This window comes from Rissa tridactyla, chromosome 8 (genome assembly GCF_028500815.1).
Source record: "Rissa tridactyla isolate bRisTri1 chromosome 8, bRisTri1.patW.cur.20221130, whole genome shotgun sequence".
In the NCBI taxonomy this organism is placed as follows: domain Eukaryota; kingdom Metazoa; phylum Chordata; class Aves; order Charadriiformes; family Laridae; genus Rissa; species Rissa tridactyla.
The window spans coordinates 47383757-47960472 of record NC_071473.1 but is presented as its reverse complement, the minus strand read 5'-3'; the positions used below and the strand labels follow the sequence as shown (position 1 = coordinate 47960472).

Genomic DNA, 576716 nt, shown 5'->3' with positions numbered 1-576716 from the left:
GGTACTGAACAGAACAGGACAAGTAGCTTCCCTTGGAGAGAGATGGGCACCTCTGGGGTGAAATGGCAGTCACAGGATGAGAGCAAGAGCAGCTGGAGCAGTAGACCTCACCACAGAGCCCACATCTGGTGTAGCTGGTGGAGAGACAGGGGCACGGTACCTCCAGAAAGCCAACGCTGGAAGCAAAGTGCTGAGCCTGAGGTGGGGTCTTCAAAGGGGCGACCAAACCCACAGGGCCTGGCCTTTGTGCCTAGGACAGACTTGAAGGCCTGTAACCATGCTGTTCTAAGGGGAAGGTATGTAAATACCAAAGGCTTGTTCCGATGTCCTGCAGAAATCCTGCTCCTCTCCCCAGGCTGGGGTCTTTCCTGATGCCAGGCAGCCACTGAGTTCCGAGACTGAATTAACTCCAGGACATCACTGTTATGCTTTTTTTTTGTTTTTGTTTTCTCTAGGGCCTGAATACTGTAGGGGTTTGCTCCCCTGAAGTCTCCCAGGAAGGCTCAGGCAAATCAAACACAGAGCTGCTTTGCCGCCTGTGTGCCAAGGATAAGAAAGCTAAAAAAAGTAAATCACAGCAGCTTCCTGGACTAGCCTGCCTGTGAGCATCACCTCGCAGCCGGGTCCCTCGGTGCACAGACCTCACTGGCCTAAATTTTGCCTGACCCTTTGCTGTACACACGAGCCTTGCGGACCTGCCGAGGGGACACTCCAGGGTGACAGCAGAGCGCTGGGTGTGTGTGCCCTGGGGCAGCGCCTAGGCAGGCCGATCCTGTAGGCTAAGTACTGAAACAGAGCAGAGAGCATAATCTGTTTTAATGGATCCTTCTGCTGCTGCTGAATAACTCCCTAGTTCGGATTACTTTTGCTGCAGGCACGATTAGTCAGCAATTGACAGGGCAGGGGATCTCGGTGGGGAGTCCGTAGCTAGCTAAGAATATGAGCCAAACAAACATTATTTTCCAGCTTATTGGGAGAAAAACCTGCAGAGAGCAGAAAGTTTGTCCCTCGCTGTTTTCCTGGGTAGGGGTGCAGTCTCCAATGCGATGAGACAAACACTTGAGGATGGCTGATAGCACTGGAGTGCAGAATAAACAAGGAAATGATACTGGATCCCAAGGCATAGAAAAAAAAAAGACACCTGGTAAAAACAGCTCAATATCAGAGAGAAGAAAAGGATCCTGAAACCACATGAACTCACTAAAACAAATGTCTGAAAAGATACACAAATGGTTCATTCCTCCTTCCACCTGAAAGAATCAGGCGTATTCACAAAATGCTTCTTCAGTGGCTGCCTTTGAATAATGAAACAAAATATAATGGTCAGTAAAGTTAAGCCATTAAGAGTAAATCAATTCTGTTTCCGTTGGAAAGCAGCCTGGGTTACCCTGTAACACTGAAGCCATCTGTAGTTCCCACGTCGATTTTCTTCTCCACGGCACCAAACACACAAAATCAGCAGGCGCCTTTGAGTGCTCTCTCAGCCACACGGAGAAAATAGATAAAAGCCCTCTGGGCCTCCTGTATGTCTATGTGCAACCTCACCTGTGTGACACCTGGCTGTGCCCAGCACAGAAATAAGCACAAGCAAGCTTGGCAGCCTGCTGAATCGGCATATTCGCTGTGGAGGAGAAAATACTGCCAGGAAGCAGTGACCTGCCTCTTTTCTGCAATCCACTGGTGTGCAGCATCCCAACAGGAGCAGCTTTGTTTTGGGCCAAGCACCTCTGAGATGGAGGAGACTGTGCCCAATTTGGTGGAAATAAAATGCAACCTCCTCTTTTTGTTATTTGCTTTTCTTGTGGAAACTCCGCTTCCCCTGATCCACTTGCAAAATACTGTTTTCGCTTTTCAGGCAGCTACAATTTTTTGGCCTTTTTGAGAGAAAATACCTATTTAAGTGCCTCTGAAGGCATGGCAGCTTCTTCAGTGCGCCCAGTGTCTCATTGCAGCTGACCCTGCCTTGACCTGGCAATGGCGCTGTGCTGGGTGCCTCCGAGGCAGTCCGTGGCACCTTCGGCAGCTGGAAAACCCACTGGCTCCATTTTCTCAGTCGAGCCAAGTGGCTGAGCAGCACACGGCAGTTTCTGTGTCCCTCCTTTAATTAGACACTCCAAGAAGTGAGAACAGCATCAAATAAGGTGAGGTCCCACTATTAATAACTAGCGAGTGACTGTATATTTAGACACATTAGAAAAAAAAATTCCAAATAAAAGCCTGTGAGCTTAAGATCAGAGACAAAAAGCGCCTTTTATCTTTTTGAGCCCATTTGAACTCTCAAGTCAGGGAATGAGTCCACTTCACAAGACCTCAGAGCCATGCCAGAGCTGTCCCCAGCCTTTGCATTCAGCGTTCGTGTGACTGGTCACAGCGGAAGCAGCAGAGACTCAGACAGTCGTGACCTGTCTGCCCCACAGCGCAACGATGGCCCCTAGAGAAGCCAGCACTTTTGTCAGGCAGACTGGACATGGCACCGAACCTGCGTGAACCCACCTTGCCTACAAAGCAGCCTGCAGAAGAGCAGGTCCTCCCTTCTTTCACGGAGCCTTTGCTGTGTTGGTTAGTGTGGGAAGAAAGGCAGCGCTGCCGCTGCCACCGAGCCCCCGGGGCTGCCCGAGAGCTGCAGCCCCGGTGTCCTGCAGAAAGCCACAAATGTCAGCAGAAGATGATGAAGTATGAATTCAAAGGTTAGTCTATTTTTTCCCCTAAGCTCTAAAGGAGGGAATCACTACCTTCTGAGATGGATAGTATCATTAATCAGACACCGAGAGTTCAGTCCCTTGTACGGTGCCAAATCATCTGGACTTTTATCTTCCCAGCCCTGCACAGAAGACAAATCCAGGCCTGCTAGTGCTTGGGAAGGGGGGCGGGGAAGAAGTTATTAGGGGGAAATTTTTGAAGCATAAACAAAATTTCAGCTAAAGGTTGTTCCTGCCATGACACGATTATAAATGAGATGATCAGCCGCAAAGAACATTATTTTTTGTGGCTTTAGCAAAATGAGGCTTCTGTTCTAACGGTAGAGGTAAAAAATTTAAAGGGAGAAGGAGAGGGTTTCTTGAAAAATTCCAGATATTTTAATTAATGCCAATAGCATTAAAATATTATGGCTTGAGATGCTTATGAAAAGTCTCTTTTATTCATTAAATTTCCCAGACCCAACATAATTAGAATTCTTAACATTCGTGATCTCTCAGCATTGGCTTCCAAAATTAATGGTCTGAGTAATTTCTTACAGCAGATGAACTGAGTTTCAAAATAAATGTATTGCAGTAGTAAACATCAGCTTTCTGTAAAGGCAGGATGCGCCATTCAAAGACAACTTTCGAGAAGGAAAACACCCTCCATTTTCTCTCTCCTGGATTTCTGCATTCAGAGGACGTAATGAAGGTCTGCAAATTCCCATACTGAAAATTTAGGGAATCCCTGAACGGAAGCCGCCTGCACCACTTGTGCATGCAAATCACAGTGCAGTTTTAGTGTCACACGTTCTTTCTGCCACACTCGGTATCAGAGAGGCTGGCGCTCGGGATGAATTAGGAGGACAGGTTAGTAAGGGAATATCTTTTCTGTAGGTCCCTGCTTCATTTGCTGTGGAAGTCAAGAGGGCTGTGATGAATGGAGCTGGGCACGGGACGCTGTCCTGGTTAAGCCATCTGAATGGTGCCCTGCAGACCTGGGTTCTGCCAAAAGCCTGCTCTGTGAGCCTGGGTAGGTCGTTTAACCCAGACGTTTCGCATGGGGTTGCTAAATGCATGCTATTCATTTTGGCATCTGATTTCCAGAGTGCGGAGCACTTCCAGCTGCAACGCCTGCTGGTGGGCTGTGAACCCAGGAAGAGCCACGCCGAGCTAGGGGCTGTAAAACCTGCCGGTTCCGACTGGGCACGGTGGGATCTCACAGCTCTTTCTGGCAGCCTCCTGATGGTGAGAGCCAGGATCCTGGATCCCATTCCCGGACCTGGAAAGCCGTCAGCTCCGGTGGGTGCAATCATTCTGCCCGTTCCCCTGCATCTCATCCTCGTTGCAGTTCTGTCTTTTCTTACCCCATTTCTTTGCCTGGCTAGTCCTAGTCCCCCCTATTCTGGTTCATTTCCTCAGCTTCAGTTCCCTTCTCTGTTCAGCGCCAGGCTTCCCACACTGCCGCTGCTGCTTCGTCCCACCGTCTTCACCCAGCCCATCAGACTTCTCTGAACGTCCCTTGCTTTCCCTATGGCTGCAGTTCCTCCAGGATCCTGGCCCAAGCCTCCTGTCTTCTGTGCCAATGTGGTCTCGATGCCAGAACAGAGGTGATCTTTGCACTCACAGCGTAGCGGTGAGGAGCTGTGACCATAGGCGGTGTCTTGCTCCGATTCTCTATCCAGGCATTAACACCCCGCCAATAACGCATGGTGGCCAGCGTGTGAGCCTGCGCTGTGCTGAGTGCTGCAAAGGGAATTAGCTGCTCCGTGCTGACGGGTCGGTGGGATGGGGCTACCCTGTTCTGGACAAGCTGAAGGGCAATATGAGCCCAGTAGGACAGGATCCTCAGAGGTTGTAGGATTCCCACTGAAAAAATTCTTTGCTGAGGAAGTCGGATTGGATTTTTTTCAAATGCTTTCATTTGGCCACACTTGCATAGATTTTCATGGCAGTAATGAAAAGGCACATCCTTAATCCAAAGGTCACAATCTGACTAAGTTTCTAGTCCCCTATCCAAACCGTGAGGAGCCGCAGTGCATCTTGAAGAGGATGTCGGTTCTTTTTCTCTTTTACCATTACAAAACAGCACATTGTTCCCTGGCCTTGCCCTTGGGAATAGCTATATTGTTTTGGCTGAAGCTTTCCAAAAAAATTCAGCCTGAGGCAGATGCCCAGGATGGAAAATGACAAGTTGCTGGTCAAAATATGACAGTTATAAGCAGCTGAAAGTAGACTCTTGTAATTGGAAATGTCAGACGGTCTTGACAATAGGCAGAGCTACCAGCCCACCAACCTCAGGAAGTTTGCTCGGGATTTTATGTGTAGGTAGAAGCAGCGCATGCACCTCCTAGTAGTCTCAGTAATTTTGTACACAGCACAAAGAGGAGTAGCAAAGTTTTCTGGGTGTTAAAGTGTGGCATGAACTGCACTTCTGCTGCTGGCAGTTTTGTGTCATCTATTTGGACACAAGCTGGAGAACCGCGACTACCTCCCGCCCAGGGGAAAGGCTCTGGCCCATCCACACCTGAGCTTCCCTCTAGCTATTACTTTCTGAGCGGAGCTGGATTCCCCAGCACTTTAGTTGCTAAACTGAAGACTTCTGGGGCAATTTTGCAGGGAGGAATGGCAGGTCTATGCTCCCCAGCCCCTGGGAGCACTGCTCATGCCCTCAGCTTCCGTCGTGTGGAGCTGTGGCGGGTGCTTTCGAAACGCTCTACATCTCTATTCATGTTTTGGTCTGATAGGTGTGCAGCGGCTGGGTATGATTCTTGTAGCTTTTTGACATAAGCCAGCCATTTGCCTTTAGCTGAGGAAAACTTCGGAAGGCTCCAGCCACCACTTGCACTTGAACCAGCCGGTCGCTACCTGCCTTTCAGACACCTTCCCGGGAGAGACATTCACCTTTCCCCGGTGCAGGGACAACCATCCAGCCCTGTAGTCAGTCACTGCAGTTTCATTAAGTTTTATATTTAACTTTTCCTCAGCACCTGGGACCAGAAGGAGCGTGTTAGTGTCTCCGAGCTGGAACACTACATTGAATTACCTTGTTGGTTTATCTGGTCATAATAGCAAGAGAGATCCCAGTGCTATAGTTAAGAGTCTGTCAGCATTTCCATTATAAACCTCTTATTCTCAAGAGGTTTTAACTTAGCTGTAAAAATCTGTTCCATTGCACAAACTTAGTTTATAACATGGCATAGAACAATATTTTATCTTTTAATATTGAAAATACACACACAGTCAGTTTATATTGAAATATATATGTGTGTAGCCAAAGATATACTAGTTTCAGGCAGTGAGCAACCTGTTCAGCATCTTCTCTTCTTTTAAATTTGGCTGACATGATATTATTCCTCTGGCTATTTTAATAGATAAGATACTGTGGTTTGACAGTCTCTTCCATTACTGGCACATGAACTCCTCTAATACATGTTAATATGCTCCTTCACAAGTGCAGCAGAGTCACGCTGTGGGGTAAAGGTAAGAGGTTTGGCACAAAGGCTGCTTGCCCTCCTTTGCCGTTTATTCTAGACACTGAAGGAGACTTTGCTCACGCTCTTAAAAAGCAAAGCAAAAGCTTTGACCAGCTGCCTAGCAGGAAGGATTTGGCAAATGTGTCACCATGGTTCTCTCTGTTATGTTCTGCACGGCAAGGAGGCACCAGCAACTGAGGAATGGTCTCCTCCAGGGACGCCTCTCCTGCCCGAACTGGTCCCCTAAGGCCTTTCCTCCCCACCTGAACGTTGGTCTGCTGGGCAGTGTGGGCAGGTGGGAGAAAGGTGGTGGAGAAGGCAGCAGCTACAGGCTCTGGCTCTCCAGCTCTCACTGTCGGATCGGGCTTCATCGAAATTTTGTTTGTCTGTTTGTTTCTTTACCCAAACAAGTCTTGATTTCCTAGCAGAAAGCAGCTGGGTCAGCGTCCTTCAGAGAAGCAGTGTCTGTTTATGTCACCTAAAGATCCAACCAAGGGATAGCATCTTCAGACGGGAGGGCTTGAACTCAATGACAAAAAGCACCATTCCCATCTGGCACACCTGGCCAGTCAGCAGGGCTGCTGCAGAGGGTCCCTGCAGGGCACAGAGCATTCTTTCTGAAGTTTTTCTTTCTCCAGACATGGGAAGGAACCACCATCTCCCAAAGCCTCCAGCCCTCCTGAGAAGAGGTGAAGCTTGCGGGATGCGGGGCAGGTTGAGCCATGCAGAGCCTCCACAGCGAGTCTCAAATAAAACATATCCCCTAGAAATGTATCTTTTTTTTTCCTAAACAAATTGCTCTTTATGTATAAAGGAAAAACATTTTTTTCCCAGCCTCTCTGACCCTTGAAAACTGATGGCAAGATAGTTCATGCCCCGGAGACCCAGAAGTCATTTTCCTGGTATGGCTGCGCTGGTGCTGCAGTGACTTTGAGCATGCTATTTTCTGTTAGATAGACTGCCTGGCTGCCTTTGCTTTCCATCCCCAGCCATATCACATGTTCCTCATTTCATCCTGCTCTTTCCTTGGTGGTGCTGCTGAATTTCGGGCACGGTTTGCTCAAAGTTGGGATCCACCTTCAGCTGCTGCTTGGTGTGGCCAGGCAGCCTGGGGCCTCCGGCCGCCTTTGCTGGAGGTGGTTTCCAAGTGGATTCAGGGTTTTCTTGCTCACAGATTTCCTACCTCTTCTTCTAAGATCCACTTCCCTTTTGACACTTACCTTTGGACTCCCTTCTCACACCCACACTTCCACCTCTTTGACAAGGCTCATTTTTCATGACAGAGATTCTATTTCTTATAAAAATGCTGGCAAAGATCAGGGCCATCCAGGTCTGTGGGCCAGCAGATAGAAATTCATCTAAAACCCACGCTGACGGTTTCCCGTCGATAGCCAAGGCTACGCAGGCACGGCTGCAAGCCCATGATTCAGCAACTTTAACTGATTAATCAAGTCACTTGATTTTTTATGCATGCGAGTGCGCCCAAGGCAGCTGTGTTAAGTCGGTTTCTAGTCGGAGTGTTAGCAGTGCTGAGGATGTCAAAGGGTTTTGTGATATTGATATAAATATATATATATATGCGTAGTTTTCTGATTAGGTTGTGGTTTTAAATAGTCTTTAGCGGCATTCGTTCAGTTGATAGAATTCTTTCTGCGAATTTACATGCACGTTGTACCTCTGATGCTGCATTTCTTAATTACGGATGTGCTTTATCTGAGTTAAACATGTAACAGGCCCCTTAGCATAAATTATACTCGGGGTGTGCGCACTGAGAGTACTTCCCAGGTGTGTGAGGGAATAAGTACGTGTTAAAAAAGCGCATGCATCTCAGAAAAGGTTTAGGAAATCTTTTCGTTTTCTAAATAAACCCTGCTAAAACCCATAAGAACACCAACACAGAGGAATTTTTGGCCGGGGCAGAGGAATGCTGTGTCTTGTGTTTCCTACACGCCCTCATGATTTTGGGGATGTGCAGGTAAAATTCCAGAGGCTGATGGGCTTGGTAGCATCATAATTGTGTGCTTCGAGACAGCGTGTTTATAGCTCTTGTACTGACAAAACGAAGTAGTAACCAGAGAAAATGTCAGCACGTTTTCCTGGCACCCTATTCAAAAAACAAAAGAGAAGGGCATCATGTATTTCAGGGACCGCTGGTATTGCTTCGCTCATCCTAATGCTGCAAAAGACAACTTTTTTGAGGTATGCGGCTGGTGAGAGTGTGAGGAGCAGGTCCCGGGCTCATTTACAGCCTGGGGCTGCCGGCGAGCGCTCGGCAGCGTCGGCTGCCCTGGGGTTTAATGCTGAGCATGGAAAAGGCAGGAGATGCAGCTGCACAAAGAGCCTTGCTTTCAGGCGGCTCCGGCCTCCCCGTACGTAACCACACATTTTACTGGCGTGTGTTAGGTCAGGAGACTTCGTTGCCTTTCCCGGCTATGAAGAGTCAGAGCCATCTCCTCAGGACAGGGTATTAGGAGACGTGACTTAGTATCATGTGGTTCTCCTAGGTGTAAAATTAAGAGCACATTTCAAATCAGTGTGCTAGAAAAAAAGGAGAAGGTAAAAATCAGAAAATAAATGCTTGGCTTCAGGGGAGTCAAAGGGATACAGATATTTGTGTTTGCTGGAATTTTTTCATGGCAGCAGTAGTTGTTGATGTTTATTTTTCCTCACTTCAGTGGAACAGTGTTTGTTAATAATTCTAATAATAAAACAACCACAACAATTGCCAGATTTGGCAAATTTTTTTTTTTTCAAAACTGTGGCTAAATTGGATATTAAAAAAAGGAATTTCTTGTGTTGTTTGTTTTTCCCTGAACATAGAAGACCTGGCGTAATGTGACGGAGCCTGTTGGGAGCACCTCTATGAGTGACTTTGTTCTGGCCAGAAGAGCTCGGATACACTTTGTGCAATTTGCATTGTGAGCTGCAACAATTATTGCAAATACACCAATATAAAAAGAACCCCAACAACAAAACAAAACCCCAACCCTGCTAGAACTGACTCACAGATGGACAAATTTGTTATTGTTTTCATGATCTTTTGCAATGTGTTTGCAGGTTTCCACAGCCTTGTTTAAATTCAAGCAAGGACCTTTTTGCACCAACTTTGCAGGATTTCATTTGTGAGTTGTACATTTAATTCTCCGCAGCAGATGGTGATGTGTGGGTGTACTGCTGTATATTTGCAACAGATTCCTTATCCTACAAAATTAATTAAGTGTCTCATGTGCTGATTTAAAATCAGAATGGTATTGTTCGTAAAAAGCTAATTCTTGCATATCATTTTGTCGGGACCTGTGCAATTCCAACAAAATGTAAGGGAAGAAAAGTCTAAGTGCCGCTTTAAAGCAAACGGATCGCGGCAGCTCTCGTCAGTCATGATGCGCAGACTGGAGAGCTAATGATCTTGTGTGTTTAAAAGTCACTTAAGTAAAATTAAGTATTTTGGGCCCTGGTGGCGGGTTCCCCAGATGTTGCTATGAAAATGGTTGCTGGGGGGGCCCTCAGCCACGCTCAGGGACACACAGCACAGCCACAGCCTATGATTTCAGCCCCTTTTCCTTTGGGGGTTTCTTTCCTTATCAGGGATTTATTTTTAAACGATTGCTCTGTCAATGGCATTGCTTATGTTTATTTGCAAAGTTTAGGAGCTTTTTTTTTTTTCCCTTTTTTTTTTTTTTTTTTAATGTTTGTTTCCTCCTAATTTGACAACGGCTCACGTCTTTACGAAAGCTGTCACTGGTGGCGTGCACCCGTGCCTCGGCCACGCAGCCAGCCCAAGCTGCACGTCTGGGTCTCAGAGGAGAAAGAGATAAACGTGAGGGTGAGCAGAGACTTTCAGCAGAGGTCAGGCACTTCCAGAATCGCCAGCCCCATGTCACTGGAAGGGAAGGAACCCAGGGCCTTAATGGTTGCAGTGTTAAGCAGGTGGGCAGGATGGATGAGGTAAGGCCGAATATAGTTATTTGCCTCCTTCTCCAGCCCGAGTGATGGCTACTGGGCTGCTGTGAGACAGGGCTGGTTAGTCAGAAATGATTTTTAGGAAGTTTGCTTCCTTATGTTCAGTACAGGATGGACACAGGGGGATGCTGTGCACCGCACGGGCCAGGTAAGGTGATGGCCTGAACGGAGGATCCCCAGTGAGCTTCCCCTGTGCCCTTGGGGGTATTAAGAAAGAACCAAACAAAACTTGTCCCTCTTGTCCTTCAGACTGCGGAGCAAGGCTGGGTGGGCAGGAGCACCCCATGGCAGCCGGGGCTGGCCACGACGCGTCTGTGTAGCGTCCATGGTGAGGGTGTCCTGCCAGACGGGAGGGGGTGGGTGCGGGGGCTGCCACCTGCACCAGGGGTGCACGGCAGCACCAGGGACCTCGAGGCTGGTGGCTGAAGCGTTTGGGGACAAGCCACTTGTTTTGGTGACAAAGGCTTCGCACCCACCCCAAAGCAGTGTGCAATACTGGGGTGTACCAATGCTCCTCTTATCACTTTGGCTTGCTCTATAACTGGGGGAAAAAATCCCCATGAGCCAGCCTTGGGTTGTGTTTGCTGTGAGTGAGTAGCAGTTGGGCCACCATTAAGGAGATTTATTGTGGAATAGATGGGAGAGAGGTTTTAGGATTTTATTGTTTGCTACTGCACAAGAAATAATTTGCAGCCCCATAACATTTAAAAGCTGAATGAAATTCAAGATGAAATATATTTTAAGTCCTTTAAAATACGCTGGACCGGTGTTTAGAAATATCAGTGATACCTTAGGGGTGTGGTAGGCAGAACTTCAACCCTTGGCTCAAAAGCAGCTGTTTAATCTTGTGTGTGTGTGTCCACGTCCCCGTCTTCCCACTTATTTCCACTGAAAGAATATTTCAGAAAATTGCTAATTTGAGAGTCAGAAAGAACCAGTCTGATTTGTCGTCTTCAATTGTGGGCATGTTGAATTAGTTTGCCTTTGTATGACCCGTCCTTTTGGTTGCTTTCCTTCCTGCAGCTCTAACACTTATCCCTGGTAGATTTACAGGCAACGGGCTTTTTGAAACTCAGGGTTTGGGTTTATGGGAATAGAAACAATTTAAGCTCAGTGACTATTTTTGTAGAGTAAGTTTCCATTTGCCTGATCACCCTGGTACCTTTCTGCACTTGATCCTGTTTGTATTTCTCAAGCACACCAGTGGCACGCCGTGTTTCTGGGAAAGGGCTCGGAAGCACGTGTTGTCCCAGCGTGCGTGTTCTCCTGGCTGTTGAAGTACCACCCCTGGGCCGAAAGCCGTTTCTTCAGCATGGGGCCAGGGGTTGCAGCCCACAAGGATCTGCGTTATGTGTGTCTTTGAGTGTGGTTACTTTTTGCTTCCTTCCTGCAGAAGTTTCTGTTTGCCCCCAAGTGATTTACCCCCCGTAAGTTACTAAGGCTCAGCTGGATGGGCTCCATCACATCTTCTGGGTTTAAGTCAGTTATTTTTAGAAGAGAGATACCAGCTTAGTCTGAGATGTCAGAGCTTTCGTGAAGCTATGCTGGATTTGGTCTCCTTTCATTTTGCTCTGTATGCACAAAGAATTACTTCTGTGCAGCGAGCTCCCTCTGCAAGATCTCCAGGGCAGGGAGCGCATCTCTTCTGTCGTCACGTGCTGACCTGGCTTTACCTCATCTATCTGTGGTCGCACCACTGAGATGCGTAAGTCAACGGCCTTGCCTGTCTCCTGCTACCGGTGATGGAGAAAGGGGTTCCCCGCAGCACCTTCTCGGTGTGCCTCTCCCCGTTAATTACCCCGAGGCGGATTCAGGAACCCAGGTACCAGCCTCTGCTAGGTGCGGTGCACCCAGGCCCCTGCCCCACCATCCCCACGGAAGCCATTAATGGCACCAAAGCATTTGTCTGCGACAAATCCAGTATCACTCAGGAAGGTGAGTTCCCATAGCAGTGGAGAGTCTTCAATTTTTGCTATCTTGAATATGCCAGGCACCATTTTCAACACACGCTCCCGTCTCCGTTCATTCAAAGCCCATTACTGTGCCCAAGGTAGCTTGATGTGGAATATGAAGTGAACACACTTGAAACACCCTCCCCCAGGTGATTTTCCATTTATGCAGCAGGCTTGCTAATTGCAGAAAGAGTGATTACCCTTTGAGGAAAGAAATATAAAACTTGATTACTCTGAATGAGTGTTAGTGAAATTTGGTTCTGATCCCAGCTGGGCAGAAATTGTGTTTCAGCAGGACTTTCTAAAAACACTCACACGGGATCAGTGTAATGCGACATGGGCCTGACTGTGACCACTTTTATCCAGCGTACATCTGTGATACTCCCAAAAAGGAGTAAATTCTTCATACCAGATCCTTCCTTGGGGTATGTGTGTATGTGAGCTTTTGTACTGCTCACGAAGGTCACTAATGTGGGCTGCATGGCGCGGAGGAAGAGGTACCTTACACGAAGGAGATACAGAACAGCAGCAGCCAACCTTTAGGCGTAAGCGGGAAAATAATCTGGATCAAAACTGGCCTCTCTGAAGTCAACAGCAGAACACCAGTGTGTACGGTCACGTTTCTGTCTTAAGAGCACCTCGACCGGACAGTGATTTTCATCTCCCTCCTTTCCTGACAGCCCAAGGCACCGAGAAAGGACAGGAAAAGAGTGTAGGCAACAAACCTAACAAGTGCTCTAAGGGACACAGTGTTGTTTTGTAACAAACGCTATTTACTACAGTTCTTTCTTACATGGAAAGTGCAGTTTTTTTTTTAAAGATGGGCTGGTGCATGTTACAATGTGTTATGAAGTGTATGTATATATGTATATCAGAAGTGTGTGTATATACATATATAGATAGATGGAAGGATGATGTTTCAGAGCCATGTCTTTGAACGGAGCAAATTAATAATGTCTGCATTTTACGATGGAAGGGGCAGGTTGATTTAAGGATGAATTAAGCAAGCTGTAAATTTAAGAACAAACTCATTCTGTGGCCTGAAATTAATTATTATAACCAACATGGTAACTTAATCTCACAAAAACACGAGTTTATTAATAGGTGAAGGAGCTGAAGAACCACACCGTCCCTCCAGCCCTCTTGATATAGTTTTCCTAATCTCGGTTACGAAATTCAATGCTGCAGTTTTACAAGGTACATATTCTCCATTAGTGAATGTTACAGAACATAAACATGAAGTGAATATTTGTATTAATGGGATTCAAACAAGTCAACTGAAAGAAGTATCAACTCTAGTTGCAACACATGGTGAAAAGAATCAAGTCTGGAATGTGATCATATATACTGTTGTACAGCAGATAATATGTACACTGTTTCATATTGCATGACATTCATAGCATATTCATAGAAAAGTCAAACTATATGATGGCTTAAAAACTGTATTAATGCCAAAGTTTGCTCGCTACTTTTGTTAAGTGTTGATATTGACTGAGTTAATATTTTCCATTGTGTAAAAATACTGTATATAGTAGAAATCCGTCAGTATCTTCCACATTCAAATAAATAAAGTTACAGTTACAGTTTGGTATTTGGTGTTCAACATCTTAAATTAAATGGCAGATTCTTTCTAACCTTCGGAAGGAAAAACAAGTAATGAATATGCTCAATCTGGTTGGACTAGCACGTTTCTCTCTCAAAGACCTTGCTTCCGAAATCAGACTCTACCATCCACCTCGCCTGAGGTGCGGCTGGGATTACTAAAACATCTGAACACGGTTAAAAAGGTGGAAAGTCCATAGCCATTCTACACACTTTCATTTATTGTCTGGACAATTAAAGTACAAATAATTCAAACACAACAAGGTTATGAAAAAAACATTTACAATACTTTCCCTCAGAAATGATCTAAACTAGCAAGGTTAACATGAAGTCATTCATTATAACTAAAGTATACAACTGCCTGGTCCTAAGAAAGATTTTTTAAATTATTATTATTATTCAGATAGTAAAACACATCGTAGAGAAAAGATTCTGACATGCCTTCCCCACTAATGCTTAGCAAATGCATCAAAACTTTCCCAGCAAACTGCGCTCATTCATAGCAGATGATGTATAAAGGTTTCCCTGAACATTGAATGAGTGTTCCTTTAAACTAAAATCTAACATTGTTAAAGTAAAAAACTGATAAAATTATGATGCAGCCTTTGCTTTAGTTATTTGTCTACTACAAAAGTTTGCCTCTTCAGTGTGAAAAAACAATACTTAGTCTACATGCAGTTAGTGGGTATAGCATGGAAAAAATGCACAAAATAAGCACAAGTTATAAATAACCATAACGTTTTATTACCATTAAGACTAAACTTGTATTGAAAAGATTTTATATAACAAGACAAGAAAAGCAATAGCAAATTTAACTATCAACTAGATTATGCATAGCGAGTAACTGTTTCTAGTACTCAGGGAAGAGCATGACCCTTTTTTGTTTTAAATATATAACCGTACAAAGCACAAACATACTAAAATGATCAGTGCACTGGACATGGGAGAGCACCCCCTCAGTCATTTTGTTCCCTTAGCTCTGTTTTCCCCAATCTGAATTACATTAAAATAAAGACCCAGTTGTTTTCTTTTCTACTGTGCAGTAAGAAAAAATATTCACAACAAACATGACAATATATCAAACAATATTTCTACACAAGTTACCTTGATACCTCTGTCACTTAAGTATCATAAGAAAACATTTTAAGACATATACAAACAAAACTAGCAAAGTGTTACAACTTATAATAAATTAACCAAAAGAAAAAATAACTTTATATATATATATATTTATATTATATATACACATACACACACAACAAAATGACACAATAATATGCTTCTTCCCATAGTTTAAGTAAACAAATAAGTAGACTAGCCAAACTAGCTATATTTGATTTTGGCCATATGCATCACATCGGCAATTAAATAAATAAGTGTTTCAAGCAACATAAACAGTGTTCCAAATGTGCCAACACAGCCCAATTATATTAGCTTGGGCTATAAAGTGAATTGGAAAATTCTTAACAAATTTAAAGCAAATGTATTTTTTCTAAACACATTACATTTAACTATGATACTAAGATATGTAAATAATTTTGTAGCACCTACTGCTCAAACCAAGGAAGTTTTTGATCAAAAAATTAATTTTTTTAACTTTTGTTCTGCTGATATCCCATACTGATGACTTAAAGAAAAACCGTCTTGCAACTCATCTCCTTGCTTTTGGGTTTTGACTGTGGGTAACTGCGTGCCTGGGAAGAACACTCTCCCGTACTGTATTTAATATTTTTATTACATGCTATGAAAAGATACGAAGATCATCTGTTTGTAGCCCATCCTTCAAAAAACAATCTACTAATCCAGTTTAAAACACACATCTTGATCTCTAAAAAGTTACCAGTGCAGTATGAACATGACAAAGTTGTCAATTTCCCCTAAATTAGCCAGTCAAAATATTTTTTTTCTCAAATCCAGATTCTCTTGTAAAAATTCTTTATATTTTATAAAAATAGATTTTTCTTGAAACCCATTTTCAGCAAAGAGACCACCTCTTTGGCAACATTGTTAATGTTATTTAAATTGTTATGTCATCAGGTATCCCCCTTTACCCCATTCCCTAACAGAAGACTGTTTAGTTCACATGATACAAAAGAAAAAAGGAAAAATAAAAAAAGTTGCAAAATTATGTTCTTCTTTTTGCAATTTTTATTGTTCCTCTTTAATTTATGTGGGGGGTTTACCAATCTGATTCAATCGATGTTTTGAAAAAAAGAAAAGAAAACAAAAATCTTTTTTCTCGCCTTTAATCCCATTAGTTTGTAAAAATTGTTTTTTGTTTTATTATTTTTTCAAATGAGTGAATGGTCATCTTAAAAAGACCCACCTTCAAGGAAGGTAGTAAAACTAGCTGGCCGGGTAAAAATCCCTGCACATTGTTATCTATGTATATTATATTCAACAACGACAGCTATGAAAGAACATTCAATGCATCAAAGGTTTTTTTTTTTTTTCTAAGCATTATAAAATCCTTTCCTGTTCCTCACAGGATATCCAATGTTTTAATACTTAGGCAACACTGGCTTATAAAGTCCATGGTTGAATATAAGCCTTGAAGAGTTTTTTTTTTGTTTTGTTTTGTTCGTATATATATTTATATATATATATTTTAGTAAGTAAGGATATGAAATTCAGGATTTGTGGGTTTTATTGGTTTTAAAGGAAACTTGCAATACTCTGTCTCCTAAACGGTATCCATTAAGGCTGGCAATCGCCATGGCAGCTTCGTCGTAGTTGGTCATGGTGACAAAGCCAAATCCCTTGCACTTGTTGGTGTTGAAATCACGGATCACCTTGACATTATTGACTGCTCCAAAGGGACCAAACAACTGCCACAGCACGCTCTCATCCGAGTCGGGAGACAAGTTGTAGACGAAGATGCACCATCCAGTCCCGGTGTGACCAGGGATATTCATTCCGACAAGGCTCGTCATACCATCAATTGTGATCGGAGAAAACCTACCAAGTAAAAAGAGGGGTCTATTCTAAATATATCTCTTGGCACAAGCTACATGGAACCAAGACTTTGAAATAAATAAGCCAATGTTAAGGAAGGTTCTTGATCCTATCCCTGGAAGATGACTACATGGCCACCCTTGGTCTCTAACTCCTGCTGAAGTGGAGGGAGCTGTACTAAGGAACAGACCAAATCTGGGCATCTTCCTTCAAGGATGAGCCCTACTTAGATTTATACAAAGATCTAACAAAAGAAGTGCTTAAGAACAATCTAAGTCAAGAAGGGCCTGCACGTGTCGCTATAAACGTGAGTTCATTTAAAAAGGCCTGTAGGAATTTGCCACTTATTCCCATCACTAAGACGGTATCGTTTCAGGGCAAAGGAAATGCTTTACCTCTTACTAGTTTGCAGTGAAAAATACCCAAAAAGCTTCAAGACTTATTTTAGAGATTAATATGAAATGCCATTGTCAGGATTCAGCTGTAACAGTAGCCTCTTTAGCTAAAAAAAAAAAAAAACCTATTAAAGTTTAGAGAGATGTCTGTGAGTGGTAGATTTTTAATTCTCCTCCTAACATAGTTTTTAATTGACATACACAGGGACAACACCCAGTTAATGAAGTCCTAAAGCTGACCAGATAGTAAAGAAGATTTATGCAGCAACTGTAGAGTAAGTAAAACAGTGCATAAAAATAATTAATGAGCATGTCAACTAATACCTTCATACTGTGAGACTTCATGTCCATGAATTTAGGTTATCCGGATATTCAAGAGAGAGACAACCTCCTAGAAATCTAATCTAGCACCCCAACCTGCCCATCTCATTGTCTTTTGGGACCTGCTATCTTTAACTCGAACATCTGAATTGGGACGCTAAAGCCAGGGAGTGTGTTTATGAACGCAGACCACCACAGAATATGGGTGGGATGGGATCTATGGAGGTCATCTGATCAGCCTCCTGCTTGAAGCAAGGCTAACTTCTCAAGTTAGACCTGCTGCTCATGGTCTTGCAGAGGAAAGTTTTGAAACTTCCCACAGATGGGAACTCCACTGCTCAGCCCCTGCTCCAGGGCTCTACCATGAATGGTTCTCCCTTATACTCAGCTGAGTTTCCCCTCCCGTGACCAGTTACTGTTGACCCTTGTCCTTTCGCAGTTGACCTCTAAGAAGAGCTCAGTTTCATCTCCTTTCTAATGGCCCTTGTAGGTTAGCTGAAGACAGCAGTCGGGGGCTAAACTCTTATTTGTCTTTCCTGAATTTTGCCACATTCCTCCAGCTTGCCAAGGTCTCCCCAGTGGCAGCTGTGGCCAACGGCACGGTGACCGCCCCTGCTTCCTCACCAATTTAGTGTCACCCGTTAATGCAAGGAGGGCGCATCACAGCCTGTGACTCAGGTTATTAATGAAGATGTTAAGCAGTATCAACCCTCAGGATCAACATAATTTTCCTTTCATCAGTTTGGAAAAAAATGACACGCTTTCTGAAGCTACACTTTGGGATATGGTTTAAAATAACAACTGCACAGAGGAAACGTCTTCATAAAAATCCAGTTTCACATGTACCTTCAATACGATGAGTTTTAATACCAGAACTGAGTAATAATTCCTCAGGATTTTCTGAGTGATGACTGAGGGAGTGAAGGGGGGAGGACTCAATGTCACCGAGTGAGCTCGTGTGCTCTCCAAAACCTCTCCTTTTACACTTACAATATTGCCACACACGTTTCACAATCTGCACAATATTATGCAGCGTATATTAAACAGCCATAAAAGAAACTACACACTTGATGGCTGCCCACCATTACGTTGACTTCTGATGGCACTTTTACATGTATTCAAGGAAAAAAGACACTTGGAATATACACCTTAAGCTGAGGAACATCACCGGGGTGTAGCTACGCTGTAAGTGAGCAAGTTCACAACTGCTCACAACACTGGATCCTCAGACATACGTGCAGGTTCGCAGACATTGTTTATTAAAAACACATGGCAATTTTCCTATTGAACTTCACTTCTGCAAATCCTACTCACCACGCTTTAGCTTCTCTCTGCATACTTTAACCAGTAACATCATCATAATGGTTCAGCGCAGCTTTAACCCACGGTACTTCCCCAGCTGATGAAAAAAAAAGACAGCCGGATACGGCCACTTTATACGGCTCCTTCCACCCTACATGACACTGTAAATCAGAAGGGCAGGGCTGGGAGCTTGCAGAAGCCAACAGCTTCAGCTTCTTTTGAGGTTTAGACGGTGGGACTTTAAGCCCATTCCTGACAAGTGCCAACTGTACCAGCAGTGTAAGCCAGCAAACGCTCCTCTTCTGCAGTCTTTAAATTTAAGAGGAAGTACATGACCAGTGCAGGCACCACCCTGTAAGAGGTGACGTTGTGAAATCTGTACATGTCACACAGGGTGTTATCAAGTTTTGCATTTTTAAGGGGTGATGCATTGATAGAAAAGGTTAAAGAAGTTTCATACAGTTCACTGGAGAGAGGCTTTTCCCTGGAAACCTCTAGGAGCTATGCAGCTTTCAACTACGTATGTACCAGGAGCACAGGAGCTGCCGTACATCCCAGAAAACGGGCACGAAGCTAGCGCAAGCGCACTGACACAAATACAAGATAACCTAGTGCATAAGTGGCTTTGCTACTAGCAAGTGATCTGATCCAAAATTAGTATCAATAAAACTTTTTTTCCACACCAGCACATCTCACTTTCCATCAGTGCCACATAATTAACCACATAATTAACATGGGGAAAGAATGAACTGACCCCCAAACCCCAGAAACGCCACACTATGGATGTTTCAGAGGCAGTTTCAGGAATTATCAATACAGTATTTTTTTGTGTGACATTATGCCTGCAAATACAAGGTTTGCTTGTGCAAGTAGAAGTTTTCAGGATTTGCTGGGAGGAGAAAACTAATTCAAGATGCCAACAAAACAACTTAAAAAAACCCAAACGCTGTTGTGATTTAAGATTAACATTGCAGACTGAGTATTAAGAAAGCAGATGCGTAACCCCCAAAGACAGGTAACTCTCTCTCCCTCTGTAGGTCACGGGAGATCAGAATTCAAGCCCTCACTAGCTCAGAATAAGCCCTGCTTGTCCTGCCAGTCCAATTCCAGGGAAAGCAGAGCAAATCCAGGGAAAACCCCCAGAACAAACCCATCCTTCTGACGTTTACTTGTACCTGACAGATACCTGAGGCTGAGAGTTCTGCCCCGTTTTTCGCAATGCATCAAGAAAGAAACAAGCGGGGAGAACGCACAGGAGAAGCGGCATGCGACAAACTCAGGTGGTAAGTTCTGACTCATCGTATCACCATCACCACTAAGGGTATGGCACACGTAACGAGTGTACTAACGAACACCAGGGGCACTGCTTCTGGGAAGATACGACCGCCTCTGTTTTGACTAATACTTTTGTAAGGAGTCTTAAAATGTCTGATTTGTACGATAGCTCTACTGTGGCAGCAGTTAACCCCCATGTTACTGCTGGCTACTAGCTAGTGTAAGGATATACTTACCATACCATTTTACAGGGTGAGCTTTCAAAAAGCTCAAATAATTTTCAAGTGTGGCAAGTAGAGCATTTCAGAAGATTAAGAAGTATTTTCTCATCTTAATTGTGGGGGACGGCTGGAGATCTTACAGTAACATCAGGAGTAAGACTACACCTTTGTTTTGCTGTGAGGTGGCCTGCGTTGACACGTGCCATTGAAAGAAACGCTAACAACACGTCAGCTCATTTCAGCTCCGGATCAAACATTGAACATACTCATGAAACAGCATAAATGTTTACAAATCAGCTGAGCTTTATCACACATGCGGGCACATACACACGAACACACAGAGCTATTTTGAACAGAAAAAAAAAAATCAAATCTCAAGCACCGAGAAAATTTCAAAGTATTAAACCTGTAACAAAAGAAACTGAGGGCTGATTGAGGTGCACACAGCTGTATTTTCTAGTCAAACTTGTGAAGCCACATGTAGTAGAAAGAAGGTCTTTACTGTGAGATTTAGACAACAGCAGCGTAATTTTGTTTTTGACTGTCAGGTTTTCCATTATCAGATGATTGGAGATGAGTTAAAAACTTAGTTAATAGTTCTGAATCTGGAAAAAGTGCCATTTAGCAAGACGGCTGCAGTTTGAATGTTTGTAGCTGTTGCACCTAAACCATTTGAGAAGCCCACCTGTAAATAAAAAAAAAAAGGTTGAAAAAACCCCACAGAACTCGCATGTGTGGCCTTTAAAGTAACAAAACCAACTGAAGTCCAAACTTAAAAAGAATTTGACATGCTGGTGGAAGAAAAGAAGGAATTAAAAAAAAATAAAGTTAGTGAATTAAAAAAAATAAATTGTAGCACCAATCTGTGCCAACACGGACATCTGGCAATCTGTGGAATTCTAATTACCTCTTTACGCCATAGGCCATATTAAGCAAATTGTCCAGCCTGAAAAGAGAAGGAGGGTCTTTGGGTTAATGTCTCACAGATGGCAAGATCGCTCAATGGAACTATTATTAATAGCGTTCCATTTTCAAAGAAGAAACGTTCAACAAGTTTCCCACACATCTAAGGAGCCTAACAACTCCCGGCCCGCTTTGTTAAGCATGAGGTTGTGCTTAAATTTCCACCACAGCATTTAAAGTCATTTTAAACTTTTCTACAGTCTTAGAGAAAACCTTCATTTCCAGAGTTTGGTTTTAAAAAAATCCACTTCTGATTTGTCTTTTTTTTTTTAGACAATATTAGTATGTTTTTTTTTTTTGCAAAAAATCCAACTAGTCACCTTGTATTTACAGTTAACTTGGAAACAAGATATTATAGTCCAAGATTTCTCAAACTGGAAGAATTCTTGATTCTAACTGCTTTAACATACTACACTCTCCCCACTATATCACATATATTTAGTAATAATCTTCCACAATACGTCTATCTAGATGACCACCGAATTTCACAGAATAAAATCATCTGCTTTCCATGGGGGCACACTAAAGTCCTTCCGTCCATGGAAGGATTCAGTGATAACCTCAATGGACACATCTGCGTGCCAAAGATAAAAGCAAGCATGAGTTTAACGTATCTGACTGACTTTAAATGATCTTTAATTCATTAGCACTTTTCATCACTGAAAAAAACTAAAATTACTTTTGAATAATTCTCTAAAGCCAGCATGCAACTCAGTTACGTGAATACGTTCAAGTTTTCCTTTTTGAAGGCAGAATTTTTATTTGAATGCTAGCTTGCCTGAAAATTATTATAAAATATAAAATTAATGAGAACATCACGTATTGCTAGCTCTGGCTTACGTACCAGATGGAAACAGTATATTCAGAATGCAAAGCATAAAACCTCCCCCAAAGTATCTGAAGAATCACACCAGAGACTAATACAAGGTCTCTTTATACTAAGAGCAGATATCTCAGGCTAATACATTTAATGATACTGCTGCTGACTGGAACAGACTCAGCTTTTTTCCTGCTACCAATCCACTGTCATTAACATCAAAGTCTAAGCTGCATCAAAACTGTAATAATCTAGCAGAAAATAAAAGCATTACCAAAAAAAAATTGTGAAAGAACAGGATAGTCACTGCTCATTTGATTATCAGTGTAACTCTATTCTGTCCTCCCTTTTTCTATGAGCCTTCATGAGATCTGATTGTACAGTACTTCAGCTGTTTTAGTAAATACAACATGACTACCACTGTCAGCAGATTTTCCTCCTCATTCTCCAGGAAAGAATATTTAATTTTACAAAGAAAATCAGGTCAGCCTACGCAAACTAAAGCATATTTTCCTGCGCAGCACCTGCCCCACATTGTCATTGCTGGTGGAACTTCAGTTCTTTTCCAGGTAATTACCTGAATCTCTGAGCCTGGTGGTGAAGTGGTCCAGGGTAGCGTCTGTTGGGAGACTGATACAGCTGTGAAAGGAGTGCCTGGCTTGTTTTCTGGCTGGGGTTATTGGCAAACTTCACAGTAATTGGTTCTGTAGCACCACTAGGCTTCTGGCCATTTAGTCCCTTTATGGCTTCTTCTGCCTCTATTCTCTTATCAAAACGGATAAATCCCACACCTCGAGAAACCCCTGGGAAGCAAACACATGCCAACAGATGAATATTTGTAGGAACAGCCTCATCTATGTAACAAACAAACTGAATGTTGGTTTTGACTTCACAGAATACACAGCTTGCAAATTAAAGTCAGTCCTACAAAGACAAATGCCCTTCCCCAGCTGCGTTCTCCAAAATCAGCCCCTACCATATTTAATATAACCATTTTAAGTAAACAACATTCTGCATTTTGAGATACCTCATTAAAGAGGCAGCAGTTGTGCCTCCAAACAGTTATGCTCACAGAGAACCGGGTCCTGCATTTTACACTGGCAGTCGTACTGTCTTAAAACCCAGCTGCCAGCAAGCCTCTACAATTTTGCCATTCCCAGAAAAACGTGCATGTATCAAGAAAAGTTTTCTTTTAACCTGTGACTTGATCAACCAGAATCCGTGAGGTGATGATGCGCCCATATTGTGAGAATAACTGCTCTAGTTCTTTCTGGGTCATTGTTTTCGGAAGGCCGCTGACATACAAGTTCGCATCTCTGATCGATGCCGAACTTGGACGGGCATACGACACCTGCGGATGGAAGAACAGGAAAGGTGTGTTAGTAAGGTAGAGCATTTTAAAACCTCTGCGTTTTAAAATAGACAGATTATTTTCTGTTCTTTCACAAGCAGCGACCCTTTGCGGAACAGGTAGCGTCTGAGCGCAAACCAACACAGCCAGGAAAGGCTGGAGGAACAAAGAAGAGACCGACCTTAATAACAAGCGCAAGGGTTCTTTAAGTGCAGGCACAAAATAACTATTGTTCAGAGGTAGATTAGCGTGCAACTTCCTACGCACGGCTCTGTAAATTTACCCCTATGGGCTGTGGGTGTGTGGATGATTTACTGTATCCAACATGTAATAACCTTCGCACATACGTGGCGCTCTGAAGTTCCAGTATGTTTTTCTTTTTTCCTCCCCTCCAAGTGTCTGAAACAGATCAGGTTATTTGCAGAGTGATCTTTTGTGCTAGTCTCTCTTTGTGTTTTCATTCTGAGCTGGCAAGATCTGTTCTGGATGAACAGTAAAGTACTGGTGAAATTAGACTAAATGAACATCTGCTCGGGGAACTGTATGCTGACACTCATTGTCATATCTGCGATTTATCACGAGACGTTCCCTTGCACTATAAGCCCGGAACCAGACCATAAAATATTATGACCAAGCAAACAAGAAAATCTAGCTGAGGCACTGCGTGTACGCTGTTGGAAAATTATTAAATCAAGACTCTCTTAACTGCTCTTCTACCTATGAATCAGATTTATAATTATAGTATGTGCATAAAAAGCCTTCTGCACTTTAAAAATAATATATACATTCAGAATACACACGTTTAACATAATAAAAATACTTCCTGGATCAAGCCTAATGGCAAGTATTCGGCACAGATCACGAAGAATTACTTCGCAGCACATCTGAAACAGCTTTGGATACAAACCTGAACATTTTGCACTTCACCTTGATTTATTTAAATATAAACAGATCAATACATTCCTCCGTTATGCCTTAAAACGTGTCTTGGAAGGAAACAGAGGGGGTCCCATCACAAGTACAATGCACTCAGCAACTGGCTTCCCCTCTTCCCGAGCCTTAGCCCAAACACAAATGATGTCAAATGGATGTCTTTATGTGTTTTATGTGTCAAAGAGTTGTCTTTATGCGCTCCACACCTAAAAATAGATGTTGACTCAACACAGAAAATGATGTGAATGACTAATATTTGCTTCCACAATCTTCTCTGCATAATAGCAGACAAATCTAAAGATTCTAGATTTTAAGGTTTTTGGCAACTTCTTTAACTTACATGTTTGTACATAACCTTTTAAATCTAACATTTACAGAGAAGGCTAGAGAGAGGAGGTGGAAAAATTTTGGGAAAGAAATATGAAAAAGAGGTTAAGATAAAACATTTGCATCAATGGAGGCAAGCTCAGGCACAGCACAAGGGCACAGCAAGAGACATAACGAGCAGAGAAACCTCCAGGTGCCAAGATCCACACTGAAAGGGAGAAGGATACCGAGGTGGAAACTATTTTGTGCTTCAGCAATTCAGGACCCCACAGCCCGTGAGCTCCTGATGGGGTGCAGCATTTAAGTCACTTAATCACTGGTCCCAAACACCCCCCTGATGCTCCAGGACCAGAACACACGCAGCACCGCTTGGCTTTCATGTAACTAAGATCAAGCCAGGGGCTTGGGGCAACCAGGGATGACTACACTGTGCTTTCACCTACAGATCCCACACCAAAAATCACTGTTTTCAATGGTTTGATGGTCTCATGTTGGTGGCTTCTAATTTATACCCTGTGCCAGGGCATTGGGAAAAGCAGACTCTCTCTCCACGCTCTGCAGGTGCCTTACCTTGAGAGGGTACCTTAAGGGTTCAGGCACCTACAGTTTAACCTACTTTAAGAATAACAGTTTAAAAAACACTTAAGAGCCTCTCTGGAGCGGGGGTAGGGACCTTACCTATTCCTCAAAACTGAGAGCTGCAAAATTAATAAAGTTCCTGGGAAAACAGCCAGGGGTTTCCTTTGGGTTTTCTCACTCTGGCACATTCATTAACCAAATGCCACATTACAGGGAAGATGAAAAATACTGGGATATGCAAAAAAACCCCACTACTTCCCAGAGCACCGAATGCCCGACATGTTATATATATATATGCCTCTACATACAGAAAATGCTCTGCTCCTGTGGGCCACGCAGACACGCAGTGGAAGGAGAGATGGCACATGCTCCAACCCCTCTACTCACAGCACACGCAAACACCTATTGCCGCTCGGGTCTAATTTTTATTTCCTCCTGCAATCTAACATTCAGGCTGCAGGGGAGCCTGGGCCAACGAAAGAAGCTGCCAAAAGCAACTCAGCTGTCTTTAATATCAAGGAGAAAAGGTTGCAAGCTGAATGGACTCAAGGCTAGTAATGTCAATTATTTATCTGCTTCTGAATCTTTTTCATCTTCCCTCTCGGGTCAGCCAATGACAAATCGATCGGTTAGACTGCGCCATCCTGCTTTCAAGCTATTATTCAGTTAGTACTGAGGACGGGATGCCTTCCCACGGATGAGCTATCAACAGAAGAAATCGCCTGCCCTCACCCTCCACCAGACCAGGAGCTCCTTGTGCTGCACAAATTAAAATGGGAGCCAAAACCAGCTCCCATTTTATCACTGAAAACTGCAAAGCACGGGGTGAGGATGCTGCATTAATTCTTTATAGTCACACTTAAGAATGAATTTTTTTTTTTTTTGGCTCATGGCAGTGTTAGCACCCTATAACGAAACAGCGTGTTGAAAGAGAAAAGAATATAGAAATCCTAGCCACCACAAAAAATTCATATAAATGAGCTGGAGAATGCCAAACTACCATTTGACCCAGGAATTTCTCAACATTAAAATGTCTGTCTGTTTGTATGACAGCTGGAGGTCGAACAGCGGTGTTATATTTCACTGCATAAGATCATTTAGGAGTTCTTCAGTCAAATTTGCAAGGAAGATAATAAACCATTGTACAATTCATTTTATGGCTTGCTGGCCTCTGATGTTAGTTTCTATAAATACATATATATTAGCTGAAAAACGTTTGCTAGGATATTTCTCATCTGACATTGAACATTAGCCCATGGAAGGGCTTCTCTTCACTATAAACAGCCATCTCAAGAGTCTGCATTACTGTCTCCAAACATGACTGCACGGTCATAAGGTCCAGTGTTTCATATCGTCCGTGGTAATGCACATTTTTGTTCAGGAGCAGAGAAAATATCTCCAAGTTAAAAGTAATTATCTTCCTTATTGATTTCCTACTCATTTTCCCACGTAGAAAACTTTTTGAAAAATTTCTAACCTCGAGACTCTTCAGAACGTAAATGGGGGCGGTTTGGTCTTTCCAAGCCAGAGCCCACAGCAAAGGCACCCAGAGGCGAGAACGCATCCCATTTCTCTTACAGAGGTGAGGTGCCGGACAGGTAACAGCAACCATTTAAACACTGACAACCACTTTGCTGCTGCTCGTCCTAAGAGATGCCTTCAGCTCATACGCTAATCCTGGACCTCTCAAACATTAAGTCCGTTTCTAGAAGCCTCCTCCCCAAAATTCAGCTCCTGTCTGTATTGAAGAACAGCATCATCCTTCCCTGAAACGATGCGTTCTGCCCACAGAGCCACCCTGCCCCGGTCAAAACATCTGCTGACAAGTAACCTAGCAGCTCACGACTTTCAAAACCAAAACTTCTCCAAGGAGATGTATATCGTGCTCAGCATCTATGGTGCTACTCACCTGGGGAAGGTGGGACTAGTCGGGAGCCTTTAATCAGAGAGTGATTGTGCTGCACAGGGATCCACAGGCCACCAACCCACCCACCGATAGTACCTGCAGCCCCTGGGACATCTCTCCAGCCACAAGCAGATGACATGCAGTCGGTGTTAAGTGACTCCCTGGGCAGCTTTCAAAAGAGTTTGTGTAACATTAAAAAATACTATACTTCTTGGTGACCTTAATTCTGAAAAACTTCGCTTTGTCCCTTTGCGTGACACGCTCCGAGATGTGGGATTTCTTGCATGACTTTTGGGGTGAGTCACTTTGGTTTTTTTTTCTGCCCAAGGTTGAAACATGTAAAATGGGGACAACCCTTCCTTCACTCACTGCCTCTTATTCCACTGGTACACGCTGGAAGTGCTTTAACACAATCACTTGAAGAGCTTCACACGTGTAAATAAGCACAGTCTCACTTTTTCCATGCACAAACAGAACTAGAAGTAAAATCTGCTTTACACCAGAGGATGGGCTACACCAGAAGTGACATTTCCCCACGGCCACTTCCAGGCCCTTGTCCATGCCCTAATTTTGTGCAAAAACACAGATTTGAGAAATCCTCCTGTGAAAGCTACATGCTTTGTCAGAACAAGCACACACAAAAGCCCTCCGGGTCCAGAGGCTGGAGACCAGAATCTGGAATATTTTCACACGCGCCACTTGCACCGCTTTGTCCTTTCTCTTCTCCAAGCCCTTGGCTGGAGGAGGGAGGGGACCGATGATACACTTTACTGGTGAGCAATTCAATGCCATTTTACTGTGATTAATTATGATTGCAGGTAAGATACAATTGTCTATCCCATCATTTCAGAGCAGGCATCCATAGATAATAACCCAGAAGCACTCTGGCTGTATCAGGAGCAGGGCTAAGAGAAGTAATTGCTCCAGTTCTGTGGAATGAAAAGGACTCATCGGCAAAACTGAAGCAGTTAAAAGAAGTCTCGATTAAGAAAAGATGCACAAAACTAACAGGTAAAGACTCTCTGGTGCCTGCTGAAAGCAGCTGAGCCAAATCCGAACCTTCAAACGCAGCACTGAACGGTCCTTCAAGCCGCAGCATCACTTGGGCACAGAGCAGAGGAGGATTCATTAAGAAGCACTACAAAGTCCAAAAGATTACACAGGCAGAGGCTCCTAAAGATTAAAACCAAAGTAAACTTAGTCAAGGCTTTCCAGGTCTGTGGCACCTTTAAATTTCCTCGTCCAAGGCTTTGTTGCAGGGTGCAGCGGTCACAGCAGACGACCCTTCTTACGACTAACTCTGAACTACCACAAAACAGAGCGATTCCCTAAATTTTGAGACAAACTATAGAACAACCAAATCCCAAATCTGCAGCTTGCAAATGTCTGCCATCTGCATCTTCTGGGAAGGAAAGGAGTGCATGCTCTTTTGCACCTCTCCCCTCTGGCCAGCTCTGCTGGAGCACAGGAGAAAGCAGCCAAGAGGGGAGCACACCCTGCACCCCCGCAGGCACAGGGAGCCTAACACAACCGCATACACGGGGAACTTAAAACCACAGATCCCTCTTTGCCACATGCAATATGCTCAGCTCCTCCTGGGACCTTCCACCCCCCCGGACCCTCCACCTCCTCTCCCTCACAGGATGCCTAAGCCTTCCCTCTCTGTGCCTTCCCCCCTGTATCCTGTTTTCCCCAGCTCCCTCACAGATCAGAGCATCCCCAGATCTCTCCGTACACCCTCCCCTTGTACCACCAGGCCTTGTACGACATCCCATTTCTCCACTGGGAGAAGCTGGTGACTGACTAACTTGGTGGCAGTTAGCCTCTGTGGAGGCTATGGAGAAAATAAGGTGGAAAACACAGGGGTTTTGGTCAAGTATTGCACCAAGGGCACCTAACACCAGAGCTCTGCTACCGTAACTACCATCAAGCCAGCATTTTGTGGCTGCAACTGAAATTGTTGGGTTTAACTGCCCCCCCCGCAACACCCCCCCCCCCCAAAGCGGTTTGGGATGGGGTGCAGAAGATGCAGCTCTTCCCCAGCGCTCGCTGCCGCAGCTCTTCCTCCTCCCTGCCCCATGCTTCCCGCGCCTCCTCCAGCCTGGAGCACAACTGGAAGGCAATCTTTTTGACAAATGACTTTGTAGGACGGAGAAGTCTGAGGCCGCTGTTATTTGGTTACCCTACAGTGACAGGGCGGTTTGTAGTTTTGCAGACAATTACAAGAATTAGCATGGACAGATTTAGAGCCCGAATTTTGTAGAGATATCTGGCATTTCAAAAGACGCCAGGGAAACCAAGATAAATAGCAAGATCTTTGAGCAGTAATGCTACTACTGTATTTCCAGAACACACAGGAGCACTTTCTCCCACAGCCCTACTCACTGTATTTTAAACTAGGACCATCCAGTCCTATTGATCAGAACAGGACAGTAAAGCAGAAATAAACATTTTGAACTAATAATAGGAAGTGTCAAAATAGCGGTAGCTACATTTCATGTTATTTATTCGTTTAACTGAAAATTAAAATAGAGAAGCCTCTGACCACAAAGGAATGATCCTATCTGTTCAGTATTTTATCATCTGAAAGATTTGATGGATTTAAAAACTGGAAGGCATCGAGGGCTCAGAAAACCCAGATTCCTTCTCCCCTCACTCAGGACACCTCTCTCTGCTCCAGCAGTGTCACAGCGTGCTACCTGCCCCTGCAAGGGAAGGAAAAAACAAACCTATTTCTCAGGGAGCAAAGAAAAGAAATGAGAGAGGGACACAAGACTGCACCTCAGGGGGTCACTGGCTCTTTTTAGATTTCAAGCTTCCTTCAGAAACTCTGTTCCGCCCTTGTCCCAGTGTCCCCCCAACATGAAGCCAGGTCACCTGAATCCCTGTGTAAATGGTAAAACGCTTCCTTCGCATCCTTTCAGACGCTGCTCTTTTTTTCCAGGGCAAAGCTGAGCAGTTTAAACAATCTGTCCCCCATGCATCACACATCTTATTTTCTTTCTGATATTTGATGCAACTGAATTGCCAGGCAATCTTCAACAGCAGCAGTGACCTTTCATATGCTTTTATGGATGGGCAAATTTAATTTCTAAAAATAGATTCAATTTCTGGAATATATATTTATTTCAACACACGCTGTATCCTCCCTCATTCTAAGCTGTTTTGTAGAATTATGTCAAGCTTTAGCTGTAAGAATAAAGTGAAGTCCTTCTCCCTCACAAGATGATGATGCTGCTATGAAATGGCGTGAATAAAATATGCACTATGATCAGCTGAGGAGGAACGTAACGTGTATAACCTATTACCACCAAACACATGACGCTTCCTTCAGTGCTTTCCCCAAACAGATATTCTGCAAATAGTCACCTCTCGACTTTGACTTGAAAGGGCATCATTGACTTAAATAAAACGCACATAAATATTTTAGCTGCTACAGTGAAAAGGGATTATTTATCGTTACAATGAAATAATAAAAAGAACATTTCTTCAGTTATTTTAGTCCGCACATCTGAGAGCAGACTGTGCCTGGCTGTTTTGCTGATCCTGCTATAAAACCAGCTCCTCCTGTGACTGCATGGCTGTTTCGCGAGGCATCAGGAGAGAAAGAACATTAAGCTGCCACAAAAACGTTACAGAAGTGAAAAGGACAGGATCTGGAGACACACGCAGAAAATATATTTTTTTTTTAAAAACAGGAATTAAGCTTTACAGGGTCAAAAAATGAGTGCAAATATGACCCCCGCGCAGCCAGCTCACATTCAGCCATGGGTGCAAGGGTCAGCAGAGCCCACCACCCTTTGAGCAGGGAGATGGGACACAGCCAGCAGGACCAAGGTGACCTTGGCAAGCAGAAGTAATTTGCCCCCTGTAAAAGGGGCTTTTCACAGATTATTTTCAACTTTCCATCAAAACAGCTTCCAAACAAAAGGCAGCCCGAGCGATGGTACCGGCAGAGCTGCAGTCAGAGGCCGAGGTTCAGCCTGTCCATCACCAGGACATCACAGGTTCACTCTGGGGCTTTAAAACCAGCCACACTCAGGAAGAAAACAGAATAAAGTGATGCTCAGTACTTTTCCAGCTCAGTGTTGTCCTAGTATTTAATTAAATATTTTTTTAGCCTACAGAACTATATGCCACCAAATCCCTTTCTATACATTCTTTTGAGACAGGCTTTTTTTAATGCAGCAAAAGTGCATTTTTAATAACGGTAAAGGGCATCTAGCTAGACTAAAGTAATCGGCTCTGATGATTAAATATAGCAATTCCACGAATTAAAATACTTCAACCTCATAATGAATCACAGTATGATGCTAGAAAGGGGCACGTGGGGGCAACAGGGAAGCTCGAAGACTTCAGCGGCGCCGAGTAGGATTTCTCCCCACAACCGTTTGGAAATGAGGGACATCTCTGGCGACATGGGCACTACCAGAGCAGTAAAAACATGGTTCACCATTCAGTTAGCGTGAACATTGGGAAACCTCTATCCCCATCACTCAGTATTAGAGAAGCAGACCTAATTTATTAAGATTTCTAAGAGCAAAACATAATTAAAAATACAAAAAACCCAAGGGGGTAAAGGTGAGGTAACCACATGTGATTCTGCAATTAAAAATTGGGTTGGAAACTGCTGATTAGATGTCCGTGTGTCTAAAGCTTGGCTGTTTGAATAAAAGGCTCCCTTGGGTTGGTTTTAGGCAACCGCATAAACCCTGACTCGAAAACCATTTTATTTTAAAAAAGCCTATACATCTTTCCAGTCAATTGAAGAAATTATGCAGATCCTGTGCATGTAGGTTAGGTCAATCTCTTTGCTTATTAAATTTTAACAGCTTTCAAGAGCCCAACAAAATTTCATGTATTCTATAAAAGTCTACTAGCTATTAATATGCACCAAACCCCAAACCTAATAAACCACTTGTATACGTAAAATTTATGCTGAATTGAAAAAAATAACAAAAAAACCACTCTGCAAAGATATTTTAGCATGGGAAGTTCCTGGATAATAATAATCTTACTGTACATGATAAAAAGGCATAAAGGTTTAATTTTGCATGTGAGAGAGATGTAAGATAATAATTGGTATAGGATGGAGTTTTTGGAGACCTTTTTGTAGCTGGTATGTTTCCTGGAGCCTTGGAACATTATGAATACAATAGCATTGCTCTGGCTCACCATACCAAAACAACCAGGCAAAGCAACACAGGTACTTCAGACAAGAAATGTAGCACCTTTGCTAATACTGAAAAATGTTCAAAATGCAGAAGTGCTGCATTAAAAACTGATCTAGATTTTTCAAGTTCTACTGACTTTTTAATAAAGTATTTAGAAGATAGGTTAGTGCTTTCAAAACACTAATTTTCCTGATAATTTAAAAGCAATTTGGAGAGCACCTTACTGCTCAACTTGTCACTGTAAGCCGAAACTGCTGAGTCCGAGCAGGTATTTCCACCTGCAGCAGTAGATAAGACGGTAGATTTTGCTGCTTTGCCTTACATATTCCCGTAAGTTTTTCTATTTAACTCTACAAAACTATGCTGTGAGTATTTTGATATACGGCCCACATACGTATCTATGGGATGGAACCTGGCTGGTCTAAGGGAGGTTTGGAAGTGGCCTTCTACTCTACCACCTTCATAAACCTCAACTCAGGGTTTCTACTCTTCACTAATCAAACGGAACAGGGAAAAACTTGCTCAAAACAATCCTCAGAGATGCACAGGAATCCAAAAAAATATTTTTTGCTTTAGGGAATATCATTTTGTCCAAACCAAAACCTTTAGTGAGAAAGGGTAAGTACAACTTAAGGATTGACCGTACAGTATCTTTTTCACAAGGTACAAAGTCACTGACATTATTTTTACCCATATTTTCAAGAGTAAAAATTCTATTCTTATATTCTTGAACATTTTCGGCTTTGAAATACAAATTAAGCACAGAAGAAAAAAATGAAGAAAATGGTACAAATCGAAAGCCAGCATTCAAATGTGACCAAAGCAGCTTCAGATAGTTAGAATTAGATCTGCTGTCTGCTCCCCTTCAGTTTTGAGTCACATTCCTTAAGCTGTATTATTTGTCAGAATTCGGAATGTGGAAGTCTTCTGTAAGCTGTTTCAGAAAAGCTGTTATCAGCCATGAAGCAAAAAACGTGACAGTGTAGAAACTTGCTTTTCTTGTGAGACCACTAAAGAAGGTCATTGAATAACTAATGGTCTATTACAACAATGAAATGAGAGACTTCAGTGGGATCTCTAATCCCTCCAGCTTTTAAAAGAATATATCAAACTAAGCATGCGGAAATTGAGGAAAAAAATGTATTTTTTTTTTATTTTGAGAATGACATATCTTAACTTGAGAGAAACACACTCTCAACACCTGAAAATGACACGAGCATCACTAAGAGAGCTCCATGTCAGCGTATTTCCCATTAAAACACAAGAAAATGTGTAACTTATGAATACAGCATCATGTACTTCACCTCTGTTTACGGATAACGGTATCACTACAGCTGTTTTATTCTACATTTAAGCCCCACTGCAATGCTTTAAGGAGCCTCCTGCTAGTTTTCCCCCCCTTTGATAATACAGTAATTTCAGAGAAGAGAGATTTTTGTCTTCTGCGTGTCCTGCAATTGTTCCAAGGAGGAGCTCGTTAGCAGAGTGCACTTACAATGGAGATTAAAAATAGTGATGAAATTGTCATAAACTGTTTCAACTACTTTCTCTGCTTCCTGAACTGAGCAAAAGGTGTTTTGTATTGTCTTACCTTTATGGTTTTGGTCTGGAGTCTGAGTCCATTTAAAGTGTTAATGGCTTTCTCTGCATCCTTTGGATCAATATAGTTAACGAATCCATATCCTAAACTCTGCCCTGTTGAAACACAAGAAACAAAGAAAAAAGGACTCAGTTTTGTGTGTTTTTTTTTTTTTTTTTTTTTTTTTTTAAGCACAGGAGCAACTTCCAAGAGCAGGAACACAGTTTTCTTACACCGTTCATTTCATCCCTGCTTTCCCCTATGGTCCCTACGCCATTCTTCACCATTTCATTATCTCCTTAATACAGTGGAAGCCAGCATAAAAATTTGAAACTGCTGCTCTGAAGATCCTGCTTTAAAAACAAAGAGAAACAACTCCCCAACCCTGCCGTCCCCAGGAGTTTACTGAGAAGTCTGTACGAGGCTTGACAGCAGCCGAATTGTGTAATAGTTTTGTGCCGAGTTCCTAATAAATGTAGCTGGCTGACCTGCCAGAGTAGTAACGAGGCCACCTCTTTAAAAATGACAGAAAGACATACACAAGTAATTTTGCTCCTGTTTATAAACAACTTCATAAGTGTTTAAAATGCAAAAATTAGGAAACAGTGTTTTAACACTAACCTCGAAAAGCAGCTGACAGAAACAGACAACAACCTTTACATCCCATTTTATCGCTCAGTGAGCAGCCAGCGAGTAGGAAGAGAAAGGACAGATCAAATTGCAGCAGGATACGAGACCGCATTAAAGCTTTTCCTCTGAGATGACGGCAAAAACCAAACCAGTACAGCCACTGCTGCCGCACACGGGATGACAGGAGCCCACTTTAGCAGCCAAAAAAAAAGTCATCTCAACAGCTTCTGTTTTACTGGCAAGATCTGTGTTTGCATTCGCAGTAGGACAGACAGGGAGACCTGGTTAATGGCTGGGATAAGTAACATGGAGCTGAGAGGCCGGGCTGTTTGTGCTATGGACACCCACCGACACGGGGCAGGGACAGAGCTGCAGGGCTGCTCCGGGCTGCGAGAGCCCCCACCAGCGCAGTACCTTCTCCCGATTCCCAAGTACCAGTTTTGCAGCACCAGTTCTATTAATGCGACGCGACAGACAGCCGCTTCCACATCCCTTCCTCCTCCAGCCTCCTACTGAAGTTATTTTGCACATTGGGAAAACACAGCAATTCTTATTTTTTTTTTATTAAGTCACATACACTTAAAAACATATATAGAAAATCAAATCTCATGAATAAACAAGCCCAAGCAGGCAGGTTCTGCATTTCAGCCACGCTCCTCCTTGCACACCCTTCAGTGTCTCTGGAGAGCAGCAAGCCAGAAGAGGACCTGCCTCCGGCACTAGTGTGCAGGGGATCGAAGTGCTCCTGGTCACGGCAGCGAGGAAGGAAACGTGAAAATCCCTCCCCGAGGGGAAGGACAGCATTTGTGGAAGATTCTGATCCACAGAAGCGGCAAACAGCAACCCAGCTCTTGCCCACCAGGAACGAGTGGAGGTTGGGAAAGCAGCCGCACACCAAGTGCCTTGACGTACCCCGGAGGCAGGGATGCTGCCTCCCAAGCACAAAGCTTTGTTTCTTTGTCTCCTGGACCACAAAAAAGCATCTGTGTGCTTCTCAAAGTCAGACGCCACCAAAAATACAGCGCTTGCTGTATCACAAATACAGGGAGCACTTCTGTCTTAGGAAATCAGATCAAAGCACTCAGAGCTGCTAACTATGCAATGAAGACCTTAAAAATCCATGGAAACACAGCAGTTGATGCCTGAAATGCCCACATGCAGGCGTAAGGATAAGAAACGGCTGTTTTAACCAACAATACATGCAGGGAGCAATTTCATCCAATCAATTTAACTTCAGAAAAAAAGTACAAAAACATACCCAGTCTTCCTGGAGAGCTGAATTAATCTCAACAAAAATATTCATACCCAAGTTACACGACATTAACCAAGAATGAGCTGAAGCCTGACTGAGCATGAAGCCTAGAGCAGAAATACTGTAAAAATACTTTCCACGACATGCTTTCCTCCTCTTGCCTACCTGAGACATCCTATACAGTTCCAACCCCTGTGCCTCCAAACACATCAGATCCTTAATATATTTAATCCTGAACAGTCCTAGGCAGAAGGAAGCCATTCTCTAGGAAACAAGTATCTTTTTACAGAGGAAGGGAGACACAGGGATCAGGGTTTGGACAATTTCAGTTTTCCAGTGTGTATATATATGTGTGTGTGTATATATATATATACACACACACCCTCCCCCCCCAGCCTAGTTTCCCCACTAACCATCTATCAGCGTTCAGAGGTAGGCAGATAACAGAAGCAGACTTTGCAAAGCCCTGAGATTTATTTCAGTGTCTGCACATGGGCTTCCATGTCCAGCCACTGTTATTCAAGGCACATGGACGGACCAACCTCTACAATATATATGATGATTTTTAATAGTCTCTATTAAGTAATAGGAATATTTTCACTTCTGTCAATACTTCTGAAGGAAGAGATGATGGATAAGAAACCCTACAAAGCTGTAGGAAAGGGAAATAACAGCAATACAAGAAAAGAATGATGCAAAAATTTCATAGACCGTTCACTCCTTTCTTTGGAGTTCTCCAGTAACATTATTCAAGTTGTTCAGATACCGCCATCTCCAATTCTCACAACCAACTGGAAATAAATATTTTCTCCACGGTGAAGAATAAGAAGCACCAACAGGAACAACACTGCACACATGCAGAACCTGGCTTCAAGACGACAATTACGTTGTCATGAAATTTTGCTTAGAACAACAGGTACACAGAAATGTTATTTCCTTTTGTTAGTATATACTCCTGGACATTGTGATATATATAAAACTTGTAGAAGAATTTAAGGCCTCTCACTCATAAGCTACTGGTTACAATGTCGTATTAAGTATATTAACTGCTATATTGGCTGGAGTATATTACCACAAAAGTTAGTGCTCAGAATGATGAGTGGACCCATCCTGACTTTCTGCTAATTCAAAAAAATCCCTTTTATCTTAAAAAAATAAAACCAAACCCCATACGCTTTGATTCCTACTGACATCTTGGTACAGTTGTTTCAATTGGCAAATTCCTGTTGCTGCTTTATACCCTACACTCCGCTTTATACCAGTGAAGCCGAAGGGAGAAAAATCTTTCAGATAAGAGCTTGCCACTTCAGGGGTGTATTTTGTTTGGTTTATTTTGTATTTTCAAGCATCTCCCCTAAACACCATCATTTAATGAAGACCGACACATACACCTCCATCTCAAAAAAACTGAAAAGAAAATGAAGCCAGAAAAAACCATAAAAAAATAATTTGTGAAAAGCTTTACGACTGCTGGCAGACATCATAAAGTTTTAGCATGCTAAACATTTACAGCTAAGAAACCAAAAAAATTATATATCCAGCTAAAAATATTATTTTCAAATTACTCTCAAGAGCAATACACCTTATGTCAGACAAAACACTGTCTCTAGATGTGAAAGAACTAAAAATTGTTATGGTAGAGAAAGAGGAGAAGGATTTGTTCCAGAATACGGTGAAGCAGTATGAACTTCCAGGTTTTTTTTCCATCATGTACTCTCTACTGCATGTACTCAAAGGGTAACATTTCTTTGGACGCAATCTGGCAGCACGAAGCAAGCAGCTGGACCTCTCAGTGGGATCCCACACAGACACTGAAGTTCATTCCCATGCTACACTTCCCAGGAACAGCACCGTAAATAGTAAATATTTTCTGTGATTTGGAATCCAATAATTCATCACATGCTGCGATTCAGTAGGGCAGGCAAGAGATATTTCTAGATGATCCTAAAACAACACCTTGTTATATCACTATTACCATTGCTCTTTCTGAATGTTTTATCTAGCCTGCAGAAAATGCGTAGCAGACCTCCTACAATCTGGTAAAGAACAGGTCTAAAAGGGAGCGATAATAGGGTTAAAAACAATGAAGGACTTAACAGCCTTAAAAAAGAAACACACACAAAGCCAAGCCCAAGCTGGTAACATACATATTTCATGTTTTAGAAGGCTCCATTTCACAGAGCTGAAAATCACCAAGATTAAAACAAACCATGGGAAAGAATATGGAAAAATCAATATACTCTGTTTATAACATTTATCCATACATCCAAAAACCTGCAACAATGAAAAAGGTGATGCCAGTTAAAAACCTTTACTTCCTTTGTAAGCCAGTCTGCTTCGGCCAATTCCGTATTTAAATTAAGAGACAAAGGGAAAACACACAGAAGCCAGTGTAAGTTAGAACAGAAAAATCATAGGAAACAAATTAAAAAAAAACCGAATAAAAATCTCTGGCTAGTAAAGGTCAGAATAACAAAAGGTTTTTTTATAGCTTACAGAAAAAAAGATCCCTTAACACTCACACTGACTCATCAGCAGGTAGTAATAGTAACAGTACAGAGAAAACAGATGTGTTATGTACACCTGAAGCAGTTATATATGGGAAGTTCTAACTACCAACTCGGGTGGATGTTAAACAGGAGCACCTAAAATTATACACGTTTAAATGAGATGATCCAGATTACTTGCACAGAACAGACTCCAAAAAAAAGGGGCAAATGGCTCTCTTGCAATTTTCAGTCATTCTTACAGCACTGAACAAATTCCAGGCGCCTGGAGGAAAGACAATTTTGCACTGAAATTCAAACAGGAAGGACTGGATGACCCAAGTAATTACAGGTCCAGTTTAATGCTGAGCAAGACAAAATTACAGAATATTTGATACTGGGCTCCAATAATAAAGAATTAGAGAGGTGTAATAAAATCAATGTCAATCAAATTAGGTCTATGGAAAATAGATTCTGTCAAACTAAACTGACATCCTTCTTGATGAAATTACAAGTTTGACTTAAATTTTAAGAATGTCAATTTAATAGCACTGATATATTTGGCCTTCTATAAAGCCCTTTACTTGGTACCGCTTATTAATTGACTAAAACAAAATTAACATGGTACACATTAAATGGATTAAAAAAATAATCAGCTAACAGATCTCTAACGGAATTGTGAATAGGAAATCACCAGAAAGATGTTTTCCTAAAGGTGTCTCAGGAAACAGGTCTTGGCCCTATGCTGTTTATTTCCATCGAGGAGTGGAAAAAACCAAGCTCCTTGCTCCTGAAGATCGACTGCAGAAAGATGGGATGAAAGGAGAAGAACAAAGAGGACAGAGCAAAGGTACAAAGCAATTTAAGCGCCTCAGTAAGCTACAAATACCTACATTTAGATAGCACATGCCCAAGATTACGTCCCAACAAGCCAAGAACCATGGCATATTTTCCAAATAGGAAATTAAGGACAGAGTGTTACGGATCATCAACCGCATCTCAAGCTTGCAATGCTGCCAAAAGGGTTAAAACAATTCCTCTTGGCATAAAAGCCACGCACTCAAAAAGGAGAAAGACAAATTGCTGCTTCTGATGCGTCTGCGTGCTTCGGTGCCAAAGCGCGGTGCCCAGCCCCGGTGTACGTGCTTCAAGAGAGATACCCATGCATGAGAATAGGCTGTAAGACTGAAAAACTCTTTCTAGTGAAAGATGGGGGTCAATCTGTCTACCTGATCAAAAAAGGTTAAGCTGAACCTTAACAGTACTACATTAGTACTCACCTGAAACACAGACTATTTTTTCTTTTAATAGTGTCTGTCCAGCAGATAAAAACACTGAGTTATGTATCCCAAGTCCCATTGCCTGGTGGTTGAAACAAGGGATACCAGACTAGAAACGATAAAGCAATGCTGTTTTCCCGGGGAAGGCATTTGTTCTGTTTTTGACATTGAAGGTGACATTATTCTAACCACCTACCAACCATTTGTCAGCTCTTCTACCCCTGGAAATTCTGGAAGTTCAGATTTTTTTTTTCCTGAAAGCTACGCTCTAGCTCAAGCAGGAATTAATCCAGGGAAGGTTTTAGCGAGATGTGTTAAGTGCTCAGTAGCCTCTTCTGCTCTGAAGCTCTACAAATACGCTGTTCCTGCTGGTTGTTCTCCATACAGCTCCTACTGCGATCATTCCCAGAAGGAAAGGAGAAGTACGCTACTTTCTCAGACAAGTTTGGAGCCTTCCTATCACTGGAAGCTATTCTAGAAAGCAACATATAAAAAAGCATAACTTTGAATTGCTCACCTGTGACCGGATAAGTTAAAAAAGCTTTTAAAATACCTTTTCCTTGAAAATAAATTACACTGGAATGCAAAGTTGCATTAAAGGACTATGGTCCCCACTATGAAGTCCCTCATGAAAACAAGCATAGATTAGGATAGCAACAACGCAAACTGCCTTAAATCATGGTTTTGTTGTCTCCTGCCCAAATGTAAAACTTAATTAAAGCTGCCTGACAGCCATAACACGAATGCCACCGAGCACCGATGCTTTTCTGACACAATCCCTCCCTTCAGAAGTAGGCCATGTCTGACAGCTCATCTCATATTAGTCAGGCAGAAGCCGTCAGACAGTAACAGCCTTCAGTCACTCCGGGTTTGGGACCAAAAGATAAAATAACGCTTGCCGTGAATTCTCCAAATCTCCTGGCTCCAGTTTTCACCTGTTCCAATCTCAGCAAACATTTAGGGAAGAAAATGGTGCCAGGGCGAGGAGCTTCTCTCTATCAAAGCATCTGAGCTCAGCCTGCTGTCCACCCGTGACTCTTCCAAGCAGACTTGCACATGCTCTTCAACCTTCACCAACAACTCCCATGAATGGGGGATGTTCCTAATAAATACCACCTACAGATGGCTGGCAAGGAAAGCCGAAAGCAAGTCTCTCTTGCAAGAGAGACACTCATCATGCTTTCCATCTTCTAAATAGCAGTAACAGAAGAGACCGACTAACATTCAGGGTAAGCCCTGCTCCAGCTGGTAGTCCCATTTCAGAGCACAACCCTGTGAGCCTCCAAACCATTTCAGAAGTGTTTTAAAACACATTCCTGGAAGGACAAAGAATGACCGTGACTCGTACGAAAAGCTGTATGAAGTAAGGCCTTCTGGAGAAGGTTACATCAATGCCCTTGAGAAGATACATTCAACATGTACAAGGAGGGTCAAGTGAATTTCTTACTTCATTTTTTTTTGTTTGTTTCTATGACAGTTACCAAATAGAGCTGTTTACCTGAAGAAGGGGATAAGCTGTAGAGAGAAGATTCAAATCAAGGGAAAGTGAGATCTGATTATGAGACCAGTTCAAACCCTGCTCCTTGTCCAATGCTTTTTTTTTTTTTTTAATACCAGTAACATCAGTCTCATTCACCCTCCATCCCTTCACGAAGGGGAAGCACCTGCTCTCAGCCCAGCCATGCACACTGCAGTCACGGGAGAAGCAAACCAGGGGGGAAGCAGCTTTGTGCAGGGTGCTCCTACGACCAAACAATTAAGTCGAGACTGTCACGATTCACTGTAATCCAACTATGAAGGTAACTTATTCTGTGCTTAGTGCAGTTCTTTATCACAGCACCCATTTAGTCTACAGCTCATTTCGAATACAGACACCTTATATTCGTACAGACTAGGATTTAACACGTTGTCCACGATTAGCAAGAAAGCATCCTTCCATTATAATTTAACTACCACTTTTGCAAGAATTTAGGGAAAAACATGTAGTCTTTCTCAAAGGAAAAAAACAAGAGACCGATGAGTAGTAAATAGCTTGGTTTATGCCTTTTGCAGCAAGGTGACTGCGTACAAGTTTTTTTTTGGAAGTCTTCCATCAAATTACTGTACTTCAGGTGCCCTTGTTAGTTCTTTTGAGAACTTTCCTTCTAGATTGGGAAAAGTCAGCTGTATTTAAATGCAATCCAGTCTAGAGCCCCAGATATGCTTTGATGCTACAGTGCACCTACAATTAAGGAGCATGACTTTTCCTTGGTTAAAAATAGCCATCAGTAGATTCTTCTTAAGGCCCTACATGAGAGCAAAGCCAGGTTCCAGACTCCCATGGAATACCCTTACAAACAGATCCCCTCCTAAAAAACATGTTTGTAGTTTCACAACAAGTAAACAAGCAAAACTAAACCCAAACATCCGGGAAAATCCCTCTGTTCCATAGGCTGAAGCCTAGCTCTAGCCAGAGCACCTATAAAGGCATACATGCTGACACAAACCTGCTCAGATGGGACAGGGTTCCTCAAGCAAACTCTCCCCTTAAGGCATCAGAGCCCTGATCCCTAAATAGCAAAGGCTGGGCCCTCCCCATAGGAAATCTGCAGGGAGAAAATTCCTATCACTGCCTTAATCCTGGCAGTGCCAGAGAGACTCAAATAAAAGCTCATTTGCACAGGAGACAGGTCTTTCTGGGGGGCTCTAGGGAGTCACGAGTTGCACGACGAGCTCCCACGAGAGCTCTACGCACACAGGATTTAATATACCCCAGTCCAAGTAGAAGGGGCTTCTTTGCACCAGGCCTTCTCCAACAGAGATGCCACTACGTGATTAAAAAAATCCCCCAAAGGAAGCCCTTGCAAACGGCATGCTACATCCCACGTGAAACTCTCCCTCAGGGAGAGGATATGAGGGAAAATGAACCAGACATACAGACACCACTCACTCAATTTTAATATCTGAATGGGAAGTGCCAGATACCATGACAACAAGTGAGAAAAACAAAAGGGAAATAAAAAAGGTGTTGCCCAAAATGTGAAACAAATCTTCTAAGTGTAGCTAAAGCGATCAAACCACCAGTGCTAGCGAGGTAACTGTGACCCCCGGACCTCCACATCTGTTTGTAAGAAAACCACCAGGACCTGGACACAGTGACCTCAGGAAAAAAAGCAAGACCCCCAAAAACCAACTGCAAGCTCCCCACAAGAGAAAGCAAGGTCACTAGAAAGCCTGACTTCACCAGGCAGTGCCAGAGAAGGTTACATGAGTTCTGTCCTCCTCTGTAGTTTTGACAAATCCCTTAATGCAAGATAGTGCAATTTAGTGTCTTGATTTTCAGAGATGCAGAAGCAGTAGCAGTTCTCATGTAAATTAAATACCAATTGACAGTAGCTGCTATCCCTCAAAATTAGACACAGTAACGCTTCTCCTTCTGGAGTAGCCCCAACATCCATCCAAAAAACAGGACAAGATGGAGCATGCTTTGACAGAGCCTGCTGCTGCCCCAGCACCACTACATCCTTCCGAAAATCCTACTCCCACAGAAATTTGAAGATGACTTCCAAAATCATGCAATTACACCATTTTAAACTTGACTACACCAGCAATATAGAACATGCCTACTCTTGCAAATAGTGCCTTACAGTCTATTAAAGGCTTCTAGTATTTCAGATGTTCTGCATCTCACCCGAAACAAAACTTTGCTCTTACCTGCATACTACACAGAGTTTTAACAAAGTCAGCTGTGTAATTACTGTACTTGAGGACGTGGACTAATCTGCATGCAAAGCGTAAGTGGCAGTTTGAGACAGATGCTGCTGACTTGGCTGGAGTCTTCTGCGGTTCCCATTACCATAGCACGGAAGCTATTTTATCTCTGTAACGCACCTTTCCTCACAAACACCACCGAGGAAAGCACATTTATTCCTATTTTAGAGAAGGGAAACTGAAAGGCATCGAGATTTCCAGGGTGAACTTGGATGGAGTAACACAGTCACTAAAAACAGGGACCTAAAACTGCATGTCCCCCACCCTAAGACAGTAACCTTATTATCGGACCATTGTGAGTTGTGCTGGGCTGGAGACAGCTTGTAAACAACGCGCACATTTCATGCTGCAGAATATATTATCCTCCTCTTTCTTTTTTCCTTTTCCTGCCTCTATCAAGTTTCTTTAAATGTAAAGCCTGATTGTAAGCATGGGTGCCTTCATACACAAGCAACTGCTTAAGTACGTTTTCAGGAGCTACCACTCCTGACATAGGTAAGACAGCTGAGTTCCATTTGTGAACAAATATTTGGATTCCCCCCTCCTCCAGTCAACATCTCCTGCTTCCCTTCTTTTCATCTTCTCCTCCCCCTTCCTTCAAGGAGCACACAGCCTCTGAATTAGCAGCTGTTCCGAGAAGAGCAAGGCTGCTCTCCTCCCCGCTTTGTCCCAGAAGAGAACAGGGACTGTACTATAAAAATCCAGTGTTCTGGGGACAGGCATGAATGGACAAGAAACAGTCATGACTTGTCTATCCTGAACAGTAAATTCAATACTGGAGAATAGATGAATTAAAACACAAGAACACAGACATTAGAAACAAACAGGCTAAGTTAAAACAATATTCAGCAAGAAAAAAATGAAAACAAGTAGAGCCAGAAAAAAAAAGCCTTGAAAGACATACCAGCACATACAGCACATACAAAGTGGTAAGCAGCAGTGTGGAAAGAAGTCTGCCACGGGAATTAGAGAAGTCACTGCATTACTTAAAGCACACAGTATGTTGTAGGAAGCCTTTCACATCCCATAGAGAGGAGATGCAGCATTGCTGGACCAGCGATACATAAAGATGCTGCATTCAACTAGAACAAGAAATGCATGTACTGAGATAAGGAAAGCAGCAAACTGAAGGCAAATTTCAGCAGCCACCAGGTTTTTAAGCCAGGAATGACTTAAAATGCCAGATTAGAAGTGTCCAGTGTTAAAATCCCTTGGTTAAATTCTGACTAAAAGGAGATGCAAAAGGCTATAGAGACTTCAGATGCGTAAAGATGATGAATGAAAGTGAAATGTTAGAAGTATGCTACTTAACACTGTTACTCATAAGAGAGGATGAAATTAAAAGAGGGTAAAAAAAAATTATACGGTCTGAAATTGAAAAGGTACTCCAACAGTGAGAACCAGCAGGTCATGGAAGAGGCACACGTGCTTCATGACAGCAGAACTTATCCTCCCCCCCTGCACCCCATCCCAAATGCTGGTATTTCTGAAATTTAGAAAGCAGAAGGCAACTAAAAACATCAGTACTGAACAACAGAGCAGAAACTCAAAGCAAACCAAAAGAAATGGGGTGATTTTTCACTGTTCAGGTTTCAACCAAAGGGACAGTAAGTTCAGATCACAGTGATCCCACGTGCACAGTTCTGGTGCAAACGTACTAAACACCTGCACAAAAAAGTGATGCCAGGCACCCAGAGTCAAAGTTTATGAGAAAACCCACTATTCTAGAACATCATGGTAGCAAGCAATGGAGTGATGGAGAAAAAGGCAGAAGGACAGAACCCCGCCAGAGCCTGTGCACTGACCAAGGTTCCCACTTCCACGATGGGCCAGAGAACCCTGTCGGCAGAGGGAAAAGTCTTAAAGTAACATGGACCTCGGCTTATAAGAGAGAGATTTTTGTTAAGAGACCGAGAACATGCTTTCTCACCGAGAACTACGCACGAAGAGAAACTAGGAAAGGAAAGGCACAGCTGAGATACGAAAATCCAGTGTGTCCTCAAACCTGGGAATGTTTTATGTGGAAGCAGTGGCAGTAACACCTCCAGCCTAAAGGAAGTGGCAGAGGCACCAAAAATGGTAGAAGAAACAAGGGTTTATTTTGCAAAACAAAAATACTAAGTAAGATATAACACTACACTGCAGCAGCAGTATCTGAAACCTGGCTGACTGCAAATTCAAAAAGCCCCGGTAATTTTGTCATTAAATGATTTAATTCGGCAACATTTAGGGTTTTGTATCTCAGCCTCTGTCAAACAACAAAAAACAAAAGCCATCACAACACTAAGAAATTTCACAGTAATTCTGAACAATGACTCAGAATACCTATTCTGTCTCAAACAGACTACTAATTAAACTCTCTGAGCTCTACTAACCAGTTTTTTCAATGCACAGAGGAAAGTCATTTATTACAGACCAGAATACAAAATCTAATATTAACAACACAACCTGCGTCTGCAGCATTTTTAATCTGATCAGCAAAAACATAAATAAAAGCTGCAACCTGACAGCTAAGAAGGTTAATCCGTAATAGTTAGATTTACATAGATTACGTTACACAGCATCTGGAAAGATGCTGAGAAAAGTAAAGACACTTTATCATATTCTAAAACGTGCTACCTATAAAAATTTTGCTATCCATCAACACTTAGACTGCAGCAAGCCTACTTAAATTTGCTTCAACTTTAAGACAGAACTTTCAAGAATTTTAAAACAAGAGCAGGAATTTTTAGGAGGTACTTCAAACATTCATAGTATTCCTTTTAGGTACTTGCAGGTAATAGAAGTAATAAAAGGAAAACTGCTTAAAGGAGAAAATATTATGACTTTGTTGTGTGCACGTACTACCTAGTTCTATCACTTAAATTTCTTGATAATTTTGTTGAAAAGAATATTTGCATGAATACGCTCCAATTTTTTTTCCAGACTGAAGAGCAAGTCTTTTCCTTTAAAAGGTGGCAGATTTCATCTCTATCAGGCAACAGCTTTTCCTATGACAATACCCACATGTACAGCACTGGACATACTATGTGTGGAGGTCGCGGCAAGCCGTTCTTGCTGGATGACCACCATGGCAAACAACGCAGGTTTTATGATAACACTACTCTTGTGAAAAGGCTTTTACACAATATTAAACATATAGGCAGTAAACAGAGGAGAGGGAAAACATGTGTGTTTTTCTTTCCTTTGTTTACAGTTTGGCAAAGCACCTGAACATACCTAACATGGAGCAAGTACCCCAATGCTACCCATCAACAAAAAATCAAGGTAATACGGCGGCAACTCCAACACAGTAAAAAACATAAGGGCAAAAAACATTATCAGTCAAGCTCCCAAGCTGTTCGTGTTTGCGGTTAGGTTTTTTGTTTAAGACAGAGTGGCTTCCAGAGCAGGAAAATATTTAAAGAAAAAGTAGAGAAATGGGAGAGAGAGATGCATTGGAAAATAGAAGTGACACAGATACAGCATGTAGGAGAACAGAGGAGTCTAAAAAAGGAACTGCTGGAGAATACTTCTTCCTTGTTACATGCCCTATCTTATCATGCCCTACCTACCGTCCTCAGAACAGGGGAAAGTCAAAGCACCCCCTACATCTAACCAGCAGCATCCTGAGGAAGAGAAAGGCGGCCTCATTTTGTGGATCCTAGAATGCTGTAGCAAGAGAAAGCCTGTTGCTATCTAATTTAAGGTGCTTCAAAATGCCTGTCAGCACAGGCTATTATCCATACTGGGCAGTAGGCACATTAGCAGAAACCCCTCTACTACAGCAACAATTAATCAGACTGGGGATGCTGCCATTTGTTTGCTTGCAGGTGAGTATGACGCAGCTTTTTGTCCATCTGCTTTTGCAACACCCCTTAAAAACTATCTAACTGAAAAAAGAGGCTGGACTCTTGTGAATAAAAATAATAAAAACATTCAGTTTTTTTCCCCCCTCAAGCTGATATCTTCTACTGATTAAACAGATGCTGTGAGAGTTGTAAGAACAGCAGTACTGGGTCGGAGCAGAGGTCTGCCTAGTCTCCAGCAGCACCTGCAAGTCAGTAACTTGTGCTTAAAATCCTAGTGGGGACAAGTAGGAACATCTGCAAAGTCAGTGATGGATCCCACTCAAGGAGAAGAGAGAACAGCAGCTTTGTCCAACAAAACCCAGCAGTGAGTCTGCCAAAGCAGAGCCCGTGAGCAAAGTCAACGAAACAGACTGGGACTCCAGTGACATGATGCTTCCTTCCCCTCTTACCCTACCCTTTTTAGGATCAAAGTCTCATGATGGGATGAGAGGGACCGCAAGATTGTGACACCACAGAAACGTGAAACCCTGCACCCAATCAAAACCTGTGTGAACAGGCAGGCAGAGATGCAGAAAGGCCAAGACACAAGCTGTACCACAAATGGTGTAAAAGTCAAATGCTGCGATACCCTAGTGACAACTGCAGGAATGAAATACAGGACATGAAGAAGGATGCTGCTGAAATCCAAAGACGTATGCTTCTCTGCCGGCAGAGGCTGAGCATCAGAACAACTTCCAGTAGGCAGCGGATTACTGAGGAGGTTATCAACGCTGACTATAAGCACACAATTGCCACTGAGCTGCATACAAAGGCTGTTGGACTCCCAATGCAACCAGCAAGCACAACTATCCTTTAGGCAGGAGAAAAGATTAGATGGTGAGTAGCATTAAGGATCTGCACATGTAGAAAATGGTGGTAAATCCCCCTCTCCATACGTTCTTGACATAACATAACTAGACATTAATCCCTCCTAACCATAAGTCAAATTAAGATGACACCTTAAATTTCAAAGCATTGGGATTGAACCTCTGAAGTCTTCTGGAAGCAAAGCAGAAGGAAAGGATTTAATGCCTGGCAAGACCTCCAAGCAGTAGATATCCCAAAAGGAAACTTTCCCTTTGCAGAGGGCGTCTCACTTGAAAAGCAGATGGAAAACAGGTTGGCTTGATCATGTAAGCAGGTTCCTCACTCAAGTCAGTCAGAATAACCCAAAAGCAGAAAAGATCTGAGGGACAGGTTCTGAGTGGATGGAATCTGACAAGGCAGTTTGTTTCATCAGTATAGGGGCTGCACGTAAGCTGAGCTAGCAGAAGATATGAAGGGGAAAAAGATGGGAGTACTGAGGACATACGCTCCCCACGGGCAGCAGATCCCAATACTGATCTGAAGGTCTCAGGTTGACCATTCCCAGAAGTCAAGGTGAAGATGATCTTGCAGGGCTCTTCTGGCTGTAGAGAAAAAACACCTGCATGCTAGGAAGTCAACGAATGATGGATCATCTCTACAACAGGGAAGGAGCAAGAACTTCCTGGCTCACCAAGTCTGAGAAACAGCTACTGCAGACAGGTCAAATAGTCCCAGTCACAAATTTATTAAATGCCATCTTAAAGCCAAGAAGAAACTCCTAATGCAGCATTGGTAAAAAGTAAAGCCTTGTGAAAAGGGACAGCAGGAGCAAGGCCAATTTCAAAACCTTTCACACTGGTTTTGCACAGGCCACTTATGTTCTTGGACAAGTTGTCTAGCAGCAGGCACAGGGGAGACAGGCAGCAGTGACAGCCGCAGCACAGCCATGCTGCTTGTTGGTATGACTGAAGAGCAGAAGGTCTTGAGTAGCAGGGAACGGATGAATGCTGGGAGACTCAACCTTGGAGCCCTAAGAAGTATCTCTCCATGTGCTGTCTACTACTGCCCCAAAAGACCCTGCCTCAGCTGGAAGATAGTGCATCATTAGTGGACACTGCTGCCAGTCTCCCAGAGCTTTTCTGGAACTCTCTCATTCCTTCTCCCCTTTCTCCTTGTCCTCCTTGGGCTAAAGGAAAGAAAGAAAAACGGTTAGGGACAGAAGCAGCTGTGCACAAGGGCTGATGCACGGGGTCTGTGCTTGTAAAGGGAAGGGCAGAACAAAGCAAAAAGGACAGACAACATACACTCATAGAACTGTCTAGGTTGGAAGGGACCTTTCAGATCATCTAGTCCAACCATTAACCCAACTCTGACAAAAACCATCACTAAACCATAGAAGGTTCCACCAACATAGCTGTTTCACCTGGCTGTTTCCTGGTAGAGTTATCTTCAACACATGATATGAAGGACGGAAAGAAGGTCTCAGACTAAGAGGCCAGCAGACACTAAAAGCTGCATAAATAACCTTATACCTGGAAGTCACCGTTTCAGAGGTGTAACCGTGCTTGTGCTGTTGAGGAAAACCATACTGCTAATCCTTCCTCACTAGGCTTGACAGGAAGGTGATGTTATTTACTCAAACCAAGCAGTTAAAACTGTGAAGAATAAACTAAATATGCATGAAAGGCTTCAGAACCAGCTCAGGAGTGAAACTGCTGAAGTTAATTAGAAAGCTCTTTCACTGCAGCAGGGTCATGCCTACTTGCTTTCTGCCTATTTGCCCCAACGCTCATTTCAATTGCTTTTTTCCAATAATCAAGAAATCAAAATTCTTTTGTTCGCCAGTGCAGAGTATGCACCAGACAACTGCAGAGAGGCGATAATGAAAGTGACGGATGCAAATTTGACCATTTTCCTCAGCATTTAGAATAGACATCAAACCATACCAAACACATTTTAGAAATCCAGCACTAAGACACTCATTACTATTTCTGTGTTCCCTCCCCCACAGTGCTAATGAATTTAGTTCAGAGGCTTAATGCAAATGTTCGTTTAGATAATCAATATTTGGGGATCGTCTTGAATCTGCAGCCCTTAGAATACGATATGCAATACTGAAATTAGATTTATCTCTGCTCAAGAACAGAATACACTTCAGGAAATAAGAAGCTATAAAAATAAAATAACTAGGCCACCAAATTAAGATCAGCTTATCAAAGGTCTTTAGTGACATTCAGAGCCATATATTTAGTCTTTTAAAAATAATTCTAGATTTTAGGTTTAAAAGACTCAAACACGTCTGTTTTTCATGTCTTAATATTTTATTCTCTGCATGCAACCGAGGGTACCAAAGATTATAACCAAGAACTGAAGCATGCTCTGTATTCTCATTCACAGAAAGAATTTTCCTTTTTTCAGCTCTAAACCACGTTATTTTAGACTTCTGCTTTTCTGGGCACTTGACTTTCAGCTGCGGTTACACTACTCTATCTGACCACTCTTTCCTCACAGCATTTTGAACACAAACTCAACACAAAGAAATAACTGCCATATAAGTCTCCCGTAACTACTAAAATTCACTTAATTTTGTATTATTTTTCAGACAAAAGTCTAGCAGATACTCTGCTACATAAATATTTTTCCTATTTTAGCAAATGGCAAGTCTTGTGCTATCGTGGAAGCCAACTGCAGAAGACTGCACTGCTGCTTACCGAGATTCCCTATACAGCCAATTTGAGGGGCACTACTAAACGCGGCCTTTAAATGCAATCAAACCAAATGCCAGAATTATATTCACTTTGTAAGTGGTGAACACCACAGTACGTAAGTTTAGGAAAAAACCCTATTCCAAAGGATTTTGTTAATTCTCATCTACTAGTGGAGCAAAGCAACTGCTGCTAACACTCAGTCTAGTCTAACAAGATCTGTACCAAGTGATCAGAGGTCAGCGACTAGTTACCACTGCTTTACAGAGCATTACTGAAAACCCTTCCGAGTCAACAAGGGAATAAACTACCTCTACAAGGTATTTTTCTCCTAAACCCTGTTATTAGGTGGACTTATGCCATGAGGCATCAGTGTTTACACACTTTCTAAACAGTTTGTAAGTCTTATCTAACATAATCCCTGCATTCTATAATCCTATCTGTTTAATGTATTTTTAAGTGGGGAAAACCGCCGGCACCAGTAATATCTCAAAATGGAAGGCACTTTCAAAGCACAATCAGTGAATTGGACAACAAACGTACAAGTAGTTTATGCCCAGATTAGACTTTCATTCATTCAGGATCAGGTAACTTAATGCTGGGTTTCACAGTAAGCTGTATTTATCTGCATATGGATCATATTTTTTTCTTCCAATAGCAAATACTTTTGGTATGCCCTTTTACAGAATTCCTACAGAAAACATACATAAAACACTGGTAGTCTTCGTATGTAAAATTTTTACTGAATGCATATTCTATCTGCAGCTTCCAAACATAAATAGCTGCGAACTATTTCCTTTGAATAAAAAGAAATATTTTCCCCCATAACAAAGCAGCACAATTTTACTAATATCTCTGCAATTTCCATCCGGAGTCTTTCAAATACAGACTTAACTGTGCAATGTTACCTATTGTCATGAACTGTAAGGGCCTTTTTCCTATAATTAGATTTAACCATTGATCCTGGTTTTGCTTCCTGTCTTTCCATTACTGTGAACTTTCTGAGTCCCACCTTGATCCCAAGGTGGACACCATGAGCTCTTGCTCATCTACTCATCAGGCACCAAACCTCCAACTGAAATACATAAAGCTTAGCTGTTGCCTGCTGCAAACACTGGACCAATCCTCGAAGGGGCCTGTTTACTAAGGAAAGTCTAAATAGTGTTTTCTACTACTACGCACTTGCCATCAGATTAAAGAGCTTCCCTCCTGGCGAGCCATACTGTTGGGGAACATGATCATACCTGGCTTCCTTCCCTCCTGCCACCTAGGGTCACCACCACAGCATGCAACTAATGGCTTCTGCTCCTGAGGATACACACCACCTCCACCCAACAGTTTAAAAACCATTACCCATTGCAGGTGCTAAAATTAAGGCTGCTTCATTAGGCCCCAAGTTTCAGGAAACACCAAGCATGCAACCTCTGAACAGCATGTCCCTGACGGAAACACCAGTTCAGCGCCACCATTCACTGAACACGCTTGGTTAAATAACAGCTGGGTCTTTGATTTTTACAGCAGCACCTTTTGGGTATGTGCTGGTAAACTGCTTGTTATACGGGGAGTTGAAAAGAAATAATTTTTCTAGAGGGCAGACAATACCAACCCAATGGAGCATGGATGTAATTCCAGACCAGAAGGGGTTCGTGGTAGCTCAGAGCACAGCAGAGCATCCTCCCCAGATTAGGAGTCTACTGGTTTCTTTGGAGAAATAAGCATTGAACACTGCTCACATGGAAGTTTTTTTTTCCCTGTACTCTCTCATAACAGTGCATTATTTCTGACTCTGCCATTTTGTTAGCTATTGGTTCTTGGATCATATGCTTGAACGTCCAAAGAGTAAGGAATGGACAATCCATAACTTCTAGAGGACTACAGGTAAAACAGTCAATATCTTTTTCCCTCCTAACAGGTGAGAAGACACAGATGCTACTGCCTTGAGTCAATAGCTTGCCTGTCTTAACCTAAGTCTGCATCAGTCCCATTATATATACCTGAAATTAAAATGAAAGACATAAATCTTTGTGCATAATCTTAAAGGAACTGCAAATTCAAAAGGAACAATTTAAAACCAGAGTTGCTTTTTGGGCAGAGGAGCAATGAAGTTCCTGATTATGCATGCAAAGAACATCAAATTGTACCACACAGCAGGAATATGCAAACTCTGTCATAAGTTAAGCGATGCACAGAAATCCTGTACCAATAAATATTCTGCTTTACAGTGCGCCTGGATCGTTTTAAGATATGAAAGATGATTTGAGATCCAAAGATTTTTAGATACTGATCATTTGAAGATTCAGAGGTATAAATTCCTGTGTAGACTACAGGGAAATATAGTTCTTAAGTGCTCAGCTAAGGCCATCAAACCAATTAAAAAAACCACAAACATCCTCTTCTCCCACACACAAACCATATCAACAAGGACAACTCACTTGTCCAGCAGCAGTTTCAATGTCTGAGGGACACTACACTGACTGCATCTTTTGTTCGCAAACACAGTACAAAACAAGTTCAGCATTTCTTCTCAAAATTTTCTGATAAATTCAAGCCCTCTCCTTCCCCAAGTCAGGAAGATATTTATCACTGTCTGCCTTTGGGCAAAATAAGGAAGAAAGGAGCATCTGCAACATGATGTAGCGTAGCATCACTTGTAAGCACCAAGCCTCACACTCATCTGAAGCCATTGTCTTCCCCTGTGAAGTCACCTCCCTTCATCCAACACTGCTCTAAAATGTTTACGCCATTTAGGGTTTTTTTTTTTTTAAACTCAAGTTCCTTCTCATTTTTTGAGAGCAGCTGATTAAACCTGAACAACTGGGTTGTTGGACGAAATATGCTGTAGCTATGAAATGGTACAGCAGGGACCAGTTTCACTGTTAATTTAAAATGCTAGAATTAATTAGGTAGTGTAAATGAAGAATTTAATAAGCACACTTTACAACCACAACTTCTGCTTTTATTAAACACCCCTGCCAAATGAAGGCAACGATCTTCAGTCTGTTTTTCCTTGTCTCATTCCCTTAAAATCTCTGCAGTGAAAAACCCCATTTTTTCTATTGCAACCCCTCCCCCCATAATTAAAATGTATGCCTGACTTCCATCTCCTCTTTCAAGTCATTAGCATCTTTTAAAAATGCTACTGTATATCCTGCCTGTTCTGAGAAGCTACCAAACAAAACCAAAGTTTACAATTTTGGTTTTGAATACCAAATTAAAGGCTGTCTTAGAAGCTGTCATTCCTATTCAATTCAGCACAGTGTACTACCGAATTAGCATATTTTTTTTAGTAAAGGAATATGCTTGTTTAAACATGTGTCTTTCCAAAGCGAGGGGTAACATCACGAATCAATTTTCTTAAAAAACCCTACTACCGTTCTAAGACTGCAGAAAGACTTGGAGCAGCTGATTATTCCTGACATATACTGTTTAATCCACTTTAAAATTAATAAGAGTTCAGATTAAACAGGATCCCTTTGAGAGAATTTGTAACAGACTTTGTTTAGCTTTGAACCCCTTGAAAAAAGTATTTTGGGAGCCTAAACACTATTTCACAACATCTATGCAATTCCTTGACAGGACAGGGGAAAATCAAATCTTTTACATGAACTAATTCAATCCTATCTAGCCTTAGAAATACATTCGAGATTTTCTAATATGGTTTTGCCAGGGTAACTATTTAATGACAATTTGGTTTATGACCTTTTCTGTTCTTCTTGAAGCAATCTCTCTCCGCAGTTAACTTTTTATTCTGGCTTTCTGTGATTTACCCATTATTTTACCTTAGCAGGAAGGAGACAAACTTGCTATCTCTAAAGGCAACCTCTATTTTTAGTGGGAAGAGCTCCAACACTTGTTTAGAGGCATACTAAAAAAGTGTACACTTAGCTGAGATTTATTAACACACAAGATTTTGAACAGAAACCATGAAAAATCCCAAACCAGACAAAACCTAAATTGTTTCAGACCTTCACCAGTTCACCAAAAATAGCTTAAGAATTTACTGTTTCTTCTGCAAGACAGCATTCACTGTCAAAAAAACCTACATTGATTTTTAATAAGAAAAAAAGCAGAGAACCCCTGAAAGCCAGTCATAATTCTGTAACAGCTTACTGACATACTTCCACCCCTCCTCTCCCAAAAAAACCCCAACACATAAAACCCCAGAAAGCCTAATGAAGAACACACTTAGATGACAATCTGGAAAGATGAGCTGGGTATGACCTCAGTGCATTTCCATTTTGTTACTCTCAATGTTCTAAGAACCTTTAACAACATGGACTGCTTCTGGCTGAGGACTGCATTCGATTTACTAGCTCTGAATTCAATGTGAGGAATGAACACGCATCCTAGAATTTAGTAATGTTGCACAATGCCTTGATAACAGGCCCTAAAACCTTGGCAGATTAAATTCTGTTTTCAAAAATGGCAGAGAGGCTTTGGAGGACAATTCTTCTTTTGTGAATATGGTTCTTTTGTACTTGTATCACTTTTTAAAACAACATGTAGGCTCCTCAATCACTTAGGCATGATGTTCTCAAAGCATCTATGTTTTTTTTAAAGAATCATTCCTTTACAGTACTTTACTGATCAAAGATTTATGCACTTTGTATGGAAAGAAAAAGCATAGGCAAGAAACCACCCAAGAATATGTCAGAGGATCATATAGCAAACTCCTCACATCTTCAAAAAGAGAGACAAAAGCCTGGAGATGGAATGAAACAAAGAACACTGTTCCTAGCCGATGAAGTAATGGCTCTCTGTCCAAGGACAGCCAATTTTCTATGAAAACAACACTGAGTATCTAAACTCTTGGAATTATATTGCAAAGAAATCACGATGAATTTGAGGGATACAGGAAGCAAAAGAGTGCATGAAACACAGGACCTGCCATGATCTAAATTCAAGCTAAGCACACTAGATTCCTGCAGATGAGGGCTCGGTGTTCACTTCTGTCTGAAATAACTGAAGTGACCTCCAACTTAATTTCTCAGATTATTTTCAGACTAAAAGAAAAACAATGGTCTGGAGCTAAACTGGTCCGGTGGCAGATATCAAAGGTGGTATGTCACACTGGGATACTGGGCCAGCTGTGCTTATAAAAGAAGAGGACTTCGGTTATTTGGATGGAACTTTTTGGAGTGAGAGCTTAAAACGATTTGTTTTTCTTTAAGTAGAAAAAAGTAAAGAATAAGAGTCAATTCCATTTTTCAGTCTTCTTCCTTTTAATATCCCTGAAGCTGTGTCCCAATCAGAAGATATACTGAGATAGATACATCATGGTCAACGTGCTAAAGAACGCTCTGCTGGACTACACTTCTGAGGACTCGAGCTGCCCTGCAGCTACTGCCATTTGTTATGTGCCTTGTGTTCAACCAGAACATTGCTATATGTCAGGAAGTAAATAAAAAAAGAAGCATTGCATGTTTAAAAGCACTATGCAGATCATCCTAATGCTGCCAATACAACGGCTGCGAGGCTGCTATGGAAGTAGGTATGAAGCTTTGTATTTTAATTCCTCATCTTTACACGGTGTCTCTTTCCACAGAGCGCACGCCCAAGTTGCCAGGAGAGCATCCGAGAGAGGAGACGGCTCGTTTTCTGGAACCCTTTCCTTCCCAAAGCTGCTGCTCTGTGCTAAACATAACAGCTCTGGTGATGCACTGAACAGCAGTGAAATTTCAGCTGTTCCCCACCTACGGTGCGAGTAGACACACAACCTATAAAACTAACCTACAAAGCAAGCTATAAAAGCTGATTGTTCACCCCACTGTCTTCCGGTGCACCAGTGAATTCCTGGCAGCGAGGATTCAGAGCAGGCTCTGTAGGTGCACCTGCACCCTCTCCACACCTCCTCTAGCAACAGTGCAGACACCTCTTCTCTTTGAGGTAATATCTGTAATGGGAGGATTTTCTTATTCTGAAGACACCTACACCAACGGGTGTAACTTCATGCAGAAAAGGAACCATGGCAAATTCAAACATTTTCAGGTAACAGAGTTCATTAACCAATACCCACAAATGTCCAAATGAAATCCAAAGCGATGGCTCCCAGCTACAGGCCACTGTTGGTCCAGAATGCTGTGGTAAATAAGCTGTGATGGGCATGTAGAACCATCTTGACTTTACAGCGTTGTTAACAGGCAAAAATTTGATGAAGGTATGGTGAGGTTCAGAGGAAACAGTCAGAATGAGGAATGGTCAGTTGGCTCAAGCCATGCACACTACCCTCCTACAACTTAACTCAATGTTAAATAAAAGCCAGAATGATCATGAAAGTAATGCCATCATTTGAGCTCCACTGCAATGAGCTGCAATGTCACACACGTGTGGACTGGCAACATTAGTACATTGATCTGTACTCAGATCTGGATGGAGGCTGGAAGATGAGGGGCTTCTCCTACAGTTGTTCTAGACCCAGCGTGCATCACTGAAAACCATCTGAAGAAGTTTACCAGAAGTTTACCACAGTATTTGCAGTATTCCCTGTGCTAAGCACTCGCAATATTAAGCGCCAAGGTTTTGCTGACCCCGACTGCAAAGTGACCCTGATAAATGTAAGAGTCCACCAAATGAAGCGCTTACCTGTAATTTTGTCTCTCACGAGCTTGCAGGATTCTATTTCACCAATGCTCCCAAAGAGACTCCGGAACTCCTCCTGGGTCATGTTCTGGGGTAAATAGTTGACTATGAGGTTGGTTTTGCTGTCGTCTGTAGCAGCCCCCGTCTGCATGGGGGAAGGGCAGTTTCTACTGTTGCTGGAGGGTCCATTGGTTGTATTGGAAGTAGGGCCATTCGACACCTGAGGCTCCATGGTGCTAATTATCTACATCAAAATAAGAGGAGAAGGGGAAAAAACCCTTAAGTTTCATAGATACAATAGCTATTTTTAAAGATACGTACAAACGAATGAGTAGGTAGCATTCATGGCCAATTTAGATACTTCAACAAAAAAAAAAAACCAACAACCCCGGCTTGATTCCTCTGTTATTGTTGCAAAGTAGGTCATGCTAGTCTTTAGCTGTAAGCATATACTAAGATGCAGTTAAAAAAACCTTCTTTTTTTGTTAATGCGAAGCTGATTTCTGCTTTCATCACGCAGCCATTTTCACAAATGTAAATTTAAACCACATAAATTTAATTATAATTTAAGGTAATAATCATAATTAAAATTATAGTTCCATTAAATCAGATGAAGTATGTGAATGGCTCTATATGAAAAGGTAAAATATTTTACCTATTTAATAACTGTATCACAGAGTGCAATGACAACAACATTAACCAGGCACAGTCAATCTGCAATGTGTCACCATTCAGACTGCCTTCAATTAATAAACTCAGTGTCCCAAGACATACCATTTACCGGTTCCAGGGATGACCTATATTCTCCAGTTATATTTTTCACTAACGAACTGACACCTCTTTAAATAATAAAGCCCCGGATCTGCAATCTTCAGAGCTACAAAGGTCTTCAGATATTTACTGGAATCGAAAAGGTTTAATCAAAGAAAGGCTTATCAGGCACAGGTGCGGGCTGGAATTTTAACACGAACATCTACCTTGAAATGTGAAACTCCCAATTTTCACAGAAGAGACTCAAATAAGCCTTTCCAAAAAATGACAAATAAGAACCCAGCCAGCAAAGTGCGTGCAGGACAGTAGCCCCATTGTCACCAGTGCCACCGGTCACGCGGGTAAAGCCGCCTGCATGTTTATCTGCAGGCTGAGGGATGAAGAATGCAAGTTTTCATCTGAAAACTGCACAGGCAGAGAAAGGAAGGAGAAAAACCTGTGTACTTCAAGCTTTTTCTATATAGGTATTTGCCTCTACTATGGCTTCCAGCCCGTCTTCACTGTCACTGGCGCTGACAAGGGAAGGACATCATCTCTGTCTCCAATCTGGATAAATTAAAGCAATGCAAATGGTGGCTTTTGCGGTCCACTGAAGTTTGCAGCGTGCAGCTTTGCTGGTATCTCTTATCAAAGAGCATTCCTTGGATGGGCTCAGCCCCCCTCCATCAAAGAGTCAATGATGCAAAATGCTGCCCCGGGCAAGAGACTCCACACTGCCCCAGGACAGGGACAAGCGTGGGGACAACCAAGGGCTACAATACCACACACTCCAAACCTTGTGTTCATCCAATCCTGTAATTATTATAATTACTCAAGACTTAATTTGCTTTCCTTTTTAAATCCAGGGAGGTACATGTTGTGACAAGTTAGGCCTGTAATTCAGGAGGGTTGGGGGGACACCAAAAAAGGGAGTCTATTCTAAAATTAACTACATGAGGGTGGTTCAGACTAAATAGGTTATATTCTGGTCTATTTTTTTTTTTTAATTGAAATGCTCCAGTATTAGTTTAATACCTCATTTAGGAAATAACCCTCTTTTTTTTAATCAATGGAAATAAGTTTTGAATTACCATTATTTTTGATTATCAAGCCCAGGAATAGCTACTTGGTTTAACAATTTTTAAATAAAAAGAAGCCTTGTCACATTGTGCTTAAAAGAAAGGCCTTAAACCACACAACAGCATCATTTTGAAAATAAACTACACAAAAATAGTAACTTCTCGAAAGAAATCAGCACATCCAAACCAGAATCCCTCTGCCAGTTTGCCAGCCACGTGGCACCAAGCATTGCTGACATCCTTCATCAGGCTGTACCAGCCCCATACACTCCCTCCTTCAAGACATAGTATCGGCCATACTTCCTTTTTTTCAACTGGATTTCATACATGTGTTTACTCAACACGTACTACTAAATGCTTCAGATGCCGTTAAATCTGTTTGGCTCAGGATTCCAGCTGGAAGATCATCCTTTGGCCTCTGCACCTCCATCACACCCCACCGACACCAACGCTAAGCTTTGCCACCAGCCTGCTGCAGGCCAGGGCTTCGCACCCCAAGGCGAACGCACTTCAGCTGAGCACACTGTGCTCATTTGTGCCGTATCTTCATCAACTTGATTAAAATCAGGGGAGGGAAAAATATTTCCAGTTCTGACAATAAGACTAGTGAGAAGTCGAGTGACACAGCTGATGGCTAACTGCAGCTTTCCACGTGCATTTAAACCATCTGATAGCATAATTTCCAACACAGAAAAAACCCACACGATAAACTGCAATTTTAGGGGCTGCTCCTGCCCTTCTGAAGCCAGCAGGAATACCACACCACGGGTTTCAGTTACAGGAGAAGCAGGACTTCCGCACAATGCGCTGAGGAAGGTATATCATCTATTATTAGCAACAGACAAAAGCTATCTATAGTTCCCCACGATAAACAATAACCCTGGATCTCTTAAAATCTGTGAAAGAAAACAAAATTTGGAACTGGCTGGTGTCCTACTTATGCATTTTGCACACCCTTTTTAGTTACATTTTCAGCATGCTTACCTTCCACAGCAAGCAAATAAACAGAATTCAACTCAGATATTTAACACATTCAGAACATTACCAGTACACTGCTCGGAAAAAAAAAATAATCTGTTCTCGAACAAGTAGATTTCCTCATGCAGTACTTCATCAAAATATCTTGGCATAAACTGAAGTTGCACCAGGTGCCAGGTTTTCTTCCTAGTTGCTCTCACCCAACTCCAATTATGTTTTCCTGATTTTTCAATGGTAGAAAGGAAAGCCAAGGCACTTATTTGCCCTTCAAATTATTGCAAAGTTTTAGGTTACAGAAAATCAATTTACTTTATAAGAAAAATGAGATAATTCTTCAGCATTTCTGTCTACCCATTAAAAGCATTTCTGATTAAATATTTCAGATGTAATTTTTACTGCATAATTTTAAGTCTCCATTTACAGAATGATTTCTGTGCAAAAGCAGTTATGTACCAGGGCTTGCATTCAAAGTTCTTACGGGCACAAAGGAATAATACTTATTTTAGATGTACACACTGATTCACATCATTAGTAAAGGCTTAAATTATTAGTTAACCAAAAGGTAAGTCCTAGCTCTCCTTTCCAAACATTCTGTCCTCTTCCCCTCCATGCCTGAAGCTCAGATGCACTGTTAGGAGTTCAGTGTGCACGCACTGGGACATTTATTGTTGGCAACTGTTTTTAATATTAAGTTGTTGATCCCACATCAGTCAGCACATTACATAAGAGGAACATTATTTATTCAAAGAATAGATATCAAGATGCCATTTGCTTTTTTTCTTCTATCACACACTAACATTTAGATTTTTAATTCGATACCTATATCGCAATATGAACATCTTTGAAATAGATACTCTGGTTTCCTGGGCACACAGTTAACTTTCATTATGTTTTAATTACAGGTAATAACTTTAACACAAGAAAGTACTGGGCTATAATTCAATTCTACAAAAAATATTAAAGGAGGCTGTAAGTCTGTCTAACTCATCAAGGGCTTATTTTGATACGACCAAAATAAATGTGGAAAAGCCAACAGTGATTTAACCCCAACATTAATTCTGTTTTGAACAAAATATACTCTTCTCCCTTGAAGATTAGTAACGCACCTCTATACATGCCACTTAAAATTAGGAACATCTCTATAGCTTTTATAGACCTTCTCTGACCCAATTTAGGCAGCTACTACTGGTCTTGAAATATTACAGTAAGAACATCATGTGTTATGACATTCACACGCTATTGGTATAAAGAGGCATTTTATTTCGGGTTTGTTTTTTTTTGGCCAACAACTTGCCAGACTCCCAATACTGCAACACCATGTTCTACACACGGGGTAACAGTATCTTTGAAGAGTAAATTGCAGTGACTGTTGATAGACATTGATAATTTAGCCACCAATAATTTGAATATTCTATCTTTATAACACTGGAAAAAATACTATGTGACAGAATTTCAAGACTGCAATTTTCTAAGTTAAAGGCAACCTATATTTCAAATTCTGAATGTGTTTCATCAGACTGCTGCTTTTGAAAATGACTTCTTGGTGTACTACTTTTCTCAGTATGGTAACGTATCAGTAAAGTACGACGTATTTTAGTTTGACAGATTTCAAAGAAATGCTTTGCTGCTCAGGAATATGCTCAGCATAAGCTTTGCCAGCATTTTGCAAAACGCTGCTTACCAAAGGCTTGGTATAACCCCTCCTACAAAACATCAGCGACAAATATCCATTATAGCAACTCCTACACTGCAAGTAATGTTTCAGAAATACTTCTGTCGTATCTTCCTTTTTTTTTTAAACAATTAATTTCAATTTATTCCTGCTGGAATATTAGCTCCAACAATAACGCAAAGAATACCTGTATGTATAAACACAACTATTTCAATGCTTAAACAAGCTCGAGTAACTGACATTAATCTTCAGTTATTACAGTAAAAATGTGACATCCATCTACTATTACAAAGCACGGTTAATGAATCATTTAGAAAACTACCCACAGACTGATTAAGACAGTCTTATCTCCCTACTGCATGCATAAACAATAGCCAATGGCTCAATAAATGTAAATATACATGCTTTATATTGACAAAATTCGTTCTCAGCACTCTAAAAGGTCTGCACATTGAACTGAAAGACTGTCACATACCTACCCTGAAAGGAGCTTGTATTCAGCAAGTAATTAGCACCTATTCTTGTTATCTGAACTACTTATACTCCACTGCCCATATTCCACAATAGATAGAAATTAATTTGGTATGTATGGAAAAAATCAGTAGGAATTAAAAACCTTAAGAATAAGTGTTATTTATAGGCACTAAAGAATTTTTTTTTTTTTTTAAGTGTACCACAAGCAGTCTTTTCCTAACATCAAAATCTGAAAATTCCAAAAACTATGGAGAATTCACACAGACATACACATTTTGAGGACTCGGAAGTCAAAAAAGTTATCTATGAATAACGAACTGTTCACAGCACCTAAATGCTAAGAAAAACGATCATGGTAAATTACACCAGATGAAGAATTCATGAGGTCTAATTTTATATTATTTCTAAGTGTTCATTAATGAACAAACTCAGAACATTCTCCCATAAAAAAAGAATTTAGATAAATAATGCAAAGCTCTTACTTTATCTAAAAAGGCTCTTTAATTAGCATTGCAAGTTGTTTGCTTTTACAAGTGAAAACAAATGGTGCCATGGCAGAGGTCCCATAGACATCTCCATAAAAGTATCACAAAAAGGGAAACAAACAAAACCCCTCAAAGAAAATAAGCATAGATGCACAAAGGTTTTCCTTCTATAATGAGAAACAGGCATTGACTCCCAGCATATCTGCTCTTTTTGGAAGTCAACACAACACAAGTTTCCATCCCACAAGAACTTTTCCACAGGTGAGAAAAGCCCAATTTACAGGAGCTGCCTGACAGACCCATCCACAGCCCTCCCGCCTGTGATCTGTACGTGAACAGCCACGCCAGAGCCAAAAGGTTCGTTCATAGGTACACAGTAGACCATGCAAACACATCCCAGACCAGGTCCCTCAGCCCTGGACCAGCCCTGCATGCCCCCACCACACTTTCAGATGCAGCCACTGCTGCCCACTGCAGGGGCATTAAGGGCCTCAACATTTTTGTGGAAGGAGGCACTGGATCATAAAAGTCTTCAGGACAGATCATGTCCTCTTCCCATAGAAGTGTTAAAATAATTATAGTGATTTTTAAAGTATTCATTGGTTCAAAACCACAACTCCAGCCAGAGCGAGAAGTAGGCGCACTTGAGCCTCACGTGCACATTACGTGGGCTTCTTTCTAAAGTGACCTTAGGAGAGGCAAACGATGCTCTGTGTGCAGCTCCAGTACAGATTCTCTTCTCTGTAACACAACTGTCAAATTTCACTGTCAATTACATTTTCATTAAAGCTTATGTACTGCACAACTAGACTTTGCTATTATTTACCTAATAAATACATCATGAACATGAAATAAAGGAGGAAAATGAAGCTTTTGAGTAAGTCTGCCTGGAGGCAAATCCAATATCCCAGGAACAAATCATTATCTAACCCTCCATATTTTGACATGCTCCCCACTCATACGCACTTTTACATGCTCCATCTTCACCTTCGTTTGATTAAAAGTCATATTTAATATTTTAAATATAGATACAGCTGGAAGTCTCAGCTCAGAAAGCCAGCGGTCTCTGGCTCTCGTGGCAGGGATACAGTCTTCCTACAAAATCTTGGTTTCAGAGCGCGCTGTACTCAGGTTGAAATGGCGTTCAAACATCTTCAGCAAATTCACGTTTATGGGTGCCACAATAATTGTACGGAGCACACAAATGATCCAAATGGAGAAGACAACAAATGCATTCATTTTAAGCGGCAAGCTTCAGTTCAAATAAAGGAGAAAATTATTTTCTTTAATAGCTAAATTTATCCTGATCTAGTCCATTACAGGCTTTTGCGTAAGTACACTATAGCAAAATATTCTGTCCCCAATCTGCAGTGAAATGAATGCAAAGTTTATTGGCAGTATTACTTGTTATCACAGCAGTGCCCGAAGGATATAACTGATACCAGCGCCAGGTTGCGGCAGACGCTGTACAAATGGGTAGTAAGGGCAGGGACTGCCGCTGTACCAACACAGCCACAAAAAACAGAAAGGCAAACCCCTGTTATTTTTATTCCAAGTTTTGCAGAGGGGAAAAATCAAACCAGAGGAAAGCATCTAGGCAACCTGCTGAAGTTACACAGTAAGCTGTGAGCACTCCATAACACACCACCACATCCTCACACCTGGCCCAGTGATAAGGTCCACCGCTCCTAACAGCTTTTTCAAAAAGCAAAGCAGCATTATGATGCACCAAATCGCCCCTCTTTTTTTTGTCTTTGGAGAGTTTCAGACAAATATATCTTCTGTCCAATGAAGTATGGACTCTACAGTTTTGTATTTGATTTCAAGGACAAAAGGGAATGAGTGAGGAAGAAAAGGAGACAAAGTAAGTCACAACCATTTCAACATCAATAACTACTAGGGTATCAGTAGAGGAAACCACTCTCCACAACAACCACACACAAGACAGGAACAAAAGCATTGTATCACATACTTCATACCGTCTCTTACCCTTCCTGCAGGTACCCTGGGAGTGAGAAACTGGAGTACAGCTGCAATTAGCACACACAGCTCAGCACTCCCCAAAGCCCAGAGGACTGGGGAGTAGATGTGTGGCCAAGCACTCCATGCACAGCCATTGCTGGGAAGCGCGATACAAGTGCCGCACCGCACATTTGCGAGGACAAAAATGCTCTTCCAGAAGCAGAATACGGTTATAGCTCTAACACACGTACTACCTCAACTCACAGTATTTGAGGTTCTTTATGAACTTCCACTGGGCTTCATTTTCAATTGCTGTTTCCAGCTTCTTCACCTCTTGTGAAGACTACAGAGAAAACTCAGAGGCATTTGGCCCTTACTCTTCAGTGTTCTCCAAAAATCCTATGAAAGTCTACAGCAAATGTGCTCAAGAGCACTAATGAGACAGTAAGCAGGGAAAACTAGTGCAATAGGCGATGGTCACAGAAGTTTCCTACTTACTCCTGTTATCAGGGTCATCCTTTTCATTAAGACAAACTTCTAGAAAGCAAGCCTGCCAGCTATCCCTTCTTTAGTTAGGCTGGTTTAACCAGAATTTGCTTGTAATCATTTCTGCCATTAGTCATAATTCACATATGAAGATACAGGAGAATACTGCCCTGATTTCACAGCATTCAGACACTGCTCTGGAACACAGTTTTGGAGAAAGTCATCATCAAAAACACCCAGAGAGGAAAACTGATACGTCCCCAGTGTATTAGATGGGTTACAAAAATTAGCTCAGGTTAAAATCCCTTACAACCCCTTGTGTCCCACATGCCACAGACCATAACAAAGGCTAGTGGCGGGGAGGTGTTCTACTTCTGTGCCGGGACAGGGGCATCAATGGCTCCTGCCCACCCGCATCCCCAGGGGTCACCTGCCACCTCCCCTCAAAGGTCTGTACCGTTTTTAAACGGGAACAAAGGCAATGCGGTCAGGCTCTGCCTTCTGAAGGAACATCTATTTTCCTCTTCAGTCACCCTTCTACTTCTGCCAAATTTGTACCAGGCAACTCTGTACCTGAAATCTTACAAGGTCTTTATTTATTTCATCATTCTGTATTGCTCCTTATTCCCTTCTGGCTTTTCATCTGGACCTATTACTTGTTCTTTCAAGATGCATATGAAGACCAATGGAGTCAGAAAACAATCTCAACAACAAGATAACATCTTTCTTTGATTGATGCTCCAAGCCAAAATTTGATGAAAACATCCTCTTTTTCTCTGTAGATTGCATTTTATTAGGCAGATACCACAAAGGCAATAGGTATCCCAGTGACTGCCTTGTCCCTCTTGAAAAAACAGACGGTGACTAACAAAAGCCATATTTAAAATCTGTGCTAGCAGTGTGATAAAAAAAGAAACACCACCAAAAACATTAAGTATATGAGGCAAACCCAGAAAGATTGGAGAGGGTTTCTCAAAAGCCTGGATACTAGATAATAACAATAACAATAATACAACAGTATGGTAGAGACCAACATTTAAGACAGATCCTCAGTCTAAAGGACATACAGCCTAAAAATACACTGAAATGAAAGCAAAGGAGTTTGAGAAAGTCTTTTCATATTTTTGGTTACTTTCTGAATTTTATTTTTATCTCAGAATTTTGTTTCCCAATCTACCTGTTTAGTTTACTGACTGTATTACTGAGTTATATATTACTGATCTATAACCGAATTACATTACTGACTCGGGAATGTGTATGTTGCACCGTGTACTGACACAGATTCCCACGGGTACATACACGTTCATGTAAGACGCAGACAGCTGCAAGTCTTCAGCTGCTGTAGACCTGTCACAATTCCACTTTATGTTTTTCCCTTTAAGAAAATAATCTAGAATCATTTGCAACCCAAGAGCTTAGACAGCGAAAGCTGTATTACAAAGCCATACTGAAACCTAAAACCATCTACTTACCAGAAGGCAAAGCAAAGCAAGGACAGAGCATGCTCTCCGTGAAGCCTAGGAACATCCAACCCCCCACCACTGCTATTTCTACTGAAGTTCTAGAAAGAAAAGCTACAATTTTCAGAAGCCCTTAAGTGATTTAAGATGCATTAACTTTCACTGCAAAGGGATTTCAGCACCTAAGCCACAAGTTCTTCTGAAAACGTTGACCATATATTTTTCATGCAAAGACAGGCTTATATCAGGCAGGAATGGACGGCTTAGCAAAACCCACGCCACAACCAAGATACTTTAAGGCTCTGTCCTCAGAGGACCTTAATGAAGACATACTGGTAAATGCAATTAGGAAACACTAATCAACATGTGTACATCTTGACTGCTGGCAACAACATCTCTATGGATACTGCTGCTTGCAGGTCTGAGAGAGACAGACCCCAAAATAGGACTTAGCTGAACATCATAGCTTCCATCTCCTTCATTAGAAACATTAGCTACTGTAAAGTAGCAGCAATATTTCTCTTAAAACTGAACTGGATTAGTAACAAAGATGAAATTCACAGCTTTTCTACAATTCACCTGTAAGCCTACAGCCCTGTACCACACTAACATTGCTTATGGAAATAATCTTTTCATGAAATATAGGTATTCTTGCTTCTGTAACATACCTATGGTAGACAAAGCTACAATGAATTACTCCAAAGTAATGTGGCCATGACCATCTTAAAGGTCATGAACAGATAATAAAAGTTGAAGAACTGAGAAATTCTGGTGGAAGAGTGTTCAGAAATTACCTTCTGGTATGCAGGGGCAGCTGTTTACTGCAACGGTCTCACAAAAGGAGTATGTACACAATGGCTCAAATGATAGTAAGTTTTTGTGTACTATATGGGATAAACATCTCAGCAATACTTAAGTTCAAATAATCTCTTGCATAAAAGCATCTATGCTAAGCTCAAAGACCCATTACCATAGATTAATAATATATTACTCATCAATAAAGAACAAAATATCGAGTACATATGCATATATCTGTCACAGGTCAAGCTAACAGATTCTAATGGTTTATCCCAGACATAAACTCTATTGATCTCTGTAAGGAAGGGAAACATGCCACAAGCCAAATCAACACCCTCCTTACTCCAATTGCAAAGGTGTCTCCTAAAATTTCCAAATGAAATCACATTCAAATTCACCAAATTCTTATTCAAATAAAAAAAAACATACCCTGAACACCAATAAATTAAAAATCCTCCAAGACGCCTCTTAAAAAAATAAAATAAGAGCAGACCTTGTGGGTAACACGCGCCTGGGTTACGACACAGTTCTGCTAAGGCAGCCAAGCAGGAGCCCTGCCGACCTGGGCTCCTGCTTGGACACAGGCCTTTGTGGGCAGGGTGGGACCCAGGCCACCCCAGCTCTCCAGCCCTCCTCATGCAACATCCATACACAACATTTTGCTTGCATATCAACAAGCATCTGGAAAAATGGCAGTATTGTTATTCGATATTACTAAACAGAAGCATCCTCATAGCCATAATACACAAGAATATCTTACTCAAGTATTTTAAGAGTCAAAACAACCAAGTTACTCTCCTTTCTGCAGGCTGGCTTTCCCTTACAATCCTCATCAGTCATAAGCAGACTTTTTAAACTTAGAGCTAGATTCACCCCATCCGTATGTTTCACCTCAAAGAAGTAGAACTCAACATGACAGAAGTGACACTGTGTCATTATTAAAACTAATATATCATGTAAACATCCCTGACTGCCAGGGCTTTCAGCCCAGGTGTCCCGGTCCAAGCTGGTGTTGAAATGCTGGAGGAGAAGATGGCTCCTGCAGCAGCCCCAACAGCTACGTATGGCTGCAAAGCTTCTCGATAACCACAGAGAACATCACACAAATAACATTCATTTTTACATATAGCAACGATAGAAATTAAACTCAACATTTCTACCCCAGTGAGCATCGACACTTGTGAGCACTTCTTTCAGTAGTTGGGTAATGACAAGCACAGACAATAAAAAAAGGATTCTAAAAATATACTACTCTTTTTCCCTGGATTAGTGTGTCTACAGTTAAATATAAACTGTGCTCTATAAATTATCAAACACAATGTCAAATTCTGAAGTGCACTCTAGAATCTCTTACAGAGCACAGGAAATACAGAAAATGATAATTTTGTCCTGGCCCAGTTAGTCTAAAGAACAATATGCTGCTGCGCTAAATCATGGAGTTAGTTCCCATCCATGGTCACACTAAAAATGGCCACAGCCACCACCGTAGCTGCACACAGAATTTTTCAGGACCCTCTGCATCAAGCAAAGAGATTAATTCCCTGAACAGCTGCTCTCACAGGAAGGGAATCGACAGCAACATTGCCACAGTATAGCTGGCACACGCTTATTAGGAAGCATTTCCAGCATTCATGCTTTCTGCTAAAAATCAACTTCCCCCTACTCATCTACTGCCAGTAACTTCATTTGGAACAAAGATATACAGGGAACGGTATTAGAACTATTTTTATTTAAGGAGTATTTGTTTACATGCATTATGACTTCTACCATGTCATGACTGTGCCTTCTGCTCTACAGAAATTACAGGATGAGCCTTTGCCCACAAGTTCTGCACACAGTAAACCAAAAAGTCACTGACCACCATTCAAAGATCAAGGATGACCAGTAGAAGGCAAACAGAAGTACAGCAATTAATAGCCACATTTATAAATCCTTCAATCAAGTAAAAAACCAGATACCCACAAATATCTCTGATATATCTGATCCCAAATACAGAATGCATTAACACTTCACCACAGTGTAGTGGCTTAACATGGGTGTTTCATGCTGCCGACTCGTGAATTCTGTATTATCATCAAACTGCTGCTGGCTATGGGAGTCTCCATGCCTGCTTAGGAGGACTGAGAAAAGCCATGGCCTCCTCCCCAGATTAGCGTTCAACCCAGTAAATACTTTTGTCAGTATTTCGCCCATGTGGTTTACTACGATTCTCTCAAACCAGAGCTACTATAAACACATTGACTTCTACACACCTTAAGCACGTCAGACACCAAGAGTTTAAATTAATCCATGTATTAAACATAAGAAACCCCTCAATGCGAAATCTTCCAAGGAAGTTTAGTCTAGCAATAATAATTCTCAAAGTCACAAATATCAGTAAATATCAGTTTTGCTTTTCATAGCAGTAGGGAAGCATGGACTTCTGGCAACTGTCCTGACCTGCAGCAGGAGAGAAAAGGGACAGGATAGGTCCTGGAACTCCCACATCCTTGCTGGACAATTAGACATAATATTACAAGAGGAGTGATATCTACCTTAAATTATAAATTGTGAGTATTGCTGTCTTTGTAGCTTTCCAGTATGCAATAATGAGAGATTCACAAAGGGAGGCAAAATAAGAAGGACAAGCTTCCTTCATCCTTCATGTCCCTACAAAAGCTTTTCAACAGCACTCAACCTGGGAATGAATACTTCACAGTGCTCAGAAAAAAAAAAACCCACCAAAACAACCATCGGCTACTCCAAACGAGCAGGCATGCAGTTACAGGCCAACACACCAGGCCCAAGGGCAGTGTGGTTACCTGCTCCAGCAGCGATCTTTTCATCTCCACATGGAGGGTCAGGTGGGACGTTCTCACCAAACGTCCCTCAGGAAGCAAAAACCAGAGGGAGCTCTTTGGTTTTCCTTCCACAGCTCGGTGAACACAGCCGGGTATTGCAGCGGAGTGGCTGGATCTGAAGGACTATATGCTACTGGAAAGGCTCCAGTGGCATCGCTGCCCTCCACCAACACCGAAAATCACTTACGTGGACAGACGCATTACGTGTGGAACCTTCCTGAAGCACTGCAAATGACAGAACCACCTCCCATAGGCATTTACGTCTGTTTTGAAACAAACATACATTATCATATCGCCTTTACCTCCAGGACTTCAGGAGACTCAAAAGCCAAATACACCACCGCCACCCCGATTCTGAAAAATACAGGTACATGGCTCCAGACTGGGAAAAATACCAACTGTAGCATCTAAGTGCTTTTATCGCAACAAAAAAAAAGTTTAACATTAAAAGAATAAAATAAATTAAAATAAGTTGTTTGGGTTTTTTTTTTTAGAATTCAAGGACATATAATTTCCCATCACAACAGCATTGCTGACGCAACTGCGTGTGCCTTAGCAACAAAGGCGTACTACAGAATTTTATATACATCATGACTCTAAACATTGTCAAAGCCAGGCTCACATTTTACTGTGCAACTAAACCATTTCCCAAAAGGATGTACAAAGGTTTAGCTATCCTTTTTTTTTAGTTATTTTTTTCTTAATATTCTGCCTTTTCATCCCATTTAATTTAGCATTCCTAACTGGTTCAAAGCATTTCCTCACTTTTACAGATTTTCTTCTTTATTGAGGTGAAAGTGCTCAGGTAAGACACAATCAAGGGTAGAACAATAGCTAAAACAGACTCTCAGCTTCCTCCCTACTTTTTGGGGCCCTAAAGAAGTGATAATGCATTAGGAACTATCAAAACCATTAGGGGAAACACGCATTACAGAAAATAAAGATAAACCCAACACTGGTTCTATTGAGCTACTTCTTAATGCAAGCAATGTAAAATGCTACAAAACAGGACAATGTTAGGTAGTTGCAAAAGTTAACTGCATTCTTATTATAATCTCACCTGGAAGTATTTAGTTTCTAACACTGATGTTCCAATGCTATTGCAAACTGTCTGAATACTGAAATAAGTAAACAACAAACAAAAGGTCTCATCTTCAGTGCCCCAAGCTATCATCCAAAACTAGTTATAATTAAAGGTGTGAACAACAAAGTAAGTAGCAAACCTACAAAGTCAAGGTTCTGAGAAATTAATGGTCATCACACCACTGCACCAGTTCAAATTTATCACTCGTTATCCCCCCGACTAGCAGAGTGCTGTTTCACATATTTGTGACTCCCTTCTCTTTCCTCCAAGCATTCCCTGCCTTTTCTAGATGGCTAATTTTAGACAATTACTGCCTCTGACACATTGAGACCTTTTCTCCCTCCTTTCTTCTTCTTGCTGTAAAGCTAGTGACCTACAAAAGCCCCCTGCACCTAAAATATTCCAGTATTTTACGAAGTAAAGATTGATCATTTTGAGAAGAAAAAGCAAGCAAGCAAATGGGCTTTGAATATCCATTTCTCCAACATCTTCACTTTACATTATCTCAAATGGTTAAGTGTACTCAAAGCCGAGGTACGGGGACCCCCATTAAACAGCCGTTTTTATTAGGATTAAATCTATTATACTTGTTGAACTGAAATCTTACCTTTCTCTTTGCAAAATTCTTTAGAAAAAAAACGTGCCTTGCTTTAAAGTTACTTGGAAGTCCTACGCTGCTGGTAACTGGACATTTACACGAACGATTGGAAGTATTACACTACGCAAATGCCCTTTCCCTTCTCATACAAATCCCAGCATTTTCCTTAGTGTCCATTCAAATGAGAAGCGAAGATACACATGCATGAACACACACAGGAACACACATGCATACTCATCTCTTCCTCCATCCCACTCGGAAAGAAAGAAAGAGCAATGAGAGGGAGAGGAGGGCAATGGGGGAGGGGTGACTTTTCCATCACATATTAGCAAATTTTGCAAAATCTGGCCTATCCTTTACAGAGGTACCATGCTTTCTAACATCGCCTCATTCGCAAAAAAGACTCTTTGCGCCCACTTCTCCCCCAAAACCCCCAATGACATTGAAAAAAAATACTGCATTGCAGTATTTGCCAGTGCATCGGAGTGTATCCAGTCAGCTGTCCCACAGACAAACAAATGTACATTTTAATGTGTCCAGGCATGTAAATGAGTTGTCTAGTGGACACAGACTGCCAAAACAGACAAGTGGATTTGTCAAGTTATCTGCATCTCTCTCACTATAATATTCTCTGCCACTGCCCATTTCTTGCCTGGGGTGTTTGCTGAAATTATTTTGAAAGTGCAAGTTCCCAAGGAAAACAACAAATTCCCCTGCCAGAATATGGGACGCAATCACACTTTATTTCTTTTGAAAAACCTCAGGGTGTGGACTGTCTCTAGGTTATGTACCAACAGTATGACAATTACACACAGAAAATAACCTGCATTTAATTAGTACACTCCCAGCATAGCAAGTAGGAAGGTTGAGGGTAAAAAAAAAAATATTCACTGTAACCTAGAAGATACTCTTTCAAAAAAATTAATACATTACTATATGTAAGATTAACGCAACTGGATTTTCTTTCAATAGAGTCACAATATTTAACAGGACCAAATACAGATGATGAAGACTATTCCAAACCCTTTCAAATGGGATTTTTAAGTATACCCCTTCCAGCTCATTGTAACCATCCTTTGTCACAACAGCTCGGGCTCACTTTGAGAGAGCTCAAAAAGGTAAAATTAATAAAGAGGAAGAAAGCAAAGGAGGCGACCAAGCCAGTCAACAGTGGAGAGGCATCCCTGTATCTAACATGGGAACTTGATCAGTAGAGTACATGGGGACCGGCTTTTAAACTGATGGCTGGTATTCGCCTTGCATCAATATCCAATTGTAAAATTTCATCCTTTCTGACTAGTAATTTACCAAGACAACAATTTTTTTTAAATAAAGAAAAAACCCAAATCTGTCACGTCTAAAGACAACCACATTTTCTCCACCTTTTTGTCTGAGCAGAAAGAGGTTTTAACATTTTGATCTCTTTATTATCCGTAGCAGCCCAAATTAAATTTCACTAACTTAATAGCTATTTTTCTATACGAGGATCTACAATGCAATCTTTTATATGCAAAAAGAAAATGTCACTATGTACATGCAGGCTGTATTCATTAATATAATCTTAAAACAAAGAAAAGAGGAAGATCGGGGCAGGAACACGTGCACCATAAAACAAGGATTACATTATTTTAAAATCTTTGTAGAAACACCAAATTGAACACAAAATGAAAATGTAACTACTAGCTGACAGCTCTTAAAACAAACAATGCAGCTGTGTATAATAAAAGGCACCCTTATTTATTGTCATGACAAAGTTAACAGATTTAGAACACAGTATCTCTGTTTTGGACAGAAGAAAAATTATTTTACTCTCACGTACAACTACAATGCCTGTCAGAATACATCCCTCTGCACATGCACGGACTGTAAAATACAGAATTTCACACACACACACCCCCACCCCCTCAAGACCCCCCCCCATTGTAAAGCAGCACAGTTTTCAGAAGGCCATTCAATTACTTCTTCACAGAAAGGACTGCAGCAGAAGCAATACTTAAAACAAAGCAAATTAAAAGGGGGATTTAATTTCTTTTTAGTCGCATTTAAACTAAGCACTACCATTCCTGCCAGAACTTGCATTCAACGTAATCCTGCACCAGAGAAAGGGAGAAAGTGAAAATATCTGAAAATCTGAAGGCAGAAAGAAAGGCGTGTTCTGTATTCTTGCTTTGCTTCTCTTGTGCCTCCTGATGTGTGATAGATGAGCATTTTCTGGGCAACCACATTTTTACATCTTTTACACTACCGTCTATCACTTACTAGTCTACTACGCTTTTTTAACACTTCTAGCCCCAATAGCCTTGTTTAGAGACACACTTCTGCTGTTTCCCATTATTGTTTGCCACCACAATAAGAGACCGTCACAATTAGCAAAATATTCAGTCGCAGTTTAAAAAGTAAAGTTGCCACAAGGAGCCCGACATTGGAAGTGGATATTGCTCCAGCAGATATGTAATAAGACTGTGGCTAAAGGTGGGGCTGGAGACAGAGTGGAGAATATAATCTCATTATTTTCGTAAATTCCACTCAGCACATAAACCCTAGGATATGGTGAACTCCCCTGAACTGATTATTCTGCCATATAACCGTCTGATTTTGTAAAAATACCAATATCACTTAACACAAAATCACTGCTTAGGGTAAATTCATTCTACCTACTGTTCTCATAGGGACATTTGCTGGAAAATTCTAAGAAATGATTTGCAGAAGCTATCAGCTGTGGGAGTTCACTATTATACCTCTGTCAACTTCATTCAATATAATTTACATTTTTTTTTTTATACTGCCTCACAGGATTCCTTGCAATTTTTTGCACGTACAATTTCACAGCAGGGAGGGGGAAAAGAAAAAAAAAAGCAGCAAGATAACCCTCTTGCAGAGGAGAAAGAACAGATGCTTAAAACCAGATTTCTAGAAATCACTGTAAGCCTGAGCCAGAAATGTAATTAACACCTATTTATAAAGAATAATTAAAGTTGTGACTGCCACAAAGAACAGCAGAGATAATCGAGGTAGCCCCTGGTTTGGGGGTTTTGGTTTTTTTTAGATTTTTTTTTTTTTTTTTTTACACTGTTTGCAGTATTCCCACATGATTGCCACCTGCTCCCCCACTCAGCTTCCCCTATGCTCGTTTCCCCGGCAACCTTTCATTGGCTTTTCCTCCCAGCTATCGCTTTCAGTTCGGCTGCTCAGTCTAATCTTATTTGTTTTACACCCATCAAAACAAGCAGCTAGACAAAGACAATCCTGTAAGAATGGGAAAAGACCGTCGCTTTGTTTCCCCGGTTATAATAAATATCCGCGGCAAAAGTCTGCAAAACGTTAAATTGGGGGGGGGGGGTAAAGCGGGAGGGGGGAGACACGACAGGGACACCCCCCCAGCATCCCGTGGGGCTGGCAGGAGGGATGGGTATTGTGCGGGTTGGGTCCCAGCCCCCACCCCGGGTCGCCCCGAAGTCCCCGGCAGTTGTATTTGATCATGCCATTTTGCACAATCTCTAAGGAAAGCACAAAAGATGGGATGGAGACGAGCACCGTCTCTTGCCAGTAGAATATCGTCTAAAAATAGAAATACTATTTTTCACATAAATGGCTTTGACTTCTCCCGGCATTTTAAAAAAGCACAAAACAACACGGCTCCCACCCCCCCACCCACCCCCCCCAGCCCCCACCCCGACACAAAAAAAAAAAAAACACACCCTTCCACCCATCCACCCCTCCATCCATCCATCCATCCTCTACAGCACCGGCTCCATTGGAAACGCAATACCTGAATTCTAGAGGCGATTATTAGGTTTGTATTTAAGGCTGGTGTAATAGAAACGGAGATTAAAAGGCATCATCGGCTGCCTGCTCCGCCAGGCACATGCGGTACAACGACACCGTGACTGTCAGCAGAGACCATCCTCGCTCGACTGAAATGCAACGTTCAATGGAAACGCCGTCAAGTGCCATCACAGTTAGACACATTAAATAGATATATAGATATATATACACACACAGGCAGACATATCCCCCCCCAAAAAAATAATAAACAAGGCGCTCTAATTTTATTTTATGACTCACAATCTGCCACCCCGAACAAAAGAAATTCGCGAGGCACGCGAGAAGCGAGACAAAACCCCACGAGCAGGCTCTCCCCGTTCACTTACCATTTTCAAGCCATTCCACTCCATCTGTGATCACAAAGATGGACCCTTACAGCCCCTCACAGAGTCGAAAGCAAAAAGAGCGTTATGTAAAAGCTGACATTCCTTCTTACAGCGCTGCTGCCCAACGATGCAACAAAATCGACATATACTAGGCGCTGCAACACATACAAGCCTCCTCCTCTTTTTATGAGGTCATGACAGGAAACTCTTTGAAATACAATATGCAGCATTTACTGAAGCTCATATAAATCACCCTCTTTTAAAATTACCATACCTATTGCGCAGTCCACCAAAAGAAAATTACCAATCTCAAGGCTTTTTTTTTTTTTTACCACCACCGCCCCCCCCCCCCAGGATTTTGCTCTGCATTTGTACCTCCAAAATGTCAATGTGGAAATTAACTCCCCCCCTTCCACCACTTAAAAAAAAAAGCCTCCTTTCCTTTTGCATTTCAGTTAGCCACATACCAGCCTTGCATTAGAAATGAGCATTTTTTTTCCTTTATTCTGAGAGAAATCGCTATTACCTTAAAATGACAAAGTATATCCTTTATTAAAGGATACGCACACATTAAATATGAAAGAGAGTGGAGACAGAGAGAGAGGGAGAGAGAAAGGGGGGGGAAGAGAGAGAGATCATGTACAAACAAATCAGTAGCAGAAAACTAAATTCATGTGAAAACACAGACTGAGAATGATGCAGATTTGGGGGAAAAAAAAAAAATCTGTATGTTAGCTTCTATATCTACCTCTATATAAACCCGCTACGATCAGATTTTAAATCTACTAATACCTACCATAACCATTCTTAATGGCAAATATTGGGTCTTGAAAGGCTTCAACTCTTCTACAGATTTGCTAAAGGTTTCAGGGAATTATTTTTATTGTTATAGATATATAAATATATATTTTCTCTTAAAGATCCACAAAGCACACTGCTAGACGTTTGCGCAGCGAGAATAATTAATATTAATAAATAAGATAACGGTTGGTTGGCTTTTTTTGGCTGGCTTTTTTTTTGGATTTTTTTTTTTTTTTCTCCTGTCTGTTTGTGCAGGCTGGGGTGCGGCGGTGCGGGCGGTGCGCGGAGGGGCCGCGGCGGCGGCGGGCGTGCGGCGGGGTGCGGAGCAGCGCGGAGCGGCGCGGAGCGGCGCGCGGCCCTGCTGGCACTGGCGGGCGGCCGCTCCCCTCCGCTGCCATTTATGGCGCCATCTGTCAGCCGGCGGCGGGCGCTGATTGGCCGCCGCCGCCGCGCGGATGGGGAGGGGAGCGGGGGGGGCGGAGGGGAGAAAGGAGGGGGGGGGGGCGTTGCGACATCAGGTGCTATTGAAATTAGCCGCTGCCAGATTGACAATGTTAATGATTTGGTGACCTCTACAACAACAGAGACCAGATTTCTGAACTGCTGCTTGTGTCTAGTAATTAAGGGCCGGTTGAAGAAACAACACGCATCCCTGTATTTTTTTTTTAATTTTTTCTTTTTAAATTTTTTTTTAAATTTTCTTTTTTTTTTTTTAACCTCTTCCCACCCCACCAGCACAGGAGCCCTGGGCCACAGCGATGTCATACCTCGGCCATGCTTCAGTGCCTACATCTTCTTACCTCCCGCATGCCCGGCTCCCAGGTCCGGCGTATTTTAACTACCTTATCTTTTTCGACAGTTGCTTTCCGGAGAAATGCATATTTAATGATCTGCCTCTAGGCTTAAAGGCACAACAAAAGCACTTCGACATGCATTTAAAGCTGCATTTATTTTCAGGTGCTATTGATTTTAATAATCAACCCATCTCCTTCCTTCAGCCCTGTGAGGTTTTTTAAAATACATATTTTTAGAAGTGGATTTGATATTGCTGCCACTTGACGCTGTCTAAGGCACAGCAGACACCTATTTATCAGAGCGCTCCCCCTGAACGACAGTAGTATTTCAGAATTATTTCACCACCTCGCTTCATTATTGTTCAGCTCTACAGGAAATAAAACAACGGCAAACTTTGGGCATTTAAAAGAATTTTTTTTCCTCCCCAGCCTTAGAGAGGGACGTGCTTAACTTAACAATGCACACTCATTAATCCTCCGCTCCCTGCCACTGACAAACTAACAAAACTTCACTTCCCAACAGCAGTTTTTTTACCCTCTCCCAACCACAGCAAGTTTATTAAAAATTCTCACAAGTTTGGAAGCAATCGTTTTTCTCTTAGTTGGAGTTATTTTCCTAAAGCATGTTCCGGCCAAAGTAAGGCAGCATGGGCACCCTGTAATCGCAACTAACCTTGAATTTACGTTCCTCTCAACTAAAGCGACTGAGTATCACGCTATTAACATACGTAGGAATCATTTAATTTTACCACTCCCATATTCATTGCAACAGCCAAATATGTTTCTTAAAAAAAAAAAAAAATCATCGGTATCATCACAAGTGTTTTTAAAACATAAGAACTAAAAAAGAAGAAAGCTAGGATGGGCCACGTTATCAGCTCACTTAGCTCTTTCCTGCAGAAAGAAAACCTGGCTACAAACCACCAAAGCCATTTTCAAAAATGTGTTATCAGATAATCATTGTTCTAGAAGTGTTTGGGTTTTTTTTGAAGTATAAATATGCCCTCTGAACTGCTAAGCTCTGAACTGACATTCTGTACATTTTAAATTTCTTTAAACCACAGACATGCTCAAATACACACACACAGACTAAACACACCAACAAAACACATGAAATACAGTAAGCTTACAAAAAATCTAGCTACAAACAGACCAAGCAAGGAGAAAAATGGCATTTAAAAGACATCATAGAATCATTTGTGGAATGAGCACTGAGAATTCAATTAAAATATGAACAATGTAAAAGGCTGCAGAGGATTTCTCTCACCATGCATCTTTTTGAGACCATTTGTAGCTTTGCAAAACTAGTAGAGAATAAACTAGCTCTGAAGATAGATTTCCTAACTCAAATATTTAAGTGACCTGGCAGACTGAACACACAGGCATCAAAATGCTACAGAGCTAGTATATTACCATACATTCTTGTGCAAATATACGTCGAATATTAAAGTTAGATTTGTAATGCAAATTTTTACTTAAGGTCTCTTCAGGGTTTAGTAACACCGAAGAAGGCACCCAGAAATTATTTTTAAGTCTTTTCAACTTCAGCCTACTTTGTTACTATAAATTCGTTATGCATATCAGAAGATTCAGCCATTTTTCTGAAACAATAATTGCACGCCGCTCCTCTAAGAAAAAATTAGCTATCTTATCCGTCTATAAATCCAGGTACTCTGCAGACTGACCACTTTCCCCCCCAAAGCACCCCACACACGCAGTCTTTCCAAGGAACACTAAAACAAACGCTCAAACGTCCTCAGAGGCCTCTCTCCGTAAAGACAAAGGCAGAATCCTATTGTTGAAAAAGTCAACCTTATTCTCGTGTTTCCAACAGTACCATTTATCTGTCAGGGTAAGGGACTGACCACCGCACCACGGTTGTGACACATTTGTAAAGCATCAGATTCTCAATAACAATCTCTCCAGCATCAGCCAGCAAAGCCCCTGAGCAAAGCATATTTTTAATGCAATCTTCCATCCCCGCAAAAAAAAGAAACTTGTCTTAAACAGCTAATCCAATATCAAAATGAAATCACAGGGTTGTTTTCCCAGCCCCCCCCTCCCTCTCCTTACCATAAATGAGCAGTTTCTTGACTCATTAATGACAGTTTCCCTTAAAAGAAGTGATCTCATATCACTGAGCCCCTCTCCACCACGCATACATCCCAAAGGTTGCGGGTATCTTAGCATCAGTAGCCGCTAGCAAGCTCTCTCATACAGAGCCCAGATGGACTATACCAGAAGCCAATTCAGCGTTAATAACTACCTACTCTGTGCAGTTTAGAAGCCTTACGTGGCATAATGTCCTAGGCAACAGCAGCCGATTGAAACCGCAAATAAAAGACAACCCAATTCTCCAAAAGCATCAAAAGGAAAAAAAAATAATAAATTGAAGAATGATTTTTTTTAAAAAATCTTACTTTCATAAGATTAAACTGAATCCTTCACAGACATATGAAAAAGGAGAGAAAAAAAAACAGATGCTGCCCAGAAAAAGTGACAAAATATTACCTCATTATTTAACAAAGCAGCATTAAGCGTCCTGCTGATTTCAAACATCTTGCCACAGATTTTGGTTAAGAGAAACAGAAAGAATCCTTTGCAAGCCCTCTGTCTGCAAAGGGTTCTTCAATTTTCTTGCGCACAACAGAATAGTCAATATGTTATTTCCCTAGAGTTCGCACATTAAAACATCTAGTCAGTGAGCTGAATTTTCCCCTTATCACACTGTAGACTCCTGTTATATGTACTGCTCTCTTTGCAAGATTAGCCTGCCCCAAACATGGCTGTTGTTTAAACTATTCTTTAAAGTAACAGTTCACTCCATAACCACCAGGTGGGCAGTGTACACAGATTCAAGTAACCATCTTAAAGATTTTTCTTGGAATAGCTGCTGGTTTTGATATACAGCATAAATCCCCCCTACACTTATCAAGAGGGAGGAAGAAAAAAAAAATTCTTTTGCACTGTTTTATGCCCTTTCCTCCCCAGAAGCAAGCCCACACAAACAAAACTCACTAAAATCACTTCACTTTTACCCCTGATTTTTTTTTTTAAAGGGACCTTAAAATTTATACAGGAGCAGTTCATTCGGCAAAAGTGAACTAAATGACAAAACCCAACCAGTTGTGATAACAAAGTGTAATTAAAAGGGAAAGCACGCCCATAGAAATGGTCTGTACTGCAGAAGAAACAATATTAGCATTAAGTTCAGCACGACAGTGTTCTTTCATGGAAACAAAAATTCAGCATGTAAATAATTCACACGTGGGTAGAGTCTGTTAGAAAATACTAACTATATCTTCAAGCAAATTTGAAGACAACTTGATAAGATACTGCTATGACGTATTTTCGCCTAAATTCACTTACAAAACCACTGTTGCACGCATCAGAGCACAAGACTGAAATATACAGAAAGAATCCAGTTTTCAACAGCACCCAAGTCCCCCAAGTTATCAAACTGTCCCCTTTCCTACATGTCTGCAAGCTGTTTAAGTTTTTTCTTTTTATTGCACTTTGAGGTCGAATACCTCAAGGAATACTTCCATTACTTAAAAAAAAAAATACAAATTCACTCAACGCTCTACAGCAACACCCAGAGGCTTGAATGGGATTGGGATCTCTGTGTTAGGTGCTGTACAAACACATTCAAGAAGTCATTTCATACCGAAGGATTTACAAACAACGTTTACAAGACTGAAGCACAAAGCAAGAGGTGGGAGAAAGAACAATAAACAAAGAGCATCACAAAATGTCTTTACCAGCTGGGATGAATCGGTGGAGAATTAAGCCATCTCTGGCAACGACCAGCTCTACAGCAAAACCCAAAAGGTTATTTACTGAGGTTAAAGAATAAATGCACTATCTGGACAAGGGCTTCTTCAGATTTATCACCTACAAAGTACCATCACCCAATTCTTTCATTTATGGCAATCCTTGCTGAGTAAGTATATGCAGAGTAGTGATTTTCTTTGTTGGCCTTTAACTAATATTAAAGTGATGCAGTAATGACTTAACCTTCTTGAATATGTATTGAGTTTCAAGTCATCCCTTTTTATATGAGGAGAAAGGTTATTTGCATCGATTTCTGTTTGCATGAAATAAGCTTATTTTCTCATTCACCATATGCCTTGAACACTAATTAAAAGTGTCACTTTCTTCTAATGTAAAAACGTAATCATTTAGTAAATAAGTATTCTTGGCTTTTTGGTCTTTGTGATAATCTATTTAAGGACTATTTATTTCCAGGTAACTTCAGTGCTTTGATTACCACACACTCCTCTGATTTAGAGAGAAGTGTTTTATAACTATACTTTTTTTCCAAATAAGAAGAAAAAAAAATAAATCTAGAAGTGCATCTTTAAGGACCCACACTCCTCTTACCCCGAGGCAAATCCATCCAATCAATATGAAACCATTCACATGCCACCATCTGCCAAGCTGTAGAGCAATGTGGCTGGAACAGACCTCTTATAAAGCAGCAGTGGTCTCATTTTCAGTCTATTAGGGAAGCACCAGAGCTCTCATGTGCAAGGACACAGAACTCCAACTCACACTCTCTCACACCAGTTTCCCCGTGCACTGCTGCAGAACTCCCGTAATTTTTTTTGCTGCTTGAGTCTTCATGCTAATCATCAAAGCAAGAGGGAGGAGAAAATGATCAGTAACAGCCCTATTTCACTGCAGTACAAAATAAAGAACTCTGTTTAATTCTATCCTAATATGATTATAGCAAACCATTTAAATGCTGCTGCCTGCAAACTACAACCTGGCATTTTCCATCACCTCATTTTCCACTCTTCCAGAGGACTAAACATTTACGCCTAGAACCGTGTTATTCTTTTCCAAGACATTCGTATTATAAAGTTAATATTTAATTCTGATCAAAGAGTGTTTTGTTGTTTGACAGAGGGAAGGGTGCAGGTGGATGAGGAACAAAGGAGATGCATCTGAGAGTAGGAGATGGATTTGAACTACAAAATGATTTAATAGAAGACAATGGGCTGGGAAAGGACATTACATGATGCAAGCACAAGGGTTTGCCCTATGCAATAATTCAAGAGACTCTGCAGAAACAGTCTCCAATCCACGGTACCACATCAATGCTATCTTTAACAACACCAAGCTCACACACAGCCTTTTCATCAGCAGATCTCAGTAATTTAAAATATCCTCCACCACCTATACCACTGACTAGCTAAAAAAAGAACAACAGAAGAAAGAGGGAACATGAAGGGGTGCAAAACCCTTACAAAGGTACAGAGAGAAGAAATGAACTATTTTAAAAGCCATCCATGAAATAAAAAAATGCAAAAAACCAAACTTGCAATTCAGTGCTGCCAACTCAGGTGAAAGAGCCAGGGCCAAATTTTTCATGGCACCTAACTCAAAGTCAGACTTCAGGAAAAACAACAGAAACAAAAAAAGTAATCAGTCCAATTAAGCAGACTTCCCTTCTCTTTATGTGTGTGCAGGAGATGGTATAGACCAGGGGGAGGTAGAGGGAAAAAACAATGGCTAAACAGGTTATTTACCTATACAGTAAGGTTATTTCCACTGTTATTTGAACTGCTTACAACCAAGTGTATATATAAACAACAACATAGTTTGTTTAGCTACTGAATAGTTTAAAAAGCAACCAGCAAAGTAAAACACCATACCAACTAGGAGCAGGTGATCAAGCCTGTAGCACTGCACAAACAGTGTTCTTCAGGTAACTGCTCTTTAAGGTTAGTGAATTCATGTATTTCATGAAGAGTCAAATTTTTAAGGTTTCACTACAAAATACCTAAATCATGATAATCAAACACTACCCACAAAAAAGAAAAGACTGAGATAGCATAAATTTTTTGAGGAAATAGTAGGTGAAAAACGTGACTGACATGGTTTGGAGCTTTTATTAGTTTCTTTTATTTGATGATCCTCTCGGGACCTGTCCCTGCCTCCTCTTCTGTCCCTGCTGTGTTCCCCACTGACAAGCTGTACAAGTTCTGCTACTGATGCAATGTACTACCTGGTGCACTGAGATTCCTCCTATGCTGGGGAGATTAAATGTGCCACGGATGTACCTGGAAAAATTATCACCTTTTTGATCTGTGCCCAGAAAGAAAAACAACAACTACAAACAAGAGTAGTTAGACACCTAGCTCCTTAAAGACATCTGGAATGAAAAGACCCTAGATGCAAAGCCAGACAAAAACCCCTCCTATACACTTACAACCCTCAATGAGGAATTTAGACACGTGAAGCTTAGGCAAGTAGCCACAGTTCCCACAGAAATCACACTTCAGCTGCTTTTGCACAAATATGCTATTTAATGTTGCTTGCCCACTTTCTTTTTCTTGCCTTATGAGATGTGCGATTTGGATGCTGCATAGCTGCTCTAAGCATCACACACCAATCTTCCAAAGATGTGTGTATTTACAAATCCCACTGTGGATACTTATGTTTGAACACTGGGAGACTGGAAGAAAACTCTCCAGGGCACTGCAGAGCAGAGGTAACGAAATGAATAGATGTAAATAGCTCTGATGGTGAGAAAAGTCTTAGTGATAGGAAACACATCCTCATTTTCAAAACCGAAGGCTGGGCATCCATGCAGATTTAGGCATGGGTGTATGCCAGTGAATAATCTCAGAGGTTTCCTGTGAGCATCCGGGTACAGGCCAACCAGGGAGGTGGGCCAGCATCGCTGCTACAATGCAAGAAGGGTTTGGAGAAGATGATTCAGCACCTTCCCAGCACATCTAGAGGCCAGTAGTATCCTTGGCATCTTGGCTCCATGCTCCTCTCCTGGCTCCTAACTGATGCTTTGCAAAACACAGCATCCACTCAGTCACACAGTACATCTTGGCTGGACAGTTTTTTCAATGCATTTTAAAGAACCCACAGTCAGTGCTGCAAAACTGAAAAGCAAGAGGCCGTATATATGCTAGGTAAACATGTTAATAGAGCAATAGGAGATATCATCAATTCTTGCCCCCCTTCCCGGCTCTTCTACTTTGGGCTCAGGAATATACCTTTCAATGATTTCAGTCCCCTGATTTTGCTCTCTTCCTTTTAAATTTAGAGATATTAAAACTTGTATTCAACATTAGATATCCTAAATTCTACAGCTTGCTTTCCTATCACTACAAGCAGGATTTGACCCTACCTACAGAGAGAGTTAAAGCATTTCTACATTGCTGTCTATTTTGTATAGTTAGCAAAGTTTCAACTGAGCACAAATGAAGACGTTTTCAAAGATTTATGACTGCATTTTTAAAATGTATTTACTTGTAAATAATGAAAGGACCTAGACACCGAAGAAGTCTAGAGACTTACCAGGGAGATTTACATGAGTTCAGCCATTTTTAACGTGCCTATGTATGAGCACAAAAACCCTCATAAAATATGTGAGCAGGGTCTTTCAACCAGCATTGCCTAATTTTAGACAAGTTGATGGATTTGCTTTAAACCAATCTGTAATGCAGTGTGCTATGTGCCTTGCACTCAGGCCAAATAATATCAATAACAAGAACAAAGATAAAAACCTGAAGGAGGGATTAATGTGCTGATGTTTCCAAGCTTTGAGACAGCGATCAGAAAAAGATCTGGGGAAGAGTGTGAGGTGGCTGGATCAGAAAAGAGGTACAGCAGGAATCAAAGGAGACCAACAAGCAGCACGCGGAAGGGTTGTGTCTTCTGCAACTTGCAATTACACAGGAAGGATGCAGAACCAGGGAAGATATACAAAAGAGAATAAAGACAATAAAAAGTGTCAAGAGCTATTAATTGTCCCAATTACTTCTCATTAGAACAGCTGGCACTTACATACAGTATTGTAGTAACAGTAAGCAGAATGTAAATAAGTACTACAATTTCATATACAAAAAAACCTCTCACTATCACATCTGGGTCAACCCTATCATGCAATCTATTCTCAAACCCAGGGTGCTTAAAAGGAGAAAAGTTTAAAATGGCTTAGCTAAATAAATCAAGCTTGCCTCATGCTCCAAAGCTTATACTTGCATTTGCAAGTCTCCGGATTGAGCAACTTCCTGTGTACATCTACTTTATTCTACTCCTTGAGAAATAAGGGTTAAATAAGCCACCTTAATAAGGTACCCCAGAACTCAAGAGGTAAACTGCTGTCTCATACAACTCTTTAGTGTATAATTTAGATTACAGAAATGACAATTTTATAACAATAAGGAGAACAAAGAAAGTAAAATACAGAGAGGGTAAAAGGGAAAAAATACAGAGCAGATGCAATATTTAAGGAAGAACCCATGCTAACTCTGAACACTCTATACTGACACAAGCAGGAAGGGCCTAAAGAAAGGCAACTAAAAAAAAAAAATCATCTGTGGCTCCTCTTGCTCTCTACAGTTCATGGAGCTATTGTCTTGGGATCTGGACAACTCTGGTCAGGAAGCCCTAAGGTTTTCCTACCCACTTCTCACAGATTTCCATGTGCATTTATGGTTTTCTCTAAGCTCCTCTTTGCAAAATATCAGACATATCTCAGCAGATGATTTTTAGCTTCCTTTAAAGTAGGGCGGATGAAGAACAATGGGTATTTTTAGCATTCAAAGCCATTCAAAATGCATTAGTAGCTACAAGAATTTTTTGAAGGATAAACTTCCTAATAAATAACTTTGGTTACAATTACTAAGCCATACATATTTGGTGCTTGAGTTTCAAGAGACCTGTACAGCTGCGTGGCAGAAGCTGGTACCCAAGAGCCAGTTTACTTCTGCTCTGGGCTGCCTCTTCCGCAGCCACAGCCAATATGTTTTCTTCATTACTTCAGACTGACTTCTAACTCAACAGGCAGGTAAGAGGTGAAGCTTTGGTTTTTTTTCCAGTTTGTGGACAAAAACTGTACATGATACAGTAAGCTCTTATCAATCCTGGAGTAGCATGGATGAATTTACCTCAACTAAGGTTACACACCTGCAGGAGAGCTAGTCTCTCCAAACTCCCTTTTACAGGCAATTATGGGAAATGGACACTTCCAAGGCACAATTCATCTGGAGCATCTGTCCTGCTCCAGAAGTCTCTTTCAGAGCAAGATAAATCACACTCTTGACTTTGCTGGCTATGCAGTGGCAGCAGATCTCCAGTGACCACAAAGGGAGCCTAACTCAGGTAGAAAGTCCATCTTTGGTCAGACCTATCCCACCATGGGTTGACCAAGGGACCAAAGCAGATTGTCTCCAGTTGATGCTCACCTAAATACAAGGTTAACTGAACTCTGGCCACCCTGGGGGCTCTTACCACCACAACGCAATCTTTGAGTACAAGTAGTGATTCAAGGAAGGGAAGCTTCAGATAGTCCAGGGAACCAGAACACAGATCAAGACACAAAGCCAACACTGAAGTAACAGCTACAGAAAACAAATCTTGCAAGACTATGCTGGGAAAAGCCTAACATCTCTGGAAGCACACAAGCCACATGCATCTTATTCACCAAAAGAAAAAAAAACCTCACCAAGGTTTATTTCATGAACTCTAGGCTAGATGCTCTCTCTTTATAACAGAAGCTTTGATTCTGGACTGTAACTCCATACGGCAGAAGCCTCAAGAAAAAAAGGGTTCCAGTTCATCCCATTTATGACTGTTGGGAAAAGCAACAATCACATCAAAACAGCTACTCTGAAAACCTATCTAGCTACAGGCCATCACCCTGCAGTTTAAGAGTATTTCACTCCATTGCTTGAACACATTTATATTCTTCCAGGCAGTTTTCCTGATGTTTTATAAGGATTCCCCAATGCAACAACAAACAATATTTCTTTTAATAGTATCACTGGATGCGTCGTAACCCGCATCGAGGGACACCCTGCTCTGCTCAGATAAAACTTAATTGTTCTTCTGACATCGAACAATGAAGGAACTTTAAACTCACCTAATAAATGAAACAGGCCTTTATTTTTAACATTTTCCATAGCCCCAATGCCTACAGAAGCATGTATCAATTGAAAAATTCACTTCAAAAATTGTTTGAAGAGAGTACAGATAACCAACATACACCTAGTGAGCAAAGAACATATTTACTTTTTTAAATGGTGTCAAATAGAGATTAGATTTTATTCTGCTGTGATAGAGGTCCTACTTCCGTGGGTAAAGGAAAACCAGAGATCAGTGATGCTGTGGAACATTTTACAGAGAAAATTTCAACTGCTGGCAACAATTGGCAAAATCCCTACAGCATGTCTGTATTGTCTCTTTCCCCAGGTTATTTCCTTCAGTTTCTATTGCCTGGATGATCTTTTGCATTTTGACAAAACATCAGATAGTATAGGTGCACACCACAAAATGATGTGGTTGGCTAATGGAAATTTCAGCTCATGACCTTTTAGGTTAATGACCCTATTTAAATTTAGGACACAGTGAAACTATTAACCAATTGCTCTCACTGACCCCACTGGTAACTGGAAGATGGTCAACACTGAGAATGAGGCCAATTATTTAGGTGTTATGATCTGTTCAGGAAGCCACCCTACTCAGCCTGTTCAGAGACTCCCCCAGGCTGGTGGATGATGACATGGCTTTATCTGTTCCTGCCTCTGTCACTTCTCAGCTGCCATATGCTAGGGCACGAAGACTTCAATTCTTGGGAAACTCCTACTAATGCAGAACACCCCTCAGCAACCCAGATTACTTTACACACACCAAATGTTTTCTTTTGCTCTTTCCACTGACATCAGTCAGGACCTAATAAGTTCAAGACTCCAGCCTTCATCATCAAGAGCCTCCATACCCATGGCCTGTGCCCATGACACCCCAAGCTATGAGAACTTCCATGATAAAGACTGCAGCTCTGCACATGTTGCTGACAGATGCAAAATTTCCTCAAGTAATGAACTCCCTGAATCTCATCACTTGCTGTTCCATGTGGCAAGCAGGGCCAACCTTTCCTTCTGTATCATAAGATCATAACAGCAATTTAAAAAAAATAATCTGTCAAAATAGATGCTATTGCACATTTCATAAGCTTCTAAGTAATGAACGAAGGAAAAAAAGACACTCCACATATAGTCACATCAACTACACAAACCAAAATAAGACCAGATACTAAAAATGAATGTTGGGAAAAACAACATGTAAGCTTACAGAGTAATATCTTGCTTCAAATGGCTTCCACAAGTCCCTGATAGAAATAATTTTAAAAACACTGCAATCAAGCTTAATGTTTTAATTTATTCAGCTATTTAGGAAACCAGAAAAAAAAAAAACACTTGACAATTTCTACACAAGAGACTGCTTGTAAAATCCAGATTAAGATGGACAGGCCAGATGCTCTGGTGTACTCAATTTACTCATCAACACCTCCCTACCCTGTCCACAAGCTCAGTCTAACCATTCTGTTACAGCTTAACTGCTAAGCATCAGAGCTGATGGGTTAACAGAAGAGAGGAAAAAAACACTTGTCAGTGGATGACAGTCCCACACCACAACAGGATCCCCAAATGCATTGTTCAATGCTACATAAGCAACATAACCTGGCAAGATTTCAAACAGGTTTCCAGTAGAATGATCTGCAGTGAGCAGCATGAGACTATGGGAGTCAAGCAAAGAGGAAGACCTAAGGCCATGCCACTGCCAGGAGTGCTTCTGGGTCTTCAGTGCCCTAATCAGTCCCACCTGCAGCCTCCACCACCACCCCAGTCCAGGTGCTCCATTTAAGCTCAGGGCTGTGACAGAGAAGGGAAAAACCCCAACCTTTTACTTTGTAAGGAGACCACTTTACCCTTAAGGAAGTGGATGGAAGAACACACAATAGGCTGGATACCTCCAGCTGTAATCTCCAATAATACATCTCCCTTGAGTAATAGGATTGGGATTTTTGACAGTCAAACACTTGTACAGTAAGACTGGTTAGACATACACACAGATCCAAAGAGTGTGTGTTCATACTACGTGCAGCATCCTAGTATTACAGATGATTTCTTTTAACTATGCAGTTCCATAAAGGGTAGTTAGTTCTGGGTGTTAATAACCCTGATTCAGAACTCTGTTCAGCAATGTACTCTCATTAGCTAGACCATCTGTGTAAAGGGAACAACCTACGCTGTCACAGCACACGGAGCCTGGGGCTGACCTTAATATCTTCCCCCACATACCAGCAAAGGACAAGAGGAGAGAAATCTGGCATCAGTTTCTTCCCTTTCTGCTGCCAGAGGAAGATATCTGGGCTGGGAAGCAAGTTTCTCACCCCTCCAGTCACACTGCCAGCTGTGGGAAATGTGGAGTGGCAACTTCTTTTCCTCCTAAGGTCCCACTGGTGAAGTGGGAAATTTGGCTGTCCTGTTAGTGTTAAGATATCACAGGACTCTGACTTACTGGGAAAGAGAGAGGCTTCACAAATCATGTGAAATAATAAAGCCTCCTGACATTATTCACAGCCAGTGTAAATTACTTGATGGACTGGAAAGTGCCCAGCATGACATGGATTGCATTGCAAATATACAGTATTTGTTGCTTTTGATCTCCTTGCTCCTTCCTCCATATCACCCATCTGCTAACATGAGCTACTATATCCCGCCTGGTGGGCATTCCTGCAGGTTCTTTCTACCTACACATAGGTCCTACTCAGGACACTGAAATCCCTTAGTGGACTGCTGCAGCAGCAACCTGCACAGCAGATTTTTGCAGGTCAGAGGGTCTACAAGATACATGCCAGCACTGAGTGAAACATGCAGTCACATCCAAGAATCTTTCTGCAAGTTCAGGTTTAGCCCTCTTTTTCCAAACACACCGTTCTTCCAGAATCTGCTTTTCTGGTCAACAAATACCATGCTCCCTCCTCAGAATGGACAAAAGCAAAACAAACCACCCAAACCAATCTGTTCAATGGGCTACTAACCTCAGGAAACACCATTTTTTCCTTCTCTACCAATCTCCTTTCATCTTTGATTCCTTGACCACTTTTCATATTTACTAATTTTAATCTGTCAAAGTACACATGCAGAGAGCAGTCCCGGAGCTGCTGCGAGCTCTCTGCTTACGCGAGAGCCCAAGAAAAGCTCCACTGATCAAGTACAAACCATAGCATGGAGCACTGAGCAAGAGGAAACTCACAAGGAGAGGGATTTGGAGGACTCTTCCATTAAGCTCATATTTTCCTTAAAGCAGTTAAATTCAGCAATGAGAACATTAACAAAAAGGCTACTATTGCAAACACTAACAAACAGGCATCTCCATTCAAGCAAAAAAGTAAATTGCCTGGATTATGAGATGCTACCTAGGATGTCAGTAAGTGTATACAAAGTGCTTTATCTCTTTTCATCATAGCATGGGAGGTGGTGTCCCACATATCAAGGCTGCTAGCAGGAACCTTGTCCCATGGAAACAATGCTTCTCTTAAGGTTTCAGTGTTCAGTTTTGCTGCTGTGCAATTCCTTTCTAAGGGATGAGCTCAAATTAAGGCTCTTCTTGGAAGCTTTGATTTTGCAAAGCTTGTAGCAGTTGAGCATCTTTGAAACTTCCACCTTTCTGTCATCCATTCAAGACTTGCCAGTGGTTTAGGAAGCTATTAAGCAGGGCATACATGACCAACAGACAACCAGGATAGGGTAAGGACTTTCCTTCGAAATCTAGGAACAAAACCAAACAAAAGCTACTGAAAAACACAGATACTTGAATGAGGAGCAACAGCTAAAAACTGCTGGAAAGTGGCAGACCTGGAAACAGGAACCCCAGTATAAGACCAACTTTGTATCACATCAGCTTTGTAGCAGAACTTCTGTCAATGAAGCTTGCTAATCCCACATCTAGAAACAGTAATAACCTCTCTAGCAAAGCCACAGCTGCTTAATACAGCTCTACAGCACAACCTGAACTGGAGCAACTAAGCCCTGTTTGCACATCCCCCCAAGCAGCACAGCAACCATCCTTTGCAAGCCCACAGGGAATCGCACCCAGACAGCCACCCAGTAACTCATCACACCCCTTAAAAAGCTGCAGCAGATTAGCTGGGGTATTATTATTTCCATAAATTGATAGGCATGAGGAGATGAGGTAGATCTTCTGTAACCTACTGCTAGGTCTACAGCAGAGGGTGGGCTTCAGGACCCTCTATCTGGTAGGAGAATCCATCCAGGAGATGAGGCTTTGACATTTTAGCGGGCAATGCACAGAGATGGGCAAATTTGCTTTGCCCCAAGGGTACCATTCCTTCTCTTTTGACCTACTAAGCTCCTCCAATAACAGTATTTCTATTAAACAATAACCATTTTTATATACCTTAGATAATTTGGGGTTCTACATAAGCGGTAACAGCTTAACCAAAAGTAGCTCCACATGGGTTACTGCAACTAAAGAAGTTGTCAAGGACATCAAAATGCATGAATTGGGGTGTTAAGAACATTTACTAAAAGCAACTTGGAACAATGCATTCATAAGAAAGTAAATACAAAAGGATATACAGTGAACATGCTTGTTGGGAAGGTTAGGAAATCCACTGTTTATGTATTACTCATAAAGCATCAGCACATAGATATTTATTTTATAGCAAGCCAGTGTGCCTAACTGAAAGACCTAAATAAACCAAGGGCAGACAGACTTTAACAACAACAAGATGCAAGGACTCTTTAGCTATACATTGCATGGAAGTATGGCGGACAATGGTTCAAATAAAGTCAACTGTGTTGGAAATAGTGCATGAAATCCCAGAAGTGACAAAACTACTAGTCAGTGAAGAAAATGAAAGGAGCCAAGTGGAAGAAATCAATCAAGAAGAAAAAGCTTTTTTTTTTCATAAAGGCAGGCAAGAGGCCAGATAACATAGATGGACACACATGCAAAAAAAACCCACAGAAAAGTGTAGCTTTATCTAGAAGTACAGCAACTGATAAATTTGCTAATAAACTAGGAAGTAGGGACAGATTTGCTCCAAACTAAGGAATGACAGCAAGCAGCGAGGGGTGCAAATAATTTTTCTTGCACTGGAAAAAAACCACCTTCTAATGCAAATGGATGAGCTGATTAACAAAGCTTGCAGAGGCTGTTGTGAAAGACGGGTGAATGGAGAGAACCCGAGGGAGATACTAAGAGCATGTAAACCAAATCAGGGAGCAGCTGACTGCATTCAGAAGGAAGAGCTTATAGGAGCACTTAGAAACACAAAAACAAGAATATGACCTAGGCTGTATGAAGCACCAGTAAACACACTGAAGTAGAGGGCAATAGGGAGGCATCTGTTCAAAGTATTCTTAAACTGGAGAAGGATCAGCAGTTTTACAAATAACACCATTTATATTACTTTTTATAATTGGGGGAAGCACCAGAACACTTATTTTTACTGCAGTTGTACAAAACCCACACAGAAGCTACGCCTGTTCTTCAGTACTAAAACCCAACTGTTGAAAGGTGGGAAAAATCCTTAATTTATGGAAATCCCAAACCCAATCTCCCATGCATTAACTTTAAATCATGATGGAAACAAAGGCTGCATATTTTCTCAATCGTGAGGATACAGAAGTACGTTACATTTTTAAAAAATAGTTTACTATGTCAATGAAATTGCAGATGCTTCTGTGCACTTCAGGGACTTCAAACATTGCATCAATTATCTGAATAAGTAATGAAAAGACATTGTGAATAAAATGGTTCACCAAGCCTGGTTCACAAGTCAATTGCTTTTTGAATCCAATAATATACTGTAATATTTGACATGTTGGGGTTTTTTGCAAGAGGTTAAGAGCTTTCTGTGCTTCTATGCTGTACGTGCTGCAAACAGTTTGGGGAGAAAAACAAACTGACAAAATATAAAAGGCTGCAAGTATAACACGCATTTAAATACTCCACTACAACCCTTTTTCCACACCAAAAAACCTCACTGAAGCCAGAACTCTTAAATCCAGCCAAAGGGGAAACACGAAAATCTCACTGGCAGTTTGGGCTAGTGATAAGCAATTTAATGCTTTAAAATTAAATCTTTGACAAACTGGACTAGGTCACAGTAGAACATGAAATGTCTGTTTGTTGAGCTATCGTTTCCAAAGAGTCTCTCTTACTGGCACCTGGAAACAGAGCAAGCATAAGGCTGATTATCATTTCCGTAACCCCCAAGGAAAACTATCATGCAAGATGTTTGAGTAAGAGCAATGCTGTTCGAAGGCAGCATTCATAAACAGAACAAAGACAAAACAAAAGGCTAAACAAGTACATCATAATTAACAACTACAACCAAACTTTTAATTAAGATATGTAAGAAAAATCAAGGCAAGCTAATTAAAAAAACACCAGCGTATACACTTTCTTAGAAAAATCTGAATTGGTACTGTGAAGTAAACAGGCTAATTGGAAGTGACCACAATTATTTTGTCACTGTTACCAAGTTTAGTCATGATTTTTCAGCTTGCTCTTTAATCCCACATCTTGTTTGCACTCCTTTATTGTTTGAATGCAAGATTCTTCCACCCAAATTCTTCAAAAACTGAGCAAAAGTGAAGAAAATACCACAGAGATTTAACTTTGTATGACAGGCATATTTTGTCATTAGTTTTCAGACACTCTTTTCTGTCTACAACAGTATTATTCTTACAGGGGCAGAATTATAATTATACACTCCCCCCCATTCATCCTGAACAAATCCAGTTACTACAAATGGATCCTGATATATTGCTACATCAATAATGCTATACTCCGCGTGTTTTTCTTTTATCCAGGCAGCTAGACCAGTACAAAAATATGATGCGATTTCACACAGATTTTACTGTTAGGTATGAACTTCCCTTAAGGCCAAAAAGCTGTTACAGATAATAGGAATCTAAGTGGCAATATTAAGGTTTTACTTCTTTCCTCTTATATACTACCCTTCCATGAAAATACATCCATTCTCATTACTTTTGCCATTCTTCAAAACTGTTACTGGGCTGATTTGAACAGTAACAGTTAGTTAATGCTGATAGAAACAAGCAAAGAAAAATGCTGACACAACCTAGAGTTATTTAAGAACTTATTTGCTACCCATCTATTTCTAGAAAATTAATAAGAAGTTGCTGACTCCCAGCTGGAGTAACCCCAGGTACACCTAGGCAAAATAAAAATCAGTAAAAAAAGGAACTCCCACCCACAATCCCAGAATACAAACAACAAAATGATTGCAATTAACAACTTCTGGCTCTTTCCACCACAGTGTTGGCATGAAACCCAATGCCCTATTGAGACACACATCAACTATTTCTGCTTAGCAAAATCTTAACAGGAACCATCTTTCAGAAAGTTATTTCTGCCGTTATGTGGAACCAAAATTCTACTTTTTAAAATATACTCTTACATTTAATAGAAATTGATAGGCTTTAAAAAAAACAACAAACAACAATTCTCTTCTAGTATATCACTACACATTAGCCCAACCTAACCCTTAGACTACCCAGGAAGAGTTCGCTGCCTGCAGCAATGTTTTTCCCGTGCCCGTGTTTAAAGTTAGAGACTGCAGGGCCACCACTGGATTGCTGTCCTGCCTGTAGCGTTCAGACTATTACAGCTGTAGGGTGTCACCCTTTCCCCCCCCCCCCTCTGCAAATTAGGGTATTGTGAATCTCTAAATCAGTCTCGTCTTAACTAATGCCAGAGCACACAAATTGCTTAAAAGTCGTTCATATTGAATTTCTAAATTTGAGGCATTCCTTTCTTCGTACTGAGACAAAAAACTGCGTTTCAAAACCCCCTTAAAATTTAGATAAAAACATCCATGCCTGTGCCATGCACCTCCTCAGACCATTCCCAGGCTTCTCTACCACCAAAGCTAGAGATGCTCTTTCGCTTTAAGTCTACATTTTCCTGTTAAATAGGTGGAGTAAAGTAAAAGACTTATTTCTGTGCAAAGGCTTCTTCCTCCGCATAGCAATAAGCCTCGCATTGTAATTGATTTTTTTTTAATGTCATTTAAATTATTTTGGTATGATTTATCTTTCCTTACTTTTTCCTAAAACATCTCTGAATATTAACAACGAAATAAATGTAATACTACTCTAACATCTTCAAACATTACCTAATTTAAAAATCTAATTTACTTTTCATCATTTAGGCTTCCTTACTATTTTGCATGTCACTCAGTGTGGATAGTAAAATTAGACTATCAATTTCGTTTTTGCTTTGAATATGTTGCAGGTTCTGCTTCTCAACCACTAGAACAGCGTTCCTTTTTCAGGTTTCCAATATTGTTCCGAAGCTTTTAAAGAAAAAAATGGGAACAGCTTTAATTTTATTAAAAAAAATTCTCAACTGCTCTCCCTGGCCCTTTTTACAAGGAAAGGCCAAGTGTTGGCACAAAACTAAACCTCCAATGTATCTGTTAAACAGCATTATGTGGCCTTCTACTAATACAAAGAGACAATAGAAGCCTTAAATGGTGCTGAGGGTGCCATCGTGTACAATGACCTTCCACGGAAGGCGGTGGGAGACCTGCTTAAGAACCGATAAACAAACGGAACAAGTAACGCAACACGAATTATCCCACTCTCGCCCTGCCGGAATTTAAAAGATGATTTATCACCGCAGGCAGCCCCACTTCCCGAGTCAGTATGAGTCCACACCTCTTCTTCAACCCGCGCCATCGCACTTAAAAAGCACTCAAAGAAAATATTTAGAGAAATATGTCTTTTAACACGCGTGCTCATTGACAACGCTTACTTCAGCAATATCATTTTTTTAAAAAAATGGAAAAGTTTCAAATATATCCAAGTTATCCTTTTAATAGCTCGGAATACTTCATGTTACCGGTCCACTGCAGGAAAAAAAGAGTTACCGGCACAAAACCGTGCTAACTTCCATGGTAAGTATTATGCAATTAAAACCATACTGTCATGGGTAAAAATTTTAATTAAACGCACCTTAATTGTGCTAATCGCAGCGAACTAGACTGAGGCTGAAAACCCCTGACTTGGCCACGGCGCGCGCCGGGACACAGGCACCCTCGGCCCGGCGCCACCGCACCGACGGAACCTCCTGCGTCCCGCCTCTACACCCGCGCCGTGAAGTCCCGTCAACACCTTTTCCTTCCAAAAAACCGCTGGTTTAGCTAACACCATGCGAAATTACCGCTTTTTAAAAAAAAAAAAAAACTCATTTCTTTACAAGCGAATAAAGCGCACCTGGGGCGGGCGCCCCCGAGCCCCGCCGGGCTGCACCCTAGAAACCAACACACACACACCCCCCGCGGCCCCGGTCCGGACCCCCCGGGCCAGCACCACTCGACGCCGCGCCGCCGCCCTTCCCTCAGCGCCCCGGGACCCCACACAGAAGGGAGGAGAGGAACCGGCGCCCCCACCCCGCCGCCATCCCGGGAAAACCACGCTTCCCTCCTCCTTTCGGCAGCTGCCGGTGCTATCCCGGCCCCGCCGCCCCCCCGGTGGCACTTCACGGACGGGAAAGGAAAGGGGGGGGCGGGGGAGTCGCTTTCTCACCGCGCCCTGCACGCGCATCTTCCGCCGCCGAGGAAACACGAGACGCCCGCGGGCAGGCAGCGCGCGACGGCGGCGGCACGTGGAGGCGGCGGGCACGGGGTCTCCCGCGCAGACGGGCGGGGGCGCGGCGCTACGGAGCGGCATGAGGCGGCGCCGCCATCTTGGCAGCGGCAGCGCCCGGGTGGAAGAGGGATCGAGCGAGCGGGGAAGGGGTTTTTTATCTCAAACAGGGCGCGGTGCGAAATCGGTGGCAGCTGGGGGAGGTCGTGGGGCAGCTGGGGGCGGGGGGGAGAGGCGTGGTGTGTGTGAGGGTCGGTGAGCCCCACGGAGCGGTGACCGCCGTGGATGGGTGTGCGAGGGTCAGCTCCGGAGCCGGTGTGTCATGTACCCAGCGGGTCTCCACAGCTCTGCTCCTTCCCAGGGCCACCAGGCGTCCAGGTGCCTCACGATGTGGAAATGAAAATAAAACGCAGGAGGCAGGATTTGTTCTGATCTCCTTCTTGGAGGTGCTTCCCCTGTTCGTGATCGGGTCCGTGACCCTTGCCGATAAAGGTGTACGAAGAAGAATTTTGAGTAGGTTAAAAAGCCGTTTTTTCAATCAATGCTCAAGGAAAGGCTAAGATGATGTGACACAAATGTACGATCGTGTGCCACAAATAGAACGTTGTGGGAAGCTTTCCCTTAAACATAAGCTTTGTCCTATATTTTTTCAAACAGTTTATTTCCTTGCTGTGTAGGTCATTCTTAACATTAGGCTAAATTTAGCAGAAGATACACCAACAGCAAAGACAGATTGTCTCAGAAAGCTGAATTAGACCCACAGTCTCAACTCCATGGCCTGGTCGGGAGGCTGGATGCAAAATTATTTACATTCTTACTGAGATTTTTTCAGGGAGCTTGGTTAAAGGTAACAAAATCTCAGCCATTTAAATAAAATACCTTGTGTCTCTCAAATTAAAAGTCTATAGGGTGGTTTGCCTGGCATACTCCCCTGCTGCGAGCTGTGTATACAACTTGCGTTAATTTCAAGGGTGTTTCTACCACAAAGTAGGAAAGACTGTAGCCCTAACATCTCGAGCCTTTTGAAGATCTGTACCTGAAACTTCAAAACAGTGGTCTAATCTTTGCTTTCAGTAAGGATGGCAGAATTTTTACTTGTTTATGCACTTTGATTTTCAGTTCTTTGTGTATAAATTTAGCTGTGGGTGGAGTATCCTGAGCCAGATTTCTCCCTATATGCTATACATACAGAATGACACAAAGACATGATTCTGCGTTAGATTGACAATGAATTACATTTGCTAGCAAATACTGGATCAGAGCCATCTGTTTCAGAAATTAGCATAGCAGCAATTTGTTTGTTTGGCTTCATCTGTCTATTAGTTTGGTCAAAATCCTCTTGTTTTAGAGACACGCTATCACATACAGAAAGGACCTGTGATATACTCTGTGTAGGCATCCCCTAAAATACATAAATTATTCTAAAAAGTGGATATAGGAAATGCAATTGTTAGAAATGCAGACAAAGCTAAATTAAGATTTTTTTTTTTCCTGGAAACAAGTTTGACTTTTTCAGTGCAATGTGTCTTACATTAAAAATCATCTACCCCTAAAACAGTATACTGATACCAAAATACTTCTCTATATAACCAAAGTAGTGTTGCTGTACTCGTAGGTGTGCTCTGTCTTTTCTTTCTGTATATTTTGACAGAATTATGGAAATCCTTCCTGACTTACAGCCTCTACAACTTTCTTTTGAAGAGGTATCAATATTCTTAAAAGTAGAGAAGTCTAGTTCCGAACAAACAGTCAAAAAAAAGGGCATCAATCCATTAAATGATAAGGTATCACCCCATTAGACAACAGCTTTTCTAAAAGCAGCTCACTTTGAAGCCCTGTATACCTAAGGAAAATGAAATCTCTTACACAGCCTTTTTATTTGCAGTATACTGAGTCTACGCTATTCAGTGTTTCAGTTATTTGCCTAGATTTTATAGGTCTCTGGGAAAAAAAAACAAAAGCCATTTAAAAATTCTACTTAAAAAACTTACATCTACCATTTCATAGTTCCTACTGGATCTGGTTACAGTGCAAATATTTCTCCACAGGCGTAGCAAAAAGTCTACGTTGTTGTAGAACTAGTGATCATTATGTGGCATTTGCTTGATGATACGAGTTTAGATTCAGACGATAGTCCTAACTGCTGTTTAAAAATATAACAAAAAATGGTAATAGGAAAGTCTTCTCTACTCTGGAGAAGTGTAAAGCCTGATACTGTTATTGTGAAAAGAGAGTTCTAGGTAGATCTGCTCAAATATAAACGTGAATGTTTCTTACAACTGAATACTGCTAACGTATGATTTAGATACGTACTACACAAAGTAAAAGTTTTAGTTAATTTTCATGTTACTTTATATTGTAGTTACATGACAAAACCAACAAAAAAAAATGCCTTCTAAAATAAGAACTTACGTTTCTCCTTGAGAAAAATTAGTCGTATGTTGTAGGCAATGAAAATGATGTGAAGTCTCAACTCAAAGGCCGTGAGTGCTCATTCTACACGTGAATTAGAAAAGCACCTGGGTTGCTTTGTCTGCACACATCTGTTTCTACCTGAGCATCTAATTCACGTTACTCCTCCCACAATCCGCCCCGTTTCTTTGTCTGATCTGAGCAACCAACAATAGGATTTACAGAAGTTTAGAAACCTGGACTGAATGGAGGAGGCGTGATTTGCTAATGAGAAGTGGCTTACCTAGTTCACTGTTAAAATCGTAACACCTAATACAGAATTTTTCTTGCGTTACTTAATGATGAAACAGCAGGACTATTCTGAAGTCAGATGGTGACAAAATCTGATGGCTTCACGCTGCTATTAGAGCACAACAGTGAAATGGCCTATTCAGAATATAGCATTCTGAATCAATATATTGTTAGTGCGTACCACTGTTTTTAGAATAAATAACAAATGTTGTCAGAGGTGAATATTTATGTATTTTAAGTGATGGAAAGAGAGTATAAGTGCTTTTTCAAGGTAAGTATAGAAAGCCATTACAAAGCTTATCTTTGCAACTGACCTATAAAAGCTACAAACACGTCAAAGGCTTTGAGGACATCAGATAGGAACTTTAATTCTTCACACAGTCAAAACTCCCATGAAGCCAGTGCCCCGGGATCACACCTCTGAGTACGCTCAGTAATATTAATGGAACTCTGACTTACACGGGCAGCTTCATTCAAAATTTTCATTTAATTCATGTTACAATTTATTAGTAGTGATTTCTTGTAGGGATTTTTTTTTTAATTAAATTGATCAATGTAAGGCAACGCAGTTTTTTAGAACAGGATTTCTTGTAGGTTTTACAGAATTAAAAAACTTTTTAAAACAGAGCTGAAAGGCCTCTGCTTCAAGACAGCAGATTTTTGTTTACAGTAGGCAGATTAAGAGGTTATACTTGTGTCACAAGTAAAGACAGCCAAAATTTTTTTCAGGTAAAGGTTCTAGACTTTCGTAACAATCTCGGATTTTAGCAGCAAATGATTTTTCTTATGTTTTTGTTCAGCTCTAACCATAATGCTTTAGTCAATCGTAGTACTATTAATTTCAGTTAATACGGCTTTTTGATTTTTTAAAATACTATGCAAAGGTGTTCTTTACTATAAATACTTAACAAGTGATCCAGATATCATAAGTTACCAAATACAGAGGGGATGAAAACGCCAGTGGATACCACTGAAAGATTTAGCCTTAAGGCTCCTGCAGGTTTTATTCAAATTCAGAATAGTAGGAGTGGGGAGGAAGAGATAAATAAAACATTTGTTTCAGAAAGCAGGTGACTTTGGCAGAGTACTGATTAAAATCGTGAAGACTTGGCTCTTAGCAGTCTTTTCGCTGATCAGAAGAATATTGTTAAGAAGTGAGGCTGGTGGAGAACACTCAACACCAGCCCCCCAAGTGGTGCTTATCACTAAATTCCTGCTTTTCTTTTAAATATTATTGCACCTTCTCTGAAGTTCTGTACCTAATTTAGTCAGTGACTCCCACTGATGTATCACAGTCAGTCAAACATGTTTTTACGCCAGTCACTGAATATTTTGGTAAAGGTCTAATCTCATTTGGATTTATTACGATTTATCTTGGATTAAGCGTTTATCTGCTAAGGATTATGACCTATACTATGAGGTACTGATGAACCATTGGAGTTCAGGAATGTCTAAGCACATGAGAATGAATCAGCAATATTCTTTTTTGACACAGGCTTCACACATTATCTTTTTTCAATCAACTTCGCAACATTCATACAGATAAGTATCTAATTTTCATTTAATACGGGCAGTAACCAGGAAAGCCCTCAGCATCCAGTAGGAGCAAAGCTGCATTTAATTAGGAGCAGCTTAAAAGATCAGGCCTCAGAGCCACATGACTTCGTTTTCGCTCTGCCTTCAACAGTCAGTGTAACATTATTGATTTTTTTTAATACCAATTTAAATATCTTTCCTTCTTGTTGAAATGTATTTTGGTGAGGCTTCCACTGCTACCCCAACTTTCTACTTTTTCTGGTTTACACAGCCAGGCGTGGAAAAAGAACAAGGATGAAGAACAAGGATACATTGTTTGTTTATTACCTTTCTGAACTTTTAAGATTTTTTTCTTGTTTGAATAGGTTTAAACTGCTTCCTCTATTGTTATAAACAGTACTGCACCTCAGGAAGAGTATTGGATTTCTTGTGTGATTAAAAGAAGTTGGCCTTTGGCTTTAGTTTGCGGCAAAGCCACCAATGTATGCTATAGTTGTCCCACAATAGGCTCCTAGCTATTCTCATGCTTAATAATTTTGTATATTTGTCATATCTCAGAAATCCCATTTTATGCCACTTCACTTGCACAAAAGTTAGCAAATTCCACTGGGTTCTTTAATTTTGTATGTTTGTAAGTTTTCCTTACATGTTCTCGGAATCATAGAATCATTCAGTTGGAAGGGACCTTAGGAGGCTTTTTAAGTGCACACTCCCGCTCAGATCAGGATCAACACTGAAATCACATCAGTTTGTTTAGGACTTGGTGCAATGAGGTTTTGAAAACCTGCAGGGATGGAGATTCCCCAACCTCTCTGGGAACCTGTTCCAGTGCTTAAATATCCTTGTATTTAATTATTTTTGCTTATATCCAGTTGCACCTCAGTAATGAGCCTAGCTCCATCTTTTTGGTAGCCTCTTCTTAAGTATGGGCAGGTTGGTTTTAGGTGTTTTGGAAGCTATCTTTCCTCCAGCCTAAACAAGCCTTCTTCTCTCAGGCTTTTCTCGAAGAGTAAGTGCTCCAGCCTTCCGAACACCTCGGTGCTTGTCTGCTCAACTTTCTCACGTTTATCAGCATCTTCCTTGTGCAGGGGGCCGCAAAACGGCACATAATATTCCAGATACTGAAATAGCCTAAAGAATACAGAGTAAAAGGGAATAATTACATCTCTCAATCTACGATCTATGCACCTGTTGATATAGGATAATATGCCACTAGCCTTCATTGCTGCCAGAGAGCACTGCTGGCTCACGTTCTGTGCACAACATCACCAGGACCCCCGTGTCCTTTTCAGCAGAGCTGCTTCTCAGCCAGGGAGTCCCATCCTGCACCATTTTAGGGGGTTAGTCTGTCCCAGGTGCAAGACTTGTCATGTGTCCTTGTTGAGTTTCATGAGGTTCCTGTCAGTCCATTCCTCCAGCCTCTGTACGTCCCTCTGAATGACAATTCTGATCTTGGGAGTGCTATGGCATCCAACGGTTTGGTGCCTTCTCAAGCTTGACAAAGTTGGGCTCTGTGTTCTCTTCCAGGCCACTGATAAAGATATTCAGTGGCGTAGGTCTAAGGGTCAACTCACAAGGAACGCCACTTGTAACCAGCTGTCAGGTAGAATATGAATCGTCTGCCCGTTGTGCCTGTCAAGCTAGATTTTCACACATCTAGCAGTCTGCCCATCCACACTAGAGTGTTCCAACTTGGATACAAGGGTGCTGCGGGAGAGTGTGCAGAAAGTCTTGTTGAATCAAGGTAGATGACATCTACTGCTCTCCCTATGCACATCTTGCCATTTCATCACAGAAGGTAATTAGGCTTGGTCAAGCGTGGCAAACCTTGGTAAATCCGTGCTGGCTACTGTTTCTAATCACCTTTCTTTATTCTTCAGGAATGACTCCTGTGGACTTGCACTGTTGTTGTCCCAGAGAAAAGGCAGACTCTGACTGGTGTAGTTCCCTGGATCATCCTTCTTGCCTTTCTTCAGCATTATAGGCTTTTGGGTAGATTTAAGTGTGAAATCAGTCTTTCACTTCACAGTTAAGAGATTTCACATAGTCCATAGTTACACGCTCCCCATAAACTGGGACTAAAAAGTCTATAAACAGTTATTGATCTCCACATGCTACTGGGGAAATTTTCCAAGACCAGTGACAGCTTGTAAATCACTGGCATTTTAAAATTATAGATCACTGCTTCACTTCTTTGGCATTTACAATATCACATTATGGCAATGAACATGCTAGATATGTGTATAAAAAAACAAAATGCTTTTAGCATTTTAGTATTTTTTGTTTGAGCAATATTAAAGATGGAAATTTCCTGATACAATTCAAAGTAATGGTTTTGTTTATTAAAGATACATACCCATAAAGATGAAGTTAGGATGAGAAAAATGCTTGTTTGTGTGAAAATAGTATCTGCTTTCTCAACAACAGCATCTCCTGAGGTTTCTTTGATTCATACCTGATTACCTCAATGACTAAACCAAGTTTTAACTCCTGTTAACACTGCAGAATGCAGACAGTTAAAGGAGAGTAAAAAGTATTTTGCCCCCCTAAGTTATTTTTTTATTCTGGAATTATTTACCATGGAGAAGACTGGTTTCAAGTCATTGCCCGGTGTAGAGATTGTCAAAGCCTCTGGTCAGCCACTGAACTTTCATTGTAATTTGGGAGGAGCTGGGCGCTTGCCTACAAAAGAGTACGGGGACGTGAAAGGACAAGGGGTGTTCGTAATGTCTTAGTTGACACGTGGTAAAATCAGCCCTTTGCTGGAGAAGACAAAATGTTTGGACATCCCAAGCTTGTTTTATGCCTCCCGGGGCAGGAAGGACCTAATATTGTTAATGCAATCATTCCTTCAGCTGATGAAGGATCTGCTCTGATGCATTCTGAAGGATGTTGCATATACCTTGGCTGGAAATATAATGTTTTCTGTGTATTGGTCAAGGATGGAAAAGAAGAGGAAGTGGTGGAAGCGGTGGCTGAGGTGATCTTTAGAGAAAAACATAATGCAAATATGAATTGAAGATGAGTTCTGTATATTTCCCGGTGTAAAACTAATTAGCATTCACAGAATTAATAATTTACTGTATCAGCTTTCTGCACTGCAAAAATACACATTTTAAAAAAGGTTAAAAAATTGAGTAATAAGATTAGCTGGCTAATAATGTTCTAATGCAAAAAATCATGTCATGGAAAATACTGTTAGATCTGAATCTGGAAAGAAAAAACAAACAATAGGCTGATTTGAGCTAAGAACTTTGAATACTGATTTAAGTTGTTCAATCTGTTCGATACAACAGATTTTATTATATTTCTATGACAGCACCATTTCATCCGTAGTTTCTCATGACGTGAGTTACGTCAAGGTATGTATTTTGCCTTCTCAGCTTCTTTTAGGGAATGATTTGTGATTACTTATCTAGAATTAGGAGTACGGAGACTATTTCAAATGTCTCTTAAAATATGTGGTATTGCAAACAGCGGATATAAAATGAGATTCACACACATAGCTTTGCTGGTGGCCAAGAACTGCGTTGCAATATGCCGGAAATCCAAACATCCTCCTACTCCTAGAGCCTTGCTGACAGATCTACAACAACTTCTTTCTCTTGAAAAAGCTCCATGCAGAATCAGAATAAGAAACAGAGAAGCCTGCTTATTCTGAGAAACTAACGTAATCTATAAAATGGAAGGTTAAAGATTCCTCATCAATATGAAAATCACATTTCTTTTTGATAATTTTACGGTTTCAAGTAACACCTAGATTATTGAAAATCCCCCCCAAAACAGAGAGAGAAAATCTTGTCATCCTTGAAAAAGCAACAACAGCAAACCCTTAGGATTAGTGTCATTGTTTCCTTGTATAGACTTTTAGATCTACAAATCATTTGGCTTCTGCATAAGTACCGGGGTGTGCGTTAATGGGGCTTGATACAGAAGCAGAACCTTAGTTCAGCAGATCCTCCTTTGTTGCAAAACCAATTAAAAAAGCAAACACAGGGGAATAGAAAAACAAGTAACTTTTACTGGAATGTATTTTTTAAGCGCAGCATACTTTGCAAGAAGTGCTGTATTAGATGCTACATATTTTAATTAGCTGTTTAGAAAATCAGTTTGACAGTGTCCTTTAATTAGTAGACATTGACTTATTCCACGTGTATTATGGCATAGTGAATCTTATTAAGATAAATGTTTCTCTCTGAAGACATGAAAAAAAAAATCCACTATCATTTGTTTGCTTACCAGATTGCTCACCATCAATACGGCTGCTATTTAAAATGATGTATTTTAGTCACATATTTAATTAGCTAATGGCTGATCTCACTGTAGGGTCTCGATCCTCCTTACATGTGTTCTTTCATCCTGTAAAAGTCTTTGGTTGTATCTTGTTTTTGAAGTTTTCATTTGAAATTGTCCCTGCTACTTTCAAATCTAAAATGCAGTAAATTAAATTATTAAAAGTAAAAATTATTGTGAAAACATTTAAGGTTTTGAGTATAGTTTTATACCTACTGTTCATTATAATATATCGCTAGAGGCTATGAATTTAAAAAGCATTAAAAGTTTTTAAAGTTAGTTTTTCCACTTGGATTGCTGCAGATATTTGGCTTGTGAGAAAATTGTGTGCGCTTTAAAAGACTATTAACTAGCTTAAGATTTCCGTGCATTTGTGTCCCACTGCTCGGTGTGCAGCCTTCTCACAGCATTCAGGTTGGTTGATGGCCACGGTTGGAAAGCACAGCAAATGCACTTGAGCCTATACTGTGTCAAGATAACTTTAAAAAAAAATGATGCCTTAATAGGGTTCACATGAAAAACAGTAAAGGTCTTACGGACATCGTTGGTTTGGAAGAGGGCTTCTTGGGAGATTCTGTATTTCAGTTGTTCATAGTATATGACAAATGGTGCTTCTCAATCCCCATGGATTATATTAGTGCATAGAATGACATTCAAGGGAAAAACATCCCTCTGTCTTCACAAAACACAGAGTATACGCCTGGCCTCTAAACCTCTTATTTTCTTGCCAGTTTGCAGAGGTATGTCATTGCACCGGTACAAACAAGATAAACAAGAAGAAAGTTAATAAAGCAGAATTCTCTTTGTTATGGAGGCTGCAACTGAATGGACTGTAACGGCAGGTGTGGTGCTGCCAAGTAGAAACAACGCCAGAGATGCTGCAGAAGGTTGAGGCTTTCCTATGCACAACCTGGAGGCAGTCTGGAGGGATTAGGTAAACCCAGGCTGCCATCCATTGCAAAATGTCTGAAGAAGCTCTACAAGATGCATTTGTCACTGAATTTGTACCTACCTGGATGAGTGTACCTGCCATTTAATTTCCATTAGTTCAACTATGTGTGTGTATATATATTTATATAAAAAAATAAAAATATCACCATCACTTTCAAATGAACTTTCTTTAAAGGGACACTTTGAAATAACATATGGTCAATGATACGAGTTCCTTGGAAACTGCTATAGGCCAGATGGCTCAAAATCAGAGAATTTGCTCCGTGAAAGCAAAGGGCATGAGGGTGCCTAGAGCTTCGCAGGGATGGGCTAATAATGTGTCGCCGAATAGGCTGAAATATCCATCCGGCTGGGTTTGCTGCTTTCAGTTTCCCAACAAACGCTGAACCGTAATCAAGCTTCAATCTCTATAGAAAACTGGCTATGTTACTTAAGAAAAAGTATTCTCTGACCTCTGGAGCATGTTATTACTAAAAGAAGGGCATAATTGACTTTTTGGATACACTATTATTTGTTCTTGTTGTTGTTGTCCCATAACAGCATGGTTTATAAACCTTATATCCTAGTCATGCAGGCAAAACTCTCTGTTACCTTAGCCCTGCTGTTTAATTAGCTTTTACAATTGGACATTGTTTATATCCCAATAAATGTTGCCTGAGTAAAGACTTCCCCTTAACCAATTATACCAGATGTTTTTCTGTGAAGGTCCTAATTAAATAGCATCTATTCTTGTGTTTGTTTTAAACCCTGCCTATTGTGTAAATCTCTGTAAGAGTGCAGTGCTGTACTGGGACACTTTACCAACATCTCTGTCACTTTCTGGTTCACTGGCTGGTTGCAGCCGCTCCCTGTAAAAGTTCTTGCTTACGGTATGGGAGGAAGGTCCTGCTGGGTAAGCGTGAGACTTGGGAAACCAAAGCAGTTCCTTGCTCTACAGTGGGATTCTCGAGTGATGCTCAGTCATGTGTGACCCCATCGGATGGTATAACTTAAGGTGGCTGATGGGGTTACCACTCTAGTGTCCAATCCTGCAATTTCCAGTACAGAATTTTAAGCGAAGGTGGAATTTACTTGGAGGCCCACCCCTATGGACGTTGTCAAGTTGCAGATACTGTGTCTGGTTTGTGAGCAACTCTGCCATCCATTCTAATTTTGGCACTGTTTCAGTACGGTTAAGGTTAGCTGTCCTGAGAGTGCTGTGCCCACTCCTTAATCAGACCCTCAGTACACTTGAACTTCAGTTCTCCTGTATAATGGAACATTACTTTCTGGTAGGTAACATTTTAAGAGTTTTTATATTCCAGCTGCTATTTCTAAGAGCTTATTCCTAAGTTGCCACCACTTTTGTGTGCGCTCAAAATACGAAAAGGAAATTAGCTTCCTTTTTCTGGTACAGCAGCCGCCATCCTAAGTGAGTCAATGAGTTCCCAAATGTAATATTTCAGTGCCATGTAAAAAGTAGAAGTGAGAGATGTATTAATGGGAACACTGTCTCTCTGCCAATCCTTGTGGGTCAGAGGATTAAGAGATACAGTAGCCCATCTGTGCTTCACCAAATATCCTCATTTAGAAGATAAACATGATATGTAACTACATTTTTTACTGTGCACTTCCTTCATCCAAACTTCAAGTCATTCTAATTTCATATTAATGTCTTAATTTTGAAATTGTTCTTGATTTCAAGATGGATTAGGTAGTAATTACCTTAAATGGTTTCTGCAGTTTCTGATCAAATACATATATACCTGTTCATTTCCTTCAGTCCTTAATTTCAAGGATTTTTTTTTCTTCTATCAGACCACTAACTCTTGCAGGCAGGGGCAGAAAAGCTTGCATGCTGTGAAGGTCCCAGAAGCTCTAGAATGCATAAGAAGTTGTTACGGGTGCAAACTTCAAAAAGTTCATGTAAATTTTTCTACAGACTCTATTTTCAAGGTTGGGGACAGATAACTGGGTGTGATTATGTCTTACTGAATATCCATTTCTCAGCATTGCTAGCTATAACAAGGGAAACAACTTTGGTAATCCCAGTGTTCAGGAATAACTAGATTTTTTATATTACTTGGCCAAAATAAGGAGAAATTAAAGAAAAGATGCTGTGTGTTTTATGTCTTCAAACACATAAAATAGTGATTTTAAAATGCAATTTTGAATGTAGTTGGTGTAACGATTCTCTAATGATGCTGGAGCCAGATCTCTGCCTATCTCAAGATGGTCAGGCTGAAGTTTGCATGGGCAGCACCCACTAGAAGGTGGCTGGCCTTGGTAGGCCCCATATTTTGCTTTACTCTGTACCCTGGAGTCCACAGAGAATGGCTCTGACCTCCCATTATCCCTTTTCTAAGCTGTTTGGTGTGCTGCTATGGGCTTGAGTTTTCCTTATTGTACTATTATTAAAGACCAATGTTGATAATATTTTGCACTACAAGGACTTCTTTTGGTGGCCCTGCATGGTTTACGGAATGACTGGCAAGCCAACGGTGTTCTTGCACAAGTACAGAGCAAAAACAATGGGCGTACGGTGAACGAGGACCTTGATGGCTGACTCCATCAGCCACCCGGTGCATTGAACTCGAGCCCACATGTGAACTTAACTACCAAAAGCAATCTACCTGCAGCCTCTGAATTCCTTCCTTGGATGCTTTTAAAAGGAAAAAAAAAAAAAAAAGATCATTGTTAGTCCACGTGGCTTAAGTTGGCATAGATCTATTTCAGTCCTATCTGAGCACTTGTAGGCCTTGTACATGATAGGAGAAAAAGACAGTTCCTTGCCACTTAGCACGTGAAAAAAATCCTAGGGAAGACAAGTGCATATTAGGGTGAGCCAACTGTTTACCATGATCTGCTAACAAATGTGAAAACTAAAAATGGCCTTTCTGCACTGGGATTTTATCGTGTATTAGTTGCCATGTGTTAGCGAACATAAGCTTATTGCAGTCTAAAGTAAATTCCTGCAATTTCAGTTTACCTCCTCTCTCCCAGCTGCTACATCTAGTGATTGTCTCTCAGATTGCTGCTCCTTTTTCTGTGCCGCTGGAACCTTGAGAAATTGTAACTGAAACCAAATCACGAATTTATTTAAAAAATATGGAACTTAACATGGTTCCTAAATCCATTATGAACTCTCTGCTAAAGAATGAAATTTCAGTTGGGAGCCCAATAATTATTGTCAAGACAGCAAACAATTGTTCAGTTAATCCCAAACTAAGTTCTGATTCTACCTCTCTCATCTTTCCAGATGTTCACTAGCTACACTAAAAGAATTTTAACAAAGTAGATGCTAAAAAGGACTAAAAGATAGAGAATTGTAGAGTTCATAGAATATTAAAACACAATGCATAAAATGTGTCTGTATAAATACAGGACAGAGTCTGGAAAGTGTCCCTAGTAATACAGAAATATTAATGAAAAACTAATACTCAGATATTAAATAATTTTCAATAAATATATGAAAACATCACAGAAGCATATATTTTAATTTCTAAGCTTAGGCGTAGTAGTCACTGCCACCAGGACCGTATCAGGATCACGTAGACCCCTTGGAAATACCCGCAAAGTAACAGTTTATTTAGCAGTTACATGATTAAAAGATACTTGAAAGTACTTTCACTACTGACAGCTTCCAGGGAATTGCAGGGTTCCAGCGTAGGAGAGCTCTTTGGGCCCCTTCTACCTGCTTCTGAATGGCGCAGTATTGTAATTCTTGCTTAGCATCACACTTGAGGTTTGAAATTCCTGACCTGTCTCGATCCACAGGTTCAAATCCAGGAGAACTGACTCAGCCCTTCATCTTTCCCAGAAAAAGTGAACTTTTATCGTATACACATGTATACCTTTCTGTTGGGAACTTAAAAATGAAGGTTCTTTATTTCCTGAAAATAATTGAAAAATATCAGGATTGTAATAGTAAGCATTTTTACCTGTCCTTGGGTAACATTTCTTTTTCCATTCTGCACCTGGGGGGCTGGCACTGACCTTTCTTTCCCGTCCTAGTCAGAGGCAGGCCATAAGTGCACATGGGCAACCCAGCCCTCAGCAAAGCTCTGCCCTGCTCCGAGGAGCAGTGAAAGAGAAAGGAAGCGGGTCTGAGAAAGCACCACACGTTGGCAGTCCACCACTTTTACAAGCTCAAAAGTGCTTGCGGAAGAGCAGAAAAGGAAGGTAGCGCTCAAAATCCTGGAGTCACAACTTGCTCCCCTTCCGCTCTCAGTACAGTTGTAATTTACCGATTGGGTTCCTGCAGGCTGACAGTTTCTCTGTGTAATTACACAATATTGATGCACATCCGTGAGGACAATTGTTAGGAACAAACAGTTCAAAATATCCATAAAATGTAAAATTAAAAAAAATATTTTCAGGAATGAAATGAGATGATGCTTCGCCCGCATGGGCACAAATTGATCCAAGTTTTGTGATCACGGTGTCTCAGGTTTCGTATCAGTTATCTCAGCATAACTTTTTGATTATTTCTGAAGTCATGCACAGAATGAGGGGAGACACAGTTTGACCTTTCCAGGCTTGCTGCATCTTAATTTTTCCTATGCTTAGAAATAATACAGAAAACCCCAAAGGATGATATTATTTTTGTATACAACATCTAAAGTTATACTAGGCATGTTCAGAATACATTAACGACACTGTCCTGACACAAGAAATTTACAATCTGCTTTTAGACACTACATAACTAATGAGAGCAATAAATGCTGGAAGAAGAGAAAGAGTGGATCAAGGTTACAATAACAAGATTATAGCATTCCTCCACTATATATGCATGTTTTAAAATCCACTTCATTTTTGCTACCTCAGTCTAGGCTTTGGTTTTTCATTTTGGCTCTCTTTTTTCCTTTATTAATTTTCTGTCTCAATCCACCAGACCATGACATCCTGGCTAAAAACTCTGACCAGACTTTTCCCCGCCCCCCCCAACCCCGTCTCTCTTCCTTTTCTCCCTTCCTTTTCTCCCTTCCTTTTCTCCCTTCCTTTTCTCCCTTCCTTTTCTCCCTTCCTTTTCTCCCTTCCTTTTCTCTTATTTTAATTTGCATTGTACCTTCTCTGCTTGCACAGACAACATTGATGGCACGTTTGTAGCAGAAATACTGTAACGGCCTTTTCTCTGACAGCGGTCAAAGTTGAAGTACCCTTAGAACATATACTTGAATGCATGCACTACTTCATTCTACACAGGGAATCTGATACAAAAAAAGTAATTATATGATTTCTACAATTACACTTGGATTTTTAAATACCCACTTTAAAGAACCATACCATACACCATACCATATACGTGGTGTGTCAAACGCGTGCAAAACTTGTGTTAGTACACTAGCTTCTTGTTCTCATCCAGCCTTAACAGTCACTTAAAAACAATTTGTGAAAAATCAATAATGCACCTTACTGGCTTTTCTGTAATGTATAAAAAAGGGTAGTTTTTTGCCAATTTTTTAAACACTCTGAAAATATCAGGATTGTAAAATTGGATTTTTATTGATTTTCTTGGAATATCTTTGGGGTTTCAACAGATATGTATTGACAGCAGCCACCTCAAGTTGAATCGAAAGTATTGAATGTGTAATGCAAATCATTCTATCTTCAACTTATTTGAATTATAGTCGTTAAAAAAAAAAAGCAATCAGAAATCTTTTTTCCTTTCAGTCTTTGCTCTTGTGGTATTATGCTTTCTCACGTTCTTTAGTCACCACACAGTCTTGCGGGCTGCAGACAAAAGATAAACAAACAAAAAAGACAGAATACCTAATGTTTCAAATATAAGCACAGATAAAAAAGTAAAACATACTTCTCAAGTCCTTATAGATTATAAATAGAGAAATGGTACAAATCCGAATTTAGAAAAATAATTTCTTTCTCAATATTTGTAACGGAGTTGTCAATCACATTAATTTTTATGTAAATTTACCTAAGCTGATGAATCATAACTGAATTATTGCCTAATCTTCCTGGGTTTGGCCGGCATTTCCATTTTTATTTCCGTTGCTTCAATTTTGTTTTATTTGTTTATATAATGGATTTTAAGAGTCCACTCCAGCACCCATAACTAACATGTCAAAAAGAGGGGGCCTGCTTCAACTCACATTCAGCCCAACACAAGAAGTGGTTGCAAGAGACAGATCAGAAGACGACAAGACTAGTCACCATGATAGACAGTAAATCTTGGCACACGGCTGACTATTCATTATCATTCCTTCAGTAGACATCACAGCATAGGAGATTTTTAGGGAGGGATTTGAAGGAGGAAAATTAGGTGAGTGGGAGTGAGAAGCAGCAGCAAGGGAAAGCATGAAGGTGCTGGTTTGAAAATGTAACAAGTAGAGAGTTATTACTGAATGAAATGTGTGGGGGGAAGACGTTGATTTCTCTATAGGATATTAAAAGACGGTAGGGTGGGAATAAGCTGTAAAGAGCCACAAAAGTGAAGTAGCTTTTGCTTGCTAAGCTGCTGAAAGAGGGGAGCGATACGTTGAAGTGAGGAATATGGCTGAAACAGCGATTATGAAGATAACCAGGGCAGCAGCGTTTTGCAACGCTGTTGTGTTAGTCTTTGCTTTGTGATGTCCAAAATCAGCTTTGGAAGGGCAGGGACCAAAGACACCTTTGTACTAACGAGCACCGTAACATATTTTCAGGTGCTCTAAAAATGCATAAATAAAAACGAGCAACTGCTTCTCCTGAGTACTATTTTCCCTCATTCTTCAGCCCTTATTCTTCAAGTTACACCATTCAGTTATCCTTCTATTTTCAAAAAAACCTTTCTATATGAACTTCCCAGTTCTCTCTTGTCAAATTATCTTACTGTTTTTGGAAAGAACGCATATCATCTATATTTAACACCATTTCATCTTGGTGAGGCGACTATAACATAGCATTAAACTCAGACTGAAAAAATGAGTGTGGCATTTCTAGGTTTTTCAAGTGTGTTAACTCAGAAGAGCTAATTTGACTGGAAAAAGTGCTTTCCCCCAGATGTCTTGGATTTCAATAGACCTTCTTGCAGGTTACTGAGTTAAGTTAATAGAATGGCAGTTAGATGCAAAAGGCCTTTGGATTAGTATTTGTGGTCACCATAGAATTGAGTCTCTCAGAGAAATGTGAATAAAGAGGTCATCTGAAGAACTGATACAGAAGGCTTCTCCACAGGCACTTAATTCTTAGAAATTTACAGATGAAAAATGCTATATAAGTATTAATAGATAGGAATGAAATATGGATGAGGGGACACTAAAGTTGGAATAGCAAGTAGAACAAAGGGAATAAGGGGACACGGGGACATGATAAGAAACCAGACTAGAGCTGCAGACTCAGCCATAACTGTGTAAGACCTTAAGAAAAAATAAAAAGGAAAGTTTAGATGAATCAATGAAGAGGTAAGTAATACTAATATGAGAAATTACTTGAAAGAGGGCTGAGATGGGAAATGGCAGGGAACCTAAAAGAAAGACGTTGTAGCAGGATAAAGGATGACCAGAAGCAAAAGTGTCCTAGCTACTGATACGGTCACCTTTTTAAAGAGAAAGACAAAGCCAGAACTGATAAAAGATTAGACAAGTAAAGAGGAAAAGGAATCAGGTTCGTTTTTTGTGACAGACAGACAGGTAGGAGACACACATGGAGAGATTCCAGGAGAGAATGTTTTTGTCTATGTTAAGCCTGAATTGGTGCTGATGATGTTTCTCAATGGATGTGCAAGAACATTTAATATAAACAACCAGCCATGAGATCTGAATGGACAGCAGAAAGAGACCAGAGTACACGTGGCATATTCTGAAGAGGGATGTCCCAGGATCATTTGCCCAGCAACAAACAAGGAAGAGCACAGGGCCTGGGTGATCTGGTAGCCTGGAGAAAGAGTATGAGGGAGAGGATGTGTGGGGGGTGTCTACTTACTGTAGTTCACTGTCAGCAGTGAGACAAATCAGCCTTTGTTGCGTGCTAGTGACCACCTACGGTTTATGAAGATTGCAGAGGGAAAAGTCTAGAAAATGTTTTCCAGAGCTTGGAACTAGATGATCCTTGCTGAACAAAGAGCAGTATCCATGCTCTTATGTTCTTCTGTGCAAGGGTGTATCTTCTAACCCCATCACAAAGCCTCCTTGGTACACCACTTTAGACAGGTATTTCATCAAGTCACCGGCAAGGAATATAGCTGAAGTAATATTAAATTAGCTTATATAATGCTAAAATAAGATACTGACAGTGAAGAGAAGTAGATAAAGGAAAGAGACTAAGTGCTGCTGAAACAGAAAGGAAACAGCAAAGAAAGGCAAACCACAAAAACAGATGCTGTAAAACCAACCAAATAACTATGAACTGAAAGAAGGATGAACAAGGCCGCAAAAGCCATGGAAAAAGGAAGCAACTGACCCTAAAGAAAAATCTAAGCATGTAGAAGCTGCAGGTATTATTATTATCCATGTGAGTCTTGTTAACAGGAGTTGAACTGGAGCAGAAAAGGCACATACCAGCTACAGAGAGACAAAGTGATCTTTAAAGAACAGAACTTCAGATGAAGAAAGATGCAATTTTACTTGCCTTGATTTTTAAGCTTGGAGTGCTTCACTGACTAGTCATTGGGCACTAGGAAGTGGTTATGTTAATTCACTAGCTAGAAGAAAACAAACAAGTAAATGTGTACATAGTCATAGAAACAGTCCTGCCTGTTTCCATTGCTTAACACTGCACACATACTGCCTGTTTCACAGTTTTAACAGCCACCAGTTTGGGGTGCGTTCACCCCCATATCTGCCTCTGTATGCAAATATACATGATTCTAGGCCTTGATGCTTGTGCTTTTAACACTGTCCTTGTCCCATGGCTAGCCTCGCTTCTGAGAGTTTGGAGTTTGTCTGTGTTGATGATGCACAATGAAACTTCCGTCTCAGTCTTGCATTAGTGAGACACGCATGATCAGACCCAACCTGCTGGGTCTCTTGGGAAACACACACATAATTAGCCCCTTTGCACCAAAGACTTCATTGCTGTGTTTGCCACATGGTGAGTGTCACCCAGTGGGCCTGCAAACACACACACAGAAACCCTCCCGTCCCCAGGAAGCATCACTGTATTTGCCATATGGTCAGGCTCACCTGCTAGGTCTGGGAGAAGGAGACAGACGGGCAACACTCACACACATAATGAAGCTCCCCATTGGGCTGCCTTAAGAAGTAAAAAAAAAAAAAAAGTTGACATAACTGCCACATCATCAGACTCACCTGCTGAGATTTTGGGCAGGGTGGGGTAGTCACACACACATGCATTTGCCATCTCTGCCCAAAGAGCGCCTCCTTGTAGTGTCTCTGCTCCACCCCAGTGTATCAGGATGGAAACCAGAGCAAAGAACGCACTCCCTTCCCCACTGGGGCGACAGAGACCCCTAACCCAAACCGGCCGCCAGGCCCCTCTGCCCCCCCGCTCCCCTCCGGGCTGCAAGGCTGCAATTGCTCCCTGATCTGGCTGGAGGGGGACGTGCACCTCCGCAACGAGCTCCACAATTGCTCCTCCTCGGAGCCCTCTGGCTACCGCAGGGCCAGACCCGACTCCCCGCGGGCGGGGAGCGAGGCCCGGCTGGGGGCTCAGGCCCCCGGCTACTACCCCCCTCCTCCGGGGCGCTGTTACTGTAATTGCCGAGTCAGAGAGTCACCAGGGAGAAGATAACAAACCCTTCCCTCCCTGGGCTACCAGCGCTTGTAAACACCAGTGGCGAGAGCCTCTGAAGGGCCGGCCGGGCTCTCCTCACGCACGGCCGTCCCCGCCCCTCACGCAGCGCCGGCTCCCCCTCCATGCCCGCCACGCACGGCCGCCCCACCCGCCAGCACCGCGGCGGCCGCCGGCCTGGGTGACCAGGGGAAGAAACACTCTGCATCCCCGGGCCCGGCCGTGCTCCCCGGGGCGCCGGGAAAGCTTTACCCGGGCACCGTCCATCAGGTCCCGCCGCCCCCGCTCCGCCATGGCGGCCTGTGGGCGGGCGGGCGGGCGGGGAGGGAGGCGGGGGCGCGGGACTCCCCTGGCGGTGACGTGTGTTGCCATGGCGACGGCCAGGCAGCGTCTCGCGCCGTGTTGGGGGGGTGAGGGGGGGGATGACAACAAATATGGCGGAGAGGAGCAGGACGGCAGAGACGGGTCAGTGCCAGCCGCAGTCGCCTGGGCGGGGGGAGAGGGGAAGAGCCCCCCTTCTCCAGGGGCTTCTGGCAGTAGCGGGGGCCCGCCTCGCCTCGGAGTGCCGGGGACGGAGCCCTTCTCTCAGGGGAAAGGGAGGGAAGCGCCTCCTGGCCGAAGGCAGTGAGGTGGAGAAGGGGCCCGGGGCAGAGGCCCCTGCCCAGGGAGCTGTGGAGGAGGGCGAGGCATCTTCCCTTGGGGGATGAGGAGCATCTTCCCGGGGGAGAGGTGGTCGTGGGGAGTGTCCCTTCAGGCAGGGAGAGGGGGAATAACCCCCAGGCTGTCCAGCCCTGCCTGGGGGGGAGGGGGGGGATTGCCCCGTTGTGGGGAGGAAGGCGGGAGGGCGAGAGCCCTCCTCACCCAGCAGACAAAACGTGGGGGAGAGCCCCGGTCGTGCAGAGGAAGAAGCTGATGGTGGGGCAGCCCGCGCTGCGGGCCATCCTCCCCGCACAGGGGGCAAAGGTGGCGGTGGTGAAGAGCGGAGCAAAACGGTGGTGCGCAGGAGTTCCCCTCACACAAGAAACCACGACCTGCTCGATTTAGAATGAAAAAATTGTATGTGAAGACATGGTGTTGGAATTGAAATGGCACCAGACGGTTGATCGCTTGGGGATTGACCTGCAGGTGCTGTTTGACTTGTCCCAGGAGGTGTAAAGAACCTGGCGGCTGCAGAGGGGCAGCGTGCCCAACACCTTACATCTCACATACCTTATTCTGCGAGGTTCTCTTTAAGGAAGCTGCCAAATGGTATTCTTCCTATTCAGGATGTATTAACAATGGCTCTAACCATTGTGTTATGGGTGGATATGTGTGGATATCCTCCCAGTGTATGGGAGGATAAGTTTGTTGGTGAAACTGAAGTTTTGTCTTTCCTCACGAATGATGAGAATCGTGTAGGTACAGGGGTCTTTCCTATTGTAACAAAACACAGTTAAGGTCTTTTCCAACCCACATGAAAACAAAAGCCCCCAAAATAAATTAATGAAAATTAGAGATATTAACATTTGGAGGATGAAACAAAGATAATGAGTTTTTCTGAATATTGACTATCCCAGAGCATCACACATAAATTATCTGGGTTCCTGGACCAAAAGTTAATTTTCCTAGCCTGCTGTGTTAGCTGCTGTGCATGTGCTTTTCAGCCTCAGAAGTGGCTCCAAATGAAGACGCATTATCCATAAAACTGATTTTGAACTTTTGGGCCACTTAAGGTGAAAAAAAGTGATAAATATGGGAAATGCTGTTGTGCTCTGGGAAACAATATGAGCTACATTGATGGCTGCATCGAAATGGATGGGCCATAAGTTTCTTGATTCCCTCTCTTCAGCCATGCTGTTTATGAACACCTGAAACCACACTGTAAAGTTTATTGTACATTAAACTTGTCCATGAGGCAGGTGATTATTTTCATCCGCTGTGTTGTGCCACACTACTAAACACAGCTGATGAGATCTGACTGCGCTGTAAAACAGGAAACAAATCTCCAGTGACCGTTTGACTTTGTCAGCTTTCCTACCTACTCCATCTACCTATGCCTGTGCTGTCGTCAGTAACTTTCTTTAACATATAATGTAACTTTCCTACTAGTCCCATATAAGCGCATAAACTTACTTTTATATTGTGTTCTCTGCTGTATTAATCTGCAGCCTTACAGTATTTGCTTTTTATTTTTAACCTTGTCCAGAACTTTTTCCACATTTAACCATTGCAGCTAACTAGTCAATGATTTTCTCATAAATGTTGTGTTTCAGCTTGTGCTGAAATCACGTTTAGTTGCATGTTCCTGATGCACATCCACTTAAGTTTTGCAATGCTTGTCTGGCCATTTTGAAAGTCTTAATTTGCAGGTCCTTCTTTTTTTGAGAAACCAGGTGAGGAATTAAAAATGAAAAGATCCACAAAAATAGGAGAAAGACACAAAACTTTCAGACATCAATGGGGCTTGGGGAGCAAACTGTGATCTTGGCCTATTTTTAAGAAGGGACATGGAAAGCAGGCTGTGGCAAAAAAAATAGGTGGGGTGGTTTGGGTTGGTTTTTTTTTTCTTTTTCCCCCTAAACTTTTGTTTCTGACTGCGACCTGACACTAAGGGTACAGACAGGGGTAAAGACGGACAAGGGTAAACTCTTCTTTTAGGGATCCATGACAGATGCCCTAAAGAATCTGTTAGTCCCCTTAGTGCTGGAAGACACTGACACTGTTGATGTACATGTAACATAATTGGGGAATGTTCTTGTTCTTGGTGCATCCTGACTTCTTAGTATGTCTTCATGATACATCAAGTCTGGACCAGTCTTTAGGAGATATAGGAATCTAGCTCTGGAACCTGCATTTTGCACAAATTTAAATTTTTAGTATGGATGCAAGGAGAATAAAGCCATTACAAAAGGACTGAACATTGTTCAAACCATATGAATTGATTTAACCAGTATGACTATATTATACCTGCTGTTTTGTTTTTACAGCAACATCATGTTTTTATTCCTGGATCAGAAAACACAAGTAATAACTAAGTCTTATCTTCCCATCTTGAAATATTGATTGTTATTTGTAATTTTCAAATGAGAAAACTGAACGTCATGGTTTCACTGGGATGGAGTTAACTGAGTTACAGAGAAATTAAAGGTAACTTACCCATGCTTTATAGCAACACAGATTACTGTTATGGTCCATTCTTTACTGGTTTAATTCAGTAACCTGTGTTTGACAAGAGTCAGCGTCAGGGAAAGATGTCAGAAAAAACATAATGTGCACTTACAGAAAGGTGATTCTAAAAATTAAGTTTCTTCCTAAATATTATCTGATACTGAATTATGTACATCTAAGATGCTTACAACCCCTCTAAACTCTTAGCTTTGAAAGTATATGGTGTCAAGAGGTTCAATATATGAATTATACTTTATGGAAAACATACCTTTTTACAATGTCAGAATTTTTCATTTCAGTTTTATTAGTATCTGCTTATTCTTCTGTTACAGGAAAGTAAATCTGTTAATCTGTTTTACAGTGGTAATTATACTTATTGTTTCCATATATTAAAATCTTTTCATATTTCCATTCCTTTGTCATGTAGAATATTTTTGTTTCTGTAGTAGTTTTTGCGAATTTTTAAACTTTTTTTTTTTTTGTTAGGGAGGGGGATTAGGACACACAGAATTGCGCAAAGTACTTCAGAGAAGGGACTACCATCAGCTTTTATTTTACTGTTACGCTGTTATTTTCTACATCATGGTTTAAGACAATCTGTGTGTTTCAAATGAGATTGAGACTTAATACGGAAGGTAGGTTATCACACATCTATCTACTATGGAGTTCGTATTCTGGTGCTGTCTTCTCTGGACTAGGCAGACATCTGATCTAATCCGTCAAAATAGTTTCTTTGTTCTCATGTTCAGTTAGAGTGCTGCGAATCAACTTGCTTTACCCTGGATTAATCAGTCATTTTCCCATTGCAGTTGGCTCCTTAGTTCTAGCTGTTTTCTTGGAACCGCTCAAATCAGCTTTCTGCAATAAACTGTAAGTTTGTATGCTTCCCTGTTTGGGTTTCCAGGCTGAAGCCTCATGTCTCAAGCTGAGAATCCAAATTAAAAGCAACTTAAATCTTCACAAATGAAGTCTGCAGGAGAATGAAAGTGATTCAGACTAGTTTGTTCCTTTCAGGAGCTTCTTGGTTTGACTTCCAGTTGTTCCGCTCAGCTGACCTTGATGTCTCAAACCTGTGGAAGACAGGGGATATAGCCAGACGGCCAGTTCAGTTAAGTTTCTTCGAAAACAGATCAATGTTATTTTTCCAGTTCTGTAGCAAAGAGGACCATGTTAACTTCTCTATGGAAGGTTTAGGAGTAGGTCAAAGTGGGTACAGAATGCCTGTATTTGCTGATTTTTTGACCCATGAACCAGGGGAAAGTATTTAACTTTCCAGATATGGATCCAGCTAAAATTTCACTAGTTATCTCATTCTCCCCAGGTTACTCTTACTCTTCTAGGCATCTGTATTACCTTCAAAAGACTTGCTTCCAGAGCCCTGAATGATCAAAGGGTGAAGGTTATCTCTGAGTTCTGTAATAGTTTTCTATCTGAGACAGATGAATATTAGCCTGGATTGACAGTTCTAATATGTGTTATTCCACAGTTGCTAGTCATTTTGTGGATATTAGTATTTCTGATATTTCACTGAGTTGTCGTCACTGAAATCATAGTGAAAGCAAAAAATGGCATTTACTCACAGTACTGGACAGGATATAAATATATGTCTTTAGACCAAAGATCCTTGTTATCGGAACAAACAGATTTCCCAGCTGAATGTGTAGTTTTTCATGTTTATTTACATGTCATGATAGGTACCTTGCAGAGCGATGTAAACTCACATTTCATATTAAGAATGGTTAGAGTTTTCAAAAGCGTTCACAGCCGGGCTGACCTGGCTTGAGGGAGGAGAAGTTCAAACCACTGCTGAATGCTGAACCCCCACTCAAAGGTTGCGTAGTAATTAACATTTCTAAAATACTTAGTGTTGAGATCATTATTTCAGATCTGCATGTGGAGACCCCGATAGAATAGCTGTGTAAATTCTGCAGTGTTTTCTAATTGATTTTAATATAATAGTATTGAGATGGACTATTTTCAAAGATAACTTCTGATTATTCTTTCAAAAAAGAATAGTTATTCTTTTAAAAATATTTAATCACATATGGTATGAACACATTCCATTATGAGGAACATACTGCTTTCTTTTAGGTGGCCTAAATTATTAAATAAAAAGCTGAAATAGTAAGACAACCTAATTTATTTGTCATTAAGTATAGGCCTTTTTGATAACTGGAACTTCTCGTTCATTGGCTTTATCATGAGGAAATTTAAAATAGGAAAAATCTGCTAATTATTTTAACAGTATTATTTAACCTTGGTCTTTAAAATAACACTGTACATCAGTAATACTTCTGGTTTTCCAGGCAAATTTCATTTCTTCAATTGAATTGCCCTTTCTTAAATTATTTCTGAATTTTAAAGTGTATATAAACAATATAGCTTATTTCCTAATATACACTACTAGCCTGTAAACATAGCTGAATTCCAGTGTTTGGGAAAAGACATTGCAGTCTTAATGCTGAAAGGGATCTGCCCACTATATCCTCCTGTCAACATGAAGAGATTTCAAAAGTCAGTGGAAAACTGTAAGGCTACTGGGCCCGGCCTTGCAGATGTTCACGCACCATAAAGTGCTATTTACAGTTGTTTATAAAATGCTGCAGGATGTATTTGTAAACAAATCTAAAATGTATTTTGTGCAACAAACGCATTTGCCAGAACTTACTGATAGCATCGGTACATTTTAGCTTAAGCAGTTTGAAGTCCAGGGAATATTAGACAAAGGTTTGTTAGTAAATTTGAAGCACTCTGTAAGACCATTAATTACTTCAGTTCTTACTGCTTAAGTTGAAATATTCATTGAAGTGATATGTAGAAATCAACTAAGGTTGCTACAGAAAAATATTATAATAATCATTATACTCTGTTGCCAGTAGACTGATATTCAACTAATTTCCAGCTTTTTCAGTTATGTAGTGGAAACAATCCCCACTAGAAGAATTCACTGAAGAAGAGCTGCTAACATATTTTTGGTACTTACAGCTTTGATCATATTTCTCTTACATAATTTGCCATATAAGGAGACCTGAGAAATACTAATGAAGGCTTTATACAGCCAGAAGATATAATTTCAGAAAAAGAAAGAAACAGGAATGTATTGGGTATTCCAGTTGCCACTTCTTAATGGTTCACCATTTCCTAGCCATATTTCAAACATTTTTTTCTTTGACAAATAATCAAAGCTTTTGAAAGTTAACTTACCTCAAGCCTCCCAACGTTTTTTCTTTCAGTGAAGTTCAAAGCACCCTATTAATTATTAGTGCTTGTGAGAGGAGGTTTTTGAATTTGTAAAAAGTAAAATGAGACATATTGAGAATTTTAATAGGTTTTATGCTGAAATTTGTAAAACAGAAGTTTCTGCAAGTTTCTTTAGTGTGGCTGTCACTGTATTTAGTAGGCAGAAATCTCATGCAAAAAACCTGATCAACTTCAGAATGCGTTCATATGGCCTATATAGCATTTCTATTTTTTGAAGTTGAGCTTTATAGATATAATGCTCATTAAAATAGTTTTTGAAGTCACCTTCCTGTGTTAAAATGTAACTGGCTTGATCTCCACATGGGGCCACTAACAGGACTGGGAAACTTAGATCTGCAGCACAAGCCTGCTTTCCAAATGGGACACGTAATAACAATAGCTGTCATCTTTCATAGAAGAAATGGATAACTTGTCGACACTTAGAGGTTTTCCTTCCTCCTGTTCCTCTTTCCTCCAGCAACACCTGTTTAGGGACAAAAGCAATAGAGTGAAATGACTGTATAGTCATCTTTACTTTTTTTTTTTTTTTTTTTTTAATAAAGAGCTAGGATACCCTGAGAACAGAAAGCACCAATCCCTGGATAAATGAGGTGCTACATGATGAGAAGAGGAGTTTGGTACAGATATTTGCTGCTAACGTCACTTAGATCCAGCAGTGCTGCCTCTGCTCAGCAGTGGTGCTGCTGGATGCAGACTGGCTCCCCCAGACCCGCCTAGGAATATGCATCGTGCTACACCACTCTTGTTTCTGGAGGATTGATTGTGCTGCCCTTTTCCAGAACTATGTGATTCTATAGAAACCAGCTCCGATTTCTCAAGTAATCCCCCAAGGTAGTTGGCATGCAGAGGCTTGGTGTAGAATTGCCATGTTTAGATTGCATTGTACCTGAGATAATAAGTTCTTCCAGGCTCAAGCTGTGCCTGCAATTAATCTACAATTTAGGTAAACCAATTTACAAATAATCAAGAGTTGGTTGTGGGTGCACATCTATGTGTCCCGTATCCCAGCTTCCCACATTGTACCCACAACTCATCATTTTCTTGACATTGCCACAGAGGCTAAGCCTGTCGTTTAAGAAAGTGCTGTATTTTTTAATCTTAGATTTTTAAATAAGTTTTTTTGAAGTAATTTTACTATTTTTATGTTGGAATGGTTTGGAAAACTCTGCTCTACCAAAATAATAATAATGACTTCAATTTCATTTTGTCACAGGCTATGCAAATTCAGAGATGTGGGCTTTAGTATTAAATCTAGGGTCATGATCCTGCAAGTGTTTGGCATTGAGCTTGATGTATATATGTGTATAGTAAAGTGTTTTCATGGTTGGTTCTGGTTTAGGATAAGTCATGTAGTAAGGTTGGACACCAGAACATATACAGTCTGATACATACATTTTCTAATACACATATATGTCTCGGTTCTCTCAGTATGGTTAACTGGCTGATTTTGTAGATTCATTGTGGCAAAGATCAAGTGTGTAGGAAAGGGGGCAGGAGAAGAAAGTGGTTGCCTTAAATTATTATTATTAAATAGATAAACTATCTAACTGTATTTTGTTTACATTCTAATTCATAGAGCTATTTACTTAGCAGTGGATCTCACAATCATGAGTAAAAATTGGCAAGATTTTGCTTTTACATATTGTTTCGTAACCACCTTGAAAAATATGTCGAATTTCAGTCTCCACGAAAGCAAGTGGAACATCAGTTCCCGTGAATCACCAGAGCAGAGCAGCAGGAATCCATTCCAAAGAAAGCCCAGCTGGATTCATTATGGGTCTACTGATGTGTTTTCATTTGCAATAAGCAGCAAAGTTACTGTGCAATTACAGTAATCTTTACAGTAAACTTTAGAGCTGGGTAACACCTGTCAAGTGACTATCATGTTTTCATGCATACGTAATGCAGATGAAATAGTATGATGCACTTGATTAATGGAATATTCCTCAAATAACCTATACAAATCCAAAGGCAGTGGCATTATTTCAGGGGAACTGTCCATGTGAAATAGGATTGTGAGATAAACTTGCCTCTGTCCTACTTACCTATACCCGAGGTCTGTAGTACTGCGAAATAACAGATGTTTTGTAACTACACAGAATACCGGTATATCTGCTGGTTATTTTATTTCAAAGCAGTACAAATAATCAGTAATTTGATCTCAGGGCTTTCTGTATGTAAGCCTTCTTGTAGGTAGAATTTTGGCTTGTGTTATGAATATTTGAAATACTTTGCATGCATTTCATATTCCTATAAATATTGTATCAACTTAAGATTTGCTTAGTTAAAAAATGCTGAATATGGTGTATTAGTTAGTAGTGTTCTCTGTAGTTAAGTTCCTGTTGTTATGTTGCTGATGCAAGAGAGTTAATACATCAAGTTTGCTTTGCTGACATTTTTATGTTAGAAAACAGGAATTCTGAAACAATATTTAAATCTTTTGCTATACAGTACTTATATGTTGCGAATAAAATAAAACACTGCAATGATCTAATTATTTGACATGAAGTACTATATTAAGTGTTTCTTAACTAAAGAGTAAATTCAGCAATGTGAGTGGGCAATGCTTGGGTGGAAGAAATTCTCAGTGGCTTAAAATATTACTTTTGGAATGGGCTGTTTTGGAAAGTAAGTGTAAAGATGCTATTCTCAACTAAGAAGTTAAAGGAGTTGTTTCAATGAGTAATTATAATTATGGCAGTAATTAATAGTGTAATTGATTTCAGCAACCTCGGGGAACAAATTATTCCAGAAGTAGTACTAAAATCCCCAAATTATTTTTAATATGTAGTAGTCAAGAAGATTTTAACTCCAAAGTGAAGAAATTAACTGTGTCTGAAACTACAGTTGACTTAAATTGTCTGACAGAAGACATGCCTTCCTCTAAACAAAAAGTAAATAGGAAGCAAGGGTAAACCTGTACCTTTAAATTACACATATTCAAGAGCCAAGGAAAAATAGAAGTTCAACCCAAAGAAGGATGCATGAATTATAGTGCGTGATACACAGGATGGAAATTGTCAGTGAACTTACGTTGCCCAGTTTTTGCTTATCACACTTATAACAGTAGCCCAAGCAGTTGTGGCAGTGTGCAATTACCTGTCTTCCCATTGCTTGTGAAGTACAAGGTCTGGAAGAGAAAGAGGGTGCTATGCAAAACTGCTGCTCTGTTTCCCCACAGGATTTTGTGCTCCGTGGAGCCCTCATGGAAAGCGTACTTTCCCAGGGATAATGATGTTAGTGGTTGAGTCAGGAATTGAATTCAAGTCTCCTGAATGTTAGACTTACTCAGTGATAACCAAATACATCTTTTTCTTTGGATAGGTGCATCCACAACAAATTTACAGTCGTCACACCTTAGATAGATAGCGAAAAAACAAAATACTTCTGAATGGTGGGTATGGTGTAGTACCACAGCTGGCCTGTGTTGAGGCTCACCAGGCTGATTGCTTTTGGAGAATACCTGAGAATGAGCTAAAAGCCTGATCCAAATTAGAAGGCATAGCTGTATTACCTCAGTGCTGAACCTGAAATAATGTCCGTGATATAGCTTATGAGCTCAGGTGCAGCAGCACAGCTGTAGCTGGATTCTTTTGGGCTTGTTGGGATCACAGCAGATAAGCTCATGTCTTCCAAAATATAGCATCAACATCTCTTTAAATACAGGTCTGGAAAGCCCCAGTTCAATCAGCAAACATATTAAGACATTAAAAGTGCTTGGAATTTGACATGAAAGGGGTAATTTTCATAAATAGAAAAAGCAGTTTATATGTTTCTTACTTGATCTTGCCAATGCTCTTATAAGACTTCCATAGCACTTCATACTTAGTACTTTTAGGACATGCTTTTTGTGGGCAAGCATTTTGAACGTGAGTCAGGACTGAGGAGTATGAAACCTAGGACGATTAAAATAAGTAAAACCGTGGCCTTTTGAGAAAGATGAAATAAACCTACTTCTCTGTTAAATCAGGAATAATTATTACTTACTGAGTCCTTTTCAGTTTCCCAGCTGAGAATCAGTTGGTCTTAAAGAAGAGAGACACACAAAGTTGTTAACTTACAGAGATAATCATCTCTATTAGTCATTGAAGGTTACATAGTCATGGGTCAGGGTCATTGCATTGGTTGGTACATATCAGATGTTTCAGTTGCATTTACCTTGCCTCAACCTGAGTTAGTTTTAGTTTAGAAATTTATTTTATCATGGCTTCTTTCAGTTATGCTGTCAGTAAACTGATTTTAATTACGCTGTTCTTGTAGTATAAAGACCACCTGATGTACATAGTGCTCACTCCTGGTTAGGATATGGTAAACTGACTGTTGGTTAGTCACATCTTGTGCTCTTAAATCAGAAAAACTAATTATCTTAGAATATACAGTGTGGATAAAGAAAAAAAAAACCATGGAAGAAGTAATGTTCCTATACTGAAAACAGTTTTTGCAATAAAATATGATTTTACTGCATAGGAGGGAAATGGTCAATGTAGTCTGTAGACCAGATCTCTGTTGCTTTATCAGTGTAAGTATGGATTAAGTCCGTCTGTTTCATACCTTCTGTATTTCTATACATAGAAATTAAAGTTTGATCTGCACCAGCTATAGCTGAATCAATATCCTTTGGTTTGTGCTATTTCTTGAGGTTGTTCAGAAATATCTTCTAGTAAGCATTTTGCAGGTAATCATTCTGCATTTGAAAACTTTGTCAAAGAAAGGTTTTGGAAAATGCATAGTATATACATGTGTATCGTTAATACACCTAAAAGTTTAAGCTAGATATCATGTTTTTGTTAAATCAGTGCTTCATACAGCTGTTGAAACATGGATATATACCTAGCATATCTATGTATATATTGATATATATATATAGCATGTGAAACTTTCCTTTCCTTCCTTCCTTCCTTCCTTCTGACTTTCTCCATCCTCCCCCACATATAATACAAAACCAGTTGTATAAAAGCTGATTTTTTTCATGATTAGGCGGCATGGGTATCAGTGAATACTAGTGAATGACTTCAACCACCAAGCTCTTTTTCCAGTTTTGTGGGTAGTAGTATGAGCTTTTGCCCTTAACCTGGCATTTTCCACCAACTACAATTCCAAACCCTGCAATTGTCTGCATGTTTTGACTTGGTATTTTCTGCAGGTCACATGCACTCCTTGTCTGTGGGCAATCTGTCGCTTATAGATTTCAAAAACACATAGGACCCTATGAAGGAAAGTTTTACCCATTGAAGTTCTGTTAGTACCTCGGAAGGGATCTGCTTTAACTCTTCAGTTCTTTTCCTGCCTCAGAATCCCTAGACACAAAATTTCCTCTTGCCCCAAAAAATCCTTTGCTGACTTAGAACTTGAATTCCCATGCACTCTTCAATGGGAGTTTCAGCATCTCCTGTTATTCATACGCAGACCTAATTCTCTGAGCCACCTCTTATCTCCCAGGAAGGATGGACTTGCTGATACAATTAATTTTTGCAGATGCAACTTTGAGGACTAGCTGAGCTCAGTAGCTATTATTTACTGTTTTCTCTGCTAGTTGGGGATGTATGTGATGCATCATATTTTTGTTTACAATTTATATGTTTTATGCTTTTGTTTGATCTGTTTTTTGTTTAAAGAAGTATTGCTACTATAGCAACTGTTGCATCATGTGATATCTTTGATATTATCAAGATGCCAAATACTTGTTAAAGAATAAATCTGTACATCAGATGAAATTCACTGATTCTTACAATGTTTTTAAATAAACATATTTTCAGTTAACATATTTAGCACTACTGTTTTTTTCAGGGTATTTTTTTTTTTTCATTTCTGGTGATGAGTGTTTCAGTGGATAGTTTAGAGATTGTAAGTACAATAAAAAGAGTAGTGGATATTATTTTTTTCATTGCTTACTGAGTTCAAAGCATTACTTGCTTTTTTAAAATTATTTTCATGAGGGAAAACTGTTCATACCTTCTTGGACATTTTGGGTTTCACCAAAGTGATACAAAAAATTCCACTGCCATTTGCCTCTGACAAGAAGGTATATCCTTGGAGATAGCCCACATTGAGATAACAAATAAATATTCTTGAAGTACAGCTTGAAGTTATGCTTTTACGTTAAAGATTGAAAAGAATACAAGTCAACACAAGTTGACTTATTTTCTGTTCCTCTAAACTCATAATACAATGCCAGTCACTGGGAGTGAGGAATCATTGCTCAGAGCACTATTTGACTGCCAGATTTTGTCTTCAGGTCAATGTTCTTCACTAGATTTTGGAAAGGATCTATAATTGACTTTGGATTGATAATGGAATCTCTATCAGGATCTATTTTTTTTAATGGACTGGGCAGTGGAGATTTCGCATCATCTTCTCATACTTGATCAGCCGTAAGTTGATGGCTTGATTTTGTGCTAAACACCTTATGTACTTTTTTGTTCCTACTTATCTTTGGTCTGCCTGCTGTCTGCTCAATGGGAGCATTTAAGCAAAGTGCCCTTTGTGGTACCACCCAGTCTTTTGTAGGGTCTCAATGTGACATCTTCACTGATCATTTTGCTTTGACACGTTTACATATAAGAACAAGACTTTTTCAACTCTCAGCTTTGACTGAGACACCTATGCCACACCTTCTGCTACAGTAAATCAGTTTGGATATGTATATCTAAAGAAGTATGAGGTATTTAGATGTACTTATGTCTTCTAACCCAAAAGAAAAAGTGAATGGTGCATTAGTCAAGGAACTGTGTTAGGCAGGTTGAAAGGGTGTGTTGTCTTGTAGCCTCTGTAGAAACAGTAATTTGTGCAGTAAAAGTAAAAACAAAACCGAAACACAAACCCACCAAGAAATGACAATGTTTCCTTCCTATTTATGCAACGCAATCCAAGCTTTTTCAAGTCCACAGCAGTGAGCGTGTAGTTTATTTTTCCTGAGTACTTTCAGAACCTTTGCAAAGCTCAGAATTTAACTGATAATCTCTGCTAAACTTGTACTTGTTTTTTTTTTTTTATTCTGAATGCTTTCTTGGATATGAATATCTTCTTGCAGTTCAGAGACAGACTCTTGACAACCAGTCTGTTGGTCAAACTGTAGGAGGAAAGTAACTGAAGAGACAATTACTTTAAAGATGCTTTATCTCAAATTTAGTTTCTAAATAACAATGCAAAATTACAATTTTTTAGAACTAGACCAGGCTCTATGACAATGCTGTCTGTGATAATCAACATTTTCCTTGTTCTGCTTGACCTTTGAAATAGGTAATGGTGACAGTATGGGCACAGTACCTGAATGTGAGGCAGCAGGTGTGGTTGGTACCATGCTGGGGATTCTCCTAAACCCTGGGATTTGTAGTCTTAATGTAATTTCTTCTATTTCTTTTCAGCTCACGGTGACTGTGAATTAAGTACATTTCAGATTGACACCACTTTCTGCAGTATGTTTAGATTCTTAGGGTCATATCCAGTCCTTGCTGCAGGATACATGGCTGTGAAGATCAAATTGACAGTTGTGTTTTCTTCTTTTTTTTAAGCATTTTTTAAGCTAGTGGAGCTGGATTTCCAAGTTCCTGCCTGCTGCTGCCTGTAGGACTTTTAGAATGGCCATAGAGCATTCAGAGCTGATAGCAGAAATAACAAGACTTCCTGAATATCAGTGTTGCTGAAGCGTAGGGAAGCTTAAATAAAAGCTTTTATTTAAAAAAAATATATCAAATAACAGGAGAACATAATCAGCTCTTAAGACTATAGATTTCTACAAATGCAGTTATAAAAGAATTTTGCTAAAAGTACACTGTTTGCAGTTTTCTGATTGGTGCAGAAGACACTGTTATTGGCATAACCTCCACAAGTGTTGCTTGTCCAAAATGTGAGTTGAGCAATGTTCATCCAGAGACTTGTTATTTTTAGTAGCTAATAGGAGTTGCCGTTGGTCATCTGAATGAATTTTTGTTTGTTGCAAACTGTACTGAGAGTTCAGGTTCACTTCTTTGTATGGGTTTGCAATAGCAATACTGCTCAAGGCTGATGAAAGTCTTTGCTAGGATACCTGTAAGCCTTTCTTGGTCCCTGGATGATGGGAATCTGGCTATTAGATCATTACACAGTAGAAATTTCCAGTAGCAAAATGTATTCTAATTTTGTTCTAAAATAGGGATCCCATAACAGAATGAGAGGTGCCTTGATGACATTTGTATTATCTAAAGAAAGACTTCTACAAAGTTCATTTGCAGTTATCGTATCTGTTCATGCTACCTTACCTTTCTAATTGCTAACCTTGTTAGACAATAAGTCTGATTGTAAGAATGATGCAGGTTTTCCAGGCAAATTCGCTTTATATTTTTCTATGTCTGTTTTAATGCAGCTGTGCTCTCCTACCTAATGTAGCATGAGGGTAGCTGCCGGCTGCTAACTCCTGGATTCTGAAGTTTGTCACAGCTGGAAGCTGGGCTCCTTGTTTACTCAATTCAAAGAGTAACTGTTATTTACTAAAGAGGTAGTTTCCTCTAGAAACTGCAGTTTTTAAAGAAAATGTACCTAAATTTGCATGAGGCTTATTGTTTTAATCTTTGCCTAAATGAAAAGCTCTTGACTTTACCCTTCGAACTTAAGAACGGTAAGAAGCTCTGCAAGTTTTAAAACTCTTCCTCCTGAGAATCCCAGTCCCCTGTAACTGATTCTATTCATTTTAACTAGTTTAATGTGAAGTATAACCATGATGACAATAGTGATGAATGCAAATTACAAAAGACTCTGTCCAGGTTTTATTTTAAAATCTTATATAGTTACAGAGATTTCAGACACCTACAGATTTTATGCCTGATAGAAAATTACCATTAAAGTTTAATACTGTGGTAAATGTAAATCCTAGGGATTTGCTGGAGACTGCAGGAGTTTAAGCTATGAAGAATTAGTATAAAATAGCTATGTGTTTTACAACAAGAAAAATAATTGACAAAATAAGACCTACAGTCTGAGAAAATGTCTTTGTGAAGTTACTTTTGCCTTTGCTTGTCTTATCTAACCTTTTTTCAAAGGAGAATCTGATCTCCTTAAGTGTAATGTGCAGGATGTACTTCAGGTAATTCCTTTCTTTCCCCTTCAGTTTGTTTCATATTGAAGTACTGTTTCCCTTCCCTACAAGGTTCTGTCATACATTTTTGCCTTCAGTCAGGCAAATCTACTTAGGGCTCCCCAGTTGTGAGGACAGTATCTCTTTATTGGCCAGAGGACTTACGGCAGAGTATAACAGTTCTCTCCATCTGGTAATGTATTCTCAGCAACGCTCGCTGCATCTGCTGAACAGACAAGCGTGAAGCCATGTTTTATAATCTAGTAATACAGCAATGCAGGCTCTGTTTCGGCCAGCAGTCTGGCCTTTTCTTTATCACCCAAGGAGAACATGCCAGAAGGGACATAACGCTGTTGTGCTATATAATAACGTGAAGTTCAAAGACTGCAGTTTTGCATGTTTAGAGATTTAGTAAAGATAATATAACTCAAAATATAGCAACAGTACATTCTGAATAGTCGAAGTACTGCGTAATAAAGAACATGCAAGGAGAGATTAATATTATTAAATGATTATGAATTATAGGCTATTTGATGATTTTATTCTCATTCCTGAATGGCTACATTAGGCCAGGAGGAGCAGATGGAAACTTTTTGCTAGGACACAGTTACTTGACAGCTTCCTTCTGCATTGTGTAAAGACTCCATTGGCAGATATTCTAACTTGTCAGTTAGGTGGAAAGGGAGGTGTAGCTCTGTCTTCTGCGTGCGTTTCCTACACTGTCTTATGGTGGCAGTATTATGAATGCAATCTTTTCTAGTTTCTTCATCTTGGCGGTGTTTCCCAGCTATCTGTTAAGAATAGCAAGAAGCCTACTACTTTTAGCCGAGACTTACAAGTGAGCATTTACGAGGACGAGTTCAGTCTTACTGCTCTACTCAGTTGACTCCCTGCCTCCATTCTTTCACTTTGTTCCCTGGCAGCTAATGCATTCTTGGGGGGGATCTGCAGGTTTTCCCCGATTTTTTCTTTGTATCCTTGATTCCACGTGTTGGATTACAAACAATTAACTTGACTACCTGTGACAGGTATATGGGGGCTCTTAATCAAAGTGTCACTGAACTGAAAGTGAGGATGAGGTTTTCCTGTGGCTGCTGGTCTGAATTACAGGTTTAATGATGCAGTGGGATGAATTGTGTTAAGTGACACAATCATGGCCATAGAGATTCAAAGATGCCCCGTCCAGGTCTAAGTTTGTCTCTGGTGTTACCAGCCTTTAAGCAAATTGTATCAGCATGCTGGTAAAAACCATCTAGCTAAAAATATCATAAGTAGCAATTTTATATTTAAAGAAAACAATTTGTATGCCTCAGATTGCTATCTGTGGGTAATTATTTAGTCTAAAACAAATAACCTTGAGGTTGCACATAATAATTTTGCTAAAAAATAATAGCATGCATTATTTACTATCTAACTTTTTGGATTATGGTAAAGTAAGAAAAGGCCTAATTCTCTTTGAGGCCTAATTATCTTTGTTCTGTTTTAGTGCTTCTCAAAGAGAGTAAGTTTCAAATTTCTTCCCTGGGAAGACTGAGGATTTATATGCCAAGTGTTGACCTGGATATACATATTTTTTAATCTGGGATTTATATACCTCTGAAAATATGGATATATAATAGAAAGCTTGACAGACCCTTTAACTGTGGTGTCACTAATACGTAATTTGTTACCTCAGCAAAGGTGTTTTGCCTCAAGAGGTGGAATACATTTATGTATGGAAAGGTCAGTTTTAATTAATAAGCTGTTTTCATCATTCAGGGCCAATATGAATTGCTTGTAACATTTGTGTGAAATAGTTTTCAATATAAAAATAAAACAAATTGAGCTTTATGTCACATTTATCATCCCCCGTAACCCATTTAAATGTCAAAAAATCAGTACAGACCAAGAGTCTATTTCTAGAAGCCTTAGTAGCCCTATTTATCAGAGTGAAATAAGATATTATCATCCCATTATTCCATCACATGCCTTCTGCGGTTGAAGACATAGACATTTCTTCTAGTTTTCTGTAACACAGAAAATAGTTTTTCTATTGTTAAATATTTGTTCTCCAAGCAGTAAATAGTGCAGAAAATGCTGACCCAATGTCAGAAGAATGACTGGATAGTTATATTATTGTGTATTTCTTTCACTGTATTATAATATTAATGTATAATATAATATACGAATATTAACTTACTTTCTTGTACATTTCTCAAATGAAAAAAAAAAATCACCGTGTTCTTCTATACCTATTTGGAAACAATTTTTTTGCATATTGCGATGTGTAGGACAGTAAAATTTGACTGTAAGGACAAAGCTTTTAATATATACACTACCAATGCATTTTGTCAAAAGTGATGCCACTGTATAGAAAATTTATGTCTTCATATATTTATTATGAAATTGACCCCACATTTTGAAACTTTTTTCTTTATTTATGTTCTTTTTCTGAGTTTTGTTTCCTAAGCAAGCAAGGCTCGGATGATCACACGCCTCCATGAGTGTATATATCTCCCTTATAATAATTTTCAGCTTTCAAATATGAGTGGGACTTAACAGTCTCAATGGTTCTAAGTTCATTTAAGATGCATGAAAATAGGCAGTGGGATAGATGGAAAAGATCCCATTAATGCCCATAGTGAGGAATATGCTGCTGAGGATTATGATAAAGATGCTGCCGAGGAGGTCAATTCTGGGGAATCCATACAAAATATATGTTTTAGAGCTCCAGTCAAAAGAAGTGGGTCCAGATGAACATCAGACTATGAGAGTATTCAGCCACAGGACATGCATATGCAAGAAACCGGGCTGTGGGGTTTGTTAGGTAGAGAAGCTTTAATATATGATGTCATTATTGTATCCAAATTTTTAAGTAAACTTTGAAAAGAAAGAGTTTGTTTACTGGTGCATATGTTAAATTGTGCAAATTTCATGTTATGTAGAAAAGCATGGGGAACTATCTTTCTACTGTTTTGAATATTTTTTTGTTTTATGCTCATGCTTTTTTTTTGCTTTTACTGCAACAGGTATTGCCATAGGAAGTGATGATATCATAGCAGGGAACGTGAGCAAGTTCACTGTTCTCCCACCTGGCTATTGTGGACAGCTTAAAAAAGGACATCTTATATTTGATGCCTGTTTTGAAAGTGGTAAGCATTTTCAGCATTATTTTATGTTATGGAGTTGTCATGCTTTTAACTATATCATTCATCTTTATAATGCTTTTAACTATATCACTCATCTTTATAAAAAGTGTCTTAATTCTAAAGACTTGCATTAAATGCTGCTTAACTCACCAATTCACTTCAGTCAGAGTATGACATAAAATCAGTCTGTTCAAATGTAAAAAAGAGTTGTGAAGTTTGTTATTACCTACAATGTACATTTCATCAGGTCCATCTCTTACAACATGTAGTATTTAAAATGTGTGATTTTAAAACACAATTTGGAAGTTTATTGGACAAGTTAACCTCGTGAAGTGCCAAGCCCATCCTTGCATAGTTAGAAGGTTTTACAAACATATACATGCTGTCTTTAAATATATTTCTTTGTGTTTCTTGTGGCCTGATTCCATACTGCTGAGGTTGATGGAAGTTCTGCTTCTGATGTCAATAGAGGCAGAATTAACCTTTAGGAAACTACTGCAAATTGAAAGAGAAATTATTTTTACAAGAGTTATAGTTAGCATATTAATTTAAAGAATATTTTTAATCATGTATGTTTATATATGTGTGGAGTATGTAGGTAAATAAATGAATATATATGAATATGTAGCATTGTTTAAATTTTTGTGTTAGATATATGTGTATCTCCAGATTTTTAGCTTAAATCTATTATTATTCGTTTACAGACCTACAGAGCACTGTTATACACCATATGTACAAAAGGCATTTGGCAGGATAAGCTATAGTTTTCAGCATGGTTTATGTGAGAGGTGCTGGTAATGCCAAAACTGCTAGTGTCTTGTAAAATGAGCTTTTTATGAAGAGTTACGTCCCTCAGGGTGGAATGCTGGCTGCCAGTTCATGGATAAATATTAAATTGAGTTATTTAAGTCCTCTGATTACATTATGTAAAAGATGTAAATGATGCAGTGAATAATAAAGAGTATCTTGTTTTTAAGGTATGTCTCTGAAGGTTCAGACAATAGTTATGTATTTTTAAAAATACCATGGATGCTATTTCATGATAGTTATGGTTTTATGAATTTTTGTATCAGAAAATGTCGGTTGGCCAAGCTGAGAAATTTACTTTATTGTGTTAAGCTGCTCTGCAATGAAAGGGATCAGTAGCAGCCATCAAATTATTTGCGAAGTGAATCATTTCATGATGCTTTAATTCTAGTTTTTGAACAATAGAATTAATTATATTTTTAAATTAAAACACTTACTCAGTTCAAAGGCAGCATTCAAACTTCAGGTACTTTGACAATAACAACATGTGATAGAGGCAGATGCTATTTGAAATACTGTGTTTATTTACATTGTAGAATGATGAGGCTGTGATGTTGCTTTGCATATTCAGACACCTCCAAAATACAAATATGAATAAAATTAATACCGTAATTTACTTTCTCATGATGACAATGTATTAGCAAGAATTATAATAATATTGTGTACACTTCATATGTAAATTCATTTTATCTTTTGTTATATGTTAGCCAAGTCATTGCTTAGAGTACCTTAACTGGTCAAAGAAAATTCCCTGATTATTGGATATTTTATGAAATTGTTATTAATTATAAAATCCATCCCCTCCTATTTTCCAAACAGTAGCATACAACATTTATACAGTAGTGGATTGATGCTCTTTGAGTACCACTTTAAAATTGGTAATATCCCATTGGAATTGCCTTTTTCAAAGAACAGATTATAAAACTGATCCCACCTGAAGTACTGCATCCAGCTCTGGGGGCTACAAGAAATACATGGACCTGCTAGAGGAGTCTGGAGGAGGGCCACAAAAGTGGTTAGAGAGCTGGAACACCTCTCCTGAGAAGACTGAGAGAACGGGGGTTGTTCAGCTCAGATAAGAGAAGGTTCCAGGGAGACCTTATTGCAGCCTTTCAGTATATAAAGGGGGCTTATAAGAAAGTTGGAAAAAGAGTTTTTACCAAGGCGTGTAGGGATGGGACAAAGAGCAATGGTTTTACACTGAAAGAGGGTAGATTTAGATCGGACATAACGAAGAAATTTTTTACAGTGAGGATGGTGAGACACTGACACAGCTTGCCCAGAGAAGTTGAGGATGCCCCATCATTGGAAGTGTTCAAGCTCAGATTGGGTGGTGCTTTGAGCAACCTGGTCTAGTGAAAGATCTACTCATGGCAGGGGGGATGGACTAGATGATCTTCAAAGGCCCCTTCCTACCCAAACCATTCTATGATGCTGTGATTCTATGAAAACAGGTCACGTTAATTTTATAATGATTCCAAGTTAGTGTTATATTATAGACCTAAATATACCTGAAGGAAATAGGCTATTGGGATATGATTTATAGATTTTTTTCTAAGACTTGTGCTTTGTCTGTTATGATGATATTGTCACTAAACATGAGTATGTCGTTGAAATCTTAGATCCCTAATACTTAAGAGATATTAAGGGTTCTTTACAGTTAAAGTTTTGTAAGGATTTATTAAATCTTTAAACATAAACACAATGCAATTAGACAATACAGTAGTTATACCATACAGTGATTATAACCCTATATCTAATGTAATGTTAGTAGAAATTTTGACATTGGTTCATATAACATTTTCACTGCAAATGATCTTGGTCTTAATGAAGCTATGTTAGGATGGGGTAATACTGGCCAGGCAGTTGTACCCGTGGAGTATTTGTTGATGATTTACTTTCAAAATAGAAGTCGTGTTAAATGTGATTCCATAAGTGGCTTTCCTCTCTTTGGCTGCATTCTGTATTTTCTTGAAAGATCTCGTTGATAGAACTCAAGGTTCCCTTCTAGTACTATTTTTCAACAACTATGATTTTATATTGCAGAAATGGAGGCCAATACCTTTCAGAACAGAGAAAGAGTATTAAACTTTTAGAAAGCAGGAAAAAGATTAACACATACAGAAGAAACACTATTTAATATGCTTTCATTTTTGTAATGGCTATCGTTGTATTAAGCAGCGTTGACAAGTATGAATTTGTTTGAGACAGAGAGGTGTGTTTTTATGTAGTCTGAAAACCAATGTCCAGTTTGGTATTTTGAAGTGCCTTGCTTTCAAAAAATCATAAAAAATATAATTGAAATGGGCATTGGGATTTCTTTTTACTCCACCCTGTTGTTCAGAGGCAAAATACACTATTTTTTGCCATTCCTGACAGATATTTATCAGTCCTTTTCAGAGACTTTCAGTTAGGAAAGTTTCAATGAGAAAGCAGCAACCCATTCTAACGCTGCAATTTGCTCAACGTAAGAAATATTTTCTTTCTATGTAGAAATGTTCTTAGCAAAAATGCATTAATTCTTGTCCAGTCCTATAGGCACGGAAAGCAGATTATTCCTTTCTTCTTTGACTTAATGGAAAGCTGTTATCATATCTTTCCTTGGCCTTTCCCTCCTCAGGTTAAATAACTCCATTTTTTTCAATAGTTCCTTAGCGGTCACGTTTTCCAAATTTCCTATCATTCTTTATTTCCTCTGGTCTTTCTCCAGCTGTTCCATGCCTTTCTTGACAGGAAACGGTCCAAGGTGAACATGATACTCAGAAAAGCTGGTGCCAATACTATGTAGAGTTTATTACATGACATGCTTTGCAATCTATTTACTTCTGCTGTGTGACAGTCCAATGTTTGTCACAAAAGCATGGGACTCTTGACTTCTATAAAATTTATGATCCCTTATACTGTCCAGGTCCTTTTCAGAAGAAGAGCTACCTAACCAGTTTGTAGCTTGCACTTAACCTTAATGAATCTAATACTAATGAAAGAATCATTGCTGTAAAATAAATAGTTATAGAAAACAAAGAATGGTGGTTGAAGCCTTTATCTTATTAATAACAGTCAGAGGAGTGAAGGAGAGAGAATTATCAACTTTGTAAGTATGTCAGGAATTCGAATTTGTGTTTCCCGTAATTCAAGCTAGTGTTCTAACTGGAATCTTCCTTGTTATTTTTATTAATATTTAAGAATATATATGGCCAGAAGAAACTTTTTACATTAATTTATGATTAGGATAAAAGAAACTGATGAAAATTCAGGTTTCTTGCATACCACAACATAATTTTTGGATAATGTCAATTTTCACAAGAAACATGAGTTAGTTTCAGGGTAAAATGGAAGCACAATTATCTAGACATAGAATCAATTTAAAGAAATAAATGTCACATTTGAAATGTATACATTTGGTCAGTTGTAATTCCTTTTCCTATTATTCATTAATGCATTGAATTATTAACACAGTTTCAGTTTAGCAGCAATGCAGTGCTGTACAAATGTTCACTTCTCATCCTATCTGTTCTGGCAAAACTGGGAATTTTGCAGAATATAGTGCTTCGGAGAAAAGGATGTATTCGCTCTTGCTATACAAAGAACTCCTTCTTGACTGAGTCAGGCTGAGATTTTGATGTAAAAGTGTTCTTCAGGGAATCTGGCAGCTTATACTCAAGGCAAATTGGTGTTCCAGAGATTTTATTTTGTGTGGATCTAAATGACTTTCAAGTTTGTTTTAGCCAGCTGCCCCTACTGTCTTGTGTTGGCTTAGTGCATGTTATTTCTGATGGCATCAATTTAGTCAGAAGCCTATTCTGTGTTGTGGCTAAGATTTGTTTTTATTTGCTTAGTCATTTTTTCCTGTACCAGATGTTTTTGGAGATGATACCTCCAGTGCCAGAAAACATTTTTTTATTTCTGGGAATTTATGTAACTGCAGTAGCTTTGCTTCTGCATGAGGTAACAATTATTTAATTTATTAATTTTACATGATACAGACGAAGCCTTTCACATGTATTTTGCAAAAGTGGACAAAGAAAACACAAAGCAAATACCTCAATCATTACAAAGAGACCAATACTTTCAAGGCACTGGTGCCTGTTCGACCGTTTGTGCAGAATGCCAGTCTAATGTTCTGGCTCTGCAAAAGGGAGGATGAATTTTGGCAATGACCCCAAAGCATGGGAACTTCAAGGGTTTGACCATTGCTTATGCAGGCTGCAAAAATGTCATTTATGTCAGGATTCAGAGAAAAGAAATACAGCTGACAGTGACATCCCTTTTCTTCCTAGCCCAAAAGAGTGGCTGAATAGGCCAGAACCCAATGAGTTGTATTAGAAACACAACTGCAGCTATCCTATAGCTCTGAAACAGACCATGAAACATCAGAAGCTCTTGGTCATGGAAATTTTTCTTTGTTTTTATGTAAAGGTTGAAATCCACAAATTTGAGTTTATGCTGTCCTTTGAGAGCATTGGTGATTCTCTGAGTGTTGAAGCAGTTTGAGTTCAGGTTCCCTGCACACTCATCTCACATAAATCAGGAGAAACCTCAAACATATTGGATTCCTGTGGTAGTCCAGAGGATGCCGTCAGACAATATGGATTACTTGTTCTTTAACATACCTCATCTTGGATGGACTAGGGCCCGTCAACACCTATTCTAGCAGGCTACGAAGCCTGGCTCATGCTGTCATGCATTTGGGCTATATTTCTACAACTGCTACAGAAGTATACCTTCAAAAAGTACATAAGAACTGCCTTCTGCTCAGCAACCATCCTCACTGCAGGGCTCATAGTGCTTTCACAGACCAAAGTTCCTCTGTGCTCAAAATACACCTCTGCCCACAGAGGCATCCACACCTTTTTTCTTATTGTGCAAAGACTGCCACAAGATGCCTTCATGGCTCCATCACAGAGTGCTTTCAAGGTGGGCTCAAAATTGCTATGGCTTTTGCCTCCCCAGGCTCTTGATGTAGAGAGCCGGGATCTGAAAAACTTCTGTTGACGCTGCCAGCTGGGGCTTCACTGAAGAAAAGTGCAAGGGAAGTTCTAATATTGTTCCTTTTGTTTGGTATCATCTGGCTTGCCAGTCACCACAGATGTATTCGTTGGTCACTCTGGCCTGTACGTGCTTCTGGATTAACCACAGTGCCTTCTGTCTTGCCTGGTAGGATGTCTTGGGGAACACGGGAGGAAGTTGGAGTTAGGTGGTAGACTGTGATATGTTGTGAGGGTGGTTAAAAAAATGAAGCTTGACAGTTTCTGCTGCTTGTGGCTCAAATTGCTTGTTTTATAATTACTTTTGAGGATTGAAGGAACAGTGTTGGCTCACAGAGGTTCGTAAATCTCAGTATTCATACTGTTAAATACAGGGGCTTTTTATAAGGTTTTGAAAATACATATTTTGGCTTGTTAGTCAAATAAAATGCTGTTTAAATGTTAAAAAATACTGTGTTTCTTGAAATTAGAAATGAAGCTGCCGTCTGCTTTTATTCTTGTTTCAACCAAAAAGTGGAACTCCGCCAAGAGTCATTAAATCTTCTATCCTTTGGATGAATTCTTATTTTTTTATGAAAAAAGTGTTATGATTGGGTAATTTGTGTATTGTGGTTTATGTTCAAAAGGTTGTAATTAAAGTTTTGTAAAATTTTAGATTCAATCTCAATTACTGCAAACCTCATATTACTATGTTGACTGGTGTGCCACCACCTTGCAATGAAAATGATTGACAAACATCGGTTTCTATTTTCCTACAGCAGGTTTATAAAATATTTTGTATTAGAAACCTGATAAAAAAGTTCAGTGCTGATGGATTGCAAATGATATTAATCAGTTGTAAAGAGTTAAGGTTTGCAATGTATTAAGAGATCTCATGTGACTGAGAAGTACCCTCATATCATTTTTGTTAAGGTTTTAAATATCTTTCTATATTTCAAAAATAGGATAATGTACTTATAAAACACTTTGCACAACACTCATAATTGCAGTAAGTGATTGTAATTCCGCTGATCTCATTGTAACCACTTACAGGCGTGAAATAGGCCATTGAGCTTTACCATGAAAGATATCTTTTGAACAAAAGAAAAGATAATATAGGATGAATTGTCCTTTGGGTGTGCCCAAGTCCCAGTTGCTAAGACTTGACATGTAACTTTAGACAGCTAAAATTAGGTGAGATTAATCTTACTTGTGATTAATAAAATACTGTAAAATTTGAGTTGCAAAATCGACATTTTTGTTTGTAAAAAGCTTAAAAATGGTAAGTAAGCTGATACAGAAGACAATACTGCTAGCATTATGTTCAAAGAAAAACTGAAATCCACCCTAGGCAATAGTTGTATTTTGGCCCTCAAATATAACTGTAATATCCTTCCAAAATTGTTCAACAAGCTGATCCTGTGTGTGTTTACATTTAGGTGAACAGAAATACCCTTCTTCACCATGATTTCAGTGGCACTACTGTGATATCCTAGAACAGGAATAAAGCAATACAGGCAAATGTAATAATGGCACATTAAAAGAAATAAAAAGTGTAAAAGCTGTTTAAAGCTACTTTCTTCCACTGCAACCACTTTTAGTGTTTTGGAGCAAAAACTAGTTGTTATTCCAAATTTCCTATATTATAATATTTCACGTTTAACTAGAATCACTTTCAGGTAGACTCTTGGCTTTCACTTCTATGAGAACGCTCATATGCAATGTAGAAACAAAAGAAATGAAAGTCAATATATTATTTTAGTAATGATGTCTGTTTTCAGTCTACATTTGTGGCATCGAGGTATGTCTGATTAACGAAACACTTTATTTTAGTTATTTCCTTATTTGTTGACAGTAATTTATGCCATATTTCACATAAAGATATTAAGTGGTTATTGCTACCAGTAGGGATAATTTAACAAATTTTTTTCCTTTTCTGAAAATGTCTGTTCCCAGTTCAGAGCAGTGTTATTCTGTCAGAGTATCAATACCTTTGGACTGTAAGTTAGAAGTCACAAAAAAATTTAGAACAAAAGATTGATTTAAATTTTTTTTTGTTTTTTAATGATGACCCTAGGCATAGATTAATGGATGTAGCATGCACAAAGTGATATCAGTTAACATATATGACATTACTCAGATGTCTCAAACTCCGGAAAAAGCATGTGAATGATTTATGGAATTGATATTAATCTCTTTCCAGTAAATGCATTACTAAAGTTACATGGGAAATTGATGTTACTGCTGTAATGCCAAATTAATTTCTTTCTTGCTAGGTCAGCATTGCAAATGGAACTAAATATTAACCTTTTAAATATCTAAACAGAGTATAGTATGGAAGACATTTTTACGAATGGGGGAGTGCTTAGTGTTGATGTGATACCGGCTAACAAATACGGCATTAGTCAAGTGTCTTAAACTTGCAGCAAATAGATGTTAATGACTTATGGAGCTAATGACAATGCAAGAAGAATTAGTATAATAGCATCAGTAAAGAATTAGGATGTTAATTGTAGTTGGTGTGCTGATCATAATTTTCACAGTCAGTTTATCTTCTGATTATCATGCTACCTTCTTCAAGAACTAGTCTTTCCCTCCTGCCTCTTACCACATGTTTGCATCTCCTCAGCTAGTATACGAGCACACATGTTGATTTACTGTTTGAATGACCTGGAATAAGCAACTGGAAATGGAAGAAGAAATGTCTTAGATCGGGTAATTGTAATTTCAGAGCAGATTTTCAACAGCCTTTATGTGAGGAACAACCAAATAGATTAGGAATCCTTAGTCTGGAAAAGAGACATCTGAGGAAGAATATATTAGAGGTCTGTTAAATGATGATTCTTAGTCAAAACATCAATGAATATCAAAGAGCGGTTCCCTGTCTGTTCTCTTTGTACAAAAACTAAGGGCCATCAAATGAAACTAGCAGTTAACATGCTGAAAGGAGAATGGTTCCTCACATACTGTTTAATTAAGCTGTGGAGCTTCTTCCTGTGGGATGTTGTGGATGCTAAAAGTTTACATGTGTCATGCTTTCAAGCAAAAACGGCAACTGACCAAGGAAGAAAAATCAGTTGAGAGCTAAACTAAACACTGGCACCATCTCTGTCTCAGAAGTTTCATCAACTGTACCTTGTAAATCAGGGAATTATTCTGGGGAGGTTTCATCAAATGATTGCTTTGTTCCCATGCTCTTCTCTAGGGATCCATTTCTGGCAGTTACTGGGCAAGACCTTGATCTCACCTGGTAGATACATCTAGTTAAATGGCTAATCACTTTTAGTACGTATGATAATCTTTTGTTATTACCTAGAAATAGATTACAGATGATAGTTTCAAGCCAAAATTAACATCATGCAAAACTCTAATTTAATCAGATAATAGGAAGGAAAGTCTTACAGTGATTGTTTCCATTCAAACTAATTTTCTTAGGAAGATAGTGGTTGAAGATGCCATGCTAACATTCACAACAGTTGTCCAGAAACACACCTGATACAGCTTCATTCTTAAGATTTCGCACTACACATTCCTGGTACTTACATTTCCACCAGACTTTCAGGTTTTGGTGGGATTTTTGTAAACTTACTCTTTGTCAGAGAAGGAATTAAAAAAAAAAATCATCAACAAAGACACTTTATACAAAGATGTTTAAGTCATTTTTGACAATAAGCAGAAGGATTTGCATATATACCACGTTCTGAGATAAATTTTCCAGTTTCCATTTTTCTGGCTCTGTTCAAAATTTTCCATCTGGAAAAATGATAGAGAAAAATGCAAGAAAGAATAGCAATGTCCCTGCCAGTGTGAAGGAACATTACATTACACTGAACAAATATCCTTATCTGAATGTACAATCACTGAAATAAATGCAGCTGTGTTTATTTCAGCATAATCAGATATATTTGAATATAAAACCATTGACATAAATGCAGCTGTGTTTATTTCAAACTGCACATGTTAATATGAACATGAAAGTGACATTGACATCAGTTAATCACCCATGAATGTATAGAGGTATGTATATATAGTGGCACAATAGAGGCCTGTGACAGTTGAAAGTATGAAGAAAAAAATCCAGCTGAGTTTGTGCTTTACCTAAATTTTTTTATAACAGCACTGGAAGTCACTGATGAAGAGATGCGAAATTCTTCCCCATATAAAATCCCTGGATTTGTATAAATCTATAGCTACTCTACAGAGTAACAGGTGACCTATTCTTCAGTTACTGACTAAGGAAATAATTGCTTTGAATAATTGCTTCTTAAAATAGAGAATCGTTATTTTTCAGTGACTGGTAGGTCCAGGTCAATCACTTCTGATGGGTGCAGTGCAGACCTTAACTTTACCTTAGATTTTTATCTGATTTTGAGCCTTAAAAAGAGCTGCCAACCACCTTTCCAGAATTTCATCTTGGTGCGTTCTCAAACCCAGGGAAAATACAGTGAAGAGCAGTGCCAGTGGCAAAATTTTGGCATTGTTAATTTTGTTAAAGGTGCTTCTCCTTGCTCTTTCCCCCGAGTAGTTCTCTGCCTTCGCTGTCCTGTTTATATCCTTAACTTCTGTCTTTTTAAATCACAGCCATTCAGAACTAGGAGAAATTGAAAAGTGTTCCTTGCTCTGCTTATGCAGATGATGCTATATAGATTATCAGCAGGAACGGCTGTACTCAGAATAAAAGACAAAGTGGCACCAGAACAGTAAATATTTTGCAGCTAAGAGGTACTGGAAAGGCTTTATTTTCATCTGGGAGAAGGTCAAAACATTCTGCTAGACTGAATAGCGGTATTTTATTCAGTTAGTTCAATAACCTGTAGTATTATCCCTGTTTTGCAGGAGACAGCAGCACAAAAGACATGGTTTTTGACTGCCTAGCACCTTTTGTAGTAAATTTTAGCTGGGTGAAATGAGTGCAAATTGGCTGAGAAATGTTAAGTGCTTTGCATCAGTTTCATATGAACCAAATGATGAATGAAATTCAGGAAATTTCCTATCTTGTATTACGTCTGCTGGATTTGATCAAATAGTGATGTTCTAAAGAATAAGGAAACAGAAGGAAAGGGACTGAAGCGGACAAAATACGTTTGAAATGTTTGCATCAGGCCCTGCCCCGCGAGGGCCGTTGGCTGTGTTGCGCAGCGGTGTAGGGCTGCTGTTTCTATGCTGCTGTGTGATGTGCAACTCGTGGTGCTGCTGATTTCTTGGTGCGTGGCTTAGGCAGCACTAACTGCGAGAGCAATGTTTCTTTTACTTGCTTCCCAGCTCCACATAAATGAGTACCTTTGTATGATCATATTTTGTTTTGTTTTGTTTTTTAATGAGTTGAAGACACAGGAACAGGCTGCCCAGAGAGGCTGTGGAGTCTCCATCCATGGAGGTATTAAAAACCCGAGCAGACGCAGTACTCTGCGTCCTCCTCTTGCTGACCTCCTCTTGCTGACCCTGCTCTGAGCAGGGCTGCTGGACTAGACGGTCTCCAGAGATCCTTTAGAAATCACTTAGAAGATTACCACATTTTTTAATTCCCCCCTCCCTCCCGCCCGCTGAAGTTAGAATACACATCAGATAGATCCTGTTCTTGTTGTTCTCTGAATTGTTTTAAAGTTCTCAATGGCCTGCTGTTCCAACGTGAACAAGCCAAATTAAGATCTTTGCTGGTTTGAGCTGCAACTGTAATGCAAGAAGAGGAAAAACACTCTAAAATGCATAATGGTCTATACTTTTGAAAGAATACTGGTTGAAAAACATATTTCAGAAGAGGTGTTTCTGCATAAGCTAAAAGTATTTTTATTATTGGATTGATATTATCTGATTTTAGGAGAAAATATTTTAGAATATTTTGCTCAGCCTAACAGGAATTTGGATACAAGTTATTAGGTGGGAAATGCATTATTTGGAATATATGCAGAGCTTCATTTTGCATTTATTGATTCTGTTTAGTAACCTAATTGCCTTCTAGGTTCAGCCTTTAGCATGCTAATTTTGATTTAGTGTTTGTATTTCTGAAAACAAACTGGGAACAAACCATATATTATCACTGTATGTTCTTTAGACAGCTACTGGAATTCCAGCAGCTACTACAATAACATAGTAAGAAGGTAAATTACTGTAATATATTAAGGGTTATTATTATATTCTAACAATTTCTGGTAGAATCACATCTCTCTTTCTCACATCTGAAAATGTAAGATAAATTTTGTTCATAAGAAGTATGACTTATTCTGTTTAAAAAAAAATAAATTGAATGTTTATTGTTGCTACTGTACTACATTATGACCAATCCATTTTTAGTAGTCTTTTTTAAGATTGTAAATAAATGTGAAATTTCTGATGTGAAAAACTTTTAAGCCTTTTTCATGAATGCAATATACAAGTAGAGAGAGCTAAGGAGTAATACATCTAGATGTATTTTGTATTTTCCTTTCAGCATTTTGGTGGTCAGCTTAAGAAATTATGTTCACAGTGAGTTTTGAAATGATTGACTAATAATTTTTTTGACATGTGTGTTCCATTTTTGTCTTTCTTCTTATTTGCACTTTTTATTTACTTATATGTTCATTTATATAATGCTTTATGTATGTCTTTTATATTGCTCTTATGTTGTATCGTGATATATCTTCAGTGCCCTAGTGATTATATAGATGCACATACACCTGCCCTGAGCTGACGGCCACTTGTGTAGACACAGTCAAATTAGGTTGCATAGCAATGTTAGTGCAGCCCAAAATGTCTTGAAACCGGATAAATCCTGAGATGGACAGTTCACTCTCAGTTTTGGGCTGTTAGAGATACATTGCTGTCAGAATACCAGAGGTAGCTAATTTGTGCCTGAGCTGAGTAACGTGACATGTGATGATGCCCTTGTTCCTCTGAAATGCATTGTAGATGTACTCCTTACTAAACAGTAAAGTTAAGACAAGGAATGGAACAGAAATGCTATAATGAATTTATGCTTTCATCTGAGAAATAGAAGAAGATAGATAGCAAGTTGAAATTTGACTTCTGGTTATTACTGCATGTATTTCCTGTGGTTCTTCTGTTTCAGTAGCTTCAGGACTGATCCATTCTCACTCATCCCAAATACGTGTCATCCTCTTACTTGATTATCGCTTTGTTATCCTGCCTGTTATTTCTTTTTCCTGTCTGCATTTTTGTCAATGTTATTGCTGAAGTATCTTCTTTTGTACGTTGAGAGAATGTTGAGCCCCACCTCTTGAGCCTGTACGTTGAATGCTATATCAAATTAAACCTTGTTATCCCCATCTCTAGGACTCTCTGTTATCGGCCTTCCATAAGCATCTGTTTTGTTTTTCATTATTCCCATCTGTGTGCTCTTCTTTATCCTTTTGGATTCAGTGATCTATTTATTTGCATTTGCACTTCTGTCAGTAAATTTGTATTTTCCTTTTTATTTCAGTCATGGTTTCCCATTTTTGCATGATTTATTCTGCAAATATCCCTACTATTCTCCCTTGAAAGATTTTCTTAAATCCATCTTTCAAAAATTCGTTCTCTTTTTTTAAAATTTTTTGTTTATTTTTTATCTAAGGGAATGAGGATCTGGAACTGTTGTCCTGATGTTTGGCGATTATTTGTCCTTAATCGGTCTGCATGTTCGTTTGGACAGGAAACATTTATTACCAAAAACTTCAACTGTGCATTTTAAATCTTTTCTCGAGCATGGGGGATCTATGTTGACAGATGCCAAATCTTCCTGGTCCAGGGCAGAAATCAGTGGAAAAATTTCTGCAAAACTACGATTTCTGTTGGCTTTGGGTCAGATCATAAGCTTGTGAAGCTTTCTATGAATTAATAGTCATGTGGCAATTGGGAAAATGTTCTGTTATTCAGTGGGCAAGAAGGCAGTAAGAGTGAATGGTAGAAGACAGAGAACTGACTAGATGGCATGAAAATAAGTACATTCTGAATGATCACAATCAAGTTCAATTAAAAGTGTCTGTCCAATACGTCTGTAGTGTAACAATCCTTATGATATCTAGATACTTCTTAGAAAGTGAATATACAACTTCCAAGACCTCTAATTTTATTTTCTCTTTAGAATATTAGCCTAGTTAATTATAGCTTATGCTTATAATCTCTTACTGGAGATCGCCCTGTGCTTTACAATGTGCTTTTGTTTTCATTTTATAGAAATCTGAGGCTCACGGAAGTTAAGAGCTTCAGTGTTATACAGTAGAATCACCATTTGAAGCATTTTGACATTATCTTCTTTGAAGTACACTAATTGGATTTAAGCCCACACCTTTGATTACTCTTTAAAATTGAACAAAGTGTGTCATCCTGAATCACAGTGGATAAGCTGGACTTTCCTTTGTAGGGATGCTATCTTAGAGTCTGCCATGCTTCAACAGATATTAGGAATAGTAGATATTATTTCAGATAGAACGTAACAATAACTGATATTATTTCAGTAATACAGGAAAACTTAAATACAGTTAGAAAAATTGTGTTATCTCCACTGACCTAGACTAATGAAGAATGAGCCAGCTGAGTAAAGAAAGAGTAGGGAGAACAAGCATTATCTTTTGCAACCTATTCAGGTTTGGCTGATTTAACCTAGATGAGGAGATAGATAAGCAATATTGTGTTCTTTGAGAGTACTGTAACAAGCTTTGTTAACTCATAATGATAACTGGAAGACATATGTTAAATTGTTGATTCATATGAGAAAGGAAGGATACTGAAATCAGAAAGCTGTATGACTATAATTTGATAATTGTGATTTATTCATTATTATTTATGTGGCTTCATAGTGATAGCAAAAGAAGACTGGCATATTTTAACAAAATAAAATTCCAAAGTGTATGAATTAGAAAATGTGGAAAAAATTAAGTATGAGCTCATTAGTGCAATCCGTGTAATTTTACTGTGGATGCTAGATTTGAGAGATATAGTTTGTGAATTATTTCAAACCTTGCAGAAAGATTTCAAGACCAGGAAAATCTAACCAAATAAAATAAACTTATTTATTATTAGTATTCTTAATTAACATGTTTTAGTCCTGTAAAATAATATTGTTTTGATGTAGTGGAGAAAAAAAAAATTATTAGCCAATCATTACTCCATTTTTATTATTGTTTGCCAGGTGATAGCAAAAAAAATGTCCTAGTATGGTTTGGGTATCATTATGTCAAACGCTTTGCAGAGGAATGCAGGGAACTCAGTTCCTTATGAGAGTACTAGCCAGTGCAATTGCCCTGTAGTAGGATACACAGGTGGTGCCACCTTGAACCACACAGTTTTAATGGAGTGTGTAAAGGCTAAGTAAGGTCTCTTTGTGGGGGTTCTCTTTCAGGTTGGGTTCTAGGCCGTGTCAGCAGTAAGATACAGCAAGCAAATGCAAAAATCATAAGAGAGAAAGGAGAAAAAAGAAAGATACTAATATCCATGTGACTATGTAATCCCTGGTTCTGCAGTGGCCAAATCCCTCAACATGTACAGAATTCACTTTTGCAAGTGAAGTTTTGTATGTGCTTAACAGAATCAATTTTCTGATTACAAAAAGTTACTTTTTAAAAAAAATCAAAATATGCCTGTTAATCCTTCAGCTTTCCTGATACCTACTATTATATTCTTACTTGTAAAAGAAGTATTTTTCTTTGTAAATTTATATTTACAACATTCCTACCATCCTCGTGAACTATGGGAAGCTTCCCACCTGTTCAGTCTTTTGAATTTTAATTGTAAATCCTAAATTATAAACTATTTTCATTCTGAGAGTGGACAGTGGGACTGTCTTTTTTTTTTTTTTTGTGAGTCTGGGATGTTCAAAAGCAAAAGGTACTTTTGTTGCTGACTTCCGTGCAGATCAGCAGTGTGACAGGAACTCATCTTTCAGTCACAGACGTAATGTTTCCATGTCAGTAGGGTGAAAACATGAAAATGAAGGCAAAGACTTTCTAAGTTCCTGGTTTTGAAGACTGGCTTTTGAAAGCCAGACACTGGCTGTGTCTATTTGGTTAAAACTAGTGACATATGTTAGTATATCTTTTATTTAAAAGTTTTTCACTATTGATAGTAACATTTAAAAATTGTTCTACTAATACATTAAATATCCACATTTTTATTTCTAAGTAAATAAATAAACAAAGTACATATTATAAAAGTCAAAGAGCTAGAATATTATTAAAATTAGGAACCACAAATAATTAATTACTACTTAAGGTGATAATTGTTTTCTTATGCAACTGCTTGCACAATGTTTCACAACGTAATAAATCTTTCTAATGGATTTAACAGAGAAAAAGATTTTTGTATGTCATAATGAATGTGTTGTAAAGTGCATGCTTATAGATTCAAACTCGAAATTAACCTTGGATGTATTTAAAGAAGTAATTTTAATTAACCCTTTTATGTCATAGTTAATATGCTTTATGTGCTAAAGGACTTACATCAATACCCCAGCAGCTTCTTATATGAGAAGAATTATTTTTAAGATTAGATTTTGGTATAAAATGACCTTGCTATGTATTTATTGACAGGGTGTACTATTAGAAGTACAATACACTATATAACAAAAGTAGTGGGTTTTGTTGTTATTTTTAATTGAAAAGGTTTGATACCTCTTTGGATTCTTACATAAATAGAGGTAAAGTGGTGTGTCTCTTTAGAAATCCAGTAAGGTTAATTTTGAATAGAAATAGTACTCCTAAATGTGTGTGCATGTCACTGCTTTTGAAGACTCAAAAGTGACGTTTGAACTATATAATTGACCAAGGTCACCTCATGTCCACAAGAAACAATAAATTAGCTGAACAATCACTGTGTCATGATTTAAGTACCATTTGCTTTGAAAATACTGATTTGTTTTCTGGTTTTGTGAAATAACTTGTAAGAAGATTTTGTCTGTTTTGAAAGTCCACATCTTTCTTTTTAAAATTTTTTATCTTTCTTTATGTAACAATATGGACCTACCAAACACAGACCCCATGAGAGTAAATTTGGAGATACAGTCAAATAAAAGAAAATTTAATTTTAATCCACTTAATTAGAATCCTAAATCAAGCTTAACAGGATGTTTTGCTAGGCTAGAAACTTCTGGACATCAAAGAATTACTAGAAGAGAAGAAAAAGTCAGTATGTGATGTGATTGACTTTGCCTATTAATATAGGAGCATCTCTGCAGACCGTGCCTTTATATAGCCAAACCTCCCACTTAACTCACCATCCAAGGTTTAGCAAATAGCTTATTGACTCAAATATGCTTCTGACTATACCCTGCGCTTCAGCCTATATATAGGCATGAGTAATACGAGAATAATTGGTCTGCTCTTGACCTACGATTTTTTTCTCGATACAGAAGAAACATTACAAAGATCAAAGCACCTCAGCTGAAGACCTACTGAAGGATTAAGGTTATGTGCCTCCTTATTATTAACAAACTGATATCTGTAAGACCAAATGCTACCTGTCTGTCTTAGCAGATGGATGGAGATCAGACCTGCAGTATGATGGAAGGGCTTGGAAAGAGAAGCTTAGAACATACCTATGAATTGTGAGGCCCAGACCCTCTTCCCGAAGCTCTGGGTTTCCTATTAGCCTAGCTAGAAGGAGCTTACTTGCCCCTATTTCATGGATGTAGTCCTCCTCCTCCTGTCTCCATGTCTTGTACCATTCCACCCCACTCTGAGTTCTCTGGCTCTCATGAATTGCCTGCTAATAGAGCTGCAATATAATGAGCTGTTTCTTTAGTATGTTTCAGTTGTAATTCCCAGTTTTGACAGTCATTGGTTGGATTGAGACTCAGTTGGCAGAGGTGCTGGGTTTTTATCCACTGTAGTGGCAGCATTTGGGTAAGAATTTGGTTAAGAAGAAATGGGACTTAAAATAATAGTCGTATTTCATAGGACTTTTAAAGTTGTAGTTTCCTCTGAGTTTTGTGTGTTGAAGATAAAGGTGAAAAGTGGCAGCAAAAGTAAAAGAGAAGGTATGAGATTTTGTTGGCATGGGAGAAAGGGGAAGATCTGAAATCCTTGGTTACAAAGGCTCTCCTTTGGCATCCTCTCTCCCTTTCATGAGGAGGTGTGAAGGAGCTGAATACTAAGGGCATGCTGAGAAGGAGCTACCTGGTATTATGAATTATTTGAGTCACTGTACCACTTGAATTGTCCCCATGTGGATACATAGTATGTAAGAATCAGGAGAATCAGAGAGGAAGTTTGGAGGTGTCTTTTACAATGTTGATTTGATGAAGTTGAAGTTTTCTGTTTAAATCCATTAAAAGAGATGTTATTTGTTTCATTTGTGCACTGTCAAAAGGGGAATGGCAGAGCAAAACAGAACCATCTAGAGAGAGGGGGGTTTCGCCCTCCATTCAGAGCTGCTGAGCCTGCTCGGAAGCGAGATATTTTCAGAGCATCTGAAAAGTGGCATGGACAGGAGAGTGAGGGTGAGGGTGCAGCAAGCAGGGGAGCTGGAGCGCCTGGAGACTGCAAAACTGTTGAGAAATACAAGGAACAGATACACAGTTGGCCATAGAGGTGGCAGTATTTTCCAGGGGATCCAGTGGAGGCTACCTAGAGTTTGTTGCAATTCTAGAAAGTTCACTGAATAGGAAACGAAAGGCAATTGTGGGAACAGTGCTATCTCCCTGCAAGGGCACAGCGAGTAGGGGAGATCTGTTTTGATTTTTATTCCTTCTTACTTAGTCATTTTGAGTTTTCTTTATTTAAAAGCCAATTAATCTAGTTTATTATATAGTAAAAACCCCTGCTTTTTGTTTAAAAGCTTTATTGGCTTTTTGGAGTACTCACTTATAAGAAAAAGATCTAGGCAGTTCAATTTCAATAATATGTCTGACTCAGATTCTCATCCCATTCATCTTAAATCCATTTTCTTTTTTTAATCACCTGCATGCCCTCATTACAGTTCCCGGGCTTGGTTTGCTTGTACAGTAGTTTGCAATTTGCACTTTTTAGATACCTGTATGTCTGATAGACAAGGCAAATTACATTTCTTTTGTGACTCAAACGCAGGTGGCCGTATCCAAGAGGACACTCACTTGTGTCTTCACTACCTTTTACCCAACTCCAGAAGTTTACTATAAGTGAACTGAAGTGTGAGACTGTATGAGGATGGAGAAAATGCATTGCTCTCTTTTTATTACACTAATGCTCTTCAGTCTGTTGCTTAGCAGACCAATTTTTATATGTCTTCTAAATATGTGGAATCGAATTACTTATGATCATTGTATAATTAATGTAAGTGGAAATTTTGGGAACATATGACAGACATGTAACCACCCACACCCTCCAACCAAGTCATTACTTTGAAAGTAGTTTGGTGTTTACACAGCTAGAGACAAGACTTTAACAGCTTGGTTCTGCAGAGAAAATACTGTTAGAAAACAAGAGCTCATAAAGGAAAGTTGCATATTTTTAAAGTACATAGCAATGGATTTGAAGGTAGAAATATATCCAAATGCCTATACATATATGTGTACTTTATGGATGTAAGTATGTGTTTTCAGGCAGTTTCCTGTTTGTGTGGATGTAGCTATTTTACAAATAACTCTCAGCTGATTAATATTTAAAATTAGCATTTAACATTAACATAATACATTGAATTGTAAAAAGTACATCTGTTCTAGAATACGTATTTTCATTGCCCACTGCTCAGTCTTCCCCTTGACTTCCTACTTTGCCCTCTCCTTGCCTTCCACTCTCCCCATGTTTTAGGCATCTGCCGATGAAATCCTCACTTTGCGTTAGCATGGGGAGTAAAATATGTTGATGGCTGGGATTCCTGTTGGCATTCTTATGATCCCTGAGTAGAGAGAGTAACGGACTGTCACTCTTACCGTAGCTGTCCAAGGCTGAGAATTTTATTCCATCTTTCAAAATATCTTTTACTTTCGTCTGAAAATGAAAATAAGTTGAATAAAATCCAGTTTACATGTGAGCTGGGTTGCATACTCACTTACATACATAAAATCGAACTTGGTTTCCTAAGGAGTTTTATCTGTTAATACAATTTTTTATTCCTGCTTTATGACAATTATCATATATGGCTAGTTTTGTTTTTTTTTTTAAATTTTATTTATTTATTTTTTTTATCTTACTGCCAGGGTTTGAAGTGAGAGCATTAAGTGAAGTTAATTTGACTCTGGTTGGCAGACGGTAATAGTAGTGCTTTAACAGCTGTTTGCTTTCCTGAATTGTCCTTGGTGCTGAAATTGCTTTTGTATCTAAACAGCAAAATGTGTTTATGGGGCTACAGAATATGGAGATAAATTTAGCCTGTCAAACAGATATTATTGGGGCTTTTTTTGTGCTGTGTTTCTGGGAGTAGATCCTGACTACAGTGCTTTAATTCCAAGCTGTGTGTGCCTTTGGACATCGTACAGGACCGTTCATGGAGCTTTTCTGTTTGATTTATGACCTTGCCTGTATGGACTTCTGATCAGATTTTATTCTCATTTAGTGTAAGAGGGGCTAATTATGAAAGTGACAAAGACTCTTTCATTGTGCTAAAGCTTTTTGAATGACAAAAAGGGGGCTTTAAATTAAAATGAACTTTAACAAGGCATTTTCACATTGAAGTGATACACACTCTACCACTGATAGAGTAATTCATTTTCAACCCTTTCTGATTCTATAAACACATTGTCTCACAAGATCAGTAATTTTTTACCTCTCAGGCTAATGAAGAGTGGATGGTAGACCAATGAATTCTCTTTTTGCAGAACTGTTTTGACATTCTTAATTTTTTCTTAAATATCAAAGAAAGGACAAAGAGCTGTGATTTTATTGCATTAATATTAATAATCATTTATCTGCCAGAAAAACATTTAAATATCACTTGACATTTGCAGAGAAAGATTAATGTTTAATTTACTACAAACATAGAAATACTTTGAAATAAAAGGAAATGCTTCTGGATTTGGCAAAATGAAAAAAAAACAAAAAAAAAACAAAATTAAGACAGACATTCAGATATAATAAAATATTCTAACCATAGCAGAAGACAAAAACATGTTGGTGCCATCTAAAATGTCAATATTTAAATTATCACTTCTGATTGAAAAAAACCCATCAACTAGATAGTTTGTTAAGGTCTAATTTAAGCTTTAACTAAACAAAGATAAATGAGGGGAAGCAGTTTTCTGTTACATCCATGTGGGTACAGTTAAGGCCTGCTATAAATTCTATCAGTATTATAAAAACAAACCACCGTAATGTAGTTCCTTGGTACTACATAATTATATATAGTACATTGGAGGAAAGCTAGGATATAAACGGTATTGGCATTTTATAATTATGGAGTGGAAGTCAAGGAGGGCTTCCAGGACAGGCTGGTGACTGGAGAAAAGGAAAATAGCAAGACACAGCAATCAGAAAAATTATATAACTGAAAACAAAGGAACAAGTTCCATTACCTACAGACTGATCAAAGTACTGTATAATAAAGAGAAAAGTGTGGAAATCACCTTGTTCTACAAAAGCACGTCAGACTAGGAACTACAGCAGAGGAGTAGGCGAACAGTGAAGTCGTGTATCAGTCTAATCTGATGAAATGGCTAAAAATGTACCTAGGCTGCATGAAAGTCTATCTGTAAATTTTATCATGGAGATTGTATTATAAGATTTCACTTCTAGGCAATGAAATAATGGGATTAATGTATTGAATGAGAACAACATATCTATCCCCCAAACTGTTTTTGTGACTAGATTGATAACGGAATTCAGTTTTATAATAAACTAAAATAAGACTGTTTCTTCTGCAAAAGCTGTGTATAAGACAGATATTATTCAGATGCAGTATTTGTGCTGAGAGTCTATCCTTACAGTACCATTGTTCAAGGAAATTTTTTTATAAGATACAGAAGGAAAGTTTTAGCTATAAAATAGGTAATTTATTAACTAAAGAAGGTTCTTTTTCAGGATCCATGTCAAAAAGCAAGATTCTTTTATAAGACAATACCTGGAGCCTTTCCATTAGTACTCTTCTTTTTCTTTTTAATAAAACCCCCAAAATTTATTTACAGCTCTGGTGACTTTGGAGGTGTCCTTGAGAATATAATTTAACTATAGGTCTCCAGACTGACTGAGGTTTCTGTCAATTAATTTTCCTCAAGTGGCAGTTTGTAGTTATACTATGGAAGGATTGCCTGGAAAAATGGTGATTCCATGTATCAGGCACCAAACTAGGCCAAATGCAGAATTACAGCCCTACTGTACAGTAATAAATCAACTGGAATAGCCTCACTTGTAGGATAAAAAACTGTTTTGTCTTTGGCATTACAAGAATTCTTAGGGTCTTTGCAAAATGATGACTATATTGAGTAGGAAGCATTACATAACTAGGGCTACTGTAATGCACTTAAGAATAAAGAACAGTTTTTAACATTTCTAACCATTTGTAATTTTGTGCTTGCCTAGGCAAGCAGGTAAATATGAGAATGTTTTATGTTAGAGGCTATAGGTAGCAACAGATTTCAGTGCTGTACATTGAGCATCAGGCCCTAACAAAGCAGGTATTTAGAGATACATTTCTCCCTGCTACACACCAATAATGGTACATCCCACTGTGGTACTGTAGTTCGTATTCCCTGATCTGCCTTGGTGGTTGCTTCTGTGGTTAAGGCTGCAGACGTTGTTATAATTTATTTATTATCTTATTAATTATTTATTTAGGATAGCACCCATTATATGCTAAGTGACTTCCAAATAGAAATTTCCCCAAATGCTTTTCCTTTAAGAGCTTTACTTTGAAAGATGTGATACATGCACAGTCGTGAGATACCCATTTTGATAGCATGTACTTTGTTAAAGAAAGCTTAGCTTCGTGACACTAATGCGAAATCTCTTTGTATTCTGATTTTCCTTTAACAAAGGTTCACTGCCATGGATAAATAACTGCCCATCTGTCATTGGAGGCCTTTGGGGAATTGATAAAAGAGGGAGCAGAGAAATCAGTAGTCTACTGTTTTTCTGGGGATTTGGTGGTTTTGGTGTAGTGGGTGTGTAATGGCCATCCTAGGGCGTGAGCCTCTGATTTTTAAACGTTCTTGACACTCCCCACTAAATTGATGCATTGTTACTTTACTGCTCCCAGTTTCTGTGTTTACATGATTTTATGACTTTGGAGAATTTGTCCTGCAGTCTCAGGCTCTACTGATATTTTTGTAATTCATAAGAATCTTGCAGATGCAGGAGGAGTCAAGAGACTGACTCCATTTTATCCATCCTTTCCAATTTCCCTACACAGTGAACATTGATGTTTTATTCTTTAAAGCTTCGTTTTTTTAAGTCCTTTAACGGAAAGCATCAGTATTTATTGATAAGGGCAATTTTGAAATGAGGCTCTTTGGCTGCAAGTGATTAAATATCAGTCTCATTTCATCAAAATTATTGAATTCCTTCAGCAAGATTTTATTGTATAATTCCTTTATATATATGTAAGCCTGCTGTTTACACAATGATATTTGTAGTATACTGGGATATTTGTTGCTTGTATATTGTGCTATTTTGCTCATGGTGGTTTTTGAGCAATGCTGATCACTAAATCTTTAGGATTACTTGTTGCTGTTTTTCATTGTGCTCTAAACTGGGATCACCATTAAGACTGCTCCTCTTACTGAACACAAAAGGACAGAAAATATTCCAGTTCTCCTAGTTGCTTGTGTTGTCTTTCTAAATGTTATTGTTTACTTTTCTGAATTATCTTTAAAGGAAAGTTGCAAGTGATGTAAGTAGGTGGCCTTTGGGATTAACACATGCTAGAACTTTAGAATTATTTGTATTGTGAAATCTGTAATAGTATCCTTATTGCAGGAGGAGCCCCTGTATCCCTCCTTCCCCCTCTCCCAGACCAAGAAAAGTATTTTTTTCTGAAAGGAAAAGCTCATCCTAAAGCTATCCATTGGTGGTACTGTCTAGACTGCTAAAATATGCGAATCTTTTCCAAACTGTTTTTAGTAAAAGAAAATAAATCACACCATGACCCCCTCAGCTTTCTTGCCTTTTATATTCAACTAATATATTTAAGCTGGTTTATGCCTCACTTCTTTTTCAACAGGCCCTGCTGAAAAGTTTGTCCCCATCTTTCTTATAAGCCCCTTTTAAGTAGTGAAAGGCTGCTGTGAGGTCTCCCCGGAGCCTTCTCTTCTCCAGGCTGAACAACCCCAACTCTCTCAGCCTGTCCTCACAGCAGAGGAGCTCCAGCCCTCTGATCATCTTCATGGCCTCCTCTGGACTCGCTGCAACAGGTCCGGGTCCCTCTTATTTTGGGGGGTCCATAGCTGGATGCAGCACTGCAGGGGGGTCTCACCAGAGCAGAGTAGAGGGGCAGAATCACCTCCCTCGACCTGCTGGCCATGCTTCTATTGATGCAGCCCAGGATCCAGTTGGCCTTCTGGGCTGCAAGGGCACATTGTCAGTCCATGTCCAGCTTTTCATCCACCAGTACCCCGGAGTTCTTTCTTAAAGGTTTCCAATTCCCTTATTTTTCTGTGAGGGAGACAATTCTTTGGCTTGCTTAAAAATGGCATTGTACCTTTTTCACTTCATTCAGAGGCTAGTCCCACAACTTTCTTTTAATCTAATGATTCAGATTAGCAGCTGTGGGTGATAAATTCTGCCTCCTACTCTAATTCAGATAAAAGTTTTAATTTATAAAACTCCTGTGGGTGTTTTAGTCTAGGCCACACTGTTCATTAATATTTCTGCAATTTAACTCGATACAAAGGAATTATAGATTTATTCATTACACTTATTTGGGACCAGTGAGAAACGGTAACTGTGATCCCAGATACTATGGGCAGAATGCCCTTAGGAAATGGGTCTAGCGCACCTTACTGATATCACTTGCGAGGAAAAATATTGGAAAGAGTGGAACTCAGACTGTGATCCTGAAAAGGTGTGGAAAATCAGTCTGCTGTCATTGTTATGAATTAGGAGCAACACCATTAAAATCAATGTTGTTACACCAAAAGAAATAGGGTAGTTGGAAAGGATAAGAACATTTATAAATTTTGGATTCACTGCTCTTCTCCATATTGTTGCTGAATCATTCGGTATTGAAACAAACAAATGGAGACCCGTAACTCTTATATAAGCAAAAGATTGATACAATTTATTGTAATGCTATATAGATAAACAAGAAAAGTGTAAAAGCTTTAATTTTCATGTGCTGTCAGTCACAATTAGATTTTATCACGTTGTCTAATTACAATAAAAGCTTAATCAGAATCGTTCAGCCTCTAAAAGTTAGTCATTGATATGTACATCTCAGTTTACCCTTTCCAGTGATGGGGGCTGGCCTTTTACCAATTGCTACTAAGAGCTAAGATAGTCATTGTTCCCGTACAATCTTTTTCACAAAAGCTACTGAATTACTGTCCTTTGGATGTCACTATTGATAAAAACTTAAAACATAATGGAAACACAGCAATTTCAACTTGCTTAATCGAGGAGGGAGGATAGAAAAGAGACTACAAATACAAGTCTGAAGCATCCAGCTTCTCAAGCCATGTACTTTTGAAATGCTTTGCCTATTTGTTAGTCTTGAACATTTTTCAAAGGTGATTTGTATTTTGACTGGAAGCTGAGTCATGAACATTGCTATTGTTTTAAGTAAGTGAAGCGTCAGGATCTTAAAAGAATACTATATTGTTGAAGAGGTTTTTTTTCCCAAAAGTTGATTTAACTGTAGCAGTGTAGATTTTACTTTGTATTTCAGAGCGTAATATGTGCAATTTTAATAATTTAACGTATACTGTAATTTACAAGGTGTTGTATACGTGTTTTTTATGATACTGTCTTTTTATTCAAAACATGTGCTTTGCAGTTTCAGGAATCTTGATTTGACATATGCTTTGGGCAGGAGTCCAGGAGATGATGCAAAAACAGTCACAGGTTTTTGGAGAACATCACTATTTCATTAGATTTTTTTCATATTTAAAAATCAAATGCTATTTATAAATTTAGGACTTCTCACCAAACTTTTTTTTTATAAATTCTTTTCACAGACAAAGGCTGTAAAGCCAGCGGGAATTTACAACTGATATTCTTAGATGCACTCCTTTCAGAAGATACCTAATCTTTCACTGGAGAGGTTTTTACAGATCTCAGTCCCTGTAGTTCCTGTTCCATTTAGAATGTATCAATAACATTTCTTTGTATTATCATCTCAATGTGTTTTGCGATCTTTAAGGATGAATTCCATTGAGGGCATTCCATATTCTACATTTCACCTTATTTTGTGAAATATAGGGTTGCGTGAAAATATAGATTAATACTGTTTGGCTATCTCAGACTTTATCCCAGGTTCAACTGGTGAAAATGATGTATATTCCAATCTGTTCCTTGGTTGTTTTTGTTTAAAGAATTTGTATAGATTGAAATGCAGCTGCAAGTGTATTAGTGATTTTCTATTGCTTACTTGTCAAGATTTTTATTGTGTGGATGAAAAATAGTATTTCAGAACCTGGCAGCATATTGACAAAAACAGAAGAGCACTTTGTGTAATTCTCTTTTGAAAAACTACCTCTTTTAGAGACAGAGATTGCCCCAGCTACTCCCATTCATATGTATCTTGATCAATAGATTTATTGATAGCTTTTAGCCAAGACTTAATTCTTTTTTCTCCTCAGTTCACCATGGTGCTCACTTTTCTGAATTAAGAAACTAGAATTAGGCTCCTATAAGCAAGGCATACAATATGCAAGTGCTCTAGGTGTAAAAGGAGGCATTTGACCTTTTGTTGCTAATCTGTGACAGGTGCAGGCTATTTTCTTCCAAATGGTGTTAATTTTCATGTGCAAATCCACCCCCTGAAACCTGCATTCTATATATCCACCACAGGGGAATTGGTGGTCATCATGAGTACTGTAATGGACAGCTGAGAGGGATAATCACTGATATTTCAGCACATTCATGCTTGCGACTCGGTCGTTTTTAGTGCACTTCTGTTTTCACTGCTTATTAGGGAGGCTGAAGTTAGTTATTCATTGCTGGACAAAAAAAAGTGTCTGAGAAAGTTCATGTGCAGGGAACAGCACATTGTTACAAATTAGTTTCCTTTACCATTTCTGGCAAACTCATTACAAAGTAATCGCGCCCTGCGCTGAAGTGCACTTCCTCTGGGACCAATAACTGTAAATAAGCAGGGCTGCAAGCTGGCTGATAAGTTGTTGTTCTGAAGATAACGGTCCTTTTTAGCAGAGTGTTTGACCTTTTTCTTTATATTGCCTCAGGCTTGTCTAAGACCCTCAAGGTCTATTTTTCATCTTAAAATTCTCTGTAGGAAAGCACAATGTGTGGTTTAAGAAGATTTTAGGATTGCTTACCATATCTATGTTTTCTTTTCTAGCATTTTTATGATAATTGTTAGAATGCTTAGCAAGTTTAGCTAGCATTTTCTTAAGCAGGTTTTCTTTCTTCATGTAAAGTACACTTTTTATTGATGTAGGAAGCAATATACGTTAATATTTTATGAGGACTAAGTGTATGTTGCGTGATTAATAAAATAGTAACATTGGGCTTTTTTCTGACTTTTAAAGAAACTTGAAACATGCTATTGACCCCTTTCCCTATTCGCATTTTGAAAGTATTGCACTAAACATTACTCTGTAAAGCAATTTAAGCAAATATAATTAAGAATTTCAGCTTGAATGATTAAAGAAAAGTATGTCTCTTCTTTTCTCAGTATGCTAAAAGTATTGAACGGAACTGTGACTCAAAATTGAGCATGTCTTAAAAACAAACCCCAAGGCTAAATGAAAGTCAGTTTATAGACATTTGGGAATTTGATTTGTTCACATCTTCCCATCAGTTTAAAAAGATCTGTGCCAGTATTTCTGTAAAGTAAAATAATAATAGAACCCCCCACCCCACCCCCCGCAACTAATTTCAGAGTTCATAGGAGAAAAAAATCCATAATGTTTTGTAAAGTGCCGGCTACTCTAATAAATTGCTTATTTTACTTTTAAGATATATTCAGAAAGCCATTTGGCAACCAGTCATGCACCCAAACTGTAAAAAAAGAATTTAAACAAGAAATGTCTTAGAATGCCAATAAGTTCAGATCTTACTGCTCATAGTGTTGTTGGGCTTTTTTCCCTTGCAGATCACATTATTTAATCAGTTCATTAATTTTACATGTACCTTAAATAACATTATTAATATCTTGAGTTTTATAATGTTAAACCCCAAATATAATGCTAATAACAAATTATGGAGTGATGATGCTTTAAAAAATGTATAACCTCATAGGTACAACTTCTGTATTTATTGAATGGAGAGGTGACAATTTCATGCAGGCGAGAACCCAAAGTAAAGCAAAGCAAAGCTGATGTTTTAGTAGTGTGAGACTTTTTATTTTGATTTTAAAAGAACGTACTTAACCAATATGGTTTTGAACAGACTCTCTTACTGATAGCACAAATTACCAGACTTGCAAGGTATGCAGAATAAAAACTGTGCATGGGACAGTTCTTCCAGTAGTTGTATCAAGACTGAAAACTGTTGGTAGGTTCATTACACAAAATTGGTGCTATCTAGCTTTCTCTTAAATTCATCATTTCAGCACAGAAACTCTCCACCTCAGGTACTGAAAGCAGAGTGTATTTATTGCATAATTGCACAGAGATTCCTGTGACACGGGAGGAACTTAGTACCTAACTATTAATTAAACAGTTTTCTCTCTTGCTATACATTTAACAAAAAAAGAAAAGAGAAATTTTAAGGAACCTTAGAGAGCTGTTAAAAAAATAAAAGCAACTAAGAAGCTGTTTGCACTTAAGAAAAAAACAAGTTTTTCTTCAATGCTAAAATATTAAAATGGTATAATGGCTAAATGGAATAGCGTAATCTATGTTTTAATTCCTGTTTCAGAGTTTCTAATGCATTTCATTGTCTTACCTGTGGTGTTGGAATATAATTCTCACTCATTAGAATAAATCTATTTCCCATGATTACAGCAATGTGAAGGCAATTCATAAAATTGTTAACTTTGTTTTTAAGATTAATGTCGGGAAGTTTATATCCTTTCTTGGACACCAAAAAGTGTTTTTCAGTGGCATTATCAGTTTTCTACAAAGCATCTCTTAAAGTGAGGAGGTGTTTTGTTCTTACAGTTCTAGGCTTCTTTGTACCAAAACTGCTGTCTTGTTTAATGACATTGCTATGTGGGTTGAAATTAGGCTGACAGATTGTGTGCAAAGGCTGTGATATTACAAACAATAGTCTATTGAGCACGAGGAACTTGTTGAATTGGTTACCGAAGGCATTAGTGTTCGGTCCAGCCTATTTAGCATCTGGAAGACAGAGAAGAAATAGTGCGCTAGTGAAATGTACAAATGATACTAAACTGCAAATGGCTGCAGGTGACTATGGCAGCTGATGTCTACTATGAAGGAGCCTAGTAAGAGGCAGTTCTATAGGCAAAAATTAATAAAGTGAGATACAATTCACAAAAGGAAAAAATACTGCATTAAGAGGGCGGTGAGTATTCAAATCAAGTATTGCAGATAAAGAGCGAAAACGGTGTTGGAAGTCCCAGGGAACGGTGTGCACAATGATTAAATTGTTAAAGGTTCTGCTGGATTTGAGATAAGTATATAGGGTTTCCAGAGCAGACTAGCTTGTAGTGGTCCCAGCACACCAGCTCTTCGGAATCAGTGATTTCACTGACATTGGTACAATTCTGCAGTGCTAGTTTAGGGATCCTATGGACTCTGTAAAGCAGTTCTGTGTGGGCCATCTGTCCTCCATACAATTCAGATCAGTCTGATGTTGAAAAAGAAGCTGAAATATGCAATAGGTCAGAAATCAAGGTCTCATCTTGCTCTGTTTTTATTCGTTTAATAATCTTTTAGTACAATTTTTTAATGATCTTTGAACTTAAAGTATAAATGTAATTGCTTCTGTGTCCTTCTTTGGAAGTAATTCAATCAAAAGTTATACCTCTGGCATACCTGGATTTGCACTGGGAGGCACATATACCTAGTAGTTTACAAGCTGGACCTAGTCCACAGTCTGTGTTCATCCAGCCTGCTGACTTAATCTTAAAGGATCCACCACCATAACATGCACAACTCGGGTTGAAGTGAGTCTGGGCGTCCACACATTAAGTTTTATCCAGAGAGAGCTTAAACTGTGACATGTGAGTCAACTGGAATCCAACCTATGTGGCTGAACAGCTTGGACCGCCGAAACTCTGAAATACATGAGGAATATTATTTTCCCAACGGTGTCATGTATTCATGGCATTTAATGAAAAATACAGTAAAACAAAGTCCTTTAATTAAAGGTATTACAATGCAATAGCTTGATTTTAGCACTCTTACTTCCTTTGGATAATAGTCTGTAGGAAATAATAGTTTACATGAAGATGCAAGTTCTGTTGTTGTGAAGATTAGTGATAGATTTGACCCCTGTGGCGGAAAGTGCACTTAGATGAGTAAGGGACTTGACTTAACCTAAAGTGTGGTGGGTTGACCTCAGCCAGGTTGCTGGACGCCCATTGAACCGCTCTCACTCACCCTCCTCAACAGGATGGGGGAGCAAATAAATCGAAAAAAGCTCGGGTCAGTATAAAGACAGGGAGATTGCTCACCAATTGCCATCACAGGCAAACAGACTCACCGGGGGGAAAACTAATTTATTGCCCGTTAAAATAGGTTTGGATAGTGGGAAACAAAGAGAAATTAAAACATCATCCCCAAACCCTCCCCTGCTTCCCAGGATCCTTGGTTCCTGACTCCGCATAACAAGGGGCGCGGCGGGCTGTGGTCAGTCCGTAGCAGTTCCTCTCTGCCGCACCTCCCGCTGCACGCTCTTCCCCTGCTCCAGCCTGGGCCCTTCCCAGCGGCCGCAGTCCCTGTCAGGAGCGCCTGCTCCAGGCTGGGTCCTCCACAGGCCACTGGTCCTTCAGGAAATGTCCGCCCGCTCCAGCCTCTCCCCAAAGGACACAGGGGAGTCCCTGCCCCAGTGCCTGGAGCACCCCATTCCCTCCTCCTTCTTGAGCCCTGGTGCTCCTCAGGCTCCTGTGTGGCATTTTTGCCCTTCCTTAAATGCACTTTCAAGGAGGTGCCACCACCTTCGCTGAGGGGCTGGAACCCACAGGGCAGCCCCAGCCTCTCCTCCCAGAGCTGAGGCCCAGCTGCTGGCACCTGAGCATGCACACCCGATACAGCAGATGACATTATTTATATTTGGCAAAGGTATTCTATCTGTACAATATTGCTGTTGTTTTTTTTCTCCAAATATTTCATATGCCAAATGTATCCTTTAGGCAAGTGTTTAGGAACAGATTGTTAGCATGAAGCGGTTTTCCGCAGAGGGAATCAGTGAAGAAAATTTTCTTCTGAAGAGAAGAATGTGGGTAGGAAAGTAGAGGATAACATTAAAAATAGGGAAGATTAAAAATGTTCAATTAGTAAAGCCAGAAACAATTTAGGATAAGGAAGAAATCCTAAAAATATATTGATGAAATTAGTTGAAAATGTTTTTTCCTGCTTCTTTTCCACCCCAGAACAGCAGATCAGCCGAATTTTGCTACTTGTGCTCATACTGAGTAGCATGTTACCAATGAACATAGTGACTGAAATGGGGATTGCTAAGGAGGGAATTGTTTATCTCAAATAGCATTATAAATAGCTATTTGAGCCCAACGGTATATATCCAACCCATAAATATATTTCTAAACCCAAAAATACATCTGAATCCATAAAACCAAGTTATCTTACAGTGCTATTTTTTAAATAAATGTAATTTACCATGTGATTAAAGCATGGTCCTGTCTTACAAGAACTGATGAGATGGATTTTGAGTTGGATCAGGAAAATCTGAAATCTTATTTTTGTGGTGTATAAATGAAATGGATGGTCTAAACCCTGTGTTTAAAAATCCTGGCACACTTCAAAGGAAAAATGCCAATTTAGCAATTTAAAAGCACTTAGCAAGTTTTCCCAGCGCTGAACTTCATTTCTATAGCCAGTGTGGTTGCTTGCTGAATAATGCCATAAGGGACAATGTAGTTCTGAGTATATTTAAAAATATTATTCCATGAAATTCACCAGAAAAAAGCTGAGGCGAAACCTTACAGATTCATTTGTGTCTTTGGAAGGAGGTGATAGTGGCTGCAAATGGTAAAGGAAAAGTATTAAGATAGCTTTTGAATCACAAAGGAGATAAAGGCTGGCCCATCTGTGGGGAGAGAGGGATGCTCAAAGCACCAGCTGGAGGGGCCAAGTGGAAATCTGGGGACTCTTTAATCGTAGAGGTCCTTGAACATGAGCAGTGAATGGAAGACAGAAATCTATACAGGTAGGGGCTAAAAGAGGTGCAGAGACGTTATCAGGAAAAGTGAAAAAAAAAAAAAAAGAAGAAACAATTAAAAGGATGCTAGGACAGTTAATTGGAATACTCAGATAAGAGAAGACAAAAAGTCAATTTGATTAAATAATAAAAATCCATATTGTCTTCTTTTTGGTGTATTCATATGCGTTTAGCCTCATGATATGTATTTTATTTTGCGATTATGATTAAGTCTTTTAAAAATAATTCTGAACTGTTGTAAGGCTTATTATACTCATATAATTTAACCGACAGAGGCAGAAGTTTTAAAAACTTTTCTCAGTGTAGTTTCTGAGGAGTTTATCAGCCATTCATTAAAATGCATTATTTTCCATACGTTCTTGGTAGGTAACCTTGGACGGGTGGACCACATCACAGAGTTTGAGTATGACCTGTTCATTAGACCAGATACCTGTAACCCACGCTTTCGAGTTTGGTTCAACTTCACTGTTGAAAATGTAAAAGAATCACAGGTAAGTGATACTAAATTAGACAGTATGATAGCTTTAAAAATTGCTTACTCCAGAATATATTTTCTTGAACAGAAAAGATGACATCCAGGGTTTGTAACTAAAAATTTACTGTAAAATGTATTTTTGTTCTTTGAATTTTTATACATAAAAGCAGGTATCAGCGTGACTGGGTATCACCATGTTTTTCATGAAGCCTACGACATGAAGTAATTACAAAGGCAGTATAACATTTGCCACCTAACAAGAGTTGCATTAGTAATGCCTGCTACATATTTGTGTTAATATATACAAACCGAATATATGTGTTAATATAGGAAAAACAAGTCCATCATAGTTGTTCAGATATTATCACTCAAGCCTTCGTTTAATATATGTACAACATTGAGGTAGCGTTGTAAGCAGGCATTGTTCTAGTGACTTGTAGTAGAGGAGGAGTTGCCTGCCAATGTGTCCTTTGTGAAAGAGGAGGTTTAAATGTGAAACAACTTGATAAGCAACTGTTTTATCTAATTTAAAATAATGTTTATTTTCAGTAAAAATACCCCATGAGAAAGAAACTTCCTTGGTCCATTTTTTCACTTGTCTTAAACTAAGCAAAAGAAAAAGTTACGTACTAACCTTCACATTGACAAATCAAAAAAGATTTAATTCCACTTTTCACATGTACCTTGTATTTTATTCTGGCATTCTGTCTTAGTTTATCATAATCAGGCTGTCATTTTCGCCTAATGTAAGGAAAATGTATTTAGTAAGAAAAAAACTGCAGAAGCTTGATATTTGTATTCCTACGAGACTAATATCTTAATATCCACCACTGTACCATTCCTGTTACAACTAGAAATCATGAAATTGTTTATCTGTCTTCCTGGAGCCTGATGCTTTATCAGACAGACCCTTTCCCCTGCTGCGCCTTACTCAACTATGATCAAATTATATAGTCATGAGATGAATGGGAATCTGTCTCAAGGAGGCAAAGAGATCTGCTAGAAAGATACAATATATATCCAGTGCTTACAGGATATTTGTTTTCATGGTTGTCTACATGAAAGAGAATGGTTTCACTATTAAGTTTGACTTGTGAGGTCTGTTTTTATAATGTGTGTTCCTATAATCTTTTTTTCATCTCTCCAATTTCCGTTAAAATGAGACCTGCATGAACGTAATCTAGTCTGGAACCTTTTTTAGGTCTTTGTACTAGCGGACATGGGCAGTATTAGTCATTGCAGCTCAGCTATATTAAATGAATGTTAGAAATTGCTACATCAAACATACTGTGTAATCTGGTTTGTACATTTTGATTATTTTCTTTTATGTTTTACTAGAAAATAATAACAAGGAAATCCATACGATTCAGTATTGCTACACAGTGTTGCACTAATACAAAAATAACTTTGTTCACTTTATGTGTAAAAGTAGATATTTTAATAATTCTATATAAATAATTACCTATATTATATTGTATTTATTTTTGATGTATCATATAGGTGGTATAGGAGGAAGGCGGATCTATGCATTTATATGTCCTAGGTCTGGTTTCGGCCATTTAGGTGAGGACTCAAAAGGAGTAGCTACTTTTGTTAGTTTTATATGTTGTCTATATTGCATTTCCTTGTCATTATTACTCTTACTTCAGCTTCAAATTCTTGGACAATTTTATCTACTTAGATTTGAACATATGTCGAATATTTTCTTCTCATAAAAATACCTCCAGTTTTGCTTGACATTTCACCCCAAAGCCTTTACTGACAAAGAAATTTATTTCAATAGTATCATGAGAAAACAAGAAACCTCCTTTCATTACCTGAATTAGAAATCATCCATTCTGTTTTTTTCCTGTTGCATCAGACCAATGATTGACACCCAACAGTGGAAAAATGGATAAAAAAGTGAACAAAAAAGACACAGTGTAAAAACAACGGCCATACCAATACTGGGAACACATAATTGTACTATATGTATTTCTGATTTAAGTTTTGGTTCTACTACTGGATAGTAGTGCAGTTCTTACAATATGTATAGTGCTGTATTTTGTGTTATTAATCTAGTGATAAATGAAAAGAAAGACCTATTAGACATTTCTGCCAACTCACTGTCCATGCATTATTGTTCCGTAGAGAACAGGTTTTTATACATTCCAGTTTTAATTTTCTTAAGCCATGGAGCTTCTACTTCCTACATCTCAAAACTGTTCTATAGGTTCATCTCACTTACAATGTTGCTTCATTTTTAGCCTAAAGCTTTCCTTTATTTAATCCCACTATTCCCAGTTGCAATTCTGCTTAGTAATAGCTCCTCTTGGTACAAATAAATCCTCATCATCCTTGGCTAACATTTATATTTCTGTAAATTATAACATTCCTTATCATTTGTGTCTCAACTTAGCTATCATGTTTGGTTTTTTCAGCCCTATATCCAATAGAGCGCTTTACCTTAAGTGTTTTTCCACTTTGGGGCCTTTGGACGTTCATCCTAAGTGAATCTTTCCAGCCCTTTGATAATTAGCCTAGCTTCCCATGGATACAAAGCTTATATGAACACACTGTCTACTTGCTAGCCTAGGTTTTTTTGTGTGGCTGCTGATCTTTCTCCTTTCCTTTCTCCCTCAATAGCTTCTTAACTCTTGGCTAGTTTCAACACCACTGGACAGGAAATCCTCTAAGTTTCAGGAAAGCAGGCTGCCAGATGGGCAAGAGACCCATCTATGTTGCCACTGGCAGAAAGGCTATAGTATGAGATCATTTCTTATTAAACATCAGATAATCCACAGAGGAGATGCACAGGAGAAAGTACTAATTGGAATTTGCATATTTAAGATACCAGAGAATCCAACCATGAAATCCAAATCCATAGCACTTAGTAGTTGTGCTTCTTACAGAACTTCTTATTTTTATTATTATTATTCCTCTTCCAGTTCCCTCAATATTTTCTTTATAGTCTGAAACTAAAATTTAATGGACAATTCTGAGTACGCTAAGATCCCAACTTGCAGAGAAGAGACTCTAATCCCTTTGCTCTGGTACCGTCTCAGTATAGACACCTGAACATTGCAGCTGCCTTTGTTGCTGTATCACTATGGAAACTCATGCCTAATTTGTTGCTCACTATCATACATAAGTCTTTTTCAGAATGATTGCTTCCTTCCTCCTGTTAGGTATGACTTAGGTTGCTGTTGTGCTCCAGTAACAAGGACAGGTAATAGAGCTAAGTTCGGTAGCATGGCAGTGTGAGCCCTAATCTTTTCAGAATGATTTTTAGAATTTTATGATAAACTTGGTTTTTTTGATGTTTGATTCCCTATGTTACAGAAGAACCAATAGAATTTTTTTTTTTTTTACTTGGAAGTTGGTAAATTAACTTCTTCCTCCTTATGGCTTGGACTTCTACATCAGACATTTTATGGTGTCAGTTTTATATTTTTTTTAGCAAAGAAATAGCTAATGACTTATATTTTGGGAAAAAAGAACCATCATATAAGATACCTGTGAGATGTAAAATTTGGTCTTTTGATCTCTTTATATGGTTTCTGACTTGCAAGTCAGTTGGTCTGATAAGATCTGAGCTGTGGATTTTTTTTTGTTATTTGTTCAGTGAATTAAATTAACACCAATTTTGGAAAAAACAAAAAGAAACTGATATGTTACATGTAAGGACTATAATCATGCAATGATTACACTTACAATAACCATGAAAGGGAGAATGAAGGAAATAGGATTTGCTGTGGAACACATGGTCTCATGGGCAAAGCCTCCAATTTCTCTAATTATATACGTGTCACAAGCTGCTGTCTATTTCTGGATAATGCTCTTTATTGGGCAGGGTTTGTTTCCTATTAACTTCAACCATGTCCCGTACAACACCTTCTACAATTTTGCTAAATTCCTTCTCTGTGAAACCGGAAATTGGATGAACAAATGTCATCTCCAAATTGCATTTCAAGTATTTAAAATAGACAGTACTTCAGGTGCATGATTACTTCTGAGCTGGAATGTCTTTAAAGGTGTTAGTAGCAACAGTGATTCATCTGAGATTTGGGGGAAAAGAAGAAATGTGTGTACGTGTGATAAATTATAAAAATATGCTAGTAGACCAATATTGGAGGATTTTACAGGTGTAAAGAATGATTATTTCTCTTGGGGGCCATAGCCAGAAATTCTTCTCAAGTAGTTGATGCTTGCTGTTCCAGATAGTATAGCCACACTAGAAAAAGATCTCTGTCCTGGAAAATTTACTTTTGAGGAATTTGAGAAGATATGAGAGTTGAATACAACAAAGTGATGAAAGGATTAAAAATATCTGTGAGGATTTTAATTACTTTAGCAAACAGCAATGGTATTATAGCAATAAGTAATGCATGTCTAGGTCGCATCGTATATTCTCTATGTGTGTGTACCCTGAACAACTCTGCTGTCTGATGAATCATGTTTAGAAATGGTATTTTCACTGAGATTAAAAAAAGAATTTCCAACAGAAGGGGTTTCCTAATAGTGCCAAATTCTGTTCTATAAGTGTTGATAAACACATTTGGAGTTCTTCATCACAAAGGTACTGACAAAATATGCCAAGAAGGATAGAGGAGAAGAATGGATATTTGGCAGCTAGGATTGGATCATTACTTACAGTTAATAAATCAATCCAGATTGAGGTTAAAATCAAAGAACCAAATGTTATTTACTTCAAAGTCATTCTCTCTGTTACTTCAGTTGGACTGAGGCTAGCATTTTAACTCAGTTTTTTGGGGGGGATTTTTGTTATCTATATGTACGGATCACATAATAGGATAGCCTATTCTTCAGAAATTTAAACAGGGTGCCAGGGTAAGACAGATAATGTCATAGTTGGGCCTTATTATGAGTGAAAATTTTCTCTTTTTGTCCTACACTGTTTTGTAAAATAAAAAGGGCTCTAAAATCTCTGTTGTCGTTAACTGATTAGACTTTCAGGAGCTATTTATTATTGGGATTGGATTTTATAGTTTGTTCATGCCTCTTATTACTGTCCTAAAACAACCCGATGATCCTTAGTGGACAACTGCTTCTTGGTGATGTTAGAGCTGTGATTCTTTAAAGATATGAATCATATGCGTATAGGGAAAGATAATGTCTTTTATTATACCAATTATGACATTTTGGAGATGAAGGGGGGGAATAAAAGAAAAACAGGTGTGATTTAAGGTACTCAACCTCTTTTTCTGACCTAAGACCTCAGCTTGTGCCATCACTTCCTGCAGAAGCTGCCTCCAAAGTAAGATGGAGTAAGGATGACATCAAAAGCAGCCTAAAGTTGGAAATGGGCTAACTTTTTACTTTCTTCTTCTTAAGCAGACATTCTTCGCTCTACTGTCATTTGGTGGTTTAAGATACTGGTATCAAGATGCAACTGGAGTGGAGATATTAAATGACAGTTTTCCAGGAAACTGATAATCTGGTCCTATTCTACAGGTCTCAAAGTCTAACCTAAGTATTAAGCTGACTTAGTCTGAATTATCAGTCTCTTTCTTCATGCTGCTGTCCATCTATTTGGTCGAGTAAAAAGAAATAAATTTTAATTTGTTTGTTAACTCTCAGTGATGAAGGCGCTCAGCTCCTCTTTCTTCAAGTTCGTGTTTGTATGTGTTCTTTGCTAGCCCATGTGTTTGAAATTGAGGTCCTTCGGTCAACAGTGAGTTCTCAATTTGCATCTGTGTCTTGAAGGAACTTTGGCCATTCCCCCAAAGCCATAAAAGGTTGAATGTTATTTTTCATCGCATATTTCCAGCTTATGTTGTCATTTTGACATAATTTTGGCATCACTGTTATAACTTTTAATACACTGCTTACTGTAACTTTAGTATTGATTTAGTTAGATCAGTATCAAATTTTTGCTTATTTCATATGTGACCTTTTTTCTTTGTTCTTAGCTACCAAATAGTGGGTTTCCATTCTTGTGGGTGAACTTGCTCAAGATTTAAATTTTGACATTCATCTAAGGCCGCTGGGTTCGTCACTCATTATCATTCACTGTTTTATTTTGCCTTGGAGAAACGCATATACTGAAGAAGTGTTTAAGTTATAATTCTTTTTCTAAGCAAGATTAAAAAGGAAGTAAAACTCTTTTGAAACACTTTTATCTGGAAAAATAATTTTTTTATGCAGGTAAATAAATTTAATCTGAATTAGAGAATGCTTTCACTGAAAATTCTCTAGTGTTTACTAGCAAATATGACAACAGTTCTGTATTTGCGTCCTTTGGGATCTGTATTTCAGAATCTAGAAGCAGCAAACATCTGCACTTTCTGTTAGGTTTTGTTTAGTCTGCTGACATTACTGCATAATACAATGTTGCACTGCATATACTGCACTGGCCAAGTACCTTAAAGCTAATTTGAGTGTCCATGTGTATTTTATATATTCATGTGTGCGCATATATATATATCTGTCTGCCTTGAAAACATAAGAGGCTGAGTTGGGTGCATTTGGACAATATCATTTAAGTAACTGCAGTTACTTAAGGGTAAGTATATTTTTTTTTTTATATAGCACATGCTATTCAACTTGAAAAAAGAATGGAAAAAAGAATGCTGAAGCCAGATTCATGATGCAAATTTTGTAAGATCTCATGGTACTGTAACATGTAGTAATATGGATCCATTACTTCTTATAAGGGAAGGGCTTGGATTGCCTGAAACATGTATTAAAAACCATAACGGATTATTTTAAAGGAGCCTTTGAACTTTTTAAAAGTAGTTTCACTGATCTCTATGTTGGAAAGGGATACATTTTTATTTTAAGTCAAAAGCGCATAGGGTTAGATGATATGTATAGTGATTGAAGTAATTATTTATTTACTGAGGAAACCATATGAAATGTTTATTAAATAAGAAACAAAGTGATTACATTTAAAATAGATTGCGTGTTCGTCTCAACATTTTAAAAAAGAAAAATCAATTGAACATACTGCAGTTTTGAAGAAAAATAATTTTGCCATTTTGGAAACTTGTGCCTATATTGGTCATGTATAAAATTAGATTTATAAATGATGATTCTTCCAAGTTGGAATCCTTTCAAGTACATATAATTTTATTTTGGATCAATAATTCAGTTGTGCTTGGAATAGATTGAGGGTGCATGTGAAGCTTTGGTAAGTGCAATATAGTGTACATCTCCATGAAATTATCCAAAGCTGTCATGACATGTATCATCCTTTGAAAAGTAATGAATAGAGATAGGTTTGTAAACATAGACAATATTCAGCATTAGGAAAACAACTGCTGTCCTGGTGAAATATTCTCTCTAGGCAAGAAAGTGTTAAATTAATAAACTTTTTCTGTTCCAGGTGTCTCTAAGAACATTTTAGATGTCAGTGTTTGGTAATTATTGCATACATAGTGTATGTTTCAGATTTACCACTAGCTTTTGCTTCCAGGAAACTAATGGCCAGGTGTGTTTAATTTCCTATTATGATGGCATCTGTCACTCAAGATGTCAAAAATACATTATAAATGCCATAAACAAATTCAGCACTATGATGATCTTGATGTCAGTGATGTGACATGCTTACTTTTCTTTCAATTTAAAAACTTTTTTATTTATGATTAAATACCCCCCTTTTTAGTTCCAGTGTTAATTGTCTTCCATGCAAATTTGGTTTCATTCTGCTTTTATTTCTGAAGAGTCTTTACATCAGAAGGCAGATGCAGAATACATCAGAGTACACAGAACAAAAGTAAAAGAAAACATGTTTACATTGAAGAGAAGAAGATGATGAAATGTTTTCAACTTTCCTGCTTTTAGATTTTATTTTCTTTTCTTTCTTATGCTGAATATTCTATATTTGAGCCTTGGTGGTTGAGATACTATGCAGAAATTGTTGGAACCTGAAGATAAAAACAAGCTGAAATATATATAGGTTAGTTAATTCCTGTTACTGGGGGAGGGAAACCATTTGCTTTTTAAATGACAGGCTGCAAAAGAGAAGCGAGTGCTGGAAAGTTGTAGAAACTTGTCGTTTTTCTTGCCACCAAGGAAGTCTAAGAAAGAAATAGTAGTGATATTCCATAAGAAGTAATTAGTTTGGAATTAGTTGGGAAAGAATAGCGAAGAAGCCAGTATTCTGCCTGATGATTGTGGTTCAGTCTATTAAGCGTATGGCTCTAGTAATCCCCTATTTTGCTATTAACTGTTGGTGATGGAACTAGAGAGCTAGATCTTGTAACACATTTCCTTCATTATTGTTCTATGCTGGCTATGATTTTGACATTGGAACCCAACATGAAAACAATATTGGGTCGTTTTGGACAGAGTGTCTTTACATATCTGATACCTTACAATAAGTGAAAAAAAAGCAGAGAAAACTTGAATTTTGATGGTAAAAATGAGAAATAGAAAATAGGAAATTTAATATTGAAAGGATAAACAATTTCCTGAAAGTTAGTGTTGTGCTATATTATGGGCAATTAGAGCCTTCCACTTTGCTTCCGTGGAAGCTGTTAGATGGAGTAAAGGAGCTGTGAAGGCTCATTAATCTTTCACTGATCTTGAGTGCCTATAGCCTACATCAGCATCGGATACCAAGTGCCACAAAAATGTAGGAATATTGTGCTTGGTTGGAAAGATTGCACATTTGAGCAACCCTCTTAGGCAGTGTGGATTCATTCTTGTGTTTACCAACCAGCAACTCGTTTTTAATCCCAGTGTTCAGTTACATCCAAATGTAGCTTGGGGCTTGCAAATCCAAACCATATTGTTCTTGGGTTGTCCAAGAGAATCGTGAGTAACTCTTGACTAAACTAACATACCTCACTAAAAGTGGAAACATCTTCTTCGAAGCATATAGTGTCAATACTGTTTATTCCAGGAGATGGGCAGTTGCTCCAGAACACGGAACTGGAACTGCTCTGTGACCCTGAAGGGGACTAGTTTGATAATGAAAAGATGGTGAAAAAGCAATCTACTGTCATTCTTGCTGTCACTGCCCTGCATCTCAGATTCTCACCTGCTCTTCCCATTCTCCCATCAACAGACACTGTAATTGAGTCCATCTTCTCACTTACAGCGTTGTCTTGGTTTTGCCTTTACTGTAAAAATAAAGAGGTTGCACAGCGTGTCAGATTAAGAAGCTATCTAGTGCAGTATCCTAATCTGGACAATGGCCAGTAGTTGATGCTTGAAAAAAAAAATTAGTAATAACTAGGAAAGTATAAAATAATCCTTGCTTTCAGTTGCTGTGTCAACGGTACAGGCAGAACTGACCTAAGCATGCCTCACAAGTTACAGGAAAACCCTGGTGCCCTGCAGACCAGCCTGACAGTTACTCCCCACACACTGCCTGTTGCGATACCAGTTATCACCAGCCTAAATTAGGTACAGGCTGTCAGAAGTCACCAGGTTCATTGTAATAGTTGCCTCCAGATTGTTGTTTATAACAGGCATAGGTGGACTCTATGAATTGTATCATCCTCGTCTAATCTGTTCCTATTTACATCATACATCTTGGAGCACTGAGTTCTGCAGCTTAATTATGCAGTTTGTATGAAAAGTACTTTTTTCTTTTTTAAATATGTTGGTTAATATTTAATATAATTTTTGTGTTACGAGAAGTAGTGAATAATTTTTATCTGCTCACTTGATTTGTGATTTTATAAACTTCGTATTTACCCTTACTCATACAGTTTATCCCAGTTAGTGAATTTTAGTCTATTTAGTCTCCTCTTCTGCACTCCTCCCATCTCTTCCTAGAGAAGCTTCAAAAAACCTGGATACACCCTATATTTACGAGTAGTTTTGAAAGGAAGATAAGGATATTTTCTAGGAAAAAACCAGATGAACGATGGCCCATCAAATTTAGTTCTGTACAAAGAGTTATTTTTTAATTTCAATTCGGATCTGAAAATAGCATTTGTCTGTGTTATGGTAGAATGAGCTAACAGGTCTCCCATTGATTTCAGAGGGAGCGAAGTTCCTACAGTGTTAAATGCCCCAGAAAATCCCATCCTAATCCCAATGAAATATTTCTTTCTATTGCTATACTGCTTATAAGTGCCTGCTTAGTTTATAGAATTCTGGAGGTATCAAGTATTAAGATATGCGTTTTCAGTTTTTTAAGGGAGCAAATGAAATTAAAAAGCCATGATTTGCAGCTACTTCTTTTTATTTTTTTTCCCTGTTAATTGAAAGTGGAAGATTCTTCTGCACTGTATAGGTGACCCAAGATATTACAGTACATATAGTTAATAAAGTATATATAGTTTTCCTCCAGCAAAAAATATTTTAATCTTTCTATTGAAGAGTCTGTGAAATACTCTGTAAAATGAGCATGCAATTTTTTGCTTTGAGAAATTCAAGAAAATAACACTGGGTTTATATATTGACCCTCAAAATAGAACTGCTGTATTTTTTCTACATAACACAGTATAATAAACTGTGTAAAATTATAATAATTGAGTACACTTACACCAGTTTAGGATCTGGCCTGTAAACCTTAGGTAGGCAATATCTGCTGTTACACCACTGCTCATGATGGCTCTGATAATGTTTTGTGAATTGAGAACTCCATGGAAGCTTCTAATTTTCGTAGTAGCATTACCATGATGAACTGTAGCTCATTACTGTAAACTGATGGCAGCTGTTAATACTATTACAGGCAGAGACTTTTTATTTAAGGGAAACATTAGCCAGTAACTGGTAGATTTCTGACACAGTGTTACATAAAGCTTCCTGTTAGGAAGGAGAGCAAAGAGAAATGGATTTGAACCCATTAGTATCAGAATTACGTGTCAAAAAGCTAGAGCAGAGTTCAATTTATTTCTGCAATAAAGTGTAAGCTAGAGATTGACTTGACAATTATTTTACCTTACATTGCTCTGGTTGTTCTGAGATGACTATTCCAACATCAAATCATCTTGTTTCGACACCTTTTACTGAATAACATGCTAGTCTAAATATGCATTATGTTATGTAGGAGCTGAAACTTGGAAGGTTTTTCAAGTAGAAATGAGGTTTTTATTACTATTTTTACTAAAGGATGTATATACAGTGGAACATACTCAGTATAGATTTAAAACAACTGCATGTGTTTCTGCTAAATCTGGTGTATGGTGTTTAATAGGGTTTACGTTGTCATTGAAAGGATAATCTTTCTGAAGCTTTTAATAGCTTGGTATGAGCAATATAAATAATCTGCCCCAAAACATTTGTCTTTTCTAAGCCAGTCACTGAGCAGTGTTGTTGCTTCTGTTTATCAATCAGTCTCCTTTTTCCCCAATAGACAACAATTCCCCAAATTAGACAACAACTTCCTTATTATAATTTTCAACTTTGAGGAGAATATTTTTATCAACATTGTTGCCCATTTCATACATATAGCCTCCAAATGAACACTGAAGTCCATGAATTCAGATCCTTAACCTTGCGCTTTGTAACAGACTTTTATTGGAATGGCAAATCTGACTGTATGTTTCTTGTCTTGAAATGAGGATTCTCTACAGAACGCTCATTTAATTTTCTAGTTGTGTAGCATAATTTTTTTTTTTAAGGGAGTCGTGTTCATTTTCCTCATATTACCCTCTGAAAACTCAGATGAAGCTTCACAGAAAAATTTTATTAAAATTTTTATAGTATATTACACCAGTGAGCGGATTCTCCTAGCAGGTTTTCATATGCCTTTGCATACTTTAACGCAAGACCATGTCATACTGAGGGGTGATGCAGGGAAGTAGAATGCTGCTTGTATTGCATCTTGTTGTATGTTTGTGTTCTGATGTTCTGTGAACTCTGTGGGCAAAACTAATCCCAACATCAGAGGGCTGCAGAGTATTGTGGGATTCATGGTAGGACATGCTTGCCCCTGGAAATTTGACATTGATGCCGAGTACCTCCAGTGTTAGGTTTAGAATCGCCTCAATAGCCAGATTAAACAGAACATCCTTCCTGGCAGGCATGTGGAATGGCAATTCCATGGGTTTGGAATAGCCAGGATGAAACGACAATGACTGTTCCCTGTGGGTTGTCTCTTCCCTATGGCTGCAGAAGGACCAAACAAATTTCTTTGAAGCAGAGGTTAATACAGCTGCCTTCCTAGGTAAATTGTTATTTTGCATGGATTCTAGCTGTTTTTATCACAAAACTAATTTGAGTAGTATATATTTATTTTACTGATTTAAAGCCTGCTCATTATAAAAATCAGCCTATAAAAAGAGATTCTATGTATGCAGCAAGAGAATTTCTTTTTACCAGGAATTTCTCATGCATAAATACAAATGAATATTCTAAATGTAAATGTTTGGGTAGATTATTCTTCAGAGACGCATATTGATTTCTGTTGTCACCCTTCAGTGAGATTTAGTGTATATTACCAGGAAATCCTTTCCAAGCACATACTGAAAAAAATGTAAAATATGATTTCCTTGACAGTCAGTGAAAAGGGACAGAGTAGATCTTAACAAATTAACTGTGTTTACTCCATCTTCACCAAAGTGTCTTTCAGCTTTTAAAAAACGAGCTCATTTGATGCTTATAGTATACATGTCCATATTATGCTTGATGTGCTAGAAAGTATGTTTTGAAATTCATAGCTTAGCAAAAGGGGAAGCTTTGCATTTCCTGATTTTTCTTTGTGGATCTAAATGTAGAGTTGTGGCTCTCTCACCGTAGTGGGAAGTACTGTATAATTTTGCAGCTTAAACTGTTCTATAATGCAAGTAGTATAAGTCTCATGGCAAAATGTGTGTGATGGCCAAGTTTAATCCTAAAATATGTTCCATTCATCTTTCTAATAAACCTGAAATTCATAAATTGTTGAATCTTATAGTTTGATAATTATGGATCATACTAATTTTACACTTCAGTGATTAAATACAAGTATTGTGCTACAAAAAAATCTTTTCCCTGTTTTTTCTCCTTCTTTGTTATTTAGAAGATACAAAATACATTTCAACAATTCACTGAGACTGGAGGGTAACCTATGAAGAGTTTGTTTTCACAAGCTCTTTTTTTAAATCTATAAATCTTATAGCTAGCTAAGGAAATATCAAGATTTTTAACTCTTAGTCACTTCTTGGTTTTGAGCATCTACTAGGAGATTAGAGAATAAGAGATGTTCTTGATTAATTGGAAATAACTTTGCAAAACATGAGTATCTGACAGAGCAGGCTTTTTCCCCAAATAGTAATCAGAAGTTTTAGTTAAATCCATTCGAATTAAAACAAAGAAAACCCATGCAAAGATTTTGATTAATGCTATTTTTTGCCTCTCAGTTCTGGTAGTCACGGTCACTTGTGTCGTCTGTCTGTTTAGTTTGCAAGTAGCCCTTAGAGTTTTATGTAAGAAATGCAATAAATAAATTACAGTCATTCTTATGTGAAAGTAAGAACTAAAAATATGTGACAAAACCGGGTGAAAGCAATAAACCATAGCAGAAAATAAGAAAGAAAATAGCTATAACATGCTGTAAAGGAATGCTGATCTTTGTAGGTCACATGTATTTTTAACTGGTACTGATCATGTGAGTAGAAATTAAAGAAGTTATTTTAAAACTTACATAATATTTTTATATCTTGCAAGCACTGTTAAATAGCAGCATTGAACTACTTGATATAGATGAGTGATAATAAGTATCAAGATCGTCTAAGAATTCATAACAAATTACATTCAACGGCCTCAAAATCTGAACAATTTTTGATTTCTTGGCAGTGTGGTACTGTTTACCTACATTAATTTGTTTTGTAAATGGTTTAAAAACTGTTAATGTCAGGTCACTTATAAAGTACTGTCAATAATTGTTTGGTTTAACAAATATGTTTTAATATATAGGAGATGACACTACAACATTGCTGTACATTACTGCATTTTAATAAGTTTTAAATCATAATTTCTATCCACTGCTTTGCCTGTTCTGTAGATAATACACATACAGACTTGGAAGTGGAACTCAGCTTCTGCTCTTTCAAGGGAACAGTGATGCTTTTGGTTGTATACAGTTACTAGTGAAGTTACAAATATTAAAATTATACACCTACCTATTTGTATTTTCTCAAAACATTTGGGAGCATTTGGAATTCTGATTTTTTTATGATCTCTCTGTGATATACTTCAAGGAAACAAAGCAGAAAGACTTTGGGAAAAATATTAATCTTTGTGGTAAAACTGGCTTTATAAAAAGCCAAACAAGCCGAGGCATTTTAACATAATTTTCTCCTGACTTAAACAATCTTAATTTTATCACTTTGCCAAACTGTATTCCTTTGCATGAAGTATGTGCGGGAGATACTTCTGAATTTGCATTTTCATTAGATTTAGCATTCAGCACCTAATGCCATAAATTTGTTTTTGAAGCTCTTTAATTCCCCTGAGTGTTCCAACATATTGAATGCTATTTGCTTTGTATTATGTTGGCAGCAAATCTGCAGTGAAAATGCTGTCAATATATATTCATAGCTAACATTGTTAACTAAAAGCAATATTGTTTTTCTATTGTAAGCTGTCACAAATGTTTGGCACCCTGTTGTGTAAGCCAAAAAAATGTCAAAGAAAGGAATGAATATTTTTGAAGAAAAGTGCAGTGATAGTGTCAAGTTTTCTGTATTAAAATACATTCTTGTTTGTACAGACCTTTACAATTTATAAAATTGTGTTTTGTAGTAATGTAAAGTTAGAATATTGTGAGAACATGCAGGCTGTTACAGATATTATATTAAACGATAGGAGCACAGTAAACGATACAGCCATTTTACTTTCCAATGTAATGTAATGCTTATCAGGTTGTAAAATGTATTCTACTAAACCCAAAGATTATTTTATTAAAAGATGTACTATGTATGTGGAAAATGAATGAAAAATGTTCTGCGTTTTTGCCTGTTTTTGAAGATGATGTATATAATTAACAGGAAAAAATGCAAAGTTTTAAACATTCTCCTAGGGACTATTCTTATCTTTGTGTAAGTCACACTGATTTTGTTTATTTAAATTTGTGTATTCCTTTTCCCAATCATACATTCTTTTCGGATGAAATTGTTATATTTCTGTATCTGCATACTATTATAAGAATGTCTCAGAACAACGTATTTCAGAGAACTTCTGTGGGGAGAAATGTGTGTAAGAACAAACAAACAAAAAACTGTCTATGACACAAGTAACTGTGTTAGTCCTCATAAATAATAAATACCCATAGGTTAAAATAAGACAAATGGCAATCTTTTATGCTACTCTTGAAAATATGTGAGCCAGAGAACTTGTGACCTAAGCAATGTAAATAGAAACTTCTAGATGAGGTAGTCAGAACAGGCACAACAAAGCTCCCTTGCCACAAGCTTGCTTACTCTGGTATCAGGACAGAGTTCAGCTGATAGCCATGGAGAACGCTGTGAAAAATGAATGCTTCAGCCCTGTGCATGGCTCTCACTGAAGTGTCAGATTTTCTAGTACTCTCGCCTGTCCAAGTAACATTTTTCTATATTCACTTAGGTGAAAAGATTAATCCATATGTAGTGAAATACTGGAAAACACAGAAATATTGTCAGTCATGATGCCTTGTGTCAATCTTTAGAAAACTGTGCTGTTTTCCGAACTTACTGAAACACAATGTATTAAATTTAGGAAAAGGTTTTAAGAAGACCTTAATACATTGAATGTTCAATGTAATGTCCAAACCCACCTTAAATATTCTAATCTATTGTTCAAATGCAATTATTGGTAAATCTGATGGCTATTTTTCATCCAGCAATATATTGGTGATACACATTAACATGCATTATCTTCTACGACATGGCACATATCCCAAACACATACTGCCCGATCTTACTACATGATGCCAATAATAATTCAGTTTTCCTTGCAGCTGATTTCACCCCTCTACTTCATAATAACCTTATCTATCTGCTTTCCGCGCTGATATGTACTCTGCTAGGGGAATACAAGTGCCACAAGTGATTTCACAAGGTCCCTGTTATGGACTCACCTTTTTCAAACATTTTCTGAGAAGTGCAAAATAACCCAAGTTTCCATTGACTTTAGTGAGATTTCAGTACTATTACCACCTCAGATAATGGGCCCTTATATTCCCTTGCCTCAATCTCTATACATTCTGCATCAAAAGAAGCATGGCCCAGCAGGTTGAGGGAGGTGATTCTGCCCCTCTACTCTACTCTGGTGAGACCCCTCCTGGAGTACTGCATCCAGCTCTGGAGTCCTCAGCCCAAGAAGAATGTGGACTTGTTGGAGTCGGTCCAGTGGAGGGCCACGAAGATGATCAGAGGACCGGAGCACCTCTGCTATGAAGACAGGCTGAGAGAGTTGTGATTCTTCAGCCTGGAGAAGAGAAGGCTCCAGGGAGACCTTAGAGCAGCCTTCCAGTATCTGAAGGGGGCTTATGAGAAAGCTGGAGAGGGACTTTATACAAGGGCATGTAGCGATAGGACAAGGGTAATGGCTTCAAACTGGAAGAGGGTAGATTTAGAATAGATATCGGGAAGAAATTTTTCACTGTGAGGGTGGGGAGGCACTGGATCAGGTTGCCCAGGGCAGTTGTGAATGCCTCCCTGGAGGTGTTCAATGTCAGGTTGGATGAGGCTTTGAGCAACCTGGTCTAGTGGGAGGTGTCCCTGCCCATGGCAGGGGGGTTGGAACTATGTGATCTTTAACGTCCCTTCCAACCCAAACAATTCTATATTCTATGATTCCATGATACTCTCATGCACTTTCAAATAAGATTGCATAAAACTTCAGAGTTTCCTGCAGTGATAATGGAACAATATAAGACAGTGGCATAATTATAGTATATGCTACAAATATCTGCGCATTATGAGACATTTCAAAGTAAGTATCTTTGACACTGCTTTTTTTTTAAATTGTCTCCAGTAAAGAAAGTGGGAGAGACAGATTTTTTCTGTTCCTGTTTAGATCCCAGCTCTCTAGGGGCACGTTCCTATGTCCATTCTGAGAAGACACAGGGGAGTCACCACCCATAAATGCAGGATCTATGCAGGATCCTCCCAGGAGAAGATCTTCTGTCAGTAATTACTTTTTCTTTCAGAAAATGTAAATACAATAGATGCCTTAAGACAAGTAATATGAGGCACAAGTGACAGAAATATTGAAGAATAAAGGCACGTACTGATGGCTCCCTTATAACTGATGTTCACAACTTATTTCTACAAATTGTGTTTTGGATACATGCCAAATACTTAAAATGCTTTTCTAACAAAAAGATAATATTTATTATTTGCTGTATTTGGAAAATCTTCCTTCTTCATATGTTTTGTTTTTATACTGTGTGTCTTAGACATGCATTTTACTGCCTTCACATTTGAAAGTCATTTTAGATGAAACACAAAACCAATTGAATCCTAATATGGACTGAGGGGACAACTAATCTATCCTGTGAAAATTCACACTAATCGCTAGAATAGCGTAGATGACAATGTCAAGAACCAAGGCTCAATTGCAACACAAGTAAGGAAGACAAAGATGGTCCCACATCACAATTATTATGAAACTAAATGTGATGAGTAACAAATATTAGACAGTTTTTACAGAGTACCTCTAAAGAAAACATGCTACATCTATCATAAAAATCAGAAACAGGAGAACCTGGCATTCTGTTAAGATGATAAAGTACAATACACTGAGTGTGACGTCTCTAATAAGTTACTTTTGTTTATTCTAACAGCCAGCGTGGTCTTACTTGGAGACAGAGAAGTCAAGGTTGGACTCGTGCTTCACTAATAGGAATGAGAAACTTAGAGGGGAATTCTATTGGTAATCCCTAAAGGTGGATGCCTACCGTGTCCTCTCTGTAGAGAAAGCAAGAAATGGTAGTTTCTGGTTTTTCTTAAAAGTAAGAATACCATTAAGTATACAAAAGGACTGATCTGAGATTAAGAAGGTGGCAACTTGGCATCACCACTTTCATTAGCAGAGCAATAATATGAAAAATCTAGAAAATATTTTCATTTTCAGAAGTTATTTAGCACTTGGAATATGAAGTTAGTGCTGAGAGACTATCCCACTTTAGAAAAAGGAACCAGATTTCTAAATCACTTAGAATCTTGGCATATCGTGTCTAATGAATATGTTTGGGTGCTACGGTAGTAAGGAGATTGAACTAATTGTAGGCATTTCTGATTCATTATATCTCATATTCTATAGACCTTTAGCTACATAACATGTTTTTCCTAAGTTTTCTACTAGTGTCCAAATTAATTTTTTCTGCCTTTTAGGTCCCAAAATTCTTCCTTAATTGTCATAATTTAAAAAAAAAAAAAAGAAAAAAAAAAGCTGAAATGCACCTGATTGAAGGTACTGCTATCTGAGTCTTTGATTGTCATTATGCAATAAGGTCAGTGATATTTATAAATGTTCTAGGTGAATGTCCAGCACATTCAAGTCTAAGAAAGAACGTGTCTTGCCCTTTTATTAATGGTTTTCTAGATTACTCCAAGAACTTGTGAATGATTGTGTCTAATCTGTATCTGGAGAGGCAATATACTTGGACAATTACATTCAAAGGTGATTGGTATTTTTTTAATACAATAAAAAACCTTAACATTTCTGCTAATATTGAACAGGAGATAGTACTGCATCATAGAGACAATCAACGAAATGGACTAGTGGTTTTCATGCTTAATTTGACTGTTCCACCTCAGTAGCAGAAAGATGCAGGGTCTTTCTAACATTGTTTCCTTATTTTGGCATAACAGATCTAATCACGACTATATCCATTTTCCACAAAGTGTCTTGTGTCTTGAATCACAGAATGTTTAAATCTTGTACAGGTGTGGAATAACTGTGGAGCTCATCCTACTGGAAAGCTTTGGATTTCTGTGCATCATGGAGGAACACACTTTTGCAGAATTTTCAGAAGTGTTTATGAATCTTTAGAAAGCGCCATTTTATCTGGCATTTAGATTTCTCTCATTTCTTTATATTGTTAGCGTTCCTTTTTATTATTTACTTTAATATATTCTGTGCAGGGGGATGTTCTTCACAATTTTACTTTTTTTACTGTTGCTTTGTTAGATATGATTTTGATGCTGCAGCAAGAATGAAGATTGTAAACTGAGTTATTAGTCATGCATAAATCTTTGTTTCTTTGGCTTTTCCTCATGTGATTGTTTATACACTTATTTTCCTCCTGTTACCCTTATATGAAATAAAATTGTATCTTTCTTTTTTATCCTTGAAAGTTTAGACTTTATAAAAGATGAAGGCCTGTTGCTTGTGCCCCTTTGGAGAAGTGATGTCCCAGAAAGGAGAAGGACATTTTTTAACTTTTTCTGTTAGACAGAATTATGCTTATCCCTGCTGAGGGATTTATGCGGAGGACTCCTCCAAGATGTGTTACCCACTTTCTCTACTAGAAGGAATGACTTAAAATTCTCCCATGGGTGGCTGTTGCAACAGTAGAGCATGAAGACTGAAAAATTAATAAAGTAAATAAGACTGTAAATATAGACCAAAACATCCTCATTTACTGTTAGAAATAAGAGATGAACAGTATTAAGGTACATAGATGAAACAAACCAGCACTTATCCATGGTGAAATCTATAAAATGTCTTCGATTGCTCAAGGGATCTTTAGATATAGCATTATTTTCTCTATCTTATGGATGACTTGACCACCTTTACTATGAATTTTTCATGATTTTCCTGACCCAGCAGCTCTTGCCTGTGGAGAGAGTAATACAGTATTGATTTGGGTGTTAGGTTTCTGCCTTTTTTGCCACAACAGGATTTTTGTAGCCTAGAAACCTCAATCCCTGATTACTCATTAGAGACTTGAACAACTTTTCTTAGATCTGGAATGTAAAAGAAGAATCACTTGGTTACTTTTGTCATAGGTAGCCTTTGTAGTGGAATTTGAGCTCATCTCGATAATGAGTGTTATTGTTATTAAGCTTTCCTGATTGAATGGGCACTACTAGGCCTTCAGATTGCAAAAATACTGTTGTCTGTTTAACAATTAGCGTGTTTGCAGCAGAATTATGCTGGTGAATGTGCTTGTTTAGAAGCATACTGCAAAACAGTACAATAAGTAGGGGTCTGTCCTCCTGCGTTCATCCTGGCATTGATGTCTTGGTGACTTATTTTCTGTGCCTCTCAAGCATATTAGAAAATTGAGAAGAGGCCATGATGTTACTATTTCTCATTTCAACTGGTTTGTTGGTTTTTTTTTTTTTTTTAAATAAAAAATCCATATCTTACATCCTCTGAAAACTTACTCTCAGCATTGCCATGGAAACAAGATTTTTAAAAGGGACTTAACTGAAATTTAGCAGCAGTTTTTATTTCTTTGTGATTCATACTTCATAAAAATGCAAATGTCACACTAATACATGTTTTACCTTAATATTTTATACTACCATTTAGTCTTAATTGGTCTAATGTTTTTCTTAATTAAATTTTGAGCTTCTTTGAATGATTTTAAAATTGTACTGTGGACCTATCAAGCTTTAAATTTTGACTGTGTGACACACAATTTAAGACACTGTCATAGAGGAAAATCAATCATTTCAACCTGTAATCACAAGCACAACAAAAGATTTAAAAGATTTAAAAAGCCTTTTGTCCTGACTGGGAATTTCTTGGCCTTTATAATCTTCATTTCTAGTGAAGTATCACAGCAAAAACATTTTATCATTTCTATTTCTTTGTTTTTCACTTTATTCCCTCTAACTGTGTGAAGTTGTTTAGAGGATAAATTATACTGCTCTCCTAAATAAAGCTTTTATTCATAAATCTCTTGAGGGGTATTTTGATTATCCAAAGCTACAGTGTGTGCATTGGTATACACGCATATCAACATGTGTAAGTAAACTACATCATTAATTTAACATTTTATTTGAGTATAACATGCAGCTGTTGATAACGTTAGTTCAAAAATGAAAAGATATCTGGCATTGTCTTCTGAGTGCCTATTAGGTCAGACCTCACATAACATACAGCATTTTTCCTTTTAAAAATGAAAATTGAAACCGTTAGAGCAGGGATCTCATTGATCAAGACTGAAATGCAATGGTATCGTAGAAAGGCATGCTTACACTTTTTGTGCTTTCAGTGTGCTCAACAGCAATACTAAGGTACAGCCCAACTATAACTTCTTACTTGCTTAACTTTATCTGGCTTAAAAAGGTAGTTTAGTTAAACCATTATACGACCTTGTGCTCACAATGCGATTTAAAAATCTGAGTTTTGTTTATATAATTTAATATAGACCTAGTTGATATCAGGCATAAATTCAGTTAAGAATTTCCACGTAAGGTATTGTATTTTTTTAAATTGTTCTATAGTATTGCTTTTATGTAAGCCACTGTAGTCTTCAATATGCACAAGGTTCATCTTTGTTGAAATCATAAAATTCTACCAAGACAACCTGAGCATTAGATATCGTAATCTTATAGTACCTGATCAGGATCACTTGAAATATCCTGCATGTTTATTGCATCATTCCAAATATATTGGGGGAAAGCTAGACATTTATTCGGGATTCGTTGTTGTATTAGGTTGATTTTTATTTTATTTTTAAATTTTATTACCACTATTGAGCAGTTCACTTGGAAAAAATATGAATAAAATTTGGAGTAAAGAGAATAATCAAAAAGCACATGCTGTGGTCACCATCATTTGTGTAGATTTTTTTACAATAAAAATTAAGAATCCTAAGTTTTGCAATTAAAACAAAATCTTCCTTCTAAAAAGGTAAAAATTAAGTTAGGTAAATATTAAGGTAAATAAAGGTAAATATTAAGTTAGAAGATGGTTGCAGCTGTATCTCCTGTTCTTAAAGAAGTATGCTGTTCCTTTTGAAGGAGATTTGTATAATCCGTAAAAATATTGCCACAAAAGTGTTTTGAATTTAATATTTGGTTTTGAAAATGTAGTTATCAAAAGTTTTCCAGCAATATCTTTTTTACTTGAAGGGAATTTTTGATTATTATTAATGATTCTCACAGATATTTCCCTCCCTGCTGGCATCTTATTTGTGAAAAGTTAGGAAGCCAACTACTTTCTTTATTCTGTTTTGGCTATTAAAAAAAATAAGGAATCATGTATTAGAGCCTTATAAAATAAGCACACAGTCCTTTCATGTTTTTTAAACATCTTTGTATATATTTTATTTTATATTTACATAAGCAAAATTTCAAAGTTGGTGAAAATCAATGCCTTTAGTTCTTTGTTCTATACTCTCTTGTATTGTCCACACAAACCGACGCCTGTGTTGTAGCCTCCCTGATTCTTTGCTGGTGTAATGAGAATCAGCCCACTGCACCATGTTTTTGTAAACAAGAAAATTTGTGTCATTAAGAAAAAATATTGCTATCGGCCTTCACTTTTAACTATAGCTTCATGTTAACTATTTTAGGCAATGTAAGTAAGACAATGTTAGTAAGACATGCGGTTAAAGCCAATGTCTTTTTTACAATAGTACTTTCACCTATGAAGCCACTGTAGCTTGTGTCACTGGGGTTAGAAAGGAAAAAACAGGGTACACCATATACACTAATGGCCTCACTCAGAAATTGTTAGTGCTTACAGCTTGAGCAGGGTGGATGATAGATCCCTCAGCACTGAACTGTAAATGAACTGCATTTCCCCTTTTTATTGTATTTTATGTATATTTTGAACATGTAAACTAAGCAGAAGGAGATTCATGTAAAGTTATGCTTTATTGTAGAAAAAGAAGTGTAGTCACAGAGAAAATGCAGAAATCTAGGAAGGCTTCTACCTTGATGAGTTCATTTTTTAATTAAGAAACTACTCTCAAATATTTTTACACCCTTTATCTTACTTACGATTTGCTTTGTAGATGCTCAAGACTTATAGGCACATATATTGTCCACTCTCTGCAAACATCTTATTCTGATTCAAAGGGTCATGGATATATGTCAAATGATGAAAAGAGTCTAAATTTTATGTAAGTTTTCACTAAGATTAAACAGCATTGAATATTTATAATAAAGAAGTAAGTTTTCTCACCAGACAATGATTGCCTGGATTTGACCACTCAGTTGAGTCCATGGAAAAATGTTTTAGATATATTTGTAGTGTTTAGTGCAAGTGAAAAATAAGTATGTTTATTGCTGAAATTGTCAATTATTTAAATACATGAACCTATTAAATAAATGTATCATCATTGCCTATACTACAAATGCATTTAAAAGCTTAGAAACATGTTGGTCAGGTTCCCAGGGCTGCCCACTCAGATTTCGATGAGTGTGTATAAAAGCTTTCTTTTGTAAACATAGCAAGTCCTGCAGTTTGAGCAGTGTGTTTGCCCATTTTTGCATGCTCAGCTTATGTGCATCTTTCTGGAGATTAATGCTTGACATTCTGGGTAGGTTGTACTTAACACAAGAAAAGACAAAATTCTTCAAAATATCATAATATTGAGGAGCACGCACACACGTGCGTGCACTTACAGAAACAGTGGACAAGAGCCAAAAAAAATGTACTTGAAAAGCAATCAAATCTGACTTTTATACTGAAACAAACAAACAGAATTTTTCAGCAGTGTCTTTCACTACAGCCACTGTTGCTGGTGTGTTAATAATGCCACCTAATTGACACTGTCCCTATTTATATTGTGTGTACTGTGCTACTTGCAATGTTCAGTTTTTCCTTTTTTTAAGCAGCTGTTCTTTCTGCCTCTCTCTGAAGATGAGGAATATTTCTCCAAGTTAATGAGATTCCTATTTTACTTAAATAAGATACATATTCACTATCTTTCTGTTGTTTTAAAATATAATTGCTATGAATGTGTTCAATAGTTTGACTTGGGTTCCTCATCCTGTACTCCCTAATTGAGTGAATTAATTAAAAATTGGTGTTTGCCCATAAAAGAGTGAATGAGCAGACTCACTGCTTGATGTCAGAAATAAAACTGTAAATGAACATAATTATGTTTCACCTTCCTATTTACTCATTTGTGTGGGCATAAGCATTTAGTTAGTTGCATGCAATATAGTGTCTAAACCAGTTTCATTTACACTTTGGTTTTTAAGAATAGAGGAAGGGTAGAAGAAAAGTTAATGACTAGATAATGATTTCTTTCTGAAAGGCTGAGCATCGCTTCTAATATTCAATTTGCAGAACATCAGGGTAGAAAACACATTTCTGACAGTTTTGTAGTAACTGTACCTTATTTGGAAAGAAACTCTTAACACAGAAAATGAGAGATCATTTGGACTCTAGGTGCCAGGGTGTTATTTCCACATACATTTATGGTGTAGCGTAACAGCTGTAAGCAACGTGATTTGCAAAGGTGTCTTCTGTCTGTATTGTACAATATACTTTAAAAAAAACAGACACTGATGATGGCTACCATTTTGTTTACAGTAATCCATGCTATAGAGTCAAAATAGCATGGCTTTTGTCCTTAAATTTACATAGCCAACACAATATTCTTTTTCTATTTTCACTGCTAGTCATATGGAAAACACAATGCAGTTCAACCAGCACATTGCTTGTTATAATTTTGCTTTTTGTGGGATTGTTTTTCCTGTCCCCAGAGAAACCCAGCATTATATTCATGATTTGGATAGGCTTATTGAACAGTAAGCAGTTGCTTTGTCTCCATGGGGGATTCTACTACCTAACAGCAAGATCAGATAGGAGAAAAATTTGGCATTTCTATACAGGAACATTGTCTCACTACTGAATCAAAAGAAAACTTATGTTGATTATAAACTATTTTGATATACATCAAATAAAAAAGTGCTAACTGGGAGAAGAATGCTGTATCAATTCATTCTAAGCTGAATCAAATTCACAACAACCCCATGCAGTGCTACAGGCCTGGGGCAGAGTGGCCGGAGAGCTGCCTGGCGGAAAAGGACCTGGGGGTATTGGTCGACAGCCGGCTGAATATGAGCCAGCAGTGTGCCCAGGTGGCCAAGAAGGCCAACAGCATCCTGGCCTGTGTCAGGAGCAGTGTGGTGAGTAGGGCTAGGGCAGTGATCGTCTCCCTCTACTCGGTGCTGGTGAGGTCCCACCTCGAGTGCTGTGTCCAGTTTTGGGCCCCTCACTACAAGAAAGACATTGAGGTGCTGGAGCGTGTCCAGAGAAGGGCAACGGAGCTGGTGAGGGGTCTGGAGCACAAGTCTGGTGAGGAGCGGCTGAGGGAGCTGGGGTTGTTCAGCCTGGAGAAAGGGAGGCTGAGGGGAGACCTTCTTGCTCTCTACAACTGCCTGAAAGGAGGGTGTAGAGAGGTGGGGGTCGGTCTCTTTTCCCAAGTAACAGGCGATAGGATGAGAGGAAACGGCCTCAAGTTTTGCCAGGGGAGGTTTAGACTGGGTATTAGAAAAAATTTTTACACTGAGAAGGTTATCAAGCATTGGAACAGGCTGCCCAGGGAAGTGGTTTAGTCGCCATCCCTGGAGGTATTTAAAAGATGGGTAGCCATAGTGCTTAGCAATACGGTTTAGTGATCGTTTTTGTCCATGTTAGCTTGATGGTTGGACTAGATGATCTGAAAGGTCTTTTCCAACCTAGAGAATTCTATGATTCTACGATTCTATGAAATAGAGTGATGAACAACAAGATGTGCAACTGAAGATTTTGATTTTAAAAGGTTAAAATTGGAGAAAGTAGGGAAAGGAGGACATAATGAGAACTTAGCAGTCAGTGGTTGAACATCCCTCTACCATCCTGCCCCTGCATTTAATATAGAGAAGTAATACAATGCTGGACAGGAAAAGAATTTCTATTGTAGACAGTTATATTTTTGTTACCACAAATTCCTAAATTCAGCCAGCTAACCTTTAAAATGAAGCATTCCCTCAGCAAGCCTGTTCCAGATGTTAGTTCTCTGAAAGTTAGAGGCCCTCTAATTTCTTAACTAAATGTATTTATAAGCACTTAATACTCAGTTGTTCTTTTGTCAATATTATTCTTAAGATTAACTGGCAATTCTGCCTCCCTACTGTTTCTTTCTCCTATTTATTTATGGAGAACAGTCATATCCATTTCCAGGCTTCCTTTTTTCCTACAATAAACTCAGGCCTTTGAATCTCCTCTAAAGATATACACCTTCTCTCCTGCTTATGGCTCTTGCTTTTATCTTTTCTTGTGCAGTATATCCTCATTCTAGGGTTGGTGCTAATCTCAGGATCTGACTTCTCTGATTTCAGGTGTCTGAATTAGTTTTTATTGTTGTACTTTGACTGTCGTCCTCATTCCTTGCTTTATGCACATACTCTTAGTTTCAAATTATTTTAACATTTAGTTTTTTAATGAAAGTGGTGAGTAAACTTATAATGATTATTACTTCTAATTGTTGTAGAAATTAGAGTTACCAGAATACTGAAACCAAGAAATGTTACACCAAAAAAGACCGTATGTGAAAGTGAGTGATGTTATTTTGGGAGTACCCATATAGTCACACAAGTCTGCTAGTTCAAGTTTGTGTGTATGCATTTACCGGCTCACATAAAATAGCAGGTACAAATCTTCAGTTTCTTAAACTAGTTTAGAGCGCTAGAATTCTTTGAGGTTGAAATACAGCGTCAGGAATGCACAAAGAATTTTCTATGCCAAACATGTACTTTAGTTTGATCAATACGTTAATTCCCTACTTCCATTAGTATAAATTATAATCTCAAAATCATAAGATATAAATAAGAAAGTAATGTGCGTGAATTGTGACCTCTTATTTTCCTTGGGTAGCCCCTGAGCGGTGAAGCATTGGAAGAAACAGAGCTGTAAGGCTGGTTGCCACAGAAGTGTTATTTCAGGTTTCAGGTTATTACTCAGCAGGAATTTTATCAAATATGGGAAATCAGTGCAATATGTTTCTTTCCCATAATATTAAGTTTCAGTTGACATTCTCTGTATGAATCCTCTGAGACAGCACAGATGCATATTAAGCATTAACAATTATTCTTAATCTGCTACTGAAATTCTCGAAAGTCTCTTTCTTTTTACACTGTATGCAATGCAATTCACTAATATCATTTTGTTTGTGCAGAAAGGTGACCCGAGTAACTAATGTTATAACAACTGCCAGCATTTTCCCTTTAGTGGTTAACAACTCGTAATGGATTAATAAGTAGAATATTGATAGTCAAAGGTGAATATCACAGCAAATGCATTAATAGAAAATATAAATAGATAGTGCAGTGTTTGTTTAGCTGCTCTATTAGGCAATAAAAAGTTATTTCTTTAATGACGAGACACATAACACAAAGAAATAAGATACCACTGTCTAAACATGGGAATTTCTACGCACCCTGCAATCATGAAGGCTGTATGATCTCAAGATTTTTAGTCCTAAAGGTAATTTAAAGAGTTTTAAAAGGTAGATACCTTGTGAATATATGTACTGCTGCCCAAGGATATAATATAATGTTTAATGTGTCTATATGGTGTGCTTGGGAAAGGGTGTATCAAAAATGTGCTAAAGGAAAAAACTTGGCTGCCCAAGATGGTTGGCTAAGTTTCACCTGTGTTACGTTAATAAAGAAAAAAATAAATTTTGGTATAAATGTAGCTATTATTTACATGGCCTTTAATGTTTCTTAGAATAGTAATAACCACAGATGCAAAAGACAAATTAAGTGATTTTTTTTCAGTCCCTTTAAAGCCAATGGAAATTACTGTCCCTCATCAAAGACAAACATACCCATAACAAAACAGAATGAAAACAAGAGAGAAAATTCCAGTTTGGGCAACAGTAGCTCTACACTTGATACTAACATTTAGTATCTTATATCACGTTGACATGTTACGTATTTCTGGGACCGTCCATCCTTTCTCCTCCAAGGCTGAAACTGAGTTTCAGTTTATTAATGATCGTGTACGGTGATATTGATATATTGATGATTATTTTGCCAGGTGTTTTTATCTTACAGCTTTTTTAAATTTTTTTTTTTATTTTAAGCTAGTGGTAGAGTTCAGAAATTGCACAATTAATTATTTTAGCTATAACTTCAGTGGTGAAAAACAGAAGTTCTGCAATAATGAATTGTATTGAGATGATTCGAAATCTACATTTTTCTTTATTTTAAATAATTCCTTAAATGTAATATTTATTTAATGATTTAAATGTGAAATAAATATCTTTTGCAACAGCTATGGCAGGAATTTCCTCAAATTCAAATGTTTTTCATAATTCTAGCCCACAGCACCTCAGCTTGTGAATGGCAGATCTAGTTTTGCCATATGAATAGAGTGCAAGAGGCCCTGTAAGGGTTAAAGACTTTCCATTTAGAAGAAAGGAATTTTTCAGGAATACACAAATATATTTTATTGCAGGCTATCATCTCTTCAGGAAGCAGACTCTTGTAATTTCTGAATAGGTAGCTTTTCAGCACAAAGGACTTAATCAAAATTTAGACCAGTGAAATTTAATGTTATAGCTGAATTTATAGATAAGAATCTGATTTTCATAATAAAAGAAAGCTAAAGAAAGCACTAACATAAGCAGTAGCATTTTAATAGTAATTGTTAGGGAACATCGAGAGTGGGATGCTCCCTATGGGCTGGGGAGCTGGGAACTGAGCATGACAAGGGAGGCAGGAGCAGAGCTCTCATTGATGATGGGAGAAAGACAGTCCTGGGGATGGTAGCAGGTTCAGCCAAGTGTCCAAATTACTATACAAGTCCATGGGGACAAGCCAATGACAAGCCAGAAAGTCAAGACCATGGGTCAGGGTCCAGGTCAGTGAGGTACGTGGCCAGGCACACATACAGGCACCATGTAGAAGCATAGAATAGTTTGGGTTGGAAGGGACCTTTAAAGGTCATTTAGTCCAACCTCCCCTCCAATGAGCAGGGACATCTTCAACTACATCAGGTCGCCTAGAGCCCCATCCAACCTTACCTTCAATGTTTCCAGGGCATCTACCACCTCTCTTGGCAACATGTTCCACTGTTTCATCACCCTTATTGTAAAAAATTTCTTCCTGATATCTAGTCTAAATCTACCCTCTTTTAGTTTAAAACCATTACCCTTGTCCTATCGCAACTGGCTCTGCTAAAAAGTCTGTCCCCATCTTTCTTATAAGCCCCTTTTAAGTACAGAAAAATCTCCTCGGAGCCTTAAATTCTCCAGGCTCAACAGTCCCAACTTTCTCAGCCTGTCCTTGTAGGAGAGGTGTTGCATCCCTCTGATCATTTTTTGTGGCCCTCCTCTGGACCAGCTCCAACAGGTCCATGTCTTCCCTGTGCTGAGGGCTCCAGGGCTGGATGCAGTACTCCAGGTGGGGTCTCACCAGAGCAGGGTAGAGGGGCACAATCACCTCCCTCGACCTGCTGGCCACTCTTCTTTTGATGCAGCCCAGGATACAGTTGGCCTTCTGGGCTGTGAGTGCACATTGCCGGCTGCTGTCGGTCATGGCATGTAGCTCGGGCAAAGGACAAATTTGTGAGCCTGGACTTACACGTAGCTCCTGAGCAGAGGGGGCCAGTTCCCTGCATGTTATAGCTCTTTCCCCAACAGGCTGAAGCAATATTGCACAACACCACCATGTCAGGTCTGGCCTTGCCTGTGGGCAGCTAAAACCTTTCACAGGAACAGGGGGGTGCATTTTGGGCCCTGACACTAAGGTTTTACTCTTAACTAGGGAAGAAGTCAGAAAAATTAGTGGATAAGCAGCAATACTTTTTCCTTTGTCTTTACTCAACTTTGAAAAGAGCATTCAGAATCTTAATGTTAGGGACTAGTTGAGAATAATTGTAATTTTTATTTTTTTCTAATGATTAAAGATTTTTACTCTCATATGCTAGGACACCATATAACTATACTATTAGCAAAAAGCAAATTAACCCTATTGTTGGGGAAATAAGGAAATGGATTCCAACCTTTTACAATGGCCGACTTTATTCTTTCTGGTTTAGATCAGCTGAAAGTGGAAAAATGAAGTAGTGTTTTTGGTAAAACTGTTTGTAGAATCTTTGGGAAGACATACTTAAATCCAGAAGTGTATGCTAGTTGGATATGACATATTTAATGGCAATTAATAAATGTATTTGTGACATTTTTTCTAAAAAAACCCCCAACTGTCAGGAAAAGTACCAGAAAATATGAAACAGCAAATCCTGTGAACAGATTAATAAAGTAAGGGTAAGAGAATAACATTGGTAAGCACCCTGGAAAGCCTTATGAAATAATGGAACAAAGTTCAAGAGACAGTGCATGTATCAGTAAGGAAACATGGACCACTAGGGAACAGTGATTTATACACTTCTTAGTGAACATATACACTTCTTAGTGAACAAGTGTAACTACCATTTAGTTCCTATTGTAATAATTAGCAGACAAAAGCAGTAACGCTAACAATAACAAAACAGCCAAGAAAATACAACAAAGCTTGTAATAATGAGATTTCATAATATTAATTACTTCTTCAAATTTTTACATAGGTATAAAACAATGAATACAATGTAGTACATAGAAATTCCAAAGTGAAAACAGAAAGCATTTATGATTTCTAGTGGGTGAAATGTAAGAAGTTAAAATAATTTGCAGGACATAGAATGAAAAATTTCTGGACATACACAAACAAAAAATAATTACAACCAAGATGAAACTCCTCATTAAAGAACTGCCAAGTTTGGTGATAAGTCTAATTTTATTTGACAATTTTATAAATGATGGGGGGGGGGAATAGACCTTGAATTACATTCTTACATTGGACTAAATTGGAAAGTGCTGTATATTAATGAGGACAATAATATTTCAAAGGTACTGAAAGATTTTAGAAATATGAATATAAGGTGATAACATTATTTCTGTTTGGCTAGAACCATGAGACTATAAAAATAAGAAGCCCTTAGAAGAAAATTAAACCATAAAGAAAACGTTGGCTCTATATTTAAAAATGGAAAAATGTAGACTTTAGAAACAAACACCAAGTGATATTTTTGCTGAACTTAAGCTATTGATGACTTAAACGCTTGTGATATCACCCCTTGTAAGGGGTGTATTACTTTTCAGCATTGCATTCCTTTTGAAATCCTTTTCCATTTTAATAAGCATTTTTTCCTGCAATGTTAAAAATACTTACTTAGACAGCTCTCATTGTGTTTCATGATGCAAATTACCAAGGTACATATGACATTACAGAGTGAATTTTTCTCCAAGTTTGAGGGGGTTTTTACATCTGCAAAAATGTATTCCCAGACAGTGATACTATCCTGTCGTTGATTCTGTAGAGATTTGCACCTTGATTAATTGAAAAATTAGTAAGTTTACTCCAGGTAAATAATAAAACTGTTAGGGAGCATGTATGCCTGTGTAGGATTGTCTTTGCAGAGCACTGTCTGCAAAAAAATAGACCTGAACTCCATACCTGTGAATATGTTTATGTACTAAGTTTTGTGGAGTGCAAGATGGTTTTGTTTTTGCAGAATTTAAGTAACAGTGCCTTCATGCGTGAACTTTTCCAATTTTTCTTTTAGAAAGTTTAAAAGGAGTGGGCAGGCTTTAGGATGACATTGTAGAATCCTGTAACATTCTTGTAATGAGAAATAAAGCAATTTTTAATGTGAAATGAACTGATTTGTGAAGCTTGCATTTCAGTTCAATGTTAGATAAGTAATCATTTAAGAAATATTTATTAATTTAAAAAATTTAAAAAAAATTAGCTAGAAGATTAAATAATACCAAATTGCATACTGCATTTCAATTTACTCAATTAAAATATAGTATCACATTCTGCTTTTATTAAAGGAACACATATATTGTTGGTTTCCTTCTTTTACTGTTCTGAACATTTACTTCTCACAATATATTATCTTACAAAAAATTAATATATGTTTCTCATTTTCATGTTGTATTTTGTTGCTTTTAATTGTCACTGCCAAACAGTGTTACATTGTTTAATTCAGCTCACATATTGCAGTGATATTCTGAGATTGCAAGAATTTTACACAGTGATTCTGATCCTGCAAACCATAATGTACGTGCATGGGGCTCAAGGATGAGAGATTCTTAATGTTATATCTAGTGCACCGGATAGCCTTAGTCAAGCTCTAAAGAGACAATTTTGGAATCCCAGTCTTTATTGCCTACATCTCGGTAGACTACTTGCTTTATTTTCTTACCTCATTACTGTGGAGACTTTTCAGTCTGATTGTTCTCTGTCTGTCCGTTCCTCTGCCTCATATAAATACGCATGTGGGTACCTTTTCTTATGAAGGGACACTATGGAAAAGTGCTTTGTCAGTCTACAATAATACAGAACTCTGTTGTTTAATAAACAATTTCAACCACAAGCAACGACTCAAGCAACATGTGCAATTCATGTCCCAGGTCTTTATCTGTGAATAGAAATATTGTGGCATTCCCGTTTTCTCTTCCTTCTTTTGGGGTATTTTAGGTTTCCTTTTATTTGGGTTAGGAAGAATTTCAGAGCAACAATTCAGTGGTTTCTTCAGTGGAACACAGCTTTCATCTGCTTCTGGTCTGTCTTAGTATATATGCATTAGTATTTTTGTTGTAATTGGATTGCACCAATGAAATTTCAACAATAGTATGAAGATGGGAGCATGGCCATTAAAGACAGGGAGCAGACAAGGTAAAGATAGAGGACCATAGGGAACTTAAGCAATATGACTGAAGTAAGGTATAACAGTGTGAACTGTAATATTTAGTGGTTAATAACATGAAACTGTCATAAAATGGAAACCATTAATTGCAAAACACAAAGCGTGAGAAATGGTTTAATATATTAGCTGATCAGCTGTGACTGTGAGGCATCAATATGAGGTGTTTATAAAAATGATCTTGAATATATTAAGTGAAGGTACCATTAGTGTCATTATAAAGGACATGAGTAAGACTTTTTGTCTCCAGTTCACATTACTGTTGTTAAAAAGGATTTCAGAGAGGAATCAGTACAGATAAAGGTCATTACAATTACAGATAAGTGCAAAGCCTATCCTACAAGAAATGACCAATGCTTTCTTTACCTAACAACCATAAATTGTGAAGAAATTGTCCCAGTTGCTGAATAAGTTATTTTAGTTGCTAATTATCTTCATTAACAGAATGTTCCTTATTTCTTGTGTGTATTTGTCTAGCTTCAGCTTCTAACCATTGGGTATCATTATGTCTTTTTCTGTTAGAGAAAATAGCTGTTTATAACTGTCTGGCATTTTCTACAGAATGTCAGCCGCAACATCCATTCAGTTTTAATAAAAATAAAATTGCTTCAATCGCTTTTTAATTTCTTTATTCCTTGTTTGATTAGTAAAGGAAGATGGAAAACTTGCTACTCATATTGTGCTGTCACAATTCCAGAAAAATTCCAGTCTCTATGTAAGAATTGTGGCTGTATAGCTGCGATTCTGACTTTTGAAAACAGAAATGCATGTTTGCTTTCATGTAATTGAGCATCTTTAGTGAGTCTTTAATCTGCGGACAGAGAGCATACAGTGCCCTTATTACATAAAAAATTCTTATGATCTCAAAGTTTTGGGTTGTGTTTATATTACGTGACCTAAAATTTAAGGAAAGATGTTAAAATGTAATTATATAACCATTTGCGTATTAAATGTGTTTACAGATATCTATATTGTGTTTTCCACCAAATGGCACTAAAGTTATCATGGCTTAGTGAATTGGGATTTTAGAATTGCAGGGCTATTCATTCCAAAGCAGTTTTGTGTGAATTCTTTTATATTCCATCTCATGTTGGTAAATCAGTAGATTATTCTTTAATTAGCAATGCCAGAAGGACAGCTGATGGAGATATTATTCTCTGAAGGTGCAGTTGAAGTCAAGATTCTGATTACTGGTGAACAATAAAGCTCTGGGACTCTTTTCAGAGATAAAAGTGTTGACTAAATATATCGACTAGATTGCATTTTGGTTTTTGTTTCTCATCTTAGGATTTCCTACTGTTGTTAGATAACGTAGATTGTATTTCATCTGCTAAACACATACATTACTACTGGTGAACTTGTAATGTTAGGCTGAAAATACATGTTAGTCAAACAGAGTTTTTATAAAACAACTGATGCTTAATTTTTTGAGGCTTAATTATGTTCCTGTGTTTCATGGTCTACAGTTATATCTTACAGCATTTTAGCCATAAGATAGGTTTGTCCAGGACAATGGAAGATGAATCCCTCTTCCAACCATGTGTTTGTAATACTCTCATGGTTGCCTGTCTGAGTATTCTTCTGCAATACTACCGTTCACATTAATTTCACCGGGAAAAGGCTTTCCATTTGAGAACCCCTCTGTTCAGTAAAATGGGCCAACATAGTGGGTTGCTTCTGAGAATGCTGGCTTGTTTATAACTTGAATTATTGTAACCTCTTTTTTCCCCCAACCTGGCTATTCTGATTTCATCAACCAGAGTAATGCAGAAATTACTGAGCAGAAATTGTCAGCTGAGGACAAGCAGACCCATCCTTAAGCATGACAGAGAAAAAATAAATCAAAATTGGTGACCCTCAGAGATATTTTTCTCACTTTGATTGAAACATCAAAAGAGACTTCTTTACATTTCTTTAAATAGTATTTTACTGACAATACAGTCAGAAGAATGAAGATTGTATGTACTTACCATGGTTAATTTGTTAAAGGAAAGGAGAATGAAAAAATGTTTCTCCCAATTAACTATTTCTAAGATTCCCTGGAAATGGTGAACTATTAGCTAGGAATATGGAGGATGTCCGTAGGACAAGCCAGGCAGAGCTATCATGCCTGTGGGGTTTGTTTTCAGGACATACTTTGGAAAGGTGTGCTTCTGCAAAGATTACGCGTATGCGTTATATACTGCAAGTAGTCCCCTGAAGTCAATATCGAGGGTAGTAAGACTCTGCATAGTCTGTAGAGTTAATCAAATATATAAAACATTGATTTACCTACACAAGCACTAAATACATGTAAGAAAAGAAATAAGGAGGCTGGGATGCGACATAGTTGTATAGTTTATAGTTGCTTACTCTTACTTGTACCTTTCTAAAAGTCTTTTGTTCTTTAGCATTTTCCTTTTAAATAATCCTTTTTGTTTGCTCTTTTCTGTTTACAGTTTAATCCATTTCATTTTCACTTTTCTTCCCTCAAGCACTTCTGAGCTCTCTTCTGCCTTTTTCCTCTTTGACCCGGTCTAACAACTGTGTCCTAGCCTATTTCCCAGCTAAGTGAGGCTCAAGGGTATTTGAATTCAATTTGGGCCCATCTCTACTCCAACAACAATGTTGCTAAAGTAATACCATTAGGTCGCTAAGATACTGTATAAGGCAACAGAATGTGGCTAATAAATGTTATTTCTTTTCTGGACAAAGTAACTTGTGCATTGTTGTAATTGATGTTCAAGGAAAGTACTCTGTTATTTGTGGATTCCAAGCACTGTGTCATATTCTGCAAAATGCTCATTTGACTGTTTTTCAGAATTGATTCCCCATAAGGGAAGAAGCTTTTTGTCTCTTTTTCTTTTTCTTTCTTTCTTTCTTTCTTTTCTTTCTTTCTTTCTTTCTTTCTTTTCTTTCTTTCTTTCTTTCTTTCTTTTCTTTCTTTCTTTCTTTCTTTCTTTCTTTCTTTCTTTCTTTCTTTCTTTCTTTCTTTCTTTCTTTCTTTCTCTCTCTTTCTTTCTTTCTTTCTTTCTTTCTTTCTTTCTTTCTTTCTTTCTTTCTTTCTTTCTTTCTTTCTTCCTTTCTTTCTTTCTTTCTTCCTTTCTTTTTTCCATTCTTTCTTCCATTCTTCCTTCCTTCCTTCCTTCCTTCCTTCCTTCCTTCCTTCCTTCCTTCCTTCCCTCCTTCCTTCCCTCCTTCCTTCCTTCCTTCCTTCCTTCCTTCCTTCCTTCCTTCCTTCCTTCCTTCCTTCCTTCCTTCCTCCCTCCCTCCCTTCCTCCCTTCCTTCCTTCCCTCCTTCCTTCCCTCCTTCCTTCCTTCCTTTTTTTTTTTTCCTTTTTTTATGATTCATTTAAACTTGACACATCTTGGTGAATGCTGAAGCACTAGGGATAGTACTTTTCCCCCATCTATGTTCTTACTAGACATATTCTGTTTGTCTCTGAAGAGGAAAGATTTCCCACAGTAAACTGTAAAAGCAATGTGATTCCTTTTGTTTAACAAAAGAGAGTTAGTGTTAGAATGCTTTTGAAGTTTTTCTTATAGTTAAGAGATAGATGGTTTAACATTACTCTTTATATAAAACAATTCTGAAGTGAAAACAATAGAAACTGAGGTATAAATTCAATAGCAAAATCTGTATAGTTTTTAAAAGGAATATTTTATAAGTTTTATGGTTGGAGAAGAAATAGTAGATGCTGTATTATCTTGATTTAGCAGGGGTTTTACCCTGCTATTAGTAATATTATCATTAACTAAATGTGGAAGTAAAGTATAGATGAGATTATGTTATGGCTGGTGCAATATTGCTTTGAAAGCTACCCAGAAAGTGATTGTTAATGGTTCACAGTCAAAACTGTGAAAAAAGTATCTGGTAGGACTCTGGCATTCTGTTCCTCATTAGGCTTAGATGACAGAATTACATTTCTATGTGAAGACACCATTCTAGGAAAGATTATTCAGGGGCAAAAATAGAATTCCAAATGATCTTATACCTGGAGAGGTGAAACAGCATCTTGGGATACGTAAACAGGAGCACAGCATACAGCACACATGGAGTTATTTTTTATCTCTTCACAGGACGAGTAAGGCCAAACTGTATCCTGTTTTGCGTATTTCACTTCCAGGAAACTGTGGACTGACTGGAGGCAGCTGAAAGAAAAGCAAAGAGAATGATCAGAAGTGTAGTGGGTGATCTGCAAGGAAAAATGGAAAAACTTAAGGTTGTTAGGAAAGAATGCTGAGATAAAACCTAACAATTTTCAATTATGTGTTGTTACTTGTGATTGGGACAGCAAGTAGTGGACTTGAACTGTTGCAGCACATTGGAAGTGCTGAAGGAGAATTCAGAACAGGTATTAATTAAGACGTTTAGCTGTAAATGCAGTGAATGCCTAGGGTGCATGGCCTGCCTAGGAAAATTGTAGTGTCCATCGTTAGATTTCTGCAACATGGATTAGACAAGAACCAGTCCAGAGTGCCAAAGGTAGACCTGATTCTTCTGTATGGTAGTGGGATGAAGCAAATGACATTTGAGGTCATTTGCCTTAGAACAATGCCTATTGTCTTGGTAAATCAAACTTTAATTCATGATACATTTGTACTAGCAGGAAAACAGCAGAATCTTGATTTACATCTTGATTACCTCCTTTACCTTCTCATTACCTAGGGGAAATTAAGTAGTTTGCATTAAAATTGGCTTGCATATAGAACAATGTAAAATATTCACAATGAAATATGTACAAACAGGATAGTGCAACCATACTTGCATTCAAATTAGCATAGTTTCACATACTCCTGTTGACAAATGATAATAATAGGGATTAGTTTATAAACCTTAATTCACGTGTGGAAACCTGATTTACGCAAGTAGCTGAGTAAAACTACTTTCTTTTGGAATAACTAATAAGTTCCAGATTTAGGATATGTTTGGAAGCAGTGGGGCCCACTCAGCAATGAATTTAAGCTTACACTTAACTAAGTGTGCCCAACATCAGTGTAAATCTGCTTGTGCTGAAAATGATGAGTATGCTTTGCTGGCTAAAGGCCAGAATATGCATCATCCTGGTTGAACTCTGTCTTATTTGATCAAAAGCTTGATTTGTTGTTTTCTAAACTTGAAAATCCTGATGTACCATAAGATTTGAGATAACCAAAGCATAGCAATATCTTGGAAAAATGGTGCTAGGCATGTGAGTCCAAAGGTTGGGAATAAGGAAATTCTGTGCTCAGATTCCTTCTTTACCCTGTATCCAGTGCTACCCATATCTTTACCTCCACTTCTCTGATTATAAAAAAAAAGACAGTAGTGCATCCTGTGTTCTGTAAGTACTGTATACATGCATGTAAAACAGTACATGTATCATAGATATTGCTATTCATGTTTGTTAACTTAGGTTACTATTTCTTAACTATTATTTCTTTTGCACAAATAAGCACCTCCAATTTAGAACTGTTACTGTTGCTTCTCTCTAATTTGATTTGAGATAGTAACTGTAATGATGTAATACATCTGAATTCTGGGGTTTTTTTTGGTGAAAGAAACTTAATAAAGGTCATCTGAACAAATATTGTATTTGTTACATATAACCTAAAAGGAACAAAATAGTCTATAAAATCCTTAGGACTGTGGGCATCTAAATTAAGCGTATTGGCAGGAAGATGAACTTTGAGTACATATATGTACATCTATTGATTTAAATGGGTCTTACTGCCGAGGCATTACAAATGGGATTGTCAGTGTAGCAGCAGAGTACATCAGCAATATCAGGCAGACCAAGGAGACTGGGACAAAATTATTAATGGACAAATCTTATTTAAGAGCTAATGTAACTCAGTTTTCTTTCAGTGTTAAATAAGGAAAATGTACAACCTATAATTGTGAGTAAACATGATATATTATTTTTTAATTGTCACTAAAAATGAATCAAGTTTGGGGAATACTGAGTATTCCTGAGTAAATATATGGCTGTTATATAGATATTTTTTTAAAAATGTCTTTTTGGGGGCCTCTTTGCAAAAAGGATGTGTTCTGCTTATGTTAAAGTCAATTAGAAATGTGTTTGTCCAACTCAGAGCAAGAACTATGCCTTTGCCTTCAGTTTCTTATGCTTATTTCTTTTTCTTTCTCTCTGTTTTCAGGACTCATCTTCCTTTGATCAGTCCTTCTAGGTTTAAAACTCTCCTTTTCGTCCCCGTGATTCTCTTTGCTTTTAAATTTTTTTAGTTCTCTCTCCTTTGTTTTTTCCCCACTGCTACCAGGTTATATTGTTTTTTAAGTTGCAGTGGCATAAAATCCAATTGCTTTCTATTTAAAAGAAAAGGAAAAAAAGTTCTAAACCAAATCCGCTAGCCTTGAAATAATTTTCTGAAAAGCACAAGCTGTTATGTTTTTAGCCATACAATAATAGACATACTTTCATTATGGATGATGCTAAATTCTCAGGGCTGTACTTGAACTATTTTTGTGAACCAGGTTTTTATCTTTAGATTTTTTTCCTTTAAAAATGGGATTTTGTTCTCAGTTCATGAGATTGGAAGTATTAAACTACACTTGTCCTTGATTCAGTTTGCTGCTTCTTCATGGTCCAAATTGCCCTTCATGCAGAGCTGAGCTTGTAATATGTACTCGAGATGCTGAGTAAATGCTTTCACTGGCTGTCCCTGGCTTACTTACTCAGACAGTCTGAGTCACCTTCAAAACATCAAGATTATGTGTATATACACTGTAATAAATAACCACCTGCACTGAGGTAATGCAAATTGAATTTGTTGAAATATGGCCTATTATATTAAAATTTATGTTTCTATTATAATTTTTATTGTATGAAACAAATTTGTCCTGTATAAAATTACTGAGAAATAAGAACTGTATCCATATCTAGCAAAGCTTATCTTTTCTTAGGAACTATTTAATAATAGATTCTTACCATGCACATGTCTTCTAAGTGCCTGTTTTCTTCGGCATCCTCTTAAAAATGCATAGCTGGATTTTGTCATTCTTAAAAGACGTCAAATAGCTTAATCATAATGTACTCATGTATATATCCTAAATATAGAAGGTTAGCGAGTCGGTTTCTTTTTGTACTTGAACCAGTTATTTTATAAATAATGTCAACAGATTAGAAATAGGCGTAAAACATATTCACTAAGGAGATTTCAAGACAAAATTCAGCCGTAGGGGTATTTAAGTTCTGAATCTGTACGAATGGTGACGTGGTGAGAATGAAGGTGAGATGTGGTGAGAATAGGACTTTGTAATACACAGTTCTGAAGCTGACACACCTCTAGTGCTTTTACTGGATGAAACAAGTTACTTAGTGAACTGTATAACAAACAGTTATTTTCCTGAATGAAAGAAATAAACATTAAAGAAGGAAATTTGAAATCAATTGGTAAATGTGCAGGCACTAAATTAGCCTTATTTCATGCTAATTCAGCTTTATTGAATTCATATCACCATCCATAAAAGCTGCCTCTGCTGTTCAAAGTAATATCCAGTATACCTCAATTAGCAGCGTGTTAACCTTTCATCCAAGTTGGCTAGCAGAGTGAAGCTAAATAGATTAACTATCAAAAAAGGGAAAAAATATCTAAGAACAAAACGAGAAGTTAAAAATACTTTTATTTTTGATAGTCATTTAAAAATGTCAATGGAACGGACAAAATAACATTAAACCTAAGTCTGATAGTATATATATTTGTTTTTTAAATGATGGAACTCGTCATGAATATTGGAAGAATTTAAAAAGTGTTTGGAGTAACAATAGGCCGTACCTGGTCTTAGTGTAGCCTGCTTAGTCTTAACAGAGAAGCGATGTATCTGAAGAGGATAAAATCCAGTTCCAGCAGACAAATGGGAGTTTCGACAGTTTATTCTGGTCAGTGTTTTAAGGTGAATTAAATAAGTGAAGCACAGTGATGGTCCATTGGCATATGCTGTGTCATAAAGTTATTACTAATAGAATGTAGTTTTTAATAAAAATATGTAATGACAAGCAAAATTAATAATCTTAATTTATAATCTGGAGTAGTTACCTGAAGAGGCTAGAAAGAATTATTTTCCTTTTTTAATGCATATTTTTTCTTCTATGTTGTTGTTTTTCCCCTCTGTTCTGACATTCTCGGCTAGGTTGATGTCTTCATTTCTTTAATATGTTGAAGGTACTCGATTGTTCTGCCTTGCTCACATACTCCAGGTTATTGTGGTCACCGGATTTAGGGGCAGGAAATAGTTTCTCCTCAGGCTATATTGGCAAGAGTTTATTTGTTTTTTCGTTCTAACTTTTTTATAGTTAATATGGTGCGCTTGCTAATATAATGTTGACATTTTCACCTGTTGCTATTAGAGACCTAAAAGACCACCTTTGAGTTCTTCTTTCTTTTTTCTTGTGGCTTGTTACAGCATGCGGTCTTTGGAATTTTACACTATAGGCTTTAAGAGTTCCGCTGGGTATTAAGAAGCGTTTTGAGACCCATATGATGTGCTGAGTACTTAATCTCTGGGTTATTTTGCATTAAATATCTGTGGTTGCTAGCTAGTGAAGGGAATTAGAAGCTATGATCTGAGCCTTCATTTCTATAAATGAGGCAACGTTTTTCTACTTAGTTAAAATTCAAATTCAAATCACATTTTATTAGTTAATAAAATGAATCCTTCTGGTAACATAGTTTATAAAAGCTAGGGCTAAAGATAACGGTCACTCATATTTTTAGTCTTTTAGTTGTGATTTTTAGTCTTTTGGGATGGGGCACTAACTCCCTGGATTGGAACTCTTTTTTTCTTTTCTTCTGTATTTTGCGAGTTAATCAGTTCAATACTGAGATGTTCTTTTTTAATTAATTGATCTTGGCTTGACTTAAATCTCAGAAACTACGTGGCATTACTTTTTTTTATCACATGTAAAAGCACAACAAGAAATACAATCTTTGAGGTTCCAGCAACATATGCAACAGATGCATATTATAGTGTATTGAGACCTGAATTTCTTGTTAAATATAGCCTAATATCTGTACTAAGTATTTTAGTAGTTTATGTACTAAAAATATATTATAAATCATACAGAAAGGGTGGTGTTTCAGAGTTATTGTCGCTATTGATACCTTCATTCTTGAATCCCACATTGTGTTTCAGGCTTTTTCTGGTGCAATCTCAATATGACATTAACATTTTTTTTCTCCTTTACTTGCTAATAGAAATTGTGACTATCATGAATGGAGGGACCATATGCTGCTTTGAAAAGGCAGCAGGGACCATGGAGGCAGTTTATAAATGATCTGAGTAAGAAATGAACAGAGACCAATTAAGCTAGTTAGGAGGCCGAAGGTTTTGGAAAGCGAGGATACTAAATTTGGTTCCCTTCAAAAATGATAGAAGATAGAATTAAAAATTAGTACAATTTTTTTCTGTCTTTTCGCCTAATAATTCCTTCTTCACTTTCAACAACAAAGTGAAGTATGGTTTGTTTTTTCTTTTTAATGTGGGACAAGGATTTTACCAGTGGAAGTTGTTGCCTGTCAGTGAAATTACCAGGATGGGACTAGCGGCCAGTCACAATATGGCTTTTGTCACTGAGGACAGTCTGTGCACTAAATAATGCATGCACAATTACCACATTAATCAGGCTGGCCAAAACAGGTGATCCAGTGAATATCTTTGTGCCCACTGCCATTTGATGCTATTCACCCATGTATCTATTATAACTATTCATTTAACACCACAGGTGTGCTAAGTGCTTTGCAGACAACATGGAGATGAAGGTTCCTTTCTTAGAGAATTTAAGTTCAAAATATCCAGAATACAGATTGGATGGTAATAAAATGCAGGAATATCTGAGTGGGGTTTTTTTAACTGTACTCTAGTTAGTTTCTTCATCTTGATTTAGCTTTTGCGAGCTATTTTAGGAATATGTTTTAGGCCTTTTTGAGTCTCTGGAAAGAATCCAATTAGCGAGAGAAGAGGACGTAGCCAAGGAAGGGTTTCCAGATGTAAGGGGTGGAATGAAAAAGTGCCACAGAAGAGAGCGAAGGGACAATTTGAATACAAAAAGCAGGCAGATGAAGACACAAATGGCTTTTTATAGTTACTATTATTTCTTTTGTAAATGCCAAAAAGAAATAGTAAATCCAGTACTGTACCTGTATTAATTATATACAGAGAAAAGAATGGGAAAGGTGTAGTTCTGACTTAAATGCAAAGGGAAAAATCATTATTGCAGTTAGGAAGACATTTATTTTAAAATAAAGACGACTCCAGGAATGAAAAAAAAAACAAAACAGTTTCTACTAGGGAACATCCAAATTCTCTTAGAGAATCTTAGAGGTTCAAACGTAACAAATACCTTTAAAAAAGAAAATAAAGTTTTGATGTCATAGATAACTACCTCAAAGTTCATACTGCAATGTGTGGAAGGGGTTATTAGTTAATTGGCTGCTTAGTGGTTCCAGTCATGAAATTAATCCATTATTCTTTTTTCCTGTCCTGTAAAATTGGGGCTTTTTTCCCCCCTAGACACAGATTATGAAACAATGTGACAAGGGCTAGACTGCTGGTCTATAGGTACCATGCAGCCATTCAGGTTGACCAATGCTGCCTTCTTGTTTCCTTGTGCTTTCCCGTATGTCTGCCTCTTTCTGTTGCCTCGTGTCTTGTACTTAATGCTAAAAGGTCCCTTGATCAGCACTGTTTCTTCCTTCTGATTTTGGGCAGTCCCCTGGAAAAAATAAGAGATGTTGATCAAGGTCTGAAACTCCCAGACATTAGGATAATACCAGCAACACACAACAGTAGTAAAATAATGTGAAGAATGTAGATTTCTGCTTAGCCTAGATAAATGAAACAACAAAACATGGTGTATCTGAAGTGTACTGCGTATCTAAGTATCTCAAAACACTTCACAGATTATAGTGATTCATTGTAATTGCATCATGATATTGCCATTATATTGCAGTCATGTTATCATTTCCGTAATAAACATTTATCTTAGGAATGTTTGTGTGCACCACATAATTAGCTCTAGAATAAAGAGTGCTAAACATGAGGTGTGATTCATTAGACGAATGATAGAATTTGATTTTTAAATTCTAACAATTTATTTTAACTGTTACTTGTTAAAAATGAAAATAAACAGTGAAGTTTTGTTAATTGCAAAACTGATATTAAAAAAGCTTAAGTAATGATTGAAAGCTAGTACGTATTTAAATATTAGCACAATTAGTTATTGTTGAGTTTTTCATTTCCTGTCACTGTAAAATGTAATTAATAGGTCTAGATCTGCTATATTTTTGATTTCAAATAGGACTGTTTGATCTAAAGAAACTAATCTTAACTAAGAAAGCCCTTCATTCATCCAAAAATAACCTAGAATAACAACTTCAACCAATATCCTCTTGCCTGAATCTGACCCTTAGTATCACTCCAAAAGTTGTTTTGCTGTATTTATAAAATGAAAAAAACTAAAACCATTCTGCTATCAAGTTGCCAACCATGCAAAAGGAAACTGAAAATCTTCATAAAAAAATCACTGTAGCTTAAAAGCAAAATATACTGTGTTAAAAGCTAATCACTTAATTATTCTATTCTGCACAACTTTTGCCTTCTGAGGTTTGTCTGCATAAGCCAGTGATCTAATTCTGACTTAATTAGCTTGGTTACTTGAAGAAATATAGTCATATTAGCTCCAAGTATGTTTCTACAGCACTGAGTTATGCTGTGAAGACAGTACCTATGGCTTGTATGGTTGGACTCAATGATCTCAAAGGTCCTTTCCCACCATGAAGATTCTATGATTCTGGGACTTGGGGTGTTGTTCACTTCTTGTATGACATCTAAAACCAAACAAACTAGCAAGCAAAACTCACAAACCTCCACAAAGAAAAGGAAGGTAGAAGTAAATGAAAAATATTTGGCTTTCTTTGCTTCTAGCACCTGAGAATTCCAGAAAAGATCATCTAATATGAGTTCTTGTGATGCAGTACAAGCATATAGTTTAAAAACATTTGTTTTCAGACTAAAGACTAAATAATACTCAAACATTAATCTTATAAAAATAAGAATAGCAGGATGAAGAGACAAATCCAATTTCAGACCTCGGTGCATAAATCTCCAGGCTTACCATGTCAATCTTGAAGGAGCCTGTGTCATCAGGGATATCCTAATGGTGGATTGGGAGAGTTGTGTGTCTAAGAACAAGAATTCAATAGGAAATAGGCTACAGGTGACCCATAATATCTGCTATAACTATAATAGCTATAGCTAAACTTCTACATGACAAAGGACAGGCATACATCACTGAACAAAATTTAATAATTTTGGGAGGAGCTACTGGGATTCACAAGTAAACAGCCGTAGAAACTAACCACCAGTACAGTGGTCCTACTTCACCAGCACTGAAGAAGGGTGCTCTTGTTGTTCTCCGCAGTAAGAAAAGTGGATTTGCATCTGTTCAGGCTTAAATAGAAAGCAAACTCAGGCACCTCCTTTCTGGTTGAATATTTAGCAGGTATTATGTAAAGAATTGTTGACACTACCTCCTTAATATATAATTACAGTTTGAAATCAAGGCCCCTGTAACAAAGGCCTGATCCTCTCTCTGCATGCTGTAAGGAAGGCCACTTGGAGCTTTCAGGTGCTGTTCCACCTGGTTTCTGATCCCAGGTTACTTGGAATAGAGCTGGTTATCCAAATGCTTGGGCAAAGCAGTCCTGGGAATTTGTACATTGAGAACATTCAGATGCCTAGAGAACTTTTCAGTCAAAAAGGAGTGTTTAGCAAGTTTCAATAGCTTTTACATCCTCTAAATTGAATTTTGCATTAAAATGTGGACTTAATCACCAAAGTTGGCCTAAATGCTTTTTATATGTTTTGGGGAACCTGAAGTTTAAAAAGTTTTCTTGTAAAGTAGCTTAAATGAGCAGATGTTTTCACAAAAGTGTGTTGCTGGTTCCCCAAGAAATTGAGATAACATAGTGCCTCCAGTTTATTTCTGAAGTGCAGGAGTATTTATACAGACCCAAATGCCTTCTTCACAGACATATACCCAGGACAAGGAGTACCCTCAATATTACCTCAATAACATTCATCGTATACTTCCACTAAAACAAGAAAAGGTCACAAAACCTGTAGAACTTCTTAATGTTTCAGACCAACTACATAACTTCATCTTAATCCAATAGAACCACTTGTTTTTAACTCACCACACAAATTTCTTCTTAGGGAAGCTGAAATTTTTAAAAGTGGCATTTTTGTGATCTCAGGTTTTTGAGATCAGTGCAATTGACTGTAGAATGAATAAATTAATTTACATGCCTTTTTTCACTGCAGTTTTTGGCACTCTATTTCTGAATAGTGTGAAAGTTGAAGTATACTTACTCTTTGGTTACCTATGCAGTGTCCTGTTTGATACATTTTTGCTGATCTGCCTGAATTTCATATGAGTTTGATGGCAATTGCTAGCTTAAGTGTAATTACATAATGTTTTCCATCAATAAGGATATTTTAGAGCAATAAGAAAAATAGTAATATACATATTATATTGTATTATGCTACGTATTTCTGTACTTATCTAATTTTTTCATTATGTACATTGTTTCAGAATATTATTTCATAGAAAACCCACACATTTTCAAGTTTTAATGTTATGCAGAATGAAATATTTGATTTTTAAGGTAATTGGATAAGAAAAGAAATCTTAAGGTTAAACCCTAAGTTCAAGGTAAGGTTATTTTGAAGATCTACTCTTGTTATTAATGTGTTTTGTGTGGCTGAATTGTGTACAAATGATGAAATCCCAAGAGCATCAATTAGAAAGAAGATAGGCTTAGTACAACCACAGTATTTAGTCTGATAGATTCTGAGAAATGTTTAAATAGTGGTATTACATTTATACATTATAAAAGATTCCTGCAACTCTGAATTAGTATTTATATATACTAACATATAGTATATATACTAATATATATATATATACTAATGATATATATATGTAGCATTTAGATTAGTTTGCACTAGGGAGAAAATTTTTGTAGATGGTGAATCACAACCGAGTTTCATTCCACTTTTGCCCAGTCAAAATGTAACATTCGTAATGAGTACATTTCCAGATTTCAGTATGCATAGCAAAAATGATAGCTTTTGTTTATGAAGACTTTTAAGGACAGAAAGAATCTACAGAAAATGCAAGAAAATGACCTAGTTACTTTCAACACCTACGAAAAGCATCAAATAATGGCCAGCTTTTTGCAGAGGAATTCTTTTCAAAATTAACACCTATCCGCAATAACATTTTTCTACAGTGCTTTTAGTCATTGTGGTATTTGTCTGCAGGTTTTAAAATTGGTAGTCAAAATTGAGTACGCTGTGGCTTTATAGGAAAAATAACTATCAGCTCTTTACCAGTTATTACAGGTTAGTCACATTAGAACTGAATAAACATTAGAAATCTGATCAGGAAGTGACCCGTCCAAATAATTTTTGTCTGAGTGTAAGTCTACCCTGTATTTAAGTGAGAACTCTATCCACTTTTCTGAAAAGATCAAATCATATCTTTTTCAAAGTGATAAATGCTTGTTTACTGTAAGTAATAGCAGGCTTTATTTCTTAGGATATTTTTTAGCAAAAATGACACGTGGTCATAACGCCAACTATCTTCTTTCTTCAGAAATTTTCAATGTTATGCTCTCTAAGTAAATCACTAATGTAATTTAGACCCAAACTACTAGAGACTACTAGGTCTCTAGTTTTTATTTTTATGTTTTTCAAATGAGTCCTACGCTTAAGGCTAAATTTTCATTACTATGTAGGTGCTTAAGTACCATACGAATCTTGGGTTTAGTTCAAAATTATCTTACACTTGTTCCAGGGGCAGCAGTTTGTAGTCAGTCATCAGTCCACTGATATGATGTCTTGGGCCTTTATATGACAACTCATATTGTTTCAGTGTAGTTTGCTACAGAATGTAACTGCTACCATTTCTAGCTCTTTGCAGTTAATTTAAAAATTCTTTTGCTGTTAATGCAAATAATTCCTTAGTCTCCCATCCTTGACAAAGGAGAACATTCTCAAAAGTATCTGCCCCGTGCACTTTGAAAACAGAGGGCCAGACTGTGTGCCAGATGAGTATTCTCTTGTTTCCTATGGCCCACGTAAGTTACATTTTCCATACTATTAACATAGTATCTGCTTTTATGGAGACAGAAGAAAATAAGGGGCAAAGATATAAGAACTCTCTATTGCGTCAGCCAAAATAACTAGATTTCATACAGAGGAATGAAAATGGCACAATTCCTATGAGAATATCTCCCGTTTTGATTCATTTAAGTCTAGGGAAGAGTGGAAACAATGTGAAAAAAAGGTATCATCTGAATCACCAAGTTGGCAGAGAATAAGAAATAATCATCAACAGCCAATATGTATTTATCAAAAATCTGTCTAGAGTCCAGGGTCAGAATTATATCTTAAACTCAGCAAATTTCATGCTAAAAGAAAATAAAATCATGCAACTAATTTAAAGTGTTAGACTTTATATCAGGCTAGTAAATCTTTTGGCATGTTTGAAAATAGAGTATTAATATAATCTCTGTAAAGCTGCAGTTATTATTACATGTTGTACCATAGCAGTCACACAGGTGATGATCAAATGAATCTTGGTAGGTTTGAAATCAAGTGTTACTGCTCTGGTGGTTTTGTTGTGGTTTTGGTTTTTTTTTTTTTTTTTTAAGAAGAAGAAAATACCCTCATCTTCTTTGGAATTGGTGTTTGAATCTGCAGATACTTTTATCCAAGGAAATTTTTCCTGAGATGTGAGTTACTCACCAGAAGTAGCACTCGAAGTTTTGAATATAGAACTTAGATCAGTTTTTTTCTTTATATATCTTAATGTCTGAATGACTTCAGCAAAGAACAGCTTTCTCCAGTGGTAGGCAATTTTTGAGCATTTAGATCTATAGTGTTTAATATTATTATCATGATTTGAAAGAAAACATAAAACACAGATGAAGATCACAGTGACAAATAATCGGGCAAGTAATAAATAATGAAAAGGGTAGGTGTTCATGTCTGTCTAGAAGGGGAAACTTTGGCATAGGAGGAAAGACCTTGAAAAGACCCAGGGTTAAATCAGGTTGCTTTATGAACTGAATATGAATGTGAAGTCAAGACGGGTCTGGATAAATTAGAAATGCTCTAGAGAAGAGCCACAAGAATGAGCAGAAGATTAGAAAACAAAGCTTTGATAATGAGCTTTTCAGTTCAGTAAATAAAAGTATAAATAGAATGACTGGAAATTGAAGCTGAGATGAATTCAGTCTAGAAATTATTTATAACGGTTAGGTTAATTAGTGTTGGAATGATTTACCACAGACTGGTTCGTTCTCCATCAGTGGCAACTGATGGGCGGTTTTGCCCTAAAATATATACTTTAATTCAAAAAAGAATTAGTACATGCCTGTGTTTTACAAAAGGTTAGATTAGATGATCACAATGATGCCCTCAGGCCTTTAATCTATAAATTTATTAAATTCTCCAGCTGCTTTGGTTGTTCCATTGCACTAGGCCCCTGCTGTTGGCCACTGCATCTAAATGTAGTGCAGTATGGCTCCACTTATGTGTACTTGCCAAGAATGTGAATCTATTGAAACATATGTCTACAGTTTATCTCTATTATAAACTCTTGTTTAAATTGTTTTTCTTCCAGTAAAATAAACAAAAAGGCTTCTTTCAGGAAAGAAACCCATAATTACATATAGTATCAAGCACTGCCAAGATGAAGTGTTAGGCCTGGAGATTCTGAGAAGTCATTCACCAAACCCAGACTATGTGCCTTCTTAAGATAAAGTACATATGTGAATAGAAGCCTATCCTAGGCAAATGCCACAAATAAAAATGTGTCATTGTATGAATAGAATAGCCTGACTACTGTGTGTGGAGGACATTGAAATACCCTACCATGTTTCTGATACCTATATGGGTCCTCTTCCCAGTTCCAGGGGCCTTGTTAGTCCGAGTCATTTGTCTTGCTCTTCATACTTGTAGCAATCTTTGCAGACCCACTTATAGTCTATCTCTGTCACCTCATCTGGATCATTGTTTTACTCTAAGGTTTAATTTCCATTTTTAGCCATTCCCTTTCAATTCCCACCAACCTCACATCTCCTGTCTTCCATCCAGTTCCTTCTCACAGCTTATAGCAACATTCTCTCTTGCTAATATCATTTGTTTGCCCATGTGGTTCCACTTCCCATCATGGATTATGGTCTTTTGTATCTTCTTTCAATATCTCTCTTGCTCATGAATTCCAGTTCAGGTCTCACTGCTCAGCCACACCTAATCTCCTCACCTTGGTTCTCATCCAATATTTGTCTTTCAGGTTGTCACCCACTAATTTCCTCTCCCTGTTGTCCTGCTGCAGCTTCCAGTCCATTACAAATCCCTGATTCTTGTCCTAAATTACTGCTTCTGTCGTCAAGTTCAGTTCATGTTTTCTGTGTGTTCAGCCTTTGCAGCTTCCTCCTATATGCTGCCTGTACACAGAAGAGGAAGCACGGAAAGCACAAGAAAAAGTATTCTCTTTTTCCAAGCAACAGTGCCCATTACCCACAATGTGCTAGAGCATCCTGCAGAGCAGGCCTTGTGTATGGCTACAGTATGGTTTTGACTTTTCTCTTGTTGATCCTATTTGAACTGTTTTACATCTATGACTTGCCCAGTTTGGGGCAGCTTTTAATGGGCACGGCAAAAGATGCATCTCTGAATGAAGTACTCTTTGTGTCTCCTCCTCCACCTCTGACCTCACCACCTCGCTGTAGTAGGGAATATCAAAGGGGACATCACTGAATGTTTTATAGGACTTCAGTATTCCTCTCTAGGGTCTTCCACACGAATGTTTATATTTTGCCTACAACTTTCAAGACACGTTAATTCTCATCAGGCAATTGGTAAAAAAAGGTGACCCTATTTGAACTCGATGTTTCAATTTTGTCAGAGTTGTAGGCAGCTCCAAAGCTCATTGAAGAAAGAGAATCAGAAGTCAGTAATTAATAGCTTTACCTGTCCCACCAGTGTATCAACATATACATGCTATTTAGAAAAAATTCATTCTCATTCTTGAGAAAATGCTGAAGTGATTCATAAGAAATTTTTTTAAAGTTTTTTCTTTTGTTTTCTTTTTTTTAGCTAAGAACAGCTCCAGTAAGATACTGCGTACCTGGCAATGGTGATTTGTTATTGTTGACACTTGCATTCAGAAAAAGCATATGCTTTCTTAAATCTAGCAATTCTTTGCAAAAGCAGCCCTACTGTAGGAGGCTCTTTGGTCTCTATTTGTTGCCAAGTAATAGAGCAGCCTTGTTTGCACAGAGCTGGAACTCTTCTTTCAGAAGTCTGTTCAGCTCTTTTACCTGAGTTATGCTTTACAGTTTTATTCAGCAGGGACTGTAGTATTTGAAAGTAGTTTTCCATGAATGGAAACGAAGTCCAGTCATCTTGCACGTATCTTTTTGGTTAAATTTTCACTTATAGGCCTTTTGACACACAATTATTTTTATTGTATCTAAAAGCACTTAGAGGACTTTATTCTATTACATTAAAAATGGTAAGGTTTTTACACATCAGCATGCAGATGAAGAAATTTATACAGTTGATTTTGACTTTTTTTTGTGCCTTGACTTGTAAGATAATTTAAACCTGTGTTACAAAGTTGACATGAAAATGTACTAGCCTAGGCATAAAATCACTCATCAGCATTTTACCATAATGATTGATGATAATGGACAAGAGTAATGATAATTTACTTGCCCATCAAAAGCATTTCTCACCCCAGGCAGGTGGGCAATTAGAACTTTGCAAGGCTGACTTAAGGTTATTTAATTGTGAATTGCTTCACTTTTTAATGTTCTGTGGTAATGTTAGTCTTATTTTTAAAGAACCAATATTTGCAAAAATTGCTGCATTTGAAAATTGCTTTTTTTGTAGTTGTTTGTTTTTGTCTTTTGAATGGGAGCTATTGATTTCTGTATTAATGTCCTGATGAACACATTAAGAATATTTTTCAAGACTCTTCAGGTTGCTAGGAAAATATCCATGGAATATGGATAATTTCTCCTTTTTAACGCCCTCCTGAATATCAAATTTTGGAAAATCTCTGTGGTTTTTGGTTAGTCATTTAATACAACATTGTTTGACGGCACTAAAACAAGAAAAAACCATAGAACTTGTTGGCTCATCTGTCTGATCTATTGGGAATGGCTGCAATATATATTACCACTCTTATATTAGCACAGACTCGCATTCTGAAAATTTGGCCCTGAGTTTAATGGCACATGGTGAAATCAGGCTCACTGGCATTAAAATGATGAAAATGTTATCATGCTTCCTTTTTACAAAGATTTCATTTTCACACAGTCTTATTTCATAACTATCTGTGTTCTTAGATAGGGATGAAATATCCATACTGGTGGTTGGTGGTGGCTGGATTGGAAATATCAGTTCTGACTTGGGAAATACACCAGTCAAAACTGCTTGGATCTTTTAATTAAGTGTCCTTGTTAATCTTAAAACTCTTTTCACTTAAATGGTGCAGTTGAAGCTTAGATTTCTAGTCTAGATTAGCTGTCTAAGGACTCTGTACGCCATCCCCCCAAATCCCTGTGAAAGGCTATTCAACCCATTTTAAAACAGTTTCTGAGAGGGAGTGGGGTGATGGATGGCTCTATAGAAGTGCCTGCCTCTCTCCATTCCTCCAACCCTGTGCTTTTGATCACACCTCTCACCCTGGCTGTTTTTTCGGACCATGTCCAAGTCTTACCAGTTCTTCCTGTGGCATCTGTCACGGATGTTATTTCCTCTCTATACATGCTCCTAAAACTCTTATTCTACATTGTTTCCAAATGAACTGCTGTAGTTTGAGTGTATGTAAGATGAAGGCTGAATTTAGGAAGCCACACTGTTGTGTGTACACACCTTATATGGGTTTATAGGACCAAGAGCCACACTAAACAGAACCCTAGTGGATCCACTGGTCTGTGGAGATTCCCATATAGTATACCCTACGAGAGGCCACATCAGTGTTCTGCTTTGTCTTCTGTCATTTGTTTCTGTTTAATCCTAGTAAGGAGTTAAACTCCTCTTCCCTGAGCCAATCTTGCAAGAGTCTGGCCACATCTTAGCCAATAAGAGCATACTTTTATTTATATTCCCGGTGTCAGAGTCTGAACGACTTGGAAGGACTAAAATATCTCCTCAAACCCTCAGATACAAATCTTGCAACAATAAAAATTCCCCGAAGTATGAATGCTACAGAAAGGGAGTTAGTCATTTTGCTATTAAGTGCTATATGTAAAGGACAGAAGACTGACTTTCCGGAAGGACTAACATCTTCTTGACAGATACAATTGGCTGGTTTTGTCTATTCCCTACCTTAATGGATGACACCTGTAAAAAAAGTAAATCTATTTTTAATGGGATAGTCTGCCTAAATGACCCAATTTCAGGAAGAGTGCACTTTCATGAATATTTATTTAATATGAAAACACTAAAGTAAACTAGAAACTACATTCTATAAATAAAAACAGCCCAGAGGGTCAAACAGCGATAGACTGTATGATATGAAAGCCAATTTAGTATTGCTTTATGTGCTATGTTAGCAAAACAGATCCTAGTGTGTAGCTGTTGCTCACAACGACAGTCAAGAGGTCTTTTGTTACCTGTGCACAGGCAGCAGGCAGCTTCTGGGTACCAAGGAGCGGTTGAAGCAGATACCATGTTTTAAACATGTATTCTCATAGTTTGCTGTAAAAAAAGAACCATTTTTCTTTTGGTCTTCTACATAATTCTTAACATTTCTTGTTAGTATGAGTTGACATTCCAGTTTAGAATATGTTTAGACAGGAGGTGCTTTTGAGAGGGCATGCAGAGACAAGCCCCTGGTTATCCTCCAGATTCTTGTTAGTCAGTTTAATTCCATCAAGATGTTCCTATTTAGTGCAGACCCTTTTCTATGGAAAAAAAATAACCAGTGTCCTATAGGGTGTCCTTAGGAGGTGAGGTTAATAGCATTAGACAGCATTTGGGGATATGCAATTATGATGTTCCACATACTCATAACTGTATTGACAAAATACCTGGCATGGTGAATCTTGTGTTATTGAACTCCCGCCACAATCAAATGAGTTATGTAGGCCTACCATGTCATGTTTATATTTTCTTAGACTGGACATTTTTGTGTGCGGTTGATTTCTAAATACATTATACCAGTAGGATCTGAATGTGAAAAGGATCTAGGAGTAGGCCACTAAGTACTGTCATAATGTGCATTAGAGCTAGATATGTACTCTTATGTCTGTCATGCTTATACAGGAGAGGGAGTGATCTAGATAATGAGAAGACCAGCATTAGAGCAGATATGTATACCTCTTTCAAATGAGTGTATAGAATCACTTAAAATAACAATTATTGTAATAAATTTTATCATAAAACTGCATTGTAGCCAGAAAGCCGACATATCTAAACTCTTTATCTTCACTCAAATGATAAACAATTGTGTTTATCAGTGTGCTTCCTATAAAGTTTTATCATTTTTTTAAGGTAAGTTTAGCTCTTTTTTATATGTAAGTGCCAATATACCTCATCCATGACCAATGTTGAATATGATGCTTTATGCATTCGATCACGTGTAGTTTAATCTTAAGATTTCTCTCTGTTGTCTTTCAATAGAATAATATACCTTCATTTATGGAATACTTAGCATTTAAGGCTAGGCAACATGTGATATTGCTTCTTTTTTTTATTTAAGCAACACCAAATCATCACTTCTTGGATTTAAAAAATACCAGTTTGAATGACAACATTTATAGGAAGTGTGTGAGAACTGCTTTCCTACACAGAGACAAGCTATAGCCAAACCATCTGGTTCCAGTGAGACAGTAACTCCTGAACCCACTAAATTCTTGTAGATTCTGTGTAGCTGACTGGCCCGGGAGCCTTTCCTTGCAGAAAACCAAGATATTGCCAATTAGGTAATTATTGGTAATTTACTGCATGCAAGCTAAAGCTCTCCATAGTATCTGTGGAAACTCACTGGCCACTGGAGCCACTTCCCCATGGGAGACTGCTGATCAGATTTGTTTTTTCCTTGTCAAGTACCAGTTCCTAGCTCTATCTATTTTAGTATCCACATAAAGTAGCAAATTTTGTCATTTTTGTCTTACCTTGAGGATGGAGAATATTTTGCACACTGTTCTCCACATTTTTAAAATTGCAGGAGGTAGAGGAAGAAGATACAAACATTTTAAGAGCTGGAGAAAATGCTGTATAGTGGGAGATTTAAATAGCTCAATCTGTTTATCTTATCAAAAGAAGATTGATAGGTAACATGATTACAGTTGCAAGCAAATTCACAGGAAGAAAATACTGGGTATTAAAAAGCCTTTTTTTATTCAAGCACAGAAGCTTGGTAGAAACTAATGCTGGTATCTTAAACCAGATAAAACAGTTGGAGTGAGGCACAAATTCTCACTGGTAGGTATCATCACCTACTGGAACGAACTCTTAAATTGGGACTCCATGCCTTGTGGCATCTTTGAAATAAGACTCTATATGCCCTGGCAAAACCCATATCATTGTACTAAATAAGAGGGTGAATGGCATGTTTAATGACCTATGAGCTGCAGGAAGCTAGCCTAAACATCTTACGAATACTTCTTGCTTTACCCTTTATGAAATCTACGAAATGCCAAAATTCTCTTCTGTTGGAGACATATTGAGCCCACATGCTGAGTTTGTAAAAACACTTATGCACATGGTGAACCTTAGTGGATTCCAAGATACTCAAAACTCAAAAAAAAAAAAAAAAAGGGCGAGGGAATTTATTATTTGCCAGGACTTTTAATATCATTTTTGCATGACATTTTACAGCAAAGATCCTCATGCTGATCTTCACTGCTAGTTTGCTCACCTCTTGCAGCTGGTCATTTGCAGAGGGTCTTGTTTCTTTGTTTTCCCCTAGCAACATGTATTAAAAGGAAAGACAAAATACTCCTTGACTCCACTGAAGTCAAAGGCAAAACTCCAAGAAGCTGTGACATGGCTAAGATTTCACCCTAATGTTTAGCTAATATTTTTGTCTTGGTACACACAATGCCTGTACTTCTCACAAAGAATTTAAGATTTTATGAGTTTGCAGATGGAAGGCCTTGGACTGCACAGTTGTGAATGAAAGGAAGGGTAGGTTATGAGATGATCTCTGTGAATACAAGATGGATTGCCATGAAAAATACTATGGGATCTTATTTTAAAGTATGCAATATTTTACTTATTGTCATTTTATTGTTATAAGGTCATGGTAGCACATTAAAATGTAGGACTACATAAACTGTATGTGGGAGCATCTGGTATGTCTCTATACATACTATGAATATTTTTATTTTAAAAAATCAACAAAATAAGAGAATGACTCTTTCTTATTTTACCAGCATACAACTTTTTCCTAGATTGCTGCCAGTTTTTCATTTCAAGTCCCTTTTCTGCATCCTTTCTGTCGTACATCCTAATCTCCCTTTTTATAACACCGTCTCAGAGTGATTCATTTGTGACAGTCACAGAAGCATGCACTTCAACACCCACACGCAGGTAAATCTGCTGCGGTGATATATTTTAATTACAGATTTAGTCAGAAGTAATTAAGGTTTTATGTCACAGGGATAGCGGAGAGTTTTAAAAATTCATGTGGTTTCAGTCTTTGTGAGTGCGCGGTTTGTGACACAATGGCTTGCAAAACAGGAACGACCCCTTAGTGCTGTTAGATTAATTAATAGAAAGAGAATAAACTTAATGGAGCTAGAAAAGTGCAAAAAATTGTGTTTTTTCCACTGTATATCACACAGATGGAATGGTCGTCCTGGGATTGCGGCGGGGGACAGTAATTGCATTTTAATTACAGTGCTGATGGCTTCTGCTTCCTACCAGATGGAAGGCCCTTTTAAAATAGAGGCACAATAGCAAGCCTCTGCTTATTTTCTCTTCTGATGCTGGCTAACATAAAGTGACACAAGACAAAAGCTATTATGGTATGGTTTGATCAGAAAGACTTTATTCAGTGCTATAATACTTTATAGTATGAAAAAAAATCGATTCTCTGCCAATATTAAAAAGACTCTTCTTCTGTCTAGAAACTAAAATGAAAATACGCAGGGAACTACCTACTACTTTTATTAGTAACAATCATAGTTAATCACATTGTTGCTAGGTTGATAATATTTATAGAAGGAAAGATAGATAACTGAGACTTCCTTTGTTTAGAATGCTTAGCAAAGATGGTTCTCAGGATGGCACTATACAGAACAAGGTGTGGGTTAGATTGAAGCTAACAGCTGCAAAGTTTACTCTATGATGTCCTTTCTTTTACAAATATTATTGGGAGTTAGCAAACATAAAAGTGCTGATTATTGAGAAGCTGATGTTGCAGAGAAGGGTCAGATCTGTAAATAGTGTGAAAATTACATTCAAAGCCATTAAATTGCATTAAGAAGCATAGCTTTGTAGATGCACATACAGTATTCATAAGTGAATAAATGAATTCTATTTAATAATATTTCACCTTTTTGTCATAGTTTAACTGCTTCATATATTACTTTTCTTCAGCAAGATGCCCTTCCACTGTCATTGCATCTTTAAGACTATAGCCTCTGTTATTTTTTATTGTAAAGATATATATGAGAATCTTTTATCTATGCTTTGAGTCTTAAAAAAGTGCAGGTAGAAATAAATAAACTTGCTTCATAGTTAATGTAGAACTGGTCTATTAAGCCGCTTCTTTGTGCCAAGGGTCACTCTCTGTAATTTGTATGCAAGGAATGCAGTGGGTACCAGGATATAATAGTAATATTATTTAATACTTGTAATAATTAATAAAAAATAGCACATTGTAGCTCAGAAAGATATGACTTTTAGTGCTATGCTGCCAGCAACTCAGCTGCCTCCTGGGCAGTTTCCAGTTAACCCACTGGAGTCATCTCCATATTGCCAAGGGTTTATGCTCAGAAAAGACACTGAGCAGGCTGCCCAAAGTGTGTGCTTGGAGAATGTGAAAATGGAGGGAACTGGGGAGAGATTGGAAGGGTCCAGAAAAAGGGTTCGTATTGTCCGTTGTCTGGCTCGGTGGAATTTGAATAGCGGTAATAGTGGAGCATCTTTAGTCAGATTATTCTTGATAAAAATACATTTGCATAAGCATTTATACAACCAGTATTTTTGCAGGCCGTTAATACACTCATAATTTTCTTTCATAACAAATTTATGTCTAATTTTTTACTACTACAGTCCAAAAGGCCACTTTGAGTATTGCATTAAAGGTTCAAAAAATGAATTAAAGCAAGTGAAGTAAAATATTTAGTGCTTTCCTCACTTTGGTCTTCATGAAATTGTAATCAGTTAATTTTTGGTAATCAGTTAAAGTGGAAAGGCTTGCAAGCCCATTAGAAGAAGGTTTCAGAATTCTGAGTGATCTTAACAAAACTGCAGGAATGATTCAGTAACGACAAGACCAAAGCATTACTTTTAGGAAGGAGACATAAGTCTTCAGTACAAAATGTAAAGTCACTGGTTAGGGAGTTGCACCATCTGAAAGGAGGAGGGCGATAGAGAAATAAAAGCTGAATTTGAATTATTGTAATTGAATGGCAAAACCAGGAGAAAAATATTTTTCTGAAACGTGTTACTAGGAGTGTTCTGTTTAAGACATGAGGTAATTATTACAATTTACCTCAGGCTGGTGATGTTAAAATGGATAACCTCTCTTGCTTTAGGGTTTACTTCAAGAAAGACACAGTTAACTTGATGAAGTTTCGGAAAGCAGTCTAAAGATACAGTAGTCAATGGTTCTTCATATCTTCATGTCATAGGATTTTACTCACAGCAAAAGATTTATATTGTAAAGGGTTTTTCTAGCTACAGGATAATCAGTGAACGGAACAGACTGTCTAGGTCATGAAGCCTCTTTCATTAGAGACTTTAAAGACATTCTTATAATCTAAAAAGGGATGTATGGTCAATATGAAATAATAGTGATGTGAGTGTATGGGGCAAATATCTATGAAGAGTAGTTTTGGTCTGTGTCAGTGTATACTTTGTCAGTGTTTATTATTATCTATCTCTTACGGTCCCACAATTACCTGTTGTGGTCCCTTACAGCTCTTCATTCCTTATCGTTCTTGCTTATTGTGTTGTGTGCTCTTCCTCTAATTACTGCTGTATTTTTTGATTTCTGTAAAAAAGTAAAAAAACAACAGCAAAAACATGCTTGAGATGAGATAAAAACCATGCCTCATATGAGATATGAAATTTTCAGGTATTAAAAATGATGTTTTCATTGGGAGTTTATGAAAGTGGTATAAAATGTGAGTTTTGTGATGGATCAGCTTAAAATGTGCTCACAAATTTTTTTTACTTCACATTCAATTCAGAAAAACACTGGTGTGTTGACAAAGTCAAGAGAAAAACTAGAAAAGTCATAAGAAGATGGCAAATAATTATTTGCTATAATAGAGTGAAAGATCTAAGGCCATGGTGCAGCAAAAGAGAACATATGCTAAAGGTATAAATAGTTATGCTGACATCAGGGTTAGCGCATTGTTTGTTAACTGCTCCCCTGGGTAAGAATTGATTAAATAATATCTCAGATTGGGAAAGGTACATGATGATGCCCTGTAAATATTTAAAAGGTAAAAAAACTAAGGGAAAGAATTTTGAGACAGTATAGGAAACTGTTAAAAACTAATGGAGTGAAAGAAAATACTACCTTTGTGCAATATCAGGAAGTTAAAAATATCCAATTACACTTGAGGATGAAGATTTCATCATGAGATCAATAAACTTTAGAATAGTTTTCCAAGAGTCATGGTGCATAAAACCATAAAGGTCATAGACTAAGGTCAGAAAAAATGTCCATCTATAACAATCTCCTTTGGCCATCAGCGGATGTTTATGTTAGAAAATAAAAACAGGATGAGAATAAATCATAGAAGGTACACTACTTAACATTTAAAAATCAGAAACAAACATAAGTAGAAAAAATATTGTAAAAACAATGCAGCACTAATTATTGGAATAGGGTGCATGACCTAACTGTTTTTGTCATTCTCCAATTTCAAAATATCAGTCTTAGGAAATGTGATTTCATCATAAAATTAATTGAGTGAAAAATGTATTCTAGAATGCCCTAAGAATTCTATTTTGGAGAGTCATCGTGTTGGTACTGGGTGATGCTTCACCCAGTACCAACACAATAGAGATTATTCCTCATTATTCCAGTATCTATGCATATTTTTGCTTTTATTTGTAGATCCGCTCTTAAATACAGGTGCTGGGAAGATATCATGTTGACTCTGGAATATCATGGATATTCATGATATATCATGGATATCATGTTGACAGCTTCTCTGGAAACAACAGGAAAAAGTATTTGTGAAGTAGAAATTAAGTTTGGACTTATTACAAAAGAACAAATAAGAGTAATTATTAGTACGAAATGGAATTTAGAGTAGTCCCATACAGAAATAATTCAATAAAATGCATAGTAGTTATTATGTTATTTCATTGTAAAATTGAGATTCGTAGTGTTATTCGCAAAGATCTGAAATGGCTGAGAACTTCGCAGTATGAGGGTCCTTATTTAAAGACATTTTTACAGGTATATTATTTCTGTCATTAAAATTATAAGATTCTCTCGCACATTATACACAGACTAGAGAATTAAGATGGCTTGAAACTTGCAAGAATTAATACACAGTTCTTTATGTGACATTTGCTGCTAATCAGCACAACACTTGTCAGTACTTCATATGATAAATATCTTATGTTTTCAGTATAGATACTTTTGTACTGAAATGATTATGATAATCTGGCCTCCTGGATTTCAAAATATAAAATCATAAGTTTACTTTTATTGTAAGATAGAGTGCAATTGCAGAAGAATATTTAGATCCCAAAGGACTGTGGCAATGTTAGCAGAGATGCTGGACATTTGTATTAACTATCTATTTAAATTGTTCATATTATGTTTCACATCATAAATAACAGAAGATTCATCTAGATACCATGGTAATAGGTGCTATAGAAATTAGTAAAAAGAAACAAACATTTGACATGTGTATATCCATATTTAGGCAAATTGATGGTTTCTGGCACTGTTATAAATTTCTACATTGTACAGAAAGTTTGCCAGCAAGGAACAGAAGGAGTATTGACTTTTTACTATAATGACATTTCTATCAAATTAATTATAAACTTGGGAAATATTAATCTAATTGAAATAACACTGCAAAAAGAAAAATACAGTTAGGTTTTTTTTTCCCTGATGGTTTAATGGTTCACAAAAAGTGAAGGACTTGAAATACAAGAGTACTAGAGAAAATAATTGTTAGTATTATAATAATTCATATGAATGTTGTTGAAAAGAATTAAAAATATCTATTTACCTATTAAAACGCCATCTGACAACTATGGAAGTAATTTATTTTTTACTACTAATAAAGAAAGGAATATAAATACATAATAAAGAAAAATGCATATGATTCTTATTAATAATTATCAAAACACATGTTGATCAGCAATCTATTGTATTTAAAATTTTATCACAACACAACGAAAATGGCAATAAGCAAATTAAAATGGAAATCACCTTCCTGTCGTGTTAAAAAGAGTAGAAGGGAGCACCCTGGGAACTACCAACCTGTCAGCCTCACTTCTGCGCCTGGGAAGATCGTGGAACAGATCCTCCTAGAAGCTCTGCCAAGGCACATGGAGGACAGGGAGGTGGTTTGAGACAGCCAGCATGGCTTCACCAAGTGCGAGTCCTGCATGACCAACCTAGTGGCCTTCTATGATGGAGTGACTACTGCAGCGGACAAGGGAAGAGCTATGGATGTTGTCTAGCTGGACTCCTGTAATGTCTTCGATATGGTCCCCCACAACATCCTTCTCTCAAAAATTTCAGAGGTATGGATTTGATGGATGGACTGTTTGGTGGGTGAGGAATTGGTTAGATGGTCATATCCAGAAGGTAGTGGTCAATGTCCAGATGGAGATGTCCAGGTGTAGATTGGTGACAAGTGGTGTCCCGCAGGGGTCTGTACTGGGACCAGTACTGTTCAATATCTTCATCAGTGACATAGAGAAGTGGGATCGGGTGCACCCTCAGCCGGTCTGTGCACGACACCAAGCTGAGTGGTGTGGTTGACACACCTGAGGGCTGGGATGCCATCCAGACTGTCCTGGACAAGCTCAAGAAGTGGGCCCATGTGAACCTCATGAGGTTCAACAAGGCCAAGTGCAGGATCCTGCACCTGGGTCAGGGCAACCTCTGGTATCAATACAGGCTGGGGGATGAAGGGACTGAGAGCAACCCTGCCAAGAAGGACTTTGGGACTTCTTGAATTACTTATGGGTGCACCACACTTGGATCTTTAAAAGAGTTGTTAACCTCTGAATGACATGGGATGGTCTTCATTACTTTGCCTAATGCATTGCACAGTTTACTGAAGATTTCTTGGGTTATAGACTGAAATCCTTCTCTGCACCATGTGAAAACCACAGAGCTCCTTAGTGACTGTCACTGCATATTCATTTCCATACAAGCATGCATATGTTATGTTACACTTTTGTAAGAAGACTAGCGTGTGCACTGCAGCACTCCATTTCAGTCCCAGCGTTGCTCCTCTTGGTTTATCTTCCTTATTGAACACTCACAAGAAAAAGAGAGGAGCATAAGAAGGAAGCCTCTGTGAAGCCCTAAGGTCAGCACAACAGGGCTTCCAAACCTGGATCCTTCTACTGCGACAGGGCACCTTTGAATTCGTGAAAGAGGGCACAAATTTCATTTTAAACAGCTTCTGGAAATGTGGTAAGCACTAACAGTTCATACTTTTCTTCGCAAGTGATCCAAAAATGGTTTGAAGTGTAATGTCTTAATGTCTAAACAATGCTAACAGGTCCTGACTTTTGCTCAAGGCTGCTTTGAGCCTAAGAAAGTGGTTGGCTGACTCTTAAATATTAGGATGGACTTTCTATGCTGTAACTGTTTTATGTTCAGGGGGAGTTGAGGTATCTAGAACTGGATTAATTTCTCTGCAGGTTCTGGATCTGACCACGTGAAAAAAATTGCACAATAGTGAAAACGGCATGAAGCTTTATTTTGGTTAGATTTACCAGAAGGACAATAACTGGTGCTGCTTTAGTTTTTACAACTTTCTATTGAGAGATAGGCAGTATTCGTAGACCAAAATTGCTTTTTCTGCCTGTGCGTAGGTGGGTAATACTGAAGCAACCTGGGTCTGGTTGTTAACTATAGAATAAAATTAACCCCACTCTAAACTCTTTGTCATATTCCAAAGCTGGATGTTGGAAGCAGAGCTCTTTTGCAACAGTGACATGCTGTGACTGAGATCTGCACACACCCTTTACCAGGAGTCTTGTTGTTAATATGGGCTTTCTAAAAATATAGATATGCTTGATTATCTGCCCCTGTTCAGGAGTTAGCTTTCTGCAGGTTTTTCTAAATTGCATTTCTTACTTTGTGCTCTGAAAGACCTTTGCCTGTGTAAGGATGCAAAAGATACTTCTGAATGATACATTCTAGAGAACTGTGTTCCACTTGTAATGGCAGTATTAAGTTCTCCCTTACATCAAACACTCATGCTTTTGGTATAAAAGTATTATCAATTTGTTTTTCCCATTGTCTATGTAAAGTGTATTACTGTCCTATGGCTACATGTTGTTTGCTTTATCTTTATCACATAGTAAAGATAGTGTAAGAGTTACACAGAAATGTCTCTGTTTTCTAGAAATGTATTTATTTAGGTATTCATTTGCAATTTCTCCATATGATGATTCATCACTGAAGCAGGCAACACTTATGTAAAGGAGGCCTACATAAATAATACTGTAAATATATAAAAGACATTTATCAGAGAGTAGTTAAATGAACCCTGCATAATGAGAAAATGATAAACTCCTTTGTATTAATTGCTAAAAGCAGTGATTCTACTTGACAGAGCACTGAACTGAAACTTAGGAGATCATATTTGCTGGCTAGAGCAAATTCGCTTACAGGGTTGCCTCATTTTCCACATCTATATAATGGGGAAAATGCTACTGACTTTCTTTGTAAAGCAGTTTTAAGATTTGGTGCCGTATATGAGATATTTATTGTTTATAATCTACTGAACACAGAAATATAAAACGAAAGTGATACTTTGTGTCTAGGAACTACCTGGAGTAAGGATTTGCAAGTCTTCAGGAGAGTCCACTCCAGATTTATGGCCTTTAAAAAGCACTGATAGAAATTTAGAGTGCTTAAACTGGGGAATCAATAATAACAGGAACCACACAGCTATGATATTCATGGTAGGACACAGACAGAGGACTGTAGCTCTGTATCAGTGCCCTGAATTGCTTTCAATTTATTCTTCAGTCCAAACAAGAACTATTCCATTATACAAATAATGTTTAACTTAGGTACAACTTCTGAAGCTTTTAAGTGTTAGCTATATTTTAATTTGATTTATATATGGTAAAGAATTGAGATGTACATGTCTATATTGTAAACACAGTGGTTATATTAGTCAATTGAGAGCTAAAGTGGTCTGCACGTAAGTAAAAACCACTTCAGAAAATACTAATTCTTCTTTGTTATTTACTATTGGTACTCTGATCCCTCATTACATCACACCAGGTGAGTACGTTTGTGTGCGAATCCTCTTACAAGTATTTTCTCTAGCATTACAGGTACAACACGTCGTTCTCTTTTCCAACAAGTCTACATAGATTTAGTTCTAAAACCAGATATTCCCTGAACAGAAAATTAGTTCCATAGTGCTCATTCCCATGTCCTAGCCTATTCAGTCTGGGTGGTTATTTAGAGCATCTTCCACAGCACATCTCAATGAGCTTGATGATCACAGACAACAAAGAAATTATGATTATGAAAGGCCATGTAAGATTTCTGTCCTGCCCACAGCAGCTTCATTGTGCTTTGACACTTCCTGTTTGAATGCTGCTCTTTAGCTTCCTGAGTCACTTTCTAGGCCAATCTATCATCAATAGCTTTGTGGTGTGATTGCCTGAAAAGATGTTCATGTAGGTCACCTTCTTGAAATACAAAATTTGAGAAATATAAGTAAAAGAAAGCTTGATTAAAGTTCCTCTTAAAACCAAGTATGCTAATTTAGACAGCACTCTCCCTACAGTTTTTTAGAGTACCTGCCTCGTTTTTTGTTTTGGCTGATTAGTTAATATTTTCTCAGAAAGATCTATTGCTCTTAGAGGAATGTTTTTTATTAAAGACAATTCTTAAGGAAAATGGTCTAATGATTCCTTACAGAGAAGCACTTTTTGTGCATAGAGCTATCTGTTTTTATCTCAAAGACCGTGCATGCATTTACACTATGTGGCCAGAGTATTTCTTTATAGACTGCTTCTGATCTTGTATATCTTAAAATCTTCCTGTTAAGTAACAATTATTACCATGAATGCTTACAGAGGAGCTATTCAACTATGATGAGTATCTAAGAGAAGAGAAACAAAGAAACTACTATGGTTATCATGATTCAAATGGCATTTATTTGGTACACATCCATAATAAAATGCGTAAAAAGAGTTGACAATTGTTTATGTGAGGAGCAGTCTACAAACTTAGCCTTCATTAGACCATCACGTCTACAACGATGTTACAGCAGGACTTTCATTTCGTGTTTGTACAGAAAAAAAATTGTTTACCAAGAGAGTTGTAGCCAAGGTCAGTGAGATGGAAGAAAAATGTGAGAGAAGTACTTAGTATTAAATACAAGCTGTAGCCAGAAGGCTACTGTTTTGACATGGGTCAGCTTGTATTTTATTTCCCCCCCTCTGATTTTTGGAACAGTACATTATTTGATGCTAGGTACATTGGTTCATGTGCTATAACCAGAAATATCTTTTCTTTTTCCCTGCCCTTTCACATAGTTCTGGAATCAAAGAGTGAACTTCTGTATTTTGGCATTTATTAGAGACTACTGTATATGTGTGATGAAATTTGTCTTGTTGGAGAGACTGCTGAATATTTGTGTCAATATGCATATCAGATAGGTTATTCAGATGCGCCAGTTAATATGCAAAACTATAATTGCACACTCATTTCTTGACTGCATTAAAATTCTTAACCACAGTGTTTCATTAATAGGTTTATTGCTTTATATGTTTCTGTGAACGCCAGTAAAAGAATATTAGCCGTCGTAAGTAGATTTTAAAAATTTAGATATAATAACCTGTAGTTAAAATATTAAGTTATTGTAGTCTTGTGTGTCTTCCAGAGACTATAAGGGGTGTAGAGGAGTCAATTTAAGGTAGAGACACAGAAAAGACTGATACTCTCTTCACGAAGGTTCCAAGTGATACATCCATTACTATTAGAAATAGGACATTCAAATTTCCAGAGAAATCTAGCTCATCAAGGGCTGAGTGAAAAAGATCTTATATATCTTATTTCTGAATAAAATTAACACTTACATCTTCGCTCACCACTGTCAAAGTGAAGTACAGAGAAGAGAGGACAACGTAATGCAAGCTCCTGAGAGGAAACAAAAATGTAAAAAGGACTTCACTCTTAGACTTCAGGAGAGCAGACTTTTCTCTGTTCAGGGACCTGCCTGGAATCCTATGGGTTACAGCCCTGGAGAGAAGAGGCATCCATGACAGATGTTTGATTTTCAAGGATCACATTCTCCAAACTCAGGAATCATCCATCCTGAGGAGAGGGAAATCACGTAAAGACAGCAGGAGTCCTGCATGGATTGACAAGTTGCTCCTGAAAAAACTTGAACATAAAATGAAATGTACAATAGGTGGAAGAAGGGATAGGTGACCTGGGAGAAATATAGAGACTGTTTGAACAGGAAGGGATAGGGTTAAGAAGTCCAAAGCCCACCTGGAGTTAAATCTGTCCAGGGACTTGAAGGGCAACAAGAAACTTTTCTGTAAGTACTACAACAGTGAAAGGAAGATAAGAGAAAATGTGGGCCCACTGCCAAATGGGACAGCGGATGTGGTGATAAAGGACACAGAGGTGGCCAAGGAACTTTGACCACCTTCTTTTCAGTCTTCGTTGGTAAGATTGGTTTTCAGGAATCCCAGGTCCCTGAAGTCAATGGTAAAGTCTGGAGCAGGAACAATCCTCCCTTGATGGAGGAGGATGAGGTTAGGGAAAATTTAAACAGACTAGATTGGATGGGGTGTGGATCTTATCCATGTGTAGAAATATCTGATGGGAAGGTGTAAAGAAGACAGAGCTAAGTTCTTCTCAGTAAGGTCCAGTGAAAGGACAAGAGGCTGTGTGTGCAAATTGTAATTACAAGAAAGTACAATTAAAAGATCAGAAAACACTTTTTTTTTTTTTTTACTGTAAGTCTGGTTGGACACTGAAACAACTTGCCCTGAGAGGGTATAGAGTGTCCATCTCTAGAGATGTTAAAAACTTGACTGGACATGGTCTTGAACAGCCTGCTTTAGTTCACACTTCTTGAGCAAGGGGGTTGGACTAGACAACCTCCAGAGGTCTCTTTAAAACTCAAGTATTCTGTGATTCTGTGAATATAAGAACATTTACTTTGTTGCATCAAAAAGGACAGTATTTAAGCATTGCCCAAACAACAAATCCCTTAATCAAAGAAAAAGGGATAATTGTTCTTTGGCAAATGCTCACCCAGAATAAAAAGGGCTGTTCTTACTTAGGAACATTAACTGATGACCTCTACTTTCTTTAGTGTAATTTGTGATAATATGGGACAGTGTTAAAGGTTATAAACTTGAAAATGACAGTGCATTGTAAGAATGATTTGCATAATTTTAGATTTGAAACTTTAAGCTATAATGGAGATATTATTTCACTTCACTCAGAATTTGCATGCTCGTAAACACTATATTCTTCCCATGCTCTTCAAAGCATGGATTCTCTTATGCACATGCTCTTCTTAGCATGTTATCACTTCCTAGAAATGTTATCAATATGAGCAAAAATTTGATAAGACCAGTAATCACAATCAATTATTTGATCAGTCTATAATACAGATTACATTAAGGCTCATGTACTGTTGCATTTCCAATAATAAACATTTATGGCAATTATTTATATGAAATACCCATACTGGGTTCCCATACTGCATTTATCATTAGGTTCCCACAGACAAGAGATAGCAAATGTAAAATTCAAAAAAATCATACTGGGTTTTACTAAAAGGCATTCAAGGACTTTCAGCATTTTGACTATGTTAAAATACGCTGTCAGTTCTCTGTGTGGTTACTAAGATTAATTGCCTTTTCTGTGATTCAAAGAGCTTTGAATTCACATGCTTGGTCTGTACGTGGATTTTCTGTATGTGCATGCTTGTTGCACAACAGTAAACTATTAACTATTTTGTCTACTGTGCATAATTTTCAAAGCTTATAATAAATCCTAATGTTGTCATATCTCCTTAAATAAAGGTTGAAATGAAGAAAAATGGGGAAGGCAGTGGATGGTGAGAGTCTGATTTCATCTTCCCTTTTTCCTGCAGTGCACATGGTAGTTTCTTGCTGTAATGTGGACCTGAGAAATGGGATTGGAATAGTTCTCCTAAAGGAAGGGAGATCTGTTTTTTTCTTACCATCTATATGTTTGTTCTGATGCCTATTTCACAATACAGAAATGGAAGACGGGATATTTGCTTTGCTTGCGTTGGTTGCAGACATCTAACGTGCTTATTTGACTAGTTTAAGAAATCTGTGCATGATTAATAGAATTCTAGTAGATATTAATGATTTTTAATGCAGCTGTTACTTAAAATTCAAATAGTTTCTTACATTCTTACAAATATTTTAGCACAGATTTCAGGGACATTTTGATCCTTGCCTCATTGAAACGCGTGGGAATTAGGAAGTCAGGAAGTCTTTGCAAAGCTAACCTTAAATCTTCAGAAATTCTTGTATGGTAGGATAAAATAAATAAATAGAGGAATCAAAACAACAGCGTCCAAATGCTACTTTTATTTACCTTCTGTGCAGTAAAAGTGAAGAAATTGCATAACGAGCAAGCCTTTAATTCTTTTAGCTCATAAAAAGTACATGAACTGATGAAGATCAGAAGAAAAATCCACTGCATAGTCATATGAGAAATGATAGAGTTCTGGGTCTTGTGCTTAAACCAGTAGATCATATTGCCTCATTTAACTTATGAAGGTACTAGGATTAATTAAATCAATTACTTGGCATCTCAATCTAAAGGCTGGGAACAAGGATGTCGCAGCTGTGTCTGTAGACTTGATGACTGAATTGCCATAAATTTTTTTGCCATTTACTTTTTTTGAGGCCCAATAAGTTAATGCTTCTAGTCTCTTGAAAAAATTTAAACAGTAATATACTAATGTTTTAGTATATAAATAGTATGTATTGTGTGTTTGTGTGTTTGTGTCAATTTATTTCTTATATGTAACATTAGCAGGCCATGCAAAGTGGCGTAGTACTTGCTTTTAAGAAGTTGCTGGTTGCTGCTGGTTATTACATAGTGAAGGACAGTAACTTCCCTCTATACTTCATTTAAGCACTGAAGCAGAGAACAAGATAAATAACATTTCTGTCAGAAGTTGGCTGTGTAATTCACTGGAGATAGGGGCTCAGAGAGAGAAGCTTTCCTCTCATTTTCAGAGGTTGTACTGGTGCGATCATGTTAACAACTGAGCTTGGGTTTAAATTCAAACTGAGACCAAACAGTACAGAGTCTTCACACATATGGGAAGGTGAGCTAGGCTGCATTTCTGCATGGGGCATCATTGACAAAAGTGTTTACTAAGTTCAACTGCAAAACTTCATTTTGCTGTTTCAGAGTCAGCCAGGAAGAGCCCAGCTTGTCATTCAGACACTAGGTTATGTTTACATGGCTAGCAGTAAGAGTAGTTACCTCTTTAATAGTGATTTAAACAATTAGAAATGGACATCACTGAAAGGCAATAAACGTAGAACTCTACAACACTATATTTGCCGCCATTTTTTACTCAGCGGCTATACTTTGGAAGCCACCAAAAGACTGCTTATGTCAGTCAAGACTTACTCTTCACAGTATAAAACGCTGGAGAAAAAAATTAAAGCAAAGTTGTTTCTTTGAAACAAAGTGGGAGATCAAAGGAGAAAATTTCTTGTTGCTTTGAGATGTTGTGAAATACATCATGTTTCAAAATACTACCATCTCTTTTATATTTTAAACCTGCCAAACACACTAAAAAAAGAAAGGTAAAGTTACAGTATCTCACATTAAAAAGTTAGGCTGCCCGCAGTTTTAATTTAACTGTGTGATGGGATACTGCTTTGTCCTACCGGGGAGGAAGAGGTTTAACGGGTGTTTTTGAGAGATAATTATCTGAAAGTATTAACAAAACTGATATATTAGGGATTAAAACCATGTAATATAAATGGAGGGTGGGGAAAGCAGAGGATTAGAATTGTAGAGTGTTCTGCTTTCACAGTCCTTAGGGTGTAGGGTTAGTGAAGTTTTTGAGACTGTGAGGGCTTGATGATGGTGGGAACTTTTGTAGATATATGAGAATTTTCTGTCTTGTTAATGGTGAGTCACTTTAGGGTTATGATAAAAGTCCTAATCGATAAAAGGAAAAGATATGCAAAATGGAGTTAGGACAAATACTGGATATGGACTGCACCTCTCAGAAGCACGAGGACCAATTCTGGACTTCTGTGGAGTAGGAGTGGTTGCTGTGGGTTTGCCCATGCAGCCTTCCTTGTGAGCGGGCGTTGTTGTACAACCTTTAGATACATAGTCTCACATTGTTTTCGCATAGGAGATAAAAATTTAATGAGATCCAGTATTTTGTTTTATCACATTCAATGTGTGACCTCAGTCTACAGTATATGCTCTTTACTATTCACTATTTAAATGCTGTGCTGAAGGCGGAATAATTAACTTCCTCATGTGCTTTTCTACAGCACTGATTGTGGTAAGGTCGGAGTGTCTTACCATGTGAAATAAATTGCCACCTTAATGCACGTTTGTTGAGGAGAGACTATTTCTTCTCTTAAGCATAGCCAAATGTCAGGCATGTTGTATATGCCCAGTTTGAAACATCTGAGGCTTGATTTCTTTGAGTACTCACCAGTATACGATACTTTATTTGATGTATAGTTCCTGTTTTCTTCAGTCGCAGCTGAGACTATTCAGTCATTCTACAACTCTCAACCTGAAAAGATTATATAAATAGGGAGCACCTGTGAGAATCTCCTGTTGAAGTTGCTTTCCCTGTGTTTGAAATTTCTGGTAGAAAAAAAGTGTTACATGTAGCTGAACTTTATATAAGTGGACTCCTGCTATTGCGTTTAGGCCTAGATGCAGTGATTTACAATGCTCTAAGGAGGCAAGTGTTTGGCATTGCTTATGATCTTCACTAAGTTGGGGCAGGTGAGTAACACTATGGAAAAACTTTCAAAATTGTTTAACAATGTAGAAGCCCAGCTCCCATTTTCAAAAGCACATAAATTGCACACAATCTTGAGTGCTTGCAGAAAATTACTTTCTCTTTTATTCCACAATAAAGATGATGAAATAATATTATATCATTGTTGAAGGAAAAAAAAATCTAATTTGAAAGTAATCTGCGTGTAATTTCTAAAAATACTTCAAAATTTAGTTGAAAGCAATTAAAGAGGCATATCTGAATTAAATATATGCAATATATCTGCCTTGTGAACAATATATAATGGTCATTTTTTTATCATTAAGTAACAAAACTGAATCTTCAGAGCAACTGAATACTTTTTGAGACAGCATTGTTAACTTTACTGCTGCCAACACCACCAGAAATTTTCAGTCTTCTATTCTTACCTGAAAAAAAAAAATTAAAAAAATCAGCTTTTCTGAGAGAGAAGAATACTTATTTGACCTAGAAAAAAAACCTGCAAGGGTAAGTGAATGTCTTGTACCATTTTAAACTCTGTGTTGAATATATTTGAGGCAAAGGTATACCTGATGAAGATCTACAGGCCACCATGAGTATAACAACACAGTAGGGTTTAAAACTGATTATTTCTTAAATTGCTGCATGTAATTTAGTGTATTAACATCGATTACTGCTAACGGCCTAATATAAAGAAAATATATAAATTGCTTCTCAAAACTACATAGTAAAGGATGAAATAGTACAGGCAATATCACTTGTGAAACATTTTCATAATTAGTAACTAATTCATATGATGCATAGTGTTAAAATGTGCTTGATTTTCATTCTTTCTATAGTTCTTTTTTTCTCTATTCCAGATTTCATATGCTTGTCATTGCCCTTAAACACTTCTATTTGCAGTAATACCTCTCTGAGGTATTTGAAGAGTATGCTAATGTACAGTAAAGTGTAATGTTTTATCATGAAATAAATAAGTTAGCATAACGCTCAGTTTGAACCAGTTTTTGACTATGAACTGACCTGAGATCTCCAAACTCACTTTTGTGGTATCTTTCAGGGGTTTTCAGGCAAAGTTGTGTGTGATAAGCCAGGGAGCAATTTTATGACAAAACAGGAGTAACTCCCTGTAAGAGCTGTGCTTGAAACGGGGACCTTATGCTGGTCTGTAGTGGAAGAAAAAACCTTGGATAAAGGCCAGAGTATAATGTAAAACTGTTTGTATACAGAGCTAATGCACTGTGATTTGTACACTGTGAAACGACACTTTAACATTATAGTAACTTCTTGGCCTATGCTTGTGTTTAGTCTTTTTTTGATTAAAAGTACTGAACTCCAACAGTTTTGCTGTGAAGTACTTTCAAATCACTTTGGGAATTCAGTTTTCAACATCCACTTTAAAATAGGAACACTAGAATTGTGTACACAGCCTAAATATTTGGCTTTCCAGTGGTTATATAGAATTAATGTTGTAGCTCTTCTTTTATTCTTTATTTCCTTGTTTATGCATTCAAGAGTCAAATTTGTGCCTTTGCAGCACCATTTGGATTTCTAATGTTAAATTGCTTATCCAGCATGAACTCAGTGTTTCCTAGGTCTCCAGTTTCTATGAAATGATATATATTTAGTGAAAAGTTTGTGTTCCTTACAAATTTTTATACAGATAAAAATTGATATCATTTAATATAGGCACATGAGCCGAAATAGGTGATTCGGTTTGCTTCTGTAGCTCTCCTGCCCTTTGCGTTATTTGCTTGTGTTACCTGTGGATTTCATTAGCAGACTGAATCCCTGCATTCGGATGTATGGTGAATATATTCACCATCAGGTTGCACATCAGTCTTTCCAACGCTTCTCTAAAACTGCTGATAGGTTTCACAGAGTAATTACCAATAGGGAATCACTGTCAAGTTAGCTGGTTCCTAGTACATCTAATATAAGCTTTGCTGATATTCTATAAGTCTAATTTTTAAGTTAGTTTCATGCAGTACGGATCGAAATAGTTTTAAAAAGTGTAAGTATATTACATGTTAGATTAACACAATCAACTACACTTTTAGATTAAAATAATAAAATCACTTTTGACAAGTCTCATTTTCTATAAAATCATTTTAACTGGCATTATTTATGTTCACTCCTTTAATTCTTTATCATTTGAATCCCCCATCAGCGTTTTCTTCTAACCTACTCGGGATTGATGGGATCAACCTGGGTCATCTGCCTTGCCCTTTATGAATATTTTCATGGTCTTAGGCTGTAAGAATTTAACTTCTTTTCGCCCAGTACTGACAGATTTATTAAAAGCAGCACCCAGTGGTAGAACACTCCGGCATCTCTTTAAGTCTACTGGTCATGAGTTTTTAAGAATAACTGACTGAAAGGATATTTATCCAAAGTAATTATAGTTTAACACTCTGAAGCACAAAGGGTGAATTATTCAGTTAGACCTAGGCAAAACTGTACAAAACCTTAGACTGGTTTCGGATTGTCTGGCCATTGTGGATTGTGCTGTGTTTTTACAGCAGTCTTCTGTGACATTCAGGACTGATTCCAGCCCCGAGTTTCCTTATGGTTCTCTCTACTGCAGGAAAATAGAGTGGTTTCCAGCAACTCCATCTAAGATAACAAATGCCTGTCATGTGTTCTGCTATCTCTAAATCTGCATTTACAAGATTTATAATAGGCAGTTGTTAATTTTGTTTGCTGCAGCCAGCTTGCTGAAGAGAAATGGATAAGACAGAAAATAAATTCAGTATTTGTTGCAGAGTGAAGAAAGTGCAGGAAAGTACACTTTCACCAGTCTTTTATCATTGAGTTTGCGGTGCTTTGGCTTTAGTATCATTCATTCCCGTCCTGACAGTGATCAATCTTCTTTTTGGACGATGTTAAATTCATCACGTCTTTTGCTCCTTGCAGACCATTAGAGAATTGCTATAGAAGTACAATTTATAATATTACATACCCATCCAATCCCTACAATAAAGTTATCTTCATACACAGGATGAACATCTTGACTCTGTGTTAATGGCAAAATCATAATTTCATTTAAGTAGGGAAAGGATTTTTCGCTAAATCTTAATTCATTGTCAGGCCCTTCAGTTTTCAAGGAAGAAGAGAAGACGGTCCCTTAATGAAATTGAATTGACTTTTTTTTTTTTTCTTCAGATGGAAATTGTAATTGCCACTGACCAGTCTTGAACATACTTATTTTTCTAAACCATTCACAATTACACTGGGAAAAGGATTGCTGCAGTAACATTGTGTTTCCCTAAGGTTAGGTTAGGGAGCCAGACTGCAGCGGAAGCTGAGCAGGAATTCCAGCCCCAACTCTTGACTTTCCCTTTTGTGACTCCTCCTTACTTTTGTGTTAATATCTGGGCCTTGATGGATTATTGATCTGGTCTGTTAGCCGTGGCAGTGGGCAGATTTAGAACACAGAGGGGAGAGGAAAAAAAAGTATCAGAAAAATTGCAGTTGCAGAGTTGTATTGCTAGGTTCTTATATAGAAAATTAATATCAATATGTCAATAGATGGCAACTCATATATTTTTACTGTAAAAAAGTTGAGTTTATTACTTTATCTCAGGTATAATCACTGATTTCTCATTACTGCCTGGCATATTACACTCTCAGGGCTGAAACACTTCTATCTCTTTTCTCTGAAAAGATTTTTTTTTTTTTTTTTGGTACTGTACCATACCATACGCTGGGTATGTATTATAGTACAGCCATAATAGAAGAGATTTTAATTTTAAACAGTGCCTTTCTTAAAATGATTTTGAAAATGTTAGAGGCCCTTAATGAGTTAAATACTGGAACTAAGCACGGCACAAGCTCTCTGAGTCACTTTGTGTATTCTTGACAAGAGCTCAAGCAGAATGCTGACTATGAGAACTGCACTGAGAAAAGGGATGCTTTTCAACACTAAGACGCAAGTTTAATCTCCTATTCCTGTTTAAAAAATGTTGAACTATCTTTAAGCTCACCTGAGGTGTCACCTTCCGAAGCTATGATTCAAATTGCCATGTACCCAGTGCTGGTTTTTGTGATATGATGTGTGTGTGCTTTTTCTTGCAGTTCTTCCTCCCCACACACTTTTCCACTGCATGTTTCTGTTTTATTTTGGCATTGAAATCTGCAGCACTACTCAGACATGCTCATATGAGCCCACACAAAGTGAGGTAGGTGCAGCAAATTGCACACTTGAGTCCATTAAATAGAATTGCACTTCCATAACAAAATATGACAGCTGTCATTTAAAAATGAGAATTCCTTTTCTCAACAAGCATATTTTTTTCTGAGAAAACATCAAAGAAGATTTTTTTCCCCATCAAAAAAGATAGAAAAATAGAGAATATAATGGAGGTTATTTTAATCTAGTTGAATCACCTGAACAAATAAATGGCTTGGGTACGAATTCATTTGTGTTTGGTGCCACAAAGGGAGCGAAGACAATTCCTAGCAACTTACCAACACTTCAGTGGCATTAAATTTGAAAAGTAATATGGGCTTTAGAATTTTATTTTAATTATTCCATCTGGTTCATACAGAAACTATTCTGGACTAAAAACTCTGTGCAGCATAGGCTTAAAGTTCTACATGACCATTTGTGCTATGTTTGGATTATTGGGACATATTCCAGCACTGAGCTGTGCCTGATTATCTGCCAGAAAATCGAAGATAATCATAGGTAGAACACAGAAAGTGAACTTTCCTCTGCATTTTGGCCTTTTCATACAGCCTGTAAATAAAGTAATTCTGAAGCTCTGTACAGCAAAACTCATAGGCGGACTTCCAAGAATAGTCGGTGGCATTTTTATTCCTTTCTATGTCCTTTATGAATAACCATTATGAAATGCAGATTATACTGTTAATTCTGCATATGTGTATATGCTTTTGATGGAAGGCAGCAGCTGAAAATTTGTCTAGCAGGATAATTTTTTAGTAGTTAGAGTATGTGAAAGAAATTAATACGTGGATAACTCTGTCAAGTTTGATGAGAATGATAATATAGTAGGCCAAAAGGATATATGGGTGCAACTTGCTAGAAGTGAAAAAAAAAAAAAAAAAATAGTACAACCTCTTCAAACAGAAGTTGAAAACCTGTCAGATGGTCTGTAGGACTGAAAAATATTTGCTGTATAAAGAGATAAGACAGTAACAGAGAAGCTAAAAAAAGTTCACGTTGAAGGAGGTTAATGGAAGTTACCCCACCAGGATCTATGGGACTCTCCAACTGAAGTTTCAGTAAGCTAAGTTTTAAGACACCCATAAAATAGGTAATAATATGGAAAGGTGTATGTCAGCTGCCTATTAAATTGTGAGTGGCATGGATAATTTTACTGGATGCTGCCCATTCTTTTTATCCAGCAGTGTGTTTGACGGAGCAAGTTGAGATCCTGGGGAATATATTGCTGCAACTTCTTTTGAAAGAGGGCTCTTGGAGTGATTAGACAAATTAATGGAGGACAATGCTTCCAAGGGCTATAAATAAGGTTATCTAGGTGCAACCACTCGCTCATAAAGTTCCCAAAGTGCTGATTACTGGAAGCGTACCCAGAGAAATACCATTCTGTTACTGCCCCAAAATGCCATTTCCATAATGCCCACTGGCAGAGACAGGATGCCATGCTCGATGAAGATCTGTCTGATTCAGTTCTGCTCCTGCTATGTGATGTTACAAAGGAGCCATGCTACACTGAGAAAAAGTGTGTCTGCGTGACTATAAATACTGAGTAATGGGCTACTGAGTCTGGCGGGTTATTACTAGCACTACTGTGAGTTAAGATGTTTGATAAGACTGCATATAATGTTCTGAAAGGAGGAGGGAATTTGAAATAAAATATGCAGATGATAATAAGTTACGAGAAATTGAAATTGCCAGTGAGGACCATGGCTTCTTCCAAGGATCTTGAGGTCTAGTCTGAATTTCTTAGGTCTTCAAGCAAAGCTCCCACTGGATTAATTTTTGGGATGTATTTGACAAAAATTACATTATTTCTTCAGCTCTTAAAAATTTACCCCAAAATTGTCATGTAAAACTAGCCTAATTTAATTGTATTAACTTCAGTAGGATATTTGCCTGTGTGAGGACTGTGCTGTACAAAGATTGCCTCTGTTAATAGAAGGAAATTATTTATTCCTACGGACACTTTCAGAATCATAATGGCCTTGAAAGTCTGTTTGAAAATCTGTCTGAACAAAAGACAAGATGCATGTACTACTGGTACATCTTAGCCCATCTATTTAAGAGCTTTGTTTTACTGAGGCTTACTCTGGTCCTCTTCGCTGGGGTAATTTTTGCCTGAGTACATGAAAGAAGGTTTTTCATAGATTATACGTAGAACTGGTTCACAATAGCAGAGTTCATACCCTTGGAGGCCAGGCTCTGATATGAAAATTGGAATATGAATTGACAAGTATTAAGAGAGAAATATCCAAGTTAGAGAATTTAAAGAAGCTTTAGCTTTGTTAAATAATAATTTATTTAATAATAAAACATCAACTGGCTGAGATTAGGAAGAACCATTTTGATGTAGTTTATTTTTTAAGATATTCACTTCATACAGCTGCATATTTGTTCCTGTCACTCCCTCAATATTAAATTTTGTGTCTCTAAATGGTGTGAGTTGGTTTTATTTTCCTCAGTCAGAGCCTTTAATGTTGATGTTATTGATTCATGCTAAAAAAAGAAAACAATGAAAGGCTTCTTCAGGATACTTGAAATCTGATCAATTCTTTTCTTTTAAATTGGAAATACGATATACCTATTACTCTAGGATATGTGCCTCTAAGTGCAAGTGGTTGGAGCATACATAATAATTTCCTGTTTTATTTGAATGTACAGGCTCAGCATCATATTTTATAAATGCTGAGGCCCTAAAGTTAAGTAGGCTAACACCCCAGTTTTGAAGTAGTAATTTATGTTGCAAGTAAGGCATTATTGAAGCTAAGTAAGTGATTCACAACTAACTTTATCATGCACATTTTTCAAATATTTCATATGATATTTGTAAGTACACTTCTAGCACATGACTGGAAGCTTTAGAGCATGGTCTGAATTCTTATCCCTTTCTGTCGAATATTAATTTTATCCTCGTGCATATAATTAATATACACATAATTAATAAGTACAATTAATAACAATACAAGAGGAAGAAGGAAGGCAAACAAAAAATTATTTCTTCAGACAGTATCTTAGGACTGTTGGAATGTATTTCTACCTTTGTTTTGATTCAATTTTAATCACTAGATGAAAGAACATTTTAAAAAAAAATCTTTATTATGTGTCATATGGGTAATGAAAGAGGGAAAAATATATAGTCAATACAGAAATACTCAAGTCTATGTTTCTGCTTTCATTGAGTCATAACCTCCTTATACTAATTTCTGCAAGGTAAAATGAGATATGCTTATTTGTTCCAAAGTGACTTCTTTTCTATACTGAAAGCATAAACAGAAATCCATAAAGATTTTGTGAGGATAGAAAAGGATATTTAGATTTCAGTTATTTTTTGAATAACGGGCTGAATGTCCAGGTTATGAATGAGCAGAGGGAAGGGAAGAATGAGGAGTGCACGAGTGCCATCCTACATAGCTCTTTCTGCCTGCCTGGAAGTAAAAAGCAGATAGGATTTTCTCAAACTTGTCTCCTATAATTGAAAGATGTTGTTGACTTGACTTTTGGTACAGCAGGTACAGGCTGGGTCTTTGCAGGGTCCTGGCGCCCCTCCTTTGGTTGCAAGTTCTGGCTGCTGTTATCGGAGGGGGCATGTATGCGTCTGTGAGGAGCCCAGTGCCCTGCCACACCAGGGAAGGTGAGCGTTCTGAGGAGGGAAAACATGGCTTCTTGCTAAATTTAGGTGGTTTAAAAGTAAGGATGTCAAAGCAGCGGGCAGTGTCATAAAAAAGAAAGGAGAATTTTGGAAAAAGAGCCCCTTTAAGTGTCTAGCATTGGGACTTTACTAGTCAGTAAATGGGATTACATAACAGTATATTTCCAAGATTTTCATTTTTGAGGACCATTGTGCAAAAGCTGTTACTTCATGCTTTGGGTTTTCCTTCCAGTAGTCTATGTCTTGGTTCTCAGAGTCCCATGTTTTAGAGATTGCTACTAAAGGTGCCTTATTTTATTCTAAAAGGATCATAGTTTGAGAATGTTCGAAGTATACGTGAAATACATAATAAGTATCTTTCATTGTATCACAAGGATAGGGTGCATTTTATTGCATATTCCTACTCTATAAATGTTCTTTTATGTGTTTCTACGTAGCTGCCCACCTTCTTTCATGCCGTTCCCTATGCTTGTTTCATACTCCTCCTCTTTGTTAACTGCCTTCATAACAGTTCTACGTCCTCCCAAGCGATGACACAATCGCTGCTGGTGAAATTTGCACTTAATCCTGAAAGCTGGACAGCCATGCTGCTTGCTTTGTTAACAGGCTTATAGTTTTTATAATCACTTTAGCAATAAAGAGGAATTTTAATTTTCCTTTAAAATACAACAACCATAAATAATTAAAGGTTAAGTAAATAAATTATTTTTAGACAGGCTCTTCATCCTGTCTAAAACCTAGAGTTTCTTTATTCACATTAATTAATGACAGTATTAGTACTTAAAAATGAGCGTAAAGACTGGAGCATCCTATTCTGTTTTGGGTTCTAAGGTGATATCATCCAACTATTGCAACATTGAAAGAGAGTTGAGTGACTAGAAGTCAATTCACCTTAAAGCACTTCTCTTATTAAACTTCTAATAAGAACATTAGTAATTTGCACTAATGTCTTCTGTTTGTATTAGAGATGACCAAACTGTGTAAGTTAGGAAGTAAATGAATAAATGGAATAAATAACTCAGAGATACTGCATTTTGTTGTATACTTTATTGTTGAATTGAAAAGTGTACTTCAATGATGGTGATTGAGCACCAGAATGTGTTTTGGAGTATGCTTTGTAAAAGAAAGGAAATCCGAACAACATGAGAGCAACCTTCCTTCAGCACAAAGGGGCAGGGCAAGGATCGGTTTTTGATCTTTGCGACTTTCAGAGTATGTAGATCACAAAGTCTGAAAAAATTACATTTGTAATTTCTTTTCCAGAATAAGAACAACTTCTGTCAAACGGGTGTGTTAGCCATGCATATACAAAATTCTGTTTGCAAGCCACATAACTATGTGAGCAATAGTTCTTTTAAACAAATAATTTGTTCCCTTATATTTTCTATTTTCACATTCTTTTGCACAATTGTTTTATTCTGCCACTTTATATTTTCTTTTTTTGCTAGAAGAAAATCTGTAGTAATAGAATTAAAAGTTGCCTATGCATACATTGGCAAGGATAACAAACTTTAAACTTCTTTCAAACTCTTCCTTCTGAGAGAAATAATTTATCTAAGTCCCATGACGACATTTCAGCTTCTTACCATGTGGCTGACACAATGAGTCTTATCTAAGAAGAAGAAAAGCTATAAAAAACACTGGAGGGTTTTCTTTGTTTTGTGTTTGTATTTTGAATAATAGGTGGCAAGACATGTTTGACATAAGACTGCAGAATGATTAGACTAAGGATTTGGAGTGCAGCTGCACTGATGATATTTGGCAGCCTTATTGACACATTGCATTGCCTCGGGCTAATCATTCTTGCAGTTTTTCAGTCATTTCTTGAGGTCTGTTTAGGGAGAAAGCACTTAGACCTACTTTAGAGCTGGGTTCGTCTCCATCCTCTCTCTCTCTCTCAACTTGCAGTGGTGAAGCAAAGCAAATGGCTGCAGAGTGGACTAGTCTACTGCTGGCAGCGAGGAGGAGCCCTTTCTCGCAGACTCAAAGCCCCTCCTACATTGGTGATCTGTCCAAGTCTTACTAGGTAGATTATTTACTAAGTGATCATTAGCGGCTTTTGCTTTTTCTGCATTTGACTCAAGTCATCCAAGAGTACGTTCTATCTGCCAGTTTTATTACAGTGCATCAACAGCTACTTCTGATATACGCCCAGAATGCAGAATTATCAAATATTTGCCTACCCACAGTATCAAATGTTAAGGATATGTAATTTTTTCCTCTTAGCTAATTATTTTCTTTGCCTTTTCTGTGATTTCAATTTTATTTCAACTGGACTAAGGTATTCTCTTTAACTGCCTTGCTTTTGCATAATATGATAAATTGCTACTTCTAACATACACTGAAATAATATTTCTGGCAACCATTATCTTGGAGAGGAGGAATACAAGAGCCCACGCTGGGCCTCTTTTTACTGCTTTGCATTAGAAAAAGTTGTTATTAGGTCAAATATCATATTTCTATATGGGATAGCCAGATTCTTATTTTAATGAATCATTTTCCTTCACAATCATTCTCCAAATCTCGTTGAAATTCAAATCAAATGAAACAATACATTTGAGGTGCAATAAAGGTGGTGTTCTGCCAAGATGCAGTTACTGAGATCATTGTCGTGAAGCGCTTATAACATTTGCAGACCAAACTCTAGTGCAGTCCATCAAAGGCGTGACTTACCTAGGACAGTTTCAGGAAGCTGTGTTCCCTACGTCTTTATTCTATGCCTTTCCCTTAGCGTAACCTCACACAGCATGTGCTATTGCTTCATAACGTGGTTATGGCCAGGCCTCCCATCCTGGTCATCTGGACACATCAAAAAATAATATTGAAATATTATTTATGAGAGTAATTGCTAATGAATAAATTGCTTAATGGGTTATTAATTATTTTTGCTAGTTAATTTTTCTGGCTGGCTGACATACCTTGTCCATGTGAATTTGATTGTCCGGACACTGTCCTCACTACCTGAGATCCTTACTGGGTAGGGATAAACCTGTGTTTGCATTTATGATACCTGTGGCTATGCTGATCACAAGGCCATTACTGAAGCACAGAGAGCACTCTTAAAAATAGTTGTCTTATGCCGTGAGGCACACGCATATGACATGTTCAATAGAAATCACAACAACTTGAAAAACTGCTATTGCTGGAAGATACACAACTGTTCCCGGGGTAAGCTTGTGTCATTAGATATATAATTCATATTAAACATCTCATCATTGCTGTTCTACAAAATGATTTTTACTCGGTGGTCACAAATAAAAACATCAGCCTTGCAGGAGTTTGAAGCTTTTTCATTCCCTTAACTTTGCAGCACTTGAACTAAATGGCAGGAGGGTTGGAACTAGATGATCTTTAAGCTCCCTTCCTACTCTAAACATTCTATGATTCTAAATGTTTGGTCTGATGTCCTGACTTTATGAGCAATTTTGAGGCCATTTGGTCTAATCTGAATTTTAGAAAGGCAGCTGTGCACTGTCGTGTGACAGTTCTCACTGAACTTTCCTGTCTCCTTGAAATGTTGCGATTTTAAATGTCTATAACTGTGCAGTCAGCTGCAACTGAACCTTTACCTGTCTCTCTTCAATGACATGTGGGTTATCCTTTAGCTTGTGAATAATTACACTGGAGGTAATTTTGTTTTCCTGCACATAACACAAAGTATTTGAAGATTCTCTTACAGAATTTTTGGAGGCCCGGACTTTTTGATAACATCTTGAGGTGAATTCAAGCATGATCGAATTGTTTAAAAACCAAACTTCTTTTTGTGGTATAATCAAAGTATAAAATTATCTTTCAGGAACACTTCAAATCCAGAATTCAAGATGTGAATTTATTTATAAAGTAACGTTAGGGATTCCTTTTTTAAGGAGTTAGTTTTCATTGCTGTAAGTGTCTTGCAGAAAGGAATGAAAAAAATTATAATAGTAGTTTATACATCTGCTTTTAGCATATTAAAACAAAGAAAAATATTTCATTGTTTGGAAGCAATGAAACAGACTTGGTTTTTGTAAATTATGTGGGCCTTTTTGTGACTGTAGAGAAGTTAACAGTTGGGAGAAGCATTTGGGGGTCTTGGAAGTCTAACATGACTTTGAGTTTCAAGCAGTTTTAGCTGGAACTGGCAACACTTGTGTGTAGCAATCATGCTATAGCTAGCTTGCCCGTTTCTAACAAATGATAACAGTGTGAAGACTGATGCTATCCACTGGTCAGCTCTTGGAAAACAATTACAACAAAAATCATTTTTCTTCTTCCTGGCTATTGCTTGGAGGAGTGAGAGGACTGAAAGAGAGCCTCCATTACCCCTCCTCCTTCCTAATCATGCAAGAAGGAAGTAGAAGTTGGACAGAAATAGGAATCGGAGAGCTTTATTGAGCTTTATAGCTCTATTGAGAAATAGAGGTGATGAACTTTGAGTGAAGTCACGTCTCCACTCTCTTGTTTATGAACTGGGAATTGTGGAAGTACAGCTTAGGTTTCAAATGCCCTTTTATTGATACATCTACGCACCAGAGACACATATATTATCTACAGGTATGGCAATTTCAGTAACTGTAGCAGGACTGAGAATCTGGTCATGCTATGTATGCTTTGAGGTCATCTTGTATGAAAGTATTTTTCCCTAATGAGAAAACCTGTTTGTTCATCAACAAATACTATCAAGCATAACAAGCAAACTAGATTTTTCAAGATTTCCAACACTTATGTACAGTTTATCTTACAACAACATTATTAAATTCAGTCATAAAGAATCCAAAAGTGGGTGTATTTCATACAAAACAAGTAACATGCATATAACTTCAGTATTACATCTACTTTTGAAAGAGCAGTCTGCATTTTTGTTTTCTTTTGTTGAAAATACCTTCACTATCTGACAACATGTATTACAAACTCTGAAATGTCATATATTTGATGCCCTGCTACCTACTTTTATTAGCTGCTGCTAAATAATATCAGTTTTGCAAATTGGATGTTTGCTTCCCCTCCCCTCCAGCAAAGCTCAGTCTCAATAAATGAGGTCAATAGCTGGATAGTGAGAAATACTTTCTTTCTGTTGTAATGTTTTCTTATTGTAACCAGTCACTGAAGAAGAGGTAATGAACTCTGTATGAACAAAAAGCCTCACCTTTATCTGATATCAGCAGGAATCATGTTGGCTTAATCCAGAGTTGTATTTCATCTGATATATTTTACTGATTGGAAAGGGAAGCGTGTTTGTCAATATTGATCTTATTTGAGATTTAAAATGTGTTTTAAGTTTCCTAACACAAATATGATATTGGGTAGTTTAAACTTAACTTACCTGACAACTTTTTAAAGATATCGCAACATTTTTGTAATTCAATCAAAAGGTTTCCATGGTTCCTGTATTTTCTGGAGTTAAGATTTCTCTTGTTGTTATAACCTTGCCCCCAGTTAAATAGTAAAGGGTTGGAAGTATCTGCTGCAGTGCATTTTGTCATTTTATAGCTATATAGCTAATTTTAACATGCAAAGAAATGTTAGGCGACACTTTTTTCACTTAATTTCTTTCTCAAATGCAAATAAACAGTGCATACTCTTAAGTGCCTCATACAAAAAAAAAAAAATAAACCAAACCCCAGAAAAAAGTGCTAAAAGAAATAGAATCGGTGCAAACTAAAATCCATTTCCTAATCAGAAATCAACTTTTTTGTCAAATGACATTTCTTACATTCCATTATATTAAAGGATTAAAACCTTCCCTCAGTTTCTTCCTCATCTGATTGAAAACTGAGGTAGTGGTAGCACCCTTGCCGTGAACGTTCTTTTTTCTAGCAGTCTGTCTGCTTTGAGGAATTAGATGTAAGATTAGTTAGATCTAAGGTTAAGAAACCATCTAGTGTAAGACATTCTCAGAGCAGAAGTCTGCTACGTTATAGAACAGATTAATTTAGCCAATTTTACTTTTATTTGGTAGTAAAAACCTCTTCTTAGTACGTTATTTGGAATAAATTTGTATCAACATTTGAAGAAATAAGAATTATTATTTGAAGAAATGAGAATTATTCCATCTCTAATCTTGAGAAGGTATAACTCAATTAAAATAATTTTCTTGTGTAACAGGATTACCTAGGGACTGAAATGTAATCTCTATAATTATTTTCTTTTTCATTTCTAATACTCCTTCTTGTATTATTTAACATGTGAAGTGGCATGTACTGTTGGATTATCTTTTTTTCATAACTAAATAATAAAAAATTATACCTTGACTTGCTCTGACTATAGCATGACATTTAATAAGTTTAGGTGAGTTAAACTTCTAGAAAATATCATTACAATGATAGCTTTAAATAAGTAGCTAAATATTATATCCCACTAAACAGCATCAAATTAAGTCCCTTTAATACAACACAAAATATTAGTTAACTTGAAATTAATGATCTGAACCAATCGTAAGATATTGACCAAACTGAGAAGAGAGAGGTTTGCTTTGTTTTTTTTCTGCCATTGAAAGATGGATCTGCCAGAGCCACTGTAATTGTAGGTTGAACACAAAGCTGTGCTGAGATTTGAAACTACATGTTTTTTGTTAAGCTTTAGTGTGAAGAACTTCTGTGGAAACAGTTTATATAAACTCTACCATACTTTGACAACAGAGGAATCTTTAAAAAACATGTGCTATGCTGACAGGCTTAAAAATCTCACAGATGTGTATCTTCCACAAGAAAGTTCTATACTGCTGGTGTTTTGACCAGTTAATTATTAAAAAAGAAAATTTTTTTTGCATGTTTAGTAAAGATAACTACCCTTAATTTAAAATCTTCAGTCAGTTGTGTGCTATGATCCTTCAGAGCACTGTGTGTGGTGTTACTCACAAATACTTTCCTGTGCTCCCACAGTGAAATTATTGGTAATTTCTGGTTTTGTATTTCTTTCATGGAACAAAAAAGAGCATCACAAATGTGCTTTTTAAGAGATTAATGCTTTTATTCAATAATGGCCGTATCCTCATGAGTCCTCAGGAACTGCGACAGAAGAAAGGAAAAGTCTGAGGTTTGTTTGCTGTGGGAAGTTGCATAATTATTCTGTGACTAATGGGAAGAATTGTGCTCAGTAGGACTCATTTCACAAAAATTGGACTTCTGTACAGTTTATTTACTCAAACTGAGTTAACTTGCCCTGGCTTTATGATTTGTCTGAAAAGCTATTATTTCTCCTCTTAGTACTGCAAGCTACTCTATCACAGTTGATACAACGTGTGCTTTATGTATTTTTATGGTGTCAGTCAACACTATGAAAAGTTATCCGGAAAGATTTTGAACCTTGAGGATTCTGCCTGAGGGACTGTAGGAAGACTACTGATGGCAGTATTTTTGGAAGGTCATTAAGAGGATTTTAAGGATTAAACCCCCTCTTTTTGTCTGTGTGGAGATTAGTGGAGGAACCTGCACCAGTGGGCATTTGGTGTAATCAAACCTGACTGTGGAGTTCCCTTTGTGTTGTGAAGGCAGCTGGACAAAAGGGAGCTTAACGCCCAGCCTGCCTTGGCTATACTGTGCCTGACCCAGCAAGAACAGGCTGTGTACAGGCAGGGCTAATGCATGCAGGGGGGAAAAACAGGGGGGGCTTAGGGATGAAAGTGTAAGGTCAAGCAAGAGACAAAAGAAGACGCTGTTATATGCAGATACGGAAGCCAAAGCTTGTAAGGAACGACAGAGGAATACATATACAGATTAAAAATAGTGATGGTTTATTTAATTTTCCTCAAATGCCGTTCTCATTTGTAAGCTTTCCCATTTTGGAAATCTAGATTTAAGGTAAACAGGACAGTACGTGTTGCAATTACATGAAGAGTACAGGAGAAACCATAGAAACAAATGAGATACTCTGGTTCTTCTGGTTAGTGACTCAGGAAGTACTGAAATTCATTTCTTCATGTTGAAGAACATCTGTGATGGTTGAGGAGAGGGAGAAAGTTTGCCAAGTCAGGAGTTCCATAAAGGGAACAACTGAGGGAAGTGCTAGAAAGTCATGGAAATGTCTTTAAAACCAAAATAATCTGTAAATAAAAATGTCAACTATCGTATTGAACACACGTGGCTGAACATGGCTGTAGAATCATAAGATGGTTTGGGTTGGAAGGGACCTGTAAAGATCAGCTAGTTCCAACTCCCCTGCCATGGTCAGGGACACCTTCCACTAGATTACATTGCTCATCTCCAATGGTGGCCTCCAGTGGTGAGGGTTAAACAGAATGAGAGTCAAGCTCTTTAGGGTGCTCTGCAGTAGCTTGTGCTCCTGGAGATGTATGTTGGCGGTGGTCTTTTGGTCCTTGTGACCTCTGGATATTGACGAACACATCTACAAGAGGGAAAAGGACCTCCCCCTTCCAAGGTAGTCTTCCCAAACCTTAGCTGTGTACAGTTTTTGCATAGAAGTCGATTTCAGAAAAAAAGGTTGAGCATCTCAAGTTTTTCACTGATACAAGTTAGTTTAAATATCCTCCCTTCACTCTCTCATACTCTACAAATTGAGCTGAAACACTTTGAATAGTTTTTTATTTAACATCCTAATAAAATGTTTCCTGTTGGAACTTCTAGATTAAACATCTATCACCTTCTCGTTTCCAAATTTTTAAATTCAAGATGTTCACTGTGAATTTAATATGGAGGGTTCTCCAGGCTTCTGTATCTGAGACACCCTGATATTTTTTTTTCAAGAGGGAACTCTGGCATATCTGGAGCACCTCTCTTACGAAGAGAGGGTGAGAGAGTTCTGTGGTATTTTATGCATCAGTGGTACTCAGTTTTTGGTCAACTAACAGAAAGAAACCTTCCACTTTCTTTGTTGTTTTTTGGTTTTTTTTTTTTTTTTTCACTTGATGAATTCTCCCATCATATGAGAGAAACCGTGAGTCTCACATTAGGTGACTTTCCAGATTATCTCAATCTCATGTCATACAGGAAGAATTTTATTCCAATGCTATGCTTTATTGACAATGAACTTCAGGTCTGGAGTATCAGCAAATGTCCTTGGTCCTACTTTATCATGTTAAAGTCTGATATGAAAAGAGTGTGTTACATCAGACTGTAGCTTGATAGTTCCTCTTTCACTGTAAATTGTTACACCTATTTCAGCTGGTTTAATACCAGCTGAATGGTATGTGATGCAAAAATCTCTGATTATGATGTACGCAAATTGACCGGGTTTTCAAGAAATGTCTCTCCAGTATACCTCTTTTAATGCAGCTTCATAGAATGGCAATTGTTTTGTGTGAGTGTGTGTTTGCTATTCAAACGCTTGAAGTGTGGTGTGTTTTTTTTTTTCTCTAATTAGTAAAGATGTGGACTCATTTTATGCATTTAAGAGGGCAGTTTGACTTTGAACTACCTCACAAAATAAAAATCTAAATATTTTACACAACTCAAGCTAAGGTGTGTGAAATGAAATGATTGTCTGTTACATCCGTAAACTTGGTGAGGATTTCAGGTAGAATTGGTGAAGGACGATTGTTTTAAAATAGCAATGATATTTTGACAAGCAGCTTAGAAAACATAATGGATTTTAGAACAGTTCTAGTCTGCTTATGTATTGATTTTTTTAATTATTATTTTCTAAGGCTTTTCAATTTAAGGATGGAAATAAAGTAGTCTCAACGAAATCAGTATTACTTTGCCATTTTAGGTTTGCTTTTTCTTTCCCCACGTAATAGGTAAAAACATTTTAAAAGGAAATAAATATTAGAGAAACAGGGGTCTTCCGTACAGCAGGATTACACCAAAGTGCCTGCTAGAAGAATGAAAGAATTTAAGATGTAATTGAAAAATAAAAATGAAAGACACTTTCCATAGAATAGTTAGGAAATAATGTTCATGGCTTTGGAGTATACGAAGCAATAAACGGCTTTCACGGGTGATTAAATGCTGAAACGAAGCTAAGATGTTTGATCACCGTGCAAGTAATTTATTTCAACACTATGAAACATGATTCCTATTATAAGACAAGATAAAAGAAGATACAACAATATTTTTCTTCTCTTGTGAAGGTCGGTTAGAACAATTAATAATGGGGAGACCAGATGGCTCAAGGGACAGGCAGTGGGCTCAAGACTGTTCTTTTAAATGTGGAACATATCAATAGTAAATAACTATTAGTATCATCTGTTTTTCTACCATATGCAAAGTCAGTCAGTTTTATCAGTCCATTTCTCATGGAAAGTGTTCACAGCCTCAAAAGTCACCATCATGGTTGGCACATTTGGTCCTGTTTCAGCAAAAAGACTAAAGAATACATTGACAGTGTCAACTGGGAGTGAAGTAAATGAATTTATAAACTCATATTTGTGGAATTAGGTGTGCACAGTTGCCCACATATATTTGCAGACTAACAGACCATGTGTAAACACAGATGTATTCCAGGCTTCAGTTCATCTCACTTTAAAATTTTGGCTCATGTCCTGTTTTCTTTTGGGGATTTAACTGTTTGAAAGTACTTTTTTATACAATTGAGTATCCAAATACCTGAGTAGTGAAATACAATAATAACCTCAAAACTTCAGCACCGTAAACCACGTAGTTTAAGATTGACGGAAAGATATATAGCTTTATAAGGAAACCTATTTGGGGGTTTGTAAATCAGACAGTAAAAAGGCTAAACTGAAAATTCCAAAGCCTTTTGTCATTATAGATGCTGACAATAATTTAAGAAATATTTTAATACTGTGTATTTTATACAATTTCTGTTACTAAAGAACTCATGTTGAACTTTCCAAATCATAAGAATCTCTCCCATGTAAGCAATCAGGACTCTGTGTGGAACCTTAATGGGCTATTTTGTACACACTCATGTTATTACTCTGTACTGTTAATTATTCTACCATATTTGCATGTATAAATATTTCTAGTCGGTAGAAGTGTTCTGTCACAGGAAAATGTATTAGAAGGGCTAACATTTCCTCCACCTAATGCTTTCATGGGGCAGAGAAACAATTTTTATTGCTTTTGTGCAGTTTAGTGTCTTTTAGTTGGCTCTTATTTTAAATATGAAAATTCTTCCTGCCTCCTCTACTTGCACTTTAGTTGCAGACATCCCAAGGTTATAAATATTGTGTGTTTGTTTATTGCCATGACTTATCAGTTAAAGGGGCTAGAATTTTGTATGTCAAAACCAAACTTTTTATAAAAAAGGGGGATTTTCTCCAATGCAACAAGCTTTGACACTGACAGTAAGTAGCATTTAACTGATTCCTTAGTCCAGAATTTAATTGATTCCTTAGTCCAGAAACCTCTTTCTTCCGCAGATTAGATGTCTCATTATAATGGGAAAGACATTTTTCTTAACCTGTAAGTCTGTATTTGGAGTAACTTCTACTTTGTCCATCTACCTTATCCTGATAAGTATCAGAGCCTAAACTGTTGGAGACAATTCCTTACTACTTATCTATTCCAAAATTTAGACTGGCTTAAAACTGACAATGCAGATAATAAAGCTATGGGTCTATAGATGAGTGATAGAGTAAAAATGTTTGAGGTGGGATAGAGACTGCTTCTGTGTACAAGATCCAACCTGTCCTCAAAGACATAAAGAGTAAATATGACAAATGCTATAAAAGCAGAAATGAGTTTAAAAAAAAAAATAAAATCCCAGCAACGTCTTCCTCTCATCTCTTCCTCTATAAAATTCCAAATGTAAACACATATGTGGCTCAATCTTAACCTCAGCAGGACAAAGTGATTAATTTTTCATTTCATTTAATTCAGTGATAAATTTTAAAAAATTCATGTATATCTATTGCGTTTTGTTGTGTTTGTATATTTCTTAATTTTCTGTCATCTCTGGCCTTGACAATTTATCTGTACGTTGTATAGCAATGACAGATTATCTTGTTAGATGACTGCAGGATTTTACCTTATTACATCTCAGTCAATTAATATTTTTTTTGTTTTTATGGATTGAATGACATCAAGTGAAAGACGTTGGGGTAGTGAATATAGGCTTACGTATATAGTATGCAGCAATATTGATAAATTCTGGGAGTGTGCTTCTACTACCATTTTTTCAATTGTGTAACTCTGGCATTCATCAAGAAGGAATGTACAAAGCACTACCTCTGTAATACTTATAAAATGTTAAACAGACTTAAACATATGAAAATATTCAAAATACTTGCAATAAGTTTACTGAAATGTTTAAATCATCTTGAATCCGGTTCTTGCTTTTCCTGAAGGCTGAGATAAAAGCAGAAGGGGCAGTTTTCTAGATTCAGTTCACATGGCAACTTATTTCTACCTAAAGTATCTTTCAGTGCAGCGAGTTATTGTAGGCAAGTTAATATGTCATTGACTGGATGGGTATGCTTACATCCCCTACGCAGGGATGTGGCATTTGCACAAAAATCTTAGAAAGAGCAGTAAGCTGCTTAGACACTTAGACTAGTTGCCTCAAGTCCAAACTTCCACAGCATCTGAGAAGCATCGGAGAAGATATTGTAGAAGAAGGGCATCCTCGTTGGCAAAATGTTGGTGGGAAAGAGCAAAACTTTAGACTGTATGTAGCATTTGCCAGTTTGATTGTCAAATTTGTATTTGCAATTGCCCCGTACTAGTTTCTACTGGGAATCACAGCACTGCAAGGGCGTAGCATTGCCCCACGCAGAGCAGGGCTTTCAGTGAAGCAGTCAGTGCTGGAACTCAGCGGTTCTGATTTAGCCAGATTGGGGTCTAATGCTGCATTCAGGTTCCTGTGGTAGATTAGTATCTCAGCTAGTTTTAGTGCTCAAGGACATCTCGGCTTTCAGTTCTTCCCTGTAGCCTCTAAACAGAGATGACATTCATACTTGGGGAGTTCTGACATTCAGATTTATTATGAAATTCTAATTGAAAATGACTATTTCTTAAGAAAAAGTAAAATCCACAAAAGAAATAAGTAAAGAGGATAATAGTGCAGTACTGTGACGGTTTAATTAATGTTAGGCTAACCTTAGGATGTCGTAAATGACATTTTCTATTGGCTACGTTCAGGCTGAGCTGGGGTTTTAGCCCACAGCTATGTGCAGTCGGTGGGTGGGCAGAGCACTAAGACTGTTCTGCCCTAGGATCGTACTGCAGTGCTCCAGTGTGCCGCCTTCTTTTCCCTATACCCTGTGGCTCAATAGACAGTTTATTTTTTCTTTTCTACTCTTGCTGTTTCCCAGTAGTTGCCCATGGCTAATGCAGAGGCAGACAGTTAGGCATGCGAACAACTTTGAGTACCTGATATAGGTATGTTTAATGATAATATCTAGGGTAGCTGGTGTTTGGTTGGGTTTTTGTCTTACAGAGCTCTTCGCGTGTATTTGGTACCTAATAATAATACTTAGCACTGTTAACAGCATTTACAATTTTCACAGCACTGTACAAACATTGTCTAATTTATCCTATCTGTCTCCTACAACACACATATTGAAGTGGCAGTTCACATGAAAGCTTGGGTCCTCAGGGCCTTCCCTTATGCTTTGCCGCTTGCCCTTAGAGACCTATATTTACCACAATCCCCCACAAATCTAGCACTACTTCTCTTTTTAAAAAATGCTGAGACAGAAAACTAAGATCATGTACAAATATTCATTTTTTTTGTCCTGCTGTTTTACATTCTCTACAATATCCTTCTCGATTTCTCATGTATTTTCCCACATGAAACCCAGACCTAATCTCTAGTACTGCTAGTTGGTACCACACCAGTCAAAATTGCCCTAACCTGGATTAGTCTTTGCATTCACTCTAAACTTTGAGTTGATGCAAAAACCTGCATAATATTTCTTCTGGTGCAGCATTGCCTATAAGACACAGGGAGGATGACAAGGCATTCTTTTTTTTTTTTTTTTTTTTTCCTGGATGAAGGCAAGCTGCCATAAGAATCTCTGTGGATCAATAAAGCACAATTTATGTAAATCGCAACAGCTGTCTCCCTTAAATTAAACAAGTGGACCTGGTCCAGCTCTCAGTACTTCAGTGGCCCTTTCCATTTTGGGCATACAGAAAGTTTCTCTGAGCAACTGAGAACTATACTCTTGCTTCACCTTGGGACTCTGGCAAGTTAAGAAGTGCAATTGCCTGGATTTTTTCTCATTATCCAGGACTTAGGTCAGAAAGTGCCTTCTGCAGTATCATTTGGATTAATTAATTCACATTTTCCTGTGCTGTTTTGCCATCTTAGCCATAAAACCAGGGCTCCAAACAAAAGTAAAAGATAATACAATATACATGTCATTTCACTTCCACTACTGTTAGGGACAGTACTAGACAGTCACATCATATTTGCAGCTCTTACTCATATGTTCAGTTTGAAATTTCATATTTGATTTTCAGATAATTTTTCAGGAAAGTGCTCACAACTTCAGTTCCATCTTTGTTCAGTAAAATTATTTATTATACTGTTATTGGAATAGGAATTATTGGAATAGCACTGGAAACCTGCCAGCTAACAAACAGTGAAGCTTTGAGGTACTCAGTCATTTTACATAATATGCTGAGGTAAATTTATGTGGACTTTTCTTGCAAATTGTAGTAGTTTTCCAATTATTTTCTCCCCGACTAAGGATGTTTCAGAAAAAGATTTTTAAATTTTTATGAAATGCTAAAAAAAGACTTTAATGTTAGAGGAGAAAAAATTTAAAACCTTGCTTTGTCTTACCTTTTCAAATTTAAAGCCTTGCTTTATGTTACCTTTTCTTTGATAAATAAGTGGAATACACAGAAGAATGTTTGTGGTACGACTGGAGAAAACTTGAAAATGTTAAGTTGAATTCCTAAATGCCAGGTGCTTAAAGCTCTCCAGTCTTTCTGAAATTCATGAGAAGTAAGAATATTCATCTTCCTGAGGAGGGACTGACCTCCTAAGGATAGGTTGGTGAGAGGGGGAGATGGTTTGCTTTGGTTTTGTTCTTAGCACATTGCGCTGCAATGTTTTGTTTCCCCGCAGGGAAGAAGAATAGGTTAGACCACTACCAACATGAAAGCTCAATAAAAACTTGAAGGCACAGAATGTTAGCTATTCTTCGTTCTGATTTGCTAAAGAATTTTTAGCACACATTTAACATGCAAGTGCTAAATATGAATTAAAGAATAAAGCAAAGCTCTCTTTCCTGTGGATGTTGAGCTACTGATGCAGTAGAAATGCTACTGAGAATTTGTCTTCTCTTTTGTGAATATGAATACCATTTGGAATAAAAGTGATTGTAGATTTTTCCACTGGTTGAATAGAATTGATGTATATTATGTATGTTTTATTTTTAGTTCACTAACTATAGAGAAGATCTTTGTTTTCTGCAGTCAAGCACAGGGAAACAGTGTGGCTTAGTGAATACAGGAGCTGACTGGTAAATTTGGTTCAGCCACTGGACTGTGGCATTGTCATGGAAAATTGTGTTCTTTCAGCCACAATTTATCTGCTTCTCCTTTGTGAAGTGTTCTGTCCTCTCATTGAAAGGTGTGGACTTAGACTAAGATATGTAAATCATGACTTCCAAAGAAAGATTTGTCAAACTCAAAAATTTCCAAAGAGTAAGGTAGGACACACTAATAGCCTTCAAGCATTGGCAAAAATAGTATCAGAATTTATGATTTCTCTGCTTAAGTATGAAATGCATCTGTCATCTGACAGCTGAAAAATAAAATTGATACTTTGTGGAAACACAAATTAAGTCCAGCCCATTTTCTAGCACTAACCATTCCTGGAATCTGAGCTCCATCCACATCAAAGCAGCCTATGCCACCTGCAGCATCAACAGATTAGTGCTCTCACTTTCTGAGATAGAAATAACAAACCAGTCTTCCTTTAACTGGGGCTAATGAGGGTTGCTCCCTGCTACTGTACTCTTAGGGTCATGACAAAGACCTAGAACAAGGTAAGCCTCTCCATTCCAGGCTCCAGGTGACTCTGTTGGCTCTTCTGAGGTTGGATCCCAACCTCTCTCTCTGGTTTTTTTTTTTTCTTTTTCTTCTTTTTTTCTGGTGATGTGTTTCTATATCAGATTGCATCTAATGATGCTTTTTATAGTCAACCAGTATTCATTTTACTAGATCTTATTTATGAGGTCATTCTTGGAGTCCCTTTGAACAGCTATGCACTCATTACTGTTAATTTATGGGTTTCAAAAACTAAAGGAACTAAGAAAGTATGTAAAACTGACCTTATAATCTTCTTGAGCTGGCGCTCCTCGACTCAACTTGAAAATCTCTGCACTGTCTCCTAGTAACAGCTTGTTCAGAGCTCAGGCGGCTTGCTGAATTCAGGACAGGATCAGAGATAAACCTTTCTCCAAGCCCATTCTTTCTTGCCCTGTATGGGCAAGATCCCATAATTAGAAATGCATTGGGAAGCAGGAAGGAGTTTGCTTCTTCCTGAGGCAGACCATTTCTAGGAAGCAATGTGGATGTTTTTCTGTAGATATCAGTAAAGACCTAGATGAGGAAGGATGATGCGTGTCTAAGCCTGGCCTTCAAAGTCAGTCTTAAGTGACACTGTAGACATATATTAAAATAACTAAGGAATATGTTACAGAGCATGAAAAGCTAAATGTATCTTGAAAACAACCTTCAAAAATGCAAGAACATAGGACAAAAGGAAGATAGGAATCACATAAGTCACAGAATCTAGGGCTCTGCTATTGCAGGAAACATCGTGAAAGTCCTTTCAGTTTAAACTCCATCTTAAAATAAACTGTAACGTTTCAAATAATTGCTTAGGGTGTATTATTTTTTTTGCTTTCAGAACAGAATCAAGTGAATAATGAAGTAGAAATATGTGGAAATATTATTAAAACTAATAGTAAAATTGCATTTGTGCTTAATATAAAAATATGTAGCCAACATTGATTGAAAAACATTGATTATTCTTATACAATCTTAAATAGTTATTAAGGTGGTGAACCTTTTAATAACGAACTAGATTATTTTTAGAGCTAATGCAAAGTAACAAAACCTCTTTAACAAATTATCCTTAGGAGATTGTTAGAGTTTTAATCGGTTTCTTGTACTTAAACTCATTTTCCCAGCATGATGTACACTATCTGTGGGAGCTTTTCATAAGAAATTCACACTATGATTACGGCACCAGCTATTTCAAGTAAAAACATTGTGAAATGTTACTATTGTTTGGGCAGTTGGAACTGAAATGATTGAGTGAAGGATGATAGTTATGCTGTAGGCTAATTACATGGCTAATGTCTTTGCTTTACATATCAATAGATGCTTCGAGAGATGAGCAATAACTGAGACTCCATTATCAGTCCAATACAATGCACTTAAATTAGCCACCATTTATGAATACTATTAAAATAAGAGCTGGCTAGTGCTTAGTGATGTTGCACTTGACATGTTTTTTGTTGTCAGTGTGTAGATACTGCATATGGCATACTAGGGAGTTTTGACATAGCCAGAGAAGATGTTTTTACAATATTTTGCTATTAACTATATATTGATTAAAATCACAGAATTTTTCAATAAGGTATGAGATCAAAAAAGGCCACCAGAACAATGGAAAAAAGGCATTAGAGCTGAATGTTACCTTTGCAAATGCAGTAAACTAACTAGCAAGGGGTTACGTTGGTGAGAGGTTTCATAGCCAAATGATGAAGCTCATTGGAGCAATGCTAATGGCTGCTCTGTTTCAATTTTTGATATGGAAGATCACAAGTTGAGCAAATTTTCAGCTTTTAAGTCAAAATGAAAGGGATCATCCAATGTCTGAAAGTGCTTGCCGTAACTTTTCATAGATATTTAGGGAGTTATTTTACTTGAGTGAAAGGCTTACCACAGATTTTACGTTAAGCGAGATATTGTCTCTTTGGCATTGCCACTCATTTCAGTGTTTGGGGGGAAAAATGCACAGGAATGTCATACAGTCAGCACGTGGATTAAAAAGAATTAGGTTTTGCTGACAATATGCCTCTTCTAAGTGGCAGCTTAACTGTTTAAAAGCAAAGATTAAAAAGGTGGGATTAATTATTAATTCCTATTAATCACTGAGTTCTTATTAGGCTGTTGTTCCCGTCCCCCACCCCCTGCCACTTCTCTGCACTTGGACGGCACAGTGCTTATCATATGGGATACTTCACATCTTTTGACAGTAATGTTGAAGCCACTGGTGATATCCAGAACTGATTAATATCTGGTGACAGCAGGCTTTTTTCACCTACTTACACAACAGCTAGTCTCCGATAATACAAAATTTATAGACCAAACTGTCAATCTTCAATACAAATATAATTTTTGCTGTGCTGTGTAAGCTAGAAAAAACATGAAGTGTACAGTCAAATTTCAAAATGCTTTCTAAAGCAAATGCTCAGGAAAATATTACCTAATTAAGTGGAATCAATTTACAGCAAATGCTGAAATTCATTAGGCCTCAATTCCTTGCCTTAAAAGTAAACAAAAAGATGATGGAAGCATCTCAGATGTGTTTGAAGAATAAGGCCTGAGTGTTTCCCTTACTACCCATGACATTGGGCAGAAAAACGAGCATGTAGGAAAAACCAATCAAAATAATTGCTCCATGGAACTGCATAAAGCAAGGAAAGGTGTATAGGGTGAGGATACACAAACGATGATAGATAAGTATCGTGAGCCTTTTCTTAAGGAAAGGAGCTGAATGGTACGTGCAAGGGAAGAACTGCTATATGTGTAGTAGTTTATGCATTATCGTTTAATTGAAATCTTCACTTAAGGCTGCTGGAGCAGAATGATGATTAAATTATCTTTTTAATATACATTGTGATTAATTCTTGCATTGTGTTTTTGCTTTTTACTCTGTAATAGTGATGCTTCAAGCAGCAAGGCTTTGGGGATGTTAAACATTCACCTGTTAAATGTTTGCAGTTATGATCATCTTGTTTCACTTATAGGAGTTGATATTAATATCAAGTGATTTCATTCTGTTTCTTCACATCAGTTGTATTTAAGAGATTGATTTTGTTTTTAATCAGCTTTGTGTCATACTTATAGATAAATATGGCTTGTGTATGTAAGCTTACTTGCTGGCTAGGCTGCACAAAGCGCAGCAACTCCTCTTGAATACAAAATTGCAAGTATATGTTGCATCCTTTACACCATCCTTAAATCTCAGGGAGCAGGTAAATGTGAATAACTTGTGGTATAAATGTCAATGTAGGAATAAATGCAGAAGTATTCCTTATCCATCCGCATTTTTGTAAGCATAAAACTGCATGCATAAGTCTGAATTGAGATACTTTTTTGCTGTTTTGCCTAAAAATCTATGCAAAGGCAAAGCTTTCTGTTTTTATTTTACTTGTTAAGAAGGGTAGAGCAAATTTTTGAACCTCCTATGATTGCCTTCCTAGGAAAGACTACCCATACATTTTTTTTTTTAAACAGCTCAAGTAGAAGAGAAGTATTCCAGCATGCCACCAAGTTGGATAAGATCTCAGTAACAGAACATTTTTCTAACTTAAATATTCTAGGAAAAAAAAAAAAAAGGTGCCACTCTGACAGAAATGATTAAACAGTAATATATTCAATAAATACCATGACTGATTTACCAGAAGAGCTAAACAGGGGACTAAAGGAAGCTTCTCTGAGAAGATATTTTGATATCTTCTGCTGTCAAGACTGGTATGCTTTCTCTGTCCTTGTTAATTATTATTAGAAAATCACTTTCCTAAAATACAACAGAGTGCTGTTTTAACTCTGTCATAGTTTAGGTGGACGATTTTGTAATAAAGTTATGGTCCTTTGAAACCTCTTGGCAACCTGCATCTTTTCCTTGATAGGTAACTTTGAGTTGAGCAGGGCAGAGTGTTGCTCACTTCAAAGCCCTGCCTTAAGTGCAGAAAAGTATTTTCTCCACTACTATGTAGCATAGTTTAAATCAAAGATTAAGATCTTATTTATGTCCACAGACAAGTCTCTCCTCACCTGAGACAACGCTGAAAGATATTCCTTCTTTAACTCACATCTGACAGGTTTGCTTTTACTTTGTTGAACCTTCATTTCTCTTCTCTCCTTTTCACAAATGGCAATACAGGCTGTACAGATCAACTTGAAAACCTCTAGAGATTTTCTTTGTTCAAATAACAGTGTACCAGTATGACCTCTACAGTCCCCTGGGTTTGGAGGTTCCTAGTGCTAGTTAAATGTGCTTATTGCTTATCTCATATCTGTTTGTTCCATGCCTGTGAACCTATAGTTATTAAACCTTGTGAATCAGCCTAGTGTCCTATGTCTTGTCCAGCTGTATGTTGAAAAGTGTCTCTTGAGTTCTGTCTTGCCTTTAGAGCAAGATTTGCACCTAGATTTGCATCTTCAGTTCCCTAGGGTGTCTTAGAAGTGCAAGAAAGTCTTGCTTTTTGGGTTTAACTTTGGAATGCATCTTTCCCCCTTAAGATTGGTAGGTAACTCTCTTTGTTAAATTTGTAAGTTCCTTGCAGTGAAGTATGTATAATGCTGCTGAGGAAGTAAAGCTAAGCACGTACCAAAAAAACCTCCCCAGCCCTCAGAAAAATCCAGCAAATGGAGAACTGACTCTTGCTGTATTATGAATGGAAAGAAAAGGAGAATTTAATGCAACTTCCTTGATGATCAACTGCAACCTTGCTCTTATAATTTGATTATATTACTTTTATAATAAAAGTAAATAAACGTTATTCTATGATTTTTTTAGACGTTTCTTGCATTCCAGTCAGAGTACTTAATTCTTTGGCAGGTGGAAACTGTATTTTATGGCTTGTGTTTATTAATTTACATTCACGTGACACTAAGTTCACTAACTAGCTGCTTCTTTTAAACCAGCATCAAAAATGTTTGTGACCACATTTTTATTGTGTGCTTTGCAGCCTTTCTTCTCTACTTTCAGTTCCTTTTAAACAATTTTCCTAGTAAAACCAAATAATTTGATGGCCTCCAGAATCCCTTCTTAGATGGAAATACTTACTGGCTTTACTACATTTTTGATACAGCAGTGTAGTGTTATATTGAAACACGTAATAAAATTTCAAATAATTTCAAAGCTGGTTGCATTGTGCACATAGTCAGAATAATTGAGCAGAAATATGTCTATGTGGTTACCTAATGCAACACAACATATATAGGTTTTATTTTCCTGTGCCTATTAGATTTGCAAACACATTCCTGTCTGTCCCTTCCTACACCTAAGAAAATTGTCACTACTAACAAGTTGTGCAGCTGTGAGTAAATTCCTGGCATGGATAAGTGTTTTGGATTATCTGAAATATTTTTGAAAAGTAATGAATTCAATATGAGGCTTAAATTTGTCTGAATTGATTTTCTGACATTACCATTGATATGCATTATATAAGTTTTAAGTTATCATTTTGTTGTTGTCCTTTCCGTGTCGCTCATATCCGGAGAGTATTATTTTTGCTACTCTGGTAAGCAATTGTTAGTGTTCATTCTTTTGAAGGGTGTGATACTTTAAATTCAAGAACAGATTAAATTTTGCACATACGAAAAACTCGTGTGCTGTATTATAGGCTTCTGATATTGCCATCCAAGCTATCTAGAACAAACAGCCTCATGGATAATGATGTCTAGCCTTGTTCTATGCGTGTAGCAAAACTCTTCCGATTCATGGAAGAAAAAGTCATGGTACTCCAGATTAGAGGAGACTGTAGCTAGTGTGGTTTACCTCTGCCTCTTTAGTAGAGAACTTGCTGGTTTTGTCAAGAGCTGCCCAGTTATCAGAATTCTTACTTGGTCTACCGGCTTTGAGGATCACTTCTATCTTTTTCCCTGTTCCATTGCCGCTGGACAATACAAGATTACCTTAGCCAGTAGCTGAATACCCATCCCAACATCCCAACTCAAGGCACTTTCTCAGAACAGTTTACCGTGATAAGAGATTCAATCTTTGCTGTGTCTGAGAGCAAAAGCAGAAGTTCCTGGCCAGTTTCTAGTTAAAGCATCCATTTAATGACAGACAACAGTATAGCAATGTTTTGCATGAACAAGCAAGGAAGTGTCACATCATCTCCTTAATGCAAAAGGGTGATTTGTCTTGGGAAATCATGCATTTTCTCACAGAATAACAATATCCGTGATTCATCTCCTGTGCTTTAGAAATACATTGGCAGGTCATATTGGCAAACGTTTCTCACAGAGTCTAAAATGGACAGTCAAGGATTTGATCTTTATGTCTGTATTGGATCAATGGAATTGGCTATTTAAATGCCATAAAGGTCTTTCTTGCATTTCTTACATTGGTAATGCTCCAGAGCAGGACGAAGTGTAGGTTTTTAGGGGCTTGCTTTTCTAACACCCTTTTCAGTAGAATTAAGATCTGTCAAGGCATGGTTCTTGTCAATGTTAGCTGTAATTTTGGTGTGGCAGTGTTCATACTCACTGCTCTGAGCCCTCCAGGCTGATCAAATTCAAGTCCCTCAACGTTTCTTCATATATTAAGTTCTCCAACCCCTTAATCATCCTGGTGGCCCTCCATGAGATCTTCTGCAGGTTTTCAGTTTCTCTCATGAGCTGAGGGGGACCAAAACTAGCCAGGTTATTCCTGGTGTGGCTGAACAAGTGCCAAGCAGAGTGGGATGTTTATTTCTCATTTAATTACCCATTTGCAAGAATCTTGTTTGTTGGCTGAAGCTGTATATACTGACTAGCTCTATTATAAACACTTCTCATGAGTAAATCTTGAAGGTGCTTATGTGTGTTCTAAGAATTATTATTACCACTCTTCCAATGGGAAGCTGAGGCATACCATGGTGAAATGGTTTTTTTAAAGGTTATCTCACACATCAAGTCTGGGGAGCACGCAGGTGTTGGATCTCTTCAAAGTGTCACCCGGAAAAGGTACTAAAGCATATGAAAAATCAACCAGTCTTCTGATTCTTTATAAAAGAATTTATTTTTAAAACTGTCTGACACAGATATTCACTGCAGAATAGCCTGAGATCACAAGTTGATCCTTTTGCTTCTGGTGTAAGTTATTATGAGAGTTCCTATCATATCAGATTTACTTTATCTTGTCCCCGTACTTATAAACCCAATATTTTAAAAATTTTAGCATACACAGTATCATGCTTCTCAAACCACCTTATTCTACTATCTAAGAAATCAATTGTGACAATTTAACAGTTGCTGCTAGCCTTGCCCGTGTCTTAAGGATGTATACAGTGTGTTCCGCAAACTGCGTTGATTCAAGATTAAATTCTACTTTTATAATATACTGAGATTAAAAAAAAAAAAAGAAAAAAGAGAAATATCCACACACAGTACTTCATATGATTGACTGTAAAACTTTACTTGGAATTATCAGTGTCAGTTTAGTGAATTACTTCACTTAAAATAGAAACAGGTCACATGGATTATAATAAGATTCTAAATGCTTTGGAGACAAGTACTGAATGGAGCTTCACCCTACAGAAATATACTTGTCTACCAAGAAATAATTAGTTTCTGATTGACCAGAACTCAGCCTTCTGGACTGCAGTACCAGTGAAAATGAGTGTAGAACATACTGAAAACCTCAGGCGTAACTCCTACAGGACATTTAACTCATTGTAGCCTATTTCTGTGGGTTGTAGGCCACATCCTATTGCACCCTAAGCTTATAAAATATAAACACCAAAACCAGTGTTTGCAAATTTGTGCCTTGCCCTATTTCTCCCCATTGTACTATTCCCAGTGAAGTATAAATGATTTACGTTGGTAACGTGGGTGAGTGGCTGTAGTTTACAATACTTTGAGAAGTCTTTCCCCAGGTCTTCTCTCTGTGTTTTTTGTCTCCTCTCCAAGCTCTGGTGGGCAAGAGGCATAAAATATCCACTCAGCTCTGGTTTTAATCTGAACCATGTTTTCTGATGTACACATAATTTTAGTCATCATCATCATTAAGAGGAGCTCTTGTTCTCACAAAAGGAGTTGCCATTTCTAGTGGAAAAACTATTGTAACTGTGATGAGAGACCATGACCATCATGTATAGAGGGCCAAATGTCTACTTACTTAAGCAAATTGAACAGAATTTAGATTACGGACATGGGAATAACAACAGGAAGTTACTATTGAGAGTGATCACGTGTGAAAAAATTCTTGGTGAAAATTATTTTCATTGGATATAAATGTGTCAGACTCAGTAAGATGTATATAACACTTCAGATTGAACCAAATAAATATACATTAATATGCCTTCCCTCTTAATTTAATTCAAATGCAAACTAAATAGTCATAAAAGTGAACATTTTAAAAAAATCTCCATTCTTAAAGAAAGTTTTATCTGACCAGACATAGGAAGGTTGCTTTCAAAACATGATACTATTTTTTTTTGCAGTTCAAGTTTATTGAAACATATTCCTGGAGGAAAGCTCTTTTTTTTTTTTTTTTTTTTTTTTTGGCTGTTTTTTGTTCCCTTGCTCCAAAATAATAATTTTCTTTCAGGGCATGAAGGTAAAAGAAAATACTGAGGGTAGGATGTGAGATGTGCCTTATTGAGCCATTTTAGGGTTCTGCTAAGCGCTCATTTACATGGAGAATGCGTCTTCTAAGCAGGTTAGGGATTGTAAGAAGTGTGGGGGTTTTTGTTTGTTTGGGTTTTTTTGTTTGTTTTTGTAATTGCAGAAACAGATATACTGATATAATTGGTCTATGTCCCACCCAGGTACACCACTTGGATTCATAATACATGTCGTCTCTTCAGTGCTTGTCTTACATTCTTAGACCATCACAACAACAGTAGTCCTACGAATGTGCTCTTTGTGCCTTCTCCACTGGTTCAAATTATGGAATAATTTCAAATCATTACGTGAGTTAATTTAGTCACGTAAAATACAGAATTCATGTGGTAAATCCTGTCAGCACGCCCCCGCTGCTGTCCTAGGGCAGAGGCTGCAGGGGCACCTCCCATTGAAAGGTAGCGCGATTACTATTTTGACAGCATTATCTCAAATCTCCACAATCTTTTTAGAATTATTTAAAAATACTTTGAACACAAGCATCACGTGTATGTCCAGTGCCAGCTATTATTAAGAATCTATTATAATAAGAATCATATTAATAAATAATGACTCTCTTGATTCATAGTTACAAGAATTGGTCCTGAGTATGATACTGCTGCTTAGTAGATCCTAGGAAGCAAACTGTCGTCTCTTAGGATTCCAGGGGAGTCCTAACCCTCTGATTTACGATCTTTTGGCTGCCAGAGGCAGCCCTGAAGGCAACACCACCTCCCCAGCCAGATCACATTTACCTGTAACCTCAGGCTTGTTGTTCTCAGGCCGTTGGTACAGCCACAAGTGCAGGTGCTGCTTCTGAGGAAGTGATGTTAAATAGACAAAAGAAGGACTATGGAGACAGGTTTTGTGTGGGTAGTTGCAAAATAACAGCATGTGCCGAAGGTATTATTTTCTTCATTTAAACAAACAAAAAACAAAAAGGGCAGCCCAATGCTATCTTCAAAAAGAAGTACAGAGATTAAAGGAAAAAGAATCAGTCTTTTCATTTTGCCATTACAGGGATACGTGCAACAAACTGTTTTGTTAGAAAACCCATATTATGTTTTGTATTATGCTACGTGTGTCCATGTGTTATAAACAAAGGACAGTTGTGTGGCTTTTCCATACTCAAAACAGGAATATAATAATTGGCCCATAGTCATATTTCTACAGTCTAAAACTTACTAAAAATCTCTACTTCATGAATATTTTTAGACTGGATGAAATTGTAATATAATTATTGAATTGTCTCTTTACAGCTATTTATATTATCCTGTCTTTCAGCCTGAAAAATCCATGTGTTTCAAGGGATTTAAGTCTTCAGGGATGTCAACTGTGACTGGAGCTTAAAGAGATATCTATCTGTGTTTAATGCTCTACTGTTAGGTTTAAATATAAGAGTACTGCGGGACGGGACACTAAAGAGACACTGATTTATTTCTTTCCATAAATAAAAAATACAATAATACAGAAAAAATGAACATTTTCGCAAAACAGCATAGAAGACTACCTCAGAGGCAGGCAGGAGGATGTAATGCTATACATAGTACTTGGTAGCAATATTCATAATTAGTTCCTTACTGAGTAGTGTACTCAGCACTTAAGTATATAAGTGTAATGTTTCCCTTTTTTAGGACTAAAAGTATTTTGTACTAAGGAATTGCTTTTTATCCAGTATTTCAGAGTACTTTACAAAGGTGGCTAACTTATTCCCTTTTCACAGATGATGTATTTAAAGCAAAGGGTTCTGTTTAGTCAAGGTTGCACAGATAATGAATGGTAAATTAGGAAGAATGTCTCTTGATTCCTGCTTACCTCCTGTTTTTACAAGACAAAGATGTTTTCTTAAACTTAGATGTACAGTAACATGCAATGACCTACTTTTAAGTATACTATAACTTCAAAGCCTGTATGAAATGATGAGAGCACCTAAAAAACATTTCCATGATTCTTTTTTTGAGTGACTTTGGTAATGTTTCCAGGAAAGTGAAGTGGATTGCTGTGTCTTGTCTTTTTGTGCAGCAGAGAGGACTTTATGGCATAATGTTACAAAAGTTTTTCTTGATGAAAACATTTCTGCTCATTGCTATAGTAAACTGTGAAATAAACTATGTTCCAACTGAATGTCTTCAATTACAGAGTACATTCCTTAGTTGCTTCTCTGCAATTTTCATGTATGTGTACAGTAGTGTTTAAAATCAAAGAGGTTACATTTATGGTACTCCATATGACATGAAAGGCTTTCAAAAGAGGAAAGATACATCTGTAATGAGAAGCATAACTCCTGAACTCTTATACGTTCCTCTGTTTAATGTCTGAACTGACGTGCGTGCGTAAAATTAATAATTGCTTGAATTTTGAAGAATGAAAATACAGGGAAAATTACAACATAACAATGGAAAACTATGCAAGCAGAAGTATCAGCTGGAAGAATAATAGCTTTATTTGACAGTGTTTTGACATCACTGATGTACTGTTGTCACTGGAGACATTCCTTTCTGTGTTTGTGATATACTATTTCAATTCGTATTATCCCAATAGAATCACAAACATTGAAAAGATCTGATGTGTGATAGTCTCTTACTAATGTGTGAGTTGACATGTTGATTGTTCTTTCATATCTGGGACTTGTGAGAATTCCGTTTAAATAGTATTCACCAATACTAATAAAGGATGCAGAGTTGACAAAGAGGATACAGGTGTTTTGAAAGTGATTAGCATGTAAAGAAGCAAAGTGGCTTATCTACTCCTTTTTGTACAAAGTGAAGAAAACCAAGTGCAGGATTAAATGTACCTACAGCAGTTCCTGGGTTAAACTAATGACAAGTTTATCATCATCATTTAATAGACTGATAATACAAAACTGTATCCAGGAGACCTCTTGTAATCTAAAATTTTAAGGTTTCTATTTTGAGAAATTCACATAGTTGTTATAATTGTTCCTAATTTTTATAGAGCTATATCAGTGGATTCTGACACTCATCAGATCAAGCAGGTCTGGGGAAAAGGGAAACAGGAAAGCAGGGGAAAAATATTCCTTAGGAAAAGGTGAAAAATTGGCGGTTATTGCAAATGTCAGCCAAGTGGACTAACCTGTCTAGGGAATCTATTCCTGGGCAAACCTACAGGTTCAAACTGGTAGTATTTTGCGGTCTGCATTTCAGGTCTGCTCATGAATGATAATACGTAGGGGAAGGAATCCTCCTGTACTGTCTCCCTGTGCACTTCCTTTTTTCTTTGTCTTGTTGGCTGCGTGGAGCACAATTTCTGTGTCATAGTAGACAGATTAGGGCATGATGCAACAGCAAATCAGGCTTGGTATGATTTCTATTGTCATCAAGTCAGTAATTTTACAGGTTTAAACCTGGGTACGGTATAGTACAGGAAGGCCTGGGAGAAACACGGGCTGAACCGGAGGGAAACTGCCAAGACCAGGTCAGCTTCCACTCAGGTGCCACTTAAACAAGCAGTGAGAAGCAGGAGATATTGGTGGAACAATTCAGTGTAGAATAAGCCTCCTGAAGACAGACCAGTTTTTTCCTAATCTCTTCTGTTGTCATCTGTAATCTCATCTCAGGAGCGCAAAGGCACCGTGATGTGAGAAAAGAGTAAGGAAAGATAAAGAAGAAGGACTCTTCAAGTTTATTATACAACATTGGTTGAATGGGAGAAAACATGGGCTTGAGTTTGAGAACAGCACACTGATAGAAATTTCCATACGCAGAGATAAAATTTGCAGGAGTTTCTTTCTTGCAACAAATGTGTATCTCTAGTTCATAAAGAAATGGCTTCTTAAAGCTGCTGTGTCTTGGCTTTATTTTAGATACTTTTCTTCATCCCTGCCAAATGCTTCTTCTTTAGCTTACCAGTATGGATTAAAGGAATTGGTATACCTGAAGATGAACAAGATGATTTGGTTTGCTATCTACATATTGTCTCTGGAAAATGGGCTCCATTTCTTCATTTAGTTCACTAGTTACTATGTTTCTGGTAAATATTTCAATCCTAGGCATAAAGCAGCAGATGGGAATAAAAATTGTGGGTGCCAGGATGTGTGGGAGAGGAAAGGACTGTTAAATCATGAAAGGGAATGCAGTATTGAAAGAGAATAGTCTTTGTGGGGAGAGGGGTGGACTGGACAAAATCAAGGGCAGGACTTAGAGTGAATAATGAGAGGGAAAAAAGAGACAAAACCAGTGGAAAGAAAGAGGGAACAGCAGACTCCAAAAATCGGTCAGATAGAAAAGTTCTCCGTAATGCTGTGGAGGAAAGAGGAAGCACAGTGCAGACGAGAAAGCAAACAGTGGGTGGAGAGCTGTGCTAATGCTCCTCATCTGCTTCTCGTGTCCTTGTTTGTTCTCAGCGAGCTTGTATCTTTGACACTGTACCATGGAGACATACATACAATGTTTTGTGGGTTTTTTTTTCTTTTTTTTTTTTTTTTCCCCAGAGACTGAGCCTCATAGATCATTATGTGGTAGGTTATTAACCCAGCACTCATAGGAAGACAGGCTTCCACAACTTCTCTTCTGAGATGGTTAGAAATAGTCATCTGATTCTCAGCCTAAATGTATCCATGGCTGTTTCCTACCTATTCTTGCTCTGAGGTTTTCTTTAGTATAATCATAGAATCATAAGGTTGGAAGGGACCTCTGGAGATCACCTAGTACAACCCCCTGCCAGAGCAGGGTCACCCAGAGCAGGTTGCACAGGAACGCATCCAGGCGGGTTTTGAATGTCTCCAGAGTTGGAGACTCCACCACCTCTCTGGGCAGCCTGTGCCAGGGCTCTGCCACCCTCAAAGTAAAGAAGTTCCTCCTCGTGTTTAGGTGGAGCTTCCTATGCTCAAGTTTGTGCCCATTACCTCTTGTCCTGTCGCCGGGCACCACTGAAAAGAGCCTGGCTCCATCCTCCTGACACCCACCCTTTAAGTATTTATAAGTGTTGATAAGGTCCCCCCTCAGCCGTCTTTTTTCCAGACTGAAGAGACCCAATTCCATCAGCCTTTCTTCATCAGAGAGGTGTTCCAGTCCCCTAATCATCTTGGTATCTCTCTGCTGCACCCTTTCCAGCAGTTCCCTGTCCCTGTTGAACCGGGGAGCCCAGAACTGGACACAGCACTCCAGGTGCGGCCTTTGTTGCTTTCCTTGATTCCCAATTTCCCTGGTATATTCATCTATATAGTTTTTAATTCCTCATTTTTCTTGTCTAAGCAAGCCCCATGTGAAGGTGGTTGTGCTTAGCTGCCACCCTGGGTGCTGTAATGCCCCACCATCCCATGGTTGCTGTGTAAGAGCTCCCTTAATGGCAAGCAGTGCGTGTTCAATGCAGCGTCTACCTAATCCACTGCCTTTATGTGGCCTGTCCCTTGGTAAAGCTCTTACTCTTGACAGTTCCTGACATCCTATATATAACAGAAATAAACCAGGAGCTGACAGTTTGCAACATTATAAATAAATACCTCATACTGTGAGTGATACACAAATGTTGTATTCCTTTAAATTGTAGAAGATGAGGCTTTTAGAGTATGTTACCACTGGCATTTTTTCCTGTAACAAGGGGCTTAGACTGCAGGCTAGGGAATATTAAATAAATTTCTCAAGCTCTAATGGCATCTATTTTTTTTTAAACAATGTTGAATTGGAACTGATGACCTTGTCATTGCAGACATTGCAAAATTTGTTTTACAGTTTCCTCTACCAGCATTAGTAAAGAGTATGTTGTGAAGACGGGCAAAAAAAATGCAGCCATCAGTGTGTTAATTTAAATATGTATGTTTTTATGACCAGTCTAATGAAGATAACTGCAGCACTCAAGAACCATTTGAGTGACAATACACAAAATATTATCTGGTAATATGCCTTTCTGTTCATTGACATCAGCAAAGTTAAATCATATTAAAAAAAGTACCAAACAGAATTACCTATGCAGAATAATTTTAGTTTGCAATCCCAAAATTTTCCTCTCTGTCTTTTTTTTTTTTTAATGACAACCTCTTATTCTTCTCAGAGTATTACTGCAAGCTACTTGAAGCACCCTATCATTAATCCTGAAATATGTATATATCTTCCTGCATTGTTAGTCAGATGAATGTGCTGTAGCTCTCCTGATCACCTGAAGAAAATTACAACTTTGAGAGAAATATTTATATTGTAAACTTGTAAAATATTATATGATCCAAGTGCAAATATATGATTGCCTCCTATTACAGATAAAAAGGGTTTATTTTTTAAAAAATACCTCCAGGAACTGGCGAACAAAGTGGCTACATTTGGATTTGGATTTATGCACCTAATTTGTGTAATCTTTGAAACCCCTCCAACCTGAGATTTTGCCACTGAGATTTTTCCGTGCCTTTGGTTCAGTGCGTGCCCAGAGCTGCCCGAGTTGTGTGCAAAGTGTTCATTCTTGGCTACCAGAAATGCATCCCCTATTGTGAAAATAAGCGCTCTTTCAACATTTCTTTCATTGAATTTAAAATGGAGGCACGTATCTTCTCTGAGTTCTAGCTCAGGACTAAGTGATCCTAGGGGAAAGTGCGTCCTTTCAATATTGACTGTGTTTAAGGTCTACTCTTGTTTCTAAGTTTCCTTGGTTTCTCCAGCCTCTCCAACAAGTGACTCCCGCTGGGAATCGCTAAAGCACATAGTCTTTCCCAAGACGTTTTTAGGGAACTGTGTTTTCCCCCGGAGGCCCATGTACCTGCTCCTTAGGCATGACAAGCTGTTGTGGCACAGCACCAAAATCTCTTGGTGGTCCCAAACTTCAATTGCTTTTTGAACTTCAGGGGCAATGGTGTGCCCAGCTTTTTTAGGTGTCCTCCAATATCCCAGGCATTACAACAGGGGCTCCTAGACTACAGTTGCATCTAGCAGTGCTTTACATTTGTAGCTGCTACACTGAATTAGAAAAGACCGCTGTAATTGTATTCAGTACTCTCCAAATATCCTTTTTCCACATGGGCAGATGCTAAAATTGTTCTGGGGCTATCTTGTAAATTGCTCTCCTCGTTCTCAATCTCTTCTGTAAATGATAAATAAAACTTGTATCTGAAAATTATACTTGATACTTGAAAAAATCCCCAAGCATGTAACCGTAACTTAAGTAAGTAAATACTCTGATACTTATTCTACTGTATATTTCAATATTACAAGATGTAGTGATGCTATTTTTACTAATTTGATAAAGAAAACTAGTAACCTGGTGGGAAAAAAAGAATCATATTACTGTTTTAGCTTTTCTTTTCTCTGTGATGTAATAGATCTGTTCAACTCTAGCAGGTTTTTTATACCTTTTATTGAGACAAATCCTGAAATCCTTCTTCTTTCCTTCCTCAGGACAATCTCCTTTTAACTTCAATGAGATAATGAGGCTTATGCTGCTTTGTAAAGTACTTTGAGATCTATGGTGAACAAGATTTAAATATTATTGAAAGGGAAATTTGATCGAGTTTAAATTAAATAAGGAACTTCAGGATTCAGTTTATGGAGATTGCTTTTTTTTTTTTTTTTTTGCCATGTGCTTCTTTACGCATTCATAAACTCTTCATACTTTTGTTACAGTATGTAGTCATTTACTCTGGTTTTCACGTGGCAGAGTGTAGGAGTGATAGCTGTGGCTGGCCTCGGAGCAGGGGCTGTCCTCCTGCTCTTGTACGCAATCTGGCACTTAATGGATACATTTGCTTGCAGAAGTACATGTTTAAATAATTTACTTTGACGTGTGGCTGCAGCATTACAAGTAAAATACAGATTCTTTATTTCATCTTAAGTAAAACCTGCCTTGAATAACAGTTTGTTCTATTACTTAGGGCTTGCTAGGTCAGAGCTTTATTGGAGAAGCCCCATAAGGTAATTACAAGTCATTTTCAGTTTATGAACTTGGTTAAATTCATGAAACATCAATAATGTTGCTTATACAAATAGCAAATAACTTCATAAAAATACAGGCATGTATTTTGAGAGAAAATGATAGATGAAATGGAAATAAAGATGGAAAAAGTGTAATCGTATCATTTTCCTATTGATTTTTATTGAATTAGTCATATCCACCACTTAAGCATTTTGTAATCTACTAAAAATGCTTTTATAGTGTAGAAATTTCATTTTATGAGTTCAACATAATGCAATCAAAACATTCAGGCTAACATCTTCGTGCTAAGAAATTTCATCCACGTATTATTTTACAATTCTTTTTGATTAAAGCTAATATTTCTAATGTAGCTATCTAGTTATACAGAAGTATCTTGACAGAAAATACCAGGGTTATGTAATAATTGTTTACCAGTGTTCTGGGACTAGAAAATAAACTTGTGAAAGAATATGCTAAATTTAAATTAGCATTGGAATATATCTTGACACAAAGAGGATCTACTGCCACTTCCTTTGAAGCTCATGGAAATCTTATCATTGACTTAAAGTAAAATCAGTTTCACACTGAAACAAATTACGTGAGTTATTTAGGCTTCTCTCTCTCTCTCTCTACCCCCTCAATACAAAAAGGAAAAGGTAACTAGAGGATTAGGGCCACCCAGGTCTGGATCGTACCTTATATGAAACTTCAGTCTGGCAACCATTTGGGAGAGGAGAAGGAAGGCGGGTATATGGGTAGGGTGGGCTGGTAGGTGTGTGGGTGGGTATGAGCCCAGCAGGCAAAGAACTCTGCGGGAACTGAGGAGGAAAAGGATGCACTAGTAACACAGTGATGTGTAACTTGTGTGTTCAAAACCTGTTTTCTCTGGCATTGTTGAGGGGATTTTCTCATGTAGGCTAAGGCAATATAATTTCTTCTACGTCTCTTGCCACACCGATACTGCACTGTCAGCCACTTATTGTACAGCCATTTCAGACTGAATGAGGTGGGCTGGAAAGGAAATATTGGCTTCTTTTGAAAACAGTTGAAAAAGGTTATCTTCAGTGTTGCCTTAATGTCAAAATAATTAAATTTAATAAGTGATGAGAGAATAGATTGCATTGGGTTACATAGACCAAGGCTGGAAGGCACTCTAAAACCTGTTTGCATCTGCCCAGCTGTTGATAGAAACCTTCCATTTCTGCTCTCTAACGCAGACCCTTTTGGGACTGATGGTCTGAAGAGCTGGGCTTTGAGGTACAGTAATTCTCACAAATGCACATTTGAAAATTTCTAGACACTTTATGTGTTTAACATTTCAAACCGTATGTTTGCAATATTTGTGGAGGCTGCAATTCAAACTATATTGGATTCCTGTATGCTTGTTTGCAAGAATTTGATTAAGGATTGCTGCAATGTCTAATTTGCAGGCCGGTAAATTATGTAAGATGCTTTATTTCTGTCTGTTACTGTATCTATCACAGATACGGTCGACTGCGTCAGAATTTCTCCTCTGGGTATTGACAGAGGAGGCTGCTGCGTTTTGGCTACTACAGCAGATCTCTGTGTACTGACTTTCAAAGCTATTGCGTCCCAGTTGTGGCTTTCATGTAGGGAAAAGCATCTGGTTTCTTAAAATGTTCCGGGCCCAGTCGCTGTGTAATGGCTCTTTGGAGGTCAGATACAAGTATCAAAGAGATCTTTCCTCTTTCTTGTTTTTGTTTTTTGTATATCTGCTTTGAATAAAACAAAAGGTGCAAGATGTCAATATTTAATGAAAAAGAAGGAACTCTCAGTCAACGTTGTCAAGGAACAACGTTTTGTAAAAGAGAAAATACGGTTTCATGGGGTAAATGCCACCTTTCATAGGTTGGCAGGATCTGGCAACAGTGGGAGCTTTGCATAGCGGTACTTAATATGTGCATGACAGACACTTCGCAGACCAAGCTTTCTATGTGTGTCTTTAGTCACTTAAGAGTGAAACAGGAAACCGATCATCTGGAATACATATAATTAGAATGATCCTGAACTCCGCCTTTTGTGAGGAGGAACAGAGGCAAAGGTATTGTTCCAGAACTAAGGCTAATGTAACTTCCCAGGGGACTGCTTTACATTGTATTCAAAAGTAATGCTTCCCCATATCTTTAATTAATATGTATTTAAACACTATATTGAAATATTTAAATACTATATTTTAATTTAAATAATTAAGACATTTGCATAAAATTAAATCCAAGTATTTACACTTAAATTATATCTTTATTTGCTCAAACCAGGTTTTATCTCGAATTTTAAGGAATCTATTTAGCTCTCAAGAAACTAATTTCCTGTTTCTCAAAGTATTCCATCTGAAATGAATGCAAATAGGAAGTCATCTTGAAATGAGAGGAAGTACCCAAAGCAAAAAATACTTCATGCTCAAATAGAATTTTTACACCAACAAAGCAGGTAGCTGAGTGTATGAGCACTTACCTGGCATCTAGTCAGCTGCTGTGCTGAATTCCTGAAGCCGGAGTTTTTTAACAGGTCAGCACACATTAACTAAATACAGCTTCAAAATTTTTCTTTAGTGTTTCAACTGAGGAGGTCCAGGACAGTTCTACAGCTAACATACGATACAGGTTCTACACATAAAACCGCATAAACTTTATTCCAGATCTTGTTAAAATTTGTAAGAACCTTTCAATTGACTTGGATGGACTTTGGATTGAGCTCAAAATGGATATTTTTATTTAAATAAACAAGAAACATATGGTAGACAGCTGATTCTCTTTCTGTTGTTTGTTCAGTTAACAGCTTCTTTAGAATCACCACATTTGTTATTGGAGTATATAGATTAGGGATGAAATTAAATAGTCTTCAAATTGCCCACCCAAATTTGTTCAATTCTTGCAGGCAAACTGAGTAAATTAATCCCTGAGATTGGTGACCAAGATATCTTCATTCAGAATGATCATCCTTCCACATCTAAGATGCTTTTCCATTAGTAAATTCAGCTACTGAATCATTAGAGGCATTTAAAAAGAACTGTTGAAAATTCAAAAATCTAAATGCATATTATGTGTTATTTAGCAAATATTTATTTAGCTCCTACCAGCACTATTCCTTTTTTTTTCATGTAGTTTGCTGCAGGTGTAATACATCCCTTTTTCTTGTATCTACAAAACGTTAAAGGCTTTTCTCTATGAAGAATGCTTATTTCTTATTCCTTTCTTGCCTATGGCTGGCATTACAATATGGCACTGGTCGTTGATTGTCGTCTTCTAAAATACATTCTCGCTTGCTCAAATATTTCCATGTCTCCCAGAATATTTAATCACACAACATGTCTCCAGTGAGGGTGGCTGTAGGCTAGTGCAAACCGCAGGGTGACCGCATGTTTTACTAGGTGGATATTTTTCTACACAGAGAAGGCGGCAGCTGTTATCTTCCTCCAACCTGGTATGGTGTATTAACTATGCCAGCAGTAAACTGAGGCCTGCTCTTAACCATTTTTATTCACCATTTTGCATTTATGCTGTTGGGAAATGTTTGTTTTGTTTCCAGAACTGTTTTATATCTCAGTCAGCTTTGCTTTCCTTTCTCTTGTGTTCTTCTCTGGTGATGTTTTTCATGTATTTTTTTTTCTCGATCATTTCTTTTTATTCTCCATTTCACTTCAGCAACTCAATCCCATTTAGAAAGACGCTGCACCTTTTGTCTGACTGTATATGTCGTACCGGCTAAACCTATTGTCTATTTAACTTCTGCATCTTCAGTTTCTCTTGTCAATCTGCATTCGTTCTTGTCCTAAAGCTTCTGCCTTCCTTCCTCCTCTCTTCCAGCCATGTTGCGTTTCTGGCTGCGTGTTTCCTACTGCATGCGTAGAGAGCAGACCTCTGCTTGCCACAGCTTGCAGCACCACGTGTCCTGCCTTTTGTGATCACTTCAGAGAACCAAGCGCTCTTTGATGTATGAGAGGAGGGGGGAAAGTTTTACGCAAATGCCTTTAAACACACAGGCCTCCTTACTGTCTGCCATCATTGCTATTTATCATATTGCTGACACATGGATAGAAGCATTTTCCTTTTATGTTGAACCTGGGCTATGCAAAGACACCGGAAGGCAATATATACACTGCTGCAGCTTGTGACAACAGCAAGGTATTTTTACAGGTTTGAGATACTATCACTGCTAAGTAGACCGGGATAGTGACGAGGATGAATAAAGTGAATAAAGTGAAAAAGGCTGTAACAGCTGCACGTTTTGATAAGGAAAAAGATAACATAGGAATTCTGTCCTGCAACTTAATGAGGTACAATGCATATAGCTGTAATACCTGGGGCCACAGGTATTGGACACCATGGTACATTAATTTGCAGTGTGTATGTTTACCAACCTATAGAAAGGCTTTGCTTGGTCTTTGCCTTGTCAAAGGCATGTGTGACATATGACTGCAGAAAGAGGTTTTAGACAGGAATAACGCACAGGAAGTAGGGGAAGACTGTGCCAAATAGTAAAGCTAAAGCATTTATCTACTTGCTTATAGCTTGGTTTTATCCTTCAGTATGGCTTCAGTGTCAGCAGGATGATTTGTACTGGTATCGCTTCAGTCTGAGACAAGATGAGGGGGCCTAGGCTGACAGGAGAAACATAAATGCATATAAATTTGGTTTATGGTTTTCAATTTGTTTGTAAATATGTTAATGGTCTAATTCAGCAAATACATTTGTGACGAAAACCAAAGATGCCTACCTGTAGACTCCTCCCTACAGCCACAGTTTATGTTTGTGTCTGCAAAGTGTACGCCTCTGGCTTGGACCTGTAATTATTCTTTTTTGATACTTCTCAGAGATGAAATGTAAGTGTGAATTTAAATACTTACACGGCTTTGTTTTCCTCTTAAAATTACACCCACTTAAAGAATAGTTGGGCTTTGAGTGTTGAGAATCTGCTACATCAAGCAATACAAATCTTAAAGGATGTATGTTTTGCCTTTCACTAATAAAGGCAAGTTATCGTATTTACTGGAATGTAGATAATTTGAAGACGTGGGGTATGTTTTTCTCCCTCCTATACATATTGACTTATTGGAACTATAAACACTCTTTGTTTAAAAACTTTAATATAACTCACCTGTATGTGCTATAGGAGGTAATACGAAGACAAGCAGAGGCAAAGTGCTCATAGCCAGGCAGTAGTCAAAACAAAACTGTCCAGCAAAATGAGGCAGCTCACACGGCTCATCAGCAAGCTTGACCCCGGGCAGCCTGAGAGGCAAGTTCCTCAAGAGCTCACGGAGGTGCAGCTAACAGGCTGCTGGAGATGTGGCTGAGGAGTCGCTGGGGACGCCTCTGCCATGGCTCCTACAAGGCATTTCCTAGAGTACGGGTCCTGCGGCTGCCAGATGGGCTGTCTAAGGTTATGTGGACATTGGGTTTTGGGGTTGGAGGAATTATAGAAAGAAGTTAAAACCACCAGTTTCTTTAAGAATCCATACAAACAGACAATTTAGCTTTATAGCGCTATACAAAATTTGTCTATATGCAGTGTCCCTGCTACTGGGGTGTTCAGTGTCTCAGCAGGAGTTCCGTGCAGGCTGGGGTGAAATTTAGTCTGATCAGTTGGCATGTACTACAGCAGATTTAACCTTAATGTTTACATCATCATCAGGTTTTTTTTTGGTCATTTCGCCATTTTTTTTTCTTCTGCCAAAGCAGTTAGGATCTGAATTTCAAGCTATGCTTTTGTTAACAACAGTAATACAGGTATAAATCTTGGATTCATACAAGTGCATATTTCTGTATACATTTTATAATCTTCTAACATATTTCTAAAGCTATAAATACATGTTTAAATGACATTATGGGAATTTACCAGCAAGTGGAGCTTCTCCAAGTGAAGGTAGACGTTATTCTGTGTGTATTTTCCTACAAACACTTATTCAGAGAGAACCAGAGAGTTTGGAGAGAGGAAAACGAGAGTTCAGTTTAAAATGTAGAAATAAATGACAAGTTACTGGTATATTCCGGTGGTTTAGGAGAGTCATATCTCCCTAAACCCTTTGTTTTCTGTGATGCGTATTTAACACTTGACAACAGTGTTGTTGTTCTGCTCCAACTAGTGCCTACCACAATGATCACAATCATCTTGTCACCTTCTACACCTCTCCATCTGTCTGTATTCCTCTGTTGTCTTGCAGATGGTAAGCTGTCTAGGGCAGGAGCTGTGTTCTTGTTCTATGCTTACACAGCATCTAGTGTATAGCACTTGGCACGATAGAGTCCTGGTCAATGACAAAAACTATGAAGTTTTATGATGATAAAGCAAGTATTATTGTCAACTTCATCTCTGTTAGAAAGTTTAGTTATGTAAATAACTAGTTTCCCCGCGAGTTTTATCAAATATTTTACATTGTTAAATTATTTACGATAAACACGTTGTCTTACTTACTGCTCAGCATAAATTTAAAAGATAATTTTAGCATGGAAAGAAAATATTTATGAAGAGAAACCAGAAGCAGAAATAAAAGTGATAAATTAATGAAAATATCCTGATAGTGGCAACAGTCCAGATGAATATTGTCTCTTATCTGAGGGGTCATTTGATATTGTAAGAATATCAAATGAGTTGCACCTGTATATATTATGTGCTGGGTTTGCCCACCTTTATGATCCATGGTACAGCTTGGGAATAGTGGGGGACAAGGGTGTTCTGAAAAGATTTTGAGGGAAAATTACCTTGAAGTACCATAGCCAGTGAGGAACAGGAGCACAGTAGCGCTGCTGGGAGGTGTTAATACCATTTCAAGTTTCACTGGGGACTGTAAGAGCAAGGGGGAAGAAATCAGGGGCATTTGGGAGTTAATAACAATGAATAACCTTTAAAGAACTGCTACAAGATTGAGGTAGCAAGAGCAGACAGAAGAGTCCGTGGCCCTGAAGCAAGAGGCCGTTCATAGCAAGGTGTGCCATTTTTGACTGCAGAAAACTATAGACTTGCCTCAGGGAGAGGTCCCTCATGGGACAGGAAAAGGTTGTAACAAGTTCTTTCTATACTGTAAATATCATATGTCAACTCCATATTGGATCTATCCTCTGCTAGTTTATGTAGACTAAAATGTCAACAACACACTTCCACTCAGTTTTATGTCACTTTCACAAAAGCAACTGTTTGTGATAGCTAGATTGGTAAGAAAACAGTACTGGATTATAAGTGTTTGGCTAAAAATGATCCAGAGGATTATGGCCCTGGAATCTAGTTTTTAATGCAGATGTAATTTTATTTTGACATTATAGAAATACAAGCAACTTCTGTATTTCAGAAAAAAAAAAAAATTATGATACAAATTGTATACTCATTTTTATATTGTAATACTTTGGGAATTAATGTTTCTTCCTACAGGGGTGGACAAAAAGAAAGAGATCTTGATCAAGTAGAAAACATAGGCTATGTGTTTGTACAAATCATGAGGAATTGTCAATAAGCAGATTTGCCTTAAAAATGCTGCCAGTATGGACACAGAGCTAAGCTTTGCTGTTCTGTTCTGCACAGCCCCAAAGTCCTATATCCTACTGGACTATGAAAAGTGGTCTTGGTTTTATACTATTATCCTAGATTCTTGCATGAGTTTTCTGTTTGTTTACTCTGACAGTAATTGTAACAAAATAAGAGGTGGTAGCATTGAATATGGTCATGAAGGCTTTTTGTGTAGAAGGGCGTTGTCCAAAATGCGGGATCATCCTTGGTCTTTGTAGGAATGCAGCTGTTCCAGATAGTCTTGCCCCTGGGTCACAGAAGACTTCACAGAATTGATGCCCTCATGGCATCATTCTCCCATGCTCTACAAATCTGGCTGGAGCCCTATGGCCTAGTGTATTTATTTTTGTGTGTGCTTGTTGTTCTGTCCTCTCTTCTCTGATAGTTTTCACAGCTACAGACAAAACACATCAAAAATATGGGTTACTTACAGTGGCAGACACCAAGAAGAAATTGGATAATATACTAGATATTGCTATATTTTACTTATGAATCTTAAGTTGAAGACGGCAAATAGATGAAAAACTCTCAGGGATGCTATGCAAGGCCTTTGCAGAGCTCTTAGGCTTTTGTCAAATGGAAATATCAAGACTGCATTGATGAAAAGTGAAGATTCCATCAAGTTCCTCCACATATATAACATATACTTCACGACGTTTGAAAAAAAAGAAAAAATTGGCAAACCCAAAAGCTGCTTGCTACAGAGATAAACATAAAGCAGAAACAAATGTTCATATTGTCACAAATAACTGGTCAAAAAAGAAGGAAAAACTTCAACATGCTTCTATTCTGAAAAAACCTGAAAGCTTCTAAGACAGCTTGAAAACAGTGTCTGGCTGTAAAATTAGTGGTGTTATACTATTCTGTAGTGAAGATGGTCAAATGCTGTCAAACTGAATGAAAGGAAAATCCTGTCACTGGCACAAACATTTCAACGGTGTAATACACTTTCTGCCTAAAGCTCTAACTGGAGTTCCGCTGTTCCCCACGTCCATAGGAGCAGCAGTACCATCCACAGCAGGTTCTTAAAGCTCTCGTGTAGATATCACAAGGGGAAATATTAGGCCCTAGTGATATTCCTCCTGAAACATTAAAATGCAAAAGTCAATGCCTTGTCTAAAAGGAGGAGGAAAAACAATAAAGTTACATTTATCTGCCAGCTTAGGGGGTAAGGAGAAAATTTCGAAAGAGTTCAAACACACAGAGAAAACATTTGCCTCTGGACAAAACCGAAAAAGACCACCTGTGCTATGCTAGTCCTAAAAATACCTTTTTCTTTAGCCTCCTGGACAAAATTCTTTCCTGAGCAATGTCAGGCATGCTATTGAGTTTGCTGAATTTCCAGTCAAATTCGCTTTTGATCTAGGTGAGGCACAGTCCAAATTACTTTTTGCAATCAAATATACCTTAAAGGGAACGCAATGGACACACTACACCTTTACAAAATTTATTTCAGGAGGTTGCTACACAAATTGCACTATCAAGATAGATAAGTGAATACTGTTTTCTTTTCTTTTCTTTTTTTTTCTTCTTATTTTCTAATGGAGTGGTAGCAAAGATTTTGGCCAAGATGGAATGGCAGCAGTTTTCACTGCCCAAAATGGCAAGCACCAGGTCTTTATATCATTCTCGTCTGACACCTTCTGTTCCGTAACAGCTGCGTGATGCCTTTAGAGACAGCAGAAAGCAGTAGACGTTAGAGTTTCCCACCCTCAGACCTGCGTATTGAAGGCCATGGATTTGCTGTCCTGCAGTCTGCTCATTGCCAGTGACTGCAAATTCTCAGCATGCGCAGACTGTTTTGGTGGCAGGCACACTTGAGAACATGGAGTGTGTCACTGACCGTTTTAGTGCTGTTGTCAAGTGTCTTGGTCTGACATCAGCACAGCAAAACAGTAGTTCTGTTCCAGCCTTGCTCTGATGAAAAGCAGGCGAAGTTAAAATTGGGAGCTGACAACGCAGTATTGCAATCTCCCAACAACTTCTGCTGCACTGGTAATATGCTGTCTTACGCTGTACCTTTCTAATCTTTTTACACATCCAGGACATTTGGGGCATGCTTTGGACAAACCTGGCCAAAGCCATTTCCTTCGGTCATTTAATGCACAGCGAATAGCACAGAGAGCAAGCGAGCAGTGAAACTCAATAAGGGTGTGTAGAAGGCAAGTTTTCGATTTGTAGAGTTGCTGTTGTGTGTGTTGGGAACTACAGCCAATGACAGTCTCTTCACCCCCCCCGAATCTGAAAGCAGAAGTGGTGCTGCACTACGGAAGTGACAGATCAAAGCAAGCGCCATAAGTACAGAGGGCACATCTGTGACATCTGGAGCTACCACTACGCTGCAAAAATGTCCCTAATTTCTCAGAGAGCTCATTACGGTGATTCTTCATACACAGAAACAAAGAATTCTCTCTGATGATATTTAAACTATACGAAATCACTGAACCTCAATATTAAACACTAATAGGAGAGCAGAGAGGATTTTAAGTATTGGTCTGCAAAGAAATTATTCTAGGTATCACTCCAGGCTGCTCAGATTTTCCTTGTTGGTTTACGGGAATCTCAGTTGTCACAAGAGGCAACTGAAGCATTCATAGGCTATATTTCTTTCTTTTAGGGCTTGTGTTTTTGACCTTTAAATAAAAAAATAGAAATGGCATACTTCACTCATACTTCACTTTTTCCATCAGTGAATTGCAGAAGTCCCAAGAAAGAAGCGTACCTATATCATATCTGGGATGATCGTTTGGAAGCTGTGTTATGATTAATGTATATGATCTATAACATTCCTCTCTTGTTTAGGAATTGTACACAAATTTTTGGAGTCACAGACTGTGGCAACAATGGACCAATCTGATTATTATGTTTATTTCTATGCTGTATCTAGCTATCACTATTTTTCAGAACCATTCCCAAAATATCTGTGTGGTTGGAGACAGAGATCTGCAGAAGACAATGTTTGGAAGCGAAGGAACAGGTTCTATTTAGGATATCTCCTAACACAAAAGAAGGAAGATGACCTGTGATCTGGAGTTCTTGGGTTCCTACTGCTTTTATCTATCCTTCAAATTACGGATGATAACTTTTGTGAGATTTGTGGGAAGACCTCAGCTGCATATGGCAGTATCTTTTTCTCTAATCCTCTGCCAAGTAATGCCAAAGGGATACATCCATCACTAAGCACTAAGAAATGTTTCTGGATCATCATCAGGTGAAAGATTTGGAGAAACCTGTGAATGTACTGAAGGTCAGAACTCAAATATCTGTGCAACTTTACTATTACTTTAAAGATAGATTAATCAAGAGGTAACAAACACCACTATATGCCAGATTTATAAAGGAAAGAAAGAATATACATAGTTGCTTCTCCCGTTGTGAAGAAGCAGTTCAGCTATGAAAGCAATGCGTTTTGCAATGGGTAATCTCATACTTTCAACTATCTGGAAGATGCATGGCTATTCTTGGACTATAGGAGGAAGCAGCATTTTCATCAGATCCCAAACTGATGGTCAAATGAATTAAGTTCAAGTGAATGTTGAAATAGTTATACCAAGCACCCAAATGGACATAAAAGGAATGGGGTCATCCATCATTAAACCATTTTCATTAGGGAAACAGAAAAATTGTCATTGTTTGGGGCCTCTCTTACGTACTCGCATACCCAGTGCTCTGGGTCTTTACCTAGGTAGGCTGATTTATTCACCAGCACAATTCACAGCCACTTGCTGGCTGTGAGCCACTAATAATGGATTACCCTAATGCAGTAGCCTTCAAAGAGAAAAAGATACATTTTTATTACCGAAGTAATTTTGGCTCGGCTGTGAATATGTATTTTACGATCTTTTGTTCCATGCTAGAGCAGAACTCTTTCTCATCTAGAGGCTGTAGTAATGAAGACATGGTAGGCAGGTAGGACTGCTGTGGGGTTTTTCCCCCCGTAATATGACATCATCTCCATGGATGTTGAGGGCCAAAAGACTCTGAAGTCAAAAATCTGAAGAACTAATTTTACTGTATAGGAGGTAATTACCCTCTCCCAAAAATGTGTGAAATTGATGCCAAAGAGGATGCCACATCGATTCCTTGAATAAATCTATTCACCCGCTTTCCTCCTCCTTCTCTGCTTCTGGTGAAAATTCAACATGAAAGCTACTAAGTACAGCTATTCACATGGCATCAACTCAATAATCAGGAAATCAGAAAACATGCGTGTTACTTCCAAGCTACTAGTCCTTGGTGATTTCTTTCATGCTCAAACCCTGCATACGACACAAAATAATTTGTAATTTTTTCGTAAGTAATTACTTATAAGTAGCAAGGCAGCCCCCATAATATACTGCTTTTTGTTGTTCCTGAAGTTGCCCAATGCTCTGACCTCACCTTCCAAACGGGTTAGCCCAGTCTTCTTGACAGTGATGCTGTGATTAAATTTCCAAAATATTTTCTCTGATCCTGACAACTGTTAATGAGAAACAACTATTAATGAGAAATATGAGTCCAAACTGGGACCACAGGTGACTATTCTCTCTCTCTCTCGTAGTACACTGCTAGCTAAGGCAGCTATTTAATTGGTTCCTAAGCACCTAATTTTTATGAGTGGGGCTTAAGTGCTAAAATATAGGAAAGTACATTTCCTTGTGCTTGCTATCAGCACAGTAGCATATAAATGTATTTTAGAGAAAATCCTAGAAAGCTCCCTAAATTCTTCCTTCTTTGGAAAATGGAAGTCCTTATCCTGTAATCCTTACTTTTATCAGAGAACAAAGTTTTTTTGGGAAAAGCACAGTACTCATTTCTCGTTACTTTTAGTGGGAGCTTCACATAGGCGTGAAGGAACAACATGTGACTTTTGAGGGGCAGCTGGGGAGAAGTTTTGAAAATAATGCTGAAAATCTCAGGAGACATGACTGCCGTGGCCTAATACCTAGTGATACTTCTTACAGAGTAGTGCAAGAAACTAAACTGGTACTGTATCCCTGTCATCTTCATCCTGTTACTTGTAAACCTTATAAACAGAGATCCTGATTGACTATGTATACGAAATTGTGAAACATTTCCGTACAGTAAAAGCAAAGCAGTGTTTTCCATTTTCCAAACACCTAACAACAAACAGAAACAAAAATATTAAACAATAACACTATACATTTGCTATGCAGGCAAGATTTATCATCTTTACAGGTTTATTCTGATGGGTCTTTTTTCCCTTCTTTGAATGAACATTAAAATAAAAGGAAACAATGTTTTTCACATTAGTTCATTGTCTTTAGGAAGCAACATAATTATAAACTAAAATTATGTCCCTGATTGCATTTCAAGAGAAAGCAATACGCTTCTATGAAGTCTTTATACTGGTCTCTCTTTTTTGTCTCTTATTTTCTTAAAAAGAATAACCTGAAGAATACCAATGATAGTATTAAAGCAAAAGGAATTTATTAAAGATTAGCGTTAACAATAGCCAAATTGCACTAGACTGACATGGATAAAGTGTACCAAATGCTATAAAAAATGAAACATACCAATTTAATGAACAAAGTGTCATTACAGTTTTTGTTTACCAAAAGAAAAAAAAAAAGGTAAATTGGGATAGCTAGATAAAAGGTATATTAGTTCTTGTATTTATTTAATATAGGTATTATTAAAAAAAAAAAAATCTATCCATGCAGACTTTATGTAATGATTGTAAGGTTTAGCGTAATACCCTGAAAAATGTGGGGTTTCTTCCTCCAAAGGGTTTATTAGAGGAAAGAAACACAGTGAACATTCTGTATTTTAAAACTAGTAATTGAATTTTTGATAATGTGGAACTGAAGATGACATATGATGTCATTTCTGTTATTTAAGAGATGGGAATCCTCTTCCTGGCAGTTGGCTTCTTGGGGAAAACCCACTGAGTATTTAACATTGCTTCCTCTCTGTATTACGGCCTATCCTACAAGTAATCCTTTTCATTTCATAATTATTTGTTTAGTTTATTTAGGAAAAAAATCCCAACTTCTGAAGTCCATTAAAATTCAATAAACCTACACTATCCTATAAAAGAAATGGGAACATAGTTCTTTTGGGAACTCCGATTTATATGTTTTTAGGGATTAAACATAGATCGCATGGAATTGCTGGGGAACGGTACTTTCTGCAGCGTGTACTGTCTGTCTTCTGTCTTGTAAGTCTTCTTTGGTCTCCACTTGCAGCCCATCTGGACGGATAGGTACATAGACGAAAAGCCAACCCAAATATTTAAGACTTGGCCAGCTTTCAGCAGCAGTAGCTATACTTGTTCTTGACATTCCCCAATGCTTTGGACACCGATTGGGCCCATAGGGTGTATCTATGTAGTCAATTAAGGGATACTACAGAGCACATTTCAGTATTCAGTTCTTTGTACAGTTGGTGATGGTACTATTTGAAACTGGGATCATCTGAAGATGTAAGAAGAGCAATCTTTAGAGGGACAGGTGGTATGTTAGAAAATATAGCTGGAAAAAACAAACAGGCTGTTTGACATAGAACTGTCTTGTTTTTAAAATTAAATATAAAAATACTCGTGTTACATTATACAGCTAAGGTGGGGAATCTTCCAAAATTCCGAAAATTCAAAGTGAAGGCTGATGTTCTATCATGAACTTGTCCTCTTGTATGTATCTTTTTCACCACAGTGTAAGCGAAGTGTGAAGTGTTATCCTCCACTTTGAATTTTTTGGCTTTTGTCGGGTTCTGTCACAACTCTACTGTATCAGATGTTCTTGCTCTGGGAGTACGGGAAGAATAAATGGTACAAGACCTATCTAGGAATCCTGAAACACATCTGTATGAATTGTACAATGACACTTAGGCTTGACAAGGGGAGCAAAGAGATCAGGTTGTAGCTCTGTACAACTCAGGTTGTAGAGAGGGATAAGGAAAAATTATTCTGTCCAAGAACTTCCTCCTTTGGAAAGATCTTGAGGGATTTTAAGGAGGGAGAAAGTGGTTTGATACTGGCTCTTAAATTCTTTAAAACTGTAATCATCCTTTTATTAGGAGTTGGCCTGCCGTGATAGGATCCTAACCATGGTTCAGCCCTGGTGGCATGACTGCAGCACAGATACGTCTAGTGAAAATAATCAGATTTGTTGAAGGCACTATTGTAAAATACCCCTCCACATAAAGAACATGGAATAAATGGTAAAAATAAAATATCAAACAAAGGAAAATCATGGTTTTTTAATCACACGAAGAAAAAAATAGACCAGAAATAAGAACTGTGAAATAAAGGAGACTTTGTACTTTCGTAACATAAATTTTGTACTAATGAAATTTTACCGATTTCTGCATAGTTACTTTCAACTTGCATAATTTTAAAAATGTAAACATTTCTTTGATTTCTGTGTTTTGGGGTTCATTTTTTTAATATATTTGACACAATTTGACTTTCACATGCTGCTTTGTTAATGATAGTCTTTAAAATATGAGGATACTTGCATTGAAGGTTCCAAATACCTGCTTTTTATACTGAAATCAAATGGGAGATGTTTCTATCTACCACTGATGGGAGATGGTATCTAGATGTCCTCATCCATAGCAGCTGAAATAAAGAAGAGATTATGGCTTATAACAAAAGCTTATGCTAATGAATGAACTTCAGTACTCCAAGGTGCTAAATCTACTTGCCAAAAAAGGTGTCATAAAACTCTGCTTTTTCCAGCCAAAAAGAAATGATAGAACAACTGAAAATTAACCGTCATATTTTAAAAGCACTTCATCCACACACACTACACATAAAAGTAACTGCACAAATCATTTAAATGTTGTATCTGTTAAATGGCTGTGTATCTATGGCACAATTTTCTTTTTAAAAAGCACCAAAATCCCACAGCCTTTGGCAAGGTATTTTAGCTCTCGATTCTCTCTCTCTCTCTCTCTCTCATGCGTATGTAGCTTAATCTGCCTCAAAGGTCTTGTTCACCTAAGTGTGTGCTGTGAATCATTCTCTTCCTATGTGCTGTGTGCACACCGCCTCTAACCCACCCCATGGAAGAAAAAAAAGTTTCCTCAAGTATCATAATTTTCTTCCAAATGGTCATTTTCATATTTTATGCATCAAAAAGGGCTACAAGACCTTCTTATGAATAAGGTAGTTTTTTGTAACTGCAAAAGAGAAAGTAAAATAAACTCAGTGCCGTCTGGTAGGATGTAGGATCTGCAGGTAAGCACACTAATAACACTGAACGCTACCGTAACATGCTGTGTTTTCAGCACTGTAGGCATCAAGTGATGAATTCTCAGAACATTTCCTGTGCTCGAGGTAAATGTTGCTAATCTCTTTAAGGAATCTGCTTGGTCTTGCTGAGAATAATACCTGTGTGCTTGCCAGCCCTGGAACCCCTTAATATTGCATTTGCTGAAGTTTGTTCTTCCTCTGTCCACTCCTTCTTTTTCCTGCCCTTTTTGCCAGCTCAGGCTCTGCTTCTTCAGAGAACCCCCAGGGGAAAAAGGAGTCAACTTAGTGATTTATTTTTTCTGAGAGGTCTGGGTGAACACAAGGAAATGGTAAGCTCCTGTCATGGTTTAAAGAAAGGTGGCTTTCCTTACAGCTGTCCAGACGTTGCCCCATAGAAACAGTAAATACTGTTCTGTGCAGTTTGTTATTGTAGTAAATATACATACATATTTGCAAAGCCGGAGTCCCTGCACGTTGCTAAAAGAGACAGGCAGCAGCAAGTGTAATATATTGTTACAATTAATGTTCTAGCCTGTGATCACGTTTAATTAATTATTTGTATCACACTAGCAGTATGTTTAGTGTATAATTAATTATCCCGGAAGCAGAAGAGTAAGGGAGAAATACTTGAAAACCGGTGGTGAAAAGGTTCCTGGCATATTTTAGTCAGGCTGGTTCATTCTGTCATTCTTCATCGTGGAGGGTCTTTCAGTGTTTTTGATTTAAAATAAACAAAATTAATCCCAATGTGTTTGCTAAGGAAATTAATGCATTATTTGCTCTGTATGGGACATTACATCAGTCTCAAGTTAGTGCAAGATGAATAATACAGGCACATGATTTTTTTTGATCTCTGTGTTACCTCTTAGGCTGGAAAAACATCAGCTCCCATTCAGTATCTGTCAATGCTCCAAGTGGATGTGTTACATTTTTCTCACTTCCCAACATGACAGACACTGGGACTCTGGCTGTGTCTTGGTCTTCCTAGTTCTGGCAGCTGAATTCTAATACTTGCTCAGGGCTTTCTCTGACAAGTATGCTCTTTGGTAAGGACGCAAGGAGCTTAAAAGCACTGCAGAGGCAGCTCTGTGGCTGCTCCCTGGGGCGCAAGGACGGTGAAGCAGGCGGGAGGGAAGGCAGGCCATGCCCTTGCCTCTCTTTCTCCCTCCCTTGACCTTTGCGTCAACCCATTAAAGTTAGCGGAATTAGGGGAGCGGGCTGCACCCTTCCCAGAGACATGAGCCAGACCCAGTGGAAAGGCCTGGGGGGGAAATGGGCGTAGCACGGCGTTGACGTTTCCTCCAGGAGTGCTGAACACACACCGTGCAACCTGGAAGAGACGAACCTGTCGCCTGACACATGTGCCTGCTGAGGTATTAAGACTGTAAGTACGGGAAGACAGACCCTTGTGGAAAGATACGTAACACGAAATACATGTAGGTTGGAAATGAAAAAGAGACGACTTGAACATCCGCGCTCAGTCTAGCACACCAGGACTACTGGAGTCAAGGAAAAATGCCACTTTACAATGTGCTGTTAAAAGTTTTTGCTCTATTAACAGTAGGATCCAAGTAAATTAAATGCTGATTTCACTTATCCCATTGTTTTTCACTGGGTTTATCTAGCTCACAAATCAGTGTCACAACTGGATGAATGAGCCTGTGGTGATGACAAATAGCCGCACACACATAAAATGTGACATAAGAACAATGTGGTATGTAAGATTCCTACTGGTAAATGCTGCCTAGTTTTCTAACTTGCTCAGTGCTCCTGAAATCACAGCAATAGAATTAACGATTCAAGTCAGGCATAAGCTTTTCTGTCTCTGAATAGAGATCTCTACAATGCTTACACTCTCTAAATACAGATAATTAGAGGCTGCGGCATAATTCTCTTCTCCCTCGACCTAAAAGCAGTCACGAGTAAAGTCACTGAAGCAATTGGTTACGTGGCACAAAACTAACAGAATGTGTTTGGCCTAGGGTGAGATTCTTAACTTGAGTATCCTTGCACTTATTTGTGTGGCAGGATCTTTACATTAGTTCTTAGTCTTTTTTTTTTTTTTTTTTAAACTTAAATGACATAGTATCATGGCAACTGTTATTTGGAGGTGAACGTCAGCAGGTGAAGGGAACAGTGGTGATAATGTCTAAACAGTAGGCAGGAGTGGGACAGTAATGCCAAATTTTAAGTATTTTTTTTTCCTTTTTTATTGTTCGTGGGGAAAAAAAGGAATCTATGCTATTTACTTTGCTTATAATTCACTAAAATGGGTCAATGCTTGAGCTAGCAGTTGCTCTGAAATTACAATGACTGACTGTAATTAAGAACTAATTTGTAGTCATAAAAAAGCCAGATAAGGGGCTATCCACTTCATGAGAGATGAATATAATCAGGATAACTGGCACAGCTGGTGGCCGTAGTCTGTCCTCAGTGAGCACATACAATTCCCATAATTCGTAACAGGACTTATGTATCTGCCTCAGAAGGTGAATACTTAAGAAAATTTCCTTTAGATCAATGATTTGAAGCACTAAAGCTTATAGAGTGCAGGGAAGGGGCTTGGGGAACACAGTGCAACCATTTATTAATTATACAGCATTAGCATTCTGATGGATGTCATGTAAATGAGTCAGGTAGATGTGTTTTGGTTTGCTAGAGAAAGTCAAGTTTTATTTCAGAGGAATATATCAATGCTGAATGTGCCATTTAATACACGTAAGCAGGAATTCACTTCAACTCAAGCCATTCTTCAGTTATATTTGAATTTGTGGACTTATTTTCCTTGATATCACAGGAAGACCTAGCAGCAATGCCCTGTAACCTTTTCATCTGTGATATTCATCTAACTTCTGTATGAAAACAGTCAGCTTTAGTTTTACTGCAGAAAATATATCTATAAACCCCTGTTAACTGTTTTCCTTATGCAAAACAGCAATTATGACCTCTTTGACTTAGCACTTATTCTACGGGAATAAGCAATTGCCATTTGGCTCTATTCATTTTGTACTTTGTTTCACACTTTCTTAAGATGTATCAGCAGACTTTTAATTATCCTGCAAATGATTCTATTAAGCATTCTCCTTGCATATTAAATGCAGAAGACATTGTTTTGAGCTTCCTTTGCCTCCTGTGAATAGAATGTGGGCAGACATAGAAAAATCAAATTATTTTACTAAATGAAAACAACCTGAGCAGAAGAAATCATTTTGAATAATGACAGCTTGGGTGAGAGTGTCACCATTTTCTATCAGTTTGCTCTGCATCACATAGGAGCTCACTTGATGGAATGTTAAAAAAAAAAATGTGTCTAGTAAAAATAAGCTGTGACAGTCTCTAAGTAAATGTAATAAATCAGGAGGATTTTCAAAGGGAATAAAAAGTGTCATTTATGATGGTTACAGCTTATACGCCCACTATGATTCCTGTACTGGTACAGTTTATACTCTCCCATGGTAGATAAAATTATTACTTGATCTGTCAAAATGGAGTGACAAAATTTTTGTGGGTAGACAGCTTATTTAAGAATAGTAAAGTTCTAGTGTGTGTTTGCTATCCCAGCTCAAAGTACTGTAGAAAACAAGAAACGAGGGAAAGCAATCATTGTTCAGAAAGTTGATATGAAATTGGGAAAAAAAAAGGTTAATAGCAAAAATCTTAATGTTTTACCCATAGGAATCCGGAGAAATAGTAAACATATTTTAATCTGAAAAGTTATTATTTCAGTAGCCCGTGAGACCTAAATTCTAGCAGATTTCCTGTAATATAATGAATTGATAATTCTCAGAAAAAGTTTTCATTCAGCAGGAAGTGGGATGGATTAATCTCTCGGTTCCAGGTGTTCAGAACTGGATTAAATCCAAGAACTGACTGTGATTGCACAGTGATAGCTCAGATTTGCCAGACACCCGTATGTGACCAGGGCATTCAGAGGTATCGAATATTTACGCAACCTCAAGCATTAAGTGCATGGGCAGGCGCTCTTCATTGCAGTTCCAGTGAAACCTGCGTCTAGGTAGAAAACTGTCTGCTCTGAAACTTGGAAATGTGAGTGCAAGATGGACTCCACACGCCATTTCTTTAAAGACTGAAGCTCGCTTTTCTTCTAAGTGTGTTTAGAGAGATCACACATTAGATTTACAGATCATTGTCATTTACAGAAGTTCTGTTTCTCTACTTTTTGAACACATAATCAAGAAGTAACCAAGTCATGGTGTATAACTACTTGCACAGGTGAAGGCATCTTTTACTGGAAGGCTTTTAAAGCAAGTTAAAAATATCTTATGGCTAGAATTAAAATCAGCAAGGTGTCAGAAGTAAATGAAGTGCATATGTTTTGCCAGTGGGAAGGAATACTTAGGTTTTGGGATGGGTTGTGAATGAATGTAATAAATCTGCTATGGTTTAGAGCCTTTAAATTCTGATTGGGAGTCTTATCTCCTTAAACCCACTACGAACTACAGCTGAAACCTGAATAAAGGCCAGACATACTCTTCTTTACCCTTTTTTCTCTGCTTGCACTTGTCGAAAGAAATGTTGTGGAGTTACACTTCCTGTGCTAAATGTGGAGTGGGAGTTCTGTGCTCTGTTGGAAAAGGATGAATGTATTTGCATATTTTCTGAAGAAATAATCACAGTTGAAAGGAAAGGATGTTTCCGACATGAGGAATAAGCCTCATATTTCAAAATTGTTACATATTCCCAGTTACAAGATCCCACCGGTTCCCACAGGACAACTTAAATCCCAAGAGCTCTGGAAGGAACATGGTCTTAAAAATGTTGTAGTGACTGATCTATAGTGACTAGAAGTATATCTTCACTTACAAAACAACTCCCTTCTCTCTGGTATGGCTATTTATTGAAGCTATTTTCTATTCACACAGCTGCTTAGCATATTCACGTAGCTTTGGTAAGGGAAAAGGGAAGTCAAGAGAGAGGAAGCAATCCAAATTGTGAAGCTATTCCCTTCCCTTCAGATGAAAGACAAGCTGTGAATTGGGTATCTGGATTTTCCAAAACGCCCCTAGTGAGGCCCTGCTTTGGGGCTACGTGCAGCAAAGATGAGCTGGTTTTCGTGGACTTTAGCTTGCTTCTGCTGCTTGTATAGCTGCAAGAATATTTGTTACAGTGCCTGTGGCAAGTAGAGTCAAACTGGACTTCTCCCCATGAAAAAAAAAGGGCATTCTAGGAAGAAGAAAATGTTCCCTTGTACCAACAGAAAAGTCAGCATAGTGTAGTCTCACTAGGCGAACAGCAAAATTCATGACAAAAGTAAGCAGAGGACATCAAACACAGCATAGATTTTTTTTTTTCCAAGAGCAGAGTCTTCTAAATATAGATTATAGTAATTTACTTTCAAACAACTCATTTTCAGCATCTGACATGTTCATTAACCCCAGGTAGAAAAATTATTGTGGTGCATTAATTTTTCACCAATGAAGACATTAGTCATATTTGCAAGTATCATTAGTGTCTGCCACCGAGGTGGAAAAGTCTTACTGTCTCTCTCCAAATGGAGGATGCATTAGAATGTTAACTAGGGGCTGCTGAGTTCTGTGGGTTATCAACCCTTGCACACTTTTATGCATTGAATTTTAATTAGACTTTTCTAAAAGTACATCATTAAAAGACATGTTTTATAAGTGACTAGGACAGATATGTAATCCTTTAGTAAAATAAGGTAAAATGTACAAGGATTTAGTGTAAGTATTCTGATAGTTCTTCTGACAATATGAAGGGTACAAGTTCATATATTAAACTGTATGTGTGCTCAGCAATTATAAGAAGGAAATAAGATCAGAGGTATTATAGTCCACTGAGGGGGAAGGGAAGAAGGTTTCAAAGGTGCCAACAGCAGCAGGTATCTAAAGGTAGGTGAGGTCAGAGAAACTTGGGTGTTTTTCTTCCCACTGTATTATGATAAATCCCTTCCACAGTACATTCCTAAAATAAAGACTAAGTATTGGAAAATATTTCAGAACGATTGGGTCCTATCTTTCTGAGATGCTTTGCTGTACGTTCTTTCTATGAGATGCTGATAAAGTCTTTTTCTTCATTGAATCTTTATTTAAATGGTTTTGCTTTGGATTTATCTCTGACCTATTTTTTAATCCTTTGTGGAATAAAATAGTCCTTCTAGCTTTTGTTAAAGACTTGATGAAAAGGAGAGGAAGTTGAAGCAATGTTGTTCTACTTATATTTTTTCACATTAAAACAATGCTCAAATTTTATTCACTGAAGTATAAGACTGCGTATCTGTACAGTGGCTAATCTTTCAGAATATTCTTTTTGTAGGTAGAAAGGTGAATGCGTATCTTACTCGTAAATATGACTAAATCTTAGTCAGGAGCTAAGGGGAACTGAAATTCCCTTTAGTAAGCTTGTAAATCTTTGAATCAATTATTCCCTGTTTCCCCAGTTCCATCCCCTTTTACTTGCAACGTCCAATTTCCATTTAAATGGAAGAAGGCATGGAATAGCTCGATGCAGAACCTGCTGAGGACAGTCAGCAAGTTCACTAACTGTAGTCAACGTAACATGATGGAAACCATACCCAATTCCTTTCTCTCCCCAGACTGCTCCAGTTTGGTTTTGCATCTCTCCTGATATTTTTCAGTATAATAAAAGCATAAATCTGGCAAAAAGCATCAAAAGAACAAACTAGTGAATCAATCCGACGTTATTTTCTAAATAGTCTGTGGCATTCCTAGTGTAGCTGGGATGAGGTTGTATTGCATTGCTTCAAATTAGGTGTCTTGTCTAAGTTGATCTTTTATACACCAGTGGAGTCAATTGAAAGGAACAGTAACTTCCAAAGAAAATGTCCATTTTTATGGTCATTGAAGGTGACTGCACTCCTGGGTATAGGATTTCATCAGGAGCATGACCCCAGGACAGGAGGAGGGCACCTCTGGAGGTGCCCACCTCCATGTTGACAGTAAAGGAGGCTGGAAAAACAGCTTGGCCTAGAGCAGTGATGGTAAACTGTTAAATGTTTGGTTTAACTTGTTTTAACAGTTATTTTAGGCCATCCCAACTAGTCGTTACTGGAGAAACTCCACATTAAAAATACAGGCATAGACAACTTGTGTATCAACATAGGTCTTTAAGAAATTATTTATTTTTCCCCAATCGGAAGTTTGCCCTGTTAATGTTTGAGCGTGGGATAGACCATAGTTTCCCCTATTACAAGAGAAGAATGGGATATTACCTTCCAGGGCACTCCTGTCTCCTCTATATATGACCTTTATCAAATTTTTAGCTGGTGAATGATTGGATTTGCATGAGGAATGCCTAGATGTTAAATGATATGGCATGTACCTAGGAATCTGATGGCAAACTGTGACATCAGACACAAACCTTGGCTTCAAGATGGAAATAAAGAGTTATAGCAGATTCATGCATTCTTAGTAAAGAGCTCCACTATTAGGTTTGTAACTTACTATTTTTTTACCATTTCCTGTAGTGTATGTGAGATCTTTATGATTGGAAAGAAGATTTTTTTTCTTTTCTTGGTGATGTAGGTAGTAGTATAACATGTGAAATGCCACGAGATTCTGCTGGGAGATAAAAGACCTTAGGAAGAAGCATTATAACCACTAATTGATATTAAGATTGTGTGAGAAGAAATTAATGTATGCAGGGGGATTCAAAGACCAAGTGTGATCATTGTCGTATACTGTACTTGTGTAATTCTGGATTCTGCACTAGGTTTCAATGTGACTCCAGGTAAAGTGGGAAGGAATCGCTTGGGTACTGCTCATGTTGAGAGTTTTGGAAAAGGATTCTTAATGTTTATTTACACCGGATAAACAAGGAGAAAAACTGGATCACAAGTAGATGTGAGCAATTTTTACTGTATTGTCATTTCTTCTTCCGTATTTCATTTCACACTAAGACAACAGTGCCCCTGTGGAAACTACGTAAACCAAGACAGCTGTTCTTGCTGACCATTTTGAAGTCCAGCAAAGTAGCAAATCGGCACGTTTAAATGTTAGAATTGGGAAATGAAGCCAGGAATGCCCTTTGAGCTTCATATATCAAAATAACAATAATATTTTTAGGGCTTTGTTGCATTACTCATGTGCTTGCTTTGATTGCAAAAACTCAGTTTAATGAGTATTTAATATAGTCTTGCTATCTTAATTTTTTTTTAATAATGATAATAAATCTTATTACTAATTATGTTAGTAACGGAAAGTTTGGTCTGAGCCTGTTTGGTTCAAACACCTGTTAATATTTGTACACACGAATGGTTATTTGATCACATGACTAGAAGATGTTCATATAGAATGAATAGTTGAATAGTTTCAGATATTGCTAGTTATGATTTGGATGTTCTGGACACAATAAGAAATCCATATACGAAGCATTTGTATAGCCAATTTTTCAGTACAGTTTTTCCTATGAAAAAAGTTTCTAGGGACTAGAAAGCTAGTTAAATACTTAACCATTGTACAATATAATTACACGTAATGTTATTTTTCTGGCTTTTATACAATACAAAAGCTTTGCATTGCATTTTCATTTGTTTGTCTTTGGGCTCAGCCATAGAAAGTTATTCTCATCTCTAGATAGTTGTATTATTTAAGCACATTTTGTTTTGATGGAAATTACTTTTGTAGGAAGAAATTTACCGCTTTGACTGCGATCAGGGCCACAGCTCAGTCCGTAACATTCACTGCTGACATGCCTATTTCCTACCTGTCAGAATGAAATACTAATGGTAGGTCCTATCAATTCTGACATTGCTTTCTTATTTTTTATAACCAAGGTCACTTTGCTTCAAGTTTACATTTGGCATGCAAATAGAAATGAAACTATAAAAAGGATTATTATTTTTTGCAGCAAATTTGTGCTGATCGTGTCTTATTTTAATATTTTTCATTTCAAGGAAGAAAACATTTGAAAAATTTAAGGTGATAGGTAAGGCATTTACTTGTTGGAAAACAGCAAAAAGGTGCTTTTTCATCTTTATTATTAAATACACATGCAAAATCAGACTCGCTAATCAGCTGGCTCTCTTCTCAGTGTCTATGTTATTGCATTCATGTTTAAATGAAGCATTTGAAAGGTGTATAAGGACTATTGTCTAACCCTCACAAAATATCTGTTCACAAAGAGTCTAAAGGAAGCTTTAGTCTCTGTAGGAAAGGGAAGCGATGGTTTTTTAGGGTAAAAGACATTGCATTTCTCTCAAACACACCAAGGAAGGCTTGCATTTCAATTCCCAGGGCCTACGTTTTGCCGAATCTTTGTTCTTGAATCATAATTTTCATTATTGTCTGCTTAGTATCACGTCCTCTTTTTTATACTCAGAAGTGCCTTGTTTATGCTTCTGAAAACTGGAAGAACAGTACCATGGGAAACCAATGTCCTTGTTTTATCGGCATGCTTGGGTGTAGTACAGGTAGAGCTTCTAATATTACACTGCCAATGACCTCTGTCATGTTTTAATGGACTCTCTCTTTGGGTAGCCTGAGAGAAGTAATTTAGCCTGCTTAAAATTGGTATTCTGGGGGTGAGTTTTCTGGCTGTTATGTTTCCAATATATTCTCATGATCTTATACAGAGATCAATCTGTTTTATTTAGGTGATTTTATATGTGATTTTTTTAGGGTTTCTTTGGTTGTTTCTAATATAAATTAAAATTCTGACTCTCTAGCCAACTGGAATAAGGCTATTTTAGCACTGCTCTGACAAATACAGTCATCTTGTAAATTGGGACAATATAAATCGGGACAGTATAACAACCTTTTTTTTTTTTTTAATTGCAAAACCATGAAACATTGTATTTCTGCTGTTAAGAAACACTAATAAAAGGAGTCATTTAAATGGTGTCAAACAAGCTGCTCTTGTGATGGAAACAACACCGCAGCACTTGGAATTAGAGTCTCTGGAGGATCGGAATAGGCTTTAATAAGTAGGCTCTCCTATTGTAGTTTTTGCAAGGGAAAGGAGTTCCTCCTAGCTGCATCACAGCGTACTCAAATTGAGTAAATTTTAGATCTACCCCAGTTTTGCAGTAGTAAATTGATAGAATACTGCAGAATACCAGTCTGTTTGGGATATCCAGAAAGAAAGGTTTTGTAAACTGCTTGTCTTTCATACTTGTTAGGACCGTACATAAGTGTTCCTCAGTTACGTTCTTTGCAGAGCCTGCCACATCCTTATCAGTTTTTCACAGGAAGTAGAACTATTTAAAAACTTCCCAGATTATAAGTGGTAAGTTTTATCTGGTGATCACCTTATATTCATTAGTCTTTTGTTTCATCTCTTATCATGCTGCCGCTACATGCAGTATTTAATACTGATAGTGTTGCTTATTGCATTAATGTAATTCCAATTTACTGTACTTGCTAGTCTCCTCCCTCTTCCACCACTAAATTATACGTTTCAAAGCAGGGCTATATTTCAGAAGTTTAAATATGTTAAATATATTTTTTTTTAATTTTTGCCAGTAAAAACCAAGAAATAATAACGCATATGCAATCTGAGCAGTTTCCCCTCCCATAAAGTAGAAGTATAAATGCATTCCTACATCGCAGAGCATTGTTGAATAAGTCAATACCTATAAGACCTTTCAAATGCTCATAACGAAGGCTCAGAATAAATGTGAAGGATTAAATCATTTAACAATGAGTATTACTACTACTGCAGACTATGTCCCTTGCTTGAGTAAAATGTAAAACAAGTCAGGATTTTGCAGAAGCACTGAATTCATGCAGACCTGTGTTATCGCCTAGTTGGCCTACTTAGTGAATAAAAGTAGACAAAACCTCCACTTTTGGCGCAATTTTTGTTATAGTCAGGATGCTGCTGTGTGGCAGAATTTCTGTAATTTCATCCTATTGCAGAAATTCCTTTATTAAATTTTGACTTGTTGTGTTTTATTTTTGTTAGTATCAAAGGAGAACTTGTTTGTTAGTATCAAAGGAGAACCAAAGGAGAACTCACAGACTGGAGAACACAGAACAAGAAGTACCTGATATTCTCATCACTTTCCATTTGACAGTCAGTGGGACTTGGTGCTGCTTTATGTAATCAGCTTTGCAATACTGTAAAAGTCTGGTTACTGAGGTAGACAGGGTACTTCAGCAGACATTTTGGTCTAGAAAATAGCTTAACTGCTTCAGAATCTGCAGGATTTTCTTTGGTATATTGAGATTTCTCTGATGTCAGGAATGGGAGAAAGTACATACTTAGGGCAAAAGAATACAACGTTGGGAGGAAGCTGACTCTGAGGTCTGCCCTCAACTTTGCATCTGGTATTTGAACAGCCTTCAGCAAGATGCTTAGTGCCTCCATCCTTCAGTGTCCCACTTCAGAAAGGTGTAGGTGTATTTCATAGAATTACAGAATCATAGAATAGTTTGGGTTGGAAGGGACCTTTAAAGGCCATCTAGTCCAACCTCCCCTGCAAGGAGCAGAGACATTTTCAACTACATCATGTTTCTCAGAGCCTGTCCAACCTGACCTTCAATGTTTCCACGGGTGGGGCACCTACCACCTCTCTGGGCAATACGTTCCAGTGTTTCATCACCCTCACTGTAAATAAATTCTTCCTGATATCTAGTCTAAATCTACCCGCTTTTAGTTTAAAGCCATTACCCCTTAAACTGCTGCAACAGGCCCTGCCAGAAAGTCTGTCCCCATCTTTCTTATAAGCCCCCTTTACGTACTGAAAGGCCGCAGTAAGGTCTCCCCAGAGCCTTCTGTTCTCCAGGCTTAACAACCCCAACTCTCACAGGAGAGGTGCTCCAGCCCTCTGATCATTTTTGTGGCCCTCCTCTGGACGCGTTTCAACAGGTCCATGTCTTCCCTGTGCTGAGGACTTCAGAGCTGGATGCAGTACTCCAGGTGGGGTCTCACCAGAGCAGAGTAGAGGGGCAAAATCACCTCCCTCGACCTGCTGGCCACGCTTCTTTTGGTGCAGCCCAGGATACAGTTGGCCTTCTGGGCTGTGAGTGCACATTGCTGGCTCATGTCCATCCACCAGTACCCCCAAGTCCTTCTCGGCAGGGTTGCTCTCAATCCCTTCATCCCCCAGCCTGTATTGATACCGGAGGTTGCGCCGACCCAGGTGCAGGATCCTGCACTTGGCCTTGTTGAACCTCATGAGCTTCACATGCGCACACTTCTTGAGCTTGTCCAGGACATTCTGGATGGCATCCCAGCCCTCAGGCGTGTCAACCGCACCACTCAGCTTGGTGTTGTCTGCAAACTTGCTGAGGGTGCACTCGATCCCACTGTCTTTGTCACTGATGAAGATATTGAACAGTACTGGTCCCAACACAGACCCCCGAGGGACACCACTTGTCACTGATTTCCATCTGGACATTGAACCGTTGACTACTACCCTCTGGATGTGACCATCTAACCAATTCCTCATCCACCGAACAGTCCACTCACCAGATCCATACCTCTCCGATTCAGAGAGATGGATGTTGTGGGGGATCATGTCAGAGGCCTTACAGAAGTCCAGCTGGACAATATCTGTAGCTCTCCCCTCATCCACTGATATAGTCACTCCATTTCATAATGTTGGAAGACACTGAAGTCCTATGATAGGACATAGAAAATGGTATTTTGCTTCTAGGAAAAGCTGATACAGCCCATGGTCTTTTTTGTGTTATTTCTTTATGCACAAGTAATTTTCTCATGTTTTAATTTCTATTTCCCTTACTTCAAAGTGTCTATCCAGCTAAGTCTGAAAATAAGTAAGCAGATGAAAGGGAAGCAGAAGTAAGCTTTCTGGGCAGTATTTATCTTTGTTATCTAGCCAGAAGTGTATTTATTAGATTTGTTTTCACGTCTTGTGTATAATGTGGTTAAGTCTAGGTATTACAGGCCTATAGTTTTAAAATGCCACCTCTCCTGAAGGAAAGAACAATTTTTTTCTTTTCTTTCTTTCTTGATTATTTTTTTTTAAGGATATGAGCTCAGTGTAATTCCATGGCAGTAGCCTTGCAGGGTGAGAAAAACAGTGGAAGGCATGTAAAGGACCGCTTTCCATTTTGTTGTTAAAGAAAAGGCCTCAAATTATTCCCTTCTTGAGTAATAAACAAAAAGTTTCTATTGTAATGTGTGTACCCGGCATTGTATCTTTTCCCTTTCAGACAGAAAGGAATAGATTTATTTATCTAATCTGTCAATCTAACCTGTGCATTGCTGATGTACACATTTACCAGAGGTCTGAGCACTGTTTGTGCTGCTCTGATTTATAGAGTTCTCACTGATATATGGCCTTGATGTTCCTCCTCTTCTACATTTTAGCTGTCGGTGGCTCTCTTTTGACTGTTTTTGTTAAGTCTTATTAGTACTAGGCTCTAATTATAGCTCCCATTATTTTTAGAAAAATGCTGAAATAAAAGCTCAAAAGGGCCTTTAGAAGTGCACAAATGAGAATTAGAGATGTGATAAGCACTCATCAATAGGCTACTGGGGCTTTTCACTTACCATCATTCAAATAATAATTAGAATATTTAGATGCTAAGTACATATCTGAGAGAGAAAATCAAATGGAAAAGTTTTTTTTTTTTAAATGTATATATAAATAAAATATAAGAAAGATCTTCAGTTGTGCGGATTCACACACAGTATGGAGTTATGTATGTTTTGCCTTTGTTTTGCAGAACTGTTCTTTACAGGAAGTATTGCATGCTTTTTATAGTAAATGAAACTGCTAAATATGGATTATGTAGGAGCTGAATTGGTAAAAGACCTGCAGAATGGCTGTGTGTTTAAATGCAAAAAGGAAAGGGACAATCTAAATCCTTATGGTAGGGACAGTCTGAATCATTATTTCAGTCCGGTTTTGACCATAGAAAACTGTCAGGGAGAATCTTTAGAAATAAACAGTATAAAAGAAAGGAAATTCAGTAATGAAACTAGAGCAGACTATAGCATTAAATAAATGGCAAATAAAAAAACCCCACATTTTCTAGAAACATCTGGAGCAGTCACCATTATGCATGTCTCTCCTAATCCATGTGTGAAAGCATTACCAACTGCCCGTGTTTCAGGATCAGGAAGGCTGCGTGAAAGCTATACGGTTAACTGTGGTTGCAAAAATTCTGATTAATCTAATTCCCTTGCCATTTCTTCACAAATATTGGAAGCAGGAGAGATGCCACTGCTGCATTGATGGTAAGACCAACGATTTACTATAAGATGTTTTAAATCCCCATCTCACAATCTATTTAATTTTTATAACTGAAGCCTTGCTCTCTTGTGACTATTGACTCTCCATGAGGCTAATTCTGCAGTAAATATTTTTTCTTTTACCAATGTAAACGTTTCTGATTTCTTATGCATCTCACCCCCCTCTCTATATGCCTAGTGATCTTCCCTATAGATCCCTTCTGTTTGGATAACTGTGTGCATCAGATGGCAAATAGTTGGCTGCTGGTTTACATGTTGCAGGGATCAATCCTTCACTGATAGGGCAATGGACTGGATGACCTAAGATATGTCTTTCATCTTTATTTTATCACTGCAAAATGCAAGTGGGCGTGCAAATTCTATCTCTTTGCCAAAGCCATCTGCTCAAAAATATTATACAAACAGACAAGGAAGGTTTAAACTAATTACAACTTTGTCTGTTTGTGAAAATTATTCTTTGGTATTGTAATCATATATCTGGGCTTCCCCTAGTTCTGACGGCACTCATTGCACAAAGACCGCATGTAGTTTTCCCTAGAAGATCAAAGGCAGCAATATGGAAGCCCTACATGACGCTTTTTATTATACTGTTGCCCTTCCCTCGCTTTTGCACTTTAAAAGGCTGGTGCCTAGGGAAGAGCTAGGAATCACGTTGGTATACAACTTTATCTTTGGCTTAGGAAATTCTTTACATACACAAAATGGTGTATTTTCCCTGTGTTGAGAAGAACAATTCACTTCACATGGGCTGAAGAAATTGGACTGAATGCAACCTGCTTCCTGGGGCTCCCAGCAAACCACAGCATAATGGTCCTTCTGAACTGCCATGAGCTCCTCTTTCTCCCGGGGGCTCCCTCTATCCTGTGGGCTGTCCAATCTCCTGATCTTATCAAGCAATGTTTCTGGAGTGGAGTGGACAGTTTCCCTAACTGGGATGAATTGTCCCCTCTTCTGCATTACCGGGCTGTGCTGGTCATCCATTCTCCATCCTCAGCTTTGTGGCAGCCGGGTAAGGACTGCTGCCTACCCCCATCCAGCAGGTCACTGAGCTCAACTCTGAGGCTACACCGTGTTGTTGTTGGCTTTTTGGGTGACAGGTGGAAAGCCATAAGCTTTGTCACTAAGTGTTGCCTGAGCCAGTAGCTGTTGTATGTGCAGTTCAGTGTTTTGGAGTGTTCAAAGTTTTATTTGTGTGGTTTTCTTGTGTTTGTGTGATATTGTAAAAAATAAAGAAGAAATTAATCTCTTAACTGGTTAAAGAGATCTCCCTTTGAAAACTGTATAGAGGAAAAAAGAAAGCCGTCTACATTGTATTTTTCATTGACAGAAAGTTTCAGTCTAAGGTCTTTATATTTAAAAGCTTTTCACCAACTCTTTATGGCTTTTATCTCTGCAAGTGGTAAATGCAAAAAAATTTTTAGCCATATATTGTTTTAGAGGTATCAGCTCCAGTGAAACTGTCCTTTGTATCTAAATAAAATGCAAATTGTTTGCTCACTGTATATAAACTGAGGATATGCTCACACTTTGAAGACTTTCTAAAGTGATTGCCTTAGTTCTCTGTTCCATCACTCTGTATTTCAGCATGTAGAAATCTTTTTCACCCAAAAGTTGCTCTAGAATGGTTAAACTACTAATTCTCATTATGTGTACGCATGCTCTTAGCCTTATAGAGGCTAAACTGCTGAACAATGCTAAAGACAGCTTCGTGCAGGATATGAGATTATTTGCTTAGAATGTGTGAACTTGATTCATTATAGAAAACAACCACCATATTTAACTAATTATTGGAAATTTTTTAGCTTTGTATTAGTATATAATTAACAGTTTTACAACTAGCTTAATAAACAAATAACAATTAAACTTCCACATATGGCTTACTTGACAAAGTTACCTCATCATGCATAACTAATGGGTTTGCTACCACATGCTAGGAATAATACTGTTACAAGCTTAATGAAGCTGGTGGCTTCTTTGTTGCAAGAATAACATAACATTCATGTAGATATCAAATACAGTATTGGCTACAGAGTGTCCTGTATTGCCTTTTACTAGATTTGCGGAGCATTTTAGAGTCGGTGAGCACTTGTGTCTTATGGTTTAATGAGGAAAATTAACTGAATTTGGAGAGAAGTCACTGCACTGTTTTGGCATCTTAGTGATAATAATGATATATCATCCATATCCTCTGCAGGTTTCATGTCAGTCAAATATTATTCAGCATGGACATTCAAAAGGTCTTGGTAGCAGCTTAGGTCTTCATGGTTGTAAACGGTTTTAAGAGCTCCAGACTAGTACGGCTGAAATGGCATGGTGGGCAGGGCTATTAGTATCCAAATTATGAATTAGTGAAGCCAGCTGGGCACAGTGAATGTTTCCTGCTTGCAATGTGCAATTATGATGGCCAGGTAGAAGTGGCTGATGAAGGGGCAGAAGTTTCCCTCACTGAAGCCACTGTAGGTAAGGACCAAATACTACACAAGCTTCTCACGAGCTAATGCTGCCCAAGGAGTCCTCTCCCTAGGGTGAGACGTTATACGGCTGGCCTCATTTGTTCCGTGAACCAGCAGCCCTTGGTAGTCCTTGAATTTAATGCATTGTTTTCCAAAATTGCAGTTCCATCTGGAATTTGCAGCTGCTGCGACTGCAAACCTGGGAAAGCAAAGGGGAGGCAGTCGTGAGCCCGCTGCAGTGCTGCAGTCAGGGCTAAGTGACACTGCATTTGTGTGCATTTCGGGCTAGTAACGTAAAGGGCTGCTGCACGAGGAACCCTGAAATTAAGGAATTTCTCAGTCTTTATTTTCTTTTTAATTATTACTAAATAAAATCAGAAGCTTCTGTAATACTTGAACAGTCTTTGATGCATTTGAAATGCATTTTGATGGATGTTTCCTTAATAAACTGATGATAATCACTTTCTTATCTGACATCAGTGTTTTCTCCCCTTTTCTGTTCTTAAAAAAGTTGAATTATTTTGAAAAGAGAAGCTTGTCATGGAGGGAGATTTTCAACACAAATTGTCTATATTGTTTCATGTGCAAACTTCAGCTTTACCTTTTCAACTTCCCTGTTCTGCTTTATGCCTTATGACATTTGTGTCAGATCTATTTTTGTTTCACAACGCAGGCTATATTCTTGTACACTTCTAACTGTATGTCATCCTTCTACGCTAAAGAGAACTGGACAGAGGTTAGGATGTTATCTTTTTCAGGCTAATTAAGTTCCAGGATAATCATTATACATAGCCTATATTTGCTTATTCAATATAAAACTTGCTTTGAGCAGGAGCTTGGGTGAGATAACCTCCTAAGGTTGCCTCTGACCCGAATTATTCTGATTCTATGAAAACAAAAGTCGAAGGTGTGTGTTTATTGTAGAATGAAACATTTCATTGCCTAAAATTCTATTTCTGAGAAGTCAGAGTTCATTGTAGAACATTTTGACTCATGGTAACAGTGCAGCAGAAATACAAAAATGAGATTTCCCGGAAGAAAACTGTAACTAACATGGGCACAACTAAATACATGCTTAAAATCCCATCCTCCGGTATGTAGAACCTCCATCGTGCAGAAAATACCTCTCCTTGTCAAGGCCATGAAGTACACAGAAGGCAAACTTGTTTTTCCCAGACGTAGTCCCGTCCTTTTAAAAAAAAGATTGAATTGAAGTGGAAGACTATAATTTAAAAATAAAAGTCCCCACAGTTGCAGGTTGTGGAAAACTCATGCTGTATAAATTTTTTAGAACACAAATATTTCAGTGGCTGAGTTGATGGATGAACTTGGCAGCCTGTCCTCAAACGATCTGGGATTTTTAGAAAAACAAAAAACAACACCCTTAATGCCAGGCTCTAAACTGTATTTAATGAAAAATAGAGTTGTGTGCAATGTGCTTATTTTGCTTTTTTGCTACGAGGCCCATTGCTGCATTCAACCATTAGCTTCTACCTCATTCTGTCAATATCCAGGATGGGAGAGCCAATAAGCCACCCTGGCTGCCTTTAGGAAGATGCACACTAAGGAGAGAAAAACAGCTGTAACTTAGTCATGACTGTCTTAACTGTTTTTCCTCTGGGTTGGCTGATCATGGTTATTCTCCCATTTGATCTAGAGTCTAAAAAGTAAATCAAATGTGATCAAAACTCCCTTATGGCACAAGATAGCAGCCTAGCACAGGGCTACTGTAAGCAGGGTATACATATTCAGCTGCTAAGGAAGACGTATGAGCTTGTATCTGAGGTGGATAAAAGATGTGTGGGTTTTGTATGCTTAACCTTCTCTATGTGAAGTCAAAATAGATAATCCTGGGAAGCAGGCAGGAAGGGCAAAGGAATACGAATAGGCTGTGAAGAGATCACGGCCACCGTTCTTCGTACAAACATTTCCATTTGGTTTTCTAAAGCCTTCAAAGGTGCAGGTCATCTGGCATCTATGTTTGACAGAACATATACAGAGAGTCTTCTGCCTCCATCTCCAAGCCCTTGCCCAATAATATAATTTATTGTTATCTGTGCATGAGATTTGACAGAACTGCGTATATGTGAATTATTAAAGGTCCATCTAAAAGCGTATAATGCAGTTTAGGATAAGAATATAACTACTGAACTTCACAGTTTCTTCTTGTACAGTTTCTATTGCCTTTAAGATTGGGAGAGAGGGAAAAGTACACGAAGCAATGCTTTAGTATATATGCAGGAAATTTAAAGCCAGGAAACCGATCCTTGATTGTGTATCCAGCTGTGCAACAGTTTACTGACTTGGTTTCTTCCTTTCTTAAATTGGTCTGTGTCACAGGCAGTTTCAATATAAAAATATACACAGCTGGCAATAAATCCACATGCTTTCTTCATTGCACCAGTTATAATATGTCAAATTTTGTGCAGTCAATCAAATAATGTAAGTTACATAGCTTTATTTGCCGGCGAGTACTACAAGCTAGTGCTCCATGTCATTACTCAAAAATAATTAGAAAAAAAATAGTTTGGCAGAGGGTTGGGGTAAGAAGAAAGCAATTTAATTTCTCTACAGCTTAGGGTTCATGCTCAGTTAATTACAGAATCATGGAATCAGAGAATAATTGAGGTTGGAAAGGACCTCGGGAGATCTCTAGTCCAACCTCCTTCTCAAAGCAGAGTCAGCTGTGAAATCAGACCAAGTTGCTCAGGGGTTTATCCAGTCGGATCTTGAAAACCTCCAAGGATGGCGATGGCACAACCTTTCTGTGCAGCCTGCTCCACTGCTTGACTGTCCTCATGGGGAAAAGTTTCTCCTTCTGTGCAGTCAGATCTGCTCTAATTTCAATTTATGTCAGTTGTTGCTCATCCTCCCGGATGAACCGCTGTGAAAAGCCTGCTCTCTCTTCTGCATAACCTCTTTGTAGGCACAGAGGTCTGCTGGTAGGTCCCCATGAAGCTGTCTCTTCTCCAGTCTGAACAAAGTCCTGCTCTTCCAGCCCCAGTGCAAGGGCTTCAGCCAGCGACCATCCTGGTGGCCCTCTGCTGAACTTACTCCAGTTGATCAATGACTTTCTTGTACTGGGGGGGCCAAAACCAGACAAGGGCTGAGTAGAGAGGGATAGTTGTTTTCCTAGATGTCCTGGCCATGCTCCTGTTCATACATCCAAGGATGCTGTTGTCCTTCTTTGTTGCTAAGGCACATGGCTGGCTCATATGAAACTTGGTCTCTTCCCGGTCATTCATTTCCCAGCTCTTTGCCCTGTCCTTGAACATGTTGACTGGTCCCCCAAGACTGGTTCCCTCCATCTGCAAAATACTGCTACGCATTTCTAATACAGCCATAGCTGCTATATTTATTATAACAGAAATACAGCAATATAATTTAGACTCGGTGTTTTGACAGCATAAGTTTTTGTTTATATTGTAGTTGTAAAGATATGGAGCAGAAAGCTTAATAAAACTTATCTCAATCATACTGACATTTAAAATACATAAAAAATACCTTCGTGTGTCAAATATCTACGTTCTTTGGGTTGAATTTTAATTCTTGCTGCGGTCCACATTCAATTACATTAGGACCCTCTGTGTTAGACTTGCTGGTGGAAAAAGGTGGATGGACAACTCTTTCCTGAGTGTGTTACTAAGTCAGTACATTGGCTGTAAAATGTATGCTGACATCCATTTTACAAATGGATATGAAAACTCTTAAAAATAATGGTTTGGTGCAGAGTCCCATGGGACTGGAAAGGAAAGCCAAATCACAAGTCCCGTTCTACTGCCCAGGCCTTAGATTAATCTTCTTTCTGGCAGCTATTTAATTCAGAATAGATTTAGATCAGAACTTTTGTTTGAACACAGTGGCCATTTAATCATGCCAAAATGTTTCCACTGTTCCCACTTTTTCTTTCATTACAATGTGTGCTAAAGAAATTATAATCAGCAAAGCACTAGAACTATCACCTGGCTATCCTGAATCATAATGAAGCACTGTGTGGCATTTTACTGTTCCAGTTCCTGATTTGTGGTTAAATTTGATATGCAGCATACTGAATTCACATTATTGTGTAAATATTCTCATTAGAAGCTATAATTTGCTTTTGATCTGAAAAGGTCATAAACATGCCATCAGTTATTTCATAGTAGTATATAACGATTCATTGTTTTTTTCTTCACTTAGAATGAGAGGTATCTGCAGTAACTGTATGGTAATGGCTGGCAAATGTTGACTTTTATCAATGGCTCGTGTTCGCTTCACGCCTTCAGCTCCTACATATTATAGCAGTGATTGCTGTTTCTGTTTTATTCTATGGTGGTTTAGTATTATGCTGGATATACTACTTTGCATAATGTTATCAAATTCCTACTATTAGGCCTTGGAAAATATTCAGCTCAGATTCCAAACTACTCTGAAATAATGGTAAGTTTAAATCTAATTTGCAGTCAATCATTCAAGGTCTATAAATGATTGTTAACCATCAATTTAATGTATCTTTAATTCTCTTCTGAAAAACAAACATTTAAATTTTATCTGTTTCCTGTCCTATCCCAAAGTCTGTTTTTCACTTTTTCTTGCTTTGCTCTTCTTTCTGGTCCTGTCACAATCTCTCCACGAAAACAGAGTAATGACTGTAGTACAGAAGCTTTTATGAGACTGAGAGGAGGAATTTGTACTCATGCTGAGCCAAGAAGTGAAAGAAGTAACAGGTGACTCCTTTCTCACATCAAATCTTGGTGATAGGGAAGGTACTGAGGCAGCAAGAACAGAAAACAGCGTTTTTGTTATTTTAGTTCCAGTCCTTCCAAATTATAGGTAAAGAATGCTTGGAATTGTCCCAAATCCAAACGCATGCTTTATAATAAAGTAGAAATGCAGAACAGGAAGAGTTGTTAAATGTACAGGATCTTTGGGGACGTGGCAGAAGCATGGGTCCTTTGTTCAGACTACGCGGTTCAGTTTAATTAGAGGCCAACATCGCACGTCTATGCTGAGACCTGTGAGATTAAGCAAAACTTAGTCACTAGCTAGCGCTGCCAAAACCTACCTACGATTAAGGATTTTGCAGTACTGCGAGCAGTATGTATTCCACCATTTGAACTCGCGGAGAGGAAGCACTTGTACTGTGGGTTCTTCCCTGAGCTGTTTCGGAAATGGCGATGCCGGGTGGCACAGAGCTGAAGCCCGTGTAGCGAGTTCCTAACGGAAAGCAGGGAAGAGTTAAAGGATGACAATGTGTGATGGGAACCTGAGCCCTGGTGCAACGTGTGTGTGGTGAGCGATACCTCTGAGTCAAACTTCTCAGTGAGGCTGGGCAACTTGTTGACTCACATCTTTCACATCTTTCTTTTTTTTTTAATGCGTCTCTCTGGGCTGCATGTTACCTGACAATCTTTTTGTTTTGGTGGTGTTGCTCGTACTTTATTGGAGCAATTTGCAGGAACAAGTGCAAATTGTTGCGATGCGATGTCCAGAATTAAGAGGTTTGATAATCAGCTTGCAGGTTTTTTTGTGACTTTGCTGTCCTGCTGGTGAAGTACATCCTCTGTATTTAAGGAGTTTTTCTGAAAACCATCATGTATGTAATATGGCTTTTTAAAATTGCATTATAGGAGCTTTAATAAACCCAAATTATAAATGAGGAATGACCATTCTGGCGCCTGAAGTTGGTGTCCCAAATTCAGTTGGGTTGTCATGTTAGTTGAATACACCGGCACTATCTTACAAATCTTCTACTCAGACATTTCATTACCTGCCCTTCAAAATCAATAGGGAGGTGACGAGCAAGGACTTTGGTCTTATTTGAACTCTCTTCATACCCAGCAGCAATCGACATGCATTTTTTTTCCTACCATTATATACAGAAAGGAGCAACAGTCACTTTCCTTTTTCAGATTATGTTGAAAAACAGTTTTTGTGGCTTCAGACATCTACTTTTATGCAAGCTTCTCCTACAGCTTCAGAATTTTGCTGGAATCTTCAGGGATGTGCTGTGGATTTAATCCTACCCACGCTGAATTTACTCCAGCCAAAGGTGTTTTAAAATCAAATGCAAATATATATCTAAGAAAAGTGCCTCATTAATAGTTCCTCTGTCAATTAGAAAAAAAAATATTCAGGATTCCCTTCACTGGGATCCTCAACATTTTGATGATAGGGGAGTGGGTGTATTTACTACATAAGTTATAGCTGAAATTCCTAGACTGTATTTGCTCTGTGTTGTCCAGGATTTTAGTAATATTGGAGATCAAGCAGAGAAAGCCCAAATTTTTCTGGCAGACTACTCCTGGCATCAGTTTGTCTGGAAAATCTTCATATGGCTCATAAAAATCCATTTATTTCCACTATTGTCTCACGTGATAGAAAAACCCGCATAACATCCTTATCCTCAGATGTTCCTTGTGTATCTGGATAAGAAAGTCTTATAGTTCCTTGTGGCTGTTGTTCTTTATTTCTACCTCGACACAGAAGTCAGTTAACAAAGAACATTCACTTTTTTCCTTACTTTTATTCAGAAAAAGAAACAAATTATCTCCCTCATTTACATTTGTATTTAATTCATGAGAGATCTTGTCTTTTTTTTCTGAGGACTGGGGAACAGATTTGTGTCCAGATAGATAGTTTACCAGTATCTGCCTTTGAAGGCCTATTAATTAAAATGTGGATATATGCCTTCCTGAGTCTGTTTAAATATGCCTTAAATATGTCTTAATCTGAAGATTTACACTTTTGCTTTCAGACCAACAGCATACGAAAATAATGTAAATAGTAATTTGTAAGATAATTTTTGTGGTAAAAAGGAAATTATTTTTGTATAATTAACAAAGAACGTAGGAACCATCAATTTTTAAAACTTTTGTAGGCAAATGTTTCTTAGTAATTGCATAATATTGAAGAGAAGCACATGAGTAAAATGCATTGTTATTTTTTTTCTCTTGGTTATTAGTGATGGATCTGTATGTCGACATCCTTTATATGTCAAGCTATTTCTAAAACAGGTGCTTGCTTTTGCTGAAAAGACACATGACGCCGAGGGCTGAGGAGCAGGATCATGTCAAATATCCGAAAGCCAGCAGGAAACTCTTTTCTAGTTAGAGGGCCTGCACAAAGCTCAACATTTCAATAGTGCCTCATTTAATTCAGGGTACAAGTGAGGATTAAATACTGCTTAGGACTACACGTAGAGCTTGCAGAGTCCAAGAAGAGAGAGAAACAGAAAAAGAGGGTTTGTATACGCATAAAATTAAAGCTGGGAGTAAGTTCCCTAACATTCAGGATAAAAGAAGGTGGTAAAATTTGTTAAAAAAAACCTTCTTGCTTTATACTTAAACGTGCTGGTTAATATTCTAGCCTGACTGAAGTCAGGAGCAAGCTCCCACTGACATCAGCGGAGCCGGGATTTCACACTCTGGCTGAGGGAAGCTGTAGATCTTCTTTATTTCCGTCTTTCTTTAGAACTCTGACTCCAAGGAGCTATTTGCTTTGCATTTGACTTTGCCCATGGGAGATTGGCTTTTCACTTCAGTAGGTGTAGATCAGTCCCCTCCTGCCACTGCCTGGCATGGAGCTAGGAGCCTTCCCCTCCGTGTCTGCCTGTGTGTGGAGGTGCGCCAGAGAGATGGCGATTCTTCCTTCTACCCTTTGTGATTACGTCAAGGGGAGATGTTTATAAATGTGCTATTTTTATTTGGGGTTTTGTTAAGGATGTGGTGTTCTGAATCAATATGTCTATTTTAACATTAGTCACCGTACCACAGATAGTACTGCCAAGTGACTATAGCCTGTGACAGAGCCCGGCAAAACCCACCAGTGTTGGGAGTCTGTAGTGGTCGGTCTTCATGCTCAAGAGCCACAGAAGAAAGCGGTGTGGGAACAAAACTCCTTAGGTTTTTGGTTAATTGATTATATTAAGATTACTTTTTAAAAAAAAAAAAATTCATAGAGGCTAATCCCTTGAAAATGTCCAAAGAACTGTCAGTGTCTTTCAAGGGAATATTATTTCCTAATAACAAATGAAAAAAAAAAAAATCTGCACTTTTCAAACTTTCCTTTCCCTGACTTTTCTGCCTTCCTCTTGCTCTTTCCCTTTCTTCTCCTTCCTGCTCTTTTTGTTTCACAATGGCAAATTCTTTTCTTTTTTTTTTTTTTTTTATTAATTCTTCATTTAACATTTTGTTTGCACATGATGTTGCCTTTCTGGCAATAGGAACATTGCAGAACTAGGAAATACGAAACAGTCGGTATTCCACAGCTGCAAAGTTACTACTGTCTTGAGGCTGACACTGAAACAGATACAGAGCTATAGTCTGTTTAAATGGAGATTAAAATTTTATGTAGCAATTAATGGTTACTGGGGTAAATGATCCAAAATTACCCAGCAGGGTCTTTGTTGAACAGAAACACTGCTTAATGTCCCTTGTTTACTAACAATCTGATGATGAGTGAGAAGACATTTCTTCTTGTATACTGTCTGCATAGAAGCAAGGATGTGCTACTTTGGTACGGTGGCAAGAAGATGAGGGGTTTTGTAAGGTGCCCTAGACACAGATGTACTTTCCTTACTGCACCATGGTAATATTCAGGATCTATGACGACCCAGTGACAACAGTCCACTGTTTGTAAGCACAGAAAGTGCTTAACCTTCCAGCTTAATACACCTACTAAAGTGATAGTTGCAATACAATGCAGCCTTCAAAAAGTCAGCTCCCTGACTCCTGGATGCTACAGGAGATGTGTGAAGACCCACACACTTGTTTGCCAGTTTGATCACTCAGAAAAACTACCTTCCTGTCCACAAATGTAATGTTCATCCACATTCTTGACATCCAAAGCAATGCAGGTACTGGTTTAAAGCTGGGAGGTTGGGAGTGGACTCCTGGTTTGGGGAAAAATTTCTTCTGGCCCTCCCTCCTTGCCTTTGAATTTCAGGGTGAGTGGGGAAAGTCCAGAGGCTGCATCCTGGTGGTGCAGCTGTAGGAAAGAAAGAAAAGATGGGAAAAGACTGGGAAGGTGTGGCCGCAGACTGCACCTCCTGGAGGTGAAAAGAAGGAGGGGACAGGACATGAAGAAATGCTCTTTCAAGCATGCTGATTTGTTTTGGAAGGGTTACATTAATGGACACTCGTGACTTAAGGTTACTGTAGTTATCTAACTATGCTACAATTCAGACACCTCTTTAAGAACCTTATTTCCTATACAGCCTATGGAGCTAAGTATTGGTACCGTAAATGTCAGGAAGATGTAAGTATTGCCAGAAAGTTGTCCAGAGCACCTAGGTCAAATGCTTCCAGTTAGAGATGATAATGAGCTAGTTTTTATTTACTGTTTCCTCTAAATGGGAGGCGTTTTCGTCCCCTATTAAAATGAAATACAGTCCTGTGACTGGTGTACAGTGCATGAAATAGTAAGATTTTTTCCCCCTACTTTCCACAGCAATCCTCCTAAGTTATCCACAATATGACTTCAAGCAAACAAGAGTAGCAGATAGACCATCTGCTATGCATTAAGCGTACAAATACCAAAAATTAAAATCCTACTTGCAGCATGCATCCCCAAAGGTTTAAAGACTGTTCTGCAGGGAAGAGTGGGAAGACAAATGTCTATCAATGCACTTTATATATGTTACCTGTGACAAATTTTTTCATAGACTTGAGGAATAGAAGGGAAAAGAATCCTGCGGAGTGAAGCAAAGTGCTGCATGGTTTTCAATACTTGTAGATGAATTTAAAAATTAAAATGTCGAGTATTTGATAAGCACTTTAGTTTATGTGATAATAGCTACCAGAAATTTTCTGTAAAAATTAGATTCGTGATGTACACAAGTATCCCGAAAAACCTGGTAAAAAATTACAAATAGCCACTGATACAAAATTCAAGCGTGGGCAGATTACATTTCAAGGCGACAAGCCATTTTGCATTTGCTGGCAGGAGCTGGCATCTGTTTTTAGATGTAACATCCTCAGTGTAGCTGAAGAGCCTCTCAGAAAGAACGTTGCTGGGAAGAGCTCCAAGCGAAGACAAAGCCAGGTTTGCAAGATGTGGAAGTGAGCTAGCATTAGACTTCTACCACTCAGCAAGACCTACTATGTGTGTAGCGAGCTCAGCAAGGTACAGAACTAGTTCATATTTGGCAGAAACAAGAGTCACTTGAGCTTGAGGTTGTCATGATCTTTTCCAAATAGCTCATTACATTTGCAGCTTCCAGGTGGGCTGGATGATACTCTTTGGTCTTTATTACTGCTTCTTGGATGACTGGGATTTTCCCCTGATGTTCCTCAGCTTGACTGTGTGTGACAGTTCTGGCATTGTCTTGGCAAAATTGAGAACTGGCAGAGAAGTGCCTGAGCTAAGGAATCAGAACTCATGCTACATGGTGTCTTTACTGACACCACACTGTTAAACTGCTCAGAAAGACAAGATAACACTTTTTTTCTTGGCCTTATTTCCTTGATCCAGTACTCACATGCTGAGGTGGGACTGTCAGAGCCCTGACAGCTGGCATGATGACACACATACACGCATCTCTAGAGCTTATTTTTCAAGCTAACTCCTCAAAGAGGTTGAGGATGTGAATGACAGTGTCTGCCAGGCTCCACTGTACCTGAGTCAGCACCAGCTGTCTCCAGCCAGAAAGCTATCGACGATTGTTTGTTCTTCTACAGGCGTTTCAACGTGCAGTATGTGGTCTTCTGCCTTGTGGCTATGCCCTGGGAGAGCTAGCTTATGAAGAGGCATAGTTTGGAAACAAAATTGTTAGTGTATTTATAGTTGCTGAGTATTCAACTGGTAATAAACCTGCCTTAGTCCTTGAGAGATATTTCCATAAGAAGACTGTTTGGAATGATCTTGTTTAAATAATGCCTCATTCATACAGATGCAAAGGAGATGTAGAAGGCACCTTTCTAATTACATTGTACTCATCCAGTTACAGCAACAGCATAGTATAGACAAGGTCCTCTCTGACAACTGTATCCACTTATCTCATCTGGTAATTTTTCATTGTTTGAATTTGTCCAGGAAGGCATGTTCCAACCATGTGTCAGGTGCTGAAGGCCAGGCCATGCACAACCCAGGACATGAAATCTTTAATGGCTGAGTGAAAAGAGAGCCTGAGCTGTGATATTTAAAGACCATGTACATGCTAGTAGTTGTTTTCTGGTTTCAGCATGACTGCTGTTCACAGGCAAACTTGTCAATTTGCCTGGGGTCGTAGTATTTAAAAGCAGAAGAAGATGGGGGGGAGTATTTACAATGGGAAGGATGATACTGAAATTCTAGCAAGCACATCACTGAGCTGAAGACCAGGTACTCTGCTGTAGGTGTTCATGCTTTCTCAGCTGGTGCAATTTTTCTTTGGGAGAGGAGCTTTCTGATGGTACTTGTTGTATCTAACATCTACAGTGTTTAGAGTGTCGCAGAGCTCTCAATGTGGCCGATGTGAAAGGCTGACTAGGCTCTGACCTTAATCTTTCCTTTGATACTTTTATAAGCTTCCACAGATGCAGTTTCAGCATGCTTTTCTTTTTTTCTGGGTGACATACACTAACAAAATACAACAATCCTTTGAGGAACATTGACTTTCTGGTTTTTTTGCAGCCATTTCTAGCTTGGTAAAAAGTCTCCTTTTTTTTCTTCTTGGACTTTGTCTAGCAAAATACAAAGGGAGGCATATGTCATGCAAATAAGATTATTGTCAGTACAATAATTAATGAAGAAACTGTAACTAAAAATCATTGATCAGTTGGTTCATCAAAATGATAGGTGGCTGAGACTCCTACACTCTCAGACTTCAGTATCCAAACAGTGAAAAAAATAGTTCAGAATGACAGGCTTTACAGAAAAAAACAAATTTAGGTCAAGCGTTTTTCATATCTATGTGAAGCACTGGTATCTGTTCTTATAAAAATAACTTGTTGAAAATAATATCTCATTCATATCCTATAGAATGTGATGAAGGCCATTTGTTAGTTGCTGTGTGGTGGGACTCTACTGAAATAAATCCACTGTATCATGCATCCCAATTGCTTTCATTCTAAATGCATTTCCAAAGAGTACTTTTAAAAAAAGTCACTTAAAAGCATGCAAGTGATCAATGTTTCTTTGATTCTAACTGCCAGATAGTGAGTTAGGTAGTTATTTTTATCTAATATTTTTCAATCTGCCCATACAACCTAGAAAAATGGTGTTTGTGATCAGGGAGTTTCACCTTGGAAAACAGAAAGGAGTCTGCAACAATACTGGAAACACATTTGCTGAGCTGCAAGAATTCTTTACTGGCTATAGACTGTCCATAAAGAAAGTATCTAATTGTACTAGACACACTTTGGAAACTTTCCCAGAGGAATAATAGATAAGTTAACGGAGCACTTTTTAATTTTGCAAAGTGCACTCTTCCTTATAATTTACTTAATATAGAAATTTAATGTACTGCAGTTTACTGAACAAATTACATTTAAAGTATTTCAGAGTTAGCTTGAAAGCTCTGCTTTGGTAGCCAGTTGGACTTTATTATTTGATTATCCAGATAAGGACAAGCAGTAACAAAGTTCTCTGTCTTAAGTGGTTCCAGGGATTATCTCTCAACCATTACCACTGTTAAATGCAGAATTTAAATTCCCAGAAAAAAATAATAAAGTAATACAGTAGTGATTTCCTGCGTCTGCACTAGTTAATGCTTAGTTTTCATTTGACCTAAGTCTGAGAGGATTTCTTATTTGTTCCATAATAGCTTTCATAAATGGACTATACCTTTATGAAATAAAAAACTAAAGTTATAGCAAAATATAAGAATGCTAGAAATGAATAGGAATCAAATGTTCTCTTTGCATGTACTGCAGTCCAGCTAACTGAGGCTCTTTTCTATTTATTTGCATGAAACATAACAAACTCCACAATTCTGGATTAGTAGTAGCAGCATGTACAACTTATTTTCATTAAACCATTGTCATAGACACATGATTCATCATAAATGATACTTCTGCCCTGCCCTCCTGTAGAGCAATAATGTAATTTAAAAAAAACCCACAATTTGTTTTTAAAATTATGTTATGGTTTTGTTATCAGACAACAGGTCAAGTGAGTGTTTGTACTTGGAATGACATAGACTGTGGCATAAATTATCATAGGCTCCAAAGTAGCTCATTAAAAAGTTTCATCTGTTACATGAAGGAGCTGTACCCTTCTTCTGTGATAGAATTAGAATTGTGGGCAAAAATCTGTATTATGGAGGGTTTTTCTGTCTTTTAGATGCCCTGGGATGGGCACATAAATCACTTGGAGGAGAGACTTATGTAAACATTATGAGAAGCCAATGTAGAGAGCAGAATTTTGAAGTGTTCTTGAAAATCCTAGTGGCTAAGATGATGCGCTGCTGCATACTTGACTGTTTGAAGTTTCCTATGAATGGTTTCTTTATCAGGAGTCATAGAAGACAGGGCATCAAAGGAAAGGAAGTATGCCTAAACCTTTCGGTGTCTGCTACTGTTGTCTTCTGCAAATGGGAGTTTGAAGTGGCACAGTGGTGGCAGCACCTGGGAAGAACTTCCTGGGATGTGGGAGAGGACGGCAAGAGGGCTGGATGTGGGAAGTACATGACAGAAGACTCCAGTAGCAGGCATTAATGAAACCAGATCATCACATTAATGCTGGAATAGTCTTCGAGCCAAATTCACGGGTGGATGACAGATTCTGCAATGAGGTGCCTATGGAGTATGAGGATCATCAAACTGAAGAATGGCTCAGACACTCGCAGCTGGATACTTCCAGCTAAAAAAGACTACCCTGCAATGGCAATCCCTCAAAATACCACCTGCTCTCAGAGGGTCTCACCACTATTGCTCCTAAATTTAGTTTCAGCAGTCCACTGATGTTTAGCCAGATGATCTTGGCTTAATACAGATCTGATTTTGATAAGAGGAATGTTTCTGCAACTGAATTCTGTAGGGTTTGTGTAGTTGTTCATCTCTGTACTGTGCATGTGCCCCTCCAGGCAAGACCTGGGCTCTCCAAAGGAATTTCAGTAGACTTTCCTTCCAGTGGGGGGTCAGAAAATTCTAGTGATCAAATCTCTTGCATGCTGCTGTGGTCCAGGAGAAAAAAAAGGAAACACATGTCCTCCACCATCAAAACTGAACTATGTTACTAGGGCAATCTCTAGTCCTAGTCCTTGATGCAATCCACATTGTGCTAACTGAAGACGTTGAACTCAGTCAGTTGATATTTTAGGTAGCCTTTGATCAATTTCCATGTGAATACGTTCAGAAAACAAAGTTTAGTATTTTTATCGTGGAGATACGGAAGGCAAAGAAAAATTCACTATTACGCAGCCTACTGTATTCTTGAAGGATAAGAGAAGTGTTGTCAAATTGGGCCAAGGGAGGGTTTGTCACTCCTACAGTTCTTTTACCAACTGGAAGAGCAGAGATGAAATTTCTAAGAATTGGACCATGTTTAATATTTTTTGTGATGCAAAGATATTGCATTCTTAGAGTGAAATCAAGCTGTTTCCTGGCTGGTAGAGGGACGCTGCTTGTGTATTGTTAAGTATTCCAAATGTACATGATCAGTGGAGTAGGTAGGTTGGGTTTTTTCAGCACTCAGATCTGGGCAGTAGTGTTGTCTGCAGGTAGATTGATGATACACTCCAGAGTTTGAATAGCTCTTTGGTGTGAGACTTGATGGCTGGAGATGAAGAATTAAGTTTTCGTCATCTGGCATATAGCCTCAAGATAATCTCAGAGAAATATTTTATGCTTCTCCTTCTTTGAAAAACGTATATGTGCTGTTTGCTTTTATCAGAAACATATAAATGGATAAATCAGTAAATGGCCTCATGAGATTAACATTCAATTAATGGATGATTTCCTCTATACAAAGATTTTTATTAGCATTATGATTACTGAGAGTAATTAGTCATAGAAGTCTATACTATCATCAAGTTGAAGAACATGACGATCTAATTAAAGCTAATGTGAAGAATTGGGTATTGCATTTTGACTAGGATGGCAATGCAAAATCCCATGCTCTTATCAAGTATGAGCTTCAGTGACATCATGTGGTCAGGACACACTTTGTTTCATTTGAAAGAAGGCATTTTCAAAACCTAAGAATGAAGACATCCTGTTTTCTGTAAACTATACATGTAAACGTGAGCTTTAAACCTATGGCTATGGGACGCCATCCCCAGGCATCAAAGATCACACCAATGACACTGACCTCCTGGAAACCTTATGATGAGAAATTAGAGAGAAGCTGAAGAAACTCAGTGTTCTTCTTTCTCATAAGGTGGTTGTTCAGTTCAAGGAGGAACGAAAACTATTCTTCTAGAACAGGAAATGGCCAGATGGAGAACAGCAGCAGCCCATTTCCTAATATTTCCTTGGGAGTGTGATTTTATCATTGGAATACTGGAAGTAATTTCTGCCTACAGTTGTGGATTGAGTTAAAACCATAGTTAGATACAGCAAGTTGTTATTATTCACAGACATGAAGCAGATATTTAAGGTAAAGATGATCATTAATTTCCCTGTAATGACTAATGCTTTTATATTCCCAGAGGCCTACCACTTCTTTGATGAAATACCTGACAAGCTTTGGCTCACTCAAGGTTTTCTTCCGTCTTAATGAAACTATACTTGTACTTCTTTCAGGGAAAAAAAATAAAAATCTTGACAATGTTGATACAATGCACATGAACCTGTTATAAAGGAACTGAGATGAGCAAGTACATAAATAGTTCAGATGAAATCACTGCCCACAGCTGAAAATAAACCTTTTTTTGGAGGCTAGAAAGGCTTAGGTCAGAGTTTTATTTTTTACTTCTATTTATTTTTTACCTCTATTTATTTTTTACCTCTAGCAAAATGTTCTAAGAGACAGCCTTCAGCCTGTCGGGAAGTAACAAGTAAGATTCACGGGGAATAATCTCACAAATAAACCAGTATGTAAATTCAGGGGGCAGACTGACTTTTTATTTAGCAGCTCATATTCCAAGCCATTATCCTCAATGAATTTGATGGCAAGGAAATTAATATATCCCACTTAGAGTGATAGGAAAAAAAAAATATTAAAAAAATTATCTTAGTGTTTGTTGCTTCTTTCAAATTCTTCTCTTTTGATGTCCGTGTAGTTGATACAGACTATTGGTTGTTTTTGTAGATGAATAGTGGAATTCATTTAATGAAACCAACTTTAGTAGTCTTGCAGAGACAATCACATGTCTATCCAAGAAGGTTGACTTCTACCTTTAACTTTTACATTAACATTTTTCTTTGTATTTAAAGAATGTAATGTTGGGACTGGCAATTTGAAAGAATTTTATATCATTTTGTGTAGGTTGCTACTGCTGCTGGGTGTTAGCAAGTGCATCACTAATACACATTTAGAAGTTTTGAGAAATTGGATTTTTAAACATTTTGTCTCTTTTCTAAACAACAATTGTTGCCATCAGCTATTTTTTCTCCCCATGTTTTTCTCACAGATCTCCAAGGAAAAATTAATATTTTCAACTTGCGTGTATCAAGACAGAAAGGTCTGAAAGACAGACTTAGATGTCTAGAAATACCACTCATCTCATGAGTATTTGGTATTAAAATCTACGTGAAAGTGGTGGAATGAAGGGTGAACAGATTTGAAAGCTCACAACCCAGTAAATTCTAAAAATCTGCTCTTTCTTTGTTTAGATGGAAATTTCAGAGACTTGATAACACATCAACTGCGAGATAAGCTGGAGGTGTGAAACAGCTCAGTCTATCTATCTCCTTTTCTTTTTTTTTTTTTACAACTCCTCCTTATTTTATTCAGGTGCATTTGCAGTCAGAAGCCTCTTATCAAATGTGTGCTTATAGTTGAAAATGACACACCTGCCCAGTATCTATGGTAACAAAGGCTCTCTTCAATCTCAGACTTCTTGGTGCTCTTTTCTGCCTTTTTATTGCCTGGAAGAATCGATAATAACAAGTATTTTTAACAGTTTGTTTTAATTTCTGTTGCCATTTCTTTGTAAATTTCCTGTAATAATCGGAGTATTTTGCCACTATAAGCTTTTCTCCAGTGATTACAGTGGATTGGTCTTTTGTGATAATGCAGGGTTTTTGCCTTTCTCCCTGCAAATATAATTAAAAATGCAATAAATGGTAAAATAAACATTGTGTTTTTAGAAAAGAAGAACGCCAATAGGAGAGTTACGTAGAACGTGTAATACTGCATTAAAGAATTCTGCTTCTGATTCTGACATAAGAAACAGCAGACCTATAGGGAAATTGCTTTATTCAAAATGATAAATAAACTGTAGTCCATTTTTAATATGGACAACTGATGCAACGTACTAATTTTTTTCCTCCTGTTGAAACTGATGAAAGAAGGAGGGTTTAGTATCTCACAATATCAGTGAGTTTGGATCACTCCATAGTGAACCAACACACCATGGAAAATAATTGGATTAATAACTTCCTCTTTCTTTACAAACTGTGACAATTAAAAAAAAAAAATAAAAACCATAAGGTCTCTTTTGCTTTTTTAAACCCCTCTCACTCTTTTCAGAGTTATAAGTACAGCCAGTATTAGCTAAAGGAAAGGGCTTCAGTACCATCTGTTTTGCCTGGTTCTGAGATTCTTTCAGCGAAATCAGAAGACAGCCTGGGCATATTTTGAGTTTAAGTGGTATTGTTTGTACGTTCTTTTAAATCAAGGTGAAGAGACAAGTCCCCCTGTGGAGTTCAAGAATCACTTAGCAAACCAGATCCTTGTCAGAAAACATAACAATATTCTTTCTTTATAGTGCACTCCATTCAAGGCTGCCTTTCATAAGACTACCCATGACATAAGGCTGCTATTCTTCACTTCCTCCTGCTCTCCTATTTCTCGTTTGACAAGCACCTTCCAACAAGTGCAGAATCCTTCACTTCTAAAGAACAGTCTTTCTATTAAAATGTGATGTAATCCTCATCTATGTCCTACTTATGAAACCCCATAGAGCTAATATACTTCACAAAGGTCTATGGGTCAGATTTTGTCCCTAAGAACAGACATGTAAATCTCAGTGAGTTCACTGCAGTTACTGTAGATTTACACTCGCGTAGCAGAGCAGTGGTCTGCTCAATTCAGTACGTAATTCTTTAAGCACTGCATCATTTTAATATGATGGTGTAGGAATGTGGTGATTTATTATTTCGTTCGCATTACAGCTCATCAAATTTGGATACACAATACACTGAGATTTGTGTAATTTTTTAAGGAGAGAAGAGTTTCTGAAACATAATTATTGAAACGTGTGGTTTAATCTGAGCCTGTAAAGAGTTTTTCGAATGAAGGTGAATAACGTGGATGCAGCTGTGAAAAGATCTGTAGAGGGATTCAAGGAGTAATATAGTCAAAGTAGCTGACTGTGAGAACAAACTTTGCAACAGCTTCTTGAATGGTTCTGATCTGAATAAGGGTACATTCAGGAAAGACATGAGAAGGGATGTTGTGACATTAGAAATGCAAAATAATGGTTGAGAGGATTCACATCTGCAAATGGCCTCTAGCCTAGCAGCTTAGACACTCAGCTGAGAGGTGGACGGAAAATTTGGAATCGGTTCCCTGTTTGACTTCAGGGCAGTGGAGATACGCGATGGAGATTTTCCTGAGTTTTCCTGAGTTCTACCACCATTAGTTAGTTAGTTAGTTTCTTAAGGCTAAAGAAAAACTATTTTGAAAACAAGAGACCTCCTATCCTATTTTTTGTTCAGCTATCTGGCTGGGAAATCAATTATTCGCACGTCTGTTGCACATATTATATTTCTTTTATTTCTCTTCTATGGCTAAATCAGCCTTCCCCATTGTAGCTCATTTTTCAAATGTAAGCATGATTTTCCAGTGTATGCAATGACCGTGGGGAAAAGGGTTAGGGCTGGACTGCACTTGCACAGAGTTCAGCGTTGCTTGCATACCACTCAGCTGGACCTTCTGGAGGGAATCCATAGCTGAGGGACAAAAATGGGACTTCATGATGTCAAGGTTGTAGCACCGTCTTAGGTGCTGCTGCTTCTCTCTCTCTGCTGAGCAATTTAGATCACACATTGGCTGTCGAAGGCAGGCCAGGTCCTAGGTCAGGCAGGGGAGCACGGGTATTTTGCTTGCACCTGTGAGGAAACCTCTCTGTCCTTCTTCAGATGTGAACAACATTGATTACCATCTTAACGATTGCTTAACGTCTGTAATTTGCTGACCTTTGTGTGAAGGTTGACCTTCAGGATTGAAGAGCAGACATAGCTTGTGCAGATAGTTGTAGGTGAAAATGCATATGTACATATATAGAAATATGTAAATATTGAGTATTTATATATTTTTGTCACTATATATATAGGGTGCACTTTATCATTCTTGTTTAGTTTCTACTTTTGTATTACAGAGTCCACGGAGGGTAGTGGTAGCGGGGAGCAGAGGTCAAAAATATTAATAGACTTGTTTAATGTTATAAAATAATTATGTTTTTCAAGGTTATTCTAATATCTTAGTCAATAGTAATATCATCACAGTGTCTTCATGTAATCAGGTTATGCTTAATAAAATATAGTGCTGAATACTCAAAATTAAAATGAAGATGGAATAGGAGAGGAAGATTGTGATAAAGAAAGTAAAGTTGTCATCATCGTTTTATCAAATAACTTCTATGGAACAATGGTGAGGCTCCACATAAGCCCAGTGGCCTTGTGCACAGAGGTTCAGCCGGAGATAACACATCCTACCCCGTCACCATTTCAATTATCTGGTTGTTTTCAATATTCTTACAGAGCTGGCATGCATTTTGGAAGCCGTGGGGCTTACTGCTTGGAGGAAGACAAATTCTCTTCATTCGAAATACGAAATCATAGAATAGCTCAGGTTGGAAGGGACCTTGTAGGAACCCTTTTGTGGGAAAGGGAGCTTAGGTGAGACTGTCTAGCACCCTGTCTAATCTCATGTTGAAAACCTCCAGTGCTGGGGACTCTACCATGTTCCTGGGGAGGAAATGAGACATGAAGTTCTACCCAGCTCTGAAGCGTGGGTGTAAATACCCTTCCTTCAAACAGCTGCTTGGGAGAAACTCCTCCTTTTTTACACAGTCACTTTCTACAGCCAAACAAGACAGCAATCCACAAAGAAATCTGTAAAGACAAAAACGACTGGGGAAGAAGCTGAAGGCTGGGAGAACAAAGGAAATGGTATTTCTAAGGGGAAGAGAATGTGATTGCTCAGGAAATAATTAGACTTGTTACTTAATAAATAGCGTTTCTTCTATTTATTATGCAGTTAGAGCTTGTTTGGTGTCTATGAGGAAATAATTGATTTGACTTTTAGCAGACACTTAATGAGTTACAGAATAGCTTAGAAATCCTCACAGTGTGAATGGAATTGTTTTCACAGCTGATTTGTGAAATTTGTGAAGACGGGCCCAGAGTTCAAAACCAAAAGTGAACTCCTCCTACATGGACGGTTTATTTGGATCATTTTTCATGCTCAGCCCACTTGTAGCAATTGGATTAAACCTTCAAAATGAAATTTTTCTTCCTAACCTTAAGGGTGTTTGAGCCCGAGGTGCTGTTGTGAGGTTCCCTTTGAAATTTTGTTTTACAAGTAGTTTCATGGTGATTGACAATATCACATCCTGGTGCATAGAAGAAAACGAGGGCACACTAACTGCATTTTGGTGCGCAGTAAATTTCTGATGGATGCATTCAGAGCCATGTTTTTAAGCTTCACTATGGAATTTTATCTTGGATTATTAACATGTTCATAGCACGTCGAGTTTGGGTTGTTTTTTTTTTTAATTGCATGGAGACTACAACATGCAGTGAGTACTTTTGCTGCATTTCTACTCCACTTTCAGCCTTTCTGCTTTAAACAGGAGGGGTAAAAAAATCTCTTTTGCAGGCTCGAGGGCTTAAATCTCACTAGGGAAAAATGTGACTCTGGTGAGTTACCAGGCTGTGAGTAAATGCTGATTCATTTAAAAGAAAATGATCTTTTCCCCCTAACTCCAAATGTAAGGGAAAAACTGGATATATAGTCTTTAAAGTAAAGGTGTGGTTTTTTAATCCCCCCTTCCCCCACAGCTGATCAAGGCTTCAAGGCCGATTTGTAACTGAATAGACTGTAAATTTTGGGAAATATCTATAAAGACTGAGGTTGCTTTTGCAGCATTTGATAAGAGCCTCTGTGGTGAACAGATAAATGAGAAAATTATTTTTTCTATCATTATCCAGTATTAATATGTTGCACATGATGTTGTAGGTGTTACACATCTCTAAGTATATGCTTTTAACCACGAGAACAGATTTTGCCAATAAAAAGAAATCTCTTTCTAATGGAACTAGTAGATTGAAACATGGGGGTTTTTTTTGTTCCCTCCATTTTAAAGGAGCCAAACATAATGCAGTTGAGGGATACAGAAAGTTGAAGAGACTGACTGAAGGAACCAGAGTTTTCAGCACACATAGGACAACTATAAATACCATAAATGCCATTTTTACTCGCTTACTGTGATTTATTACTTTTATTGCTGTAGCATTCAAGGACCTGAAGCCCATTTTGCCAAACACTGCTCAGACTCCCAAAGAGTATTTACATAGGCTGGGGACAACTCTCGTCTTTGGCGCCCAGTGACCAAAGGCATAGGGGCATCCAGTGAGTGGGAACAAATCCAGAGCACAGAAAGGGAGCACCCATTTGCAGCAGTGGGGCACGTTCAACATTTGCAACAACCGACTCAGGAACATAATGGACTTCTCTACCGTGCGAAGCCTTTAATCAACCCAATATCTTTTGTAAAGGTGCATTATTCCATCAATTTTTTTAGGTTTGGTCAGAGTTATGGGGTAATGATATGTGCTCTGTGGAAGGCTAGGCAATATTTTTTAATGCAAAAAGAAAGCCCGCAACTTGTGTTTGCAATCTGAAAATATCACTTAGTCACTCTTTTGTAACCGTTCTTTTCTTCAGAATAAGCAAAATTTTCTTTTGGGTAAGATGAGGGCCAGAAATGAATGTAGTAGTCCAGCTGGTGGGTTACAGATAACACGATCACAGAAATTAAAGTTATACTCCAGGTAATTAGGAAGTTTGCTTATTCTATCATTAATTGTGCAGCTGTTTAATTTAAATATAATCTGATTCAAAGTGTTAAAGTTTACTCCAAGCTGAACGCTACTGTTTTCCCTGCAGTCTGCAGCATTTTGTCAGGGAAATATAAAATCTGGAAATAAAAGGAAAACACTATTTTTTGTTTGCAAAATTACATGTTATGCCTATCTGTAATTTTTTTTAATAAAAGGAACCTGAAGTAATGCAATTATTTCTACTGGGAAAACCCCTCAGGAGCAAGTTGTACACAGTAATTATGATTTTAGACTGAGCTGACATCTTTACTAAGTTCTGCGTTATCTTACCCTATATTAAGTATGTTCAGTTTTTGAAGTGGGTGTTTCAAATGTCTTCTCTTAATTATCACTGTGTAACTGAAGAAAAGTACAAACTCACAGCCCCATAAACGTGAAGACTGTTTTGATTTGGTTTGTTTTGATATTGTTTTTCACATATAAATCATATAGACACATCTGCGACTAAAATGGGGATAAGCCTCCTGGTGTTATCTTATTTCTTAATTGTAGGCTCGCATTTTCCGAGGCGTGTGTTGACTTGGTCCTTTCCTTATCGTGCCCTCCTCTGTTGTTTACTTGCTTATTTACTGGCAAAGCTGCTTATATTTTAAACCTATCTAGGCAGAGCAAGCTTTAAAAATGCATGTCAGATTTGTTTTAATTCAGAAACCATTTTCTTTAGCAGCACATGTAGGCTTGCTCAATGTTTTATTTTTTTTCCCATTTTCACACTAGAGTCATAGAAATGCCTCCTCCAGATAACAGGAGGAGGCAGGTGTTATTGAGAATAGTCTTTGTGAAAAAGCGGAGCCATTATTAAAAATACTTTCAGATAAATGTCAGTCTTTATACTCTCTGATATTTAACACACATTTCCACTTTTTCTACTTTTTTTACTTGAGTATCTGTGGTGTGAGGGGGCTCTTTGAAACGAGCCGGTAGGATACAAAACAGAGCTGCTGCTACTGTTGTGCTACTAGTCCTGAAGTCCCGGACTGAGAAAGCCTTGCAGGATTTTGGATCTAAAAGCCGCATATTTTTCACCTGGCTACAATATTATTAGCAATAAAATCCTGTTGCGCTGCCTGTGGTTGGATGCTTTTTCACCTTAGCACTTGGCAGTTATTTGGAGCTTTCCACTCGATCATTGCACAATATCGTATGCCACTTCATTTGCAAATATACTTCCAAGTTTATGAAGTAGATACAGTTTTTTCCACTGGTGGAAAAACTGGAAAACAGAGTGGGTAAAGCAGGAAGGACTAATGAGAGCAATAGGAGAAAGCGGATACGTTGGCAATGAAGCTTCCCTCTTGTGATTTTCTTTCCTGTTTATCCATTATCAGGGATATACGAGTAAGTGCATTTATAAATAGTGTTTCATTTGATGATCGCAGCATTTTACAGATATCATTTAGACTAACAATAACAACCTGGGAAGACAGGTTAGTGCTATTTTTGTTGTGCAGATGAAAAGTGGGGTTCACGGAGGTTGTATGGTTTGCCACAAGGTTACAAAATACATCGGTGTCAGAATCGGGGCTGAACGATGGGATTGAACGCTGCCCCTTTAATAGTGCCCAGTGACAAACCAGCCTCGGCTCTGTCTCACAAATTTGAGAAAACATTTTTCCTGCCATAGTATCTTGATTAATCGACTCTTGCTTGGCAGTACATGTGGTAGCAGTGTCTCAGAGTCCCCGTATCCTGTTTTGTGAACCTTTTAAAGGTCGTCTTCTCCATTTTGCACAGCTGTCATATCCTGTCACAGTTATTTCATGACTAAGTAGAAAGTATATTTTGCATCTAGTTTAAATGTGCCAGATAAAAAGGGGGAATGTGAAGTACAGGTGGATGAGAAAGTAAAGGTTTTACCTCATAGACGGTACTGAAGAGAATCTTCCAGATGTGATAAATCCGTGTCTTTAGATGATTTATGTTGCAGTTAGCTGTGCATCCAGGCAGCAAAAAATTAATAGAACAGAACCTGAAAGTTCTGGAAAATAAACAGGAGATAAAAGTATTTGGAAACACAGAAACTGTTCTCCACCACAATAGTAATTTTAAACCATTCAGTCCTGGTAATCACAAATATTCTGAGAACAGAGAGCAAATTCAGAAGACTCCAGACCTTCTGGAGCAGGAAGGAATTCCCAGAGGTCTTCAAATATTTCTGAATATGTTTCTAGATAAATTTATGGTAAATTATGTATTTCGCTGAAATTTATCTCAACTTATATATCAGACAAGAGGAAGAGTTAAATAAGAATAATATCATCTGTGAGTTTCCGAATAACCTAAAAATATGCTGTTAAAGGATAAACAGAAATTTCGGAAATAGAAGTCAGAGTACAGTGCTTTCAATTTTTAAGGCATATGTCTGTGAAATAGACACTAAATTCAGAAATCCATTCTGCCTGATTTCAGAAACACTTAGAAACATTATGTTGCGTGCTACTGTGTGTCTGCTGCACCAGCTACAGCAGATAACTAATGAAGAGTTTTGAGATATGGTGAATACTGTCAGTTTTCTCATTTCTCATTGCATCTGCAAAGTCATTTAGTGCATATTTTTCTGTAATTTTCTTACAGTTAGAAATCCCCACATTATTTAGAATTTCCCATATCTGCCTTTTTTCCAGTTTTTTTGTGTGAAGCTTTTAGGAAAAAAAAAAGATAAGACTGGACAATGGGCAAAGAACATCCCCGTTTACTGACTAGTTCATGAATAATGACTTTTTTTTTTTTCTAGTAACACCCACTTCATGAAGTTATTTATTTTTTAAATTTTTTTCTTTATAATTAATGTAGACAAAAACTTTAAAAAAGAAGTGTTTCCCTTATGGATAGAAATAACAGACTGGCATATTTAATTTTCTGCATTTAGATATGTTCTGTTCATGCAGTCTTCTCTGTGAGCAGTGTTGTGGTCATTCCATATGATTTGCATTGTGAAGACCACAGTTTAAAACTGATCTAATATAACCCTATTTCAATTGCATGTATTTTCATTATCTGATATTTTTAATGTGCTCTCCAGAAAGCCGGTTTGCTTTGTCTGAAATTTTAGTACTATTTTAAAGTTTGTATGAAAAAAAAAAAAAAAAAGAGACTGTCCCAGTGGCAACAGGATGGCTAAACTAAGAATTAACAAGAATTAACAAAGGATCGCCTGGCAGAGCACAAAAAGCTTGCTTTCGCTGCTGAGTGCAGGCAGAAATCTGTAGGGAGAACTCTTGATGTACGGTTGGGTTTCAGTCCTCCTCCTCTTGGACCCCAGAATTGTGTGAATCAAACTGCTTCGCTTCTCTTGTCGAGGCAGAGTTTTACCTGGGTTTATTCACGGAGCTTTTCCTCAGGCCTCCTGATACTGACAGCAATGATACTCTTGAGCCTGCGGCCATAGAGAATCTGTAATAAAAAGAATGAGATGCTAGGTATGGCCCTGGGAATTTCCCACACTGCAAACCGTACAGGCAGATAGGTGTAAACCCTTGAGAAAACACTTGTGGAGGCTTCTGCAAATGAATCCTACAGGCTTTGTGGCACTGTGCTTAAAGCGCCTTACCACTGGGAATAACACTGGAACTGGTATTTTCACCCAGACTGGAAGCCACCGTTTGAAGTGTCGTTGTACATCATTTTTCTTAGTAGCACCTCGAGCTGTTTATATTTCATTGAATTTAATGGTTTGTTTTCATGATGCTGCAGATTTGCCAAACAGTTCATTAAAAAAGTATTAAAAAAGTTGCTGGGGTTGAGGAAGCATTGAGGAAGCTGGATTCTTCATGGCTTGAAAGATGTAAGGTTGTTTTTTTGACTAGAAGGTAAATTTGCTGCGTGTTTGTCCTAAAAGTATCCACAGTGAAACAGTTAATAATAGTAACATGAGGGAGATAAAAAGTGCAGTTCACACAGCTTAGAGTTATCACCTCTACCTGTTTGTAGACCTGGGAGGATATAACACTGTATTGGATTATATTCTCTTCATATTGTTAAGTTGTTAAAAGTCGTGAAGGAGGAATACTTCCCTGTGATCATGCTGATTTTGTAGCAAAGGGGAAGAATCACAGAGCGCTTAAATACCAAGACTGGGGCAAGAACACAGACTGAGTTAACTGGAATAAAACCCAGACTGTAACACAGAGACATCTGTAATTACAACATGTCCCTTTCACACATTTCCCTTCTCGCTGCTGCTGGGTAGCTTTAGGAGAGTATTTTTAAGGTAATTTAGGAACATGCCCAAGTCCTGTCTTTTTGGACTAAAAGTTTTGCAGCACTTCCTACAATACGGACCACTCACCATGGGACTCCTATTTACATCTTTACATTGTTTTACAGATATGACTAAACCTATTTTTTCATTAATTAGCTTGTAAGCTTTTGTGGCAGGGACCAACTCGTCGTTATGTCTCTGTACAATGCTTAGTCCAATGGGATCATTGCTTATTATTCATATCAGAGCCAGCTTAAGTCTTCTCAGCAGCGTAGGCAAAATTGAATTTTGTTGCCCCTGGGAGAGCTGGCAGGGTCGGTAAGGTTTTTCAAGGGGATATGGTGTAGGGGACATGGAAGGTTTCAGTGTTGGGGGTGTCAGTATGTTTGGTGCTGCAGAATGAGGCTGGATTCACCTACCTAATTCCCAACCTCTGTTCGGTTTGCCCCGCTGAAAAACGGGGGCTGTACCTGATGCTCTGTCTCACAGAGGAGATCTGAGGCCAGAGCCAGCGATGCTGAATGTTGGCCCCTTCTTGTGCTGGCTGGCTAGGATGAAAAAACCCCACGTGGCATGTGATCCACAGAACTGATGCTTTCTAAGGAATGTGTACAAGGCACAGAAATATGTCACGCACCACAGTGGCACACAAACACTTTAAACCTACATGAGGGTCATCGTAGTATTGTTACTTCCACCTTTGTTTGGGCATCTTTTGCTTTGCACAAACCAACTCTGCAAGCAGCACATACGCAGCCTAAGAGGATAAAGGAACTATGTATTGTCCATCAAACCAACAAAATAGCTAGGCTTTAGTGAGCTGTGAGGCTAAGCATTAGCATGCTCACTGCCTAGAAGGGTCTTTACCGGCCAGAGAAATCTCTACAAAAGCCAGCAAAAGCCTCTGTGGCTTGTTGGAGCTCCTCCTTGGTGTTGCTGAGTTGCCATCTTCCACCTGCCCCAACACGGGCATGAACGCCCACACCACCAAGGCCTGAGCAGCTTTTGGCTCTCAGCTGATTCCTGGCTAAACCTTCTGTTTTCTTTTGCTTGGTTGTTTTACTTTGTCGTACCTTTCCATGTTGGTGTCTCTGTGTAATTTTATCTTTCTACATGCTTTCTTATAGCTCTGACTCACGATTGTAGCAATTTCCTGAGAAACTGGACGTCAGTAGGGTCTGGGGTGGCTGCTGGCAGAGGTTACAGTAGGGACGTTACATGAGCTTGGCTGGTCTCTAGTGTGGGCTGCGTCACAGAAGTGCAGAAATGAGAGCTGGGCATGGGTCAGCGAGTCATGGAATGAAATGGAGTGAAATGAAGGTGGAGGAGGAATGAAGACACTCCAGTGTGAGCCTGTGTCATGTTTTGCAAACTTACAGGAGGGCCCAGCAAGTGTGGCATCTCTTCCTACTTGCCTAAGACCTTGTCATGCTCCTCAATGGTATAATAGCAAGCAGGGACTGTGAGATGAAAGCCAAAGCAGGAACAGTGTGGCTCATAAATACAATTCTAATGGAGCTTCCAAAATCAGAACTCTTTCAACTCTTTTTGTTGCTAAGAAATACGAAAGTATGACAAATGATAAGGTGACTGCAGCAAACCGCATTCTCCATAGTCATTCAGATAGGTCTCTTGATTGTGAAAGAAAATAGTGTTGTCTTTCAAGATTCAACCTAGCTGAAACAATACATCTGGATAGGAAACATTTATTGCCAAAAATATGCTAGCTCCTTCCTTTCATTTGGGGAAAAAATAATTAAAAGCTTGGTTGAAAAGGTATATTCTTCTCCATGGCTACTGATATTTCAAAACAACAATATCAAATGTTTTTAATACTTTTTCATCCCTATGTAGTAATTTGATTACTTTCAAGAAGAAAGTGAAAGTGTCTTAGAAATATCTGGTAACATAAAAGGTAGATTGTGATGAAATGTTTTGAACTTTGAGAGTTTGTTATCCTTTGCAGCTGATAATGCTAGTATTAACTTACAGAGGCACCAGTCTGACTGCAGACTAACAGAAAATAAGAATAAATATTTGCTTTTGGTTGTTGCCCTTTTCCATAATATTCTGCATAATACAGCAAAATAATCATTACTTACTATCATGTAACAGAATTCCGAACATTTTTTTCTTGCAATATTACTCAGTTGGTCAGCCTTTAAAGCATGAAAAGCATGAGGCATGTCCATGGGATAATTATCTTTATATCCTGTAATAGAAAGGGTCTTAAAAAATGTTCCATCTATAAAATTTTTTGTTATATGTCAAGTGAACATTGCTCGATTTTAATCTTACAATTCTTTGAGAACAAAAAAAGATGGGTGTGATTCTGAGTTGGTTAAATGTTACTTAGGTTTCTATCACAAAGCTTTAAAACTTTTTCTGTTCCTGATGCTGTCCAAAGTCTGATCATTGCTCAACTTTGACATAATGCCTTAATTAAAGGATAGGTTACGACAACATATTTACAATAAGTTCTCTCAAAATCGTAACTCACCTGAAAACAAATCTTGGTACAATGGAAAGGAAGGAAAAGGGTTGTATTCAGTAAAAAGTATTTGATTTCTGAAAAGAAAAATTACCATGGTCTGTAGATTTCCATGCATACTTCTGGAGTCTACAACTAGGAAATTGTCAATCTAGAAATCCTTTTTTCTCACTTTCTTAAAAATTTGTGGAATTTGCATCTGTTTTTGTCTTCAAATACATCAAGAGAGAGAACAGCTCATTTGGAAATGCATGTCAAGGGCTTTATGGATTTATTAAAGAAAAGATGGATTAGAGAATTTAAAAAATGATCATAAATCTGATTTAAATAACATATTCAAGCTTAGAGTAACTAAATTTAATACCTGATAATAGTAGAAAAGAAAATCTTAGAGAAGAACATGACATGCTGAGTAAAATGCTGTTTACCTTAATTATTAGGTGTTCAAGGTTTTCTTCCTGTGTCTCCCACCCAGAAGTCGCTACCTAACAGGGCGACCTCTTACCTCCCCGTGCGTAAAAACTTTACAAGTCCTGCGTACCCAAAACTGTGACCTCCCTTTCTACTAACATGGTGTTGCTCTTCACATACTAATATTCTAGCTCTCTTTATTATTTTAGTTTTCACTCCTCATTTGTTTTTATGACCATGAGTCAACAAGTCCCAAGCAATGTACTTGTGCAAAATGGTGCCAAAGAACAACTGAAACACGGCAGAGTGGTGCAGCGGAACAACACGGCTTCCAAGATGTTATAATTAACTTTGACACGCTAATAGTTATTCAACATAGAAAATGTTCTCTTTCTGATATAAAAAATAATTTGGAGAGGGGTGGATAATGACAGAGAAAAGATGACCTTTTCTAAAGGCACCCACTCTCATCATGCAAATTTTAAACTACAGTAAGTTGCAAATGTTTCCTGCTTCATAAAGAGAGCTTGTGAGGAAGCAGCATTAATTTCTACCTAATATATGGGGCATGTGTCTCACATAGAATATAATCAAGAAAAACTCCTGGTGAATGTGAGCCTTTTGTCTGGCTGGAGCATATTAATGGCTTAGAGGGAAAATACACTGTACTTGAGATTTTTGGAAATTGGAGTTAATTCGGCTTTGTTTGTGTTTCATATGATTTCCTTGAAAGACTATTCATACAGTATTTTGTGCATAAATGTCTTGTGGAGTGGTAACGGTTTTACTTTTGTTTCTGGAAATACCTTGTAAACTCAGTCTTGTTGCAGATTTTAATTGTTAGTATTTAATTGACTACATGCATGAAGGAGAATAATGCACTTTCTTTTCCTCTCTCCTTCCCTCTCATTTTTTTATATGATATAGGCAGATATCCATACATAAGATCTGTTTTCAGACGTATGCATTTTTAAAAAACCATAATTACCAGTAAAAATTCTGCATCCCTACAAGTTGGAAGACAATAGCATTAGAATCATGTTATTTAATGATACAAGGGGTTTATGCAACATTTATTTATACCTGCACATGGATCTTACTATCGGTATAAGAAAAATAAATGAATGGATTGGAAGTAAATGCATATTTAATTAAATATGGTTCAGACTTCGCCGGCGAGAAGGTGATTCTCTTGATAGCGGGATTGAAACCCTTATCCCTGGTCTATGACTTTGGACATTGCCTTCTAGTTGGCAGCAAATGAGAAATTTCAGAGTAAACAGTTACAAGCAGGCAAATATTGTAGACAAACCCAGTTGCTGCTGCAGTTCTTCTGTGTAAAAGCTTCTGAGATATGATTAAAGTTGAAACCTAAATGGACATAAAACAAATAGGCCTAGGCTAAGTCTAAAAGGTAAAGCAGAAGAGGTTTACTTATTTTTAGGTAATGAGATTACAGTTTAAATTGCATTTCTTCGCATTATGGGACTGTTAACGTCTGTTACCTCTTTTCCGACATTAAGTTACCATATACTGCAGTTTCCAGCTAATGACTTTTTGAGGGAGACATTTAGGACATTTCCTACGAGAGGTTATATTCATTTTTCTACTGCAGAAAAAGATTAAAATTTTTTTGAACGTACCAGTGAGTTAATTGATCTGATTAAGGATTAATTATGATAATACAGTCCCAACAATTAGCTACCTTCAATGTAAAATTTGACTTCGTAGATCACAGATCTCTAGATTAAATAGCTGGATAGTCTTTGACCTGGTATTGACCTGATGTTTTGAATGTAATTATTTTGACCAAGGTGGGGGGAATTTTATTTAGGGCCAAATTCTGCAACCTCGATTCATGCTGAGTTGCAGGTTTTTTTCAGTCAAATTTTTCTATAAAGTGAATAGCGCCACGGGTGTACAAAAGTATTATTCCCCATTAAAGTGGTCAAATCCCTGTACGCAAATGTTGTGTTGAAGAGCATGTTTTGCTCACGGATGAAAGATGCTTGAGGGTTTTTTTAAATCTAAGAGAAGTAATCTTTCATATATTGAAGTTGATAAAAATTAAACTGACCTTCTGCTACTTTTTGTGGGAGTGAACTGTGCAGCTTAAACACTTATTAATCCCTTTGTAAGCGATCTGACAGAATTCTGTCACAACAGGTCGAAGCATGAAAGTAAATTAATGTTTATACCAGCTGAAAACATTCCTGCTTTCCTGATGAGTACTTCAGTATAGCGGACAGCTTACTTTTCATATAAATAAAAATACATATCAAATGATAGGACCTTCAAAATATTCTGACAAATCCAGTGATTGTAGTAGAATGTCACGCAAAGGCACTGAGCTCAATTTTGACATTATAGCCCAGATGTTGTTCTTCTAGAAAGTAGGAGTTTCTATTTTTTCTGTAGTTTATTTCTTTTCCTTTGGATTTACTTAGAGATAATCATTCCATAATAAAATAATTATCCATTAGAAAAGCTGAGGGAAACAAGAGAATGCTGAGACAATAGCAAATTAGTTAATGACCCCAGCAAAATCTGTATTAAATGTCTAGTGAGTTAAACACTCTCTCTTTAAAAGAAACTACTTGACATAAGAAATGCATTTAAGGGAAAAAAGGTCAGGGAGGAAATCTCTATGTTAATATGACCCCATTTAAATGCATCCACTTTCATCTTTTGTAAATTCTAAACCACCATAATTTGCAAATGTTTCCTGCTTCATAATAGGAACCTGTGAGGGAAAAACATTTATTTCTACCTCACGTGTATCTAACGTGATCAAGAAAAACTCCCGGTAAATGTAAGCCTTTTGTCTGGCCGGGATATATTAGTGGGTTAGAGGAAAAATGTTTACGCTCTATTTAAGATTTTTGGAAAGTGGATTTTTTTGGTTTGTTTGGATTTAATGTTAATGGTGATGATGATGATATCTGATAATGATTTCCTTGGGGGGACTGAGTCTGTATTTTTCAGGAAGGACCATAGTGTCTGAGATGGAATGGACTATCATTTAACTGCCTATGTGTAGCCCCGTGTACCGAGCTGAGCAGATACGATGTCTAATTGAAAAGAACAGCTATGTAGCTGAGAGTAATGGAGATTAATTAATGTAGCGTTATTGCTAGGGAATTGTTTGTGATAAATTTTGCAGTTATTTTGAATACAATAGAAATATGAGAGACGGGATTATAATTGGCATGGGGTTGAAGGATGTCCCAGTTTATTTACTCTCACTATTGCATTTTTCCTCCCTAAATTGTTTTTTTTTTCAGACCAGATGTTTCTTCCTGCACTTAGTTTACACTTGACATCATATTTTGTCAATGTGTATATAGGTTTAATGCTGCTTTCAGTAAAATTTTCCCCTCTACATACCAGGGCTACAAGTGGCTGGCCAAACAGGATTTGTTCAAGTAAGGATTTCAACCTGGAACAATAATGCAGCTTTAGCATCTTCCCCCAAAAAATCTCATTTAAGATCCTTAAATTATTCTCTTATGTCAGTTTTGATTATGTTACGAGTACTACATAGTTTGAAACAGTGGTACAATAATAATATCCTATATTCATAAAGTATTAGAAATTTTCTGTAATTAGTTCAATTTGTAATTTAAAACATTAAGAGAGAAAAACAGTGGGGCTTTTTTGAGCAAATTGCATGTAAAGGATGACTGCAGCAATATTAGTAAAAGGCAGGAAGCTATATCATTGCTAATCAATCTAGAGAGCTCTGTCTCTTACAGATGTCAATACAAAGTTAAGTGCTAAAATAATTGTAGTGTAGGCTTTCTCATAATTACTGTTGTTCATTTGGTATGTTGTGCAAAAAAAGAAGAGAGGAATTTGCTTTGCAGTCAGCAGCCGCAAATCTCTAAGGAGAAGGAAAGAAGATAGCAGAAGGCTGATAGTCATCCATCATTCCTGACAATTTCACAGCCTAGAATAACTTGACAGAGACCCAGAACAAAATGTTGTTGAGAATTGAATGCTGCTAAGCTGAGTGAATTGACTTTCTGATGTCAAAGCAGGACCTGCTTGAAGTGGCTGATGATTTTCCTTTTCTGATTTCAGAAACACTGATGTTTAAAACTGCCTTGTGGTATGAATGTGCTGAGCAGATTTGGAAACCGGGGAACTGTTTTAAAAGTTTCTCTTTAGATCTTTCTAGGACTTTATAAGATGATTCTGGTCAGGAAGTGTGTGGGTTTGTATCACACCTACTATTAAAGAGGATTTGATCTTTGCATCCTCTTGCTCCAGTCAGTCAGGAGCAGGCGAAAGGAATCACAATTGTTCCTAATGTGTCTTGAAACAAGAAATTTTTCAAGACCTGTCTCACGTCGTCTCAATTTGTCTTTGGGGCTGTGTTAGCCACTCTTTTGCTAGCCTTGGAAAGGTGGGCTCAGTTTGTCTCTGTGCAGAACATGGGAATGAATTAATTATATTTGAATCCCCATTTTTTATTTTCTGTTTTTAAATTAAAGCGTTCTTGTTGTGTGAATAGGTGCAAAGTCTCTTCATTATAACATTAGAATGATGTAGGTTGTTACATAGTTTTCATTTAAGTAGCAGTGGTATACAAAGGAGATAATTTTCCAGCTATTTATTTAGAAAACCCATGATATTGGAAATGTTCCTAAATTATTATAATTAGACATTTATTTACCAATAAATATTGCCAGTTTTATCTACTATTCAAAGACTAACCTTCTAAATTGCTTACAACCATTAAAATGCATGAAGAGCACAAACTGCAGGGTCTAAATGGAAAGAGCTCTTGTTTTGTAAAAGACACGTTATATCTTGGAAGTGTAAAAGAAATGGAATGTAAATAGGACGTGTGGGCTAAGCATGCCATCGCTGATCAATAATGCAAAAGGCTTAGCAGGTTTATTTGTAAACCTAACAGCACAGATTTAGTCAGAATGGAGCCTTGTACTGTACACGCAGGTATTTAAAGGTTAGGAACAAGGAATTTCATTAGTCTGGCAAATCCTCCGCTGTCATTCCCCAATCTCTTTGAATTGTTTCCAAAGGTATTCTCACTTTTCTCTTGTGCTTTTTTTTTTATTATTTTTTATTAATGGACGTGTTACTAGTACAGTGCTTCATTGCTAATTTAACTCCACTATAAATTGGCATAAGGAACAGACATTTTCAAAGTGCCTTGATTCCCAGTAATGATATTATAGCAACTATCTTTATGTTAATGTAGTTATGGCTTGTATAAAAAGGTTACAGTATCAAGCCTACAACATTTTATCTCCATTTCCAGTTTGCTTAAAAATAGTAATGTATGATGCCCAATAGACTGACGCGTAGATCTAGTATTTTATGGCACCCACTGCAACCTTAAGGCAACACTGAGGGACAGAAAACTGAAAATTGGCAAGCCAGTTTTATTGTATCTTTGTGCTAAAAAAACCCAGACAACCCACCACCTTGTGAAGGATAGCGTGGTCCCTTCCCTCTCCCTCCTCTCTCCCTTCCCTTCCCTCACCACAAGAAAGAAAAAACCCTTAAGCTTCGCTAAGAGTTAAAGAATAACGTATTAATAGAGAAAAAAGCTAGACATTCTCCCATTTGAAATTTAGGACACTCATATTCTGCATTTGTCTCCAGGTCTCACCTAATCAATATATTCTAGCCAAGAAGGGGTTTCTAGGGATAAAATAACTGTCATTGTCACACACTCATCAAAAGTTATTTCTTCGAATGATACCAAATATTTTCTCTCATTTATTCTGTTCTTTTTCAAGAAATCAGATAGGAGAGCTTCATTGAAGACAGTTTTCAATGAAGCTCTTGTATCCTATTTGCTGACAGTTATTTTGTAAGTAGGTAGGTATACGCGTTTCTGTCATGTAGAAACATGCAGGAATCTTTTTTACAGGGGCCAAACATTTAAAAGAATGGATATGTTTGAATTTTTATATGGATGTCAAAAAAAATATTTGAGGTTTTAATAATTCATTATTTTCACGTACTTTTTAGTTTTAGGTTGTAAAACAGAAGTTTGCAGATTGCAGAGTTTTTACAAATGGTTTTCGAGTGATCTGAAGTTGTCATCTGTCTGACAAAGATATTTTGTTCGAGATATTCATCATTTTGTGACGCTTGTGTTTTGTTTACACTGCTTCAGTAATTCACTTCTGGGACTAAAACTTGCTTTTGAGGTTTAGGCACACTGCAGGATGCCAAAAAAGCATCAGATTTTTCTGTATTTGAAAGCTTTTGTGCCATCAAGAGATCAAAAGCTGCCAGAATCAAACCTGAAATCTGCCATTATAAATAAGGCACTGACAATTCTTCTTGTGAGAGGTCATCCCAGGGGTGAAAGAAGCAAAGAGAACTGAGTTGCCCTGGCTTTTCCGTGAGAAAAATCTGTATATGCAATGATATATTTCTTTGGGAAATTTATGTATATATAATACAATGAAGTCTGCCATAACACATTCTGGTGCTAAAGTAACCCTTTTAGCTCACTTAAACATCTATCAAGATTAAAACAAATCTTAAAACCCAGTTGTGGTCAGCAATACCAAATTCTTGAGACAAGAGCTTCCCTGGTTTTGAACTATAATTTATTTGGCTAATCTTGTGTTTATATACAGAAATTTATGAAATGCAAAGAAAATATTTTTATAAACACTGAAACAGATCTTTTAACTTTACCAGACTTTGTCTCAGGTTTACATTTCATGCAGATATAAAGGACCATAGTTTTTTACTAATTCTACCAAATAACACAGGTCTTTTAAGCAAAAGTAAGTAACTACAGTAATTCAAAATAGTTACCAGTGGTTGTGTTTGTAACAAGACACTCTTCCCAGCTGCATTTTAGCAGAGTTTTTTAAATAATAAACACGCTGCTAATGTGATTAAAACCCCGAAGCTATTTACAGAAGGCTTCATATATGTTTATATCTGAATGTCTTTCCATTTTTCTGCTTGTTTGCTGTTGGTGAGGACATAATGCAAAACTACTATAGTTATCACGTTAAAACTTAGCAATAAGATCATCCAAGCAAATGTCTAGAACAACGTTATTGCAAAACGATCTATAAGAATTGTTCAATAAAGAAAATGTTCCTTATATGTATAATTCAGCTTTATCTTTATTGATTTGTTCATATTTTTAATAGGTTTTAGAATTGTCAGTGTTCTAGTAAAATATCGTGTAATCTGGTTTATGGTTAGCGTAATAGAGTTACAAACTTGGACAAAATTTTAATCTATCCTGCAAGGTTGGTGGGTTTTTTTTTCCTATAGGCATGCTTTTTTCAGTCAATTACTTGAGGAAGAAAAGTCTTAAAGCATGAGCTGTGAGGAACACTGTGAGAAAAGGAATTGTTTTCTCCAAAAGAAGGTACCTCACTGCCATACCTTTTTGGAAGATGGGTATTTTTTAGAAGAGAAAAAACTTCCTGGTCACATTTTCATGTCAGTGTTTAATAAAAGTTGCCATGGTATAAACAAATAATTTTACAGTACCATTGAACTGCCTTTATCCATAAAGAAAGCACAAGCGCTACTTCATGAGAACGGTTTATTTATCTACAGATATCGGTCTGAGTTTGTGGCATGGACAGGTTCTGTCTGTTGTGCTGCAGTTGTCACCTGAGGAAAGAAGGTCCCCATTTTGGAGAGCTTTTGGTGGCAAACTTTGTAATCGGTGCTAACACAGGAGCGAGTGACTCAGCTTTCCCACTCTGGGGATCTTAGTAGCTGGGATGAAAGCGCACTATTTAGATTGCTTTGATTTATGCCAAGGAAATCCCTACTGATCCAGAACTGGGGCAGTGCTAAGCCACGTATTTTACCCTCTTGAGACATGCTGTGTGCTCCTCTTGCATCTGAAACCCCAAATCTGAATCACCATTTTCTTTCTCACAGTCACATTTACAGCTTAAGTCTTTATTCCCGGCACATCTAAAATTCCTGCTGAATTCTGTGTCAAGTGTGTAAGGAGCACAGAAAAGCATTCTCCCATGTAATGGGTATTTGTGTTTTGTTGAGTGAGTGCTGGCCCAATTTTCTGGGAAACTCCTCGTTATTTTTGATGTTCATATTAGTATTTTTTATTTATTGGAAGTCTTCTACTCATGCCACTGCATACACCTTTTATTCATATTTTCCTGCCTCCCTTGTGATAAGTGGGTTCCTCCCCCTCCCCATGCTTGGACATTACAGCAGTTTTTGCAGATCTTTGACTTTTTGATCCATGGTTGTAGGCTGGCTGTCGGAACAGTGTTCATGCCGTGATGACTATAGATTTAAGGAAAATCAAAGGAAGACTTGTCATATGCATTGCAGTTAAAAAAAAAAAAGTGTAAACTGCATGAGTGCTTTGAGAAGCAGAGTTTAAATGATACTCTGGAAAACTAAAGATGATCAGCTGCGATTACTTTGTAAGGGAACTGAGAAATATCTTGTATCTTCGGTGCAAATTTTTTTTGCTAATAATTTGTATCTTTTGCTGCTATGATTTTTAAATTCTAGAATTTAAATTCTAAATTAGAATTTAAATTCTAAATCTGAAAGGGATTATATTTACATATTGTTTCCAAAATAAAACTCCTGAGTCTTTTCCAACAGGAAAATCTGAACCACATAATGTTTGAAAGATCGTTTGCAGCATTATGGTTAATATTGAGATGTTGTATTTAAATATTGTGTTATGAAGCAATGTTATCAATTTTCACATTTCCCCAGAAGGGTTTTCAGCAACTTTGAGTATTCCATCCAGCCGGCATATTAGAGAGTGCAGAACTGACCTGGTAAAATGCACCGAGCATTTGTAGTAGCCTCATAGCTGTAGTCTGCTGCTGCTGTTGCTTTGCAGAAGAAGAAGCAGCCGTCTAAACGTGATGTTTTCTCTACCAAGAGGGCACTTTGAAGCAGATTTCTACACTAGCTTTTGGAAGTCAGCTGAAGTAAAATCAAATCTGTAAGATATGGAAAGGGTCTTTGGTCATATATGATATGATTTCTTTAGAGAAGATGTTCAGCGCTGTACCATATTTATCTCTTTTTGGAGATTCATTTTCGGTGGAAAATTACCAGAATTTGTGCTGAGACTTGCTCAGTGTCTGAGCAATGTTTCTTATAACTTAATACAATATAATAGTTTCAGCAAAGTACCATAAACTCAGTACTTCAAAGCCAATAAAGATGAGCGATCCATTTTCAAATTCCTTTTATTCATACAGCATTTCAAATTGATTTACATAAACTAACAAAACAATATTACACTTAAAGTTGATCTGTAGCAGTAATAAAAATGTCCCTGCATCCCAAAGCTGCAGGAACGTCACTTCCAATCTACAGTGATCAGTTGCTAAGGATAAATCGTGCCTATGGGACTTCGGCAAATCCAGCATCTTTTTCCTATATTGCTAGACTGTCTTAAATCCTGAATCAGAAATCCACCATTACTCAGGAAGGAAGTGTGTATGTTTGCTTAACTTTAAGTCTCTAGGAACGCTTAAAAGTGAGGCTTAATATTTATCTGTTTGAGAGCTTTTCTGAATACTAATGTTCTTCTATCCATGTTTAAAGCTCTGATGGACAAGACGTAAGTTTTACTTATGGCATTTGAAAACAAAAGGACCTGACTGGCTGGGCTCCAGTTATACTGCACGTCCCAGTAGTGATGCTTTACCATTCCCCTCAAGTTTGGGTTAGTGCCAGGGAGGAATGACACCTGTGTTGCACACATGCAGCACAGGGCACTTCGCTTTAAAACACTTCACTTTCCTATTGAAATCCTCCCAGTTCTTTTGTTTAGCTGTTCTGTTCATGCCACTGCCAAAACTTGTTTACTCACACACTACAAATCACCCTTGCAAACAGACAGAGACCATAATCTGAATCTAACATTCAGTATTTCAGATTCAGAATAGGATTTTTCAAAGCTGTGAGGACAATTCCTATATCCCTGTACTATTATGGCTGGTTAAGGCAGATCTTATTCTAAATGACAAATAGACAGGTACGCAAAAAGAGCAGGAACTAGATCAGATTTCCTTCCACTTACACTTGGGTTTTCTTTTGAAGTGCAAAACTTTGAATAGTCTGTTAGTACATGAGTTGGACACTTGGAGTAGAATTCAAGGTAGTGAAATTGAAAATACAAGAAATGGTGCTGAAGCACTGTAGAAATCATGAGCAGTTTTTTTCAAATCAATACCACAAGCTACTGGTTGTCAATGTTAAGATTCCAATGTACACTAACATATCGATTACATTTTCTTATAGAAATGAGCGAATTGTGTGAATGTTGCAGTATTGCAAAAGGACCCAGCTAGAAAGAGCAGAAAATACGTATTTTAACTCTGCAGTAAAAATAAAAGGGATTATTAATTTTACAAAGAAAACAAGAGGGTGCACACTATAACAATATCCCTTAGTTTCATGAAATTGATAACATATAGTTTATATTTTTCCACAAAACCCTTTTTTTTTGGTGTTTTTTTCATCAGCATTGCAGTTACTCCAGTAAGGATCCAATTCCAATACTGTCTAAATATAAGGGAACTATGAATACGGGGAAACCTTTATTCCATTATTATTCAGAACCAAGCATGGAAGAACATAGACGGTTCAAAGGTTTCATTGTAATAGCAACCAAAGTGGTTCAATTAAAAATAAGAGAAAACCAAGGACCTCAGTGAATAACCTGCACACAAAGCTCATCTGTGCTTAGTTACTGGAGAAGTAAATAGAGAGGTTTCATACGTTTGCAAGGCTACGATCCCAGTAATGTAACCAAGACCACTGGCAGCAATAACTAGTGATTGTACACATCAAAATGTCTTTGCTTTTGTAACCCATCAGAGAACACCGAGCCAAATATATCGGTGCTGGTTTTGAGCTCTCCCATACATCCTGTCTTTCTATGTGTTATCATCTCCTTGCTTTCCCCCACAAGTTTTTCCCACAAGCTCCAGACAAACAATAGCTTTTAACTGTGAAAAATACCAGCTGCAAAAATCCAAAGTAAACAATTGCTGGAAAAGCTTCATCTAAATCTCTCCCTTAACAGGGCTTTCTTTATCTTCCTTTTGCTTCTCACAAGGACCTGCACTTGAAAAGGCTTTTTCATTCTCATCTTCCAGCCTGGGTATCAGATGGATTGCTGCCTTTGTATTTGCACGTTATTTAAATTGTGATTATTTCCTTCTGTGTTTTCAAGGGTTGAGCAAAATCATGATCCATACAAATATCACTGCCACAGTATTTCTGTGAGAGTGTCAGTTTTCAGCACTCCACCTCCATGCTTTAAGCTTAAGTAATTATTGCTGCGCATCACTCTGGTTTCTATTATAAATGATTATAAACATCTAATTTGTTGGTAAGGGTATCTCTTGTTGGTAAGGGAGGTTTTGATTCTGGATCATAGGCTGACTGTTGTGCTTTATGAAGTAGACTTTATAGAGGAGAAAGAACGGGCGAGCAGAACGCTCCCACATGGACTTAGTGTTTGGCACTTCATTCACAGAATCACAGAATCTTCACGGTTGGAAAGGACCCTTAAGATCATCGAGTCCAACCAAACAACCTACAATCTCTGCCACTATTCTCTGGTCTTCAGTGGCACACCTTATGCTGGTGTTCATAAACATGGGCTTTTTTTTTTTTACATTGGTTCCCTATAACAACGATGTGGTGACTTTTCCTGGCTCTTTTCCCTTTTTCCAGATTGATCTCATTGTTTTGAGGCCTCCTGTGGGCCCTGCACCATGAGCAGGATTTGGGCCAGAAAACATTCGTTGATAGCATTGTCTTTTTGAACCACCAAGAACACGTAATTATTATTACTATTTTAAATCCTACCAAACTTTGCAGCATTTCTTCTCACCGGCTTAATAATTTCTATTAGGAAAAGGAAAACCTAAGTCTTTTCAGCTGCTTCCTCTTGAGGGATGTAAGATATCCGCAAATTTTGCTAACACGTTCCAGAACAGCCAGCTGTTACTATCCACCTGCAGCCATAATATTGATTGAAAAGAATATAGAACCTAAACATGGATAGCTTCTGTAATTATGTAGAAAGAGTTTAATACATGACTCTACTTCAAATGTCATCTGGCAATGGCTGTAACATGGCATGGAATATATTAGGAAATAATTTAGCTAGTTGAGAAAGTCTCAGTAAAAGACCATGCACTGTTTCCTTATTCTATATTTCACCTGATCCTGAAAATATTACCCATGTATATGGAGAAAGTCAATGACAAGACCAACAGGGCCCAGGCACCTGTCAAATATCAAATAAAAAGTTGATCACATATTCCTGTAACTCTGCAATTTCCTAGCGATGTAACTAGAAGTGGCTCTTTTGCAACGACTGTGCATATCTGACAAGATAGGAAAGAGAAAATAAAAGTACCTGTTTTTCCAGAGCTGATTAAATAAAAATGCCTTTTTCTTTTTTTTTTTTTGGCAAATATTTTGACCTTTTGCTACAAAGAATGGAAAAAATTTGGCAAGAAGGTTTCAGCGTCAAACCCGCTTTAAATGCCTCTGTACCCTGGTTATATGCCCTGTCAGGACCCTTACCATTTTCCTTTTGATGAATCAACACAATACAATATATGTCCTGTGACACATTTGCAATTCTATTGGAAATTTTGGCCCAAGGGAGGAAGGAACGTGAGTCAGTCTAATTACACTGCCGCTGGCTTTCTAAATGGACATTTTTGAGTTTTCAGTTGAAAGTTTCAGATTATTGATGTTCAGATGAAAAGTAAAAACTTTAACAGAAAGTTGACTTCTGTTGGCAGGGGAAGGTGTTCAATTAGAAATTTGCCATTTTTCCAAGAAAGGTCGAATGGGAAAACTTGAGGGACTCTTGCCCTCACAGTGTTTAAGTCCAGCAGGTCATGCACAGAAGCCAGACTAGCAGTCGGTCCACGGCATGACACTAAACAGAGAATAGCGATTCCTCTGCAAATTCTTTTGAAAGCTTTCTGCTAGAAGATGGCCTTTTCCACAGTATCCTCCTGCCCTAGACCGGCGTGAGATAACACTGATGTTGACAGTGACATTCCAAATGGGAAACACCGCCTTACATCTCCTGTGGGTCTGTGCTTAAGTGTATTAGTTTGTAGGCAAAGAAAGAACTGACAGAAAGGACAGATAAACAGGGCAGATGCGTAAATTGGTAATTATTTACAAAAGTATTTTTTGTCATTATGATACAGTTATGCTCAATTACCTGTAAAACACTAATACAGCTTATAGGTGCTGGGCTAGCATGAACACCAAGAATATCTCAAATACACAGACAAATATCATGATAAATGCTAACCTCATTTCATAGTTAGCGTAGCAGTATAGCAGGGGTCTCAATGCACTAAAATCCTTTGAGTCATATTTTAATGTTGCTCTTTGTAACACCCCAGACTTTAGCATTTCTCTCTTTTAAGCAACTAAATGAAAAGTGCTACCAAGGGGAAAAAAAAAAAAATCCTGTAATTCACAATCTGTAGACTATTTTCTGCATCACTTTCCTAAGACTTCATTACCTTGTAAGGACTTGACAATTTCCAGTTAACAAGACACAGGTGCAACTGATTAGCGAGGCTGGTGGAGCTCTAGATGGTCCCTAACATCCTCCCTCAGTAGGTGAGTATTTATTTTCCCCTCCTGAGCATCAGCAGGTTTTGAAAACTCCTTAGCTGAAGAGGAAAAAGGTAAATGCTATCAATATTAAAAAATTTTTCCATTTGAAAGGACGTGTGTTCCTACAAAGGGGAAAAGAAAGTATGGGTTATTTTAAAATGTTAGCAGGAATGAATGATTTAAATTTTAAAAGGTCAGAAAAATGAGATTTGTAAGTTTTCACTGGGGATTTTGTACAGACTTGACTGTTATATTACTTGTTTTCTTCAGCATTGGTAACAGTTGTAGGTGACACTTTTTTCCTCTCCATTTGAACTCCCTCCAGTATAATTTATTTTTGTATAGCTTTGTGTAAGGTGCTTTGTCAGGAAAGATCCCAAAGACCTTCTGACACAAATACGGAAATGCAGCACTTTTTTGTGAGAAGGCAGCAATCCCACGTTGCTGGTTTCTCACATTCAGAAATGGTGACTAAAAATCTCACAAGTCACGGGGTTGGCTTGAAAAGTTCATTTTTCTTTTCTTTGTGTGTTGGTTTGCTTTTTTTTTTTTTTAATAGAATGCTATTCTGAAGTAGATCTGCCCTTTAAAGGGATGAAAACTTTCATTTATAGAAGACAGGATTTAAAAAAAAAAAAAAGAAGGAAGGAAGGAAAGGATAACCAAGATTCTTGCCAAAGGCAAGAACCCATCTCCCAGAAAGCTGCAGGTTTCAGGAATTCACAAAACACTGTAACACCCAAAGAATTGGTAGGAGAGGAAATCAAGATATCAAGCAGTGAAAGAGAAGCAAAGCCCCGTGGTATCCAGGACCTTTGAATCTTAAATGCTTGTTCAGAGCGCAAGAGCTCAGACTTAATTTCAGCTGAAAGGTCTTAGTATTACAACTCAGTGCCCAGTTTCTTATTTCGGCTGGTTAAATGATGAAATTGTTCCTGCCTGACTTCAAACAATTGGTCCCCAGGTACTTTAGCGGCTCATAGTGAAGTTTGTATCATCCTTGTAGCATGAAGCATTGTCCTCTGAATTAGTATTCTTATGCTATTAATATTAAATATATGATATAATTTTTAATATTTAATATATGGATTACTTCAATATTAAGAATGCCTGACACTTCCTACTGCAAACCCTATTTTCAGTTAGTTATAACTTCTCATACTTGTAATGATTTGACACAAAATTTCCTGCACCAGGTGTCTGCCTCAGGCAGAATTTTGTGGTGTTCTTTGGTTTGTTTGTTGGTTTTTTTTTTTTCTTTTAATGTCAGCCAAAGCAGCTCAGCTATTCCTGAGAAGTCGGATAGGGAAAACCATACAAAATAAACCTGGCAGTCTCCTTGAAGGGTGTCCTTATCCTGGGGGAAGGCACTTAACCTTTGGCAAAGATGTGACTTTTCTTTTGGATATCTGCTTCGGTTGGGAGGTTCAGATAGAAAACCTGCCGGAATGTGGGTGAACAATGAATGTTTAAGAGATCGCAGTTCACCCTGTGCTCACACAGACCAGTTGGAATGTAATGTCCAAGTGACTATCCATGCTGGATGCCTTCAGCTCAAATCCAGAACCACCCTGATGTGTGCTTGCCCCCCACCGAAACTAGCAGCTCCTTCCAGCCCCAGTCAGGAAACTGCAAACTTCTGGTGATGAGATAAAATGTGTGACACATTTCAGCCATGTTTTCCCCCTCGTGTTCAAGGTTCATCTTTGTCTTGCTCATGCTAAAAACACTGAGCGGCCCTTAACACCTGTTTGTGGTTTTTAATTCCTGAAATAAGTTTGCAAAGGACTATTGGGAAAAGCAGATTCAATCAGTAAATTTTAAGGCTAAAGGCGGGACCAAGCCTTTCCTCACTTTTCTTTCTTAATGGTTTTAGCAGCAAGATACCCCCAAATGCAGGCTTACTGCACACGTTATGGAAAGAGGACATCTTCCTCCTTCAGCAGGCAGAACATACCTGCCTTCCCTCGTGTTCTCCAACATCTGTCTCAGATCTGGCAGTCCATGCGCAGAGCCCGAGACTGCAGCAGTTGTCTTCCCTCACGCTGTGAAGCCACAATAGCTCCTGACGCACCCTCCCCACAGAGGGTGGTTTTACCTGCTGGTGTCCCGAGAGGCTTTTCTGCACCGTGCCTCTTCCACCGGCCCAGAAGCTGCAGATCAGCTTGTCAGAATGATGCGATAGATTGAAATTGAATCGTAACTGAAGCGAAACCACAAAATCGTCATTTTGGGTACAGCATCACGTTGAATATTGCTGCTTTTAGTGGTATTCATACCCTCCAAAAGGAATACGAGTATTTTTATTGTAACAAATCCTGCCATTTTTCTCTGGATTGATGCTCTGGAGACCAGAGCAATTTCCAGGGAACTTGTAAGTATGTTTCATCTAGTCTTATTTTCTTAACTTCACAATTCTTTAAAAAAGGAAAAAATTCCTAGTTTTTTTCATTTTTGATTATCTAAATCATATAGCTCATTATATGCCGCCTACTGGACATCCCTATAATTCATAAAAACATACAGAATAGTGATAATTTTCTTAGGAAAGAGTGTTTTACTGTGTGTAGCGTGTATCTATTCCTGTTGCTCTTTACAGTGTCTAAGACACTTAAAGAACGTCAGTATAGACAAAAATTAGACTAAAAATTAGATTTGTTCAGCAAGCGTTTGATTGCTGTATCACAAACCTTTTGCTATAGCATTCAGGTCAAAGATGTTTGCATACCTTATTGAGCAAGCTACATATTTTTCCGGCGAAGGTGTGTATACCGTAGTCATTACATTTTCGCACACTTCACTGCCTGAGCTGCATGGACTACTTTAACTGTCACCAGGAATATTTGAATGAGTTCAGCTGCTTATTTGAGCGCTTCGGTTTGTGTACTTTATTACTTCAGTGGTGTATGTTGATAAAGTTCTGTTCTGTGCTGTTAAATTTTTGGTTCTGCCAATCTAACTATATACCCTGCTGAGAGAACTGCACGCATTGCGAAGTGCCTACTCCGTGGTGAACATGAGCGGCTGAAATGTTATAATCTGCAGTGTTTTGTTAAATGAGCTGCATATTTTTGTTTTTATATACGTTGCTTACCCAGTTGTGTACATTTGCCCAACTCATTATACAAAATAAGCTTGATTGGAATAAGAACATTCTCTACCAGCTGTCTGCTCTGAGTCAGTGTGTAACAAAATTAGCAACTTTCTCTTTCCAACAGTGGCATGATTGCATCCAAAGTTTAAGGCAATTGGTTTGGAGATCTTGTTTGTTTCATTCACTCCATGCAAACATCAAGATTAACAAACCAATTTGTTGCAACTTAATTTGTTTTCACAAATATGAACAGAGTTAAGTAACAGAGGGAAAACTCAGCATTCTAATATGGGAAAATGCTTCCATGTAGAGTATGGAATATTTAGAGACCTAAATACTGTTATCTAGCTTAGAGCCATATATTGTAAACATAAGAAGATGGAAAATAACTAGAGACCTTCCAAGATGGATATTTCATCAGATAAGCGATCTCTGAAATACTTAAAATTACAAATACAACATTTTGTAAATTAAGTGCATGCTTTCATCAAGAGTTATAAAAATAAGCTCATGTCATGACCATTAGAAAATCTCAAAATGCTGTAATAGACAAAATACGTGAAAACTCATGTACACGGATATGTAGTTTGCTAATTAACATTGGTACAAAATTGAATTAACATCTTTAAGAAGTGTTTTTCTCAACTTGCTAGTTTTTTGAGTTACTTCCAGTAAAGCCTACAGGTTATTCTTAGATTTTGACTAATTTGCAGACTTTGCTTACGCAGCAGCTTGTGCTTCCGTTTACAAAGTCTTCAGTACTACCTCACTTCAAAAGCACTTTCTTGATTTTTCTTGAGTATGGAGATACTTAATTCAGGCTAGATAGTTTACCTGGATTCCTACCTGCCCCACGTATAAATGTGCCTGGCTCCCGTTGTCCCACTGCTGATTGCGTTCACTTTAATGTTATAATTCACTGCCGTCTGAGCAGACTGCCTGGAAGGCCCAGATTTGTTTTTGCGAAATTTTACATATGAAAGCTTAATTGATCTTATTGCTTCAAAGAGTGGCCATTTAATTCTCAGACTTCTCATGAACCATTATTTAAGAGTGTAAACATTGTAATAGCTTGAAAAACAAATGTGTGAATACCTACGGGTAAATATAACTTTTAGTGGTCTGTCTTCACTGACACCTGTGGAAAAGAAATTTAAAGAGAGGTACAAATGGAATGTATTAGTATATCCCGGAACATTATATTAAAATTAATTTAGTGTTCATGTTTCAGTTTTTTCTGTGTACATTAATGTTGGGTATTAAAAGAGTATGAGAAACAAGATATACTGGATTTAATATCTGAAAAGCAAATGTAATACATGAGATGAGCGAGATCCAACCTAGACTTTCCTAACAGAAACAGTATAAGTAATTTTGCATAAAACGACTTAGAGCAGACAGATGGTAAGGAAGAAGGTTTTGTCTCTGTTTTCTCTTTTCTTCTTCCAGCATGAATTTTCTTTCAGTATCAGTGCATTACCAGTAAAGATCTAGATTTTGCTCTTCCTTTGAACTGTTAAGTTGAATCTGATACCGTTTTCCCAAAGTTATTAGTGTAAACTACGATCAGAATTGGACACTTCTTCTATCACATTCAAATGAACGATGGCTATATGCAATTTCTACTCTGTGGGTGTCCTGTACAGGTTTTGCAGAGGGAAATTCTTCCTTTTTCCAAGGGAAGTGAAGAGAAACGTTCCTTTCTTTGGGGAGAGAAAATAAGAAATCTTACACCCCCCCACCCCGCTGCTGTGTTGAGGCCTAAGGTGGTAAAAAGAAGCAACTAAGAAACTTTAAGAGATGAAGCAATGGGAAAGTTTTCTTGAGGATTGCTACCCGGTCTCCCAGCTTTCCACCAACCTCTTTAGCACTAACTGCAGCAAACTGGATTCGTTTTTCTGTTTTCAGATCTGAGTAACCTATTTCTCTGAATGGCTAGGATACCTACTGAAAAACTAGCACACTAAATTCAAAATATACATTCCATGTATATCACTGCAGTAGAAAACAACACGGACTATTAAAATACTAGGAACGCACAAGGTATCTCTGAGATCTATGGAGAGTAACAATAATTCATAAGATACACATCTATTCCATATATTTTCTGCATATATTTTTACGCAGCTGGCATACGCAATGCACAGATAAACTATTTCATAATTTATACCTGACCTCCTTTCTTTTTTTTTTTCTTCACTCCCAGAGAGTAATTTTCAATGTCGTCAACTTCAGTAAAACAAAAAGCCTCTACAGAGATGGGATGGCTCCTATGGTGAAATCCACAAGCAGACCAAAATGGTAAGTAATCCTTTCGAAGACATACTTAATGAGATGAAAGGGTTTTACTTGGCACTTTCTTGTAGCGAAGACCTTATGGCTCAGGTGCACCTTTTGGGAAGAGTAGGAGAGAACTTTGATGCAAAAGCAGTGTTGTGAGGAAAGGTTCTCTTTGGAGCCGATGGTCAGTATGAACTCTGGAGGCCCCTTCCAGCCTTGCTGTGATCATAGAATCATAGACTGGTTTGAGTTGGAAGGCACCTTAAAGATCATCTAGTGTTGCCCAAAGCCCCATCCAACCTGGTCTTGAACACCTGATGGTGCGTTGTAATGCTTTGTTTCAAGTAGCATGACTGAATTGATGTCCATTCAAGCAAACTAAGCAGTCAGGGCTTGGACCAAATTATTTCTCAGTGACATCCTTACTGCCCAACTGTTAGGACAGTCCCTGGCCCAGTTTTGGCCTGTGTCAGCTAGCAGTCTTTCCAGTGTGGAAGATGGACTGGGCCTGGACTGATTACAAAAGACTGTTTGGACTTGTTCTCCCTGTTTTGGGGTGGTTGGAGTTTAGTGGAAGAATGTGAGCTCTGCCATGTGACCTGACCTCGTGTGAATGAGCAGTGACGGGTCTGCTTTATCTAAGACAGAAGAGGGCTGCCCAATGTATACAACACAGAAAGGCAAGCACATATCAAACACATGAATACCCATATAGATGGTACATTTCTCAAAGCAAATGTAACGAAATGTCTACTGTGAATATTAATATGTAAATCTAATGAGTCCTAATGCATGCAAGACTCCCAAGAATTATATGATCTTCCTTCAGCTAGGAGACTTGTTTGAATATGGATAGTAAGGTTAGGCCATAAGTGTACAGTAATATATTCTTGTAAGCCTTTACAGCTGCTACTTTTTACTGGTTAATTAATAATATGTTTGATCAATCTGCTCATTATTTGAGCCTTATAAATATATCTTAAATACTGTAACTGACACAAAATTTCCATCCACAAGACACTAACTTTTGGTGGTCATAAGTTGTTATTGTATGGCTTCCTCTTCATATGAACAGAATGGCTATTTGTTGTTTGGGTTTTGGTTTTTTTTTTTGTTTTTTTGTTTTTTTACCTAGATGGTAAGGTCATATGGACAGAAGAGCTGTCTCACAATACAGTTAGTGGATGGAGTCAATTCCAGCTCAATAAGAGCATGTAATAACATTGAAAATTAATTAAAAAAAATCCATTGTGTTTAGTGTTTTTGTAGCAAAAGTCATGTTAATTGTGTTTACTGTTTAACTTCAGAAAAATCTTTTGGGGCGTTTCAGAGCCACATTTATCAAGCATACTTTAATCATCTTTCAAAACCTTTTCCTTCTCTCACTGGGGTCTGGTATTTGCAGCTAAGTATATTGTGTGTTAAGTTTATCTATAAATCAGATATTGCTTTCATACAAATTTTATGCCTTACTTTGGTTTCAAATTAAAGTGTAAATCTTACAAAACAATGCAAAATGGGCTTTTTCTAGAACATAGGCTCCTTCACTATTTTTAAAACAGATTTCTCTTCCATTTCCCCGGAGATCTATTTATTTTTGTGTTTTATATTTTTAGGGGATGTATTTTGCTCCCATGAAAGTGAGGAATGAATAACATTGCCTGGAGCCAGGCACAGTGTAGGCAGCAGGTGCTGAGCAACTTTCTTGTACAGGGTTACTACCATACTTTAATCCTCTTTCAGAAATTCTAGCTGTAATTTTTTTCTTTAAAGAGATCATTATTCTATTAAGGTATTTTTATTTTTTTTTCTGATAGTCTGTGTATGAAAACAGCTTGCTATACGTTGAAGGTGCACATTAATTCATACTGTTATCAGGGACCTTAGTGATATTGGGGTCTACTCAATATAATTTTCTGTCTTGATGTTAATAGGAGTTATGCATGTGTTTTCCAAGTGGGAAAACACGTACATTATTTTCAGATATGTGCTTTCTATTAGAGCTGTCTTCCATTTGGATTATGCCTTTTAAAATTATCTCTGTATCTGTTTCCATGGCATTCTAGTGAAACCCGTAAACAAAATTTTCTCTTTCTGTTTGCCGAAATAGGATTTACTAGTACTCACAGTTGCTAATGCAGCATACAGGTAGTTGTGGTCCTCGAACACGAACAGGGCAAAATCCAGCTGCATCGATTGGATCCTGTTTGATACTTCGTGTATATTAGCCTAGTAGGCAATACTGAATCATTCAGTGCTGCAAAAGTGCTGAGGCTTACATGAGGGTACTCAGGATTCAGAATCGTGGAAGGAAACTATTGGAACTCTCCACCTGAAATTAAGATTTAAGTCAGCAGAGCAGCTTAGTGGATATCATATAATTAAATTAGAAAATGATATATTAATTACAAAAAGTTGAAGAAACACAAAAGGCTTTAAAATCAGGTTGAACGGAAGAAGATTACCAGCAGCCATGGTCTGCAAATATTCTGTAACAGGGCTCAGTTTCTCATCCCTGAACTCTTCTGTACTAAATATTTGAGTAACTCCTCATTATTGTGCCTGCCTGTGGAAGCATGTGATCCATACTGAAATTCTCCCAGCTTCCTCTGGCCACACTGGTTGAAGCAATGCTGTGTCACATGAAACTATTCCACTCCCTTTTTTATACAATCAGATTTGAGTTCTAAGGTGATAAAACATCTTTTTGCTTTTGGGAGATGTACATACAGTACTCCTCTTAATAACAGATATTCAAGCCTGAGTTATGCTCTTTGGATTTAAATGGGAAAGTTCCCCCTGTATTCAGGATAGAATTTGACCATACTGATGGCAAAATCCTGCATATCAAAAGTAGATTGGCCTCCAGAGACTGTGAATTTTAATGTTTGTTTTGAATGTGGTTACGTGAAAATGGCTCCGAGCTTTGCAACATTTTGTGAGTTTGATTCTTGACTCTGGAACAAATCACTGCCAAGTGCTCTTGAAGTAGAGAGTGTGTCAAACACAGATCAACATTTTTGACCTGTATTCTCTTGCCCTGTGGGGTAAGATCTTTAAATGCAGTCAGCATCAAGGTTCAGCTCAGTGTTACTGATGTAAATGGAGTATATCACTGTCATCAAAGCACTCTATGTGGACACAGATGTTCTGGTGTTGACATATTCTTCTCTTTTGAAGTAAGGCCAAACATTTCCAGTAATGAGCTACTTAAAAAGGGGAAGCAGTATGCTGAAGGATAAGGAAGAAACAGATTTCATGGTAAAGAAAAACATTATTTTTTTAAAAAGAAAAAACCAAAAGGATAAATTCTGATTAAAATGAAATCTACTTTCCCCATACACGGTAATGGGTTTACTATATATTCTTTCCCAGAGGGATAGAGGAAAAATAAAAAAGAACTAAGTAGGTTAAGTTCCGAGTCCCTCTACCCATTTTTTTTCTGTGTTTTTTTTGTGGAGTTGCGATGTTGACACTGAATAGTATGGGGTTGTGTCAGTTGCATCAGTTAAATTTCACTGCAATGAATCATAGCTCATAGGTAGAAATGCAGCATTGTGTCACACGGTGTTACATCAGTTGCACTTCATAGCAAATTGGACAAGATGAAACTCCAGATTTTATTTCAAGCCAGTGGAATGTGCTGCATCTGATCACTTAGCATTTTTGCTTAAAATTAGCTGGTTGTTCAGGAGTATTACACCAAGATTTTAGAGAATTGGTGTTTTTTCTCAATAAAACCTACTACAAATTTAACAAAATTAATTACTATAATAGAGACCTCTTCTGTTTTGCCTGGGTCTTTGTCTCACTTGTGGAGGTGAAGAATTTGAAGGGAGATGGATCGGAGGAAATTGTAATAGTCTGTAATAACGTAATTGTCATTTTCTTTGCTGCTTCATTTAAGTGCAACTTAATTTTGTTGCAGTTTCTTAATCATGATTTCATACTAAAAGCTCTGTCCTTGGAAGGTATTCATAAAGTGTAGCATGTGGGCATACCAGTGGAAGACCATTTCAGTACATATAGTGAACTATTACATCGATTGCATGAAGTTTTACAAGTTTCTCAAAGTGAAATAGAAGAGTGAGTTGTTCGAGAGGCAGCAGATTTTCCAAATGATGAAGTGAGCAAATATTCCCTTTGGGCAGAGAACAGCTATAACTCTTGATTATTCAGTGTGAGCATGGCCTCATTGGGGACATTAGTTTTTCAAATTGTGCTAATCTTTTAAAAGTAACAACTGGCCACTCATCACCTTAGGTATTTCAGCAAGATCATGTGCAAAACTCTAATTAGTATTTATAGAACAGCAACTCCTCCCAGTAGAATAGTAGCGGTAGCTGGCAAATATCTGGTTGACACCTGTTAAGTCTTCAGACATCCATTGTATTTTATTCTGCATTTCAAATGAGCAGAGAGCAGTAGGTGAAGTCCCCATAATTAAGGGATAAAGGATAATAAATAACATGGTTCTTGAGTGGATGAACACAAGGTTAAAGGCTGTTCTGCAGTTGTGATGCTGTATTTCAGGAATTGTTTGTTGGTAAGTAATAATGCTAGCTAAAATATTATGGAGCCTTCAGCATATGAGAGAGGATTTATGTCTAGACTTACATGTGTTTTGTTTATAATGTCAGATTTCAAACTGCTTCTTGGCAAAGCAGCTACTTTCTTCCCTGTCTTTTATCTCACTCAGCATTGTTGGCTTTTAACTGGATAGCTGTCTTCCCCAGCAAGCACTCCACTACCTCTGTTGCTATAACATCTACTGTTAAATACTCACAACACGTTGCTTCTGAAGCGTTTTTCTTTTCCAGTAAACCTGGGAGTACAGAAAAACTTCTAGGTAATTAATTCAAGTTTGAATCTATATGTATCTTGGTAAATATTGTCATGATGAGGAATTTTGGTAGACATCGAGAGAAGCAATGCAAGTTTTATGAACAATACTCCCATATGTTCCATTCATCAGAAGGGGACAAGGCTGAGAAAATCTGAATTTTGAGCAGCTAAAATGTGTTGATTCTTGCCAAGTTTCTTTAACATTTGTGTCTACAATGCAGTGTTACAATCACTACCATGTCTACCAGGCTGCATTATACATTCAGAGACTTTCAGCAGCATTTTTAGTATGTATTTATATATCTTTAGCCATAAGATAAGCTGTTTGTGAAATGAGCTGTCATTTGTGGTGAAACAGTTTGAGAATAAGGCATTAAATATATATATAGCTTGCTAATCTGAAAGACTAGAATTGCTTACTATAAAATATATAGCGGGCTAGGGTTAGTGATAACATCACCTGAATATAGGTAAAGAAGATGAACAAGCTGTTAGCATTACCCGATTCCTTCCTTGGCCTATTTTACAACTTTGGGTATTCTGTGAAGTTTGTTCCTTTGCCAGTTCTATAACATAATGTGTGCTTGTTCTTGCTTTCCTGAGGGATCTGGTGAGAATGCTTTTGGAGGTTCAGAAATATTTCCCATGGCACAGGTGTGCGTCAATGCAGCCTTTGCCGGGTGCAGATCTGGCACCTCACAGCTGCTCTCTCCCTTGTGCTGCCATAACTCTGCACAGGATCACCAGGCTGGGAGCTGGCCCAGGTTAAAAGGAAACTTTCAAGGAAGAGAAAGAGGATTTAGTCTTGGTTTGGTTCATCACGTAGATCCAAAACAAGCTGCATGGGTCCGACTGGAGGAGCAGTGAGGGAGGTAGCAATACGTGGCTGGAGCAGGGGCAAGGGAATGAGGGTAAGCGGCTGCTAGGAAAACGTCTAGAGAATTATCTGTGGAACCATAGCCTCCATTTCAATAACTTGTAGCATTTTATTTGGAGAAAACAGAGAAAAAGACACTGCAGTATTGACCTTTTAAAATCCCACATTGAGTGATAAGCAGACGTAGTTTTGTCTTGGTCTTACTATAGCTCTTTGGAAGAAAATAAGATGCTTTTAGACAGTTTTGAGGTTGGCATGTATCTGAAAGTAAAGTAACTGCTTCTGAAGTTAGTCCCTGGGTAAATTAATGTTTATGTGAATATCTTGACATTACAAAAGAAACAGACCTAACTACTCTACAAAGCCATAAAAGAAATGCACACTCTTCCCCCTTCCCAGTCCAGCAAAGGCAGTTATTCCTGGGAATATAGAGTGGGTTACGCATCATTCTTATCAGCAACAGCTTTTGTGGAAATAGAGGAGAGGTTATATTCTGCTGACAGAAAGTGTGAATCAGATCCCAAAACTTACATGCTTATTGTGCAAAATAAATGGGATTAGTTTGTGGCAAGAAAGTAAATAAGTTAAATTTTATTGACTGGTTACTTTACTGGAAATCAAAAATGCATAGAATTATGTTGTGGAAAAATGAATAACAAGGAAATTAAATTAAAATAAAGGCAGGCAAATGAATTTTAGGAAGAAAGAGAAAATAATGAAGAAGCTCCAAGGGACTGCTAAGCCATCATTTAAAAACCCTAGCTCTTTTATATATATGTGTGTGTGTGTTTCCTCATCATTTATCTGACTGATCTCCTATAAATCAATTTATTTAGATTACAGCAGAGCCAAAAGGCCCCAGCCAGGATCAAGACTCATTGTGCTTAGTGCTGTGGAAACATATAAACAGAAAAGTCCTTTTCCAAAGTTGTGAAAATTTTATGATTGATTTCAGTAAGAGCAAAGTTAGGCCAATACAGAGCACTTCCAAAAATTCCATCCTTAAAGATTTATTCCAAGCAGTAACTGTTTAAAAAATGACATACTGCTTACATAACAGTCTAAATATTTGATGGTTATAGTATTTACATCTAAAACACCAGAGGCTATGTGCTTTAATACCTCAATCTGTTTCCCATATACTCTGTCAACATGAGTTCCTTGCATTGATTGAGGGCGCTCTGTGATCCCTAAGGTTGTATTCATGAAAGGTTACCCTTGGTACTACTTTATTCATGGAAGGTTTGAAGCATATAGGAAACAAATGGGTCTATTCCTGCTAGGTGTGTTTTTGGCATCTATAAATACTTAATTACTGGGGTGCTGATGAGAACTTCAAAATCTTAAAAAGGTGCAGTTGCCTGAAAATAGTTCCCCCATCACCAGTGCAAATCACAATGAATTTTGCAGTTGGGAGGTTTTGTGGCAGTTTAAAACAACTGAATTGTAGGTTTTTCCCACTACAGTCCATGGTATTGAGTTTAATGGCTGCAAAATATGACCAGAGCTGTGCATTGCATCTCATACTGAAACAGGTCATTCTCTTTCCTCAGGTGATGGGCATTTGGTGGAACTGATTGCATGAAAAGTGTTCACAGAATTGGGTCCCTAACCTTGGCAGGTTTAAAAAAAAGTACATAAAATTGAGGCTTTTTCCCCCAAAATGAGTCTGTAAGTTAGATAAATATGGGCAGCACTGAACTCAAAGCAGAGTCAAACTACCAAGAGGACATTGCAGCTTTTCATTGCAATTTTGTACTTTGAACTAATGGAGCGAAGCAGAATGAAAATCACCTCTGTTAAGAATGGCATTTATCAGCCGTAAGTACTTAGTAGTAAGAGCCCTACACAGACAAAGCTGAGTGTCACCAAGAAATGTGCTTGAAAATCAGACTGTTAACACAAGACTACACAAATAAGAGCCAAAAACTGTAATCAGAAAATGCAACATCTCTTTAAGAATGTTTTAATGGTCTGAAGAGTGCTAGCCAAGTTGAATTTAACAAGATGTAATAACCTGTGACATAATATAATTGCGAATGCACCAGGATGCAGCACCGTCAGGTTAAATTTTGGCTTTCATTCACTTAGCCTTGCAACTTTAAAGACCTTTCAACATATATTTTTAAAAATACATAGTACTGCTTAAATTTACATATGACATAAAAGCATAGGATGTGCAATTTATCAGAAATACAATTCTAAGTAAAGTTAGGGCTGAAATATCCAGCCTAATATTTTGAAATGTTTGTTTGAATCATTAACAACAAATCTTTCATTCATTTGCTGTGAAGAAGCAATATTTAGTGCAGAGGAAAAGGTAATGGGAACTATTCATTCCGAACTTCTGATAAAAGTGAGATGGTTACCAGGCACCTGCCTTATACTTGAAGTGCCATGGTAAAAGCCAAAGCAATGAGTTCAATTTCTCTTTTAATAGAACATAAAATAGAAGACAAAAACATTTTGCTGTACTGTGGAAATTGAGAATTGTAGAGAAAATGAGCAATAAATAAGTATGGCAGGTGATAATGCAGGAATGGAACATTAAAATAATAGGTGCTGTATCTTGAACTTTGTCTCATGGGATTCGACAGCTGCATATAAACCCAAAATACAAAAACCTAATTTTTATGCTGTGGTTACTAGGGTTAAGTTATGAATTAACTTCTGTATGATGTGTCACCAGTTTGAGAATTAAAATTTGATTATAATAGAATAGAGATAAGATCTTTCCTGCATCTGTAGACGCTGAGGCAGTGGCTAAAGTTTCCTTTCAACCACTCCAAGTAGGATTATTGAATTCTAGCTTGAAAGTGAAACTTTGTCTTCCTGCTTCTCTATATTAAGCATCTCCGAGATTGAAAACCTAGCAAGAGCTCTCCTAGTGTGATTAGAAAGTATCCAGTATTTTTTGGCAGCAAATACTAATTCCGATCTTTCTGTCTAGTACTGCTCAGGCAGCACAAGGATAACCGGCTGTCAGATGCTTTGGGTAATGGAAAGGTGAGGCTCCGGGCTCTCGGTGGAAAGCCGTCGGCTTTGCTGACAGTTCCCTACCTCTGGAAAATGAGAGCGGTGCCGGGAAGTGGAAGGGCTGTGCTGGGCGAGCGGGCTGGGAGATGCTGGTTCTTTGCTGGAATAACCTCCCTTGGGAAACTGTGAGCCGTTAGCGTAGGTTTGAACAATACGGTGCCTTCACTGCTGCTCTCAGTCAGTCAGCTTTCTCCGTGCATGTCCTTCTCTGCCACTTAATAGATCTGTTGGTGGAATTCAAGGCTGGTATTTATCTGCCCAGAGTCTCGGGACGTTGGGCAGCCAGGCTGCAGAGTCTCTCCAGTACCTGTAATGGAGACCCCAGGTCTGGGACTCATCCACAGCATGGTTATGCAGATAGGCTGCAGGTGAGCTGTGCAGCTGAAGTGCAGGTGTCCAGCCTCAGGGCACTAAATATAGTGCTACAGGTGTGTATGTAGTTGAAAAAAAGACTTGTGGGTTTGTCCCTCTCTCACACAACAGACGGGAGGCTCTGAGGCAGGAGGGGAGCTCTGTTGTACTGACTGGTAAGGGTTTTTTACAGCTCCTAAACTGCAATAGCCTGTGAGTTATTTAACTCATTTAATCTTTTAACTGCGAGGCCTGCATGGCAATTATTAAAAACGATGACAAAGACATAAAACATTTATTTCAGCTGGACTGTTTTGTTTAAAGCAAGAAGGCCTGTGTGGGCCTAGGCTGGGGGGGGCCTGGCTGTGGCGGGGCTGGCCCCAGGGGCCAGCTTCCCTCAGATGCCGCCTGTTCCCGCCTTGTCCTGCTTGGACTCTGCCTTGTGCAATTTTGCTGCCTTATTTCCCTCATTTTTTCCGTTCTGTGCTCTTGTACAGCCAGCCCTCCTCAATGCTTCCAAGCCTGGAGATAAAATGGTGGGTGCTGATGATGAGAGGGCCTATAACTAGCTGGTGTGCCCTGTCCCTGCCGAGGTGCCTGCAGGTGTGTAAACAGGTTATGGGTATTTGTTCAGGTGCCATCTGCCCACAAACAGTGTGGCCGAGGGAATTGTGTCATGAGAAGCACAGTAATGGAAAAAAAGTGCCCTATCAGCAACTCGAGAATTAGATTTTTTTTTTATTAGGGACTAGTTGTAAATTTATTAGGGAATTGCACTGGGTAGCTGGACTTGCAGTGAAATGATTTCAAATGGCAAAATTAGTGACTTCCAAAACTGGGAACGGCTGTCAAGTTTGAGGAAGGAAACTGGTTTTGTTAGCTTTTTGTTTGAGGACTTCACCATTGTTCAGCCTTTTTTCAGGTGCTGTTGTAAAAAATGCTGTATTCATTCTATGAAGAATGTTGCAAAGTAGTTTATTGGAAATGTGTGATACCCTTCAGCAAATTTATAGGAAAGGCCATTGCAGCTCAAGATAAAAAGAGATTCAACTTGAAAGGATAGATTCACCATAGAAAGAAATAGAGGAATATCCAAGTTAAAATAATTTACCATGCCTTTTAATATTTGATAAAATCCCCTCCTAATATTTTTCTCAGTGTAGTTCAAAAGCACCGGTACCTCATAGCTTTGAGACCAGCAGTGATATAATAATTTAGCTTTGATAAGGAAAGAATTTTTCCCCATCTGCTACTCTACTGGATAGTTTAATGCTCTTATGGTTGTCTTTTAAATGTCATTCAGTCAATGAAGGAGAGTCATGCAGCATAGGTATGTTTGTGTGTAACTTTTTTTTATTACACATAATGCTCTGGGCTCCCCTGAGGGACTGTCAACTGTGCTGGGGGTGCTTGTGGAAGGGATTGTGGTGCAAATCCTGCTTGGAAAGTGTTTGGCTTATTTGGGTTATGTGAACTTGAGGAATGACTCGGCAAGGGGAAAAGTGCAGCTCCTGTAGTGAAAAGCAAAGTAAGTCAAGCTAAGCAGGGAAGGACACAGAATCACTGGGTGTTAACCCTTGCAGGCAAAAGTCTGATATTTCCTTTAAAAGCAGGAAAAAAGGGGAAATGCTGTTTATATGCCTGGTGAAATGAAGGGGGAGTTGATTTAGGTAAGAATCATGGATATAAATACAGCTTTCTGTATAAGTTAAAAAAAAAAAAAGAGCCCTGTGTTTTAGTGCTGTATGTAATGCTCCTTGAGCATACGTGGTTATGTGAACTGTTACATTTTCTGTCTGAAAAGCACATAGGCTTGAAAACCAGTAAATTACATGCAATCTTAGCCTTTAATCATGTACTGAGAATGATCACCTGGAGGAAATTTCCACTGGTGTACAGCTGCAAACTACAGAGTCTTACTTGGCGCACAGGAACAAGGTGAGAAAAAGTATGAGGCATCAGTTACACAGAAGAAAACATGAGCAGCTCTTCTTTTGAAACTGTTTAACAGATATAACTGCTTTCCTGCCATTATGTCTGAGTAAGCATGGGTCCGGATATTTGTACCTAGGTCTGAAAGGTAACACAAAACTGCAGGTCTGCTGGTAAAGAAGCCAGGTGCAAAGGGGAGAGTGCATGTCAATATTCAAAAGATGGTGTTAAAGCAGTGTGTAGGAGTCAGAGTCGTTCTTCTTTTCTATTTCTGTAACTATGGGATCTACTGAGAGTTCTTCTTTCAGACTTACTCTAAAGTATTGTCCCCTCCTCAATGTGAGATACTCGTATATCAGAAGCTAGCATCTGTGATTTGTGTGGCTGTGTTCTTTGGCAAGAGACGCACAGCACAGTGAAAATAACCAGAGCATTCTAGATTTGTCATTTCTAATACTCATCAACTTGTGTCTGTGTGCTATGAAAGTATAGAAACCAATAACCTAGATGAATCATAAATGTCTGGGGTATGTGTGTGCGTATATGTTTGTGTGTGGGATGCTTCTTCAGTTTTTCTTTTATTTTGGCAAAGAATTCCAAGCTTACACTAAGAGGCCGGGCTTCAAAAACATATCTGAATAAAGGAAATGAAAGAGTGGATAAAAATGGAGAGAAAATAGTAGCCCAAAGTAAAATCTGTGACTAACTCTGTGTCTGAGGCCTCTGGATACTAAAATTACAGAAGGAAATAAATTACATATTGGCTGAATGTTTTTCTTCCACTCGTAGAGCAATAGAAACCAGGATGTTTTCTATATAAAGTAACAATGAACTTAACTGGGTTCAAGCACAAAAAACTGTATTTTAGTTCTAAAAAGTCTCTTATCTTGCTGCACAATAGAGCATAGCATTTACATTCACAGTACTGCCACTGTGTGGTTTCCCCTGAAATTCTGCAGGTACACTCAAGACACTCAAAGAGCCTGTACATGTGGGGAGGAGAGTGATGGCAGTGAAAATTGCATGAATGCATCTCAAAAGACTTACTCTTTTGTCATATTTTTGGTTTTAGTTTTGGTTTGCCTTTCTTGAAGGAGGGATTTCATGCTTACAAAGTTTCTTCTCTCCAAATATATGTTTTCAGCACAACCTCAAATTTCAATACCTTAATATTTACAGTTGAAACTGAAAGTCTTTACTTTTTGTTTCCAAAGTTGGTATGCAACTTCAGGTTCAAAACACTCTTGTTATTAGTGTTGCTTTTTAAGGTTTTAGTTCTTTGAAAGTACGGTGCAATGAAATAAAGATATATATCCACTGACAGAATCTTGCACTAACATAAGTAAAGGCTGTTTATAGCTATAATTTAACATGTAATTAATAAAAGCTATTTCTCTTGAAGCCACGAAAAATGTGGATTAAGGTTTAGAAAACATTCTGGTAAGTGAAGCTGAGATACTTTATAGCAGACGCACAAGTGGTATATATATATATTCACAGACAACCTTTATAAGTATCTCTAATACATTCTGCCTGACAGCATGCGCCACGTACCTGAGAAGTTAATGGCCATTAATGCCTCAATAAAAGCTATTTATTGGAATATTTTTTGAAGATTCACCTTTAAGTACAGATATTTGATATTTTGAATTCTACTTTTGAAATGCACTTCTGTAATCCCTTCTTACGGTGGTATCCAGGCATTGTTGTTTTGTGTGTATAAAACAAAAACAACCACCCACCCCTCTGCCACCCCCCCAAAAAACAAAACAAAACAAAAAAACCAAAGCAACCCAAACACACAAACCAAAAACAAACCCCAAACCAATTTAAAATGTCACAAACCCCTCTGGCACTTAGTAACACAATACAGTTATTGAAGTCAAGCTTAAAAAAATATTAAAAATACGTTAAATCAACTTTAGTAAAATATGGTATCATTTTTGCTGTACTAGTGATAAATGAGTCTCAAACCTCTAGAGTTATAGAACAGTACTGATTTTTGACCTCCCCATTCTGCAAGACTGTGCTGGATATCTTCCATCTTAGTTTCAAACTAAAGACCTGTGTTTTTGAAATGATAGTATTTAGAGAGATAGTTTATTGGTAATTATTTTTTTCCCCATTATATAAAACTGAAAAATGGTGAAATAAAAATGTCTCAAATTTTTGTAGCATGTCTAAATGTAGCTAGGTAGACCAGAGTCAGAGAATCTAGAAACTACTAACAACTGCTGCACTTTTGATGGTGTTTGACTTCTACTCCTGTTTCATGATGTGTTTCCTTGAATGTGAGATAAGAACTTCAGAAAACAGTGCCTTGAAAACAAGTACAGTATATTACAGACATGAAAACACTGCAGCACTCAGAAGCTGAAGTTACGTGTTCAGTTGCACAATAATAATGAGCTAATTGTGAAGTTTTATTTAGCTAAGAAAACTTCTATAAGAAATAAAGGAAGGAAAAAAAAATGCTGCTTCAAATGATGTTACCACCCTTGGATTGCACAACAGGGCTGAGCCTGTGAAACCGCTCCCCCGTCAAATATCTAGTAGCTGCCTAGGACACGTATACAGTTGAAAACAATTGCCTTGAGTGGATGAAATGAAAGTCAACTGAGGTAGGAGGGTTTTAAAAGTAACGAGACCTTCAAAGGTATTGAAGAGTTAGGGTAACGTGGTTTGGTTTTTTGTGGGGCATAGAGTGTGAGAAGTCTAGCTTCAGGAATTCGGCCAGCTCAGCCAAGGTGCTTATAATGTTTTGGTGTCTTCTGCTCCGAGTCCTATCCTAAGATAGAAATATAATGCTTAACTAGTGTTTATTATCGCATTTTACAGGAGGAGAGATAAAGGCAAAGGATAATAGATTTTTTTTTTTTCTCAAGGTCATTGTAAGGATCAGCTTTGGAGCAAACTCAGAGTTTTTTCATTCTATTTCCTTCTCAGTTCAGTGATCTGAAGGCAACAAAAATCTACTACTAAATCTACTACATCTTACTGTTACACTATTACCTTAAAATTTCATCCAATATATACCCTGGCTGTAAGCAGGTCCTACTTGCTTGGGATTTTTACTTATTTTGTTGGTTTTGTTTTTTTTTCGCCAAAGATTTATTTTTTAAACTCCTCGAGAAAGCTTGAAAGTCTCCAGGCCTTCCGAGTGCAGACAATTGTTTGCTTTGTTTCAGAAGCATATTACTGCTTCTAGCAGGATTTAGCACACCTTTTTAATTATAAGGGAATACTTATATTCACTTATTCGAATTTGAGAGCTAGAATTTGCCTCTCACAATGTTTATATAGAAATTATCTGCTGCCAGATAACTGAAAAATCACCCTTCTGTTACAGCAGAATACTTGCGTGACTGTTTTTTTGTTGTTGTTGTGTTACAAAGCTGTCTATAAATATACACAGACACTCCAAACAAAGCAACAAAAAGGCTTCCCATAAGCTCCAGCACAATTAAACTCGGCGCTCCCTTCTAAATAAACCATGTGCTGGGTCAGTAGAGCCCACAAGAAGACAGCCTTTTTAGACCCACTGTTTGCATGACTTTGTGCTATGGACCGTCTGCCCAGGTTTGGAGGCTTGTCTCAGCGCTAACTGCCTAGAAAAGCTGCACATCGTGTTTGATTTAGCTTTCAGAAATTTTTCAACTAAGTTTGAACCACAGAAATGAAGGTTTGTAACACAAAGGTTGTCATACCCTTTGTTGAAATGGTGCCCCTGTAATGTGGCATATTAAATATTTAACATAGTTTGCAGCAGATAAAAAGCAATTTTGTTTAATTTTTCCTAAATATTAATGCTATCATGTACCTTAATCCTTTCATTATAATAAAAATTTGTTCAAGCTCATTCTTATTAAACATTTTCTAATTTATAAGGATATGGATGTTTTGCTTCTGATCCTAATAAGTAATAAGGCCAAAATGCCATTGTAAAGAAAAAGGATGAGAGCTGGGAGGGAGTCTTCACTGATATATAGGGAAGAACTACAGACTAGAAAAATAACTTTATTTTTTTACCCAAGGACATCAAAGACAATGCCTATCTCGCAAGTAACCCAGCTCAAAGTTTTGGGTCAGTTGTGAAGGAATGAGATGAAATACCTGCAAAACACTCAGTGAAATGACCTGGAAAAGAATTTATAAAGAGGTTGCCATTCATTTCTGAGCGAGAACCATTCTTCCATCTGTATCTCTGAACTGCAGGAAAAAAAGTAGTAGTTTCCTGGGTTGGAATTAGTTTCAAATCAACTTTTCTCTGCATCTTAGAACAAAAATGTAGTTGGCAATTATTTATAATGCTAATTAAAGACTTGTTTCTCCAAACACTTACAGTTAATAGGGTTACTGGAGGCAGTAAGCCCTTGACAGAATAGCAAATGTTTCCTATAAGCCATCCATCTACATCCAAAGACAGCAGCAAGGTATGCCACTCATATGAATGTTAACAATGAAAAAAAAACACTTTAGGGCAATATTGTTTAGAATTTGAATGTAGTTAGGCAATATTATACGCAGTCCAAGTATATTGCTGTGGCTCCACTAATTGTGGTAAAAATGCAGCTGGCAACAATGGTGGGTCTGGCCCATTTTTGTACTGGGTATAAAGTCTCTGGTTTATTTTAAAAAGTCTTTGTTTACTCTCTTTTTCCTTCTTTCTCTCATCTAATTCTAATTTCCATGCACAGAAAGAAAGAAAATACACATGTTTGCTTTAAAACTATATTTTTATTATTATGCAGCTTTTCTTTCCTCATGGAATGACTGTTTTAAATTTCCAATGTCCACAGCCCTTCAGTTGCACAGAAAAAATATTGCTAATTTGCTTGCATACAAATAACTTTATTGCAGTTGTGGTAGATGTGCTTTTTTAAAAACAAAATAGTTTCTTTTAAATATTAAGTTGATTAAAACAGTCTTTGCATAATTCTTAGGCCTGCTGAATCCCATGTTAGTTGGTTTTTCTGAGCCAATATAACTCTTATGTGGAATAATTATATAGATATTTCTGTTGAGAAAACGAAGAATGAACTTGCAATATAAAGAACTGAGTATAGTAGCTGTGGGGATTGTGAATACAATAGGTCAGTACTTGCTTTCGTGTCAGTGTAAATCTGGAGAAGCCTTTGGATTTAGCTGGAGTTATTTTAGATTTACCTCACTGTAAGGTAGGCTACTTACCTCTCCTTCATTATATTATAGGATATTGTGGTCTCCATCCAGCGAAGCACTTGTTTAATCTTGAAAATGTGAGTAGTTTACTGAAGTCAAAGTTGAGCACAAATTTAAGTGCCTTGCTGGATACAGTCGTCTTCTCTTAAATGCCAGCAATGCACAGGTAGTCATCAACTGTATATCCTACTTGCTTCTAATCCAAATAACTGTATCCCAAATATCCCCTGTCTAGATGAGATCAGCACCCGCGTGAACAGCAGCTGGCTGAGGTCAATCTAAAGGCAGAAAGAGGTAGGATTGTAGGTAAAGTCAAACACTCCAAGAATGGAGTGTTTTAGAAGATGCTCCTGGAAAATCCTGATAGCATGTAGAAAACCCTCCATTCACTTTCTTCCTTCACTGAACGGTTAGAAGACTGTACTCTCTTCTCTGGTTACATACCTGCCAAGGAATGTTGTTGGTACAGTTACAAGCTTCATTTTGTCTGTACCAGCTACTGAAGACACTATTGTGCTCCTTTCCTTCTGTCGTCAGAAAATACAATGAAATTCTAGGCTTAATCTTACAGGCCAAACAGCACTGATACTGGTTGCAAAAGTTGCCATGTATCTTGGCCTAAGATAATAAACAGAGATGTTCTTTTGCAATTGTCAAAGTGACGATTCTCAAATCCTGTGGTCATAAGTAGCAAAGCTCAAGCTGATAGAAGACGGTTTCTCAGCAGGGTTTGGTGGTTTTGATCTCTTCTACTGGAACGGATTAGAAGAGTGACGAATCTTACTGTCCTCCATAAAGAAATGGAGAGCTTCTTTCTGCAACTGTGGTGAAAACCAGTAAAAACTAAGAGGAGAGAAAGAGCAGAAAGTGGAAAGAAGATGTTTGTAACAGTAGGAGAAGCTTTAGGAGAAAGAAGAAAATATCCTAACAAATCACCAGTCCTAAAAGAAGCATGATGCAAATCAGAAAGCTTGTCTTTGTGAAATTGCATATTTCATCAATAAGTTCCATAGCAGTCTCTTATGACGGATAGCCAAATTCTGAAAACAAGAGGGAGATTATCTTTTTCCTAGTTCTGACTAAAAGAACAACTACTATTTCCTTCATCTAAATGAAAATGCAAAGAACAACTTGCATTACCTATAGATGAGGTTTATGGAGGTAGTTAACTAGTGTCAAAGATACTAAAGAATTCCTCAGTCATGCCTGTGGCTTTGAAATAATATATTAACAAACTGATGTAATGAGACAACCCCAGAAATCCCATGCTGGATTTCTTTTTTATTGTAAGTACTTGAAGTAAAAAATGTTGGCAAGAAGATATATTAGCCTGAATGGTCTTGCAAGGGAAGTGGTAGATGCCTCACTATGTAGAGGACTTGTTGAAACACTGCAGAGTGGGATGTAAGGAGGATTCCTACAAGGACAATGAGAGAGACTCCCACAGCTTTAACCTTTGTCCACATGTAATTTCTCTCCAGCCATTTAGCTTTACGCTGCTGTGAATATAGGAGGTTTTCATCCTAGTCTGGACCTCTGTACAGCAGAATGTGTATGCCTTGAAAGATGCTACTAAGGACTTTAGGAAGATTATTCATTTACTTGAGGTCATACACTACACACTGCTTAAACGCTCTGCTAGGTCAGTGACAAAGATGTGTACTTTTTGTCTGTAAGTGTAGGAGATGATTAGCCATGATAATTAGTTTACCTTTTAGTCAAATTAAAAGGGGATGACTTCAGGTAGCAACTGCAAATAGTCCTGTGGGCTATGTTGGAAGAAGTCTTCTGCCATTTCATATCAACAAAGCTCAGTTTACATCTCGATGAAATCAATGAATGTTTTAACCAACCTTTCAGTGAGTGTAAAATTCCCCAAATAAGGGCTGCAATATAAATGCTGTTGCTTTTGCAGTGCTAGAATATTCTAGAATATTTTTAAAGAAGAAAGAGGGAAGGACCATGTTATGTGTAGCACAAAAAAGACAGGCAAACGAACAGAAATGCAACTATTAATAGAATAGTGAAACTGAAGATTTGAGTCTAAAGCTGAAATGAAGACTATTTGGGGTTTTTTTAGTGGTCTAACTAAATAATTATGGTGTATGCTTACCTACGGCACTAATAGATGAACCTCTGTATCAGAAATTGAATCTGGTAAATCTCAGTGGCTTCTCAGTTGTCAGAATATACCTGGCAAGCTTAAAGGAGAAAAATGGTAGTAAAGGGGAAGAAATAAGTTGACATTAACATTACATGCCCACATACTAACTTGACTTTAAGTAGATATGGAAATTTAGGCCTAAAATATCTCTCAATATAATTAGAGAAGGGAGATGTTTATTGTTTTTCAAATAAAAATGATTCTTTAGGTTGATGAAGAGTTATAAAATATGACTGTAGCCTGCATATAATGTAATCATAAATTTCACAAACGTTTCAATGGTACAGTAGAATGTCTCTTATATGCATGCCTTTCTTCACAAACATCAAGTTTAAAGGAATTTTTCTTGAACCTGTAAAGATCTCTTGAGTCACAGAAAAAGAGGTAGTTACAAAACCCACAGGTCTGTACACGAAAAAAAATTGAAGTTCTATTTTAAGTATTACTTTCATATCAAAAACTTTGCACTTGTAATTGTCAATCATGTAGTTTCCCATTGTGAAGAAATAATAGGTTAAAATCTAGCCATTCTTTTTTTTTAATGGATACAAAATTGAGTTTTATAATGAGAAAATAATACAAATTATTTCCTCCAAGAATTAAACAGTGTAAACTGCACAACAAAATTACCATAAGCAACAGTTAAATCCTGAATTGTGCTTGAAATATCTGCATTTTCCAGCTTCCTACAGTCTTTTCTTTAAACACTTTGAGCTATGCTAATGCCCACTGCATATAACTTGAAACCTGCAGAAGGATTATAGTTGATGCAAGCTGATGCGCTGTTGATGATCTCAGTTTGCAAGCTGTTTAATGTTAAAAGTTCCACTGAAACTGTCAGTAGAAAGTCTATGAATAATTTCAAAGACCCTCCCAAGCTTATCTGTTCTCTTGCTTCCAGCGTGCTGCTTTTAGTAATGAAACTAGCAGACTTGTAGTTGCTACTTGGCTAGTGGAAAAGTGACTTGGAAGCAGTTTCACCACAGCTGTGTAAGATTGAGACATGCTTCTCTTTTCACTGCTGGAACAACTACCACTCATCCCTAGTAGTGGTGAGACTCATGCTTCAACAGATAGTGATGGAAAAAGTGTTCTGTGTGTATGGGTGAATGCTGCATGGTCCCCAGATTTTGATCTCATTGAAGAAATACAATTCTTCTTTCTGGAGCCTAGTTGACATGCGTGGTTGCTGCATCCTGCAGGGTGTTATTTGGGTGTGCTTCTATGTATGTATGCATGCGTATATACGCAGTTTTTAAAAAATATGCTGATTCTTTGTGGAGCATGTAAAAGACTAAAGTAATTCACTAACTACCTCTTTGTATAACCTTTTTAGTACTAAAAGCATAGGTGGAATTGGACTTTCTGCTTTATTCAAACATCATTTCGTTGCATAGTTTATTCCCTATTTCAAATTGAAAGGCATTTCTTTGCAGAAAGATTCTGTGATGGCAGTGGTCATCCCAGACTTTAACCTTATCTTATGAAAGTTTTGAAATACTAGTTGATCTCCTAAGATATTTGCCAGTATCTTGGAAAAATCCTTATGCTTTTAATAATCTGGTCTCATCTAAACTCAAACTAGATGATAGGTTTGTTCTAGTCTTGATGCCAGTCTAGCAAGAAACAAGTGTGTGGTGTTTAGGATTATTTCCCATAAACACCCATTACTTATCTGAAGTTCAAATCTGTTTGTTTTCTTTTTCTTTTTTTTTTTTTTTTTCTTCTAGGAAAAGGAATGATACCTAGCAAAGGTGGTTATTGTGAAGAGTTACTTGTTAAATTACTCTTAGCTTGTTGGGAAATGTCTCTGTCATTGGAAAACTTCAAATAAGAAAAAAGACAAAAGCATACATGGGCAAGTATTTTAGCAAGCTTTTGGGGATTTTATCTAATACTTAGTAACAAAGAAACAAAAAGAAGAATCTGTAGTTCTCAGTGTGCAGAATTCCCTTTGGCTTAAAGGAGTTAGATATACAAGCAGAAATTAAGCATCTAAATAAGCTTAATAGGAGCAATACTCGCTATTGAGATGGACTGTTTTCTTTTTAGTAAAAGGGGGGTGGAATAAAAGGTGATCTACTGTTGTAGTGTCTTTACTTCTGGTATACTATGGTACCATGGCAACATCAGAATTAGACACAGAAAATGGGGCAAGCAGCCCAGTAGAACATAATGAAGAGTACACAAACAATGTGTTACAGGGAATCTACAGAAGAAATTATTAACAAGCAAATATAGCAGGGTTCCGGGGAGAAAGTGGGAACACTGTAGAGCTCTTCTGGGAACAGCTGGAGTATGGGATTTGTAGGTAGGAAATGCAGAAACCATTGAAGGAAGAATATATTATCTAGGTCGGTAAGAGGAGCGGAAACATTAAACTCTGCCACTGCAGAGGGGTAAGTGACACTTCTAGGTTGGGAAGAGTTAGAGACCAGTTAGCTCTTGGAATCCGCGAAAGCTGCAATTTCTTCTAGATATAGAGAAACTATAATTCACTACTGCTGTGCCTGTATGTTCAATCAACAGTGTCCTAATTAGGCCCTTTCAGTTATTTTTGTGTCTGTCTGAAAGAAGAACGTAGGTCTCCTGTGTTGTAAGAGTTGTTTAGGGTAATCAGCTGTCCAGATTTACTCTGCAGTCCGAACAGAAGATAGAGGCAGTTACTCACTAGCGTTGTTTGCACTGCAGAAATGCATAGGTACCTTGGTTTTGACAGGCTGCAATTATGAGGGATAAAATTACAGTATAGTGAATGTATGATTTCAAATCAAAATATCTGATGATCATCATGTCTCAGATCAATATTCATGTCTCAGACTTCAGCAGTTGCATATTATAAACCTATCATGGGAAATGAAATTAATGTAAAATCATAGGCATGGTTGCATATGAGACATTATTTAATGTACATCATAGCAGACTGTTGTATTTTCATTTTTTGACTGCTTTTGTTTCTCACAGGAGGTGTTTATGTGCCTTGTTTCAAAGGGGTTTTGTACACATTGCAAATTTACTACAACGATGTTGTTGATTTTTGTTCCCCAGCTGTTATGGGTAGCATGGGTAATCTTTGTACCACCTGTGCAGCCGGAGGTCCTTACTTCAGCTGATTGCAGATTACAGGTTTGGATGTTATCAAATTAACCTTATGAACTGCTTTGGTTATTCTCAAATCAACCTTATGACCTGCATGTCAAAATTGTTGCAGCTGAACGTGTATGAGCATGTGAGTATTAAGGTGTTGGGAATGATATCCTACTATTTAATCTCAAAAATAGCCTGGAAGACATTGCTTATGAAATTGATTGATCCCTCTGGTGTGAGGGAATGATAAGGTTGTGAGACACAGACAGCATAAAAAAATGTTTTGTGCATGACAAATATGTTAAGCTTAATACCCACTCTTACACTGTGATAATTGTATTGCTGGTATGACAGCACTCCCAATGCAGGGCTGGATTTGGTTCTACAGTCGATTAATCTCATTATCAATCATTGCATTCTTTGCTTCAATCTTCTTTGCCAAGGTCTCCCAAGCTTCTAGGACTTGTTTAGAGACAGGGTTCAAGGAGACTTGCCAGCAGTGGATAAAGATTGAGACAGGGATTACTTGAGGGAACTCGACCCATTCAGGGCCACAGGAGCAGATGGGCAGCATCCAAGGTGCTCAGAGAGCTGGTTGATGTCTGAAAGAAGCCACTGTCCATTGCCTTTGAAAGATCATGAAAACTGGAGGAGGTTCTTAATAGCTGGGGAAAGACTAATGTTGTACCCATCTTCAAAAATGGCTAGGAGGTCTACATAGGGAAGCAGAGGCCAGCTGAGCTCACTTTGGGCCCTGGGAAAATCATGGAGCAGGTGCTCTTGGAAGATATTTCTGGGCATGTGATGGGGAAGGCATTTGGATGCTTAACCAACCTGATTGCCTTCTATGATAAGATAAAGGGATTTGGGGATGATAGGGAAAGTGGTTAGTTACTTCAACTTTAACAAGGTTTTTGAATACAGTCTTTGAGTTTATTTCTGTAAATTAAGATGCTTTGGTCTGAGTGGGTGGGCAGTTAGACAATCTTGAGAAATCACCTCAGGTATCTGAATGTAGAACAGACTCCCAAAGTATCTAAGGGAATTCAGTTAATAGTTTCAAGAGAATGATTCCAAATTCTTCACAATGTTTTCAAGTGATAAAGTCAGCTACTCTTTGTAAGGCGTACTCTTTGTAAGGCTGTACTTGAATTTTATTTGTTAGGATGACCACACAATTTCATTTTTACACATAGTATTCAAGCCAACAGAAGACAATGAAGAGCATGCATTAAAACTACAGTAATTGCATTTATTTAATAGTAACATTTTAACATTAAAACTCCTACTTATCGTCTCTCTTTTTAAATAAATAATTACTATTTTTGTTGTTCATTTATGGTAATACCCACTGTAGGCCAGGAGGTCATCAAACACTGAAAATGACAGTCTCTTTGTTCATGAGGAAATTCAGGGCTGTGGTTGAGGCTCTACTATGCTCCTTTGTTACTCTCAACAGCATATTTTTCAATATACTAGCATTATACTGTAAGGGTAATTATGTATTAAAATACTATGCAATATATTAATATATTAAAGATTGAACCAAACTAGATTCTTAACGGGTGCTTGGGTGGTGACCTTTTGTCCTCATTATATAGCCTTCTATGCCTTCCCGAGATTTCTTTCTTAGTCTCGTTAGGGAATTGTGTGGTTAAACACAGCACAGAAAGTCAGAAAATTGTTCTGTCTGTAGTAGTGAGAGCGTATGGATGTATAGTCATAAAAAAGAAAAAGACAGACAGTAACACCTTTTGTTACTGCTTTGCTTTTAATTGACTTTGATGGGTGATTGGGTTGTGAGCTGGGAGGCCCAGAGGACTTAGGGGAGAAGGAAGCCTTCTTCAAAGCTGGAGCGTGTGCTCTCCTCCTGAAGGAAGTGGGCAGCGGCCAGCTGGGAAGATGCCGAGCACTGTTGTCTATTCAGATTTCCTCCTTCCCTCTAGAATAGCTCATTGAATATCTAGAGATACACTTTCTGCTCAGGCTTTCAGCCACATCAGTCTGTTGCAACCAGTTGCTTCTGATAAAATGCATTGCTTGGGGATGAGGATGAAGTCAGTCAAAGACCAAAACAACTCCTTTCTCACCTTTTCCTGGAATTTATGGGTGCAGTGCATCATTAAATGGCAGCAGCTATGCAGTTAGTGCTCTCTCTCCTCTAAAGCTGACATACCAGCACATTTACGTAACATTCTACAGCATGCAGAACTTTTGTAAGGGCTTAGAAGCAATGTAGTCAAGCAGGTGTGGATGTGGGAATTTGTAAACTTGTGTTTACTTTTTCTTTCTGTTTCTCCCTCATAATTATCAGAGCTCTGGTGATGAGAAAAAACTCAGAACTACTTTACTGTGTTAAACAGGGCTGCATTTTTGCCTTAAAAATAGTTGTACTTGAGTAACAGAGAATATAATAGTAAGAGGAATTTGACCTGGCTTAAGACAATACTTCCTGGGGAGTTGTACTAAAAGCGGTTTCATATAAATGAAGATGTGTGTGCATCCAGTTAGAAAATAACTGTTTGGTAACTGATGTCACATACTAGGTGAATAAAATATCCTGACTTGCTGGACTCAAAAAAAATAAAAAAAAATTGGTGAACATTATACTCTCTTACCATAAAAGGCAAAAGCAGGGGAATAAAACCACGAGAAGAGCGGGCAGTGATTTTTAGAGTCCAGCAGAGATTACACTGGAACTGTATTGAAATGTGTGTGTGTGTGCTGAGTCATTGATGGAGGAGCTGATGAACAACTACTCTTGCCCACTTCAGGGGCTGCTTCAGCCACTGCCAGAGTCCTCCCCAGCCCTGGGGTTGTCTGTCATTCAAGCCACCAAGCCCTGCTCTGCTCACTCTGCTCGTGGTTCACAGCTGCTCAGCGCAGCCTGTGGAATCGGTACCTGACAAGTGCAAACATCCATGCTCAGATGGCAGGGCCTGGGGATATTATGGGAGATTGTATCCTCGTTACATAAAACTGTATTTCTTTTTGCACACAGCCAACATTGTTTCTTAGCTTTCTGTCAGTTTGTTTTTTGACTATATTCATTACGTTGCTACAGATTTTGGTCTAGTGTGTATTGTCTGTGTGTTGAGTTTAAGTTTGGATGGATTTTGAGATGCTTCAGCATGAAAGATCCAGCATGAATATAAACTTAAAATGAAAAGCTGCACGAGTATAAGATGTTACAATATTATAAATGAATTATGTTTAAACAGACCAAGAGAAAAGCTGCAATACAGCCAGAGCATATGGCATATGAAAATGCAATCCCTATATCTGTATTTGTATGTGAGCTGTTGCAATTTGATTTTTTTTCTTTTTCCTTTTTTTAAATTGCATTAGCAATTCCAGATAGACACTTAGTCTCCAAAAGAAAGGCTCTTGACATTAAGTGTACTGAAAGGTCATTGAACAGTCATAGCTTTCTTTTAATTTTAAATGCATTTACCCGAGAAAACTCAGCACTGATGCAACATCTGCTTTTCTAAGGGGCTCTGTCTTCTAGCCGAGCTGACTGAGGTTTACAGAGGCCAATTGAAATGTCTAAGGTCACCCAGAGTGTCAGAGAGTAAGGGGTGGGTATCTGGAAAACATACTGAATAAGAAACCTATTTTTCCCAGAAGTTACAGGATTCTCCTTTAAACTTCTAGGTAAATACCAATATCATTCAGAAAAAAAAATAAAAATAGGAATGTTAAAGATGGTGACTCCTGCTGTGTTGATTACTATTGATACTGTGAGTTATTTGTAGAGGGTTCTAAAAATTCCTGTCTAGAAAAATGAGCAAGTTACATATCGCAAAACCAACAAATACTTTTAAGGCAGAAGACTGTGAGATAGTGTGTGGCAACAATGCAGTAAACTGCTTTTTCGAATTTGTTTCTTAATACTTTTTCAGTGATTGACTTCAGTTAAATTACACTGTCTAAACTAGCTGATGAGCACACTTATAAAATCATAGCTATTTTAGGAATGAAAGATCCTTTACCCCTTCATTCAGCAGTGAAGTAGTATGCGGTGACGACTGTGATTAGCAGAATACCTGCATTGTCACAAGGAAAAATATGTTATGTTGAGGATGAAGTACAATTTTTAGCTTTGGGAATCTATACAAAAATGTTTTCAATGTTGTAGTGATATCTTTCACTTTCATGGATTTTAAGCTTTCAACTGTAAAATTTTATAAGGTTTCATCGAGTGTGGCAAATACTACCGTAACTAAAATGAAGAAAATACAGGTGATTGTTTTAGATTAGTGTTTTGCAAAATTAAGTTCTGCTGAGGAAATTCATAGTCTGTGCACTACTTTTGTGGTAAAGAACTCTGTAGAATTGCTATGGATTAAAAGCGATTAACAGATGATGAATTTAATTCTGCATACTGTAGATGCCTCAATCTTCTATTGACGTGGAAGTTTGATATGTACAAGTTTAAGTTATAAGATGCAGTCTTGACAATTAAAAAATGATTTTAAAGGTTGCCAAGGGTGAAAGCAAGGAACTACCCTCCAGGTAGTACAGTTGCATGGCTATCTTTTCACCTTCATTGCTGCCAAAAAAAAAGCACTACTATACTCTGATACCAAAATAAGAATGCACAGAGGGTATATTTGTAAGGTCATATGGAAAGAGAAAACATGAAGACGAATTCATGGGAAGCACTGGTATGCTTCTATTATTACAGCATAGCAAAGAATGATCAAAAGAAATGTGACCTTTTCTGAAGGTGACTGATTCATTCATTGCTGGCTTTAACTTATTCTGCCAATTTCCTGATGTTTCATTTGCTGTTCGATCCCCCAAAGACTTAATTCGTCAGAGAAAATAGAATGGCTTTTAGGAATCTTGTGATTTTTATTTTAATTTTTTTTTTCCTGGGAAATTTATGTTAGCCTACAACCCTGGGTGCTAGGGTACTGGGGGGAAAAAAAAAAACATTATGTCCCAGGAGGATTCTAATATTATTTTGTGGGATATTTTACAATCTTGTTAAACATTGGAGTTCTGCTCTGTGTTGCTTCTGTCCAGTAAAAGGTCTGGCTCAAATATTTTTCTTCTACTTTCGCACTGCATGTATGTGTTTGAAAAATGGTTTTGCATAAGTAAAATACAAACTGATCAATCATACAAACAAGACAAAACTCCCACAGAGCACATGGGGGAAAAGAACAAAGATTATTTTTGTCTGTCTAGTTAGAATTTTGCATATGCTTGAATATATCTGACAGGTTGCTTGTGCCTTTTAGAAGATGAAAAAAAGATAAATAAATATATACATATAAGGAGAGAGAGAAGGAAAGAGGTGCTGATGAGTACAATACAGTGTTGATTTCCATATATTTGGGGTGCTGACAATTCACAAGTGGCAAAGCAGAGTAAGCTGTGTTATGCTGTTCCCTGCAAATGAAGATAAATGCCTTGTTCTTTATCAATCTGGGTTATATTCCCGAGAGAAGGATTTTAAAAATGGATTTTTAACTTTCTGCTCCTTTTTTATTTATTTATATGTGTATTTAAAATATAAAGGAAGTATTTGAGGATTGCAGTTAGAAGCTGCTCAAAGCCTTGCTGGGCTCCAGCTATGTAAGTCTGTGAAATACTGTGACTATCCTGAAAAAGAAAAAAATACAATGTTCCTTCTACAATATGTAGAGCTATGGGGATTGTAAAACTTCTGCAGAATGGGAATATAACATGTTTATGAGAGCAAAAACCACAAAAAGATTTGTCCTCTTGTTGTAGTTAAGAATTGTAAGATAGAAAATAAGTATCAGTACCTGTTTTACCATGTGGAATTACACTGATAGATTTCTTTTGTCTCTGCTAAAATCGTATCTCTTAACATGGCTTTAGTAGTGAACCTCCTTCATTATATTTGGTTTCTGTATTCTCTTGAAAACCTTTTATATGACTGTTATGTCTTTGTTTGAATGTGCACTCATTAAAAATAATAGCAACTCCAAATTTGAAGTAATTACGAAGAAATATTGAGTGGGTGTGCTAGGACCAACTAAAATATATGAATTTTCCTGAACAGTTATGAAAACCTATCCTGAATGCTTACCCAAAGCTTGAAGCAACTCTATTAAAAAAACCCAACAACTATCTAGATAAGGGTCTACTTCTCTGCCCTTCCACTTCTGTCGGGGTCTGTGAAACACTTCTTTTTACACTGTATTCTAAGCCTCAAACTATTTAAAGAACAGAAGAATCTTGATGGTGGAAAGTAGGAATAAAGTGAGAGAATTCTATGTATTTCTATGCATTATTAAGATGTGCTCAAGGAGAGGACTGTATTAATAAGGCTCCACTATGTGAATATATCTAGAGAGCTCAAAACCAAAAGGACTGACTGGGTGGTCTCTGGAGAAGAGAGAGCAGATCTACTTAGTTTATAGAAAAGAAAAGATCTGAAGTGGGAAGGAAGAGATGTTGGATCCTGTTCTCAAATATAGACGGATGGATTGAAGAGAGTTATGTAGAAGCATGAAAATGTTTTATGATGAGAGCAGTTATGAGGAAACTTGCATGAGCATTTGACCCGTTGTTGGGTCCAAACCTTAAGCCTGTTCACAAATGCCTAATGAAATGACTTTTGTATTAAAAAAAAATAATTGCTTAGACTTGTTAATATTTGATGGTATAAATCTATCCATGTCTAAATTCATGTGTGACCCACTTTGTATACTTTTGGGGAATATATATATGGTAAAGCCAAGAAATTGTACATGGTTCTTCTCATTAGTGTATGCGCTGAAATTCTCCAGCTTGGGAAAAATATATATTTTTTTTCTCTCCCGTATAAGACTCTAGGGATATAGTCTTTAAACCTCTCTGTTTCCCTGAGATTTGTGTAGATCCTAACATCCAACAAGGTCAGTAAGTGCTCCTGTGCTCTCATTGTAACTGCAGAAGTTCTGCCTCTCCCTAGCTCAGGGGAGACTTGCAGCATTAGATGCTTCCTAGCTAATATGTGTCTCCAGGGTGCTCTTCAAAGAGAGTTTGCCAGTGCAGATTTAAAAACAAATACTGCTGGTGGAAGTATTTGAAGTATGTATCCTCCTCTGGCTTGGGGAGGGAATGTTTGGCAGCATACCTGCCCTGTGCCCATGGCCAAACTCCTCCCAGCTGCAAATCTTCAGACCCGCAGAGAACCTTCTGTGCAGTCCAGCTGCCTGAGCCGTGGGGCAGCTACCTTCTATTCCTGTGCAGAGATGGAGAGATCTGGGTGCAGAGTCTTCTGGAGATCAGTATGATTTAAAACTAGCATGTCTGTGGCAAATAAGTTACTCTGTATACAATAACCTTTGGTTTTGTAGAGCTAGCTAAAACACGGTCAATTGAATGTGAAAGAAGCTAATTAAGAGACAGTAGACCAAAGTAGTCATCACTGTAATTTCTTTAGCTTCAGTGAGCTTATTGCATGGATGACTTTTATTGGAGTTCTCATTACTAATACAGAAAGTATGTGCAAAGTTAGGAGTTAGGAAGTCAAAGCTGTGTTTCACCTGGGAATACTGTCTGGGATTTTCACAGAAGGCTTAAAAGAGTTAATTATAAAACTTCTATTTAATTTCTCTTGCATTTGGGTACTGAATCTTCTTGAACTTTTAAAAATATCCTACCTAGTCAAGTGAGGCAGTCACTCAGGTTTTGAGAAGAGGGAGTTCCCAAAGTGATAGGTGATATGCTGAGGAAGCTCTTGCATTAGTGTTTCTCTGAATGTAAGTAGTCTGAATTTTTAGCATACTTGCTCAGTCAGAAAAGGATGGAAGGAGCTGCTCTGTGCAGTTGCTTCTATTCCTGCACTTGCCATTTAAGTGGCACTGGAGATTTCATACCTTACTCACACTGAGAAGGCAGAGTTCTTCTTTTCAGGTTAACTGCCTCTCTTCTGGTTCTCCATCTAACTGAACCCGTTTATAGTATTCCAGAAATACATTTTGTGGGTGCCTCACAAACAGAGTGTTAAACTCTGCACATGAACTGTTCTTCAGTGCTGTGAGCCTGAATGGCACGTTGGCTTCTTGGACTTCTGGTCTAATTGAGAGGAGTCCATCAAGGGCGCTGAGGCGCTGCATCCCTGCCATAGCCTTGACAGAAGACAAGACTCCCATAATGACATGTAGCAGGACAGAGAGGGTAGTCTTGGTGTTGACAGGTTTGACTCAGGTCAGATCTGGCAAGTTGAATTACAGTTTAGATCCACTTAGGTTTGGAAACCTAAATGATGTTGAAATCCTTGGAAATTTGGTTTCTAATTACCTCTTGGGGTTCTGGGACCAAGTGATTTACTTAAGGTCACAAATGGAGTAGAAACAGGAACTGAGCAGAGAATTCTCAAATCCCAGTCCAGTGCCTTTACCGTTAATCCTTGACTAATCTGGTATCTTGTGATCTAGGTTTCACTTTGGCCAGCTGCTTTCATCAAGTCGTTAGTGTCATCCTACACTGGGACAGCTGGCCGGAGTTTAGTGCATTAGTAAGAGTCATCTGCATACTTCTCTCGTTTACACCCATGGCATTACGTGCTACCCACTAGCAGCTCAACATTAATATAGATTATAAAATGGGAAAGAACAGTGTCCGTGGACCTCGTAAAGAAAAGTGAAAGTTTCTGATCAGAGATTTCAAAGTCTGAAAACTGCTAGAATTAAGTGCTGTTTATTTAGATAGCAGCAAATGTAAGAGTCGGAGAACTTAATCTCACACAAAACATGCGTTTCAGTGTTATATGTGCTATGAAGAGATCCAGGTGAATGAATTAAGATATTTGTCCGCTGCTGACCTGTGTGATTTCTGTGCCATTCCTCTTTTTTTTTTTTTTTTTTTTTTACTTCGCTAGGGAAGGCTCAGGATGATTTGCAATGAAATCATTTTAAAGTGATATTATGAGTAATGAGATGTAAAAAAATAAATAAAATCAAAAGAATGACTTTTAAATACTTAAAATCCAACCCTGATATTTGAAAAGAAAATGCTAAGCAATAAAGAGGATGAATTTCCACACCACATATTGCACAGGAAATTTGCACACACAACCTTTTATTTGTTTAATGGATTTTCTGTGAACATCTCCCATTAAATGTTTCTAAAACTTCAGGCCAAGAAATTTAGCTATGGAAGGGAAAGCATTTATATTCATTAGATGAGAGCAGACTTTTTGCTCATGATTTGGGTGGAATTTAAAATGATTAATGCAGCTTAAAGTAGCTAGGTGATAGGAATTTTCTAAAACACTTTATCTGCATCTAATAAGCCCTTTTGGGGAAACAAGAGCTTATGATGCATATAAGGAAATTTAGAGCTGGTTTATTAAAAATACATTTCCACTTACTTTAATGGTGGTGTTCTATTGTATCTTAAGATTGCCAGGTATTCTACCATCTACTGCAGTCCATCTGTAGAGACTAGAACCATATTGAACCCCTTTGAGAGCCCCATTTCTTTATTCTAGAGATCGGAGCTGTGTCTGATAAAGGATGAAATGAATTCAAGAATATAATGTAGCCAGAGTTCAGAAAATCCTTCACAGAAACTTAAAATGTCTGAAATTGAATTTTTTCTGTGAGGTGCTCTTTATTAGGGAATGTTTTATAAAATTTTAAATGAAAACAAAACCATTCCAGTTAAATTGTGGTCTCAAAATTCAAAATTAAGCATTTTATGTGGCCTTGTGATAAGGTAACTGTAAGAATGCTGAAGGTAGCTGTTTACTCAGATTTTTCAGAAGAAGGGAAATTCTACTGTTCAGATTTGCCTAAAATGAAATCGAGGATTTTTCCAAGTTTTCATCTGACTTTGTAGTGGTAGAAATACTAGTGTGGATGAGTGTAATAGATGCTTTACTGGGTTTTTACTGGAAATTAAAGTGCCACACTTGTTTCTTTACATCGTTGGTAAATCAGCCTTTGCAAAGTCACTATCACAACATTCAAAGCCAAGCTCACTCTTGGATGGAAAATTAGTACAGTAGTGTCTCGATTATCCTGGGGTAGGTTATCCAGCTGATGGATGGGAAATAGGCTGCAGGTACTGAGACACTCAGTCCTGCTCCGAATGAGTCAGTTTGGCGCTGCTGTGTGCAGTGACGATACCGGCTCGGATGCTAGCTCGGGGAGGTCTGATTCAGCATTGCTACTGACCTCTCTTTTCACCATTTTATTGCTACTGTGTCATTCTGCAGCCTAATTTACAAGAGAAGAGTGACTACAGGCAGTAAGGTGGCAAGTTAAGCATTCATTAATCCGAAGTTTGTTGACTGTCTTTCAAGGTCATTTCTATCATTGCGTTTCTGACCTGCTAGGTACCATTTGACTGAATTTCTTGGAAGAACAGATTTTACTGAGTTAAAGAGAAGCTGAAATTTTAAAATTAGAAGACAAAAAGCATGAATGTGAAGAATAACCATTCCGCAGAAGCTTATACAATGAATCAGTCTCTAGTTTAGTGTACTAGGTCTATGCATATAGTAGAAACTCTTTCCCAGGACTAACGTTACAATGGAGTTGCTGCACTTTGTGCTGTTTTGTAAGATTTAGATTATGGTATTCTAGGGAACTCTTCCCATAGCAGCTAATTTTTCAGGGATTTAACCTGACCGTTGCAGCTATGCTGGCAGAAATCTGTAGCCTTGACATAGCCTGAAACTATATTCACCTCTGTTCTCCCAGACAGTCTCCTTCTCCTCACAAGGACTCACTTAAATGTGGCTATAAATTTTTTTGAAGGAACATTCTGAGCTGAATGCCACAGAAAATAAACCTCTGTGATATAATGCAGGGATGCTTTGTTTCTCGAAGAGTGCACTTTACATCAAAAACTAGAATAAGTTGTTCTTTGTTAATAAGTGCTCTATGGTCAAGACAGGAAGAATAAGACTGGTATTTTGAGCTTTTAAATTTAACTGCCAGTTACATCAGGAGAAAACAGGAAGGAATTTGCAAGGTGGCATGATTCTGTTCTTGACCCTCCTTATTTCAGACCTCAAGTGTCACGGTGAAGCAGTAATATGCTTGATCATCGTTCTGTTTGAGATGGTATTCAGCGACGCTTACCCTGCTGTATTGGCTACCCAGGCTGTTGCGGCTATGATGTACAGCTGGCAGTACAGTGTGTATGCAGAGTCAGCTGTGGAGGCAGATGTTGGGATGTGACAGTGAAGTCTCAAATTCTTCTGGACCTGTCATAACAAGCATGGATGTTTATAGACAGGATACACAGAAAAAATAAACATTTTTTTTGGTGGGACAGCGAGGTAGGAGGGACAGACTCCGAATACTTATTCGGGGAAGCGCTCCTCTACTTATTCAGTTAAAATACAGAAATAGCAATTTTCAGGTAATCCCTTTTTAGTTGCTTTTTGGTTGATTTTCAGTGGTCTGATTTAGGCATAGTATGTGTTTAATAGATAACCCTATGCAGAGCAGAATTCTACTACAGTTTAAAATCAGGGGCGGGGTGTGTGTGTGTGTTTGTTTCTAAAGATTTCTTGAAAGGCCATCTACTCTTTGGGTGGAGAGATTTCTACCCACTTTTCTGCTGTCAAACCATGTGAATCTAAATGTCTCCTTGAAATACACACTGAGGATTTCTTTGTAGGTGCAGATGCTTTTAAAACTGCCTTAAAATAAGTGCAGAATGAAGAAATTGTCTGCCACCAGATGAGTGAGACTTGGCTGGGCTTCTCTCTTCCTTTCATCTACATATGCACACCTCTACAGTCATTATAAAAATACCATTTCTATAACCTGGAAGGATCTGCTTCTACTCACACAAATGCCTTGCTATTGTGTGGCAATTGTGAACTTTTATAGCCATATAGGGTGTGCGATGTGTAGTTCTACTTCTGGTGGGGATATCTGTGCAGGCAGGCTGAAGGGTAAAGTTAATCTACATTAATCTACTATGAAATGAATCTTCATTAATCTCCTGTCATGCTAGATGGAAAGATGTTGCTGCAAAAACTATTGACATGGAGGCAGAGGAAAGGTTTGATAATCTGCAAGTACGTGAAGCAATGAACCATGTTCAGGAGCCAGCAAAGCCTGCCTTGAGGTAGGGGGACATAATCCATAGCTATTATATAGCTCAATAACAAATTGCAGAAAATAGTCAGTAAGAGGTTTGGTTGACAATTCCTGACCATTGCCATATGAATTTATGAAATAGATTATGCTGGCCTGAAGAAGAGTGGTGAATCCATAGAAGTAGAAACAATATGCACAATACCAGATCCATATTCAGAACTCCAAATGCTCCTTTTCTTTGCATTCCAACATCCCAGATGGCAGATCTCCTTAGCACAGTTAAAAATTTTCATCATGCTTACTGAAGTGGTTTATATTTTTTTTTTTTTGTCTTCCCATCGCCATCTCCTTCTCACTTAAGACCTTTTCATTTAATGAGTATCTAGAGGGTGACAATGGAGAATGAGCTGACAGGATGAATGACAGTGTACACGTACAGGGTGAGAGATTCAACTTCAGTTTGCAACCTTGTTGGCATACAGTCCATAGCATCTCTAATAAAAAGTCATTATAGCTCTCCAGGCTTTTCAATTATTGTTTTAATTTCTGTGTTCTGTTTATTACTTTATCGCAGCATGGGATGTTGCCCTGATTATTTTTATTGTAGCGTATTTAATAACAAAAAAACAATGCCTTAAATTACGTCCTGTAGAACAGTTAAAATAGCTAAAGGGGGAAAAGTGTACCCATCATGGACTTTGACTGATGGTCCTAGTCATCTTGGTTCAAATAGAACAAGCAGGAGGGTCAGTTCAGACGATCTAAGACCCACCAATCTGTGACTTTTTTTTCTCAGATGAAATGGTTGTATTTTTTTAGTCTTAAAGAAATCATTAGTGGTTTCATCAAATCTAATAAAAAGAAGGTATTTATTTTAACTGAGTGAGGATTTAGCTGTTTCGTACAAACACAAGCCCAACTACCACAATTTATTTTCAGGTATATTGTTTGGGTCAATGGCATCTTACATTGTTTCTTGGAAAGTCAGCAATGCGTACAACCTTTTTCACTTAAATGTCTCAAGGTTTATTTCTCACAAGAAAGAGTTATTTAGTCCTATTGTTCTGGCCGTGTTCCAAGCCAGCTAATTATATTATTCCGAAAACTTGCCTCAAAGTTCCAATTAATTATCTTCTTCGCTTCCTCTTCTGAAGTACTGTCATGTCATGTTGTTTCTATGAAACGCCTGGTAGTGTCTTGCATCTGAAGTGTCTGTATTTCACTTATGAATGAAGCGTTGCCGTAGATAAAGGGTCGTATCCACTACTAGCATGTGTCAGTGTGATGTGCTGATTATAGGGAAGGTATTTTAAATATAGCAATAGTGAAATCAAGTCAAAATATTCATGCTTACAGTATAAAATGAGGTGTGAGTTTTCCCTCTTTTCCATGGATTATTATTTATATTAATCTACTTTCCAAAACCTGCATTCTTATACCTTACTCATTGTGACTAGTATCTTTCTTCACTAGTAGTAGAGAAAAGCAGGGAAAATCCTTCTGTAGTAAAGTAATTGATACCAGCATATTTATTGCTTTCGCAGTTAAAAAGAGATTTTTGATTCACCATTAAAATGCATACCTGCAAATCAGATACACTGATGTTACCAAGATTCCTATTCTTAGCTTCTGTTGAAGTAGAGGGGTTACAAACTTTTGAAAAAATCAATAATAAGTATTTTTTTATTCTTCCTTTAGAAAAAATGGTTAAAATACTTCTGAACTTTTTTTAAAAACAGAAGTTCGGTATATTAATTATTTAAAAATCCTTCAAAATTGAATTTTGTAGGAAATATTGGGTAGATTTTAAGGAATATTACAAATGTTTTCCTGGGCATTTGGTTTATGCCCATAGCTACTTCCAAAGCATTACAAAATATGGGTGATGGAGAAGATCAAAATACCTGGGTGTTGGAAACTCTATGTAGCTTTAGGAAATTATTTCACAGATTTACTATTGTATTGTGTTGAAAATGTACTGGAAAGTGAGTCACCATCTTGAATTTCAAATGTAGGAATGATCAATTGTAAAATCAGATTATAGTATGGATGTATCTTTTTTTCTACAAACCATAACTCAAGAGGTGCACATCATTTCAAGATGCTGATATATTAAGTAGGTATAATTGCTTATCGTATCTGACTTACATTAGTGCAATCCTGAGCAATATTTTGTGACATGAGTATACATTTAGTTGAAAGAATGAGCAGAGAAGAGAGGTTGTTGGTGAGAGATACTCTTTTCGCTGTCTTTCACCTGCATATTGATAAGCTGGCTTTCAGGTATCTTTCCTGTTTGTTTGCAATTGCAAAGTCTTACTAAATTGTTAAATTGCAGCAGAACATCTTGTCTGCATTTTATAAATTCACAGCCACTCTACTTAAATACAGTTCTCACCCACACAGAGTTTCATTTGCACAAAAGTCATAGCAGCAGAATATCAGCCGTTCCCACGGAAATGACAGCCCAAGCCTTTAGTTCATAATATTGAAAAATTTCCCTAACTTGCAACGTTTCCTGAGGGAATGTCAGAGTTGGCATACATTTCTGCTGCCTTTCTCTAATTTTTAACCTCTTATTACAAATGAAAGCTTGTAGGGCTTTTTAACAGGTGGTTTTTGCCTGAGAGTACATGACAGAGGTAGAAAGCCAGAGAACTGTGATAAAAATTAAACTCAGCAAATCTAACCAGTCCTAGTGAGAATGCAGGAGGGAATAACAAATCCTCAGTGAAAAGAGCTAAAGATTGTTTAATTAAACAGGGTTGCAGAATTAGATTTAACTTTAAACTTGAAATTTAAATGAATTTCTTTGGTGAGGAAACTGTGATGACTTCTTGAATGTCGTTCTAGATTTTTTTTTTCCCAGGGCTGGCATGAAATGTCATTGTATTTTGCTCTAAATGAAGGAAGTAGTTGCTTATTTCACACAGAAGGTTTCAAAATCTTGGGGAATAGGCTTTTACCTTTACATTTTGAAATTGTTTCAAAAAGAAATATTAAGTGGTGATTAGATACCGTAACACAGGATGAAAACACATAGCAGAAAAGGAATTAACATCTTTGTGGGTTGCAAGTGCTCTGTTGCTGCAGTAATTTGAGACAGCAATATTTAACACACTTGGTTTTCAAAATCTGATGTTACAGCAAGTTTCACAGAAGATATTGGAGGCCCTTGAAATCAATGACCAAGGTTTTATAAGAAAACAGTTAAAAAACAATGGAAGTACTATCAAGGGAAGCAGATAAACTCTACCCTTGAAGAAAGGTTTGGTGCAAGTATCTGAAAATAAATTTGGTGTCTCTTGTCCAAGGGGTTGCATTTATTATTTGTTGTCCCCTTTGGAACTATAAGGATACCCTTACAAATTATAATTTGACCACTTTTCAGTCTATCTAGTAGAGGTTTGAAATGGATCAAATTGTGTTAATTGAATTTTCATGAATGACCCAATGACTTTATGGTTAATCCTCAAAATATATATTGTAGGTACAAGGTAAACAGGATTAAGGCAGCTTTTAATATCTGTCAGTGTCATTTGAACATCCTTGACAATTGCCACTTGTCCAAATTTTTACGAACATAAATCTCTACTTCATTTTCATCAAAGACTGTGACAAAAAGTTTTAAGGCATTGGACTTCATGGTTTCAGAGGTCCTTGGCATAGATCTTCCAGCAAAGGGCCCTGAGGCACTTGATCTGAAAATGCAAAAGTGATGCTGACTGGGGATGTCGCAAGGCCAAGGTGCCTTAGGGAACTGATGGTTCAGTGCATCAGCAGGACAGCTTCCCTTGGATGATGCCAATTAAGCTGTAGCTGTCATTTAAAGTTGCTGTCTTCTGGATTGCACCTTCTGTGCACAAGCAGGAATCAATCAGTCTCTTGTTCTGTGTTATAAATAAAAATGAAGGTTTGTGGGTTTATAAATGTACAAAAAACCCCTAAGCACCAAATCCTAAACCAACATGTACACCAAATGTTCCTTATTTCCAATAGTGGTGATTATTTCTTGGTCTGTTTCAGGAAGTGGTTAAGTCAGTTATCTCAGAAGTATCATGTGCTAGATGAATTAAACTAAAGCCACCACTTTAAAACCTTCGTAAGGCTGCAAATTATTTTTAAATTAAGGCAGTATCATATCAATAAACAAGCATATAAAAAGCTATAGTGTAATCAGGTTTATTGTTTCATAATAGGTTTATACAAATTATGAATACCAGAGTTTTATTAACGGGACTTTTAATTATCCACTATAGTGAAGAGTGATGTAAAATATCTAACAGCTCTGCTAATTAATATGAGGATTCAATGGTTGTTAATTAAGGGCAAATGGGACAGGGCTAACACAATCCACTTTTGACTATGATGAATAAAAAGTCAAACCAATAGCTTATTTCCAAATTAACATGATTGATAAAAAGTGAACTTGGAGCACAAGTCATTCATCCCAAGGGAGCTGCAATTTTAGTATTTAGAGGATACAAAAAAAGAACATGTCTATAGGCCTTGAAATAAAAGTAAAAGCTGCAAAAAGCTTCAAAGGGCTAGAATACAGATTTGTAAACTTGCTTTTAAATACGTAACTTTGCACAAAGTGAGTCTTTTCAGATCTCTTGCACTTCTCACAGATTTAAATAAAGCTGACATATGAATGAATAGCAATCTGTAACATATTCCAGGGAAATTATCCATTATTTGACTTTCTTTTCTATTTATCAGATATTCTGAATGGCACTTTACATACTTTAAAAAAAAAAAAAAAAAAGAAAGAGGGTAGAGGGAAGAGAAGCAGCTTACCAGCAACAGGTTTATCATCCTGCCTCTCTGTGATCATAGCGTTCTATCCTCTTCTGTTCGCTCCCTGTTCGTTACTTGCTTTCCTGCACGTGGCTAAACATTTGAAACTTGCGTTTAAAATCTTCAGAAAGTTAAATCTGGGTATGTGTATCCACAAAAAGCCTCCAAGGTAGAATACAGGGTGTTTGGTGGTGTGCTTACGTGACATAGATAGTATATGAGGATGCTGAGGCAATTCAGCGAAGGGTATAAAATAGCATGCATGCTGTTCAGGGAGCCTCTAGTCAGAGATTCACAGGCAGTTGCCTGGGATCGGTAGAAATTCTGAGCATAGCTGTGGGACTTAAATCTTTTTCTCCCCACCTGTGCTTTTTGCCACCTTGCCCAGGACAATGGGAAGCCGTTTCCACCTGCTCAGCTTCCACAGTTCGTAGCCATCTCTAGATGTTTCATGCCTCCTATCTCCTCTGAGCTGACTCCTTTAAAAAGCTGATTTCTTTTTATATCTGTTAACTTAGATATATTCATGTGGGATGTATCAAGAGCTTTCATGTAGTATGTAAGGTCTGAAGTTTGATTTCCCCTTTGCTTAAGGATGTTAAAACTTGCATTTTCCAAGATGAGTATCTTACTACCAAGGTAAAGGCTATTTTGTTTTGGGATTGCTTCTAGTTGTCCTGTTACGGAAGTGGTGTGTAATAGGAGCAGTGAGCACCTAGGACAAGAAGCCAGATGTCTAAAGATGGTTTCATGAACAAATATTTAAGGCAAATTTGAGTCTACTAGGGGGGAAAAAAAGTACAAAAGCATTCAAGGTTATAATTGAAACATGTAGGAAAAAATAACCTACAGAAAAACAGGCAAACATTTTATCTTTATGAGAAACAGAGAGGTGTATGTATGCTGTTTGACGTATAGTGAGCACAATTTGCATAGTTGAATATGAATTCCAGAACTTGGGATTGGAAGGAATCTCCTGAAACAAATTGCCTGGTCCTCTTCTATCACAGGCAATTATTTCACATAATCTTTTCACTATCTACCACCTTCCAGATTAAAAGTAGGCATTTTTTTCTACCTTTGGATGCTGTTTCTGTGCTTTGATTCTCTTTTGGTTAGAAGCCTTCTAATCTTTAGGCTAAATTTATTCATGACCAGTTTATTTTGATTTTGTTCATGGCTGTTTGTTTTTGTTCCAGCACTGTCTTTTAGCTTGATTTTCTCCCTTGAACGTATATTTTTATCTGCAGGCTTTTTTTGACTTTTCCAAACGAGGCAATTCATACAGGTTCCTTTTATTTTGTAGCATGTCCCTTCCTAATTATTGCAATATACTTCTCTGCTTCTTTTCCAATTCACTTTTCTACATAGAAATCCAGACAGGGCCTTGCCAGTCATTTATGCAGTCCTGTGAGTATTTTCTTAACCTCTTCTGGAAATGTACTGATTGATTTATCCTATCTGTGATCATATTTGTCATTTTTGGAAGTTTATCCATATCACCCTATGTGGCATTTTCTTCCTCCCTTTTTCAGTTTGCTGTAGTTCTGGCTTAGTATAATTTCTTATTAGTCTCTAGCTGCGTAGCCTTCTCTGCATTGAATTTTGTCCTACCTCTATTACTTTACTCGAGGTTTTCTCATTCTTTATATGTGATATCCCAATCTTCTTACGTGTTGACATTGTCTCCCTTTTTGTTCATTAGGAAATTCCATTGTATTCTTACCTTTTTATTTTAGTGAATATCATTATGTAAAGCTTGATTGTTCTAGTAACGTTCATTTTGATAATGGCACAGCGAATATTTTTTTTTTCATTTTATCATTTGGTAAAATATAACTGTGGGGAGTGGGCTTCCCCATGCCTGCCTTGTATTTCAATAATATCATCATGAGCGTACATTTCTTAAGTCAATATTTGCTATGTTTTTGTGAAAAGATATTGTTCATGATACAGGCCAGGAAGTATGTCATGAGCAGTTTGATTTTTTAAATGTTTAGCTTTTATTATTGTCAGTACCTAACAGTACATATATGAAAAGCTATATTAGCAATAACATTTTCTTTAATTAATTTTTCCATGAATGAATTCCTATTAGAAATTCATTCTTACTACATTGTATTATGTTGTGATGCACTTTGGTGAAATTAACTCAAAGAGCTGCTCTTTGCAATTTTAATATTCCACTGGGTTTTCCATTCTAGAAAACTCATTATTATACATGTACAAAGCTGAAAAGAAACAAGAGAGAGGCATATTGTGTGAATAACAGTCAGGGAAAAGAGACAGCTGGCATGATAATTTTCTAATAAAGCTTAGAAAAGGCTGCTGTGTCTTGAAAAAATGAAAGAGTTTTAATTTGAGTATTCCTTTTGTTTGGATTTGCTTTGTACTAAAAAGTTCTGAATCCTATTCACACCTTTTATGAATATTAACTGAAAAACAAATATATCTTGTCAAGTCCTTCTACTTGGTAGGTGCAAAAGAATCAGTGGTGTGTATCCAGAGGGGGATGGTATTTCTTGTTCTTATCCACTCTTATTCCCCTCCAACCAGACTGTACAGTTTGGATCTTGATAAATAAAGATCTTCTGAATCATGGACAACTTATTAACACATGGAGCCTTTAACTGTCTATTTGCCAAACTGCAGCCTCAAACAAATGTTTGTAAATTAATTCCTATCACGTTTAAGATCATGGCCTTTGGAGGTTGTGCCTAAAAGCCCACTATCAGAGGTTGTGACACTGGTCTTTGTTTTAGGAAAATACTAGACAGCAGTCATAGGAATTAAATGTTTCACCTGTGACCTCCAAAGTCACACAAGTCTTGTTACTTGTAAGTAAAACTTCAATTAATTTTTTTCCAGATATATGACATTTTTAAGACTAGCCGTTACCTTCTTGCAGGATTTAAACCAGATTTTTTAAAAAATATGGAAGTGTTTACATTTAATTACAAACCTCAAACACACTCACAGCTTAGAGAGGCAAATTAAGGTGAAATTTTAAATTAATATGAGGGAGAAAAGTTAATCCACTAAAGAGAAATTTGAAACACCAAATTCTGTTCTCACTGCTACCTTTCAGCAGTGGATTGCCAAGACATTAGGTAACATTCACTAAACAGCATTTCTGTCTGGTCTTGCATTTTGTAAGGCTTTTAGAAAAGTAATGAATACAGTTTTGAACACATTTTTATAACAGTGTTCTTAAAATGCGTTGGTCCAATAAAATATTTTTTTCTGGTATTCCTCACCTTGATATATTGTTCAAATGTGTTGCCCTGATACTAGATTGTCCTAACTCTTCTCTATATTCATCCATTCATCTCTTTTATACAATATAATGTTATTGACATTAATGAAGTTACTGTTAATTTATGCCACAGTGAGAGAGAAAAGAATATGGGTTGTTGTATCTGGTATCACAGTTCATGAGAGAATCAGTTAATTGCATTCCATTAGTAATTAACGTAGAGGAATATGAAATACTAATGTTTTGTAAACTGTACATTTAATAGCCCTTATTGTCAGTAACCATAGGGCTGTAGGTGATAGAGAACCAAAGGTCTCCACTATAGATGCAACTTTTGCTGATGTTAAATGAAAAACACACTGACAGGGTTTTTGAATACCACGGTACATAGTCACAGAGTGTGTGGCATTAATACCAAACTCCAGATATTTATTTGACACTTAGTTTAATGATTAAAATGAATTATTAATTGTTCCCTTTTTTTATGTCATTAAAGCATAGGGGTTGGTTAATTTTTTATTTTATTTTTGACAGGTTTTTTTCAGTACTTGAAAAATTTTAACTCATTTTTCTATTCAACCTCGTCACATGAGCTGCACGTGTCACAGTGGGTTGCTGTCACTGGGTTCAAGTTCCCGGAACCCTAGGTAGACCCAGGGTTGTTTCAGCAGATTCAGTGCTACAGGTGGGAGGATATAGCAAGAGGGTCAATTATCACTACACGCCTGCTCCACTGGAGGCAGAGATTGAGTGACCCAGCAGAAAGAAATCCTAATGATAAAGTCAAGAGAGTTCAAGTTAAGAAATCTTTCAATTTAAATCAAACAGTATGGACTCTGTTCACGTAGGAGTGGGTTGGGAGCTCCCCGCTTAGAGCTGGAGTCAGAAGACACAGGTACATGAGATGAACAAACACTGGGATTTTCTTTCCACTTCTCAGTCTGTAGGACTAACACATACAGCTTCCCCATGTAGACAAAGAGCTTTTATTTACATTTTAAAATGCTATTCACATATCTTTTAAATTTGTTTAGCCACACCTATTCCTTCATTTAATTCTGTCTGCTAGCACGAAGATTTTAACTGGGCTGTGATGATACGAGGTTTTATGGCATTGTGAAAGACAAGAGTTTCATTTGCAAGAACATACTGACTTTGAACACGAGTCTGCTAATGGGGTGGCTTTGCTGTTTAGAAAGCCATGTCTGGGGGACTGTCTTTGAGAGAATTTTCTTTTTGCATACTCATTGTTTCAGATAACTTCATCCAAGAACGTATTTTGTGGCTGTTTTTGAATAGGTAGGCTTCCAAACCTCCCATTCATTTGATGTTGAGATGTCTGTCAGCCCTAGAGCCATTCCTATATCCATTTACTTCTCAGTCTTTCATTCTCAGCAGTTTTTTCATTGATGTACAAACCAAATCCCTAGACATTTAGTGTACATTGAAAACTGATTCACTCCTTAGTAGATGATACAGTTTTAAAATACAGTGTATACGGTGTATCTGTGAAATGGAAAGTGTTTTGCAGAATCCGTGACCATTTAAATTTCAGTTATTTCCTAGTGGTGACTATGTAAAGGTTCTTGGAATCTCAGAATGCATTAAAAAAGCCAGCGGCCTGTAGCAGGATCCAGTCCACTCAATCAAGACAAAACAAATAAACCCATTAGTCTACTTTCACTTCCTGGAGTGTGTGTTTGAGCAAAATACCATCTAACTGACGTTACCTCTGGGTCATCTCCCATTGATAAGTCTAATGAACCGCCTTACACGGGAAGGCTGAAAACACAGTGGGTATCAAATTGTCTGCTATGATATCTAGTTCTGGAATCATTTTGGTTATTACAACCTTTTCCGTGAGCTTACAGTGGTGAGGGGTCATGGCTCTGTTGTTTTAAATATGAGGGATTCCTAGCTTTCTCTCTTAGGGAATTCTCATCTGGGAAGCATCTTTACGTGAAAAAAGTATAAGCTCTTCTCCAGTGTCACCCTTCAATGACAGTGGATGAAAAGTCACATCTGAATACTGAATTGTGCTTGACACTTCACGGAAAGCACTTGTAGCTCTAGTAATAGTGTACCCAACGTATTTCTTCCCCACTTCATGGCTTCACTATTTATTGCTACCCTAAAATCATGGTGTGAAGTGTGTATTTAAACAGTGTTCCATTTTTTCCCCCAACTAATTTTAGTCTTTGACTTTGAATGACAGTTTATGTGCAAATTAAGACTAAGTGTGAGTAAGAAGGAATGGATAGCCCAGGTGATAGGTAACAGATACATAGTCTTTCATTTGTAGCTTGCCAGTTCAAATTTGGCTCGGGTCTGTATTGACAGAAATTCATTATCATCTGATGGTTGTTTGGGAGTCTGTGTGAAAGGAACTGATGGTATTCACATTCAAAAAAACAACAACAAAAAACAAAACCTGTCACAATTACATTCTTCTTGGCAGCCTCTGTGAGCATGAGGATGAACTTCTCTCTGACATCTTAAAGCAGTCTTTCCAGATTAGGCTTCAGGCGAATTGGCAGAACGATGTGGAAATTTGCAGACACTGTCCAAGTTTTATCTATCCTTTGTCTAATCAAAGGACCTGAAGCCTGTAAATGAGGAAAAACAGAAGTGGCTTCTATGTGGCCTCTATCTTTTGCTCTTTCAGGTTCCCAACGTGCAGCCGCTGCCCTCTAATTACCAGAGAATACCAAAAATCCACAGCAGCTGAAAACAGATAATTTGGATGAGCCACTCGAGTTCTAAAAATATCCATCTGCGAGATTTGCCCTTGGGCAAATGTGAGTCTGCCAGACAGAAGTATAATGGAGTCATTTTTGTCCCTTAGCCTTGTCTACAGTTTGGTAAAATTAACTGACAAACGCCAACAAACTGCCAAAATCTTATAGCAAAGGTAGAGACCAAATCTCTCAGTGAAGCATCTTCCAAGTGTGGTGATATTTAACTTAATTGGGAAAGTGCAGTATGTCAATATGAACTTTTCCCACCCCCCTATTCTGTCTCTTTCTGAGGCAGTCATACCATTTCATTTTAGCAATACAGAAACCTTCAACCACTAAAGGATGTGCCAGCCAAAAACCATCACTGCCAACAATTATATGCTAGATGTGTGTGGGCAATAACATATGCACTTAAAAGGACTGAAAAAGAAGGTATACATGGTTCTTAGCATTTTATCTTGTCTTGAGTTTCAGTGTCTCCCTAAAATTAGAATTAATTTCAAGCAGCAAAAAATCTCTGGGAACGGAACATGTAGGAGCCCTGAGATGAGCCATGAGATTTTCAGACAACAATTTTCTTACTGTTAAAAGGGAATGCATAAGCAGAACTGTCTTCATTACTCCTTTAAATAATTAATGCTTTCAGTATATTTCAGGCATTGATTATCTGACCAGTTGTTAATGGACAAAGCTAGAGTGCCTTATGGTATTTTTCTTTTATTGGTACTTGAAGTCTCTAATAACCTGAGCAATATGTTGATACACACGTAGGTACAAGAAGCAGGATTTTAGCGGTGACTGGAGTGTGACATGACTCATCTCCAACATATGAAAAATAGACAAGATGTATTATAAAGGCAGATTTAATGCGTGCAGGATACTTTTATGCTTGTATAGGAATGGAAGTTAGGAGATTCAAAAAGTCATTGTCTGTGATCTACTGAGGCATTTTCTATTGTACTTCTAAGAATATATTTCACCTGCAGTCCAGCATTAACTGGATTCACTATTGTCTGTTGGAAGTAAAATTTTGGCCATTCAAGATCTAGTTTAAATATATTTCTACTCTTCAATAGCTCCCACCTCAGCTCACTTAGATTATTAGACAGAGTTGTCCTTTAAATTAGTACTGAGGCCAGGACAGAAGGAATGACATATCATAGGCCCTATTTGTATTTTATACAAACAAACAAAATCTTATTATTCTTATTATGTACGGTTTTTGTGGATCAAATGGCTGTCTCATTCTTTGGAACTATTGTATGCTATACCTGTTGAAGGAAGTAGATTATTGCCTTGAAATTACTCATAAAAGAATGTAAATTTGTCCATGCATGTCATGTCTTTCTGGTCTGAGTACTGAAAAAGTCATTCTCTGGGCTGAACTGGGGTATACTCTGTATTCATTAAAAACAAAGGATACTCTGTGGAGTACTGTGTATATTTTTTTTTACCATCTACTTTCATAAAAGGTGACTACTCTTGGCACAGGTGCAGAGGTGGTCAGGGAAGAAAAGAACAATCATATCAGAATAGCTTTCTTCGTTTATTTCGATATAGTGAAGGCTGAGAAAGGGTAAAAATTACACTATAGATATATTAGAGGATTGATGTCCAAGAGAGAAAGTTGGCATTAAACTAAAAACAAATGGGTAACACTGTCAATAAATGAATTTAGACTGGAGATGAGAAGGTTTCTGAATACTGGAGGAGAGAGGTTTTGAAACAGTCTTCCATTTTTTTGTTTGAGACAATTATGAAATTACATAGATAATGTGGTACCTTTAAACATTGGAAATGTGACTTAATGAGTCAGGAAGACATTTCTAGTCAGAAGGCCCAGAATGGGAGAACAGCGACTGAATTCTGACTCCTATCTTCTGGCTGAACCGCTCAATCAACAGGTTGTGATTTTTTCTTGTATGGGCCTTTCACACCAGAATAAGAAGTATCTTAGGAACAGTGTTTAAGATCTTGTCACAAGATGGGTTCCTGACAGCCTCAGCTGTTCTGGACAGAAGCAGCATTTGCTATCTTGCTCTGGCTGTGATTGTGCTCAGGTTCCCCTGCTGCAGAGCTCGCAGGTACTTGGGAGCAGGTTTCCATCGGGAGCATCGTAGGTCCTGGAACATCAGCATCTGCAGTGCTGGAGTAGCTATTGGCTGCTTCTATGCTGTTGAGTGCTAGGTGTAGAGATGGCCAGTCTGTCTGTGTCTTTCCTTCTCCCTCTGCTATCATAATCAAACAAATACTGTGTTATTTTTACAGAATATCTATTTGCTTGGGTTTAGCTCTGGTTTTAATGCCAGAGTCATTTTTAGCTACATGCATAGCAAAGAATCCAAATTAATAATCAATTAATAATCATCATTCAAATGCTATGTAATTATCTGTCATGTTTAAAGGTTTAGCATGTGCTGTAGATGTTTTTACATTTTAAATGGGATTTTTGTGTGTGTGGTTTTTTTTTTCTGCTTCTCTGAATTTTTTTTGTACTTCTAGTATGTACAAAGCTGAGACTTTACATCTTGCATTTGCTTTTATTCTACAGTTGTGCCATGTGTTTGCAAAAGTAAAGTCTACCTTTGGAACTCATAGAAATATGTCAGAGATTAATAAACTTCATATATGGCTTGCTATTGCAGCTGTAAATTAAAACCAAATTATATTCAGATTGTGTCTGTATATTACTGTTTGAATGAAACATTTTGCCAAAGATTTAACAAATTATGCAATTTGTTCTGTTACTAGTAACTACAAATACACTCCTTGAGCATTTGACTTTTAAAACTAGTGTATTAAGAGAGACCATTCATGAATAACGCTGAGCATCGGACACATAACTGAGAGTTATTGATAAACAATTAAACCTGTAAATAAAATGTACTTGTTGTCGTACTCTGCTGGCTTTGATTGGAGGTGCAGCATTTCCCCAAAAGACTGTGGTTCTTGATTTTACACTGCTGGATCAGATGATTCAGTCACAAGCTCACTAGGATTTCTTAGTGGCGAGCAAACAATAAATGTTTCAAAGCAGCTCTAGCAAAATGACAAAGCTGTATCAATTTCATCATGGTATTAATCAGAAAACAGATGTTTTCATGTGTCTCATCTTATGCGAAAGTCATTTGTAATGATGAAGTCTAATCAGTGTGTTATAGTGATCTTTTTATTTTCTAGATCTTTATTATCAGGGTTGCGTAGGATGTTTAGTTTGAAAATATAGTTCTTGTTTGTTCCTAACTTTACCTGAAGGTGTAAGACAGTCACCATTTTGTACTTACAAACAAGTAATCACACTTTGCAGTTCTTACATGAATAATCCTAATGAAATTGAAATCAATCCCAGACCGCTGGGTAGGTGCGAGAACATCTATCTATTCAAATGTGATTTAATGTAGGGTATACTGAATTTTGGTAGCTGACAATTGCAGTAAGTTTCCTGTTCTATGTGATTGTATTTATACAACAAATGGTTTTAAAAGTATTTTGGGCAAAACTTGAAACCCTTAGTGAATTTTTTTTTCTTGAGGGAAGATTTAGTTTTTGGGCCCTTGCGTACTGGTCAATACAAGCCCTTCTGCCAGTGCGGACAGCATGGAAACCTGTCAGCTTTCTTGTCCTTGAAACGTCATACTCTGTTGGCTGAGTATTGCAGGGTTTGTCCATGTACCAAGCCCTGTGCGGGGAGAGGGGGCAGTGGTGTTGGTCTGTAGGTGAGGCATGGGCTGTTTAGTGGGTCTGCTGCCCTCACGGGACCCTGTGGAGATGATACATCCCCAGCTGCAAATGGAGAACTCCGGGCCTCCCTCCGTCTCTGTGACTTTGTCTTTGCTGTCAAAGGTAGGCAGTTGTTTTGATGCTAGTGCAGATGACTGAAGAACCAGCTGTGATTCAGGTGTTTGATTATATGTTTTAGTTTGATAAAATCCTGTCATTCTTGTATTTGAATATAGTTAGCTCAAAGTATTGAATTCAATTTGTCTTGTTTTATACTGAGCACAAGGTCACGGACAGCAAGACGGTTAGCTAAGTTGATTCTTCCCCATCGTGGGCAAATGTTTTACAATTTTGTAGTTAAACAAATCTGAGTAGAGAGAAAGGGAAGATCATTCCCACACTTTCATTCCATGGGGACCCTTTAGTCCTTTGTCCTGCTGATTTCTATTTTGAAAATAAATTGGAAAAGTCTTTTAGAGGAAAGACTTTAGAATATAAAACCTTTGGGACTTTCCAGTTTGAGAGAGAAGTAAAGTTTTATTTGCCTTTAAATAATAAAAGGGTTTTTTTTCTGTTTAAGTATTTATAACAAGTGAGACTGGGGTTTACAGTACATAGTGCAGAATTCCATTTTCCAGAATGTCATACTACTTTTTAATTGCTTTATGCTTTAAAAAGTGATAATATAGAATGCTTAATCATTCTGATTAATGAAACGTATTTGTAGAACAGGCAACTGCTTTCTATGAAGGTTGGTTTGTATATTAAGTATCTAACAGCTGCGCATCTCATGGCTAACCCTTCATCCTGCAGATTGAAGAGGAAAATAAAAACTGTATTAACTAAATAAAGAAATACACTATTCTTGCTCTGAATTTTCACATTGGAGCTTTCTTCCTTGTCTATAAGTGTTTTTGAACTCTGCAGTATCAAATAAATTTTTTTCATTGACTATTTTTTTGGGTCTTAATCTGGCAGTCTCAAAGCACTTTATTAACTTTAATTAAATTTTTGTATTACCTTTAAAAAGTGACTTTTGAAAAATGATATTTGGGGAATACTGTAATCAAGAGGTCATTTCACAAGATTATTACTACTCTGAAGTGCTGCTGAGATTTGGCTTTCGGTTCCTCTACCTTTGGTTGAAATGTAAGAGATGAAAAAAACAATTTGAAATGTCAGAAATCAAGTTATTAGAACTAGCAGAGTTAAAAAATACAATCATATATTTGCAATCACACAGAATATTGTAATGATTCACTTTTTAAAGCAGTATTACACTGAAAGGCCCAAAACACTTAGTTGAATTAAGATTTTCAGTGTCATACCTGATAAAGAGATGCATAAATCTGTCTTGTTTGACCAGTGGGCAATTGTTGTTAAACATAAGCCCCAAAATACTGGGAATATAAAATAGATTCATACTGGGTCCACGTTATTTCCTCACGCAATTATCGTATAGTCCCTGGAAAAGAAAAAAAAAATTCTAGGGAGAGGGGTTGCACAGGACAAACAGCATTCTGGATGCAGAGTACTTCATTAGTTTTGCTAGTCTCTTGTTCTGGCTTGGACTTTATTTTCCTGATCTGTATATTGTTTCTCAGGTGGTGAAGTTGGAATCGCAGTTTCTCCATATAGGTAGTGTCTGCGCAGCAAACGCTAGGTCTGGATAATCAAAAAGTATCACTTGTGACTCATCAGTATTTTAATGCAAAGGTGATTATCGATGAAACATTCTTAGCACTCTTGGCTAATGATTTTATTAAAGCTTACTCATTATATACATATCTATCCTTCTGACTGGGCCCAGAAAATGTTTCTGTGTTTCTGTTGGCAGCTTAAGCCAAGCTCTGATCTGTTATTGCACTGATGCTTTGTGTGTGGGGGGTTAAGTTTTAAAACCATATTTGTATGATTAATGATACAAAGGAAACCAAATCAATGTCAGTGAGCGTTGATTTAACCCACTGAATCACTGATCTCCACCCCTTGGACTCCCGAGCAAGTTCAGAGTCATTACCTTTTTGAGCTAAGAAGTAATGAATAATTTTCTTACCATTTAAATGGGAGCTTCAACTTTTTCAAGGTGGAATGCCCAGCTGTATTGCTTCCCCCTCACCAAATAAGAAGTGACACGTACCAGGAGGCACTTGGTGTGGGGTTGCCCCCTCAGTCTGACAACTAGTGTACCTGTTTAGCTCCTTGTTCTTGCTGAACTTGGATTTTGGCGGGAGTTGCTAAACCCCAGGGATGCTACATCTACCTGTTCCTTGCCCTCAGGGTCTACCCATGTACTGGCACTGGTGCCTGGGCCACTGGCTGCGTATCCCTGATTTAAAACCTGATTTAGTTTTCATTAGTGCTTTTCAGATGGAATATCTTGAAGGTTTCTAGACGTGAAACCTGAGGTCATGAATGAAATGGTTTTCTGGAAGTCTAGTCCTCATTTTGTCAATGCTTGTCCTTTCTCAAAAAATTACCACCTTGATTAGCATTCGGTTCAAAAGGGACCCGGGACTCGAAAGTAATATGAACAGTGTGATTCAGACGGCACACTGCGAGTGCTGTGTGTGGAGGCTTTCACGGCGCCTGCCTGCAGTAGGGAGAAGAGCCTTGCTGCAGAGAGAACAGATGCATTTCAGAGTCGCCCGCCAAAGGGAGTATATTATGCTCCCTTTTTAAACTTTCCCAAACACACACCATCTGTTTCACACTAGATACTTACAGGGTTTGATCAAATTAGAAGTCATGCTGAAAGGGAAAACTAAGGTTAGCATGGACAGCTTTCTTAAAGCTACAGAAGTCACGGCTCTGATGCATTAAACCTTGAGTATTAATCTCAGTAAACCGGATGAAACATTGCAGCTTAGTGACATTGCCAATTGTGTGTGTTCACTTATAGTCTCAATCAGAGTAACATTTATAAAAGTAAAATTGAGAAAATATCCTATAAAATGACAGCATGAGAAAACAAGAATGGGGGACAGTATGAGTGGCTGAAAAAAATGAGCTAAAAGTACTGAAACAGATGTTGACTGGTTCAGAATAGCTACCATTAGATATGCCTGACTGCAGTATCAGCCTCTGAAAACACTGGAGTTCAAAAATCATCTTCTGGCACGGAATGGTAGGACTAGTCCCAAAGTCTATGCTAGGGAAGTCACCTAGCAGTTGTATGACAGTGATATGAATGAAACTGAGACAAGCGGAGGAACTTCAATATATTGTGATTGAATAAGCATAGTTCTCATGGTCAGAAAGGAAGGGAAGGAGAAGGGATGAAGGCTTACAAATCTTTCATAGGTTTAGCAAGGCAGCAGTCTTGCACCTGTTTCAGTTCTGAGGCTCTGATTTGCAAAGGTATTTAGGTATTGTATACTACAAAATGTGACTTGCATAGCTAAGGCAGTGAGACTTTAGGAAAGTTCATCACTTCTGAATATAAAGTTTAGGCTCCTTTGGGCGTGTCTCTTTTTAATAGCTGTGCTCGAGTTTAGATCTAAGATTTTAGAGCCAAATCCAAAGTGAGTTTCCTCCTGTCCTTAACCCCTGCTCTGTGCTCCATGGCAGGGGCTGGGAGGGACACCTAAACTGCGTGGGCAAACAGAAAGTTTTACCCCAGCTGCAAGCTTTACACACAAGCTGCTGTGGTGCCATAGACAGTGGACAAACCTGGGAGAGGAACCCTGCTCAGCAGTCCTAAAAACCTAGGCCTCAGCTGTTTGTAGTGAAAAGGATGGTGGTACAAGCCATGTCTTTTTCCTGAGGCAAAAAAAGTATGAAATCTGAGACTTGACTGAAGAAAGCATTATCAAAAAAACTTTGCCGTGTTAAAATTGTTGTCATTAAATCTGAGGCATAATCACAAAGAACATATGTCACAAATTATCTTGTTTTGAAGTGTTTGGTTTATTTGAGACAATTCTAAAATAGAACTATAGACATATAAACCACTTCTAAAATAATGCCAAAATGCCATGGAAAAGGCTGTGTTGAAGACATTTCCAAGCCATCTAACAGCAGGAAGTAGAGGAATTTTTTTCTCTTTTGAGCATCCGAGATCCAGTTATCTCAAAAACGTTTATCTTGCATCAAAATAAAGTCTCCTCTTGTATGATAGTCCTATAGTTAACTGCCAGATGTGGATATTTATTTAAACCAAATCTCCGAACTCTGTAAAGCTTATTCATAACTTCTCATTGCAACCATTCATTTAATGCTTATTTTATTTAAAAAAAAAAAAAAAGCTTTACTTTGATATGCTTTTAAATCATAGATGTTCATATTGGCCCCGTTGGCGTGAGAGGGGCACAGCTGGTAGGGCAAAATTGGAATAATATTTTGATTTGTTACTCTGTTAGAATATTGGTTGCTTCTTTCTCTTTCGACCAGAAATAGATAGGCACAAGATATCTTGCAAGTTGGTTTTTTTTTAATTACATATGTAGAACTTTTTAACATAAAACAGGCCAGATACAAAGTTGGTTGTTCTTCTGTTCACTTTTGAAACCAGGAGGCATTGCAATTTTCCATGCAACATCTTGATTACATTCCTTTACAAGATAGCATTTTTCTAAAAATTAATTTGCTTTTTAAAGATCATTTCACAAGCCTACACTGACATTCCACATAAGCGGAATGTGATACTGCCAAACCAGATAATCTATATCACGAAGTCTCTACAATATCTGCTCATAGGACTTTGAAAGCAGAACTGCTGGGGTTATTCCTGGCCTATGGGCTAAGGGAATTTAGACTAGCAATGTTGCCAGGATATTCTTTGCTGATTAGAAACTAATTTCAGATCCTCAGTCCCATGATAAATTTTTTTTACACTTTCACATAGGTATGATCTAGAATATATAAATACTATAGTGACATGATGGAAAAAGGGATTGGCGAAAGAACTGCAAGCATCTGTCAAATTTTTATCTTTACCTTGAATTATTTTTGAATTAACCTTTCTTTTAATCTACAAGCTTCTTGCTTGAGGCAAAACAGTCTTTACTTCACAAAACCATCTGCCTGGTTTCAAGACTTTCATATCAATGGACAGACCTAGAATAAGGCACCATGTAGCGATAGGCAATTTGACAGGAGCTTTGACAAATTGGAGATAAATTACATGAACATAAAGAACATACCATTGAGTGCTGAGTGATATACTAATTATGTTTTTGTGCTTTATGAGTGAGAGACAGCTAAGATGGAAGGCAAAGTCACCAGTCACACTGGTGGGGAGATGCAGTGAGCACATTGCATACTTCATCATACATTATGGAAGTTTGAATTTAAAGCTTTAAGAAAAACCACCTTTATCAGGTTAAAACTTCATCTTGAACTTTTGTGTGCATCAGGCAAAAGAAATGAATGGACGGTAAAGGAGGTAAAGTATCAGGCAGCAGTATCTGCATAACAAATCAAGTCTAGTCCCATTTTTTTATGTTGTTATCACTTTTTCACATACTATTAAAACCAAACTCATCTAGCCTGTGAAGCAATAAAACCTGACCTTAAATCTAATGCAAAATATGTCAATTGTTCTTAACTTTTTGTATGTCTTAGGAGTGAGTGTGTGTTCTGCAATCTGTTTCGGGAGGGTAGGGAAGAAAACACATTGTTTCCAACGCTTTTGCATTGTTATCGGAGTTAAATAGGAGACAAAACCTCCCTGCTCTTCCTCCAGAACAAGTGCAGCGTTAGTGGGATCAAACGCAGCTGGTCAGTGTGAGCTGTTACGGTACCACTGGTAAGTTCAGTAGGGCATTAGAAGTAGATGGTACAAGACAGGAAGCGTCTGCACTGGAAAACATTAAAATAAAAGGTAGCAATACAAATGTGAGCAGAGCTTACCTATAATATTCACATCATCCAGCCTTTGTAGCTGGGCAAGTCTTTTGTTATGTTTGTACAGCACCTTGCACAGCGAGGTCTTAGTCTATAATAGGAGCTTCTAAGTACGCGTAAATAATAGTAAGCGTTTCTCTTCCTTGCTGAGCAAATTTAACTAAGAATGCTTTCTTCAGAAATGCAATATTGAGTGAACAGACCATGAAAACTGTCACTGGGCTTTTTTCTATAATCCGTCGGGTTTTATGTGCTGTTCCTATAGTACTGGGTTTAGTCGTAACGTCTCACAGGGGCAGTTTTCAAAGATACACCCTGTTTTTATTTGCAATTAGAGCTGTTATCACTCTCCTTAAATAATGCATTTCATAATTTAAAGCAGACAGGGAAAACTACGCAAATATGAACTTAAGTGTATCTCTACAACACTCCTGCAAGGAAGTTTAAAATGATGGTATTGTTATTACTTTCATTGCTAAATCAATGTACCAAATACAGTAATCAAATTTTAGACAGGGGTTACTGAAAGAGTTTTCACTGAAAATTGCTTGCAGTGTTTGACGTTAGGTTTTTTTATAATCTACCAAGCAGTTGGCAAAGTATCAAAAATACACCTATTTTTACAACGCCTTCTAAATAGAATATTTTTACCAGATCTGTAAATTTCACAAGCCACTTTCTATTAATTTAAGAGAAAAGATAGTGATGGAGAAAAATGGAAAGAGAATGAAGATTCCTAAGTATAGCTGCAGTCAACATGGTATACAGGTCCTTCTCCAAAGTCAATAGGGACAAGGAGTGTCTTTTCACTGTTTTCATGGAGATTTGGACTTTTTCGACCAAGAAAAGTTAGAAACTCTATTTAGAAATGGTGCAAGGTCCTAAAAATGGTTGTCCTGGTTCCGGTGGGGATAGGGTTAACTTTTCCTGGTATTCCATGCCATGTGAGCCACGCCCACCCTGAGCTGCCGGGGGAGGGGGCAGGAAGTTGCTGCTTAAAAGCGGGCTGGGGCGGCCCGGGTCCGGCCGGCGAGCGGCGAGCGGCGGGGGAGCGGCGGTTCCGTAATCGCGTTTGTATATTCCCCTATCCGTGTTGTTGTTGTTGTTGTTTGCCTGTTCCCTTTGCTGTTCTATTAAACTGCCTTTGTCTCAACCCAAGAGTCTTGCCTTTTCTTACGATTCTTCCTGTGTTTGGAAGGCACGAGCGAGCGACACGTGGTTCTTTGTTGCTGTCTGAGGCTAAACCACGACAGTCCTTTTTGGCGCCCAACGTGGGGCTCGAAGGGTTGAGATAACGACAGAATCCAACTAGAACGTGGAAAAAACGGTTTTGGTTTTTTTTTTTGTATGCATTTATTTTATTAGGTAAGTAGTCACTGGTCATCATGTTGCTTGGTTTGTTCTCATGGCTGTGTTACATAAATTCCTATATGGCTTATGTACTCCCTGCGATGCTGTTTACCATGTCTGGAACAGGGATGAGGATTATCATTCTGCTGTCCTGTGCGATATCTGTTTATGATATGATAACATCACTGTTCAGACGGCTATTTTGGGGTGTTTATGCGGTTTTGCTGTCCTGTCCGTACATTGGACACCGTCTCTCAGGATTTGTTAATAATTTCCCCAGCCCATTTGCCTCCCTTTTCTCCTTCGGGTCAGGTATGACAGCTTTTGAGAATTTTGAATATCCTTGGGATACTCAAACTAGCGTGTTCGTAGTGCTATGTCTCCTGAATACGTTCCAGGTCTTGTTTAGGGTTAAGCGACTATTTAAGACTACCACCCGGAGATCTGCTCCGAGGCTGGATAGTCAGGGGTGGCATGGCATGTGGGAGAGCATGGGCAGGTACCTAGAGAACTACTCACCTCCAATGGTCTGGGACTTCACCCCTGAACAATTACAGGACCCTGATAAAGTGGTAGAATATTTGAAGGGAAAATGCTGTGGCTATTCTAGAGAGGCACAACTCACCGCGCTGTGCTGGGCCCTGGCCAGTATCTACCAGGCACTGCTCAGAATTATGCAGCACCCTCAAGGGGAAGAGATGGAAACCAGACCTGCGGCGGCCCCTGCGGCTGCTGCAGCCCCTGCGGCTGCTGCAGCCCCTGCGGCGGCCCCTGCGGCTGCTGCAGCCCCTGCTGCAGCCCCTGCGGCGGCCCCTGCGGCTGCTGCAGCCCCTGCGGCGGCCCCTGCGGCGGCCCCTGCGGCTGCGGCGGCCCCTGCGGCTGCTGCAATCCTTGCGACGGACACTGCGGCTACTGCAATCCTTGCGACAGACACTGCGGCTACTGCAACCCCCGTGGTAGCCACTGCCACTGAACCAGGGAACCAACCCATGCCAGTATCAGTTGCCCCCATACAGAAGAAGAAGTACACAAAGAAATCAGTTCGCTTAGTAAGAGATGATGATGAACCAGGGCCATCACGAGAGCAGGAGGAAGAGGCAGAACCAGAGATAATTACTCGATCCCTATCCTTGAGTGAGCTGCGGGATATGCGAAAAGATTTCAGCTGACTTTCAGGCGAGCACATTGTCACCTGGCTGCTCCGGTGCTGGGATAATGGGGCCAGTAGCCTGGAATTAGAGGGTAGGGAGGCCAGGCAGCTGGGATCCCTGTCTAGGGAAGGCGGCATTGACAAGGCGATCGGGAAAAAGACCCAAGCCCTCAGCCTCTGGAAACGACTCCTATTAGGCGTGAGGGAGAGGTACCCCTTCAGTGAGGATGTTGTATGTCAGCCAAGCAAGTGGACTACCATGGAAAGAGGTATCCAGTACCTGAGAGAATTAGCCGTGCGGGAGATGATTTATTATGACTTGGACAATGCAGTCTTACCCACAGACCCTGATGAGGTGCGATGCACAAGGCCCATGTGGCGGAAGTTTGTACGGAGCGCACCATCGTCATATGCCAACTCCCTGGCAGTAATGGAATGGAAAGGTGAAGAGGGACCAACGGTGGATGAGGTAGCTGGCCGGCTCCGGCGATATGAAGAAAGTCTCTCTTCCCCCCTTGTCTCAGCTGTGGAGAAACTGTCGCGGAAGGTCCAGCAACTTGAAGAGAATATGTCCTACTCCCCACCTGCACGGGCCAGCATCTCAGCTATTAGAAGCAGGCATTTCCCCACTCAAGAGAGAGAGTACAGAGGGTACACACCACGAGGCACCCTGTGGTTCTACCTGCGGGACCACGGAGAGGACATGAGGAAGTGGGACGGACAACCTACTTCGATCCTGCGGACACGGGTACAGGAGTTGCAAGGAAGGACAACCACAAAAGGGGATCCCTCCAGGAAAAGTGCCGCCCCAGTTTCCAGTGGGCCGTTCCCCAGACAAAGCAGAAGGCTTGATCTTGCTTCTGATCCTCTTGAAGGAACTTCCAAGTCATTTATGCAAGAAGTGAGTAATGGATACTATGACCAGTATTAGGGGGGCCCTGCCTCCGGCCAGGTGGAGGAAAGGGATAACCGGGTTTATTGGACGGTGTGGATTCGATGGCCTGGCACATCAGACCCACAGGAGTATAAGGCTCTAGTGGACACGGGTGCGCAGTGTACTTTAATACCATCAAGCTATAGAGGGGCAGAACCCATTTGTATTTCTGGGGTGACAGGGGGATCCCAAGAGTTGACTGTACTGGAGGCAGAAGTGAGCCTAACTGGGAATGAGTGGCAAAAGCATCCCATTGTGACTGGCCCAGAGGCTCCATGCATCCTTGGTATAGATTACCTCAGGAGAGGGTATTTTAAGGACCCAAAAGGGTACCGCTGGGCCTTTGGCATAGCTGCTTTGGAGACGGAGGAAGTTAAACAGTTGTCTGCCTTGCCTGGTCTCTCGGAGGATTCTTCTGTTGTGGGGTTGTTGAGGGTCAAAGAACAACAGGTGCCGATTGCTACCACAACGGTGCATCGGCGGCAGTATCGCACTAACCGAGACTCTCTGATTCCCATCCATGAGCTGATTCGTCAACTAGAGGTTCAAGGAGTGATCAGCAAGACTCGCTCACCCTTTAACAGTCCCATATGGCCGGTGCGAAAATCTAATGGAGAGTGGAGGCTAACTGTAGACTATCGTGGTCTGAATGAAGTCACGCCACCGCTGAGTGCTGCTGTGCCGGACATGCTAGAACTCCAGTACGAACTGGAGTCCAAGGCAGCCAAGTGGTATGCCACGATTGATATAGCGAATGCATTTTTCTCAATCCCTTTGGCAGCAGAGTGCAGGCCACAGTTTGCTTTCACTTGGAGGGGCATCCAATACACCTGGAATCGACTGCCCCAGGGGTGGAAACACAGTCCCACCATTTGCCATGGACTGATCCAGACTGCACTGGAACAGGGTAAAGCTCCAGAACATCTGCAGTACATTGATGACATCATTGTATGGGGAAACACAGCAGAAGAAGTTTTTGAGAAAGGGAGTAAAATAGTCCAAATCCTTCTGAACGCTGGTTTTGCTATAAAGCGAAGTAAGGTCAAGGGACCTGCGCAGGAGATCCAGTTTTTAGGAATAAAATGGCAAGATGGACGCCGTCAGATTCCAATGGATGTGATCAACAAAATAGCAGCTATGTCTCCACCAACTAGTAAAAAGGAAACACAGGCTTTCTTAGGTATTGTGGGTTTTTGGAGAATGCATATCCCAGATTACAGTCAAATTGTAAGCCCTCTGTATCAAGTAACCCGGAAGAAGAATGATTTTAAATGGGGTCCTGAGCAACGACAAGCTTTTGAACAAATCAAACAGGAAATAGTCCATGCAGTGGCCCTGGGGCCAGTCCGGGCAGGACAAGATGTTAAAAATGTGCTCTACACTGCAGCCGGGGAGAACGGCCCTACCTGGAGCCTCTGGCAGAAAGCACCAGGGGAGACTCGAGGTCGACCCCTAGGGTTTTGGAGTCGTGGATACAGAGGATCCGAAGCCCGCTACACTCCAACAGAAAAAGAGATATTGGCAGCATATGAAGGGGTTCGAGCTGCTTCGGAAGTGGTTGGTACAGAAGCACAGCTCCTCTTAGCACCTCGACTGCCGGTGCTGGGTTGGATGTTCAAAGAAAGGGTCCCCACCACACATCATGCAACCGATGCTACATGGAGTAAGTGGATTGCACTGATCACGCAGCGAACTCAAATGGGAAACCCCAGTCGCCCGGGAATTCTGGAAGTGATCATGGACTGGCCAGAAGGCAAGGATTTCGGAATGTCACCAGAGGAGGAGGTGACGCGTGCAGAAGAGGCCCCACCATATAATAAACTGCCAGAAAATGAGAAGAAATATGCCCTGTTCACTGATGGGTCTTGCCGTATTGTGGGAAAGCATCGAAAGTGGAAGGCTGCTGTGTGGAGTCCTACACGACGGGTTGCAGAAGCCAGTGAGGGACAGGGTGAATCGAGCCAGTTTGCAGAGGTGAAGGCTATTCAGCTGGCTTTGGACATTGCTGAGCGAGAAAAATGGCCAGTACTTTATCTCTACACTGACTCATGGATGGTGGCAAATGCTCTGTGGGGATGGTTACAGCAGTGGAAGCAGGGCAACTGGCAGCGCAGAGGCAAACCCATCTGGGCTGCTGACCTATGGCAAGATATTGCTGCCCGGATAGAGAATCTGGTTGTGAAAGTACGCCATGTAGATGCCCACGTACCAAAGAATCGGGCCACGGAGGAACATCAGAACAACCAGCAGGTGGATCGGGCCGCTAGGATTGAAGTGGCTCAGGTGGATCTGGACTGGCAACATAAGGGTGAACTATTCATAGCTCGGTGGGCCCATGACTCCTCAGGCCATCAAGGGAGAGATGCGACATATAGATGGGCTCGTGACCGAGGGGTGGACTTGACCATGGACACTATTGCACAGGTCATCCATGAATGTGAGACATGCGCTGCGATCAAACAAGCCAAGCGTTTGAAGCCTCTTTGGTATGGAGGGCGATGGCTGAAATACAAATATGGGGAGGCCTGGCAGATTGATTATATCACGCTGCCACAAACCCGTCAAGGCAAGCGCTATGTGCTCACAATGGTGGAAGCAACCACTGGATGGCTGGAAACATACCCTGTGCCCCATGCCACTGCCCGGAACACTATCCTGGGCCTTGAAAAGCAAGTCCTGTGGCGACATGGTACCCCAGAGAGAATTGAGTCGGACAATGGGACTCATTTCCGAAACAGCCTCATAGACACCTGGGCCAAAGAGCATGGTATCGAGTGGGTGTATCACATCCCCTATCACGCCCCAGCCTCTGGGAAGATAGAACGATACAATGGACTGTTAAAAACTACACTGAGAGCAATGGGTGGTGGGACTTTCAAACACTGGGATACGCATTTAGCAAAAGCTACCTGGCTAGTTAACACCAGGGGATCTAACAATCGGGCTGGCCCTGCCCAATCAAAACTTCCACGTACTGTAGAAGGGGATAAAGTCCCCGTAGTGCACATGAAGAATATGCTAGGGAAGACAGTCTGGGTTAGTCCTGCCTCAGGCAAAGGCAAACCCATCCGTGGGATTGCTTTTGCCCAAGGACCTGGGTGCACTTGGTGGGTGATGCGGAAGGATGGGGAAGTCCGATGTGTACCTCATGGAGATCTGATTTTGGGCGAGAATAGCCAATGAATCAGATTGTGTGCTGTTAATTGCTAAATAACACTGTCACTGTATGTCCTCATTGCTATCAGTTGTACTACAAGTAAGGCACAGGGGAAAGTGGTGGCAATTCATTGGAACCTGCTGGGCGTGGCATAGATGGTATGGAATAAGGGGTGGATAATGTCCTGGTTCCGGTGGGGATAGGGTTAACTTTTCCTGGTATTCCATGCCATGTGAGCCACGCCCACCCTGAGCTGCCGGGGGAGGGGGCAGGAAGTTGCTGCTTAAAAGCGGGCTGGGGCGGCCCGGGTCCGGCCGGCGAGCGGCGAGCGGCGGGGGAGCGGCGGTTCCGTAATCGCGTTTGTATATTCCCCTATCCGTGTTGTTGTTGTTTGCCTGTTCCCTTTGCTGTTCTATTAAACTGCCTTTGTCTCAACCCAAGAGTCTTGCCTTTTCTTACGATTCTTCCTGTGTTTGGAAGGCACGAGCGAGCGACACGTGGTTCTTTGTTGCTGTCTGAGGCTAAACCACGACAATGGTAAAAGGAGAAAAGCATGAGTTGGGATCCTGTCTGTGTCCTGGGAACAATGAGGACCTTTAACAAAACACTATGTTCAAATGCCAAAGACTTTTGAGAAAGTGCAACTCTGAATGTAAATAGTTTGAAGTGCTTCTTAGCTGTCTTGATGGCAATTCTAGGTATAAACTTCTCTTGGAAGGGAGAGAATACAAACAGCAATGTTATTAAAATATGAATAAAATATCAGAGGTTAGACTCTTCATCTGTTCATAAGTGCTTCATTTTGTTAAAAAGAGTTTATTTTCTATTTAAATATAAATGTTATAATATATTGAGTCAGGGTCTAATTTTGTAATGCTTACCTGAACCTCAATTCCACACTCAATGTTAGTAATGTTAAGCAGCTATTTATTTATTTTTTACTTGAAAAAAATATTGAATGCTTGGTATGGAACTTGCTTTCTAAGGTTCTATGAAATATATTGAACTGATCAGGGTTCCCTTAAGGTAGCATTTCAAATAACGTTTTGAAAAACGATCATAACAGCAGGAAGACCACACATATTTTAGTTTACCTAATTTATGTGTCTCTTTTTTTAGCAATTGCCCCTTGGGTCTCACAGCTTCAGTGCCAAATCATAAGGCCCTCCGAGGCCACTGTCAGCGCTTTCCATAGACTTCAGTTGAGTTAGGTTAAGCTGCATGTACCTATTTTGTAAACAAATTATATACTGCTCACTGCATATTTATCTGATATTTCTTGTACTTACATAAATGGATCAATTAATAGAATAAGAACTCCCAGAATTGCTGTTCCTCAAGGAAATGTATCCTGACTTCCTGAAACATGTTTTCACCTTCTCAACAACCAAAACAGTTAAATTAGGCAAATGAGCATAACTGCCTTCAAGAGTAAAGAGAAAGGACTTTAAACAGAATTTGGGCAAACTTCATACTGAAGTCAGTGAACTTGATTTTAGTAACTGTGAATTAATAGGAATGTGGGAAAGGAGTTTTGGATTCAATTCCGTATGTGACGGAAAAATTTATGCTTAATTATCATATGCAAATATTGCATTGCTAACAAACTGAGAGTGCAGTATATGGGAGTAGTAACACCTGTCTGGTAGGTGAGCTTTCTAAAGTTACTTCCCTTTCATTCTCTAAAGTTAATGTGATCATAGTGTTCTTATCTGCTCTGGCAGTAGCATTCCCATATAGATCTGCGTTCTCCTGCTGTGGATTGTGCTCAGGAATCAGTCCGTTTCCATTGCCCTTCAACCCATCACAGTGTTGTTGACTGCTGTGGCCTCTCATTAGGCAACCCCGGCATCTGCTGGCCCCAGATGCTGATCTCTGCGAAGAATTTTTCTTATGGACTTTAGCATCCCTATCTGCTTTATTTCCTCCTTTTTTTGTGTCTGTGTCTACTTGTTCACAAGAAGCTCATACAGTATTAGCATTAATTTCCCAGTGACTTCTTGTCCGGTTAGTTTTTTTCTATATGTACCAGTCCGTGCTTTCTTTATATTTCTATTTAGGAATGTTCAGAGAGTTCTTGAGTAGTTGGAAATGTTTTAGCAAAAATGATAGAATCTTCATAGTAAACCACACCTAGTACAGCATGTTACTTCTCTCTTACAGCATTCTGGAGTATTGAATAATAGAGTGCACTCTTTTCTTTGTCATGACGCTGCTGCATCAGTTCATGCTGAATGTTATCTAAATGTGAATGTAACCTAAAGAAAGCAGACACCAGTGGCACCTGAGAATAGCTAGGCGGTCTTACAGGCAATGCATAACAAAAGGCATTGATGTAAAAGTTGCCCCACAGATCCGAGTATCAAATGATAATAGTCCAACTAATATGCTGCTACGTTAGTGGAGTCATAATGGAAGAATATGGGACCTGTGTGAAAGGTATCATTGATTTATACTGAAGGATGTTAGAGAGTAATTTTTCTAGAATAATTTGTTTCATGGAAAGTTTTGCTGAGTTCAGACTAATTCCTTTGTAACTGCCATCATTACCACTACAGTGCTGTATTTTAACAACTCTCAGTTTTGTTACGGCTGTGAACCTTTCATAGTTTCTTTGTCCTTAGGATGTCAGACATGAAAGGGAGGCAGTGTCATGCTGTTCATGAATTCTAGGTGCCTTGATCCTTGATCACTTTGTTAAATCATTAGAGGGAGGTCCCTCTGGGAATTATCAAAAGTCTCTGAAGAGTCACTTATGAAAATGAATGTACCTCTCACATAACATATATCACTTCCAATCCTGTCTAAAGTCAGGCTCCTCTCTGAAATGTTTCCGAATGGTAATCAGTAATCAGGGCACAGATTGGCACATGCTGCTGGGCTTTGAAGCTATTCCTATCATATGATTTGTCACATCCTTAGTAATACTTTGCATGATTTTCATACATATCTTATTAGGCTTTCTTGCTTAAGGACTTCAGATTTCAGCAGAATACTTGACAGCACCCAACTGTTGGACATTCTCGAGAGTTTCGCATTAGTGAAGTACAAGGTGCTACTTGACAGCTCCAGTTGACTAGAGGATTGAGAAGTGGGTTATACTACTCGTCTCAGTTGTAATATCACTGCTGGGTAGCTTTTCCAAATGTTGGTACATGTTTGTATTTCCCAGACTGGGTGCTGTTGGATTGTACCCCCAGCTATTCTTTGCCCTGGAGTGGGCAACTAGTTTTATTTTGACGTAGTAAATTTTCTTCACTGAACGAAAGGATGAAAATCACAAGAATGGTTTATTGTAAGACCTGGTTGATGTTTCTTGATGAAATGATTTTTCTTGCGAAAGAGGAGGATTTTTTAAATAGACGTTTTCATGTATGTAAAAGAACGTACCGATTTTTTCAAGAAAAGTTATTAAATTCTAATTAATACTTTGAGAGCCTTGTAAATGTGATTGCTCATTATCTGTAAAAAAGAAAATTTATAATGCTTTCATTTTTAAGTATACTTTGCAAGGAATGATGGGTGTATTTTAAACTGCTTATGGAAAAAATTAAATACCTTTAAAATTAGAAAAATAATTTCCTCTGGTCTAGCTGTGGTCATTCATCTTGGGCAGATTCTGTGCAGGTTATTTTTGTTTGTTTGTTTGTTACCTCTAATGTAGAAAAGAACCTAAGTATAAGTTACGAATTATTCCCGTGAGAAGTCCAGTGTTTCTGCAGGTTTACTTCCTGATTGATATTCTAGGAATGAGAAAAGGAGTCCTACAGTAACCAGAGAATCTAGTAAGTACTGACAGAGGAGACTCTTCCCTCTGCCCACTGGGCACAGTGAATGAAGAGGGGAAACATACTGAAAACTCATCTGAATGTCATTCTGTAATTAACACTAGTTTTTTAATCATGTGATACAAGAAGCAGAGTGGGATGGGATGAGCAAATGTAAAATTTCCCTTTAATGATTCTAAATATTATTCTTCTGTTTCTCCTCTTCTTTAGAGAGATCAGAAATTGTTTGGGGTTCTTAAGATCCTAAATAGAAATCTAGCTAAGGAAAGTGAAGTGGAAAATAATACAGTATGAGTATAAAAATGTGATGGGGTGGATTGGTGTTTATCCTCCTGCAAAAGTCTTACAGTATATGGTGTTAGTACAAAGCAGAAGACTGGTATCCAGATTAATGTAAACTCTTTATTTAAAAAATGGATTCCAATTCAAATATAAAGAAGTAAAACCCCTCTTTCTTGTGGTCTTAATTATATGTTGGAAAAATAAAGCTCCAGCAGCATTTTTTTTAGACTTTAATTTGACAGCATTTCCACATTTCTTTTAGACTCTTATACCCATCTTTAATAACATACAAGTGAAGGAACAGTTGAGACTACCAGCTGTAGATTAGTGTTTGTGAGGATTCTAAAGTAACTGAGAAATCAAATTCGTTTTTAGCAAAGTCTACATTTTAGCAGTTTTTTTACTGTATTTGGAGCAATTATTTACTCTTGCTTGCTGTGTGTATATATGCATGGGGTTTCAAAATATGTCTAGCAACAGAAGCTGAACTTTCTGTTATTAATACAACTGATTTCCTGAAGTGAGTGACAAATACCTTTACTAAGTGGCGGAGAAAATGTTAAATGTTGATTAGGTAGTGTTTGATTGTTTATAGGGTCAGGGTAAAATAATAATAAAAAAATGAGTAAAAATGCCTATATCTTGTGTAAAAAGTATTTTGAAAGAATTACTGGATCCGTTCTAACATCTGTAATGTATCACTCATTTATACCCACTGCCAAAACACATGGATAATTTCTTAAAATAGTTTAAATCAGTTTATAGCTAGATCTGCATTTACTGGCCAGTAAACTGATCTGATCTAGCATATTCTGCGTTATTCTGCTTCTTTTGCCCCTTTGTAGGAAGTGCCTCTGATAGGTTCCTCTCTGGTCGACCCCTGTGGGAATACGAACGAATATTATTGAAAGAGAAAATATAGAAACATCTGCAGTGGGGTTAGTTGAGCTCTTATTGAGGAGCACAGTCACTTCATTTTAGTGCCAGGCTAGCCAGAAGCTGAAAAGCGAATGTATGGTACCATTTCCTATCACACTCAGATAAGGAGATTGCCTTCCACAGTTGGATAAGAGGTATTTACTGAAGAAATTATTCTGTAAGGAAATAACTAATGGGAAACAGACCTGCAGTGGACATAAGAAATATCTGAAGATGCTCCTGGGAGGAACTTTCAGCTATGCAGTGCTAGCAGATACAATTATAGAGGATTGTGAAACCACATCTGCCAACTGAAATAACTGGCAGTGAACAAAAGATGATGAGTGAAAGAAAATAACCATTGGCATGGTTGTGAAATGCATTATCTAGTCATTTCCAGCATCTGTAACAGCATGAGCATTCCTTTTTTATTTGTGGAAGCACATGTGAGGTTCAAATCTGGCGGTACAGCAGTTGAATGGATTTGTGAAGTTCAATATTATAACATTACAAAATTGTATGAAGTCTGGAAAAAGCTCAGGTGTGTTTGTGTAGTGTCTGGAGTCATAAAGAAGGAAGATTAGTATACTCTGGAACAGGTTTTCATTTCTCTTTCTTTCCCTGGAGTATATATTGAAGAATGATGACTGGTGCATAATTTTATGTCACTGGCTAAATCTGACCTGACCCTGTCAAACTGCCAGGGTCACTTTCTCTACTTGAAGAAAGAGCTTCCTCACAAATTAAAAAATAAAATAAAATAAAACAAACAAACAAACAAAAAAAACCCAAAAAAACCAAACCAAAATTGAAACCTTTCCAATAAGACCTTACCTGTGACCACACCAGTTTCCTTTCTGTCATAAGTGACTTTCTGTAGCCCAAGATGAGCACTGCCAATACAAGAGCACTGCTGATACAGATCTTCTAGAAATATGTACGGAGAGGTAGACTAGCCAGAGGTGTGAAAGATGAGGAAACCAACTTAATTTGCTTGCAAACGCAGTGTCCTCCATAGGCAGTTGTATTGGAGCAGCACATGTATGACAAAAAAGAACTGAGGAAGACCAAATCAGTTCATCAACCAGCCAGTATCTCAAAGTATGGGACCACTTCCCTGAGTATTCTACCTACAAATGAGTCTGTCTCATGCTAACTACTTGCCACCAGCAGGCCAGGTAAGTCGGGATTTAAATATGATTTATGACATCAGAAGCAAATATGTGCTACAAAAACCAGGTTCTCTGCCAGGCTAGAGCGTAATCTCGTGAGTGTGTCTGTCTTTCACAGAGAAGTGGAGCGTTTGAGCAAGCTTTCCTAAATTACAGACTGATCTGCTTTCCAGTGACTCTAAAATTTATTACTGAAAGTACAAATAGCTGTCAGCTCTGAACTAATTAAAATGTTAGGATTAACCTAAGGTGTGCTGTTGCCCAAGCTTTCAGCAAATCAGAAAGGCATAGGAGGAAAAAAATGGACATTTCATTGGTACTGACCTAGAATGGAGTTCACAATTTAAGTAAAATATCTGATGACTTTACGTGACACACTTAACTTCTGAAAGCTTCTGACTATTGCATAAGAAATCCATTCCATCACTCTAAGTAAAAGTAGTGTACCACATTACCTGAAGTAATGATGTTCTTAGCAGGTGGAGTGGGAATCTGATTCTTCTGATTTATAAAAGCAAATGTAATTTATAATATGCCGTTTTTTACCAGCTGCGGTAGGTGAGGATTGCTTCACCCCTACCTGATAGATATGGAATAGTTATTTAATCTAATGGGCTGTATATATAAAAATATAACTACACGTCAATCTATAAAAAGGGAATGTTATTAAGGCAGCTCAATCACCTCCATGTAAGCAGTCAGGGTTCAGGATGTCGGACAGTCTTTATTTGAACACCCTGTTGTGTACAGGCATAAAAACCAGGCTTTTGATTTGTATATGGTTCATGAGCAGATCAGAGGCGCTTTCATTTGGCTGGCAGCATGGCACTGCTGAGGCAGGAATGCTGGGGTATCCGAATACCCATCTCTGTGACTAAGGTATGCAGAGGCTTAAATTGTTAAGCCATTCTGGTATCCAGCTGCAAACCCAGTTCCGCTCTGTTTCACAGTGGAGTGGACAGGCCATTAGAGACAATCTCTTATCTTTAAACTGTTTCTTGGCCAGTTGGCCTGTTTCCCTTTTGCCTTCTTTCCTTTAATTCCCTAGGTTGTCTGCCTTCGAAAGGCTTCCTCCTCCGCAGCCCTTCCTGATTGGGAAGATAGAAATCAGGAGCATGGGAAGAAAAGCTTGTGGCTTATTTTACAGATCAGCAACTGAACCTAAGAGGAAAAAAAATATGACTCTGCCACAAATCAGAACTTGAATCTGTGAGGAGTTTAGTTGAGGTTTTAACAAACTTGTACAGAGATGAGCAAATTGTGATTTTTATGAGAGTTTGTAATCTGGACAGAATTCATACAGCAGTTAAAGGAGCATCTCAGAGTCTGAACAACCATGGCGTGAGGTTTTGGCTTGAATTGTTAAATTTCATCATAATTTCAACAACTGAAAACCACTCTTAGTGGGTAAAGATTCAAGAAGCTTGAAAAGAAAGTGCTGTCAATCATACCTTTTATTCAGCTAGTTTTGCAGCTGGGGAGAAACTAGCATAGTGCCTTTTAAATAAATTATTTTTGTTCATTTGGTAGTTCAGTCTGTTGCCTGTTCAGTGCTTTTACCCCTGCAATATGTAGCTATCACAATTTGCTTTATACTAAACCAAGATTCGATATTTTAATCTGGAAAAGATGAAATTTTTGTTCTTTATTTCTGCCTTGAAGTCATCATTCTTCATTGATAATGTAATTCATTAGAGTAACAAGTAAAATATAATGGTTTCAATTGAAGACAAAAGCAGAGGAAGAAATGAAATTCCTAAAAACAAAGGGCTTCCAAAAACCACATGCAAGCAAATACCAAAATCTGTGTTTTATGTAAACACGCATTCTAGCTAAAATGCTTCTCAAACTTTCCCATTAAGCGTGTCTTTAAATTTCATGTACTGGCTGATATATCTGGACGCATGTGGCAAGAAGTAATTGGCTAATAACTTATTAGCATCTGCAATGCATTTGGGAAAACTGGCAGCCATTTGTTGTTGGTCTGAGGGGCACAGTAAAACAAAGTGGAAATTCTACATTTTGTCTAGAAAGATGGGCAATTGAACTTCACTTTAAACTATTGTATTATTACCACAATGGAACTATCAGTCAGCCAGACAGACATATTAACCAAGCAAGCCATAAATTCCACAAGATCTTGCAATTGTACTTTTCAGTTTTTTACTTCTTGTAGCTTTCTTAAAAGTTATTGCTCTTCCACTGGCATCTTCCCACGTACATAAAGGTTCTGTCAGCTTTGACCTTCAAAGTGGACTTTTTCCAGATGCTTTCTATCACTTTCTGAAGTTACTGTGCATATCATATGCACAGAGCAGCCACCATCAATCAAACTTGTGTCACTATGCACTGTTCCCATCTACTGGCCAGTGTCATCCTGGCACTGAAGGTTTCAAAAAAAATATACATTTGACTTCCACTGCCCTGAGCTTCAAATACATATTTAGAAAAAGCCCTGGTACAAATTAGTCATCGTGATAATTGGCATTTCCGTAACATGAAGGATTTTGTCGCTTTTAGCCGCTCTCACTGCTCTGCTTTCTAGACATGGTGTGCATGTTGACCAAACTGACTGCACGGCCTAGTAGGGGAAGAGCTTGTGCTTATCGCTCCATCATACTACCAGAAATACACCTGCTGTCATGGCTTCTGTGGCCTCTGGTGTGTGGCTGGTGAAAGAAGGTTGTTGTAGGCCTTCAGTATATGTGAAACAACTGATTTCCTGTGCTTTGTCACATGACTATGACTTCTAAGGAGCTTCCTGCAAGAGGGAAACAGGATATATTAATATTAAAACAGAAAAATGTACCATACGGTTATTGCCAGTGCTGGTGTGTGCAGGTCATGGGATCAGCCCGTCAAAGAAATCGCAATGTTGGCTGAAAAATCATGAGACTGAAATACTAAATTTCTAAAATGAAAAAGGCTTGATGCTAGGGGGAAAGTGGGAATATGGAGAGCTCCTGAAGGGAGACAGAACTTCCAGTAAGACTGGCCCATCCACAGGGTGCCATCACCGCTGTGCCTTCCCACCAGTTCCCAGCCACCTAGATCTTGGGTCTCTTCTCAAAATCCCATTAGCTCCCTTACTTACTTCCTTACTCTTTGAAAAGTGAGGGGAGCTGGTAACTTAAATTCAGCTAAAGTTTTAAGGGCCTGGTACCTAATACAGTGCCCCAGGAATTTTCCTTTCATTGTAACCTTGCATATGAGAAGCAATACTGAATTTGGGTACTAAATACGTCTATTTCCACCCCCAAAACTAATGTGCAGCTGTTGTCCTTCCCTCTGCACTGCTGCTCCGCAGCAATTCAGTGCTTAGAGCACTTCCCCTGAGTGTGGGAGGCCTGCTTCAGTTCCCATTTTTATCCAAAATGATTCATGTTCTCGTTCCTGGATGAGGTCTCTGATCTAGAGGTTATTTTGGAAGAGAAGGGAGAATAATCTCACCTATCAGACTTTCTCACTTTTTTGCCACAAAGTGAGAGTGAGTGTATGCCTGAGTGTAACCTTGTTGCTCTGTGTTGCCCCAGAATGCTCTATCTTACAGTAGAATGGCCTACTTTCCAATGATTTTGGTGTGATTTAATGACGTTTCTGTGTAAAATGCAAAACGGTCTTTGGGAGCACGTAGTGGGATACCGACCCCCATTGTAGGTGAATGTTGTCCTGAGAACTAGTGTTGAGCAACTCTTTCCCTTTTCTTTCTTCCCTCTTCTTGCAACCAAATCAACAGAAAGAGCTGGAAGAGCCTCTTCTCCCTGGTGCGTTACCCTGTAGGTACTTTGAGGTGTGGGTTGAGGTCTCATTGGACAGGTGGGATTTGGAAGCAAGTCTTGAGTGTGAATCCTGTAATTGCAAATCCTGAGTGTGAAACCTGTAGCTGCGGTGCCTTTCCTCTTGGTGAATTTTGTGAGAAAGGGCCTGTTTGGGGATCACAGGAAAGAATGCTGGGCTGATGCTGTGCAGCTCAGACCCCAGCTCCTGGGGCTCGGGCCTCTCCCCTTCCCTATGCATTCAGTGTTGATGGTCAGTGTCTTTCGTCCCGTGTGTTGGTTAGTGATGATGCTGTTCTTGAGCACCTCAAGCCTCACATAAGATCTTCCTTCTGGGTTTTGCAGTAGATCTATAACATCTACTGCTTTTTTTGTTTTAGTCTCATATTTAAAATATAAATTTTGCTGTTGAAGAGAAAGTCTTGTGCAGCTGCGTTCTGCTACCCAGACTCTGATTTGAGCCTTTCTGTAGTAGAGTGTAAATTTGGAACACACATGCATAAGCAAGAATGCATTAGTAATTGCTTAATAACTTATTAGAGTGTAGCTTCTGTTGAGACACTGGGGAAAAGCTACAGCCAATTAGTTGTAAGAGGGCGGTGGAACAAAGTTAAACTTTAAATTATTGCTGGAAAGGTGAGCTGATAAACTTTAGTCTAAACTAGTGTATTAGCACTACAATGGAACTATCAGCTCCGTATAAAACATTAGTATGACAAATTAGTGCTTTGATCGTGCTAGATATAACCATATTCACTTGTTTAATTAAACAATCTAGGCTTCTCGTGGTGTGGGTCATTTTAAAAAATGTTAAAAATAAAATTAAACACATAATTAAGCTGACAAGAGATAAAGACCCTTGTGCAGGAAGTTGAAGGCAGTTAATTTATAAGGAGCCTGGTCCCCGAAGGCTGTGTAGTTTATTAAAGTTACTGAGGCAGAGATGTGATAAAATATTTTATGTAGTGCTTTAAAGGCTAAATTGCTCTGACACTTTTAAAGTCCATGGGATACAGTCAATTAGGATGTCTTGTTATCATGTTTTTTTCCTCATAAAGTAATCTAAACAAAATCCATGGTTATACTGATAATTTCTTAAAGTTCCCACAGTAACATTTTTTCAAATATTTCACTGTTATACATGCAGTGGCCCTCACCGCTCACTCTGAGTGTAATAAAGCTCATCTGAAACACTGTGTCGGCACCCAAATGGCAAGGCAGAGATGGCAGACCAACGAGGAGAGGGAGTTAAGTTGGAAACTTAGTCAAAATTTAAAAGCCACCTGCTCCTGCAGGTTTCTAGGTACAATCCTCTCCAGATGTTCTTGGAGCTACCAAACCAAAAGGCCTGTAAAGTTGCTTTACAGGCAAAGTATGAGCAGAAAATATCTGTCTTGCCTTAGATGTCAGGAGCTGGAAGAATATTGGTTAGGTATTTTGTAACGCTTTGGTCTGGTTTTGAAAATAAAGCATGTTAAAATGCCTGTGAGAAAATGTGTATTAGATAATTAGAAAAATGCTCACACATCAATAATTTAATTTCTTTTTACCAGCTGATGAATGTGTTCACCAGTTTACAAGTTGCTTTCTTGTAGGGTTAGAAATGTGTTTGAAAAGGTATTTGCAACTGAAATAGTCGCTTTTTATGTTTTAGTGTAGGCAAATGTATCAGTTTTATCTCTGATATTTCTGAGGATTGAAGGGGTTATTTCTCTTGTCCTTTCTAATGGGATATTTCCAATTTCTGTTGCTACTGCCTTTTAGCAGTTTTATGTCAAGTCTATCCTTGATCTTTATCAAGGTCACAGGGGCAGCCACTAAACTTACCTGGACTTCAGAGAGCTTTTTATATAACCCTCAGCTTCTAAAACAAACAGGAAGAGAAAAAAACCAAAGGATAACAAACCACATTCAGGAGAAAGGTAAGGAAAGGCACAATAGGATGAAGAGAAAGAGACTTAAACCCAAACTTATAAAATCTCCTTGTTTTAAATGGACAAAGATTTCCCAAGGATGTGTCACTTCAGAGAAATTGAGTGAAGTCAATCCCTAGCTTCCACGCTCCTGATCATCTCACCTCCTTAAAATGTTCCTTTTTCACCTGACAAAGGTTCTCTGATTTCCAAGTCCTGCATTTATCATGCAGTGTAGTGTGACGAAGGGGGTTGGATGGGGTCCCCGCTTATAATTTACTGAACATGGGGCATGCTTCCTTTTTGAATGTGTGAACAAATCGCTAAAAAAAAAAACCAAAACCAAAAACCACCAAGTATATTTGAAAACATCTTTATAGACACCATCTGATCAAATAGAGATTTTTCACTGGATTTTGCATTGTCTCTGTTTTAGAAGCACGATTTAAATTGAAGTAGTAAATTTCTGGAGGTTTAACCACTTGTCTGTAGCAGTGAGGTTTGCAGCTGTCAAAGCCGTGTTGAAGAACTGCATCCAAATGCTCCATTATAAAATATCTTTATACAGAGAGAGAGGGAGGGAGCGACAGGGGTTTACTGCTCAGAGATGGGTTATTGTTTGTTCTGTAAGCAATGAACCAAAGCAATCTATAGCTTTATATCTTTTTCTGAAACTTTTCATGCTTTGTATTTTAAAACTAATAACAGAGCAACTGTGCCTTAACGTCACTACCCCATAGAGGCTCAAGATTTGCTTCTTTCACATGTTTTAGAGCAGGCCAGCATTGAGAAGAGAAAGGGGTAAACAAATTTCCTGCTAATCTTTTAGGGGAAAGATGATGACATGCGAATAGATCAGCAATATTACTGTAGAGCTCCTGCTGAGCCTTATAGCCTGTCTTATTCCAGATTTTGGAGATCTGCATTTCAGATCTGAGGGCCAGGTTCAGGTCATAGAAGAATAACTAGCGATAACTGATTCACGAGTGAATTTTTGCTCTGTCTGCACATTATTCAGATTTCTAAACTTCTATTACTTTTGACTGTAGGTCAGTTTTGGTTTATCATTTCAACTATAGTTTCTATGTCGCTATAAAAAGAATAAGAAATTTTCTTCTTTGTTATTTCAGTCCAATAAAAAAAGAACTCCTTTTGCCCGAAGAATTTCTCAGTAGTTAATTATATTCAAGTACTCTGTGAGGTTGTATCCACTAACCCATAAACACAATATTTATGAAAAAGATTATTATGCCATGCTTAAAAAAGATGTATGCAGGACAAACAAATTATTATAAGTAAATTTCCTTTTGTTTAGCACAGGAATTTTGAAAGCATTGGAAGTTCATGGTTGAATGCTTCTATGTTTTTTCATAAAAATTACTATTGCAGATGAAGCGAAATATTCAGTGTCTGAAAGTAAAGGGAGAAATTTTGTTCACTGTGGGATAATGAAAACTGAAAAACAATTATGCTGCTGCAATCAAGATCCCAGCTACAAATAACAAATTTCACTTCTCTTCCACTGCTCCAAAATATACTGCTTATTGTTCTTAAAATATTTATGTCTTTGAATTATTTACTGAGCAAAGGATGCTTGCACTCCTTTAACATAGAAGGAGATGAAAGATTATTTCGTGTCAACATAACAGAAGACAATAATAAATCCATAATGTAAATAATATGCCTCAGAAAAGAGCTGTGTATTAGTACTAGGTGACTGGATTGCAGCTGGGATCTACTTATGAAAATACTTTTTCTGGCGGTGAACAAGCTCTTGGTGTGAGTGAACAAAGTAAGGAGAAATTCCTTTTCTGCAGTTAGCTTCTTTTAGAAAGATACTTGAGATAGTCACCTTGTACTAGTTCTAGATTTGATTGCTGAGAAGATTTGAGGAAATGAAAATGAGGAAACTGTGAATTAATTTCAATTTTTTTCCCACTTCAGAAGATGTGGATTTGCAATATTGATGCGAGCAGTGTGAATTCTGACCTTTTCTGCCGTTCTGTTAGGGAACAGGAGCTGAGCTTTCCTGTTCCTGTCTGGCCATGGGCCATTGTTCTTTCCTTATCATTTTCTCCGATACATTCCTTCATAAATTTTCACTGATACTTTCTGCTTTATTTCAAGTATATTAAAAAAAAAAAAAACAGCAAAAATGAAAAGCATCCCTAGGGTGAAAAATTAAAATAGAAGCAGCATATTTTTATATAGCATTATTTGTGCTGAAAACACTCTTCTGCCTTTTCCTTGTTTCTCCTTTCCTTGTTTCCATATAATGTGCATACTCTTGCCCTTGCCCTGGCTTTGTCCTGGCCTGTGATGCTCATTTTCAGAATAAGAGCTCAGCACGCAGGGAGAGCTACATGCATGCATTTGCAAAAACATTTACTATAGGGGTGTTGCAATTGAAGAATTTATTTTCCTCTTTGCCTTTAAATTGCCATACATCTGCATGTTACTAAATAGAATTAGGAATCAAACTTGTGATGCATATGCCTTAGAAATTCCTCCAGAATTTTAGTGGCCGTTTAGAATTGGCTTTTTGAGAATGTGAGAATTACTAAACATCTGCAGCTTCAACCAAAAGCAAGGACCTACAATTTGGCCCTGATTTTGCAAAACTCTAATTTTTAGAAAGGCAGTGGTAAATCCTCTTTCTCTTGCTTATTTTCAGTGGAAGTGGGGGTGGCCATGCAATCTTCTGTAGGTACCTATTTGAAAGGTTGGAGATATCCAGAATTATTTTTGTGATGGAATAGCGGAGAATGCTGTAACAGAGTTGAGTTCAGTATGCTGGGAGTATGGCTTGGTCTTAGGAATTTGCCTTTCAGTACGTCCTTCCATGAAAATCTAACCCGGTTAAGCTAATATTTTGCATCTTCAGGCTCATGTATAAAATATCAGTTATATTTTTAATGCAAAACCCAAACATAATTCTGTACCTCTTTCCAAAAAAAAGAAAAATATCCAACATAGAAGTTGACATTGTGGAACAGAGCAGGAGTCTAGCCAGCCAGGAGTCTCTGAGAGCTGGCAGTTTACAGCCATTCGTATGTGCCCAAGGAATACACTTCCCACACGACAGTTTCTTTCCAGCCCCAGCAGTGATGTCTGGCTATTAAAATTTTGAATTATGGGGCAAAACAAAAAGGAAGGATAAATGGTCATAGAGGGGGGATAATGGTCACAAATGTTTTCCTTGTCTTTCCTCCAGGAAGGCCCATGAATGGAGCCTCAGACTATATCCTGCTGTCATTGAAACCAATTAGATTTTTTGCATTAACTTCAGTAAGAGCAAATGCAGGCCCCTGGAGATGAAGATTTCTGTCAATATAGTATAAAACCGGTTTCATTTCAGGTCATAATGGAGACAGAGATCTGATTCTGTCTTCTAATCTGGTGTAGGATTTATATAATGGAAGGAGAAAGGCACTTTAATCTGTGGGTTAAAATGATTATATTTTGTGTCTTCTAAAAAAATCACATGGGAATTGTTCTATTATAAAACTTTTTAGATTCTTTCCTGTACTAAGAGAACAATCATATGATCTTTGCAATTACTGATTTGTGTAGTGAAAGAGTAGCTGAAGTGTATTCGTTCTTTTCTATTTTAAGAAGAACAGATATTTTAATGACGCTGCCAAAAATTTTTGGCTTTTCTTGGGAATCTGAAATTTGAAATGCAATAGACCTATACTGCAATCCTGCATCGTTCAAGTTGCCCTTTTAAATCAGTGGGAGTAAAGATCATCTCCATGAATTAGAGTAGCAAAATCTGACAGTCCTATGAGAAAAGATCTATATGGGAATCATAAGAAAGCTTAATAGTCTGGGTTTTTCCGCTTATGTTTCTCACCCATAAAAGTAGATGCTTTTGAATATTTTTAAATACTAACAAAAAGTAGATGCTGCTCTGAAAACAGATGTTTTGAAATTCCAATATAGCTCATGCATTTTTGGCAACAAATATGCTAGGCACTTTTAAAATATACTCTAGAAATATTTGAATTTGCGATGTTTTTCTGTGTGGTTTTTTTTCCCCCCTCTTATTATGGGAATCTAAACCATGTTTGCATTGTTGATTTAATTTTTTTATGGGAAGCCATCAAGCAGCTGATTATTCAAGTGTAAAAGTTTTCATATGGCAATGAAAGAATTCATTAGAGAATTGAAAGGTGTATATGGATATGAATCTTTTCCATCTGAAGAAATAATTACTGGTATGAACATGTAAATAAGTTATTGCCCTGTGGAAATAAATGTGAAGTCTTTATTCTGTCCATTGACAGCTTAATGGATTTGGTTTTGGATATCCTCCTAATTATTTAATTTATTAAATAAAATACATCTTTAACATCAACATCAGTTAAATTGAAGAAAAAAATATCATGTGAAGATTGCAGGAATGTAAATAAATTTATTCTTCCCTCGCTTTCAGTGTACAAATTGTGCATGGCAGACGTTATGCAAAAATTTAGTTCTGCAAAAGTTTTTCAAGTTTTCCTTGCTGATTTTTGCACTCAAATTGGGAGCCAAATTAGAAAAAAAAACCCAAACCCACAACCCAAGTATTTATGTTCAGTAAAAATCCTAAATTGATTTTTCAAAGACAATCAAGATTTTTTCAGAGAGGAAATCGGTACTCTGTAGCAAACCTTTGGCAGCTCCTTCTAACTGCAGGCAGAAAGGAACACAGTTCTTGTTAGTTGTGTTTGTCCATTAATAGGTGGCACCAGCACAACTGATCAGCCTGTTAAAACCATTTCTTAAAGAAAAAAAAACAAAACAAAAACAACAAAAAAAAAAAAAAAAAAACAAAAAACTGTAAAAAAATTGTCAGCTTTGTTATTCAGTTGACAGAGTTTCTGATGCTCTTGGCTCCATAGCAGCCAAAGAGGCTGCCAGAAGACCTCTTGCTGGTAGCTGGTTAAAGAGAAACTGCAACCTGGAAGCCCTAGGGAATGTCATAATCCTGCTGACCTGGGAGGGACCAGCACTATGAGCTAGAAGCAAAAAAAAGAGGCTGATCTTTGGAGTTGGTAGACAGGCAAGAGTCCACTAGAATTCTGCCTGAATTTTTCTGAATGTTTAGAAATGGAACTGTTTCTGCAAAGTGTCTTTATTTCAATATTCAATTAAAAACATGTGTGAGATTTTCTGAGCAGCTTTACTTAGGTGTAGTCAGAAGCATGAGAGGTGGGGATGTAGTAACAGTGGAGCCCACCGTAAGGATATCACTTTTATGAAGTAAACTATAATAAATCCCTGCTGGGACCTCTGTGGGACAGATGGGGCAAATACTTTAACACATGCAGGAGCGATTTCTATCGTCCAATGTTGATGGGACAAAATGAGCCCATTTTGAAAAAAATGTATCTAGAGGATGCTGCTAGTATGCACAGATAATCTGCCTTGTTTTGCTTGGCAAATGAAAAACAGATACAGTGAGCGGCTGTAGAATAAAATAGCAGATAAATTGAAAATAGGTAAATGTCAGCTGATGCACATGAGAAAAAAAAATAAAATCCTACCTTCATATACCTATGATGATGTCTTCTGATCTTATCCTGAATGTTCTGGAGTAAGGTATTCCAGTTACGGTAGGTAAGTCTCTGAGGGTGTCAGTTCAGGGCTCAATAATGTTTAGAAATCAAATCAAATGTTAGAAATCATTAGAAAAGTACAAATAAAAAACTAGAGAATATCATTACATTATTTTGTAAAAATCTGTGATCTGTCTGCATCTAGACAATGAGAAGTTTTTGCCACCCCTGGAGGCCTTCCCCCCGTCTCCAGAAGGCTGTAATAGAACTGAAAAGGGCTCCATGGAAGGTCTAAAAAGATAAGCAAAGCATGGACGAGTTTCTGTATTAGGAATGATTAAATAAATGAGGATCTTTCAGTCTGGAAAACAGAGGACTGATGGAGGCTATGATAGTAGTCTATAAAATCATATAAAGTGCAGATAAGGCTCAGTTCACATTCTTTTCACAGTATCTTCTTCATGAGCCAGGGGAAATCAAGTGAAGGTAGTAGGAGCCAGATTCAAAACAAATAAAAAGATGTGGATTTCGTGTAGTGGGTAGTTAATCTTGCCAAAGAATGATAGATGCTGAAATTTTGTATTGGTCTAAGGGGAGACTGGGTGGCAAGTTCATGGAGGAGAAATGCACTGAAGAACACGTAGATATCATATCTGGTTCAGGAAGTCCCTAAGTTGAAAACAAGTGGAACCTGGGTGAATATTAGGGGAAATATCATTTATACTTGTCCTGTTTTTATATCCTTCCCTTCCTATGCACTTCTGGTCGCTGCTAGAGACAGAATACCATGCTAGAAGGGTCTTTAGTCTCACTCAGTATGGATGCTTTTAGGTTCTTTGCTTTCCAAATTTACCTGAATTTGAGGAATTGTGTACTCTGTATCGTTAAAAAAAAAAAACAAACAAACTATTAAACACTTCAGACTTGGAATCTGAAGTCTAAGTCCAAAATGCAATTTCTGACCTTGATATGAACTTTTAAAATGTGTATGGGAACAGAAAATTCCCCAGTAATAAACATATCATTGTAATCAAATCAAAATCGTGTCCGAAGTGCAAAATACAGGGATATAACCCCAAAACAATTCAACCCTAATTTCCCTTTGCCAGTTCTACTATGCTTGTTTGCAATGCAATTTCAAGAACCCTATATAGAATGAAATAAAGGGATGGTTTTAGGTGATGCAACTTTTTAGTTCGAATTTGTCATGTAAGCAAAGTCATAGAAATGCAATGTAGATTAATGAGCATGAAGCCTGCAATTTATGCCAATGATGTGTCAACTCAAGTGTACGTCAAAAGGCACATGTGAGCAGACACATATTTCACCGTGTATGGTGGGCCAGGTGCCCATAGGATAATTTTATTGAAACTTTTGGATGGGGTACTGCTTCCATTAACTTTATTGCTTCCTTCCATGGCGTGTTTATTTTTCTCTTAAAAAGCTTTAGGAAAAATATACTCAAAAATGCTTACAAAAATAAACCTGGATCTTGACATTATTCTTATGATTTGACACAGGCAAAGAGTGGAGTCCGGGAGAGGGGAAATGTTGGTAATCTGTGTGGTGTGTTTTATGAATTGGTTATGCTTGTTGTGTAATTGCATTATAGGAAGTTCGGAAATGATTTTTATAACTATTTGAGAACTGAAAATTACTCACAATGAAGAATATTTAAACGCTAAGCAATATATGTAATTGTAAACAGGAAAATGAAAATTCCAGATAAATCTGAGGGACAAAAAAAAGCTTTTCCAAAGCTGCTTTTTTATTAAAACAAAGGATGTGGAAAGTGAAACATTGATCTCATCATGTTCTCATCATGTGCAATGTGTTAGTGGAATACTGGATGTAGCCAGCGTGTGAATGCAGAGCTGGTTATGCAGCCATGAAACCCCTGCTGAGCTCTTCCCGGATTTTGCCCAGCTGAAGATTCCTGGTGTCATTCTCAGCAGTGGTTGCAAGTGATCTGTAAGGAGCTGGTCATGACCCCTCTCTATCCACCCCTCTCTTCTGGCCGCTAAATTCTCTTCAGCACAGTTTTGAAAATGAGTGCAGGGAGAGTGTTGTTTTTCCCTGAAAGCAAGTGCAGCATATTCTGCAAGGATGATAGGGACTACAGAGAGGAGAAACGGAAAATATGTGTGATCGTGAATGGAAAGGGCTGTCTGTGAAACAACCTCTCTTAACAAAATAACTTTCCTTTATTAAGGCACCAGGCTCCAGTCCGTGAAACAACCACTGCCACTTTGCGTGACATCCTGGGCAGACACCACACGGCCTGTCTGCTCCTGCCCGAGAGCCAGGTGAGACCAGGCTCTCCAGTAAGACAGGCCTGTTGCGGGAGCCATCACACTAGATCTGGGTGTATTTTGTGGAGGAAAAGTGGCATAGTCGGCGGTTCATGTTGCAGATTTTTGTAGACGCTGCCAGGAAATATACTATAAATATTTCCTGTGTCTTTAATTCATAGCTTCCTACTTATATCCCTCTTATCCTATGAGGCTGGATGATCATAAGGTTAAAGAATCACCGTATAATCCTATTATATCCACAGTTTCTTTCAACGTTCACTGTTTTAGACAATTGTGTAATTACTTTTCATTCATTTCCACCACTTACTATGGAAACCTTTTCTTTGAACATCCTCGAAGCATTGCATTCCGTAGGTATGATGGGATATCTTGTGCTAAGAATCATATTCCCCTGTAAAGCTTTTGAAGCATTATAGAATCTCATTTTTTCTAATCAGCACTCTAGTTTCTTGTGGGCTAAAATTAGGCTTCCTGTCTCTGGCATGCGAGGCGTCAGCGTGTGTGACCTTCAGGCTGCCATCCGGCCTTGAAGTGCAATTTTTGCATCGGGAAATCTAGAGGCAGCAGCTTTACCCCTTTTTTTTTTTTTTTTTTTTTTTTTTTTTGCGGTAGCAGCAAGATCATCAGAAACAGTCAACGGAGCAGCAACTGCAGGCGTATCGCTCACGGGAAGCCATGTTACTGTGGTGCACAGAAAGCTCTCCGGTGCTGAGGTGCCGACGTAAAGCAGGGCTGAGCCTCCCCTGCTCTGTGCGTTCTTGCAAGGTGACCAGCCCAGAGGCTTTGCATGAATATTAATGGCTAAACTATAGAATGATGAAGAATCAATACTTTAATCTGCATAAGGGTAATATGCAATCCTTATACATTGTAAAGCTGCTGCACTACAGTGTCTGAATTTCACTTACACGCTAAACTCATCTACAAGCTCTCTCCTTTTGAATTATGCATATATTACACAGCCTGTTGCCTACAACAGATTTATGACAATCTCATTGCACCTATGCAAATCTTTTTGGGTTTTAAGCATCAAGCATTTAATGTCTTTTCTCTAGTGAGGGAGAAAAATCGTTGTGCAGAAGTGGATACAAAAAGGTTTTATTACTCATACTATATGCTGCTCTTACTAACTTTTGTATTAGTTCCACATTGTATCTGGTCAGTTAAATGACCGTTTTTGCGATGCTCTCAGCACTTTGTTCACTGCAGCAACAGAATAATATTCTTTGTCCTCTTTTTCTTTCACATACCAAGCACAGCAGCTGATGATAACAGAACTGAAGTTACAGCTTGGTAATCAGCATTTTAGGTGATTTTAATGATGATGGATGAAGAAGAAAAATGGCAAAAACATGCTTTCAGTAGTACTGAGCAAATATGACATGGAACTGATACACAGAGCTTATATTACAGATCTGTCAAATTACCCAAGGATAATTTGGGTAGCTGGCAGATTCCCAGCTCATCAGTTCAGTAGCACAGGCAACACACGCCGGTTAGTTTTGCTTGGGCTTGACATATAAATGTCTGACCATCACCAGAGCAGCTTAATTGATAATGGGCATCTGATTTGAAAATAGGTGTGTTCCCCTTTAAATGGTAGCTGTCACATCACATCACGTCACATCACATATGTCACGTCATGTTCCATTAAATCACATTATATGCTGGCGTGATGCAAGATAGCATGATGAGGGGCTAATGTAACGTGACAGCTAATACCTGCTAACAATTTGAGTGGTGGGTATCAGATCGGAATGTGTGCCAGACTTCAGCTGAGCGTTCCTGAGAGCGAGCAAAGTCTTTGCCCAAAGATCGAGCTTTTCTTCAAAGGATGACTTTAGCAGCTGCCCAGCTCCATAGTTATAACTGGCAGTGGTATATTTTGTTTTTTACAAAGTGACTTATGGCACCTTAAGGGACGTGCTAAGGGAGAGATTAAGGTCTGTCAGAAAACATGCAGAAGTTTGACATATATGGCTTTCATTTCTCAGCTCCTGGCTCATTTTAGGTGTCAAAGTACTCTGGTGATTTGCCCAATAGGAAAACTTAATTTATGAATTAGATGAAGCTTTGCTTAATGTAAGGAAGTTCAGCTGAGTGATCTACCAGGAAATGTTCAGTAATCTGCAAAATATGCTGTACTCTTTTAATGATCGGCTTAAGTTTTCACACGGTGTTTATACAGCACCCTCTGGGATCTCCACAGGTTAAATTACAGTATATGCAAGAGTGAGTTATGACTTGAGTAAAGGCAACGGGGAAAGCACAGTACGTGCAGCTTCCATTTTTCATTGCTTGCACTACATTTGCAGCAATGTCAGAAACATAGACCTTGGGGAATCGGAGTCATTGCTAAATCACAAGGGAAATTTCTCGTGTAGCTCTTCCCAAATATTGATTGTTAGGCAATCTTTGAAACCTGCTATGTAAAGAATTTTTTCTTGTAGACTGCAGGGATGCAAAGGTTTCTAAGTTAAACATAATGCAAGATAAAAAGTCTCCTAATTGGTGAGGTTCTGCCTCGGGACTGTTGTTGTTGCTTTCTGCACTAAGTCTCATTAAAACCCTGAATAATTCCTGTGTCCTGCATTATCTACTTAAAGGACTGATTGGGTTGTGAGTTTTTTTGTCCCCAGTCCATTCTTTTTGGACTTTAATTTAATGGGAAAAAGACCAGTCATTTTCTGGAATTGCCATGGCATGATCATTTAGAGTATAATTTAAAAACCTGGAAAAGTCTGCATCAGTCATGCGTGTACAGTAATTGCCGTGATAACTGTTTCTGGGTGCTTAATTATTATGAAACATTAGGACTGTATGTCCTTTTGTAATCCTTCTTGATAGCCTTTTAGCTTGCACTGTATCCGTGTCATATCCTCCACTTCATAGAGGTTGGCAGTCTCTGAACAGGTAAGTCCTTTTGAATGTTCTTAAATTCTAGTTTCCTTGGGTACTTTAGGAATGGTTAGAGTGGTCATTACTCTGAGAATAACCATTTTTCAACTAATTAAATTGATTCGGATAACTCTCAGAATGTCAAGACTTCAGCTCTCTGGAATCGCTCGTGGGAGATGCTAAATTGACAGTGATCATTAATTATAGATTTTCACCCGTGCTTGAGTTTACTGTAATGGGGTCTGTTTAGGATTATCTTTTGAGAGTTACTTGGAGTCTGCAGCTTGTACAGAGTGCAACAGGCCCTGCCTGGTGCTGACTGACTGTGTGTTTCAGTCTCGAGTAATCTCTATGTTACGTTTTTGAGGCATTATTTGCGTATTCTTTTCCTTGTTGGCTGCGTAAGATTAGGCTCTGAAGTTACTGATACACTGATTTTAGAGTTACTGAACTCTAGCCTCCGTTAAAATCAATGGAAAGTGAAGGGGGAGTGGGAGGAGGGGTATTCCAGGTGCTGCCTTTGAGCAACAGGATGAGAATGGCATCAATGTTTTAGGATATCGGTGTGCTAGAAGCCAAGGCTTTCTTCCTGTATCATTGCAATGATGGAAATCGACTGAGGTGCTTCCTTGCTGCTATACTCAGATGGGGCAAATTCCTGTTAAGTTTATGGATCTTGTGTTTCCGTTTGACTTAGCTGCCCTGAAAGCCTGGAGCCAGTGAAGATAAAGCTCCAGGTACAGTGATGGGGTGGAGGTCGGGCTACTTACAGACGGCACCAGATGTAGGTGCTTGAGAAAGCTGAGTATTTTTGGTAAAACCTGTATGTCTCTCGCCTCTTGGTGACCTGCTGAAATCTATGCACTGTGCAGAGTACATGATTTTGATTGGGCGCTTTTCCTGTGGTTCATTACTTTGGCTGGTTTTCTTCTATTGAGCGTGGCTGGTATAATTTGTTAATTTGATCCAGTTATTTATTTATTTTCACTTTTAATTTGTTGTGTTCCTAGAGACTATGGTTTGTGGACCCATCAAATAACAGAAAATATGTTATCGCAGCTGTTGCGTTACAGCATAAACAGAGAATGAGAGAACAGCAGCTTGTTATTTTAAATATATAATAATTTTAAAATATATAGGATTTTAAATATTCAATTAACATAAATACCAATAAATCCTTTCCAGGCTGTAATGTGGATGTGTGGGCTTTATAATATTAGAATTTACGAGTAGAAATACTGACATACTCTTCTGGTTCATATCACCAGCTATGTATTATCTGTCCAGTCTCTGGTACGTATTTTGTCTTAGTCACCACAACTCTACGAAAGCTTGCCATCCCTCATCTCCATTCTTACCTGCTACTGTACAGCTAGATCCTGCTCCTTGCCGTGAATCAGATTTGTGTCTGTCCCATCATCCTTCTCTCTAGACATTCTGAAATAACTGGTTTATGATTGTCACTTCAGTTCTGGCTTTTATGCATTTCCTATTTCAATGGACGACTTCTCCCTGATCTATACGTTCTAATTCTGCCTATAAAAATAGGGGGAGTTCATCTGAATATCTGATTTTCTTTCAATCCCTACCAGGCCCTCGACAATGCATTCCTAGTTTTTCTTATTCTCCAAACCAGTATACATTGCATATAGATAAAGGCACAAAGTATATAGTAATATATGGAACTTAACTATTGAATGAATAATTTGCAGGGAACTATTTCTATGGCATGGTGATTTAAAGACATTGTAAGTGATGCGCCAAGCTAAATGCTGCTGCCCTTGGTGCTCATGCAAAATAATAATGCAAAATAATTCTCTTAATTTCAGTGGAATTACAGTACCCTGTGGGTAAGGAGGGCTGAAGTTGGCCTACTGAATTATTTTAATAGAACTGTTTTTAAAGACAGTCTCTTGTGCCTCAAAGTCAGCAGTCTGTAAGAGTAACTCCATCTATGCTGTTAACTGACTTCAGCGTGGCATGGATTTTGTTACACGTATTGTGTTCTTACAGCAACTCAAGTTTAATTTTAAAAAGAAGTTTGCTTCGTTAGTCTGTATGTTGAGATAAGTATTTGGAAAGTGAGTACTTTGGGCCAATTGGTTTTTTTCCCGTTCTGATGCTATTTCATGTTCTTCATCTCAATTACAGTAGGTCCTATGGAGATAACTGTGTACAAAGGATCACAGTAGCAGTGGGATAATGATGAATGTGAATGGCTGCCGGTAGTAAAAGCCCCAGGTGATGGGGATTTGTGCAGTAGGCAAGTGTTTCGTTTCTAGGTGGTAACTAACATCTATGCCAGTGATTACCAGGAACTCAGGTGCTTTGTTATGACGGGTTATAACCTCAAAATTATTAGCAAAAGAGTGCAATAGCTAAGCTGCATTATAGTTTTAACTACTTTTGTACTTCAGATTTAAAACACGAAATATTAGTGTTAATGTTTTGTCCTAAGTTTAATAGTTTTGTTACACTGTAGTTTGCAATTATCTTTTTTTTTTTCCTACTTGAGACGAGTAAGGTCATAAATGAGTTAGAAACCTGTTGTTCCTAAATTGAAGGGATGGATGTGTCATTGTTCAGCGACTTAATGAGTTCTGTTCCAGCAGCATCAGTGTGGTATCAGGTTTTTTCACGAGGTGTATCATTTCATCATAAAGGGCTTCATCCCTAAGTGTGATACAGCTCCCAATGTTGGTTTCAATTTACTTTGCGAAAGCATTTTCAGTGTTGGCTGAAGGCTCAGTAAGAGGGGGGGAAAAACCCAGACTGATGTATCAAATTACAACATAATTAACTGAAAGTGGACTTAGGCAATGTATTACATTTTATATATTTTACAGTAATGTTACTGCTTTTAACCATGGAAAACATCAACCTAAATGTTATTCTTTTTCCCTTGAAGTAGGGCTTTTTATTTGAACCACATTAACAAATGTAAGTGATCTATGAGTGTCCTAGTACTTTAGTTTTTTTCATGTAAGGCCTTAAAGATTTGTGTTTTGTCATCTTGACAGAAAGTGGCTTAGGCTTCATCTACTTATTTATTTTGAAAGAAATGGTGTTTTTACATTCTCTACATGTTCCAGACAGTGCTACTATCTTGCATCTCTCCTTTCCTACCCCTGGAGGAATGTGTGCCACCTCTGCATTCGGATCGGAGAGTGTCCTCCACCACGCTTGCTAGGTGTGCCAAAGGACTAACTGGGCGCAGGTGTGACATGGGGTCCTTGCTGCTGGCTCTGGTGGTGAATCCCACCTGCTCTGGAGCTGCGGATTCAGGGAACATCCAGCTTTGCCCATGTAGCCCTAGGTGGACATGCCCGGGAACCAGGTGGGGAAGTTGTGCTCCTTTAGTCAGGAGGAGGAGTAGCTCCATTGTACCACTGCTTCACCTCACAGAATGTGGTGAAGCTTATTTCACTGCATTCCGTGAGGTGAAGCTTAAACAAATGTAATGCTGGGGAGGTATTGGGGTACTATGAAAATGACTGCCATTGATGTACCCGTCCACAAATTTGCAGATTGTCCCTTCTGTACAGTGTGCAGTAAGTCAGGAGGCCACGTACAGCGATAAGGAGAAAGCAAAGTGTAGAAGAGCTGCTCATCCATACTGTGTCCTGCCTTCTGTTTTCTCAATGTTGTTTGAATGTCACGGAGGAAATAAGCAACAAAGATTTCCCCATGCAATGAAGACTTCATTATTTTGCATATGCAGAAAGGGGACAGGTTAAGATTTAAACATGCAAGTATTTTAATTTGCAAACTTGCTGCTATTTTGACATGCCCTTTGTTTTTCTGTCCATTGTGCTCGCCCATGGTTTCCCGTGCGCTATGTGTGGTACTTGTGCTGTCCAGTATGTTACCGGGCATCTGTGCAAAATTGCAGACACTTAAACACAGCTGCTGCAGTTTTGCCAGCTTCTATTATTGGTCACATGCAGAGAAGTACAGTAGCAGACAAAGCACCTCATGTAATCTTTCATTGATTCCTACTATTTTGTGTTAAAAGTTTCTCTTTAAATACTAACTTTTTGTTGACTGGAACACAAGCGTCCTCCTGGAATTATGTATCTGTAGTCAAAACCAAGAGCATCCTGACAATTAGTGATTTATTCTTGTGCTCCTTTTTATGTTTCAGCTGTAACACTCTGGCTGTGATGCTAATGCTTGTACGCGTCATGGTACAACATGAAATTGCTGTAAGAAATTCTGTCAGTTTAAGTTGTTTAAATTAGCTAGTAGTAGTGACTGCATGGTGAGCTGATCCCAGAAAAACTGAAAGTATAAACACAATCAAGTTAAAGAACCTGCCTTACGTTGCATCCTCACCAATATAGACACAGCGTATATATGAACATGTGTTCCTACACGCACAAAACTTTTAACAGAAAGCGATTAAAAATGTAAGTGTGTACTGAGGCTTGGGAATTTTTCCTTTATTAGGGATGCCAAGAAAATGGTGTCTGCTCTCGAAGCACATAAAAAGTACGCGTAGGGGGGAATACTTGGCAATTCTGCTGCCACCTTTTGATTGTATCCTGTAGTTACAAGTAGTAATTGCAAATCATTTAATCCAAAGTATCAGAGCTGAAAAAAGTACGTATATACCTCTATAGGGGAATAATTATTTAATGTATTGATGCCAGAATTTTAACTGAGCAGGTGGCCATTTTAGACACTGCACTTGATGTACGGCTTTATTAAGCAGTTTTGTTCAAACTGTATAATAACTTATACATTTAAAATGAGAGGACTGGTAAAAATGATAAATAAGTAATGAATTGCAGCTATGTTCTATTCATTTTCTCAACTTATCAGGTCTTTACTGTAATACATTTTTATTAAATGTAGCTTAAATCAGGGTTGCCCACCTTCTCTGTCATTAAACAGATCTGGCTCTCTTGCTCTCTGCTACCTGCTTTCCTAGAGGCTACTTGGAGATTCCTCAAGTGGCTGCAAGTCATCTGCTGGGACTGAAATGTCGGCATCTCCTCTCGTAGGACATATGAGCATCCTGTGTGTCAAGTTTGCGTGTGTGTGTCAGATTGTGTGATGAGGGGCATTCTTGGGCTCAGTGTGGGGGAATGTCTCCTTTTTAAGCAGATGACATGTGCGTATCCAAGCATATGATGGTGTGCCATGAGAAAGCGTTAGATAGCTCATCCATACCACAAATCTGAGCACCCAGTGCCGTACTCAATTCGTAAGAGCATGCTGGGAGGTCGAACATACTGCTTACTGAAGTATGGGTGCATTTTGTGTTTGGGTCTTTGTTGTTTGGTTTGATTTTTTTTAAGACCTCTAAATAACAGATTCTGAATTTGAACTTGGATGGCAGATATGACTGCCAGGTCTAATGCTCATTTCTTGGTTAATCTTCAGTGTTTTCCTAAATTGCCACCCCATAAAGGATAGTGTGCTGTGCCAGAAAGATGTTTTAGAATTAGTTCTTCAGGGACTAAATAGTCTTATTCTATGGTGTTGGAGGCCATATAAATAACTAGCTATATTAACAAAAATATTATTTAAAAAATGTTCATCCTAAGAATGATTTGAATATTTGGATCTCTTGCCAGCAGGGACATATTAAATTATTATGCTATAAAGGTCATTTTGTAATAAATGAACAATCTTCTTCACAGTGAAACTCTTTAATGTTGGGATATGGATATACGCTTCACTGAGTCACAGGCCAAACTTGCTGCTGATGTGGGAGACAGTGTTACCCTGGCAATACAGATGGTTAAACTTGCTAGAAAGCTCCTACATCCTTTTCAAGTTTAAATTTACATAGGATTGAATCAATGAAAGGGTTAACTTTGAGACCGATCATCGCTTTGGGCTTAGATTAGTGTTTAGAGTAGAGGGTAGGTGGGAGCCACAGCTGTTTCAGAATCGCGTGGTTACGGGAAATTTGAGGGGGCAAGGGGGGGACTGCGGCAGGAACAGAAGCTGCCTGAAAGAGAGACCTGTGCTTGAATCGGTGACCCGTGCTTGAAATGTTTGTTAGTATGTTAACGGGCAGAAATGTATATTTTCCAATTCCTGCTAAGAATGGGAAACAGGAACCTTGGAGCGCTGGAAGTTATTTGTCAGGAGCGATTAGCAAAAGCCGAGACTTTATAGGAAAATCATTTGAGAGGGAAGCCATGGTCCCCCCTGCAGACAGGCCAATTATGGAACACTACAGCAGCAGCAATACAGGGATGGTCGCGTGGAGCCTAGAATTCATCACTGTAGTTAGCGTTATGGGTAAGCACTGTTATTATTAACGAATATAAAACTCTTGTCAAAGCTAAGGATTGCCAGCGGGGGTGCAACACAGGGAGGGAGCTCTGGAACAAGCTGGAGCAATCTGAGCGAGAGAGATGGAATCTAGTTTAGATGGCCTTTTGTTTTCAGGGCACATTTTCACCACAGTCCATGAGAAATCAGGTTTGTAATGCCTGATAATGGGTGATGCACCTGATTGCTAATAGTCCAAGCGAAAATATAATGCACAGAAGTGCTCAATTATTTCGTAAGACTGCCTCATGAACAGATTTTGCTCATTTGCAGCGGAGTTGTTTGTGCTTCTGTTTATCTCAGATACCCATTACACTCTCATTTACACTGTGACAGTGTTTGGCTGTATCTGATTCTCACCAACTCAAGGCAATTAAAACTGCTGGCCCAGTGTCACTTGTCTCAAAACATGCTCAAGCATAGTATGATTACTACATCTTTGCTCTAAGACTGAAATGTGTGTGTTTAATGACATCAGCTACAGTATGGAATAGGCTGGTTATAAAAGGGCTAGATAAGAGGAATTGTTGGAAATAAGATGAAAAATTACATGTGGTGTTGTTATCTAGCTGTAATGATACCTGCACAGACATTTCTAGAGATGAAATAATATAGAACTCATTACAGTAATGTGTTGACCCAAGTGATGTACATGTACGCGATTTCAACATCTTTACCCTCTGGTAGTTGTCCCCCGTAACAGACCTAATGCCTTAAACGACAGCAAGGTGAGCTGCTAAAATTCATAGCTGCTGTAACTATGTGAATGCACAGCAATGTGTTATTTATCGCAAAGTGAAGATGACTTGGAATTTGAATGATGAAGCTGAGACGTGAATGTATAGAGCCTGGATTTTTAAAATTTTATTGAAGAATAGCGTGTTTCTAAGTGAGAAATTAATGACATAGCCCAGAAATGTTCGCTGATTCAAGGTGAAGTAGGTCATCTGGGAGAAACCCAGACCCTGAGCAAGTCTGTCAGCTGTGGGGAGGCACCTTTCACCATCTCCTCCTGTACTCCTTTTTAATGTTTTGGCTTATGCCACGCTGTTCATTTCCTGTTGTTGTTGACTCGTTTCTCTCACGTTAATTTATTTCCTTGTGACAGGCTTGAATGGGCTCAAACCAGTTGGGGGGGTGGGGGGAATCACAGCATGCCTAGACCCTCTCATAGACCATAACTGTGAGGCCTACCAGCAGAATAATGGTCTCCCCAAAAGTTTGCCTGCAGAGCTTGAATGGAATGATGATACGTAATTTCCAGAAGGCCATGCCATAAAAAGAAATGTTTCTTCTTCTCATTTGCTTCAAAATGACAGTTGACGGTACACAAGATAGGTATAGCTTTAATTGCTAAGTGTGGTAGTGGTGAACCTTGTTGATGTCTGGTGCCAAATACACATCGCTTTTTAACTGATTGTCATTGGTGCTGGTCCAACTTCGGCACCTACGTTAACTGCTTTGCTATTGCTAAGAAAGGTAAAAGTCAATAACCTGCTACAGCAGGAGCTGAGTGTGAGGTAGCTGTTGACATCGCTAATTTTATAGCCACAACTATGAATAAATCAGACTTTTCAGAATCCTTCCTTAAGTCCCTGTTTGTGTGTTCTACTGTGCGGAGCTGGATTGAAAAGTGACCGTGTCTTTTGTTATGCAGGCTGAATTTAGCAAAACACTTAGATATGCTAAACAGCAAGCATCTGGCTTGTGCTTGCACTTCTTTGATAGCTGCCCCAGATGAATGATTTTGGGCATTCCAAACCTCTGGCATTCAATACAAACCTCAGATACCAGTGAGGCCAGGCTGGACTGACTGGAAACCACCCTGGACCATAACTGTCTAGCTTTAATGGAACAATCAGAACAGATAAAGGTGGGGGTTTTTTTTGTCTAACAGGTAAAATCATCCACTAAAAGATCTCAGTCATGGTAATTTCTAATTGCAACCCTTTATTCTTTCAACATATTCATAAAGATGAATCGGACAGGGGTAAATGCACTGCCTGAACTGACTTTGTTGTGTCTTTAAAATTTTTCTTTTCCATTACAGCTCTGTATTTAATACCAAACTTTTGTTTCTGGTTATTTAATGTTATAACGTATACCTTGTTTTTTCTACAGCCAGTTTTTGCCTTACCTGTCTTTATGGACTAACACTAGGAATGTTTCTCCCACATGTTCATTAATGAAAGCTCTCACAGCCTTTGCATTCAAATAATTTAGTTCAGTAGATGATGACTCAGATGTATAAACCACTTGTTTCTTTTCTTACAATTACCCAGCTGGCAGGCCATAATAGGATCATTCCCTTGGATGTTTCATCTTAGCTTATACGCCACTTTGGCAAAATAGCCATATCACTTACACTATACTTAATTTTCGAGAACGCAGCTACTACATGAGTCATTATAAACTGAAAGTCTTGCTTTAGGACATCTATAACTGTTGCCAAATCTTTTTTTGGGATATGAGTGTGTGTGTGTAATCCAGTGAGCCAATCTGTCAGCTGCTTCAGATGACGTAGCTACCTCAAGGTTAAGGCAGATCTTTTGATTCCTTTCTTCAGCATGGAATTTCTTTTTATTATGAAGTATTAGAAAAGGCTCAGAGTAAAAATCTCTTCTTGACTGTATTGTAGTTGAGAACCAGGCAGCACAGCCTCGGTCACATCAGATGTTCTCAATCACGTCTGTCATACTCATCGTTAGTCACCTCCACAAGCTCCTGCTCGTAAGCAATAACTAAGTTACTGAGTTCTTAGTAACAGAGACATCTTGCTCATCTTGGGGGAAAGAGTGGAAAGGTGCATCTCTCTCCACTGTCACCCTCTTTAGGAGCCTTCTCCCAAGTTCATCCCTGCTCGGTCTGCCTGTCTGCTCCGTTACCAAGAAAGCAGGGAGGTCTCAGCTGAATTCTGGAAATGGTGTGCTTGTTCCCAAGGGCCCAATCTCCTGTTACAAAGTCTCATTTTGAAGCGCCAAAGACAAAAGTAGGTATTCTGAGACAGGCATCTATGTCCCAAAGCCCTACTGCCTCATTAGGTGACAGCAGAAATTTGTAATGGAAGCTGCCTCTCTAATATCTCTCGGTAATGTAATATGATTCTGCTGAAGCTTTGATTTGTCGCTTTTTCAGGATGAGATCTGATATACTTGCTGGATGAGAGGGGATCAAAATATTTTGTTTCTCTTACTCTAGTAATCTAATTGTTTAAATGTAACCTGACCCCTTTTTCTAGAGCGTAACAACCCAATTGGCATAATCTGTCTGAATAGAAACTAGCAGTTATTTCACATAAAGCACAAAACTTATGACTCCAATCTTATTGATTAGGGAGATAAATATCTACTTTAATATGTTTTTGGAAATTTTTTTTAAATTGTATGCTTGGCAAGGCAGCATTGTATTGTTACCATTTTAAACTACTTTTTAACCCATAGAGAAATGTGGATCTATTTGGACATTATTCTCAAACGTCCCTGTGAATTTTCACATATAAAAAGGTCAAAGATGTGTGAATTGCAAATCTATACAATTTGTCTAGCGATTTAAATGAAAAACAAGATGAATGGCTATCTCCTGAATTCTTTAATTTTCTGTTGTAAGTTACATGAAGAATACATTTTAAATATAGAAATATGAGGAAAAAGGATAAATGATTTTAATACCTTTAAAATGCTTACAGTGGCAATAGTTTTGCACAGTGTCTATTTAACTAGATATGACAAAGGCCATGTATAATGTATAACCTGCTGGAGGTTTTCATCTACAGGCTTCAAAAAAAGTTGTTTGCTTGCTTCTTTTTCTTCCACCAAACTGTTTTTGGCTTCTATCTTATGATTTGGGAGCTTTAGTTTACACTTCTTCTTCCTAATAGTGTCTTCCATGCTATTGTTTGATTGAACCATGGAAAACACTGCAGAAGGATTTGTGAGACTTTCTATCTTTCATTTTGGCCCACTGTCAAGGTTAAAATCCTAATTTCATCAGGGACAGGATAATATTTTACCATGTGTGATTTAGCAAGGTGGATGTGCTTTCTAGAGATCTTTACATTAAACTAACAGTAGTAACTGGGGTCTTGTATGCTTTTGTCATGGTTAATTCAAGAACTGGTTATTAGTTTGCCTAGAGAAGGAGAGTGCTTAGGATAGGCTGCTTTGCTAGCAGATCATGTGGTTGTCATGTAAATAAACACTAATGGTGTCTTTATATGTATAATCTTTATATGTAAATAAAGGCTTAGCAAAATGGATGGATATAAGGGAGCTAAACTGATTTCTTCCCTTTTCAGCGTTCAACTTTTCCAAGCTGATGATGCTTTTAGAAAAGGGGTGTTTGGAAAGCAATATGCGGGTGACAGATATGAAGTGCATCTAAATAAAAAGCCTGTTATTACTTCTGTTTGCAGAACACTGACTTGAGGTATGAAATCTCTTGATTTTCTCTTTGTATCAGAGAGATTGCAATGCCAGTGGTAGCTTGCAGTACAGTTATCCCACTGAAGCCAATAGCTGTGTTATCCACCTCTCTCAGGCTTGGGGAGCAGCAATAGTGTCCCCTTGTTTAGAGACAGCAGAAGCAGTAGAAGCTGTTTGCCACTGCAGGGAACAGCCTGGGAGGGTGGACCTTACAAAGCCTGAGTCTATACAGTATAGACTGATGCAAGTATATGAGCAGTCAACATCGCTAATCTACAGTTTCAGGGAATAAATATATGCCTGCGATAAAAATTGGCACCTGCAGTGTGTGATACTGAAATTATGTTGGGCACTAGTGGCATATTGCATTTGTAGTTTGCTCACAGCAAGCAGTGGAGAAAATCAGGACTACCTATACATTAGCAAAAGGTGAAATACTGACCAGCTGTACTTCCATTATGCATGGGGGGCCTTCTGAATAAGGAATGAGTAGGAAAATCAGCAGTTAATAGGGCTGGACACATGGATAAAAGTGTTGTGGGAATGCATTGGAGAAATATCTATGGACGGGTAGTACACGTACTTCAGTTGTTACCGTATGTTCAAGGTGCACCATATACTTTCCTTAAAGCTTAGCCAAGTACGCTGTCACAGCTTTAAAAAGAACACGAATACATGGATGGGGGTTCATGCGTAGGTTGTAGAGGGGATCACAGACAGCAGGTCCTGCGGCATCCTCCTGCCGATGTGCATGTCAGATGTGTGAAGAGTCACAGAAGTGAAGACTTCCCCCATTAAGAAGGTGTGGATGCCTCTGTGCAACAAATTGGTTTGACCTCACCCTTGCTGTTTGCTGACCAGCTCGAATGTTGGGTTTAAAGCAGCGTGGGTCAGCTACTGCCTGCTCTTTGCATCCTGGGTAGACTTCCTTGCCTATTTCTCTGGTCATTTTATGTCCTCATAAAACTCATGCACCTTGAAGCAACAGCACCTGCGCCTTCCAAGGCAATAGAAGTATGCTACGGAAGAAAGTGTGTTGTAAAAGAAACTCAGCAATTCTTCCTCATAACAGCAGCACTAACAGTTGTTGCTGTAATTAAGAAAATGGCATAGACTGTTGTTGTACAATAATAATCTCCTGCTGCTGCATAAGTGTTGAAGAATTTATTTTCTAAGCAGGAGACATTGATCCTGTGGCAGTGTTCTGTTGCCATAACTTTGTTTACATCATAAAGGAAAAATGATAGATGTAATCATTTAATTTATGGTGCTAAGAAGTGTCAATTGTTCACTCTACCGGTATTGATCTAAGGCGTTCCAACTGGCGTATGCATCAGACCTTTTAAAGTTTCAGATAATTGGAAGCCAAAGTAAAAGTACAGTTTGGTAAGCATGATGTTTCCCAATTACAATTGTCTTATTGATTGCACTTTTTAATAAAACAGTATGACCAATGAGTAACTACTCATTATGAAGTTACAGTTTTAACCAGGCATCATGTGGTGTAAGAAACCAACTTTTAAAAAAAAATTAAATTAATAAAATATTGGGGTGCTTGACCGCAATTCTTCCCAATAGTTCTTTTAAATTGTATGTGCTTGGATTCTCTTTAGTTGCAGATATCCACCTGGGAAGATTAATTTTCAGAAATTGGATCTTGAGTAAATTTGGTTTTTTACATTTTAGTTTACGTGTATGTTTTTGTACATATAATCATTTATACATATAATCAAGGGCTTCTCTTGACGCTATGTGGATATCCGTGATCTATCAAGAAGGAAAAATAATTAACATTAAAAGAATATGCAATCTTGCAATAAGCAAGAGTTATAAAACATTAAATAGAAAGCGTAAACCTTTTTAAGGATTTCAAAGGAATAGTCTTTAATATTTGCAAATTCAAATTAGTAGCATCTAAAATTAGTGAAAACACCATTCAGATAAAGTTCGTGTTTGAATGCAGCTGTGTGTGAGCATTAACCTTCACAAAGTTTTAAATATATTTGAAAAGAAAACCCACCAAAACTAATTATACACCATTTTACTTCCAACCAGCTTCCTTGAAGAATTAAGAAATTGCCTTCTTTAGGTCCTTTTCTACAGTTTATTCCATTAAAAATAGATCTTTCTTCTGCACAACAGGAAACACTGAAAGCCTGGTTTAAATTTTCAGGAAACTCCCTTTATTTTTGATCCTTTGAAATTGTAATGTTAATACATTTTCAATTAAATATGAACAACTCTCTGTGCATCTCAGCATGAAACACAAAGGGATTTTGGGACCCTTCCAATTACTAAGGCTTGAAGATTTTTCTTAATTATTTAACTTTTATAGTATTTCTTTTTATTTAAAATAAAAGTTGTGCTGTGGGGCTCGTTCTAACATGGAAATGAATATGACTGTATTCTTCTTGCCCTTTCAGGTAAATTTCTTATATAAAGTCTGGATGGAATTTTAAGACAGGTCTTTTTACTATCACATTCTTTTGCTATTGCTTGTAGTATCTGCATTGCTGTCCAAACTAAAAGCTTTTGTTTGTTCCTGAAGAAAGGGTGAGGACTAAATCAAACTATGATAAATATATTTTCAGTTATTTCATCCGTAAATAAATACATTCATTTGATTGCCACAAAATGACTTTGACATCTTCCCAACCAACTTGGGTAGTCGGGATCCTTTGTACAATATTCTGTCTAGCTCTGCCAATGTAATACAAAGTGTTGATGAGTGAGAAAAAGGTATTTTACGTGCTGTGATGTCTAAATATGACTTTAGGTGACAACAGTTCAGAGATAACCTCAGGCTGACAGACGCTGGCTATATGTTCCCCAACTGTGAATGGCAGAGCATAGGAAGAGCAACTAACGTGTAAATACAGGTGACAGCATCAGTAACAAATCGTTATATTTGGTTGATACCATTTAACAGTTGTTGCTTTCTATCAGTCATATGGAAGACACAATGCATTAATAACACCCAATACGAACTTTTCACTTCATGCTCTTAAAATGCTGTTTCATTAAACAGCTGAGTAAAGTTGGGAGTTCAGGGTGCTGCATCCACCTAACTCTTACTCTTCGGGTTGTGGCGGGTGTCTTAGAACAGCCCACTGTGGATGGGTTGTGCATATTTCTGCCTCCTATTTTTTGAATTATTTTCCTACGAATGGGAAAATAAAGTGTTTTTACTTTCCTTGTTTCATTCCCTCACCTTAACAAGCGTATTCTGTTGTGTTACAGAGATTATCAGAATTTGGTTTTACTCATAATGGTGACATGTGTGTCCATGTCTCTGAAAATGGTATCAGCTGCTGCAACCCCAAAGGAAGACAGCATGCAAATGAGTTTTGATGTCTTGTAACAAAATGTCTGAGAGGTTTTATTTGTCATTTTCTCATATGTTAATTTAAAACAAAAACCTGAAAAATAACGTAAAACAGTGATATCTAATGTTACTCCCAATAGTATTCATCTCCCCTTTGCTTTACATACCATTATGTCCGAGGTGGTCTTGGGACTGTCATCTTATTAACCACTGTATAATTAAGAATATAAGGTTAATTGTCTGCAAACTTGGGTTTCTAAAGTGTTACTTTAAAGCCACATGTATAGCCAGTAGCAAGGAATTTGATTTTCAGTTGGAAAGCTGCATTTTGTGTAGTGAAGTCAGTGTTCAAAATCAGTAGGTGCTATCTTTCTGGCCTTAGCCAACTAGGAGTGAAAAATCACCGTAGTAGTGTCGGACCTTTGGCATTTTTCAGACTTTGTAATTGATATCTGATATTTTAGGGATTTTCAACGTGGAAGTCAATGCTTATCACATTTAGTAGTAAACTTCATCACTGTATATATCCCATGCTCTACTAAGAACATGGAAAATACCATAGATATGTTTCACAAAGACAAATATTCCTGGTCTTTTAACATAGCCATATTTTTTTCATTGAGTGTAAATTGTACAGAGCTGGCAAACAATTCACTGTGGAATTTAGAGCTTTTGTTTTCTGGTTCAGCAGCATGCTTCACACTATCTTATTAACTTTTACCTAAATGAAAGAGACAGTATCTGAACTATGGGAGTCTGTGGATTTTGTGGTCGGATATTCTGTCCTGCCCAGATCTGTATACCGCTCCCATTATCAAGCATTTGAGGTTTTTGCCAAGTATAAAAGCTTGTTAAGTGAGGTATGCAGTCAAAGTGAAATTTATATCATACCTGTTCCCTTCCTCTGTTTCAATTTGTGGGAATAAAAATCTGTTTCTTTCCTTTTATCACAAAGATAGAATTGTGTTAAGCAGTACTGAGTAACTTCATTCCTCACTCAGCTGTAGGCAAAGAGTTGCGCAGCTCTGTTCCGGCGATGAGAAAGCTGCAGTGCTTGTGCATAGTTGGTTAAACATGTTTCACTGCTCTTTAGGAACGCAGCTGCTGGAGGCAGAGGGAGCACAGAGGGATGGTGGTTCCTTGGTGTAGTCCACCAAGGGCTGTGAGAATAAAAGGCCCTATTTAATATTTCATAGATGGCTCGTGGAACAAGCAACATGAAGATATGGTGCGCTTTTGTCGAACTGTGATACCGGGAAGATGCAACAGATGTGGGATGGATCATTATGCTTTTTATGATACTTTCAAAACAGGAGTTTATTCTGCTTTCTAATAACCCAGTCCTCAGATAAAGGTCTTTTTGTGCATGTCTGAGGTGGAGTAGTTGCTGGAAAAGATGCATCTTGCAGATGGAAGTGGAGTGTAAAATATGTTGTCTGTCATTTCAGACAACATATTTTGTTGTGCAGACCTACGTAAGTCTGCAAGGAATCTAGAGGGACACACAGGCCTCAGGCTTGAAAATGCACATCTATTTCAGCATTCGAGTGGGCTTGTGGAAATAGGAGCGCTTACGTTAAGAAAAGTAATCTCCCGGAAATGCTTGTGTAGATATAAGTGTTTGGGGGCTACCCTAATGGGTATGGCATGGAAATATGATTTGTGGTATTTTCTAGTTATTTTTATGTGCGACTCAGCAACGGTTTGTTTTTCTAAAAGGTTACAATATTTTGGGGGGTTTTGACAGTGAAGAAGTAATTTTGAAAGGTAAACTTCAAATAAGCAGTTTTGAAGACATTTTAAATATGAAAATAGACAAAAATAAATATTAAATAAAAATGTCTCATGAAGACCGCAGTCTTTAATTAAGCGTTCTACCTTAAATGATGTTTTTTAAAGATTGGTTACTGTACTTTTATAGATCACGTGTGCTGAATATCCTTGAGTTACTCTTGAGAGCTTTCATTGATGACAGTTTGGTTTAATTTAGCTACCACTACAAAGAGATTAGGTTGTCAAGAAGATACCGTTGGAGGTTTAGGGATTGCTGAAATCCTTCTGAAATGAAAAGTAATATACACTGTAACTTTCTTTGATAGTTCTTTCATGAAGAAATGGGATGAAAATCAACCACAAGGGAACTTCTTTTTTCTGGACAAAAGAGAGAAAAAAATTCTTCTCATGTTTAGCTGTTAATGAAAAAAAAAAACCCAAACCCCCAACCTAAGAAACAAAGAAGGAAAGAGGTGGGGTGGGGAAGGAAGCTGCAGCTAACTTAACTCTTTAATGCTGGAAGGCACAAATTATTTTTTTTTTTTTTTACTGTAATAGGCCATCCAAACTTCTGTCACTGTAAGTAGACTGATCGTTGAAGGTATCTTCCCATCGAGATATCATTTTGCTTATTTCTGTCTACACAGATGTGACCCACTCATGTCTTTGCTCAGTAAATTTCTTCTAATTGTTCAGTAGCTGATGCAATGTAGTCAGTGATACGAAGTCAAGCCTAAACCACAGAAGCATACCGTTTAAGGAAAAGGTGCTTTTCTGTCTTGTTTAATGGAGCCTATGTTTTGTCAAAGATGATAAAATATGAAGCTTGTACAAATATTTTTGTGTGTCTCCTTCACAAACACATCCATAAAATACATCTCACAAATAGCCAATTTACAACATTGAAATGTAATCTGCATCTTTGCTGTTATTGCAAATGCAACTGGTATGATTCTTCTTTTAGATGTAAGGTGAGTTTAGAGATTATGAACAACGAGGAGCTGGTAGCCTGAGAAATGCTGTTTCCTACAGGAGAGGAAAAAGCACAAGACGGAAGCGCTTCCCAAAGCGTCTGGGCAGTATGGCTTTCTTCTCTGGTAGAGTAAGACCCTTGCCAGAAGTCAGAGTTCATCCTCCAGATCCATTTAATGTGTGATTCTCTGCAGAAATCTAACAACCTTGCCCCCAGCTAATGCTGGTGATTTTGATAGGACATTTGTTGAACAGAGACAGTCAAGATAAACAAATGTAACTGTTTTCATTATGAAATTAAATGAAACACTGAAATACTCTGTAAAATTTCATTTTCTAGGTCTCTTTTTAACAAACATGGTTTATTTGATTCATCTATATGTGTAACTGTTTGAGCACGCTTTAATATGTATGGTCGCTTCACTGTATTTGAGCACTCTCAGTTGTTAATGGGAATATGCCAGGAAAACCTGTGAAACCTAAAACTTTCTACAATTTTTAGGCAGAGGTTGTCAGTGGTATATAGTTCTGTCCTATCCAGCCCTTACTAAAAACATTTTAGAAAGATTAATGTCGTATTTCTAAGCAAAAGCTTTTAATTTTTGTTAGTTCTAGGAACAATAATTGTAAATAGTAAGATGAGTATCTTCTCCTTTAGCAACTATGGCTGAATTTTCCCTTTTAATTTTGTCTTTGCTGCTTATTGGTCTGAAGAAACCTGACTCACTGTCCCAGAGCTAAAATAAGCATAATCCTTGATCTCACGTTAGGAGACTTGAATTCAAAGTCATCTCTTGTACTTTGCTTGAGATTAACTAATCCTCCACAAAATAGTTTATTTCATTTTTCCACTTCAAATGACATTTTATTGTGCTGTATATGAATTCAGAATAGTTGCAGTTTTCCAATATACACACCTTAACAAGAGACAGTTGTAATTAATTTGACCTCACGGGTTGGCCTTGAATTGTGCTCGGACTGTCTTCTGAAGTCACAAACATGAAAACCGAGCTCGTTGTCCACATAAATAGAATATTTTTTGAATGCAATTGTAGAAAAACACTGGCCAGTTGGAGGGTTACTGAAACTATGAACTTGCAATTTCTGACAATTTTTTATAATGTCTGGTGCTTTCATCTGTCTTGGGCAGTGTTTTAAGAGCTGTTTCATAGAAAATTGTTTACAGCACTTTCTGTCTTTTTTTTTCCTGAATAGCTGTGAATCTTTAGTTGCATGTGCTGTTAGCCATCTTGTGCAGTGAGCTGCATTATCTTGTAAACATTTTGCTTTATCCTGTGAATTTCGGCAGATTGGTACCAAACAGCTATAATTCAGTTGGCATAGTTTCAAGCAAACTGAATCACAAATGGCTACAGAGAGTTTTCATTTTATGTAAGAACGTGTGGAATTTGCCCACATAATCCCCTATAACCTAATCTCCTCCAGCCGTAGTTCTTTGGCTCCCTTGTCTCAAATGGAACGCGTATGCTGAGAAAAAGCAACAGAAAAAGACAGTAGTCCTTATAAGCATTCACGGTAGTATAAAAATGCCAATATATTAGCCATCTACAGAGGGGTAAGTAGTTGTGTCCTTGAGTTTAACAGTTCTCTTCCTATGATTAATTGTGAGATTATTTTCTTTTGGTCCTTTTCACAAACTAGTTTAGATCGGGGGCTTATTTATGTTGTGCAGGGCAAGAACAGCCAAAGGCTGGAATACCAGTTTGTACCTAATATTCTTCCAGGTGAGGAATTGCACTTCGTATTTGTTTGCAGAGCAAAGACAAGCATCAGAATGCGGGTTTACTTAGAGGTAGCAGCAGGCGGCTCTGAGCTTGAGAAAGTAAACTTGACCCATCACAGAGTTACATTTCTAGCTTTCTAGCTCACTACCATTTACTGTAGAACTGAACGGTCTGTAAGTTTCCTAACCTTTAAAATGGCATGGTGTAGTTTAAGCCTACGTTTTCGAGCACAATATTTGATCTTGATCTGTTCAGTCTGAGCGGCAGTATTTGAAGTCTTTGTGGGCTGCAGTTTATATTAAATTGTACGGGGGACTGGAGGAAACAGCGTAGAATTCAGTGGCTGGTGCGGTAGCTGTATCTGATTTAAACCCCTAAACAACACAGGAGATGCTTGAGAAATTCTTTATTGTAACTGGAACACAAAATGAGCCTTCTTCCTACATAAGGCAAATCCCAAATCTCTCTGGAACTGTAATTGACTCAGAATGTGATTAATGTAACTTAATTGTCTTGACTGTACATACATCAGGCACATCACCACCATCTGAGTCCAGGGTGCATTGAATCGCTGTCTAATTTCCAAAGGCACTTTAAAGGATGTCATCCTCTTTGTCTAGACACTGACACCTTTTAAGATGAGGAATACCATGTTCAGCAGGAAGACTGAAGCCCGCGTTGCACCTTGTTTATACCAAAGATCTGATCGCTGCTTACAATACATTAGGCACATCAGAATGGCATTTTCATTCATCGGCTCCTATCTGAACTGTCACTTGCAGAAAAATTGAAGAGACTGACAAAACCTTCTTCCTTTTTAACCTGAAATGAAAAAATATATTAAAAATATTGTCCATTAATGGACAGCAGCACATGGCAATAAATTGCAAAGCTGCTCTCTGATACAATCTTAAAGAATAAAGCAGAAGCACAGCTGATTCACTTGGTATTTCTTTGTGTAAGCTCAGCCATAAAGTTTGAAACTACAAGTCATTTTTCTATGAGTGGTGATTTAGCTGCCTGTCCCTCCCTCTTGCAGGTCATTAAGTAGGTGGTGATGTGTGTTTGTTTTTAATGTGTCTGTGCGATAAGAATATAACAGATTTCAATCTTTTATCAATTTCCTCCTGAAATGGAGTACAAATACCTTGCACCATGAGGTACAGAATGGTATAGGGATTCAAATAGGTGACAATATCAGCATATGAATTCAAACAGATACCCATGTATACGTTTAAGAGGACATTTGAATTTTGACAGGAAACATTAAAGACATGAAATTCATGGTTACAAGTGAAATGTACCATATGTCCTCCAGCACTTAGACACAAAGAGCACATTAACAGAGTAATTAAAGGGCACCCTGTTGTGGCTAGGTGGTGGAGGACATATGGTGTATCAAGACTAACCATGAATTTTGAAGTTCGTCTTGTTTTCAAACGTAACCTCATTCTTTGTATTTAATATACTGTAATTTCTGTGTGTTAGTATATGTTTTAGTTGTGTTGGATGTCTCAGTTTCAGTACAGAGTTCTTCTGAAATTGTCAGCCTGACAAAGGCACATTATTTGAGAGTATCCTGTTTTAATCTAAAACAACTTAAAACATTGGGGTTGCAGAAGACTTGACTGTTTGATAAAGGGGCAGCACATGTGTTTGTAGAGCCCTCCTCTGTTTCACACTCGTACTTCCTTATTACCGGTGCAAAAGACAACATGTGACACGGAGACACTTGGAAAACGTGTAGATTGTTGCAGGCAGATTCTGCAGTTCTGCCTCCTCTCGAAAACAGTGCAACTCTTGTTGCCTCTTTTTCTTTGCCGCTAATAGTAAATATCATGCAGTCAAAATTCAGCTTAAAATTTTGCTGATGGCATACAAAGTAAAATAGGATCCACTTTGCATGACTTCAGGTGAAATACATCCAGCTGGAATGTAACAAAACCATTGATTTAGCTGTAAACATGCGTTATTCAGAGACTCAGAGTTGTTTAAGACACTTTATTTACATAGTTGAATTTCTAAACATAGCTCTCCTCTGGAAATGCAATTGTCTGTTAGAGATATAAGATCTGTGTATAAATAAGCCTTTTGTCTTTAAGCAAACCAAACTCTGAAAGTTTTATTCTAAGACAGCGAAGTCAAACAGCTGTCTCGGCATGAACTATTAGTTGAAACCAGGTGTTTGCCATGTTTTTTCACTTGGATGTAGCTGACCAACATGAAACTTAAGGCTGACCTTAGGGAAACTACAATGAGGGCATGAGAACCTGGCTAGATTTTAGGTCTACCAAGATTTAAGGTCTTAAGATGCAATTTGCGGCTGAGATCCTTGAAACTGTTAGGTAACGGTGGAGGCGGCACTGATCTAGTTTAATACCTAAATTTCCACTGGCAGACTCCTAACACCTAAGTTTTTCATGTACGTGTATGAAGACACTGAAGGAGTCACGCCAATGGCACAAGAAATTCTTGTCAGGAGTGAATTCAGCAAATCTCCTCAAACTGCTTACAGCCCTATAGTAAAGCACTGTTTTTCTCCCTCTTAGTCCCTAATGTCTCAGAAATTAAAGCTCTGGCTTGGAATGTAGGAAGTTGAGGTTCTTTTTTTCACTTTTTTTTTTTTTTTTAATGTACGGGTTTGTGTTTGTGTTTTTTTTTCCTTTAGCGATCTTTGAAGTTCCAAGAAGGTGCCCCATCCAAACTGTGGTGATGCTCTCATCTATTTTAAAAGCTGTTCCACTTTGCATCAAATACTTAAACTTTCGTAGTATCGGAGACATCAGCTGATCCACAATGTTTCTTTTTATCCAGTGAAGATCTCTTATATATATGAGCTGCAGGGAGGGGAGTGTGGAAACTCACTTAGAGTCATCAGACTGGAGGCAGGGAGTTAGTCATTCTCCCAGGACATGGAAAATACAGATTTAGTTCCTGCAGACTGTTCAGAGCTTTGAATCCAGTGCCTCCTACTCCCAGTGTGACTAATCCAACCATTGCACTGGTACAGAAAAGTGGGTCATGAGCACCAAAGAATACAGCCCTAACCAAATTTGACTTTCCGAGTGTCTCTGAGAGACTTTAGAGAGTGAGGTTCAGGTAGTTGTATGCCAAAATCAGATCATGGAGGTTCAGCTCAGGATAGTAATGCCTAACTCCAGAACTTTGAGTGGTCTAATAGTTTTTTGAGTCTTCAAGGATAGGTAGTCCAGAGAAATCAATGGACTAGAGAGTTGCTCAACGCTCTGGTGGGCTTCAGATGCATAAATGGACGGGATTTGAGCTTCATGGCCCAGTTCCTTCCTGCTCCATTTGGACAGTTCTCAGCACTTATTGCAGCAGGGAATAAGAGCAACTCACCCAAAAAGATAACCTGCATCTTGAAGGGGGAAGATTTGAATTGAGATCTGCTTGGGCAAAGAAACTGATTGAACGTGTCTTTGGCAGTCCACCATTACATTCAGTCCTATACTCCATTGAGCAGAAGAAACTTCATTCTTAAGTTTAGTCTTATTTCAATTTTGACTATCAAAGATGGTTTTAGGTGCCCACTTCCAGAACATGCTTAACCAGTGCTGCATTAATTTTTCAGAAACAAAAGAAGATAGAGAGTTATCCCATATTTCGCAGATGAGGAACAAATTTTCTCTATGGAATGTATTTCTGCATTTGGTAGTACTGTCAGCTTCATGCTGTGTATCATGATGGGAATTGAACTAGCAAAAGTTCTCAAATAGTTATGTTGCTATTCATCCAGTTACCTTTTCTGTTTTTTCTTTTATTTGAGTGGGTGTTAAGCTCACTATCTTAAATAGAAAAATGTTTAATTTAGCTGTGGGATACTTTTTGTAGAAATGAAACACTTGCCTGGGCATGGAACAATTATAGTCTCTAATATCTGGGTAATGCAATGTAGCCAACTGTAACCTTTAATTAGGTTTGCCTTCAGAACATTGCCAAGTAAGAATCTGAATTCAGACAAGTGTCCAGATCTCCTTCTTGGCATCTTCTTTTAATATCTGTGAGAGCTTATTTTCAGCTTGTTATGCTGTTAGCCCTACATGCTCTCTTACTATTAGTAGAAGTTGTACAGGAAGGGTTTCATTTCTAAAAGGTTGTTTTACAGTCTAACTTTGCTAGAATCAAAATTTCCTTTGTCACTGATTTCTATTGATTTCATGGTCAAGGCTAATAAAAAGAAAGGTGCGTGTTAACAACACCACCAAAAAGTCATAATTATTTAGCCTTCCAAACAGGGGGAGAATTTTCTTGTTCTTTATGATCTCATTCTTCTTGGAATATACAAAAATTAAAATGTAAGCTCTTCTGGGCTTTGAAGTCTACTATTTCTGTCCATTTGTGCAGCATTACACTGTGTTTCTGTCTGAACAGAGCATGTCTTGAAGACAGACGGACTACCTGGGAACTTCTTCGTGAAGTGTTTTAAAAATGGAAGAGTCAGATTTTTCTAAACTTCGACTATTTATTTATTTTTTCGGGGGGAAATATTTCTACAAGGTTTCACTGGCTCAAAATTTCTTTGGTTCAGGATTAACTTCTGGTGAGAAGATTCGTATCCCTGAGACTGGGTCTTGAAGATATCAAAGACACTAGCTCAAATACTTTGTTGACTTTATTACAGATAGGACCTTAAACCAGAGCTTGTTCTACCACATGCAGGAGCACCCATTGCCAGGCTCTTGGCTCTTTTAGGAACGTGTCCCATGCTAGTTCCCTGGAGAGGATTTGTTTAAATAAATATTCATTTGGTGGGAGGGTGACTTGTCTTTCTCTGTTTTCTGGACATTGAGTAACGAGCTTCTCTTGTATGTTTGTTAATTTCTGCCCCTCCACCACCACCGCCATCCCCCTTTTTATTTCCTGTGAAAAAGAAGTTTTGAAACATTTTGGCTCATGCATAGGTGGAATGGAAAGTGCAGCATTTCAAAAGTCAAAGAAACGGTTTCATAATTTGTCGTAGAAACGATCTCTTAGGTTGTTTGTATTTCTTTCAAACTACATGACTTTTGTTCCTAGGTCTTTTCTTCAAAAGTGAATTTTTAAATTTCCCCCCCTACTATTGTTATATTTCATGGAGCCTTTTTGTGGATGAGAATGCATCTTTGATAACCAATATTCTTCTGATCCAGGAATTAACTGGGAGGTAATCTCTGTTTTGTACATTGCATTGTAGCTGGACTTGAACATAAACACTCTGGCATCAGGTGGCATCTTATTCTCTTGCTCCTCCTGTCCCCCAGTCCCCAGTTACTCAAGCGTGTACTGAGTTTTTTAAAAGATTTTTGCTGATTTTCATTTTTGTACAGAAAATTGGGAGCAAAAGGTAGTATTCTACAGCAAACCAGCAGTGATTAATATGTAAATTATTTGTGTAATTAACAGTCTACACACATAAAATGGAAAAACTGACATAGATAACTTCAGGGAAAATGCTGTGTAAAAACCAGCTCCCTGTTGAATGTGCAAGGCAGTGGTCAAGGTTATGCTAGTTGCGTATTTTGCTGATCCCAGGGTCTAGCCAGGCAGAAATTAAGCACAAGGATATCTTCAGGATGCCCGTTTGGTTTAATGAAGAAATATGCTGATGCTCCACAATGTTTCATCTTTGGGATTTAATCAAGGACATGAAATCTGGAAAACAAATAACGTTTTGTTTACGGATGTTTATTTTAGAAGCTACACTTTTGCTTTAAAAAGCTCATTGTTTTTTTTTCCTTCTTCTTTCCTTTTTGTTGAAAATGGTTGGGGGAGTAAATCAAAACCTTATGGGAAAAATAATCATGCTGAAATGACAACAAAGCCTACTTTTCTCTGTCTGGTAGTGGTGACTATTAATAAGTATGGCAAATTTCAGCACTACTGAATTCCGATGCTGACTTTACCATTTTCCTGATCTCCATTTAAGGAAGTATAAAGGACTATTTTCATTTAGTAATGAGATGTGATTGAAAAAAGTAGCCCTGTTAGATTATTATCACTGGAAGATACCAAAAAAAATTAATGGAAGTGTTCATATCTTTCATTTCTTTCTACGCAGTTATTCAATTGCAGTATTCAACCTACTTGCAAATGCAAGGAAATGTATGTCAGAAGATTCAAACCTTTCACACACAAGTTCATTTTCTCTCCACTGCTGTTCCATTTAAATCAATGCCTGAAAGTTACTTTTAAGTCCTTTGTATCCTTTGGAGTATTTATGTAAGCTGTCAGGGAACCACCAACATTAAAGGAGCAAAATAACTCCTGCTTTGAACAGAATCCTAAAAATCCAACAGAAACTTTACAATTGCTGTTAAGTATTCAAATACAGTTGTTTAATGAAGATGTTAGCAAGTGATTTTTTCTGAAGCAGCATGTCAGTTTAACATCACTCTTCTCGAGTCAGCTGTTTTTACAAAAAGGAAAAGAAAAAGGCATTGTAAATTAAAGTCTGTTTGGCAATTTACAGATCAGTGGGAATTGAGGACACGCTGGTCCAAATTTTGCAGCTTAGGTGCCTGGACTCTTTCTTAGGGATATATTCTACTAAAAGGAAGGATCTGATCCCAAATATCATACTGAAACTGCATCAGGTGTACTGTGAAAGGTACCGAGTTTCATCTGCTGGCAAGTGTCTGGCACATTTGCCTTCACATGTTTGGGTCCTTCTTATTCTGTGGCTGGGGTTCAGGGAGTTCCCAGTGTGAGGTGAAACACCTGGACACAGACATAATTTTACTTCGGGCTTCTGATTTTTTTGCTTACGCATTTTTCAAAGTCCAAGTGGGAGAAGTGGTGATGCACAAATGGTCTCAACTGTCCTGTGTAGAAGAGAGCTATGATCCTACTACAAGTTGTGGTGTGTGTTTCATACGTTTATATTTCTTTACTTTTTATAGATATCAAAATATGAAACATTGTTGAGGGGGATATAGGTTGGGATATATTAACTTTGGATAGGAACCTCTACTAGGTTCATACTAATACAGGTTAGATTACCCAAATGTAACCTGTCTGCCCATGTTTATGTTCACTAAATATGGTGCTAATAGTGTATCCAGCTGCTCCCCATCCGAGGGTTCGCGATTTAGATATCAAATCCCACCCTTTTAAAAGTGGGGCTGCATAGTAAGAGCCCAACCACGTGTTGTACAAACCCATCACACGGGCACTAGTATAACGCCATGTGGGGCATTAGGAGTGAGTCTAATGTTTTCTCACTTCTTTCCCTCCCAACTTGACATCCCCAGCTCAGTTTAACCCTTCATTTGTGTAACTCCATCATCTACCTCAGATATCTTATCTCAGCAAATGAAGCTCAAACTCAGAATATGCTATCTATAGGACTCTGATAATATTTGCAGATGTACAGAGAAAGGACTTGGAAATTGCTTATATTGAGTATTGAAGACATAGGCAGCATTTAAGAAAGCTACGACTAAATCCAGGCAGTGTTCAACCTTAATTTTAACCTAGCATTGAATTTTTTCCCCTCCAAGTCAGAGTTTACACAGCCCTAAATATTAATTTCATTGCGTGCATTTAGGAAGCAAGTCACATACTGTAAGTGAGCAGTGATGGTAAAATATTGTAATAACAGCAGTGATATACTGGGGTTTTTTTAAACATCTATTTATAGAATGCTTTCTTCTCTGAGGATTAGGGGAATAGAAGCTGCTCCTTGATGCGTGTTAGCGAAGCATATTTGCTAACATAGCTTGACATACAATATATTTCAGTGTTTATGGTACCTTATGGTATGGTACTCCTGGTACAGTACCTTATGGCATTTTATTTAATGTTTGTGAAGTTTTCTGATTGCTTCCCAAATAATTTATTTTTATTGGCAGCTAGCTTTGTGCACTTATATGGAAATGAAGCTGAAGCAGGATGGCTTTTTACATCTATAGAATTTCCAAAGTGTTTAAAAATGATAATACATTTTTCTGTTGCTCTTTGCTAACAGACGTGCCTTTTATCGCTTGAAAAGTTAGAAAATTCTCATCTAGAACAGTTACGTGCTATGAAATTAAGGTAAACCTATTAAGATACCACAGAAATTTTCTTAGCTAGAAATTTTAAGAATTTAATGTTCCCACAGTCATTTTCAGTCCACCTGCACAGTTCCAAAATAATGTGGTTTTTTTTCTATTGAAGCCATGAAGGGTGGACTCAGCACAAGATATATATGTTATTTCTTGCTGTGCATTGATAAAATGCTTCTTAGTTATCTTTCTGCCTTTTGTTTATATGCATCAGTTTGTTTTAGCGTACGCTACACCCCTATGGTTCCTATTTGTTTGCTGCCAAATATAATTGCGAATTCCCAGAGCCATCAACAGCTCTGGCTTTATAGAACCTTATTTAAATCACAGTTAAAATCAAATATGAAGCAACACTGGTATTTTATTTTTTCTATAGTGTTGTGTCTCATTTGATGATAAAGAGAGATGACTTCTCAAATAAAGAGAATACGTAAGGTCCTTTCCCACGTACGAAATACACTGCGGTTATCCTTATTTTAATTTAGAAAATACTTGCAGCATTGCAAGCAGGATTATTAAGATTTTCCTTTAACTGGAAACATACTATAAAGGTGTAAAGCATACTACAGCCTTTTTCTTCAGCAGATGTTTTGCTGTTTCATCACTGATTTTAATTTAAAAGCACGTGCCTAGCTATTGTATTTTATATGGTCTAATCACACGTATGGGTTACTTCTCAAACTCCTTCACCCCTGAGGAGCAGATGGTTTGAAAAGCAAGCCTTAGTGCAACAAAATCCAACCTCTCGCTGCTTTCATTGTTCAGAGCCCTGCCCTTGTTTCTGGTGGCGTGCTCCCTAGTGCTCCACCCAGCCAACTTTTAATTTGCTCAAATGGAGTAATTTCTTCCGTTTGTCCTGGGAAAAAGTATCGGATATCGTATCAGAAATCATATCGAACTAGCTTAGCTTGGTACTAAAATATTGCTTCCTATTTATTTTTTTTTAGTTATTAATCCCGTTTTTCTTTTGCTACAAAGCAAAAGATTCTTTAGTAATTCTCAATTTCATTCATTATATTCCAAGTTATTGATAAAGTTATTGATGAGATTTGTAGTGAATCTCAAGAGAAGTGGAAGAGGTGAAAAAAAACAAGGTGAAAAACTAAAACTAGTAATCCCAACATTAATAAAATGGGTCTCTTGGAGACAATGGGTTAAATTTTGGAACACGGAGGTATCTTATATGTTTCCCTCATGCCAAATATACTTTAAATGCCAAAATAATCTCCTCTTCTATCCTTACAAATTCATTCCAATTTGTTAGTCAAAGATTGTAATGAAATGACTCAAACCATAGTCCTGTTCCACTAAGCAGTTTGCTACCGTGTTTTTTTTTTTTATTAATTATATTCATACTGCAAGAACTGTTAGAATGTTAAAATTCCTAAGGATAGTTTGCCAACATCTATCACTGGATTAGAAACAGCTCTGCAAAACCTTCAGCAAAACAGATAATATTCCATCATAAAATCAATAAAACTAAGCATTGTCAGCACAGTGCTGACAGTTCCAGCTAAAACAATTTATAATTTTTAAAGAAGATATATTTGTGGATAGAAGATAAGAGGCTTTTTTCTCTTGGTCCGTGTGGAAAGATACAGCCAGTAAGCAGAACCCAGATGTAAATATTTTGCTACTGGTTTGTGTACCTCAGCCCTGCTTGGCCTCTCTGTACCCAAATATTCCCTGCCACAGTTTTCTGAGTTGCATGGATAGAGCTCATCTTTTGTGAACGGTGCAGCACGCTGTACTGATCGCCTTGCTAATTACATTGGCTGTACATGAGAAAGAGTCCAAGGCCCTATTTCCTCTCCTCCTTCACTGGAATAACTGCTGCTAGGAAGACTGAGAAATACCAGGGGAATAAAACAATATCTGCACTCATGAGAATACATAAAGTGCTACTCCTAGACGCTACGAGTATCACGTACCACTGTGGTCATCTGGTATTGCTTCTCGCAGAGAACAGATTTTAGAGTAATGCTCTCATAAATTCTGCAGTGAGGCCAAAATGTTGGTCTGGGTTATGATGTATCTCCAAGAAAGACTTCTAGTCTTGATTTACAGATGTTAGGTAATACAGATTCAGTTATTCCCTCTTTTAAGATTATTCAATAATCTCCGTGTTTGAAAATGCACACCCTGTTCTTTGAATTTCTTTAGTTTCAGCTTTCAATCTCAAGCCTTTGCTAGCCTTTATTCAGCTGAACTTGTGAGTGTTGCCGCCTTCTAAATGTGGTAATGTAACTCCTCACCACCTTTTTGGTAAACCAGACAGGCTGATTTATTTTGTGTAGGTGGGTCCAACAGCAGCTGCTGAAGGCCATGTAGAGCTACCTCTGTCCCTGGGTGAGCTAACTTGTGTACTATTGGTAGTACGACCACTCGGGGGGTCAGCGTGAGCTCCCAGGCACAGCCATAAAGCTGCAGAGCTTCTTTGGGCTTTCACCGCTGCCTGGGCATGACCATGCTATTTACCAGCATGCAAAGTTAAAGCCAATTTGTGTATATCTTCACCTTCCAGTATCAGCAATTACTGTACTATAGACATGCCCTTTCAACAAGAGATGTATGAAATATGATTGTCTTCTGAACTTTTTAACTCTTTCAACTTTTTTTTTTTTTTTTGAGAGGTGGCTATCAAAACTTCATTCTGCCTAGTGGTGAAAACCTGAACTCATTATGTGTATGTGATCTCTATTCTTTCTTACCATTCCTTGTTTGTCCATTGCAAGCTTGTTACTACTGTTCTTTCATCCTGCTCAGTGTCTCCTTATTTTAGACTAAAATAATTGCTGTGAGATTTACTGTTTCTTCTTAGCTCTAGGATCTTGCATTTAATATTAAAAACCACAGTTGTGTTCCGTAGAAGCCATATTTGCCAAATTCAGAGACAGTTTTGAGCTAGATGACCTGACCCAATACAACATATCATATATTAAAATATACGTACAAGTGATTTCTCCACATCATTATTCTCAAAGTTTGGCATCTTCTGCAGATGGTACCAGGCATATTCCCCTGTTTTCTTCCAGTTTATTGGTTAAGCTGCCAAAGATGAATAAATTTCCATGGGGGCCACACTAGAAATATTTAACGGAATGATTCTTCATGTACAGAAACTTTTCTGGCTCCATTGATGTAGTCAATTTAATTAAAGAAAATGGAGATTTGCGACATTTGTATAGTGCTGTTTTAATTCCAAATATTATGTGAGAGGAAGCCAAACGCTTTATGAAACCTGAAGAGCAGTATGTCGATAGAGTCCCCGTCTTTGCCCCTTGAAGGATAGATCCTCACACCACAACATACCCAGCTAGCTACAGAAGTGAAAACAGTACAATTGCTTCCGTGCGGTGCTGTCCCTAACCTCTAGCCTTCCTGAGAAGTGGGATTTATTCTGTGTGAGGTCAGTACTTAAATAAGGCGTTTCCAGGACCTAAGTTAGTATCTCTGTAGCCTTATTGTTACCTCAGGGTTCTCTCAGACAGTATAACTTTTTTTTATGTAGATGCCCTGTTATCTTTATGAAACTGTAATGTTATTTCTTTGATATTACCTATGGTTCTGCAAATCATATTATTCACTAGAATAACAGAAGAAAAAGAAATAGAAAAGTCCCTCACTAGAAGCCGGTGAGGGACTTTTTAGGATGTTGGATAATGGTAGGACTAGAGGGAATGGATTAAAACTAGAGATGGGATGATTCAGACTGGACGTTAGGAAGAAGTTCTTCACCATGGGGGTGGTGAGACACTGGAACAGGTTGCCCAGAGAGGTGGTGGAAGCCCCATCCCTGGAAGTTTTTAAGGCCAGGCTGGATGGGGCTCTGAGCAACCTGATCTAGTGGGAGGTGTCCCTGCCCGTGGCAGGGGGGTTGGAACTAGATGATCTTTATGGTCCCTTCCAACCCTAACAATTCTATGATTGTATGATGACTAGTAATTATCATACTGGTTTCTTCCTTCCTGATTTTTGCGTATCGCCTGTATGTTTATCTGTGGATTGCACATGAGAAGTAAAAAACAGTTGTTTGAATCTTTTTGTTCTGTCTTCAACTCTTTTCATAATACTTCCATTGATCGTGTTATACGTATCCTCAGAACCTATTCTTATTCATTATTAGTGACTGAATAACAAAATGGGTGAACCTTTGGTCTGTGATAATGGAGCAGCTCTTACACAAACATATACCTGCTTAGTGTCGTCTTTTTTCTGTGATACGTGCATTTGGTCCATCTTGAAGACTAAATATTTGAGAATGTGTTACGCCATGAAGATTCATCCAGATTCTAGAAAGAAGTGTGATGAGTCACTCAGCGAGAAATCCATGCTTTTGTTTGGATTTTGACTGTAACTGTGTGCAGTTGTAACAATTTTCTTCTGCAACTTAAAGGCTTATTTTTCAAAGCATGTTTGAACAAACAGTTGGGAGCAATGATTTGCCAAACTGTAATTAAAAGGAAATAGACTCATTCTGAGAAGCATAAACAACGTGGTAAAGATAATAAAAATAGGGTCCTTAAACTGATCAGTCTTGAACCCAGAACAGGACTTGAGTTTGCAAAGAATTTAATTGCTGGGGTGAGACCCAGCATCTCCCAGGACTATTCATTTAGTGTCCTGCAGTAGCACGTGCAGTTTCTATGAGTTTGCCAACAAATTCATGATTTTTTTTGTCCTCAGCTGTATCAGCTCCCTATTGCTCGTTAACATACTTTGCCAGGAAATTCATGGCATTTTTAGGTCTTCAGCTGTGTATTAATCAACTCCCTGTTGCTTGTTAACATACCTTCTTTTTCCTATCTGTGATCACAATTTTTTGCTTTACAAGTAAAATTTGAAAGTAAAATCTTGGCCTACCCAAAACTAATGTCAAAACATCCTTTTTCTTAAAAGCAAAGCAATAATTGAAGCTGTGTATTTCTCATAACACTGTTCTCACAACAACTTTGCAGAAGCTGTTATCTTGAATCTGAGAACTGTGGGTCCATATTTTCATACCGAACCCTAATCTCCTGTTTTCCAGTTGTCTTTTCTGATCTTAATTCTTAGTTAACAGCTTCCAGTAGTTTTGTGTATTTTCGTTTATCTAAGAAACCCCATCAGATACAAGAAGTGGAAGCAGGGACAGGTGGCCTGGGAGGAATACAAAGATACTCAAGCATGCAGAGATGGGGTTAGGAAAGCCAAGGCCCATCTAGGGCTGAATCTGGTGAGGGACATAAAGGGCAGCAAGAAAGACTACTATAGATGTATCAGCAGTGGAAAGAAGACTAGGGAAAATATGGGGCTTACTGTTGAACGGGGTGGACAACCTCGTGATAAAGACATAGAAAAGGCCGAGGAACTGAATGCCACTTTCTCCTTAATGTTTAACGTTAAGACCAACTTTCAGGAATCACAGATCCCTAAAATCAGTGAGAAAGTCTGGAGCATGGACTACTTGCCCTCTGTGGAGGAAGGTCAGGTTAGGGAACATCTAAATAAACTCAAAGTCGGTGGGACCTGATGGAAGCATGTCCAAAGAAGAGCAACAAAGCTGGTGAAGGGTCTAGAGCACAAGTCTTATGAGGAGTGGCTGAGGGAACTGGGATTGTTTAGCACAGAGAAATGGAACCTCAGGGGAGACCTTATTGCTCTCTACAACTACCTGAAAGGAGATTGTAGTGAGGTGGGTGTCAGTCTCTTTACCCAAGTAACAAGTGATAGGACAACGGGAAATGGCCTCAAGTTGTGCCAGGGGAGGTTTAGATGGGATATTAGGAAAAATTTCTTCTCTGCAAGGGTTATCAAGCATTGGAACAGGCTGCCCAGCGAAGTGATTGAGTCAATATCCCTGGAGGTGTTTAAAAGACATGTAGATGGGGTGCTGAGGGACATGGTTCAGTGGTGGACTTGGCAGTGTTAGGTTAATGGTTGGACTTGATGATTTTAAAGGTCTTTTCCAATCTAAACAAATTTATGATTCTATGAATACAACCCAAGTGCCGAGCGAGCTGGTGGAGATCATTGCAGAGCAACTCTTGATTATCTTTAAAAGGTTGTGCTGATTGGAAGCGGGCATCGGATAGGGCAGAGTTGCACCTTCAGGAAGTTGGTAAGTGATACAAAACTGGGAGATGTGGCTGATAGACCAGATAGTTGTGCTGCCATTCAGAAGGACTTTGGCAGGCTGTAGAAATGGGCTGACAGGTATCTCATGAAGTTCAACAGAGGGAAATGCAAAGTTGTGCACCTAGGAACAGAGAACCCCATGCACCGCTAAGGGCTGGGAATGACTTGCTGGAAAGCAGCTTTGCAGGGAAGGATCTGGGGGTCCCTCTGGAGAGCAAGTTGGACGTAAGCCAGCAGTGTGCCATTGTGGCAAAGGCAGCAAACGGCATCCTGGGCTTCATGATGAGCATTACTAGAAGGATGAGGGAGGTGATCCTCCTTCTCTATTCGGCACTGGTGAGACACATCTGGAATCCTGTGTCTAATTCTGGGCTCTCCTATACAAGACAGACATGGACAGCTCATTCTCACAAAGATGGTTAAAGGACTGAAGCATCTCTCCTGTGAGAAGAGAGTGATAGAGCTGGGACTCTTGAGTGTGGAGAAGAGAAGGCTCAGGGTAGATCTTATCAATGGCTATAAATAGCTGATGTCAGAGACTAGAGAAGGCAGAGCCAGGTTTTTCTCATTGGAACCCAGTGATAAGAGGCAATGGGTACAAATGGAAATTCAGGAAATTCCATTTAAATATAGGAAAAAGCTTTTTTTAATGGTAAGGGTGGTCAAACACTGAAACAAGTTGGCCGGAGAGGCTGTGGAGTCCCCATTCTTGGAGAGATTTAAACCCCACTGAACACATTTCTGAGCAATCTGTACTAGCTGCCCCTCCTCTGAGGAGGGGGTTGGACTTGATGATCTCCAGAGGTCCCTTCCAACCTCAACCATTCTGTGTTTCTTTAAAATCTAGGAAGAAAAATGAATGAGAAGCAGAAGATTTTCTTGGTTAGACTAACAGCTTGCTGTTTAACTTAAAATATGTACAGTCATTTTTCTCTGAATCACTTTTATAATTATTTTGATATATTTTGTCATGTATTATCATTTTGAAATATTGGCTCATTCAGAGACAATTTTTTTGTTTAAAAAATGTGTCTTTTTGTTATATTTCCAGGATGTGTAATGAAAACATGAGAAAGAAAATTTGCCTATGTAATTTCTAAATATCCTTTATATTTCCTGCACTATGAAAGAAATCTAACAGTCTTGTAAAGAAATATCTATCAATAAGTTATTTTTTTGGAGTAAAAGCATCAAATACCTATAAAGGGTTTATCTCATAATTTATCTCCATGTTTAATTTTTTATTTTATTTTATACATTTGTTAGACATGAATGGTGGGCTTTACAGGATTTTTTTCATTCAAATGCACTACTGTAGGAGTATTAAAAATTGAAATACTTCTCTAGGCCTGCTTTTGGCATAAAGTTTGTAGGGTTTTATAATAGGATGGAGGTTTCTGCAGGTTATTTAGAAAACTGTACACTTTTGACTGGAAATGTAACTTTCGTGGTCAATTGCTGGATAGGCACAGGTGTGGTTTCACATTGGGTTTCTCTGTAGGCCAGACCTGTTTATGAGAGGTTCTTACAGCCGTTCCCCACCTTCCTGCCAGTATGTTTCCTCTCTTTCCTATTTCTGCACCTGTTTTCAAGATCAGATTATAAACTGACAAATGAGGTTGTTTAAGGGGTACTTTTGAGTCTCTTTTAAAAAAAAACCAACAAAACAACAACAACAAAAAAAACCCAACACACCCCCCCCCCCCCCCCCCCCCCCCCCCCAAAAAAAAAAAAACCCAAAACCAACCAAAAAACCCCCACATCTCTAGATCACTTTACGGGTTAGCTTAGATTCCCGTCCTACAAACAGATGGAAGAAGGACATGGTTGGAACATCTTAATTTGACTGTGTACCCTGGTAACATTCATAACATGGATCACATTTTTATATTAATAGTTTTTTTCTATGAACTGTGTGACTGTGTGCATGTGATAGTGTTCATAGATATATTGGTCGTCTGATCTGAAGAAGAAAAAATGTATTCTAATTATTCATTTTTATTGATGTGTAGAAATCCATCGTCCAAGCTCTGCAATTTGTTAGCGATGTTGCATTGAAGTGACCATGGAAAGTGCTAGGTGGTGGTCAAGCCTCATTAAAGTGAGGAAGTTTAGCACCCTGTGTAATGGCACCCTTTATTCAGTGAATGGCTCTTTTTCCATTTATTTTTATAATCTTGTTTCTGTCTGTCAATTGGTAGTAAAACTACTTGAATTTCTTTTTGTAACACAATTCTTTTTGCTTCAGTAACATCAGGATTTTTTTCCTCAGTCAAATTCAGGAAAATATAAGGAATAGTTGTTCTCACTTGCTGACTGGGAAACATGAAATAAAAGGTATACTCCCTCTTTGGTATCCACTTAAGACAGAATTTTGTTTCTCTACATCATCCCATTTTGATAGAAGATACCATTAGTTTTCATTTTGACATCTCTGATTTAGAATTTGTGTGATTTTTTTTTTAATCTTTATCATAATTTTTGTTTCATCTTTGAAACAGAAAAGAACAGAAATATAACTCAAGATATTGACCTTTTTAGTTAATAATTATGTTCTTACAGAGTTATTACTGACTGTATAATCGACAGTGTCAAAAACTTGACAAGAAATCTAATCTGACTAACAGAGTTCCCCTTGTACTCCCCTTGTACAGCCTGCTGTCTCCTGAAGAAGAAAGGCCATTCAGGGTGTTCTTTCTCTTTTTTTATAATTTGTTCATCTATTTATAAATTCTGAAGGTCGTTGCTTAGAGCCCAGCTTTAGGTTTTGGTGGATTTGGTTTACAAACCTTTGATGCTTCAAGGTTTGCAATACTTTGGTGGGGGAAAAAATGCGTGTTTGTCAAGACTGGTGATAACGGTATTTACTAATCATAGCGTTGTAGAAATCACAGTTTTCCAAATTCTTTTGCTTAAAATGCAATAATTTCTTATCTTGCTATAAAGCACTGTGGTACTGTATGTGTCTGTATTTCTGAAGTCTGGTGCCATGGAAGAAAACCTTGGAGAGGGGGCTATGGCTATTGAAGTAGCAGGAAGACTTGCTTTCTGACTTAGACTGTCTTGCAGTTTGTTCTGTTACAAGAATGAATTGTTTTCTGCGGTCTTGGTGTGAAGACATTTCTGAAAGTATTGCCCTACACTGTGTTTGATTACCTTATTTCAGGCCTTCAGAAAGGCATAAAATAAAAAGCATTACGTCTTTGATATAGGCATATCCTAACCCCGTAGGACTACTTTCTCCTCCAGGTTGAACGCAACTCGAGGCCCACCATTTCTGTTTCCAGGAAAACACCGATAAAAGAAAGACGAGCAACAACGTCTACCATTATTACTAGTTATTGTTATTCACACCTGCTAGTCTTCTGAGGTTGTGAAGGTGACCTAGATGGGACTGTAGTAATTTTTGAAGCATATTAATGTGGAGTATTACTATCTGTATTCTTTTTCCGGGTCACTGTGTAAGCTGTTCCAAATACCTTCAGAATGTCTGGATTTGCGTACTAATTAGTCCGAATCAAATATTCATCACATCCATGTTGATGGGATTGGTTGAAGATCTGATTAACCTTCAAGAGGCTCAGTGACTAAACACAGGTTCTTGTCTAGCTGATGGGATAATTTCCCTGCTATATGTATTTTCTTGTTCCTCCAACATAAAATTATTCCAAAGAGATGCCTAGTCTAAGCCTTCTTTGACCTTAGTTAGGCATAACATAAAAATCTAAAATAGAGGAAAACTATAATTTTTAATAGAATAAAGAATAAGCCATATTATTAAACAAAAGGAAGACTTTTTTTTCTTTTGACGGAATAGATGAGGCAATGAAAATGCTGAAGGTTTTTTTCACATCTTACTCTCATAAACCTATTACTATGGTTCACTAAGATTTATCTTTGAAGGTTACGATCATGTTATAATAGAAAGAAAGCCACATGGAAGTAAAAGTGAGTTTGCGCATGGTGTGTAGGGAGAGCAGGTCATTTCCATTAAGCATGTTGAGGCCCATTTGAAGGGACAGTCTCACCTACCGTTGGACCTTTCAGTAAAATCCATGACCAAGGTTATTGGAGTGTTCTGTTCAAATATTCAAAACTGGAAAAATACTCAGAGTAAAGATGAGCGTAAAGTCTCTTGTATGTTCCTTGGCAGACAAATATGAGTTCTATAAAGCTTAGCAAAACCCACGCAATAATGCACAATTTGTCCAATGAAATCATTACAGATATTATAGTAGTATAGCGGCAACATGCACTTATCAAGGAAATGTTCCTAAAACAATAAGCTGCTTTCAATAAACGAGTCTTTAATATCTCTAAGCATTAGAATATTTAATTTCAATTTTGGTGTTGTGATGGGGAAAGTAAATTAACTTGTGAAATTAATCATTTTATTTTTAATGAAAAAATACAAATACAGAAGCAATTCTCTATCTGTAATATGACTTGAGGGGATGATGATTTATATTAAAAATAATATTCTGTTGGAATTTCTGCTACTATTTGAGATAATTTAATTTGTGTCATTTGCATATGAAAATATGCATTGAACTAGCAGCAAAATAACCTTTACACAATTCTATAACAGCATAAAATACAGTACATTACACTTTCAGTTATTAAGAATAAAAATACTCCATCTAATTTTGCAAAGAAAATACTTCATATAGTTTTTTTTTAAAAATGACGTTAAAATACATTATAAGAACTTGTATCAGATCTTTGCAATTTGTCTTGCTTTGTTATCAGCCAGAGATCTGAATTAGCTAAATGTATTTTCAGGTATTTCATTCTGTAGCTTTTCCTTTTTAATTAGCTTCCTGAGGCAGAGATGCATCCTGTATTTTGCATGCTTTCCAGTAAGGTCATCTTCACAATAGCTCATCTAGTCTACTAGAGATGGACATGATAGAATGGCTTGAGCCCACGTTGTACTCCTATTACATGTTATTATACTCCTATTGAATAGACATTTTCTCGAACAACACTTCTTCACTGTCATATAAATATCTTGCTAATAAATCAACAGTCAGCATTCTTCATTAATGCTTTGTCTATTACTAACGTTGACGACTCTCATTGATAGCTGATTAGTGCCATTATCTGCAGAAAGGATGGGCTTTTTTTCATTTGGCACATCCGTTGCGGTAAATGGATACAGAATGTAGAATTTCCCCTGGAGTGGGCCAAAATGAGGACGTTATCAAAAATATGCTGCTGAAAATACTGAGGAATGTCCTATCTTGTCTGATCCTTCTATGATTTGGGCATGTTGTATAGATGCCTAAATAACTGTTACAAGTTGTTCTAAAGCTTCTCATTATAAAATGTACTATATAACGTGTGGGTTTTTAAAATTTCTTTCAGTCTGCCCTTTCAACTCTGGTGGGTTAAGCAAACAATCCCGGATCACTCAAAGTACATGCTGGTATTCTAGCCAAAGTGCCATTTTTCCTCTTAATTTAAAAAAAAAATATTCCTAAAAAGAGTATTTCTGCATTCCGATAGCCATCTTCTCTAACCAATCCAAAATCATATTTCTTCTTTTCTGTAGTCTCTACCTTGATAACAGAAGCCAGGCCTACCATGTTGACTTGGATCATACGGTGGCTGGATCTTACCCTTTCATCTTCAGAAAGCTGCTGTAGGTTTCTGACTCCCCTCAGCAGTCTGTCATGCAGTCCTTCCCCATCATGTTTATGAAAAACACCCACTTTCCAAAAAGCTGGCATTCTCCTCCTGTGTTTACAGAAATTTCCCCTAAGCATTTGGCCTACGTTTTAATTGGCTTCTGGAAGGTTGTTTTTTTAATATCTCTTTCTGAGGTACTACAGCAGCAGCAGCATCTTTTCCTTAGCGGTAGCAGTGAAATTTTGGCAAAGGCCAAGAAGCAGCAGTCTAAGATGAGGAATTACTTCCTGCTCCTCCATCTCTTTGAGCGTGGCTATCTCCGGACAGGTAGCCCAAAGCAGCAGAGGGGAAATTTCTCCTTATTTAACCCCGCTGTCCATTGTCTGTGAGGGCTGGCACATAGCACAAATCTGTGCTGAACCCATGGGGTGAAGTTTGGCTGCCATCACTGACTTCCTGAAATTGCTGCTGGTTCCCATGGGAAACCAGCAGCTATCTCTTGACCACTGACTCCCCCCTTGCAGTAATGTTTTTTATTCTATTTTAAAAAACCCCAAAAGAATAATTGTCCTTTCCTTATAAGTTCTCTTTTCCTCCACTGCACACTTTTTAATCTTGAGATGGTTCCATTTCTCCTTTTGAAACTTCTCTAGGTTCACTTGCAAGATGCAATATATGTGACCTCCTCCTCTGACCATGCCAAGCATTAGGTCTTCTTGGAGGGTCACTAGCCTTTATTGCCTTGTAAGGGTGCCCAGCACTATGCTTAGAAATACACCTTCATGCCTAATTTAATTCACATTGCTTACTTCTAAAATACTTATATTTTCTTTTTAGATATCTTTCGAAAATTAAATCTTGATACGTTCCAAAATTAGTTGTCCTTTTAAGACAACCTTAGTGTTTTATTCTGAATAAGTTAAAGTGTTTCTTCCATGCTTATTATTCCCTATCACTTTTTTTTCTTTCTGGATGAAATCTGTTTTGAATAGTTTGAGTCATTCCAAAGTTGCATTTTTACAGTGCAACTGTAAATAAAAATTGTACAGTTCCAGTTGAGGGCCTCTTCGTTGTTAATAAAGGAAGTAAGTTCTATCTGCTTTGTGTTCTCCCTATTCTGTAAATTCTTCTACACATTAGAATGAAGAATAACATTCAAGAAAGAAGCAACATAAACCCAAGATTTTTTTTTTTAAAAATAATCTTCAAAGACTGAACAGACACATATGCAGATCAAATATAATTATGAGGAAAAGTACTCTGTTTTTTTTTTTCCTCCCGCTATCAAGATAAAATGCAAGAGGAGAGATGCTAGCTCTATTCTGATGTTGATTTTGTCTTACAGAAGGGTTTAATTTAATGGCACAAGCAGTAAAGACTTGTCTGTAAAGACAAATGAATCAAGAAGCCTTCTCCTTTTTCAGCTTTTGACAAACAAAAAATCAAATCAAAAGATCTATTAAAAGCCTAATTAGCCTGATTTTCCTGTACTTTCTGAGAATAGACACACACACACCAAAACCGCATTCTCTCTTTAAAAAAATATAAAAAAAATTGGCGTTAGTCTTTTAAAAATAAATATTAAAGTGCCATCTTCTATACTTTATAGATGGCACTAGACGTTCAGTACAAGAGTAACACAGTTGTGTGGGGGATCTATACTGTCTGCCATTTTTCCTAGCAAAGGAAACCTTACTTTATGAAGTAAATACTTTCTACAGTAGCAAAATGTCTTTAATGGGTCAGCGAACCCAGAGTAACTGCGATTCCCCCTCAAGAGTGACTTGTATCAATTTTACAGATTAATCATGAGTGATGTTGAAAAATTGCCCTTGAGAAAGGCCTAGAGGGGACAAAAATCTCTTACCAGCTTTATCTGGTGTGCCGCTAGTAAAACCCAAACTAGCCTGAAGAGTTCAGGTTAGAAATCTGAAGAGTCTGCCGAGAAGAATGAATAGTTTACAGCCAGTCACAAAATTGCCACCTCTTGAGAAAACTCTCAGGACCCAGCTGCCCCTTGTATCCTCTTTTCCTCATGATTTTAGACAGGCTCCAGACAGAAGACTTTTCTTACACCCTAGGCAGGTGGCCTTTAGAGGGCCCATGTTGTCCTCAAGCCTCCTCTCTAGAGACCTTGGAAATGAAATTATTTGTTTTTTCTCTGAGTCGTCCCCACCTTGATGTTCATTGCCTTATAGGCCAGTACTGCAATTTCATAGATTTATTGGTCTGAGTGTATACAGCTCATGTGCGTGCCTGTGTGATTGCCAAATCCAGCACCTGAGAGTTCTCTTTTTTTATATCAAAGGCTTACCTGTTCTTTCTTCTTCATGCCTCAGGTATTACGTTTCCTTCTCATCTAAGTCTTATGGATTTCTGTAAGATATGTGTTTTGTTTTAATACTTATTGTGACTCTCTTTTGTGCATTGATCTTTATATCTTTACATGTATGGTTTGGAATTATTGTGACTAGCAGATTTCCCGAGGACAAAAACTGAAATCCAGGTTTATGTACCAGAATCATAGTCTTGGCCTCCTGAGTTGTAAGCACACACAAATCTTTTGCCTGAACTGCAACAGGGCCCAGAGATCTCGCTGGGAGAGTAAGTCAAATTTTGTGAGATCCTATGCTGTTAGATGAAAGAAAGCGGGCCCTTCTTGATGAACGTACAAAAAAGCAACGTGTAGCTTCTTGAGAGAGAATGTCAGCAGACCGATGCTTTGTGTTACTCTTGTTTCCTTCAAGAATGGCATCAGGCAGAACAATTCAACCAGGTTGCCAATAGTTCTGGAATAATTTCCATCTGTGGCACTTCTTTGGTGCCCAGACGCTGATAGCCAGAGCAGCGTGGTTGTGAATACTGTGAATGCTGAATGTTCGCTGTGTTTTTAGTGGCAGTGGAGCTGTTTGAGAAGAGATGACAAAACATAACTGGCGTATACTGAAAGACTTGAATCAGACAGATACTTTCAATGTCACATATCTGGCATTTACTGGAATACCTATTCTAATGGATGTCACTCACCATCTAGCGCATGTGTCACTGCGCGACTCTTTATGCCAGTTCTGTTCCAAAAGCTGTTGCCTGCTGCTCTATTCTGGGTGATAGTAGGAAAGAGAACATTTTAATGTTACTGAAAAGGAATGTACAATTATTTTTTTGCCATGGGATAGTATTTATTTCTGTAGAAATTACAGGTAGATTAAGTCATTCAAACTCCTGATGGCTGAATCTGTTTCTTGTTTACTGTCCAAATACACGTTATGTAGGGACTTTTGTGCCCCCTGAGGAATGGGGCACCAAGCTGTCCTTTGTTTTCTCAGGACCACTGGTGGAGATGAGCAGGCCAGGTGAAGGTATCACGCTGGGTCAGTTCAGCAAACGACTCGGACTCGTAGACCAGAAATTGAGAGTGTGGGTGTCCTTCCTCATAGACGTAGTGCAACGTTGCTTGCATTCTCTGTGCATAAAGTATGCTACGCGTGCTCCTCATCACTGCGGGTGCAGATTAGAAGATAAAAGGAGTTTTCTAAACTAGTGGAGGCTACTGTATTTATTGTTTGAGGCTCTTGAGGAGAGTCACCAAAGCAGTAAAGCCCAGCCCTGCCTGCATCCTGGCTGGCGGTGCTGCCTTTCTGCAGCCTCAGTCCTTCAAGTATAAGAAATGAATCTGGCCATCTGTATTTACACCCGTTCTCTCACCAGTTCCTGGAAAGCTCTTATGTTGCTTATATATACAGTACTTTAATTATATGGAAATTCACTAGTTACAACTTTAATGAACAACTTTTCTTGTATTCAAATGAATAAGATGCTGATGGCTGTTTCTTTGTATGCAGCAAATGGTACTTACGTAAAAGCCATAGTAAATCAACAGCATAAGCTGATTTAATTACTAATTTGTTGCAATGGCTATTCCCATACCTATCGTAACACCGTGTATTTAATTATCTTTTATCCTAATGCAGGTATGGTTTTGGGGGTTATATCTCTAAGTAGGAAAGCTGTTTTTTAATTTTTCTGTTTGTTTTTTGTTCTTTCTGTTGTTGGGGGGGGGGTGTGTTTCTTTTTTTTTTTTTTCCTTTGCAGCTGGTAAAACTAGCAGCAACTAGCATGTGTCTAGTGATTAAGACTTTTTCTCTTTGTAATTGTCAGATTGATTGGGACAATTGAATGATAATGAAAAACAGCTTGTTCCCTCATTTCCAGAGGTGACACTTTCCGCATAATACTGCAAAATATAACAAAAGGGTTTTCTTGGACGCTGCTTAAAGTTAATTGACAGCATCTGTTGTTTGGAACAACGGAGAGAAATAGCATTCCCTTGGCTCTTGGGCACGTTACTCAGGATTAGGCACTGTCACGCCAGCTGATATCTGAATACACTGTATCTATCCACAGGGTCTTAGCTGGGCTTTCTCTTATATCAGAGTTGAAAAAAATATTTACAGTTCATTAAATTAATAACAAATGTCCTGAAAAATGTATGGTCTTCATTTAAAAAAAAAAAAAAAATAAGAAAAATTACAATAAACAATGGGGTAATAAAATAATATAATAGCTATGAACTGTCTTTTTAGAAGCATCTTTTATTTCAAAAATCTAACAACAGACTTCCACTGCCACTGTATAACTGCTTGAGGTCTATATATTTGTAACAGCAGTAATCACTGCAGGCACTGTGTTTGTTTATTCTGGAAGATAAAATTGTAAGTAGTTTTGAGATCACGTGAAAGAAATTTTCATTCTACATTTCTCACAAAAAAAGACATAGCTTAATTTTTCTCTTAGACTGGCTGTATGTGTTCTGAGAGCCTGGATATCATTAAATATGTACATCCTTTTATCTTTTGGCAAACTTTTGCTTTCATTGCTACTCTTTAGTCAGATGTGCATTTTTCTTTATGAGATTTAATATTTCTCTTTTAAAACATTGATCAGTGTCCAAAGTCACTTAAGAGCAGCGGAAAAATCAATAGCAAACGCCGATTGGCTGACTTGGAGGCTGCTGCTGCAGCTGATCACCAAGAAAGCAGTGATTTGATTTGATTTTGCATTTTCAAGTCATTCTTTTTCTCTGTACTGTCAGTAAACTTCAAAATTGCTGATTTGAAAATAAATGAACACATGTTACTGTTTGAATCTCTTTCTTTTACTTTTTTTTTGGTACTTAACACAAAGCGGCATACACAAATATTAGCATTATTGTTGCTTAGATGGCTGCAGGTGTGTGGCGAACTCCAAGCTGAACTCAAGGTCAGATACTTTATGATGTAAACTCTTGAAGTCAAGATTTGTGTTTACATGGAGGGTTCATCAATCAGCATATGTTAATGAGCCCGTTTTGTCATGTAATCCTGGCGAGTAATTTGACATTTTGCTATATTACTCTTATATTGAGCTCAGTATCATCGACAGTCAGATATTGAACTGATTGTAATCAGAACCAAGAAAATATTTCATATTCTATGCTGTAATGTACAATATGCTGGAATGTAAGGTATTTTCTATAGCGTAAAATATAACAAATTGCCTTTTTTCTTGTTCTGATCTCTTTAGATTTTGGTACAATTACTGAATTGAAACAGAACTAGCTTTTTGCTTGGGTTTATTCTTCTGCTCTATTCAAGTTTGATGATGCACTATATTTTATTGTTTGTGTGTATAAATATTGCTTCAGAGAGGAAAGAGACTAAAAATGCTAAAGGTTATAATAAAAAATGACTAGTCATATTCTGTTCAATTAGTTTATTTTAAATTATGCCTTTAAAATATGTCTGGTTTTGTGTATTTATATATGTATACGTGTGGCTATTACTGCATAGTGTATATAATGATCTTTATACTAATGCTTAGTTCATACGTATAATTAGGAATAGCTGTACCAAATCAGTGTAGTGTTCTGTTTCAGAATTAAGCAAAGCTACGCATGTAAGGAGCATGTTCTTTTTAATATCAACAGAATTCTAACACTTGTTGTAATATAAATGATGCAATATGTACTTTTCTGTATTCACACCTCAGCAACAGATCCCAGTGATGTTTTAAAGAGAAACTGTAAAGATTTTAAATATTCATACTATGTTAATGATGCTACTAAAACATCGAGTAACATAGATTTAGAATTATATAATTTGAAAGTCCGTAATGTAATTGAAAAATATCTTAATGCCATAAATACTGATATGAAAGTTCAGGAAATATGTTTCTCCCATACCACTTTCTCTTCCCTTTTGGCCTGGTTAGGGCTGATCTCAGCAGTGTCAGTAATTATTATTCTGATGACTCGCCCCTGAAAGGCATTCGCTTGTACCTGTGGGGACAGAGAATCCATTTGCCTGGCGCCGGGGAGTCGGAGGCACAGGCTGGCGCCAGTGAAGAGAAGGGAAAGATGATTAATATGTCTTATAGATTCACTGCCTCTTCACTTGTCCTAGACCTGCCAGTAATTCCACTCCCCTGTGGTTCCACCTTGATCACAGATAATGGAGGCAGATTGAAAGTTTGAAGACACAAGCCTTTCTCTCCTCCTGAACTGACATTACTCACCCAGACTAAATGAGCTGTACAACCACCGGCACCTGCCTATGGGAAGGCATCTCAGTGCACTTAGCAGTAATGCTGCAATAAGGCAGCAACTGTACTCTAATTAACCGGGTTTCTTTTCTTTCCTTTTTTTCTTTCTTCCTTTTTTATTTTTTTTTAACTGCACAGCAGGCTACCATTAGCAAAGCTATGATATTGCAATGGAAACAGTAACATAAGTGTTCCTTCACCTCTGCAATTTATTATAACGTGCCGTTTCCTTTTTATTTCTTTATGGAAATAGTATAATACGAGGTTATTTTGTACTAGTGCGGTAGCTGTAGCATTCTAAGAAGTGAAATTATGAATGCCAATGAAAAAATAACTCTTTAAAATCCGTTAAAAATATTTTTACATAGGTGTATCTTTTTAAAGATAAACCCCTGTATTTTACGGATTTTTTTTTAAGCTAAACTGGACTTTGTAGTACAAATGTCAAAGTATAATCTCAGAAGAGCGTCTTCGCAAAATAGCTTCTAGCAGAAGTGTGTATATATGTACTGGTAAGAAAATTAGCTTTATTTTAGAGACAATAAAACAACAGCAGAAAAAAGGGTGGTTTGTTTGTAGGGGCTTTTTTAGGTGATGTGACAGCATACAGTAAAATACTATAGGCATGTGTATATATCTAGTTTGCATCTTACTTTTAGATAAATGCTTTTTTCTGAATCAGATTGTTAGAGATAAAATGGCTTTTTTTCTTTCCAAAACCAGACTGAACAGAACGTATAAAAAGGTTTTGCAGTGGGGAAAAGACATTGTCTTATACAGTCTCCAGAGGGATAAGTCATAACTGGAGAATAAATCTTATGAGGAGCGATTGAAGGAGCTGGGATTGTTTAGTTTGAGTAAGAGGAGGCTGAGGGGAGACCTCATCACTCTCTACAACTACTTGAAAGGCCATTGTAGAGAGGTTGGTGCTGGTCTCTTCTCACAGGTAATTAGCGATAGAACAAGAGGGAATGGGTTCAAGCTGCAGCAGGGTAGGTTTAGGCTGGACATTAGGAAAAAATTCTTCACAGAAAGAGTGGTTAGACACTGGAATGGGCTGCCCAGGGAGGTGGTGGAGTCACCATCCCTGGATGTGTTTAAGACTCGTTTAGATGTGGTGTTAAGGGATATGGTGTAAGGGAGAACTTTGTAGAGTGGGGTTGATGGTTGGACTTGATGATCCCAAGGGTCTTTTCCAACCTAAATGATTCTATGATTCTATAACAAGAACGTCTGAACATAAGCTTTGTTTTGTGTCCGTGAAGTATTTTGCTCTGTAGTTCTCTGTCTGAGGGATTGAGCATTTTACAAAAGATAATCTGGTATTTTAAAAACACTGATTTCGTGGGAGAAAGCCTGAAAATCCTTAATGGACACGCTCCTTTTTGTACACCTTTGGCTTGTTTTGATTTTGAAGGTTTGTAATAGCAAATCTGTATTGTCTAGGTAGTGCATAACTGTTTAAATCAAATTAGGCAGTATGTCGTATGTAATTGCATTTCTAATATAGATACTCTAAGAATCTGTATATAGTGAAATGTATTCCAGTTAAAATAACAGATCTGTATCTTCTAAATGCTAAAGACGACTAGGTCTAGCTAAATTCCAGAACTTGGCAGACAGCCCACTTTCATATAGGAAAAGCGATACCATTTTTAAGTATCTAGGGTATTATTATGACTAAGGAAGAGAAGAGGAATAAATAAACAGTGTAATCCAATATATTTTCAAATGCAATACAACCAGGAGTATAAATCTTAGGAGTCAAGTTTCTTTATCAGAATAACTAATAGATACAGTATAAAGTAGGAAGTGTTTACATGTTACAAGGTCATAGAGAGTAATTTTGTCAGCAGCAGAGAACGCTAAATCTATTTAAAAAAAAATAAAAATTCTCTGTCATTGCTCATCTCCTGTTGCCACTGGGGAGATATCAGCTTTGAACTTCCAATTCCTGTTCCTGCTGGCTGGCTTCTCGAAAGGATTGGCTAATGCAGCACTAGGGGCAACTATATTAACAAGGAGAGAGGACTGGGGTTATTGTGAGAAAAAACATGGCCGGTTCAAATGGAAATTCTGCGCTCAGAAGTTGTACAGGTAAACAAGCTGGTTATGGGCAAAGGTTGATTTATCAGAACCAATAATGGGGTAAAGTTGTAATGATTTTTCAAGGGAAAAGTCCTAATTTTAGTTGTGTTGTTTTTGTTGCATTTTGGTTGGGTTTTTTTGTTGATTTTCTTTTTTTTTTATAAGGCGTAGTATATTAAAATTTCATTATTAGTCTGTGCCCCACTAAGAACTTCATAGTTGTGATCCGTAAAGAGTTTTCAGACAGGTGTAAAACAACTTTCACTAGTCCCCTAGGATCATCAATGACTCTATGTCCTAAAGATTCACACAAGAGTCTTCAGTAAATTACAGAACCTGTAGAAAACAAAAGAAAAGTACCTGCTCTTTTTAAAATCAACATTTTTTTTGTTACAAAAATAGTTCCTTGATAAAGTTGCAATTTTAAATATAATAGGTGAGATAATATATCTGGTTTAAGTTATCTTAAAAGATGGAGGTGTTATCATTTAAAAAGAGCAAATGGAGACTTGGAAAGGTGAAGTTACTTTCAAAATGTCATAAAGCAGCACATGAGTAGAGCTCAAGACTGAAAACAGATCTTCTAAAGTGCATTCTACCATTGCAGTGGTGGGAATGCCAGGTGCCTTTTCAGCAAGGTCAGCTGTGTGCAAAGCACGCTCCGAAATGCAGTCGCTGATTTGCACAGGTCAACCTGCAAATACCTGTGGGCTATTAAGAAACAATCTGTACTTCGCTTGTCATGTTTGGTGTAGAGGCTTGTGTGAAGATGTTTTCTTTTTGGTACGGGTACCATCTGCGCGGGGTGGGATGTAGGCTAATGAGCTATTTTAACTGAAAGAAGCTCATCCCGTGATTAGCTATTTCAGTTGCCAAAAAAAGCAAGGACACTTCTCAATTTTGGAGAAATGGGAAAGTGTCATGTTTGTATTTAACCAGACATACAGATTCTTTAAAAAGAGAATAAAATAGTATACACATTTGACTCTGAAAAAACAGTTTATTTTATTATTGACTATATTTTCCTAGTAATAAAATATTATTTTGACATTCTTAATTGGCTCCTTATTGCTGAGATCATGGTTGTAACTGGGAGCACCAATCTAGCAAGGGATTGTAAACCCTAGAAAGTATGTCGAAATGCAGGCTTCATGACTGTGTACTACTTAAAAATCACTTAGCAGTGGTCAAAAAAATCTGTGGGATGGAGCAATATACTATTCAGTATGTCTAATTTATTTCTTGCAGAGTTGGGGGAACAGACTTCCATTTCCTCATCGGATCTGTATAAGGCACACGTTTAAAAAAGAGAAAAGCCAAATATGTTTTCAGAATCTACAGAAATTTTCACGGTATAGTTTGGCATTTTATTACTGATACATTTAGAAACAGCATAGTATGTCATTTTTTTGTGCTGGCAACTATAAACTCTTACTTCTGGGCATAACAGTTATTGCCATGAGCAGTATTTCTGATTTACTACGGTATGCAGTTCTTTTAGATCAGTGCGGCTAATGATAGCAAGCATTACACCTGCTGGTAAATGTTTTCAGATTTGGCATTTTTAATAATGCTGGATATTGGAAAACTAGATGTTAAGTTTAGATGTATAATTTTGCACACAGTGCCACCTGGAGAACTTGGGAATAAGGTTTTGAATATTGGATTATTTTTCCTTTGATTTTGCCTCATATTTGTTCAACTTATGTGGGACTGTTCCTGAGCTTTCTTGAAGTCCACTGTGTTTTGGCACTGTTATCATTTGGTATCTTAACATTTTGCCGGTTATCTGGTCTAGAAGATGGATCTTTGCGAGGATTTGGGTGAGAATCCTATCTGATTCCAGTTCTTGAAACCCGATTATAGAAGTAAAGCTGTCGAAGTCTTTTCAGAGTTGCTGTCTAGCTTTGCAAGTTTGCAAGTATTTGTGGTCTTAAAAGAATCCTGTGTTTTGATTTCTGAATTTCCTGGATGCTTAAAGATCTATGACTGGATACATCCATCCATGCTTCAGTCATAGTGATGTCAGTAGCCAAGCCCTGTGCAATGGGTCCTGACAACACCTGTGAATTGGGCATTCTTCAGCCTGTTGTGGTGCCTGATCTTATGGGTGTGATCAGATCACAGAAATCTTCTAGGCTTTGCAGAAAACAAGTGTTTATATGGTAGTTGGAGAGAGGTCTCCCTGGGCAGGTGATCTCCACTGGACTGCCAAGTCATTTCTTACCCAACAAATCTAATCAATTCATGTAAAATGGAACCATGTATACAAGAATAGAGGCTGTTCCTGTCCAAGCCAAGCTAACAGCAGACTGGTTAGTCTGTCCCCTGAAGGGAGACCTCTTAGGCAGAGGTGAGAATCATAAGAGGTCCCCTTCAGGCTGGATGAGTGTCCTAACTACTAACATAACGGCTTACATAACGTGTAACAAGTGGCACTGCCACTGTCTTCAATGTCTGCATGTTGGAAGAAAGGAATAGTCTCCAAGTCTCTGCTTGGAGTTGGAGTTGTCCAATCCCATTCAGCTGTTCAGGGCTGTGAATCCTACAAGGCGGGAGACAACTTGCAACACCAAGGTTTACTGTCCTTATGGTGGAAACATTGGAAAAGGCTGCCTAAAGGTGTTGTGCAGTCTTCATCCCTAGAGTTGTTCAAGACTTGACTGGATAAAGCTCTGAGCAGCCTGTTCTGATCTCATAGCTGCCCCTGATTTGAGCAGGAAGCTGGATTTGATGACCTCTTGAGGTCCCTTTCAACTAGAATTATCCTATGATCCTGTGACTGTAGAGGAGCAAAGCAGATGAGATGCCCCTGTCCCTTGGTGTTTTCTGCTGCCTTACATTCAGAGGTGCCTTCCTATGTATTGGAAAGGGAGCAGATACAGGTTATTTAGATTTGAGATTTAGCTCTAAACTACCAGCCAATGTTGTAAGGAAGAATCTCCCATACAAAACCACTTTGATCTTACAGCTATACAAAGTGCAATGGAAGAAAAAGTCATGGGAAGCTTTTTTGCTTCTTTGCAACTCTTGGGTTTATGGAAGCCTTCAAGAAAATCTGTTCCTGCATTAGCAAACATTGGCCTAGGTTTTAGGGAAGACTTGTTCACTTTATGCTTTACATCAAGGTCATAGGAAATTTTTGAGATATGCACATTTTCACCATAAATCATTATGGTTTTGAAAAAGTGTTGGTTTGAGAGTTTAACTTTATATTTATACAAATGCTTTGGTCAGTTTTTCAGGTTAAAATCTCTACTTTTTTAAGATATTATAGTAAACATAAAGCCACAATAAGCAAATACAAAGCAATATGAAAAAGTAATGTTTTTAGTATTTTTCAATCCTTTTTTTTCCTAATTCAAAAGCCAGTTTTCAAAGGTTCTGCAGGATGTTCACTCTCACACCTTAAACAAAACGCTCAAATAGAGAATCTTCATATTCTTAGCAGTTATCATCTCGATATTGAACTTTGTCCAATGATCTTATCGTTCTTCAAGAGCACTCTACAGTCGAGCAAAGTTGGTGAAACTTTCATAATACAGTGGTATCATAAAATGGTCCTATTTTTTAACTATAGTTGAAATCAAAGATCTTGTAGACAACCTGGTGTTTAAAACCCATGCAACTTTAGTCAGTATAAGTATATGCACACTTTCATTTGATGAAATGCACCAAAACGCATTCTCATTCCTTCAGTGGAGCTAGCTGGGGCAATTTCTTTGGTCTCTGGGTTCGCAGTACAGTAGGGCTCCATTGGCCAGGGGTCAGAGAAAGAAAGAGAAAAGTAGGTTTCAAAATAACATACGGCAACTAAACTAGCCCTTTCTTTGTAAATTTGCACATCTACGGGAAATGCCATGAGCTGGTGGTGAGGATTTCAAAACTGCCTTTTTTATTTAATTTTTGCTATCCTGAGAGTTTTCCAATCCATAGTAAGAGTCATCTCTTAGACTTGTCAGGATTTTCTCCAGCCCTGCTATCCCTATCTGGCTGTCTACCCACACCGTAACTGGACTGCTAAGTGTGCTGCTTGGGTAAAAGGGCTGGGTTGCTACCCCAGAAGTGAGCTTCCTTCATCTTCCAGCGTTGCCAATTTCCATTATGCCAACATAATTTCCCTTGAAAGAATGTTCTGCTAAGATCTGTAGGAGCCTCTCACAAAGCGGTTCGTTCTGTTCATTTCTGGGATGTGAGGCAAGAAGAGGAACACAGAGGAGAGTAGGCAGAAATTAGCATTCCCTCTTTCTCATCATGCAATTGGATTATAGGGGCAAGTTAGAATTTACCTGGATCTGTAATCATTGTGTGGTTCTAGGGTTCGTTTGTTTCTGTCCGTGATTTTTTCTGTGCAGAAGGGGAACATATGGTCCTGACTCTCTCACTTGTTTGGAAAAGAATGGCAAAGCAGAAAATCTAAACTGCTTCAAGTCAAAGCCTTTCATAAATTAAGGCTTTTATATTCTACTTCTCCTCTGACTGGCATAGCGTTTTCCTTTCTGTATGTTGTTTTGGTGTGTTTAGTGGCTATATGTGAGAGAGCTGACATTTTATAAAGTGAATCCATTAAATTCTTTATAATGAATAGCATGTAACTATAAAACATATACAGTTTTCTCATTTTGCCCTCCTCTGGGAGACTACGACAACATTTTGGCAAGTACGAGTAAACAGCTTTGTGTTGGCATGCAGTAAATTAAACTGAGTAATTAAAATCAATAGCAAAACACTAGCTAGGCAGAAAGGTCATATAACACAACAGAAAACTGTTGGGTAGCATATTGCGGGAAATCAAAATAAATTTCTGAACTTTTCATTATTCTTTACAAGCCTGAAACTGGTCTTTAAAAGGCTTGTGAGATACAGCAAAATATTGATAGAGACAGGATCATTCCCTGAGATGGAATAAAAATATTAAAATGCTAATATATGAGTATTTGCAGGGTACAAGGCTGCCAGATACAGTGGAATATAGGAAAGAGGACTTTAATTTTACTACTATTATATAAACTTTTTGTTGTTTAGGTTGGCTTAGCATATTACTTAGTAATGCCTGCAAGTACTGAAGTCAGGTGTGCCAGTCACCGGGCTCTGTCAGTGCAAGTGTCAATTGGAAGTTTGATGTTAATGTTTCCCTGGTCAGCTGGCTGATGGTCGGCCTTCAAGGGGAAAAAAAATAAAATGGATGGATGATTTTGCGAGGTGTTTCAAGTACTCATCTTGCAGCTCCGGAGGGGGAAGTGAGAGTCAAAATCTTCAGAGCAATAGTCCCAAAGTGAACGATGGCGGAGGAATGTGGTCTAACAATTTAGGGGATATGCCAAGGTTTAAGTTACACATAAGGTCTTTAACCTGACTGTGAGATTCAAGTAAATAGATAACACTTCTGATTTTAGGATGCTGTTCTAAGTTATTGCACTCCTCTTATGGCTGTGGCTTCCAAAAGGAAGCCTGTAGCAGGTTTTTGCTTTTCTTGCTGATAAAATGTGTTACGGTGGTGGAAGGAAGTGGGAGGAAATCATGAGACACGGTTGTGGGAAAAGTGGAGACGTAAGATGAATTGTTTAAAGTGTTTGCTCGGGAGATACTGAAAAGGAATCAAAGGCATAGCTAACCTGTTTCAAGTATGCTCAGTCATGAAGTGGATATGGGTTAAAGGTAATATATTTTATAAAATGAACGGGTTAAGTTGGGAAAAGCGGAAAGCTTTAAGGCCCGTGAGCTCCTCTGGCTGGGCTTGTTTGCTTCTTCCAGCTCAATCAGTTGTTCCAATAAGCAACGTTACTGTGCCTTTCTTATCTCTCTTGAATTTGCCAGCTCCATTAGCTCTCTCTCAGGCAACTGTCAGGGAGAAGATATCTTGTATCATCATTCAGGAGGTATGAAATTTTGCATTTATAAGCCTTTCCTTAGGTCTTCATTTCTGGATTTCTCCTACACAGTCTTGAGTTTACCCTGATCGTGCAAATCCTGGGACACTGCGTGGCTGTAACAGCTCTCAGCCGACCAGTGGGTTTTGTGGGGTAAACGGTGAGTTACAGCGCGTTCGTCTGACAGATCGTAGCCTTTAGCCAGTCAGGCAATGGACAAATATTTGTGAAGCAAAAACACTGGGTTATTGTTGGTCTGTGCTGTTCCTGAGGTCATTTAATTTCCCTTCCAATGTTCGTAATTTCAATTTAAAACAATACTTTTGGTTTTTTTCTGCATCCATTTATACTGCCTGTTTTGAATTTAATCCTAGTAATTTTAAAATAATAACAGTGATAGGCGGTTTTTGTACTGGCTGTTTGTGAGATAGCTGTGTCTTGTCGTTTAAAGCCATACCGTATTCTAATAAATGAGCGGTAGAAACTGGTTGAGAGAGCAACTGTGCAAACTGATCTGTCATTTAAAGTTGTGTTCAGATTTGGTTTGCTTGAGTTATGAGAATGGCTTGGCCTTTTACCCCATTCCCTTGAGAACATGTGTCCACGTCCTACAATCGGCACGGGACAAACACAAACCAGGCACTCTCGTCTCCTGATGGGAGCCTCCAATGATCTGGACAGCAGGAATATTGCAGGTTCACATTATCTGCATTAGCATTACTTGTATGGAACATGTATTATATCTGCTGTAAGTGGTTTAACTAGCCAGGCCGTCATGGTTAATGAACATCAAGTTTAATGTTTCTGAGAAAGGAATATGACTATGATCACATCCAATTGAAAATGCTATAAAACATAATATTTATTATATTTTTTTTCCCAGTTCTAATCCAGGTAAATATATTTAAAGAGCTTGTTCTCTGTTTTGGGTTTTTTGTTTCAGTTTTGGAGGTGTGGGACTTAAAATAGGACATATATGTTTTTATATATATAAGTAGTGTATGAAAATACATAGACATAATTTTTGTTCTTCTGTTTTCATATGTTTTAATGCAGTATGTGGGCTTCCTTTTTTAAAGTTAGCTGTTAACTTTTAAGACCTTTCACTTTGTATTTTTTTCCCGTGCTTGAAATTTTATAGCCATTAATGGAATAGGAAATGGCACCTACCTTCTTGTCTGTTAATGCTTAACCCTAATTTATGAATCCTATTTAAAGCTGTGTTTCACATTCAGCAGGACTGTGCATCTGCTTAAAGCTAAGCTGATGTACAACTGTAGGCAAAATGAGATCGATGCAGTCTTCCACAAACGTTTCAGACCATTCTTTAACAGTATGCTAAGTAATAGCTTGATGTAATTTTTTTAATTAAGTGCATGTGTATGTGTATCAAATTTTCCCTATTATTACAGTGAAAATACTGTATCTTATATCTTACTTCAGTAAGATATGGCTAAATTTCCTAAAACGCTAGCCATAATAGCTAACACACACATATAGGTATATATAACACCTCAGTATGTTCTTGTCCTATTTAAAGACCAGAGGGACAATGTTTGATACATGGTATGGCCGGAAAAAGGAACAGATATGAAATTGTGACTCCTGCTTGAAAGCCTTTAGATATTTAAGGTTATTACAACCTACGTTTTCACCATTTGTGTGTTTAACTTGATAGCTGTATAAATTACATGTCAAGTACTCTTACAAACAATTCCTACAAGTGTATTGACAAATGTCCTGTCAGTCTCCTGGAAATACACAGTACATGGAGCATTTTGAAGACAATTTGCTTATAAAACTTTTTGTATCCCATATGTTGCTTTCTCTTACTGCACCTGCCTTTTTATTTATCTAAGCATAAATATTACTGCTTCTTGACACTATTTGGAAGATTTTTAGATGCTTTGTTTCAATACTTCAGCCTTATTGCAGTGTGGACTCATTTTTAACATGAGTGCCAGTCCTACAAAGCCTTACTGTCTAAAATGGAAGTTACTATTTGGGCCAAACCTTCAGAAATGTGAAAAAGATGAGTTCCTGGGACACACGTAAAATAATCCCCTGGAAAGCTTACCTCAAATAAAAGTAAAATGCCTTGACAGTCCTACTGCCTTTTTTGTAGGTTAGTATTTTGTATGCAGGGTGGTATAACATGCTGATGGTAATAGCAGTGTAAAAGCCTGAAACAAACTGAGAAGCATTACTGCTGCCTACTAATATTTAATTTGCAAAACAGAAAGACAAAGATGGTAGAATTCATAGTATTTTGTTTTACATAGAGTTCTCACTGAAGCTCTGTATGTATGACTTGATATTTGAATTACATCTTAGAGTTGCTAGTGCTTATCAGTGCAGGAGATACTGAGAAACACAGAAGGCCGTCCCAACATCTTGGGATCTTTTCTGTATTTCCTGTTCTTAATTTTATCATTAGAGACTGTGACCTAAGACTATTTCTTTAGGGTTTTGCCTGCCCACTTTTTCCTCATCTGAAAAGTTACAGCATCACAGTTATTCCACAGTATTATGAATGTGGGATTATGGGGCCTAGACTAGCAACTAGTGAAATATCTGCTTAGAGAATCTCATTGATTAGGCTCTGGAAATGCAAACATTTGAACAATGATTTTAAGAGTAACCTCTCTGGAGTCTTACAGCGTGTGCCTAGAAATCACTGAAGGCATAGTTTTTGCAGGTGCATACATAGCACTTGTAGCTCAAACTACCTGCTATAACTCTCTGTACGTTTTCCCAGAGTATGCTGAATATTTGGCTCAGAGAATCTTTGAGGGGTGAAGAGGGGGGAGGGTCTCCTGTTGTTTAAACTGATTGCATTTCCTAAGAGCACAGGAAAAAAATACTTTTGTCGGCAAGGTGTAAAGTTCTGCATTGCACTAGTGATTGCTGACTTGTACATCGTGAGCCACGTTGCATTTACAGTTCATGCCATACCCTCATGTTGTATCAGCCTCCTTGGTGACCCGTGGGCAGCGTGTACATTCTCTCACTATGTTTTATAACAGTCTAAAGAGGAAGGAAAGTGTCTAGAACTTCGTCATTACCTTTAGCAGCAAGAGAATGTGAAGAGTCTTTCAAGGCTAAGTAAAGCTTTGTGTAATTTACGAAAATGTATCCTTCATTTCCCTTCCCCTCGCCATCACGTCTGGTTATATTGCAGAAGAGGTTAAAGGAGGTAATGCTCTTGTAGTCTAAACAAACTCAGCATGGTGAAATGGGACAGTACTTTAAAATATGCATAAGGATTGCGGTTGCTCCATTTTGTGACACTGACTGTTCAGGTAGAGGGAAAAAAAAAAAAAACCCATTTCCTAAAATGAATATTTTTTTTTAAAGGGCTATCAAGAAAAATGATGCTGGAACTATTATTGTGAAAAATTGTAGTGGCCTGGTTGATATCACACATACAGTTTGGAAAAACAAGATTAGTGCAACACATACCATTTTTCATTTTCTCCTGTCTTCAACAGCATCAACCATTGCAGCATCTCATTTTTTAACTTTGTGTTTAGGATGAGAAATCCCATGTGTGTACAGTTGTTTCTGGCTGCCTGGTCCCTCTGCTCCTAGCTTTTTCCCTCTGCTTGCATGTTTCCCTGTGTACTGTAAATACGAAGTGACCGAGAGGGCAGGATACTTAGTCTCTTCTTAGATCAATACTATTCTGTGGGTCAGCAACTAGGAATGTTTGAATAGAGAGAAGGAGGGAACTGTGTTTTATTTCCCCTGTAGACAGAGGCCAACACCTTTGCATTGGGTTCATGTCTATTACCTGGGGAAGAAAGCCTGCGTAAGTTATTTCTGAACCAGTATCAGCTGGCCAAAAGACCACTGTGAATTAGATAACAAAGGATTTAAGTAACAGGAAAATCTTAGATTTCGCCTGACCCCGTTAAAACAAGAATTTTAATGTCTAGGTGGCCATCTATGTGTTTTCTTCTTGGAGCTGGGCTCAGTGGTGAGACAGATGGGGGCCAGGGTGTGTACAAAGCAGCAGCTCTTGGTCTGTGAGCCGGAGTATTGAAGTCCTGTTGCACAGGTGCATTCACTTCCATCTTTCAAGGCAGGGACTTGCCATATTTGTTGTTCCCCTTCTAGCTTAGAAAACTGAGGCTTTTCCTTTCAGGCCTCTCTCCCCCCCGCCCCGCCCCGTGTTTAATATGATAGCTCTGAGTGCTTTCTCCGAAAGGGATAAATGAAGGACACAAAAGGCAGGTCTGCACAGCACAAGGCAAGTTTAGCCCTGGAAATGCAGTATTGGCATTGCTAACAACAGGCCACGTGCTGCTGTGGGGAATAAACGGGAGACCTACAGACTCTCCCTGTAGCAGAAGAAATGTGAGCAGGCTTTGGAGATAGTTGCTCTGCCACACCCTCCAGAACAGGGGGATGTTGTAAAGCGGTTTTTTAACAGAGGAAGATGGAAGGAGGGAAAAGGAAGGAGTTCATGGAAAAGAACGGAGAATAAAATCTGTGCAAGATGTGTAGCCTGGGGAAAAAATAAAAAGTTTGCAATGCTGAATTTAAATTATTTGCCCTCACATTGTCGCGTCTCGTACATGTTTTAAAATTATGTGCTTTCATGCAAAGAAATCAGGTGGTTCTACATCATAAATCAGCCTTTATAGCAAACAAGGTTCTGGAGGTACCTATCTTAGACCTGCTCTTTTCTGGGAATAAAGATGAGGCACTATCAGAGATTGAGAAGATGGGGCAAATTGATTAATTAAAAAGCAGTAAATCATCATCCCCACATGATTTATGCATAAAAGAATTCTGAAGAAGCTTGGAAATGAATTAGCTCAACTGCTAACAAAGATATGCACTCTTATTAAAGCCAAGCTCTGTTCCAGAGGGTTGGGAAGTATCTGGGGTTTATCCTATATTTAGACCAGTAAGCATTACATCTGCACATTGCAAATGGTTGAAACAGGAATTTAAAAGGGAATAATAAAACACCTGAAAGATGGTGATGTGAGAGACTTTAATGAGAACGGCTTCAGCAAAGAAAAATCATGTCTCACATTGCTTAGAACTCTGAATGTGCCCATAAAAAGAAATAGGAATGGCCATACTGTATCAGACCAAAAATCCCTCTAGGCCAGCACCCTGCCTCTGACAGTACCCGGTCACAGCCACGGGGGAAAGAAAGGAGAATCAAAAGGAAAAGATAACTGATTTCCCTGGACTTGATTGACAGCAACGAGGGCCAGGTTTGAATTTAAGGAGGTCACTGCAAACACGCTGACATCATCCCTTTCTCAGAAGCCATCCTGAGCTTAGTGGTGCTCAGAGAGAGAATTTTCCCCCCACACAAAGAGGAATTAGATGGTAAAAGAAACAAAGTTTTCATAAAATGGAGGAAAGAGAAGTCTGACAAGCTAGATGCTCAGAGTTACAATAATCAGTTCCTGAAGTATAATTGTAACAATAGTCTTTTCATCGAGCAAGGCCACCAGGTTGCTTTCACCTGCTTTCATCCACAGTTTGAGATTAACAAGTATTGCTGGGTAGCGAAGCCACGCTGAGGCTGTGCTAACCTCATGGGATGTGTTTTTGTTAGCTGCTCTTCGCTCCTCCAGCCGTATGTTTCCCTGCTAGCCATGTGCACTGCTTCTGCTAGCCACGACTCCTGGTGCTCTGTGTTCTGGGGTGCTCTCGCCCACCGTTCCCATTAGTTCCCACCCTCTGCTGACAGGTTTTGTGGTGTCAGCCCTTGGAAGAATAAACACAGTACTGAGGCTTTCAGGCACAGGCTTTCAGTTCATAGAGAGGGCTAAGCAGCTTCTGGTGCTCACACATCTCGTGAAGGCTTTTACTCAAATCTCCCTTTTTTCACTCTTCTTTTTCTTAAGGTGTAACCTTTGTATTTTGGTGTTAAAGGCTTTTCCTGGATTGATTTTCTTGGGCAGAGTTAGATGTCCTAGACTTCTCTATATTTTCTCCAAATGATGAAGTAACTCCCTTTGTAACAGAAATGTCCTTCAAAAATATAATTGCAATCTGCATCAAGGGAAGGTGTTTATGGCTTGCCCACCAGTCTTTTCTGTTTATTTCCCCCTGATTCCATTGGATGCCAAGGTGGCCTTTCCCCTTGGGAATTCCTGGAAACGTTTCCTCACCTTTAGGTTTCAGCTAGCAGGTTTATGAGGTGAGCTGCCTGACATAATGTATTTTGACTTTTTAAAAGCTGGTGACAAAGTCTGTCACAAGACACTGCTACGAAGGCTAAGTAGTCACATATGGTGACAGGGCAAGTATCATCATAGATCAAAAACCGACAAGGAAACAAAAAGGCATAGGGCTAAATGGTCAGTTTTCATCTCAGTAAAAGGCTAGCAGCTGTGTTCCTTAAAGTTACCTATCAGGTCATATGCTGAATATATTTATTAATGATCTGGGGAGAGAGGTGAAGGATTAGGTGGTAACACTTACAAATGATGTAATTACTTAAGTAATTTAAGCCTGTAGCATGCTGTTAGAAACTTCTGGGTGATCTAAACAAGTTACTCAGATGGATAAAGAAAGTTCAGTTCTGATAAATGAGAAGTTAATACATGAAGGAAACCACACTGAAATCTTATCCTCTAACCGAAGGGAAGAAACCTGAATGTTGCTGTTGGCACTTCCATAACAGAAGCCATTTGAGATGCTGTTATGGTAGAAAAAGTGAACAAGGTGCTAGAAGGCGTAAGAAATGAGACATTAAAAATGAATTACTGAACTCAGTCTTCATTGCGTGGAGACAGAGGATAGGATAAAGCATAATATTATGGGTGAGTTTGCCCAGCTAACAACGCCTGATCCATAACGACAATTTCCTGTTTTCTTTTGTCTTTATCCTGCTCATACATCATCTACTATCAGAGATGCTCTGATTTTTATCGGGAATAATATACGTTGGGAAGGCTAAGGCTTCCAGAGGGTTTCAGATCTTACTAAGGACTGTTCAGTATCAACCGAGCTACAATTGGTAAAAATTTATTTCATATCCATTCTCCTCCCTTTGGGTAGTTAGTTACAATTCGCATCAAAATGACATAAATTAACAATCTCAAGTTTGTATTTAGACTGTGAAATCACCAACATTTTAAACATAGATTTCAGAATTCAGATGTTACTGAAATAATTCCTCAAGTTGGGGCTCTTATGAGATTTATAAATTATTCTTGCATAGAGAAGAAGTCACATGAGACTAACCTAAATGAAGTTAACATAGATTTTAAAAATTATTCTTGCAGAAGAACAGGGAGTGGTGGGAATAGATGAACAGATGGGAAAGGGAGAAGAGGAGAGTGAAGAAAAGGCTAATTAGGTAATTGAGGCTAAGAGGCTATTAGAACTGACCCAGTGGTCTACTGGTAGTGCAATTCAGGGACTTGAATTTGGGATTGAGGTTGGTCCCTCATTCCCAGGCCAACACTTGCTCCAAACATTGCAAGGACTCAGTTTTATAGCCTGTATGTTCCTATAAGTATGTGTTTTCCAGTCAACATAATCTGGAGGGATTTAATGTCAGATTATAGTGGAGACAGGAAAGAATAATGGAGTAAAATGCTGAATCTGGACATGAAGACACTAAAAAGTTATGTTAATGTGTAAATTATTTAGTGAAATTATTTGGAATTCCTTTGAAGTTGCTGTTGGAGAAAAATCTGATTGAAATAAACATATTTTGAAGAGATTCTAACACTATTTATCACTGAGCAGCCCTTCCTAAAATTTGTCCAGTACACAGTTTTCTTGAGCATGTTTTGGTTTGGTTTGGTTTTTTTCATAGATAGTAGATAACAGAAAGATCTAAAAGGTTATTTATTAGAGATCATGCCATTACCTTGTTGCAGGCCAATTTGAAGCTGGTACGCTTGTGGTGTGGCAGTCTTGTTTCCTTCTTTCAGTCTCCTAGCCTATCTTCCTTTCTGATCCAGTCAGTGATATGCTTTCCTCTGTTTTTTATATTCTTATTTTCTCCTTGATGTCAGTATATTCAAACTGTCTTCTGAAGTTGTCACTAGACTTGTTCTTTTATGGCGAGAGAGTCTGGTATAGGTCAAAGCTAGGACAAGCATTGCTATGTGGTTCTCAGATTTATATGCTTGAGGTGGAGCGTTTCTTGTCCTCACCTTTTCCTAGTACAACATTATTCATGCTGACTTACTTCATTTAAATCTCTCCACTTCTTTCACAGTATTTGTGGCTACTCTTTCTCAGTTGCTTCCAAAGAACCTTGTTTTTCTTTTCTGCACGTTCCAAACATCAGAACTGCAGTGGTGCGCTGTTCTGGGATGCTGTTTCTTCCCTCTTTCATTACCTTACCCAATGCTTCTTATCAAAAATTCTCATTTGCCAAGTTCAGTATTTTTTTCAAAAAAAAATTTCTTTGACCCTGTGTTTGTTTTTCCCCTAGTAGCTCCATTTCAGTACAGAAATGCTGGCTCCTGCATCCTTCTCTTGCATCTATGGTGTCTTCGGAGGATCACAACACATGTGTGGCTAACTTTACTGTTTTCTTTTCTTGTTCTAGTATTTTTGTGGAAAGTCAGCTTTTCTACCTCACTTTCTTCTTTCCTACAAGCACTGCATAGAGATATCGCTATTGAAGCAATATATGGCTGGAACACCTGTGGTCAGTAGGCAAATCATATTTCGACAGCAGAAAAAATCAGCACCGTTCATTATCCCTGCAGTTTAAGAGAGAGTTTCTGTAGAATAATTGCAGTATTGGAACTGCTGCTTCAGAGGAAAGTCACTGCGGTATAAGATTTAGCAACTGGACAGAATAAACAAAAGATGGAGGAGGGAGTGTAGCTTTGGTTATAATGGTAGGCAGGAGGGGAAAAAGAAGGTAAATCGGTTGCTTGTGCACTGGAGACTCCACTTGTACCTGCTGCAGGCAAAAGATTTTGGATTTTGCTACCAGCTGACAGCTCCTCTAAGACATTAAAATGTTTTGTCAAAACATTTTAAAACAAAACAGAAAAAAAATATTGGCACTGTGACAAATCTGGACCTCAGCGAGCATGATTTGTGCTTAGGGGAGATAGACAAGGGATGAGTGATGGACAGCAGTGAAGGAAACCTCCTCCCACAAAACCACGCTGAGGTTTGGAGAACCTGAAACAACACTTCTCTTCATTTGGGGGTTGTAGCGTTGCCCTGTTTTATATGAAGCTGCCTAAAAAGTCATTCAGTCATTTAAAAAATTATTTCTTGCCAGCTCATAATTTAGCAGTCCTCCCCTTCATCATGTTATGCTTATTCTGGTGAATCGAAGGATGATGATTTCATTTCTGCCAGCAGAGCCCAGGGACCGGTTTTCAGCATTGCTTTATATCTTGTAATCCTGATGTGCTAGTAAGGACCCTTCCGTACGGCTTCACCCTGCATCCCACATGGCACGCCCTTTCCTCAGCACTTCTTGTTACTTTTGGGAATAATGACTTTCACTGGTTCCTTCTTGTTTTAGGTAGGATGGCTTCATTATGTTTTTATTATTGGTGTTATTGCAGGACCTTGAAGACTGGCCCATGGGCAGGGACCACATTTTTATGAGGTATTTCGCAAACACAGGGCAAAGGACATTACACTGCTATTTTCTATTTTTATTGTTTCTCACCACTGAATTTTCCTTATCAGAACACTGCACTATGTTGAAGATACAGTTTTGTTAAAAGCCTTTCTTAGCAAGTTCCCCTGCATGTAGCCAAACATGTCTGAAACGTGGGGAATTATTCTGGTAACATTTGCTCGTGCAAATCTGTTTCTAGGTTTTGGCTTTCAAGTTCTGAAACAATAGTAATGTACTTTCAGGATATTTTTGCTATCTTTGTATCAGTTGATGGGACTAATTCATCTGATGTGCAGGTCTCATAAAAAAATAAAACGTCTGCCAGGTTAGACTAGCACTGATGCAGGCACCCAGTACTGATGAAGTTTTACCATGTTTATTACGAACACTTAAAATGCAGACATTAAAAAAAATATATATGTGTTTCTACTCATTGCTTAATTATTTCATTGAGTTTTAGAGAAAATATTGGTAAAAAACCTCAGTGTTTTCCCCTTGAAGTTGTAAAGAATGAAGAGATTGTACAAGCAATCTTTGTACAGTTCACTTTTATTTGAATTCCCTAGCAATCTTAATAGAGGTTCCTTAATTATTTCAATTAACATTAGCCCTTGAAAGCTGCATGCTTAATCTGTAGTTTTCTTGATTTTTATGAAAGTGATCGAATTACACAATATTTTGATTTTTATACTTAAGAAGAAGTAACCAGGTATTTGTAGAGGTGGAAAACCTTGAGGTGTTAAAAATGATAAATATATTTGGAGAACATTCCAACACATATTATCAAGAATAAAAGCAGGACTTATTTTCCAGTGTCTGAAACTGAGTTAGCTGTGCCAAAACCCATTCAGTCGTCTGTAAAAAATATTTAACACCATCTGACATATTCACTGTCACTCCATGCTCTGTGAATCAAATATAAAATTATGCGCAAGAAAAAAACCCTACAAACTTATTTTGTCACAAGTAAGCTAGGAATTTTGAAGATGGTCAGCTCTACTTGTCAACAAGAATAAGCAAGAAGAAAAATAATGACTTAGACTAACAGAGAAACAAGTCAGGAAGGCCTTCAATTTGAAAGGGCTGCCTCCCAGAAGAGGAGTTTGCAGTGCATGATTAACTTCCTTATAGTTTCTCCAGACTTTGTTGGATTTCTTGTGGTGAATAAATAGGGACGTCCAGCTTTAAGAATAAAATTTGCACACTCAGAAGGAGTAGCTAGATCTAATATTTTGGGTAGTGCAAATCAACACCTGAAGGTTATTTTCTAAAGTTGAATTAGAATCATGTTTTGTGCTTCAAATGTCTTTTAAAATTTAGGCATAATTTCCTCTGAGATTGTGTCTTAGGCCCACCCCTTTGAATTATACACACAAGCTTGGAAATTTGTAAAATTTTTAAGTTGTATCCCTCCATCTGCAAATTGATGACAATTGAAAATGATCACCACAGTGCGTCACCACAGGTAACACTACGTTGCAAGCAGATTCACTTGAGCATTTCTGTACAAGTCAGATCACTTAATTTTTCTTTTGGCCATTGATCTTTTACGGCACCTGCAGCTTTTTGCTTTTCCTCCAAAGATCATCATTTTACTTTGAAGTCTACTGACTTGTATATGCCTAACCTAATCTTGTAGAGGCAAGGATCTGAGTAATTACTTCACGAGTGCCATATCAAAAGTGGTCCAAAGACTGTTTAGGCTGTTCATTAAAGTCATTGGGAATTTGGCTGGGGAATTTGGCTGGGGAAGAGCTCTCTGCTTTGCTCATGCAATAGGGAGGAAAAGCGCTCCAAAGATTGTTATTTTCTAATTATTTGTATTGTGGTACCATGAAAGGTTTTGATTAGCAGCCTTATGTGCTTAAAACTTAAAGAACAGATGCCACACAGCAGCACCCTTGCCACCCCAAAGTCTTGATTAACTCCCAATTTTCAATGGGAAATAAGGTAGCAGAGGGAAAAAAAAGAGCAGAACAGATAATAAAGTTTTCCTTTAAGATCAAAATTATTAAAGTTGAAAGTAAAATTATGTTCAAAATAGAAGTATAGTTAGGATAAAATTTTCAAAGCTCAGTTATGTGTAATGCCCCTCACTGCCTGTTGTAGTAGCAAGGAGTAAAATCCTGGGGCCTCTGAAGTTGTCAGGTTTTTGAGACTGACTGAGGACTCCAATATTGGTTTTTTTTGGTAAACTGACAAATTTGATGTTATTGCATGCTACCAAAGCACAGTAAATGTCTTGACTTCAGACTGCAACGTAGCAAACATATAGGAAGAGACAAGCACTTGTACGTTCACAGTTGGAGTGATGGGTTGGGAGCGCTACCTTTGCAGAGGGAGGAGAGGACACTCAAACCCACTGGCTCAGCACTAGACTGTGAGAATCAAAACAGAGAGAAAATCTTCGTTTCTGTGCTTCCTTCTTCCTTTGACAGAAAGAATTTTTCATTTATCTTTAAGATTAAGCAGTCTGCATTTGTTTCAGAATGATCTGAAATATCAAGCTTCACTTCTGCAAATACATTTCTAAAACCAAATTGGAAATTAGTTGCTTGCGCGTTATGCTCTCTGGCTGTACTTCAAATTGAGGTGATTCTCCTTTAAATAACCATTCAGAAGCACTGAAATCTGAAATCCAGGCAGTTGCGTATCAATTAGCAGGGTGCATTTCTTAGTGTGAGCTGCCTGGAAGTGCAAGATGACAAATCTGAGCATTAAGCTTTCTACCGTCATTTTGCCTTCCTACCTCTAACTACAAATCAGCTTCATTGTGACTTACAGTGTAAGAAGTTGGTGCATTTCTGCAGATCCGTGATAAGATATTTTTCTCTAGTAAGAAATGCAGTTAGGTTCTGCATTCTGAATCTGTCCCTGCCAGGCCCTAGATGCATTAGTATTCCACTGGCAGCTGCCTGTAGGTAGGAATATTGTTTTTGTCCATAACCAGAGGGAACAATCAGACTAAGCTGTTCCCCGGCTATAAACCAGCCAAAGTAATTGGGTTTAATTTTAATTTTTGTAATAGCTTTAAATTAATAGGAGCAGCTGCTGCCACAGTGTGTGGGTGTCCTTTTCCAGAAGGCATAGAACAAAAAAGGGAAAGAGTAAACAATAGTGCGTCTAGGACACAAAGGTTAATTCAAGAACTGAGCAATGTCTTTTCGTTATCAAAAACTCAGTTGGTGATATCTAGCACTGTGTCTCTCTTCTTTCTTTTTCTTTCCCTTTTTTTCCTTTTTTCTTTAATTCCCCGATAAGATCTCAATCTGATTAGGCTCCTGTGTGTAAGATGTGTTGTTGGTATCTAAACACTAACTCTCTTTTTCTATATGACTCACAAATAGATTAGCAGTGACAAAGTGCTAGGAGAGATAAAAATAGATTAGCAGTGACAGGAGTACTATTATAATTATTTTTGGAAGATATGGTTTGAATTAAGAGTTTGGGCACTTTCTGCCCTGAGAGGGTGAATTTAAACCTAGTAACTGAGCATGGTTTCTGCTGTTGTGTCAGACACCAGATAGTGAAATGTCAATACCAGATGTCCTAGACATCAAGATTAGCCATAATAGCCAAATGCAGCCATAAAGTGATGTGTCAAAGTGGATAATAAAACAGATGCTTAGCTTCTATAATGAAGGGGAAAGGGAATGAAATATCAAAAGTGCCTTTAATACATTAACAAAGTTGTCTTCAACTTGCTTAAAAGTAGAAAGTTATTGAACCAAGGAGAACTATGTGTCATTTAAACATTAACTATCAGCAGATGAATTTCAATTAGCATTAGCCTTTCTGAAATCCTGATTTTCCTCCTATTGGTCTCATTTTACATGAAATTTTTATAGCGTAAAGTGAGGCTTGTCCTTTGTTATTTCTCCCATGCTAATTTGGAAACAAATAAAGTTCAACAACTCAGCAACATACTGTTTAAACTTGCATTACGGTTTGAGGACTGGGAGCTAGAATACATTTACCCACTGCCATATCATCTGCTTGATTTGAGATCAAATGAGGGATGTCCTATAGCACTCCAGAGTAAGGGCGAATGATAGAAATATGTTAAGATGCTGGAGAAACCTATTAGGTTAGGGTACTGCATGCAGACGGCTGGTGGCATTTTCCCCCTACTGATACTTTTAAAAAAAATCAAAAGAATCGTTTTTCTGTCCTTCACGTTTGTGGCTTAAAAATCATTTTCAGATCTTAGTGATAAGCAAGTGCCTTATTTAACCAAAAATACTGACGTGAATTCTTGAAGCCCTGTATGTTCAAGAACCAGGGCAATAAAAGGGGCAAATAAATTATTATTTCAAGTCTAATTAACTGCATCACTGGCTCTTTATTGTACTTTTTTCAAGAACATCTCAATTCCTTTATGTTTCTCTTTGTATCTACTGAGTCTTGCTGATCAGACTCCTTAACTGCTGCTAATTGCCAACACGTACTTCTGCATAATGAGAGGGTTTTGTCCTCTATTTCATATTAGCAATGAAAGGCCAAAACTGATGCTCTGCAGTAGACCAGCTTCTCGGAACTATTACAGAGGCACATTTACTACTGCTATGTCTGTAAATCTTGTTATGTTTTCCCTCACCATGATCCTAGTTTAGCTGAGATCTGCTCCAATCGTTAGATGAGACCTGTTTATAATGTTGTGTAATTGAATCAGTTAGAGTCTGCAGGACCATAGTGTTTTGTTGCCAAACATGACTGGTAAGTTAGTTACATCAAATTACAAGTGCATGGCGTGACTAGAGAATCTCCTGTTTAAATAAAGCTAGAAAAGCCATCTACGAAATGAAGAAAGAGTACAAAGAGAAATACTGAACATCTCTAGTCCATAGAAAAAGTGTTTGACCCACGTCTGAAATGTTCCTCGTTTCTGTTGAGAAATAGCAGAAGTTGGGTGGAAGATGTCAGGCAGACATTTGTTATTTCTTAAACAGATACCAGCTTGATAACAATGACATAAATGTCTCTATTATAATTATTTACCATCATGTATATTCATTTTTATCTTGTCAGCACTATAATCCAGAACTCTCGAGGAGGGCAGCAATCCAATTTGGAACAGGACCAAATATCCTTTTCTCCTTTGCTTTCTAATTTAGGACGAGGTTATTTTCCATACCTATAGTTTTTTGTTTGAGTTTGGGAAGTTTTTTTTCCCCCACTTCAAGAATTTATCTTTTCCTCCATGCATCTGCTAAGTGTTGATATAGCCCCTGACTATTAAGGATAGTAAAAATATAAGGATGTCCTGAGTTTTGGTAACAGTTATGTCAATTTTGCCTTATACTGACATTCCATCATTGATTATGCCTCACCTCTGTGCTGGTGAATTAGGCCTGTAGGAAAGGATGTGGCCACATCCCAGCCAGAGGTTTGGCTGAAGCCTGTGCAGCGCCTATGAGATTGCACCAGCTTGGTAGCGAAGTACAGGACAGCGTAACTGCCCGCGCATCCTTTTCACGTCTTGGGAGTGGGTTTCTCTGCTTGTGTGATGCTCTCCCATGCGATGGTGGCCCTGCCAGTTTGGACAGCTGGAGAGACCTGCAGTCCTTGTGGTTTCTGGTGCACCGGCACAGTAGCTGTGCCGTGCACGGGCCCCTGGCGTGGAGGTCGTCTGCATGAGCGCTCCGAAACGCAAGTTCTGCTCGCCAGCTCCTGAGCCGTTCAAGCTGTTGTGTTTCATTTGCTTTAGAGGAAATTTGAATCTCACGTAGCCTTTTTGCTCAGATTTCTTATGTCAATATATATATGTTGTTTTTGTTTTTTAGGCAAAGAATACCCTCTAAAAATGTGTATTATTATCGCTGCCCAGACCACAGGAAGAACTATGTCATGTCATTTGCTTTTTGCTTTGACCGAGAGGATGACACTTATCAGTTTGCTTACTGCTACCCCTACACCTATACTCGCCTTCAGCACTATCTTGACAACCTACAAAGGAGGAACATGGACTACTTTTGCAGAGAATTGCTAGGACTCAGCGTGGTAAGTAATAGGCACGCTTGCCAACTATCAGGCTTCATTATGAATGTCTACCCTTAAATGCTTATAGGGTGTAATTCATCATCCCTGCTAAAGTACACACACGTACGTATTTGTTTTACTGCTATCAATGACACATGAGGTAGCATACCTGCATGGTGAAATATAGACAAATGCTAATTTAATCTCACATAAAATATTTCCTTTGCGATAGACAAGGCAATGCTAAGTTCCCATGTAGGATCAATTCACCTCTGAAAGCATTAAAAGATGAAACTGAAACAGCTTTACAGAAGAAAATGTGATTTTTGGAGTATTTTTTCCACTTGGCTTTCTGGAAGAGCTTTTCTGTTCAGAAGGCAATATGTGTCTTTGGAAATAGCATATACCTTTTATTGGTAAAATAGTGCAAAACATACATGAACTACCTATTTTATTTACTCTTAGAATGTCCGCTTTGGTGATTTGAAATTAAAGGGGTTTAGTGGTCTCAATATAGATCCTAATGGCCACATGAAAATGAAATGTGATAGTTGTTCTGGTGCAAGAAGGAGAGTTAATGGTAAGGCTGAACTTCTGCTCACTTTGCTATAACCTTTCTCTGAAATGTTGCCAGTCCTGAGGATTCAGAAAGCATGACTCAGCCACTCCCATATCGACTCAGAAATCAGCAGATTGAAAAATAATAGCTGAAATCTTGGGTGGTTGGTTTGGTTTTTTTTTTTTTCCCTTTTGTGTTCTCAGACTTTATAGTGCACTTGTCACACAGTCTTAATCTTTTCTCTGAGATTCAATTTGGTCTAAACTCGTAGTGTGTGTGTGTGTGTGTCAGAAGAAGAAAGCTGTGATTCCTATGAAGGCTGCTGATCCCAGCTGGGGCTTTAAAAAGAATCCCACCATATATTGTGAAAATCAGAATAAAATCATATGTATAGCCTGCACTGGAATAAATAAAAAGCTTCCAGCATTAAAGCAGGCCGTTGAGATCCCTATGGTGACATAAAACTTGGAGGAAAAAACTAACTTATGGAGAAGAGTAAAACCAGAATTAACAAAAGAAAGTATTTTTTAACCCTTATGTTGGTTCCCGTTTTAAAGATGACTATTACCTGAACTAGTATTAATTATTAATCATTCCAATTAGAGGGACAAAAAATTATAAGGGAAAGGGATACTAAAAAAATGGAAAAGTAAAATCTTCAGAGGGTGGGAGGAAGGAGCACTATCATTTTTCTGTGTATAGGGCTTTAATTATTAATCGTAGAGGACAGAGCTGTCATTAATACTGTAATGAAACTGAATTTGTTTCCTTTCACTCTGAAAATAGTGTATAAACAGCCACATTTGCATATTCATCAAAACCCCGATCTGACTGATTAAAACACTGAGATAGAAGGATTTGTCTTTTATCTGCAGTTTGACAGACAGAGCTGTACTCTTAAATCTTGTTAACATTGTGTTACCAGTAGTTGCTAAATATTATTTTTCATATTTCAGCAAACTAAACAAACAGATGCCACTCAAAATGTGGCAGGAAATGTGCTGTGTATAAGTCCTGATTTTATATCTATATGTACACACACAGTATGTTTTGCAGACATGGATATGGTAACATTTTGCAGCTCACCATGCTGATCTGTATAAAAAGCTTCTGAATCAGGCTCATGCTGTAATCTTTGTAAGTAACATTACAATCTCAGAGCATTCCTGGCTTTCCTCCACACACAACTGTCCTAGAACAGCTTGGTAATTTAATGTCTTTGCTGAGCTTGAATAGACAATTTCCATAAGTTCTCTGCAAGTTAAATATTTTAACATAGAGCTTTGTTGCTATCATACATCTTTAAATGGTGAAAACCAGGATCCTTCAGTCTTCACTGCACAGCGCTTCATCAAAGCAGAAGCTGGCTGTACTTTAGAGAATTGCGTGCCATATAGGATAGATTTAGAGCTATGAAAGCGAGCTCCGTCCCTGCTCTGGCCCCTTACGTAAGTTAAGAGGAATCAGATTGGCATAAAGAGGCCCTTAAAAGCTCTATTCCTGGCAAAGGGACGATACCCCTGGTAGCACATGGTGAAAGGTAACTTAAAGATGCCGTCTGAGGACAAACTCTGAAGTCCTCATGCTGGGCACGGGGCTGAAGCAGGGTGGTGTGTTGGGGGACGGCTGTGGCATGTCCGTCGAGCTGCCACGTAGTCAGCAATACCCTCTGGTCCATTCCAGGGGAGTTTTACAGCTCCCTGCAGCGGTTTGTGATTGTGAGGGTGGAGAATGCTTTGAAGCAATTTTAGTTCCCCTAGATTATGAAGTTTTGAACTGTGCCTCTTGGAGACAACAGGATCTTGCCACAGATCTTTGGGGTTTTTTATTTTTCTTTGTCGTGGAACAGTAAAATGCAAGTCACAGGAAAGCGTGCTTAGATGATTACTCCTGAAGGCTTTCTGAGTGCACATTTTGCTGCATGTAATGTTTTCAAGGCAATCTAATCTCTAATCCAATTTCATATTTTCTCTAAAGAAAGTACTATGCCTCCATTAACTCCTTAAATACTTTCACTAATTCTATGAAAATTGAAAGTGAAATATCAGTATGGGACATGTAATTGTCATTAGGATGCAGAATGGCAAAGTGGTTCAGAGCCAAATGGCAAAGATTCCCATTGCCAGTGTGAGTGGATAACTTAGCTGTTCTATTTCTGACCTTTTAATGTTTATGTTCTTTACTTCAGGGAGCTATCCCGAAGTCTAGATGTGCCAAATGGTCTTGAAAATAGTCTCTCCTGCAAGCTAGCTTTGATAGTCACCCAGGTATCATTTAAACTGCCGTTTTCAGTCTGCCATTGTTGGCCTTAGGTGACTTCAGACTTTCTACCGTTTGTCCCAACAGATCATAAGTTCAAAGCCTGTGAGCGTTTTTTTGAAACCGTGCAGTTACTTTTTTGCATATTATTGATGTGTTTTTTTCTTGGTATATCTTATACAATATTGTACAGCATAATATAATGAAAAATACTTTTTATATTTCTATGAAAACATAAGCACAGGCTCAATTTACATTTACAGAACCTATTTTATGATACTTATATGGTCTCACGTGCAGTAACCATTATATGTAATGTTATAACCAATATTTCAGAGTTGGCAAAATTTTTGTGTGTCGTCTTTTGAAGGTGGTAGTCTAAATTAGCTGTGCATGCTTGAAGTGTGTGGACAATTGATGAGACCTGTACCTCTACTAGTATTTCACTATTACGCATAATAAATTAAATGGGTTTTGGTGAGTCTGGCTCAGCTCCTACAGCCCACTTTACAAATCGCCACTGGCTTGGCAATATTTTCATTACTCACTCAAAAGAGAGCCAAGATTAATAGGAGACAGATACTTCCTTTCACCCCATTAGGCAATGGTGCTTCCAAATTACACTTGAGGAGAATTGCAACTGCACGTACAAACCACAAGCCTCAAAGGGCCTTACACAGTACACAGAGACTGGAATATGGAATTCTGTTAAATTAAATATTAAACATACATATTTTAAAACAAGAAGGCAATATGTCTAATGTAGAGCTCTGTAAGTGAGCCAATCTCTTAAGTCAGACATGAGATACTGAGTGAAACAGATTGGAACACAAGGTGCTTCGTTCTGACTCCACGCCACTTTGGTGCGTGCTTTTAATTTATGTAAGTAACTCCAGATTTATGCTGGTATCAGAGAGGTCAGACTGAGGCCCTAAGACTGTGAAACTGCACACCAGATGTCACATTGCTGGTTCATTGATCAAGTATCCCTTATTTACTGTCTAAATGACTGGGTACCCCTGTAAAAGTAGTTGATCAGTTCTACTGATATCTACTGGTCTATTTTTAACTGCTCAGTTATGACTGTTTTAAAGCATGAAGCAAAGAAAATAGACAATTTTTCTAAGGTTAAATTTCCCATTTCTGTGTTCAGTGTTAGGTTATGTAATAACAGTTCTGTAAAAGAAAAGTATACTCTTCATCTTCAAAAAAAAAAGTTACAGGCTTCAGTGTGATGTGTCATACCTTTAAAATCACGTTGGTATCAAATTCTGTACTTTCCAATGGATCTACACTGCAAATAGGTTGAAATGTCATCTAAATGCAATTTATAGCGATTTACTTGGTCTGCAAAAGGCCAAAGAAATAACGCTTAAAAAAAGAGTAATCCCAACTTCTCATTTCTCTAGAATGTAAAAATGCACATACATGTATGTTCAAGACACATACTCTTTATTCAGCGGTGTATCTATTTACTCATAGAGTATTGCTGTTCCCATAGCATTCATAATATGGATGTCATCCTAAAACTGTATGTCAGATTTTAAATGGTCCTATGGCTATTTTCTTAGCTGTGTTGGATATCAGCGGAAGTAGAATTGGACCTAAAAATAACACCACCAACAGTTCTTTCCGAAAGAAAATACGATTTATAGTATATAATAGCACAGTATGGTACCAGGGAAATTATAGAAATAACGTGAAAAATAACAGGGAACTATTCTATACCACCAGTTTTTAGGAATATTTCTGTGTTAGAATTTAAAGGAAGTTCTGGGAGATAAACTGGCTTGTGGGAATCATAGACAGGGAAAGCTGGGCAAAACTATGTTACAGTTGAAAGTTGCCATCTGTCTGTAGGATATATACAACTGTTCATGATAAAAACAAGAAATGCTTTGGTTTAAGTTGGCAGCAATACATAGTTTTAGAAAAAAAAAACCTCAATAAAATCATCATTTACAGTTAATATTGTGCAAGGTTACTAAATGTATAAGCTGGTTATTTCTTAAAGTCCAGAAAGAAGACCACTGTTTCATATAGTAAAATAATTTCTAGAAGGATTTGCATAAATTGTTGTTTATCTAACTGTGAGTGAAAAATCTTAAATTGGGAAGCAGGGTTCAAATCTTAAGTCAATTTTGCAGCTCACGTTTTACAACTACTCTTATCCATTTAAAAACCGTTAGAAAAAAATGCTTGGAACTTCACAAAAAAAGCAGCTTTGAGCATAAACAATCCCTTGAGTCAAGATATCTCCTGCAGAAAAACTGTTATGATCCACTTTATAAGAAGAAAACCTGCAGAAAGGAATGACAGTAAATGAATTATAGTGGTGGTGTTAGTCTATACAAACTGTTTTCATGCCGAGGCCCCACATTGCACCCTTTCATCCTATAGACACACAGGGAAACGTTTGGAAAGCGAGTGACCTTTCTGAAGCTTTCACTGGACTTTCTGTAGCTGTGCAGGTTGGCTTCTTGCTTCACGGCTCTTCCATTTCCATGTCAGGGTCTTCACCTCACCTTCGCTTCACACTTGTCCTTCATCTGGCTTGCCCTTTCTTTGCCTCAAATCTAACCTTCCCTTTTCTTTGCGTTCAGTTATACTTTTGTAAACTAACTGCAAGAAGGAAGTTGTGCAATTTCTTTGCTGCTCTAACATTACTTATTCTGCTTTGTTCTTTCCCATTCATTCCCCTCATCTCTTTGAGTTTTCAAGGAAAAACCAAAATACTTGTGAGGTCTTTTAAATACCAGGACTGTACAAGGTAGTCATGTTCTCTTCTGTGCGCTCAGTGTCCTTGTATCAGTGACGCGTCTTCCATGTCCTTATGACTTTTGTGCTCTCTATTTGCTCCGTCCTCGAATATGTACGCCCGCATTTCCAGAGAATCTGGCATATTTTGTGGTTTGTCCAGGCTTCAACCTGGAGAGGAAACATTAGTGATCTAGTCAGTTGTCCTGACATTCCTGAATTAACACCCAAGTACAGGAAGGTCTGAATCCTTGTTTCATGGCAATGACAAATTTCAGGTAAGAGACAGATTTTACTCATTCCTGTCCTCAGCGCTTTCTACTGCTTGGTTGGGTGCCACGCAACTCAGTGGGATAGCTGTAATCCCAATAGGAAACAAACTGGTTTTGTCCACACAGTCAGTTCAACCCCCAGATCTGGGCAGCTGCCTTTAATTACTGCATCCTAGGCTTTTGGGGACAGGGAGCACCTATTTTACTTTCCGTGTTTAGCATCTTGCTCACTAGAACTCCTTTTTTGGTTGGTGCTTGTGAAATAACATACTACAACCAATTAATATCATTCTATCAAAAAAGCAAGTCTGAGGTCCTGTATATACAACAATATAAAGCTTTTTATGGTTTTAAGATTTGCCTAGTTGCCCTGAAGGACGTGCAGAGATTTTGAAGATATGTACGGCCCTTACAAAGCACTGAAAAGACTAGAATGCATTAATTCTTCTTTCACTTCCATTTACAGAAATTTGTTTTCCCTCTTTTGTAGCACAGCATTAAGCAATAATTACCATGTTGATAGTGATGCTGAATGTACTTGCATGTAGGGGAAATCGTGCTATGTGGAGCTATTAGCTACATTTGCCCCGTAGCACTTTACTGCATTGACTCTGCTGGGATTTTGGCTATGTTTGAGCTGGTTTCTATTTAGGTCTCCTGAGTGGTGACTGTGTGATGCATCTGTGGGGCTGGAGTTGTATTTTAATCTCTATTCTTTGATTGTAAACCCAGAAGATGGTTAGCCTTGCCCGCATTACTGTAGGGCTGAGACCTTAGTATCGGAGGTTTCTCTAACAATTTTTAAATCTACTCAGTCCGGAGGATTTGGATTTATGCCTTTTAATTTAACCAAAGAAAGAACTATTTATTGATTTAGCTTTATACTAGCTACAAAATGTAAATATAACGTATTAGAATCTCTAAATACCTTAGGCAAAATCTTGTTCACATAATTTGTGTAAACTGAGCATTGTGGCTCTGATCCAGCAAAACACTTAAGCATAGATTTAAAGTTAAGCATGTTAAATAGTCCTGTTGAAGTCACTGGCACAGTTCATGGCATCAAGTTAAACGTGTGTAAAATTGCCTTTAAGCTCCAAGGTCAGAACAATCAACGCTTTGCAAGATCAAGGCCTGGTGCCCTGATATTTTGCCGTTATTTGTACTACCACTATAACAACATGACTACAGGAAAAAAAAAATAATTAAAAAAATCCTAGACTTTAAGCCCAGATTCCCAGTGTTTCCAGCCAAACTACTTTTTACAAAGTAAAGAGGAGTAATGTTTTAAGTCTTAGATTAATGTAAACGGATCTGGCTATTGGTTAACTTATATTTCAGTTCCTTTTAATTGTTTGTTTTAATAGGCTCCCAGGGTCTTGTTTATCTAACGTTTCACCTTTACCTACAGTACATCGACACTACTGAAGCGGAGAGCTAAATTAGAGATCTGGTTGTAGGATATGGAAAGAATTTACTTGCCAGTCATTGGTAGCCAATGGATTTGGCCAGTGACTTCGTTCACTCCTTGTAGTGTTAGAATAAAACAGATTCACAATGAGGTAGGTATGGTTTCAAATAACTTTCCAGTTTTACAAAATCCCCATTGGACAAGATTTTTAAGACTTATATGTAAGTCTGCAAGCCATTTTCTCCCACTGTAAACCGAACGTACCGAATAAAACATTTAAAAATAAACAAACAAAAATCTTTGTCACATTCAGTCAGGGTCTGAGTTTTCTACATACCTTCCTCCACCTTCCCATCAGATTAATCTTCCCTCTTGTAACGGTATATACCTAATAGATAATACTGAAATAACTCAACAAATGAAAAGAAGCCTCAAATTTGATTTAAGGAAGCATTTATTTGTCTGTCACCTCATTTTCATCACTTGTCTTCGTCTGGTTGGGGAAGCTGATTCAGGTAATGCATTCAACTTTTTTTGCAGTTCTCTATAAATACGCTGAATATCTGTGTGTAAAGTGAATCTCACCATTTCTCGGCAGTCCTTTTTGTAGTGTACAAGTAAGATGTGCACTTGAGGCCTTCTGCGTAAGAGATCCATGCTAATCCTGGAATTCTTTGTCCTTGGCATGCACATGTTCAGTAAGACTTTATCTCTGTCATCCTTAAGCCTTGAAAACTGAAAGCTGTCTCTAAAAAGACTTTAGCTTCTATGTCAGAACAGAATCTGGGATATATCTTTATCTTTATATCATATAGGAATGAGAAAATAAAGAAATAAGAAAAAATTTTGATACAGATTATAAGATAATGTAGACCATAGAAGTGTAGTTCAGGTGGCCCATGCTGGCTAAGGGCATCCCTATTGTTGACCCCAAGTATTTGAACATACATACTTGTAGAGAAGAACTAAGGCTCATGACAACCTAATAGATTTATAGAAAGCATAGCTGGGAGATATTGTATGTAGCCTGTGATCCATTCTTGATTGCAGTGTGATTTCAGTGGCCCTTAGGAAAGTATTTTTGTGGCTCCGTTAGGAAAGTATTTTTGAATCAAAGAATAGTGCAATGAAGAAGGACATCAAACTTACATGTAAGGGGGGCTAGTGCCATCCTTCTTTTAAGACATCATATTACATTTAAACTTATTTTATTTTAGAAGATCATAATAGTGCTGAAAAAAGGAATTAAGGTATTTCTAGAAAATGCTAACTCCTCTTGAAGTTCTGCTATTATCCGCAAATACTGAAAGCAATATTTATTTTTGTTTTGAAAACAAAATTACATACAAATAACATGAGGAGACAGGAGCTTTATAATGTAAAGCAGTAGTTACTTAATTGAAAACTGATTTTTCACTTCTTAGGAAATGTAAGATACAGGTTAAAGCCTTTTTAATACTCTTTAAAAGAGATCTTACATGGCAACCAATCATATTGGTACATGAAAAGAACTGCATTCTCTGATAAAGATCCTCTTTTTCATGTTTTCAAACAGCAGCTGAGCACCATACTGTGGCAGCAGAGAACAATCTGAGAAAATGAACACAGATTGAAAAGGTCTCAGTTACATGGCATTTTCAATGAAAAAAAAGTCAAACCTAGGCCCACAGTGAAAAGTTTTCACTCAGAATTCCCTAGAATTATGGACATACCTTTCTACAGAAAGTGTATGGTTTTTTGAACTACTTTATCTGATGTTCTAACAAATGTGTAGCATGGAGGACAAAAAAGGAAAGATACAATCCATTTTGGAAACTTTCCGAAGTATGCTCAAAAGAAAAATCAGTTTCAGAAATCAGTTTTCTCCCATTTATTTTGAACTTCCCATTAATTGGATCCAATTTTGCACTTAGACTTAATTAGTTAAATTTTAAGAGGATTGTTACTTCCTCAAATTCTAAAGACTTCAGGATTTTATAATACATATATTTCTTTTCCGTTTATATTTTCTGCATTAAGGTGGATTATAATAATGCATTAACATTCATCATGATATTTTTAATCAGCTGCTTAGTTCATTAGTAACAGCTGCACATTGTTAAATGTTGGTTGTGTTGTTGTTTTTTTTTAAATCTAAGTTGCTTGGAATTAAAATATTAACTAGTCTTCTCCATATTTATGAAAGCTGCATTGTTCTGAAGCATGGAATGAGGGAAATGTTTATGCCTATAATTAAAGAAAACCCAAATTTTTGTAGAACTTTTGCCCCGACAGCCTCCAAAATATTGCATAAATGGTAGAGTTAAGGTTCATAACGTTCTTCTGACTGTAGTGCCATTTTATAGGGAAGGAGATGATTTCAGAAACCTGGATCCTTTAGAAGCAGTCTGTGGTAAAGACTTTGGTGTTCATTGTCTGAGCTTAGCCATGCTAAACAGAGTGTAGTTTATCTGGAGTTTCACTTCAGAATCGAGTGGTCAAATCGCTGTCAGCACCATGGACAGCGCACGCGATTCGTCGTTTCGAGGCGCGCGCACAGCAGTTTCCCGTACGGTTTTGACGAGCTGAAAATACGAACGTGTTCTTTCAGAAATCTTGTTACACAAAATTGAAGCCCAGCTTCCGATATTTACACACCAAAAAGCAGTTTAATGTTTTGGAAACCAGGCCCTATTTGCAACTGCTGAGCTCTTCAAAGTATGGTCCACGATGCTCGAGAAAATAATTAGAAATGGAGTCTGCTATCTTGCACAGTGCATGTGATTCAAGACCTCGGGTCTGTTTTTCTTATTTGCCTCCTGAGAATGAAAAATGGCCAGTAAGGTGTTATGTCTGATGGAAAATTTATAGGAATGACAGAGATGACCGATTAAGGGCACTTTGTAGATTAACAGATGAAGACTAAAACAGAGGGTGATGGTACTGGGTTGGAAAAATTTTGGTAATACAGTGAGGCACATCAAGATTTGTCTTAGACCTGGATGCATATATTATTCCAAACAATGAATGTTTCAAAATCTGAAAGGTAATATGTACAACAAGAATAGTGTTACTACTCTCAACAGGGTGATCAAAAGCATTATAGTGAGTGGAAATGCATAATCTTGATATTGCCCTGCAGTCTGTCTTCCTCTCTAAAGCTTAAGGAAATGGTCTAGATTTTTAGCATGCTGTAGGCAATCAAGTTATCGACATAAAGTACTTTTGTATCTTCTGCACGAGGACCATCTCTTCTTATAGGAATCAATGATATTGTAGGGTTCCAGAGAACTCATAAAAGTTTGGGGTTTTTCTAATTGTCGTGGCCTCTTTATCTTTATGAAGAATCCAGACATCATATATCCTTGCTTTCAAGAGAACAAACTGCTCAGAATGAGAACTCAGGAAACAAGAATATGTGTTTCAAAGGTGTATTTTTCTGCTGTTATAATCATCTTTACAAGATACTGTGGCAGCACCAGATTTGCCTTCAGCTCCAACTGATTTTTAAATCCTTCAGAGCTTTAGGAATAAAACTGCACATATCCTCTAGATTTCTTTTATAGAAATAGATAAGATTTTGTAACAGCAAATAACACTGCAGAGCTGAACAAAATTGTTCTCCCATAAATGAGACTTGGATGCACTCAGACCAAATAACACTGTAGACTCATACTACACAGACTCGTAGAAAGACAAAGAAAAAGATATTATATTCCTCATGGTCAAACAGCATTCCTATATGTCCATCTTGGCTGAAATTCCCATTAGCCATGGCAACCAATGAGAGAAATACACAGCAACAGATAACATCTAATTTAATGCTGACAAAGAGGTGGGATGCATTGATCTGTTTGGCAGAAAACTTCATTCTTTTTCATTCCTATAATTCAGATTTTTCTCATTACTGGACACAGATGGCAAAATATAATTTTATTAACTGTAACCATTTGTTTTACAGTTCATCAATTAAATTCCAAAGAGTACAGAGACTAGTTTATTCTGGCCGTTAACGAAAACAAGTTAGTAGCTATAGCTATACTACAAATGGCTATAGATGTTGCATGCAGTGCTTCAAGATCATTTGTTGCTATGACAATAATGAAGCAGAATAGCTGTGGTCTCCGAAATCTCCAATTTTTAATCTTCCCAGAGAAATGCAGGTAAATACAAATTCTTCCTTTGAAAGAGCTGGGCTTCCTTGAGAACTAAAATGAATTTACATATGTATATTACAAAATAAGTAATCCACTCTCTGTTCATTAGAAAGTTAAATCAGAAAAAAGGAAGATGAGTGGATTGCAAAGCTCCTGGACAACAACCATCTCTCCTGGTACCTACTGCTGAAGTCAGTATGAACCATCAGGTAAGTACCAAGGAAAGTAAACTGATGGTTACTGTATACCTACCAACAATCTCCATTATCAGACAAACATACTTTTGGTAGAAGCGAATGAGGACTGCATACTAAAATCCTTTACTGATCTCATGTATCTTTCCTTTACCTAAGAAGTGCACTGGTGTTCATTTTTTAACATCCGGAGAACAAATTGGATTCTGGAAATTATTTCCACACTCATTTCATGTATTTCCAAATAATGGCACAAATTTCCTGACCTGCTCCATCTGAAAACTGACTCTGAAAGGAAGAAAGTTCGCTCCTGCAACTGGTGACCACAGAGGTATTGCTCCATAATCCCTTTTCCTAAATAACCTAGCGGAGTGATCGTTTTTTATGTCTATATATTTTTAAAAACACAGATAAACTCTCTTTTCTTTCATACTTTCACAAACCATTAACTTTACCTGCAATAATGCTGAATCAGAACAAGAGGTTTACAAAGATCATGGACTGGTGGTTATTAACATCCATGAACTAGTAGCTCACAAAAGATACCTTCTTTGGTTAGTTTCAGAAGTTGATGAATGTAATTTGAAATCTGCTCCATGTGCTAGGATGTAGGATAGCCTGTACTCTGACAGCAGCACACACTATATAAGCTATTGGAAAACATCAGAGAGATGTGTCTTTAACAGAATCGGGAGCCCATGTGCACAAACAGACAATTCAGAATATTGGGCTTCTCTGGGAATTATTATTATTACACAGAAATTTACTAGAATTAACAAAAGTATTTGGACTTTGAACATTTTCTTTCATTCAAAAATACTCTAATTATTATAAAGCAATGATCACAGCCTAAAGGTAATGTGTTATGATAGTAAATCTCTGGAACTGATAAAACGTCATCAGATTTCCCCGACTTACCAGTACACCAGTTATTGCAGATGTATTTCAACAATTATCATGGATAGAATTCCTTACAGCAGCTTCATACTATATCCTGTATGCTGGGAATCCCATCTGCACCCCTGTTTGCAGCCAACATGAATATGAAATTTTACAGCTTTTGTTCCAGGGACACTGACTTAAATCTCTCTAGGAGACACCTTCACCATGTCACAGTTGGGTAAGCTGATTGTATGTTGCTTACTCGAATCATCCCGAATGCCAAAAAAGTAAACAGATTTTCATGTTAATAGGTAACTTATATCCAAGTTTTCTTCTTTTCAGATGTGCATTGTATTTTTTTCTTTCGTTCTTACACAGAAGAAAATTGTCTCATGCCAATCATCTTCTTTTGCATCTTAAAGGATTACATGCGGGTGAATCCTGATTTGAGACGGTCATAATCACGGAATATACTAGAATCATAAACTGGAATCTACTAGAATGGCATGAATGAGGAAAAATATGCCAAGTGATAATTTTCACATTTCCTGTCTTCCAATCAATACTATTGTAACTATTTATTGTTGCTAATTTTGGAAAACCTCTCCTCTCCTTTCCTTTATTTTTATTTTCCTTTTAAAAAAAATAAAAATCCATAGAGCATCTGAAAGCGCCACACTCAAACTGAGTATTTCATGATATTGTACTTAGTTTCTATAAAATTTGTCAAAGGCTTTTTAAGATTTTTTCACTATTATCAAACTATCTTCATTGTTTCTTTCATTTCTCATGACACCTACACTGAAGTCTCATTACTCTCTCTCCATCAAAGTTGCCTTCCTTCCGAGTATGTCTGTTACAGAGGCAGCGGTGCAAGGAGATCTGATATCTGACCTCTACTGTGCTGTGTTTCATTACAACAAATGTTCTCCTATATTGCATCCAAAAAGTATTCTCAAAGTTGTTTCAGAATTTACCAATTTACTAAATTATCTGTGTCTTTCCCTAAGCTTCCTGCTAGTTTTGGGAATATCATTCACTTCTAAGATTCTAGAAAGGCTTTAGACTTCTGTTTTCACAGAACTAAGTTCTTCAGCTATCGTCTTGATTTATTGTCTCATTACATGATTTCAACACAGGTCTCTACTCTTAACAATATCAAAAAAACCCAAGAGAGATGAACTGCCTCAGTAGTACTTTGTAGATACATTCTGACTGTCTGTTGGGTAAATCAGTGGGGAGTACTTTACATGCATTTGGTGGTTAGGATTGGTTCCGTTCTGGATTTCTTTGGATAAAACGGTTCTGACGTAGTTTCTTCTTTAGCAGAATAAATATTCATTTGTTTAATTTCCTATGTGGGAGTTTCTCCCAGTGGCATGCATACAGAGGCAACCGTGCATAAGAAATGTTAAGGTTACGTACAAAGAAATGACATTTTTCTGTAAAATCACTGTGCACCTTCCTGCACCTGGGTTCATATAATTTAATATGGCAGAGAAAACAGGAGCTCCAGAGCCATGGCCGGGAAAAAACTGACATAAGGCTTTGAGGAAAATAGATGAGGTCATCTAGTTATCCAGTTACCATAAGATACATGTAGATGTTTTCAGTAGCTGTTTGTCTTTCAGAGTCACGGATGAGCCTCTGATGACATACAGCCTTTGTGCTTGCTTAACATTCAGAAGACACTTGTGACAAATAGGGTCATGTAATGATGATGCTTACCAGATTTGGGAATATGTATTGCTACCATTACTTCAGAGGTCAGGTTTAGCTTTCTGAACTTCAAATTAGAGTGCAATCATCTTCAGTCCTACTGTAAGTTTTGGGGAAATATCTGTGGTGAATGAAAGTTACGCAGAATTGTTTGGGGTGTTTTTTTCCCCATATATTGGTTACATTGGAGCTAAGGTTATTCCTTTTCTTTATAGATTAAGAATGACTGTCAAATCTAAGAGCCTTAGAGCAATTGTGTGTATCAAAGAACTTTAATGTGACCATGTTTGTGTTAAACAGGATTGAAATACGCAATACTTATCTCGATTCTGAGACTAGATACTAACACGGGCCAATGATAGTTCATGACAATAGTTTCAAAGGCAATTTTTAATATTTTAATGTCTATAATCCTCTGCAAGTGAGCCAAGAAATGCACTCAAGAGTGTCTTCATTCTGCTTGAAATCATCTGCAAGTTCCTACTACACTCAGTGAACTTTCACAAGAAAGGTGATGCTTGAGAACTTGTAGAATTTATAGTGTTACATTTCCAGAATGGATATACAGCCCCTAATACTTTGGAGTTTACTAATATAAGTTATTAATTATAGTAAGTCACGAAATAAGATTGTTTCCCTCATCTTGATCCGTATTGAAGACCTCCGAGCATGTCCCTTGGAAGAAATGAAACTGTAAAGAGAAACTGTTGATCTCTTATCGGCACATAATCCAAATATCTAAAAAAACCCTTGCTTAAATGCAGCAGCCTTTGTTAAATTTCTGTGCTCCTTGCCAGTGCCTAGTTGTTCTGGAAAGAGAAGTGTGTGCATTTGGTTTCGTCCATCAGAGAGCTTGGAGACAGAATAATGTTCAATCATGATGTTAATCACAGCACAACAGTTTTTACTGAAACGACTCTATAGAGGATTTATTCTCCCATCTATGCAGGTGCATAAAGAATTCTTTTAATGGGTGGTGCATATACTCTTGTAAAAGAATTGACTCCTTTGTATTAAAATTACATGCCTGGGATTTTAACATAAAATCTGAAAAATCCCACTGTGCAAAACTGACTTAAACTCAATTTCCCTCTCCCCCTTTTACGATGTCAAGATGCCTGAGTGCTCAAGTGACTGAATAAGTGCTAAATATTTAATGCATGGAGGTTACATTAACTGAGTCTTTGATCTGAAACTTCTTAAAAACATCTTAAAAGCCCTTCAAAAACGGGTTAGTATTTCATTACAGTCACTTAAAATAGATTTATTTTATCAAAACATCCTGTCAGAAACCCCAAAGCTGTGATTAATAACCTACAGCATTTTGACTAAAGCATCTCCTAATAATAGTTTCTTAGTGTATCAACAGATTGCCTGTTGTGGGTAAGCAATAGCTGGCCCTGGCGCCTCTGTCTGGCACTTGCATGTACGCGCCCTCTCTCTGCCGAGAGTTTGAGCAGGTACATGCATTAGAATCCACAGCGGGATTCTGCACGCGTGATGCTATTCAAACAGGAGGTCTCTCATTTAATTCTGAGATTAAATTAATTTTTTTTTCTTCATGGAATAAATTAATATTGTTTTTTTCTTCATGGAATAAATTTAGCAGGGCGGTTTTGTACAGACGTTTTTGTATAGTAATATTTACAAGCATTTGGGCAACGTGAACAAGGGGATAGATCAATAATTAATATCATCCTTGGAAAGTCCTGCTTGTTTTTAATCTGTGCAAGATAATTTGAGAGCATCTCTGGCTGTGTCAAGACTCCATCCTTTAGATTTTTTTTTTATTGTTCAAGGGAAACAGGCTACAGTGTGATATTGTGTGAGTGTCTGCTAGATGTGTAGAAGACAGAAGCATACACAGAGGCAGGTTTCTATATGACGAATTTCCACTGCACCCAGCAGACCTTTTGTGAGACAGCTTGGCCCACCCAAATCTACCCTTCCTCCTTCTAGATTTGCTTCTCATTGGCTTTGTGCACCTCTAGATCCCGCTCTGTTGTTTTCCTAACACGTGTCCTAACACAACAAGAACACACAATTTAGGATCTTCTATGATTAATCGCAAACCACCTCGTCACTCTGGTGCTGAGTTTTGAGTTCATGTGTTTTGAGCTCATGCACATCATTTCTACTTCTTAATTCAGTGGAAAGGAAGCTGAAAAGATCAGTTTAGGAACTGGCCTGTTTCTGTCTCCTCAGGAATTAGTAGATTAAATCAAAATGTTAAATTTATTCTGGGATTGTAAAGGAAATTAAACACTAGATTCTGAGCTCACTGTAGGATCGTATGTAGACATTTGCCATTACTTTCTCAAAGAAAAAGTTAAGGATTTCTTCTCGAGTCTCCCACAATACTAGTGAAAGGGACATGGTTCAAGAAACACTTTGAAAATATATTCTGTGTTTCTTAAGGGAAATGCGCCCTTGTCAGTGTATAGCTTGTGTAGAAGATGTTTTGCATATAAAAACCACGCGTAGATTGAATCCTGTTATATAAAGCAGAGCTGGTTTTCTGTGGAGTTCTTTTGTAGTACCAACATTAAAAGGGTTGTTATAAATAAAAGTGGAATATAATTATAAATGCCCTTCCGAGGGGAAAAAAAAATCCTTGATTACCTTTGAATTCTTTTGCCCTTTAAAAAGGTTATATTTAACTGGTTCAGTTTCTTACTTGATGTTTCAGTTCCCAAGGGAAATCAACCTCCAGTACGAACTGTTTCAATTGGGTTACACGACTTTACCTTGTGTCTTGCATTTGTTAACAGACAGGTTATGTAACGCTGCAGGCTAACTCTACCTTCCTCCCTTTTCAGCCGCCATCGTCGCTCCCGCGTTCGGGGCCAGGGGTGGCGGGGGTGCGGGGGCGATGACCAGGGAAGTGGGAAACGGTTTTCGAAAGTTCTGCTGAAATTAACCCCTCCTGATAACAGCACGAACTGCTTGGAAGCAGAGGCTTCAGGAGCAGCGTGAGGCTATAAATCTTAAACTGGAAGAATATATTTAATATTTTGATGTGCTACTCATCATACATGGTTTGTTTTTTTTTTAATGACCAAAAAGAAGTGGGTCAAATTCTGCCCTTATTCCCAATGGCATATAATCTGTGGAAGAGCTATTGACTGGAACAGAAATTTCTTGAGTTACTGATGTTGTAACTGAGAAAGTAATTGGAGCATGTGCGTGCTGCCTCGCTGAAATGCAGGAGGCTGAATTCTAGGGGGATGTTTCCCATTTCTAGGTAGTTTGGTGTTGAACAGCTTTAGATTCATTATTCTTATATTTCCATCAAGTAATGCTTTCCTGGTGGAGGAGAAGATGAAAGGACCTTTTAAAAAAATATCAATAACACAAAAGAAAGGAGAGAAAGAAAAAGGGGCTTCATCCAGGCTTTTTTTTAGTCACTGATCAATAGCCCCATGAGAGTGCCGTATTTAGAGAAGAAAGGCAAGCAAGCAAGAATCTTAACTAACTAGCAGGAAGTTGATTGTAGCATGCTGGTGTTCAGGCAGCTGATAAGAGAGGAGGAAACATTTATGCTCAGAACCAGCAAAAGCAAGAACATGCTTTACCACTGTGCCTGTTTCGTTTCGCAAGTCCATCATACTGCACATGGGCTCTGGAGATAAATGTAGGCTAGTTTTGTTAATTGCATGGCATAAAATTTGGAATGGGATGGACAATGAGATATGGCAATAATGTTTGTTTTTGAGATGCTACATTTGCAGCAGAAATAAATTATCGTGTAGATTGGCAACAACCTGTAGGGCCCTAGTGCTGTAAGGTGGCACGCCGGAGGTTTCCACTAATCGTTGTTCTGGCAGGTAATTCCTTGCAATAGGCAGAGATGTATATGCTATTATCATTTTTTACCTACATAAATTCAGAGGGCTCAGTTAAAGCTTGCTGTGTTTCATTGCTGCACAGTCTACGCGAGTGAAAAAGGACCTAGTCAAAGACAACCTGCTTGTATTTCAGAAGTGGAGAAACTTTACAGCCTTGTTTCTGTGTTGAATTGATTTTTATATTTTCTTTTTTATCTATTAAAAATGCATATTCTACCCAGAATGATTCCTATAGATTTTTGGAGCGCTGCTGACTAAGCCCAGCTACCTATATATTTCTTTAGAGTCACCAGTGCTCTTGGTAGGCACCGTTATTTTTGCAGTCGCTTACTGATAGCATTGACTGCGTAAAGATGTCGTGCTTTTTTTGGTGTTTGGTTTAAAAAAAAATAATAAAACGATTAAAAAAAATTATTACTTTAAACTTCAATATATCCTAAAATAACAGTATTTTTAAAAAAATTCTTCCAGAAGACTTTTTCCTTCTCCACCCCCCAACCTCACCAAGTTTATTCCTTTTATTCTCTGTGAGCATGCCTCGTCTGTCTTTAGGCTGAATAAACTGCTGTAGCACATCTTCTGTGTGAAACCCATACAGACACAGATTTATGTTACGTTAACTCTTTCAAAGGCTTTTTTTAAGTATTAGTATAAATTGTTTGGCTGCCTCTTTCTGTTACTTAAGTTTATTTAAAGTTGCTTAAGAGGCAGAAATAAATCCATTCCTACCTTCCCCATTTTGGTTTGCTTGGTGCCTGAAGTTCAGGGTTAGTGGTTAGACACTGGTTAGATTTCTAAGACACTCAGGAATTTGAATGATGTTTGCAGTTCCGGAGTTGTGTGTATTTTTAGTAAAACACTGGCATGTTTCATAGGATTTTTTTCTGTGGTTCTGCTAATAGTTTTACAGGAAGTTTGAAGTAGAATTATGAAATATTCACCCTAATCCATAATGGTGTGATCCCCTTCACAGCCGCAAAAGTTGTTTGGTTTTTTTTTTTGCTCATTCTACTTTGCATATGACCATCTATCATGCAATAAATTGATTTTCCTGTCTACTATTCCAATCTTCTTAAGCCTTCATATTCCTGTAGAGTTGACTCTGCTCTTTCTTACTTGTCCTATATATAATTTTTTTGCCAGGACTAACTTCAGGTATGACTTGTTTCTTAATTCTTAGCTAAACGATTGTTAAATTTTGAAATGTGATACCTCAAAACTCTCTCTTCAGGTAAGCTATTGATTACTTTTTTGCTTTAGGGAAATTATTTTAGCTCTTTAGGTTCTCAGCATTTTTTGCATTCAACAAACTGTTGTAACAACTATCTTTGCCCAACAAACTTTTCAACCCTTAAAAGACTGGCCAGTAATCTTTTATGCGGGAAGAGGACTTATCAAAATGTGGTAGGACTGTTACCACAAAATCTTAGCTGAGAATTAGCTTCGGTCTCGTGTGTGGCATCTCTATGCGGCTTATGTTCTAGATTGCATTTGATGGTGCAACTTGTTCAGAAGACAAGGGAAGAATGGTAAACTGCATTGAGAAAAATGTCCCCCTGCCTCACTTTTTGCATAGTTCTTATTTTAATCAATATCAGAGTAGTAAAGATTTAGTGTCATCAAGGCTTTCTCAGCCTCCATATATCTGTGTCTATAAGCCTCTCATCTACCTATAGCGAGTCCAGAGAAGGGCCACAAAGATGCTCTGAGGGCTGGAGCCCCTCTGCTGTGAGGACAGGCTGAGAGAGTTGGAGTTGTTCAGCCTGGAGAAGAGAAGGCTCCAGGGAGACATTAGAGCCCCTTCCTGTACCTAAAGGGGGCCTACAGGAGAGATGGGGAGGGACTCTTTATCAGGCAGTGTGGTAAAAGGGCGAGGGGTAACAGTTTTAAACTGAAAGAGGGTAGATTTAGATTAGATATTAGGAAGAAATTCTTTACTGTGGGTGTGGTGAGACAGTGGCCCACGTTGCCCAGGGAAGCTGTGGATGCCCCGTCCCTGGAAGTGTTCAAGGCCAGGTTGGATAGAGAGTTGAGCACCCTGGTCTAGTGGGAGGTGTCCCTGCCCATGGCAGGGGGGTTGGAACTAGATGATCTTCAAGGTCCCTTCCAACTGTAACCATTCTGTGATCTCTAAAGACTTCTTTCTCTATGTTCCGCAAGTGCCTTGAAAGTCTGCAGCAGCATCCAGACTCTTTATTGCCTTTAACTTCTCCTCCACCTCTTTCTCCTGTGTCAGCCGAAGTGTTTACAACTTACCCTTTCTACTATTCAGCTTTACCCAAAATCAATGTTGCCCACTTATTCCCTACTTTGATTTGCTGTGTTAGTAGATGCTGTATCCTGATATGCAAATTGCTTCTTTGGTTTTCTTCAAGCTTTTGGTTTTTGGAAGCAGATTTCTGTAATTTATTTCAGAAGTAACTAGTACGATTTGCTTTTGTTCTAATTTGCTTAAAATTGTTTGATGTCATAACTGTCGTTCAGGGCAGTAACTTGGGAACAGGAGCTCTTAACCATTTTTATTCTTCATCATCTTCATTAATATTGCTCTAACATTCAACCTGTAACCAGAGTAATAACACGTATACTCAGTGGTTTTAATGCTCTTTGCATCAATGTTAACTTTGTGTGTGTGCGGAAAACCCTAAACCTCCTAATGCAAAATAATTTTATTTGTGGGCATATGGGAGTTAAACTTTCTTTCCTTTACAGTTTTGATTAGAGAGAGGCTTACTGGTACCATGGCAGAATGCTCAAATAAGCATTTTAATGTTGAATAAAGGTCAACACACTTGAATTTGAAACCATTAATCCTTTTGCTCTTAAAGCAGGCAGAACTTTCACAGACTAAATACCACATTAAATAGTAGACTCTTAAAGTTCTGAAGAGGAGAAACATACCTTCAAATTACCAATTTAGAGTTCTAGAACTTTTCGTCTTCTGTTGTTTCAAGCAAAATAAATTTTGGGTTTTTTTTTTTTTTGCGGAGTGTGTTTTTTTAGTATTATTTTATTATTTCCCATTGTCCTGGTAGGATAGGGTATTTCTCAGTTCATAGTGCTCTGGGAAGAGTCCCCAGTGTACAAAAAGCCCATGTGTAGAGGAGACAATGCCAGTACTTTCAGGTCACAGTAATTATATCAGTCTGTGTGTGTAGAGGCCCTCCTGTTCAGAGGAAAAGAAGTTCAGGATCACTTTAAATTAATTTCTGGACTTTGAACAGTTATGGCAGCCCTCTAGGACATCACAGACTGTGAAATTAAACCTGTATTGCCTTGTGTTGAACTTTTAACCTGTGTATGACTGAAGCCTGTCTTTTGGGAAGGCATCCAGTCTTGATTTCAAGGCATCAGGAAACAGTACCTGCTGCTTCCTTTGGCAATTTGTTCCAGCGTCTGATTGCTCTCACTGTTAAAAACACAAATCTAATTTTTGAGTTGAATTAATCTTGGATTAAATATTTATTTGTTTTCCACTGGAAGCTAATTTTTTACTACAAGATTCAGAAATAATTTCTTTCAATGGTGGGCGGGGGGGGCAGGGAGGGGAAGATGGTAACCCAACGGATTGTGGTACTTGATTCTGCTTACTTGTACTGTACTGTAGTACTTGATTCCCTCCTCACTGCATGGGGGTTGGACTAGATGACCTTTAAAGGTCCCTTCCAACCCAACCCATTCTATGATTTTCACTTTAAGATATTTTATTCAGCCCTCGAGTATTTTCTGTGGCTTCTTGCTGCGTCTAGTTCAATTTCTCAACATCTTTTTAAACGTATAGGTTCTAGATTTCTATCATTTTATTCAGCCTTACAAATATTATATTTGGGAAAATGAGGTATTTAGTCCTGTTTACTGCTCTCCAAACAGCATGTGGAAGGATCTCATTGTTGGGGTGTTTCGGTGGGGCTCATGGATTCACCGGAATGGGAAGGTAATCTTGGTCACCCTTACTGCATGGCTGGATCAGCACTTATTCTGGACAGATTTCTGTGTTATTTCTGACAGCTTTTTCCAGGAGTATTCCAGAACTTCCACAGGCAATCTGTCTTGTCTACATTTTACTGCTTCTTACTGCTTGACAGTTTTTTTCCTAAAATCTAGCCACAATCTTCCTGGCTGCTCTTTAAGTCATTTATGTCTTGCCCTATCTAAACATCAACACAAAGGGCAATTTGGGAGGTTTATGGTTAAGGTTTTTTTTTCTTTTTTTTTTTCTTTTTAGCAACTTTTTACTTATATCCATATTTCTTTTTTTTCTTTAACAACCCTAATTCTTAATTATAGTGATGTTTTCTAGACTACAAATTTCTTCTGGATTATCACCAGTTTGTCCTTGTTTTTTTGGAGGTGCAGTTCCTCAGACTGGGTGAAATAATGCAGTTGCAGCTTTATCAGTGCTGAGTTAGAAGGATTTTTCTGTGACTTGCAAGCTATACCTAATTTTGCGTTGCAATAAGACCTTTGTATTTTCTGGAGCAGATATTGTTGATTGATTATCCAGCTTGTGATCCACAACAACTTCTCATTTTCTACAGAATGGCTACCAAGTCAGTGGTTCTCCATCCCAAGCAGTTAATTATTCTTGGGTAAATACAGTATTTTGCATTTATGCCTACTGAACAAGTACTATGGCTTCCAAATCAGATCTTTACATTCGCCAAGGTTATTCTGAATTCTGGTCTCTTGTCTAATGTATTTATAATGCCTTCAAGGAGGATATTGTCACAGCAAGTATGCTTATAATGCTGTTTTCTAGGTCATTAATCAAAATACTAAATGCTACCAGACCTAGGAAAGTCTCACACAGATTCTCACTTTGAGATATCTTTTCATGTTGATAGGAACATTGCTAACCACTCCCTGAGTATGATTTTCTGAATCAGTGTTGAACCCACTTTGTACTGTTTTCATCTGAATCATGCTTCCCTGGTTTGCTTAGAAGATTATTATGTGGAAGAGGATCAGAAATAGTCCTAAGTACACATGACATCTGATGCTTTTCCTCTGTCCACAAGGCCTGTTACCCTATAAGGGAGGAAAATTAGATTGCTTTGACATGATTGTTCTTGACAAATACATGTTGGATGTTATACATGTCCTCATTACCTTCCAGGCGCTTACAAATAGTTTGGCTATTTGTTTCAGTATTTTTCCATGAATTGAAGATAAGCTGATTGGCCTACAATTATCAGGCTTGCTTTTTTTTTTTTTCTTTTTTCTTTTTTTTAAATCCTTTGTAAAGATAGACATTACACTTGCCCTTTTTTGGTCTTCCAGTTTCTCCATTGTCCTTTTTGAGTTCTCAAAGGTAAACCCTAATGACTTTGAGATTCTTAGTTATCTCTTTTAGTATTGTTGGATGAAGTTCATTAGACTCAGACCGTTTAAAAACATCTACCTTACCTAAGTGCTCTGAATATTGTAGCTCCCCTATTTGAGGTTCAACTCTGGCCCTTTGTCAGCGATATTAATTGTGATAGCTATGTGAGTGCAATTGACCTTATAATAAAGACTGAGGTGAAAAAAAAAAAAAGATACTCATTAGTCTTTTTGGCATCATCCATCATGTTCCACTCCTTTCTTTAGGAGTGGACTAGCCTTTTCCTTGATATCCCTCTTACCGAAGTATCTATAAAGTGATTTTTATTACCCTTCCTGCCTCTTGATGTTTGCGTCTCATCTTATACATACTCTTTGTGATTTTTTTACTTTTATCCCTACCAGATGGATAGTTCCTTTCTACTGATATATCACTTCTTGTTCTGTAGGTGTAGTCAGTGTTTTTATTTATAAATGTATAATTTCATATTTCCTTGCATCTCAATCACGCAGTTTGGACTGGCACAAGTAACATAGTGACCCAGTTTCTATGATTAACCTGCCCCTTATCATCATTCCACTCTCCAGCTGTCTGTCTCGTCCATAGATGACAGCTGTAGTATACTCACCTTTTCTTCTAGGTCCTCAATTAAAAGATTGGACAGTGTTAGGGCAATATTTATTTTTGCGGTTTTCCATCAAAAACATCTGCATTACATGTTAATTCTTTAATTACTAGTTCTGGGGAATTTCCTTTAATTAGTTCTTCACGCATTGAACATATGCTTTATTGAATTTATGGAATTACCAGTTTTTAAATCCTAGTGACATTTTGAAGTAAGTCAAAAGCTTCATGAAATTATTTCTGCAGAAATCAGTTCCATATTTTTGTCTGTACTGAGACTTTTAATTTTATAGAAATAGAAATTAGCTTTCCAGAAGCAGAAGTGAGAAAAAGGTAGGATGGAAAGGCTGCATTAGGATGAGTAAATGGCTAATATAGTGATACACAGAAGCTTCTGTCTTATCGATAACAGAACATAGAACTTTATTTGTGACATGGGGAAAAACCAAAGAGAGAAAACAAGAGAAAGACCCCTATATACGCAGCTTCCTTTCAGGACTACATTTCCTCAATGTCTGCTCTGCTGGTTTTCCTATTCCTTTAAGCTTCTCTGATACAGACATGCAAAGCTCCACCGAATGAATGTTCTTACGCTGATGTCTAGAGCTTGCCACAGGAAAACCCCTAAGCGCATGGAGTTCAGCTTATTCCTAGCCTTTGAATCTCATCACTGCTTTGGATGGTGGCTTCCATTGTTTCGGTGATCACACTTTATAATGCAATACTATTGCTTTTGACGTTTATATTGAACGAAGGGCAGCTTCACAGAGGTCTATGATTGCTCATAGATCAAAGCCAGATTTGCTAGCCGTCACCAGCCCTGTCCAATATAATGATATGCATTGACAATTATGATGCTAAATGCAATGTGATTGTTTATAGATCATTTCTTGATTTAACCAATTGAAGTAGCTGTAATATCACTGGCGATACAATAAATATAAAGAGGGAATAAAAGATTTGATTAATATTGTGAACTAATGAGATAGGCCATTTGCTTACAAGGAAACCTGAAGGTTAATCATTCATACTCTAACAAAAAATCAGACTTTGTGAGATCGTATTATTGTTAATTGAAGAAGGCAAATTCTAAGTACGAGAGTCATCCATTACTTATGTGGAGCCTTGTTTATTATATGACTAGATCTGACTTGCCAGTTAGGATTTCCTCATGTAGAAATGTATTTCGCTCCATATTTGGAGGATGGCAGTGAATGTGGCTCTGTCACATTTCATTACTTTAGACTTTACTCTGTTTCATTTCAGTCTGCAGTAGGAGTACTTCTGAAATGGGATTATTGACCCCTACCATTGATCATGTTGCCCTGGTGTGTGTGCGTGTGTGAGTGTGCAGTTAGTACTACTATCAAAATATGAACGTCTGAAGGTAAGAATAATACATGATCTGCAGTGTAAATAATATCTATGGATCTTTCCTTTCTCTTTCTTTTTTATCCCCCTTTTTTTCTGAGGCTAGCTTAGTCTGTCAGCAGGATGAAAGGAAAAATTGCTACACTTGTGCTAAATTTCCCCTGGGAAAGTAAATTATGGACAAGCCTCCAAGGACAACCCAGAAAGAAAGGGATAAGATATTGATGCGCACTGTACCTCTCACTCTTTCTTCCTTGTCCCACAATTGAGCACTCCTTCAATGAAAAGTTACGAGTTCCTTGTTAAATTGAATTTCTCTCCTCCTTGTCTCACAATTTATTGTGATGCTGAAAATTTTATATCTTGGTAAAAACTGGCAGCAGCCTCATTTGTCCCCACAAAAGGCTATCCAGGTTTGAATAGGTTTTAAAACAGGGCTCTGAATGCTCACACTTAAAGACAGATAGTCATGTCAGTTCCCAGTTCATAGGAACTTTTTTAGTTACTGTATTTTTTCATCCATTTTAACCATTATGCTTTTGGGGTGGGAAGGGGGTGGAAGGAAGATTGGTAGGGAAGAAGAAAATTTTGAATGGTGAGTACCATTTGTACAAGTATCACTATAAGCATTGCCTGCTGATTTGTTTAAAGAAGTACTGACAAACCTTGCCTCCTAAATTTCATACTGCAACATTGTGGTGGCCACCAGAAACTCAAGGGACAGTTTTAAAGAGAGCTTTTAAGGAATCATTTTTAGGTCTGTTCATGGATGATTTGGTTGTTGATTCCCAGGTTGATAAGCATTCTTGTTTTTACTCCACTATGTAAGGCCATGTATTTTTTTCTCTATGTGTGTTTTAGTAGAAGATAGAAGATGGGAGATGTTAGATTTAAACTTTGTTGGATTTGATAGTGATCTCTTTCTTCACAGACACAAAAACCATGAAATGCTGGAATTGTTCCACTGAAAAAGAAGGTGAGGGCAGGGAAGGATCGGTCTGGTTTCATCTTCAGATACTTTGATCTATCAGCGTTTGGCTCCATGATGTCCTGCAGTTCCCATAACCCTCCTTGTAGCATGGCTTCTTGTGTACCAAAAGCTGCCAAAGTTGTTATTGCTTTCAGGTTTTTAATGGTTCCCAGGCTTTGCTTGCAGTTTCACAGGTGAGCTGATGAGAACTGTCTGGTGTTTTAATTGTCCATTACGTTCTCCATCTGTCTTTGGAAGATTTGCTCAGGGTACTGATGAATCTCAGCTTTCACTGACCATTCATAGTATGGTGAGGTTTCGCTGCATGTTGGTCTGAAGACATAGCAGAGTGCTGTGAAGGGACTGCTTGTCCGAATGTGCAGCTGGAAGTGATGAGGTTTACTCATGCTGATTGGGCCTGATGCCGTGACTGACCAGGAAAGTTGATTAGTAGATTATTTGGCCATTAGAAAAAATGTCTAGTCTCTCAAAATAGAGGAATCTTTTGAGACTGACATCTTAGATATTCAGCCCTTGGTGTGGTTCCTGCTGTGATGTCATGCAAGCCACAATAAAGGTTTGAATGAAAAAAGAGCTTCTACTGATTTGTTAAGATACACAGTGAATGACACCTTTTTTTTATCAAATCTAAATGTTGGAAAGAAATTGCCTTGTTTTTTTTCCCTGGTAGTTTTCTCTGCAGTCGTGCAGGGTGCTTAATTCTGGTGAAAGGGAAAGCAGAAAGACTGACACGCTACATGACATTCCAGTTATGGAAGAAAAAAAAATGTAGCAGATTGTCAGGCCAATAAAAATACACAGAAGGTTTTTCTCCTTTCCAAGGATACATGTGCAGGAATGTGGGAGAGAAAAGGCCGGGAGGGTGAAATTTGTATGATTACATATAGACCCCCCCATATATATATACACATATGCATATATGCATGTATGCTTTTGCCTATGTGCACAGACGAACATTAATTCAACAAGTAATGCTGTATGTTCAAAACATCCTTTTTGTTCACGTTACCCAAAATGGTGGGATTTTCACTGTTCACCATCACACCTTAAGCTGGGCCTGCCATTGGTGTGACAAATGGAGCAGAATTTTTTCTCTGTGAGTTGCTGTGAAGGAGAGAAGCCCAAGCTGTATGAGCAGGAGTTGTTTCTTTTCTGGTGCACCACTAACCCAGAAATATGAGTTATACTTTGCTTCTGTTGAATCGTGGTTGTTGGATAGAGAGACTGGGAACGGGAGGATGCGAGTTTAAGTTATGAAAAGAGTAAATGTCTCTAAATGTTTAGGGCAGAGTTATGCATATTAATCACAAGATCTATAAAACATGGTAGAAATGATCTTGACTTTGGCAGTTACATGGTAGAATTTTTTATATTGTGTTTTGGGTTTGATGTGTTGGTTTGAGCTTATCACAGGAAAAAGGCAGTGGTGGTTTGGATGCGTTGACCCTCCTGAGGACGTCTGCTAGCCTGAGGTTGCAGAGATTTAAGAAAATGATACCAGTCTCAAGTTAAGCTGTGGCTTCCTTTCATAGGGTAGAAGATTAAGGACTGGGTCCATTTTTTTGCCATGGGAGGTAGTTCCACCATTTGCGAGATCCTGAAACCCATTTTGATATTTTTGTAAGAACATATTGTAGTCTGGCCTGTAAGAAACTACTTGGTTTGCATATACAAATCAGCAAGTTCAGATATTTCTGATAGCACTTTCTCAGTCATTTTTCTTAAGCGCCTGGTTTTCTCTGTTAGTTTTTAAACAAAGGGTTTATTGCAGTCAAGATGAAGCCCTCTAACCCAGATGCAACAGCTATTGGTGTTCTCTCTGTTGTATATATAGACTGTCCCTCTTTTCAGCCTCCTCAACAGCTTCTTATCCTTATTGCTATCAAATTCAGTCTGCCTTTCCCTCTCTCTGCATCAAGGCTTCTCAGTCACATCACTGGTCTCTCTTACTGCTTCTGCCTGGCTTATTTTCTACTCTCAACTGGTGATAACTTAGTTGGCCATCGCCTTATTCCTGGCCTCCTCAATGCCTGCAGTGCCTCTGCGAGTAAGCAGAGGAACAGAACCAGGAGGAGTGTCCTAGCAACTCTGACACCATTTGGGGTGAATAGCGAGAATGTAGGAAAACTGCACTGGGAAGAAAGAGAAGGCAGCTCTGCCTTTGGTACACAGCACGATTTATAGCTTTGCCATAAATCAGTCATTTGCACAGGCTCCCTTGGGACATGTAATAGATGGAACGGAGGCACCAAGGGAAATGTCACCCAGTTGCTGTATATCCGCTCCCTTCTCTTCTGTCTTTTACACTCTCTTTTCCTCAGGAAGTTCTTTCATTGCCTGTAGTCCTGCGAATAATGTAATATTTACCTGTAGGCAATGGAGAAAGGAGGAGGGGTGAATAGTGGAGTGCTGTTGCTAGTATTTGGGATGCAGAAGTATTTTTGAGACTAGCAGAAGGGGAGTGGATGGTGGGCTAAGGGTTGGAATAGCCAGGTTTAAGAGAGGTTGGAAAATGTGATACACGTGTGCATTGTGAGAGAGGCGTTAGGCACAACTGTTAAAAAGACAATTTTGAGAACAGTGCCCTAAATTATTAGAAATAACACTTCTGCCCGGAGCCTGTAAATGATACCAGGGCAACCTCTAAAACTGTTGAATACACTGTCCAAATATTCCTTCCAAACATGCTTGGAAATGTTGGACTGCCAATAACAAATAGTAGGTAGCCCCAGTGATACATGCCTTATGGTTGCTTCTTCCAGTTAAAGCGTACATTCATCTTTACATTAACAAGATGAAAATTTTAGCTATAACAATACAAAACTCTATATTACATATTTGATATATAGGACACCTACACCTGTACCTTGTATGTCTATAAAAGTATTTTACCATGAATAAAGAGAAAACAAGTATTTGGATTCTACTGCCATATGTTTGACGGGTTTTTTTAAGAATGTGACTCTGGGAGTACCTTTCAAACAGCACTTTACTTTGCTAATAAACAAATATACCTCTGTGTGTTTTCTGTCTCCTGTGAGAAAGGAAGGAGATGACAAGGATCATGCATCTGCTCTGGTATTATATGACCATAATACAAGTAAATGGCTTTGCCCTCTATATTTGCCACAGCCTTTCTTGCCCATCAGTTAAATCACCCATATTTTTTTCCTAAGAAGGATAGTTCCTGTATCTTCTATTTTCTGGTATTCTTCACTATTGTTGGTAAGCCAGGGAGTCATTATTATGCAACAAAAAGTGCACATTTCCAGCACTGATATTAAATGAGCATGAGAAAAATAATAACTGATGCATAAACCATGAGTATAAGTTTATTAGCTAAACCCATCTTTAAAGACTTTGGAATACTTTAATTCATACTTTTTCTACCACTGTTTTGTTGAAACAGTGGTGGTTTATCAAGCAACTCTTTGAAGATAGTGTATTTTATATTCATGTGTAGATCCACACTGTGCGTATTTGTGTGTACGCAGCCAAGCACCTGGGAGGGAAGAATCCCTCTGCAGAACCTGCAGAAGTCCCTGGGTGCAGGTGGAGCTGGGGTCACCTGAGCCTGCTGCCTCCTCACTTTCTTACCTGGGTTTGGAAGAATTTTTGTTTACTCCCTCCCCTTTGCTGCTTTTGAGAGAGCGATTCTTCTTGGCTTTATTCAGCAAGCGTGGTTAGTGTGGTTAGTCAAGGAATGACATTTAGTCTATAGTACTGTTTAACATTCCCCGCAGTGTGAGGGTGTATATGTGAAAAAGCTTGAAGGAGGAAGAAATATAACAGTTCTTGCTCAAAACTTGTTGTTCATACCTACCTTCTCAGCCCTTTTTCCTAGTGCCTCTCCCTCAGAATGCCTGATGGATTTCCAGGGAGGTGGAGGTTGAGAGGAAACGATGCTGTACGAGGTGCTATTTTTCTTTATGGTAATAGGATGCGTTTACTTCAAGGTACTTGTGTGCCTTGTCAAAGACCTCAGGTGCTGCTTTTCAGGAGCTGCTTTTCAGTGTTTCTATAAGCACACTTATAGAATCATATTCATCTGAATGCAACATCTCAGAGAAGAACAGTGAAGTTAAATATCCTTTGTGTGTATGTGGTTTTTTTTCCCTTTAAATAACTCTATTGCACTGTTGAAGTGAATGAATTTTGTTACTGACTTCAAAAAGAGCACCAGCTACCAGCTTCCAGACTTGCCCATGGATGATGATGATGTGATTTATTTTTCTTTGTTTGCTTTTATATTTGTCTACAGAATTCAGAGTCAAACAAGAGACACTGCCCTGTGACAAAGTTCTAAGGAAACAGCAAATGTCAGTTTTCCCACTAGTATTCCGTTGACACCCAACCTGAAACTCCTGTGATTTAATTTGCCAAATTGTCAGGAGTTCTCAGCTATACTGGACTTTCACAGAAATTGCAGATATTTAGCACCATCAGACCTGCAGACAGGTGTCTCCAATGAGCTCCTGAAAGGTGAAAAAACAGTGACAAAGTTTGAGTACTTCCTGACTGACAGTTTTTGGTTTGCTTTCTAAGTTCCTATGTCTGCAAAAATATACGTATGCGCAAACACTTGCTTAGATTTTGTGTATTGCACCCATGTGTTCCAGGAAGTGGATAGGGATACATCATAATACAGACGTAATGTCATCCTGAGCTACTTTAGCATAAGAGCCGATGTCTGGTACCATTGTGTGCTAGAAAAGCCAAGGTCTCAAACACAACGGTCAAGCCATTTTGTACCTCTGCTAATTATTAGAATAAGTCTGCTTCAGCAAATCAAAACATGCATTTCATTCTCCAAAACCTATTTTCTTTGTCATCAGCAATGCCAAGTCTCCTTTTGCCTGACTGGGTTAAGAGCCAAGCTGCTCAGCTCTGTCAAAACTCAGGCAATTCTGTGTGGGTGCCAAAGCAGAACTTGCTAGTCTCTAGTCAGCTTTGCAGCCACAAAATGCCGAATGAACGGGATACAAGTGGCAGCTGAGGTTCACAACTCAGGATCACAGCTCTGGGTTTCTATACCGAAATTCCTCCTGATTTCAATTTTATGTCTTCAAGTCCTTTTTTAGACAAAGTCCCAAGCGATGTAGGTGACGCTGCTGTCAGAGTATAAGCTCTGTTGAGGCAAGATTGTTTCTTTCCTCACTGGAAATGGCATGTACATATATGACTGCACAGTCTGAACAGGTTATTTCTGTGAGGGCATTCTCGGTGTCCTACAGGATCATTCATCTTTTAAACAATAACAATGTGGATATTTATTCTCAAAGTATATCTGCGCTATACAACCTGCATACGGTTGTGCTTCCTGAGCAAATTCTGAAGCAGATTGTGTACTATATGCAATATGATTGCCATAATATACTCTACGGACAGTATCCAACTGGGATCCTTGGAGCCAACCTCTGAGCATCTCTGTGCTTCACTGTCCTGTGGCACATGCCATTTCTGTCAAATCCTTTGTTGGGTTGCAGTCTCTTAATTTGCACAATTTGGCAGCCTGGGAATACCTGGTAGGAGAGGAATATCTGGGTGACTTACCTGGCTTGTGCGACCATTCCCTTCTGCTGTCTGTAGTTATAAACTAACAATTTCCAATGCCGACAGTGGCTTGGGAGTCTGACAGAAGCTGAGCCAGACCCACAGTGTGTCCCAGGACTGTGGTTATAAGACTAACAAAGAACCCGGGAGAAGGTACTGTCTGTTTCTCTCCTTGTCAGGTGAATTGTATACACCATTACCAGCATCTTGAAAATAGTCCGTTTAAATCTTAGTTGCCAAATCAAGTGGGTGTCACTGTAATCAGCTTTGTGTTTACCCTAAACAGTGTGTGTCCTTATTAGTGCCTTTTCAGTCCCCTCAGACATGCTGATATTGATTGAATAAACACTAACGATAATCTCAATCAGCAATAAGACACGATACGCACACATACCATAACCTCGGTGTTACTGTCAATAATGCTGGAAGATTTCATTTGCATTCGTTCCCTTGGTATAAACATCACAGTGTGGGTTTCTCAGTCTGGCTCCATACCTACTTGAGTGCTGCGCATGTTCCGATCTGGTTCTTCTGTGTAGACATTAGGTACCTGTCCTTTCTATTTCTGCTGTCTGTTTCACAAAAGTATCTCAAAGCAGCTTATAACCGTTAATCAAGACAGCAGCCATTTAGCTGCATGCGGCCACGCCACTCTGTTCAGGACAGAACGTACAGTATTCTTTATCCCAATGAAACTGCAGGAGTGAGTCGAGATAAGCAGAAAGTACCAGACTGGGAATTTGGCTGGGGCATGCTCCTATTACAAAAACAGCCTGGGCATCTTTAATTGCAAGAACAGTCAGGACTATGATTCTTGCATTGCAGATGAAAGATTATGTCTTGTACTTTCTAACAGCATTTCACAGACTTAGTTCTGACTCATAATAGTGACTGGAAAACAGTGACCTGCTGAGTCATAAGCATCTTTAAAGGAGCGTTTATTTACTTGTATTTTCAGTTCCATGATGTTTATATTACACTATCAGTAGGCAGTGTGTGAACAAATGAGTAGATTTCAGGTTTGGTCAAAAGATGTTAGAAAAAAGGGAACGGCTCAAATAAAATGCCTCCATATTTGGTTTATTTGAAATGTCTGTCTTTGCTGGAATTGCACACAAAATACCCACGCTTCAAATGCTGAACAGAGCATGTGAGCTCTGTTCACTTCTTCCTTATGTGGGAAGCGCTCCCGTCCATGTATGACCAACTATATAATAAAAGCAGAAAGACAGAGCAAACATGATCTGTTTTCTTTGACTTCGCTGTTTGCAATCTGCCCGCCTTTCATGGTTTCTTTATGCAAGCAAAAATATTTTGTGAAGCATAAAGCCCTGTGGCAAATGCTAATCTAACCAACAATCAGGAGAATAATTGTTTTGCAGGGAATATTCTCATTCTGTAATAGAGAACAAAAGCCTTGCAATTAAGACAACAGAACATTAATAACACACATTTATCATTCTATATGAGCTTATTATTTCCAGTCCTTTGCAAACAGTTCTAATTTATATACCATTCCTTACAAAGCTGTATGTTAATGTGATCTGCATTGCTGTGTTTGTATCTAGAAATATTTTTAGCATCTTGCACTATAAGCTTCTCTTCCCTGGATTCCTTGAAGGACAGAGCACAACCTTGAAATCCATAAAACATACTCTCAACTTAGTCTTTCTAGCCCGATATTCTCTACTAACCTCTTCCTTGAGCCTAAGAGCTGGATTATAGTTTCCTTTTAAAACAAATCAAATCCCTTCATTTTCAACTCAGTGTTATCAGGCTTCTTCCTCCTACCCATCTCATTTTGCCCTTCATTCTCAGACTTTTTCTTGCTCTCAGCTGGCTGTTTATGCTTAGCCGTTCTGGCAGTCCCATGTTCCTACAGGAGAATCTGCGGCTTTTCCTACACCGTCCCATATGTCTGGGCTATTTTTCCTTTCGTGGTCAATCCAGCTAAGTTTCCATCCTTGGTTCTCATGCATAATCCCAATGTTACTTTCTCCTTTGCTCTCTGAGACAGATGAATTCACTGGGAACGAAGCCATGGCTTCATACTGGTGTCTGTCGGCTAAAGAGCCACTGGCTGAATTCGGAGAGGAGAATAAATTGCATATGTTAAAATGCCACTGCTGCTAGTTTGCAGATACAATTATTTCATACAGAATTCTTACCGAAAAGGTGGGTTTGTTACATTTTAGCTACGTTTCATGTGCATTGCTCTAGTATAAAACATTGTGTAGCAACCATGTACTACCATTCCCCAATACGTATTTTGTGCCTGGAAAGCTGAATGGTGGTGGAACGGTTCAAATATTAGTGGATTTTATTCTTAATAATCTCTTTAGCAATACATAATTTTTTTTTTTGTAAATACTGAGTACTCGGGTGTCAAAAGACTAAATATATTGTAAATATAAATGTAAATCACGCAATGAAAGCGTCCAGTTTGTAACTAATTCTTGTCTTTCTATGTCAGTTGCAGTCTGATGCAATTCTCTGGCTGAGATTAAGGGAATGAGCATGTGAATAAATTACTGATATTTAAACAGAGGTGTTAATTTGCAATGCATGAGCTGCTCCATAGTAACTGCTTCTGTGCATGCTCTGACCTGGTGATAAATTGAAGATACTGCCAGTTAGTTTACATGGGTTAAAGTTAGTTCAAAGAGAACAACTCTCTTCCAGAATGACTTGTCTTTTCCCCTTAGAGGGTATTTGCAGTGAACTACTCAAGCAGCAGTGTTGTTAGAAACAATATAAAAGATAATCAAGGACAAAAAAATGGGGTTAGAATTGTGAGAAAAATATTTGTTTATTGGATGTAGAATTACATTCATCATAAATGGAATGAGGTAACTTTCCCAACATGGTTATTGGTTTTGCAGAGTGAAAAGTGTGTAACGTCTCTGAGATGAAGTTGTTCTATTTGATCGTTTTTCCACTTGTTTCACTCCAGTTTGTTGGCATTGTTTGGGGGTACGATTCAATTGTTCAGAAGTGTTTCCTAGTGCTCTTTTAGATACCCTTGGGTAGCTGAGGCATTCCCATTGGGCTAGCAAATGTGGCAGAGATCTACAGGAGACTAACACCCTTCCAAAACGGCAGCAGGAGGCTCTCGCAGTGTCACTAAGTTCCTGTGTTTGGGCAGTTAAATTCATCCTGGCTGCCTAAACCACATATTTATCTTTCATACTTCTCTTAAACTTAAAAGTTTAGCGACACGTACAGACTTGTCTGAGGCTTTGATATGTGTTGGTCTTTCAAACCAAAATGGAAAAAAAAAATTGAAATAATAAATCTGAAATACATGAACTGAAGATCGGAAGAATTCACGACTTTTCTTAACCTGTATTTGTCAGCCCTCTGTAGACTGGGGATACAGGCAACAGCCTTTAACAAACAGTTATTAAAGAGAAGCTTTGAACAGTCACTAACAACCACCTTTTAAAAATTTAGCGTTCTAACTTGGATTCCCAGACCAGTTTTATTAATTTCAGTCTGTGTAAACCCTTTTGTCTTTGCCAAGCTGCAGGATGAATTTATAGGTGGGTCAGTAGACCTTCCTTCACAATTAGAATTATTTATCCAGGCGTTCTGTCCTGGGTTTTATCACTTATCACTAACTATGCACATATTCATTATTTCATACACTCTTATGGTAAAAGAATGTGGAGGTTAGATATGGTCCCGCAGCAGAAATTGCAGAGAATGCAAATATGCAAGGGAAAGTCAAAGACTTCAGAACATGGTATTAAATTTTTATCAATATAACCACTTGCAGGAAAAAAATTAACTCAAAGAATAAAGGGCTATGCCACTAGAGATGCAAGCGCTATATCAATACAGAGAAGGAAGGAGGAGAACAGGAGCAAGGGGTGTATATGGTTTTGTTTCATTTTGTTTTGTTTTTTTTTACAGTGGAAGCCTGAGTTCAAATTTGGGTTTGACAGTGAGATAAATATAGCAAATATATTTTCCACTTTTCCTTTCCCAAACCAAAACAAATGTTTCGCTCCAGGGTATTTTTGGAATGTACGATAAATCAGTAGTAAAAAGAAAAAAAAATATTTAAACACTATCAAAGTGTTCTTAAACATCCATTGCCATAGCATAATGGTATTCTAATGCTGCCACATAATGTGGAAGGAAAATAAGACACTTAGGGAAAGTAGCTTCTGAGATAAATTTGATGTATTTATTTTGGAGGGAAGAGAGGGTCTTATAAGATTGTTTTATTTTAATGATTTGAATTTATGATAGCAAATAATTTCTTATCATTATATAATTCTTGTGATGTGAGACAGCTATGGTTTTTGTGCCCCTCGGAAGAACATGGTGAAACTTGTGTGGAGACAGATCCTTCCTCCGTTGAACTAATGGAGGGATTTTGGTATTTGTTTTTGTTTGAGCTTTTTTGTTCTGTTTGTTTGTTTGTTTTTGTTTGTATTTTAAATTAGAACAGCTTCAAGGGCACATTAGACAAGTGTATGTCATTTCATTCAATCTGATGCCAGTCTCACTTCATTCAATCTGATGCCAGTTTAACCAAAATGTGTGATAAAAGTTTCGGAATGTGTGCTTTTCCATTCGTCTTTTGTCTGAGAGGCTGAAAAATTTTTGATATTGCAGGCACATCCCTAATTTGGTCTGTTGTTATAACCATCACATTTCTGGCTAAGGGAAACAGAACAGGCTTTGGTAGGAGCTCACATACTGTTGGGATCTGGAATCATTGCAAATTAAATGGCGTTATATAAGTTTGCCCTTCAGAAATTTGCTTGGGGAATTTCTAAATCCAAATAAAAACGTCCTTTGTTGCCAGTTAATGGAAAAGTTGCCACCAAATGATATAAAGTACATGCTGTTAGGTATTAGCGCAGAGTCTCCACAATGTTACTAGGGGGCTCAAAAAGCTGGATTAGCTATCTTTGGGGAATTAATTTGTTTATATCACTAAGTACGTGGTCAACCATACAGCTGTGTGATTAGCTGCCATGGATTTCTGTTGGCACAGTATCACTTTTACTCTGTCATGTAATTATTGTATTTTAGACAGGTTAGCAAAGGAGAATTCTTAGCCTGTTGTTACTTATTCTCCACTATCTTTTGGAAAAAAAAAAATAATACCTCTCACCACTTTATATAATCTCCCATTACAGAAAGTGTTCTCTATCTCAGAAAATACATAAAGACCAGATTTTGCCCTCTGGATGCCTGCAACTTAGTGGTCAATCTGTAAAGCTCCTGCTAAGTAACAGAGTGACTTCTCAGTATTTCTTTGTCCTTCATCTCTGTTCCATTTTAAGGATCTAAGTATCTGAGTAGAAGCAAAATGAACTACAAAATGAGCCATTGCTGATACTTCTGTTCTCTGAAGTCTGGATTATTATAACTTTGTTTGGTTTTCTCACGTATTATGGGCAATTTGTCAAGTAGATAACATTAGTAGAATTGTAGTTCTAAAACACTTCTGATCACAATCTATTTGGCTGCAGCAGAAATGTGAAAAAAGTTGTAAATTGGTTATTACCCTGAGTGCAATTTCAATATAAAAAATTCCTCTTCAAGTGAGACAGAAAAATGAGAGCTTAAATCAATGAGAAGGTGTGTGCTGACTGTACAAACATGAGGTCTCATTGGTTTCTATGTTATTTTCTGTGGAGGGTAAGAAGGATCACAGCCCATTCCCTTGCAAAATAATTGGTTCCAAATTACTGAACCTGCTCTGTCCGAGTGTATGAACTGCCTGCAGCATCCCGAGGCTTCTTTCCTGTGGCAGGAAGAGGGAAAGCAAGGACAAAAAATAAGCATTGGTGATTGGCCAAACTCTCATCCCTAACTGCATAGTGTCAGGATGACCACGTCTGAGACTAAAGCTTTATATATGTCTGGTTTGACCTTGCCGCCTGTTTTGCATAAAATGACGTCCTCTCGAGTGTGAATTGTAATCCTCTTTAAGAGGACAAGGTGACATCTGAAGAAACAAAGATATGGACATTAATGTAGGATCTACACATTCAGCCATTTGCTAATTACACCGAACACAGTGGAGTATCCCAAATATATGGTGTCCGGGGCTGCCTGAATTCTATAGCATATTGTGTGTACAGTATTCTGCACAGCCTGGCAAATGTTAGTGAATTCAGTAGCACTTCTGTGGCAGTAATGACATGTAACCATCTGTGATTTTGCACCTGCAGAAGCCAGTGTCAGCTGTTGAAGTTCAGCAGCCCTGGCTTTGCATGAATTTATTGCCAAAACCCTCACTCATTTACTAGCCATGGAATTCAGATAACCCTTTCAGTGAACTTAAAGGTCTTACATATTATATAGCAAAACAGCGCTCCAGAGAGAAAATCTCTAGCAGGCTGCCTTTCTTAATAAATACTGTTTGTACACTGTAGTGCTTTTATAGAGTAAATAAGAAGCTTATCTAAAACTAATAGCACTGCTGGTACTGGGACACTGGTTAGTGCTCCCACCGGTACTGGGGCCTTTTCCTGCAGGTGTTGTGTGAATGCATACAGGGAGACGAGCTTTCCTCTAAAATGCAGAAGGGGGAAAAGGTAAACAGAGGCACAGAACGGTGAGCTGGCTTTACAGGCGGTACTGCAGCACCATGGGGAATCCAGGAGTAAAATCTCTCTCTTGATTTTCCCACCAGTGCCTTAAACACGGCTTTTTACCATCTGTCATGAAAATGAACAGGATTGCCTTGCTTTCTCTAGCTTCAGACTCTGCTAGCAGGCACTCACATTAAATGATTTTATATAATGAACCTCAGAATAAATACAAACTTTGTTTATTCTGCTAACAAGAGACGAAGTTCTAATAAATGGGAACAGATCTCAGCTGTTTCTTACCGGAATGTGTGCTCAGCTTGGTATTTCTCACGTGACCAGTCTGATTCATCACAGATGTCATTGCGTTGTTTTCTATATCCTTTTACAAAAGGCTTTTGTGGAGAAATGCAGGCTTTATAGTTGGCACGAAAACCATCATCCTTTTCACTTAGGTCCTACCGCATAGGCAAAACATGCAATAAGGAGATGAAGAGGATGGTGAGACCGTGTGACCTGGCACATCGTTCGGTCTCTATGCCATAAATATTTGGTATCATAAAAGCTGCTTTCTGTAGACAGGTACATATTTTTTAGTTTTCTACAATCAGCAGACCCAATTGTTTACCTCATGGGACAAATGCTTTAGATTTTAAGGTGAACAAAGAAGTAAAAATGTTTTAAACGTTTCCAGTCTTCAAAACACATAGGAAGTGTAAAAAAAAAAAAAAATCTAGAGAAGTTTTTGCTAGGAGGAACAGAAATAAGAAGTTATTTTAAACCAAGATTTTCCCATATTTCAAGTTCTTCCAACACGCTAATGAAGTCACATCAGATACAATCCAAATCTTATTTTTTTACCACGTGTTCTTCTTTTCAGTGGGACAATTAAAAAGGTTCAGACGATGACAATTTTTTGAAGAGTGAATGAATCAAAAAATATTAGTTGCAAAAATTGGCCTAATGTAATGGCAGCTTCCTACACGATGACAAATGTAATAGCTTTGCCTAACTTACTAACATCAGACAAACGATCATTTTTCCTAATTCTTGCCATTATGTGATCTAAAGAAGAAGCATACATTGCCAAGAACACACAAAATGAATGAATGATTTTCTTTATCATAGAGACTGGGGGGAAATCAATTTGTTTAATAATAGTTTGGTAAAAAATGATAATGGTTTAAATGATGTTAGTCACAGCCTTTGAAGCTGTGCTATTTCAGCTGCAGAACAGGAAATAATCTATAGCCATTGGAGGAAGAGACAATGTAGAAGGGAAAAGCTGAGAGAAAGCCACATCTCTGTGCTGGGAAAACTCATGCAGAACTCACGGAAGGTTAATTATAAAAAATTCACACTGAGTTATTTAAATCTGCCTCTGTTCCTTTAGCCCCAATTAGGTTGTTTGCAGTGCAAGATATTAGACGCAGAACTATTAAAATATGAAGGGTTTTGTAAACCTGTCAAAAGGGAAATAGCCCCGTAGTTTTTAGAATAAGGAAAATAAGTCCCTCTTCTTGTACGCTGTAGTATCAAGGCACATACAGATAGTATGCTCACAGGATCACAAGACTGGAGGCTTAATTAGTAGTTAACCCTGTTGATGAAAAACCTCTTTTACTAGCACCTGAGAACTGGATCCTATTGGCAATTTGTTTGTAGGGCCATGAGTTATAACAAAAACTTTTTTGTGTACTTATTAGACAGCTTCTTCTCTACTTCTCAAATTAAAGATTCTAGTGGATGTAATGAGTATTTATAGCTTAAACAATAAGAGTGCATAACCCCTGGAATCAATGTAATTAAGGAAAATCAATAATAATAGCAAAATCTCAATATGTCAGCATTTAACTGGTAGTTGGTAGGGCCAGTGTCCACCACACAGCACATCTTCAAGATCTAATAGCATTTTTTTCTATGCTTATGGTATGGTGGCCATTTTTTTGGCAAGTGGCTATAAGGTAAAATGAAAACCATACTATGGTACTGTAAATGTATATATTCGGTGATAATAACATTATGACTTTTAATGCTGCCCTCCTGGTCTTGTGCTGCATTTAGCATATTAAAACTGTGCAAGAGTATAAGATCTGTAGTGAGTGAGGGAAGCCAAAGGTCTATGTAGCTTGCTTTCTGAACACAACCTTTTTATAATTTATCTTTTTAAGAAAGCTGGAACAAGATGGTTTTAAATACTTCAGCAGTCTTAGTGTTTTCTGTTAGTTTTGCATCCCTATGCAGTAGTGGACTTTGTTTTCTTGATCTATTTCTACTGTTAATGGAGTTAGAGAATGTTTTTATACAGAGCTTTTTGGACTTGCCTTGCTGTATCTCACTTTGTGTCCTGGTCTTTTTTGTTTATTTATTTCCTTCTATTTGGCATAGTCCACTTGATTTATTACCTTTTGCAATCTGGTAGGCTTTTCATGCTCTGTACCATTTCTTACTGTGTTTTAGGCCATTGAAATGCTCAGATGCTCATGATTTCACCAAGTTTGACTCTTACTAAAACGAGTATACTTCTTTCTGGGATAAATTGTACTTGAGTCCTAAATGTTTTTTCAATTATCTTGAATGTCTTTCCTCTTTACACTTGCTTTCTATGCTATCTAACCCTGCAGTTCACTGAAATTATTGGCCCGGAAAGTAGGCCTTTGTCTGTATTTTACTCTTCTCTGCCTTTTCCTTCTCAAAACCTGTTAACTGATACATGTCCCCTTTTGCTATTCTGTTCTTTCCTGTAGGTCATAATCAGATCCCAGCTAACCTTTCTATGCGTAATTTCTCCTAATCTTGCTGCTTAAGGAAGATATTTGGTGAGGTTTCCATTAGGTGACTAAGACTTCTTATTCCTCCTGTTTATTTCCTGTAAGTCTTGCATTAGCACACACATGTGGCTTGGACTGACCTGTTGTTTTCTGTTTTGGCCATCATGTGATTCCTGGAAAGAGAACCATCCGAGTGCCTGACTCCTTCTGGTAGTTCCTAGAGTTTCATGTCACTCAATGTGATTATGCAATTGGCAGACGCTAGGAAAAAAAGGTTAGATTTGGGGGTTCTCATTTTTCACGATGAATAATTGAAGTGACATAATTGAAATGGATAAAAATGAAATTGCATGTTGTTATTTTTTTAGAGGCAAGAAAAACTGTCAGCAGTGTAAGCATTGTCATCCAGAGGTAGCTCTGTTCTAAGTAGCAATTTCATCCCTTCTTCCTCTTGTGTCTCCTACAATGGCTTTTGTGTAACAAGATCAGGGGTCAAGTTGAATCAATTATCACCCACTTTTTGTCCATTCCTTAAATACTTCTTAGTCACTTGCTCTGAAAAGGAAGTCAAGAGGCAAATAGCTGAATTTATTCCTAGATGCCATGTAACAATTGAAGGGTAAATCCTTTGCTCATATTTTAAGCTTTTCTCAGTCCTTTACCACAAGACAGCGACAGCACTATGGTTATTCTCTGAGTCATAGTTATTTTAGATGAATAGTGCTCAAATAGGATATAAAAATAACACTCTGGGAGATAATGAGGTAATCGGAAAAAGTTAATGCAATGCACTTGAAACAAGTGATCCACAAAATTTGGACAAAATTGTTTCTTGACATGAGTCATGTAACTCATCAGACTGCTAAGTACCTAGGTTTCCTTTGAAACGTCTTCAGTATTTACTAAAATAAAATTATTATACTTTTAACTAACGCATGGGCATCATTACTATAATACAGGCCTAGCAAAGTAAATTCAGCTGACCGGTTGCAGGGCAGAATAGCAAAGCATCTTGTATTTATTGCTTACGTGGGTTTTTAATGTATCTGCTAAGTAAGGTTGTCTCAAGTTTTCAACAAGAAGGTGTGATGAGAAGAGGCTAAGAGATACGCCCCAGAAAAATGCTTTCTTCCATAACACTGTCAACACGCACTCCCAATGAACACCAAAATAAATAGTTCTATGAAACCTTTCAATTTTTTAATAAGTCAAAATACACTTTTCTGACAGTATAATTGCTTTTCATAGTGGGCCTTAAATCTGCACCACTATAAAAGAATAATGCTACAGTAGATCATTTGTGAAAACTTAATGAAAACTGAGTTAGTGAACCTCGGAGTCAGTAGACCTTGAAATTCACTTTCAAAAACTAATTTGCAGTAAATGTATGAGAAACATATTTAGACATGATAAACTTTCAGTCCTCTGTTAGCTGGCTACAGAAGTTTATCTTGATTAACTATTTTTTCTTTTAATTAATCATTTGTGTAGGTAGCCAAGATGTTGTGAGTTACACTTCCATTAGTGACATTCATCCAACAAGAGCAAAATTATTTATTTTTTCTTAGCTTGCATAAATAATGTAGTATGCCAAATCATGGTATTTCTTTGGTAGCCTTCGCTTTGTGTATCTTAACTATCACTGAAGATGCATGGGCTATTTTAATTATAATTAGAGCAAGTGAAAAAAATATGAACTCTGTTGACAAACAATAACTATTTAAAAGCTCTAAGCATTAATTTTATGTGAACATAAATGCTTCACATTACTATCAGTGTGTATAAGAAATTGTAACAAACACAGTCAAGAGGTCTTTCACACTTTTCCTTCAACCTTCTGCTTCCTCTGTGTAATTTATGTGGATACAAGTTGGTAGCAACAGTTTAGCCCCTGTGTTGAAGGGAAATGAGAAGGGAGTTGCACTGATTTCAATGGGAGATCCATGATAAAGAATAGCATGTGATTTGATGATGCCAATCTGTTTTCTAATCAGTAAGAACAGGTTAGCCCAGAAATATTTGTGCTTATAGGTTCTGCAGTAACTCACTCTGTTAAATGTGCTTCCTACCTTATAAAGTGAATGGCATTGTACTTAAAAACATTGTGAAACGTGCAATTTCAACTCTTTTATCTCAACTTTTTAGAGCACAAGGTAAAGTACTGTAGCCTGGAGATGTTTGGCCCTCTGGCAACTGGGCAGAAGTCTTCTGTTTCCTTCTAAATGTTAATTCCTCAGTTCTTTCCAGGACTTGCATCAGTTGCCCCTGCAAATTGCAAAGCATGGCATGAAGGTTTTGCTGGTGTCAGTTCCATTTCTCTCAGGTTCACTGTGAACAGGTTGTGGATGGGTTATATGGGTTTTAACACCATAAAGTCCCAGTTCTTGGAATAAGAATTATGTTTAAAAGGTATCAGCCTGATTAGCTATTTATTTCAGCTTTTGTAGCATATGAAAGAAATTCAAGCTCAAAAGACACCGGGAACTCCAGGTTTACAGTCCAATAGATTTCCATGGCAAACTTTCTGCGCGTTATTTTTCTCAAAAGGTTTTCTAAATGTAGGAGGGTGCAATCATTGTGTTACCAAAGAGAGAAAGAAAAGGATGGCACAGATATGTTAGTTCTGTTACAACAAAATCCAGTTCAGTTTAGCTTGGCTCACTGATAAACAGACATGATTAGATTTTGTTTTATTATCTGATCCATTGCAAAGCTTTCACTTCTGGTAATAATAAATAATGGTGAACAGTTACACAGCCAATGTCATCAATAACTCGGCCCTGCTTGAAGATGAATAATACATATTTAGCCTGATTTTAAAGATGGAGTAAATAAGATGAATGCCTTTCCCATGGTCACAACGGAAGATAGTATAGAGACTAAGTTGTTCCTCAGGCCCATTCTTCATCCACAGAGTCTTCATGAATTTCTTGGTTAAAGCTGAAATATGCTCTAACGTGCTCTGGCATATCCAGATGCAACAGGTAATTTTCTGTTCTGCTGCAGTTCCATGCATGTGGATGAGTTAACTTGAAATCTAGTGATAGCACCTAAAGTTTTGATAACCATCTTCTGCTTAATACTGTTTCTTAAATTTCTACTTGGAAATGTCTTTGTGAATGCAACTGACAGTTCTTCCATTGGTCAATGTAGTAATGCGCTCAGATCAATGAGTGCCTTGTGTCCCTGTCTCATTACAGTCCTGGGAAGAGTGGTTTGTAGCCCAGTGGTCTACTCCTGTTCCCATTGAAGTTAGTGAAAAAATTCCCTGGATCACTGGGTCCAGGCCGGCGAAATATGTTAATACGTTTACCTTTAAAGTAAGGTTTCTTCTACCTGTCGCCTTCTGCCCTTAAGGAGGTGAATAGCAGCTAGTTTACTGAAACGAAATTGAACCATCACTGAATAAAGTGCTTTAATATTTACACAGACAAAGCATTACAGGTGCTTTGTAATAAAGAAGAAAAAAACCACAGGTGCACAGAAATACATTACTGGCCAAATCATTCAAGAGTTGAGTGTTTCTTTCTCTTTCTTAATTGGATAGATAATGCCCTAGTCTGTTTGGTATCGTTTCACTTCTCTCTATCAGTCCCTTAAAAATACTGAAACGAGGTTATTGCAGAACTCCAGCTTTGCCCAGCTTTCTAGTCCAAACGTAAATCATTTAATGAGAGTGCTTTTCCAGTCATTGTTCTTTAATTGGCTCAAGTGGAAATAAATGACGCATGTCAGTTGCGGTCTTTGTAAAACGTTTCAGTGTAAGGTATGACAGGGTGATACAGTGTGTACTATCGAGCAGGATATGTTTTAAATATTAGGTATCAGCAGGAGACTACAGTGGCATCCCTTCGTGGGCTGCCATGGGACTTTCCTGTCAGCCTTCGCGCTGGTGCTCACAATTACCAGTATGAAACAAAACTATTTGTCCTACGAACTTCTTTCTTATTTTCTTAATGATTAGTAAAATAATTAAAAAAAAAACTGTTAAGCTTTTTTCCTTTTGAGAAATCTAATCACAAAAAAAGAACTGCTTTCTCATAAACTGAAGTGAACAAAAAGAAGGGGTCTTCCCATTTCATGGAAAGAGAAAAAAAAATGTAGTTAACTTTCTGATTTATCGAAAAATACTTTTCTGCAATGCTTCCATATTATAAGCAATTCCCAATTAAAAAAGTCACAAGGGAGGTAAGCGCAGTATGTCGTTAATGTGCTGTATCTACTAATATTGAGACAGCACATCATAAATATATGTACCACTCACTGAAGCATCAAGAACCCTTCAAGTTTTACAGAGCTGAAGACATTCCAGTGGCCTTCTGTTTCCCGTCACTTGCACTTGGGTGGTTGCTCCTGCACTCAGTGGGAGTCCCGTGTGTGAATCCTAGGAAAGAACCAGCCCTTGACCTCGGTGTTCTTGGCTTCTGGAAGCATGGGGAAGAAAACACCTTCCCAGCCTGCACACAGTAAAACAAATTCAAAAAGCAGTGGGGTTAAAATAACATCTCTTATCAATTTCATCTATGTAAACATAGATTCAAAATAAAAAATCAAAAATGGTTTAATTATTTGGTCACCCATATATCGCAGAAAAGAAATGGGATTACATGCTTAATCAAAGAGATATTTGCTGTCATGAGCAGGGGTAAACTGCAAATTGTGAGGTGACAGAATGAGTTTTTTTCTATGAGGAATATTGGCTGGCACCTTCCTTGGTGGCACAGGGGAGGGATAATGCAATATATATTGATTTTTAATCTTTTCATTTTTAAAAGAGCAACAATCCTGGCATTTGTACAGCACCATTAAATTGCAGTTGCAGAGCTCATCAAACAGTTGAATATGCAAAGCACCATTTTCCGGCTACCTGCTTCTGCTCTCTCAAGTTTAGAGTTATTGACAAGCCTCCCGAAGTACAGGTCATTTTCAGTGGTTTCTTTGACAGATAATACTGACACATCCTGGAAATCCTTCTGGACAGTATCAGCCGCAACATGCAAAGCTGGCCTTTAGCTGGTTTCTCTTGCTATTTGACCTGGGATTTAAAGCCTTTGTATGTGGCATATCTCAGATTTAGAGTAAGAGCCCCGGGTAGCACTCAGTGCGACTAGCCATAGGGAGGAAAGCAGTTTCCTGAGAAGTAATGCGTGCACTGGGATCCAAATTATGTCAGTGTGATTCTGGACATAAAATACTTTCAGTCCTAACTTAAGCTGTCTGAATCATCTTTCCAGATCCAGGAGCCTAGTTTGCAGGTGTGGAAATTAAGCAGCTTGGTTCTTAAAATAGGATGTGTGAATATGGCCCAAGTGCCTTAAAGGCAACTCATTTTTGTTCATCACTGCTAATTGCTAAGTGAATTTCAAGGTTCTTCATTGTGTTAATTACAGGATACTAAGAAATCCCGGAATGAATCTCTGTGAATTCAGAGAGCATTGCTATCACTATACGCCTCGGTCTTTAATTATGATAAAATTACAATGGGATCGCCTAATTTTAAAACTTCATTTTTGAAGGGGGAAGAAAATAGAGCAGGCTCCTGTCCCTTATGCAGCAGCAAAGAATGCTATTACTGTATGCCAGTATTACCAGCCTGACTCATCTTTCAGATGATCAGCTTCATTACAGATGAGGACAGATGAATCCAGTGTGGAGGTGGTGTTTGTCTCACAGAAGAGTCCCACACCTCTGCAATCGTCTTCTCTCTGTGGCCTACGTCCACTGATGTACATAAATGTATGGCTAACTCGTATTTCAGGATTAATTCTATTGAAGTTGGAAAACGCAAAAGTTCTCCATTTTCTCTGCTGCAAGAACCAGACATTGAAGAACAGTTTTGGACGGCGATCTGCTTTGCATTAGGATGGACGGAATCATAAATTTTGATTGCTGTGGAGAACACATTTCCAAGAATTCACAGAAATGGTCTGCGGCCGTCAGTTCCTGCAGGCACATGTACAAACAGAATCAAGTAAGGTAAATAAAACGCTGACCAGCGATATCACTGACATTGCAAATTCTCTTCCAAGTCGTTCAGGGACCTTTCATATATAGAAAGTCTCAGCTACATTTCTCAGTAAGTCTGTAGCCCTGTGGGTCAATTAAAAATATGTCATTAAGTTAATGTGGCAAAGAGAAAGGATCACTGCAGAATAAAGCAGATTCTAGCATATTCTGTGATAATAATGAGGCCTGATCTTTATTCCCTGTTTTGAGCAGCTGAGTAATAAACCTTGTTGAGACTCTGCTTGATTGATAGATGGCTTCTATCCAGTGACTCCAGATAAGGCAGTAGGGAAAAAGCAGCACAAAAACAAAAGGGAAAAAAATAAAACTGATCTCAGGCTGTTATGGTCTGATGGCTCAACGTGCTACTTCGTGTCTGCCAGCATATTGATTCTTTGCATTTGATAGCACTAAACTGGCACTTTTACCAACTGAAAGGCTTAGGAATGACAGAGCAGAGGGAGTCAGTGCCTCGATTCTGTAGCTTCGAGGCAAACAAATAGCATGGCAATGATTTACTTTTGATAGGGATAAAAGAAACGGGTGAAGTTGACCGTTGGTTACTAACCTACTGTTTTACAGGAAAACCTTTGAATGATTTTCTGCTTATTGTTGTTACTCAGCTCTACAGAGATATTATAATGCAGAATGAATTTACGGGGTTCTCTGTGTGAGCGTTATCAGCAAGTTTACCAGATGTGTGTGTGTGTGTGGTGTTGCTAGGGCAGAGAAAAGTGTTGTAAACCAGTATTTTCATATAAGAATAAAAGACAATTGGCAATATATTCTGCACAAACTAGTGACTCTGTTTGAAAGGACAAAAACTGTAGGACAAAAATGACTAATGGTTTACTGAGTAAACCTCACAAATAATTTACAGGAAGAATCCTGTTCAAAGTTCTACATGATTAATTTAGGTCCAGTCTCCCTATATATACAAACTCCTCTTCATATCACTAGGTGTCCTGTGCATGGAGAGAGCACACAGTATTCCTTAGAGGATCTGCCACGTAAATGGCACTTTGTTTTATGTTCAGTGAGTGATATGAGTGAAACTCTTGAATCGCTTTCTTTTGATTTGTATTGTGTTGTTTGTGCGTGATTTTAATTGGATGAATGGTGCTCGGAAAATGTGTTTCAATGACTTTATAGTATAAACTGTGCTGTATTATTTACAAGGGGTCATTCTTATTCCTGGTTTTAAAAGGAAATGCCTTTATCCTCCAATTACGCATCTTGATTAACATTCACGCTAAAGATCTTTGAATTTTTCCCAGCTTTCCCCATGAATAGTTCACTGCTTAGAAATGTATTATACTCTTGGACGTGTACTTGTGGAAGATGTAATCAGGGCAGGGATACATACACGTCTGAAAAAAAAACATTCAGACAACATTCCTCAGATGCTGCAAATAGTCAGATTTTACTATAAATGAGCAATACCTAGCAGTGTGCAGGGAGTAATGTGGGAACATTACAGAAGGCTGTATTTCCTGTGTGTGGGTTAGTTAAAGATTTAATCCTTTATGTAAGATGAAAGGCACTGTAGGTTTCTGAAAGGGTATGTGCATTCACTGAGCCAGAGAATAATTATAGCACAGTGAGTTATAAAATTGATGTTTCCATGTTCAGTTTCATTGTCTTGTTGGAGCCTGTGTCTTAATGGATTAATTAGCCCTCCATTAGTGTGTTTACTCTGGGAGGTGGAGTAGTACCTGCTTTCATTTATCTGACTTGCTTTTTAACTCTTTTGTGAAACTTGTTTTTTATGCAATCATTTGATTGGGAAATTTCCATTTCCTAAATGGATAAAAGGAGAGGGGAATAGGTATGTCATAGTATTTCAGATTGGGTTTCTATCCAGTTTGCACTGGATCTATCCAGAAGTCAGATGTTTGTAGAGTTGCGGGTGAGGATATTTAAAGATTAACTTGTATTTTATAATAAGGAATTGATACATGTGAATTGGTTTACATCTTTGTGACAAATGCTACCTTTGTTTATCTTGCCACATTCATTCTCTCACTGACTCAGTCACCTAATGTTGCTTAAAATGACCAGCTGCTGGGCTTCCCGGTGTTGATCTCAGCAAGTTGGTATCTGATGTTTCAGTCTGTTTTCTGCCTTGGAAACCTTTGAGGACTTTGGACCTTGTTGAGGTGATTGCTTTTTCCCCTTTGTCTGTCCTTCCAGGAGAAATTCCATCAGAGTGAAAGTATCAAAACAGCTGTCTGAGTATTGATTCAACAAATGCAGCCAAGGCTTTAAATGAGCTGTAAGAGTAGCAGATCTAAAAGGCTTGAGCTTTGGTCTGCTTATACAGCAGCACTATTTACACTCCTTTTTCTGTATAAATATGCTTCATTAAAAGGTGCAAAGAATTCTAACCCCATTCCAGTTTTTTCTCACTGATTTCCTCCATTTCTTTGTACCTGCTCTTTCTGTTCCTCATTTCTGGCTGCTGGTTATATTTAGTGTTGATGTCAAAGCCAGTCTGCGAATCCTACAGCAACTAAAATTTCCTTTCCTGTATGGGATGAAATAAAGACTCACAATACCCTTTTGCTGTACCAGTTGCTCTAAACCAGCGCTAGATTTTCTGCACACGGTTCTAACACGCTGCACTACAACTTTAATAATATTGACATTAATATTGTAGATTTCAATTGCGTGCTAAAATGAGGGGTTTGATGTGAGACTGGATCGTGTAAGAGCTGATCACACAAGGGGAAGCACAGATTGCTTTTACAAGCTTTCATTTCTGCCAGAGAGCGAATCTTCTCTACTTGCTATACATGAGGAGCAGCATGACCTGTCCTGTGGACAGGTGATGTCCACAACACGGTTTACCATGTGACTGTTAGAGCATAGATGAGTGATGCCTTTTGCACTTTTCAAGGCACTCTTTGGAGTCCCCTCCTGGGACTCCTGGAACTTTTCCCTCCTTCTTTGCACATCCCACCATTGTGCAGATACAACCAGTGCACGGCGTGAAGGAGGCTATAATATTGTACGTGATTTAATCACATATCAATATTCCTCCTTTAAAATAAGCAGGCTGTTGATAAAGAAAGAAGCACACATTCCATTATTTCTTTAAATAACAAGAATGAACTCCTCAGCACAAGTGAAAGCAGACCATATGCCTTCCCTTTGGGTATCCCTTGGCACTGAGGTTCTGGCATCACGCTCCTTCGTGTAGAAGCCAGCAAAAGATGTTTAATGGCTTTCAGACTCCGAAATGAGTTCTGCGGCCATGTGTGTCCCTCTCCAGTTGTCTGAGGAGATGAGCTTGAATTACAGCTCAGCCACTGCTGCCAAGCACTCTCCATTATTCCAGCAGACCAGGTTGCCAAGCAGGATTTATGGTCCTTTTAACTCAATATCAGGCGATGGAGTGGCATTGTGTGATACAGACTGTATACCAGAGATTCTTATCAATGGAACAGGACTCTCTAAAATCAGGGAGATAATCAAGTCTGTAACTATCACGTTGGTAATTGGCACCGCTCAGAACATAGCTAAACATAAAAATACAAACTAGGAACGCAGAAGAAATGACTTTGTTTTCGCTGCAGATTAATGCGCTATGCAGATCATACAAATTGCTTTCACATTAAGATTTTCTAACCTCCTTCCTTGCCCTCTGTCTGCGAAGTTTTGAATATGCCTGCAATACAGTAGCTCTTGTGATTGGGTACCATCTTGATAATTACAACTGAATATTATTTTTAATCAGTTGTGATCTGAGGGAAAGCAGGGTTGTCTGTTGCTAATAGCGATGAAGCTCTGAATATATTAAGCTTTATTTTTCATTCCTATGAACAAAGAGATAGTTATGCTATAGAAGTAAACATTTACATTCAGATCTAAAAGAACAATTGGTTTCTTCTGTGATATTCATATTTAAGACTCAGTTTTAGCAGGAACCAGAAGTCTATCTTTCCAGTTATTTATAACCAGGAACAAAAAAAAGCAAATCATTTTAGAATGGTCTACATATATTTGCAGAAAAGATAAGCTATATAACTGCCTATGCTGTTGTATCTGTACTAATTTGAATATAATGAGCAAACTCTCACCTCGCAAAGATTGGGTCCTGGGGGTTAACGTATTAGCTCTTTATCTCCAGTGCTATAAAAAATGTCATTGCCATGCAGCTAATTATATTAAATAGTTACAGATATAAAATACATTGGAATAGTTGTTTAATAGGCAGAAAAAATAAATGGCATTGCAGCTATAATTTCCTTGATTCTGTTTTTCCAAAATATTACTGATTTCTAAGATTTTTTTGAACGGCCTTGCCAGTGAGACAAATAGCACTGTTGACCTTTAGTGTAAGCTCAAAAACAACAGCTGTAAAACACAGGTAAATTAGAACATGGCTTATGTCAGTATGATTACAGTATCTTTGTACAGCCCGATAAAACTGAGAAAAAATAAAACCAAGAACAATATTTGCTATTTACTGTTCACCATAAAGCATTCAAGTATTCAAGCAAATTATTCTTCTGTGATAAATAACTGCTGGTGGATTTTACTGGGTGTTGGACTCTGCTTCAAAAACCAGCTTATCCAGTGAATCCTTTAAAAATCTATTTCTTTTCCCGTGTCTGTGCTAGACACAAGCTCCGATACCTTTTATGCTATATATGAATCTGCTCAGATTTTTCATAAAACCTCCTTTTAACTGCGTATCTTGTCCTGACTATCATGAATACATGTATGTTTTTCCTCTTCTATTTCATCTTGTTGCTTGAGAACAGAAGCATTGCATTTAGGTTACGAGGCAATCTAACTAATGGCTAAATTAGTGGTATTCAGAGGATACCAACTAAAGCTAAATTTGTATTGATGTTTACAGTTTCCATTAGATTTCTGGATGACTAAAGAAACCAATTATTAAGCTGAAATAATGAGACCTGATATTCTTGTGTTATTCTACCATCTCAGACTGTGCTGAGAGAAGCACTATAAAAGTCATCCCAAGTTATGAAAAAAAAAAAAAATCCATGGAAAATACGCTCCCAACTGTACTAAACTCTTAGATAAATAAAACATGACTTGAACAAACCTCTACTGGAAGCTCAACTGCTTTCTCACAGCAGTGTCAGTCAGTCTTCATAGTGTGCTTGTGGTTTGCTAGTAACTCCATTTTAAAACCTGTTCCTTTGGTTAGCGTGAGCTGGATTTAAACTTAAACAAAACCTAAAATAACCTGCAAGGAAAGACCATTTTTTCTTCGCTGTGTTACAAAGGGCCTCAGAGCTGCTTCTTTCTGGCTGCATCATTCCCCACACCAGTGATGAGTGAGCATCTGTTAGGTTCAATTAGATGTTTCCCACCATGTCTGTAGGGTGTCGGCACCTTGGACAATTTCTGTGAAGTGTCTTCGTCCTTCCTAAATTGGATCCATTTGATTTATTTGTTGGTATTTTTACATGAAGCAATAGAAAGATGAGGGTATGCTAGTGTACAATTGGGGCTGAAAATGAATGTTTTCCCTGAAGAGGTATTTTGGGGATTTTCCTGTTTGGAGGGAGCAGGATTTGTTCCTCTATGGCAGCACTTCTCGGGGCTTCATTTCCGAGTTCCACAATGCCATTTTACTTTTCTAAGAGAGCTTTAATTTCCCTTCCACAGAGGTTTTAGTGAGTGAAGGATGCCATATTAATGGTGAACAGGCTGAGATCATACAACCTACCTGTAGATTTTGGAAAGCAATATGGATTTCTGCCTGGTGGTTTTCTTCTTGTTCCTCCTCCATCTTCCAGCATGTGGAGTGCAACTGCCCGGAGCAGGCATTCAGTACGGGGCACCGCAGGGGGTGGGATCATCTGCTGGGATCTCTCTCCATCCTGGTGCTGATTCACTGGCAGAAATCCTTGTGCAAGAGGATTCCCATCCGCACCACGGGCGGATCTGTGGGAACAATTAGGCCGGTGGAGATCTCTGGCTTTGTGCACACTATTCACTGTGCTCCTTTGACTTACAGGCTGCTGTGGCTTGTGTAATTTTACAAGCTACTGAAGCAGGACCTATTGATATTTAAAAAATAATTAAAACAGTCAGAGTATTGAGTATTAAAATGCTGCCTTTATGCAGTATCTACTTTTCATATTACAGCGTAAGATTTTCACTCTACTTTTGCTATTATGAATCCATTACATGTAAATGAATGAATACTATTGTTAATAACCATTTACAGCATACAGTGTAACAGCTCCAAAGGAGCTATTAGAGTTTACTGTATGCTGTGAATATATATGAAGAACAATACACAGACCTCAGCTAAACTGTAATGAGTGCATTGACATAACATCAGCTCTGAAAAGAATCTAAGACCCCATAGCACGTGAATGGCAAAACAAAGGAATTCAAAGTCCAGACTCCTCCTCTTTAAATCACCCAGCTACAGTGGTTTGTGATGGGTATCATTACTGGTAACAGTTCTGCAGCTCGTAATGGGGTATACAATGATTACCTCTTGTACTGCAGATGCCAGGGTTTAGTTCACAGTGTCACCTGCTGCGGTGCTGGGACAGCCCTTGTGTGTGGGTTATCTCGCATATCAGCATGCAGGGGTTCATGACTTTACCTGTCTGATTTGGAGTATTTTAGGTAGAATACAGTCCAGGTTTTGTGTAGGTAGGGGCACTTGTGCCAGAAGGGTGTTATGAGAGAACGTTTGCTACGTACAGGTGCATGTCTCTATGCTAATTAGAATTTTGGCAACACCTTCAATACGGATGCAGATCTGAATAAGTGCAAACATGCAGTAGGTTTAATCTGAACCGCTGCAATATAAATTTCTTCTGCTTCTAATACAAATCTGGAGATCATTTTTTCAGACGTAGGATACGTTTTGCGTCATTGCTAACTTGATTCTAACGCTTCTGTGACAAACTTTATGGTCTGCTGCCCTGTCACCGGTGTGGTAGGGGACTGCTCAGAGGGAACTCAACATGGGCTCACAAATTGCTGCAGTTGCTACATCCATTAGGCTGACCAAGGATTTTCAGTTCCTATTTTTTCAGTTTTATTTTGTGTTTTAGTTTATTGCTTTTGATTGTAGCTTTAATCTGTTCTGGAGGAAATGTACTGAAATTCTTCATGTTCATTGACCACACTTAGAAATTAGTGGAAATTGAAACCTAAATGGCTGTCCAAGTTTGGTGCTAATATTGATACCCTTGGCTTTTTATTTTCATTTTAGAGCTTTTCTTCCTGGCGATATTCTACTGACTTCCCAAAATATGAACCAGATTATTGCTAGCTGCCATAGAGCTGCATGAGGAAGGTCACTGAGGTCATCCTTTAATTTTAGTTTCTTCTGAGCCAGCTGTAGCTCCTGAAACTTTCCTGAGAGCCAGGAGTGCTCTCTAACAAGCAGCCCTTGTGATGCTTGCTTTTCTGAAATGCAGGTGGAAGGTAAGGTAGAAAGGAAAGTTTTGATCTTTGGAGTCCAGACACAATTCTCAAAATGTAGACAGCTCCGCAGGGTAATGCTGGCTGGAGCTTGCTTACCGTCCACGGCTGTGTGTCCTGCAGAACACAGTCCTGAGCTCTAGTGGCTCAGTGAAGTCAATGGCAAAATTACATTTGAAGTTTTAAGTAGAACTTATTTTCCATCACACGGAAAAGTTGAAAATCTCTCTCTTGTGAAGTCAGAACGTGAATTTAACTGTTTAAGCCAATGAAAGGAAAATAAAAAGCCCATTGGAAGCGAAAAACCAAAACCAACAAAACCAAGCCCAAATATCCCTCTGATGCCAGGGATTAACTTCTTCAGGGCAGAATGTGAGTGAAACAGAGCAGCCCCACAGCAAAGTTCTCGGCACAGGCAAAACCACACTTTTTAGTTCAGGTGTTGATTGAAAAGGAAAAGGTAAAAAATGTGCAGGCAGAAACCTGCCATTTTAGGCATTTATTTTTATTTATTAAAAAAAAAATAAAAATAATAATAATTTATTATTATTGATACCTCCCATTTTCTATCAGCATTGTGGAATAGGGTTGCCTCCGTGGCCTTTCAACCACTCTTAGTATTGTACTGTGCCGTACCCACGGAGTTTTAACATATAGGCTGCCTGACAACATCAGAAAATCAACACCTTGAACCTTAGACTCTGTCTTTATAGTTTCTCGTCTCTAATCCAAAACCCGTGGACTGTTATTTTAATATTTGTTTTCTAAGCACGTCTCCTTTAATTAGGTCCTGTGCACTTCTTAGATTTGTTACGTTGCCAATATTAAACTGTTTTCTGTATAGCAAGCAGATTCCAAGGCAGATGTGCAATCCTTTTGGATTTTGCTTACTGATTGTAACAAATTTATTACTTCTTTCATGCAAACATAGAGCTAAATTCTTTTGTTGAGCAACAGACCTACACTGAGTATCTGTAAAACCCCATCAACACAGCAGGAGCTCAGAAGTGTTAGTGGTAATAACTTCCCCTGTATGTCATTTCCATGCATTTTACTTCAAGTTTCTATTTTTTCTCTCTTCCGTGTCTTTGGCCAAGAATTTGGCTCTAGCTTAAACTTCACTTTGTTATATGCATTTTATTCAAAAAGGCTCAAGGAAAATTGTTCAGGAGGCTTCTCAGACAAACTGAATATCCAAGCCACTCGGTTTAGAGTGTAAATCAAGTATATACTGGTAGAGAGTTAGAACTAGCAAAGGGAAGAGGTAGTGTGTGAGAGGACTGGATTACTTGGAGAGTAGTGTTTCAACAGGTTTACTTTTAGATACGGCAAAGATATACTTAAATGTATTAAGATCAGCGATTTCTTTCTGACACAGGGACTGGTGTAAAGAATTGTAATAGATGCTTGAAATACTCAGACCCAGGCTTTGTTTGTTTCAGATCCCAAGCAACTCAGTTACGCTCAGTGAAAGAGGAAAACGAGGTTAGGCAGGAAGGATCAGACTTTGATTGTTATTCTGTTATCTTTCAGGAAGAACTTTAAAAAGGAATAAGCTGAGAATAAGTTCCTGATTCTATTTGAAGTTAGTGTCATCTTAAGAGATGGGTTCCCAGAGGTCCAGGCTGTACGTCTGCAACTTGAAGGAGTCTCCGTAGACCCATTAGCCATTGTCAGCTGTTTGTATGTTATATCTGATTTTCCACATTGTAAGGTCACATTCTACGTCCATTATAAAAGGCATGGTAGACAAACTTCCTGAACTATTTTTGGAGGAATCTGCAACTTTTCCAAATAGCTAGAACCATGGTGAGAATCAGCTACAATTTATACCTACCTTACGCTTCGTAAGTCTATACTGGTTGTCAGACTAACTGCACATCCACAGAGTGATTCCCAATGTATGTGCAGTGATTTGTCTGGCTTTATTCCAGGCTGGAGAGGCTCCAGAGCAGCACAGTTCCCAGGGCCACCACGCTCCTTAGCACTGATCGTGCTCAAAGGGTTTATTGTGGAAAACCACGCAAATTCAATGAGCCTGCTTGAATGCATGTAGCTGCTCGTGGGGTGAGCGTTCGTAACGGTGGGACCGTACTGAGCCCAATCAGTTGCGTTGCTGGCAGGCAGATAACTTCCCAAAAGAAATGAAAAAAAAAAATGTGTCATTTAGGCCATTCTGTGTGCTGTTTGTATGTACTGGAAAGGAGGACAAAGCACATGCTCTTAACAGCTAACAGGAAGAGTATTTGTTTGTTTTCGCTTTGTCCCTATTAAAACAGTCTTAACATGCCAGAGCTGAGAACCTTTAATTTATTACCTTCCTGTGCTTGGGGCTTTATTGCATTCATTGCTTAAGCTAATGCAGGTGGTCGTGCCTTGCTTTGCAGCTGGTTTTGCTGTTACTGATGGTTGCAGTTTACTTTTTTTCGCTCTGCCCTTATTTCTTAGGCACAGAAATTGTTGCTTCAGTTTATTTCATTTGCATTTATCAGTTCTTTACCGTTTTATTGCCACTTCTCTGCTGTGACTCTAAAGCAAGAACAATATTTATTCCCTCTGCCCGGCAAGCTTTAAAACTGATTCCCTGTGTTACAATTGTTCTTTGTTTCTTTATAATGCGGCATCATCTATTGTTTACAGTGTATTTACGAGCAGCAGAGACTTGATGCCTTTTAGAATGAAATGCCTTCATTCTTTCTAAAAGTCTCCTTATGTTTTTGTAAAGCCACTAAGTATCCTGGTGGTGTTATAGAAAAGGAACATGATTACGAGCATGATGGAGAGGAAGAAAACTGTCAGTCTAAAAATGGTTCCTCTTACTCAGCAAATCCTCTCTCTGTATTCTGAATCATCGTCTGATGGTGGTGACACAGAAAGCCTCCAGTAATCTCTGTTATACCTGTGAGTACTGCGGAGTCAATGGAACTCTGAGAGCATAAGCTGGATTTTACTTTGACTCACACATTTTGGTATCTACGGCTTCAATCTGGAAAGAAACTTACGCATGTAGGTAGCAACTTTAATAATCACTTAAATGATTTAGGGGCTCAGTTGTATTTTCAGACATGATTTAGCTGCCTGAGGAACCAAAATCTCTTGTCATTCTCACATCAGTGGGATTTTACAGAGTTTTTCTTTGAAGACGGTGATCCTAGTCATATGGTGAGCGTATGTTGTTTACAAATAACACGTGTAGGGTTGAGGCCAGGTATCCCCGTAACAGAAATTATGTAGTGGGCGTTAACAGTGGACATTATGGTATAGATTCATGTTAACTTACATTGAATAAAGTAATACAAAGTTCCAGCCATTCTCATACAAATACATGAAGGGTAAAATTAAAATTTTACTGAAAATAATATGCTAATATGGAAATTAAGGTCATAAAATGAAAGGGAATATGAAGAAACAAAACAATCAACTTGATATTAATTTTTTTTAATACTAAAATTTACAGCTTGAAGACTCAAAGGCCTTTTCAGAGATGGAATGTGAGCTGCTTGCATTTTCATGAGGCCAACTTTAAAATAATGTCCTTCCTGATTAGCACAGTGAGCATCATTGCATTTAATTGGGTAATGACCTCTGCTTAGTGAATGTTATAAACTAGAGTGAAATTTGAAAAGAGGTACAATAGCAAGCTGCAGTAATCATGTTTCTATTGGTATTGCCAATTGAAGATCATGAATGATAAACATTAAACCACAACATGTAAACAGTTTTTTCCCTGCAGAATTTAGGCTCAGACTGATCACTTGTCTCTCTTAATATGATTTGTCCTGGCTATTGAAAACAAGGACTCCTCCCTCCCCCGATATCTCTTCTAATGTAATTAGCATCTAGTCAATAATGTTCAGCATTTCATTTTACCGCTTTAATTAACAAATTCAATTTGTTCAAACCACTGTGAAAACAAATTAAAAGCCCAGTGAATAAAAACCTCTAGTGCCAGAGATGTGTCTAAGGTGTTCACCAACTCTTCCTCTATTAAAAGACCATCTTTTGTATTTTTGTTCCCCTGTGAAATTGACTGGGATTTTCAAAACTTGTTCTGATTCTTGTTCCACCGGAGCAAGTTCAGATTCATTCTGGTGGTGTTTATCTGAATTTTTAATACCGAAAGAGATGGTTTCACACACAAAATCCCAAGTTCAAGGAACAAAGCAAGGCTTTCTTGTCGTGCTGCATAAGCTGTGAATGTTGAGCATTTACTTTTAAGCCTTTCCAAAGGCTCGTCATTGCTTTTCCGTGCCTCTCTCCCAGTCCACATCAACACGTTGTGAGACCTTTTTTTGGTGTAAATGCAGCAGTGTCTGTACTAGCCACAGCCGCCTCTGTAGTGGCCAGGACAAAGCTGTTGCATTCTGCTTCAGCTCTTAAAGAGTGGAGTCTCCTGAGGCTGTGGCACCGGGTACCCATGCTGGTCTCGTTCCTCTCCCGTCCACCACCTGCCTGGGCCTAGGAAACCACCGAGGCTGCGAAGGCCTCTGTGTCTAATATTATCATGCTTTCATTTTATTTTTTCCCCCCGTTTTCTTTTATAGATGAGAGCATTTACTGTACAAACATTGGCAGAGCTCTGGAAAGGTTGAAACAATACAGATCGGGTTTAATAACTACTGTAAATGTCCCGTAAACTTGGTCAACAGACCGGTGTGTATTTATATGCACGATAAACACAAACACACGCAACCCCCGTATGGCTGTTTGGAGGTCGGCCTTCCCTTCCCGAAGAAGGTCACTGGCAACTGTGGGCTTTCTGCCAACATGCAGCATTTAGCTTTGCAATATTCATGCGATGGGTTTTTAATATTTACAGCTTTAGATTTGACACAGCTCTCCTCACGTATTCTGATTGCTTTGGCTTTTTCCGAGACCTTCCTGAGGTGGCGGTTCGAGAAACACATTTAAGAGAGTAAATGTTAGCTACTGAGCAGTGCCGGGGTTGGAAATGGAGACTGCTGAGGTGAGCGTCGCACCTCCACCAGCCAGCGGGGCCTCAAGGAAATCAGTTGGTTGAGATTTGTTTTGCAGATTGATGCGGAAGCAGTGGACCGTGCACGCTGCGACGTTGTTTTGTTTGGACGCTGTGTGTAACAACGCCGCTAAGTTCGGTTTGTGAGTTTTCCCTCAGCTGCGGATCTAGGTTGAGTGTCTCTCCTTTATCTATCTGTGTATAACCTGTCTAACTGCAATATCAATCAGATGTCTTTAAGAAATACAGTTAAAATTGGCTGGTGAGTACAGCGGTGTGGAGAAGACTGACAGATTAGAGAGGATTTTTGCATCAACTCACTTCTTCGGGAAGCCAGGCTGAAAAAGACCTCAATTTGCTTCCATATGTAGTGTCCTGTAGATGATTTGCCACATCTCAGTTTGAGAATGTGGAGCCTTTACTACTCCATTGAGTTCAGTTCCATTTTGAAGTGCTCTGAAGTTCATGAAACTGCACGTGAACATCGCATTTGAAATTTTTTTAATATGATCACTTCTAAGAATGATCTAGTATTAGTTACACTGTACCCGTTTCATCACCGTACAAGAAAAATTGTAGTATTTACTTCAAGCTGAAGTACTGGAAGAAGTAAACAACTAAAACCTGAGATCTTATGATGAACGAGAATATGAAGTGAAAAGCACGATCATCTATTAACGTAAATAAATGGACGCAAGAGCTTTCTGAGATTCTCAAATGGGGGTGTTTAGAAAATTAGTGTTCGTATTGTCCACTCTAGTTTCTCCGCAGTGGAGTCACCAATCCCTATCTTTCATTTAAAATTGTCATTATAATATTTAGTGACAGATAGTGGTGGTGTTGCCTGAGCAAATCTGTGTCTAAAACGATTGCATCTCTGCTCAGATATGTATAGCTCATGTCTGTCTGTCTCTCTCGGTTTCTTTTCTTTTCTCTTCTCTTCTTTTTTCTCCAAATGTAACCGCATGCCAAATGGTATAAATTATCCAACCATCTGTCCCCCTTCTTCAGAACCCTGAGGGAAAATAGATCGGAAGTGTAGCTCGTTTTCACCAAAAATGCCAGTTGTAATAGATCCTCACTTTTGCATCCACTCAGCTTCTAACTGGCGGGAAATCCCATAGCCTTAAATTTTTTGGTAGCTAACTCAGACCCTTTAATTAGCAGGTGGCTAGTTTTGCCTCTGCTCAGAAATGGCAGCAGCTCCTGGACCTTCTGGGTTTTTCTTTCACCTCTGACCAGTAGAGGAGCTCCCCCTGCCTGTTACTTCTACAGCCTTTTTAAGAGGCGGCTGAAGTGATCGCATTTTCCTGATACTTTCTTTGAGACTTAAATAATTTCATCTAATTATATATCCCCCCCTTAATTTTCTATCTTGTAAAATAATAATAAGGAAACTGATTTTGCCGCATGAGTCAGTTTGCAAATCAAGCAGCCTCTATGTTATTTCCCTGTCTGCTGAGTTTCTGCGCTGGGTATCGCTGTCTCGCATATATGTTTCCCCCACTCTGTCTTTCTGACTTGTCAGCTGAAGCTGAAATGCTAATTGAAATCGAATCGGCTTGTCAGTGTGTTGCCACTGTGCTGCTTTCCCTCCGGTATGCTTAGCTGGTGTGTTCCCTAACCGGGAGTTAGCAGCCTTTATGTTGAAGGATCAAAAGGGCAGGTGAGATACTCTTCTTCCTTACCGCTGCTATCACATTGTGCAATGAGCCAAACTTTTTGAACCTTGTGGTCCTGTGTAAACTTACCGTACTGGAGGCATCCTCCAAAGTCATGTCTGTAAATCAATCTTCTCCTTAACTGCTTCCAAATACAGAAAATAAGCATGAGCAAAGGCAGATGATGCTGGGACAGCTCTGAAGTCCTGGAAATTTCTTCTTTTTAGATGGAGTTGTTATTAGAAGGGGAAATCAACAGCTATGCTTCCACATTGCTCTCTAACATGTTGCGTGCTCTTCTGATTTGAAGAGATGAAGAGAATCAGGTCTGAGATCAGGAGAGCTTCAAATGCAAAGATCCTTCAAAGATACCTAGCCCTGGTGGCATGATGATTTATACATTATCATTACAGCTCTATGACTGAGGTGAAATGAAGTACGTAGTGTTCCATACCTCATATATAAAACCCTTTTATCTTTCTGAGGGATCCATATGACTCTTATATCAGTCTTCAAAATCTATAGAAGGTTGAAATGTGTCCATGTTACATTCCGGAGCTCACATTATAATTCTCGTATCACTTCAGGAAGAAGGTAAAGCAAATAATTTATTTCCACGCATTAGTAATAGCACTCATATTAGGTGAGAGCTTTTTTTACTGGGATTGTAGCCAATATTTCCTCATTGTTGTGTTAATTTTGTGTAGCAGAACATGAATAGTACACCAACAGCAGTACACTCCCAGAATTTGCTGTGGTTAGTAAGATCTGTCCTGGCTGAACTCAATGGTCTTAATGAACCACGTAATTCTGGCTTGTCCCCGGGACATGCATCCCAGCCAGAGTTTTCATCAGTTTGAAGCTCACCTGTTCACATTCCTGCATGACTACATTTATGCCTACAGTCATCAAGTGAAGTATTATTGCAGTTGTGCACAGGAACGCGTACTTAGATGTTTTTTGAATTTCACTTCTGTTAAATTGGCACTGCGATAGGAACCCAGTCATGATAAACTCTCCATATAAGCAGGCATAGAGAAATTCATACGCTTTTTGGTGTGGAACCTCTGGTATCCTTTGAAAATATTTCCTTTGACTCTGTACAAAGTAGGTTAGCTGGAACTGTTTACCTTCCTACAGAAAGAATTTACAGATAGCAATTTTTAGTAAAACTGTGGTCTTTGAGCTTATCTCGGTGTTACAGCTCTTCCATTTCAGACAGATTAAGATCTTTTCCAAAGTACGCTGGATTGGTGGCTATCCAAGCATATGTCATTAGGCAAAAATGAAGGATAGATATCGAAAGATGTATTTTAGCACTCAGGTATTTGATGTTCTTTTCCAAAGGGTCTGGTTCTGAAATAAATTTTATATATTAACTAAGCACGCATAGTTACTCTGTTAGCAGAACTATTTAACCCTGGTATCCTGTAGATCTGTATCATGTGTCCATGAACACCACCATGATAACCCCAATTCTTTCCCTCTCCCCAAAACGTGCTCTGTGAGATCACCTGGGCAGAAGAAAATAAAATATGGCTTGAGTTTTATGTTCATGATGGCTATCAGGTATTATTGCCAAACAAAAGATCTGGAAAATGTAGAATTTGATGTCAGAGGGACACTATGTTGGATCTTTGCCTTCACTAGCCTCTAGATTTCAGGAGGAAATTGCCAGTTATTGAGACTTAAGTTCATTCAAATGTCACTGACCACCAGGTTCAAAAGCAATTTCATATGCTCTGGAGTATACTGACTTATAATTTTGCCTTGCTTCCACAGAAGGCCAACATTTCCTCCAAAGACTGTATTTAAAGCTTCCTCAAAGTGTTAGTCTAGCAAGACGTGTAGAATCTGTTTGCCTTCAGTTTGCTATCTGTAAAACAGAGATAATGGTACACCTCAAAGGTGTATTGTCAGGCTTAATCCATTAATTTTTATAAAGTTACTTTCAGCTTCTGAGAGAGAAGGCACTAAAACAATGCAAAGTATTATTCATACTATTATTATTTTATGACTCATGCCAAGACGTTTCTTCCTCTTCATAAGAATTCCAATAAGATCTCATTTCTTTATTGCACAGAGATGATGCTTTAAGTTTTCATATTTCTTCAGGAGCAAACTACAATTGTTGAAGTGGCCAGTACGTTTTTAAGAAACTTGTTCCATGTCCAATTACTTTTTTGTTCTTAACTGCGTTGATATATAACTCTAACCTGACAGACGCCCAAAGATTGATACCTTCCAATTACCTGTGTTTTGTAATGTCAGCTTGATAATTTTGCATTTCTACAAGCTCAGATTAATAACCACTATGCTGAAGCTGAATAATTTATGATTTTTTTGGTCTTCCAACTTTGTAGAGATCCGTAATAACACATTTCAAAAAAAAAGAGAACTGATTACCTCTAATTGCTGTTTTATGAAGGTATCCATTGTAATAACTTCAACCTGGGTACAAAACGACACAACAGGCGTGTTAAATAGATAAACAAGGACAGATGAGGGGTTGTACGGGCAAGATGATAATTCTAAACCAAATGTATTAGCATAAATGCAGAAATCTTAGTTTTCTGCTTGCCTAACCGGTGCCAGATTGGAGTGACTTGTAGCTATCACTCAGAAGCAGAGGAAGGTGTTAAGAACATGTTTAAATGAGAAGACGATGGCAGCTCTACAAATTTTGACAGTCAGTTTATCTGAGGCACAAGTTCCTTGCTCTTTGTTCTTCACCAGTTCCCGAAGGGCTTGATTTTCAGAAGTGCTGAGCACTTGCAGCTTCTATTGACTTCAAGTGGAGTTTTAAGTGTTCTGCACTTGTGAAAATCATGCCCAACTGGATTAGCACAAAGAGGTTTTTCTTTCAACATCAGCCAGAAATCCCTTTTCTTCCTACCTGACTTTTCCAGCAAAACAGTTACTGTTTCCTAACAGGCAAAATTGTATTATTCTATTATGTATTTCAGTTCCTCAGTGTCTTAGTGAATATGTGTTGGACTTTATTATGTGTTTGTACCGTTTCTCACAGAGTCAAAGAAATAAGAGATGGAAAAGACCTGCTAGGTCAGCTACTCCATGTCTCCAGTAGTACAGCATTGTTCCTTTCAATATGTTTTCTTGTGTTTTGTTCCTCCTAAACACTGGAGACATCCTCGTTTGAGATTGTAGTGACAAAGGCTGCACAACGGTTTATCTTTCTTTCAAAAATAATACACATATTTGGAAAGAAAAGAAAGCAGAATATTTTTAATCCTCCCTCCAAATTGAGAAAAGTATTCCTTTTATTCTACAGGCAGTCCTCCTTTTCATATCACCATCAGAGGCAGCTGCTGTCATTAGAAATAGCGGTTTAAATGCAGGATTCTTTGCAGATTATAATTTGATTTTAAGAAATAGGACCTTTGTCTTTCCTTATTCTGCTCTTTTGCTGTATCATGGCCTCTCTCTCTCTCATGATTTCTGGACGCTTCTCTACTTTGGCATGTGACCAGGGATGCAAAATACCCTAAAGAATACATTCAAAAATGTGTTTTAGTTCCACGTTCAAATATATCTTTGGCCACCCTGTTCCGGAGAAGTCGTTGCAGTAGACATAATGGGCCATAATTCTGCCATTAAATCCAGGCTGATGATAGGAAGAAGTGTAGTCATTCCAGTAATAAAACTGACTGCCCAGTACAATATGGGCTTTCTCCCTCCCCCATCTGCATTAAATATAATTATTGGAAGAACAATCTCTGGATACATTTCAATAAAATACTTTCCCATAGTACTGTTTTCTAGGGCAAAATAATTTGTTGTCTGTTTTAAAAGCCCTTATAAAAACAGCTGTCTCTTGAAATTTTTGTTATTTACGTGATGAATCTCTCTAAAGTTTTCTCATAGGAAGATAATATTAGTGTTCTTTAAATTTTCATTGCTATATCTATGTAACATATAGCACCTGAAGATTTTTGCGTTTATTATTAAAATGACTGACTAAAAACTGAAGGAGGAAGGTAACCTTTAATTTATACTCCTTCTCAAGAAGAGGTCTTTTTATAGTTACATTCAGGTCATTTTTTTTTCCTGTGGATCATCTATACTATTAAATAGGTTTTTATTCCAATTTAGGAGACACTTCGTCTCTAAACCTGTACTTACATTAACTTTTGTACATGGTTGCCCAGGCAACAATGTAATTGCATGAAACAATGGCATTCTCCTATGTACCATTTATGGCAAGTTTGCATTTGAAAAAACTTCTTGTCTTATCATCAAAGCAGAATTTGTAACCTTCTGACAGCTGAAGGAATGTTCAGGGGCCTTGATTCATATTCATTTTCCCTTGTAATTTTAATGGGTACCGTCACCTTTCATTTTCAGGGTATTTCTTTTTTCCCCCCTATGATAGTTACTGTTTTACATGAAAATTCTAGAGAAGGCAGTAGAAACTGATTAAAAAATAGCTCCAAGAAAAGCCTGCAAGTACCATTCTTCTAGCTTGTAGCCTGTGAAATTGCCACTGTTTAATTGATCTTCTATAAGCTTATCTTTCCAGTGAGATGTACCATTATTGTACATTAATCAGTGCCTCCAGACATTATCACTGAGGTAACCAAGAGCTAATCAAGCAAGAATGGAGCTGGCAGACGCCAAGATGTCACGGATGCCTTGCTGTGTACGAAGTCTGTCAGAGTTTCAGCTTCCAAAGGAACCTGTTTTCGCAGGGCTGCAGACTTTGTATAACCTTGTCATAGCAATGGAAGAAGGGGCAAGCACCCTGAATGTCAAATAGGCGGGCCACGCAGGGAGCCGACGCTCCTGGAATCCTCTAGATGGCAAACAACAAAGTGGCACTGTAATAATAATAATAAATGATGCTATTTAAGAATAAACAAAATGTTGACATGTTGATTAGTTTTTACTAAATAGCAGTTTCCAAGGGAAGAGAATAAAGAAAAGCAAATTTACAGTCGAAAATATTCAAAATATATTAATCAGTCATTGCAAAGTGCCACTAGACATTGCATTCCTGCTTTTTAATTGATCTTATTTTATATATGCTCATAT

At 38.3% G+C, this 576716-nt stretch overlaps 2 protein-coding genes and 1 long non-coding RNA gene across 5 annotated transcripts; 1 reads left to right on the top strand and 2 right to left on the bottom strand.

Moving 5' to 3' along the window:
* Window positions 1-16298: 16298 nt before the first annotated feature.
* ELAVL4 (ELAV like RNA binding protein 4) lies at window positions 16299-79687 on the bottom strand. Of its 2 annotated transcripts, none has more exons than XM_054212124.1 (7): window positions 79571-79687; window positions 57089-57329; window positions 33779-33882; window positions 23115-23268; window positions 22495-22720; window positions 21045-21083; window positions 16299-16647 (listed from the first exon to the last, which is right to left on the bottom strand). In XM_054212124.1, exons 1-7 carry the CDS (start codon window positions 79685-79687, stop codon window positions 16299-16301), a joined length of 1230 nt encoding a protein of 409 aa, XP_054068099.1. The 2 variants fall into 2 exon arrangements, with proteins under 2 accessions (XP_054068099.1, XP_054068100.1); XM_054212125.1 differs by having other exon boundaries at window positions 16299-16626.
* A 31801-nt stretch (window positions 79688-111488) lies between these two features.
* Window positions 111489-116418, bottom strand: LOC128914176 (uncharacterized). 2 transcript variants are annotated; one of them, XR_008468213.1, is made up of 3 exons: window positions 116359-116418; window positions 115539-115608; window positions 111489-112152 (listed from the first exon to the last, which is right to left on the bottom strand). It is a non-coding gene; the product is annotated as an uncharacterized LOC128914176 (long non-coding RNA). The 2 variants fall into 2 exon arrangements; XR_008468212.1 differs by lacking the exon at window positions 111489-112152 and adding an exon at window positions 114987-115057 and having other exon boundaries at window positions 116359-116416.
* A 121-nt stretch (window positions 116419-116539) lies between these two features.
* Window positions 116540-511500, top strand: LOC128913787 (cytosolic carboxypeptidase 6-like). Its single transcript, XM_054211971.1, has 7 exons — window positions 116540-116571; window positions 134572-134694; window positions 167132-167256; window positions 358801-358895; window positions 510169-510385; window positions 510830-510944; window positions 511481-511500. Exons 1-7 carry the CDS (start codon window positions 116541-116543, stop codon window positions 511498-511500), a joined length of 726 nt encoding a protein of 241 aa, XP_054067946.1. The 5' UTR covers window position 116540.
* The last annotated feature ends 65216 nt before the right edge of the window (window positions 511501-576716 follow it).

Coding starts and splice junctions, on each gene's coding strand:
- LOC128913787 (XM_054211971.1), top strand. CDS start 116,541: ATGGCGGAGAGGAGCAGGACGGCAGAGACGG. Junction 116,572..134,571: donor GAGCAGGACGGCAGAGACGG/GTCAGTGCCAGC, acceptor TTACTGCAACAG/GTATTGCCATAGGAAGTGAT. Junction 167,257..358,800: donor AAAATGTAAAAGAATCACAG/GTAAGTGATACT, acceptor CTTCACTCCCAG/AGAGTAATTTTCAATGTCGT.
- ELAVL4 (XM_054212124.1), bottom strand. CDS start 79,687: ATGCTAAGATACCCGCAACCTTTGGGATGTATGCGTGGTGGAGAGGGG. Junction 33,883..57,088: donor CGTGAGAGACAAAATTACAG/GTAAGCGCTTCA, acceptor GTGTTTCAACAG/GGCAGAGTTTAGGATATGGA. Junction 21,084..22,494: donor CACCAGGCTCAGAGATTCAG/GTAATTACCTGG, acceptor TTCTCTTTTCAG/GCTGGACAATTTGCTTAATA.